Source organism: Cetorhinus maximus, chromosome 21, assembly GCF_964194155.1.
Source record: "Cetorhinus maximus chromosome 21, sCetMax3.hap1.1, whole genome shotgun sequence".
NCBI classification, from domain to species: Eukaryota; Metazoa; Chordata; class Chondrichthyes; order Lamniformes; family Cetorhinidae; genus Cetorhinus; species Cetorhinus maximus.
In genome coordinates this window covers 49,366,474-49,886,501 of record NC_135899.1, presented here as the reverse complement: position 1 = coordinate 49,886,501, position 520,028 = coordinate 49,366,474, and the positions used below count along the sequence as shown (strand labels likewise).

General features: G+C 44.3%; 3 protein-coding genes across 18 annotated transcripts; 1 reads left to right on the top strand and 2 right to left on the bottom strand.

The window, feature by feature from the left end:
- The first annotated feature begins 57,592 nt into the window (after positions 1-57,592).
- LOC144695871 (protein eva-1 homolog B-like) lies at positions 57,593-150,102 on the top strand. 7 transcript variants are annotated; one of them, XM_078566915.1, is made up of 5 exons: positions 57,596-57,835; positions 77,749-77,857; positions 129,539-129,726; positions 140,514-140,645; positions 145,010-150,102. In XM_078566915.1, exons 4-5 carry the CDS (start codon positions 140,579-140,581, stop codon positions 145,465-145,467), a joined length of 525 nt encoding a protein of 174 aa, XP_078423041.1. In that variant the 5' UTR covers positions 57,596-57,835; positions 77,749-77,857; positions 129,539-129,726; positions 140,514-140,578; the 3' UTR covers positions 145,468-150,102. The 7 variants fall into 7 exon arrangements, with proteins under 7 accessions (XP_078423047.1, XP_078423041.1, XP_078423045.1 ...); XM_078566921.1 differs by lacking the exon at positions 129,539-129,726 and having other exon boundaries at positions 57,593-57,835; XM_078566919.1 differs by lacking the exon at positions 77,749-77,857.
- Positions 150,103-179,430: 29,328 nt separating this feature from the next.
- sh3d21 (SH3 domain containing 21) lies at positions 179,431-277,391 on the bottom strand. Of its 5 annotated transcripts, none has more exons than XM_078566938.1 (17): positions 277,254-277,391; positions 273,661-273,821; positions 261,374-261,434; positions 240,487-240,602; positions 235,599-235,716; positions 232,943-232,986; positions 230,979-231,048; positions 226,915-227,009; positions 223,498-223,593; positions 218,799-218,844; positions 210,049-210,117; positions 206,158-206,278; positions 199,991-200,061; positions 190,796-190,911; positions 187,269-187,519; positions 184,854-184,917; positions 179,431-179,766 (listed from the first exon to the last, which is right to left on the bottom strand). In XM_078566938.1, exons 1-17 carry the CDS (start codon positions 277,255-277,257, stop codon positions 179,725-179,727), a joined length of 1,545 nt encoding a protein of 514 aa, XP_078423064.1. In that variant the 5' UTR covers positions 277,258-277,391; the 3' UTR covers positions 179,431-179,724. The 5 variants fall into 5 exon arrangements, with proteins under 5 accessions (XP_078423064.1, XP_078423065.1, XP_078423066.1 ...); XM_078566939.1 differs by having other exon boundaries at positions 187,269-187,516; XM_078566940.1 differs by having other exon boundaries at positions 273,661-273,818; positions 277,254-277,349.
- Positions 277,392-299,671: 22,280 nt separating this feature from the next.
- Positions 299,672-420,230, bottom strand: thrap3b (thyroid hormone receptor associated protein 3b). 6 transcript variants are annotated; one of them, XM_078566929.1, is made up of 12 exons: positions 420,112-420,230; positions 403,002-403,056; positions 336,188-336,369; positions 321,325-322,305; positions 318,731-319,399; positions 317,032-317,204; positions 314,327-314,435; positions 312,581-312,665; positions 307,528-307,724; positions 305,488-305,683; positions 304,359-304,508; positions 299,672-302,560 (listed from the first exon to the last, which is right to left on the bottom strand). In XM_078566929.1, the coding sequence occupies exons 3-12, from the start codon at positions 336,322-336,324 to the stop codon at positions 302,315-302,317; spliced, it is 2,943 nt and encodes a 980-aa protein (XP_078423055.1). In that variant the 5' UTR covers positions 336,325-336,369; positions 403,002-403,056; positions 420,112-420,230; the 3' UTR covers positions 299,672-302,314. The 6 variants fall into 6 exon arrangements, with proteins under 6 accessions (XP_078423055.1, XP_078423053.1, XP_078423056.1 ...); XM_078566927.1 differs by having other exon boundaries at positions 318,731-319,537; positions 321,340-322,305; XM_078566930.1 differs by having other exon boundaries at positions 321,340-322,305.
- Positions 420,231-520,028: the final 99,798 nt, after the last annotated feature.

The window sequence follows — 520,028 nt, the reverse complement described above, 5'->3', positions numbered from 1 at the left end:
ACCACTTTCGAATGACTGCAGAGACTGCTAAATCTTACCCCAACCCTTCAAGGACTGAGAACCAGATGCTGTCCTCCTGTTAGTCCAAGCTTCTGGCAATCCTTTTAAAGGCTGGGTCTTGGGAGTGTCATTTAACTGTAGCACAAATCACTTATGCCAGCCAGATGTTGCCTGAGTGACTTTAGTATGATGTTGGATTCTTTTCACCCTAATTTTAACGATGGAAGGGTAAAATGATTCAAAGGTAGTCTGCAGTAACATAGAGCTCGGTGTACATATTTATTTTTCTGTGGTGGCTTTCCAACTTCATTGGGTTTCCTCAATATTGCTGAAACTTTCAGTTAGTATTAAAACCAGTAATAAATGCCTGTCTTGCCTGAGTATATTTAATCTGTGAAAATATACAAGGAATCAAGCTGATTCAAATCATTTTAGTTTCAATTTAACATTAAATGAGGGAAGGTTTGGTCCCTCAAATGACAGGAGGTTGTACATAGAAATCTCCACCATTCAGGGATGATCACAAGTGATCTCTGGTCGGTGTGACCTTGTAGATTGATGTTTTGGATTGGGGCGGGGTGGGGGGAGTGGAGAAATGCTGTGATGCGGTCAAAGGGTCTATTTATTAAATACCATGTGTTCCTCATAAAGCTTTTATACTGTGTGACTGGGTAAACCAGTTCATTGCTCGGGACAGGGAGTGGGTGAAGATTGGCCTTGCGTTGATGATTTGTAACATTCTGAAGATCTTTGGGTCCTCATGGAGTTTAATGTTGTGGGGCTAGTGTGTAGACTGACTGTTGGGACAATCTGTAAAGCCATAATGTTATCAGGCAGCAGGTGAGACACACGGATACAGGAGTGAAGTACTGAAATCCTGTATTGTAAAAGTTGACTTGTATTAGTGAGGCAAGTTTTCATGGAAATCTCACATGTCCTTTCAGTGCCTCACTAACATGAGTTTGAAGAGGCCCTGCTTCCACCATGAATTGGGGGCCGCTTAGATAAGCGAACATATCCAATTTTGAGTGTGGTATGTTAATGAATTTAAGTGGAAAACAAAGTAGCAGTTTGCGATAAGACTCAAGTATGGATGCAATAAAGTATAGAAGGTCTTAAAAATATATATGTAAGTAAATACATTTTATGAAATGGTCTCTAAAGGCCAAAGTAGCTTATAAAGGTGCAACAGGAGGGTTATTGAAGAAATGGTGCCCACTTTTGCTGGCCAGCTTAGACTGGATCTTGAAGCTGGTTTGATGTTGGTCAAGTGATGCTCAAGTTGAGGCCTTGACCCATGAGCTTTGCACTCCTCGATCCTTAATGTAATCTGCTAGTTGAAGGCTTGCATTTTGGAATTAGAGGCTGTATTTCTCACTGGCTTTAACTACAGTTCTCAGGATCCATAAAAATTTAGTTTCTGGGCACCTGTCAGCACTGTGGAATTAAACTTCTTGTAATAGGTAGTATCAGTGGTGAGAGAACTGTGTGCCTGCCACTGAGGACACGTTGGTGCTGTAAGGAATGAAGGGTTTCACCAAAGACCTCTCGCTGCTGCTATTGGGCCTTGGCTATTGCTTATCCAAAAATAACTCCTTCAGGGAGTGCTGAGCCCACTTGTAGAGATCAGCAGAAAAGCAGCCCTATCACTTGTTGCATTATTATTCACAGAGCAACTAGGAAAAACCCAGCCAAAAAAAAACCTTTGGATTTTACAACATGGACTGTTTCTTCAACTCCTCATTTACTGAGTTCTCTGAGCCTTACTCCAGTCTGGCTGCTCCAGTTACCTTTTTTTTGTAATAACTTGTATATAATTTCTAATAACTTCAATTCAGTGAAGACATGTAAAGTCACGTAAAGTATTACCGTTTGTCACAATTAGAAGCTGTGGCTTTTTACTTCATCCTGGGGAATCTATCATGCAAGTTTTTTTTTGTTTCCTCTAATTATGTCTTTATGGTAAAAGTGATTATCTAATCAGACTGGAATAATGCAGCAGCCCATGCACGTCAATTATTTGTGTGTTTGAGCTGCCTCTGGGTGTACCCATTGAAGTACGTTGTATGAGACGTCAGTAGAAAGGAATCGTGATCATTGTATACAAATTTGTATAAATAAAGATGACATATTTTTGTACTTCATTTAAAATCTACTTGCATGTCAGCAATAAATTTCATACTGTAGAGACATTCATTCTGACTTGTGGTTAAATGGGTTCATATCCAGTTACCTGGCGTTATTATGTAATGATACAAAATTTATCTCAATGGTGCTGAGACTGTGGTGTTCATGGATGTTCGATTTTTTTTTTCCCGCTGGTAAATGAGCTCAAGGTTGAAGGATGTTGCTGCTGTCGAATGAAGCACTTGTCATTTCAAGTAATGAGGCATCCTCATCAAACACTCCCAGATCAGGTACACAGCGTAAAGCTCCAAATACGCTGCCACACTGTTCGCTTTGGATGTTGGCCTATATCACCTAACTGTCCTTTGTCACTCGGGTTATAAGATGGCGAGTGCAAAAATGGGGAATCTGCTACATACTGCTACAGTATGGATGCTCTTATTATGGTTGAGCCAGAGTAAGAAGGTTTGATGTACCTGGCTTGAGTGTTTTCTGACACTGAAATGGGAAGAGTTCCTTCCTTTAGCATTAACAATCCTTAACTTTGACCATTAAAAAGAACATTTCCATTTTTTTCCCCACTTTATTCCTCCCTTGCTGGTGGTTCACACTGGGAGTATTGACAGCTCTCTGGGATCTTGCACAGGTGGTCATTCTTCATGAGGCTAGACTGAGTGAGGCTTATTTAAGCAGTCAGCCTTGGCTCAGAGGAAGGACTTTTGCCTCTGTGTCAAAAACATTATCTGGTCATTTATCTCCTGTTTCTGGGGCCTTGCTGTGTGCAAATGGAACACTGCATTCCCTACAATGTGAATACACTTCATAAGTATTTAATTGGCTGCAGAGCACCTGGGATGACCTAAGATTGTGAAAGGTACTATATAAATGGGATTCCTTTGTCTCGTGAACCAATGGGAGCCTGACAGCCAACACTTGTGCAGTTCCCCAGTAAGCGCGTAGGCTAATTGTGCAGCGCTGCTATAACTCTATTAGATGAAATTGGCCAGTTCAAGAGCAGGGAACAATCTAACTCTTCTCTAGTCTGTAACTGCACCGCTCCAGACTTGCTCATTTTTCTTCAAAATCCAGAGCTTTATATTGGTTAGAGCCCATTCATAAAGTTACTTGGAAAAAGATGATGATCTAATTTTTTAAATGCCCTTATTTTGTTCTGCTATTCTGTTCAAAATCTGCATCTCCTGATTTGTGTCTTGTGGTTAGTAGTTTTGTAAGTCGTGCTTTATGTTAACTAGACCATCAATGTTGTGGTGTCTGAATAAGTTAAGCTGCTCACTGTAAGACTGAAATCCCACATTCCCCATAGTAGCACACTCTCTATATCCCCCACATGAACATCAGTCTACTCCATACTCTGCGTTGTGTATTTTTTTTTACCCCTTTCTGTTTAGATGTCCACCATGGTAGCCCTCGCCTCTGGGACAGAAGGCTATTGGTTCAAGATCCAATTCAAACAGTTGAGTGCAAAATCTAGGCTGATACTGCAGTGCAGTACTAAGGACATGCTGCACTGTCAGCGGGTGCTGCCTTTCTGATGAGACATGAAGCTGAGGCCATGCCTGCACATTTATGGCCCATGACAATATTTTGAAGAGGAGTAGGGAAATTCTCCTCCACCTCCCACCAACCCCTCCAGTGTGCTAGTGCACTTCATGCCCCTTGCTGTAAAGCTGATGTAATGCTTCCAGTGCAAAACAGGTTTAATTTTTTCATTGACACAATGAGGTGAAGTTATGGCACTGTGATTACTACTACCTGTGGCTGCTGCTGTGCAAAGGGAGCTTTGAATGTAGCTACTGGCACAAAAGCGCCCTCTGGGGACAGTGTGCTGTTATGACCAGATTATTCAATCATGTGAATCACAAAGTATAATTAACAATGAAAACATAAGCTGATATCCAGCTCAATGGTTAATAATAAAAGTGGATTAAATGTTCCAGTGAACCCTTTTTACACTCTTTTCTAGTTAATTTACCAGCCTGATTTGGCAGTATATCTGTCTCCCGGTTGAGTTCATCTCCCCTGCTGGGTTATAAGTTCTGTTTTGATTCCAGTGCTGTTGTCTAAAATTGCCAACCCTGCTTTGTGTGTGGAGATCAGTTACTGTGTTTAATGAAGGAGGCGTGAGTGAAAACATTTACAGAAGAGAGCTGTTATGTTTCATTTTAGGATGGGAGCGTAGCTCCTTCTTAACCTGCGATGATCGATCATGATCGTATTGAATGAGCAGGCTCGTAGGGCCATATAATCTTCTGCTCCTAATTCTTAAGAACATAAGAGAAAAGTGAGGGTCTGAACGACTATATGGGGAAAAAAGTTCTTAAAGTTTACTCTTGGAGCCTTGCTCCCTTTCCCCAAGTCTGGCATCATTCAGCTTTCCCCATGTTACAATATGTCAGTCTCCCGGGATTTATATTCCTAAGGACTGTTTGCCCAATGGTCGTATATGCCACACCAAGTCAAGCCTCCAACAATACCAGTAGAACATTGGAGGTGAAGGCTTCGTTGTGTTTATTCAATGAGTCCCAATAACCCCACTTCATGGAGCATTAGTGGATGTAAGTGATTTGTCAGGTGATGTGGTGACACTGACCTTTCACCTCCAGCATCACCCAAGCATTTGAGATGCCACAGCTCGCTTGAAAACCAAAAGGATTTTTTAAAGAAATGTATATTTATTTCCCATAGCCTCTTCTGATAGAGGTCCATTATCAATCACAAAGATGCACCACAGAGCTTCAATAAACACGCCATGAAGACTCTCATTATATAACGCATTTAACTTCAAGGCCAAAATCATTTTAAGAGACAACTAAGTGGCAACCAATTAGAGCACAGCAAGATCCCATGATGAGCACTGGTATAAATGAGAATTCACATAAATCTGTTTTACATTGGTCTGTTTCTATACTGTAAAATTCATTCAGGCCAACAGGCCTATCCCATTGTTTATTCCCAGACATGCCACCCACCATGCCCCCTTTTCATCCCACCCTACCAATATCCTTGGTATTTTCTCAGTTATGTACTTAACTAGCTTCCCATTAAATGCATCTACACTATTCACTTCAACTCCATGTGATAGCAAGATTTCTTTTCTCATCATTCTCTGAGTAAAGAAGTTTCTCCTGATTTCCTTGTTGAATATATTAGACGCTATCTTATGTTTATGGACGTAAATTTGGACTCCACCACATGTGGAAACATCATCTCTACATCTACCCTATTGAAAACTTTAATAATATTAAAGACTTCTAGCAGGTCACCTCTTAGTCTTTTTCATGGAGAAAAGAGCCCAAGCCTATATATCTTTTCCTTATAGTTGTATCCTTTTTGTGCTGGTATCATCCTTGCAAATCTTTTTTGCACCTTCTCCAGAGCCTCTATATCCTTTTCATGCTGTGAACTGTGCACAGTATTCCAAATGTGGTCTAACCAAGGCTCTGTATAAATTTTATATAATTCTATGCTTTTGAATTAAATTCCTCTAGAAATGAATCCCAGTGTTTTGCACTCTATGGCTTTGTTAGCAGGCCTTGCTACATTTAAAGGTTTGTGAATCTGTATCCCTAGATCCTTTGTGTGCCCTATTTAGATTCTTATTTTCCAAGGAGCAGGTGGTATTATTCCTCAAACCTAGCTGTTGGCTGAGAGATATATGTTGGCCAGGACACCAGGAGAATTACCCTGCTCTTTAACTAATGCAATTGCTTTTTTTTTGTCAAGAGAGATAGTAGATAGAGCCTTAGGTTACCACCTTATCCAAAATTACTGACAATACCATACTCCCTCAGTACTTTCAACTGCAGTGACGGTCTAGATTTTTGTGTCCAAGACTCTGAATTGGGACTTGAATTCATGACCTTATGAACATATGAAATAGCAGAAGTAGGCCATTCGGCTCCTCAAGCCGGCTCCTACATTCAATAAGATCATGGCTGATCTGTTTGTGTTTCGAGATCCATATTCCCATCTACCTCCCCGATAACCTTTGGTTCCCTTGCCTAACAAGAATCGATCTACCTCTGCCTTAAAAATATTCAGTGACCCCACCTCCACTGCCTTCGCAGGCAGAGAGTTCCAAGGTCGCACAACCCTCAGAGAAAAAATTTCTCCTCATCTCTGTCCTATAAAGGCGACCCCTAATTTTAAAACAGTGCCCCCTGGTTCTGGACTCACCCACAAGAGGAAACATCCTTTTTATGTTCACCTTGTCAAGACTGTTCAGGATCCTATATACTTCAATCAGATCATCGCTCACTCTTCTAAACTCCACTGGAAACAAGCCCAGTCTGTCCAACTTTTCCTCATAAGACAACCTGCTCATTCCAGGCATAATCTAGTAAACCTCTGAACCGCCTCCAATGCATTTACAGCCTTCCTTAAATAAGGAGACCAAAACTGCACACACTATTCAAGACACCTTCTGATACAGGAAGTGCTGCCTACCATTGAGCCACACCTGACACTTGGCTGAGGAAGCCAGTTTTCTGTGGGAATACCCAGGGAAGGGGGAAACAATTGTATGAATTTTTACATTTTATTTGCTCAATAGTCTCCCTCCTTCTGCTGAAGGACTTGACTTTCACTGTATCTATCTCAGGCTTAAAAAATGAACAAAACTGTTCCTTCCCCACTGCATTCATTTTGATAAGAAAATTGATACAAAAGTTTTTTTTTAAAATGGACTGTACTTCTGATACCACAAACCGCCAGATAGTGGCACTGTTGGACTTATGGAAGTCACAATGCTCATCAGCACCTCCAGTGGGCCTTATGGTGACACTGCACCAAATATTTTTGAAGCAGGTAACATTTTACAAATGGTTAACTAAGGCAGTCAGCATAAGACAGTTATTATACGCAGTACATTAGTATAACATATTGTAGTTAACACATTCTATTATGGCCAATGTATATCGTATGATACAGCTAGTCTGCACTGTGCACTTGAACAGCACAGAAGGAAACCATTCAGCCTGTGCAGCTCTTTACAAAGGCAAAACAGCTCCTCCAACTTCCCCACCCATTCCTTGTAGCCCCTTTTCCTTTCAGGTACTTATCCAATTCCTTTCTGAAAGCCATGATTGAATCTGCCTCCACCATCCTCTCAGGCCAGGCATTCCAGATCCTAACCACACTGCATAAAAAAGGTTTTCTTCAAGTCACCTTTGGCTATTTTACCAATCATTTTAACTCAGTGTCCTCTGGTTCTTCACCAATGATAACAGTTTTATTCTCTCTGTCTGGAAGCCTCATGATTCATCAAGGGAACAGCCCCAGCTACTCTGATCTATGTAACTGAAGTCCCTTATCCCTGGAACCATTCTAGTAAATCTTTTTTGCACCCTGATACAATTATTAGGTTTATAAGATTATATTTTGGGATTGTAGCTTTAAATGTAAGGTAAATGAAGGGGGTTATGTGACCAGCATTGTGCCTGATAAGCTTGGGTGGTTTGAGTGTTAGAGATCAAAGGAACACTTAGTTTGTTTTACTGAGAAGAAGCTGCAAGATATTTACACTTAGAGACAACGGCAGCCATCTCTGAGTATACTATGAGGATACCCTGAGTTTCCCAAAGTCCTTGAAAGGTGTTATAGGTATCATGTTAACAGCTGTGCTATAAATAATTCATTTCCTTCTAAGATGAAAGGGAGTTGGGATCAATAATCGCTAATTAGCAATTTTACGTAGATACAAGGTTAACGTGTTTCACATTGCCATAGGGAAGAGGGCAGAAGAAGCCATTTTTGAGATCAGGTTACAAGCTTCCCTACAAATCCATGAATATCACAAACAGACAGCAGTTTGTTTGGGGTGGTCTGCAGCCATCTGAGAAACAGAGAGCAGGAAATAGAGCTAGCTAGTCCTGCATGTGAAGCAGAGAAAATGCAGACTCTTACTGTTCACCATGCAGAACGAGGTGGGAGCTCGCACTCAGATTACTGACCAAGTTTGAGAGTATTTGAAGGAAGCTGGAAGATTTTGCCTAGCTTGGGGCTAGCTGGAAGGAGTCCACAGTGTAACCTTCACAGTGAAAGTCAGTTCTGGGATCAGAAGTTATGCAGCTGGGAAATTGAAAAGGAAGCAAGCCATCAAGAGCTGAGAATTTTTAGATTGGTTCCTGGAGGATGAAGTGTCCACTTGAGGGACAATGTAACATATAATTATAGGGAGAGATTTTCAGCTGTGCTAGAAGTTAAATGGGGAATCTCTTTTCTGTAATTTAAAGCATGTTGACTTAGGAAGAAAATAGTGTTTTTTAGTCATTTGTTACAGTAAAAGTTTTAAAACATGAAATCTTGATGTATTCTTTCAGCTAATAACTGGAAGTTTGAATCTCATTTTGAAAGTGATCGGTCTCTACAGAGGATGTAACAACCTTCCCTAAAGCTTTCACATCTGTCACAGAAAGTGTGGTGTCCAGAATTGGACACAATACTCTAGCTGAGGCCAAACCAATGTCCTATAAATGTTCGCCATAACTTCCTTGCTTTTATACTCTATGTCACCATTTATAAAGTTCAGGATCCTGAATGCCTTTTTAATCACTTTCTCAATCTGCCCTGCTACCTCCAGTGTTTTGTGCACTTATACTCACTCGGTCTTTCTGTTCCTGCACCCCCTTTAGAATTGTACCCTTTATTTTATATTGCCTCTCCTCATTCTTCTCCCAAAATGTATCACTTCACACTTCTCTGCATTAAATTTCTCAGTCACGTGTCCATCCACTCTACCAACCTGTCTATATCCTCCTGAAGTTTATCACTATCCTTCTCACAGTTCACAAGACTCACAAGTGTTGTGTCATCTACAAATTTTGAAATTGTTCCCTGTTCGCCCAATTCAAGCCATTAAAATAATTTTAAAAAAATAACTGGTTCTAGTATCAATGCCTGGAGAACGCCATTGTATACCCTCCTCCAGTCAGAAAAACAACTCTTCATCACTACAGTACTCTGTTTCCTGTCACTTAGCCAATTTCGTATCCATGCTGCCACTTTCCCTTTTATTTCTGCGGCTTTGACTTTGCTGGCAAGCCTGTCATGTGGCACTTTATCAGATGCAGTTTGGCAATCCATATACATCACTTCAACCACGTTACCCTTATCAACCCTTTCTGTGATCTCATCAAAAAATGCAATCAATTTAATTAAACATGGTTTTCCTTTAACAAATCCAGACTGGCTTTAGATTAAACTGAATGGCCTAGGCTACTGCTCTGGGGACATGGGTTCAAATCCCAACATGGCAGCTGGTGGAATTTAAATTCAATTAATAAAATCTGGAATTGACAGCTCGCCTCTGTAATGAAGTGCCATGAAACTACCATTGATCATCATAAAAACCCATCTGGTTCACAAGGGAAGGAAATCCGCCATCCTTACCCGGTCTGGCCTACATTTGACTCCAGATTCACAGCAATGGGTTGACTCTTAACTGCCCTCTGAAATGGCCTAGCAAGGCACTCAGTTAAAGGGCAATTAGGAGATGGACAACAAATGCTGACCTTGCCAGTGGTGCCCACATCCCATCAAAGAATATAGTTAAAAAAAAAATTACAGTTAGCATAGGACTTGGTGTGAGTTAGGCTATGAGCAGCGGAGTTTGGATAATATAAGAAATAAAAAAGCACTAACTGGCATTTATAATAACCATATGTCTTCCCAAAGTACTTTTAAAATGAAGGGTGATCTAGTTGAGATGTCCAAAGTGTTAAAGGATTCAATAGGGTAGATGCAGGAGAACAATTTCCTCTGGGCATAATCTTAAAACTAGAGTTAGGTGGTTCAGGAGTGGGAATCAGGAAGTACTATTTCATACAAAGATAGTGAAATCTGGAACTCCCTTCCCAACAGGTGTTCGATGCTGAGGGTCAATTGAAATTGGATATACATTTGAAGCAGAAGATGGTACAAGGGTATGAGAAGAAAGCAGAGTAGTGGGATTCGTTTTTGATTGCTCTAGCAAAGAATGGGCACAGCCATGATGGGCCGAATGGCCTCCTGACCTGTAAGCTGCGATGTTCATTCTACGCTTCTATGGTCTTCTGATTGATTCAAGGACCTGAGGCTGTGAAAATCTTGATTGCCTTCAGATTAACCTTCCTACTGCAACATTCTGGCTTTTGAAACCCAAGCATGGATTTACCTAAAAGTTAATTCCTGATTTGCCTCATCTTCTCTCCTATGCTTTTCACTGTTGGAGCTGTCCTGCAATATAGGCTGGGGGCATTAACCTCAGAAAGCCACGGAATGCAATTAATATAATACATCTAAAATGTACCATTTTGTATCACACATTTGTCAGGCAGTACAATATATCCATAGACAATATATCTACAGCGAGAGAGAGTTGGCATTTTCACATAATAATTATGAGTTGTATATAATAGTTATACATTATACACATGTATAATAGTTATCATTACACAGTTATATAACATTTTCTTTTAATTCACTTTTGGGATGCGAGTGTCACTGCCAATGCCAGCATTTATTGCCCATCCCTAATTGCTCTCGAGAAGGTGGTAGTGAGCTATCTTCTTGAACCGCTGCAGTTCACGTGGTGTAGGTACACCCAAAGTGCTGTTAGGGAGGGAGTTGACCTATCAAAATTGAAGGAACGGCGATATATTTCCAAGTCAGCTTAGTGTATGGCTTAGAGGGGAACTTGGAGGTAGTGGTGTTCCCATGCACCTGTTTCCTTGTCCTCCTAATATAGTGAGAGTTTTATAAGTTTTATAAATTGGGTCATGGAGTACAGAAGTAAAGAGTACCACACCAATGTGATTGACTCTTAATTGCCCTCTGAAGTGACTGAGCAAGTCACTCAGTTGTATCAAACTGCTACAATGGCATATAGGAATAAAATGGAGCATTCAGCACAAGCACATCTGGCTCAGTTGACGTTGCAAAGTCCTCCTCACTAATATTTGGGGACTGATCTAGTGTTAAAATAGGTGGTGCTGTTCCACTAAGTCAACTAACAGCTTGACATAATCATACTTTTGGAATCATATGTCAGCTAACATCCCAAACTTCCATGGCCATGCCTGGATATGTCTTGCCCTACCTGTAGGGGATAGCCAACAGAGCTGGCAGCACAGTGGTATACACACCATCTGGTTATACTGGCCTGGGGAGTCTTCAAACATTGATTCAGGACCCCATGATGTCTCATGGCTTCTGCTCAAACATGGTCAAAAAAACCTCCAGCCAATTACCACTTGCTGCCCTCCCTCAGCTATTAAGTCAGTGCTCCTTTCTATTAAATACCAATTGGTAAAAGCACTGAAGATAAAGAGGGGAACAGAATATACACGGGTGGGGCACTTCAATGTCCATCACCAAGAGTGGCTCAGTAGAAGGACTTGGCTGCTAGATTGTGCTTGCTGCTGGTGGTGAGTGACCAGGATGAAAAAATGAACCATTTGATCTTGTCCTCAACAATCTACACATTGCAGATGCTTCCATGCATGACAGTATTGGTAGAAGTGACCACCTCACAGTCTTTATGGAGATGGAATCCCTTCTTCACACTCGTGCTGTGTGACACCACCACCGTGCTAGGTGGGATAGATTAAGATTAGATCTAGCAGTTCAAAATTGGGAATTCAGGAGATGCTGTGGACCATCAGCAGCAACAGAATTTTATTCCACTGCAACCTCAGACTGGCATTCCCTCATGGCCCTTTCACTATCAAAGCAGACGAGCAACCCTAGTTCAATGAAGGGTGTAGAGGAACGTATCAGGAGCAACACCAGGGGCAGAATTCTATGTCCCTCTGCCGGCGAGTTTGTAGGTGGGGGGGGGGTGAGTGTAAAGTTTCTCGGATGGGCTTCCTGCTGGGATCCCGCCCACCCTGACCGCTCTGCAATTTTATGCTGGGATGGGCAAGGGCTGAGCTGGCCGGCCTGCCTGCCCTTGACCCAATTGAGGCCCTTAAGTGGCCAATTATTGACCCACTTAAGGGCCATTTCCCACCCAACCTCAATTTTCGGGCTGGCAGAAGGAGTTCTGGGGTATGGGGCAAACCTGAAAATATACCAGGATCAGGCCTCGGGCGGGTAGAGGGTGGGGACGCCTCCTTTTAACATCACCCCCCACCCCCCCACAAGATCTGGCCCCCCCCACAGGTCCTCCCTCCTCTCCACCAATACCCCAATCCCCCTCTGCCCAAACTCCAGGCCTCACCTACCCTTCCCAAGACTTATTTGGTCCTGGACTCGCGAGTATATGGGGATGCTTGCGATCCCAGTCCTGCCCACCGCAACTTCTGGCACTGCAGGGATTAGGGAGCTGCCAGCCAATCAGTTTGGTTGGCAGCTCTCTGCAGCGAGTAAGGGCTAGAAGTCCCGCCTCCAGCCAATTAATGCTTGTTGGAGCGTTAAATGGGAACGGTGCAGGCAGTATTGCCAGGGATGTGTTCCCCGCTGTCTCTTTAGATGGCTTGAAGGGAAACCCCGCCATCTTAAAAATCTTGGCCCAGGTGAAAATGAGGTGCCAATGTTTTGAATCTACAAAGCAGGACCACACATATGCTAAAGAGCGGAGATGGCAACAGAGCTAAGCAACTACACAACGAGTGCATCAGATCAAAGCCTTGCAGTCCTGCTCCGTTCAGTTGTGAATGGTGGTGAGCAATTGACCAATAAGGGGAGGGGGAAGGTTCATGAATATCCCCTTTCTCAATGATGGGGGAGACCAGCACATCAGTGCAAATCAAGGCTGAAGTGTTTACAACCATCATGAGCCAGAAGTGCCGAGTGGATGATCCATCTTGGCCTCCTCCTGAGATCCCCAACATCACAGATGCCAGTCTTCAGCCAGTTCGATTCACTCCATGTGATGTCAAGAAACGGCTGAAGGCACTAGATGCTGTATAGGCTTTGGGCCCTGACAATATTCTGACAATAGTACTGAAGACTTGTGCTCCAGAACTTTCTGTGTCCCTTAGCCAAGCTGTTACAGTACAGCTACAACACTGGCAGCTACCCGGTAATGCAGGAAAATTGCCCAGGTATATCCTGTACACGAAAAAAAGGATAAATTTCCAATGAGGGTCAATTACTGTCCCATCAGTCAACTCTTGATCATTAGCAAAGTGATGGAAGTTGTTATTGGCAGTGCTATCAAGTGACACCTACTCACCAATAATTGCTCACTGCCGCTCAATTTGGGTTTCCTCAGCACCACTCGGTTCCAGACCTTGTTACAGCCTTGGTCCAAACATGGACAAAAGAGTGGAATTCCAGAGATGAGGAAGAAGTGATTCTCAGTTACAACCCACTTAAATAAATAGCAACAACTTGTATTTATAAAGCAACTTTAATGGAGCAAATGTCCCAAGATGCCTCGCAGAAGTGGTATGAAACACAGTTTGACACTGAACAATATGAAGGAGAGGTTAGGACAAAAGGTAGGTTTTAAAGAGCATCTTAAAGGAGGATAGAGAGCAGTAGAGAGATGGAGAGGTTTAGGGAGGGAATTCTAAAGCTTTGGACCCCAGCAGCTGAAGACTTAACAGCCAGTGGTGCAGTGAACAATATCAGGGATGCTCTGTAGGCCAGAATTGAAGGAAGGCAGATGTCCCTGTGGGTTAAAAAGCTAAATTGGCTAGGGTAGGATTCCATAGACTTGGAGCAGAGGAAGCTGAGGGGAGATTTAACTGAAGTGTATAATATTATGAGGGGCCCAGATAGAGCGGATAGGAAGGACCTATTTCCCTTAACAGAGAGGTCAATAACCAGGGGGGTATGGATTTAAAATAATTGCCAGGAGGATCAGAGGGAGTTAAGGAGAAATTATTTCACCCAGAAAGTGGTAAGGGTCTGAAACTCACTGCCTGAAAAGAGGCAAAAGCCCTCATTGCGTGTAAAAAAAAACCTTGGATATGCAACTGAAGTGCATTAACTGACAGGGCTACAGGCCAAGAACTGGAATTAGGAGGCGCAGATCTATTTTGGACATCACAGACTCAATGGGCCAAATGACTTCTTTCTGTGACATAAATGTCCTATGTTTCTATGGAGGGGATTATTGAGGGGGCAAGACCATGGAGGGATTTGCAATCAAGGGTGTGAATTTTAAAATCAAGGCGTTGCTGGACCAGGAGCCAGTCTAGGCCAGCTAGCACAGGGTGATGAGTAAACAGGACTTGGTATGAGTGAGGATATGGGCAGCAACGTTTTGATGATCTGGATTTTATGGAGGAAGCAAGGTGGGAGGTTGGCCAGGAGGGTATTGGAATAGTCGAATCTGGAACATGAAAAGTAATGATGAACATTTCAACAGCAGGTGAGCTGAAGCGGGGCAGAGGCAAGCGGTGTTATGGAGGTGGAAGTGGGTAGACTTAGTGCTGGAAAGGATATGATGCCACACAGGGTGCTGAGATTGTGAACAGTCTGGTTCAGTCTTAAACAATGGCTGCAACTGAACAGATAGGAGTGGAACTGATCGCTGGACAGGGATGGTGTGGTCAGTCATGTGGAAGGCTACAGACAGGTTAAAAAGGAGGGCTGGTTTACTGTAATCACATAGGATGTGATTTTACAAGGGTAGGGTTTCCAACATGGAGTTCACAGAATAACAGAATGGTTACAGCACAGAAGGAGGCCATTCAACCCATCATGTCTACACCTGCTCTCCGAATGTGCAATGTACCTAGTGTCATTCCCCTGCCTTCTCCCCCTAAACCCTACCCATTTTTCCTTTGCAGATGATATTCCAATTTTCTCTTGAATGTTGATTGAACCTGTCTTCACCATACTGTCAGTCAGCGCATTCCAGATCCTAACACTCGCTGCACCAGAAGGTTTCTTCTCATGTCGCCGTTGCTTTTTTTTGCCAATTACCTTAAATCTGTGCCCTCTCATTCTCGGTCCTTCCGCCACCTGTGGAAACGGTTTCTTCCTATCTACTCTGTCCAGACCCCTCGTGATTTTGAATACCTCAATCTCCTCTCAACCTTCTCTTCTCCAAGGAAAACAAACTTCTTCAATCTTTCTATGTAACTGAAGTTCCCCATGCCTGGAAACATTCTCATTAATCTTTCTAATGCCATCACATCTTTCCTAAAGTGTGGTGCCCACATATGGACGCAATATTCCAGCTGAAGTCGAACCAGTGTTTTATAGAAGTTTAACATAGTCTCCTTTTTCTTATCCTCCATGCCACTATTAATAAAGTCTAGGATACTGTATGCTTTAATAACCGCACTATAAACTGTTCTGTCACCTCAAATGACTAATGCACATTTACGACCAGGCCCATCTATTCCTGCATGCAACCCTTTTAGAGTTTTACCCTTTATTTCATATTATCTCTCCGTGTGCTCCCGACCAAAATGAATCACTTCACACTTCTCTGCTTTGAATTTCATCCTCCACCTATACACCCGTTTCGCCAACATGTCTATATCCTTATGAAGTTCTACCCTGTCCTCCTCGCAGTTCATAATACTTCCAAGTCTTACATCATCCACGAATTTGAAATTGTGCCCTGTACGCCAAGGTCTAGGTCATTAATATATATCAGTTGTGGGAAAGATGGGCATAAGTAACAACAACTTGCATTTATATAGCACTTAGATTGCAGGACAAGTCCCAGAGTGCTTCAAGGAGGTGTAATCAGAAAACAAAATATTATACACTCCTAGAATTCTCTATTATCTATTTGTGCATCTGTTATTAATTCTGCTGCTGTGAAAGTCTCTTATCGTTATCGGACACAATCTAAGAGCGAGGGGATGTCTGGGACACGGAGTTCCTCCTTTACTATGTGGGAACACACTTCCTCTTCTCCACTGTGTCCAACATGGCGGACTGGTAATGGAAGGGGCAGGCCACAGTTGTATTTATGTTTTGGCTTTCACTTTGTGAACTGTGTTTCTAGTTGATGCAAATACTTCTCGGCTGCTGTAACTGAGACTTCCGCTGATCTGAAGGTTGTTGCTTCAATGAGTGCTCTGTTAAACCAGGAGGCTTAGGCCACATGCGAACCAGATGTCGCTATTCAGATGAATTGTACAAGCTTTGAAGAGCCAGGAACCTCACTCACATCATAATATCCTGTCTGAATCCCTACCAACATTACAGGATCACTGTCAGGCATCCAGTGATGGAGTCTGATGCACTTTGTTTCTCTGCAAGATCCCTCTTTAAAAAGACACCTTTTGATATTATTTCCACCCCCCCACCCCAACCCAGTGATTTTTCTCTCCTCCTCCCTGAAGGATTCTTGCTCAGGTCTGATTCCATGAGCCACCCCACTGGGCATTTGTTTGCATGTGAGCTTTGGCAGTCAATGTTGGCAAGCTATTTGGCCATGGTGGGCTTCAGGAGAAAGAATTGATGGAAAAATTAGCAAGTAGAAAGTAGAAAATACTGTGTCAGAGATTCCTCACCAATGGCCACTTCAACTGTACAAGTTAACAGTTGACCTCAGAACACCCACCACACAAGTTCACCATTGATTCTTTTACAAGTTGAGGCCACACCTTGATTTCAGTATTTATACAGTAAATTTATGGAGGAATTTATTAAATAAATATACTTTCTTCTCTTTGTTTAAAAAAAAATGTGGTAACAAGTTATATGGACCAGAACGTGTCAGGTTCCATCAGCAGCCTTTGCTGAGTTATGGCTAATCTCAGCCGTGCTGTTAGGCTATAACTGGCCTCATTGTCTGTGTACTCAGAATGAGGGCAGAGGGAAATTCCCTTCTTAATCCCAGTGACTCAGGCCGGAATGTGTGCGTGGGAGCACTTCAGGTGAGGTCAGGCTTGTCTACAAGGTCCTCTCTGGCCAGACAACACTTCGCACAGCAAGAACGGCTACTTCGGGGGGAGACCAGAAACTCCAAACAACCAGGCCTCAGTGGGTCTCAGCTCATTCAGGAGAAGAAAGGATAGGGAGGAGAAAATAGAACAGAAAGCAAACTTAGGGCTGGAATTTCCTCATCCTGCCCTTACAGGATGGGGGCCAGGGCTTTTGCCTCTGCCCTGTCACTAAGCCCACTTCTGGATCACTGGTTTGTTATATACTGATGCCAGAACCCTGGCAGGATTCTTGTTGGCATGCAGGAGATGCCAAGGGTCCTCAAACGAGGCCCTCAGATAGCATAAAGAGGCCTTCAGCGGGTAATTCACTGGGAGCAACCAGCTGCAGCCTTGGCAAGGGGAAGGAAATTGAGATTAGGATGGTGAGCCAATCAGAGGCCTCACTGACCTCCTCTCCCCATTTTTTTTGGGCAGCATGGTAGCTGACAGTTCACCTAGGGCTGCCAATTCCCCAGGATTGGCCTGGAGTCTCCAGAAATTGAAGATCAATCTCCAAGACACTGCTGTGTGCAGCCCTGGAGAAAAATCATAGGGACATTAAATAAGATTTTAAAACAAAATTATTTGAACATTTCTCTTTACCAGATATAAAAATGGGAAAACGGCTGTTTGGCTGACAGTCAAGCATCATCCAATTGGGTCATGAGTCTTTTTGCTCTCCAATCGTGGTAGGAAGGCCGTCCATCACAAGGATGGATGTGTTGGCTGACTAATGGCTGGAGTGTGGGGGAAAGTCATGTGATGAAACCTCCGGGAATACATTTAATCACAGTTGGCAAACCTAAGTCCATCCCAAAGGTCAGGGCATCCTCTTCAGGGCTAGATTTCCCCCAGTGTTCCCACCTCACCTGAGCTGCAGCAACCTGGAACTTTGAGCCCAAATCCTCTCTTCTCAAACAGAAAATACGGAATATGGTTTCCCCTGATTGACGTTAATTCAACTCTCCGAACTCTTGGGCTGTAACTCAAGGAGAAAGTTCACTGAACAATCTGTGCTCTCTAAACACAAACAATTTATTTTAATCTGCTGTATGCCTGGTCAGGACAGGGGTCAGCAGCTTTCAAATGCCTAGCTTTCAATTTTTATTTTGCCAAAGTAAACTGAGCTGAACTTGATAACCGCTGAATGGCTGACTTATTGGAACTAGGTCTTCTTTTCCAAGGTGCACTGCCCTTATCAGTGTGAGCCTAGGGAATATTTATTATTATAACAATTTCCCCAGGGCTGTAGCTGTTCGCCCTTCTGAGGACTAAAGCGTTAATTTCTTCCTTTAATACTTTACCCTGCCCACTTTCCTCTTCCAAGCATATTCCACAGGCCACTGTTAATTTTTCAGTACCTTACCCAAATGGCCATCTTTGTTTTGTGAGTGTAGACAATGGGGTTGATTTTGAGTGGCTTCATCTGGCATAAATGGGGCCTACTGAAAGGTGTCCAAAGTGCCTGCCTGTTTCAGGAAATAAGACCCCATTTAATATGGAAATCTGAGTCCGGTGATGTATATAGGAGCCCGACTGCCATTTTGAATTTGGCCCTCACCGCTCGCCTGCCAGATTTAAATGAGGCCGAGTCCTCAAAATCACAGGTGCGTCCTCACTGCCAGAATGGGCAGCTGGCTAAGTGACTGCGCTGCAGGATCTTCCACTCAAAATCGAAACCAATCAGTGTAAAGGAGAGAAAGGCTTGAATTACATCCCAAAATGCTTTACAGCCAATGAAGTCATTTTTGAAGTGTAGTCACTGTTGTAATGTAGAAAATGCAGTTGCCAATTTGTGCACAACAAACTCCCACAAACATAAGTGTGATAAGGATCAGATAATCTGTTTATGTTGGCTGATATATATGGGACAAGGCACCAGGGAGAATTCCACTGGTCTTCCTTGATTGGCACAACAGGATCTTTAAGTCCACCTGGGAGGGATCTTGGGGCCTTAGTTTAATGTCTCATTCAGAAGGCAACACCTTCGGCAGGGCAGCACTCCCTCGGCGGTGTCACTCCAGATTTTGTGCTCAAGTCTCTGGAGCAAGACTTGAACCCATGATCTTCTGACACAGGGTAAGAGTGTCCACTCTTGAATGTCTGCTTCATTTTCAGCAGCAGCATAGTTAAGTCTCAATCCTGTCTCCACCTAATGCATATTTTCCATAGGGTCTCTGGAGAAGGGGGAATTCTACTGATATTTTTTCCACTCCTCTGGCCAGCGATGCTGAAAGCAATTTTAACAGTTTGATAATCTGCTTCGATTTACTGAAAAGGAATCAGACTGTGTATTGTGATCAAAAGGTTAAGTGGGCTCATGTCTTTGATTCAAATATGCTGTATTTTATATTTTAACCCAATAAGTGTTCCCATTATGTTTACAAAGTTGGTAGTTAGCACAGAAGGAGGTTCTTTGGCTGATCATGCATGAGCTGGCTCTTTGAAAGATTTAGTCCCACTTCCTCATCCTTTCCCAAAAGACATGTAAACTTTCCCTTTAAGTTTATATCCAATTCCCTTTTGAAAGTTACTATTGAATCTGCTTCCATCACTTTTTCAGGCAGTGCATTCAGATCACAACTCACTGCGTAAAAAACATTCTCCCCATCTCCTTTCCCAGTTTTTCACGCCACTTTTGCCTCTAGATATTGACCCTCTTACCAGTGGGAACAGGTTCGCCTGGTTTGTTCTGCCAGGTGCCCTTTTAACGTTGAACATTTCTATCAAATCTCCCTTTAACCTTCTCTGCTTCTTGCTGAAATTGGTTGCTTTATTTTTACTTTTTAATTGTAAAGTTAGATGCAAATATATAAATATATCATGCCACATGTTTTATATATATATAATATATATATATATATATATATCATGCCACATCCTTGTGAAGGGTGTTTAATATCCACTATTATGAACAGAGTTTGATCATGTAGTGTAATACACTGTGATATCCAGATTATTGCAGGTAGAGTAATTGTTAATCTTTGGACAATGTACATCTACCGAGGGCACATTGTAGACACGGTACACCATGCAGGTCATTGGAGATGAGGCCTGCTTATTGGAGCCATAATTAAATTATTGAGTGAGACCCTGCTTATTTCAAAAGGATCAAGTTAAACATGATACACACAGTTGCTTAGCTTTTCCCTCTGATCATATGAGGTGACTGATAGTGAGCTGTCCAGAAAGGCTGATTAGGAACAGTCCTCTGCAAAGCTAGACTTTTATTCTGGGTTTTTGGAAGCTCATAAATCAGATATGAAAAATAAGCAGCATGGTGCAGGTGATCCCTGCTCTGTAAATACCCCTTGCCCTGAGGCCAGAAGAATCTGTCGAGGCCCGTCATACTTCAGCCCACGCTGGGCAGGCCAAGTTTGACAAGGGTACATTAGTGCTCAGTGTTGTGCAGAGTAAAACCTGCCTCAGGAGACATATTGTGCAGAGCCATATTAATCACTTCAGTCACTGACATGGTTGGCTTAGTTACAAGTCAGTGGCTCTATTTTGGGTGGGAAGTTTATTAATGTCCCATGAGATCGGACATCTAACCCTCAGATCATTGGATTCTTAAATTAATCCAGTGAAAACTGATTTTAAATGGGCATTACCAGCAGTGATAAAGCACAAAAACAAAACACACACTGGAGCCTGTGAAGACAGGAGATCATGATAGGGAAATGTTTGTTAGATATTCCCTTTTGTCTCATTTGAATCCTTAACATTTCATGCAAACCTTTGGCAATGCTGCACTCCCTTAGTGTGACACCAGAGTGCCAGTGAATTAAGTGCTAACATGGGACTTTGATCCACAACCTTCAGAATCAAAAGAGACCGATGCGTCATTTATCCAGTTAATGATCCACCTCTACTTCTGCCTCCTTGTCAAATGTTACAAAGGTATACTTTTTAGAGTAGTGATCAATGCCTATCTTGATTAGTGGCTAGTCTTTTTTCTCACAAAGACTACTAACAAATGTTACTTTAACTTTTGTTGACTATTTTCCTGCTCAAGGTGAGAGCTGTTTGGTTTTGACAATAGAACATTGCCTATTTCAGACCATAAGGGTGAAGTGTTGGGATCTTGTGTGGAAAATCACAGAAGCACTCCCAGGAACTCCCAGGATTTCCCAATATGCACTGATTGTGAGGACCCACTGGTTTGCGGGAAATGCAGAATCTGGTACTGGCATCAAGCATTCTCAGCCAGGTTTGGGGTAAAACTCCCTTTGCTTGACACCAACAATGTGCCCATCTGAAAGTGTGCTCCTGACTGCACAGATTCCCAATTCCCATTCCAGCCATCCTGTAACTTTGCCGTGCTATTGCCAGTTTAATGCCAGATACTTCTAAATTAGAAGCATCTTATGCTGTGGGCACTAGATTGATCTAGATCTGCTTTGGGGCTGCCCAAAACTTATTTTGTATTGGATCATCAGAGCCAGCAGAGCAGGGAGACGTGATCCAAATAGCCCTTAGCACTATTTGAATCTAATAATATGTTTCAGTAGCACACAGAAATCTTATTCTCTGCCTTTCCTCACCTGTAAAGGTGAGGTGTCCAATCAGTTGGACAAGCCAGAACAGAAAGTCCACAGCCAATGATACTGATCCGAGATGTTGGGTTTGATAGTAAGCCCCCTCATGACAGACAGGGTGGGGGGCTGGTGCTGGGTCAATTAATAAGATCATAAATAGGAGCATGTGAAAGCCATGGGTTTGAAAGTTGAACTTGCTCCTCCGTTCAATAGAATCATGGCTGATCTTTGGCTTCAACTCCACTTTCCCATCTGCTCCCATATCCTTCAATTCCCTGAAAAACCAAAAATTAATCTCTCCCAGCATTAAGTAGACTCAATGATGGAGCACCCATAACCCTCTGGGGTAGAGAATTCCAACGATTCACAACCCATTGAGTGAAGCCTTCTCCATGGGCAGGATTTTTAGTTTGGCGGGCACAGGAAATGGACCGACAGCCGGCCAACGTGAAACGCACGCCGAAATGCTCAGCGCTGGCGGGGTGGGGGCGGGAGAGGGCGGGCACTGATGTAAGCGCGGGTGTGGGGGAACGTGGAATGAAAGCCCCCTGAAGGCACAGAGCTGCCTCCAGGAGCTGAAGAATTTAAAAGCAATCAATAAAGATTTTAAAATCCAGAAAAAATGTCTATGAATCAGTCACCTGAACATATAGATGATGAAAATTCTGTCCAAACGTTTTTATTTAATAATGGAAACCTCATCCCGCCCTTGGATGAGGTTTCATCAAAAATGCAACGTCTGCCTGGCATATTCGCCTGTCTGCCAGCCGTAAGGTTGGATGGGCCATGGAAAATCAGGGACAATTGGAACTTTAATGTGTTTAATTGCCCTCTTAATTGTTAGCGGGCACGCATGAAAGTTGGAAATATGCCCGCCGACTAAAATATCTCACGAGTGCGGGATAACATCAGGACGCTTGCCCACCACCATCAAGCGCTATTTTACGCTCAAGCGGGTCAGGTGCGCGCACACATGCCAAGCTAAAAATTCTGCCCCATGTCACTTTGGCAGAAGAACTATGGGCATCATGAAATAATGGCCATTAATGCTATATTTCCAGAATTTTCTGCCAAAGATACAGTGGATGAGCCAGTGAAATTTGCCCTCTATCCTCCAGTGTGGAAGTTCAGCCCTTTTGCTTGTTGGAATATTCACTCTGGGGAAGGCACTGGGGCCAGTTTTGACTGCCCTCACCCATGTTAATGAAGTGGTAACAAGCGCAGCACAGAATCTGTTGCGTTATTGGTCCATTAGTGCCAACAATGGAGCCAGCACCATTTTGAAAATGGCCTACAGCCAGTTCTCCAGAGCACAGCCTGTTTCAGGTAATAGACCCCTTTTAATATGGGCATGGGGATCCTACGATGCAAGAAGGGCTCTGATTATCATATTAGGCTGGAAATGATCAGAGGCTAACTCCGATCAGTTCCACAGGACGATGGGATACAAGGCCCAACAAAGGAGCTCATGTCCTACTCTGCTGCCTGTGAAGATATACTGGACTGTTGCTGTCTCAGGGACCCCACCCTCCACAATTGTGACCACCCTCTTGACTTACCTGCTGAGTGGCAGCTCCAACCTGGTTTCCTGTGCTGATTCTGACCAGTAAGGCTGGGACATGGGTGAAGAGGCGGGGTCAGAGCCACATTGGTTTCAGGGTTGGGATCAGGGTCGGTGTCAAGATCGGGAGCTTGCCTAACTCCCTATAGTCAATCTGGTGAGTGTAGCTGAGATTGGAGTCTCAGATGCATGAAGCTTCTCTTCGCCACTGTCCAGTTAAAAGTTGACGTCTATTCCACTGCCTCACATTGAGTAGGACCCCTGAGATGCTGACAGTCCAAGTGGCTGTTCTTCAAATATGCTGAACAATATCTATCAGCTGGAAGCTTGTCTTCCCCACCTGATGCCTCCACAGATGAACCTTCCAGTGAAAGTCGTTGGACAGTCATCAGGATTGAGCGGGAGCCCTGATGAGTCCTATTTGCTAACCTAGGGTGGCAGCTGTGACTCTGTGGGTACCACTCTCACCCAAATCAGGAAGAGGGTTCAAGTCCCACTCCAGAGATTTGAGCACACAAATTAAGGGAGACACTCCAGTGCAGTACTGAGGGAATGCTGCACTGTTGGAAGTGACGTCGCTCAGCTAAGCCATTAAGTAGAGGCCCAGTCTCATTGTCTGTCTTCTCAGTGGACATAAATGATCCCTCAGCACTGAGTGAAAAGCAGAGGATAGTTCTCCCAAGTGTCCTAGTCAATATCTATCCCTCAACCAATATCACTTAGAAGAACAAATTGGCTGGTCATTAATACATTGCTGTTTGCAGGAGCTCACTGTGCACAAATTGGCTGTTGTGCTTACTACATTACAATAGAGATTACACTTTAAAAATACTTCATTAGCTGCAAAGTACCTTGGGATGTCCTGAGGTTGTGAAAGACACCATAGAAATTCAAGTTCTTTCTTTCATTTTAAGAGGCACTGTAGCCAATTGCCATGTTGCAACTGCTGGTCTGACTGAAATTAACTAACAGGCCAAGGATATAGCCTGTGGCCAATTTGGACTGTGTGACTCAGTGTTAACTAGGAAACCATTAGGGACACAGTGTTCAAGCCTTGAAAAAATATTTATTAAGTTAGCTTTGGCTAAGAGTCTCACAAACCTGGCAATCTTTGCTGTAGGTGCATAACTGATCCATTAATGTCATTTGGGGCATATAGTGCCCAAGTACAGATACATTGGCCAAGGAACTCGCACAAGCCTAACTCTGGGCAGGCAGGGAGGCACAAGGGCTGATCCTGCACCTTAATGTTGAGGCCTGAGGCACCCATTATTGGGCCTCAGGCCTAATTTACATCAAGCGGGTGAGCTGCAGAGAAAAGCAGGCAGCTCGTTGGTAAAATGCGATCAAAGGTCTGGCTGCTATTGGCCCAGCAGCTAAGTGAGGAAGTGGGGTGATCAAACGCATTGGGAAGTAGTGACAGCGATCAGCCTGCATGGTGGTGGCGAGGGTACAGGGAGATGGGCAGGAAATTGGTGGGTAGCATGTTGCCCAATATGGCATGGTTGCTAAATTTGCTGATGACACAAAGATAGGTAGACAAGTAAGTTTTGAAGAGGACATAAGAAGGCTACAAAAGGAATATAGATAGGTTCAATGAGTGGGCAAAGATCTGGCAAATGGAGTATAATGTGGGAAAATGTGAAATTGTCCATTTTGGCAGGAAGAATAAAAAAGAGGCAATTTATCTAAATGGTGAGAGATTGCAGAGCTCTGAGATGCAGAGAGACCTGGGTGTCTTAGTGCATAAATTGCAAAAGGTTAGTATGCAGGTAATTAGGAAAGCTAATAGAATGTTATTGTTTATTGTGAGGGGAATTGATTACAAAAGTAGGGAGATTACGCTTCGGTTATACAGGGCATTGTTGAGACACATCTGGAGTACCATGTGCAGTATTGGTCTCTTTATTTAAGGAAGGATGTAAATGCATTGGAAGCAGTTCAGAGAAGGTTTACCAGATTATACCTGTCTTATCAGGAAAGGCTGGACAGGCTAGGCTTGTATCCTCTGGAGTTTGGAAGAGTAAGAGGTGACTTGATTGAAACCTTTAAGATCCTGAGGGGCCTTGACAGGGTGGATGTGGAGAGGATATTTCCCTTTGTGGGAGAATCTAGAACTCGGGGTGACTATTTAAAAATAAGGGGCCGCCCATTTGAGAGAAATGAGGAGAAATTTTTTCGCTCAGATGGTCGAGAGTCTTTGGAACTCTCTTCCTCAAAAGGCGGTGGAAGCAGTCTTGGAATATTTTTAAAGCCGAGCTAGATAGATTCTTGATAAACAAGAGGGTGCAAGGTTATCGGAAGTAGGCAGGAGGTTACAGTCAGATCAACCATGATCTTATTGAGTGGCAGAGCAGGCTCGAAGACCGAGTGGCTTACTCCTGCTCCTAATTCATATGTAATCTCTATCACGTGGAGGCACGTGGGATGAACCCTGTTGCACCTCCTGGCTCCACATTCAGGCAGGTATATTTTCAAACCTTACCTTGTTGGTTGGGACCTGCAGTTTACCCTTTAACCGCTTGTTGGGCCACATGGACCCTGTCTCCTGAGTGCAGATGGTGTCTGATGCCTCAGGTCAAATCAAGCATAAAGTGAGAACCTCCAGGCGTGAGGCCCCTTATTTACATACTCCTGTAGCAGACATAGACATTGTAAAATCTCAGATGTAGTAAAGCTGTTCAAATGCAGGAAGCTTGTTAGGAGCAGTATTACGGGAAGCAGACAAAAGTTTATAAAAACATTGCATCCATTGGCTGCAATCTGTGTGCGTGTTGAGAGAAAGGAATGTGTTCCTTCAATTCCAAAAATAATCTGTGACCTTTTTTCCTGCTGTAAATCCACGCTTGCTGTTTGTTACTGACCTTTGAGTGGCTGAGAAAAGGAACAGCAATTGCTCAGTGAATGAAACATCTGGATCACGTATCCCGAATGCAACCCAACTCAAAAACAGTTTGATGAGAGACGAGAGCTCCCTACATGGGCCCAAGGAACTGTGTGTTAAACTATTTACAGGTTTTTAGTTCTCTCCCTCAAATGAAGATTGTATTTAAGAGGAAGCTAGATAAGTTCATGAGGGAGAAATGAATAGGATGATATACTTACAGACTGAGATGAAGTATGGAGAGAGGAGGCTCGAGCATAAACTGGCACAGACCAGCTGGGCCACACGCTGCTGTAAACTCTGATTATCTGTGTAAAAACATTTGGATAATGCTCTTTTCTACACCTAAACAATCATTCTTCCTATGCCATCAAGCTCAGGTTAACTTAAAGCACAACTTGCATTGTGTACGACTCAACCATCGACCAAACTTCACTTTACCTTTGGCCATGAAAAGATATCTGTGTTCCCACCTATCATTGAGGTGACCTAATAATTTCTCACCTCTGTTTATAGCTTCAGATAATTCCTCATGAACGAATTGAACAGCCTCAGGCTTCACAACGTCTCAGTGGCTGCCCAGCCTGGTCCTGAACCACACAGATCAAGGGAGGTGCCCACGCTCAATTCCTGACTGGTGCCGAGTTGGTTAACGTCTGACTAGATGGAGCTGGGCAGGCAGCTGTTGCAACTCACCACAAAGATCCCAGCTCAGGGAAAGGTAAAAGCAAGCCAGGGTTCCTGCTCTGAAACACCATCCAGCGATTCCTGTTGGGGACATCTGGTGACATCAGCAACAGATTGAATTGTTGTATCAGCCCACAGGTGAAAGAATGGGTTCTTGAGCAATGTACCCCGCTGGAGTCAGCAGCGTCAGGAGAGATGGGGTGAATATTGGGCTTAAAAGCAATATGTTACCAAAGCAATGAGGTTGCACTGATCAGCGATGTGGGAAGCTCTAAGCAATTTGGGCAGTTTATTTTTAAACATGTTTAAATCTACAACAAAGTTTTTTTGTGGTGTAAGGGTTTTACATTTTCTAGTTGTGATAATAGATGGTTTTTGAGGAGCAGTGATAATAGTGTCTCTTTAGCTTGCAAGAGAGTGACAAATGAGCATGTGGGGATTTGATTATACTAATCCCTAGTGAGCAGCATTATTCAATTTTCATTCCAGTCCCACCCTGAGTCTCAGGATTTAATCCTCCCAGCAGCTGCTGTCAAAACAGACCCTAGAGGACCAATATCAACAAGCGAGGATCATTTATTTTGAGGGGTGGATAGACACTTTTAGAGCTGAATGGTGCCTGATGGGCTGAGTGGCCTCCTTCTGTGCCATAATGATTCTGATTGGGCTGAATTTTCATGTGGGTTTGGGGACCCCAACGTTGGGACAGAAAGTGAGTCATGAGCCCACAAGTCAGCAATGCTTCCATTTTAAAATTCTCACCCTCATGTTTAAACCCTTCATTCTTCCCTATCTCTGCAACCAGTGCTGTTCCAACACCCCATTGAGATCTCTACACTTACCCCAGTCTGACAATTCTAATCATTCTGTCATTGTACATCTTCTTGGGCCCCAGGCTCTGGTGTTCCCTCCCTAAATCTCCACCTCGCTACCTCTCTCTCCTTCTTGAAGAAGCTCCTCAAATCCTTCCTTTTTGAGAAAGCTTTTGGTCATCTGTCCCAATATCACCTTATGTGGCTTGAGGTTTGATTATGCTCATGTGAACCTTGGGATGTTTTATTACATTAAAGGTGCTATTTAAATGCAAGTTGTTGTTGTTGCTGATTGTTGTAACATTCCTTCAAGGGATATCAGCATGACATCATTAGAAGGGAAATGTGTCAGGTGTCAAGAGCAGGTCAGAGGCTAGGAATCGTGCGACGAGTAACTTGCCTCCTGACTCCCCAAAGCCTGTCCACCATCTACAAGGCACAAGTCAGGACTGTGATGGAATACTCTCCACTTGCCTGGGGATGAGTGCAGCTCCAACAACACTGAAGAAGCTGGACACCGTCCAGGACAAAGCAGTCTGCTTGATTGGCACACCATCCACAAACATTCACTTCCTCCACCACCGACGCACAGTGGCAGCAGTGTGTACCATCTACAAGATGCACTGCAGGAATTCACCAAAGGTCCTTAGACAGCACCTTCCAAACCCATAACCACTACCACCTAGAAGGACAAGGGCAGCAGATAAACAGGAACACCACCACCTGGAAGTTTCCCTCCAAGTCACTCACCATCCTGACTTGGAAATATATCACTGTTCCTTCACTGTCGCTGGGTCAAAATCCTGGAACTCCCTTCCTACCAGCACTGTGGGTATACCTACACCACATGGACTGCAGCGGTTCAAGAAGACAGCTCACCCCCACCTTCTGAAGGTCAACTAGGGATGGGCAGTAAATTTTGGCCTAGCCAGCGAAGCCCACAACCTGTGAATGAATAAAAAAAAAGTGATTGAGTCTTAGGGTGGAATTGTCCCAGATTTGCACTAAGTGCAGTAGCGGGCGGCTAAAATGACGTTTACTCGCCAGCTGCGATGGCGGATTTTCATGCTGTATTGTCCCAAATCTGCCACATTATTTATGCATTCCTGGGAAACATGCTGTTTCCATGGCGGACAGGCTCTCATTCGCCCGCCCGCCATCACCTCGCCGCTTCATCACACTGGGCGTAATATTTAAAGTCCAGTCGTGCACACACATCCTGGTGCTTCCAGCCCACGACTAATGCAGGGAAAATGTCCACAAAAGGCAAAAAAACTGCAACCCCCAGGTTTAATGACACCATCTGGAATGCCATCTGGATGCCGTGGAGATCCGTCGTGATGTCCTATACCCGTGCTCTGGCCGCAGGACAGGTAGCGGCATCACCAATCCAACAGCGCAGATGGTGACAATGGTGGTCAGTGCCAATGATGCACAGAAGAGGTTTGCCATCCAATGCAGATAGAGGATGAATGATCTCATCTGTGCAGCCAGGGTATGGCAACCATCTCATCACTCTAAACTCACACACTCAAGCCCATCACACATTCACTGACATTCACTCTGGAGACTGCGTCCTCAGCCCTCACCATCTTGAGGCCACTTGCACAGATCAACATGTGCCCCCACACACACCCTGGGATACCCTCCTTCTACAGCCCTCGTCCTGCTGCCTCTTCCCTTGCCTGAGGCCGCTTCTCCCTCTTTCCCAAGCATGACCTACCCCTTCAGCCATTGAAAAGCCATCCACATATGGCTGATCTGGTAGGTAGAGATCTGCCGTGAGCCCCCCTAAAAGTGATGTGGTGCTGCCTGTGAAGCCTGGCGCTGATGACTGTGAGTGCTGACCGAAGCAAGGTAGGCAAACAAACCTTGAAATCCTGAGCCAAGTGCACGCCTTATATATGCTGTTATGCAATGCATCAGCGTGTTCTCCCGCCGACGATCCAGCAGGGGGGATAAGACCGGCAGGATATGCTAATGTATTACAATGAGGTTCCTGACATCCGATGGTGGGAAATGCAGCCCGCCATTGGTGGGTGATCACAATCTGATTTCACGACGTTGTGAAACCGATTTTTAGCGTTCTCACCATATTGTCCACTGACATCACCGAACATGGCTGATGCTGGCAGGCATGGAAAATCCCAGCCTTAGTTTCACTTTTGCTTTGAGCAGAGCACACACACACAGTTCTGATGCCTACAATATTTCTACCTATATTTAACTGTTCTCATGTGCCTGCTTGTCATAAAGCTATTAATGTGTATAATATTATTGGAAAATGTTTTTCTTTTAAAATGGGAGTTTAGTCTGTGGGTGTGGCTTAATTGGATTAAAGACAGCTAGTCTGGGTGCTTTGATGTATACTAGTTTTGACATGTAAGAGAGAAATGCATTTGCATTTTTTGAATAGAGCATTCAAGAAGCTGGGTGAAAACTACCACCTAGCCAGCAGAGGCCAAGCAATATATTTATATCACTAATAAAATTGGTACTATGAAAGGGGTTTTATTGTTAAAAGGTGAAGTTCAAAGAGGCCGGTGATACAATGAGAATTTACATTCAATGGGCTGTGCTAGGTACAACTTCAGCAGTTTTGTGTGTGCAGGGCAGAGGTAATGTGAGATCAAAAGCAGCTGTAAGCCGCCAACTGTCGCCACAGGAACCAAAGTGAAAAGAACCTAATTTTGAATTCATAAGGTGAAAATGCTTAGCCTGGTATCTGGTTAAGTATATCAGTTGCAGTTGCCTTAATGGAGATTAGTTTGGGAAATTGTTAAAAGTTATGATGATATTAATTTGTAGCCATGTGTATATATTTAACTTGTATAAATTAATAAAAGTTTTCATTTAGCTTACTATAAAACCTATCGAGAACTGGTGGTCTGATTCCTGAATTTAGAGTTGCATCTCAAACATACCACTTAAAGTTATAGGTTATGACAGTTGTTTAAAGTTTCCCTCTGGGATTTTTAAATAACTCCGCTTTATCAACTGCTGGGTCATAACACTAGTATTAATGAACGAACCCACAATGTGTTTACCAAATCACTAACGAGCCTTGTGACTTGTACAGTAAATAAGCCCAAGTTATTGTATCATTATAATAACACGACATGGTGATCAGCAGTGGTAAGACAGGTGGCAGCAAGATCAAGTAGAGGCACGGCATGGTAAACAGCCTTAGATCATGCTACATGGCATGAGAAGACCCTCAACGAATTAGCAGCATTGGAGAGTGTTGAAAATGCAGCGTGGTGACTGCAAAGAAAAGCTTTGGAGACGCAGTGCCGAGCTAGTGCTCAAGTAAAGAACTGGTAAGCAGATCGATCCATCGTGGTGAGACTGCAGCGCAAAGCCTGTCAGTTCCATGAGCGGGACAGCGCATCGAGAGGACCGGTGCTGGGTTAGCTCTGTTGGGAAAGGCAAGTGACTGGGGTGTGGGCCAGATTGATAGAGAGCAAACAGAAACAAAATGTTAAAAAGTCAAAAAAATTGGGGCCAGAGAAGGTTGTGATTATAATGGGCGGCTCCAGGTGTTGCTGAACAATAGAATGAATAAAAAAAAGCAAAGGTGCCGTCACTCCGTGGTGTGTTCCCGCCATAACTCATCTTCGTGGGCAGAGCTTTAGAAAAGCGCACAAAAGTTGCTACAACGATACCCATTCCAAGTACTACAGAGGAAGGAAGGCCAAAGGAGTATTGTCAGAATGGCCACAAAATTCCCCATTGCTACCCAAATTAAAAATATTTAAACAGCGTACAGAGCTATGGTTTCTTGATTCAGGTGTCTCTGAACCAGACAAGCAAGCCTTAAAAATTTGCCTAGCAATTGAGAAATGAGGGTCTACACAGGCAAAACGGATCAGGATTAACAGAAGAAGAGCTAAAGGATCCCCAAAAGATGCGGACCACATTGGGAGACCAGTCCAGCATCAAGTTGAATTTCCATATTCATCGATCAGAGTTCATGTTGTTTCAACAACAGTTTACAGAATCCAGAGACCACTTTGTCAGCAGAGGCAAAGGAAAGGGTACATACTGGGATTTTTCAAATGCGGAACTAGCAGACAGAATTGTTGAGTGTTAATCACCACCACTTCCATGGAAAAGTTTCAGAAAGGTCTGCTAGACAAGCCCAAAACATATAGCATCGAGGAGCTACTCAAGGATAGATGTAAGTACAGAGCAAGCCTCGCAGGTCAGCGAAGCTTACAGGTCCTAAGTACAGCCCAATCATTGATGCACTCACTAGAACACCCAAACCTGGCAGGACGCGTGGAAGGTGTGATCTTCTACATGCACCAAGGAAACGCCCAGCTTTTCAGCAATTCTGCAAGGCATGTTGCAGAAAGGGCCATTGGCAGCGGCAGTGCACGAGAGCAAAGGCTGTTGCAGCTACAAAGAACCGTGCACTGATCCAAAGAGACTGAACACAACAGGTACCTTCAAGCAATAAGAATTACCATCTGCTATCCCGTCAGAAACACATACATGAGGTGATTGACAAACCAGAAAATGATGATGATGTGCACCGTCAATCACACCGTGCAAAATGTTTGCCAAGATTTGAACAATCCACCCTAAGAAAGATGGTAACTATTTGTCATCGGCTAAGATTGACACAGGGGCAAGTGCCAACATACTACCTCTGCCAATTCTAAAAGACATGTATCCACAGATGTGGAAGGCCATGGTGAAACCTGCTGCTGTGAAACTTTCAGTGTGCAATGGTTCACTAATTCCATGTGCAGGCTCCATAGTCCTGGAGTGCAAGTACAATCAATCCTCTTGGGTGTCACAGTAGTTCTACATCGTAGAGGCTAAAGGCCCAGCAATTGCAGGTATACCAGCATGTCGTGAACCTGCACTTATTACAATTGATGGAATCAGTCAGACATCACAAGGTAGATGAATCTTAGAAACTACTCTTATCACCTCAGTTCATGATCTAACTATGAAATACCTGAAATGTTTTGACAAAATTGGCAGTTTCAAGGGAGCTGCAACATTATACTTAAAGGATAATGCAAATCTGTCAATTGGTCCACCACAAAAGTGCAGCACCCACAAGACAGATTGAAGAACATGAGAACATAAGAAATAGGAATGGGAGTAGGCCATTCGGCCCCTCAAGCCTACCCCACCATTCAACAAGATCATGGCTGATCTGTCCCAGGCCTCAACTCCCGATATTTCAAAAATCTATCTACCTCCTCTTTAAATATTTTCAGTGATCTAGCCTCCATAACTCTCTGAGGTAGAGAATTCCAGATATTCACTACCCTCTGAGAGAAGAAATTCCTTCACATCTCAGTTTTAAATGAGTGAACGATAACTTGAGTCAATGATAAATTGAAGGTTGAACTAGACAAAATGGAGGAAGGTGGAATCATTAGAAGAGTACATGAGCACACAGATTGGTGTAGCTCGATCACTTGCCATAAAGAAGAATAGTCCATTGAGAGTGTGCCTTGATCCATGTAATTTAAACGCAACTTTGAAACATTGGATATATCTTCTGTTTTCACTGAGTTAGGCAATCTGCTAAGTGTATCCAAAGTGACCATCAAATTATCTGGCTTGTACCTGATCTCACTGTAGTAACCGTGAATCTTTATCAAGAGACGTTGAATCTTGGCGGTGCACTGGTCACTGGTTTTCACCAAATCATTTCCAGTGGCCACAAGTCACTTAGCAGATTGCCAAACTCAGTGAAAACAGAAGATATATCCTTAGATCTACAAGTTGACTTCATTAACATCGAACTGAAGATGTTCTCCAAATTGACCTGGTACATTTTGCGCAACACAAATGCCAGCAGCTTCAAGAAGGAATGGTGAAAGATTTCAAACTACAGAAACTGTGGAAAACCATCATTGAAGGATCGCCTGATTGAATTCAACATGTCCATGTTCACGTGAGACCACTTTGGCCATATCGGTATGAGCTAGGTATCTCCTGGGGAGTCACTTTAATGGCAGGCAGGTCATCATACCGGAACCTTTGTGACCTGATATTCTTCAACAAATTCATCACTCACACATGGGCATAGATCGGATGAGAAGACTCATAAGAGAGACAGTCTATTGGCCGGGTATGAACAATGACATTGAAGTAATCGTCAAGAAGTGTGAGGCATGTCAAGATCATATGATAAGTCAGCACAAAGCACCATTATTTCCACACGAAATTCCTACTCAACCTTGGTCCAAAATTGCATCCGATCTCTTTGATGTCCATGCCACTCACTTAATCGTCATCGTGCACTACATTACCAAGCACCATATTTTTTTGACAATTGTCCAATACTTTGTATTGTGCACACTCTAAGTGCTATTCTCAGTTTATTTGGTGTGACTAAAGAGTTCATTGCGGATAACAGTCCACAATTTATTGGTAAGCCACTTCAGGATATGTGTGAGAATAGGAATATTGGTCACACTACTTTTCTCATTACCCCAGATCGAACGGCCTAGCTGAATGAATAATTCACACAGTGAAATCCTTAATTCTCAAATGTAGACAAACCAAGCAAGATCTACACATTGCAATGTTACATCTGAGAGTAACACCTTTATATGCAACTGTTCCATCATCGGCAGAGCTCACGTTTGGCAGATCAGTGCACACCAATTTGCCTACTCTTAGCCATTCTACTCTCTCAGAAACTAGACAACAACTTTTAAAACTACAAGAGATGACCAGCTTGCACGATAAAAATTCAGGTACAGAATTGTCAACTTTACAGTTGGGACAACAAATTCGCATCTAAGATTCCACAGAAGGTACGTTGTAACCAGCTGAGGTGACGAGGATTTGATCAGAATCAAGGTCCTATGAAGTCATTACACACAAACGCGCAATGGAGAGGCGTAACCGAGGGCAAATCAGATCCATTCCAGCTCCTCAGCTACCGTGCAGTCTGATTCCATCGAGGACAAGATCCCAAGTGCAGCCAGGAACAACGTCCAAGAATAAGAATCCAACAGGTCACTGTGAGCAATTAATGAAACCTCCAACAAGGTTACTGTTGCAAGACCTGGGCATACAAGCAGATTAACTTTACACTTTAGAGACTCATAGATTCACCAGTTCTATACACTTATGTAATGGTAACTAAACATGAACATGTATTGTAAATAGTTATATTTCCTGGAAGGGGGAAAGTATCTTTAAAAAGAAAGGGGAATGTTGTAATATGCCTTTAACGGATATCAGCATGACATCACTAGAAGGGAAATATGTCATGTGATTAAGTCTTAGCTTCACTTTTGCCTTGAGAAGAGCACAATTGCTGAAGCATTTGCAACAATCTTCAGGCAGAAGAGCTGAGCGGATGATTCATCTCGGCCTCCTCCGCAGGTCCCCAGCATCAAAGATGCCAGTCTTCAGCCAATTCAATTCACTCCATGTGGTATCAAGAAATGGCTGAAGGCACTGGATACTGCAAAGGCTATGGGCCCTGACAACATTCCGGCAATAGTACTGAAGACTTGTGCTCCAGAACTTGCCACACACCTAGCCAAGCTACAACACTGGCATTTACCCAGCTATGTGAATGATTGCCCAGATATATCCTGTACATAAAAAGCAGGACAAATCCAACCCGGCCAATTACCGCCCCATCAGTCTACTTTCAATCATTAGTAAAGTAATGGAAATGGTCATCAACAGTGCTATCAAGTGGCACTTACTTGGCAATAACCTGCTCACTGGCACCCAGTTTAGGCCTGCCAGGGCCACTGAGCTCCTGACCTCATTACAGCCTTTGTTCAAACATGGAAAAAAGAGCTGAACTCCAGAGGTGAGGTGAGAATGACTGCCCTTGACATCAAAGCCTTATTTAACCCAGTGTGGCATCAAGGAGCCCTAGCAAAACTGGAGTCAATGGGAATCAGGGGGTAAAGTCTCTGCTGCTTGGAGTCATACCTAGCACAAAAGAGGATGGTTGTGGTTGCTGGAGGTCAATCAACTCATTTCCAGGACATCACTGCAGGGGTTCCTCAGGGCAGTGACCTAGGCTCAACCATCTTCAGCTGCTTCATCAATGACTTTCCTTCCATCATAAGGTCATAAGTAGGGATATTCGCTGATGATTGCACAATGTTCAGCACCATTTGTGACTCTTCAGATACTGAAGCAGTCCATGTCCAAATGCAGCAAGACCTGGACAATATCCAGGCTTGGGCTGATAAGTGGCAAGCATCATTCATGCCACTCAAGTGCCAGGCAATGACCATCTCCAACAAGGGAGAATATAACCATTTCCCCTTAACATTCACTGGCATTACCATCACTGAATCCCGCATTATCAAAATCCAGGGGGTTACCATTGACCAGAGACTGAACTGGACTAGCCATATAAATGCTATGGCTACAAGAGCAGGTCTATGGCTAGGAATCCTGCAGCGAGCAACTCACCTCCTAACTCCCCAAAACCTGTCCACCATCTACAAGACACAAGTGATTGGAATACTCTCCAATTGCCTGGATGAGTGCAGCTCCAACAACACTCAAGAAGCTTGTCACCATCCAGGACAAAGCAGCCCGCTTGATTGGCACCCCAGCCACAAACATTCACTCCCTCCAACACCAGTGCACAGTAGCAGCAGTGTGTACCATATACAAGATGCACTGCAGGAACTCACCAAGCCTCCTCAGACAGCACCTTCCAAACCCATGACCACTACCATCTAGAAGGACAGGGGCAGCAGACACACAGGAATACCACAATCTAGAAGTTCCCCTCCAAGCCACACACCATCCTGACTTGGAAATGTATTGCAATTCCTTCACTGTCGCTGGGTGAAAATCCTGGAACTTCCTCCCTAACTGCGCTGTGGGTGTACCTACACCACATGGACTGCAGCGGTTCAAGAAGGCAGCTCACCGCCACCTTCTCATGGGCAACTAGGATGGGCAATAAATGCTGGCCTAGCCAGCAAAGCCAACATCCCATGAATGAATTAAAAAAACACACACACAGCTCTGATGTTTTCGAGCTTTATACCCATGTATAACTGTTCTCATGTACCTAGTCTTAATAAATGAACCCACATCCTGTTTACCAAATCCCTTATGAGTAACTGGTACCTTGTGTCTTGTACAGTAATTAAGGCATTACGTCACTCTGTCACGCCAGACAACATGAAGGAAAATATATATGTCTATCTCATCCTGGCTACTTCATAATATTATTATTTTTTTTGAAAATAGACAAAGACTTTAGACTGACTGAAGCCTAACTAACTATGACTCACACAAAAGGAATTTCTAGCCTTCAGAAGACAACAGGGAACTCATTATGTCTAAAGAGAGGCTAATGTCCTCTGTGACTGCAGAAATCAAATTCCAAGGAAATGCACAAAGCCCCTTTACATTTCTAAGACAGAGCTCTGGCTAATGGAGATGATACGCTTGTGAGGAGAAAGGGTCAGAAAGAATAGAAGAGTTTGCTGATAGGGCGAGATGCAGAGGGTGTGGAGAGATTTGGGGAGACTAGAACTAGGGTACATGCATTAAAAATAAGAGGTCTGTCTTTTATGACAGAGATGAGGAAAAACCTTTTCTCTCAGAGGTTCATTAGTCTGTGGAATTCTCTTCCCCGCAGAGTAGTGGAGGCTGGGTCATTGAACATATTCCAGGCTGAATTAGATAGAATTTTGATTGACAAGGGAGTCAAAGGTTATGGGGGGGCAGACAGGAAAGCAGAGTTGAGACTGCAATCAGATCAGCCATGATCTTATTGACTGGCAGAGCAGATTCGAAGGGCTGAATGGCCTACTCCCACTCCCAAGTCCAAATGCCTATGTATGGAGCATAAACACTGATAAACACTGACATAGAACAGCTGGGACAAATGGCAGTTCTAATGAAAGGCCATCGACCTGAAACATTGGGTGGAATCGTCCCAGATTTGCACAAAGAGCGGTAATGGGTAGGAAAAATGCTGTTTTACCCAGGGGCCACAATGGCGGGTTTTCGTGCCTTATCTTCCCATTCCTGCCTCATTAACTATGCAGCCACAGTAAACGCGCCGTCTCGCTGGTGGGTGGGCTCTGATCGGCCCGCCACGCCATTACCTCACCGTTTCCTCACATTTAAACTGCAACCACGCACACTTCTCAATGCCTGCAGCCCAGGACTGCTCCAGTGAAGAAATGGCCCCCAAAGCCAAGAAGCTTGCAGCTCCCCCCCACTGCCCCCCCCACCAATTCAGTGTAATTTCCCTGGGATGCCTCCTGGATGCCGTGGAGGCCCGCTGTGATGTCTTCTCTACCCACGCTCTGGCCACAAGAGGTCCATCAGTCTCACCACTCCACCTTGGGAGGTGGTGGCAGAGGTGGTCAGTCATCCAATGCAGAAAATGGATGAATGATATCACCCAAGCTGCCAGGTTAAGGCAGCCATCTTATCACTCTAAACTCACACACTCACAAAGGCCATCACACGTTCACTGGCATCTCACTCACTGTCAGCTCAAGGGATATCAGCACTCAGTCTCTCACACATACTCGCACATCCATCTGGCCTCATCTCCTCTGGACAGTGCCTCATCAGCCCTCACCATCTTGAGGCCCTCGCCCTGCAGCCTTTCCCTTGCCTGAAGCCACTTCTCCACCTTCCCTAGGTAAGACCTTGCCCTGCAGCAGTTGAAAAGCCTCCCCCACATTATGGCTGATCTGGTAGGTAGAGACCTGCCTGTGAGCCTCCCTAAAAGAGATGTGGTGCTGCCTGTGAAGCCTGGCGATGATGACTGCGAGTGCTGCCCGAAGCAAGGTAGGCAAACAAACCTCAAAGTCCCGAGTGAAGTGCAGCTCGCCAGGTGGACATCGCTTGTGTTCAGTTGTGAAAGATGTCGGCGTGATCCTGGATGATCCAGCATGGGGGGGATGATTCCGATGAGCAGGGCTTATACTGAGATACTAAAGGATTGAAATTAGGCTCCCGACATGCAGTGGTGGAAAACGCGGCCTGACATTGATGTGTCGAGCGGACGATCTCAAACTGATTTCACAACGGCGTAAAACCGATTTTTGCCCTTCTCGCCATATTGTTCACCACCCCTTGCCCGCCATGACGCCCGATGCCAACAAGGGTGGAAAATTCCGGCCATTAACTCTTTCTTTCTCCACAGATGCTGCCAGACCTGTTGAGTATTTCCAGCATTTTCTGTTTTCATTTCTGATTTCCAACATCTGCAGTGTTTTGCTTTTGTGTTGGCCTGTGTGTTGCTGTGTCTATGTAATTCAATGCATGTAGAATTGCATATAAATAAAAATAAAAATAAAAATCCAAGAGTTTAACTGAAACTGAGAGACTAAGAGGATGTTAAAGAGTTAAGGATGGGGTTGCTCACTGCACTGTACTATCTTAATGTTTATACTGTACGGATCCTGAAACCAGACTGACTCAATGGTAATTAGGATGAGTGCCAACCTGGCCTTATGCCTGATCTTATCTGTAGCAGGGTGGATCCACAGACAGGAGGCAAAACAGAGCTGTATTTGGTGCCAGGTTCGTGCACAGTCTGATTCATCAGACTAATTGTGACATATCTGAAATTGCGCTGGTTTCCCCCCACATTGTGCAACTATCCTCCGACAGATATGTAACTGCTTCAAGGATAAAATTCTATCAGAGAAGTCTCTTTCCCATTCACTCACAATATATAATGTCTATGGCAATAGTTCCCTTTCCATTGCATAATGTCTCTTCTTCTTCAGTCCTCTGCCCAAGGGCAGGTTCAACCCACAGCCCCACAATCTCCACCGCAGGTAGGGCAAGGAGGCAGTCCTGAATCAACCCCAGCTGGAGCAGAGCTTGAACCCCACACTGTTGGCTTGAATCCGATCCAGAGCAGCCATCTGAGCTGCTGTGGCACCCTGCACTTTAACATGCATGTTGTAGTCCAGAGCTCTGAATAGTGATGGCAGAGGCTCCAACTTCCTCTCCATCATATGGCTGACCAGGAATCTCTCCTGCTCTTACCACCTGCCATTGGTGTGTGTTGGAAGAATTTGCAGATTGATACTTAACCTGTTTTGGTTATGTTATGAACAGACTTTCCTTGGCCATCAAGTCCTGGGGTGGGACTTGAACCCAGAGTTGCTAGCTCAGAGGCAGGGGCACTACCCACTGTGCCACAAGACCTCCTCAGATAATACCTCTTATTCACCTCTATTGTTTAGAATTCCTGCTTTGAGAAAAAAACATTTTACGGGGTACGCAACTCTCGGTAAGGGAAATGCTTGCTTGAGATGTTGTCCTTGTTATTTATTTCTACAAGTATCCAAGTGTTCAATAGTAACATTCCAAAGGGAGTTGGGCATAAACTGGAAAATGAGAAATTTGGAGAACTAAGGAGGCAGAGCAGGGAGAATTGGACTAATTGATTGTATGAAGATAGATGTTATTGAGAATATGGTGGCATTCTGTAAAGAAGGGTGTGTGTGTGTGTGCGCATGTGCGTGTGTGTTCTTGATTAGTTAAACTGGGGGGAAGGTTAGTAAAGACAGCTTGTCTGTGGGAACTGAGAGATAAAACTGAATGATGTTTGATGCATGCATTTGTAATGAGAGGCTCTGGTGAAGTGGATTTGCAAATAAATAGGTTGGGTTTTAAAATTTACATTAGATGATAGGTAGGAACTTGACTTTTCAGCTGCTAAATTTCAAAGGGGAGTTTAGAAGTGACAAGGAGCTTTTACAACTTATAAAGGTTTCAGAACAAGGTTATTATTTGACCCGAGAGTGGGAGCAATAGGAAAACATGAAAGATTTTTATAATTGGAAAAGTTGAGTTAAAAGAGGTGCTTGAGAACAATGGAATCAAAGATGAAAGGGAAGAAGGATATTTAAGGAAAGATGTTGAGCTGAGTTGTGGTGGCTGTGTTCGGGAGATGTCCTGGGACCAGATCTGTGCTGGGAGAAGGTGCAAAATCTGAAATGGCCATCCAGAAACCAGGAAAGTCTTTGTTTCAGAAAGCAGTCTGTTTCTGAATGTTCTTGGATTTCCACAGCAGAGTGGAAGAGAGTGAGAAGTCGTATGATATACCTTTACTAAAGTGACAGCAGCTTTGCCTTGAATAATATTACTGGATTTTTAGAGTTAAAAATATGAAAGGGAGTATTGCTAAGAAGGTGTTTACTTGTGTGTTCTGACCAAGTCGGTTCTTTTGGGGAGGTTTTGTAAGACTGCTTTAACTGTAACTTTAATCTTGTGCGTTTAAGTTTCCTTTTCTTTTTGTTAACAAATCTTTTCATTTTTAAAATCCCAAAAGTGTTGCTGAAATTCTATGCTTCTGGGATCAGTGGGTTTCTCCTTGTTTTCAGAATACAAAAAAAAGGTTATTATTAGTAAGATGTTTCCCTCTGGGATCTGACTTGCTCAGCAAACAACATCTGCTGTGGTTGTAACAATTGGCTGTACCAAAGAGCCAGGACAGATATGACAAACCGAATAGCATTCAGCTATACCGTTAAATTTTATGGTTCTATGAAATATCCATTCTTACCAAAGCAACTCTATCAAGAGGCAAAAAAGATGCTTTTTTATATTCTATATGGCAAGTAATTTTGCTTACAAAAGAAGTCAGAGACAAGAAAAAGCTATTCAACCGATTGACACCCATCCCATTACAATGTCAACAACTTGCATTTAGACAGCGTTTTAACGTAATCAAACACCCTAAGGTGCTTCTCAGGTGGATTGTTAAGCAAAATATGGCATCGAGCAAAATAAGGAGATATTAGGTCAGATTACCAAAAGCTTGGTCAAAGAGGTAGGTTTTAAGGGGAATCTTAAAGGAAGAAATTGAGGTAGTAAGGCAGAGAAGTATAGGGAGGGTTTTCCAGAGTTAGGCAACTGAAGGCACGGCCACCAATTGTGGAGTGATTAAAATTGGGGATGCTTGGGCGGTCAGAATTGGAGGAGCGCAGATATCTTGGAGGATGGTTGGGTTGGAGGAGATAACTGAGTAAAAGGGGAAGGTGAGGCCATGGAGGGATTTGGAAACAAGGATGGCAGACTGTGAACATTTCTAATAATTGTGATATATAATCACAGTAGCTGGAACATTCTAAATATTTTTAATTCTTCAAATAGTGAGGTTCTTTCTGATAGTTGCTCTAAGTTTACTATTCTCTAATTTCTGCTTATTTCCTTGGCTTATGTTGAAGCAATAGTCAAAGTTGATCTGCACACCATAATGTACGTTCTATATAGAAGTGGCTGTCCTGGGATGTTACTTACATTCAAATTCAGAGATAGGCTGTTTTAGAACAACAGGAGTCAGTTGACTGGGACAGAACTTGAGTATTGCTGAGAAAAGAGACATTTATGTTGAAGATTTTTGTCTTGCACTCATAAGGACATTTCGCAAGAATATAAAGCCAAGGGAGACAACAAGTTGATACTGTATGAGGAGAGAGTGCTGACAAAGGGAGTCTTAGATCTTGAGACCCACATTCTAAAGCTAATAAGAAGCCATTTTTAACCCTGGATTTTTTTCTCTTCAGATAATTATCCAATCCTCTTTTGAAAGCCATGATTGAATCTGTTTCTATCCATCGCCAAACCTCTATTGCAGATCCTAACCACTTGCTGCATTAAAAACAGGTTTTGGCACTATGCTTCTTTTGCCAATCACTTTAAATCTGCATGTGCCCTTTTGTTCTCGATCCTCTCATCAATTTCTCCCTATCTACTCTGTCCAGACCCCTCATGGTTTTGAACACCTCTTTCAAATCTCCGCTCAACCCTCTCTTCTCCAAGGAGAAGGGAATTGATGTCCCAAAGACTTTCTTAAACAGATGCCACTGTGGACATGTTGATGCGTTACACCCCATGCAGAACGCTCTGTTTACAGTCTGCAAGTTGAGTAACATTGAATTCTTGTATGAATCATGAACATGGTGCCTAGCTCTCCCACATACAAAGGAAGGCTCCTATTAGAGAGAGGATGACAATGCGATTAGAGTGAGGTCAACAGCATTCAAAAGGACTGTCAAAATCCTCAATTAGACCAACAGCTTTGATAGATCACTGCTGCTACTGAAGTTGGGATAACATAGCCTCCATAGCTTTGGGCAGACTGTGGAGTTGAGGCCATAATCAGATCAGCCATGACCTTGAATGGCAGAGCAGGCTTGAGAGGTCGAATGGTCTACTCCTACTCCTAATTTGAATGCTCCTATGGACAGTCACTCTCACCTCACCTCTGGAGTTCAGCTCTTTTGTCCATATTTGAACCAAGGCTGTAATGGGGTCAGGATCTGAGTCACCTTAGAGGAACAAAACTGAGCATCAGTGAGCAGGTTATTGCTAAGCAAGTGCCGCTTGATAGCACTGTTGATGACCCTTCCATTACTTTACTGATGATGGAGAGTAGACTGATGGGACGGTAATTGGCCAGGTTGGATTTGTCCTGATTTTTGTGTACAGGACATACCTGGGCAATTTTCCAAATAACCGGGTAGATGCCAGTGTTGTAGCTGTACTGGAACAGCTTGGCTAGGGGTGTGGCAAGTTCTGGAGCACAAGTCTGCAGTACTATTATCGAATATTGTCAGGGCCCATAGCCTTTGCAATATCCAGTGCCTTCAGACCTGTTTCTTGATATCACGTGGAGTGAATCAAACTGGCTGAAGACTGGCATCTGTGATGCTGGGGACCTCCGGAGGGGGCCGAGATGGATCATCCACTCGGCACTTCTGACTAAACTATGTTGCAAATGCTTCAACCTTTCCTTTTGCCCTGATGTTCTGGGCTTCCCCATCATTAATGATGGGGATATTTGTGGAGCCTCCTCCTCCAGTGAGTTGCTTAATTGTCCATATTCACGATTGGATGTGGCAGGACTGCAAAGCTTAGATCTGATCTGTTGGTTGTGCAATCGCTTAGCCATGTCTATAACTTGTAGCTTTTGCTGTTTGGCACGCATGTAGTCCTGTTGTAGCTTCGCCAGGTTGGCACCTCAGTTTTAGACATGCCTGGTCCTACTCCTGGCATGCCCTCCTACACTCTTCATTGAACCAGGGTTGATCCCTTGGCTTGATGGTAATGGTTGAGTGGGTGATATGCTGGACCATGTGGTTACAGATTGTGTCCGAGTACAATTGTGCTGCTGCTGATGGCCAACAGCACCTCATGGTTGTCTAGTCTTGAGTTGCTAGATTTGTTTGAAATCTATCCCATTTAGCACAATGGTAGTGCCACACAACATGATGGAGGGTATCCTCAATGTGAAGATGGGACTTCCTCTCCACAAGGACTGTGCGATGGTCACTCCTACTGATACTGTCATGGACAGATGCATCTGCGGCAGGCAGGTTTGTGAGGATGAGGTCAAGTATGTTTTTCGTCTTGTTGGTTCCCTCGCCACCTGCCGCAGACCCAGTCTAGCAGCTATGTCCTTTAGGACTCGGTCAGCTCAGTCAGTAATAGTGATACCGAGCCACTCTTGGTGATGGACATTGAAGTCTCCAAACCAGGGTATATTCTGCACCCTTGCCACCCTCAGTGCTTCCTCCAAGTGGTATTCAACATAGAGGAGCATTGAGTCATCAGCTGAAGGGTGTTGGGGGGTGCAGAATGTGATAATCAGCAGGAAGTTTCTTTGCTCATGTTTGACCTGATGCCATGAGACTCAGTGGAGTCCAGAGTCAATGTTGAGGACTCCCAGGGCGACTCCCTCCCGACTGTACACCACAGTGCAGCCAACTCATGCCAGGTCTCGCCTGCTGGTGGGACTGGACATACCCAGGGATGGTGATGGTAGTGTCTGGGACATTATCTGTAAGGTATGATTCCGTGAGGATGACTATGTCAGGCTGTTGCTTGACTAGTGTGTGGGACAGCTCTCCCAATTTTGGCTCTAGCCGCCAGATGTTAGTAAGGAGGATTTTGCAATGTTGACTGGGCTGAATTTGCCATTGTCCTTTCTGATGATGCCAGGTGCTCCATTCAGTTTCATTCCTTATTATTGGCTTTTTAGTGGTTTGACACAAATGAGTGGCTTGCTGGGCCATTTCTGAGGGCATTAAGAGTCAACCACATTGCTGCGGGTTCTGGTACACATGTAGGCCAAGCCAAGTAAGGATGGCAGATTTTCTTCCTAAAGGACATTAGTGGACTAGTTGAGTTTTTAATTACAATCGACAATGGTTTCATGATCATAATTAGATTTTTAATTCCCAGATTTTTATTAAATTCAAATTCCACCATCTGCCGTGGTGGGATTCATGGTCCCAGAGCATTACCCTGGGTCTCTGGATTACTAGTCCAGTGACAATACCACTACGGCACCACTCCCCCAAAATGAAATAACTTTTAAACTAAAATAAATTTTAAAATGTAAAAGAAATATACTTCTTCTTTCTACCTATGTCTGGCTCACTGCCTCTCCCGTTCCCCAACCCTCTCTGCCTCTCTTGTGCACCAAGCCTTCCAGTCACCGCCGATTGTGCTCTCCAATCCTCCCTTTTGCCGCCTCTCCCGCTCGGCGCTCCCTCTCTCAAACCCTAGCTGTGAGTGGGGGCTTGCGAGATGAGCAGTGGGAGGTAGGGAGAGCAGCTTCGAGTTTCAGGATTGCAGAAGGAAGCCGCGAGCTGGAGAGATGGTGAGAGGGAAGGACGGCAGGAGGGAGGGTTGGCAACAATTGGGAGGGTCAGGGAGAGGGAGAGGCTGCTCCAAAATGAGGACAATCAGGTCACACGACCACATGTCAGACCTGGCACGAAATGATGTTAAAACGAAACCCTTGATGTTAAACATGTCTTATTAACTGAGAAACATTAAAGGGAAACAACGGGGCAACTTAAAACAGTGACTTATTGTATTGAGACAATGGACTCTCTGATGCTGTTATGTTGCAGATTGTGTGATTGTCATAAATAAATTTCAGATTCTTGTTTCAGCTTGTGTTCTCCACAGTTATTGCACCCACTGTGTGAGCACTGGAGCCAAACCCATCATCTTGTCTAATCTGAGAGTCACATCTCTATTTTTCTGTGTAGCCTCAACCATATTATTTGACTTGCCACTTAAAGTGAACAAAGTGCTTAACCTTGTGACTCATGGAATTTCAGGAATTCCTATTACTATTAATTGGAATTGTTTGCCTGGCTAGCTGTGGCTTGACCCACAGGGCCAGGTGGGAAGGCACACAAAACCCTGACGCATAGTGAAGCTGGGATTTCCAAGTATGTATCCATTTATCATTCCCTTTTGGATATTTTTCTTAGGATAACGATAGAATGGTTGTTTGCGGGATATGGCAGATCAGGAAAAGAGATTTGGTGTGGTTATAGTGACAAGGCTCCCTGAACCAGATGCCACTAAACTTCAGTTATAAAAATGCTTTGCCTGAATTAAAGAAAATGTTTCCAAACATTTTGTTTAAGTTGAGCGTATGTGATACAGGGAGATCAAGTTACTTAAAATACTGTTGCCATAGAATCCAACTATGCCACAACAAATGGCATTAAATTGAATGATTAATGCTAGGGAACCTTTGGCTATTTAAAAAACTCCTTTTAATCAAGTTTCACCTCATAATTTCCTACTTTAATTCATTTTTTCCCCAGAATCACATAACAGGAACTCCTTATCTCTTCAGACTCTCTTATTCTCATAAAGCTTTTAAAAGTTGGCATGACTTGATCGCAACTTCCTGATTTGCCTCACCTTCCTTTTTATTTTTTTCATACCTGGAGGAGATCTACACGTGACCTCCACAGGAACAAACAAAGAACATAGGAATAGGTCATTCAGCCCCTTAGGCTTGCTTCACTATTCTATTAGGTCATGCTGAACCCTCCCACAGCTCAATTTTCCCTCGTTTGCTCCATATTCCTTGATACACTTACCCAACAAAAATCTATCAATCTCAGTCTTAAAAATTACACTTGATCTAGCAACTGCAGGGGTAAGAGTTCAAAATGCACATTGCTTACCACTAACATAAAAACCACATAAAGCTGTTTTCCTCCAACACAACCAACTTTGCAACACTTCCTCAGCAGCTTCATTAGAAAAGAAACATTTAATTATTTCAAAATTCGAGAGGTAAATTGCTGTGACTGGTGGCCGAGTTGGTACTATTGATAGAGTTGATCAGCAAACACTTCTTAGGTGGAAACGTTTAGTTTATTTACAAAGGTACTCAGCAGCAACTACACATGTGCTTCCAACTCAAACTCTATCTCTACATTACTAACTACTGATTACTGAGGTAGCCTGTGCTACTCTCTCATTGGGTATTAAAGATCATGTGATCTTCCTTAACAAGCATTATTCTTAAAGGTATATTACACACTAAATAAAACCATAATTACTACATAAATGCATTACCCTGAGCAGTATACAGCTGTAAAGATGATGAGGAATTAATTCCAGTGCAGCAAAGAGAAAACCTCAGGACACCCAAAAGCGTTTTATAGCCAATGAATCACTTTCAGTTGAAGGTGTCTCTCCCTGTCGCTTGGATGTTCCTCATCAGTGGGCTCACCTTGCAGTTTGGCTTTCATCACGACACTGTGTTCTTCATGTCTCACTGAGGTGTTGCTCTGGTGAGTTGATGGTCACTAGTTCCTTGCTCCAGCATCGTCTTGCAGCTTTGAGCTTTGGCTGGCGGTTGCAGTGTCTGTGGCGTGGTGTTTCTAGCTAGTGTGACAACAACCGCTGGAGCCTGGGTTGGGGCTCATTCTTCTTTGCTGGTCATTTTCCTGTGTGTCTTCCACCCGAGGTACAGTGGTAATTATCTGAAGGTTTGGCTGATCTGATCAAAGAGGAGCTTCTGCCACCTGCAAAGAATGGCTCTGCGAAGAGTGAAGACAATTCAGAGCTGAAGTCCCAATTGAGAGTCTCTTGACTGGTGGGCCCCTCGGGAACTTGCAGCTCCATGTAGTTGACAGAGGTTGCCTTCAAGTTTTCTGCCATTTTAAGAAGGTTAAGGGCAACACAGACATCTCTGCTCAAGAGAGAAAAAGATTGGTTTCGGATGACGTACAGAACGTCGAATATGTGCTTGTCGCTAACCTTAGTGATTCTAGGATCATGCCTATGACCAGAACTCAGATTCCTCCTGGCTCGTAGCATGGTGTGCCTGTTGTTTGTAGCCAGGGGCCTCTCAGCCATAGTCTTTTAACCGAGAGGACCACAACATTGGCTTCCATGTCCAATTTGAAGATGATGAAGTGACCATTTACTGAGATGTCTGCATTCCAAAAAGAGAATCCAGGATCCTTGACCTCACCCAAGAAGCCCAGTTGCGTCTCTTCCTGGTGTGGTACCTCAATCTCATGGATTGCCTTGGGATCCTCCTCCCATCTCAGTGTCTTAGCTTTGCATAGCTTTCTGACTGACCAGTCAGGTCAGTTTCAGTTGAAACACTGTACTGATATTGCTGGACATTGCTCTCGCCTATGAGGTTGCTTGACTCCAAGTGCTGACTTGGGTGCCACCCCCTTCTGGTCAGTTTGGGTATTGCCTTCCTTGGCCTGGAATCTCTCTGCCCCTTTGTTGCTTTACTAGCTGGACAGTTGGGGTTGCTCTGTGCCATTGCTTGCTTCCACCACATAAAATGGATCGATACTGTTGGAGGATTTCAGACTATCTGACTATTTGGATGGCCTTTTCTAGAGTTAGAACTTCTTTGGCCTGTAGTATGTCTGAAAGGGCATTGTCAGCCACTCCAACAACAATTTTGTCCCTTATGAGTTCTAACTTAAGGTCACTGTTGTCACAGCTTTCAACAATCTGTATAATTCATTTATAAAAGAGTCAACTGGTTCTCCAGGCTGTTGGACACATTTGTTGAATTTCACTCTTCCTAAAATTTTGCTGCTCCTTAGAGTAAAATATGTATTGACTGATTTTGAGGTACCACACCAGGAAGAGACCCAACCGGGCTTCTTGGGTGAGGTCAAGGATCCTCGATTCTCTTTTTGGAATGCAGACATCTCAGTAAATGGTCACTTCATCATCTTCAAACTGGACACGGATCCTTAATTCCTTGCCTCACAATAATATCATCAGTTATCGGACCTACTGAATAAGTAGTGTATTCACTTGTTCAACTTCTATCTTTTTATCTAATCCTGAAGCTATCATGTATTTTAAGAATCTATTCTGTGAGAGTCCTCAATTTTGTGTTTGGTCTGGCCCTTGGATCAGTCCAAATTGGTCTGGTAATGTTGATTTGTTGCCTATTGTTGCTTTAAAGTTCAGATAAATACAGTGTTAAATGCTGTGCAGGTTATCAGGTTATAAAGATGGTGCCGCTGTCACCCTTTTTTCAGAGTCTTCCCATGCTTGTCACGTTTTGACGGGGTCCCATGGCAATGACAGTCGTGGCCTTTTTGTCTGTAATTTTGTGCAGTGATTACTCAGTCAACTATTCTGGGCCTTACTTGTGATTTCGGAGGATTTTCGGGTGCTTTGCAATGGATTCCCAGCTTTGGTGGAGGTTTTTAAACCTTGCGATTCATTTTTGTCTTTTTTTCTTTCTTACAATGAGCTTGGCCGCCGTGTGGTATGGTGCCAATTCTGAACCCGAGCTGCCCGCAGTGCTTTCAGAACTGGGCTGCACTGAAGCTTTTGAAACCAGTCCTGGCTTAGAACTGAATTTTTGCTCATCCTGCTAGGTCCTTCGACTCCACACTCTGTGGACATTCACAATGGACCTCAGAGATCATGTGGAGTCCTCAGCTGCACTGTAGAGTTTTTCTTCTGCCTTCCTGCTTCCAATTCTGTAATGGAGCTTCTTTCCGACGATCTCCCTCTGTGTCTTTACTTCAGGGGCTTTCAGTCAGGTCAGAATGCTGCTCCTTTAATTTTCCAGGTTTTGAATCCCTGCTCCAGTTTCTCTGACATTCTGGATTTTCCCGTTAGCAGCCATCATGTTGTATGTTGTGTGTTCAGTAAGTCTCACGAAGAGGTTCTGAGTCTTGTACGGTTGAACATTAGGTGTTTATTGATAATAGAAAACTATGTACATATATACAGCGAATAGCCCAAGCTATGAGCTAACTCCATGCTTGCTTCTGCACAGGTCTCTGTCTAGTCCACAACTGACTCTAGTCCCAGGTCATGTGTTTCTTTACACCACACACTATGGGTGGTACTGTTTCCCAGTCCCACATTAACTCTTGCTATGCCAGATACCCTTATACTACAGTGATCACTAGATCTTTGTGAGCAGCTTTCATTGAGGTCAGCGCTTTGCCACTGATTGCAAAACCTGACCAAACGCGTTCAACTCTCTAGAGTGGAATGTGAACCTACAATTTGCAACTCAAAAACCAAGATTAATAGACAAAGTGGTATTGCAATTGGTCTTGAAACCTCTAGTGAGAGCAGAAATCAGACAGAATTCACACTTTTGACCGCTGTCTTGTGACCCTGGAAAGTGCGTGTGATTCTGTGAATGTGAGTGCGTGCATGGTTCTACAGTATGTGCACATAGGCATGTGATTGTTGAATGAAAATAGTTGATGCCTGTGATAATTCCCATGCTTAAACAGCCTGTCAATGTTCACACATGAAGATTGGTCAATAGGTATTAGGTGTCTGCTGCTATCTGAGGAACTGTACAAAGGTCGACATCTTTGGAGAGAAGGGCAGAACAGGGAATGGAAACAGTAAAAGAAAAAATGTCAGAGACAATCTGTAAAAGAAATTAGTCCTCAATTGGTTGAACATTACTAGGGTTTATAAAGAGCCTTGTCTTTTTCATCAATTATTTAAAGCTCTATAATTAGGTATGAAGCATTAAGGAATTTTGATATAAATGCATGCAAATCTAGAATGTAAACCTTACAGTCCCTTAACTCTTATGTGAAAGCTGCCTATTAGTAATGAAATAGTTTCTGTGGCAATGGTCAAATTAAGTGTTAGCAGATAATCAGATTTTGATTATGTTACAGATAATCTGAGCATAGCAGCGTTCCATTGTTGCTCTGAATTTCCAACCTATGCTTGCTGCAACTGAGCCTGCATGTCAGGAACAATTCTTGCTTAATGACTCTCCCATATTGTGTGTGGGTGAAGTCCAATCCTTGGGAGTGTTAACAGGACAAAGAGTTTCTCCAGACCCCAGGTAACCCAGGCTGCTACCCCACCCTGGAATCCCTCCCCCACTGGGATCATGACACAACCCCCACCTCCACCCCCAAACCCAACGCCACTCCCATCACTCCCAGTAGATTTACCTTGCCGTTGGTTGAGAAGTTTTGCATTGATCAGAATTTAGGTGCATTCAGCTCCCACACCTCACCAGAATGGGACAGCTGCTGTCGGTCACCCACCAAAACGTTAAAGTTGACCCACTAATCTTTATTCGAGAACTCAGTGTGAAAGGCCAAGACTCATTGATAAAAGCAAAATACTGCAGATGCTGGAAATCTGAAACAAAAATGAAAATTGCTGGAAAAACTCAGCAGGTCTGACAGCATTAGCACATCCTTTAGCTAATATCATCACCATTAACACCCCTTTGGCCTTTTGTTTATGACATCTTTGGCAATCTCTCCTTTGCCTCCACCTATCACTGGTCCTCTGTCCAGCTCCACCTGTCCCACCCCCCCTTAGTCAGCTTATATTTCAGCGCATTTCTATTTCTCTTTCATTCTGATGAAAAGTCATACAGACTCGAAACGTTAACTCTGTCTTCCTCCCTCTCCATAGATGCTGTCAGGTCTATTGAGTTTTTCCAGCAATTTTCGTTTTTGTGCCAAGACTCATTGTACAGGTAAAGCTGAAAAGAGTTGAAGTGAAAACAATATGGGGTCCATACCATTGGCAAGGTATCTTGTCCACCACCAGAATTGCCAGTCTCCTTAATTATCTTCAAATGATGGGATATGCCAAGCAACACACCTACGATTCTTTGGCATGGGCTTGTGGCAACTGTGCCTCAGTGGTAGCATTGTTGCCTCTGAGTCATAAAGCAGAACTTGAGTTTATAATATTGGATGGCACTCTAGTGCAGCACTACATTGTCAGCGATGCCATCTTTTAGTTGAGATGTTAAATGAAGGCCCCAGCTGTCTCCTTTGAGGTGAATGTTAAAGATCTCGTGGCACTATGAAGAGGAGCAGTGAGGTTCTCCCTGGTGTGTTGGCCAATATTTAACCCTCAACCAGCATCACAAAAACAGATGATCTGGATATTATCGCAGTGCTGTTTGTGGGATCTTGCTGTGCACAAATTAGCTGCTGTATTTCGTGCATTACAACAGTGGCTACTTTTCAAAAAGTACTTCATTGTTGTAAAGTTCTTTTGGAACAGGCTGAGGTTATGAATGGTGCTATATAAATGCACGTATTTATTACACAAGGATAGGAAGATTGAGGGAGGTAGGGATTTTTTGAAGTTCTGGGAAAAGTTGATGCAGGATGACAGTGACTTTTGATTTCAACAGAACGAGGAGCTAAAGAGAAGAAAAGGCACATACTACAGTATATTTGGACCTTAGGATGGACAAGATAGAAATGTAGCTTCCACCTGTACGCACTGAGCTGGAAATGCTGTAGGCGAGGCGATGGCATAGTGGCATTGTCTCTGGACTAGTAATCCAGAGACCCAGGGTAATGCTCTGGGGATCTAGGTTTGAATCCTGCCAGGGCAGATGGTGTAATTTGAATTCAATAAAAATCTGGAATTAAAAGTCTAATGATGACCATGAAACCATTGTCGATTGTTGTAAAAACTCATCTGGTTCACTAATGTCCTTTAGGAAAGGAAATCTGCCATCCTTGCCTGGTCTGGCCTACATGTGACTCCATACCCATAGCAATGTGGTTGACTCTTAACTGCCCTCTGAAATGGTCTAGCAAGTCTCTCAGTTGTAACAAACTGCTACAAAGCCTCAAAAAAAGAATGAAACCAGACGGACCACCTGGCATCCACCTAGGCACTGGCAACGGCAAACTCAGCCCTGTTGACCCTGCAATGTCAGTCTTACTAACAGCTGCTAGTGCCAAAATTGGGAGAGCTGCATCACAGGCTAGTCAAGCAACAGCCTGACATAGTCATCCTCACGGAATCATATCTTATAGATCGTGACCCAGACACCACCATTACCAACCCACTGGCAGGACAGACCCAGCAGAGGTGGCGGCACAGTGGTGTACAGTCGGGAGGGAGTTGCCCTGGGAGTCCTCAACATCGACTACGGATGCCATGAAGTGTCATGGCATCAGGTGAAATATGGACAAGGAAACCTCCTGCTGATTACCATGTACTGCCCTCCCTCAGCTGATGAATCAGTGCTCCTCCATGTTGAACACCACTTGGAGGAAGCACTGAAGGTGGCAAGGGCGCAGAATGCACTCTGTGTGGGGGACTTCAATGTCCATCACCAAAAGTGGTTTGGTAGCACCACTACTGACTGAGTTGGCCAAGTCCTAAAAGACACAGCTGCTAGACTGTGTCAGCAGCAGGTGGTGAGGGAACTAACAAGAGGGAAAAACATACTTGACCTCATCCTCACCAACCTGCCTGTCACAGATGCATCTGTCCATGACAGTATCAATAGGAGTGAACACTGTATAGTTGTTGTGGAGATGAAGTCCCACCTTCACATTGAGGATACCCTCCATCGTGTTACCACCGTGCTAAATAGGATAGATTTCAAACATATCTAACAACTCAAGACTGGGCATCCATGAGGTGCTGTGGGCCAACAGCAGCAGCAGAATTGTACTCGAACACAATCTGTAACATCATGGCCTGGTATATCCCCCACTCGACCATTACCAACAAGCCAGGGAATCAACCCTGGTTCAATGAAGAGTGCAGGAGGGCATGCCAGGAGCAGCACCAGGCATACCTAAAAATGAGGTGCCAACCTGGTGAAGCTATAACACAGTACTACTTGCGTGCCAAACAGCATAAGCAGCAAGTGATAGACAGAGCTAAGCGATCTCACAACCAACTGATCAGATCTAAGCTCCGCAGTCTTGCTACATCTAGTCATGCATGGTGATGGACAATTAAACAACTCACTGGAGGAGGAGGCTCCACAAATATCCCCATCCTCAATGATGGTGGAGCCCAGCACATCAGTGCAAAAGACAAGGCTGAAGCATTTGCTACAATCTTCAGCCAGAAGTGCTGAGTGGATGATCTATCTTGGCCTCTTCCGGTGGACCCCAGCATCACAGATGCCAGTTTTCAGCCAATTCGATTCACTCCACATGATATCAAGAAACAGCTGAAGGCACTGGATACTGTAAAGGCTATGGGCCCTGACAATGTTCCAGCAATAGCACTGAAGACTTGCGCTCCAGAACTTGCCGCGCCCCTAGCCAAGCTGTTCTAGTACAGCTACAACAATGGCATCTACCTGGCTATGTGGAAAATGACCCAGGTATGTCCTGTGTACAAAAATCAGGACAAATCCAACCTAGCCAATTAATGTCCCATCAGCCTACTCTCAATCATCAGTAAAGTGATGGAAGGGGTCATCAACAGTGCTACCAAGCAGCACTTGCTTAGCAATAACCTGCTCACTGATGCCCAGTTTGGGTTCCTCCAGGGCCACTCAGCTCCTGACCTCATTACAACCTTGGTTCAAACATGGACAAAAGAGCTGAACTCACGAGGTAAGCTAAGAGTGACTGCCCTTGCCATCAAGGCCACATTTGACCGAGTGTGGCATTAAGGAGCCCTAGCAAAATTGGAGTCAATGGGAAAATTCTCTGCTGGTTGGAGTCATACCTAACACAAAGGAAGATGGTTACGATTGTTGGAGATCGGTCGTATCAGCTTCAAAGCAGTTCGCTTGATTGGCACCCCATCCACAAACATTCACTCCCTCCACCACTGACGCACAGTAGCAGCAGTGTGTACCACCTACAAGATGCACTGCAGGAACTCACCAAGGCTCCTTCGACAGCACCTTCCAAACCCACAACCACTACCATCTAGATGGACAAGGGCAGCAGATAGATGGGAACACCACCACCTGGAATTATCCCTCCAAGTTACTCACCATCCTGACTTGGAAATATATCGCCGTTCCTTCACTGTCACTGGGTCAAAATCCTGGAACCCCCTTCCTAACAGCACTGTGGGTGTACTTACACCAGCAGGACTGCAGTGGTTCAAGAAGGCAACTCACCACCACCTTCTCAAGGGCAATAAATGCTGGCCCAGCCAGCAAAGCCCACATCTTGTGAATGAATTAAAAAAAAGACTCAGTCACAGCATCATTTAAAACAACCACTCATTTTAATGTTAACTAACAATAATTGGGGGGCAAGTGTGTCTGTGATTGTGGATGAAAATCAAGGTGTATCAGGGCCTTGACACCCTTCAATGGTTTCCCTATAAGTGTCCTGCTGCTGTTTTGTGTGATCCCAGCCCAGAGGGCATGAATTCTTCTGAGTTTCCACATGTATAGTATGCCGTAGTTAGAACAAAGGAACAGGAGGACATTTTTAGGAACACTGCTGGGATTGAGGGCAAGGTGCGAAGGCAAGAAGTCAGGAGAGATGCTCTGATGAGTGGAGAACTTTGCCACCACTGGGAAATGACATGGCTGCTGGTGGGTGGGTCTTGGTAGCAACACAGTGGAAAGCGAAAGACCCTAATGGTTTTTTTCTGTCCACCTTACTTGCATGTTTGTAAGAGGATGGAAACCAGGCCTTGCACTTTTGGGGGAGATGGCTGTGCAGTGGTAATGTCACTAGCCTAGTAATCCAGGTACCAAGGCTAATGCTGCGGGAACATTGGTTCAAATCCCATCATGGCAGTTGGTGGAATTTAAATTCAATTAATAAATTTGGAATTAAAAGCTGGTCTCAGTAATCAAGACCTTGAATCGATTGTTGTAAAAACCTATCTTGTCCACTAAGGAAATCTGTCCTTACCTGGACTGGCCTACATGTGACTCCAGCCATGTAGTTAACTTTCCTCTGAAATGGCCCAGCAAGCCACTCAAATCAAAGGCAATTAGGAATGGGCAACAAATGCTGGCCTTGCCAATGACACCCACGCCCCGGGAAAGAATAAATAAAAACAAAATGGCCAACGAGGATACTTGCGGGAACAGAAGGAAAGGGAGAATCTGGGAGAATGGGGAAAGTGGAGTTGCTGGGGACAGTTCTTGGGGCAGGGGAGGTTACGGGAGTGTCACTGTTACACAGGATTGCTGATACAGAAACAGGCCACTTGACTATAGTCTTTGCCAATGTTCATTCTCACACAACTTCATCTCATCCTATCAGCATCTCTTTCTATTAATTCTTTCGCTCATGTGTTTCCTAACCTCCCCTTAAATAAATCTATACTAATCATCTCAGCTGCTCATATGGTAGCGAGTTCCACATTTCTCACCACTCTCTGGGTAAAGGAGTTTCCCCTGAGTTCCTTTTTCGATTAATATCTGACAATCTTAAGTTGATGACTCCTAGAATTGGACTCCCTCACGGGTAGAAACATTTTCTCTATCTCAGCAATCATATCTGACCTGGACATAGAAATGAAATGGTACAGACCCACAACAATGTTAGAAACAGTGAAAAATAAAAAGACTTTCACTCACATATTGATCTTCATGACTACTGAAAGTCCCAAAGCACTTCTACGGACAATGGAATATTTTTAAATTGTAGCCACTGTTGTAACATAGGAAACACACCAGCCAATTTACACACATCCAGCTCCCACAAACAGCAATGTGATAATGACCAGATAATCAGTTTTTGTGATGTTAATTGAGGGATAAATATTGACAAGGACACGGGAGACAACTCCCTGGTTCCAATTTAAATAGTGCTGTGGAACCTTTACATTCACCTGAGACGGTAGAAGGGGTGTCAGTTAAACATCTCATCCGAAAGAAATGACACACCCCACAGTGCAGCACTCCCCCAGTCCTGCATTGGAGCATCAGATTTGATATTTGCAATCAGTACCTGGAGTGGGACTTGAACCCACAACCTTGTAATGCTATGTGTATCACCAGCTCCACTGTTTTGGGTATATAACCTAGACTGAGAGACACAGTGCAGTACTGGGGGAATGCTGCACTGTCAGAGCTAGTATCTTTCAGATGAGATGTTAAATTGAAGTCTCTCAGCCCTCTCAGCTGGACATAAAAGATTGATAGCACTATTTCAAAGAACAGGGCATTCTTCCCATCATCCTGGCTAATATTTAGCATCAGTCAACATCACTAAAAACAGATTTTTGGGTTATTATCATATTGCTTGATGATGATGCACCTTAGGGCATTTTACTAGGTTAAGGGTGTTATATAACTGCAACCTGTTGTCATTGCTGTTTTTGGGAGCTTGCTGTGCACAAATTGGCTGCCACATTTTCTACTTTACACTGCTGGCAACACTCAGTACTTCATTGGCTGTAAAGTGCTTTGAGACATCCTGAGGTGCTAAACGATGCTGTATAAACACAAGTTCTTTCTTTCTTAAGGTTTGAATCATGCAATCAGAATTCAACCTTGATATGATATCACACTTTGGGAGGCTGACCCCATTAACATGTGACTATGTCCCCATTACAGTGAATCACATATGACCCCAGCCTGCAGAATCAACAAATTATTGTTTACAGAGCAGTACCTGCGGGGTATAACATTGCAATATTGGCTGGGAGTGCTTGGGCTTGCAAATTCTTTAAAGAGGGAATAACTTCATGAACAAGTGAGTACCCTTTATATAAAAACACACAACAGATTTGGATGGAAATTACATAACTGTATCGTCACTTGTGTTTGCCGTTTTCATTCCTACTCTTAGAGTGTTTGGAAAAACCATTCCTAATTCAGAATCAAATGGTGCCTTAAAATCGAACTTGAAGTGGTTTCCATTGCATGACTTGGCGGAGTATTTTTGCAATGATTGCTTGAGTTAAGTAAACGCAGTTGCTCCTTTACAATAGCACTCTCTTCTCCCTTAAACAAACTGGCGCAACCTAACAGGTCTGTGTTCTGTTGATAAGGATTCAGCTGTGTCATTTTTTCACACTGAAAAGAGAGGGTATTGAACTTGTGATGTGGAATGTGATGCTCTGACTTTGATTAATCATTTACTAATAAATTCATGGGTTGATAGGATGCTGACAACATCGTCAAAATCTTAGACTGTGGACCCAAACAGATGTTAGCTGCTCTCAGCAGGTACGGTGGGGCCTGGGTCCTGCTTCGTACCCTGAGCAAGGCAGCAGCTGGTCCTGAATTAGCTGGCGTGTCATGAAAGGGAGGAGGTGGGGCTATACTGAGAAGCCTCGGGTACAATCATTAAAAACCATTAGTGCTCAGAGCCAGCTGCCTCACAAAGCTGAGAATGCAGTTGTGGCCACTACAAGACACAACTTGAAGGGAGCCCGAGAGAGCAAGAAACATTCAGGTGAGCATGTCAGGCAAGAAGGGATAGGGGACAGGGACATTCACTGCCTGCGAATAGCTTGGTCTGGTGATAGCATTTGAGGGGAAAGGGACAGAAAGGGAATAGGATTAAGGCACAAGAGGATAAGGAGGAGGGAGTGAAATAACAAGAAGGGAAGGAGAGGGTTAGGAGGAGAGTGGTGAGATGTAACTAGTTGGAAAGGGCAGAGAGTGGGGAGAGAGAGAGAGTGGGTGACAAGAGAGTGTACCAGCAATGAAGAGTCTATGCATTGGTCAGGGAAATGTTAACCATGGTTATAAAATGACCTCAGCGATATTAGATTGTGTTTCTAGCTGCATTAATGAACTACAGGATGTTATTTTAGTTTCAAGTTGCAAAGCCAGTCAGCATTCTGTGCTTTTAACCCGTGGGAATGCTTAAACTAAATTAATTTGTTTTATTTTTCAAAAACTCAACCATGAAAAAAAAATAAAGGAAATATTTTGCCCTCCTAATTGCTGTCAGCTGCAGGTTTGTCACTGCCGATGGTATCTGCTGTGGGGGTGTGCCCTGTGATGTGAATGAAGTTGAACTGTTTGGTTTATTTGTACAGTGCATGAGACTGACAGCCATTCCCTTTCCCCCACTCCCCATTCCCCAGGTTTTCTTTCTATTCCGGTCTGCAGCTTCTTGTTGGGCGTGGATTCATGTCAACCAGCGCAAATTGCTATTCTTTGGATGTCAGTCAAGGCGGCAGATATTAGCAGGCTTTTATTTTATGCTTTCATGGAATATGGGCATTGTTGGCAAGGCCAGCATTTGTTGCCCATCCCTAATTGCCCTTGAGAAGGTGATGGTGAGCTACCTTCTTGAACTGAGTAGCTTGATAGTAGTCCATGATAGTCCATTTCAGAGAACAGTTAAGAGTCAACCATATTGCTGTGGGTCTGGAGTCACATGTAGGCCAGACGAGGTAAGGATGGCAGATTTCCTTCTCTGAAGGGCATTAGTAAACTAGATGGATTTTCAACAACAATCAATGATAGTTTTCAATTCCAGATTGTTGCATTCATATTCCACCAGCTGCTGTGAATGCATGTCCCCAGAGCATTAGCCTGGGCCTCTGGATTACTGGTGTAGTGACATTACCAGTGCACCACTGTCTACTCAACTACGGGAGCGCACAGCATGTCCTCAGCTTAGATCCAAGAAGTCTAGCAGGGTGGAAAATAGGTGCAGGAGCTGGGCCCTATTTTGTTCCCGCCCCTTGCATGGGGGCACTGAGGCTAATTGCAGCAATTCCGTCATTGGCTGGATTGGGATCTGTTTGGCAAAGGTCAGGGATCAAGCCTTGTCTGCATAGCTCAGCATCACATGACAAAATGCTCTGAGCAGTTAGGTAGCGGGCCAGGAACTGTTTGACAGCTTTTAACTGCCCTTAAAAATTACCATGATCATAAAACATGGTACATTTCAGGATCAAAATGTGAAAGAGCAATACGTGTGTAAACTTGTTAGATTGCAATATTGAGTCTGCCTCACTAGCTCTATTTACTCAAGGGGGCTGGTGATGTTTATTTTTGCCGGCTGGGTTAAACTGGGCCAATGAACATGAAAATGGATGTCCTCCTGGTTCCCATGGAGTTAGCCCTTTGTTTGCGAGATTCGTGCTGACAAATCCTGAGAATATCAATGGGATTTCTGTCCTCAAGCTTACAGCATATGTCAGGAAATCCCAGCCTTGAAGTACTGAACTTGGGAGCAAACGTCAGTCAGTTTACTGACTCCTGGGCCGAAATCTAGCCCAAGTTCTCCTGAGCTCCAAGAACAGAAGGACATAAACCCTTGTCAATGGTGACAGCCATCTTTGATTTGGGTTGCTGTGACTGAGAAGATGAAGCATTCAAATCACCCCTTCTTACATATAATCATAATACACAGAGGAGACCATTTGACTGATGCTGCCTCTTCTGGTTTTTTGAAAGAGCTCTGCAAAGTTACATATGTGGGTGGATGGGACAATGGTGGCGTAGTGATACTGTTGCTGACCTTGTAACTCTGGGACCCAGGTTCAAATCCCAGCACAGCAGCTGGTAGAATTTAGCTTCAATTAATAATCTGGAATTGAAAACTTAGTCTCAGTAATGGTGACCCATACATCTCACTAGATGGACATATACCATCTGACAAGCCACTTAGTTCTGGGCAATTAAGGATGGGTATCAAATGCTGGCCTTAATTGCCAGTGATGCCCACATCCCATGAAAGAATAAAGAAAAATCCAGATTTGTATGGTCCAAAATTTCCGGTAATATGGTTGAATCTGTCATTCTTGCCTCTGCTAGCATGCTCAAAAAGAAGTGTTGCATTTATATAGTGCCTTTCATGGCCACAGACTGTCCCAAAGTCCTTTACAGCCAATGAAGTACTTTTGAAGTGTAGTCACTGTTTTAATGTTAGGAACGCAGCAACCAATTTGCACAGAGTAAGCTCGCACAAGTAGAAATGTGGTAATGACCAGATGAATTGTTTTAGTAATGTTAGGTGAGAGATTAATATTGGCCTGGATACCAAGGAGAGCCCCCCTGCTCTTCTTTGAAATATTGCCATGGCATTGCTTACATCTACCTGCAAGGGAAGCGGCCTCAGTTTAACACCTCGTCTGAAGTTACAATATGCCGAATTGAGCAAAGCAACAAATTGGCAGCAGCCTGGCCAAATGTGAAGGTTTATCAACTTTCAGTACTTGCAAGGTACATAATACAGATAGGTCAGTCAGATACGCAATCATCAGATAAAATAAAAGAAAATTCAGTGTCTTACACATGGATTTGAAAGCCTGATCTTAAGACCCTAGTGGTAAATAAACCATTGCCCGAACGCACTGCAAAACAGCTGTTTTTAATGGTAGAAGCAGGCAAAGTGAGAAATGGGCTACAACTGTGTATGGAAAAATATATCAATGTAACTTATAGTTTGACAAATACATCAATGTACAGGTAGGACCTAAACCAAGAGAATTGTAATTGCCACATTAAACTGTGCACAGTGTTGTATCTTTTATATCGCAGATCTATGCAGAGATGACACTAGTCTCTATGTGTGTAAAAGGTTTTATTCACAATGCTTTAAAATGTCTACTTCATGCTTCTAGCTCAGGGCTTCCAGCTCTTTCTACAGTTTGTTTACTTTTCCCTGAGTCCACATCCAGGTTTAACCAATCAAGCACAGTGAGTATCAATAGTAAATAGACTCACATAATTAAACACAGAGCAATTGAACATGACACACAGAATGGACGTATACATTAAATGGAGAATTCTGTGTTGAATACAGGGCCCTGACTCATTTACCTGCACTACATGGTGCTCCTTAAGTAATCTTTATATACACAAATCCCCTGTTTGTACTTCCCTGTATATTTTACATTCAGTGTATATAAGGTTGCATTTTTTTGGTCTGATTTTCATGCTCTTGTGAAGTGTTTTGGAACATTTTACTACATTAAAGGTGCAATATAAATGCAAGTTACTGCTGTTACCCTGACACACCAATCTCTCTCAATTATCCTCCCGGTAGCTACTGCTGTATTTTGGACAATGCAATGCTTATATTAGGGAGACAGATTGATAAAGTTGTGAATCATCTGTTTGATGCAGCACAGGCTTGACTGACCCTGCTTCTGTGGCATAAATCATATGGACATTCTGTGGGAGATGTGAGTTGGTCCATCTTTCAGTCAAGGTGATGATCCCACTGTAGTGAAGATCCCCAAAGTGATTCTGCCCAAATCTTGTTGGAAGGATAAAGTCGATAGTATAGTACACCAAATGGCCAAAAATAGCCCGTCATGACTGTATCAAGAAAAGAAGTACTACAGTCATTATGTTCTGGTGTAAGTAAATCATTGCGTTCACTAATTTTTGTTATCTCCTTGTTATTTGAAAGTTGCACCCATGTAAAACTTGCATGCACTCCAAAAACTGGTCACGCCCAAAAGTCTTTAAGAATCATAGGATGAGAGTATCTGTGATTATTTTTACCACAAAATTCAACTGCTGATAGATTCTTCATGTTGCTGCCAATTCACCAAAGGCCTCATCAGTGCTGCTCTTTAACAGTCTAGGTGGCAGACCCAATCAAAGTAACTTTCATTCGGGAAAATCACGATCACCATTGATTTTAAAGTAGTCAGAGCTAACATAACTAACGTAAATAATATAAGTAACATAACTAACATAATTAACCCCTCGCTGTTTCTGTCATGGGGTGATATTAGAGCAGCAGAAAAGTCCCAGGAAATTATTGATTTGCCATAGTAATGATGCACGTGAGTTACGCCATGATTCCCTGAGACTTTAGGGCATCTGAAACTTTAGTGAAATGCACCTACACTGCAATTGAATGAGCAGTTTTAGGGACTCACGGGTCTCAAACCTGCAGCTAGAGTGTTAATGACAGTCAGTGCTGATCAGCCTCCAGATCATGTTTTTGAGTCAATTCATGTGGGCCCTGCAAAGTGGATGTGCAACTCTCCAAGAGAATCTGGGCTGATGTTTGTAAAAAGGGACGGAGATGCGGGGGAAACTATATGCTGCTTTTCACTCGTATCTTGAATGGTTCCTGATGAAAGGCAATGATGGAAATTTATAAGAAAAGCCTATACCGTATACACTTGTGTAAAAGTCAAGTTTCTAAAAGTAAATATTCAGCCAAACAGTAGGGGGTCGGCTTTGACATGATTAATAGTTTCGAGGCATTGAAATCCATCCTATCCCATCCTCTCACCTTTGCAGAGTTGCCAGGTTGGAGACTGTTCCCGCTAACCCCAAAATGCTGCGCAAAAGGAGCCAAAAAATATTTTTATTGCATGTTGACGTGAGCAGATGTGAATGGCTGAACAATCGCCTGCAATGATGAGCTACTCTATGATTCCATCAATGAGTAGGTTTGCACCAGGGCGAGTTTGATTTCAGCGGCGAGTGGGTGGGAAGTACAAACAACTTGGATTTTTTTGGCTAAAAGCCAGAGGTCGACTTTTACACAAGATCAACTATTACTTGTGTATACACGGCATGTCTTTGTTAGGACCTTGCTAAAGCTCGATAGGAAGAAACAGGAGCATTTTTGCACAGCTGAACGCTCTTCCAAAATTGAGTCTTTAACCCCGGGTCAGACCTGTCTTTAGGTTAACACATTGAGCATTTTCAATATCAGCTAAGCAGTGATAAAAATGAATAATAAAGAAGCTCCACAGGATTACAGTAGCAATTGGCTGAACTTTGCTCGGCAAGAATTGGAAGAGAGTTGCTTAGAAATGAAACATGCATTAGATATTGTCACTTACTTAGGGTTACCCCAGGCAGTAGATCTATTACAATAGATGCAGATATTTGAGCTATCTGGTAGGAGATAAGGCTGGATTTTTGTGGAGCCGGAGGAACTCCGTGGACCTTTAAAAATGACACGCGAGACCCAGTTGCAGAAGTCCTGCCCCTACCTCTGACAGATCCCATTTTTGTCAGTAGCGGAAAGAGGCAGGGTATGACTCACACATGAGGGAAACACAAACTCAGCAGAGCCATTTGAACATGGTGCAGAGTTCAAACAGATTCCATTCTGGCTGTAACAAGGGCCTTAACCTGCAATGTGGGAGTCATGAATTTAGGGAGTAAATGTAAACACTCTTGAAGGGTGGATTATAACTGTTATGATATAAAGTTTTTTTAAATGCCCAGGCCTCTAAAAGAAAACAGGCTGCCAGTGTCTGTGAGGGTTGAAAAATCTCTGTTCTCACAATTATAACAGCTGTTTGTTGACATTTGCCTGTTTGAAAAATTCTTACGAATGCTTGGCTGATTTCCACAAGTTAAATTTATCTCAGTAACAGGGTTCTAAATTCACAGTTTGTTTGACAGCTCCAAGGGGTTATTGAAGGATTAGCTGTCTTTGATGTGGGCTGATGAATAGATTTTTTTGTAGATATGAGATTAAGCACTTGAGGAGGCTTAAGAGTTTTGAATGGGCTTTCATGAATGGGAGTGTTTTTAAAAATATTATGTTAGATATTTAGACATTTATTTTATTTCATCTCAACAATGCTCCTGAGGTCTGACCATAGTGGATCTGGGTGAGTTGGCATGGAGGATGTAAGGGCCAATGGAGGTGTGTGGGTTAGCATGAGTTGGCATCAGTTGGCATGCATTGGCATTCTTTGCATGAGCTCATAAGTGGCCACAGAGATAGGTTGGCATTAAGTGGGCATGAGGCTGAAAGGGGCAATAAGTGTGGGTGGAGGGTGTGGGCTGACATCATATTTGCATGGAGGCTATAAGGGGCCATGAGAGTGGGAGGGGGCATGGGGGCAGGGAGGTTGGGGGAGTGGGTGGGAAGGTTAATGGGGTGTGAGGGATGAAGGCTAGGGGGCCTAAAATTTAACAAAACATCTGGGACAAAGTCCCAGAGGACCGAGGTGGGCTTTTTAAACAGCCTGCTTCAGCACTCAGCCACTGCTGTAGTCGTCTCCAGGGACCTTTCTACTGAGGCGGGTGTAGTTAGAGGGGAAATTTCCTTACTCCAGCTATCCACCGTGTTAGTGAAAATCTGGGCCTTAGTCTCTGTGGAGACTGTGATTGAGCTGAGGCAATTGGCCAAAGAAAACTTATGCAGAAAGTAACAGATACCAGAACAACAATAGCTTTACACTGAGCCAAGGGAAGATGTCCTAAAGTGCTTTATAGCCAACAGTGCACTTATGAAGTGTGGTCAATATTACGACGTAGGAAATGAGGCAACCAATTTATGCACAGCCAGCTCCAACAGATACCAATGTGATAATGACCTGCTTTAGGAATGTTAGCTCTGGGATAACTATTGTCCAGGGCACAGGGCAAAACTCACCTGTTACTCTTTGATAGAGTACCATGGAATCTTTTATGCCCATCTGACAGGGCAGATATGTTCTCAGTTTCATGTCACACCCATAAAGCAGCACCTCAAACAGTCGAACATTCCCTCAATACTGCACTGGTAGTGCCAACTCATATTGTGTACTCAGGCTGATAGCTCTACATTCTTCTGCAGCATAAACCCCTCCAGATGTTTCTAGTCTTTCTCATGTAACATTCAGGTTATTATTGACAACTTTGGATATCTCAAGGAAAGGAATTTCTGACACAGTTCGGTGGATGCGACAGAATAAAACATCCTTAGTCCTATTAGTGGAAATGGAGCTAAATCAAATAGAATGTTGCTCCAAACTGCTTTGATGCACATGTGCTCCCAGAAGAAATATTTCTAACAAGCTCTCCAGTATTCATGAGATTTTGAGTTGCGAGGCCAGGCTTTTGACAGTACGTTTGCGACAGATTGAATCTGTAATCAACTCTGTTCCACAGAATCCTAACAATTCCCTCTTTCCCCAATTGGTACCAGAAGGTGAATTTATCCACCAGATTACCGGCAACTACATATCTGTGTGACAATGTTATCTGTGTTGTATAAACAGTTCCATGATATGTCACCACTGCAGGTCTTTGATGTTCAGTGTGTCTCTGGGCAACAAAGGATACTGCTCAGGTTTGACGTCTTTAGCTTACAGCACTTGATCCATTCCTCTCCAATGTGTTTTTTTATTATTAATGTGTGATCTATAGATAGAAAGAGCCTAAATCTATCAATCTGCATTGTATTGTCGGTGGTAACGCATGTAACACCGTTAGTATTAAAATAACATCAATTGGGCTACAGAGGGTGGAATTTTCCGTGCCCGCTGGTGTCGGGCGTGTTTGGTGGCGTGAATAGCAATATGGCACGATCGGTTTCACGATGGCGTGAAACCAGCTCGCGATTGTCCGCTGAGCCCGCCAATGGAGGGCCATGTTTACTGCCATCGGATGTCAGAACCTCATTGTAATACATCAGTATATCATTATTAGGCCAGCCCGCCGGAATCATCCCTCCCCCCGGATTGTCCATCCATGCTGGTGGGAAAGCACGCCGATGTGTTTCACAACTGCACATAAAAGGCGTGTACTTGGTGGCCTGCACTTTGTAGCCTTCAGTCCACAGTGATTGTGATCCCAAGGCTATTCTAAAGCTAGGTGCCACCAAGTTGTGTGCCTCTGAGCTGGTAGAGGGTGTGGGTGAGCGCTGTGACGGGACTTCAGGGAGGGTGCCTCCAGATTCCTCTTCAGAGGTTTCTTCAGGTCTTGATTAGAGGCCCTGGGTCATGGATTCTGTCAGCTGTTTCCCAGATGTGCCTGTGGAAGCAAGGAGAGATAATTAGTGCATGGCAGTGGCCTGTGAAACAGGACACATCACTCATGGCATGGTTGTCTGATGGATGTTGCACTGCTGGACCCTCCCTTGGTAGAACAACGCCGACCTCACCGTCAGCCAGGACCAGTCCAGATCGTCACCAGCCAGCTGGATCACTCTGTTTTCAAAGTCAGTGAGGAACTTGATTTCGGGCATTCCCCCACCAGTCTGTGACCTCTCCCCCTTGTTGCGTGCCAGCTTGTCCTGCATGGATAGAGATGGAGATAGAGTAAGCAGTTCGCCTGCCAGGCCAGATGATAAGTATGCCTGGCCTGTGTGGGTGGTGAGTGGGTTGAGGACAATGCCCTGACTGCATAGCATTTGTATGGGCCAGAGTGATCTCCGGGACTAGGTTCAATCACCTAAACAGGTTGGAGAGGAACTGATCCAATTTTCTTTCCCTCAGCGGCCTGGCTTTTTGTCTGGTATTATGCCACTCCCAGGAGATTACATGACTTCCAAGTGGCGTGGAGAATGTCTGTATTGCAGTGCACCTCAAATTGCAGTTGTGTGGGACAGGCTGAATGTACCATGGGTCTTTCCTGCCCATCAAGATTCGCATGTTTATCAGGGGCTCCAGGTTCAGTTCCATGTTTCTGAGGAATCGACGGACTTCAACTGAGGTAGACTTTAAGATGCTGTAAGTGTCCCAGGCCTAAGAAGGGAGAAATTACTTTTGCTCCAGGTTGCTATCCAGTAACCTGCAGTTGGAAAGAGTGCGGATATTAGATGAGCAAACACTTCCTGCAGACAAATAGCCAGCTGATTGTCACTGTCCTGTTTACGTATAAGAGAATGGTTAGTTTGGTGAGATACTGGAAGGTTGTTGGTCATCCTGCGACTATCCACAGGCAGCCTGTACACGTAAAGCTGGAAGCCATTGAGGCCATTGTTGTATGAAGTCAGAAGCAGAATCCATGGTGCATTAGATGGTGTTGTTGTGGTTCTGGTACCAGGCAATCTTGTTGTGTTATGCCAGTATGATCTCACTAAATTCAGGCATGGAGCGCTGTGAATGAGAATCAGGGTTTTATCGGGAATCTGGGACTTGGGCTGTGAAGGCTTGGCAACGATCCTCCATCAGTGGCGATAAGCAGAACACAGACAATCTGATGTTATCAACTCTCTCTGCTATTATTCAGTGGTGTTTAAATACAGACATCACATGGCTGGTCAGACAACTGCCAAGTGTAGCAGTAAAAACAGGCTCGTGTGACTTTGCACATTTCCTGCTAAATGGTCTCAGACTCGTTAATTGTGCTCCACTTTAATATGGGAGGGCGGAAAGGAATAAAACGTTTTCTCTACAGCAGTCCATTAGTTATGGGGTATTCCACTCCCAGCAATGCTGCTGTCATGGCAACTCCTTTTAGCAGATGTGACAATCTTTGATTCAGAAGCAGTACAGAAAGGAACATTTGTAATCTCTTTAAAATGTCTGTGGAACCTGAATTGTTTCTAAGAATGTTTGAAAAGGACTTTCAGGAGTTTGCATCAATTGTAAAGGGATCAATTGCAATTTTCTTGAATATTAAAAAATACTGGTTCATGTGACCTGGTTACTTTTGACCTGGATGCAGTACCATCAGGAAGGAAGTTGAGACTTGAAGCCATGTGGCTGGCAGACACAAAGGAGAGCTGTAGACATGAATGAGAGCTACAAGCAGGAGAGCTGGAGGGTGAAGGTGATCAGCACACCGATGTGGACTCAAAGAGAAAGCAAAGAGAGACAGAAAGAGGAACATAGAATTTGTGTCAGGAGAAATCACTGAAGCTCTATGAAAAGTTTGATTTTCTGATTAGCAGTAAGAAGAAAATAGAATTCCAGAAGCTCTTGGGCAATTGATGCACGAGCAAGCGAAAGGGGCTAATCCTAAAAAGTGTTGTGAATAGCTCAAGATGTGAAAGAGCTGAGAGCTTGTATCAGAGGACCAGATTGTGAATCCTGTGTTGTTGGTTGATTGGTTGAAAAAGAACTCTAGAAAGTTACACCATGTAAACTGATGTGACCTGAGTAAGGGAGGGTTGGTGCTAACTGTATCCAGGGACCTCAGATGGAATATGCCTGCTGCTGAATACAACTAGAGGGCTACATCAATTGAGTTGGAAAGACTGAGATTGCATGTGGTGCCACATTTGTGTGGCGAGTGATGTGGGTGCTTGTGCTTGTGTAAGATCTATCTTTGTAGTATCAACTATTTAAAATTTACGTTTTTATTTGAAGTATCATTTGCCTGTTAATTCATATTTAATATATGTTGGTTCTGATTCATTTTAAAGTAAAAGTTACAAAAAGAGAAATTTCTTTATTTTAGGGTCCTTTGGTAACTTTGGTAATTTTGCTTTACGATTCCCTTACGGCAATTGTAACAAGACATTTTATTTGCACAATAGTGACGAGGATTGATGACCGGACTGCCCAACATGGTGACTTTGTCAAGCATATCTGCTACTGAAATGTATGACCACTAATAGCTGGGTCAGTTTATCCAGTAAGTTGCTGAGTGATACTGACCAGAAAGGACCCCCAGTCTCACCCTGTTGGCCTGTTCAGCTCTTCCTTCACCCTCCCTCTGGTACCCTTGCTGTTAAATCATTCGCCATCTCCCTGGTTTATTCTTTGCTCTCAAGTCAGAGGGTTGCAAAATTTGACAAACAGCTGGTGTAAATTTTCACTGCTTTGGCCATGTCAAACATTACCTTTGTCTTAGTTTTCTCATCCAAATCCTGACATTATATACTCAAGAATCAAACTCGAGTATCTATGTCTTCTTTTCCCCATGACAAACCATCTCCTCAGCCCACTTCCCCCCTTTTGGAAATACCTTGATGGTTTCTTCATTATTGAGATTGAGACTATAGTGAAGCTGCTTCTGCTATAACATCCTTTTCTAACCCCCCACAGTGTTCCATTCACTTGCCCTTCAATCTCCTGTCGCACTGCATTTTCTGTCCCATTTCCCATCCCTTCCTCTGCAGCCTAATCTCTTCAATATGACCTACCCCATCTTTGTTCCTCTGATTACCCAATTCCTGACTGCATAACTATTTCTCCTAGCTCCCATGTTCTGCTAACATTAGTAATGGTTCCCTCTGTTGAGTGCACTTCTTTCTTTCAAAGCTTCTCTGATAGATGCGTTCCTCCTCTCCTCCATGGCACTGTTCTTATCACTCCTACGTGCCAGAACTCTGCCAAAGCATAGTCAACAATTCCCTTTGTTCTGTCTTTGTGCAACCACCCTAGAATCCTTCAGGAATCAATCATAGGCCTCCTCTTCTTTCTGATTTACATGCCACCCCTTCGTAATATCGCCTGCAGATACAGGATCAGCTTCAAGACATATATTGATGACATTTGGCTCTCTCTAACCACAGTTCCCCCAGCCCCAAACCTGCCTCTGATCTTTAAGCTTGCCAGTCTAACATGGAGTCATGGATGAGACAAAATGTCATCCACCTGAATTTCAAGAATACCAAAGCCATTGTCTTCAGTTACAACCTTAAACTATGCACCTTCAACATTAACCCCTGCCCCTCACTCGGTTGCTCATCCAGGCTCAATCAGAATCTGCAGAGTGAACCCAAAGTGCAGCTTCAAATTCTACATCCCATCCCTCACTGAAACAGTCCATGTCCAAATGCAGCAAGACCTGGACAATATTCAAGATTGGGCTAATAAGTGGCAAGTAACACTCTCGTCACACAAGTGCAAAGCAATGACAATCTCCAACAAGAGAGAATTCAACCATCTCCCCTTGACATTCAATGGCATTACCATCACTGAATCCCCCACTATCAATATCCTGGGGGTTACCATTGACCAGAAGCTGAACTGGACCAGCCATACAAGTACCATGGCTACAAAAGAAGGTCAGAGGCTAGGAATTCTGTGGCGAGTAACTCAGCTCCCAACTCCCAACAGCCTGTCCATCATCTACAAGGCACAAATCAGGAGTGTGATGGAATACTCTCCACTTGCCTGGATGAGTGCAGTTCCAACAACACTCAAGAAGCTTGACACCATCCAGGACAAAGCAGCCCACTTGATTAGCACCCCATCCACCTTCAACATTTCACTCCTTCCACCACCATTGCACAGTAGCAGCAGTGTATACCATCTACAAGATGCACTGCAGCAACTCATCAATACTCCTTCAACAGCACCTTCCAAACCTGCGACCTCTACCATCTAGAAGGACAAGGATAGCAGATGCATGGGAACACCAGCACCTGCAAGTTCCCCTCCAAGTCACACACCATTCTGACTCAGAACTAAACTGCCCTTCCTTCACTGTCGTTGGATCAAAATCCGGGAACTCCCTTCCTAACAGCACTGTGAGTGTACCTATACCACGTGGACTGCTGCGGTTCAAGAAGGTGGCTCACCACCACCTTCTCAAGGGCAATTAGGAATCGGCAATAAATGCTAGCCTAGCCAGTGATGCCCACATGCCGTGAAGGAATAAAAAAAATGTGCCAATACCTCCATCTCTGCAACACAGCCCATACCCTCCTGCATCAGCTCTATTGTTTCCAAAACTACTACTTATCTGTTCATTGCCTAGGAATGATTATACCTGTGCTCTTCTTGCTGGTTTCCATCCTTCACTCTCTACAAACTCTAAATTGCACACAACTTTGCTGTTTGCATCCTTCCCAGAATCAGAGAATCATACAGCAATACGAAAGCATGTGACTTATGTGTATGCTGGCTCTTTAAAAGATCTATCTAAATAGCCCCATTCCCTTAATAATAATAATTATTATCCATTTCTATTCCCTTGCAGTTTCTGCACAGTCCAGCAACTTGTTTCCCTTCAAGTATCCAGTTTCCCATTTTAAAGTTACGCTTGAATCTGTTTCCACCACTCTTTCAGGTTGTGCATTCCAGATTAGAACAACACGCTGCATTATGTCCTCTGAGTTAAAAATAATCACAGTTTAGACTCAAAATGCTGGAGCTTCGTTTTGTGTATTTCTTGCTGCTTTCTGCGTGGTTGGTGGACTGGTAGACTGATGCATTGTTACTCAGCAGATAACTACTGCGCGACAGCGAATGTGGCACCCCGGGATATATATTCACATAACAATCAGTTCCTAGCTCTTTATGAATAATGTAGCAATACAACACTGTGCAAAAAAATCCTCTTTATCTCCCCACTGGTTCCTTTGCTAATTATTTTATATTAATAGCTTCTGGTCACTGAACATAATGCCAATGGAAACAGTTTCTTCTTATTTACTCTATCAAAACCACTCATGATTTTGAACACCTTGATTAAATCTCCTCTTAACTATCTCCTGTCTCTGGACATAATTGAAGTTCCTCAGCCCTGGTACCATTCTGGTAAATCTCCTCTGCACCTTCTCCAAGGTCTTGACATCCTTCCTGAAAGGCAGTGCCCAAAATTGGACACAGTGCTTCAGCTGAGGTCTAACCTGTGTTTTATAAGGTTTTAGCTTATTTTCTTTATTTTTTTTTTATAAAGCTCAGGATCCCATAAGCTTTGTTTTTAAACAGCCTCCATGTCAACTTGTCCTACCATCTGCAAAGATTTGTGTGCATACACCCCAGGTCTCTATGTTCCATTGAACCATAGGCCTGAATTTTACCTTCGGTCTGTGGGCGCGTGCCTGACACGCCGGAACGTAATATGATGCGCGATGATGTCGAGCGTGTGACCCGACATCATCGTGCACTCTCGCGATATTTCGTTCAGCGGACGTGCAGCCGACTCCGGTAATTGAAAGGCCTATTAAGGTCATTAAGGACCTAATTAACTTGAAATTTACACTGCCATCCAACCTAACATTTCTTTTAGGAAACTTCATCCATGAGCGGGATGAGGTTTCCTAAAGCGAATACTAATTAAATAAACTTTTATTTTGAAAATAAAAACATGTCCCATCTCATGTGACATAGTCACATAGAATCACAGAATCACACAGTACAGAAGAGGCCCTTCGGCCCATCGAGTCTGCACCGACATGTGAGAAACACCTGACCTACCTACCTAATCCCATTTACCAGCACTTGGCCCATAGCCTTGAATGTTATGATGTGCCAAGTGCTCATCCAGGTACTTTTTAAAGGATGTGAGGCAACCCGCCTCCACCACCCTCCCAGGCAGTGCATTCCAGACTGTCACCATCTTCTGGGTAAAAAAGCTTTTCCTCACATCCCCCTAAACCTCCTGCCCCTCACCTTGAACTTATGTCCCCTTGTGACTGACCCTTCAACTAAGGGGAACAGCTGCTCCCTATCCACCCTGTCCATGCCCCTCATAATCTTGTACACCTCGATCAGGTCGCCCCTCATGAGGGGACATGTTTCATTAAATTTTTAATGTCTTATTTATTTTTTTAAGAAGAGCTTCAATCTCCCTGAGACAGTTCCGTGCCTCAGGGAGATTGAAGCACTATTTCACCCACATGTGTGAACTGCGTGCTAGACCTGACTCTCCCCCTGCCTGCATAGGTAGCACTCAGCGCTGCCACTCAAGGTCCACGCAGGACGGGCCTTAATTGGCCTGCCCGCATGAAATCGCGGTGCGGAGCCGATCGCGGGCGATGGTCAGCTCCCTGACCACCCGCGCCCGCTCCCGCTGAGCCCGCCCGACGCAGGAAAAATTCAGGCCATAGAAAAGTTATGGCGCCGAAGGAGGTCATTCATCCCACCATGTTTACGCCGGCCAAAAGAAGAGAAAAAAAAATAAACTAGCCACTCATTTTTAATCCCACTTTCCAGCACCTGGTCCGTAGCCTTGAAGGTTACTGCACTTCAGATGTAGATCCAGGTACCGTTTGAGTGGAGCATTTCAGCCTCAACCACTGATTTAGGCAGTGAATTCCAGACCCCCACCACCCTCTGGGTGAAAAAGTTTTTCCTCATGTCCCCTCTAATCCTTCTACCAATCATCTTAAATCTATGTCCCCTGGTAATTGACCCCTCAGCTAGGGAAAACAGGAATTTCCTGTCTACCCTATCTAGGCCCCTCATTATATTACGTTCCTACATCCCCATTAAAATTGAACCACTTCTATTCACTTTTCCACCTTAGGATTATTTGGTATTATGGAGACAATATAAAATGCACTTTGTTGTGATATCTCAGTACTGGATAGATGTGTATTTTCTTTTTCCCTGTGCTGTAGCATTTGGAATTTACTTGGCACCATTTGTTCATGAACCTGATAACTTGTGGGGAAATAAACCGTTATGAAGGGAAACTTTATTTGATCACAACTTACAAATGTAGAGGAAAAGTGTTTAAACTTGTGACCTGTTGTCATCTTAAATCAGAGTTGTCAAAAGTGGCTTTGTGCTTGCAGGCCTATCAGGCCTATCAGGCCTATCAGCCACCACGTATGTGATTGTTGCTCATTGATTTATATGATTTCTCAAAGAGCCTGTGATGGTTTTAAATTGATTCTGCATGTGCTGGGGATGATGTGCCTCTTCTCTGAGGAATTCAATAGCTGAACTTCAAACTAAAAATCATGAGCTCATCTGCGTCCAATGTTTGTCTCCTCTGTTCAAGGCTCCAGTCGTGTTTGGATTCTAATTTCTGTGTGTTCCAGTGGTACGCAAGGAAGAAAGTATCGTTTGTCTCAATGCATATCCCAGGTCCCAGCATTAATGCATTCCTGTGAGGAGCACATTTGAGAGAGGGAGGAATAGTTCTGAGACCTCCAGAGACTTGAGCACAAAATCCAGGCTGTCATTCTAGTGCAGTACTGAGGGAGTGCTACACTGTCAGAGGTATCTTCTTTCAGATGAGATAATAAACCAAGGCTCTATCTTCCCTTTCAGGTAAACGATCCCTGTCACTATTTCAAAAAGAGCAGGGGAGTTCTGCTCAGTGTCCTGGTCAATATTTATTCTTTAGCCAGCAGCTAAAAAGACAGATTACCCGTGATTACCACATTGTTACTTTGTCAAATTTCCTGGAATTTCTTTGGGGATCCAGGCCACGATCTTAGTATTCCTGGCATCTCCCACTTGACGGCCTGGTATTCTGGGACTGGTCAGGTAGTGCCAACCCAACTGGTGTTCCCACTGAGGACCGGGAATGCTGGAATTCATGATGTGGGAATCCCCCAGCAGTGTCAATGGCCACACTGTGTCTTACGCCAAACCTATACCTGAGATAGGCCAAAGCTTCACTCCTAAAGGACCAATTAGGAACTCTGACTCAAGTTCAGGACTCAGGGTATTGGAGCCATAGCCTAACTTGTGACTCTTCTGGTGGCCTCCTGTCACAGCCACCGGTGGAGTGTTCCAGGAGAGAATCTAGGCTGTTATGGCCTACTTGGTTGAATATTCGTCAGACATTGCCAAGGCACATGCATGAAGAATGACCCCATGGGCAAAATATTAGTAGCCTCTCGGTTCTGAGAAGCCAGAAAACCAGATAGCAGCAGAAGAAAGAGAAAAAAAATGAAGAAAAATGGAGCACTGTTGACTTTCTGTTTACGATGTGCTAACAATCTCCGGATAAAGTGTGTCTCTGAGCCATGATGTGATGGTGCACAACCTCATATGGAAAGTGAAGCTGATTCTTGTCAAATTGTGCTGTGACATTCAGGGAAAATTCCACACAGGAACCCTCAGGGAGTGGTGTTGGAATGAGTTCAAGAAGAACGGATTTGGAAATGACCTTTCACCAAATTATTTTTGGAGCCTTTCCTGCAATGATATGGAGACAATGAGGTGAAAGCATACAAAAGAACCAAACCAGGAGAAGGAAGGCTTCTTAGGAGAGTGGAACTCTAGTCATCAGACTCCAGCTACAGAAAGTCACTGCTACAGGCCAATGATTTAGTAGTAGGAGTCATTGGCCATTACTGTATGACACAAAGCTTTCAAATAGTCTGACAAAATCAGGAACAAAGGGACTTTGAGTGGTTTCAATGCATTGTTCTGAACAGCATGGAGTGTGCATCGCCCCTGAGAGGTTTCAAACCCCCTTCAATTGACCCTCATATTCTATGATGTCTTCTAAATTTGGCAATGTATTGCCGTCATTTAGCACTTAGTAGTGCCAAACCCACAATCTCTACCAACTAGAAAGAGAAGAAGAGCGGACCAATGTTCCCTCTAAAGTTGCACAATTGCACAGCAATCCGAAAGTTCCTCCTGACATGTCAGCCCCTTGAAGTTACGATGCTTGCACAGCTGCGCAAAAAATTTAAAGGCCTAGTGCACTTAAACGAGTGAATGGGGACATTGATTGGGTCACATTGCAGCTGTCCCATGGGAACATTATCACCGCCAAGTTCCCCCCCATGCCACTCACCATCCTGACTTGGAAACATTGTCTTTGGGTCAAAATCCTGGAACTCCCTCTCTAACAGCACTGTGGGTGCACCTACCCCACACTGACTGCAGTGGTTCAAAGTGGCGGCTCATCATCACCTACTGAAGGGCAATTAGGGATGGGCAATAAATGCTGGTCTTGCCAGCAATGGCCCCATCCCTCGAATGAATTTAAAAAATCCAAATGTTTCCGAATTTTTATACGCTTGGGTATCCAATTCAGAATGCAAGGTGTCGGAAATCTTGCACAGTCTCTAAGAGTGTGCACGCTGTCCGGTTTCATATACAGCATCTGACTTAATGTAAAGTATACCATTACTTGTTCAGCGTCCAGTACTCCCATTCTGTACCTAATCACTTTATATCTCTTCCTTCCTTCCTCATGTGTATGTGTTTTCTCCCCTTTCCTCGGGCCTATTTCATAAGCTGTGCATCTGTAATAGACCAGAATTGGCTGTAGCATGACCCCATTAGTGGGAATTTCCCCCTCCACCCTTCAGCTCAAAAGCATTACCCACTAAAGTGGCTGAAAGTGTGAGCTGATAAGGTGCAGTGAGGGAGATGGCATCTGGGAGCTGAGTGAATTACAGTGGGTGAATTCAACCTCAAATCAGATACAGAAATGGAGAGGGAAAGAAAGGCTGGATTAAGAGAGTGAGAGATTAAAGAAACAAAGGAAAAGTAAGAGAAAAAATGTATAAAATTAAAATTGGACATTTTTAAGATCTCCAACAGTTAATAGCCTGAAGGAAAGAGAGTCCACACATGCAATAGTTAATTTTCAGTGCCAGAGAGGCTGATTGGTAATAATTAACAGATCACACTGTTAAAAGGTACTTGCACTTATAATTACTGGCCTTAAATATCAGCTGTAAACTTAATTCATATCTACAATGCGAATACAGCAACTTCTTGATATTCAGTGCTTGTTAATTGTGGAGCAGTACAACTCTGACAGGAACTTTGGATATTTGCATTTTCCCTCAGCTGAAAATGCTGCATTTCCTCATCAAAAATGGTGAGCAGCATTAGCCTCACCGTTATTTTGGCAGAAAAATCTAACATCTTCACCTTTCGATGAAGGGCTGGGTCTAAAACTCTCATGCTTTCTTCTCTTCACAGATGCTGCCTGACTTACTGAGTTAACCCCATGTTTCCTGATTTTGTTTTAAATACGGCTAAAACTTCCTGAACCCTGTGTCAGCCTCACCTCATCCACAAAAGCACCATTGTGACATTATTCCATTCTCCATACCAGCACCAGCCTGAGTGAGACAGTCAACTTGCTGCCAAAATAGGGCACCACTTAGTGTATTATGGAGTCATGCCCACTAGGAGGTAACTTAAATCTCCCCCAGCATTTTTTTATTCATTCATGGGATTTGGGCTTTGCTGGCTGGGCCAGCATTTATTGCCCATCCCTAGTTGCCCTTGAGAAGGTGGTGTTGAACTGCCTTCTTGACCCGCTGCAGTCCATGTGGTGTAGGCACACCCACAGTGCTGTTAGGGAGGGAGTCCCAGGATTTAGACCCAGCGACAAAATATAGCCACAAAAAAGGGGACTTTGTCCCATTGAGTTTCAGCTCAATTTAAACACAGGTCATGGAGGTTGCAGCAAGGATACATTATATTAAAACACCAATTCCTCCTGATATTCAATTGAACATCACTTTGGAAAACTGCATCAAGGTTTGCTTCGTGTAGCTGAGAAATTTTTTTCCCTCAGAGGGTCGTGAGTTTTTGAAATTCTCTTCCTCAAAAGGCGGTGGAAGCAGAGTCTTTGAAATTTTTTTAAGGCAGAGCTAGATAGATTCTTGATAAGCAGGGGGCTGAAACTTTAGGGGGGTGCGGGGTGGAGGTGGGAAATTTAGGGTTAAGGTTGCAATCAGATCAGCCATGATCTTATTGAATGGTGGAGCAGGCTCGAGGGGCCGAGTGGCCTACTCCTGCTCCTAATTCGTATGTAGGTAAAATGATTGGCTAAAATGATTGGCTGAATGTTCACCTAGAGCTGCAGTTATTAACAGTGCTGTACAAAGTGAATCTATAAACAGTTTCCTACTTTCTTTATGACATCTTATGATCACCTCCCCCGCTCCAGATAACTAGAAAATGTTTCTGTGGCTGTGGGTTTAAATAGACATAATTACACTAGGGGTTGGACCTGGGGAGGCTATTAAATAAGTCACACTGTGAGCAGCATTCAGCACAGAGGAATACACCAAACCCTTTGGCAAGTATTTCCTGTTGCTGCTGCCTTAATGCTAAACAGATCTTTTCTTTTCCCTATTCCTAGCCAAAGAGCTCCTGGCTCCTGTCAACTGACTCTCCAGCACTGCGAAGCTGCAGACACTATAAGCAGCAAGGGCAAGCAAGGAAGAGGCTTCGGGGGAGCTGCTATCCTGGTGAGTGCTTGTGTCCTTTTTTGGGGTTTTTTTTTCCTTCTCCTCCAGGTCATGTGGAGTCAGCATTCCTTCCTTCCCCCTCCCCATTTCCTCCCTTCCCCCAGTCTCTGCAATTAGCTAATGGGTGCCTGGGAACATCTGGAAGGAAGTGGGTCCACCTTCAATTTGCAAACTGCTCGCTGGGAGAGAGCGAGACAGGGAGAGAGAGAGAGAGAGAGTTTCCTGCAGCCAGTCTATCAGTACGGGGCCACTTCTGCTTTACTGAAAGCCTTTTTGAGCATCACAGCCCGTACACTGTGAGTCTGCTTAGATTGAGCGGAGGGGTCACTCCCTGAATGAAGGTCTAACAAGAAGCTCCTTTGAAGTTGCTGAGCTGCAGACGGCTGAGGATTTTTAAGGTCGGTGAGCTGGGACATATTTTTGATTTCCCTGTTGATTTCTTTTTTTTTAATTATTGAGAGTATCTGAGACACAAGGAAACATTCAATCAGAGCTAAATTACCGTCAAAAAATCTCAAAACAACAAAAACAAACATGAGTTAAAGGGATGAACAGTGTCTAATTATTTGTAGTCTGTGAAGTGTTGCTGGCTTCGGTGTGAGTGACTGCTCTGCCATACACTGTAATAGCTCTCATTTATTTCACTTTGTGGCGTTAACCATTCACTGTGAATTCCCAGATCTGCAGGGAACATCTGATTCTAAATATTGTTCAGACAAAAAAAGTGAGAGCTTCCATATGGAACTGAGTGAATTCACATTGTAAGGAACTACTGACACTGGATTTAAAGATACAGGGGGCCTGAGAAACTGACACTGGATTTAAAGATACAGGGGGCCTGAGAAACTGACACTGGATTTAAAGATACAGGGGGCCTGAGAAACTGACACTGGATTTAAAGATACAGGGGGCCTGAGAAACTGACACTGGATTTAAAGATACAGGGGGCCTGAGAAACTGACACTGGATTTAAAGATACAGGGGGCCTGAGAAACTGACACTGGATTTAAAGATACAGGGGGGTCTGAGAAACTGACACTGGATTTAAAGATACAGGGGGCCTGAGAAACTGACACTGGATTTAAAGATACAGGGGGCCTGAAAAACTGACACTGGATTTAAAGATACAGGGAGCCTGAGAAACTGACACTGGATTTAAAGGGATAGGGGGTCTGAGAAACTGACACTGGATTTAAAGGGACAGGGGGTCTGAGAAACTGACACTGGATTTGAAGGGACATGGGTCTGAGAAACACACTGGATTTAAAGGGACATGGGTCTGAGAAACACACTGGATTTAAAGGGATGTGGAGTCTGAGAAACACACTGGATTAAAAGGAACGGAAGGGTCTGAGAAACTGACACTGGATTTAAAGGGATTGCGGGGTTGGTCTGAGAAACTGGATTTAAAAGGAACCAGTTGTGAGACTGAACATTGAATCTACAAAGAGATTGTGCAAATGAATGGGTTTTGAATGCGTTAAAATCTCACCCTGTGTAATTTGTTATTTAAATGTTATTACTCCAGATCTCTTCTCTATTTAAACAGAGCAGGCTTGCTTTTACACACTGACTGAAGGAAGAGAGCACAAAACAAAAACAGAAACAGAAATACCTGGAAAAACTCAGCAGGTCTGGTAGCATCGGCGGAGGAGAGCACAGTTGACGTTTCGAGTCCTAAAGACCCTTGTTGAATGGTCATGAGGACTCGAAAAGTCAACTGTGCTCTCCTCCGCCGATGCTACTAGACCTGCTGAGTTTTTCAAGGTATTTCTGTTTCTGTTTTTGTTTTGGATTTCCAGCATCCGCATTTTTTTGCTTTTATCTATGAAGGAAGAGAGCGTTCTTGCTGTGGACTGATGCTTGCAGAATTTCGGGAAGGGGCAAAGGGGGATTGGGAAACTTCGGTATAAAGAATATTCCATGAATTTGATGCAACAGTGAACTTTCCGGAGAGTCATGTACAGTAAAATTAATCACTTAATTGTTGCAATAGTCTGTTTGCAAAAACTTCCCAATTTCCGGTAGCTGTCCTCTATTAATCAGTATAATTTGATGTTAGACTGCACAGTGGAGAAACACAGATGCTCCCGACCGGTGGAATCAGCCAGTTGCCAGTGTGACAGCAAATCAGTCATGGTGCAAATGCTGACATGTATTCCACCCATTCAGCACACTGGGGCGAGAGGGAGAAACGTACAGATTGTGTCTTGACAGAGTTGATGTGGGGAGGATGTTTCCTCTAGTGCGAGAATCTAGAACTAGGGGCCACTGTTCGGAAATAAGATGTCGCCCATTTAGGACAGAGATGAAGAGAAATTTTTTCCCGTGAGTCTTTGCAACTCTCTTCCTCCAAAGCTGGTGGAAGCAGAGTCTTTGAATACTTTTAAGGCAGAGGTGGATAGATTCTTGATAAGCAAGAGGGTAAAAGGTTACTGGGGGGAGGTAGGTGGGAATTTAGGTTACAATCAGATCAGCCATGATCTTATTGAATGGTGGAGCATGCTTAAAGGGCCGAGTGGCCTACTCCTGCTCCTAATTCATATGTTCCTATGTCTGATGGGGTAAATTCACCCTCTGAATAGAGACAGGCCTCCTAAAAGACAAACTCTAATGCAATTTGTTTATGGGAAACATTAATTGGTCTTTTAGTGACTGGCCTTTTTAATCCTGCTATTTGGGAGATTGATCTCAGTGCACACCCCTTCCCCCTCCCTCCCTTGAGTGCACCAGCCTCCCCTTCCCCTGTTTGCATTGGAAGATGTTGTTTGCACTGGTATTGGAATCTGCTGTACAATATAATTTGCCCTCACTTACTGCACTGAAACTAGGAGCTCTAACCCAAAGATGCATTCACAGATTTACACATGTCTATGTTGCTACTGTTCCTGAAATACTCCAGCATTGACACTGTGGAGTATCAGCGACAGTGGAAGGATTATGCACTTGTCAAAACAGCTTTCATTGGTGCATTTTTATAAAAGATAATAATTACTGTAGCAGAGTTGACACTTTCAGATGAATTTGTAGCAGATCTGTTACTGATATGCGCACTCAGTTCATTTTCATGAGTTTTAAATATTTAATTTCTTACCTCCATAATTTATCAGTGCAGGGAACCAGGACACCAACTGTGTACAAACTCCCATAACTGAGCTCGGTTCAAACATCTGAATGATTGCCCCTGCTTCAAAGATTCCCAAACATTGAACTTAAGATGTTTAACAGGGCAACTCCTTTGAGATAGTAGGCCGTTAATTCATCACACGTATCCTTCCATTTTCATTTCTGCCAAGAAATACAGTTTGACTCACTACCTTGAATCTTCTTGAGGTTTAAGTGACCTGAGAGACTGCCAGACTTCATTATAGAGAGGCCCAAAATAGGAACATGGTTAAGGTGTTAGTTGTGGCTCAGTGGCTAGCGCTCATGCTTCAAAGTCAGAAGATTATGGGTTCAGGTCCCAATCCAGAGACTTGGCCACGTACTTCAGCACAACACTTGCTGAGGGAGTGTTGGAGGTGTCGTCTTTCAGATGAGACGTTGTTAAACCAAGGTCCGGTCTGCTCCCTCAGCATTATCTTAAGAGTAGAGGGAGTTCTCCTGATCTCCAGTCTGCAACTAACATCATTAAAAACAAAATACCCATTATCTTATTGCTGTTTTTGAGAATTTGCTTTGTGAAAATTGGCTGCCACATTCCTATGGGCTGAATCTTCGGCTCGGCGAGTGGGTGGGGCGGGGCCCGCATGCTGAGGTGTAGAATGACGCGGGGTGATGTTGGGTGTGTGTCCTGATGTCACAGCGCGTCATTCAGACTTTCAGTTCACACCCGAGTCGGCTGCGCGCCCACCGAACTGTCAAAGGCCTAATAAGGTCATTTCACTCTCAATTAAAATAATTAATGGGGATGCCCGTCCAACCTTAAGGTTGTTGGGCAGGCGAAGAGCCCAGGCGGCCTTCGCATTTTTCATGGAACCTCATCCACGGGCGGGATGAGGTTTCATGAATTATTTTAAATTTTGAAAACATTTTTTATTGAAATTAGTGCACATGTCCCAGCTCATGTGACATGTCCAAATATTCTTTTAAAATCTTTTTGTCCATTTTTCACACTCAAATTAATCTCCCTGAGGCAAATCCATGCCTCAGGGAGAATTCTGTGCTCTTTTGCACGCATGCGCGCGGAAGTGCGCACTCCCCACTCAGGCAATCGGGGGCAATCGCCCGCACAGGGACCGCTCAGTGCTTCTGGGTGTGCGTCACGCTGGGCGGGCCTTAATTGGCCTGCCCACGTAAAATGGCGGTGCGGACCCTATCGGGGGCGCTGATCGGGCCCACCCCTGCTCCCGCATCGCCTGCCCAACAGGCAGAAAATTCTGCCCGATATTACACCAGGGACTAAAGTTCAAAAATAAAAATACTTTATTGGCTGTTAATGCTTTGGATCATTCTGAGGTTGTAAAAGGCACCGTCATTTCTTTCTAAACAATAACCTTCCGCTAGTTGTCTGCCAATGGTCAGCTACTCTCCTGATATGAGTCACTAGTATGCAGCCTGGAGTCACTTACAGTTTTTATTGTTGTCTGAAAGCACTCGTTCCTCATTTGACTCAGCAATTACATAAATAATTTGGACTCTGGAATCAGAAAATTTGTGGATGAAACTAAATTGGGAGTATAGTGAATACTGAGAGACTGTGCTAAAATACAAGAAGACATTAATAAACTTGCAGAATAGATGTGTAAATAGCAAAAGAATTTGATGATAAATAATTAGAGGCAATTGGAGGAATAATGGGACAACATTCTCCTTGGGAAATATAAGTTGTGAGAATGGGTTTTTCTTCTAAATATTTTGGGTGTGTGTGTGTGATTTCATTATGCTGGGCAAGAGTTTGACAGGAGTCAGGTTGTCTGGGGGTTTGGAAACAAGAAAATGATATAAGTGTTAAGTTTGAGGTACAAGTAAATGGGTTAGATCTAACATTTGCATTTTTAGATAACTTGAGAGTTTGTTTGAATATCAAAAGGGAGTCAGAGGAAACTAGAAAAACGTTTGCATCTTGCAGTTCATAGGTAAACAAGTAGTGGGAATATGAATGTATTGACCCAAAAGAAACGACTAGATGGAAATGTGACAGATCTTATATTTGGAAGGGTTTGAGTTTCAGAGGTGTGTGAGAACAATGGGACTGAGATGAAAGGGGGAAAAGGTATATTAGAGTTAGTGTGGATGTTGAGCTGGAGAGCTGTTGAGCTGGATAGCTATTAAGTTGGAGATGGCTGGAGATAGCTGGAACTGTTTGAGCTGTTGAGATGGCTGGAGCTCTGGTCTGGGAGAGGATGCAGTTTGAATCACCCATCCAGTCAATCCAGAAAAGCCTTGGGCTGCAGCAAGCAGTTTTATTCTGAAGTGGATTCCATAGGAGAGTGGAAGAGGGTAAAGGTCATATGGTACACCTTTATTGAAGCTACAGAAGTTTGCCTTGTGTAATATTACTGGATTTCATATTTTAAATATCTATAAGGGAGTGTTGCCTGGAAATTGTTTTTACTTGTGGGTTTGACCAAGTAGAACGTTTTGGTGGGAATGTTTTGTAAGACTAACCGTAATTGTGTAACTGTAATCTTGTGTACTTAAGTTTTCTTTACTTTCTTGTTAATAAAACTTATACTTTTAATTAAAAAAACCCCAAAAGTGTTAGTAGATTTCTTACTGCTGAGATCGGTACGTCGTCTTCTCGTTATTAGAATACAAAAACAAGGTTGTGGCCTGTGAGCCAAGTTTCCCTCTGAGATTTGGTTTGCAAAGCGATTAACACCTGCTGTGGTCATAACAAAGTCTAATTAGAGTAGCGGTGCAAAGATATTCAGAGGTACAGATTCACAAATTAAAAGTAACGATACAGGTTAACAGCACCAAATGAGATAGAAACAGTGTGGTTCATTTCTAGATGGTTAGGATGCAAAAGCAGCTAAGTTACTTTAAACTTAGTTTAGATGACACTTAGAGTACTGTGCAGAAGGTCTCCATATCATAAAAAGGGTAGAAGCACTGGAGAAAGTGTAATGAAGATTTACCAGGATAATAACAGGACTGAAACGTTGCAACTATTAGGAAAGAATGAACAAGCTTGGGCTCTTTTCTGTGGAAAAGAGAAGACTGAGGGGTGATCTGATAGAGGCTGTTGAGATTATGAAAGGGTTTAATAGGGTAGACATGGAGAAGATCTTCCCACTTGCTGGGGAGATTGAAATGAGGACCATAAATATGAGTTAGTCGCTCATAAGTCCAAAATGGAATTCAGAAGAAACTTCTTTTCTCAGAGTTTGAGCCAAACAGCATTGATGCACATAAGGTTAAGCTACATAAACACATGAAGAAGAATAGATGGTTAAATGAGTGAAGATAGGTGGAAACTTATGTTTCACTCAACACTGGCATAGATCAAGTTGGGCAGCCTCTGTGTTGTAATGGATCTGTAATTCCTTGAAGAAGAGTTTTCAGAACAAGCCAGTTTGTCACTGAGTTTAGTCACAATCCACCCCCTGACCCCTCCACCCCCACCACCCCACCCACTCAGCTGCAGCCCTTGTGCAAAGTGGAATCTTTATCTGTGTTGTAGGGGTTAGAATGCAGTGTTTCACTCAATACCTGTCGCCATTTTATGTAGTGACAGACTTTCCTATGACTGCTCTGGGATGCATGAGGGGCATGTGACTTTTAGATAAGCATCGAGCACAAGGTGACAACCTATTAGAAACATCAGCAATAAGTTTGGTCTGCCGTGGATGCCTTGTCCTATTCGGTGTCACTGGGTCACTCTTATAAATGGATCACGTTATGTTCCAGAGTTGACTCACACTGCTCAGTGTCCATTTAAATGATAGCGCAGGCAACCTAACAATGTGTCTTCCTTAACGTACAAATTGGATAGATTGCACTTATTTGAGCTTTCAGTAGGTGGACTGTCAGCTTCAGTGAGATAAGGCCAAAATTAAATCTTATGTGGTTTTATCTGACAGCAAGTGAACATAGAGAGCAATGGTTAATGATTGGGTTCAATTTAATTGCTGTGACTTGTTATTGCAGAATAATACAAAATAATAAACATTCTCAGTCACCTTAATTAACTTTATTTAACTTAATTTTTTGAGGAGGTGACCAGGTGTGGAGATGAGGGTAGTGCAGTTGATGTAGTTTATATGGATTTCAGCAAAGCCTTTGACAAGGTCCCATATGGGAGACTTATAAAGAAGGCAAATGCACATGGGATACAGGGTAATTTGATAAGGTGGATTCAAAATTGGCTTAGTTGTAGGAGACAGAGGGTGATGACAGAAGGATGCTTTAGTGACTGGAAGCCAGTGTCCAGTGGTGTACCACAGGGATCTGTGCCGGGCCCCCTATTATTCATCATTTATATAAACGACATAGATGACTATGTGGGGGGTAGGATTAGTAAGTGTGCGGATGACACAAAGATTGGCCGGGTGTTTAACAGTGAGGTTGAGTGTCTTGGGCTACAGGAAGATATAGACGGGATGGTCAAATGGGCAAATAAGTGGCAGATGGAATTTAACCCTGAAAAGTGTGAGCTGATACACTTTGGAAGGAATAATTTGACAAGGAAGTATTCAATGAACAGCATGCCACTAGGAAGTTCTGAGGAACAAAGGGACCTTGGTGTGTGTGTCCATAGATCTCTGAAGGCAGAGGGGTATGTTAGTGGGGTGGTGAAAAAGGCATATGGGACACTTGCCTTTATCAATCGAGGCATAGATTACAAAAGTACACAAATTGAAGGTGAGGGGCAGGAGGTTTAGGGGGGATGTGAGGAAAAACTTTTTTTACCCAGAGGGTGGTGACAGTCTGGAATGCACTGCCTGGGAGGGTGGTGGAGGCGGGTTTGCCTCACATCCTTTAAAAAGTATCTGGATGAGCATTTGGCACGTCATAACATTCAAGGCTCTGGGCCAAGTGCTGGTAAATGGGATTAGGTAGGGAGGTCAGGTGTTTCTCATGTGTCGGTACAGACTCGATGGGCCAAAGGGCCTCTTTTGCACTGTGTGATTCTGTGATTCTGTGAACATAAACAAAATAACTTCCCACTAATTTTCTGAACCCTGGCTTTCTGAGACTGAATGGGCTATCATTTGAAATCTTAACTTTCAGGGTCTCTATTTTATATCAATGCTCACAATCAGAGGAGTGGGTTTGTACCAGATAATTCTTGCTGAGTGCCCGGGACTAGAGACTTCCCAACACAATGGGCATGAGGTGGTTTTCAATTATTGCATCTGGTTTTCAATCTTGGTGAAACAATCCCTATATTTGACCATTATCATTTTAACCACACTTTCTCTTGGTGTTTTTTTTTAAAGAAACCTATGTGCACACGTATTGCTTTCAAAACCACAACATTAAAATACAACTCCTTTCCCAATCCTTTCTGCGGATAAATGGTTCCCAAATCCTGAAATATAACAGCGGCTTTTAAAGGATCATTTCAAGCTGTGTGGTAAGGACTTCTTCCCAGACCTAGGAGTAAGATATTATTCAAAAGTTACATTTTTATGTTTTGCCATGCTTATCTTGTCTTATGACCATTGTTACTATGGCAACCAGCCCTAAATTCTTGTGTTTAAATTGTCAATGGCCAGAGTCTACAGTTACTAATAATGAATAACTTAGTGGCTAATTGTAATTGTTCAGTCACATTCTGGTTCAAGGCACTAATGACATAGTCTAACAGTACAGCTAGGAACAGGAGGAGGCCATTCAGCCCCATGATCCTGTTCCACAATTCGGTTGGGTCATAGTGGATCTACATCTCAACTCCATCTATCTGCCTTTGATTAAATCTTGTGACACTTTTAGAAAAATCTCCGTCTTGAAGATTTTAATTGACCCCCAGCCATCCACAGACTTTCGGGGAGAGAGTCCCAGATTTCCACTTTATGGGCAGGATTTTACGCGTCAGCGAGCGTGGGCGGGGCCCACTTGCCGATGCATAAAATGACACGCGGTACGTCAGGGGGAACTCCCAACGTCACCGCGCCCCATTTAAATTTTCAGGAAGGCGGAAGCGCAGCAAAATCAGCTGCACACCTGCTGACCTATCAATGGCCAATTGAGGCCATTGACAGGGTCAAGGTTATCGGGCAGGCCAGGAGCCCTGGTGCCAATTAGAAAAAACATGAAACCTCATCCATGGACGAGATGAGGTTTCATGTAGGATTTAAAAAATTTTAATAAACGTTTTGTAAAAATTATGGACATGTCCCAACTCATGTGACATTGTCACATAAGGGGACATGTTAGGGAAATTTTATTTTTCTATTTTTATCCTTCTTACATTTACAGCCAATCTCCCTGAGGCTGCACTTAGCCTCAGGGGAGTGCGCTCTTTCGTGCAAATGCGCGAAAGAGATCACTCTCAATTTTGTGATTTTCCCCCTCACCCGCACAGGCAGTGCATAGTGCTTCTGTGCAGACGTCATGCTGGGTGAGCCTCAATTGGCCCACCCATGTAACATGGTGGCACGCCTCCGATCGGGGGCGCCAATCGGAAGCGTGCCTGTATGCGCCTGCCCTTCAACTTCCCCCCCCCGACGGGGGGAGAATTCAGCCCTATTTGTGTGAAAAAAATGCTTCCTGATTTCACTCCTGAACAGCTGAGATCTAGTTTTAAGATAGCGTCCCCCTTATAGATTCCCCTACCAGAAGAAATAGTTGCTCTGTCTCTACTGAATCTTTTTATCATTGTAGACATCTTGATTAGATCAGCCCTTAATGTCTGACTTCAGATGAGAACAAACCAAGTTTATGCAACCTGTCCTCATAATTTAACCCTTTCAGCCCGGGTATCATTCTTGTAAACCTGTATTGCACCCACTGCAAGGCTAATATATGGTGCCCAGATGAGGTCTCAGTGACTCCCAACTAATGTGGAGTTTTTTTCGAATAGTGTCACTTAGATCTGCTCGATGTTTAACAAAATTATAAGCAAATTTATAAAGAACAGTTGTATCCTGAACTGCAGACAGAATATCATTTTTAATTCCCTTTTATCTGCATTCTGGGCAAAGTGATCCATGAAACAAGTTGCAGGACAGTACTGCTGCACCCTGGCAACCATAACATAGAATTAGCATTTCCCAGGCAGATGCATACATTTTACATAATATATTGATGTTTGATCAGATAACCAGGGTCCCTGGAGTGAATTGCTCAGCTGGAGCTTGGTAAGATGTTGGGATAGAGAAAGAAAGTTTCTTGTGCATTGATGTCAGTCTAATCCTTCCAAAGTTAATTGCAAATGCAGAGAGCGAGAAACCAGCAATTGGAAACCTTCACTGTATCATATTATTGATTCATTTTTGTTTCATTAATCACATTTGACATCTGTCGACCTGATCACAAAATGTCACCAATTTTCTACATCCACTGTCAGCTTCAAATAACCCCAGTCAATAATAATAACAGCGCACACCAGTTGCAGAATAAAGCTTTCTTCCCAACAATAGAACGAAGATGCAACTTCAGCCAGACATCCATCCTGCACCAGAGTGGCGGCTCTATTTCCTCTATTATAGGAAGTCCTTAGATCTCACTGGATAAAAGTGCTTCCACATTGAACACGGCACAGTGTTTGTGCAACCCTCTTCAAATTGGATGCAAAGTCACTGTTAGCCGAACGTTTTTCAGTGGTGCACTCTCTCCTCAAGGTCAGGAGGCTCTAGGTTCAAGTCCCACTCTAAATACTTGCGTACACGCTCTAGGCTGACACTCCATGCAGCACTGAGGGAGTGCTGCATTGTTGGAAGTGCCATCATTCAGTTGAGAAGTTAAATCAAGGTTCTGTCTTCCCTCTCAGGTGGATGTAAAAGATCCCATGGCACGATTTGAAGGAGAGCACGGGAGTTCTACCCAGTGCCTTGGCCAATATTTATCTCTCAGCCAACAGCTGTTTTGACCATTTAATTGCATTATTTAGCATTGAAGTCCACTGAATAGTTGGAGAGCCCACACACAGGTGCTGTAAGGATTAGACGTGAGATATATCACTGGGTCAGTATAGAGAGGGCTTTACTCTGCATCTAACCTTTAGCTGATGTTGACGTGAAATGAAAAGTGTTCCATTTCCCAGAAATGGATCAAACCGAGAGGAAATGAGATATTTTTGATCCGGAATGCATAGCCTGAAAGTGCGGTGGAAGCTGATTCAATGATAACTTACAAAATTAAATTGGACATGTTACCATGGAAAAGGAAAATGCCAGTGAAACTAATGGGGTAGCTCCTTTCAAAGAGCTGGCACTAGGCACAATGGGCTAAATGGCCTTTTTCTCTGCTGTATGATTCATGCAATACTTTCATTTTGAATTTTGACTTCACAGTTTTGTTTTTGCCTTACTGAGAGTGGGCGGTGGAGGCAAAGGGTTTGAAATAATTTCTGAAACAATTGGGATTGGGATAGAGTCTCGATGGACAAGCTTCAGAGAGCTTTCTCGCCCATGCCTACCTTGTCATGGTGTTTTCTCATGTGACCTCGCCATCAGGGACCAGTAGCAGCTTCACTTCAGTCTCCACTCCAGACTGATGGGGCTGGTGAAGAATATAGGAGATATTACTTTACCATCATTCTGCCTCAATATCAAAAACTAGTGGATTAAATCAAAGTGCTTGACTCTTTCTGTTTTTGGTGAACAAACCAGAAATGGTGGAGGTCCAAGAGACTTAGAGTCCAGCTACACAGATCATTAAAATGCTATGGACAGGTGCAAAAGATGATCGAAATGGCTAACGGAATGCTTACTCTTATACCTAGAGGACTAGAATAGGGGGTAAAAGTCATGATATAGCTATACAAACTCTGGTTAGACCACAACTAGAGTACAATGTTAAATTCTGGGTACCCGATCTTAGGAAGGATATTGACCTTGGAGGGAATGCAGTATAGATTTACTAGAAAGATATCTAAACTCCAGGATGTAAATTGGAAGGAGAGTTTACACAAACTGGGGTTATATTCCCTGGGATTTAGAAAGTTAAGGGCTGATTTTCAAGATATTAAGGAGAACTGATAGGGTAGATAGAGAGAAACTATTTCTAATGGATGAGGAATCTAGGACTTGGTGACATGATCTAAAAATTAGAGCCAGACTTTTTAGAGTGAAGTTAAGAAACATCTCACATGAAAAGGGTGGTCAAAGTTTGGAACTCTGCTGCAAATGGCAGTTGTGGCTGGGTCAATTGTCAATTTTAAATATGAAACTGATAGATTTCAGTTAACCTAAAGTCTTAAGAGATATGGGGCAACAGTAGGTATATAGTCTAGGGCCACAGATCAGCCCTGGTCTCATTGAATGGCAGAGCAGGCTCGAGGGGCTGAATGGCCTCCACCTGTACTATGTTTCTATTGTTTCTGGTATCTGCATGGGTTTGTTTATTTTTCTGCGAGATGAGGTTCAGCTAAAGAACTGAAAAGTCTTCAAGCTGAAAGCTAAGTGGATAAGTGAGCTGCAGGATCTCAAGCTTAATCTGCTGTTGATGCAGAGTTAACTGATCTCCAGCAGGGTGGCTGGAAGAATGGCTCTGGTTAGGCCATGGAAGAGCCAGGCACGGTTCCCACTTCTTTACATCAAAGCAGTACCCCTGCTGGAAACCGCCAGCAGACGTGGATGCTGAGTGAGGACAAGGAACGGGAGCAGATGTGATTCACCAGCCTCCATGGTCCAGCACCCAGCTGCTGCATTACCTTCTAGACTCCACTGAAGGCTACTATCTTTGGTGAGATACGGCAGAACTTGCAGACTGGCAGTGCCTGCAGGAGAGAAGGGAAAAAGAGACAATGGCAACTTCCTCCAGCAAAAGACCAGGCCAGGAAAGGAAACAAACCTCCTCGAGCCTCGTCCTGCTCCTTTGCTGAAATGCCAGTGCAGGTATGGCAGAATCCCCCTTTGTGCTGGTATAAGTGGGAGAAGCCTCGAGGAAGTTCACCTTCTGATAAATCGGAAGCAGGAGATGCTGGAAACCCTCCTTTGGCTTCTGTGCGAGAACAAAGGAGTTGACCTTATTGCTGCAGGCCCTCTATCAAAGCCGAGATTCTGGTCGGCATGGCATATTAACCCACCTTTTTCTCTCTCCACAAATGCCGCTGGACTTGCTGAGGGTTTCTAACATTTTCCGTTGATGTTTCAGATTTCTGATGTCGACAGTTTTATTTTGTTCATTTGTTTGAGAGAGAGAAAGGTAGGCCATTGGCTTAAAATTAGATGATATTCTTGGAGTGACAGAGGCCTGTGATATATAAAGAGAGTTCCTGCCAGGGTCATTTTTCTTTTAAACCAAAGTTCAGTCTTATTGAAGGTTCTGCCACTAGGCCTGGAGTGGGCACCTAGAGGAAAAACTTCGACCAGCACACACCCAGCAGAAAGCCTCGCCTTCTGTGAATGCAAACAAGGGTACGGCCAGGGAAGCCTGCATGATGTGTGACCAGAATTTTGACACATATTTTCTGCTGGGTCAACTCCCTGTTTGGAACGTGAAATCAGAAAATTCCTCTCCTACCTAGAAAATGCAGCCTACAGGCCTCGAAAGATCAGCGATCAGTTAATGAGGTTAGTGATTGGTATCGTGTTAATGTGGTTGATGAAGTCAATGTCCAATTACGAGAAATTGCAGAAGAAGTGAAGTTGCTGCCAAGGCCTGGGAAGTTGGGGAACTGAACTGCTTTTAGGCCAGTGAGAACATGCCCCTTCCGGACATTTTCTCAGCATTGCAGCACCATGAGATCACTGCCTGACAAGTGTAGGACAGCAGACTCACATGTGGTGCAGTCCCCACACGGGTCCTTCTGCATTTGCAGAATGAAGCAAAGAAATTCAGCTCCTCAGATAGGAAACAAAGTCCGACAACTTGTACGACTTAAATGGTGTAAGAAATCCTGCACCCCGGCCTGTCTTGCACTGCGACACTAAGAAGCTTGCACACATAGCAATTACAACATGATACAGGCGCAGCAACCCTACCAGTCCCTGTTGGCATTTACGACCCAAGTAAGCAAGTAGTTCTCATCATCTTAACCTGTCCTGCTCCCATATCCCTTCAGTTCTTTATTTCTTCATCCACCTATCTAATCTATTCATGAATGTTGACAGAGAAAGAACTTCCATTTGCATAGCACTCAATTTGTCCAGCCTCATTTTGCAAAGTACTTTACAGCCAATGAAGTGCTTTTGGAGTGTAGCCACTGTTGTGACATAAGAAAGGTGGCAGCAATTAGGGATGGGCAATAAATGCTGGCCTAGCCAGCAATGCCCACATCCCATAAATGCATTTAAAAAAAATTGCATACAGCAAGGCCCAAGGCTGCACAAACAGCAATGAAAAAACAAACCAGGTAACTTGTTTTTAGCTGTTGTATGAGGGATAGATGCTATTCAGGAAACTGAACAACTCCACCGCTCTTCTTTCAATAGTGCTGGGGAATCTTTTACATCCACCTGAGAGGAAATGAAGCACTGAAGCATCAGCTTAGAGTGGAGGGGAAGTTGAACACACAACCCTTTGACTCAGGTGACAGTGCTACCAGAAGAACAAAGATTGACACGTTCATATAGTTTTTTCCTCAGCCATTAACTCTGGAAGCGATTTACACCACCTTCCAACTCCCTGTGAAGAGGTTTCTATTGCACTCTGCTCTAAATCTCTTGAACTTAAATCTTACATCTATGACCCCTTGTACTTGGACCTGTAACTACGAGAAACTGTCTACTTCTAGCTACTCTTTCATAATTTTAAATTTCATATTGCTCCTTAATTTGCATGGTTCTAATGAGAAGATATTTTTTCTAGTCTTTCTTTGTATTTGTATTTCCTCCTTCTGGGCCGAATCCCAGTAATCCTACATTGTATCCTGTCTGAAGCCTCAATATCCTTCCTATCATGTAGTGTCCTCCTGTCAATACAGGATATTGGATTATACTATATACATATATAATATGTACAAAGGCTTTTATTCTGAACCTTGTCTTTTGTTAAAAGGTATAATTAAGATTAAAAGATTAAAAAATAAAAGATTGCAACCTGATGAGGAGTGGGTACTGTTCATACTTGCTGAGAAGGTATTGGAGAATAGCTTAGAAAATAAATTCATTGGGAGGGGTTTGGCTGATACTGGCTTCTTTTTGTGGCTCTCATCCAAATATCTTGGATCCTGGAAGAATCATTTTGTGCCAAGGTGAGACATGGAAGCAGGCCTCTAGATGGAATTATACAACTCCTTCCAATTGCTGCTACAATTACGAGCTGGAAAGAAATTTTGTCAGTTAGCAACATGGTTTAAATAAAACCATAGGCATTCACCTGATAGTCGACTTGATAAAGTCACCAAATAGTGTAGCACCAAACTACACGAGGGTTTTAGGATCTTTAGCTAATTCAGTTGATCACAACTGGGTGAAAAGTTTGGCCATTACAATTTCCTTCAACTAAATCTTCTGCAGGCACCTGCTACTCCTCCTCTGGATGCTCCATACAGACTGCTAGGTCCGGTTATCCACTGTGACTCAGGCTGGAGACTGGTGGAGACCTAATTACTCCACTATTTACATTCCTTTCTGTATGGCTGGTGAGGGGCTTACTTTTGTCCAACCTCCACAAGGCAAATAACGGACCAAAGCAGAGGCGCCATAAGCCAATGGTTCCTCCTCCAGCTCCTGGCCCACAAGGTTGCAGTAGCAATGGCACATCTAGTTTGACGAGATGAACTGAATTCCTCTCTCAGTTCTTTCAGTGGGGCCTAGGCATAGAGGTTCAGGTGAATTATATGGACTGGACCTCTGAAAAGGAACCAAAGGCTGAGCAGATCAGTAGCTAGGTCAGGCGAGCTTGGACAAGCTTCCTCTTCATGATTTTCAAGGGACTACGTTTCTGTGCAATGTCCCTCAAACCTATTAGGTACCCTCTCACTGACCCCACAAAGCTGAACACTGGAGGGTAGAATTGGGTGAAATCCACTTGCGTCTACATGCACTTGAGATTCAGGGTTCAAAGCTTTATGTTAGCCAAGAGCTCTGGGTCACTATCCTGGATACCCCGATTCTCTGTTGACCAGTGATAGAACAGAGAAAGCTCTCTCCTGTGACTGACGTTAGCAAACACACCTCTGACTGGACAACCAATCATGGGTCTCCTGGTCTGTATTGCTCAATACTGCATTTGTCAAGTGAATCCTTATGGGACCCTAGACTTTGGATAGTGTTGGCAACTTCATGATGTAACCAGATAGATAGTTGTCAAAAATGGGAAACCCAGTAGTGTATGGTATCCTTTCAGGTTTGAGAATGGAAAAACGGACATTGTTAAAATATTTTGGGATGGGTATATAACTAATTTGTGATAATCAGCATCTGGCACTTTTGGAGGTGCTGTCTTTCAGATGAGCTATTTAAACGAGAGCCCCTCTGCCCTCTCTGGTGGACATAAAAGATAAGCATTGAGCATGAGGTGACAACCTATTGGAAACATCAGCAATAAGTTTGGTCTGCCGTGGATGCCTTGTCCTATTCGGTGTCACTGGGTCACTCTTATAAATGGATCACGTTATGTTCCAGAGTTGACTCACACTGCTCAGTGTCCATTTAAATGATAGCGCAGGCAACCTAACAATGTGTCTTCCTTAACGTACAAATTGGATAGATTGCACTTATTTGAGCTTTCAGTAGGTGGACTGTCAGCTTCAGTGAGATAAGGCCAAAATTAAATCTTATGTGGTTTTATCTGACAGCAAGTGAACATAGAGAGCAATGGTTAATGATTGGGTTCAATTTAATTACTGTGACTTGTTATTGCAGAATAATACAAAATAGTAAACATTCTCGGTCACCTTAATTAACTTTATTTAACTTAATATTTTGAGGAGGTGACCAGGTGTGAAGATGAGGGTAGTGCAGTTGATGTAGTTTATATGGATTTCAGCAAACCCATTGACAAGGTTCCACATGGGAGACTTATAAAGAAGGCAAATGCACATGGGATACAGGGTAATTTGATAAGGTGGATTCAAAATTGGCTTAGTTGTAGGAGACAGAGGGTGATGACAGAAGGATGCTTTAGTGACTGGAAGCCAGTGTCCAGTGGTGTACCACAGGGATCTGTGCCGGGCCCCCTATTATTCATCATTTATATAAACGACTATGTGGGGGGTAGGATTAGTAAGTTTGTGGATGACACAAAGATTGGCCGGGTGTTTAACAGTGAGGTTGAGTGTCTTGGGCTACAGGAAGATATGGACGGGATGGTCAAATGGGCAAATAAGTGGCAGATGGAATTTAACCCTGAAAAGTGTGAGCTGATACACTTTGGAAGGAGTAATTTGACAAGGAAGTATTCAATTAACGGCATGACACTAGGAAGTTCTGAGGAACTTGGCGTGTGTGTCCATAGATCCTTGAAGGCAGAGGGGCATGTTAGTGGGGTGGTGAAAAAGGCATATGGGACACTTGCCTTTATCAATTGAGGCATAGATTACAAACATAGGGAGGTCATGTTGGAGTTGTATAGAACCTTGGTGAGGCCACAGTTGGAGTACTGTGTGCAGTTCTGGTCGCCACATTATAGGAAGGATGTGATTGCACTGGAGAGGGTACAGAGGAGATTCACCAGGATGTTGCCTGGATGAAACATTTAAGTTATGAAGAGAGGTTGGATAGACTTGGGTTGTTTTCGTTGGAGCAGAGAAGACTGAGGGACGACCTGATCGAGGTGTACAAGATTATGAGGGGCATGGACAAGGTGGATAGGGAGCAGCTGTTCCCCTTAGTTGAAGGGTCAGTCACGAGAGGACACAAGTTGAAGGTGAGGGGCAGGAGGTTTAGGGGGGATGTGAGGAAAAACTTTTTTACCCAGAGGGTGGTGACGGTCTGGAATGCACTGCCTGGGAGGGTGGTGGAGGCGGGTTGCCTCACATCCTTTAAAAAGTGCCTGGATGAGCACTTGGCACGTCATAACATTCAAGGCTCTGGGCCAGGTGCTGGTAAATGGGATTAGGTAGGTAGGTCAGGTGTTTCTCATGTGTCGGTACAGACTCGATGGGCCAAAGGGCCTCTTCTGCACTGTGTGATTCTGTGATGTTGTGAACATAAACAAAATAACTTCCCACTAATTTTCTGAACCGTGGCTTTCTGAGACTGAATGGGCTATCATTTGAAATCTTAACTTTCAGGGTCTCTATTTTATATCAATGCTCACAATCAGAGGAGTGGGTTTGTGCCAGATAATTCCTGCTGAGTGCCCAGGACTAGAGACTTCCCAACACAATGGGCATGAGGTGGTTTTCAATCTTGGTGAAACAATCTCAATATTTGACCATTATCGTTTTAACCACACTTTCTCTTGGTGTTTTTTTTAAAGAAACCTATGTGCACACGTATTGCTTTCAAAACCACAACATTAAAATACAACTCCTTTCCCAATCCTTTCTGCGGATAAATGGTTCCCAAATCCTGAAACATAACAGCGGCTTTTAAAGGATCATTTCAAGCTGTGTGGTAAGGACTTCTTCCCAGACCTAGGAGTAAGATATTATTCAAAAGTTACATTTTTATGTTTTGCCATGTTTATCTTGACTTATGACCATTGTTACTATGGCAACCTGCCCTAAATTCTTGTGTTTAAATTGTCAATGGCCAGAGTCTACAGTTACTAATAATGAATAACTTAGTGGCTAATTGTAATTGTTCAGTCACATTCTGGTTCAAGGCACTAATGACATAGTCTAACAGTACAGCTAGGAACAGGAGGAGGCCATTCAGCCCCATGATCCTGTTCCACAATTCGGTTGGGTCATAGTGGATCTACATCTCAACTCCATCTATCTGCCTTTGATTAAATCTTGTGACACTTTTAGAAAAATCTCCGTCTTGAAGATTTTAATTGACCCCCAGCCATCCACAGACTTTCGGGGAGAGAGTCCCAGATTTCCACTTTATGGGCAGGATTTTACGCGTCAGCGAGCGTGGGCGGGGCCCACTTGCCGATGCGTAAAATAACACGCGGTACGTCAGGGGGAACTCCCAACGTCACCGCGCCCCATTTAAATTTTCAGGAAGGCGGAAGCGCAGCAAAATCAGCTGCACACCTGCTGACCTATCAATGGCCAATTGAGGCCATTGACAGGGTCAAGGTTGTCGGGCAGGCCAGGAGCCCTGGTGTCAATTAGAAAAAACATGAAACCTCATCCATGGACGAGATGAGGTTTCATGTAGGATTTAAAAAATTTTTATAAACGTTTTGTAAAAATTATGGACATGTCCCAACTCATGTGACATTGTCACATAAGGGGACATGTTAGGGAAATTTTATTTTTCTATTTTTATCCTTCTTACATTTACAGCCAATCTCCCTGAGGCTGCACTTAGCCTCAGGGGAGTGCGCTCTTTCGTGCACATGCGCGAAAGAGATCACTCTCAATTTTGTGATTTTCCCCCTCACCCGCACAGGCAGTGCATAGTGCTTCTGTGCAGACATCACGCTGGGTGAGCCTCAATTGGCCCACCCATGTAACATGGTGGCACGCCTCCGACCGGGGGCGCCAATCGGAAGCGTGCCTGTATGCGCCTGCCCTTCAACTTCACCCCCCGACGGGGGGAGAATTCAGCCCTATTTGTGTGAAAAAAATGCTTCCTGATTTCACTCCTGAACAGCTGAGATCTAGCTTTAAGATAGTGTCCCCCTTATAGATGCCCCTGCCAGAAGAAATAGTTGCTCTGTCTCTACTGAATCTTTTTATCATTGTAGACATCTTGATTAGATCAGCCCTTAATGTCTGACTTCAGATGAGAACAAACCAAGTTTATGCAACCTGTCCTCATAATTTAACCCTTTCAGCCCGGGTATCATTCTTGTAAACCTGTATTGCACCCACTGCAAGGCTAATATATGGTGCCCAGATGAGGTCTCAGTGACTCCCAACTAATGTGGAGTTTTTTTCGAATAGTGTCACTTAGATCTGCTCGATGTTTAACAAAATTATAAGCAAATTTATAAAGAACAGTTGTATCCTGAACTGCAGACAGAATATCATTTTTAATTCCTTTTATCTGCATTCTGGGCAAAGTGATCCATGAAACAAGTTGCAGGACAGTACTGCTGCACCCTGGCAACCATAACATAGAATTAGCATTTCCCAGGCAGATGCATACATTTTACATAATATATTGATGTTTGATCAGATAACCAGGGTCCCTGGAGTGAATTGCTCAGCTGGAGCTTGATAAGATGTTGGGATAGAGAAAGAAAGTTTCTTGTGCATTGATGTCAGTCTAATCCTTCCAAAGTTAATTGCAAATGCAGAGAGCGAGAAACCAGCAATTGGAAACCTTCACTGTATCATATTATTGATTCATTTTTGTTTCATTAATCACATTTGACATCTGTCGACCTGATCACAAAATGTCACCAATTTTCTACATCCACTGTCAGCTTCAAATAACCCCAGTCAATAATAATAACAGCGCACCAGTTGCAGAATAAAGCTTTCTTCCCAACAATAGAACTAAGATGCAACTTCAGCCGGACATCCATCCTGCACCAGAGTGGCGGCTCTATTTCCTCTATTATAGGAAGTCCTTAGATCTCACTGGATAAAAGTGCTTCCACATTGAACACGGCACAGTGTTTGTGCAACCCTCTTCAAATTGGATGCAAAGTCATTGTTAGCTGAACGTGTTTCAGTGGTGCACTCTCTCCTCAAGGTCAGGAGGCTCTAGGTTCAAGTCCCACTCTAAATACTTGCGTACACGCTCTAGGCTGACACTCCATGCAGCACTGAGGGAGTGCTGCATTGTTGGAAGTGCCATCATTCAGTTGAGAAGTTAAATCAAGGTTCTGTCTTCCCTCTCAGGTGGATGTAAAAGATCCCATGGCACGATTTGAAGGAGCGCAGGGGAGTTCTACCCAGTGCCTTGGCCAATATTTATCTCTCAGCCAACAGCTGTTTTGACCATTTAATTGCATTATTTAGCACTGAAGTCCACTGAATAGTTGGAGAGCCCACACACAGATGCTGTAAGGATTAGACGTGAGATATATCACTGGGTCAGTATAGAGAGGGCTTTACTCTGCATCTAACCTTTAGCTGATGTTGACGTGAAATGAAAAGTGTTCCATTTCCCAGAAATGGATCAAACCGAGAGGAAATGAGATATTTTTGATCCGGAATGCATAGCCTGAAAGTGCGGTGGAAGCTGATTCAATGATAACTTACAAAATTAAATTGGACATGTTACCATGGAAAAGGAAAATGCCAGTGAAACTAATGGGGTAGCTCCTTTCAAAGAGCTGGCACTAGGCACAATGGGCTAAATGGCCTTTTTCTCTGCTGTATGATTCATGCAATACTTTCATTTTGAATTTTGACTTCACAGTTTTGTTTTTGCCTTACTAAGAATGGGCGGTGGAGGCAAAGGGTTTGAAATAATTTCTGAAACAATTGGGATTGGGATAGAGTCTCGATGGACAAGCTTCAGAGAGCTTTCTCGCCCATGCCTACCTTATCATGGTGTTTTCTCATGTGACCTCGCCATCAGGGACCAGTAGCAGCTTCACTTCAGTCTCCATTCCAGACTGATGGGGCTGGTGAAGAATATAGGAGATATTACTTTACCATCATTCTGCCTCAATATCAAAAACTAGTGGATTAAATCAAAGTGCTTGACTCTTTCTGTTTTTGGTGAACAAACCAGAAATGGTGGAGGTCCAAGAGACTTAGAGTCCAGCTACACAGATCATTAAAATGCTATGGACAGGTGCAAAAGATGATCGAAATGGCTAACGGAATGCTTACTCTTATACCTAGAGGACTAGAATAGGGGGTAAAAGTCATGATATAGCTATACAAACTCTGGTTAGACCACAACTAGAGTACAATGTTAAATTCTGGGTACCCGATCTTAGGAAGGATATTGACCTTGGAGGGAATGCAGTATAGATTTACTAGAAAGATATCTAAACTCCAGGATGTAAATTGGAAGGAGAGTTTACACAAACTGGCGTTATGTTCCCTGGGATTTAGAAAGTTAGGGGCTGATTTTCATGATATTAAGGAGAACTGATAGGGTAGATAGAGAGAAACTATTTCTAATGGATGAGGAATCTAGGACTTGGTGACATGATCTAAAAATTAGAGCCAGACCTTTTAGAGTGAAGTTAAGAAACATCTCACATGAAAAGGGTGGTCAAAGTTTGGAACTCTGCTGCAAATGGCAGTTGTGGCTGGGTCAATTGTCAATTTTAAATATGAAACTGATAGATTTCGGTTAACCTAAAGTCTTAAAGAGATATGGGGCAACAGTAGGTATATAGTCTAGGGCCACAGATCAGCCCTGGTCTCATTGAATGGCAGAGCAGGCTCGAGGGGCTGAATGGCCTCCACCTGTACTATGTTTCTATTGTTTCTGGTATCTGCATGGGTTTGTTTATTTTTCTGCGAGATGAGGTTCAGCTAAAGAAATGAAAAGTCTTCAAGCTGAAAGCAAGGTGGATAAGTGAGCTGCAGGATCTCAAGCTTAATCTGCTGTTGATGCAGAGTTAACTGATCTCCAGCAGGGTGGCTGGAAGAATGGCTCTGGTTAGGCCATGGAAGAGCCAGGCACGGTTCCCACTTCTTTACATCAAAGCAGTACCCCTGCTGGAAACCGCCAGCAGACGTGGATGCTGAGTGAGGACAAGGAACGGGAGCAGATGTGATTCACCAGCCTCCATGGTCCAGCACCCAGCTGCTGCATTACCTTCTAGACTCCACTGAAGGCTACTATCTTTGGTGAGATACGGCAGAACTTGCAGACTGGCAGTGCCTGCAGGAGAGAAGGGAAAAAGAGACAATGGCAACTTCCTCCAGCAAAAGACCAGGCCAGGAAAGGAAACAAACCTCCTCGAGCCTCGTCCTGCTCCTTTGCTGAAATGCCAGTGCAGGTATGGCAGAATCCCCCTTTGTGCTGGTATAAGTGGGAGAAGCCTCGAGGAAGTTCACCCTCTGATAAATCGGAAGCAGGAGATGCTGGAAACCCTCCTTTGGCTTCTGTGCGAGAACAAAGGAGTTGACCTTATTGCTGCAGGCCCTCTATCAAAGCCGAGATTCTGGTCGGCATGGCATATTAACCCACCTTTTTCTCTCTCCACAAATGCCGCTGGACTTGCTGAGGGTTTCTAACATTTTCCGTTGATGTTTCAGATTTCTGATGTCGGCAGTTTTATTTTGTTCATTTGTTTGAGAGAGAGAAAGGTAGGCCATTGGCTTAAAATTAGATGATATTCTTGGAGTGACAGAGGCCTGTGATATATAAAGAGAGTTCCTGCCAGGGTCATTTTTCTTTTAAACCAAAGTTCAGTCTTATTGAAGGTTCTGCCACTAGGCCTGGAGTGGGCACCTAGAGGAAAAACTTCGACCAGCACACACCCAGCAGAAAGCCTCGCCTTCTGTGAATGCAAACAAGGGTACGGCCAGGGAAGCCTGCATGATGTGTGACCAGAATTTTGACACATATTTTCTGCTGGGTCAACTCCCTGTTTGGAACGTGAAATCAGAAAATTCCTCTCCTACCTAGAAAATGCAGCCTACAGGCCTCGAAAGATCAGCGATCAGTTAATGAGGTTAGTGATTGGTATCGTGTTAATGTGGTTGATGAAGTCAATGTCCAATTACGAGAAATTGCAGAAGAAGTGAAGTTGCTGCCAAGGCCTGGGAAGTTGGGGAACTGAACTGCTTTTAGGCCAGTGAGAACATGCCCCTTCCGGACATTTTCTCAGCATTGCAGCACCATGAGATCACTGCCTGACAAGTGTAGGACAGCAGACTCACATGTGGTGCAGTCCCCACACGGGTCCTTCTGCATTTGCAGAATGAAGCAAAGAAATTCAGCTCCTCAGATAGGAAACAAAGTCCGACAACTTGTACGACTTAAATGGTGTAAGAAATCCTGCACCCCGGCCTGTCTTGCACTGCGACACTAAGAAGCTTGCACACATAGCAATTACAACATGATACAGGCGCAGCAACCCTACCAGTCCCTGTTGGCATTTACGACCCAAGTAAGCAAGTAGTTCTCATCATCTTAACCTGTCCTGCTCCCATATCCCTTCAGTTCTTTATTTCTTCATCCACCTATCTAATCTATTCATGAATGTTGACAGAGAAAGAACTTCCATTTGCATAGCACTCAATTTGTCCAGCCTCATTTTGCAAAGTACTTTACAGCCAATGAAGTGCTTTTGGAGTGTAGCCACTGTTGTGACATAAGAAAGGTGGCAGCAATTAGGGATGGGCAATAAATGCTGGCCTAGCCAGCAATGCCCACATCCCATAAATGCATTTAAAAAAAATTGCATACAGCAAGGCCCAAGGCTGCACAAACAGCAATGAAAAAACAAACCAGGTAACTTGTTTTTAGCTGTTGTATGAGGGATAGATGCTATTCAGGAAACTGGACAACTCCACCGCTCTTCTTTCAATAGTGCTGGGGAATCTTTTACATCCACCTGAGAGGAAATGAAGCACTGAAGCATCAGCTTAGAGTGGAGGGGAAGTTGAACATACAACCCTTTGACTCAGGTGACAGTGCTACCAGAAGAACAAAGATTGACACGTTCATATAGTTTTTTCCTCAGCCATTAACTCTGGAAGCGATTTACACCACCTTCCAACTCCCTGTGAAGAGGTTTCTATTGCACTCTGCTCTAAATCTCTTGAACTTAAATCTTACATCTATGACCCCTTGTACTTGGACCTGTAACTACTAGAAACTGTCTTCTTCTAGCTACTCTTTCATAATTTTAAATTTCATATTGCTCCTTAATTTGCATGGTTCTAATGAGAAGATATTTTTTCTAGTCTTTCTTTGTATTTGTATTTCCTCCTTCTGGGCCGAATCCCAGTAATCCTACATTGTATCCTGTCTGAAGCCTCAATATCCTTCCTATCATGTAGTGTCCTCCTGTCAGTACAGGATATTGGATTATACTATATACATATATAATGTGTACAAAGGCTTTTATTCTGAACCTTGTCTTTTGTTAAAAGGTATAATTAAGATTAAAAGATTAAAAAATAAAAGATTGCAACCTGATGAGGAGTGGGTACTGTTCATACTTGCTGAGAAGGTATTGGAGAATAGCTTAGAAAATAAATTCATTGGGAGGGGTTTGGCTGATACTGGCTTCTTTTTGTGGCTCTCATCCAAATATCTTGGATCCTGGAAGAATCATTTTGTGCCAAGGTGAGACATGGAAGCAGGCCTCTAGATGGAATTATACAACTCCTTCCAATTGCTGCTGCAGTTACGAGCTGGAAAGAAATTTTGTCAGTTAGCAACATGGTTTAAATAAAACCATAGGCATTCACCTGATAGTCGACTTGATAAAGTCACCAAATAGTGTAGCACCAAACTACACGAGGATTTTAGGATCTTTAGCTAAATCAGTTGATCACAACTGGGTGAAAAGTTTGGCCATTACAATTTCCTTCAACTAAATCTTCTGCAGGCACCTGCTACTCCTCCTCTGGATGCTCCATACAGACTGCTAGGTCCGGTTATCCACTGTGACTCAGGCTGGAGACTGGTGGAGACCTAATTACTCCACTATTTACATTCCTTTCTGTATGGCTGGTGAGGGGCTTACTTTTGTCCAACCTCCACAAGGCAAATAACGGACCAAAGCAGAGGCGCCATAAGCCAATGGTTCCTCCTCCAGCTCCTGGCCCACAAGGTTGCAGTAGCAATGGCACATCTAGTTTGACGAGATGAACTGAATTCCTCTCTCAGTTCTTTCAGTGGGGCCTAGGCATAGAGGTTCAGGTGAATTATATGGACTGGACCTCTGAAAAGGAACCAAAGGCTGAGCAGATCAGTAGCTAGGTCAGGCGAGCTTGGACAAGCTTCCTCTTCATGATTTTCAAGGGGCTACGTTTCTGTGCAATGTCCCTCAAACCTATTAGGTACCCTCTCACTGACCCCACAAAGCTGAACACTGGAGGGTAGAATTGGGTGAAATCCACTTGCGTCTACATGCATGCCGAACTTGAGATTCAGGGTTCAAAGCTTTATGTTAGCCAAGAGCTCTGGGTCACTATCCTGGATACCCCCATTCTCTGTTGACCAGTGATAGAACAGAGAAAGCTCTCTCCTGTGACTAACATTAGCAAACACACCTCTGACTGGACAACCAATCATGGGTCTCCTGGACTGCATGGCTCAATACTGCATTTGTCAAGTGAATCTTTATGGGACCCTAGACTTTGGATAGTGTTGGCAACTTCATGATGCAACCAGATAGATAGTTGTCAAAAATGGGAAACCTAGTAGTGTCTGGTATCCTTTCAGGTTTGAGAATGGAAAAACGGACATTGTCAAAATATTTTGGGATGTGTATATAACTAATTTGTGATAATCAGCATCTGGCACTTTTGGAGGTGCTGTCTTTCAGATGAGCTATTTAAACGAGAGTCCCTCTGTCCTCTCTGGTGGACATAAAAGATCCCATGGCAATATTTTGAAAAAGAACAGGGAGTTTGTCCTTGCCTATATTTATCTTCCAGTCAACATCACTTAAACAAATAATCTAGTAATTATTGCATTGCTGTTAGTGGGATCTTGTTGTGCTCAAATTGGCTGCTGTGTTTCTTATGTTACAACAGTGACTTTTAAAAAATTTATTGTTTTATGGCATGTGGGCTTCGCTGGCTAGACCAGCATTTATTGCCCATCCCTAATTGCCCATGAGAAGGTGGTGGTGAGCCATCTTCTTTAACCACTGCAGTTCATTGCACTGTAGGCACTCCCACGATGCTGTTAGGGAGAGAGTTCAAGGATTTTGACCCAGCGATAGTGAAGGAACGGCGATATGTTTCCAAGTCAGGATGGTGAGTGGCTTGGAGGGGAACTTGTAGGTAGTGATGTTCCCATCTTTCTGCTGCCCTTGTCCTTCTTGGTGGTGGTGGTTGTGGCTTTGGAAGGTGCTGTCGGAAGGGGCTTTGGCGAGTTCCTGCAGTGCATCTTGTAGATGGTGCTCACTGCTGCTACTGTGCGTCAGTGGTGGAGGGAGTGAATGTTTAAGCTGGTGAATGGGGTGCCAATCAAGCAAGCTATTTTGTCTTGGATCACACTTCAAAAGTAAACTTTAAAAGCAAACAGGCTGTAAATATTCTTCTCTTCCCATGGCTTCAGACCTTAGTTCCCAAGTACTTCCCGGCAGGTTTTCCTGACCTCATTCCTGAGTTTGTTGTGGATGATTTGATAGAGATTGATTGCTCTGATCAGCCAACAGCTTCATTAATATTTTATCATGTGGCTACCAGGATTGTAGTAAGCAAACTAGATGGAATCTCGTCTTTGTGCTGTCTACAAATTCCTTTAACTGTCGCCCCGATGTCCGCAGGCTCCTTTGTTCATGTGCCTGTTAACTGAATTGAGTGGAATTCCCCACATGCTCTTGCTATTGTGTCTGCAGGTTTTGTTCTATGATGATGGCACTAAGTTCCATATTAATCATTTGAACAGGAATTGTGCACAGGATTTTCCCGTGAAGCAACAAGCTGTTATATGCAACTATTTTCTTTATTTTACAAAGAGTATATAGGCTTTGGGCAATATTCAATCATTTAAAGGGTCAGATGACTCACTCTGCAGTGGATCCGCTGACCTCAACCAGTCTGGATTTGATGTGTATGAATGTTGATGTTTTGTATTAATAATTCAAGCATTGTTTATTTTTTTCCATGTGCCTCACTGAGCAACGCCCCTTCAACACCCTCCCCACCCCCCACCTTTTTCCTGTCATGAGACTCCATCAAATCAAAAATTATTCCTCAGAGGCTCCAGGTCAAGGATCAAAGCAGCACGAGTAAGAATTTCAGAAGCCCTTTAGATTATAAAACTTTATTTCACTGTGGAGTTGTGCATCATTGGCCTCAAGACCTAGTTCTCTCTCAGGCAATGAGTTAGTTGCTCACAACTTTTTGGACTGTTTTCAGGCAGGCTCTGCTCATGGCACAATTCCAGAAATAAATCCTTCTCTTTAACTCAGCCAAAAGAACTTCCTTTATATAGCAACTTTCAGGAGCTTAAGACATCCTAAAGTGCCTTACAACCAACGAAATGCAGTTCTTGTTGTGATATAAGGATGGAAGTGGCTGAAACAGAAAAGGACCTGCAATTAAAACCTCTCTCTTTTTGGCAATAGACTTTCCACTTGGTGTTTAAGATAAATTCTTTCTTCACCCAAACCTCTCTTTATTAAATTACACCATTCACCAACTGAGAAGATGGTTGGGTGTCTGGGTCAATTGAATACCAGAAGGTTTTAATGGACCAAATAGCCTTTTCTCATCCTTACAATACTACTGATGCTGGTCATCTGAAATAAGAAAAGGAAATGCTGCAAATACACAGAAGACCTGTCAGCACCTGTGGAGAGAGAAACAAAATTAACGTTTCAGGTTGATGACCTTTCTGATGAAATGTTTCTGATGAAAGGTCATCAATGTGAAATGTTACCTCTGTTTCCTTCTGCACATGCTTCCTGGCTGAGTATTTCCGGCATTTTCTGTTTTTAGATCTTTTCTGATCCTTGATTGTTTCTTCTGTATATAGACTTTTCCTAGACCTTTCCGACACGACGAAGTGATCATGTCATGGTTTTGTTACTGGACTAGTAATCCAGAGTCTATGGGATGAATATTAAGAGATCTGCAGAGACAGGACTGAGACAGAAATAGGAAAGGTTAAATAGGGTCAGTGGCCCAGTGCATTTCTGCCTCCGGGTGGTCTTACTGGAGGCGGTGAGCAATGGGAGCGGCTACCCACCCGGCAGCACCGGGTAGCCAATAATTACCAATTATGATGGTAATTAGGAAGATGCGGAGGATTCTGCCTGGATCTTCCTGGTAGTGGTACAGCCCTCCCCCTGAATGCTGAGCCCAGTGGCTCAGTGGCAGGTTGGGGGGGCATCAGAGCTGGAGGTCGCGGGCAGGAAAGGTCACACCCTTGGCCCAAACCAATCCACCGGAGGTGTTTCTGCTTGGCTCCGAAGTGCCTTCCAGATTGGGCCCTTGCCATTTTTAAATATGTTGAACGCCTCCAAGTGTGTGCCCAGGTTGAGGCGCCCTCGCACTCTCCTTCAGCGGCCACCTCTCCTGCTAGGGCTGCAGGCCATCCAAAGCTGCAGGCCCTCTGATTGAATCTGCAGCCTCATAAATCCACTCCCTCCTTAGCTGGAGGCAGCCAATCATGGAAAGATGTCACAGTTGGAAGAGTGGGGGAGGGGGAGGGGGGGAGGGGGAGGAGGGGTTCTCACCGACCATCGGGAAGAGGACCTGCATTTGTCCTTGATGGAAGGATATTTTCAAAGGCAGTAAGATTCCCCTCTGTGGGTTCAGAACCAACCATGGCAGTTTATGAATTTGTATTCAATTAAAAATAAACCTGCCAGTAAAAAGTTAGTTCCAATGAAAGTTACTGTGAAAATCTTGGGTTGTTGTAAAAACCCTACAGGTTCATTAATATCCTCTAGGGAAGGGAACCTGCTGTACTTAACTGGTCTGGCCTGTATGTGACTCCAGTCCCACACAAATGTGGTTGACTTTTAACTGCCCTTTAGTAAGCTTTAGTGAATCACTACAAGCTTGATTAAAGAAAGGCCCATCATCACCACCTGGGGACAACTAGGGATAAGCAATAAGAGATGGCCTTGCTGCTAGTGACATCCACATCTAAATCCACCATAGAATGAATTTTTAAAAAGTCACTGTTGGATGTATAGCCCAGGGTGATTCTTGTTGCCTTTCTGTGATTGGATCTTTGGATTCCACTCAGTGTCTCTACCCCAGCATGGTCAAGCTGAGCAATTCATTGTGTTGACAACTGGAGACACAAAAGCAGAATCTACTTCCAATCTCCATTTTAAAAAATGGTGCAAAGAATTGTAGGCAGCCTTTGATAAAAATAGCAAGAGTTAACTGCTTTATTAGAAAGGGGTGCTGTCCCTTTAACACTAATAAATTGACTTTCCTCTTCATCTCTGGTTGTCCTTTGAGAGGCTGAGTAAATTGGACTGTCACTCTCTGAAGTTTAGAAGAATGAGAGGCCATTAGTTAATTGGTTAGTCTGTGGAATTCCTCATGAGAGAGTAGTGGAAATGCCCAACTCTCTGTTATCATCATTGTGGGTATGAGATCGGGCTGTTCGTGACCTGGACTTGCAGATACTGATGGAGGTGAGGCTGTTGGCAAGCTGTACCTTTTTTATTGAATATTATACTAACTATGTACAATACAAACTCGGCACCAGACTCTAAATAGAACTCTCTCTCTCTCTCGCCAGGCCCTGTTGTCATGTGACCTAGCTTCATTGATGATGTGGACTATATATTTACATATTTAACATTAACCCTTTATACTACATACTCCATTTCCTAATTTGTATGTTTGCATCCACGTGTGTATTTGTAATCTCATTGAAACATGTAAGATTCTGAAGGGGCCTGACAGGGTAGACACTGAGAGATTGAGAAGTTGTTTCCATTGACTGGGGAATCTAGAACACAGAGGCATGGTCTCAGAGCAATCAGCAATCACTTAGAATTGAGATAAGGAAACATTTTTTCATTTGGGTCAGAGAGATGCTGCATTGTTGAATACATTTAAGATTGAGATCAATAGTTTTTTGATCTCTTAGGAACCCAAGGGATATGGGGAATGGGCAAGAAAGTAGAGTTGTGGCAGAAGATTAGCCATGATTTTATTGAATAGCAGGGCAAGCTTGAGGGGTTGAATGGTCTATTCCTGCTCCTACTCCTTATATTCTTATGTTCAGCTGAGGTACAGTTCATGTTGACAGACATCTCACTCAAGTGACTGTTCGTTATGCATGAGGCTACACAATGATCCGGATCTTCCGCAAAGTGGCAGTCATCATCGGATTGCCACTCCGCTCTAACTTTTCCACACATAGATGCTGCTCTGTGTTTCTTGCCGGGTCTTTGGAGCCTGGCTTCTCCAGAAATGCGGAGTGCAGGGTCCATCAGATAGCTCAATGCCAGCAACGTAGTGTCAGGGGAAGATGAGACATGCCTTCTTTTTACAGCACTGCCACATGGTAAGTTTAAATGTCCATTGGGAATGTTAGTGAATGGGGGAATGGATGAATGAGTGGGTGTGTCGGGTGGTGAGGTAAGCGGGTAGGGTGGTAGGTGGGTAAGGTGGCAGGTGGGTGAAGTGGTAAATGGGTGGGATGGCAGGCATGTGAGGTGGCAGGTGGGTTGGGTGGCAGGCAGGTCAGGGGTAGTCTGGGGCAGTCAGGGCTAAGGGGGGTAGTTGGAATGGTTGATGGGGGGAGTTGGATGGGGGGGGGGGTCAGTGCCAATGATTAGGGGGGTCAGTTCTTTGGTTACTCAGGGGTTAGACTAGGATTTTTTTCTCTAACCTTTCCTGGGTATCTATTTAGGTAAGTCCCACGGAATCGTCTGAAGTCTCTGACTCTATCTCAGAGTTGGACACATTCTTAGAGGGTCCCGGGGTGCAAGGGAATTGCCCAAACTTCCTGAGCAGTTCCCATGGAGATCCGCATGTTGGGACTTCCACACGGTCCCGACGCGCATCTTGGGTTGTACGTCCGGCTTCCGACGATCCGGAGATCGGAAGGCCTGGGTTACAAAAAGTTGGCAGGCTATTTTTCTGGGCATGGTGGGAGATGGGTGGACAGGCAAGAGAGGAGTGGTGTTTTAATCCCCATGTCCAGACTCATTCACTTGGTAGCAGAAATGACCAATAGTGAAACAGGACTGGGAACTCTGCCTGTTTTTTTTAATCACCCTTCCTCCAACTCCAACTTTGAGAATAGAAGCCAATTCTACCATCTCTACAACCAGCGTGAGCTAGTTTAATCGAACACACGCCAGTGATTGATGTTGAGACCGCACGCTTACTAATAAATCTTAATGCCTGGCCATGGCTTTTCTTGACTCAGCTGTACATATACCTGTTGAAACTTATCTTCCTTGGATCTTTCCACATTCCCTATTTGAGTCTAGACAATAATTGTAGAGTCTGCTGCCTGATGCAAATCTGTTGTCGGTGGTTGGAGAAAAACTCGTGAACAAGTTGGAGCTTGAGTTTTTAAAACATTTCCTATGCTAACAAATTGAAATGTAGTTCACCACAGATGACAGACTATAGAGAAAGTTTTTTGACAAGTTTTGACAACTGGCACAGTTCGTGTCAGTCAGCCCAGCCTGTCCTTTCTCCATCAACTTCAATGGCCGGAGACGTGTTTTCAAGCCTACCCCATCATTCAAGAAGATCATGGCTGATCCTCTACCTCAAGTCTGCCTTCCCACACTATCCCCATACCCCTTCATTCCTTTGGTAACCAAAAACCTATCGACTTCTGCCTAGAAGATATTCAATGACTGAGCTTCAACAGATCTCCGGGGTAGAGAATTCCAAAGGTTTACAAGTCTTTGAGTGAAGAAACTCCTCCTGGTCTCAGCACCAGATGGCCCACCCCTTATTCTGAGGCAGTTACACTGCTATGCACAACCCAGGGGAAAGGATCACTTAAATAAATAAAAAACTTTGAAAGTTTTCAAAGAAAAAGAATCATTATTCATGAAAAATACAGGAGTTGGGAAAAATGGCTCTTTAACAGTTAAGAATCATTTAATTGCATCATGAAGATTCTGTTCACTTTCCATTTGGTGTGGGAAGATTGTGTGTCATGACAAGGGATACATTTGGTAGATTAACATAGCAAGTGTGGGAACATGTAAAGTATTCCTGGAGGTTTCATCCCATTAGAGTTGGCAATCTTTGCTTATGATGACAGTCTATAATAACCCTATCCAGGCAACTGATTGATTGGGTCCAAGTGGCCTCAGTGGCATTTTTTTCCAAGATCTATTATGAATTTTTTGTTTATACAAAGTCTTGGCCTTAATGGCAATATGATTATCATCTGACATTCAGCAGAGTCCCTGAATGACCTAGCATAATATCAAGTTAGAGTAGTATTTATTGGAATCATTTTCTGAGGAACATTAGGAACAGGAATAAACCATTCAGCTGCTTGGGCCTCTTCCACCATGCAATTAGATTCTTACTGATCTGCACCTCAAATCTATTTTTCTGCCTTTGCTCCATATCCCTTAATATCCTTACCTACCAAAAAGGTATTAGAGGAGCCATTAGATGTGGGGTTTCTGTCTAGCATGGTTTTGTGCATTCAGTCTCACAATAAGTTGAATCTCAGTAGAGGGATATTCACACCCTGTTACCTTTCCATCATTCTACTCACTAATCTCTGTGACCCACAGGAATGTATTGACAGTTAGCTGCAAGAAGGTTGCCTCCCTGTTCTCTCAGGCTGGGACAAGTATGCGCTATAAAAGAAACCTGAAAATAGGAAAGAAAGGACAATAAAATTTATGGCCTGCTCCAACAAAAAACAGTTGTGTTAGACCCAAGTTTCTAGGTGGAAACTCGTCATTGGTGTTGCTCTGTATTGACTAAAAGTAGCTGGAGTCTGACCTTTGATTTTTTTCTCAGGAAGCTGTAGGAGGGGAGCCAAATCAAACAGTCCAATCACAGTAATTCATTTTAAAAATGCGCTTTGCAACATTAATTTCTACGAGCATCTTTCCCATTTCCTCATGAGGGGAGAGAATTCTGTATTTAGCAAAACTTGACAGCTGATGGCACAAAACTAGTCCCTTTAACACTTTAAGTTTTCTCAGTTGAACTGATTTCTATTGGAGTTAGTTTTGTGCTCCAAGTCAACTCTCAAAGATTTGTCTGAGAATTAGTTATACATTTTTAAAAATACAGAAAATGTCATGATAATTGCTTGAGCCAAGTAATCATAGGCCATTGATGGCATCATGATTTTCCCATAAATTTCCTTCTAATGTAGATCGCCAGACAAGGGGCCTTACATAATCCGACAGCTCTGAAGTAGTTTCCAATCAACCTCTCCCTGTACCTCATCTCAGTAGAGTGAAACCAAGCTGTGCAAAAAAAAAGGAAAGATTTGCATAGATGCACAGCATTTCACAACCTCATGATGTTCCAAAGCGCGTTACAGGCAATGAGGTACCTTTGAAGTGTAGTCAGTGTTTGATATGGGAATTGGGACAGCCAATTTACACACAGGAAGATCCCATAGATAACAATGTGATAACGTGACTGTATCAGTAATTTTGGTTGAGGCTTAAATATTGACCGGGGCATTGGGGAGAACTCCCCTGCTCTTCTTCGAGTAGTGCCATGGAATTCCTTAGTCCACCTGAGAGGGCAGATGAGATACGGCTTAATGTCCCAACTGAAAGCTGGCATTTCATAGAGCCATGGAAGTCTACAGCACAGAAAAAAGCCATTCGGCTCATCGAGTCTGCGCCGGTCAACCAAGTACCTAACTATTCTAATCCCATTTTCCAGCACTAGGCCCATAGCCTTGTATGCCAAGTGCACATTCAAATACTTTTTAAATGTTATGAGGATTTCTGCCTCTACCACCCTTTCAGGCAGTGAGTTCCAGATTCCCACCACCCTCTGGGTGAAAAAATTCTTCCTCACATCCCCTCTAAACCTCCTGCCCTTTACCTTAAATCTATTTGTTGATTCCTCCACCAAGGGGAAAAGTTCCTTCCTGTCTACCCTATCTATGCCCTTCATAATTTTATGCACCTCAATCATGTCCCTCTTCAATCTCCTCTGCTCCAAGGAAAATAACCCCAGTCTATCCGATCTCTCCTCATAACTAAAACACTCCAGCTCAGGCAACATCCTGGTAAATCTCCTCTGCACTCTCTAGTGCAATTACATCCTTCCTATAATGTGGATTCCAGAACTGCACGCAATATTCTAGCTGTGGCCTAACCAGCGTTTTATACAGTTCCCGCATAACCTCCCTGCTCTTATATTCTATACCTCAGCTAATAAAGGCAAGTATCCCATATGCCTCCTTAACCACCTTATCCACCTGTCCCACTACCTTAAGGGACCGGTGGACATGCACACCAAAGTCCCTCTGATTCTTGGTACTTCCCAGGGTCCTACCTTTCATTGTGTATTCCCGTGCCTTGTTTATCCTGTCCAAGTGCATCACCTCACACTTATCCAGATTAAATTCAATTTGCCACTGATCAGCCCGTCTATATCCTCCTGTATTCTAAGGCTATCCTCCTCACTATTTAGCACCCCAATTTTTGTGTCATTACTGTGAACTTGTGAACTTACTGATCAATCCTCCTACATTCAAGTCTAAATCGTTTATATATGCCACAAACAGCAAGGGAACCAACACCGATCCCTATCGAACCCCACTGGACACAGGCATCCAGTCACAAAAACACCCCTTGACCATCACCCTCTGCTTCCTGCCACTCAGCCAATCCTGGATCCAATTTGCCAAATTGCCTTGGATCCCATGGGCTCTTACCTTCGTTATCAGTCTCCCATGGGAGACCTTATCAAAAGCCTTGCTGAAGTCCAAGTAGACTACGTCAAATGCATTGCCCTCATCTACACACATGGTCACCTCTTCGAAAAATTCAATCAAATTGGTCAGGCATGACCTCCCATTAACAAAACCATGCTGACTGTCCTTGATTGACCCCTGCCTTTCCAAGTGTAGATTAATTCTGTCCCTCAGAATTGCTTCCAATAGTTTCCCCACCACTGAGATTAGACTGACTGGCCTGTAGTTCCCTGGTTTATCCCTTCCTCCCTTCTTGAATAATGGTACCACATTGGCTGTCCTCCAGTCCTCTGGCACCTCTCCTATGGCCAGAGAGGTATTGAAACTTATTGCCAGCGCCCCTGCTATCCTCTCCCTTGCCTCACTCAACAGCCTGGGATACATTTCATCCAGGCCTGGAGATTTATCTACTTTTAAGCTTGCCAGACCACTTAGAACCTCCTCCCTTTCTATACTAATTTCTTTAATTATATCACAGTCCTTCTGCCTGATTTCCATACCCACGTCGTCCCTCTCACTTGTGAACACCGACACAAAGTATTCATTAAAACCCTACCTACGTCTTCCAGCTCCACACACAAATTACCACTATGGTCCTTAATGGCCCCTACTCTTTCCTAGTTATCCTCTTACTCTTAATGTACTTGTAAAATAACTTTGGATTTTCCTTTATTTTACCTACCAACTTTTTTTCATGTCCCTTTTTTGCTCTCCTAATTTCCTTTTTAAGTTCCCTACATATTCTATACTCAAACAATTGATGATAACTTCATGCCCTCCACTACTGAGATTAGCTTTATATTCTCAGTTTATTGACACAATTCAAATTTCACCAGTTACTATGATGGGATTTGAACCCATGTCCCAAGAGCATTAGCCTGAGCTTGTGAATTACTAGTCCAATGACATCACCAGTACACCATCACTTGCTTCCTCAAAGACCTGCTTTCCAAAAGTGTCAACCTAGATTATGCGCTCAAGTGTCCAGAGTGGGACTTGAACAGCATCAGATTGCATGTTTTCAGGTTGAATCTAACTATCTTCTGAATCAGAGGCATGAATAATTGAGCACCACAGAGTCATAGCTGATGCCCGTGGTGGAATTAGGCCCAATCCTCTGTTATAAAATGTTTCAAGCCAACATAATCATATCTTTAATGATGTTCTATTTGGCTTTTGAAGGTAAGCCAATGTCTTGGCAGTAATAGGGAGATCATGAGGCAACTCAACAAGTTTATTCCCTCCCATTGGATACTTCCAGATTCCCATGCTTCAGGAGACACCAGTAATCTTCAGGGGAAAGAATCATAGAATCATGAAGAGGCCATTGTGTACATTGTTCCTATTTTATCTTTTTAAAAGAGTTTTCCAATTAGTCCCACTCTCCTGCACTTCTCTCTTTTCAAGAATATATCAATTCCCTTTTGAAAGTTATAAGTGCATCTGCTTCCACCACTCTTTCAGGCAGTGCAATCCAGATCATCATCATTTGCTGTGCAAGGATAAAATTCTCCTCATCTTCCCTCTGGTCCTTTTACAAATTATCTTACATCTGAGTCCTCTGGTTGCTGGCCCACCTGTCAGTAGAAACAGGTACTCCTATTTACTGTATCAAAACTCAACATAATATTAAATCTTCCTTAACCTTCTCTGCCCTAAGGAGACAACCCCAGTTTCTCTATCTAGTCCCAACATAACCGATGTCCCTTATCCTGATACTAAGATTTTTTTTATTTGTATAGCTGGGGAAGCAGTTATTGTTCAATGTCGAGTTTTAACAATCCATTCAACAGTTTCAGCTGGTCAGTGTGAATGGTTGTGATGCCACCAGGAATGGGTCTCTCGGGGCAGGAGTTCAGAATGTGGATGCTGGTCTGGCTTGGATGGCCAGTCACAATCTGAGCTGTTCCTCATGTTCCACTCATGGAACAAGTGGTCACATCTTCCCTGGCCCGTCCTCAAACGGTTGAGGATTGTCCAAGTTTTCCGTGGATGGTTGGAACCTGGGACTTCACTTGGATCAGCTACCAGGTTTGAAGTTGTAGTCAGTCAGGTTTGTAGTTTGTAGCCAACCAGGAGGCGTATCATCAAGAGGCAGGGCTTTAGTCAGTTTGTAGGGTGTGGAGTGTGTTCCAGTAGGGATTATGGGATTTTGGATGACTGTGCTGTTTTTTTTTGAGGCCACACGTCAATGGAGTGCTTCGTTAGCTGTTAGTTGGTGGTATTCTTTGAGGAAGATGTTTTCCCTGCAGACATCAGGAGGTTCTAGTGCGCTAGCACAGGAAGCCACTTGAGCTGAGTTGGTCTCAACATCCCAGAAATAATCCTCATGACCTCCAGGAGATGAATATCTATCATGTTTGTGGGCGGCTCCTGAGCCAGTACCCTGCTGTCAGGTAGACCAGGGCGATTGAAGCCGTGTGTACTGTGTTGGCCCTGTTGCCCTAGGTGGTACCCTTCAATTTCCGTATGAGATTCACTCTCAACGGTACCTTGACTCCAGTATTCTGGAGCTATTGGTACATCAATGGATAGTCAAGAGTGATGCCAAGGTATTTTGGCAGGATACAGCAATCGTCAAGTAAATGGTCCTCCTCTTAAAGTAAGCTTTCCAACCTGAAAGCTTGCAAACTAATGCTGTTAAGAAGGCGGGCTCCTACGCAGTCAGTAAAAACCCACCAAGTTGGTGAACTATCTCTAATCCCCATGGAATCAAGAGTCTGACTAGCTGGTCAGTTTTTATCTTTGAAGTTAATAGATTAATGCAGCATGTTCTGATGCGGTCAAGGTCCAACGGTTTGTTTGAACCATTGGGATAATGTTGCAAGGTCTTCCTTTCCTCCGAAGTTTTGATCCATTGTGCCTTCTCTCCTTCAATAAATGTACATAGAATTCACTTTACCTTCTTTTTTGTTCTTGGGATGTTGGCATTGCTGACTAGACCAGCATTTATTGCCCATCCCTAATTGCCCTTGCCCTTGTTCAGAGAGTATTTTAAGAGCCAACCATATTGCTGTGGGTCCAGAGTCACATGTAGGCCAGACCAGGTAATGATGGCAGATTTCCTTCCCTAAAGGACATTAGTGAACCAGATGGGTTTTTACGACAATTGGCAATGGTTTTGTGATCATCATTAGACTTTCAATTCCAGATTTTTTTATTGAATTAAAATTCCATCATCTGCTGTGGTGGGATTCAAACCCAGGTCCCCAGAGTATTACTCTAGGTCTCTGGAATACTAGTCTAGTGACAATGCTACTAAGCCACCGCCCCTCCATCGTAAATATTCATCCTTAGAATTAAGTTTTAATTGATTATGTTGTTAACAAATAATTCACCTGAAATAACCTGAAAAACGTTGAAAAGAGAGACATGTTGCCGACGCTTTTCATCTTGCACTCATCGGGACAAATGCAAGAATGCCAAATTTCAAATGATCACAACAATTTATACTGCAGGGGAAAAGGGTGCTGTTTGATTGGCAAGTTGATTCTGATTGGCAGGGACATGGAGAAAGTGAAAGCCTCGGCCAATCAGAGTCAACCTGCCAACCAATCAGCACGCTTTTCTCCTGTAGTGTAAATTGTTGTGTGAATGTTTGAAATTTGGCATTCTTGCATTTGTCGTGATGAGTGCAACATCAAAAGTTTTGGTAACATGTCTCTCTTTTCAGCAATACCAAAGTAATTTCGTATTTGGCACCAATAAACTTGTAGGGCAAATTGCACTTAGGCCTCTAGTTCCTTAATATTGTGTGATGTGCTAATTTTGTGATACTCTTAAACAGCCCAAATTGTTTCCACCACTATCTCCCAGTGGTAGATAGCCCAGTCTAGTATAGCTGATCTTCAAAACCACTCAGGTTGGAAAAGAAAAAGTCCAAACTTGATCACGTTTACACTTAGACAGCAAAGGTCTCTAGTGTTGACCAGCCATGATTGTATGGCTACGTTCCAGGTGGCAGAGCTTCTTCAATCAGATATTTCCAGGTTAAACAGGGGGCGGCTCCATGACCTGCTCCAATCTGGAGTGGTATGATATTCCATCATGATCTTGAGCTCAAGGTTCAGGGCCAGGTTTACAGGAACTCGCCCATCTCAGAGGCAAAGAGAGCCCGAGGTAGTTGAAGCCTTTCACAGGCTCCATGATTTGCCCATTAATTTGAAAACCTTGTATTTTTTTCACTTCAATACATAGAAAAGATATGGACAGAAACGTAACTCTCCCCTTGAAGTTCAGATGACAACACAACTGTACCACACCAGTAGTGTGGAAGTCCCGTCTCTTGGCCAGGCTGAACTTGTTCTTAGGATTTTGAAACAAGAGAATTTTGTTTAATCTCTCCTTTTTTTGTAAGGTCATCCTGATCTTGGCAGCATGACATCAGGGTACAAAATAACCTTGCTGCTTGAGAGCTAGCAGTATTCATATTTGTAATCACAATATGGGGAATTGTTTTTAAGTCATTTGTAGTCTGAGTGGTGAGAAGGCTTTGAGTTGCTGATGACGTTCTTTGATTTGTTCTCCCAGGATCAGCTTTCAGTCCTTGTGTCTCCCTGTGGTAACACATCAAATGTCACGAAAGTAAAAAATAAATTGAACTCAAAAATACAACATAGGAACAGGAGTGGGCCATTTAGCCCCTCGAGCCTGCTCTGCCATTCAATGAGATCATGGCTGCTCTGTGACTAATTCTGTATACTTGCTTTTGACCTAAATCTGTAAAGACCTTTTGGACAAAAAATTATCATTCTCAGTTTTAAAGTTAACAATTGACCCAGCATCAACTGCTGTTTCCAAAGAGAGTTCCAGACTTGTACCGCTCTTTGTGGAAGTGTTTCAAAACTTCACTCCTGAAAAGGCCTGTCTCTAATTTTTAGGCTATGTCCCTTAGTCCTAGACTTCCCAACTAGCAGAAATGGTTATAAAGCCAGAAAATTCTGGAAAAGTGCAGAAATGCAAACGTAGTTCCATTGTCTAAAAAGGGATCAAAGGAAATGCCAAACAATTATAAGCCACTTAGCCTTACATCGGTGGTGAGCAAATTAGTAGAATCAATCCCGAGGGATAGGATTAACTGTCATGTGGAAAGGCATGGACTAGTCAGGGATGGTCAGCATGGATTTGTTAAAGGAAGGTCTTACCTCACAAATTTGATTGAATTCTTTGAGGAAGTGATAAGAAGGGTTGATGAAGGTAGTGCAGTGGATGTTGTGTACATGGATTTTAGCAAGGCATTTGACAAGGTCCCACATGACAGATTGGTCAGGAAAGTAAAAGCCCATGGGATTCAGGGTAATGTGGCAAACTGGATAAAAGGTTGGCTTTGTAACAGGAAACAAAGGGTCGATGGATGCCCTTGCGAATGGAAAGTTGTCTCAAGTGGTGTTCCACAGGGCTCAGTGTTGGGACCCTTGCTGTTTGTGTTATATATTAACAATTTGGACGTGAATGTGGGGGGCATGATTGGGAAATTTGCAGATGACACAAAGATTGGCCGAGTAGTGGATAGTGTAGAGGATAGCCATAATCTCTAAAATGATATAGATGGGTTGGTGGAGCGGGCGGTAAAGTGGCAGATGGATTTTAACATAGAGAAGTGTGAGGTCATACATTTAGGGAGGTTAAACAGTTACAGGGATTACAAAATAAATGGGAATATACTAAGAGGGGTAGATGAAGTGAGAGATCTTGGCGTACAAGTACACAGGTCCCTGAAGGCAGCAGTTCAAGCAGACAAGGCTATAAAGAAGGCATATGGAATGCTCTCCTTCATTGGCAGAGGTATAGAATATAAAAGTAAGGATATAATGTTGGAATTGTATAAAACACTGGTGAGGCCACAACTGAAGTATTGTGTGTAGTCTGGTCACCACATTACAGGAAGGACGTAATAGCTCTGGAGAGAGTGCAGAGGAGGTTTACAAGGATGTTGCCAGGGTTAGAAAAGTGTAGCTACGAGGAGAGATTGGATAGGTTGGGGTTACTTTCCTTAGATCAAAGAAGGCTGAGAGGTGACTTGATTGAGGTGTACAAAATTATGAGGGGAATAGATAGAGTGGACAGGATAAAATTGTTTCCCTTGATGGAGAATTCTAGAACCAGGGGACATAGATTCAAGAAAAGTGGCAGAAGGTGTAGGGGGAACATGAGGAAGAACTTTTTTACGCAGAGGGTAGTGGGTGTCTGGAATTCGCTGCCCAAGTTGGTGGTAGAGGCAGAAACTTTAAACTCTTTTAAAAAGTACCTGGATCTGCACCTAAAGTGCTGTAAACTGCAGGGCTATGGGCCGGGTGCAGGAAGGTGGGATTAGAAAGGGCACCTGGGTGTTCTCGGGCTGGCATGGACAAGATAGGCCAGTTGGCCTCCTTCTGTACTGTAACTTTTCTATGGTTCTATGTCTGACTGCATCTGTGGAGAGGAAAACAGAGTTAACGTTTTGAGTCCGTATGACCCTTCTTCAGAACTAAAGAAAGGTAGAAATGTGATGAAATTTATACTGTTTAAGGGGGTGGAGCAGGTGAAGCTGGATAGAAGGCCAGCGATAGGTGGGGACTAAGGAGAAATTGACAAAGATGTCATGGACGAAAAAGACAAAGGGAGTGTTAATGGTAGTGGTAAGGGCTAAATAAGGTGCTGATAGTGGTATAAAGGTAAGAAAGCAGAATGTGATAATAGCAGAACAAGGGTCAGCACTCTGTGAAAGAACAACATGGAACAAGTAACAGGTGGCCCTATTGAGGGTGGAGTGGGGGGAGGGGGTAGTGGTTGGGGAAAAAGGGATAAAAAGGGGAAAAAGATGGGATAAAACAATTAATAAATGAATAAAAATTAAAATAGTTGGATAAAAAGTAAAAATACATTTAAAAAAAGAAATGGGGATTAAAAAAGGAATGAAGATAGAGGAGGGAGTTCATGATCTGAAGTTGTTGAACTCATTATTAAGTTTGGAAGACTGTAAAGTGCCTAATTGGAAGATGAGGTGCTGTTCCTCCAGTTTGCGTTGGGCTTCACTGGAACATTGCAGCAGGCCAAGGACGGACATGTGGGCATGAGAACAGGATGGGGTGTTGAAATGGCAAGCGACAGGAAGGACTGGGTCATGCTTGAGGACTGAACGAAGGTGTTCCGCAAAGCTGTCATCCAGTCTGCACTTAGTCTCCTCAATGTAGAGGAGACCGCATTGGGAGCAGCGAATGCAGTAGACTAAATTGAAGGAGGTGCAAGTGAAGCGCTGCTTCACCTGCTTCATTAGCAGTAATGGTTTCTCTCTAAACTAAGTGTTCCCCTAAATGCCTTGAAAGCTTCAATCACATCACCCTTTTGCCATCTAAATTCCAGGGAATGCAATTCTACTTCGTATAATCTCTCTTTGTAATTTAACCCTTGGAGTCCCGGAATATTCATGGTAAATTTACATTACATTCCCTCCAAGGTCAATATGTCCTTCCTATGATGTGGTGCCCAGAACTGCCCTCAGTACTCCAGGTGTGGTGTAACCAAGGCTTTATGTAGCTGAAGCATGACTTCCATGTCTCCTTGTATTTCAGTCATCTAGATATAAAGGCCAACATTTCAGATTATTTTTTGTGCCTATTCATGACATTGTATTGATTTATGTACCTTGACCACCCCACTCCCACCACCAGTCACCCCCTCCCCAAGATTCTTTGGGCTGCCACTGTTTCTAGCTTTTCACCATTTAGAAAGTACAATGAACTATTGTATTCATTTAAGGTCCAAAGTGAATAATGTCACACTTTCCTGCTTTGAAATCCATTTCCCACACATTGGCCAATTGATAAATACTTTTTTGTAATTTTATGCTCCCATCTACACTGTTTACAATGCTGCCCATCTTTGTGTCATTGGCATAGATATGTGGCTCTCCACCCCATTATCTAAGTTGTTCATAAATGTAGTAAGTAGTTGAGGCCTCAGCGCAGGTCCCTATGGGACATCACTGGCTGGATTTAGTCAGCCTGACAGGGCTCTTGTCCACTGGTTAATATGAGCCCCAGTGGTATTAATTGCCCTTCAAATACTTAAGTGGTCACTGCAGGACCCCGAGAGTGAACCTTGAGAGAGCCCGCCAAGAGCTGCTGGCCATTCAGAGGCTGGCAGCTCTCTATTGCTCATCAGCGCCACCAGCTCCAGTGGCAGTTGCCAGCAATGCACTCATCGAGGCTCAGGATTGCTGAGGGGCAAAGGCCAAAGGTGAGCAAGAATGGGATGGGGAACATAGGAGTGGGGGGCGGCAGCGGAGCTGTTGGAGGCAAGGGTGATGTTGGCTTTCAGCAACTTATTCTTTCCCGTTGTCTAGTGCCCATCCTCAGAAAGCTGCTGGCAAACCCAACAGCGTTTGCTGGGTGGCCTTTGGGAGCCATGGGAAAGCCGTGCAGATCCCATTTAATCCCTGAGCCACCAGTGAATTGCATTGGGCTCGGGGATTATACACTAATGAGCCTAATTGACATTCCATCACCGCCAGCTGGGAATCCCACTTCAGCCTTTTCCGCCCTCCAACTTAATTGGGGGAGGGTTTGCTGGGGGACTGACGTGGGGCGTCTCCCGCAATTAAACGGTTCACGGACCTCATTTAAACCAGCCCGACTATCACATCCTGCCAATAGAGTACCTACCCAATATCCTGACACAGTGTATCCTGCTGCTCAGCCAATTGCCTAAACCAGTCAATGATTTGCCTTCAATTCCATGAGTTTCAACTTCTGTCAACAGTCTCCAATGAGGGACTTTATCAAATGCCTTCTGGAAATCCATATAAATGACATCCAGTCATTCCTCCATTCATTACTGTAGTCATTTCTTCAAAAGATTCAATCAGATTCGTCAGACATGACCTACCCGTTACTAATCCTTGCAGCTCTTTCTGATCAACTTGTGTTTTCAAGCTTTAAGTTCAGCTATGTTGATGTCCAAATGGCTGTGCCTTCAGTTGCTTTTGTTTGGTTGCTTTGGGCTATTTTTGGAGATGTTGATGTTGGCTTATCTTGACAGAGCATATTAAACATAAACTTGAGCGTAATCTTAATTTAGAGCACAGCTCTTTGTACTTTTAAAAATATTCAAAAATTGTTCATGCCACCAACCATAAATGAAAGTACCAGGGGCTGGGAGTGGGTGGGGTGGGGGGGGGAGCAAAAATTGAGAGCAGTGATCAGTTTTCCAGGTTTGTGATGGCTTTTGAGGCCTGAATGTAAAGTTTGTAAACAAAGTACAGACCATGGCCATGTCTAATGATTTATCACATTTCCCTCTTGTCCTAAAATTGAGAGATTGGGAGATGTGAGTACTTCCTCATTTGTATTTATTGTAATGACTGACTTGTCAGATCACTGTTAAATACAAGCCCTGGTGCTCCCAATTGGTTGTTTGTACACTGCCACCAAATTTAAGGTTCCTTCTCTTGACAGAGACAGAGTCCACCGATGATGTGCTGCAGTGCAGTGTGCCCACTCAACTAGAGGCTTAATTTGCTCTGTGCACTATTATTACAACCATAGAATTAAATAGCACAAAATAAGGTCATTCGTCCAAATGCGCCAGAGAGGATTGGGTAATTCTCCCAGCAATCACACTTGTAGGCTGCACTGTTGTAAGTGACTGGGAAATGTTTATATTCTGTAACTATCCTTGATTCACTGCATATTGCTAAAGAAATAATCCTGCTTTTACCAAAAGACTGCAGGTCATGAATTCAGTTTGCTAAAATGCACAGAGACTCTGGGCAGGATTTTCCCCATGGGCTTCAGGGCCCTCTTTATCAGTGTTCAAGTGGGAGTCAGAAGCCCGTACTGCGTGAGCAACAGTCACTCAACTGTGATTTCCACAGGGTGCCCCCTCCATAGTGGCCTGCGGCTATTGATGAACTCATGTAGGTAGGGAGGGCCTTTAAGCTTGCCTGGAGTGTTGACCACCACCACCACCCCCCACCCCCCAGAAGGAAAAAATAGTTCAGACCAGTGCTCTTATTTCCCAGTTTTTACTGATGTTCCAATTTAATGTATACAAGATCAGTTTGAACCAGGATTCTTATTTCCCAGTTTCTATTGTCTTTTCCTTCTGGGCCTGCCCCCCACAATATCATCCCACTCTCCCCATCACCTTTCGCACCCCCCTCATTCCCCAGTCTGCTCCCAGGAGGCTGCCCCCAGTGCCTCTGGGGACCTGGAGGTCAGCTGGAAAGCTCCAGTCAACCTTTGACAATAGGCCTTACCACGCCGTTAGTTAGGTGAATTGGCTTGCGGGTGGGTCGCCCTGCTGTCCGCGATCCACCCGACAGGAAAATGATCCGGGATTGGGATGGAGCCGGGGAACCAGGATGCCAGTCAGTGGCGTGTAATTCCATGCCTACCCACCTCTATGCCCACTGCCAATTGGGCATAAAAATTCAGCTCAAGGGAAACAGATTCTGTTAAATAGACTCTGTCCGCTGAATAAATAGACTTGGTTTGTTCTAAGTCCTGATGTAAGCCCTGCTAATCTCCATCTCATTGTCTGGCACATTGGGGTTGATATGAAACGCCCACAATTGGCAGGAGAGAGCCAGGGTGTGGACCAAAAATTAAAAATCAGGCAACTTGTCCCCAACCTGCCAGAAATGCACCTTCTGCCATTTTTACAGTGGCTGGTTACCTCGCGTGTATGTCTCGTCTTGGAAAGGCAGAACACTTAATTTTAATATTTGAAACATACTAAGGCAGTGAAGTTGGGAACCTGAATTAAATTTAATAGCATTGAATGAGTTCCCAACTCTAGGGAAACCCAGCAGTGACATGCAGGAGGGAGAAGCCAACTCCAGTAGGTTCGTCTATTTAGAATGGAGTGCTTCCCCACCCCCTCCAGCAAACCTTCAACCTCACTCTACAGCCGCAATCAGTCATCTACCTCTGCCATCCAACCCCTGATCTTTTCCGATTGGCAGTGACCCTTTCCAAATGTAAATTTGCATAGCTGCCGGTCGAGAACTGGAAGAAGATTATCATGATGTCCTGCTGCTAAATTCGCTACTGAAGTGTAGTCACTGTTGTAATGAAGGGAACCAGGCAGTCAATTTGCATGCAGCAAGCTCCCGCAAACAGCAATGACCAGATAATTTGTTTTAGTGATGTTGGTTAATAAAAAAATATTGGCCAGGGCACCAGAAAGAACTCCCCTGCTCCTCTTTGAAATAATGCCATGGATTTTTATGCCTCGGTTCAACGTCTCATCCAAAAGACGGCACCTCCAATGGTGCAGCACTCCCTCAAGATTGCACTATGAGTGTCAGCCTAGATTTTGTGGTCAAGCCTTTGGAGTGGGGCTTGAACCCACGATCTTCTGATTGAGGTGGGTCAAGAGCACTAGCCATTGTGCTAAGGTTGATGCCTCTAAATGGATCAATGCCTTCTGGTGCCAGCTGCAGCCCTTGAATTACCCAGTCCATTTGGTGAAAAGCTCCACAGTTACTTGGTTAATGTTTCCTTGTGGAGGGGTAATGACCTCCTTGCTGCTAAGAGTGAGCATTGCACAAGTCCATCAGCAGCAGGAATTCTCTCACCATCCCACTCACCCAAATCTAGTTGCTCTGTTACCAGTCAACTAATGTTGCAACTTCAATCTGCAAGAAATTTCACAGGAACATCTAGGTTACTCTGTGTAGTGTGAGTTAGTTGGTTAGATATTCAGGGATGCAAATATATCAAGTCAAATTGCACGCCCCACTTTCTCTGCATTTTCACTGTTTCCTGTCAAACACTGTTTTATAAATTCCATATGAAATAACCTAACTCATTAAAGTTCCTAAGATTTTCTTGACTGTTAATGTATTTATTCTATGTAAAACCTGGCATAACTGAAGTAGTATGTGCAGTGTTATTTAAAAAAAACAAAGAAATTCCATACATTGCAGTGGTTACATTCCACAGAAACCCACAGAGGGATGTCAGTCTGATTATAAAAAACAGAAGAACCCAAGTTGTATAATATATTGCCTGGTTCTGGGCTCCGAGGTTAGCTTAAACCCATTTGGCATATTGTACTGCCTGGTAAATATGCAGTCCTGTACAATTACCGTTCCCAGTAATGTCCCCTGTCCTATCCTCAATCTACTCCCACTCTGCGCACATCCTGTTCCAACTCTGTCCCCTCTCAAAATGCTACCCCTTGTATGCCCCCCCATGCCCTGTCTTCATTCTACCCCCTCTCCTGTTCTCCATCTGCCCTCTCTCCTGTCTGCACTCTGCCCCCTGTCCTGCACCCTTGTACCATGTTCAGTTTTGTACTGTGCCACAGGTGACAATCCTTATTTTTGTCCTCGCCAGGCTGGGCGATGTCAGTGCTGAGGGACAGAGTATTTTATGCATCCGAAGCCGCTGTCAGGGACTCCTGGGTCAAATAATGATCACCCGTTCCAGAAGAAATCTCCCTCAAAAAAAAAAGCATGTGGCCCCCACTGCAGTAGTGTGACATTTCCATTCTCCCCATAAGCCATCTTGTGGCCTTTCTGGATGTGATTCCCATTGGTATGACGTGAGCAGTGATTGTGGGGACAGCATTTAACTCATTTCACATTGAAGCCTTCTAGCCAGGGAAGAGACCATCCATTCCTCTGCACTCTGGCCACTGAGACGACATGACGAATGAAACCAACCCAGGATCCGCTGCCAATATTTGGAGAGCATTTCACAACACAATAAAATTAACTAAAAAAAAATCATGATTCAATCATTAACCATCACTGTTCCCTAAACAACTCTTCCAAGCATGTGAGTTTTCCCTACAGACTGGAACTGATATGAGAAGGATGGTTTCGTTTCGTTTCTGACATAATTAATGGCCTTTTTCATTCACTCACATTGTTCAGGCTAATGTCTCTCAGTAGGTCAATGGCCTGTATAGTGACAATAAATTACTCCCTAATTAAATGTTCTCTTTTCATAACAAGAAAAAGACAGATTCAGGCTTTCCTATGCTAACCTGGATACTCCCAGTGTGAGAAGCAATCGAGAGTTAATTGGTATCCGAAAGTATTTCGGGACATGGCCCAGACTGGGTCAAAAAGTTCACTCATAATAACTCTTTCCTGTTTTTTCAGTGCAGTCTCAGCCAAGATATTTAATTGGGGCTTTGTGCTGATCCGAGTTGCTGGATAATTATGTGTACAAAGTACGTGATGCAAGTCTTCTGGCTTCACATCAGGGGGAACCAAGATGGTGAAACTCCCCTTTCATTAACAATTGCAGATCATTAGTTCAGTAAAACAGCCAATCTCCTGATAGGGTGGCCAAACCCCAAGATTGTTCTGGAGTCTCTAAGACTGATCTCTACTGTGAGAAACTCAAGAGAGAAATCACTGGGGTTTTTAAAAAAATTGCTTTCTTCATAGTCTTTGAATAATTTTACTTGATATAAAAATATTGGCAATGGGAAAAGTGACATTTGTCTGACAGTCAAGGATCATCCAATCAAGGAACGATGAGTCTGTTTGATTTTTTGATTGGCGGGAGAATCAGTACATGGCCAATGGCGAAAGAGTGGGGGTGGGCAGATGGTGGCAGAGGTTATGTGATGAAGCCTCCTGGAATACATCTACTAGAGTTGACAATGGCAGCTCCTGGTGCCCATCTCAAGAGGAGATACAATGCCCCCTTCAATCCCTCAATCACTGAGTTGAAAAGAGGATATTACTAAAGGATTTGTTTGCCGTATTCCACCACAACACTTTGTAGACATAACAGATGGTAATATTAGGTCAGTCTCCATTCACAGGAACCCTTGTTGGCACAAGTGGGATTTACACCTTCCATAGTAATAACCAAACCATATAGGGCACAAGGTCTCTGTTCAATGTCTAGTCTGTGCTGGGCCTTCTGATCACCAACAGAATGGTTGCTGGATGTAGCAACATCGAGGGAAGGTGAACCCTGATGGGAAGTGTGTATGGGGAGGCTTTGAGTGAGGGTTGAATTAGGTTTGATAGCAATTGCCACCATACCCTGCACGCCACCCCCTTCCCCCCCAGCACACTCCATGGTGCAATAGTCCACTGACACTAAAGAATGGGGATTTGGACATGATACAGTTGACACCAGTGTCTATGGAACTAAATGTCACCTGAGGCTCTTTCCCCCTCCGCTCCTCAAAAGCTAATCATTTTGGAAAGCAACACCACCAGGCATTGATCTGATGACATCTGGTAAGTGTTAATAAACATGCTTGCTACACTTTGACAATAACCCTTCTCAGCATCGTTCTTTTCCTGCCCATTACCCAGTTTCTCAGGAGACTCAGTAGCGACTGTTTGATTTGGAAGTCAATCCCCCTGAATATTTTGCTGAGAGGTTAAAGGCACAAGGGAAATATTTGCAACTCTTCTCTCCAGCCAAGAACTCTGCAGTACATCATCCAAATCCAGAGCTAGGGAACTGGCAATTGCATTCCGCAAAGACCGCTGGGCATTTACAGAGAGTAGAAATAAATGAGTTGATTTAATATAGAACAGGCCTTCGCTGACATGTGGTGCCCTTTTAGATATATTAATGTATCCGTTATTGTAACAGCATTTCTCATTGTCAAACAGTCAAGTTTAGTATAGTTTGATTGGTGTGTAATAAGTACCTTTTACGGCTGGAGTTTTTTCCATTGAGTTTACAAAGATTTACATAGCTTCTCAGGTGGTTTTCTTTTACTTCATTCTCAGGAAGGGACGTTGTTGGCAACACTGTCATTAATTGTCCTTCCCCAAATTGTTACAACTGGGTGGTTAGTTTGGCAGCTTCAGAGACAAGTTAAAAATCAACCAGGTTAGTGTGGGATAGGAGTCAGGTACAAGTTCAACCAGGTACGGAACATTTCCTTTCCTAAAGGACATTAGTGAGCGAGTTGGTTGTTGTGACTTCCTGGCCACTTTTACTGATTTAAGTACAGAATACTTGATGTGTTACTAATTACAACAAGTTTGCAGGGTATAAGTTGTTCTGACCCTGTGCCCATTTGAGTGGTATAACACAGGGGTACGTGCTGCACTCACCATGTGGGAAATTAAGAGACTTCTCAAGTGTTCCCATGAATAGTTCCATGAATGATGACCTGCCTTTTCCATGACTATCCCAAAAAAACCCCCAGCCTTTTGGGGGAACCAGTCCTTTCCTGCCTAGAGTGGACTGAGATCTCCTTCCATAGGGCTTTAGTAGGATCCCCAAGCCTCTTGGATTGTGCAGAAATTAAAGATTAATCTCTGGGACACGGGAAATTATAGGGAGAGTATAAACCATTTTGGAAATGGGCAATGGCTGTTCCACTGACAGTTCAGAATGATCCAATTGGATAGCGAAGATTCTGTCTGCATTCTGATTGAGATGGAAGTACGCTGTAACTTTGGATATGTCAGGTGTGGCAGGAGTGTGAGGTCACGGCCTTTGAAGGTGGAAAGTCATGTGATAAAATGTCCTGGAATATGTCCAACCAGAGTTGGCAACCCAGAGGTTTATGTTGAGCAGTGAGGGTGAAGCATGGTCTTGTTGGCCAACAAGTTCGGATGTTTAAAGTGAAGTGGGTTGTGGGACCATCTCAAAAGTGGATTGATCTGGACTCTCTTTGACTGAGAGTGCTTTGGGGAAAGGAGAGTGAAGTGTGGTCCCAGGGAGATTGTCCAAGTCTCCTGGTGCCTTTTCAACTTCATTCTCTAACCTGAGACAGAGCTGGTGTCAGGAAGATTTGGAATTGGGAGGGTGGGGATATGAAAGGATATGAGAGCGGGAATACAGTGCAAGGAAAGGCGCGCACCACTGTAAATAGACATCAGTTAGGACTGGACAATGCCAAAGCCTTTAATGCTGACTTTTAAATCTAAGATAATTCGCAAAAGAACCAGGGGGAAAGATGAGCAGAAGTGTCTTTACACCGCAAGTTGTTATTAATTAGCATGCACTGATTGATAGGATAATGGAATTAGATTCAATAGTAGCTTTTAAAAGGGAATCGAAAAGGGAATGCTTGAAAAGGAAGAATTTTCAGGGCATGGGGAAAGGTGCGGGGAGTGGTACTAATTGACAGCTCTTTCAAAGAGCCAGCTGAGGCACAATGGGCTGAATGGCCTCCTTCTGTGTTATGAGATTCTATAATTAGCTGTTTTCTTTGTTTTCAGAGCTTTGGCACCAGAGGAAGAAAAGTGAAAGGTAAAAATAAACTATTGGATGAAGCAATGCCAACACCATATCACACAGTTTGGAGTATTATTTCTGTTCGTTAGTTTATTGGGCAATGTGAACAAATCATCAGCAACACTCTCCTGCTTGGATTTCTGCACCATAGTTTACTGAATCCATCATTCCAGTGAGTAATCTCATCTATTCTACACAATTTTGAAAGCGACGGCATTTATTGAAAAGGTTCCATTAATCTCCCTGGCTGATTGTACCATGTCAGTGTGTTGCTGAATCGCACGGACTAGGACGCTCCTTGGTTTGACCTGTGGTCTGAGTAACTTTGCTGGGGTGATGCAGCCTGCTTCAGGGCCCCTCAGTTAAGGAGGATAAATCAGCCAGGGCTTCCCTGGTCACTATGCCACAAGCTGCACAAATAGGCCAAACAAGGACAGGATCAGGCTTGAAACAAAACCCTCCTGTGACAAATAAACTGCAAAATTTGGCTTCTTGGACATCTCCATTCTCCCTTCATCCCATCCCTGTGCCTTCAGCTGCCTAGGCCCTAAGCTCTGGAATTCCCTCCCTAAACCTCTCCACGTCTCATCCTTTAAGATGCTTTTGAACTCTACCTCTTTGACGAAGTGTTTGGTCAACTGTCCTGATGCCTCTTCCTTTGCTTCTGTGCCAATTTTTTACATTCCTGTGAAAGGCCTTGGGGCGTTTTACTATGTTAAAGGTACATATAGATTCAAGTTGCTGTTGTAATGGCAAGCATACAGAGAATGAACAGAGCATGCAGCAACTGTAGAACCACAGACAGGAGGGGAAAGACTGTATATTGAATTAAACTACATGACATAAATTGTGCCACGAGTGTGGCCTTTCCTACTGACAGCCCTACCTTTGGGGCCTGGAGCCCCTGGCTTTGATGTCTCCCCTTCCAGCTTACTGCAGGGAGGCCAGCTCCATGGATCTGGAGGCCTCACTACATAGTAGAGGTGAGGGGTGGTGCTCTGATGCTGGCAAATTTCCAGCGGTGCCACAAAATCACCCCAAATTGGGGACTTAACTGTGTAAATTGGCTGCCTGCTTCTGTTCAACCATTCCTCAGTGGGGATGTGTCAGGGAGCCAAAAAGCAGCTCCCCCTATTTTCCTTTCCCCACCTCCCAGCCCCACCATCAGAAAGCCAGGAAAACTCATCCCTATATGTCCAAGTCAGCATGGTGTGTGGCATGGAGGAACCTGGAGGTGAGATTACTGCTCCTGTCTCTTTGGTAGAGGTCACAGGCTGTAAGTAATCATCATGACTTAAGAACAAAGGAAAGTAGTTCATTCTATGTTCACAGTTACTGTAGTGCATTCTGTTGATCATGTAGAGTGCAGTCACAGTACACTGGGGGGTTGGGGTGTTGTAGCTAGATATTGAGTTAGTGAGACCAGTGGCAGTGGCACCAACCATGTGAACTGCTCTCTCCTGGATGCTGTAGCCCCACCTGGGCAGACAAGAGGTACGTGTTCCATCAAAATCCTGAATTGAGCCTTCTAGTTAATGGAAAAGTCTTGAGGGAGCATGAAGTGGGAAATTCCTTGCACAATATTCACCCTTAGCTGCACTGTCGGTATTGTTGATCCTGTCAATCTTGCTGCATAACCATCGGGAGCAGAAATCCCAGATAATTCTTTACTTTCCTTACCAATTCCAGCCCAGTGAAACCAATTATAGTGCAGCTTCCCAACCTAACTAGTTCAATATAGCCAGGAGCTCAAAGCTGGGATCTTATTGATCTGTGTGGATCAGGACATCTTCCTTAAGTCAACTAGCTTGATCTATTTTGCATGTAGATTAGTTTAACTGATACAGATCAAGGTTCATTGTTAATTCAACATGGGACACCTTACCACTCATGGAAAGAAACTAAAGGTCCAATTTACTGAAGAGAGGACAATTAATGGTGAAACATTTCCAGAGGTTGAGCAGCTTGTGAATACTTTTTAATTAATGGGATGTGGGCATCACTGGCAAGGCCAGCATTTATTGCCCATCCCTCATTGCCCTTGAACTGAGTGGCTTGCTAGGCCATTTCAGATGGCAGTTAAGAGTCAACCACATTGCTGTGGGTCTGGAGTATTTGTAGGCCAGACCAGGTGAGGACAGCAGATTTCCTTAGAGATTAAAGATGATTGATAATAGTTTAATGATCACTATTAATTAAGCTTTCAATTCCAGATTTTGATCAATTAATTGAATTTAAATTTTACCAGCTGCCATTATGGGATTTGAAACCATGCTCCCAGGGTGTTAGCTTTGGCCTCTGGTTTACTAGACCAATGACATTATCCACTATTCTACTGTTTCCCCCATTAGTCTTGTGATACTTTTGAGGGTAAGTGCGTTTGGACTGCCATGCGGGTTGAGGCTGGTGTGCTGAGTGCCAGCAGCTAGTGAAGGCCTACAGACTGTCTTAAGCACTGACGTTTAATCTGCAAAAAAGAAATTCAGTTGAGGCACATTGAAAACCCTTGGAAAGATTGTCCAGCACTGGGAGTTGTGATTAAGAAGGGAGGCAGCCACGAGTCGTATTGGTATTCTGCATTGGCACCTGCAGCCAACACTGTCCTGCTGATTAACAAGTTGAACCCTGAGAGGGTTATACCCCAGTGCCTCTTTATTCCTCTGAGTGCACGATGATGTGCAGTGTGGAACAAGAAAGAAAATGCCTTGGTACAAACAGTTAAGAGGGGGAGGCAAAGAGAGAATGCAGCAACAATATTGTTTTACATCCCATGAAGCCTACGTTGCAACTGAGTGCTGAGCAACTACAGTTTTGCACAGACCTTGCAGTGCATTATGGTGCTGATAAAACTTACTGTGCAGAGTCCCATCTGACTAAACACTGCTCACTCATCATATTGGGTATGTGTAGGCCTCAGGCTTTCATACCCAATTGTAGTGATTCTGCATACTATATGTAACAGCACTTCAGGCGCTGGCTTACTGGCCTCATAGTCTACTGTTCACGAGATAATTTGAGAAGAAGGAGGCCATTTGGCTACTGATGCCCCATCATGAAAGACCCTAAGGTTGTTCCATTGTAGTAAAAACAACTCCAGGGTTTTATTTCCCCTCCACTTGCCCAGTCTGGATTCCATTCTATGTTTCAGTCACACTCTGGATAATGATAAACCTCCAAATGTTGGTCCTAATGTTACCATTTACCAAATTGAACCTGTACCCAGCCACCGCCCCCCCCCCCCCCCCCCCACCCCACCAACCCCTTGCCCTATGCTCATAGATTAATTGAAACCAGATTAACCTTTTCCACACCATTGACCATTTTAATACCTCAATATGGTCACCTCTTACAGGTTGACAAGCTACAAGTTTCTCCAGTCATAACTCGAGCCTTGTATACTAAAGGGCAGCTTCACTGCTCTTTCTTTTCAGACCATGAATGCCTCCCCTGTGTCCTGGTGACCAGACAGCAAACTGATAGCTTGATCACAAGTTCCTCTGACTTGTGTTCCACCGCGTTGGTTACGTAATCTGACATGCAGTAGGCATTGTTGATTATTGTTTTGCATTGGTTGGACATTATTACTGTTGAGACTCCTAAATCTTTTGTGGCTTCTTCAACTAATTCATCACTATTTGTGGAGAATGTGTGTTGCCCAGTTTCCTCTTCTTGTGCGCAGTAGTTTGCTGCACTTGCATTAAATGCCATCTGTTGTTCTGACCATTTATGGGTTCTTTCTGACCAATTTTGTAATTGGTGCTAACAGCCTGTAAAGTCACACTGCTGAATATAGTCCAAAATCTCCTGCTGCTCAGCCCAAGTTTTGCAGCTGTTTTTATTAATAATTCTCTGATATCAGTTCCAGAAATATACTCCAAATACAAATGTATCATGGAGGGTTCTTAATGATTAAAACAGAGGCAAACAAACTAACCAAACATATATGTTGATTCAACATGCAGCTCTAACAGACTTCCCTTGCATACAATTATTCGCTGCAGAATTTAAGACAAAAATGTGAGTACATGTTCCTTCTCTCCATATCGGATAAAAAATGGTGCTTTTTAAATAATGTTTTATTTCATCTCCAAATTTATTGAACGAGAGAGTGTTCTGTGCTTTTGAGCCAAGTTTGTTTTGTTTGTTAACCTCCAGCAGTTGCTAAACCTTGGCAATCTGATCCTATTCCCAGAGAATGCAGACAAGAAAAAAATTAACCCTAAGATTTATAGTGAGACTACCAGTAATGATCTTTGTTAAACAGGCTGGTGGACAGATAAGTGGGTAACTGTGCAGCCTCATGGAAGAACATTTACTTTATTAATTAATGGAGGGGAAATCACAGGCTGAATTTTGTGACTTATGCTTTTGGCAGGAGTCCAGGAATGGTACATCAGAATTCTTACCTCAAAACTCTGTGATTAAAACAGGTTTTTTTTAAAAAAGAAAACTTCTGTAAAAAGCTCAGTCTCTGTTCCAGAATTCTTTAAAAAAAGAAAATTATAAATGGAAGTCTTAGGTTTCTAAGCATTGCTGTGGAATATTCTGCACAAAAAACCACATGATATTAATGACCACATCTCATGCTGGCAGGAGTGAATCTGTGGGTACACAGCAAGTGGGGAAGTGATGATATCATGATGAAGTGAAGTTGAAAGCCAATACAAACACACAGGCACATGGACACGCGCATGCATACACCAACATACAGATATTCACATGCACTTACGTAAAGATGCAAACACACTAACTGGTATACATGCACAAACATGTAGATACACACACACACAGACACACACAGACACATGCAGATACACGTGCACACACCCTTACATAGTTACATACGCAGAGACACAGGTACACACACACAACCCAAGTCAGTCTGGTTGTGAGTGCAGCATGTCCTTGTGGGTGGGTTGGGGGCTGTCAATGGAAACATAACATTCAGACTGTTGGATTGACAGCTTCTTGGTGTTCACCTACTGATTCAGGCAGTGCGTCACAGACAGGGTCATGGAGACCTTTCCCAGATTTATTCTCTCTTGGTTATAAAACAGGAACATTGGATCCTGATTCAAACAGCCTGCCAATCGGCAGATTCTGGGATCAATCCTGATTGGACTGAGTTGAGTACATTTAGATCCTAAGCATCCCTCCAATTCCAATTTAATGGAAGCTCTGGGAGAAATCTCTCTTGCATCAATATGGTATTCCCACTCTGAGTGACACAGCCAAAGAATGGGCAATTTTTATTGTTAACCATTTTCTGCTAGGTTATTGGTTGAGATTTATCAAATGTAGTTCACCTGGGATGTGTACGAGGGTAGATTTCATCAGACTATCAGTCTTAAAGATTGTCCTTTCAACAGTGTGTTCTCAGTTCTTGTGTTCCAAACAACACAAGATGTCCCAGCACATCAGTGCAAAAGATAAGGCTGAAGCATTTGCAACAATCTTCAGCCAGAAGTGCCGAGTGGATGATCCACCTCGGCCTCCTCCAGAGGTCCCCAGCATCACAGATGCCAGTCTTCAGCCAATTTGATTCACTCCACATGATATAAAGAAACAGCTGAAAGCACTGAATACTGCAAAATCCATGGGCCCTGACAATATTTTGGCAATAGCACTGTAGATCAGTGCTCCAAAACTTGCCGCACCTCAAGCCAAGCTGTTCTGGCAATCTACCTGGCTATGTGGAAAATTGCCCAGGTATGTCCTGTACACAAAAAGCAGGACAAATCCAACCTGGCCAAATACTGTCCCATCAGTCTACTTTCCATCATCAGTTAAGTGGTGAAAGGGGTCATCAACAGTGCTATTAAGCAGCAATTGCTTAGCAATAACTTGCTCACTGATGCTCAGTTTGGGTTCCACCAGGGCCACTCAGCTCATGACCTCATTACAGCCTTGGTTCAAACATGGACCAAAGACCTGAGCTTCAGAGGTGAGGTAAGAGTGACTGCCCTTGACATCAAGGCAGCATTTGACCGAGTGTGGCATCAAGGAGCCCTAGCAAAACAGGAGCCAACGGGAATCAGGGGGGGAAACTCTCCGCTGGTTGGAGTCATACTTAGCACAAAGGAAGATGGTTGTGGTTGTTGGACGTCAATCACCTCAGTTCCAGGACATCACCGCAGGAGTTCCTCAGGGTAGTGTCCTAGGCCCAACCATCTTCAGCTGCTTCATCAACGACCTTCCTTCCAACGTAAGGTCAGAAGTGGGGATGTTCACTGATGATTGTACAATGTTCAGCACCACTCATGACTCCTCAGATGCTGAAGCAGTCCATGTCCAAATGCAGCAAAACCTGGACAATATCCAGGCTTGGGTTGACAAGTGGCAAGCATCATTCACGCCACTCACGTGCCAGGCAATGACCATCTCCAACAAGAGAGAATTTAACCATTGCCCTTTGACATTCATTGGCATTACCATTGCTGAATCCCCCACTATCAACATCCTGGGGGTTACCATTGACCAGAAGCTGAACTGGATTAGCCATATAAATACTGTGGCTACAAGAGCAGGTCAGAGGCTAGGGATTCTGTTGGAAGTAACTCATCTCCTGACACCCCAAAGACTGTCCACCATCTACAAGGCACAAGCCAGGAGTGCGATGGAATTCTCTCCACTTGCCTGGATGAGTGCAGCTCCAACAACACTCAAGAAGATTGACACCATCCAAGACAAAGCAACCCATTTGATTGGCACCCCATCCACAAAGATTCACTCCCTCTACCACCGATGTACAGTAGTAGCAGTGTGTGCCATCTGCAAGATGCACTACAGGAATTCACCAAGGCTCCGTAGACAGGACCTTCCAAACCCACGACCTCTACCATCTAGATGGACAAGGGCAGCAAATAGATGGGAATACCAGCACCTGGAATTATCCCTCCAAGTTACTCACCATCCTGACTTGGAACTATATTGCCATTCCTTCACTGTCGCTGGGTCGCTGAGTCAGTAAGTCTACAAGTAGCAAGAACAGCTACTTTGTGTTCAGGTGTTAAACCTGGTACTTGGGTTTCAATAGGACTTAACCTGGGCCTCTGATTCCCATGGCAACCAGGTCACATTGGCTTATTGCCGGGCCGAACTAGTAGGAGATCACCTGCTCCATTTTATCTTGAACGAACAGAGACAGTTAAAAATATAACCACCCAATAACACCTTGCACTCGTAACATCAGTCACTGGAAGTAGTGTAAGAACAATCCCAGTGATGTGCCCCCTGCCTACCCCCAGATTGGTTTATAATGAAAACAAACTGGACTCATCAATATTCCTCAAGAAGAAGAACCCATGCAATGAGCAGAGGCCACTCAACCCACCAAGCCCATACTTCCATTTGTCCACGTGAAATCTGGACTATCGTCCACTCTCCTGATCTCCTGAAGGTTCAATTAACTTTCTCACTGTCCTATTAAAGGTAGACCAAGCAATCCTGCAGAATTCCACCCTAACCTTCTATTGGGAATACTCATCCAGTTGTTTTCCACAGGCCTAGGCAACATGGGGCCACCAAGTTCTGCTCAGCCTCCGACCCCTGTAACTAAGGCCTGTAACTAATTTTCCAGATTTCGCAAACAAGTGGTTAAATCATAAAATCCAATTCCCAAAACACCAGTTAAAATTTCTGGAATGCCATGTAATAGAAATGGAATTTAACTCCTTCACTCACCATCTATCAGTGACCCTGTTTACCAGGAACAGCAACTTCCTTTGCACTTCCATAGACAAAGTTCCTACTTTCTGTCGTCAGAGGGTAAGGGGTCATATAGATGCCAGTCACATATATAATTTTCCCATCAAGTCACACACCATCCAGATCTGGAAATATATCACCTTTCTTTCATCGTCACCAGGTCAAAATCCTGGAACTTCCTACCTAACAGCACTGTGGGAGCAACTTCCCTCCAAGAATGGCTGCGGTTCAGGAAGGTGGCTCACCACCAGCACCATCTTCTCGAGGGCAACTAGGAATGGACAATGATTGCCAGCGATGCCCGCATCTCAAGAATTCTTTTAAAAAAGACGGAAAAAGGATGGCACAATTCCTTATCTAAAGAACATCACTGAACCAGTTCGGTTTTTGCAGCAATATTTTTCTGATTTAAAAAAAAATGGATCCAATTTCTTAAACTTGAACTTACGTTCTCTAGATTATTAGCCCAGGCCTCTAGATTTCTAGTGCAATAACAAAACCACTACAGTACTGTACCCAACTTGTCTGCACAGTGTCCTGGACACAACTATATTCTGCTTCTTCCCTCCATCATAAGGTCAGAAGTGGGGATGTTCACTGATAACACAATGTTCAGTACCCTTCACAATTCTTCAGACAATGAAGCAGTCTGTGTCCATATGCAGCAAGACCTGGAAAACATTCAGGCTTGGGCTAATAAGCGGCAACATTTGCATCACATAAGTGCCAGGCAATGACCATCCCCAACAAGAGAGAATCTAACCATCTCCCCTTGACATTCAGTGGCATTACCATCGCTGAATCCCCCACTATCAACATCCTGGGGGTTACCATTGACCAGAAACTGAACTGGACCAGTCATATAAATACTGTGGCTACAAGAGCAAGTCGGAGGCTCGGAATTCAGCAGCAAGTAACTCACCTACTGTCTTCCCAAAGGCACAAGTCAGGAGTCTGATGGAATAATCTCCACTTGCCTGGATGAGTGTGGCTCCAAGAACATTCAAGGAGCTCAACACCACTCAGCACAAAGCAGCCCATTTTATTGGCACCCTATCAACCACTTTAGACAGTCACTCCCTCAACCACCGACGCATAGTGGTAGCAGTAGAGACAGTAGCAGCAACTCAGCAGCACCTTTGACAGCACCTTCGAACCCCGTGACCTCTACCATCTAGAAGGATAAGGGCAGCAGACGCATGGGAACACCACCACCTGAAAGTTCCCCTCCAAGTCACTCACCATCCTGACTTGGAACTGTATCGCCATTTCTTCACTGTGGCTGGTTCAAAATGCTGGAACTCATTTCCTAACAGAACTGTGGGCATTCCTACAACACACAGACTGCAGTGGCTCAAGAAAGAGGCTCACCACCAACCTCACAGAGGCAATTAGGGATGGGCAAACATCCCATGAATGATTAAAGGAAAAAAAATTACCTATCAACTCATGGGGCTCCATATCGCATGGCACAGCTGGAGTTCCTCAACATTCAGGTTCTCGATTTTGGCCAGGTCAGAAAGCCAGTCATCATGCGCTGGCTTGAAACATAGAAAATGTACGGCACAGAAGGGGACCATTCGATCCTTCTTGTCTGTGCTAGCTGAGAAATCATTATCTAGCTTAATCCTACTTTTTGGTTCTTGGTCTGTAGCCATGTAGGCTATGGTACTTCAAATGCATATCTAATTATTTTTTAAACGTGACAAAGATTTCTGCCTTGGCCACCCTTTCAGCCAGTGAATTCCACACCCCCAACCCCCCTTTTAAGTGAAAAAAATTCTCCTCAACTCTCCTCTAATCTTCTACCAATTACTTTAGATCCATACCCCTGGGTTATTGACCTCTCTGCAAAAGGGAATATCCTATCCACTCTCTCTTAGCAGGAGACAGTAAGAAAAAGAATCAGAGGGAGAAGCTTTCCATTAGCTAGCTTGGATTCTCATTATAGGCAGACAGGTAGATCTACCTGTTGGACTAAATGAAGGGAGACAGACATTCCAGAGAGTACACTTACTCACAGAGCCAGTCATCGCCTTCTTTAGTACTTGTGCAGCTGTAAATCTAAGAGGCCCCCTCCACATCAAAAGCAATTGTAACTTTAGAAAACTGCCCAGAAACATTTGAGTCCAATCCAAAATTGTGTTGATTTATTTCAGTCAGTATCTTAACCTCTGGGCTCATTGATCAGAGGATCCAGAACAGATCTAGATTTTCCCAAAAGGGGCAAGAAACTTTTCTATATGTGCTTTCAGTCTTTCAGGGGTTCAATCCAATTCTTTAAGTGTTATCCAATTTGTCAGTGCAAACACTCAGGGAGCGTCACCAAGAAGGGGCTCAACCTCTGAGCATTCTTTGCTTCAAAGCTGCTTGACAGGAAATGTTCTGTCTGGACCAGGTTTTCGAACAAACTGTGAATAAAATTGGCCTCGAGCAAATATTTGTTGATTTAAACTCCCATTGCAATGCAATCGCAACAAAAAAAATCAACACAGATGTTGAACAAATTGAGCTCAATAATGCCCAGCGCTGCAACCTCTTAGAAGATTTCGCTGTGCTTTGTGCATCGTCGTAGGAACACCACCAGTGTCTCTTCAGTGGCTGCAACCCCCTGGTGTGGTTTTGAGCCTCGTTGACCAATTAAGCCCCTTATTCCATCCCCAGTTTTTGTTCTGCTAGCTCACCTCTTCCCGAGGAGCAATATACGAATGCCAGGGCATGAAAGAAACGTCAGCCAGTGTTTCAGCAATGCTGAAAGAAAGTATGATTATGCAGACAACAATGAACCTGAAAGTAATTCACATGAGGTCCCCTGCCTAACCCAACACATGGATAACAACTTTTGAGCTTGATACTAGGGTTGCCGATCCTCCAGGATCGCCCTGGAGTCTCCAAAATGTATAATGAATCCCCTGGATATTTCTGCAAGAGCATTCCAAGAGAAAAATCATAGGGGTAAGAAAATGAAGTTGTTTTTAAAATTTTATTTGAACATTACTGTTTAAGATATTGGAGATGTGGGAAAAAGGTTGTTTGACTGGGCGGGTGATTGGTGGAAGAAGGTCATGTGATAATTTCTCCAGGAATGTGTCCAGCTAGTGTTGGCAACCCCACGCAATGCTTAGAGAACTGTATGAAAACCATGGCCAATGCTTGGAATGCAAGCAGAGGGGGTGTTTACCCATCCCTGTATCTGATGAGGCAGTACACCTTGACAGCCATAATTCACTACAATGTGTTCTGCATTTTCAGATCTTCAGACCAAACGTTTCCTGAAGCTGACCTGTTGGCTCATCTGCTGATAACTGCTGAACTGAATGGATATTCCAAAGGCAGAGGTGACCCTCATCACCAACAGCATCCAAGCCTATATGCAAATTAAGTGTAAGTACTTGGACCTGCAACTACTCTGTGTATCTTGGAAACCACACCTGAAAGTTCCATGACACTAGGCAAATGTCAAGCCCATAGGTTGGATGTGTCAGGACGTGGGCTTCTGGGGAAGCAATGAGGACACAAGAATACACACGCATGCACGCACATACACAAAACATGCGCACACAACACGTACATTTACATAAACTTTCACAGGACTGGGTTACAGTGCTGAACTTTCACTGCTGCTTATTCCCTTAAAGCTGGTAAAAAAAAAAGAGTCATAGAACCATTATGGCCCAGAGGAGGCCATTCAGCCCATCGAGCCCATGCCAGCTCTCTGTAGATCGATTGCTCTGCTCCATCCCCGTTGCCCTGCAGATTTATTTCCCTCAAGTGCCCATCCAGATTCCTTTTGAAATCATTGATTGTCTCCACTTCCACCACCCATACAGGCAGTGAGTTCCAGGCCATTGCAACTCACTGTGTTTAAATACATCCTCCCTGCATCTCTTGCCCAAAACCTTAAATCTGTATCTCCTACTCCTTGTACCTTCAGCTAATGGGAGCAGCTTTTCTTTGTCTACACTTATCCGATAACCTTTCTTGGTGGAGTCAGGGGGTAATCAGTGTGCATTCTGTGTTTTAACACTGAGTTATGCTGATCAGAAAAACCTCCTTCGTCTCCTGAGTCAGCTGCTATCAGTGTCTGCAATACAATTGGCCTGAGTGTACCCGGGCTTGGCAAGGAAAAAGAAAGAGTTAGGTTTCCTACTCCAGACCATTACGTGATGTCCTCCACTTCTAACTGCACAAGCATATGGCAACATTGGATAAGGCAATATCAAAAAAGAATAAAGAAAAATTTGCATTTATATCCCACCTTTCATGATCTCAAATGTTGCAAACCCTTTCATAGCCAGTGCAGCACTAGAGAGTCAACCTGGATTATATTCTCAAGTCTCTGGAGTGGGACTTAGACTCAGAGGTAAGAGTGCTACTGACCTAGTTACACTGATACCAGATTAGGATTGTCCATGTAGCCTCCTCTACCATAAGGACTCTGAATATCCGTCAGCCATCTCCCCCAGTGTAAGCTCTGCGATGGATCTGCCGAGACCCCCCACTCCTTATCTCGCTGAAGTATCATGGGCTGAGAGTTGGGAGGGGAGGGGACAGCTGGGTGAGGTTAATTGGGGGGATTTTCTGATTTCCAAGCCACCGCCAGTTACTGATGCATCTTTACCATCTGCAAGAGCAGGGGGAAAATGGAAAGTGGCACTGGCAGGCCCTGGGCAGCCACCTGTGTCTGCTGGCATTACCGACAGGAAAAGGCTTTGCACAACAAGCAAAGTGGCTGGTTTGCTCAAATGGCAGCCTTGTTTTTTTTATTTGGTGAGCCTCGTGTTCACTGCTGAGATCAGTATACCTCATCTTCCCTGATATATCGGCCACTGGGTGAAACCAAGCCCAGGTCAAGGAAATTCTCAGCTTTGGGTTTCTATTACCACTCCCACCAACCCCCCCACTACCCCCCCCACCCCCCTCCCACCACCCCTCCCCTCTGACCAGCCCCTGCCCCCCGCACCCTGGGCTACTTCCCCACAGTCTAAATCTGAATCTAAACAATTCCATTGGAAAGGAAACATGTTTCAGTAGATTTCGAATAAACTTCAGCCCAAACCACACAAAAGGCCGATAATTCAGCAGACCTGCTCACAGGGCAGGATTTCTAAGCTGGCGGGGTTTCCCTTCCCACCATCCGGAGAGGCAGCAGAGAGCACATCCCCGCTGATGCTGCCCGCCCAGCAACCATTAAACAAGCGTTAATTGGCTGGAGATGGGACTTGTGGCCCTCACTCGGGGGCAAGTCCAATCTCAGAGCCCTGCCGGTCAATCTGATTGGCTGGCAGCTCTCTAATCCCTGCAGCTCCAGAAGATGCTTTGGACAGCACTGGGATTGCAAGTAGTCCCCAGAGCCTCAGTCCTGGGATTCCAGGACCAGGTAGGTTTTGCGGGGGGGGGGGATCTGAGGGTGGCGTGGGGAGGTGGGGCCTGACGGGAGTTGGGCAGAGCAGGGTTGGGAGTATGGGTGGAAAGGTCAGAGGGAAGGGAGGACCTGCAGGTACTGGACATTGTGGGGAGGAGTGTCCCCCGATGTTAGAATGAGGCTGCTGATGGAGGCCCCCCCCTCAGCCCCTCCCCACCTGAGGCCTGACCCGGGTTTTGGGCCTCCCCCCTGTCCTGGAACTCTTCCTGGCAGTCTGGAAATTGAGGCTGGCTGGGAAACGGCCTTTAAGTGGTCAATAACTAGCCACTTCAGGACTTCAGCTGGGGCAAGGGTGGGCGGGAACCCAGGCAGGAAGGGTATCCAAGAAATTTTACGCTCACACCCCCCCCAACCCCGCCTACAAACCCGTTGGCTTGGAAACGTATAAGTCTACCCATAAAGACTGTTAAATGTGAATGGCAATATCATTGTTGCAGTTTAACTGGTCAAACTGTGAAAAGAATTAACTGCCCATTTAATCCAAATACTGCTGAATGTGTCTTCTTCAATAACTTCCTTTAGTACCTCGAAACTTAACGAAGAACTCAGTTACAATGTATCTTCAAGGGCATGTTACACCTCATCTCATCCACAAAAGGTGACACCTCTTAATGCAGAGACCAACTGCAAAAAATTGGCATTTTAAGTCTTCCATCCCCCATCACTGACTATTTTCATTTTGATGTTAATGGGAATGTACAGCTCGATGCACACTATCAAAACATGCCCATGCTTTTCACAACTTGTTCCCACAGAGGAGATGAAGAGATGAAAGGCTAGTGTTCCAATTTACTGAGGCATTCAGTCCCTCATTGTAGCAGTAGGGGGTTATGTTAGTGGGCTATTAGACCTAGAGGCCTGGATTAACAATCCAGAAAATGTGAGTTTAAATCCCAACATGGCAGTTTGAGAAGTTGAGTTCATTTATTTAAAAAAAACCTGGAAAGGTAAAGCTGATGGCAGTAAAGCTAACCATGCAGTTGTCAGATTGTCACAAAAACCCAACTGGTTCACTTATGGCTTGATAAGGTATATACTAGGAGTATGTTTTCTCTTATGGGGGGAGACTAGAACAAAGGGACACAGTTTAAAAGTAAGAGATCCCCCATTTAAGATTGGGATGAGAAGAATTTTTTTCTCTCAGAGGGACGTTAGTCTTTGGAATTCTCTTCCCCAGAGAGCAGTGGGGGCTGAATTTATTCCAGGCTGAGTTAGACAGATTCTTGATAGACAAGGGAGTCAAGGATTATGGGGGCAGACAGGAAAGTGGTGTTGAGGTCATAACCAGATTAGCCATGATCTTATCAAATGGCAGAGCAGGTCAAAGGGCCAAATGGCCTACTCCTGCTCCTAAATCCTATGCTCCCAGAACCTTTGAAGGAAGGTAACCTGTCACACATGTCCAGGCTTATTAAAAAATTCACTCTTGGGATATGGGCATCACTGGCAAGACTGAAATATGTTGCCCATCCCTAAGTGGCTCTTGAGAAAATGACACTGAGCCACATTCTTGATCCACTGCAGTCCATGTGGTGAAGTTACTCCCAAATAGTACTGGTAGGGAGTGAGTTCCAGGATATTGTGCCAGTGACAGTAAAGGAGCGGGCGATACGTTTCCCAAGTCAGGATGTTGTGACTTGGAGGAACGCTTGTATAAATGTTGCTGGTCTCTACGTGACTCCAGTCCCATATCAATGTGGTTGAATTTTTAACCACCCTCTGAAGTGGTCTAGCCAGCCACTCAGTTGTATCAAATCAGTGCAAAGAAGGTCCACCAGCACAAGGAACAAGTAGAAACAGCAATAAATGTTGGCCTTGCTGGTGATGTCCAAGAACAATCTTTTTTTAAAAACTGGATGCATTTGGAAAGATCTCAACACAGGCCCCGGTGGGCATGAGTTGTCAGCACAATTCTGCCTGTAATTTAGCATTCACGTGGGACTGGCTTTCGGAGAGGGCATAGGGCCCATTAGGTAATAAAGATGTCACTCTGGTGCATTGAGCCCTGAGCGACAGTAAGGTTGCAGTTAGTAGCCAAAGTTATACCTGACCAGCTGGGAAAGCGTGTTATTACTACTCGGACCATTACCTTGAAAAATAAAAAAATATCGCTTATAGAAAAAGCCTGCAATTCAGCAAGGGGCTTTACCAAGCTCCGATTGCAAGTTCCATAAGAGTTACAATGGGAGACTGATAGAACCCTTCCGATATTTGAGAGCTTCTGCAAACTGCGTTGTAATGCTCTTCAGAATTCATGTGTCCCTGCTGGGAGATTGCCATCGAAGATCGAGTCTAACTCGTGCAATGCTTCCTTTTTTTGCAGTAAACCCAGAAAAGGCTGCCTTGTACTTCATCACTGGGGTGTGCTTTGGCCTGATCCTGACTCTTTGCCTGCTGGTTATCCGAATATCCTGCCATGCTCGCACAGCGGCTGCTGCCCCAGTCAAGAGGAAGGCTGAGGAAGGTAGCGAGGAGGAGGACGAGGAGGAGGAGGACGAGGAGGACGAGTTGGACAGTGTGCCGCCCACGACGACAGACTTGACCCTGGCCAACCATGCCCAGACCCACACCAGCTCCAATGTGAACGTCTTTACTTCTGCCGAGGAGCTGGAGCGCGCCCAACTGCTGGAGGAGAGAGAGCGTATCATTCGTGAGATCTGGCGAAGTGGGCAGCCGGACATTCTGGGCAGCGGGTGCCATCAGTTCGAAATGGAGCTGTTGCCCAACGGAGGCCAGAGAGAACATCGAACCTGGAGCCCAAACTCCGAGGGCAAGTACTAGGGGAAGAAAGGAAGATAAAGCTATTTTTTTTTTAAAATAAATGTTTATTAATTAGCCACAGACATATGGAAAACACAGGACCAAAAATGAATAGATAAGAATTTGTACCTGATGTATGGAATTACCAAAATCAGAAAAGCACAAAGAAACAAAATAGTACCAAAGGTTTGCAGAATGGGGATTGCAAGCAGGCTGTTTGTTTAATATGGATTTGTACATCTAGCTGAGCTGTGTTGGAAACTATTGTTAGAGCACAGTTATTGCGTTAAAGTCACTGCCATCTAATGCTGTATGTGGGATGGACAACTCAGAATCATTCCACTGATGGGGAAGAAGCAATGCATTCACCAAGGAAAATCCAGCCTGATTGGAAGCTGTCCCTTCAGATATTGATAATTCTACCTTCTCCCAAAGAGGAAATGCTCCAATTCCAGGGGCTCTCAAATTTGTTGTCTTTAACTGTCACTGGAAATAGCCACTGATGCCTGGGAGAATTTTATTGATTTTCCTTGAACTTCTCCAATCCCATCCCAAATCTCCGATTCTCCAGCCCCAAATAGAACTTCATATCCAATATTTTTGTATATTCATAAACACTATTTTCTGATGAGCTCTTGACAGCATGATATTTTAGAATATATAACTAGTGCAATGATCTGGATTGGTTTCCAGAGCCTCATTGTATATGGTGCTTGGACTCTTTAAGAAATGCACTTGTGGAAAATGGTACTGTTTTTATAGCTTTACCCACAATGGGACCAATGTGTTACATGTTGCTTACCTGTATAGTCCAATGTGTTACATGTTGACTTATCTATATGTATCTTATCTGTATGGTCAGTGCACTACATGTGTCATGCCTGTATGGACAATGTGTTGCATGTGACATACCTGTAAGGACTAGCTTGTTACATGTAACTGGTGCATTATGTGTAACTTACCTACAAAGAGGAAGTTGCTGCATGTGATTATTACAAGTGCCTTATTATTGATGTCTTAGTAACACAAAGGGCTGGATTTCTGCTCCCGAGGCTGATAGCTGGAGTCAGGAAATTTCCCAATTTGGCAGACCCCCCTCAGTTTAAAGGGTCCCTTAGGGCTCAGTTTTTGCTCTGGGGAGGTGGGGTAGGATAGAGCTGGGCCTGCCAACCCCGGAAGCAGATCCTAGGTGGCCACATGGACAAGTGGTGCTGAGACTGCTGAGTAGGCCTACCTCAGTTCTCTGGGACTTTGTCAAAGTCGTTTTAGACATTGTTTGGCCCTCTAGCCCTCCCTCCTCATACCCTTTCACCGCCCCCATGCCCCTTCATACCTCCATGCCAACTTATCCCCCAACCACCACACATGCCACCTCATAACCCCATGTGACCCCATAGACCCTTGCCCAGTGTCCACCATGGGCAGACCGCAGGAGCCAAGTGGAGATGAAAAAATAAACTTATAACAATCTAATACAGCTCTCATCATACACACTTGATAGTGAAAAAAAATTCCCATTCAAGTAACCCATTCAAAGCTTTTAAATTTCCTCAAGTGGTTAATCTCTTATTAAAACAAATAAACTTCTATTCAGACCCCGTATCAAAGACAGCCAATCCTTTAATAGCCTCTTTGAACTGTCAATCAAACTATGAATTCAGAATCCCCTGCTGAGGTAATTGTGGCTTTTGAAACTCAGCCAAGCATTCATAGTGAAGTAATAATAGCCCTTAGGCAAATGTCAACAATGAACTTGATTGAAACTGTATGGCCAGATGTTTTTTTTCTAACCTACGCCAGATGGCCTGTCAATCAAAGCGGTGCAGCAGAGTTTTTTTTAACTCTCATTGATAGCTTTTTGTTCCATGTTTAAAGAGTGGGAGATTTAAAATACTTCAAACCATGACACCTAAACAGACTTTATCCATCCTTCAAGAGAGTTTAAATCTACTCCATCAATTTGTGGCTCCCACATTGTTGGTAAAAGTCCTTGCAACAGCCAAAATGAGGTCTGTTTGAAATCAACACTAAGTTCAAATGGCCCTACTGAGTTTGGGTTTCCCCCCTGTGTGAATCACGCCCATCTCCCTTCCTCCTGCCGGCAAAAATTCGACCTGTTGGAAATGGGGGTATTAATTCCGCTTCCTGGTCTCACCTGCTATATTCAAAGGTCCACAAATTATTCTTGACTCCGCAGTTATCAGGCCCAAAAACCTATAATTCTAAAAATGCTTCACTTGGCACCTTGTTTTTCTCGGTCAATGACATAACAACAGAATTGGAAAGTGGATCAAAATGGACAAAATTCACATTCCTTGCTTTAAAATGACACTTTGACACTTTTGTTTGATAGACAACAAATCAGCGGAGGAGTTCATCATCCTCCCACCCCCATTCCCCCCTCCCCCCAGACATTGCTGAATTAGCTGATCTCATTTGGGGGCAGTACCACAGCTGATCTCAATGTTGGGAAAGGGTAAACCAAGCAATGTTTCCATTTATGAAAGCAATCTGATGCCCCCTGTTTACAAAGAATACGTGCTGTCAGGATGTGTGGATACAGAAGAGTTGTCCCCACCCATTGACGACACCTCAGCTTAAGTAACGACCTGCAAGAAAATATCTGCACCATCATATCACTGAAGCATACCAACAGCCATCTTGTGATGTTAATACTTGTGAAACCATACACTGATTATGGGTGTCTTGGATCCGGAAGTTGAATAATGTTTTCAGCACAGAGACTCAGTTCAACTCCAGTCCAGATAAAAAGCTTCCTTAATCTGTTGGCTGTAAGGGATAAAGCTTGCCCTGGCCGATCAGTGCATTGTATGTGGCTAAACAATGGCTCTACCTGAGAAGTGTGAAGTGATACATTTTGACAAGACGAATGAGGAGAGGCAATATAAACTAAATGGTACAATTTTAATGGAGTTGCAGAAACAGAGAGGCCTGGGGTTTATGTGCATAAATCTTTGGTGGCAGGACAGGCTGTTAAAAAAGCATACGGGAGCATTAACTTTAAAAACAGACATGGAGAGTACAAAAGCAAGGAAGTTATGCTAAACCTTAATAAAAATTGATTAGGTCGCGGCTGGAGTATCGTGTGCAACTCTGGAATATCAAACCCCTTGAGAAGGTGCAGAGAAGGTTTACTGGATTAGTACAGGGGATGAGGGACTTTAGTTATGTAGAGAGACTAGAGAAGCTGGGATTGTTTTCCTTAGAGAAGAGGGGAGGCTTAATAGAGCTGTTTGAAATCATGGAGGGTTTAGATGGAGTAAAGAAGGGGAAACTCTTTCCAGTGGCAGAAAGGTGGGTTACCAGAGGAGAAGATTAAAGGTGATTGGCAAAAGAACTGGAGGCAAGGTGAGGAAAATTCCTTTTACGCAGCAACTTGTTATGGTCCAGGATGCGCTGCCTGAAAGGGTGGTGGAAGCAGATTCAATAGTAACTTTGAAAAGAGAATTGGATAAATACTTGAAAGGGAAAAACTTGGAGGGCTGTGGGGAAAGGATAGGGGCAAAGTGAATAGTTCTGTCAAAGAGTTTGCACAGGTACAATGGGCTGAATGACCTCCTTCTGCGCCGAATAATTTCATGATTCTATGAAACGAATTTTGAACATTCCCAATGCAGCCCACAGGGAGATGCCACACAAAACTGTCTTAATTTGGTACTAAATTGGCAATCACAGAGAAAGGGAAAAAGGAAAAAAAAACCCTTTGAGTTGGTAAAGTGACACATTGTGGGCAGTGTAGAAGGAACTTTACTCAATATCTAACCTGTCCCGGAACTGGTTGATGGGACATTGTAGAGGGATCTTTACTTCATTTTGTACCTCACCTCCTTAATACTGTAGCTTCCAAAATGGAAACTATCCCATTCTCCAGCACTAACATCTCACCTTGATGAGCACAAAGTGAATGTCTCTATCTTCATTTATGTTCTTTTACACACACGTTGAAGCTGGTGATGACAATCGGGATCCTTCTGAGGAGTAAGAAAATAAATGTGATCCCCTTACTAACATTTCAACAGCTCGTACCTAAGGCCCATTACTGAGATACCACGTTATCCAATGAGCTGGCTGACTGATCATTTATAATAATTCCCTTGATATTGTGCCACTGGGATGTGGCTCTGACTTAGCCTCACTTAGTGAAGCATCTGACTGTGATGGACAGCAGATCAAAACTTTTTCACCTCTTATAACAGCATTTTCATTGTGTACCTTAATATAGACTCACATGCAAGAGAACTCAATGAAGCAAAATGGCACTTAGTCATTATTTGGCCAGACATTTGGTCAAATGACAATACCTCTTCGAATTAGGATTTGTTTCATGGAAGGAATTAGATTGTACTGTTGATATTTGTATGAAATTGGTCTGTCCATTTCTGTCGCTTAGGTCTTAAACCATTGAACCCTATCAGTGACTGAAGAACATTGTTAAAATGAGGATAAAGGATTTTAACAGGAACATGTCAATGTAGCTCAGCACGATTTCCACCCATGTGACTCTAGTTGGACATGGAAAGTGATGCATTGATTTACAGAGTGTGAGCTCCAAGTTGTAATCTAATAACTCTGCCCTCTCAAATGTTACCATTGCTTCAGGTTATATTTTATTTTGCTTAATAAAAACTATAGTTGTATTAGAATTCGTAATGACTCTGTGCACACATAGAGTTGCCAGATGTGGTTCTGTGCTACATGGGTGGTGCGCTGGGCAGAATTCCAGGGGCACCTGAGAAGAGCAGCACCCTCCCCAACCCCCCACAAAGGCACCCACCCCTTCAAAATATCCCCACCCTCAAAGTGCTCAATGGACATAAGGGGGAGATGGATGTAATGCATATGAGTTGCTCAGCCTCTCCCTTCAGTACAATTTAAGGTGGAAAGTTAAGATGGAAGGAAATGTGATCAATCTGTGTTCCATCCCGATTGTAGCATTTGGGAATGTGCTGATTTTTGACTCTCCTCGATATTGGATTCTCAGATGCATGTGCATTTCCAATGACAACATCTGGCAGAGTTTTTTTCTTAAGTTTTTCCTGGAACATTGACAGAGGTAGGGCATTCAGCCCCTTGAGCCTGCTCTGCTATTCCATTAGATTGTGGCTGATCTTCTCGTTCAATTTCTGTACTGAAAGTTTCAATTGACCCCAGCACCCACGGGGAGCTCTTTTGGAGAGAGAGGTCTGGATTTCCACAAAGCTCTGTGTGAAAAAAGTGCTCCCTGTATTCCTGAATAGCCTAGCTCTAATTTTAAGATTATGTCCAATATTGCCTCGAATTATTCTTTGTTGTGTGTGACCTGTTTGTTACTTTGCACTGTCAATTTAAAATTGCCATGTGTGCATCTTAAAGGGACATTGGTTGTGTGTGCCAGCTTGTTGCACTTTGGAGTACATTCCAGAATACTGCACACCAGTGAAGCTTACAGGCAATGTTACTTATGTCCCCTCGTTCCTGATATCCCCACCAGAGGAAATAGTGGGCGGAATTGTGTGCCCTCCCCCATGGCACAGGGGGACATTTAATCAGGCAGGATGGTGATGGGTGGGGCTGTGCACCCTTCTCACCTCCACCTGGATTAAATCTATGGCGGGAAGGCCCATGGAGGACCTCCTGACCCGACTGCCAATTGAGGTTAAGGGCACCATTTATAAACCCAGCGGTGGTGGGAGCTCGTCATGTGGAGAGCATGACAAGCAAACCCTGGTGTGTTTGCCTGCGGACTCCTGGGTGGGGTGGGGGGTGGTGGTGGGGTCCCTCGTTCAAAGGCACTCAATGCCTGATCAAGAGACCCGGCATTGGGAGTGGCGGGGGCCCACTTTGAGCCACACCCCTGCCCTTGCTGCTGAACTCCCTCCCCCACAGCCCACTTCCCAAGATCCCATTCCCACTATCACTCACCCTGAGCCTGTGCCTCTTCTCGATCTGAAGTCCTCTGGTGGATATAGTACCGGCAACCTCCTGGTGTTGCTGCTGAGTAGAGAAGAGCTGCTGGCCTCTGACTGGGTGGCAGCTCCTGGTGGGCGGGATTTTCACCTCTAGGGTCCTTGATCCCGGGGGAAGGCCTGACGCTAGCCTGTTAAGTAACACAAGGTACAGTTGAAAAGGGATGATGCAGAGGTCTTGTTGGCTCTCCAGCCAGCAGCTGAGACCCCTGCTACCTCCACAATATTCCACCCAGTGTCTCTGCATGTGCTCTATTGAGCCCTTTTATCATCTTACACACCTCGATTACCCCTTGATAAACTCCACAAGCCAAATTCATCCAATCTGTCCTCATAACTCTACCAAGAGAACACTTTTAGTGAAGAATTTCTTGACATTATTGACTAAATTTACCTTTCTGTGGTTTGGGCCCTTGCCTCTTGTCCTATTCTGCTCTTGGTGCAGCTTTCCTACCTTGTTTAAGTATCTTACATGTTCTACACAGTCTTCTGAGGCTGAGATAAGGTCCCTCCATCTTATCCTGTCAGCTCTGATGCTAGAGGCCGACCTGTCTTCTCTAGATACAGGATTTGTCCATCTCCAAGTTACCAAGAAACCAAAGTATTTGGAATTCTCCCCATGCTGTTAAAATTAGCTACAATTTGATTTAATTGAAAGCTCTTATTATGAAATCTGGAAGTCTGCAATATAATTATACATCCCAAGCTTCAATCTCAGCCAAAGTGGCCAAAAGCATAGCAACAAGAGTAGGCCATTCAGCCCCTCGAGCCTGGTCCGCCATTTATTTCAATCATGGCTGGTTTCAGCTGCGCGGGGGGGCAGGGGAGGTGCTGCTGAAATGAAAAGGAGATGGGAATCAGAGAAAGGTTTGGTTCGACTCCAGGTCACAATCCAGCAGCACGGCCTGAAAATCGTCTTTGCAAAAACGGGATTGAGCTCAACTGTAACATTCCCTGCAGCCAAACAATGTACCGCCACCTGTCAAGATGCACCACTGGGCTGGGTAATAGAGGCTGATTGGTCTGTGGGACCACATCTTAAATAGAGGAGTTGTGGAAGTCAGTGGTTCAAAAAAAAAAGTGATGGCTTCTGAGGGAAAAATGATAATTAAAAGTTTAGAGAAGGTCATTAGACCCAAGCAAGCCTGTCTGATTTTGACAGATTAACAGTATTTACATGCTTTCTTACAATATCTCTCAATCCCTTACCTTAAAATTGTCTCCAAATGAGTTTTGAACCCATTTGCTGCATTGGCCTCCTCATTCCATAGCTCTGATACCCTTCCTGTTTATATTTCTAAATGGGGACTTATCACCAGATCGCACCTAAGCCTCACCACCTGCTCCTCTGGCATTTTCCCCACCTTTGAGCATCTCCCCTTATTTCACCCCGAACACTTATATTTCAAAATCATCGTTCTCTACTGTCACCCCTCAGTGTGATAAAAATTATCTCACCAAGATATCTTCACTACTGACTTCCCTCAGCCTCTGCTCCGAATTATTTTTCACCCTTGGTGATTTCAACCTCCATCTCACCTCATCACATTCTCCTCCTGTGAGTTCACTGTCCTCTCATCCTCCCTAAATCTCTCCCTCCATGTAAACTCCCCAACCGATATTCATGTCCACCCCCTCGACCTTGCCATCTTGCATGGTCTTGCTACACCCATTGTATTAATCACAGATCAGGCCATCTCTGTTCACTACATTGTATAACTTGCTACCCACATCCCACTTCCATGCCCCAACCCTACTTCTTCCTATATTCACCCCTGGAAAAAACTATCCGCAATTCACTTACAATTACACTTCCAAAATCCCATTGTCTAACCTTTGGCTACAAAATTTCTGAAGCTACAGATTTCCTCAGCCACGCCCTTACCTTCACATTTGATGTTCTACTCTTCAATAAAACCATTACTCACTCTCTCACCATGGGCCATTCCCCCTAATACAGCCCTCATCTCTGTTCCCTTAAGTCCAAGGAACACAGGCTTGAAAATTTGGCGGAAAACCGCTTTAGCCGCCATCCAATGCCAGATCTGGCTGAGCCACATAAAACACAAGCAGGTGCTATTCTCGTCTGCTCAAATGGCTCACTATTCCAGAATCATCCCAAAATTCAAAGATTAACTCCAACTTTCTTTCTCTACTGCAAACTGTCTTCTTAACCCCCTCACCCCTGTCCCCTGCACCCTCACCTCGGAGCTCTTGGACTTCTCACTTAGATCGAGACAATCTGATCAGCTGCCTCTGCCTCATCCCTCCCTTCCTCCAAAGCTCCCACTGCGCTAGCCCTGGACTTGCACCTTTCTCTCATTTCTCTCCTATATCCCTCCTCATGCCTTCTCTGAGTTCATCTCATCTATGGAGACCCACTTTCTGCTCGCTCAACCCTATTCATATTAAACTGCTAACCACCCGACTTCCCCTCCTAGTCCCCATGTCAGCTGATATTGTTAAGAGTTCTCTCTCTTCATGTGTTGAAGCTCTGCTGTCATCACCTCTCTCCTCAAAGAAACAACCCCTGACCTCACCGTCTTTAGCTGCCATCACATCTCAAGCGTCCCTTTCCTCTCCAAAATCCTTGAATGGGATATTCCCTCCCAAATCCATGAGATTTTTCTGGGAACTCCAAGTTTGAATCCCTCCAATCAGCTTTCCTCCCTTGTCACAATACTAAAACAGCCAATTATCAAAGTCACAAATGACATCCTATGTGACTGTGACAAAGGTCCTTCTTGATCATTGCTATCTTTGACATGGTTAACCATACCATCCTCCTCCAGTGCTACTACACTGTCCTCCAGCTGGGTGGGGTTGCTCTCAACTGGTTCCATTCTTATCTAATTGTAGTCAGAGGATCACTTGCAATTTCTTCTCTTCCAGATCCCACACAGGGTCAGGGTTGTTTTGTTCTGCCTAGAACAGAAATGGCTAAGAGGAGATTTGATAGAGGTGTAAAAAATCATGAAGGGTCTAGATAGAGTAAATAAAGAGAAATTGTTTCCAATGGCTAAAGGCTCAATAAAATTGGTCTATTATCTCTGGTATCCCCCTTGGCCTCATATCTATCCTTGACCCATTCCTATTTCTCATCCACATGCTGCCCCTTGGTGACATCATCCAAAAGCACGGTGTTAGTTTTCACATGAATGCTGATGACACCCTGCTCTATCTCACCAACACCTCTCTCGACCCCTCCACTGTTGCTAAATTGTCGGACTGCTTATCCGACATCCAGTAATGGATGAGCAGAAGTTTCCTCCAATTAAATATTGGGAAGACTGAAGCCATTGCCTCTGGTCCCTACTCCAAACTCCGTTCCCTAACTACCGACTCCATCACTTTCCTTGACAACAATTGCCTGTCTGTTCGCAACATTGGTGTCATATTTGACTCTGAGATGCACCTCTAGCCATATAGTCACATCTTCACTAAGACCACTTATTTCAACCTCTGTAACATCACCCAACTTCAAAGCTCATCTCAGCTAATCTGCTGCTGAAACCCTTATTCATTTCTTTGTTCCCACCAGACATCTCCATTCCAATGCATTCTTGGCAGGTCTCCTACATTCTGCTCTCCACAAACTTGAGGATATCCAAAACTCTGCTGCCACGATCCGAATTCACGAGTCCTGTTCACTCATTACCTCTGTTATGACACAGCAGTTGGTAAAGGCTGAGTTGTTTAAATCCCAGAAGGAAACTTGAACAACTGTAATAACCTATATTTTCAATTGGTATGTTTGAGATGCAGCTCTAAATTCAGGAATAAGACCACTGAGCCTTAAGAGGTTTTTTTATATAAAATGAAATTAAACATTTATTAATTTAACAAAAAATTAAACAGATACACATGTCTACAAATTATTATCATAATAAGCTCTAAACAAATTCCCATATTAATCACTCCCAGGTAAATCTCCACCAAGGCAACAATAACCCATAGACTTTAAACCGACACCAGGCAAAGCGCATTTGACCTTACGAATTCAGAATGAGCTTCCTTTCAATTTGGTTCCTTTGCAGACACAGTTGTAGGTGTACAGGCTGGTTAGATCTTTAATGCCCCTGCCTTACACACACAAACTCCTTTTTGTTTATACCTAGCTTCCCCTTTGACTGTAAATTTTCCATGGTATCCTAGGCTTTTAATGTCACATCTTCTAACAATAATAGTTTTGCCCCATTAATTTTATTAGTAATATAAACACGTTGCTTGGCGTCTCCCAGCAAGGTGCAAGATTTTACTCCACTCTTGAATGCTTTATTCAACAAATGCAAATTTACACTTTACCTTTTAACTTCCTTACGTTTATCTAATTAACATCTCAAAACTACTATACATCAAAGCACCCAGACTAGCTGGCTCTAATCCAATTAAGACACACACAGTGAAACACACAGACACAGATCTTACTACATTTCCATTTTAAAAATAATTTCCAATAATATTATAGACATTAATATCTCTTCATGACAACCCCTGTACTTGCAAACCTATATTGGCTCCCAGGTAAGCAATGCCTTGAGTTTTAAAGTTCTCATCCTTGTTTTCAAACCCTGCCAGGTCCTCTTCCTTCTCTAGCTACAACCTTCCAAAGTACCTGTGGTTATCCAATTCTGGCCTCCTGAGCATCCCTGATTCTACTTGCTCCACCATTAGTGAACGTGCCTTCAGCTCCCAAGGCCCTAAGCTCTGGAATTCCCTCCTGACCACCCCTCTGTCTCTCTACCTCACTTTCCTCCTTTAAGACACTCCTTAAAACTTATTTCCTCGGCCAAGTTTTAGGTCACTCGACGAAAAATTGATCAGGACATTTGGATGCCCATTATTCCAGTAGAGAAAGTCGCCAAGGCCCAGCTTTTGCTGGGCTGGTCTGAGTTTCGGTTGGGAAACCCGGAGCATTAGGGTTGACTGCATGCTGTGGAATTTTGACTTCACTGTATGTGGACTTCTTTTGCCAGGATCCCTGCCTGGAGGTTGGATTTTGCTTCCAGCCACACAGGAGCACTCTGGAGCAGGCCACATCCTGAGTAAGAAACCCGCAGCTGTGAATGGTAGAGGTGGAGGGCTGAGGACAGTGGGGGGAGGGTAGAGGGCTGGGGACGGTGGGGGGAGGGCGGAGGACTGAGGATGGTGGGGGAAGGGCGGTAGGGTAAGGATGATGGGGGTGTGGAGGGGGAAGCTGGCGGGTGAGGGCGGAGGGGGAAGATGGTGGGGGAAGGTGGTAGTGTGAGGGCAGAGAGGAGGGTGGTGGGTTGAATGTGGAGGGTGAAGGCCGGTGGGGTGAGGGCGGTGAAGTGAGGGTGGCGGAGTGAGGGTGGCGGGGTGAGGGAGTTGGGGGTGCTGGTGGGGTTAGGGTGGTGAAGTGAGGGCGATGGTGAGGGTATGGTGGGGGTGGGAGGAGAGTAGCGGAGTGAGGGAGGAGGGAGGAAGGTGGTGGGGTGAGGCCAATGGGTTCCAATCACTGACTCCAGGGGGATGGGGTCAGACTGTGAGAAAGGGTCTTGGTATGAGGGAGGCTTCTAATGGGGGTGTGTCCAATCCAAAGTCCTCTCACTGTGGCCCTCGGCTCCCTCACAGAGGTGTGCTACCCCACTCCCTCACCCATCTCCCTCAGCTCACAACAGCAATCTCACCTCCCAATCTCTCGCAAATTTCAGAGGCACGGGGGGGCAATTTTAACCTAATTCATTCACCGGGAGACTCATGTGATAGGGAGCAATGTGGGGGATACATGCTGCTTACTGTCAGTTATGAGTAATATTGGGCTGGGTGTGTGTAAAACCACATTGCATTCAATTTCCACATCATCCCTGCTACATGTCCTCACCTCTGCTCCCATCATACCTGCATTGCTCTGAGGATGATCTCCTGAAAGCAGGCATCTTTTTTGGGACCAGGAATTCTAAACGAAGCCCAAAATGCACAGCTGATCCGCAGAATGAAACCCACAGTCTGAGCTGCAGCAGGAACAGCAGTGGGAATATGGTCAAGCTGAGGGTCAACAGTCATTCTCTCATCAGACTCTTTGGGGGCTGTAAATGGACAGCACCATGGGTGCTCTGACTCAGCCTCTAGGTTACCAGGTCATTGGCCCATTTCCTACACTGGATCCAGGTTCTTGCATGGAGTCCACGGTGCTCATGTCTGCTGCCACCTCCGACCAGAGCCTTGGCCAGGCAAGAGTGTCTTCTGATACCACCTGCATGAAAGAGAACCTCCCCTCCTTTCCTGGACGTGTGGCCTGTAGGAGAACCTGCATGGGGGCATTGCTGAATTGCGGGGCTGGCCTGCTTTGGCACTCAGACCTGGATTGACAGTGAGGGTTGATTTTGTGGAACCAGTAGGTGGGGGGAGGAAACTGATGGGGGAAGGTGCCTGAGGAGGGGCTGAGGGCTGTGATGTATCCTGTGATGGATTTGAAACTCGGTCTCTACAGAAATGGATCCATCAGGCAGCAATGCAGGACCTCCCTGTTTGTCCAGGAGGTCCTTTCACACCCGATTGCAGCTGCACCATTGTCAGCTGATGGCAGGTTTCACCAATGAATAGCTTCCCCCGCTGTAAAATCACCTGTTTCCCAAGCACCTACCGGCATGTTACTCGAGTGGGGAAGGGCAAAAAGTAAGAGAGGGAAAGTGGCACTCACTTCGGTTACTCCCCCTCACAACGTGTAAACCTGTTCGTTCCAACTCAAGTACACGTGACAGAAACAAAATACGGGAGGTGCTGAAAATCAGAAATAAAACCAGAGCATCCTGGAAATACTCAGCAGGTCAGGCAGCGAGTGTGGAGAGAAACAGGGTTAACATTTCAGGCAGCTGGCTGTCAGAAAGTTCTGGTGATCAGTCATCAACCTGAAACATTAACTCTGTCTCTCTGCACTGACACTGCCTGACCTGCTGAGCATTTCCTGCACTTTCTGTTTTAATGACAGATATGCCTCATGAATTTATGGAGGGATTGGAATAAAAATCATCTTCACTTTCCATTATGCATGAGATTGAGTAAAAACTGTAGACTATGTTTGGGCTAAAGTTAACAACAGTCCAAACACACGCTCACAAAAACACACACACAAACACACGCACACGCGCACACACGCACGCACACACATACATGCACACGTGCACACACGCACACACACACACACACGCACATGCACACGCACATGCACACACACGCACACACGCACACATACACACACACACGCACACACACACACATATACACACACACATACACACACACGCACATGCGCACATACACACATATACACACACACGCACACACACGCGCACACACACACACACATACACATACGCACACGCGCACACACACACAAACACACGCACACACACGCGCACACACACACACATACACATACGCACACGCACACGCACACACACACACACACGCACACGCACACACACTCACACACACACACACATGCACGCACACACACTCACACACACACACTTTACAGAAAAGCACGATAGTTTAAAAACTCTTCATCTCCCTGCAGCAGTTCTGTGCCTTAGGGAGCTTTTCCTGTCTTGTGCGCGTGCACAAACTTGCGTTCTCGCCCTCCTGCGCCCCCCACACAGGCAGCGCTGAGCACTTCCATTCTAACAGAGTTGCTCTTTACGTTCACTGTGATAGATGATAGGCGGAATTTCCCCAGAATTGCACTAAGTGCGATAGTGGGCGGGTAAAATGGAGTCCTACCCGCTGACGAAAATGGCGGGTTTTCACGCTGTCTCATCCCAAGCCCGCCTCATTATTTATTCACTCCCGCAAAACATGTTGTTTCTATGGCGGGTGGGCTCGCATTCACCCACCTGCCATCACCCCGCTGTTGCATCACACCGGCCAGCATCTTTAAATGGCAGCCACAAACAAAGTGCTCATCGCCACCAGCTCACCACCACTGCCCGGGAGACATGGCCAGCAAAGGAAAAAAGACTGCAGCCCCCCGCTTCAACTACGGGTCCCTTGAGTGACTGTTGGATACCGTGGAGGCCCCCTGGGGTGTGCTCTACTCCCGCCCTGGCTGCAGGATGGATAGCAATGTCACCAACCTGGCTTGGGAGGTGGTGGCAGTGGTGGTCAGTGCGAATGCCCTGCAGAGGAGAACAGCCACCCAGTGCCGCAAAAGGATGAATGATCTCCTCCGTTCTGCCAGGGTAAGTCACTCTTTTCATCACTCCCAACTCACACACTCACAAACCCATCACACATCCACAGGGCCCTCATTCACTGCCAGGTCAAGGAACACCCCCATTCACTCTCTCACACTCACCATCGTTGTCCTCATCCCATCCATGGGACCACTCACCACCTGCACAGGCCAGGCATACTTATCATCTGGCCTGGCAGGCGTCCTGATACACTCTCCCCATCTCTATCCATGCAGGACACACTGGCTCACAACAGGAGGGAAAGGTCGCAGACCAGTGGAGGGATACCGGAGATCAAAATTATGACAGAATTTGAATACAGAGCCATCCAGCTGGCCGGCGTTGACCGGGGCTGTTCGTGTGCTGATGGTGAGGTCAGCGCTGCTCTACCAAGTGAGGATCCAGCAGTGCAACATCCATCAGACAACCATGCTGTGAGTGATGTGTCCTGTTTCACAGGCCACTGCCATGCATTGATTATCTCTCCTTGCTTCCGCAGGCACATCTGCCGAACAGCTGACAGAGTCCATGACTTAAGGCCTCCAATCAAGCCCCATAGAAACCTCTGAAGAGGGATCTGAAGGCACCCTCCCTGAAGTCCCATTACAGTGCTCACCCACACCTTCCACCAGCGCAGAGGCAAACACCTTTTTTTTCATTCATTCATGAGATGTCAGCTAGGCCAGCATTTATTGCCCATCCCTAGTTGCCCTTGAGAAGGTGGTGGTGAGCTGCCTTCTTGAACCACTGCAGTTCCTGTGGTGTAGGTACACCCACAGTGCTGTTAGGAAAGGAGTTCCAGAATTTCGACCCAGCGACAGTGAAGGAGCGGTGATATATTTCCAAGTCAGGATGGTGAATGACTTGAAGGGGAACTTCAAAGTGGTGGTGTTCCCATCCATCTGCTGCCCTTGTCCTTCTAAATAGTAGTGGTTGTGGGTTTGGAAGGTGCTGTTGAAGGAACCTCGGTGGGACCTAGCTTTAGAGTAGCCTCAGGATGACAATCTGGTGAGCACATCGCACTTTCTGATCCACAGCAGACAGAGGCAGGGACTTGCCAGGTCCCTGGCACTTGGAGAACTGCTGGAGGCCAGAACGTTGCTGAGTCCAAGTCAGATGATGAGCCTTTGGACTCGGTCATGTCACAGTTTCTGGAGCTGTAAAGGCAAGCTCGGGAACATCAGGAAGGGATGTCCGCTGCACTCATCAGATTACAAGGCACGATGGAAGAGTTTGTCCGCCTTCAGGCTGAGGTGATAGCACCAGCATTGCAACACACCAAGGTCAACACTGGCAGAATGGCGGCCGCCATGGGGACGTTGGTCCAAGACGTCACTCCTGTGCGGGCTTAACTCCATCGCTGATGCCATAGTTGGCCTCCAACAGTCTATACATGAGAGTGGTGCTGAGCAGCTTGATCTCACTCCAGCTACCCCTGCTCCTCAAGGAGTCAGCCTGGGGCCCTTGGGCACCCATAGGGAGGAGGATCAGAAGGTGCACACCCCAGGCCCATCCACCCAGGTGACTCTGGGAGTGACTGGCCAATCCGAATCCCCTCTTAATGTGGCCTTCACAGCTCCAGCTTCACAGGCCAAGGAGGGTGTCACTGCCACACAGCAGGACCCAGAAAGCAGGCCGGGGCCCTCCAAGCCTCACTCCTCCAGAGGACCCCCGCCAAAGTCATCACAGACAGAGCATCACAGTCAGCAGGCTGCCTCCACCTCTGCTGTGGATGCCTGGGGAGCACCAAGATGTAGCAGCAGGGTTAGGAAAGTTAAGTAAAAGTAGTTGCACAGCCTGGCCATGGGTGTTAATCACTTGTACATACTGCTCACTATTGTCAATAAACTCCTCAGAATGTCTCCCTGCCAATGGCTCCTTGTTCTGATGAGCAGTGTTCTTATCATTAAGATGTGAAATCTTTCTGCACAAGGTAAAAGGCAGGTGCCTCAGTCCAGGGCACTTTCCTGTGCTCAGACCAAAGTGATGGTCCAGCCTCACAGTCTCTGGAAACATTACTGATGCCTGCACCTCGGCAGTGTTGGTCATTGCGACCAGAATGTAGTGGGCAGGTGCCACAGAGTTCTCTCATTCTCTCTGTGTGCTCTCAGCACCTTTAAGGAGGGACTGGCCCCCATCACACCAGCACCTGCGACCAGTAATGCTGTGCACCAGCTCCTGAAGGGGTCAGGTGCTGAAGGCGGACACAGCATCAGATGTGTCTAAAGTCTCATGGCTGGGTCTCTAAGACGGCCCTGATCATGGAGCGCAAGCGAGTTGCCCTCGGCCAGACAGGAGTCAGACATTCTCAGAGGCTGTGTGAACATCTATGGCGTGTCCCCACTGCATGTTGTCATCATCCTCCTGTGATCGAGCGACTATTAGGGCCTCCACTGCGTCTCCATGACAGGAGCATTATCACAGAGGGTATTGGCAATGCCATAAGCCAGACTGGAGTCAAACTTTCACAACTGCAATGTGAGGATCTATGGGGACACCTCACAGCATCTCGTCATCATCCTCCACAAATCTGGCAGCTATGAGGGCCTCCCGAGTGCGCCTGCCTCGTCTGGCCAGTGCGAGAGCCTCATCCCTGTTGTCGTCACCACCGAGGACCCCCTCACCCTCATCCCTATCGGTGTCCTCATCCGAGGAGACCTCCAGCTCCTCCACCTCCTCCTCAGCCAGCTCCTCACCCCGTTGCAGTGCCAGGTTGTAAAGGGCGCAGCAGATGACGACGATGCGTGACACCCTCTGTGGACTGTATTGCAGGGCTCCACCAGTCCATCCAGGCACTGGAGCCTCATCTTCAGCATCCCAATGGTCTGCTCCACCAAGTTGTGAGCTGCAGTATGAGCCTCATTATAGCGCCGCTCTGCTGCAGTCTGAGGCCGCTGCACGGGTGTCATCAGCCACGGCCTCTGTGGGTAGCCCTTGTCCCCGAGGAGCCAACTCTGCAGCTTCTGTGGACCCTGGAACACTGCAGGGATCTGCGAGCGACTCAGGATGTAGGCGTCGTGCACATTCCCTGGAAACCACGCGCACACCTGCAAGATGCATTTCTGATGGTCGCACACCAGCTGCACGTTCAGTGAGTGGAAACCCTTGTGGTTGATGAAGTCCACTGAGTGTAGCGACGGAGACCTGAGCACCACATGAGTGCAGTCAGCCGCACCCCGCACCTGTGGGAATCCTGAGATCAGGGCGAATCCAATGGCCCTTGCATCCTGGCTGTCCTTGTCCTGGGCAAAATGCACAAAGTTGTGTGCCATGGAGAAGATGGCATCCGTGACCTCATGGATGCATTTGTGGGTGGCAGATTATGAAATCCCACAGAGGTCATGTGTGGAGCCCTGAAAGGAGCCACACACACAGATAGAATTACAGACATGCACACGGACACACACATACAGATACACACATAAACAGACAGACATACACACAGACACATACACATACAGAGAGACACACACACAAACACACACACATACAGAGACAAGCATAGACCCAAGCACACAAGCAGCTGAACAAACGCACTGTGGGAACATTCCTCTGTGTGTCAGTTCAGATTCAAAAGGTTACACCCACATAAAAGAGGTTGAAATATCCATAACTCTGAGGCATTCAATTTTAAATCGGAGATGGGATCTATGCCAAATGGCTCCTCATGTCAATTTGAAAAGAAAATGTTTTGCACTGTTAACATTTGCATTGTAGCCTTCCACGACTGGGTGAGAGCTTGGAATTGTCAGATTTTACGATGTACTTGTATTGCAGGCACTGCTCCATCCCTGGAGTCATAGACTCAGAGTCACTGTGACATAGAAAAAGGCCATTGGGCCCATTGAGTCTATACTGACTCTCTGCAGAATAGGGATTCACACGCATATACACACGCACAAATACATGCATGTGCACGCACACACTCATCTGCATACACAGGGTCAGTTAGCTTGGATGGCTGGTTTGTGTTGCAGGGTGACACCAGCCCTGTGGTTTAATTCCCTTACCGCTTTAGGTCTGCCTTCTCAATCTTGCCCCTTACCTGAGGTGTGGCAACCCTCAGGTCAAACTCACCACCAGTTGTCTCTTTCTAATGAAAGAGCAGCCAAGGCATGGCTTCGATCTCATGGCAAGGGTGCCACCTCCTTACCATATATTCCTGAGGAGGCAACCCCATGACCCCAGTGTCAAACTACAACCTCTGAAATAAAGCTTGCAGCCCCTGCCGCCTAACATAAGGCACTGATGCACCCTGCACCTATGGAAAACATGAAGGGGACTCAGGGCATTGAAACGAAATCAAGATTTATCTTTTCCACTGAAAAAAATGAACATAACATAATATTGTGTTAAATGTCACACAAAAATCATAACAATGATGAAAGGAAAGAATGACACCTATGAAAACCCCCTTTGTTCTCATGGTGCCTTAAACTTAAACTTACGCTTGTGTCTTGGCGCATTCCCCACCCCCTCCCTGCTCACCGTTGATGGACGGGCACCTAGCAGAGAGACTAGGTGCCTTATTCATCTCTCATGTTGGCAGTGACCTCCTGAATTCACTGCCAGTGTGTGGGCTTGCCAGTCTGAGCACAACCCCAGGCCCCTTGATTCTGTTCCTGGAGCTGCTTCTCATTGGAGAAGGCAGTGCACTAGGTGCTCAGGTCAACGCAGAGCTCAAGCTCCACATGGACTCCTGCCTGGCAGGGACCATGGCACGTTGACCCCCAGGGATCTCTGCCAGATCTTTCCACGCATCTTGCTGGACATCCAGCATCTGCCGCCTGATGGACGACTCTAGAAGTTCATCATCTGCCTCAGACTCAGCATGGCCTTGGCCTCCAGCAGTCCTCCAACTGCCAGCGCCTCCCCACTGTGCACTACAATCTGCCTAATGTCCACTGACGTGCTTGTATCTGCGCTGGTGCTTGGTGTTGAGAGACAGTGTGATGTGGGTGGATCAGTCTGTCTTCAGGTGTCAATGAAGGATCCTCGGGGTCCTGGCAGCCTCTGGAGGATGGCACATCTGAGGGCGAAAGACAATACATCAGTAATATCAATCATCATGTCATCAATGTGCATGCTAGGCAGGTGGGTGAGCTATGGACAATTGCATCATGGTGGCATCATGATTGCTGGATCACTGGGGACTCTGGCTTAGAATTTCTCATAATGAGAAATGAGATGAGACGACCCAAATTGTTTGCCCCTCTCTGCCAGTCTCGCATCTGCCCACTGGACTCTTAGCTTCCTCCGACAGTCCTGCCTCTCTGGGACCTGAGGACCTTGCTCCTCACTGGCATTCTAGCTGGAGGGCGTCCATCTCACATTTGTCCTTACAGGAGAACAGAAACCATAACTCTGTGGTGCACTCCACAGGATTATGGCTTCTCTTCTCCTGTACAGACAAAAGTGCATTCATTAGTCCACCTTCTACCTGCAGCGCCTGACCAGCCTTGCACCCAGGTTGAGGAGCCTGTCAGATTTGCACACCTTGCCCTTCTGTGCCCCAAAGTCTATCAGTGAGATCTCCCAGCCTTGGCCGGCACAAGTATATGTGCCTTTTGTTACTCTGCACCTTACAACCCTGAGCGCCACGAGGGACGGTCACCCTTCAAGACATGCCCACACAGTGCATGCCAACACGGTACTCACCCTTGCTGAGTGCAGAAGATCACTAGACCTTTTGCAGCACTGGATCCAGGTGCAGCACACCACGTCATGCCTGCTGACCTGGGCTGCCACCTCTAACCAGGTCTTCTTCATCTGGTGTGGTGCCCTCCTCTTGCTATCCCGCGGCGTGAGGATGTCCCGCTTGGCACTCACTGCCTCCACTGGAGTGCACAGGCAGTCGTCCGAGAAGCAGGGGGTGGCAGAGTGCCCACTGCATTGCCCTCGCGCCTGGCGTGTCCAGCGGGTGCTGAGGCCATAACTTAAGCCAATTTTTATACTCTCTCCTGGGCAGTTCCCTGAGGCTCCTCAATGACTCTTGGCAGCCTTCAGAAAGCTGCGTCCACTGAATTTAAATTCCTGGCGGGTCCCCATTGGACTCAGTGCCCGCCACATTCTCACTTCTGCTGGCAGTGCTGCACCAGTGTCCGGTGCATTACACATTGGTCAGCCCTTAATGGGCCGATCAGCGCGAAATCTTGTTCAGACTCTGATCGTGGCCAGAAGCAGAAATCGCGGCCAACTGCAGGCCCACCAGTCACGCGGGCACAACGTGCACAAAATTCAAGCCATAGAGTCAATGCAGCACAAAATAGGATATTCAGCCCATCAAGCCCATGCTGGCTCTCTATAGAACAATCCAGTCAATCCCATTCCCCTGCTCTATCTCCATAGCTCTACAAGTTTATTTCCCTCGAGTGCCCATCCAATTTCCTTTTGAAATAATTGTTCATCTCTGCTTCCACCACCCCTGATGGGCAGCGAGTTCCAAGTCATTATCACTTGCTGCGTAAAATAGTTCTTCCTCACATTCCCCCTGCATTACTTCCTAAAACTTTAAACCTGTGTCCCCTCGTCCTTTTGCGAATGGGAAAGGCTATTGTTGGCCTACCTTATCTAAACCTGTCATAACCTGGCACACCTCCATCAAATCTCCCCTCAACTTTGTTTACTCCAAGGAGAGCAACGCCAGCTTCACCAAACTAACCTTGTCACTAAAATCCCTCCATGGAGTGCATTCCCTCACGACACACCAATGGCCACCCACCCCGACAGTGGCTTGGTACTGAGCTTAGTCCCATACTTGCTGCTGTCTCACCTTACCCAGTAATCATGTCTCAGTCATTTCTTATTTTTGGGCGAATAAATAATTCAGGTTTTGGATTTTCATTGGTTTGTAGCCAATTTGGCTCTCCCCCAAATTGTCTGATTCTTCCTGAGGTTGGGTTCGCACTTACTGGCAATGTCCTCCAGCACTTCACTCTTCACGTGTGAGTCTTGACGGTTGTTGTTGGCACGTTTCTCAAATGCAGGGAGCAGCCCAGCACCATCCAATGCTAACCCAATGGGCATAGTCATCCCACATTTGCATTAAGTGCGGTAGCGGGCAGGAGAAAGGGCATTTTACCTACCGGCCGCAATGGCGGGTTTTTGCGACTTATCATCCCATTCCTGCCTCATTAATTGTGCAGCCACAGGATACACGCCATCTCACTGGCGGGCAGCCTCCAATTTGCCCGCCACACTGTTACCTCGCTACTTCCTCAGGCAGGGTGCTATATTTAAACTGCAGACGCACACACACCTCCCAATGCTTGCAGCCCAGGGCTGTTCCTGTGAAGACATGGCCCCAAAAGCCAAGAAGAGTGCATTCCCCCCCCATTTCAGTGATGTATCCTTGGAATGCCTCCTGGATGCTGTGGTGGCCCGCTGTGATGTGCTCTACCCCCGCTAAGGCTGCAGGAGGCTCATCAGTCTCACCACTCCGGCTTGGGAGGCGGTGGCAGAGATGGTCAGTGCCAATGCTAAACACAAGTGGTCGGCCATCCAGTGCAGAAAACAAGTGAATGATTTTATCCATGCCACCAGGGTAAGGCAACCATCTCATCACTCTAAACTCACACACTCACAAGGCCATCGCACATTCACTGGCATCTCATTCACTGCCAGCCCAAGTGACATCACCACTCAATCTCTCACACATACCCTCACATCTGGAGACTTCCACCTCAGCCCTCACCATCTTGAGGCCACTTGCACAGACCAACATGTCCCCCCACACACACCCTGAGATACCCTCCTTCCCCAGTAATGCCCTAGCCCTGCAGCCTTTTCCCTTGCCTGAGGCCACTTCTCCCCCTTCCCCAAGCAGGCCCTAGCCCTGCAGCTGTTGAAAAGCCATCCCTGCCTCATGGCTGGTCTGGTGGGTAGAGACCTGCCGTGAGCCTCCCTAAAAGTGATGTAGTGCTGCCTGTGAAGCCTGGCGCTGATGACTGTGAGTGATGCCTGAAGCAAGGTGGGCAAACAAACCTCAAAGTCCCGAGCGAAGTGCAGCTCACCAGGTGCATGTTGCTTATGTACAGTGCCCGGATGATCCAGCGTGGGGGGGGGGTGGGGGGGATGATTCCGGTGAGCAGGGCTTATAATGAGAAGCTAAAGTATTGAAATTAGGTTCCCGATTAGTGTCGGCGGGAAATACAGCCTGCTGTTGACGGGTGGAGTGGATAATTGCAAACTGGTTTCACAATGGCATGAAACCAATTTTTGGCCTTCTTGCCATATTGTCCACCTCCCCCCCACCAACACCCCATTGGCCATGACGCCCAACACCAACAGAGTTGGAAAATTCCGGCTGTTGTCTACACTTCCCAAATCACTGGGTAGTAATCATTTCACTATTTGTCAGAAGGCCGTGAATTCACATCCAGCTTCAGAGAATTGAGCACAGAACCCAGGCTGACATTCCAGTGCTTGTACTGAGGCAGTGCTACATTGTTGGAGGAGCCATCTTTCAGCTGGCCATTAAACCAAGACCCCATCTGCCACCTCAGGTCAGCATAAAAGATTCTACAGCCTTATTTTGAAGAAGAATGGAAGAGAAGTTCTGGCCAATATTTATCCCTCAGTGAACATCACTAAAAACAGATGATCTGGTCATTATCACATTGCTGTTTCTGGGGGCTTCCTGTGTGCAAATTGGTTCCATACAATACAACAGAGCCCACACCTCAATAGTACTTCATTGGCTGTAAAGCGCTTTGGGACATCCTGAGGTTGTAAAAAGGCACTATATAAATACATGTATTTCCAGCAGGAATCACTGAATAGTGATCATCTCTCCTGTGGGTGCCCAACGACCTCCTGCAGCCTCCCCCATCTTGAGATATGTACCTCATCTCAGTGCAGGGGATGATCTTGGGAGTTACTGTGCTGTATGGTTCTTCCTGGCATCATCCTTCCCCACTAGGCATCAGGGAAAGCCAATCCTTTAAAATTCCATTAATAGAATGGCAACGTTTTATTTTATCCATCCCTGCGATGTGGCCATCTCTAATTGCCCGGTGAAGGCGTGATACAACTGAGTGGCTTGGGAGGGCAGGTAAGAGTCAACCACATTGGCTGGGTCATTAAATATAACCAAGGCTGTATTACAGATTTTTTGATTGCCAAATGTTCAAGGCAGGAAAGTGGAGTTAAAGCCGCAATCAGATCAGCCATGATCTTACTGAATAGCGGAGCAGGCTCATTGGGCCAAATGGCCCACTCCTGCTCCTGCTTTTTTTGTCCTCAATGACATCCACACATGATTATTGGTGTGGGATTGAAGCCACATTAGGCCAGAGAAGCTAAGGAGGTTTTCTCTACATTGGAGACCCCAAACGCAGACTGGGTGACCGCTTTGCGGAACACCTTCGGTCTGTCCGCAAGCATGACCCAGACCTCCTTGTCGCTTGCCATTTCAACACTCCACCCTACTCTCATGCCCACATGTCCGTCCTTGGCCTGCTGCAATGTTCCAGTGAAGCTCAACACAAACTGGAGGAACAGCACCTCATCTTCCGACTAGGCACTTTACAGCCTTCCGGACTGAATATTGAGTTCAACAACTTTAGATCTTGAACTCTCTCCTCCATCCCCACCCCCTTTCCGATCCCCCTTTTTTCCAATAATTTATATAGATTTTTCTTTTCCCACCTATTTCCATTATTTTTAAATGTATTTCCATCCATTGTTTTATCTCTACCTTTTAGCCTATTTTGATCCCTTCCCCCCACCCCACCCACACTAGGGCTATCCGTACGTTGCTCATCCTGCTTTCTACACTTACTGTCACCTATTAGCACATTCATTATATAATATCACCACCTTTAACACCTCTTTGTCCTTTTGTCTATGACATCTTTGGCAATCTCTTCTTTGCCTCCACCTATCACTGGCTCTCTATCCAGCTCTACTTGTCCCACCCGCCCTTAAACCAGCTTATATTTCACCTCTCTTCTATTTTTCCTTAGTTCTGTTGAAGAGTCATACGGACTCGAAACATTAACTGTGCTCCTCTCCGCAGATGCTGTCAGACCTGCTGAGTTTTTCCAGGTATTTTTATTTTTGTTTTTGTTTTGGATTTCCAGCATCTGCAGTTTTTTGCTTTTATCTAAAGGTAAGGAGGTTTCCTTTGTTAAACATAGTAGGAGAACGGTGACAATCTGACAGCTTCATGGTCACTTTTACTGAGAACAGCCTTTCATAGAATTAAAGGTCAGAATTTAGCCCTTGTTGGGCGGGCTTGGCGGGGGTGGTCGGAAAGCCGACCACCACCCGCGATCGAGGCTGGACCACCGATTTCACGCTGGCGGGTCAGTTAAGGTCCACCCAGCGTGAAACACGAGCTGCAGCGCTAACTGCAGACTGTGCGGGGAGGGGAAGAGGGCGAGCGCAGCCATCATGCATGTGTGCGAATGCACAAAGCTGCCTCAGGAAGATAAAGAGCTTTCAAGAAAAAAAGAAAGAATTGAAAAATGTTATAAAACACGCCCCCTCATGTGACTCTGTCGAGCAGGGACACGTTATTAATTAAATTTTTAAATTTAAATTTTATTTTTATTTGCGTTAGAAAACCTCACCCCGCCCATGGAGGAGGTTTCCTAAAAAGTGCGAAGGCTGCTTGGCCTTCTCGCCTGCCCGCCGACCGTAAGGCTGGACAGGCAGCGAAAAATGTAAGTCTATTGAGGCTCTAAAGGCCTCAACAGGCCTTTTAATTGTCGGCGGGCGCTGATTCCCGCACGCGCCTGCCGACCGAAATATCGTGCGACTGCACGTTGACATCAGGGTGCTCACCCAACGTCAACGCGGGTCATTTTATGCTCGAGTGGGTCAGGCACACGCCCACCCGCCGCAGTAAAAATTTTACCCATAGGATTTTACAGCAGAGAAGAAAGCCATTCACCCTTTGCTAGCCTTTGAAAAGCTATCCAATGAGTCGCACTCCCACACTCATTTCCATAATCCTGCTAATTGGAGTATATGTCCAACTACCTTTTTATTTCCAAGATTTTTTTAAACTGAATTCAAGTCCTTAAGTTGCCACGGTTGGATTCAAACTCATGTTCTCTGCATTAACAGGCCAGTCACAGAACTGCTAATCTACCTTTAGAAAGCTCTGACCTTGTGGAGACAAGCAAACCCATCACCAGGCATATGACATTCTACATTCGGCAATCACAGAGGGATATATCTGATAGTGCGTCATTTGGTGTTCAAAGGGCCTTAGTAACAAGAGGCCACCTGGGCTGCATTACCTCACAATGTCCTTCCCAAAGACCAACACCAAGTTGCCATTGGCCATCAGCTTGGCCTGATTGGAGCATCTTCCCTCTGGGCCAGGGTACATCTACAGGGCCCACTCAGCCCTTCAAGTTCTTATGAGAAAGAACAAGAATTGATCAGTCAGTTTATCAAACAAACTACACCCACCAACCAACCCATCCCTCCTCAATCCTACCTTAGCTGCATAACCCCAGGGCAAGCCCGAAACAGACATAAACAAAACTTTTGGCCAATTTACAAACATACAAAAATTATGGTCAGGAAAGAAGAGCTGATCCATCAAGCCTGCCCCACACTCACGATACATGGTGCACTATGACTAGGCATTTCTAACCTCGTCCGCACAGCTATACAATCTCCTCTATCCTTAGAGATACAAGTTACACCCTAGGGTCATACAACCTCAGGAAGTAGGCCATATGAGCCATCATGCCTGTACTGCCTTATCCAGGCAGTCTCACTCCCGTGCTGTTTCCTTTGTGAGAAATTGCACAAATTTTTGCTTTTTCCAATCCTCCCTTTTAAAAGTTCCTATTGAATCTGTTTCCACCGCCCTCTCAGGCATCACATTCAGGTCACCACAACTTGTTACCAGTCTCCAGTTCAACTTGTGATTCTCTTGATAACAGTTCCTGGCAATGAACTTTGACCAGCATTTTCCAGAAGCTATGTTGGGCATAGACAGACTTCAGAGCTAGCACTCACACATTCCACTGCGGTCAATCATCATCTCTCATCCTACAATTTAAAGAGGTGGTGTCACTTAATTAGAGGAGCCTCCTAGCAGTCCTAGTTTCTAAAATGCACTGCTCCAAAGGCTCAGATTCGACAGTGCCGATATTTACTCCTGGTCCTGGTGGGATTAAGCAGGAAGAGTTAATGGTGACAGTGAGAGAATCTGCTGCATGAAGTTTGTGCACTTCATTGTCCGACAATGTACATCATTCAGATGTATTTACTGAGCTGTTAGCCTGATTTTTCAGGCCAGCCGTCTGCCCACTTGGATGTTGACTGGTGCATTTTCACATTCGCTGAACCGCGCTGGAATTTCTGGAGCCAGCCCTAGTTAAATATGATGGTTGAAGTAGGCTGACACTCAAGTGCAGTACTGAGGGAGTGCTGCACTGTTGGAGATGGCGTGTTTTTGGATGAGACACTAAGTTGAGGCCTCACCTGCCTTCTCAGGAGGATGTAAAAAAATCGCACGGCACTATTTCAAAGAAGAGCAGAGGATTTCAGCCATTGACCCCAGCCAATATTTATCCAAAGAAAAACATTGCGAACCACTGACTGGCTGATTATTTTGAAGGACTATGGGCTAAATAATAATTTTAAAATGTCTCCAATCTTGGAGGGATTGATTCATTGTCAAAAATATTCATTCTCAGGGTGTGGGCATCACTGGCAATGCTGGAAGATACAGCCCTGTACTGAAAACAAGAGGAAAATACTGCAGATGCTGGAAATCTGAAATAAAAATAGAAAGTGCTGTATAAACTCAGCAGGAGTGGCAGCATCTGTGAAGAGAGAAACAGTGTCACAGGCCAGATTTTCGCTGAGTTGGTCTGACCCCAGAGACCTTTAAATATGGTAAGCGGGATCCAGAAGTGATGCAGGTGCAGAAGTACCACTCCCATTTCCAATAGCTCATATTTTTTCTGGCAGGGGTATGGGGGTGGGGTGTGAGACCCAAACTCAGTAGGTCCATTTCAAATTACTACTGAGTTCAAACAGACCCCATTTTCACTGTTCCAAGTGTTGTAATGCACAGTGTGGGAGTCATGAATTTATGGAGTAGATGTAAATGCTCTTGAAGGGTAGGTAAGGCCTATTTAAGTATCATAATCTGAGGTTTTAAATCCGGAGCCCTTTTCATGAAAAAGCAAACCGATGCTGTCAGAATAAAAAAAAAAACACCTCAGCTGGACTACTTTGATTGACAGACCATCTGGTGTAGGTTAGGAAAAAAAGATTATTACCTATTCCTGAAGCTCAGTGGAGTTCTCTTTACATTTCTCAAGGGCTGTTATTATAGCTGAGCCCATTATGAATGTTTGCTGAGTTTCAAAAGCTATAAAAGCATTTATCCCAGTTGGGTCCCGTGGGGATGGTGGCGTCGCATTGGGAGGGTGAGGGGTGTAATGGGGGGTGGGGAGTGGTCAGTGGTCCTGTGGGGGTGCTGGTGTGGGTCTGTACAATAGTTACCCAGAAGTTAGAAGTGGTTTTAATTCTTCTAACATTTTTTGATAACTATTGATATAAGACAGTCGGAATCATTCAAAGTTTGTGATTTAAATTGCATTTTCGGATAGTTCCCAGTGCAGGGAAATTGCTCATCGGGACTTCCCAGGCAACCACCATGCAAACCTTATCTGGCAATTTCCAGGGGCGGTGCTTTCCAGTGCATCTTTGGGGTACTGCCCTTCCGCCAGAGACACAGCCCTGGAGCTCAGAAGTTACAGGCCAATAAATTATTACAACTATTACCACTGCCTTTGCATTTCGTACTGTGAAAACTTTTATCATTTAATCTCTCCCACCCTCCGCCCTATCACAGGCCTTGCTTTTTGTTCTTGCTCCCCTTTCTCACTTGAACCTCACTTTTCATCAGCTGAAGGGTGTGGTGGCAGGTAGTGTTGTGTGATTTGGGGGCGGTGCTGTTGGGAATGTTAGGTGGTAATCAGCAGGATGTTTCCTTGCCCATGTTTGCCTGATGCCATATGAGACTTCATGGGGCGTAGACTCAATGTTGAGGACTCCCAGGCAACTCCCTCCTGACTGTGTACCACTGTGCCGCTGCCTCTGTGGATCTGTCCTGCCGGTGGGACAGGGCATACCCAGGGATGGTGATGGTGGTGTCTGGGACATTATCTGTAAGGTTTGAGGATGACTATGTCAGGCTGTTGCTTGGCTAGTCTGTGAGGCAGCTCTTCCAATTTTGGCACAAGGCCCCAGATGTTAGTAAAGAGGACTTTGCAGTGTCAATAGGGCTGGGTTTGCCGTTGTTGTTTCCAGTGTGTTGGTTAGTGCCAAGTGGTCCATCAGGTTTCATTCCTTTTAGACTTCATAGTGGTTTTATACGACAGAATGGCTTGCTAGGCTGTTTAAGGGTCAACCACATTGCTGTGGGTCTGGAGTCACATGTAGGCCAGACCAGCAGTTTCCCTTCCCTAAAGGACATTAGTGAACCAGGTGGGTTTTATGACAATGGTTTCATGGTCACCATTACTGAGGCTAGCTGTTTCTTAAAAATTCCAGAATTATTAATTGAATTTAATTTCCACCAGCTGCCATGGTGGGATTTGACCTCTCCCCTGCACATTAGCCTAGGCCTCTGTATTACTAGCCCATCACTATGCCACCATCTCCCCTTGGGCAGATCAGTTGAGGGAAGCAGGTGTCCCTCCCTAGAGAATGTCTTGACAACAATCTAATGGCTTCATCACCGCTCTTACCAATGCCAGCTTTTTGTTTCCAGATTTTTTTTAAAATTATTTAAATGCTCAAGCTGCTGAGGTGGGAAGTTAACCCGTACCCACTGGGTTACTGATCTAACAGCATAACCATTACATCACCAAAGCTACAATACGTTACTGAGGTACAGACCCTCCAGCACCTCATGGAAGTATCCATTTTCACAAACCACCCTCAGCTATCAGTCAGGGGTAGGCTTTTCAACCAAGACTCTGATTCTGTCCTGATCCAAGGCCAGCATTTATTGCCCATCCCTAGTTGCCCTTGAGAAGGTGGTGGTGAGCTGCCTTCTTGAACTGCTGCAGTCCATGTAGTGTAGGTACACCCACAGTGCTGTTAGGGAGGGATTTCCAAGCTTTTGACCCAGCAACAGTGAAGGAACGGCGATATATTTCCAAGTCAGGATGGTGAGTGACTTGGAGGGGAGCTTCCAGGTGGTGGTGTTCCCATGTATCTGCTGACCTTTGTCCTTCTAGGTGGTAAAGGTCACGGGTTTAGAAGGTGCTGTTGAACGAGGCTTGATGAGTTGCTGCAGTGCATCTTGGAAATGGTACACACTGCTGCTACTGTGCGTCTATGGTGGAGGGAGTGGGTGTTTAAGGTGGTGGATGGGTGCCAATCAAGTGGGCTGCTTTGTCCTGGATGGTGTTGAGCTTCTTGAGTGTTGTTGGAGCTGCACTCATCCAGGCAAGTGGAGAGTATTCCATCACACTCCTGACTTGTGCCTTGTGCCTTGTGCCTTGTGAATCTGAGATCAGTTAACTTGGAACAGACCAGGAATGTGGAGAGACTGGAGAAGCTGGAATTGTTCTCTTTAGATCAAAGGTGTTTAAGGGTGTTGCAACCGAAGTGTTCAAAATGATGAAGGGTCTTGATAAGAGTACATATGAAGAAACTGTTTCCACTACATGTTCTCAACCCTCCAAGATTGTCCTGGACACTCCCAGAATTAAAGATTGTCCTTGAGAAGGTAATGGTGAGCTGCCTTCTTGAACCGCTGCAGTCTGTGTAGTGTAGGTACACCCACAATGCTGCTAGGAAAGATAACCCAGGAATGTTGTGTATAAAATCATAGGGATAATAGAAAAGTGTTTTTTCACTTTCTTTGAACATCTTTATTGGCTATAAAATATTGCAGATTGGAGAAAAGGCTGTTTGACTGACAGCCATAAACCATCCAATTGTGAAATGGAAAGGCTTCTCACTTTCCAATCAGGGTGAGAAGGTGGGCACTGTGGCACTGTGATAGTGGGCTTGTCAGGTGACCAATGGCAGGAATGTAGGGGCAGGGCAAGGTAGGCAGAAGATCATGTGATGAAACCACCAGAAATACATTCAACTGGAGTTGGCAACTTTACTTCCGCTGGCAGAAGGGTCGGTAACCCATGGATACAGATTTATGACAATTGGCAAAAGAACCAAAAAAGGTGAGGAGCAATGTTTTTACGCAGCAAGTTATGATCAAGATCGCATTGCCTGAAAGGGTGATGAAAGCAGATGCAAAAGGATATTGGAGAGATACTCAAAAAGAAAAAAAATGGCAGGTTTATGGGGAAAGAGCAGGGGGAGCAGCACAAGCACAGAGGACCTAATGTCCTCTACGATTCTAAGAATGAAGAGAATCATCTTCCTGAAGCTGATTCAACTGCTCACTTAAAGCTGAACCATTACAGTCAGTCATTCAGTAAATCCTGCACTTCGGGAAATTTTAAGGTTGGCAAATTGAAGCTTAGCAACTGTCAGTTGCATCAAAGATCCAGTGTGTGGGTCTTATCCATAGCCTCAACTTTAGTGTCAGTCAGTGAGCAAGGCAGGTAAGAGGCAGACATCAAACAAGGAAATTAGTAATGGGTATCACTGACCACTGATTGACTTCCAATGAAAATAGGGGAAAGCTGTTAGGGACTGACAATGCTTCATTCTTACAGTTCACCGTGTCAGCTTATTTTCTGTGTTTCGAGCCTTGTTCTTGTTACTTCTCAAAAATAAAGAAATGCGGTGTGATACTGAGCCACATGGAACAGCTTATGCAGAGCTATCTAAATCTGGCCCAGCTCAGGCAACAGTGCGAGAATTACCATCAGCTTCAGTGTCCCCAGATAATCAAGGTGGGGGGGGGGGGAGGGTTGGAGAAACTTGTTCCTGTTCCAGATTGTTACCCGGTGACTCTCTAGGGTCCATGTGATCTGCAAACACTCACTGTCTAGGATCATGCATGAAAAATGCTGAATTGAGTGAGATACCAGAAGGTTGTTGGGTCTCATCACTAGAGCTGTATCTCAGCAAGAAACTACACCTTTAATAGAGTTGGAGAGATGAAATTAGGGGGGTTAGCAAATATTAGAACAGGGTTCTTGGGGTTTACTTGTGTTACATTTTGGGTTTTTTTGTGCACATCTTTTTCTCATGCAGAGTACCAAATACCATCTCCATAAAAATTCCATGTCAACTGGGCAGTATTTCAAAATGCCTAAAATCTGATTATGAAGCAAACCCAGAGTCCTTGAACATCTGGCATCCTTTCATTACTGATCCAGAACAAAGGACATTCAAAATGTGCCTCTCAATATCAAATGAAGTTGCCAAACGACCATACATTTAAAGTCAGAGAGGATGTCCACAGAGTTTATCTGATAAGCATCAGGTCAAGATCATTTGGATACAAGACTAAAGATTCCTCTGGTCTTCAAAGACTATTGTATAACGAGAAAACTGTTGACCAAATGGTTGTTGGGTGTCAGCTGGCTCAGTGGTTGCACTTTCACCTCCGAATCAGAAGGTTGGCCAGAGCCTTGAGCATAAAATCTAAGTCTAGTCTCCCGGTGCAGTACTAACGGAGTGCTGCACTGTTGAATGGCCTGCCTTTCCAATGAGACCTTAAACCCAGGGCTTTTGGATGGAAGTAAAAGGTTCCACAGTTCAATTCCAAATCAAGAACAGAGGAATCCTCCTCATACTGTAGCCAATCAGCACCACCAAAAAGAACAACTAATGGGTCATTCATCTCACACTTGTTATTTATGAGACTTTGCAGGATGTTGCGTTACTTCCATGATAAGATTTTGTGTCCTTAGTTCAGATTTCCAGCATCGGTGGTTTTTTGCTTTTTGTGCCATTATGCTGTACGTGTGCGCAGAAAAGGATTTTGAGATTTCCCAAGAGACCACCTTACAGAGAAGGGAGCAGGTGTGAATAAAAGGCCAGGGAATCCGTGTCAGCATGTTGGTAAACTGTAGGTCGCCCGAAAACTGGTCTTAATTGAGTGGTCATAAAGCACTGTGCTAAGTTCTAATGCAGCTAGGACCATTTGCCTTCACTGATCTTTTAATCAGTCCTAACTAGTTCAATCCTGATTTTTCAAAGTTAGCCAGAAATTCTGCTCGTACATTCAAGACAACACAACGCGGAATATTTATTCTTTTGGGGAGGAGGGGTGCAGTGTGGGGAATTTCCTGTTTATGCAAAGCTATTCGATTTTTTTTTTAAAAAGCTGCAGTCGACTATTCTTGGAATGAAAAATTCCCAGCTTCCTCATTCCCATAATTGGAAGCAGCCGGGTTGGATCTGAGCCTCCTCCCGGCCATATTCCCGGCATGCCGTTGCCCCTGGCAACCTCGAGGTGGCTCTCCTCCAGGCTACGTTCACATCAGTGGATCTGCTAGGAACCTCAGTGAAGGCATTTGATCCCACATCCTATTTTTACAGAGGCTTTGCTTCCTCCAACTCCTTAAATCTTCATTTTAAAATATATCCACCATAATTGCTTTTTTTCAACGAGGGTTATATGCTGTAGCTTAGGCCAAATTAAGGCCTTTTTTTAGCTATAGGAATTGCCAAAAAAAGTTGCTGCTGAGGGTTTTAAAGTATTAGGGTTCCTTTTCAGCCATACCTGAAGCGGAGGGTTTTGCACAGCTATAGTGAAAATGTGAGGGAGTGAGACTAATTAGATTGCTCCTTCAAAGAGCTCTCACAGGCACAATAGGCCGAAAGGCCTCCTTCTGTTCTGTAAAATTCTATTTTCTGTTTCTATATTTAATAACATATTTCACTACACTGATATACTCTGAATATTATAGTATAGTGAACTACTTGGGGGTCCTCATTTTAAAATAACAGGCCTGACAATGCTTGGAAGACGGAAGGTCATCTTTTAATTATTATCTAACGTTTTGCATATGTCAAAGACCTGGGCATCATTCAAATCATTTTCAACAGTTTAAGAGTTGAGTTACATTCAGGGGAGATATCCTGTGTGTTATCAATCTGCTTCTTGTGTCATGCAATCCTCCAGACACCAACCTTGTCGCTATGTTCTCGGGCAGTACTGTCTCTTACCTGTCAGTTCCAACCCCTGCTAGGGCCACGGAATTACATCTTGTGTTCTGGAAAGTTTGATTTCTGTTGCATACAGTGTGTAGGGGTAATGTTACCATCGCCCCTGCCACCACCCCTGCCAGAGCTCCTTTAAAAAATAGCCATTCGAGCTTCCTGCTCCATGGTTTAGTGTAGCTGATGGTTGGATGAAGCGCAGGAGGGTTGCAGACACCAGAGGAACTAGAAACAATACAGCATGGGCTCCGATCTGACTCCTGACCAAAAGCCCATGCTCGACGGGTTCAATGCCAAGGCGACGTGGCAATGCTGACAGATCAGTGGGATAGAGGATTGGAACAATCTGTGCAAGAATAACCTATATTTGTGTGGTGCCTTTCATGGTCTCAATTAGGAAGCCTGGCAGAGACCCAACCCCTGGTTTTTCCACGTTCAGCCCTGTGGAGATGCCAAGGCACCTTCAGCAACAAGGCCTCAGTGCCTAGGCCTAAGCCCACACTGTGCTATTGAGCAGCGGTCAATCTGAACAGATGACTGGAGCTCTAGGAATTTTGAGTGCTCAAAGAGAATGGTGCGATTTGCTTGGGCTGAGAAGTGGAATCTGCCATTCTTGCTGTGGAAGGAAACCCTTGCAAGATCTTTCACCCAGCAGCCATCTTGGGTTTACATTACAAAAGTGGCTACACTTTCGTTAGCTGAAAAGAACTTGGGAATGTCCAGAGGTCATGACAAGCACTAAATAAATTCAAGTTCTTTATTTGAAGCTGATGGGTTTCTGTCTGGCTGGCTCCACGTCTCGACCGCTGATACAGGATCCCCGAGAATCCTTGGACCTCCACCGTCGACATGTACGACGCACACTGAACAAAGCCCATAACAATCCCACGGTGTCAGGAATCAGCTTTAAATTTGTAAAACTCCAAACTGATCCAAGATCAGGACAATGTCTGTTTGAATTTTATCTTCACAGAGGGTGGGCCACAGACTGGGGCCAGGAATTAAAGGGTAGGAGAGAAAGTTCGAACTTAGTGCTTTCATAGGTTCGTTAGGGATTTTTTCAGTTTCTCGACTTCCACCTGCAACAAAAACTTTTTTAAATGATCAAATCATATTTAAAAATGCTTCTCATTTAGATTTTTTGTTGGAATTTATTGATCCTTGGTGTTCCATTACTCACAGGGTAGATACAGGCTATGCTCCCGAGAGTGCCTGGCAAAAGACAATAATCTTCAGCAAGTGACTCCGTCCCCCCCCCACCCCCATTTTCCTTTAGTGATAAGGAACTGCTCCTTTTAACAGGAACCTCACTCATACCCCCACAGAGACTGCTGCTGGCTTTGTCCAGTCTGCAGCAGATGTTCAGCAGTGCCACTAGCAGGCTCTACAATGACACTGCAATAATTATCAGAACCTGATGGAGCGTTAATCTGTTTTAAATAACAATCCTATTAAATTCAGAGGAATGCCACATCAAATGTCGAAATGTTCAGATTTGGCTCAGCTGTGATAGCGCATGTCAAAACTTGTGAAATATTTTTAATCCATTCTTGGGATATGGGCATTGATAGCAAGGTTGGCATTTGTTACCCATCCCTACTTGCCCAGTTTGACACAACAGAGTTTAATAGGCCATGACAGAAGGTGGTTGAGTTAACTATGTTGGTGTAGGACTGGGGTGACATCCAGGTTAGAGGTTCTGGGTTTGTGGGAGGTGCTGGCATAGTGGTATTGTCACTAGATTAATATTCCAGAGACCCAGGGTAATACTCTGGGGATCCGAGTTCAGATCCCAATTTAATAAAAATCTAGAATTAAAAGTGACAAAACATGATCTTTAGGGAAGGAAATCTGCTGTCCTTACCTGGTCTGGCCTAAATGTGACTCCAGACCAGCAGAACTCTGAACAAGGGCAATTAGGAATGGGCAATAAATGCTGGCCTAACCATTGATGCCCACATCACATGAACAAATAAAAAAAAGACCAGATAAGGGCAGCAGGTTTCTTTCCCAAAAGGGCCTGACTGAACCTGTTGGGTTTTTACAATGATCTGACAGCTTCATGGTCACTTTTACATACACTGACTTTTTTCTTTCCAGAATGTCTTTTTAATTCAAATTCTCAAGATTCCATGAGATTCAAACTCACTTTCCATGGATTACTAGTCCAGTAACATAACCGCTACACTACTGTACCCTCTGCTTGAGCATCTGATCTAAGTTTAACACTTGAGTGCACTGCTGAGGGAGTGTTCTTGTGTCAGATGATACAGAGGAAATATGAAACAGAAGCCCTGACTGCTTGCTCAGGTGGAGAGTAGAGTTCAATTTCTGATTGGGGTTGAGGTTGGAACATAACCCAGGGCTGCCCATCTTGTCTCTCAGAGATTTTCCAGTAAACTGCCAGGGACAAAGTTGCTTCTTAGGCCACAGCTGCTACATCGCAATCAACCTGAGAGTATGTTTACAGGCTGGTGGGTGACTGCAGAGGGCAGATTTCTCTTGGGGTTCTACTCAGGCCAGGTCCGGTTGAACTGAAGAGTCCACCTGCAAAGTGAAATCCCTTCTGGCTCTGCTCAAACTCACCAGACAGCACCACAGCCAAGCGGTGTCACCACATCTGTCTGTACTGCACCTTAGAGCATCAATGGGAGTGGGCTGCCAGAAGGGATGTTGGGGGGTTTTGTTGAGTGGGGGGAGCTGCAGGGAGCAACTATAGCAACTTACAAAGGAAAATTTCCAAAGAATTCACATGCAGTTCACAAAATAATAAATTATGACAAATTATTTTATGAATTGATAATGATGTCTTCCGTGAGCATAGGAATATTTAGCCACTTAGCAGAGTCTTATTTAAATGGAGACAGACTGCAGAAGGCTGCAGTGCAGAGGTATCTGGCTCTGCTTGTACCTGAATCACAAAATGTTACAAGAAGTGACTAGGAAGGCAAATGGAATGTTGGCCTTTATTGCAAGGGTGATGGAGTATAAAAGTAGGGAAGTCTTGTTACAACTGTACAAGGCATTGGTGAAACCATACCTAGGCCGGGATTTTCTGGCCCCAGTGCAGTGGGTTCTGACACCGCGGATGCAGCGAGCCAGCCAAAGGTCTATTGACTTCGGCGAGACAAGAAGATCCTGCCGGTGGACGGGGCCAGAAATCCCTAGAGTATGGAGTACAGCTTTGGTCTCCATATTTAAGGAGAGAAATACTTGCCTTGGATGCAGTTCAGAGAAGGTTCACTAGGCTGACTCCTGGGATGAAGGGGTTGACTTATGAGGAAAGGTTGAGCAGGCTGGGCCTATAATCATTGGAGTTTAGTAGAATGAGAGGTGATCTTATTGAAATGTATAAGATTCTGAGGGGGCTTGGCAGGGTAGATGCTGAGGGGATGTTTCCCCTCATGGGGGAATCTAGAACCAGGGGGCACAGTTTTAGAATAAGTGGTCTCCCGTTTAAGGCAGAGATGAGGAGCAATTTCTTCTTTCAGGATGTTGTTAGTCTTGGGAAACCTCTACCACAGAGAGCAGTGGAGGCTGGGTCATTGAATAGTTTCAAGGCAGAGTGAGGCACACTCGGATCAGCCATGATTTCATTGAACAGCAGATGGCCTCCTCCTGCTACTATTTCTTATTTTCTTATCCAGCTTGTTCCCGCCATTCAATTAGATCATGGCTGGTCTGTTACTTACATTCATCCACCCTTCTTGGTTCCATGACTCGTATCCTTATCCAACAAATATCTATCAAGCTCAGTTTTGAAATTTTCAATTGATCTCCCAGCCTCAACAGTTTTTTAAGGAAGAGTGTTCCAGATTTCCACTAGCTGTTGCATGGAGAAGTTTTTTTTAATTTGTTTACGGGGTGTAGGTATCCCTGGCTAGGCCAGCATTTATTGACCGTCCCTAATTGCTCTTAAGAAGGTGGTGGTGAGCCTTCTTGAACCACTGCAGTCCATGTGGTGTAGGTACACCCACAGTGTTGTTAGGAAGACAGTTCCAGGATATTGACCCAATGACAGTGAAGGAACGGCGATATATTTCCAAGTCAGGATGATGAGTGACTAGGAGGGGAACTTGGAGGTGGTGGTGTTCCTATCTATCTGCTGCCCTTGTCCTTCTAGATGGTAGTGGTCGTGGGTTTGAAAGGTGCTCTCAAAGGAGCCTTGGTGAGTTCCTGCTGTGCATCTTGTAGATGGTACACACTGCTGCCACTATGTGTTGGTGGTGGTGGGAGTGAATGTTTGCGGATGAGGTGCCAATCAAGCGGGCTTCTTTGTCTTGGATGGTGTCAAGCTTCTTGAGTGTTGTTGGAGCTGCACTCATCCAGGTAAGTGGAGAGTATTCCACCACATTCCTAACTTGTGCCTTGTAGATGGTGGACAGGCTTTGGGGAGTTAGGAGGTGAGTTACTCGCCACAGGGTTCCTAATCTCTGACCTGACCTTGTAGCTACAGTATTTATATGGCTAGTCCAGTTCAGTTTCTGGTCAATGGTAACTCCCAGGATGTTGATAGTGTGGGAATCAACTGTGGGTAATGCCATTGAATGTCAAACGCGATGGTTGGATTCCCTCTTTTTGGAGATGGAGATTTCCTGGTACCTGAGTGGCACGAATGCTACTTGCCACTTATCAGCCCAAGCCTGGATATTGTCCAGGTCTTGCTGCATTTGGACATGGACTTCTTCAGTATCTGAGGAATTGTGAATGGTGCTGAATATTGTGCAATCATCAGCGAACATCCCCACTTCTGATAGAAGCAAAAAGCTGCGGATGCTGGAAATCCAAAACAAAAATAAAAATACCTGGAAAAACTCAGCAGGTCTGACAGCATCTGTGGAGAGGAACACAGTTAACGTTTTGAGTCCATATGACTCTTCAACAAAACTAAGGAAAAATAGAAAAGAGGTGGAATATAAGCTGGTTTAAAGGGCGGTGGGACCAGTAGAGCTGGATAGAGGGCCAGTGATAGGTGGAGATAGCCAAAAGATGTCATAGACAAAAGGACAAAGAGGTGTTGAAGGTGGTGATATTATCTAAGGAATGTGCTAATAGGTGACATTAAGGGTAGAAAGCAGGACGAGCAAGGTACAGATAGCCCTAGTGGGGGTGGGGTGGCAGGAAGGGATCGAAGTAGGCTAAAAGGTAGAGATAAAACAATGGATGGAAACACATTTAAAAATAATGGAAATAGGTGGGAAAAGAAAAATCTATATAAATTATTGGAAAAAAGGGGGATCAGAAAGGGGGTGGGGATGGAGGAGAGAGTTCATGATCTAAATTTGTTGAACTCAATATTCAGTCCGGAAGGCTGTAAAGTGCCTAGTCGGAAGATGAGGTGCTGTTCCTCCAGTTTGCGTTGAGCTTCACTGGAACAATGCAGTAGGCCAAGGACGGACATGTGGGCATGAGAGCAGGGTGGAGTGTTGAAATGGCAAGCGACAGGGAGGTCTGGGTCATGCTTGCGGACAGACCACTTCTGATGTTATGATGGAAGGAAGGTCATTGATGAAGTAGCTGAAGATGGTTGGGCCTATGACACTACCCTGAAGAACTTCCACAGTGATGTCATGGAGCTGAGATGAGTGGCCTCCAACAACCACAATCATCTTCCTTTGTGCTTGGTATGACTCCAGCCAGCGGAGGGTTTCCCCCCTGATTCCCATTGACTCCAGTTTTGCTAGGGCTCCTTGATACCACACTCGGTCAAATGCAGCCTTGATGTCAAGGGCAGTCGCTCTCACCTCACCTCTGGAGTTCAGCTCTTTTGTCCATGTTTGACCCAAGGCTGTAATGAGGTCAGGAGCTGAGTGGCCCTGGCGGAACCCAAACTGGGCATCAGTGAGCAGGTTATTGCTAAGCAAGTGCCGCTTGATAGCACTGTTGATGACTCGTTCCATTGCTTTACTGATAATGGAGAGCAGACTGATGGGATGGTAATTGGCCAGGTTGGATTTGTCCTGCTTTTTATGTACAGCACATACCTGGGCAATTTCCCACATAGCCAGGTAGATGCTCCTTGACATGACTCCTGAACAACCTATCTCTAATTTGAAGGTTGTGCCCCTTGTTTTGGACTCCCCCATTAGAATAGTTTCTCTCTACTGTACCTACCTTATCATATTCTTACAATAATTCAGAGACAATAACTCTTGCAGAGGTTTACCTGCAGCGCATTCCGTTTGGTCCGCTCCTCTGCTATCTCTTCCTTTAAATCGGTTATATCTCTCCTGTGATAATGAAGAGAAGACCACGTGATTACATGAAGTCTCGTTAAGTGTTTCCCAGGTCACGCAGGTACAAAGGAGCAGAAGTAGACGCGCAATTTTAAAAACCACTGATTGGTCCTTCAGTCCATTTTGTCTGTTTTTCTCCAAAAAGTGTTATAATGCTGGTCACGATGCCAGAATGAATGAGTTGCCCAGTACGATCACTCACCACCCACCAATCCCTACCTATTTCTACAGTAGCTAATTGAGCTTGGGTGGCATCAGAGCTGAGCACAGCCCCAATCTTGCTCAACACCCATACTCACCGGGAATGAGCACCATACAGCAATCAAGAGCAGCAACCCTGGCTAATCTTTCCTCTATGAAAAATAAGGCCCAGTTGGAGCGGTTATGACTCAGGTGAGACAGGACCGTGGGGGTTGAACCCAAGACGGCTGGTCAGTTCCATACCAGGCAGTTCTTTTACACATTGAGACATATTGGGACTCACAACGCTCTTCATTTTGTCAGTAATTTCCACCTATTTCCTTCAGCTCCACGTCTCCATGACCCACCCACTACCACCAGTGTGATGATGCTGCCCTCTCCTGTCTCCAGTGTGATAATCCTCCTCTATCCTATCCCCAGTTTGATAATTCTCCTCTCTCCTGTCCCCAGTATGATAATCCTGCCCTCTCCTGTCCCCAGTGTGATAATCCTCCTCTCTCCTATCCCCACTTTGATAATTCTCCTCTCTCCTGTCCCCAGTGTGATAATCCTGCCCTCTCCTGTCCCCAGTGTGATAATCCTGCTCTCTCCTAACCCAGTTTGATAATTCTCCTCTCTCCTGTCCCCAGTGTGATAATCCTGCCCTCTCCTGTCCCCAGTGTAATAATCCTGCCTCTCTCCTATCTTCAGTGTGATAATCCTCCTCTCTCCTGTCCCCAGTGTGATAATCCTGCCCTCTTCTGTCCCCAGTGTGATAATCCTCCTCTCTCCTATCCTCAGTGTGATAATCCTCCTCTCTCCTGTCCCCAGTGTGATAATCCTGCCCTCTTCTGTCCCCAGTGTGATAATCCTCCTCTCTCCTATCCCCAGTTTGATAATTCTCCTCTCTCCTGTACCCGGTGTGATAATCCTGCTCTCTCCTATCCCCAGTGTGATAATCCTGCTCTCTCCTGTCCCCAGTGTGATAATCCTGCTCTCTCCTGTCCCCAGTGTGATAATCCTCCTCTCTCCTATCCCAAGTGTGATAATCCTGCTCTCTCCTGTCCCCAGTGTAATAATCCTCCTCTCTCCGGTCCCCAGTGTGATAATCCTGCTCTCTCCCATCCTCAGTGTGATAATCCTGCTCTCTCCTATCCCCAGTGTGATAATCCTGCTCTGTCCTGTCCCCAGTGTGATAATCCTGCTCTCTCCTGTCCCCAGTGTGATAATCCTGCTCTCTCCTGTCCCTAGTGTGATAATCCTGCTCTCTCCTGTCCCTAGTGTGATAATCCTGCTCTCTCCTGTCCCCAGTGTGATAATCCTGCTCTCTCCTGTCCTCAGTGTGATAATCCTCCTCTCTCCTGTCCCCGGTGTGACAATCCTGCTCTCTCCTGTCCCCAGTGTGATAATCCTGCTCTCTCCTATCCCTAGTGTTATAATCCTGCTCTCTCCTGTCCCTGGTGTTATAATCCTGCTCTCTCCTGTCCCCAGTGTAATAATCCTCCTCTCTCCGGTCCCCAGTGTGATAATCCTCCTCTCTCCTATCCCAAGTGTGATAATCCTGCTCTCTCCTGTCCCCAGTGTAATAATCCTCCTCTCTCCGGTCCCCAGTGTGATAATCCTGCTCTCTCCCATCCTCAGTGTGATAATCCTGCTCTCTCCTATCCCCAGTGTGATAATCCTGCTCTCTCCTGTCCCCAGTGTGATAATCCTGCTCTCTCCTGTCCCCAGTGTGATAATCCTGCTCTCTCCTGTCCCCAGTGTGATAATCCTGCTCTCTCCTATCCCTAGTGTTATAATCCTGCTCTCTCCTGTCCCTCGTGTTATAATCCTGCTCTCTCCTGTCCCCAGTGTGATAATCCTGCTCTCTCCTATCCCTAGTGTTATAATCCTGCTCTCTCCTGTCCCTGGTGTTATAATCCTGCTCTCTCCTGTCCTCGGTGTGTTAATGCTGCTCTTTCCTGTCCCCAGTGTGATAATCCTGCTCTCTCCTGTCCCCAGTGTGACAATCCTGCTCTCTTCTGTCCCCGGTGTGATAATCCTCCTCTCTCCGGTCCCCAGTGTGATAATCCTGCTCTCTCCTGTCCCCAGTTTGATGGTGATGGTTTGTCTGCTCTCAGATATTATAAAGAGTGGGAACAGTTTCTGAATTGAAGGATACTTACAAATGTAGATTCTTCAGTAGATCCAAGCTTAGCTGCAGACTTCGCACATCTGCTCTCAGCTCCACAAGTGATGTGGCCTTGTCCTCCCTCTCTGCCTCTCTCTGCAGTTTGTTTGATGAACTAGGCAAGACTGTGCCTGGTTTGACAGCAGTCGACTGGAGCTTTTTACATGGGGGTGTCTCAGACAGTTGGGTGGTTAGAGCAGTCACCTTCACTGTTGTTGCTGGGCGTGGTGACCTCTTGACATCCTGCTGTAGGCAGTTTAAGAAAAAGAGAGATTGAAATTTGCTGCATGTACCCACAATGAGAATGAAAGCAAAGGTAAAGCAGAGGAGATTTACAGGAGCGGTTCCAGGGGTGAGGCATTGTGGGGAGGAGGGGGCTCCATTCACATAAAGACCTGAGAGAAACTGGGATCATTCACCTTGGAGCAGAGAACATTAAGGTGAGATTTACTAGAGATGTTCAACATTGTGAAACATTGTGATAAAATAAAGGAACAAAAGTCTTTCCACTGACAGGAGGGTCATGGAGGACATGGGCTCAAAATAATTATCTAAAGAAGCAGGGGTGAAAATGAAGAGGATTCTTTTATGCAGTGAGTTGTCACAATCTGAAATGCACTGCCTGTACCAGTGCTGGACAAAATATCGAATGGGAATTTCATAAATAATATATAAAATTCTCGGGACTACGGGGAATTAAACGGATAGCTCTTTCAAAGACCTGGCATGGGCACAATGGGCCAAATGGCCTCTTTCTGCTCTGTAAAATGCTGTGATTGCCTCAGAGACTATTTGTAGTCAGTGCCATGTTGTATCATGTGGGTGTCTAATGCCAAGGCTTCTGCCAGTTACAGCTCTGTCACCAGATGCACAAAGGCAGTAAGTGCTGACTCCTCCCAGATTAAATTCTTACTGCCTTCCTGCACCTCTGCGGGGAGAGGATTTGCTTGAATGCAAATTGCAGCCGTACACTCCCATTCTCCCTTCCCGTGAGGTGCCTCAGGAACTCCAACAAAGTCCACCAGCCCCCCTAGGGAGGGAAATTTAAGGGGAAAAAAACTAATAGAGAATGAGGAAGTGAACAAATAGGCAAATTTTTAAAAATCTCTTGCTCTCATAAGTTCAACGTTACCTCATAAAGCCAGCACATGGTGTTCAAATTAAATCCCTCTAAAACCATGCACCACCCCCCCTCCGCCCGGCTCCCTGTCCTCGTAAACAGCACTGCCCCACACGTCCGCTGAAAACACACAAGCTGGCTGAAACCATCCGTGCTGCACTTCACTTACTGCTCCATGTTCAACCCACCTACTGCCCGCCTTCCATTTCAGCACCCCATATGGACCACCCTTCCTAAGCAAGTTCTAACAGCAAACATTCTTTGGATCAAGGAATGTGGAACAGGGGAAGTCACGAACAAGTTCCTTGTGACAAACCCCATCTGTCGAATGGCAGGCTTTGAACTGCCACGGGCGTGACAGTGGTCTTTGTTAAAAAGGTTCAGAAAAGGCCAGGGTCCCTCTGCAGCCAACTCCCACCACTGCGGCCTCAGTACAAACCCCTTATGTACTTGTGGAGAGGCACAAACAATGAGGAGTCTATCGCTTGGCTTCAGGGATTCACATTCGCTAAATAAATACTAATATTACTCAGACTTCTGGCCAGCAGCACTTGCCGGTCACCTCCAGATCACCTTTGACCTTCAGGAGACCTGCTGCTCTTAGTTTCTCTGGGTGCCCATCCAAGGTCTATCAGCTGTGGTACATTTGCTCGAGTCAGCTGAGAGGGGTACCTACTGGGATTTGAACCCTGCTCAGAGACCTGTCATGGACTGAAGAAATAAAGTAGTTTTGGGAGGAAAAACCCAACCAAATCAATATATTGTGAGATACATTTAAAAGATCTTTGCAGTTGCACATTTCCTGTTCACAAACTTCACTTCCTGTTGTCACAGATTTAAGTCATGCTTTTGATGTCAACATTTAACACCACATAAGAAATAGGAGCAGGAGTAGACCATACAGCTGGTTGAGCCTGCTCTGCTATTCAATAAGATCATGCCTGATGAAACGGAAGACATGTTGCCGAAGCTTTTTGTCCTGCACTCATCAGGACAAATGCAAGAATGTCAAATTTGCATGATCGCAACAATTTATACTACAGGAGAAAAGGGTGCTGATTGGTTCACAAGTTGACTCTGATTGGCCAAGGTGTTGCCAAGGAGCCACTGCTGGCTGTTTGTAATAGGCAGAGTGTAGACCATACTCAACCAACCCGTGCTTGCAAAATCCAAAACAAAATGTCTGCTGTTAGATACGATTCCGTAATTGGGCAACACTTGCTGAATGATCCTGAGTGCACCAATAGCTACACTAACAACCAATTTAAGGGAATCAGTTAAGCTCATAACATGGCTCATTTTTACGCTTGCTAGAAACTACATACATTCATTTGCAGGGACCCATTATCTGGAAACAAAAGCAATATGTTCAAGCCTTGCACCTTTTTTGAATTATCTGCAACCTTGGGAAGGCTCCAATTGATTTCTCCATAGCAACACCTCAGCCAATCAGAGTTGACTTAGCAACCAATCAGCACCCTTTTGTCCTGTAATATAATTGTGATTTTTGAAATTTGGCATTCATGGGTTTGTCCCGCTGAGTGCAAGATGAAAAGCCCTGGCAAACTGTCTCTCTTTTCAGCAATATTATGGCTCATCTTCTGCCTGCTCCCAACATACCTCAATTTCTTGAAAGACCAAAAACCTGTCTAATCAAACCTTAAATATATTCAATGATGGAGCATTGATCTTTGAGTAGAGAATTCCAAAGATTCACAACACTTTGAGAGAAAAAAATTCTTCTCATCTTAGTCCTAAATGATCAACCCCTTATCCTGAGACATCCCCATGTTTTAGATTCCCCAGTTAGGGGAAACAGTCGCTCAGTGTTTACCATATAAAGCACCTTCAGAATCTTCTATGTTTCAATGAGATCATCTCTCAATCTTCTAAGCTCCAGACACTTTAGCCCCAAATCACTCAGCTTTGCATCCCAGTACCCAATCTACCGAAACTTCCCTGTACTACCTCCAAGGCAAGTATATCCTTCCTTAGATATGGAGACCAATACAATGCACAGTACTCCAGTTGTGCTCTGACCAAAGCCCTGTACAATTGTAGCAAGACTTTCTTATTCTTGTACTCTAATCGCCTTGCAATCAGTTATAATGGAAATTCCCTATGTAAACAGAGGCTGGGCAGAACTGTGGCCGCAAGTTCCCTTGTATCTTGTGCCACCATTGGCACTTCATCAAGAACAATGCCATGGGAGATCAACTGACACCAGGCAAAAACTGAAGGAGATTAACGTATCCGGTGAGGTCCCAATGTTTTGAGCTGCCTTTCCCTTTCAGACCCAGTTCTCAATGTTTTTTCTCTTAAAATTTGCTTTGACATTTGGGATCTCCCCTCATGCAAGCGATGGGAGCTGCTCAGAGCCAAAGGGTAAATGGGAGACTCACGGCAGGTGAAGCAACAAACTGAGAGGGTGGCCTGCGTCCCTTGGGTTTGGGCCTGTCTGTTGTTGGGTGCTTCAGCCTCTCTGTCGGTCCAGCGAGTGTGTCAAAGGTGACCGAGTCTGAGGGGGGGAAAACAAACACAAAATATTTCTAACTCTGAGTTTCCGGAGGTAGGATAATGGGTTTTAATTCATCCTAGCTTTGCAGTCAATTGAATATTAGCCATTACCTGGTGGTAATTTTGTGCACAGTGCCTTTAAGAAATACGTGCCTAAATGGTCACGTGATTTCCATGTCAGCTGCTACGTAAGGGACTTAACCAAATATTTCAGATATGTCTTAGAAACAGTATTAATTACAACTGCCATCTATAGAAATACATTCTTTGGATCTAAAGTTCTAAGAAGACACTTCAACACTGACGGAGTATCGCCCTGGTGGAGGTGCCATCTTTTGGATGAGACATTAAACTGAAGGTCTGTCTGCTGTCTCAGTGGATGTAAAAGATTCTCGCGAATGCTATTTTAAAGAAGAAGCGGGAGGTTTTCCTGGATGTCCTGGCCAATCTTTATCCCTCAACCAAATCAAGCAGATTATCTGGTTATTATCACATTGCTTTTTGTGGGAACTTGCTGTGCACAAACTGGCTGTCCACATTATAACAGTGGCAGTTAATTGTATGTTAATTGTAGGCAGGTGGTGAGCATTAACTGGGCACTCACTTTGCCCCCTATAAATAGACAAAGACTAAACTGTAGTTGTTCGGTTAAGAGGTACATGTAATATGTTATTCTGTAAATAAATATCTGTGTAAAGATTGGTTCCAGTTGTATCCTTCACCAACAGGCTTTCCGCAATAGAACAGTGACTACACTTGAATAAGCACTTCATTGAATGTAAAGTAATTTGGGAATCTTGCTGTCTTGAAAGGCACTATATAAATGCAAGTTTTTCTGTCAAATTCACTCAACACCAGCAGCTTGCATTTATATAGTGATTCAGCAGGCAGAATATAACACCGAGTCACAAAAGGAGATCAAGGGCAAGTGACCAAAAGTTTGGTCAAATAGGGAAGTTCCAAGGAGTATCTTAAAGAAGAAGAGAGAGGCAGAGAGGTTTAGGGAGGAAATTCCAGAGTTTAAGACCAAGACAGCTGAAGGTATGATTCCCATTGGTGCAGCATTCAAAATCAGGGATGTACAAATAGCCAGAATTGGAAGAGCACAGAGATTTTGGACGTCATAGGGCTGGAGGAGATTACAAAAATTAGGAGGAATGAAAAATGTGTTCCAGAAATTTGGTTTTGAAAATGTGCAGCCTATAAATTGCTATGAGCTCTGCTCCTCATTTATCTCTTTACTCTGGGACTCAGTCCAATTCAACCTCGAATGAAGGACTAGCAATCTTGTCTACCTGCTGGCTGTCGGGGTCTGACAGGCAATGGGCATCTAGCTATTTTTTTCACAAAAAAATAGCATTTTTACATAATTCCTTTCCCTATTTTTTAATCTAGCATTGGGTTATACAAGTCTCAAGGGAGTTAGAAGAGACTATCACAACTTGAATGCTCGTATTCTTAACTATCCTGACCCCCCCGATAGATTTCAACACGGGTGATTGAACAAGAAAGAGAGAACCCGCAATTATATTGCACCTTTCACATCCACAGGATTGTTTAAAAGTGCTTTACAACCAACAAGCTCCTTTAGAAATGTTGTCGCTGCTATAATGTGGGAAATACGAAAGTCCCACAAACAGCAAATGACATAAATAACTAATTAGCCTGTTTTTGATGGTGTTGGTTGAGGGACGGTGTTGGCTGGGTTGGTGGGGTTGGGGTGCTGCGGTGGGGTGGGGTGGGGGGGTGGGTTTTCATCTGTTCTTCTTCGAACAGACAGGGCCTTGGTTTAATATCTCAGCCAAAAGCTGACACCTCTGACACCTCTGACAGTGCAGCGATCCTTCAGAGTGCATTAAAGCGTCAGTATAGATTTGCTGCTCACCCTCTGGAGTGAGTCCTAAACTGACCACCTGCTGACTCAGTGTGAATGTTACCTCTGGGCCATATTCAGCACATGATTATTGATGATAAGTTTACAGCAATACAGAGAAGTGGTTTTGGAAGTGTGAGGTCATGCACTTTGGTAGGAAGAATAGAGGCATAGACTATTTTCTAAATGGGGAGAGAATTCAGAAATCTGGACTTGGGGGTCCTAGTCCAGGATTCTCTTAAGGTTAACTTGCAGGTTGAGTCGGTGGTTAGGAAGGCAAATGCAATGTTGGCATTTATTTCGAGAGGACTGGAATATAAAAGCAGGGATGTGCTGCTGAGGCTTTATAAGGCTCTGGTCAGACCACATTTAGAATATTGTGAGCAATTTTGGGCCCCGTATCTCAGGAAGGATGTGCTGGCCCTGGAGAGGGTCCAGAGGAGGTTCACGAGAATCATCCCAGGAATGAAAGGCTTAACATATGAGGAACGTTTGAGGACTCTGGGTCTATACTCGATGGAGTTTAGAAGGATGAGGGGGGATCTGATTGAAACTTACAGAATACTGAAAGGCCTGGATAGAGTGGACATGAGGAAAATGTTTCCATTAGTAGGAGAGACTAGGACCCGAGGGCACAGCCTCAGAGTAAAGGGGAGACCTTTTAGAACAGAGATGAGGAGAAACTTCTTTAGCCAGAGAGTGGTGAATCTATGGAATTCATTGCTACAGAAGGCTGTGGAGGCCAGGTAATTGAGTGTATTTAAGACCGAGATAGATAGGGTCTTGATTGGTAAGGGGATCAAAGGTTACGGGAAGAAGGCGGGAGAATGGGGTTGAGAAACTTATCAGCCATGATTGAATGGCGGAGCAGACTCGATGGACCGAATGGCCTAATTTCTGCTCCTATGTCTTATGGTCTTATGGTCTAGATGGAGCCCAGGTTCGAGACATGCTGAGTATAAAAGCTGCTTCCTATTTGCTGGCTGTTCTTATTCCTACTAATTATCATTGCATACATTTAAATGCCAATCTAGGAGTACTGTTTGCTGCAAACACTACACATTCCAATTTGACAAGAAAAAACTTGCATTTATAAAGCACCTTTCCCAACCTTAGGTGGTTTTAAAGCACTTTATAGTCATTAAAATACTTTTGAAGTGTAGTCACTATTGTAATGTAAGAGGTGCGGCAGCCAATTTGTGCCCAGTAAGCTCCCATAAACAACAATATGATAATGACTGGGCCATTTGTTTGAGTAATGTTGGTTGAGGGATAAATATAGGCCAGAGCACTGGGAAGAACTCCCCCGCTCCTCTCCAAAGTAGTGCCATGAGATCTTCTGCATCTGCCTGATAGGGAGAGCGGGGCCTTATTTTAATGCCTCATCCAAAAGACAGCATCTCTGACAGTGCAGCACTCCCTCAGTACAGTACTGCACAGGAGTGTCAGCCTGGATTATGTGCTCAAACTTTATGGAGTGGGTCTTTGAATCTTCTGATTCATGGGGGAGAATTTTCGGCTCAGCGAGCGGGGGCAGGGCCCACTCGCCGAGGCAAATTATCATGTATCCCGACATCACCGCGCGTCCTTTAGATTTTCAGTTCGGCGGGCGCACAGCTGCGTGCACGTCAAACTGTCAAAGGCCTATTAAGGCCATTAATTAACTAATTAACCCTATTGAGAAAGCTGCCCGTCCAACCTTAAGGGTGACGGGCAGGCGAAGAGCCTAGGCGGCCTTTGCATTTTTCATGGAACCTCATCCACTGGCGGGATGAGGTTTCATGAATGTTTTTGAAATCTTGGAAAAATTTTTAAATAAAATTAATACACGTGTCCAAGCTCATGTGATAGTTTCACAGGAGGGGACATGGTCTAAAAGATTTTTTTCTCCTTTAGTAAACTTTAGAAACTTTAAACTAATCTCCCTGAGGCACCCCTGTGCCTCAGGGAGATTTCTGCATGCACGCGAAAGAGCGCACTCCCGACTCAGGGAACTCCTACCCCTCCCCCACCCCTGCCCGCACGGGGAGCACACAGCGCTTCCGGGCGTGTGTCACGCTGGGTGGGCCTTAATTGGCTTGCCCATGTAAAATGGCGGCGGGGACCCGATTGGGGGCGCTGATCAGGTCTGCGCCGGTCTGCAGCCGCCCCTGCACAACCCTCCCAATGGGGGGAAAATTCCCTCCATAATTGAGACTCTTCCCCACTGAGCCATGGCTGATCCCTTGGGCCTCAGAGAAGCTGACACACCCTTGTGAATAACTGAAAACCAGGAGGAAAGGCACGAGTGAGAAACAGCTCTAAATAAATGTCTATGATCAAGATCACTGCTTCAAGGTGGCTGAATAGGTTGGATTTTTATGTGGGTTCTGGAAAACCCAACCTGTGCACTTTTGCACCTCCCGAGATGCACACCCGACCCATGTGTGACTTTGCCTGGGACTTCTGTCTTTTCACACACGGTTCAGGTTTGCAGTGCATTTTGCGAGCTGTGATGGAGTGCATGAGGAGGTGGTTGCAGAGGCAGGCCAGTTAGAAGGACAACCTCGGATCTCCAACACAGCAACCCTGCTCCCAACATTGTTTAAAGGCCCCCTAAACCTGATCCCTCACCCCAAGTCCCCTCAGATCGCCCATGCCACCTCAATCCCCCCCCACGCCATGCTGCCAATCCCTTGCCAACCCATGTCCCCTCAGGTCCCCTATGCCGCCACTATGCCCCCATTTATCCTCCATAGCCACTCACCCACTGCCCAATATGTACAATCCTCAGGACCCTACAATAGGAATGGGAATTATTTGAAAATCAATGGGGGGGTGGGGGGAATTAAACCTCTGACATTCTAATAAAATGTTGAATTTAAACACACTATCATTGATACTGAAAAAATCCCTACTCCAATGTAAAAAAATGTAATCCTTAAAATGCCTATTAGGTTTGTGAGCAAAAAAGAAACCACATAAAAGGCATATTATTTTATTACAGCCTCTTAAACTATCAACCATTCTTGGATCAATAGACCATCTACTGAAGCCAATACAGCTTTTGAAATAGAGCCAAGCTATAATGGCTACACCTGTCAGAACAAAAGATTCCAGCTACATTGCTTGAAACTGACGGAAAAAATGGTGTTCTATCTTCCATTTCAAAACAGGGTACCTGTCAATCAATGGAAGGGAGCAGGGGCTTAGATTTTTTTCAAATTTTAAAAACAGATTTTTTTTTAGTATTTTTAATAGCCAGAGCTGTTTAAATTACAGTACAAAACATGACAGCAGAGGCAGACAGGACATATTGTTTTTACATTTTTGAATGCATAAGGTCACTTTTGACAATTGGAAAAGTAGAGTAATGAATGACAACATTTGCACATCGCTGGTCAATGTAAGGGTCAGCTTTGCAGCTCAGGGCCCTACGATGAACATTACATTAAAACATACATCCACATTACAGTACAGCATCGAAAAGTGACATTTGAAGGGGTCAAAACATTTTATACTTACCTCAGAATGTTCCTGACTTCTCATCAGGCTTCAGCTAGTGATCAGGACCTCTTCAGGTGACATTTTCTAGGGTTTCCCAAAACTCCGCCCCACCGTGCTGTGTGGGAGGAAATACAATTTTCCTATGCCTGCACAATGGTTTGTGATGAAGTGTCTCGGACATCCAAACTTTGGAGCACAATCCATAGAGCCTCACCATTTACTGAGTTTGGTTAGCATTGACATTAATGACAGGGAGGAGTTTGCTACCAAGCATGCAGAATAGCGACAGATTGTCCTTCAAGCTGCATCACGCTTCCAGTCACAACGTCTTAATGATGAGGGAGAGCGGTGGCAGAGAAAGAAAGAAAAGGAAGCAAATCCTGCATTCTGGATCCCGCTACCACCTTCCCCCATGTGCCCAAAGACCTGCGGGTCGAGAATCGGCCTGCTCAGTCACATGAAGACCCACGGCAGAAACCCGCAACCCAGATTAGGCGTCATCCATGAATCGAGGGACAGCCAACCACGACAACAATGGAGACTCCGACTTTGGAAGAAATGCGTGTGCATTTTGTACACCAGGGACAGAATTTTGCCCTCATTAGGAGGGCTCGGCGGGGGCGGGCAGGAGTGTTCGGGAAGCCGCCCGCCGCCCGCGATCGGGGCCGGATCACGATTTCCTGCTGGTGAGCCAATTAAGGCCCGCCCAGCATGAAACACGTGCTGCAGCGCTCAGCCCTGCCTGTGTGGTGGGGGTGGTGGGGGGAGAGGGCAAGAGCGCAAGTTCGCCCATGTGTGTGCATGTGCGCTGGAAAAGCTCCCTGAGGCACAGAGCTGCCTCGAGGAGATGAAGATATGTATAAAGAAAAAGAATTTTAAGGTGTTAAAATACATGTGACTCTCACATGAGCAGGGGCATGTTAGAAATTAGTTTGAAATTTAAAAAAAAATTTTTAATGACTGATCGAAACCTCATCCCGCCTGTGGATGAGGTTTCGTAAAAAATGCAAAGGCCGCCTGGTCTTTTTACCCGCCCGCCAACCGTGAGGTTGGACGGGCAGCGAAAAATTAAATTCAATTACATCGTTAATGGCCTTAATGGGCCTTTTAATTGTTGGCGGGCGTGCTGCCAACTCTCGCGCGCCCGCCGATTGAAATATCGCGCGAGTACGCGATGATGTCGGGATGCTTGCCCGACGTCACCGAGTGTCATTTAACGCTCATTCGGGTCAGGCGCACGACCGCCCAATGAGGTACAAATTCAGTCCCAGGCCTTCTGGACCCATAAAAGTGCCACATGAAAATGGTGCAGGGTTGGGAAGGCAGAAGAAAATTGTTTCTCTTCTGAAAAAAATACTAAGTGCAGCATTTTGCACCCTGACTCCTGCCTCAACTTGGAGGCAAAAATTCTGCCCAATAAATTAAATTATTTTTTTACCGCATTGGATTTCGGGATTTGAATCAGTGTTTGGGGGTCACATTCCAATTTAATTTTTTTTTTCTGTGAAACCTGACACCTCGGGTGGAACTATCCCAGATTTACACAAAGTGCGGTAGCGGGCAGGAACAGAGTCATTTTACACAACGGCCACAATGATGGGCTTTTGTGCTGTATTGTCCCATACCCACCTCATTAATTATGCAGCCACAGCAAACATACCATCTCGCTGGCGGGCGGCCTCTGATTTGCCCGCAAAGCCGTTACCTCACCGCTTCCTCATGCAGGGCACCATATTTCAATTGCAGTTGCGCGCACACTTCTCAATGCTTGCAGCCCAGGGCTGCTCCGCTGAAGACATGGCCCCAAAAGACAGGAATAGTTCAGCCCCCTGATTTAGTGATGCATCTCTGGGACACCTTCTGGATGCTGTGAAGACCCGGGGCAATGTGCTCTACCCCAGCTATGGCCGCAGGAGGCCCATCAGTCTCACCACTCCGGTGGCAGAGGTGGTCAGTGCCAATGCTGCACACAAGAAGTTGGCCATCCAGTGCAGAAAACAGATGAATGGTCTCATCCATGCCACTAGGGTAAGGCAATTATCTTTTCACTCTAAACTCACACACTCGCAAGGCCATCACACATTCACTGGCATCTCACTCACTGCCAGCTCAAGGGACATCACCACTCACTCTCTCACACAGATGCCCTCACATGTCCATCTGGCTTCATCTGCCCTGGAGACTGCCTCCTCAGCCCACTTGAGACCACTTGCATTGATCAACATGTGCCCCCACATACACACCCTGGGATACCCCACTTCTCCAGTGCAGCCCTCGCCCTGCAGCCTCTTCCCTTGCCTGAGGCCACTTCTCCCCCTTCCTCAAGCCACCCCCACCTTATGACTGGTCTGGTAGGTAGAGACCTGCCCATGAGCTCCCCTAAAAGTGATGTGGTGCTGCCTGCAAAACCTGGATCTGATGACTACGAGTGCTGCCCGAAGTAAGGTAGGCACACAAACCTCGAAGTCCCAAGTAAAGTGCAGCCCGCCAGGTGCATGTCGCTTATGTACAATTGTGAAACACTGATGTGTCCGGATGATCCAGTGTGAGGGGATGATTCCGGCAAGCAGGGCTTATAATGAAATGCTAAAGTATTGAAATTGGGCTCCCAGTGTGTGGTGACAGGAAATGTAGCCTGCCATTGATGGGTGGAATGGACGATTGCAAACTGGTTTCATGACAGTGTGAAACTGATTTTTGGCCTTTGCGCCACGTTGTGTTTCCTACCCTCCCCCGGCCTGCCATGATGCCTGACACCTACAGGGCCAGAAAACTCCGGGCCTAGTCTTTTGCATGACATGGGAAAAGAAGTAATTACAATGGAAGTACAGTGGGACTCTTGTGGACTCACATTCTAGGGTCTTACAATGTTTTTATCCTCGTCGCCACTTTTATGTCTTGGGTAAATGAGTTCGTCGGTCATTACTATGCTCAATATTCTACCGGTTATATTATGGACAGAGAATAAATTGGAGTTTGCAAGAATGCAATTTTTGCAATTGTGAAGTCAGTAATTTTTGAATAAGGAGAGATCCCCCTCCAGAATTGTGGTAAAGTGAGGTACATTGTCCCTTTAAGAGAATGCAAGTGTACTGATAATGTGACAGCAATGAATCATTGCATAGCGCGGGCAACTGAGAACTGTAAGTCTAGTTCTGGAGGTTTCCGAGTGAGCACGTATGATCTGGTGCTCTGCTATATGTCTCAATAAACCATCACTGTTTATTTTTATATCAGTCCCTCCCCATTATTGATTGCAAGTAGCAATTGAGGAGAACATAGGAAGGTGTGCAGTTAGAGTTCGATTGGTCAATGAACTCATTTAGCCAAGACATAAAAAGGAAAATGGTGGTCCGAAGTGTGCAAAGACAACTTGGCCAAGGTGTTAGAAGTCAAACCACAAAACAAATAGTATCTTCACACTGCAGATACCAGCTCAGTACTGGTATCTGATTTGAAGTACATAAGGCCACAGCACCAGATTAGACCACCACCATGAATATATAAAACATCACAAGACAGCACAATGCAATATAGGTTAGATAGAGAATGAAGCTCCCTCTACACTGTTCCATCAAACATTCCTGGAGCTGTGCTTACCTTGGTGTTTGAGAGGACAGTTTGATTGATTGTAGGAATTTTACACTGCTCAGAGCTATGGATCCACCCTGTGCTGCAAATCCAGTTATTTGAAACATCACCCTGCCATTGTTACTATTACCTGAATCACTGGTCCGGTCTCTGGCTGGTTTACTCTGCTCCTGAGGAGGGACAGCTTGCTCTCCACTAACTCTGTAAAGAAAACATTTGTAAACATCACCTCTTCAACATCTAACTGCCTGTGCCTTTTTAAAAAGAAAGAAAAAGCAAAGCATAATTATGTAAATCTGCCCCTTATTTTAAACATCCATCCGTCTGACTTTCTCTTCCTTGTCCTAATGCTGCTTTGACATTATATGAGATCCATGCTGACACCAATAGCCCTAATGGACGGATCTCACGCAGTCGGCTGCAAGTCAAATGGAGACTGATTTTTCACCAGGTTTTACTGATGGCCAGTCTTGGCTTTACTGAGTTGGGTGTTTCCTGGTGCTGGACACCTTATGGTACCTCCCCACCATAGCCTAATGTTCTATTGATACCTTGACAACAGGTGTCAATGACACATTGGACAATAGTGAGGGGAGACAAAGCTTATCCTGTTCTCACATAATATGCGCACAAGTACACTTTCCAGCAGATATCATTGATCAAGAATGGGAAGACTGCGAATTCTCTCGGTTGACATGTCTCCATACTTAGAGTAAATGCTTGCAGTTTCCATTCAGCCAGGTCCTCATAGTCTTGTTAAAGACTTAAATAGGCCTTTTTCATAACCACAGCAAAGGACTGGTGCCTTCACAATCAACCGAGGAATGACTCTCACGCAACCGGTTTAGCCAGGGTTGGAGAGGGACAGTGGATTCTCTCTATGGTCACAGCGTGTACGACATGATTGATCAGGGGGAGGCTTTCTCACCTGTCCTGAGGGAAGGTAAAACCATCTGTGGAAAGGTTTATTTTTCTAAGCTCTCACTTAATTCTTTTTCTGATTATTTTAAAATTGGTGTCCCCTCATTACCACCTCACAAACCAGTGGAGGAAATCAACTGTCAAGTATCCTAACTCTTCATAGCCTTGAAGATCTCTGAGTTCATCCCTCAGCACTAGTGAAAAAAAATCTTTCTGTTGTCAGAAAATTTAGATTTGTTGTCATCTAAGTCATTACTAAATACAGTGAATAGTTGAGGCCATAACACAGGTCCTTGTGAACATCACTAGTCACATCCTGCCAATTAAAGGTCCTGCCATTATCCCTACTCTCTATCTCCTGCCACTCAGCCAATTTCCGAACCAGGTTAAAGCATTGTCTTCAATCCCATGAGCTTTGAGAAATGGGAGCAGGAGCAGACCATTCGGTTCCTCAAGCCTGTTCCGCTATTCAGTAAGATCATGGCTGATCTGATTGTAGCCTTAACTCCTGTTTCCTCTTGTCCCCAATATCTCCCTGGTTGATCAAAAATCCATCTCACCCAGCCTTGAATAAATTCAATGATCCAGCCTCCACTGCTCTCTGTGGAAGAGAATTCCAAATACTAATGTGTCTCTGAGAGAAAAAAAATCCCCCTCATCTCAGTCTTAAATCTGAGATCCCTTATTCTGAAAATGTGCCCCCTTGTTCTAGATTTTACCACAAGGGGAAACATCCTCTCAGCATCTACCATGTCAAGCCCCCTCAGAATCTTATATGTTTCAATATGATCACCTCCCATTCTTCTAAACTCCAATGGGTATAGGCCCAACCTGCACAACCTTGCCTCATAAGACAACCCCTTCATACCAGGAATCAGCCTAATGAACTTTCTCTCAACTGTTTCCAATGCAAGTTTAATCCATCTTTAAGTAAGGAGACCAAAACTGTACACAGTACCTTAAATGTGCTCTCACCAATGTCCTGTACTGTTGTAGCAAGACTTCCCTACTTATATATCCCATCACCCTTACAGTAGAGACCAATATTCCATTAGCCTTCCTAATGGCTTTCTGTATCTACATGTTAATTTTTTGTGATTCCTGACCCAGATCCCTCTGTAACGCAGCATTCTGCAGTCTCCCTCCATTTAAGTGATATTCTGTGTTTCTATTCTTCCTGCCCATGTGGACAACCTCACATTTTTCCACATTATACTCATCTACCAAATTTTTGCTCACTCACCTAACCTATCACAACTTGCTTTCCTACCTATTTTTGTATCATCAGCAAATTTGGACACAATTCATCCAAGACATTATTATAGATTGTAAATAGTTGAGCCCCCAGCACTGACCCCTGTGACACTGTACTAGTTGCAGTTTGCTAACCTGAAGATGTCCCTATCCTGACGCTGTTTCTTGTTGGTTAGGCAATCCTCTATCCATTGCTAATGTATAACCCCAACAGCATGAGGTCTTATCTTGAGTAGTAACCTTTTATGTGGCACCTTATCAAATCCCTTTTAGAAGCCTTTAATTTTAGTTAAACAATCTCTTATGAGGAATTTTATCAGATGCCTTCTGAAAGTCCATATAAATAAAATCCATAAACATTCCCCTGTCCATTACTTGCACCATGTTCTCAAAAAATGCAAATCAGTTTTTTTTCCTTTATTCTTCCACGGGATGTGGGCATCGCTGGCAAGGCCAGAATTTTGTTGCCCATCCCTAATTACCCTTGAACTGAATGGCTTGCTAGGCCATTTCAGAGGGCAGTTAAAAGTCTACCACGTTGCTGTGGGTCTGGAGTCACATGTAGGCCAGACCAGATAAGGATGGTAGATTTCCTTACCTAAAGGACGTTAGTGAACCAGATGGGTTTTTATGACAATCGATGATAGTTTCGTGGCCAGACATTTGTCAGGTATGATCTACCATTTACAAATTCACTTTGGCTCTCTGATCAGCTGAAAAATTTCAAGATGTTTGGTCACCTATTTTTGAGTGTAGACTTGAGTAATTTCCCAACAATAGATGTTAAACTGACTGCTCCTGAAATGAGAGAAGTTTGGCAGAGCATATTAGGGCATCTGCAACATTCTCACCTATTTCCTCTAAATGCCTCGGATGGAAATCATCTGGTCCTGGGAGTTTATCACTCTTTATTGCTATTATTTTCAGCATTACTGTTATTTGCTTACACTAGTTTGGGTGAGCCCTTGACCATAATTCAATACAAGTTTCCTTGCATGTCTGGCATGCTGACCACTTCCTCCACTGTAAGTACTGGCACAAAGTGATTTGTCAGCATGCCCGCCAATTCCATATTGACAATTGATGGGCGCTTTTGGTGGACTACCTCCCTGTGAGTGCTGCATGGGGTGAATGACCAGCTGGCTGAGGAAGAGCAATAAGAACAAAACAAAAGATGAATAAATAAGTTCAGAGTTAGTTCCTTCTTCTATTTCTCCAACAGAGTTTGGGTGAGTAGACAAGATGTATATGTTTTACCATGAGAAGAATTAAGAAGCATCACCCCAAACTTATTCAGCTGAATAATGAGTAGCTCCTGGACAGCACTTTCCAGGAACACATATTCAGATGTATGTTTGTAAGGTCACTGCACAATTTACCTGGTCCTTGTAGAGTTTGCTGGTGCTTGAAGCCATGTGTGATTAAGGGTTGAAGCAATTTACTGAAAATGGCACCAAGTAAACTACCCAACGAGAGGCCTGAATCTTTGAAATCATTGTCCTTGACAACCTATGAATGGGTGATTGTTGCTGGTTGGTTTTTCCCTCCTCTGCTCGTCTGCCTTCTCCTCTTGGAGGGGCTATCATGGCTCCTGGAGGCTTGTGCCAAAAGACCTCAGTTACCTCACAGATTCTTGGCCTTACCCTTCGGTCTCTATGAGCCCTACACTTCATTTTATACACAACGCCATCAACTTGGACCTCAAGCGAAAGGCAGCAATCCAATGTGCCGACAGAAACATTGGATGTGAATGACCACAAATGGAGGTGCCAACTTACTGACCAGGCCCACACTGGTAGAGGAAGTGATGCAAGGGGCAGTGCTGCCAAAGTAAGCCGGGCAATAAGGAAACTAGTCATGCTGATGAAAGGGCTACATTGTGAAATCCAAGATTGTGGGCAATAAAGGTTGAAAAAATATGTAAATAAGTTCTAAAAAGAAAGCTGGGCTGGGGGAAACTAGCAAGTAATATAAAAATGGACAGTAAGAGCTTATTTAAATATATAAAAAGGGAGAGAGAGGCCAAAGTGAACATAGGCCCCTTTAGAGAATGAGACTGGGGAAATAATAATGGAGAACCAGGAATTGGCAGAACAGTTCAATAAATACTCTGCTTCTGTCTTTATGGTAGAAGATACTAATAGCATTCCAAAAATACTAAATAATCAAGGGGCAAAAGGCAGGGAGGAGATAAATACAATAACGATCACTAGAGAAGAAGTACTAGGGAAACTAATGGGGCTAAAGGCCAATAAATCCCCTGGACCTGATGAGTTGCATCCCAGGATATTAAAGGACGTAGCTACAGAGATAGTGGATGCATTGATAGTAATCTTCCAAGAATCCTTAGATTCTGGAAAAGTTCCAGAGGATTGGAGAATGGCCAATGTAACACCCTTATTCAAAAAGGGAGGGAGACAAAAAAAACAGGTAACTATAGGCCAGTTAACTTAACAGCTGTCATTGGGAAAATGTTGGAGTCTACTATAAAGAATGTAATAGCAGAGCATTTAGAAATACATAATCTAATCAAGCAGAGTCAGCATAGCTTCATGAAGGGGAAGTCATGCCTAAAAAATTTATTAGAATTCTTTGAGGAGGTAACAAGCAGGATAGATAAAGGGGAACCAGTAGATGTAATATATTTGGATTTCCAAAAGGCGTTCGATAAGGTACCATACATAAGGCTACTTAGTAAGATAAAAGCCCATGGTGTTGGTGATAGTATATTAGCATGAATAGAGGATTAGCTAACTAATAGAAGACAGAGAGTTGGGGTAAAGGGGGCATTTTCAAGATGGCAACCTGTAACTAATGGAGTGCCACAAGGATCAGTGCTGTGGCCTCAATTATTTACAATATATATTAATGACTTAGATGAGGGAAGTGAATGTACTATCACCAGGGTTGGTGGATGACATAAAAATAGATGGGGAGGCAAGTGGTGAGGATAACATAAAGAGTCTACAGAGGGATATAAACAGGTTAAGTGAATGAGCAAAAACTTGGCAGATGGAATATAATGTGGGAAGATGTGAGGTTATACGCTTTGGCAAGAAGTTTAGAGGAGCTGAATATTATTTAAATGGAGAAAGACTGCAGAAGGCTGCAGCTCAGAGGGATTTGGGCGTCCTTGTGCATGAATCCCAAGAAGCTAACATACAAGTTCAGCAGGTAATAGGGAAGGCAAATGGAATGTTGGCCTTTATTTCAAAGGGAATGGAGTATAAAAATAGGGGAGTCTTGCTAAAACTATACAAGGCACTAGTTAGACCACACCTAGAATACTGTGAACAGTTTTGGTCCCCTTATCTAAGGAAAGATATACTGGCATTGTAGGCAGTCCAGAGAAGGTTCATGAGTTTGATCCCGAGTATGGAGGGATTTTCTTATGAGGAGAGGTTGAGTAGGTTGGGCCTGTACTCTTGGAGTTTAGAAGAATGAGAGGTGACCTTATTGAAACATATAAAATTCTTAGGGTGTTTGACAGGGTAGATGCTGAGAGGTTGTTTACCCTTGTGGGAGAGTCTAGGACCAGAGGGCATAATCTCAGAGTAAGGGGGCACCCATTTAACACAGAGCTAAGGAGGAATTTCTTCTCTCAGAGGGTAATCAATCTGTGGAATTCTTTACCGCAGAGGGCTGTAGAGGCTGGGTCATTAATTATATTCAAGACTGAGATAGACAGATTTTTAATCAGTAACAGAATCAAGGGTTATGGGGAAAAGGCAGGAAAGTGGAGTTGAGGATTATCAGATCAGCCATGATCTCATTGAATGGCAGAGCGGACTCGATGAGCTGAATGGCCTACTTCTGCTCCTATGCCTTATGGTCTTATCGTCCCAAATATAAAGGCTTATTTTATCCCAGACCTCCAATTATGATGCCCTGTTGTATAACTTTTAGAATGAGAATAGGAGTTTCTCAGGTCATTATATTTAACAATGACCAATCATCCACTATATTTTTCATATTTTTCAAGGTGCATTGTCTATTTCACAGAGATGACACTACTTTAACACAGAGAAATAACATGCAGTACTACAGATGAAGCAGTAATGGAAATGGAGATGGTGCAGACAGTGCTACCCTGACTATAAAACATCACATTGTCCCACTTACTTATTTGGCAGGCTACCCAACACTGGCTTCACTTTTACAGGAGGTGGCACCTTTCTGGGAGGCAGCATGTTGGGTTTGACTGCAGGTTCTGACCATTCGCTCGTAGGCTCATTCTTCTCATCTGTAAGAGAGAGGAGACAGTAAGTGAGAGAGGGAGGAAACAGAAAGGCAAGAGCACAGAAAGAGGGTGAGAGAGCGAACATCAGACAGACATAGATGCAACATGAGAGGTAGGAACAGTTACAGATGAAAGTGAGAGAAAAAGATTAAAACACAGAGATTTAACACTCCCACCAATGATCACCCAACATGTCCATCCCTATGGTGACCTATCAATTGGAAAGTGAATTGAGTCTTTGTTACCTGACTAGATGAATCCTGACTTTTCCATATTTCCAATATTTTCATAATCAATATAAAGTGCAAAATGCCAATAATTATTTTCATTTCCCAATGAGTTTTCTCTCAGGGATGCTCACAGCAGATTAATCCCCAATTTGTGACAACTCCGGAACAATCATGGAGGATTGGTGACCTTGGTGAGGGCACAAGGGGGAGGATTTTCCCCTTGTCGGGTGAGTGCGGTGGGCGGGCCCAGGAGCAGCCGCTGGCCAATTGGCGGCCAAGCCAGTGTGAATCGCGCGCTGAAACATTCAGCGCTGCCTGGGTTGGACGGGGGAGGAGGGCGAGCGCGGAAGTCAGTGCATGTGTGCGGGTGCGCTCACAGAAAGCCCCCTGAAGGCACAAGACTGCCTCAGGTGGCTGAAGATTTTTAATAAAGATGGTAAAATTAAGGAAAACATGTCCCTGCTCGTGTGACTCTGTCACATGAGCAGGGACATGTTAGAAATGAGATTTAAACATTTTTATTTTATTTTTAATTAACATCGGAAACCTCATCCAACCCGTGGATGAGGTTTCCTCAAAAATCTAAAGGCCGCTTGGCCTTTACTGTTGGTGTAGATGAGGTTTTCATGGGGAATTTTTAACCTACTGGTTCACACAACCACTAACAGAACTTGAGTTTGCCCACACATGATGCAGTGTTTCTGGTTTCCTGCCAGTGTGTTGTTTGTTTGAGAATTTCCTCCTCATGCTGCAGGTTTCTATAACAAACTAATATCTGCTGACTGGCCAAACTGAACTTTAAAGTTTAGGCTAATGGTTGCAAAAACAAGTCTCCTCAGATGGAGATGATGGTACTTGCTACCCTTTGTCCTCTGCCCGCTACCCTCTTCTTGCTGTCTGCTACACTCGCACTGCCCTCTGCCCACTACACGCTGCCTTCTGCTTGTTACCCCCTGTCCATTAATCTCAGCCTTCTGCCATTCACACATTCGTCTTGCTAATGTTTTCATACCTTGTTAACACACACCAGTGAGGCCACAGCAGTTAGTGTTGCATCTTACACTTGGCGTTTCGTTATAATAATAGTTAATAGAAATATCACACCGTGAGTTAACTGTTACTGTTATTTGTGTTGTAACCACAATCAAGGGATGTAACTGTGAACAGGCAACTGTAGAAGCCAACATTCCTCTCTTAGCATCACTAAACTGAAGTATAAACTGTTGCCCATTGCAGTTAGCACAGACTCTGTGAGGCACAGAGTGCAATGAAAGTAATTTCAACAACAAGAACTTACATTTCTGTAGCATTCATAAAAGGGAACAACTCACTCCTGTTTTGTACTCTATAGCCATTTTGTGTCTCAGTGTAAACTCCTGTGCATGTAAAGCGCACAGAGTGAAAAAGACAATGAGTCACCTTCACCTGGGTGACGGTGCCATTGCGGTAATATCACTGTCCAGAGGCCCAGGCTAATTCTCTGGGGGAATGGGTTCAAATCTTACCACAGTAGAATTGAAAACTAGTCTCAGCAATGGTGACCATGAAACTAACATTGATTGTTGTAAAAACCCACCTAATGCCCTTTAGGGAAGGAAATCTGCCGTCCTTACCTGGTCTGGCATACATGTGACTCCAAACCCACAGCAATGTGATTGACTCTTAACTGCCCTATGAAATGGCCTAGCAAGCCACTCAGTTCAAGGGCAACAAATGCTGGCCTTGTCAGTGATGCCCACATCACATAAAGGAAATAAGAAAAAACGTCTTCTCACCTCCTCCCTGTCTCTTTCTCTCTTTGTTCCCAATTCTGGCTCTCTGGATCCTGCCATTGAGTTAGCTCTCACCGCCCATGAACTTATTCTATTGTGGATGACCACATTGATAATCTGGTCTTTATGGAGACCGCGGTTGAAAAGTGATGACATATTTCCCCTTAATGAAGCTTTGATGTCTTTGTTTCCAAAAAAGCACACATGTCCACACAATCACTGTGACTGCCTATTTCTACCTTTGCAACATCGTTTAACTCTGCTGTTGCCTCAGCTCATCTGCTGCTGAAATCCTCATCCATGCCTTTGCTACCTCTAGACTTGACTATTTTACTGCACTCCAGGCTGCTCTCCCTACCTACCTTCCCTAAGCTTGAGGTCATCCAAAACTCTGCTGCCTGAGTCCTGACTCACACGAAATTCCTCTCACCCATCTCCCCTGTGCTGGTCAATCTACATTTACTGGTAGTTGAATAAAGTCTCGATTTTAACATTCTCATCCTTGTTTACAAAGCTTTCTGAAGCCTTGACCCTCCCTATCTCTGTAAGTTCCTCCAGCCTTACAACACCCTGAGATCTTTGTGCTCCACCAATTCTGGCCTCTTGAGCATCCCTGGTCTTAATTGTTCCACCGTTGGTGACTGTGTTTTCTGGTGCCAATTTGCCATAAGTTCTAGAATTCCCTACCTTAACCTCTCCACCTTTCTATCTCTTTCTCCTCCTTTAAGACACTCCTTAAAACCTATCTATTTGACCAAGCTTTTGGTTATCTCTCCTTCTATCCAGTATCTCTTATGTGGTTCAGTGTTGAATTTTCGTTTGATGACACGAGTCATGTGCCTTTGGACATTTTATTATAGTAAAGGCGCTATATAAATGCAAATTGTTTTCGTTTGGGCCCATGTGGATTCCAGCATCTTTACACTGTGACTGGATGAGCTGCAACCCACCCATAGCAGAAGAGCCTTGGCTGAATAACAGAGCTGGCTATACTGTTCACAGAGGAGACAGGATCCATTGATCACTGGTGGCCCAGCAAACCTACGAAGGACAGTGATGCCCCACACTGTTGTGAATTTCCTCAGAGCAAGATGCACACAATCCACATTTGGCAGGGGGTGCAGTATCAATAACCTTGCAAATCCTAGTGTGTGAGCACCTAATAGCATAGACCTTGACTTTATATGATAGTGTAAAACCTGTTTTAAATCTGCCCCAATTTCTATTACTGGCGGCTTCGTTTTAGAATAGGCTGCAACTCACTGGGCAGGATTTTCCGCTCCCACCCGCCATGGGACCTGAAATTCCCGTCCGAAGCCAACAGACCTTTTACTGGTCCATTCAATTTTCCGTCTCGCCCGTGATGATTCCCGTGGCGGGTGGGACCGGAAAATCCCGCCCACTATCACTTGTTTTACTATTGCACAAAACAAAGATCTGCCTCAGTTGGTATTCAATTCCTTTGCCCGCTTTTTAGTAATGAACTGATTAGCCCTTCAGTTAAAATAGTTGGCAGAGCAATGTATATGAATCCACCAGTGCCCATGCACTAACATTCACTCAGCGACATGTCAAGGCTTCTGCCTCTTACGTTGAGAACAGCGACATTTATAAGATGCTCTTCCAACTTAAGACTTTTTTGATAAAGGTGCCTGCACTGTCAGAACATCAGGCGACACTGAAGGCAAAACGTTAAGAATGAGTGAGGCCATTTTGAGCTACCTGCCCTTTTCACTCACACTTAAAAGCTAGTAATATTTTCTACACTTACCTTTGTGGTCAACTTTCCAAATGAGCAGCTCCGGGGTCTTTGCTGTTGCCATAGTGTCAGGTTTAGAAGCTAAAATAAAATAGAACCTCAAAGAGGAGTCCAACTTCCAAATAAGTCATGTTTCACGTACAGATGAGAAAAAGGTGTGAAAATGCAGTGTAGTCAGAAACTGCTTTGAATGTGGCATGAACTACCTGCCACAACTTTAGGTGCCATAGCTACACATATCTTAAGTTAAATTGTATCCATATCCTGTATGACAGATTAGAACTTTCCGAGCTGCTTAATGTTTCAGAAACATATGCAGAAGAGGGAAATACAGTTTCCTTGGAATCTACAAGTTCCTCTTTCAAAATCAAGGTTTTACTTCCCTGGCACTAACTCCACGCCTACGCTCACATTCAATGCAAACTCTGACATAAGGCAATAGTCAAAAAGCCCTGGGAACATCTCACTGCAAAGCAGCTTTGCGTCCTTGCAAACTGCAGTCTACCACGGTCTGGCTGACAGCCCCAGGTTGAGTCACATGCCGTGTGGTTTAATGCAGTTTCCTGAGGCCACGTAACCCACACGATTCCTGTAGAAACTCAGCAGAGTGATATAAAACAGCAGTTTCGTGTTCACACAGTGCCATACCACGTCAGTCAGAAGCAGGTCAAACCGTTTCAGGCACTGATGATGCCAAGCTGAATGCCCCCAGTGTTTTGGGTGCCAGGTTCCATGACACCATGCCCATTCATTGGCTCAAGTTCTCTGTGAACTGCACTACCTACAAACTAAACAGTCGTCACATCAAGCTAATTTGGGGCTCAGTTTCAATGTGAGTTAGGCATCTAATCCTGGTGGGGGTCAGCTTCCTGACCCTGGGGAGGGGATCAATTGCCCAACCCAGAGAAGGGGTTCAATTCCCAGCCCTGGGGATCTTTCTACTGACCCCCAAGCAGTGCTGTAAAAGTGATTACCTTCTTCCTGAAATGGTCCTTGTTTTGCTTCAGCTGTCGAGTTTCCCGAGGCCTGCGAAATTTGGCTGCCCCATGTATAACCTGTAACGTATGTTGAATGGGAGGCTGCCAGCCTCAATAATGTATTTAAATTGCCAACACATCACCTGGGAGCAGTTTGGCATCCCACCCCCTTGTTCCATCTCCATTAAACCCGAAATTAGGCGGCTTGGGGTTGGTACTCAGATTTTTAAATTTTAATGTCACTTAACCTGCCTTTGGGTATTAAAATTCACCCCAATATTCCAGCTGAGCCCTAAACAATGTTTTATAAAGATTTTGGGTAACTGCCTTGCTTTGGTTCCTCTAATTATAAAGCCAAGGATTCCGTATGCTTTTTTAACAGCCTTCTCAACTTGTCCTGTCACCTTCAAAGATTTTGTACATTCACCCAGATCCCTCTATCCTGCATCATGTTTAAAATTGTACCATTGTCCGTCCTTATTTTAAGATCTTGCATCTGTTGGGCCACAGTTGGAACTTATTTCCCTCTGGACCCTGCAAGTGGGCTTTGTTGTTTGTGTGTTTCACTGTATACCACCACCCCTTGAGAAATTTCAGAGTGACCAATACACAGCGTGCCTGGCTCCTACTGTGGGTGCTGATCTCAGTGGCATCATGCAGCTGGTGACACAGAAAGCGAGTGGCTGAATGCAGGTGGCAGCCTTCCCCAGCACAATACAGAAAAGAAGCGGCTTGTGGGCAGAATTAGCTGATGGAAAAATAGATTGGCAAGAGAAATTTGGCTAGATTCTGTTCCACAGGCCACCCGGTGGCACAGTGCCTTAAGAATCTACCTGATTCCTTGTACAATGGGTTATGTCAGTCACAGGCACACAGGATAGGAGCTGTAGATACCAGCTGCTTACTGTGAGGTGATTGCAAGAAGCAAATTATAGGAGGAAACCAACATTGCACCTGGGAGTTGGCTATGTACATGCCTCTGAATTACAGAAAAGTGCATGTGGGGACCTTGTACAGTGAATCAGAAAGCATAGGGTAAATGGTATATATGCAAATTATATATGGGGAAGAATATTCCCCCCATCGGGGGGGGAAGTGCAGGAGTGGGCGCGGGCAGGCGTGCCTCCGATCGGCAGGCCAATTAAGGCCAGCGTGGCATCCGCCAGAAAGCACTATGCGCTCCCTGTGCGGGCGGCGGGGTGGGGGGGGTGGGGGGGTGTATTCCCTCATCCGAGAGTACGCTGGGGTAGACGGAGTATACAGTGGTGTAGATGGAGGGTACGGTGGGGAAGACGGAGGGTATGGTGGGGTACATGGAGGGTATAATTGTGTAGGAGGAGGGTACGATAGGGTCGACGGAGGGTATGGTGGGATAGATAGAGAATACAGTGGTGCAGACGGAGTGTACAGTGGTGCAGATGGAGTGTACGGTGATGCAGATGGAGTGTACGATGATGCAGATGGAGTGTACGGTGGTACAGATGGAGTGTACAGTGGTGCAGATGGAGTGTACGGTGATGTAGATGGAGTGTACGGTGATGTAGATGGAGTGTACGGTGGTGCAGATGGAGTGCACGATGATGTAGATGGAGTGCACGGTGGTGCAGATGGAGTGTACAGTGATGTAGATGGAGTGTACGGTGATGTAGATGGAGTGTACGGTGATGTAGATGGAGTGTACGGTGGTGCAGACGGAGTGTACAGTGGTGCAGACGGAGTGTACGGTGATGTAGATGGAGTGTACGGTGGTGCGGATGGAGTGTACGGTGATGTAGATGGAGTGGACGGTGATGTAGATGGAGTGGACGGTGGTGCGGATGGAGTGTACGGTGATGTAGATGGAGTGTACGGTGGTGCGGATGGAGTGTACGGTGATGTAGATGGAGTGTACGGTGGTGCGGATGGAGTGTACGGTGATGTAGATGGAGGGCATGGTGGGGTAGAAAGAGGAAATGGTAACTGGACAAATAATCTAGAGAACACGAATTAAAATTCTACCATGGCAAATGTTTCAAAGACTTGGCTTGTATTCCCTTGATACAGGAGAAAGGGTGGGCGATCTGATCAAGGCATTTAAAAATATTTAAAGGTTTGTTAAGGTTGGTGCGGAGAAAATTCCCTCTTATGGGGGTCCAAGGACAAGGGGGTCGACGGAGGGTATGGTGGGATAGATAGAGGATACAGTGGTGCAGACGGAGTGTACAGTGGTGCAGATGGAGTGTACGGTGATGTAGATGGAGTGTACGGTGATGCAGATGGAGTGTACGGTGATGCAGATGGAGTGTACGATGATGTAGATGGAGTGTACGGTGGTGCAGATGGAGTGTACAGTGGTGCAGATGGAGTGTACGGTGATGTAGATGGAGTGTACGATGATGCAGATGGAGTGTACGATGATGTAGATGGAGTGTACGGTGGTGCAGATGGAGTGTACAGTGGTGCAGATGGAGTGTACGGTGATGTAGATGGAGTGTACGGTGATGTAGATGGAGTGTACGGTGGTGCAGATGGAGTGTACGATGATGTAGATGGAGTGTACGGTGGTGCAGATGGAGTGTACGGTGATGTAGATGGAGTGTACGGTGATGTAGATGGAGTGTACGGTGATGTAGATGGAGTGTACGGTGGTGCAGATGGAGTGTACAGTGGTGCAGATGGAGTGTACGGTGATGTAGATGGAGTGTACGGTGGTGCGGATGGAGTGTACGGTGATGTAGATGGAGTGTACGGTGATGTAGATGGAGTGTACGGTGGTGCGGATGGAGTGTACGGTGATGTAGATGGAGTGTACGGTGGTGCGGATGGAGTGTACGGTGATGTAGATGGAGGGCATGGTGGGGTAGAAAGAGGAAATGGTAACTGGACAAATAATCTAGAGAACACGAATTAAAATTCTACCATGGCAAATGTTTCAAAGACTTGGCTTGTATTCCCTTGATACAGGAGAAAGGGTGGGCGATCTGATCAAGGCATTTAAAAATATTTAAAGGTTTGATAAGGTTGGTGCGGAGAAAATTCCCTCTTATGGGAGTCCAAGGACAATGGACCCAATCCTAAAATTAGAGCTAGGCTATTCAGGAGAGAAAACCGGAAGCACTTTTTCACACACATGCTAGTGGAAATCTGGAACTCTTCCCCCATAAAGGCTGTCGATGCTAGGGGACAATTGGAGCTTTCAAGGCTGAGATTGGCAGATTTTGGTTGGCCAAGGGCAGGAGTCCACAACCTGTGGCTCCAGAGCCACATGCAGCTCTTTGACATCTCCTTTGCAGCGCCCAACCTTTCCTAGTTGGATCATATTAACATGAGAAAATCCTAAAAAAAAAGTAAGTCAAGGAAAATAAAAGCTGTGTTTTATCTTGGGGATAAAAAGCGAATCATTGTGCTGCACTTTACAGTTTAAAATGATTATATTAACAAAAAACATCATTCTGTTCTAAATAACCCTGTTTGAGTAGTATAGTTACACTGTGGTTAGAGATGATGCCCTTGGCATGAGGAAGAGGTTTATGGTTGTGACTATTATTGTTTTCAATGTAGCTGAGATGATAAATTATTCCGCATGTGTTATTAGGAGCTTTTGTTATCACAAGAATCAATAGCTAAAGCATTGTCTTAATTCTACGCATCTAAAATTAAAGTTTGTTTTAGGGATGACTTTACTGACAAAATTATGGTTAAAAAAAGATGAAAAACACAATAATTCAGTGCTAGGACTAATTTAATTTCAATTTTTCTCCTATTGATGTATAAATTCAATGCGTGTATTTTATTTGAGCTGCATTTGTGCCAATGCCGCGTATGCCAAGTTCTACTGTCTCTCTCTGCCAAGTTTACTGTTTTACAGACTCATGCAGCCAGGAGCATGTTGTATCATACTGGCAGCAGAACAGGATATCGTATATCTGTTGCTGCTAGATTGAAATCCACTCAGTGTCAAAGGAAAATAAACCTTTGCATCATTTTGATGCAGCTGTAAACATTGTTCGTGGAAATATAATTATTCTTCTGACAATCATCTATGGTTGTAAAATATTGAAAAGCTTAAGATTTTAAGACCTGCACACGTTTCCTGCCACAAAACCCATGTTTTGGGCACAGCAGAGTGATGTCTGCACGAACCAGTGCACATGCGCAGACGACCATATTGTGCTGGCAGGAGACACTGTCATAAATTTTCCCCCCATCGGTGGGGGGGGCGGGGTGGGGGGAGAGTGCAAGAGCGGGCGCTCTGATCAGTGCCCCCAATCAGGGGCGTGCTGCCATTTTATGTGGGCGGGCCAATTAAGGCCTGCCCAGCATGACGTCCTCCAGGAAGCGCTATGTGCTCCCTGTGTGGGTGAGGGGGGGATTCCCTCAGCCGAGAGTGCGCCCTTTTGCGCATGCGCACAAAAAAGCACACTCATCTCCCTGAGGCTAAGTGCTGCCTCAGGGAGAACGGTGCCAAATTTAAAAATGGTAAGCAAATGATATCAACATTTCCCTGGCATGTCCCCTCATGTGACACTGCCACATGAGTTGGGACATGTCCATCACTTTCCCTGAAACCTTTATTAAATATTTAAAACACCCTCATGAAACTTCATCCCGCCTGTGGATGAGGTTTCATGCTTTTTCTGAAGCCCACCAGGGTTTCCTAAGGTTGGACGGGCAGGTCCATTAATGAGGTTAATTACTTTTTAAGTGGCCTCAATAGGCCGTTGACAGGTCGGCGGGGGCACAGCTGACTTGGCTGCGCCCTTGCCAACCTGAAAATGGAAATGAGGCTGGGTGACATCGGGAGTTCCATCCGACGTTATCCCGCGTCATTTTACGTGTCGGCGAGCGGGCCCCGCCCCCCCCGCTCGCCGACTGGAAGATCCTCCCCACTGTGTTTTACTTATTATATATGCAAAATTATGCATTCTACCAGAGTCACGCGGCAGTTTGTCAATTATTTGGTTTAGAAATGCCGAATCTTTGCCTCGCAGCTCCCAATAGTTTTTATTTTCAGCCATTTTTTTTTTAAGAAGCTTTTCTGGTAAAAAGGCTACTGACTCCTGGGTAAGGGGTCAAATGATATGGAGGCACAAAAATGGAGTGAAGCTTTCAGCCTTTGCTTCACTGATTGGCGGACCAGGCTTAAAGGGCTGAATGGCCTCTTCCTGTTCCGAACGTTGCCATGTTTCATTCCCATCAGCTAAAACGTAAGGAACTGTAATCGGTGGAGCAGTTTCCAGTTTTCTGGTGAATTACCATCTTAATGTTCTCACAATGTGGCTGGGCGCCACTGGCCATTATCTGATCTGGTTTCCCAGGCCACTCCTCCTACAGGGACAGACCTGATGGGCTCATCATTCCCGCTGACCTGTGGGAAAGGGCGATTGAAGTGTGCCACGTGAATTGGGAGGGGAAGGGGAGGCAAACATCTCCGTGAAAGGGTAGCGAGGTGGGTGGGATGCAGTGCGTGTGGAGGGTGAGGTGAATACCTCTGCGAATTTAAGTGTTGGTCACAGGAGGCTGAAGGTTTTGGTCAATTTGGAGTAACTGATGATCTGGTTGGTCTGCTGGAAATCAAAATATCACTTTGATGTTCTGGTTTTTTTTTAAAAGATCAACAGTCTATGAATTGTGGAGAATAATGTTTCTAACTTTAACCAAAATGTTTTGCTAATAATGTAAAAAGTCAACTTTTTCCATTAATAGAATCTTTCTTAGACTTTCCCAGAAATATACCAAGAGGAGAATTCTCCCCCCGTTGGGGGAGTTGTGTGGGGGCAGGCGGGGACGGGCATGGACCCGATTGGTGCCCCCGATTGGGTCCGCGCCACCATTTTACGTGGGCGGGCCAATTAAGGCCTGTCCAGCGTGACACGCGCCTGGTAACGCTGAGCGCTCCCTGTGTGGGCGGGTGGGGGAGGTTGGGGTGTTCCCTGAGTCGGGGCATGTGTGCGAAAGAGTACAGAAGTCTCCCTGAGGTACAGATCTGCCTCAGGGAGATTAGTTTAAGTTTTAAAAATCTAAATAAAGAAAAGAAAAAAATTTAAGACATGTCCCCTCATTTGACAGTGTCACATGAGCTGGGATATGTCAATTAATTTTTATAAAAAATTTTATTCGATTTATAAATACTTCATGAAACCTCATCCTGCCCGTGGATGAGATTCCTTGAAAAATGCGAAGGCCGCCTGGGCTCTTCGCCTGCCCGCCAAGGTTGGACAGGCAACTCAGTTTATTAGTTTAATTCATTTTTAAATGGCCTTAATGGCCCCGCTCCCTGAGCCAAAAATTCTAGCCCAACAGTTTTGTACCTTTGACATTTATCTTCTCCCTTCAGCCTTTCATATACTTAGTGACCCTTGTCTCTCATATTCAAAAGGGTCAACCTACAGCTTAAGTTGTGAAACTCCCAGCAATATCAGCTTTGACGTGTCGTAGGCTTATAATCAGGACCATTTTTCAGTCATCAGCTCTTTCAGATCTTATGAAGCTGTTGGTTCAGCTTTCACCATTTATCTACATTGGAATATACTAATACCTGCCCTACAAGTGTTTGATGGGGTAGTATAGAGGGAATTTAACTCTGTACCAAAAATGTCCTGGAACTGCCTTGGGAAGGTTTGAAGGGACAGTATGGAGGCAGTTTTACTCTTATGCCTAACCACTGTTTCACCAGGTTTGGAAGGGGTTAAAGGGATACTGCAAAGGGAGATTTACTTTGTACCTATCCCACATTGTATCTAATCAGACAATGGTATTGTAGATTTTGAATACAAACAGCTGGAAAATGTTGCCATCCTCTGTCTCACCCCTCACATTAAATAGCACCCAAGTTGCTCCTATACATTAAAATTGAGCTTTTCTTGGATTGCTTTGCGTGTTTATAATGCATCATGTCCTCGTCGGACTCTTGGACTCCGTCAATTCCCAGCATTAAGTCACATGCTGAGTGGATACGTCAAGCTGGTTAAACCCTTGTGCACTAAGTGGTTTGGTTGCTGGTGTATCGGTTGTGGGGTTTTAACTCGAACACTGCCTCTATTATCTTACTTGTCAAGAATGTTGCCCTCGTCGGGCGAGTGCAGCAGGCGGGCCCGGGAGCCGTTTGGGGAGCCAACAGCTGCCCGCGATCAGGCTCCGACCATGACTTCACTCCGGCTGGCCAATCAACAGCCAGCCATTGTGAAGCGCGCGCTGCAGCACTCAGCGCTGCTGGGGTGGGGGCAGGAGGAGCACGAGTGCTGCGGGCAGTAAAAGCTCCCCGAGGCACAGACCTGCCTCAGGGAGCTGAAGATTTTCAGCGCTCAAAATAAAGAAATGAAAAATAACGAAAACATGTCCCTTCTCTGTCAAATGAGCAGGGGCATGTTTTTTCTTAACCACTGGTTGAAATCTCGCCCCGCCCGTGGATGAGGTTTTGCCAAAAATGCAAAGGCCACCTGACCTTTTCGCCCGCCCGCCAACCGAACAGTTGGACAGGCAATGAAAAATTGTATTCAATTTATTGGTTAAGGGCCTTAATAGGCTGGTTAATTGCCGGCGGGCATGCTGCCAACTCCCGCCTGTGCCCGCCGACTGAAATATCGCACGAGTGCGCAATGATGTCAGGACGCTCGCCCGACGCCATCACGCGCCACTTTACGCTCGAGCCTGTCAGGCGCGTGCCCACATGCCGAGCGAAGAATTCTGGCCCACGTGTGACAGGTCAGCATTGGCCAATACAATCTGTTTCTGATGAGTTTGTTCTGATGTGACTGGCTTGTCTGAGTTTAAACAGTTGATCAGTAATATGGAGGCTTTACTTACAGACATCTACATCTGTCCTGACTCTTGGAGGAAGCCCCTTTTTCACCTGCAATTTAAAACACAGAGAGGTAAAATAAATTGTGGGTTAAGAACACGACATTAAGTTCTATCAAGCCAGTCCCCACTCCTCCACAGATTGTTTAGAATCCACCCTTCCAAGAATGCCACTCACATAATTAATTAAACAACAGTCTGGGCTGAAACTTCAATGTAGCGCTGAAGGAATGCTGCACTGTCAGGGGTGCCATCCTTTGGATGACATTAAACCAAGGCTCCATCTAAGGTTGCCAACTGTAATTAAATGTATTCCTGGAGGTTTCATCACATGACCTGCCCCCACACTCCAGCCATTAGTCAGCCAACACATCCATTCTCATGGCACACTGTCTTCCTACATCAATTGGAAAGCAAAAAGACTCAATAGCCAATTGGAAGATGCTTGACTGGCAGTCAAACAGTCTTTTCTCCCCCCATTTTCAATATTTTTATATCTGGTAATGAGAAATGATCAAAAAAATGACAAAATAACCAATCCTTTTTAATGTCCTGATGATTTTTATCCAGGGTTGCACACGGCAGTGTCCTGGAGATTGATCTTCAATTCCTGGACACTCCAGGCCAATCCTGGAGGGTTGGCAACCCTAGTTCCATCTGCCCTTTCGGGTGATGTATAAGTTTTCATAGCACTATTTTGAAGAAGAGGGCAAATTATCCCAGTTAATATTTATCCCTCAATCAACATCAGATAAACAGACTATCTAGTCATTATCACATTGTTACAAGTGTTTAATTAGCTGTAAAGAGCTTTAGGGCATCCAATTGTCATAAAAAGGTGCTACATAAAGTCTTTTCTTTTGGGGAAGTATCTATTCTGTATAGATATCTAGAAGAGTTGATCCAGCCTCATATATCCATTACTTAACCTTGGCGTGCTGGCCTCCAGACACAACGCCTGAACCCTCCCTAAACACACAAGTGCCAGCAACACTTTTGCTTGTTCTCATTTTGAATTGCTGGCTGGTGCTTTAAATCCACCCACATCCCACTCAAATTAGATACGTGCGCTGCGAGCATGTTTGAACTGGTTTATGGAACTTGTAAGTTTGAGAGAAGAGCCAAGCTACTCTGCACAAATGCAGACTACGCGATTTGTTCAGTTACGATAGACAATTATTTATGAATCCAAGGGATGAGTTATGAAAATCCAAGGCAGCTGGTGAGAGTGTGTATGGGGTGCGTGGGGCTGTCCATTAAAGCTGAGTTTACAGAGGAAGAGCAAACTAAGTTGAATCTTCACAGGAAAAGATGACTAGCTAGCTTCTGTGAATCAGAACAGATTAGCAAACAAGAAAAGGACTGTGAACGGGGTCTAGACCAGCACAGTAAAATGGGGTCGGAGTGAGTTGTCAGCCCATTTCTCAGCACATCTAATCTTTCTTTCCACTGAAGTTCACAACATGAGAGTTGAAACTCTTTTTGTGAGACTCATTCCCTAGCCTCACTGTGACATTTACTTGGTTTGAAATTAAAGATTGGCAGGTATTTTGCAACTGAATGGGAAAGAGTGAGTGACTGGTGAAAAATCGGCTACTAATTTGCTCAGTCTGTTACCACTGCTGGTGTAAACCAACACCTCCAATGTGTTTAAAAGTAATCACAAAAGAATTAATTTAGCATTTGATTTATGTTTATTCCTCTTGAGGAGTTAGATAAATGGTTTTCTATTATAACTATATAATTGCATTATACAATCCCACCAGTTACAGTGGGCAGCCTTTTAGGAAAGTGATTGACCCCCTGTATCTGATTGCTGGTATAACGTGGTAGTGCGAGCACTACAATAATAACAAGATAATCACAAAGAAACTAAATAAGTCTTTTTCTTTAAACTGGAGTCAGAGATTAGTACAAGCATAAGCTACTTAAAGGGGTTTACGTACACAAAATTTAATTGAACATTGATGAGCAGTTCTGATGAAAGTCATCGACCTGAAACATCTGTCTCTCTTTCTCCACAGCTGCTGCCACATCTGCTGAATGTTTCAGACTTCCAGCATCAGCAGTATTTCACTTTAGTTATTTACTTATGCCTGTTCAGTAACCAGGTGTGGAGGAGTCCCTGCGGAGCGTGAACGCTGCGTTGACCCTCATGGCCGAGCGCAATGCCTCCTCCATGGAGAGAGTGGTGACTCTCACGGAGAGGCTGCTCCAGGAACAGAATCAGGGGTTCCTGAGGTTGCGCTCAGACCTGCAAGCCGTCACGCAGGCAATGACCTCAGGTGGGCAGTGTCCGTGTGTGAGAGGGATGAGGCACCCAGTATCCCAGCTAGGTGCCCATTTATCAATGGCAAGCAGGGAGGTCCACAGCGACCTGACATTGGCGCATGAGTTGCTTGTCATCTCTGTGGGCTCCTCTCAGGGCGTTCCGGATGATGGCAGCAGCTCCTCCACTCCTCTGCCACTGACCATTGCATCCAGTGAGGCTGCGGCAACTCGGGAGATGCCAGGAGTGGCACTGGCCGCTCCCTCCCAGACGGGGTCAGCACAGGCTCCACTGGCCAGAGGACAACCGCCAAGGTCATCAAGGCCAACAGGACAGCAGAGTAAGCAGGCTGCCTCCAATACCGGTGCCAGTGAGGGGGGTGCACCTAGACGTAGCACCCATAAATGTAAGTTTAAAGCACCTTAAGAACAAGAGGACTGGTCATGGGTGACCTTTTGTACTCCCAGTTTTTTTTCTTTTTTTCAATGGTGTGACCATCAACACCTGATATTGTTCTGTTAATGATCTGTGAGTACCAACATTATATTACATTTGCTTTTGTGCTATTGGCCTGAGTTGCTTCATTTATTTTGTAGGTGCAGGGTACGCCAGTATATAATCCACATGGCCCAAATCCTCAGGGGGCCTGGAAGACACCAATGTGTCCAGAAATGATGCGTGGAAATGCTAAGAATGAAGCCCCAAACAGAGATGAAGCTGCCAAGTACTGAGAAGCAATAAGCTGTAAACTATCTCCAAAGCCCCTCACTACTCACACTGGCAATGCTGCCAACCCTTTTATCCCACCTGTAGATGAGGTTTTGCAAATTGTGGGCTGCCCGCCTGTCTGTTTTGCCTGTGCGACGAGTGAGAAATTGCACGGGCAATGTTAAATCACTGTCCGTTGGGTTGTCAAGGGCCTTAACTGGCCTCTTAATTAATGGCAGGTGCGGCTCTGACACACACACGCCCGCCGACTGAAATATTGTATGAGTGCACGATGACATCGGAGTGCTCCCCTGACGTCATCACGCGTCATTTTATGCTCGTTCGGGTCGGGCATGCGCCCACCCGATAAGCGGAAAACCCTGCCCATTGTCTGCTTTTTAGATTTGCTTAATACTTTAATTTTTAAAAGGATGTGAGGTGATGCTGTGGTACTGTCAGAGAATGGAGAGACACCCAATGAAGGACAAATTCCAATGGCTTCTGGGCACATTACAGAATGCTTCCCTAGGCATTAAGGCTGGAACAGGTATTCTCAAAGATCTGGAGAGTTGAGATTTGCCCTTGAGAATGGTCTGTAACACAACTGCCAAAATAATCTCGTGGAAGAAGGGTGGAAGAGATCTAAAATGCAACACTGACATGGCAGAAACTACTGGGGTATTTGACTATTTCAGTCTGCAACCATTCATCTCAGCACGGCTAGCTCCTACCTGGTCACTTCAGAGGGCAAGCGAGTCAATTGTATAAGGGCAACTTGAGATGGGTAATAAACGCCAGATTTGCCAGGGACACCCACATCGTGAGAGTGAAAAATATTAAGCTCTACACACATTCACAGCTATAGAAGCTGCCGGGTTGCTGCAAATACCCAGCTGGTCCATTAGAACCGGCCATACCTGCCTGCCCCAGCCTATATATGACTCCAGTCCTCTGCCCCTACCAGATCCTACCCATCCCCCTCCTTCACACAGCTGCTGCTAGCATTACAGCGACCTAATCTTCAATCCCATTTCACAGAGTCTCTAATTACTCTCTGCATTCATCCCCTCATGAAAACGAGTCCTAAGGCACAATATTGTTGACTTCTTGGGCCTCAGCATTCAGGCGCCAGGATACCCTGTGCCTCAGAACCACAGAACTGTTACAGCGCAGAAGTAGGCCATTCAGCCCATCGTGCCTGTAACATTCTCCGAATGAGCAATTCCCTTAGAGCCGTTCTCCCGTATTCTCCTTGTAACCCTGCATATTCTTCCTTTTCAGTTAACAGTCCAGTTCCTTTTTGAATGCTTCGATTGAACCTTCCTCCACCACACTCTCAGACAGTGCATTCCAGACCTTTCTTTTCCCTTATTTTTTCATTTGACGGAGGCGTCGCTGGCAAGGCCAGCATTTGTTGCCCGTCCTGAATTGCCCTTGAACTGAACATTTCAGAGGGCAGTTAAGAGTCAAACACATTGTTGTGGGTCTGGAGTCACACGTAAGCCAGACCGAGGAAGGATGACAGATTTCCTTCTCTAAGGAACATTAGTGAGATAGATGGATTTTTACGACAATCGATGATAGTTGCTTGCAGCTGAATTTCTATGCCTGTGTGTCTCAGTGTTCCATATGCCAACATTTCCAGTCAGTAGGCCATTTGGTGAGCTCATCCAGGCCCATGTTTGATCCCTGAGTATCTTATAATGAACAGTCAGAAAGGCATCTCACCTCTGTATCTTCTAGGTAAGGGATTACGTAGTTGTCTGGGAATAGCCCCTGGTTCCCGTCCACATATCCTTCCCACCAGCCATATTCCCCTGTCTCCTGTTAACAGAAATAAATCAAAAACTGTTGTTTAGACAGAAATGTAATGGAATGGACAATTCAACTGTCGCCAGACCAACCACTGCAGTTGGCTCCTATGTCAAGCTTGTTTCCACCGGGCACTGGGAACTGATTCCCACCAATATACTTGTAGCCCAAATTCAAAGTGCAAGCCATTTTAATTTATACAAGGATAAATTTAAACTTCTTTTTATGGCTAATGTTAAATTAAAATTAGGGTTGTAACATTAAAACCTACCTCTTGACCAAGCTTTTTAGTTACTCATCCCAACATCTAACTCTTGGGCTCAGTGTCGATTTGTGTCTGGTTTCATCTCTTTGAAGCTCCTTGTGATATTTTACTAAAAGGTGCTATATAAATGCAAGTTGTTGATGGTACTATCGTTAGAATCAGGTTGAAATGTGAGATTGCAGTGTGCTACCACACCACCTCTACTGGACATAGGGTTGCCAACTGCGATTGTATTCCTGGATGTTTTATCACATGACTTGCTCCCAAGTTCCAACCATTAGTCAGCCAACACATCCATCCTTGTGACACGTTGCCTTCCTACGCCAATTGGAAAGCGAGAAAGTTCATTACCCAATTGGATGATGTGTGACTGTCAGCCAAACAGTATTCTGGCCTCCACCCCTGCCCCACCCCACCCCACCCATTTTCAATATTTTTATAACCAGCAAAGGGAAATATTCAAAGAAATTAGCAAAAAAAAAAAAGTTTTTTTTAATGCCCCAATGATTTTTTTCCAGGGTTGCACGCAGTGTCCTGGAGATTGATCCTCAATTCCTGGAGGCTCCACGCCAATCCTGGAGGGTTGGCAACCCTCACTGAATGGGCATGTGCATCATCAATACTGGTTGAAAGATTTGGAGACCAGGCAGACTGAGCTCTTGCGGCAGCAGCAATGCAGCTTTCAGATCTCTTGCTTTTTAATTTGGGGCACCCTCCATCCCAAATATCCTTGTAATACAGGAGAGGCCATTCAAAACCCTGGTGATGTTTTGCCATGCTTTCATCATTTCTGACTCGATTACTCTTTGCTCCCATTCTCCAATTCTGACTGCAACAAATTAAACCCATCCAAAACTCTGTCACTCGGATCCAATCCCCCTCTCAGCCCCATTCCCCCTCGTCCCTGTGTGTCAGGTTTCTTTGGTTCCCCACTCCACATCAATTTCAAAAGTCATGTCCTCAGCTGGAAATCTCTCCATGGCCTTGACCCTTCCGACATCCGCAACTTCTTCCAAGCTCATCTGGATCCTGGCTGGCTTCATATCCATCTTCCTCTTTTCTTTGCCCTGCTTTTGATCGCAAAGCCATCAGCGATTTTGTTTCCACGCTCTGGAACTCTATCTCTTTTCTACCAAGCTGCACTCCATCAAAACCCTCCCCAAAAACCAAATCTTTGATTATACTGTTGGTCACCATCATTGCTCAGTTTCCTTTTGTATTTTCATCGCTCTGAATGATGTTTTATTACATTTAAAGACTCTCTATTAGTACCATGTGTTGCTGTCTAAATCTTGCTGGCCTACAGAATTCGCTCCTTAACTAATTCAGCACACCTCACTGCATGTTGTTGTTCATGGTATCAGCCGTGGATCAGACAGCATGTTAATCTCTTCAGCACTTACATATCCATCAGCGCCTCTTTCCATTTTTAACTTGAAAGGTCCTACCAGCTGAGCGAGGGCAATCCCCTCCCATCAAAGCTTACCAGTGTGGTAAACCAGAAAGGGAATATGAGGTACGCCTTTAAATCCAAATATTCCTGATCACAAGTTTGCAGAGTTTGTCTTTTTATTTCAGGATTGTATGTAATTTTTTAATTGAAGTTTATGTAGTCTTTTAGTCATACAGAACTTGAGTATTGCTGATAAAAGAGACATGTCTAAGCTTTTCATCTTGCAATCATCAGGACACTCGCAAGAATACCAACATAAGGGGGAAAACAACAATTTATGCTGTCTGTGAAGGGAGTGCTGATTGGTTGGCAAGTGGTGTTGCCATGAAGAATGCACCACTGATGGTGACTGACCGTTAACTGCTAAGCATTGTTTGAAATTTAAACCAGGCAGCTTGACCCTGATTGGTCAGGGCATTGCCCTGAGGAATGAGTCAGCGAATGGCTGTCACTTATTTTGTTTAGCTGAAACAGGCGCAATGTCTGTACATGTTCTTTTTGTCTGCAAGGAACAGGGCCCTGTGTATTAATGTCTGTAGCTTCCAGTACACGCAAATGTGCCACACTGTGAGCCTGTCTGACAATCTTAAATTGGTTGTCAGTGTAATTCTTAACACACTGAGAATTAATTAGCAAATGTTGTCCAATCGCAGAATCACACCTCATGTTGGACACAGTGTTTTGAGTTTGCAAGCACGGGCTGGCTGGATACGGTCTGTATCCTGCCCATTGTGAACAGCGGCTGGGACATGCTGTTTGATACAATCCCACCAGTCTTTGGGATGTACGGCCTACATACCTAGCATCACACTGGCACTGAAATTCATGTACCACATTACTCATTTGTGTGAGGGGAAGAATGTCTTTTTGACTTGATGGCAGCATCCTGTTAGTGGCGAATAGTTGCTACTGCATAGAGGCAGCGTGAAACAGCTAGCTTCACCTGCTGCTCAAATTTTTGCGATATCTTGCCCTTCCAGGGTAATCTGAGGTAGACTGGACACTGTCCCAGCCGCTGTTCACAACGGGCAGGATACAGACCGTACCCAGCCAACCCGTGCTTGCAAAACTCAAAACACAGTGTCCAACATTAGATGTGATTCTGCGATTGGACAACATCTGCTAAAAAAATCGTCAGTTTGGTAAGAATTACGCTGATAAACAATTTAAGATTGTCAGTTGGGCTCACAGTGTGGTGCTTTTGTGTGTACTGGAAGCTACATGCATTCATACACAGGCCCTGTTCTTTGCAGACAGAAAGAACATGTATACACGTTGCACCTGTTTCAGCTAAACAAAATGAGTGACAGCCATTCACTGACTCATTGGTCAAGGCATTGCCTTGAGGAATCAGGGTCAAGCTGCCTGGTTTAAATTTCAAACAATGCTTGGCAGTTAACTGTTAGTCACCATCAGTGGTGCATTCTCCATGGCCATGCCACTTGCCAACCAATCAGCACTCTCTTCACATACAGTATAAATTGTTGTTTTCCTCCCTTATATTGATATTCCTGCGAGTCCCTTGACAAGTGCAAGATGAATAGCTTAGACATGTCTCTCTTTTCAGTCATGCTAAAGTTTATGTACAGATTTATACATAAAAAAGACTGATTACCTTCTCTAATACTAGGATGACATCTCCTATGTGCAGACTGAGTTCATCTTCTGAGCCTGCAAGATAGTCAAATACTGCCTTACAGTATTCCTTGCCTGAAAAGAAAGATTATTCCATTAAAACAAAATAACCTAAAAATAATGGGGAGAATGTTAGTGGCCAGTATGAGGCAGGAACAAGGTTTTAGGGGGTGGTGCTGATAAAATTGTGGCCGTAGCGGAGGTGGGCAGCCATGGCTGTTTGGCATCCTGTCCCGCTATTGGGGAATTTTACCAAAGGACGAGTAAGGGAGCAGACAGGCTTTGTGTCACAAGGAGACAGGAACCCGGTGTGAAGATGTAAGGACCCTTGCTGGTGGCAGCTCAATCCCCTGCCTCTCTGCAACCCAAGGTGGGGAGGTTGCCAGCTAACTGGAGGCAGCATCCCAGTGACAGTCCAGGGGAGGAGTGTTTTTATCAGCAGAGAGGGGGGGGTGGTGCCGTGGGCAGGGAACATGGCCCCCACAGCCCCATCGCTTTCCTTGGAGGGGCTTCCCCTCCATGAGTGTTCATTTAACATTTTAAAATTATCTTCAACCCTGCCTTCTGTAGGCTGCCGGCTCCATTCCTTCCCCAGCGTGGTTCCTGGTGGTGCTGCCGAGGTCCTGAGATGCTGGTAATCAGATTGATTGGCAGCTCTCTGAGGCGGGACTTCCTCCCGAGTGAACTAATACTAAACGGAGCTTTGAATGGCTGCTGACATCAGGGACGTTTCTGGGAAACCCCACCATCTAAAAAATTCTGCCCAATGTTTCTGAGCTTCCTGTTGGTTGGCTGGGTGATGGACCAAGAGGGTCTCAGGTTCTGGGCTGTGCAGAGTTAGGTGACCTCAGCCAAGCTGCTAGCAGGAATGCAACAATTGACCTCAGTGCCTAGGGTGGGGAGCAGGGGGATCAGCCAAGCTTTTCCACCTGATCAATAGCTGCTGACCTTATTTGACTACAGATGTCGAGTGAGGGCGGGACTGGACTAAGTTGTGTTCCTGCCCTGGAATGCTCGGTGTGTGGGATCAACACCCGAATGGCAGTCACACCGGTGTTACGGACAGGGGAGGAAGAATAAACTGAAATCCCCAATTCCCTTCTCTTACTGTCTGAAATCAGTATGGTTGTTTTGGGAAGGTAGGTATGTGCGTTTCTAAGCCCCCTATAGTGGGGTATGATCAGTTTAAATAACCAGCAGCAAGCTTTCGTGGGTTTTAAAATAAAGAAGATTATTTATTCACATACTCACCCTAAAAAAATGTCTAAATGCTACGCCATTCATACACCACACACTCAAGAAGGTTACGGCTAAAGAAGATAGTGCACTTCTACAAGTGTTAACCAAAATAATAGTTAACAGTGTGCGTGTTTGGCTTGTTGTAGGAGATCAGTCAGTGTGGACCCAGGAAAGAGTCTTTTTCCACTCTTGGATTGTAGTTCAGATGGGTTCAAGATAGCTGAAGTCAGATATCTGGATAGTTGCAGGATTCCCTTGAAGAGATGAATGTCCAGCAAGTCATGAAGTTAGGCACTTGTGGATTCCGTATCAGGAGGTCAAATTTCTTTACAGATGGACTTGGAGTTTTGGAAGAGTTTTGGAATCAGGCCGGGAAGCTTTTAAAGATTTTACAGTATCCCGGTTTTTAAATGACACAGCCTTTTGCAACTGCTGTTTGTGGTGTTTTTCTGCAGACTTCCCTGGTCTCTCTGAGTCTTTAGATAAAGCTCATTATCTCAAGCAGGTTTGGGTCACATGACCAATACTGGTGCTTTTTTTAACCAGAACAGTTTGGAAGTCCAAAGACATCACTACAAAATAAGAGATAGATAGTTGTCTTTCACACTTAACTGGTGGATAACTGGCCTCGTCAGCTTTCTTTTGTTAAATTGCAAATTTGGAGCCATAGAGTCTAGGAGTTCATTGATTTGGAGTTTTGAGTGAACTTCAAACAATGGTAGATATGAATTCCACAAAGGGGTGCTGTCTGGATATGTCCATTCCAGGGTAAGGCCCCCCATCCAGGGTAATTCAATTAGAACTTTCGGGAAAATTGAGATAGTCTGTTAAATAAGCAAAAGTCACCTGATCTCTTGGCAGCCAACTTAGCCACCTTTGTGAATGTCCATTTTAAAAGCTTCCACAGGAATGCAGTCCAGGTTAAAGTTATGAATAAGACCTGCCTGTACTGGGCATGACATGGATAAGGAATCAGTCAGCACACTAAGGGAAATGAAGAAATAGAAAAAGAACAAGGTAGAATGTGAAAACAAGAACGTTAAGTTTCTATGGGCTCCATAGTACTGACATACTTTGATCTCTCTCCAGCTTCTAATCCACATCATGTAGCCTCCCTTCTCCCCAACTTGCCTTCAATCTCCTTATCCACCTTCTTCTGAGACAATGGAAGAAAGTTCCATTGATTGGTCAGATTTTTCTGAAACGTGAATGTCGTCATGAAGTCACAGCTCTTTATTTTTTGAACATTGATTTTTCAACAACGTTCAACTGGAATTTGAAATGAAACAGCACAAACTGCTTTAAATATGAGGCCACCTTCCAAGGTGAAGGTGAGTAAAGCAAACAAGACACTCCCTCCCGCACCCTCCCACCCCACACCCGCCACCACCCAAGGAAGTGTGAAAAGAGAGACATTTTGGGTAATCTACAAACAAACCCAACACTAAGGAAGATATTAAAAATGCAAAGTGCTGGACTTTAATTTACTGTAATCCCATTAAAAGGATGGGGAACTGTTAGCCAGGTAGGATATACGACCAACACTCAAACCCCCTGTGGACCTCATCTCCTGTTGGTTTCTACTATCTTCAAATGCGTCAAATGTTTCTGAGATGAAACATCAAAATGTGATTATTTGCTCTACAACAATGGCCACAGCAGACATGGTAATCGAATTCCTTTAGAATATACAGCGAGCAGGAGTTTAAGAACTGGGTTTGCAAAGCAGAAGCAGAGGAATCTGGAGAAGCTGCTAATGGAGCATTAAGGAATCTTCGTCCCTCTCTCTGTTAAATTAAATGAAGCCCTATCTCTAAATTCTAATAATCCAGCAAAACACATAGTGAATGCCCATCGGAAAGACCCTCAGGAAAAACTCTTCGATTTCTGGAAGACAGATTACAGATTTTTAAAAAAAGGAAATTGTCTCCAGTAAATGCAGTTACTTGGACTTCAATTCAACTCCGGGATTTTAAAGGAACCAATTAAATTAAAAAGGCCGCAACAGTCAACAATCTACGCCTCAAGAACCAGCAAAGTACTAAACTTAATGATAAAAGCAAAATCCTGCGGATGCTGGAAATCTGAGACAAAAACAGAAAATGCTAGAAAAACTCAGCAGATCTAACAGCATCTGTGGAGAGAAAGACAGAGTTAACGTTTCGAATCCATATGGCTCTTCTTCAGAGTTAAAAGTAAAAATGTGATGAAATTTATACTGTTTAAGGGGAGTGGAGCAGGTGCAGTGGATAGGAGGCCAGCGATATGCGGGGGCAGAGGAGAGATTGACAATGATGTCATGAACAAAAGGACAAAGGGGTGTTAATGGTAGTGGTAAGGGCTAAAGGAGGTGCTGATCGTAGCCTAAAGGTCACTATCACATCTTGGTTAGCAAGGATCCAAAGCAATGACAGCGTCATTTTATGAAGTCTTAATACAGCAGCCCTCAGAGAGAAACTTGACTTACTGAATCTCCATTAGCCAGCCCTAGCAATGAGACGCCCTCAGTTCATCCTCTGAATTAGAGGCTACATCCTCTGCTGGGCCTCCACTCGTGCTAGATTAGCCAGTCCCTGGGCCTCTCCTGGTGATGGATGAACAGTCCCTGGGTTTCCCCTAATCCAGGTGAACTACTCCTAGCTGTACTCTAGTACAATACTGCAACCAACTCTGGACCCCTGGATGACTCTCTCTCACTTCAACATGTTACACCACCACTTGCAAACGGCCCAAGTGTAGCATGTAGAACAGCTTCCAGCATGAAAGTATTGTGTGCACAATAAACCAAACACACTGGATACAAACCTGCCTGCTGTCTGCCGACTCCAGGGTCCCCAAGGTCTTCATTGGGATGTGCTGATCTAAAAGTTGGGTCCTACAAAATAAAGAAACATTTTGACTTCAACAGCAAACATTCTGACACTTATCTTTTAAAAAATGCTTCTATTGATCACATTTTTTCAGTGTCAGCCATGACTCAATAGGTAACACTCTAACTCTGAGCCAGAGGGTTGTTAAGGTTCCACTCCTGACTCTTGACCACTAAATTTACGCTGACTCTTCGGTGAAGTACTGAGGGAGTGCTGCACTGTCAGAGGTGCCTGCCTTTTGGATGAGGTGTTCAACTTAAGCCTGCCAGCTCTCTCAGATGAATGTATAAGATCCCATTGTACTATTCTGAAAAAGAGCTGGGGAGTTTCCCCTGATGTCCCGTCAAATACTTATCCCTCAACCAATTTGAATAAAAACATTGGTCAGATTTTACCCCCGTTGGGGGTGAAGTTGAATGGCGGGCACGCACAGGTGCACTTCCGATCAGCGCACGAAGGAGCGCACTCATCTCCCTGAGGCTAAGTGCTGCCTCAGGGAGATTGGCTGTTCTGTGACAAATATTAAAAGTAGAGAAAAAAAAATTCCTGACGTCCCCTCACGACATGTTCATAATTTAAAAAAAAACTTTAATTACATTTTTTAAAACCTATATGAAAACTCATCCCACCCGTGGATGAGGTTTCATGCTTTTTCTAATTGTCGCCGGGGCTCCAGGCCTGCCACCAACCTTAAGGTTGGACGGGCAGGTCCATTAATAAGCTAAATGACTCTGTCAATGGCCTCAATTGGCCATTGGCAGGTCGGCGGGCACACAGCTGATTTTGCTGCGCCCCCACCTACTGGAAAATTTAAATGGGGCGCGGTGACATCGGGAGTTCTGCCCAACATCAACGCGCATCATTTTATGCGTCAGCGAGCGGGCCCCGCCCCCGCGCTCGCCAACGGGAAAATCCTGCCCATTAATCTAATCATTTTCACACCGCTGTGTGTGAGGCACAAATAGTTGCACAAATTGGCCGCTCTCTATCCTACAGCAGTGACTGCACTTCAAAAGGACTTCATTGGCTGTAAAGTGCTTTGGAATGTCTTCAGGGTGTGAAAGGCACTATTTAATGCAAGTTAATTTCAGTGTTCTCATGCTCCAATGGGATTCTTGCTTGAAGAGAGTATGGGTCACAGGTTAAGTTACCACACAATGGAGATGATTCTCTGATGACGCTCCTCTCTAAGTGAGACCTTGGAACATGGGATTAATGAATTTGTTTTTCTATAATATTACACTCTTCACCCTGTTGCAAAGTGAAAAACACCAACTCCAAATAGTATACTAATTTTTCACACTTTTGCCACACTCAGTCTTGAACATTTCTCACTCAGATGTATAAAGGTTGGATACAATGTGTTGCCTTTGGAACCTGGAACAAAGAAACCCTTGGCTTTGCGGCTATTCTGTCAACTGTTGGGAATAGGCATTGAGATTTCTCAGTTACTCAGGTAAAATTCATGGATCATTGGAGATTTTCATTGTAGCTACTTCAGAATTTGGACAATGGTTGACACCAGGCCATGGGTTCACTCCAACAATCTCTCCTTCAACAGAACAGGTAACGACACAAGCTCACATCTGGGTCTGCTTCAATATGACTTGTGATAGCAGGTCACCAGGTCCATTCATTATTTTCTTATAAGCCAGTGGTTCTTTGGTTGTTTTGTAGTAAGCACTTATTGACAGGTCAATTTTTTAGCACTGATAGAAAACTTCAAGTTTATTTGGTGGATGCATCATTGTACAACTCCACCTCAGAATGACAGTGTTGGGGCCATTCTATCTGATGCTATTGTGGGTGCACGCAGCTCCACTTTCTGGCTGAAACTTAGCACTTAGATTGTTATTGCCTCTTGTTGTCACAAAGTTGTGGGTTTGTGGGATCTTTTACCTGGAGGTCTGAGCCTGGTTCACCTTGATTCTGGAGACTGAAAGCTAAAGGGAGAAAGAAGAATATGAGAAATGACTCATGGCTGATGATGATCCTCTTCCATTTTCTGCTGCAGCAGAATTTGAATGAGTCCTGTCAATTGCTACAGAAGCTCCTCCCCCCGCCTCCCCACACCTGAGTACCAGCAATGGAAGGTTCTCATTGAAACCAAACATTCAGAACCCTGAATCCATACCATGTTTACATTAAATCCCTCCTTCCACCTACCAGTGGTCCTCTGAATTCTCTTTCTTCTATGCACCAGCTACACCATCCTGCATTCTCCGCTTTCCCCCTGCTCTTGTTACGCTGTTGAAATCACTATTCCTTCAGTCATTCACATTCTTGCCTCAGCGTCAGGATGTTGTCCGCGTCTTCAGCAGGTAACCCAGTGCAATACTACGCTGTTGGAGCCCTCTGGGTATGATGCTAAATCAAGCTTTTATGGGTCCCTGAAACTCTCCATTCATTTTAAATGCAATAATATAAATGATGAATGTTGCTTCAAATGAACTCAATAAAACCGGGGTAGGGGACTTGAATCAGTGAAATGCACATTTAAAATGGAAGAACTCAAGGCTGATCTGAGAAGAAGTGGAACTTCCTTTAACTCAATGCTGCTGTCCCTGACTCTGGCTGAGCAGCCGCACAATTTAGAGGGAATATTGGACAGGAGCTCTCCTCCTCTCCATTTTGGTCAATTTAAACTCGTGGTAGAAATCCTCATCTGCATTTATTGCAATCAGTTAAACAATGGAAAAATGTAACATAACAATCAAATATATCAACTCCCACACACAACCCAGCAAGCAAACACCTCTCCCTCCCCCGCCCCTTTTTAATTTCCAATGGTTACACATTCCACCAATCACAGCAGCCCACATACTCACTGGGGTTTTTTGGGTGATAGTTGATTGGCTGCCCACCTGTACTTCTCCCCCCAGTATTCATTCCCTTTGTAGTCAGTGGCAGTGAAAATGGAGAGGGGATTACAATGGGCAGCTGATTTATTACCCTAGTTAAAATGACCCTCCTTCAAGCCTCACCCTCTACAAAGAGGATACTGGTACAGTCATAACTCCTGAACAAGAGTGTAATCATATAAACAGGTGAGATTTTGTATGAAGATTGCAAAGTTGAGAATAAGAGTTATTCTGAATGAACCTGCTTTGATTTATGAATCACGTTGTCTAGTGAATTTACAATTCTCTCTTTTCAATTCTAGTTGTGTTCATGTGGAGGATTTTTCTGGTTATACAAACTATCACTTTCCTGTATTGTCGGGATGTGAGCATTGCCAGCAAGTCCAGCATTTATTGCCCATCCCTGGCAGACGCTTGAGCAGGTGGTAGTGATGAGTCTTCTTCCTGAACTACTGCAGTCCATGTGGTGAAGGTGCTCCCACAGTAAAGTTAAGTTGGGAGTTCCAAGATTTTGACCCACAAGACTGAAAGATCGTGGAAAAAAAATGTCCAGGTCAAGAATGTGCTTGACCCTCCCCTTTACTTAATCAGAGTAAATAGAATGCAGACCACGGGGTGCACCTCATCAATAGGACTTCCTGGTTGGAGCAAATTTACTCATGTTCAGGGACTTTGGAGGACCAAGAGTTCGGGCGTGATATTTCAGTTGCACGTGATAGGAAGGAGGTCTCTCTGCCTATGCCATTTGAAATTTTGATTGGGAATACACCAGGCACTGAAGGGATTAAAGCCAAACATTTTAACAAACTGGAAGCCAAGTATTCCAAAGGACAGTGGTCTCAGTTTGACTTGAGGAGGGCAGTCCAATATTTCCTAGCGATATAAGCACCTCTATTGTTGGAATAGTTCTCATTTAGGATGCCCATTAGCGGGCCAAGCTAAACGGATCGTGTGGGTATTATGGTTTCTACACCAAGTGGGAAGGTTTATTATTTGAGGTGGGAGGTTTAACCAACAGCTAGACTAACCAATTGTTAACACAGGAAGGGTGGATGGGGTGGATCAGATATTAACCTTTGCTTTTCTCTTATGCTGGAAAAGGCAGTCTGCCAAAGTTTTTATACCTGTACTAATAAGAGCAACAGTGTAGCCTCACTTTCCTTGCAGCCAGAGACTCTAAATTGAGGTATGAACATAAACAGTCCATAATAAAAATGACTAGTGGCGGTTAGATTAGGGACTACTAGTTTGTAAAGTCAGTTCAGCTTATTAACAAGGGTGGAGAGGTGAATGTGTTATTGCCTATGGTAGAAGGGGAATATAGATTAGACATATTCCACTAGAAGACTGAACTCAGCCATTCATCTACTTCAAATAAAATAAACCAGTCTGTTGACTCAAAATTTACAGAAGTAGGTTTCATTCTGCCTTCTAATGGTAGGGGAAATGCGTGTGGCAACCTAAATACAATCAAAGTATCCAATAACAGAATGAGGGATCTTATTGTTACATCCCCCGGGTCACTCACTCTTTTAAATAGATATTATAAAGTAAGGGTACTCTCCAGATTGTAAGGAATGCAGGGTCTGCTTACAGGAATGACAGGCAAATGTTGCACCTGAGAGAATATCGACCCCAACACACCTGAAACTGCTAACACTTGTTCATTGAACTTAATGAATCAAAAGTCATACCTGACTTGGTAATTGGGCCCTGAAACTTCCCTTCAGTGTTGTCCATTTCCATGACAAAATTAGATGGGAAGCTCCCAGTTTTTCCATTCTTTCTTCCTACCCACCAGCCATCTTCAATCTAAAAGGCAAATAAATTCAAAAATAAACAAAATTAAGTTTTGCACTGTTTTGTGATAGAGCAAGTCCCCGTTTAACATTATATGGGGTTTTTGATAGAATAGATCAGGGAAAACTATTTCCACTGCCAGGAGAGTCCATAACTGCAGGAGACAGATTCACAGTGATTGGCAAAAGGACCAGGGAAGAGATGAGGACAATATTTTTATGTAGTGAGTTATTATGATCCGTAATGCACTTCTGAGAGGGTGTCAAACAGAATCAGTAGTAAACCTCAAATGGTACTTGGATATATACTTGCTATTTGCAAGGCTATGGGGACAAAACAGGGGAGTGGGACTAAATGGATCTCTCGAAGAGCCAGCACAGGTACAATGGGCCCAATGGTCTTCTGTGTTGTACAACTCTATGATCCTAAGGGCCTCACATCACCATTCAGTAAAATATCCAGTGTCTTATTGTTTTGTCTTCAGGTTGTGTATGACACCGATGAGGTCAACATTATTGCCCATCATGAGTTGCCCTGAGAAGATGGTGAGATTTCTCCTTGGATGACTGCAGTCTTTGTAGTTTTGGTGCTCTCACAGTGCTGCTAGGTTGGGAATTCCAGGCTATTGATAGCTGTGAAGACGCAGCTCTCTTTCTCACAAAGGCAACAGCTTACTATCACCACTGTTTATGCTCCATCTGAGTGTACAAAACACTCTGGAGGAAATTGCAGGTGGGAAGCATACAACTTTAGTGTAAATTCTCAAAATGGATATAATGTTTAATGAATAAAAATGTTTTCAAAATCAATTCATGTCAATAAGCAGCAAACATAGTGAGCACAAAAGCTCAACATTATGAACACATTTCACTTCAGAGATTAACATTTTTAATATGAATCAAGTCTTTCCTTCAAGTCTTCGTTTCTTGTCTCTGTTTAATCTGTAGGCCTATAGTCAGTTTGCTTATAAATTATCTTGTTATTCCAGCACTATCCTCCTTTCCCTGGTTCCTCGCTGTCCGGGAAATCAAAATTGTCAACTGGTTCACATTCGAACTAATTTTCCCCAAGTTTGGAAACATGCAAACTCCACGCCTCCCTCTGTTTTGCCACCTTCTTACATTCTACAGGTTTTTTAGCACCCAAGCGAGGTGTCAGCAGGTTGTCAGCTTTGGTTCAGAGGTTGCACCCTTGCTCCTGAGTCAGAATGTTGTGGATTTGAGTTCCAATCCAGGGACTTGAGCATGTAGTCTAGGCTGACACACCAGAAGAGTACTGAGCGATTGCTGCACTGATAGAGATGCTGTCTTTCAAATGTAACAATAAACCATGGCTCTGTCTGCTTTCTTAAATGGACCTAAAATTGATACCATGACATTATTCAAAGAAAACTGTTCTTCCTGTTGTCTTGGCCATTATTTATCTCTCAGCCAACTCCTAACCTAAATTGTCTGGTCATTGTCATATTGCCGTTTGTGGAAGCTTGCTGTGCACAAATTGGCTGTCACATTTGACAAATTTATTAGAGTTCTTTGAAGATGTAGCAAGCAGGGTGGATAAAGGGGATAAAGGGGAACCAGTAGCTGTAGTGTATTTGGACTTCCAAAAGGCATTCAATAAGTGTGTCACATAAAAGGTCACTGCACAAGGCAAGGGCTCATGGTGCCCATTGAGAAAGAAAGACTTGATGAGAAGGATGCACTATTAGTGACTAACTAAAGAAGTTATCAATTAAAAAGGAAAAAACATACAATGCTGCAAAGATTAGTGATAGGTTAGAAGATTGGGAACATTTTAGAAACCAGCAAAGGATGAGTAAATAAAAAAGAAAGGGAGAAATTAGAGTATGAGAGAAAACTAGCAAGAAATATGAAAATGGACAGCAAAGCTTCTGCAGTATATAAAAAGGAGGATAATAGTTAAAGTGAGCATTAGTCCCTTAGAGGATGAGATTGGGGAATTAATAATGGGAAACAAGGAAATGGCAGAGACTTTGTATCTGTCTTCGCCGTATAAGACACTTAAAGCTTCCCAAGAATAGTAGATAAGCAGGGGTCAAAAGAGAGAGAGGAACTTAAAACAATCAGTATCATGAGAGAAAAAGTAATGGGAAAACTAATCCGACTAATGGCTGACAAGTCCCCTGGACCTGATAGCCTGCTTCCTAAAGCTTTAAATGATGTGGGTACAGAGATAAAGAATGCATTGGTTGTAATCTTCCAAAATTCTGGAAAGGTTCCAGCAGATTGCAAAGCTGCAAATGTAACACCACTATTCAAGAATGTAGGGAGACAGAGAGCAGGAAACAATAGGTTAGTTAGTGTAATACCTGTCATTAAGAAAATGCTGCAATCCATTATTAAGAAGGTAGTAGCAGGACATTTGAAAATCATGAAACAATCAGGCAGTCAACATGGTTTTGTGAAAGGGAAATCGTATTTGACAAATTTATTAGAGTTCTTTGAAGGTGTAACAAACAGGGTGAATAAAGGGGAACCAGTAGATGTAGTGTATTTGGATTTCCAAAAGGCATTCGATAAGGTACGGCATAAAAGGTTACTGCACAAGATAGGAGCTCATGGTGTTGGGAGTGATATATTAGCATGGATAGAGGACTAGCTCACTAATTGGAAATAGAGAGTCGGGATAAATGGGTAACTAGAGTTACTGTGGATAGCTGATTTTTAGCTATTGAGTTGGATATCTGTTGAGCTGTTAAGCTGGAGATGGCTGGGGAAAGCTGGAGCTGTTTGAGCTGCTGAGAAGTCTTGGGCTGCAGCAAGCAATTTGATTCTGAAGTGAATTCCATAGCAAAGAGGAAGAGTGTACAGGTCATGTGGTACACCTTTATTGAAGCTACAGCAGCTTGCCTTGTGTAATATTACTGGATTCCTATTTAAAAATCTATAAGGGAGTGTTGCTTGCAAAGTGTTTTTACTTGTGGGTTCGACCAAGTAGAGAGTTTTGGGGGAATGTTTTGTAAGACTAACCCTAATTATATAACTGTAATCTTGTGCACTTAAATTTTCAGCTCCAATTTATACCTATAACTCTAATAAATCCTGCCCCATGTTAGGGCCACTTTTACCAAGAGAACTCTTTACTAGGAGGTCATTACACATTAACATGCCTAAAATAGCCTGTTCCTTGGATGGCTCCAGAACTTATTGGCCAAGATTTTTAGGAGGCAGCATTCCACTTCCCGCTATCCGAGGAGTCAGTGGGGAACACATTCCTGCCGGCACTGCCTGCCCCACAGCAATTTCATGCTTCAACGAGCATTCATTAGCTGGAGACTGGACTTCCACCCCTCACTCAGGAGGAAGTCCCGTCTTAGAGAGTCAATCTCATTGACTGGCAGCTCTCTAGTCTGTGCAGTGCCAGAAGCTGCAGTGGATGGGATTAGGATGGCTAGCAGCTCCCAGACCCTCAGTCCTGGGATTCCAGGACCAACTAAGTTTTGGGGGCCTCAGGGTGGGGAGGGTAGGGGAAGCCTGTGAGGGTGGACAGAGGGTGGAGAGGCTGGGGAGGGGGGGAGGAAGGTCTTGTGGTTACTAGACTTTAAGGGAAGGGGGTGCCTGAGGTTAAAAGGAGGCGGCTGTTGGAGGCGCCCACCACCCCCGACTTTTTGCCCAAGGCCTGAACCCGATTTATTTTCGGGCTTGCCTCGTACCCCGGAATTCCTCCCACCAGCCCGAAAATTGAGGCTGGGTGGGAAACAGCCCTTAAGTAGTCAATAATTGGCCACTAAAGGGCCTATGTCATAATCTTATGAATCAAGATTCTTTCTCATTGCTGTACTGATCGCATCCTTTATTACTTTACCTCACCTTTTCTTTTCTTCCTGTCCTTCTAAACTGTCAAATACCTTGAATGTTCATTCCCAGCAATAATCACTTTGCAACCACATCTCAGTAATGGCAATCATATCATACTCATTTATTTCTATTTGTGCTATCAACTCACCCATCTTGTTACGAATGCGGTGTGCGTTCAGATAAAGAGCTTTTAATTCTGTCTTTTTGCCACTTTTCCTTTTCTGATCTTATTTGCTGGTGCACTCTTATGTTTGTACTCTGTCCCTTCACTCTGGTTATCATGACCCATATCGCTTACTATGCACTATTGCTTTGACCTTTCTCTTCAACTTTCCAAATCTCCCCTCACGTGAACCCCCCCCCCCACTATTTAGTTTAATGCCTTCTCTACAGCTCTACTTCCGTGACTGGCCAGTACTCTGGTCCCAACACGGCTCAGGTGAAGTCCGTCCCAACAGTACAGCTCCCTCTTTCCCCAGTACTGATGTCAGTGTCCCATGAATGGAAACCCATTTCGCCCACACCCATCTTTGAGCCACGTATTCAACACTCTGATCTTATTTACCCTGTGCCAATTTGCATGTGGCTCAGGTAGTAATCCAGAGATTACCTTTGTGGTCCTGTTTTTTAATTTAGCCCCTAGCTGCTCATACTCCTGCAGCAGAACTTCTTTCTTAATCCTACCTATGTCATTGGTACCCACGTGGATCGTGACAACTGGATCCATCCCCTCCCATTGCAAGTTCCTCTTCAGTCCCGAGGACATGCACTTAACACTGGCACAGGGCAGACCACACACCCTTCAGGACGCAAGCTATAGGCTGCAGAGAACTGTACCTATTCCCCTAACTATACTGTCCCCATTATGTTCCTTAAAGAAATAACAGTACAGATAAAAGCTCCACGGACTGTGATGAAGACAAACTTGTTCATTTGTAAAATTTTATTTGAAATGGGATCTCACCTCATCGAGGATCTCTATGATGTCTCCCAGTTTGAGCTCCAGCTCTTCTGATTTCACAGGGCTGTACGAGATGATCACCTCGCACCATCTCTGCTTCCTCCTCTTCACCGCTTTCTCTGTAATCACAGACCCGATAGTCAGTTCTCCCTCAGTTCATAGGGGTCAAGATGTTGCTGCAGTCAGAAGTCATTGTCATATATCCCTCCTATACTCACAGCTCTGTGATTTTCCCTTTAATTATGTCCTCACTGGGACACAGCCCCACAGCTGCTACCAGCCCTCCAGGTCATACTAATGAGTGAACCCAGATCATGACTGTTTCCAGGCTATTCAGTGATGGAAAGCATAACAGCTGAGCCCAATCCTTAACATGTCAACCATACACCTTCCCGCTGAATTGTGATCAGGCCTGGGAACCATGGCCTCCTTTGGTCAATTCTAACAGCCTTTCTGCTGCCCCACAGATCAACTAACACAGCACTAACCAGGGACTAAACCCAGCGTTTCCTCCTCTCACTTGCTTCAGTGCCACAATGGACAATGTTTTTTTTTTCAGTTAGCATTACTCTCTCCAAGGACTTCATTATGAAACGGTTCTGGGATTTTGAGATCCTTGTTGACATGAGAGCTAAGTGGCGGAAGAAGCGTATGCGCAGGCTGAAGCGTAAAAGATGAAAGATGAGGCAGAGGTCCAGGTGAACAACTGCTGAAGATGCAGTACTGATCAGTCTTTGTTGAATCTTACATGGCAAATGGACTCTGCGCTTCTGTTTATACATCTTTTTCTAAGACCAACAATTTAGAGGCACTTCAGATGCTGGTCATGAGAAGATCTTGTACATTGGTCTGTTGTGGTACTGTGCCTTCATGTACAGTAGTTGCAAAATAAAATGAAAGCTGTTTGTGGACACAACTGACTGTGGTGGCTAGTTCAGATTGTTCTTTCAAAGTCTGACTCAAGGCTTTATTTGTTGTCGCTGCCTGTCTTCCAGCCTGCCACTATCAGTTGGCAAAAACAGAATTACCTGGAAAAACTCAGCAGGTCTGGCAGCATCGGTGGAGAAGAAATCAGTTAACGTTTCGAGCCTTCACGACCCTTCGGCAGAACTGAGTTGGCGTCTGTCTGCTTGTATTATTGGTATGGGTGAATGACATTAAAACTATTTACCCACATGGAGGGTAAACTGTGAGACAAACTGTTTCCATGTTGTAACCTTTATGTATTTCTAATACGTACCGACAAGGAGAGGGGCGATATCAGTTGGTGTCTTTCTGTATTGGTTGATGCTTATTTGGGTCTGTCTCAGGACTAATGTTCTGCTAATTTGGGTCAGAATGGCAACCCAGGGCATTTTAAGAGATATCTGGTAAAATATCTGGTTGAAAGCTATAGACATCTGGTGATGTTGACGCCCAGAAATGTTGAATCATCAAATTATTGCAGTCACCAAATATGCAGAAAGGATAATCCTTTCCGATATATCAGAAACCTAAATTTTAATGGTATCAGGGGCCTGTTCAAACACAATTAGCCATTCCTAAATCACTGACTCTGTATGAACCATGCCAGAGTCACTGGCCACACAATCCCCCACTCTACCCCAATCCTATTGGCATAACCTTCCATTCCTTTCTCCCTTCAAAAGTATTTCGTTGGCTGTAAAGTGCTCTGGGGTGATCTGGGATTGTGAAAAATGCACTGCAGTCCATGAGGGAGGGCATACTGCCCCATCCTGCTGAATGGCCCTTTGTAGGTGGATCTAGGTTAACCGAACCAAAGCCTCTGCCTTCAGAATAGAACCAAAAGTGTGTTGGGGGCGGGAGAGGCTGTTGGTGGTGGAATAAATCACACAGTCTCTGAAGCTCAAGTACGATAAGCAGAGAGATGGCAATAAGCTAACCACCAGACAAATAGACATGCTATGCCCGTACAGAGCATTAACTCAAACATCTTGTACTAACCAGGCCTTCGTCTGGCCACAGTTACAAACAGATCACAGGACTGATTTATGAGGGTTCATCAGCTTGAATCACCAGCAGTAAGCAAGAAAATAGCCAAACAATACAGAAGCACTAAAAACAAGAGTAGGCTATTCAATTTATTCATATCAGATGAGCCCAGACACACATCTGACTGTCATAGTCACAGTGATTAATCTCATTGGATCAATCACAATAGCATATAAGAATGCAAGAAGCAGAAGTAGTCCATTCAGACCCTCGAGCCTGCTTTGCCATTCAATAAGGTCATGGCTGATCTGACTGCGGCCTTAACTCCACTTTCCTGCCTGCCCCCCATAACCTTTGACTCCCTGCAGATCATTAATCTGTCTAACTCAGCCTGGAATATATTCAATGACCCAGCCTCCACTGCTCCCTGGGGAAAAGAATTCCAAAGACTAATGACCCTCTGAGAAAAGAAATTTTTCATAATCTCTGTCTTAAATGGGAGACGCCTTACTTTGAAACTCTGTCTCCTTGTACTAGGTTCCCCATGAGAGGACACCATCATTCTCAGACTGCACCCACAGCCCCATTACTGAGGTTTCTGTTCCCTTTAAGGCTAGATTTCCGCAAATTAACTCATACTACAGCCACACTGCAGCAAAAATCCTCAAAATGTTTCTTTAATTATGTGGCCATCAAATATTGATATCGCTAGACCCCAAAAGTACTGCTCAGCAACAATCAGAGGGAACCGAGGTAACAGATCCTGAGCAAGATGTTATGTACATTTGTAATAATCAATGACAATGAAAAGACAGAACTCACCCTCCACCACAACAAAAGAACTAAACTAAACTCTCCTTGCAATTCTGGCATTCACTGATTGTACCCAAATCTATATTTCTTGCCTGGCCAACTGACTTTTTGACTCGCTGTGGCTCTATTCCCCATCCTCGTCCATTCAAATTAAGCACAGTCCCGACACTTGCTTGACACTGTACCATTGATGAGTGACAGCCTGGTTTCTGACCTCTTCCTGAAGCAGCAACACATTCCGACTGTTACTCCAACGAGACGTGCAAAATAACGTCGTCCAGGGGTCCGTGGCCAGTGTTACAGAATAAAGGAAGTAACTTGACAATAGATGAAGCTGCCTTTCATAGTGTCACTTCCTGTGGATGGTCAGGTTAAATTTGTTGTTTTTGTTTCTCCATTGGCCTGGCTCAGTTGTTGGTATCACACCACAATGAGACAAGCTTCACTATAGTAGAACGATATTAAGTCACTTCCTGAAAACAACTGGCTACTATAATCTCACCACCTGTTGCACAGAATCACAAAAACAGACCATTCAGCCTAACTGGTCTGTGCTGGTGTCCATGCTCCACACAAAACCCCGCCAACTCTACCCTAATTCTCTTAGCATATTCGACGATCTCTTTCTCCCTTCAAAAGTATTTCATTGGCTGTAAAATGCTTTGGGGTGACCTGGGATTGTGCCAGGGGATGATCTACAATGGTTTCTCTTCCCGCTCCTGATCTCTGATATCCCCCAAGGATCTTTCCTTGACCCACCTCCTATTTCAAGTCTACATGCTGTCCCTCAGTGACATCATCCAAAAGCACACGTCAGGTTCTACATGTATGCTGACAATACGCAGTCCTGCATTACCATCACCACTCAACCCCTGCACTGTCTCTTGTCAGGCTGCCCGTCAGCAATCTAGTCCTGGATGAGCTTAAATTTCCTCCAAAGAAATATTAGGAAGAGCGAGGCCATGGTCTTCAGTGCACACCACAAACTCCCTAGCCACAGACTCCATTCCTCCCCCTGGCCACAGTCTGATGCTGAACCATAACTTTTGCATCCTATTAGTCCCTGAGATGAGCTTGCAACCACATAGCCATTCCACCACCAAGACCATCTACTTTCGCCTTCCTAACAGTGCCTTTCTCTGCCCCTGCCTCAGCTCATCTGATGCTGAAACCCTCCAGACTTGACTAATCTAATACTCTCCTGCTGGCATCCCATCTTCCACCCTTATAAACTTGAACTCATTCAAAACTCTGCTGCCTGAATCCTAACTTGCACCAAGCTAGAAAGTGGATACCAAGCACGGTCCAACCATAAAAAAATGACACAAGTTCCGAATGTAGTGGCTGCTAGGAAAACAGCTTGGATCCTGGACTAGGATACAGTACACAGGTCACAGAGAATGTGTAGTCACAAGTGAATATTAAATCAAGAATGTATATATCTTTATGTTTAGTAATGGTATTACCTACAAGAACAGGGGTAAACAGATAGTTCTTCCAAAGCCCCTTCCCCACCCAGGGAGGGATGGAATTTGTATAATTTTGAACTGGATAGAAAATGGCTTATCCTGACTTGGACCTCTTGCATCAACCTGTAGCTGCTAATAATCTGTTCCTCACCCTATTCCTCTCTTTCCACTGGTGACCCAGGGCTTTGTTCGCTTGCTGACAACTCCTCCAGGTTTTCCCCAATGGCCAAAGATGTATTTGCAGAGGTCTGTGGGGTGGTGGGACGGTTCCAAGATGGGGCAGAAGTAGTTCACGCTGGGGAAACTTTTCTTGTCATTCTCCCAACAATTCTCCCTGCACTTTAAGTGTGAACTTTTATTTCTCCTATGTTTGAAGTTCTGAAACCATTCTCTAAAAACCAGCCCTGACCTGTCCTTGCAAACTATTGCCCCATCTCCAACCTCCCTTTCCTCTCCATTGAATGTGTTGCCGTGTGTTCTTATGTACCCCAAACCTGTGCAGAACCTCATGTTTGAATCCTTCCAATCAGGTTTCTGTTCATGCCACAGGTCCAAAACCATTCTCACCAATGTCATAAGTGACACCTTATGCAATTGTGCCAAAGGTAAACTATCCTCATCCTTCTCAACCTGCTTGCATGGTTGACCACACTATCCTCCCCCAAGGCCTCCCCATTGTTGTCCAGCTTGGTCAAATAGTGCTTGCCTGGTTCCATTCAGATCTCTCTCTTCATTGACTGAGAATCGCCTGCAATGGCATAGAGTCATAGAGGTCTACAGCATAGAAAAAGGCCCTTTGGCCCATCGAGCCTGCGCCGATCAAACAAGTACCTAACTATTCTAATCCCATTTTCCAGCACGAGGCCCATAGCCTTGTGTGCCATGGCATTGCTAGTGCACATCCAAATACTCCTTAAATGTTATGAGGGTTTCTGCCTCTACCACCCTTTCAGGCAGTGAGTTCCAGATTCCCACCATCCTCTGGGTGAAAAAATTCTTCCTTACATCCCCTCTAAACCTCCTGCCCCTTACCTTAAATCTATGCCCCCTGGTTATTGATCCCTCCACCATGGGGAAAAGTTCCTTCCTGTCTACCCTATCTATGCCCCTCATAATTTCATACACCTCAATCATGTCCCCCCTCAATCTCCTCTTCTCCAGAGAAAATAACCACAGTCTATCCAATCTCTTCTCATAACTAAAACTCTCCAGCCCAGGCAACATCCTGGTAAATCTCCTCTGCACTCTCTCTAGCATAATCATATCCTTCCTATATTGCAGATTCAACAATTGCATGCAATACTCTAACCAGTATTTTATACAGTTCCAGCATAACCTCCCTGCTATTATATTCTATGCCTCGGCTAATAAAGGCAAGTATCCCTTCTTAACCACTTTATCTACCTGTTCCTGCTATCTTAAGGGACCGGTGGACATGCACACCAAGGTCCCTCTGATCCTCGGTACTTCCCAGGGTCCTACCATTCATCGTGTATTCACGTGCCTTGTTTGTCCTACCCAAGTGCATCACCTCACACTTATTGCATCACCTCACATTTACATCTCTTTCAGCTCCCTCACCTTTACCCTTGGTGATCCCCAACAATCTATCCTTGGCTCCCCCTCCTATTTCTTATCTACATACTGACCCTCAATGGCATCATCCAAAAGCACAGCGTCAGTCTCCATGTGACAACACTCAGTTCTATCTCACCGCCACTTCTCTCGACTCCTCCACTGTCTCTAAACTGTCAGACTGTCCGACATCCAGTACTGGATGATATTGGGAAGACTGAAGCCGTTGTCTTTGACCCCTGCTACAAACTATGTTCCCTAGCTACCAACACCATTTTCAAGTTGGTAGGCTGTAACTACTGGAATACTGCAAGGATCAGTGCATAAGCCTCAGATATTTACAATCTATATTAACGATTTAGGGGAAGAGACCGAGAGTAATGTATCTAAGTTTGCTGATCATTAAAAAGCTAGATGGGAATGTAAGATGTGGAAAGGACACAAAGAGGTTGCAAAGAGATTTAGACAGGTTAAGGAAATGGAGCATAACATGAGGAAGTGTGAGATGATTCACTTTGTGATAAAAATAGAAAAGCAGAATAGTTCTAAAAGGTATGAAACTTTTAAATGTTGATATTCAGAGGAATGTGGGTGTACTCATACAAGGGACACAGAAAGTTAGTATGCAGGTACTGAAAGAATTAGCAAGACAAATGGCATGTTGCCCTTTATTGCAAGGGGACTGGAGTACAAGAATAAGAAAGCTTTGCCACAAATATATAGAGCTTTGGTGAGACCAAATCTGGAGTATTGTGCACAGTTTTGGTCTCCATATCTAAGGAAAGATATATTTGCCTTGGAGGAGGTACAGCAAAGGCTCACAAGATTGGTCCCTGGGATGAGAAGATTCTCCTATGATGAGAAGCTGAGGAAATTGAGTTCATAGTCTCTGGAGCTTAGAAGGATGAGAGGTGATCTCATTGAAAAATACAAGATTCTGAAGAGGCTTGATGGGGTAGATACTGAGAGGTTATTTCCCCTGGCTGGGGAATCTAGAACACGGGGCACAATCTCAGAATAAGGGGCCAATCATTTAGGAGAAACATCTCCACTCAAAGGGTTGTGAATCTTTGGAATCCTCTACCCCAGGGGGTTGTGGATGCTCCATCATTGAATACATTTAAGGCTGGGATAGACAGATTTTTGGTCTCTAAGGGAAACAAGAGAAACAAGAGGTGGGAAAGTGGAGTTGAGGCAATTAATTTCTTAGAGTAGCACGTTCTACAGCCAACTCGAGCGCAGGCTATTCTAGACTTGGTAATGTGCAATGAGACAGGATTAATTAATGACCCCATAGTGAAGGAGCATCTAGGTAGCAGTGATCATAATATGATTGAATTTCACATTCATTTTGAGGGTGAGAAGAGTGAGACTGAGACTAGAGTTTCAAACTTAAATAAAGGCAATTGCAAGGATATGAAGACTGAGCTGGCTAAAGTGAACTGGGAAATTAGGTTAAAGGGTAGGATAGTAGAGATGCAGTGGTAGATGTTTATGGAGAACACTCAACTAAGATGCATTCCAGTGAGAAAGAAAGACTCAAGAAGAAGGATGCAGCATCCATGTCTAACTAAGGAAGTTAAAGTTAAAGATAGTATCAAATTGAAGAAAAAGTATACAATTCTGTGAAGATTAGTGGTAGGATTGGACAGAATTTTAAAAAACAGCAAAGAATGAATAAAAAATAATGAGGGAGAAATTAAATCATGAGAGAAAGCTAGCTAGAAATATAAAAACAGAAAGTAAGAGTTTCTACAAGTATTTAAATACAAAAAGTAAATAAAGGGAGTGTTGGTCCTCTAGAGAGTGAGTCTGGGGAATTGATAATGGGGAACAAGGAAAAGGCAGAAGCATTAAACAGATGTTTTCTGTTTGTCTTCACTACAGAAGGCACAAATAACATCCCAGAAATATTTGAAAATCAGGAGGCAAAAGGAAGGGAGGAACTTAAAACAATTACAATCACCAGGGAAATGGTACTGAGAAAATTATTAGAACTAAACGCTGACAAGTCCCCAGAACCTGATGACCTGCATTCTAGGGCCTAGGACAGAGATGAAGAGAATTTTTTTTCTCTCAGATGGTTATGTGACTTTGGAATTCTCTGCCTCATAGGCAGTGAAGGCAGGGTCATTGAATATTTTTAAGGCAGAGATAGATAGATTCTTGTTAGGCAAGGGAATCAAAGCTATCAGGGGTAGTTGGGAATGTGGACCTCGAAGCACAAACAGATCATCCTTGATCTTACTGAATGGCAGAGCAAGCTTGAGGGGCCGAATGGCATACTCCTGCTCCTATTTTGTATGTTTGTATGTAAAAGAAGTGGCTGCTGAGATGCATTGGTTGCAATTTTCCAACATTCCTTAGATCCTGGAAAGGTCTCATCAGATTGGAAAATAGCAAATGTAATTCTCTATTCATGAAAGGAAGGGGACAGGAAACAGGAAACTACGGACCACTAAACCGAACATATATTTCATAGGTAAGGTTATAGCAGGGCACTTAGAAAATCTTAATGCAGCCAGGCAAAGTCAACATATTTTTGTGGGAGGGAAATCATGTTTGACTAATTTATTAGAGTTCTTTGAGGATGTAACAAGCAACATGGATAAAAGGGGACCTATCAATGTGGTGTAATTGGATTTCCAAAGGCATTTGATAAGGTGCCACATAAGGGATAAAATATTAACATGAATAAAGGATTGGTTAGATAACGAGAAGCAGAGAGTAGGGATAAATGGGTAATTTTCGGGTTGGAAAGCTATAACTAGTTGAGTGCCACAGGGATCAGGGCTGGGGCCTCAACTATTTACAATTTATATCAATGATTTGGATGAAGGGATCTAATGTATGGTTGATAAATGTGCTGATGAGACAATGATGGGAGAGGAAGTTGTGAAGAGGACATAAGGAGTCTACAAAGGGACATAGACAGGTTGAATGAATGGGCAAAAATTTGGCAGATGGAGTATAATGTGTGAATTGTCCATTTTGGTAGGAAGAATAGAAAAGTAGCATATTATTGAAATGGAGAGAGATTGCAGAGCTCTGAGGCACAGAGGAATCTGGGTATTCTGGTACATGAATCACATGAAGTTGGTATGCAGGTACAGCAAGGCAAATGGAATGTTGGTGTTTATTGCAAGGGAAATTAAATATAAGTAGGGAAGTTTTGTTACAGCTGTACAGGGTGGCGTTGGAGTATTGTATACAGTTTTTGTCTCCTTACTTGAGAAAGGATATAATTGCATTTGAAGCAGTTCAGAGAAGGTTAACTTGACCGATTCCTGGGATGAAAGGGTTATCTTATGAGGAAAGATTAGACAGGCTGGGCCTGTATCCATTGGAGTTTAGAAGAATGGGGGGTGATCTTATTGAAACATATAAGCTCCTGAGGGGACTTGACAGGGTGGATGCCAAGAGGATGGTTCCCCTGTGGGAGAGAGTATAACTAGGGGACACAGTTTAAAAATAAGGAGTCTCCCGTTTAAGATGGATATGAGGAGAAAGCTTTTCTCTCAGAGGATCGATAGTCTGTGGAATTCTCTTCCCCAGAGAACAGTGGAGGCTGGGTCATCAAATACTATATTTTTAAGGCTGAGTTAGATAGATTCTTGATTGACAAGGAAATTAAAGGTTATAGGGGGTAGACAGGAAAGCAGAGTTGAGGCCACAATCAGATCAGCCATGATCTTATCAAATGGTGGGGCAGGTTCAAGGGGCCCTATGGCCTACTCCTGTTTCTCTTTTGCATGTTCTTACCTGATGTTGAAAGCCTCACCAATGCTCTTGTTACCTCTAGCCTTTACTATTCTAACGCATTCCTAACCAGTCCCCCACAGTCTACCCTCTGTAAGCTTGAGGTCATCCAAAACTCTGTTCCCTGTGTCCTAACTCACACCAAGGCCTGTTCATGCATCAGCCCTGTGCCCTCTGACCTACACCCAGTCAAGCAGTACCTCAATTTTAAAATTCTCACCTAGTTTTCAAATCCATTCATGGCCTCCCCCTCCCTATCTCTGTAATCTCCTCCAGTCCTACAACTCTCTGAGATATTTTCATTTATCTAATTCTGGCCTCTTGACTATTCCCAATTCCAACATGGGTGGCTGTGTCCTCAGCTGCCAAGGCCCTAAGCTCTGAAGTTCCCTCCCTAAACATCTCCGCCTCTCTATTTCACTTTTCTCCTTTAAAACACTTGTTACACCTCTTTGATGATCATCTGCCCTAATATCTTCTTATGTGCCTTGGTGTCAAATTATGACAGTGTTGCGAAGTGTTTTGGGCATTTTATTACGTGTAAGGCGCTATAAAAATATAATTTGTGCTATTTGTAATCTTTATAATAACAGAGTGAATCAATCAAACTGAGGGGTTTGCAGTAAATGATGTCCATGAAATATGAGGCACTGTAACACTGTCAGTGCAAATGGAAACATTACAAGATGTGTTTGCGAATCTGTCAGGTTCAATGTTTCCTTTCCATCATTTGCAGGGGAAATTCATACCACTTCCTCTCTTCAGTGAAGCTAAAGATGAAGACAAACAGAAAATATTGCCGTTGCTGGTTCATGGCACGATTGATGGGGACGTTTAAAGGAAGGAAGCTCAGGTATATTCAAAAGGACGTGAATGATAATAAGATTCATGTGCTATTTATACATAGTGGAACCTGGCTTATGCAGTGCACTGAGAGTGAGTTGGAACAACACAAACCCCATTGAATCACATCTGCTGTAAAGTTGTTTAAGCAAGGATTATCAATAGTGCACAATGAGTATGTACAGCTGGAGATTGAGCAAGTGTAAAACAAGATAGAGAGAAAGGCACAGAAAGGGCATAAGTAAGGGTGAGGCTCTGCAGAATGGAGTTCACTGTGTGAGGTGCAAAATAAATGCTCTTTAGATGTTCAACAGATAATCAGCATATTTAGGGGCATAGGAGATGGGGAGAGAGAGAGAGAGAGAGAGACAATGAGAAAGAAGAAATGAGAGAAAGAAAGAGAAAGAGACAAGAGAGAGAAAAAGAGAGAAAGAAAGAAAGAGTTTACATTTATATAGCACCTTGAATGACCTCAGGACATCCCAAAATGTTTTGCAGCCAATGAAGTACTTTTGAAGTGAAGTTACTGTTGTAATTCAGGAAATGGGACAGCTAATTTGTGCGCAGCAAGCTCCCACAAACAGCAATATGATAATGGTCGGGTAATCTGCGGATAATGAGCAAAACAGGAAAATACAGCCTGGCCTGCCAACCCTCATTTATCTTGTTTATATTTCATTCTCATTTATCTTTCAAAGCTTTCAGGTTGGTAAGCTTTAATTAGTAAGGGATCAGTGCTAGGTCTTCAACTATTTACAATCTATATCAATGATTTGGATGAAGGGACTGAACGTTATGGTAGCTAAATTTTCCGATAACATCAAGGTAGGTAGGAGAGTAAGTTGTCAAGAAGAGGTAAAGAGTCTACAAAGGGAAATAGACAAGTTAAGTGAGTGGCCAAAAATTTGGCAGATTGAGTATAATGTGGCAAAATGTGAAGTAGTCCAGGAAGGATAGAAAAGCAGCATATTATTAAACAGAGGGAGATTGCAGAACTTGGTGGTACAGAGGGATCTGGGTGTCCTGGTACATGAATCACAAAAGGTTAGTGTGCAGGTACAGCAAGTGATTAGGAAGGCAATTGGAATGTTGGAGTTTATTGCAAGGGGAATGGAATATAAAAGTAAGGAAGTTTTACTGCAGGTGTACAGGGCCTTGGTGAGACCACATCTGGAATACAGTGCACAGTTTTGGTCTCCTCATTTGAAAAAGGAGGTAACTGCATTAGAAGCAGTTCAGAGAAGGTTCACTCGAATCATTCCTGGGATGGAGGGGTTATCTTATGAAGAAAGGTTGGACAGATTGGGCCTATACCCATTGGAGTTTAGAAGAATGAGAGGTGATCTTATTGAAACATATAAGATCCTGAGGGGACTTGACAGGGTGGATAGAGGGAGGAGATTTTTTTTCTTTCTGATGGTCATTAGTCTGTGGAATTCTTTTCCCCAGAACGCAGTGGAGGCTGGGTCATTGAATTTATTCAGGGCAGAGTTAGGCAAATCTTTGATGAACATGGGAGATAAGGGTTAAGGGGGGCAGACAGGAAAGTGAAGTTGAGACCACAACCAGGTCAACCATGACCTTATCGAATGGCACAGCACACTCAAAGAGCCAAATAGCCTACTTCTACTCTTAAGTCTTATGTTCCTATGTCCTATATTGTTATGTAATTCTGTGCAATTTGGAATGAAATTAACTCCTTTCAGTTTTAAACTGAGTTTGTGATCTGTCTCACTCTATTTATGTGCACAGACTGAAGCTCCCCACTTGTCAAAGACTGATTAAGAATATTTGAGGCCCACCTGGACATCAAGTGCACTTGAGGCCCCTCCACATTTCCCCCAGAGTAGACCCCTGCACAACTGCCCAATCCATTAAAACCACAAAGTGTTTTACTATACAGAGTTTATTTTAACTAGATTTCTGGCTAAGCCTCAGGGATTAGAGTGTTTAATTATGAGGACAGTTTGCATAAACTTGGCCTGTATACCCTTGAGTTTAGAAGATTGATGAGTGATCTTACAAAGATGTTTAAAATGTGAAAAGGATTCAACTATTGATTTGGAGAAACTATTTCCTCTGGTGGGGAGAACAAAGGGAAATTATCTTAAAATTAGAGCCATGTCATTCAGGAGTGAAATCACAAAACACTTTTTCATGCACAAGGGACCAGTAGTAGAAATCTGAAACTCTCTCCCAAGTGACTGTGGATGCTGCGATACAATTGGAGCTTTTGAGACAGATCAACAGATTTTTCTTCAGCAAAATGTCAAGGGGTATGGTGCAAAAGTGGGTAAATGGAATTGAGGTGTGGGTTAGCCATGATCTAACTGAATGCCAGAGCAGGCTCAAGAGGCTGAAGGATCTACTCCTCTGCCTGATGTTCTGATATTTGGAAATGAGCTTGTGTTAATCTGTACCCTTTTTGTGGATGTGTGTGAATTTTTGCACAGGAATGTTGCATGAATGTGTGAAGCATTCACATATGAACTTCACTGACTGGAAGTTCTAATCTCAAATCTCAGTCCTTACAGTTGACTGGTGTGACCAGGGTGAGACTGCAGAATGCAGCAGGACCTGAATTTCAGGCTGACCCACAGCTCCAACACTGGGCCTTAAAGAAAGAGCATTTTAAAGTCTGTGTGAGTGTTTCAAAGCAAGGAGTCAATCAAATACACTTCACAAAAGGGAGAGATCACAAAAGAAACACAGAATCACACAGTGCAGAAGAGGCCCTTCGGCCCATCAAGTCTGCACCGACATGTGAGAAACACCTGACCTACCTACCTAATCCCATTTACCAGCACTTGGCCCATAGCCTTGAATGTTATGATGTGCCAACTGCTCATCCAGGTACTTTTTAAAGGATGTGAGGCAACTGCCTCCACCAACCTCCCAGGCAGCGCACTCCAGACCGTCACCACCCTCTGGGTAAAAAAGTTTTTCCTCACATCCCCCCTAAACCTCCTGCCCCTCACCTTGAACTTATGTCCCCTCGTGACTGAGCCTTCAACTAAGGGGAACAGCTGCTCCCTATCCATCCTGTCCATGCCCCTCATAATCTTGTACACCTCGATCAGGTCGCCCCTCAGTCTTCTCTGCTCCAACAAAAACAACCCAAGTCTATCCAACCTCTCTTCATAACTTAAATGTTTCATCCCAGGCAACATCCTGGTGAATATCCTCTGCACCCCCTCCAGTGCAATCACACCCTTTCTATAATGTGGCGACCAGAACTGCACACAGTACTCCAGCTGTGGCCTCACCAAGGTTCTATACAACTCCCATATGACCTCCCTACTTTTGTAATCTATGCCTCGATTGATAAATGTCACATATGCACAGCTGAGGAAAGTCCATTCTGTGTAACTTAACCCTTTAACCAAGCAGGAAGTCTTCACAGGGTCACCATCACAGTGTTCCATTTGTACTGGAATGACTTTAAGTATTTTTGTCTCTGTTAATTCACCCAGAATGGCTGCTTCATATTGAAAACAGGCGGCTCAGTGAGGGCTAGTTAAGAATAAAAAGAGCTTGGATTTCTAAATGCCTTTTATATCCTCAGGATGGTTCAAACCCAAGAAGCACATGTGAAGTAAAGTCACTGTTGTAGTTCAAGGAAATGCAGCAGCCAATTTGCACAGTGAGTTCCCACAAACAGCAATGTGATAACAACCAAATTATGTGTTTGAGTTGAGACAAATATTGAGCACAACAGTAGGAAAACACATCTCCTCTGCTCCAAATAATGCCATGGAGTATTTCATAGCTAAGTGAAATGGCAGAAAGGACCTCAGTTTTAGAGATGGGGCCTTAACTTAATGTCCTCATCCAAAGGACTGAAGGTTTGACACTGCAGCACTCCAATAGTACTGCACTGAAGTGTCAGCCTAGATTTTGGCCCAGAACTTTTGTTCCCTGGTGGGGTACCCACAAGAATTGCCAGGGGTCCCCCCCACCCACTGGAAGTCCCCACTTAAGAACTGCCTGGGAATTGCCCGGGAAGTTTAAACTTCCAATGGGCAATTACCCAGCACTGGGAACCAGCCGATACTCCCTTTTCAATCGGATGATTCTGACTCTCTTAGCAGAATAGTTACCCAGGAAGGATTAAAACCACTTCTAACTCTTGGGTAGCTGTGGTATTAACACCATCCCGATCCCCCAACTAGCCCCCCATCCTCCCCGACAGCTACCTGACACCACACCCCCCAGACCACCCAATCTTCCCAACTACCCCCCAACACCTGACTGTCACCCAACTCCTCAAACCACCACCCTAACCTCTTGCCCACTTACCTTACACAGTTAACGTTTCTCTTGCCAATGTAACTGGGACCTTTAAACTTACCAGGCTTGCCGCAGCTAGTGCTGTTGCTGCTGCCCTGCATTGCTAGGCCTTCAGAGCTGCTGCACTGCACATTTCTCACCAGGCCTGGGTTGGAAGATTGGGTGAGAAATAGCCGGTCAGCTCCCGACTTGGGTAAGTAAGAAGGAGCAGCGTGCCAATCCAACAATGATCCACACTCCATGGAAGTTCTGAACCTTCGTGTTCTAGGCTCTGGAGTAACTTAAACCTATGACCCGCATGTCAGAGGCACAAATGCTACAAACTGAGCTACAACTGACCTGGACAACAGGACATCTGACAGGATAATGTTCAGAAACTCAATTGTTTTCCAAACAGAGAGCTTTGCCCTCTTTGAGCCAGATCATTAGTCTCCAGCTCCCGCCCCTACATACTCACTCGTGACTCAGTGGGTCACGCACTGTACCACGTGCTGTTGAGCCAGAAGATGGCTCCCAATTCATTCCTTGGTATCAGAGCTGGGAAATAAATCACCTGGGCTTCCATTCCTGAACTTTAGGAGCTACTGGAGAGGTGTATGTGTGTGACAGGTCAAAACAAGGTCAGACTCAGGGGAATAACCTGTCAAAGCTCGCTTTGCAGTTAGAAAATGAAAATTGGTCAATTAGTTGCAGAATGATGGGTTCTTAATATCAATCAGACTGAAGCCTAGATTCAGCTTATAGGCTGAAAATAGGAGGGGAAAATTTATAATATATGTGGTCACCCTCTCAAGCCCAATTAGCCTAGATTGGAAGAGATGGTGGTGTAGTGACCATGTTACTGAACTAGTAATCCAGAGGGCCAGACTAATGACCTGGGGGCAAGGGTTCAAATCCCAACACAGCAGCTGATGGAATTCAAACTCCGTTAATAAATCTGGAATTGAAAGCTAGGCTCAGTAATGGTGACCATGAAATTATCATCGATTGTCATAAAGAAAAACCCATCTGGTTTGCTAATGTCCTTTAGAGAAGGAAATCTGCCATCCTTACCTGGCCTGGCCTACACGTGACTCCAGATCTGTGGTAAAATGGTTTACTCTTAACTGCCCTTTGAAATAGCCAAGCAAGCCATTCAGTTCAAGGGTAATTAGGGATGGGCAGTTGCCCATTGCCAGCGATGCCCCCATAAAAGCCAAAGCTTCTTGATTTTCCTGAGCACCTATAGCCAGGCAAGAAACTTGGTGCTTTCTCATTTTCTTTCATACGCTGTACAGATATTGGTGGCCTCTGACAAGGTCCCATTCATTGTCCATCCAGTCTCCCTGAGCAGCTGTTGAGGTAATGTTTGTTTTTACAGCTGAGTGGTTTACCTCATTTAGGGTCCATATGCAGAAGTCACTAAAAGCTCGTGGGCAGGTAAATAAAACTAACTTTTCAGGCTGATGGAATGTTGGCCTTTATCTCAAAGGGGTGAAAGTTGAGTTACATAAAGCTCTGACCAGTCTCCCATCAGGAGTACTGTGTTCAGTTCTCCGTACTGCTCCTCAGGATGGATACATTGGCCTTGGAGGGGGTGCAGCTCAGGCTCACCAGAATGATTCTGAGGGCTAAAGCTGTTAAATTATGAAGACAGGTTGCGTATAGACTGGTGTATTCTCTTGAATGTAGAAGGTTACGGGGTAATCTATCTGAGATGTTGAAGATAATTAAAGGATTTAACAGGGTTGATGGAGGGGAAGCTACTTCCTCCAGTGAGGTGTCCTGAACAAGGAAGCATAACGTTAAAGTTAGTGCTCAGCCTTTCAAGGGTGATGGCAGGAAACACTTCTTTTCACAAAGAGTCATGGAAATCTGGAACTCTCTTCCCCAATAACCTGCTTAGCCTGGGGGGGACAATTGAAAATTTCACAACTAAGATTGATAAATGTTTGTTAGGGAAGGACATTCAGGGTTAAGCAGGTAGATGGATACAGATCAACTATGAACTAACTGAATGACACTCAGTCTTGAGGGGCTGAATGGCCTCCTCCTGTTCCTAAGTGCCTATCTAAAGAGTCATTAAGGGTTAGCCCGAACCAGTTAGGAGTGCCAGGTTCATTTCCATCAGCGAAGGTGAGGTTTTGACCTTGGGCAATCCAGCCAGTTTCATGGTCAGTTGTCCAGTGATGGGAGACTGAGGTCCTTGCGCCAGTTCCTCATATTCATATTGCTAACTGAGCAGTCTAATCCTGCCTGTTAAAATAAGGAAGCTGAATTTTGCATCATAAATACAGGGGCTGATGAATGGACACAAAACTCCAGAAATCCAAAGGAAATGTTATCTTGATTACGTCTTTGTAAAGTGCCTTGTGACATTTAAGGCACTGTAAAAATGCTAGATGTTGCTGCTGTACAAAAGAGACAGTAATATAAAAGCACTTTAAAAGGATCAGGTTGATTGGAATGCTTTAAATCTCTTAACAATCCCTAACAATGGCCCAAAGCGAGTCTCAGTGAACCAGGCTAAGGGAAACCAGACAGAAAGGTACATGTAGATTCAGATCTCTCCTTTCTTGCTTCAGTTGTCTCCTAATCCAAAAAAATGCCAAGTATGGCAGCAGTCTTTACTGCCAAATTCACCACACCCATACTCGAATATCATCTGCTGGCATGTTGGGATCTGGTAAAAGGTATTAAATATTCAAATTAAACATTAATCCAGGATCCTGCCTGCCTGTTTGGGTTGATGTTAAAGATTTCTTTCTATTGTTTGAAGAAGAGCCCAACCTTCCTCCTTCAACCAATACCACCGAGAAACAGAGAAACTAGTACTTTTTTCTGTCTGTGGCATATTGTTGTTTTCCAAATGGCAGCAGTATTTGCTCATGGAACAACAATCACTTCACTTTAAAGTAATGTATGTGGTATGCCTTAGGATCTTCCTGCGTTTTTAATATGTGGTCTCTTTCTCTCTTTTGTATATATTCATTCTAGGGTTCTGGGCATCACTGGCAAGGCCAACATTTATTGTCCATCCCTGGTTGCCCTGAGAAGGTGGTGGTGGGCTTTCCTCATGAACTATTACTGTGGTTTAAAATAGCTGAGTGGCTTGCTAGGCAGCTAAGAGTTAATCACATTGGCATGGGATTGGAAGTCAGATTAGGTAACGATGACAGATTTCCTTCTGAAAGGATATTAGTAATGGACTTGATGGCAAATTGTTGACCTGGTTAAGAGAGAGTAGGGATAATGGGCAGATACTCTAATTGGCAGGATGTGATTGGCAGGATGGTACACTGCATGGACCTGTGTTGGGGCCTCAACCATTCATAGTATTTATCAACAACTCAGATGATCAAATAGAAAACCACATGTCCAACTTTACTGACAACACAAAGATGGGTGGCAATGGAAGCAGAAACATAAAATTACTAAGAGATATCAATAGGTTAATTGAGTGGATAAAATGTGGCAAATGGATTTCAATCTAGGCAAATGCGAGGTCATCCACTTTGAGTCTAAAAGGATAGAACAAGAGTATGAAAATAACCTTCTTCTGGAGTGGTCTGCCTGAAGTCAAGTCCTTTGGTGATTATTTGCTGAACTACAGCAAAGTACTTTGATTTTTACTATGGGGCAGGGTGAGGAGGGAGGCCCCAAGTCTACCACAGCCAGAACCGAGATTGAACTCTATGCTGTTGGGGTTAATCTGACTCACATGACAGCTGTCAACTGAACTAACCTGCCCTTCCCCACCAGACCAAAAAATATACTCATCTCATAATAACTGAACACCAAAAAGAGCATGTGTTCCAATTCAGGGTGTCAGTTCTATTCGCCAGAAAGGTAAATGGTGCAATTCCTACCCCTGGTCATGATCAGCACAAATATGCACAGGAGGTTAATAGCAATAGAATATTCAGCAACTTGTAATTTAGCCCAACTCAGTGTACAAGAGGGCAGGGGAAAGATGTAAATTATGTGGATAGGTTCCATAAGCTAGACAGCATTCTCTTAAGTATAGAACATTAAGGGTTTGAGCTTGAATTGGCAGGATGTGATTAGTGGTGTACCCTTGGATTCTGTACTGGGGCCTCAACTTTTCTCTGTGTTTACGGTGACTGAGATAGGGAAATAGTGAGCCATATTTTGTGTTTGCTAATGATACTAAATTAGATGCCATGGAAAATAGTGTGATGGGAATGGAAAGCTGCAGAAGGACATTGATAGATTGGGTGAGTGGGAAAAGCTGTAACAGATGGAGTTTAATGTGGAAAAGTGAGGTCATCCTGTTTAGACATAAGGAAGATAAAGTATTTTCTATGGTAGGAAGGTAGGAAATGGGGATGAGCAGAGAGATTTGGGGCCACAAAAACCACTAAAAACTACTGGGCAGGTACGAAAAGATAATTTGCCTTTATGTTAAAAGTTTTGAAATACAAAGGGGTGTAAGTTCTGTTGCAGCTGTTGCAGTACAAAGTTCTGGTTAGATCACATCTGGAGGACTTTATTCAGTCTGGGCGCCGCACATCGGGAAGGATATTGGCCTTGGAGAGGGTGAAGCAGATGGATTCGAAAAATACTGGAAGAGTTAATTATGAAAAACAGATAGTATAGACTAGGTTTATATTCCTTTGATTATGGAAGATTAATGAGTGATATAATTGAAATCTTATAATCATTAAAGGATTTGATAGAATAGAAAGATATTATTCCCGCTTGAGGGAGAGTTTGGCCATTCATTGTTGGTGTCAGGAATCATTCCTCCACACAAGAGTTGTGGAAATCTAGAACTCTCTCCCAAAAACCTGTTGAGGCTGGGGGTCATTTGAAAATTTCAAAACTGAGATTGTTTTTTTTTGCTAAGCAAGAGTATGAACTATTCTTAAACCAAGGGAGCCAGATGGAGCTCGGACACAGGTCAGCCATGATCTAATGGAATAGTGAGCGGTACAGGCTCAAAGGGGCTGAATGGCCTCCTCGTGTTCCTATATTCTGACCTACAACAGTTTACCAGCCTCTAACTACATTTAACTCACATCTTTCTCTGGACTAAAGCAGAAAGGCCAGCTTATGAGTGAGCTGTTGAAAATTTTCTACCAAATGAAGTGGGCAAAAAAGACCTGACATTTGTAATAAAAGTATATAATTTCCCCTGAGCTCTGTGTCTCACAATGTGGACATTTTACTTATTAAGGTTTTCAATTATCTTTTATCATCAGCTGCAGAACATCAGAACGAGCCCAGATCTGGCACCTTACCCTTGCCTTGACCCCAACTCCCTTTGGCCAGCATTAGATTTGGCAGCAGTTGACTAAACTTAGTAGAAATCTGTAAACCAGACAATGCAGATGTGCGTTAGTTGACCCGGCCCTCCTAGCATTGCTCACAATATGTTTAGGATCCGTGGCATGACGGTGTTGCTTATGTATGTCAAATCTGGCCTGTCCTTAAACCGGAGAAAATGGCAGTTAAAATGGCTCTGAGCTACCCGCTCTGGGGATGGTAAGATCCCGCCATCTGCAATTCTAGCCTGCACAACTGAGCAGGCATCAGGGACACCGCCACTCCCCCACCCTGAATGCAGGTGGCATCTTCTTTAAGATGAATGCAGGTCTTCATGAGGTCATCAGGACTCAACTACATTGAGGACTGAGTGGGGAAGCTCACTGCCATCTCCCTAGGACAGAGGAGCACTGGCCCCGAGAGATGCTGAAACATGGGTAAGTGATTTTCCTTCCTTTCTGAGGCCAGGAGGGGCCGGAGTTCCTTCTGGGTGGGTGAATGAAGATGGCTCAAACAGTTTGCCTCATCCATAATTATCTTGTGATCGTGGGGAAGTCGCAAGCCTAGAATCTGCAGATATGGTCGGGTTGCATGTTTCCGTCACTTCACCCTCAGTGTGGCGATGCTCTTTGCACATGCATCTTAATGGAGTCTGGGCTACAAGGTGGCTTTTGTGAAATGTAACACAGTTGCTTGGCTCAGAATGTCAGACCTCAGTGGAATACTCTATTTAACTAATGGGGATAGGGCGGGAAAGCGGAGTTGAGGTACACAATCAGCCATGACCTTACTAAATGGCAGAGCGGGCTCAAGGGACCACGTGGCCCACCCTTGCTCCTAATTCAGATGATCTTTCGCTCTTATAAATGTTGATCTTTTTTGCACTCGTCACTAAACACTGAATAAAAGAATGCACTTACTTCTGCGGACAGAACGAGGCTGTATGTGGTGTCCGGATTCAACGGTGTGAGATGGCACTTCCTGTAAAACACAAACCTTGTTTTATACTAAACTCTGTTTACCACAGACACTCTGAATAGTTTAGTTGCATGTTTGTGAATGCAACCTTTTCTGTAGAAACTCCCATTAGTAATTGGTCTGTAATTGAACTGAGGGTACACTTATTTATATAATATTTTTTATTTGTTCATGGGATGTGGGCATAACGGGCAACACCAGCATTTATTGCCCATCCCTAAATGCCTTTGAGAAGGTGGTGGTGAGCTGTCCTCTTGAACCGCTGCAGTCCATGTGGTGGAGGTACACCCACAGTGCAGTTAAGGAGGGAGTTCCAGGATTTTGACCCAGCGACAGTGAAGGAACAGTGATTTGTTCCAAGTCAGGATGGTGTGTGACGTGGGGTTGACTTTGCAGGTGGGCATGTTCCCATGCATCTGCTGCCCTTGTAATTCGAGGTGGTAGAGGTAACAGATTTGGGAAATGCTATTGAAGGAGGATTGGTGAGTTGCTGCACTGCATCTCGTAGATAGTACAGACTGTTGCCACTGTGCATCGGTGGTGGAGGGAATGAGTGTTTAAGGTGATGGCTGGGGTGCCAATCAACTAGGCTGCTTTGTCCTGGATGGTTGGGGTAAATGTTAGGTGGTAGTGTTTCCAGTTTGGATGCAATTGAGAAATTGCATTCAAATCACACTCGAAATTGCACTGGTTAGGTTACCATTCAAATTTGCAATAACATTAATTTACATAATCACAAACATAAAATCTTCCATGAATTGCTGCAATTGTGCACCATGATATAATGCAATTGTTTCCTTTTTCACATAAAAAGTGTTGTTTGTTGCATTTAGGGATAATAACCTGGTGCAGTTTTATTATTACAGCTGAAAATGGGATAATCAGCAAAAACCAGCACTTTTAATAAGACTGTCCAGTCCTCTACCTGTTAAGTTAAGTGTGCAAAGAAAAATGAAATAAAAGCACATCATTCTTTCTTAACGCCTCCATGGTTTTTCTCCCAAGTTGCTCCCAGCAGAGGTTTCCCTTTAATACCTGAAGACTCCAGGACAGCCTTAGAGTGTTGGCAACCCTGGTCTGTACCTGTGCTGTGATACTGAGACCTACAGACACAGTTTGAATCCCTGGTCTTTTTTTTTTAGTTGTTTACAGGATGTGGGTGTCGCTGGCCAGGTTGGCATTTATTGCCCATCTCTAATAACCCTTGAGAAAGTGGTGGTCTTGAGCTGCCTTCTTGAACCGTTGAAATCCATGCGGAGAAGCTGGTTCTGTTCCCCCCTGGGAAGAGAAGGTTGAGAGGAGATTTGACAGAGACATTCAAAATCATGAGATCTCTGGACAGAGTAGATAGAGAGAAACTGTTCCTATTAGCAGAAGGGGTGAGAACAAGAGTACACTGATACAAGGTGAATGGCAAAATAATCAACAGCGACGTGAGGAATCATTTTTCTACGAGTGAGGATCTGGAATGCAATGCCTGAGAGTGTGCTGGAGGCAGATTCAACCATTGTTTTCATTAGAGAATTGGACCATTATCTGAAGAAAAAAACATTGCAGGGCTACAGGGAGAAGGGCTGTTGAAGGGGACTAGTTGATTTGTTCTTGCAGAGAGACAACATAGACAGGATGGCCAAATGAGCTCCTTTTGTGCAGTAACCATTCTCTGATAAGAACATAGGAATAGAAGGGGGGTCTTGAACCTCTCAAGGCTGTTCTGTTGTTAACTTTCATCATGGGTTGATCTGTATTTTAACCCTACTCCCACACCTTGACACAGTAACAGCTAATACCATGGCGTAACAAAAACCTATCAATATAAAAGCAAAAAATGCGGATGCTGGAAATCCAAAACAAAAACAAAAATACCTGGAAAAACTCAGCAGGTCTGGCAGCGTCTGTGGAGAGGAGCACAGTTAACGTTTCGAGTCCAAATGACCCTTCAACAGAAAATCCTATCAATCTCAGTTCTGAACTTTTCAAATGCCCGAGCTTCTGTAACTTTTGGAGAAGAGAGTTCCAGATTTCCACTTACCTTTGTGTGAAGAAATGTTTCCTGACATCCCCCCTGAATGGCCTGGCTCTAAGTTGAAAATTATTCGCCCTTGTTCTGACTGCGCCGTCAAGAGGAAAAAGTTTTCTCTCTACCCTATCAAATCCTTTAACTATTATAACATCTCAATTAGATTATCCATAATCTTTTATACTCAAGTGTATGTAGCTTAGTCTATAAAAATCTATCTTCATAATTTAACCCTTTTAGCCCTGGTATCAGTCTGGTGAATCTTCCAAGGTATATGGTGCTCAGGACTGAATGCAGCACTAGAACTCTGTACAGCTGTAACATAACTTCCAACCTTTTGTATTCCAACCTTCTTGACATATAGGGCACAGATACAGCTGTGGAGAGCAATGGCGTAGTGATATTATCACTGGACTAGTGTTCCAGGGACGCAGGGTAATGCTCTGGGGACCTGAGGGTAGATGGGGAAATTTGAATTCAATAAGAATCCTTAAAAAAGAAGTCTGAGTCTGATGATGACCATGAAACCATTACCAATTGTCACAAAAACCCATCTGGTTCACTCATGCCCTTTAGGGAAGGAAATCTGCCATCCTTACCTGCTCTGGCCTACATGTGACTCCAGACCCACAGCAATGTGGTTGACTCTTAAATGCCCTCTGAACAAGGACAATTGGGGATGGGCAATAAATGCTGGCCTAGCCAGCGATGCCCACATCCCATGAACGAATTTTTAAAAAAATGATGCACTGCAATTTTTCAGTTTCAGAGGGGACCTTATTGATGACTAAATGGTAGAAAGAAGGATGGTGAACCTGAACGCAAAACAACGGCAAGGTTTTGCTGGAACCGGGGAATCAGTTTGATTTTTCTGCTCACCCTTTAGTTTGAAATATGTTTGCACTGTAACATTGCTGGAAGTGTGAACTGATAAAGGGGCAGGAAAGACAACAGGACATTTGGGACCCCAATGAATAATGGGACCAACACTCTATCTCCTTAAGCAATGAGATTTAAGGTAGAGAGAGGATCAGGAATGACTGAGAAGCAGGGTGAATTAGAGGCAATGAAGAATCATATTAGACTCAAAACATTAATTCTGTTTCTCTCACCACAGATAATGCCAGACATGTTGAGTTTTTTCAGCTTTTTCTGTTTATATTTCAGATTTCCAGCATCTGCAGTATTTTGCTTTTATCGAATTAGAGGCAAAATAGTTACAGGAAGAGAAATTAAGAATGGAAATGAAATAATGTATTCAGTGAAATAAAAAAGATAGAAAGGAAAATTAAGGAAAAAAAAATGACAATTTTCAATTTTAAAAATCCCTAAGAATAATTTACTGTTTGTAGGAATGAGGCTCAACTTTTTAAATTGTACCCTTTCTGGGCTGGAACAATTGAATGGCGTTGCAGGAGATAAATCTCATCATTAATAGGGTATTTTCACTGCTACATGCCGGGTCTAACTTTCTGCCACGAGGTTCAGTTGTTTTAAGAGCATAAATACAGAAGTTTCTTCAAATTCACGAGGATATTGAGCTCTTGTTTTGGGGAGACTAACAGAGGAGCAGCATGAATTATCCAGCAACTGTGGAACTCGTGTGTATCTCTTCCTCACCATAAATTGCTAGATTATTTACATATGAGTAACGGTATGGATATTAAATTGACTGGTATTATCCCAGCAAATTCTGCCCCAATACTTTCAGATACGTCAGAGCAACTAAATAAGCAGGGGTTCTAGAGTAAAGGGTTAACTTTAATAATAGCTACTGAGCATATGTGAAAGAAGCTATGTCACCGTGATGTCATTCGTTGAGAGAGAGGACTGAGAAGCATCTTGGAGAGTAGCTCCAGCTATGTCTTGGTCTTGTTTAACCTTTGTAAATAGTTAGTATGTAAATAAATGTGTTTTCAACAAAAGACCATTGCCTCTAGCGAGGTCTCTTCCAGAGTAAGAAGCTAATGAATCCTGAGATAAACCCACGATAACTGATGGTGGCAGCAGTGACTACACCCACAGAGGAACATAAGAAAACAGTGGGAAAAGCCTCAAGTGAAGCTCAGTAACAGTGCAGCTCAGTGGGTGAAGGACTTTGAGGCCAACCCAGCAACCACACTGGAGACGACAAAATAACGAGGGCAGCCCAGCGACTGGCAACACCAGCAGCATAGGAAAAGACAACCTCAAATCAAGGTGACACAGGGCTACCACTTTCAAAATATAGAGGACCCCAGACAGACTGATCAATGCCAAAATTGGTGAAGATGTTTTACCCGGCATCGCAAAGCCTCAGGTCTTGCTGGTAAAGAGAACAAAGATCAGGGTAAGCACTTTGTTATACGCTGTTGGGAGCATGGCAGTTGACATGCTTGCCAGACAGTGGGTGAATAAAGAGACAGCCTCCTACAAGGATGTCATCAGGGCCTTTAACTCATACTTCATAAAAATATTGTAATTGAGGGAGCGCAGTCAAAACAGGGTGAAGGGATTGACTCATTCATCAATGGATTGTATCACCTAGCCAAAAATTGTGAGTATGGAACATTAAAAGACGACCTGATCAGAGATCGAATAGTCATTAGCATTTTAGATGAGAATTTTTCTGACTCCATACAATCTCTGGAAGATTTAAATTTAAACAAAGCTGTAGAACTGGCAGACAAGCCAAAGAGTGGAGGCAGAATAAGGCTTTCGTTAGAGATGCGAGGGAAATTTCCCAAAGAACAGCCAGATAAAGTCGTTCAATTTGTGGGTTATAAAACTGAAAATCCAGCAAGGCAGTAAACAGGGAAACGCCCTGAAAAGATGCCAACCATCATTTTCCAATGTCCCTGCTATGGTGAGAAAAAGGGCCACAGGTGGGAAAATGTCCTGCCCGGCTTGCTCAGTTACATGGCTGTGTCAAGTTAGGCCATTTTAAAGTGGTCTGCCATGCCAGGGAATCTGTGTTTACAGAAGGAGAAATCTGCTAAAGGAACCTCTATTCAAGAAATTCAAGACTTTGACAACCAGGAAATCATCTTCCTAGGAGAAATAAAGGATAATAAAACCCAGCATTGGACTGCTGATACTGATGTAAATGGACATCTGACCAAATTCAAGCTAGATACAGGAGCTGGTGTCTTAGTGTTATCTGACAGGGTTTCATGGCTGAATAAAGTGAAACTGCAACCGTCCTCTATTTAACTGCAAGGACCTAAGGAGGAGAAGATCTTCCACTTCTCTTTAGGGACAGGCTAGAAGAAGTGGGAACAGGATACATCAAGACTGATGTCGACCACCCACAAGATGATAACCTAAGCCTTAATTTGCTCTTTCAGAGAAGAGTGCAAGAGAATGAAGCCACCTCAAAGGTAGGGGATCTGTTTGGAAGAAGAGGTCCTGGATCTTATTACACTCTTTGACTCCACTGCCAATGATCATGAAGTCCTTGTTTTCTCTTTTGAGGAGAATTACTCTTTTGTTGAGGAAGGTAATGAAGAGGTGAATTTGTCTACTTATTCCACTGAACCCACCAAAGACATGCAACAACAATTGCTTGTAGCCAGCAAAAAGTTATCCAGGGAGAATGAGATGCTGAACTCCAAGTTGGATCAAACCAATAGTGAAAGTTCTGAGATTATTAATCCATTCAAATGTAAGATGGAGCCTACACGTGGATCTCATCAGCAAGCCATTAAAGCACTCAAGCTTTCTTTCAGTAAAGAAGCAGAGACCCCAACTACATAGCTTCTACATCTGAAAAGTACCTTAGAAAAACCTAAAGTCGAGCATCAAATGGAACCTGAAAATATTAAAATTAAGCATGAGTTGGAGGAGTCTAACTACCTGAAAGAGAAGGCTAAGCTCCAAGCCCAGCTGTTAGCAGTCACACAGCACTACCAAGCCATAGAGAGGGATTTACTCATTAGAAATTGTGCAACAAAAGAAATATTGCAGTGCAGGAGTGTATAAATGCTGTATCATATCTAAGGAAATGGCTACAGTACCAGAGGAAAGAGTTGACTACAGAGCAACTATTCAACCAAGTACTGACTCTAGCAGTCTTCTCTATTACTACTGAGACTCTTGTAGTACAAATACCAGACAATGAAGTTGAATTTGCAAGCAAGTCGGCAGACCAGAGTACCTCACAGGAACCTCCTATAGATCCCAGTCCTGAAGTTGATATCATTGTTGATGATTGTGCAATCCTGCTTTTTGCAGCTGACCCTGTGATTCCACTGTCTATAGCGGAGCAGCCTCACGCTGAAGCTAGCATGGAAGTTATATCACTACCTACGGAAAGAGAAATTCTTACCCTAAGAGTAATAGGGAAGTCCTCCTTTCCTTTCTAGCAGTGTCTTCAAGATATTCTTTGTTCTTCTTTTCGTCTATTGAATGTTTCTCTTGTCATCATAGCAGCTGTGAATGATACAGCTGAGAAGTTCTTCCTAGGAGTTGAATGTGCTTCATTTTGTCAAGCCGGCGCTTTCGCCTTTCTCCAGCGTGCAACACAGAAGAAACTGAGTGTGAAAATTTCAGCTCTTTGTCTTCCTTTTCAAGGGAAGTGATCTTTCAAGTCCTGAAGGGTTCTCTCTTGAATCGGTTTTTCCTTTACATTCAGGTCATGGTAAGAGTCACAGCCCAGGAGCCAGCTGCTTTGGAAGCTGCTATCCCACTCAACCAACGTGCTTACCTTCCAAGGAGAGGATAAGGGAACGTCCTACACGTCATTGAAGAGAGCCGGGTACACAGTTGTGGATTGACACCTTTGGCGAAAGTGACTTCAGGGAGTGGGGGGTGAGGAGTAGGAATTGGATGGAAACTGTAAGTAGTACATAAGGTTAACAGTTTGTGAGAAGAGTGAACTTGGGGAGAGATGTAGAGTAAAGGGTTAACTCTAATAATAGCTTCTGAGCAAGTGTATAAGGAGCTATGTCACAGTGATGTCATTCACTGAGACAAGATGGCTGAGAAACATCTTAAAGTGTAGCTCCAGCTGGGTCTTGGTCTTGTTTAACCTTTGTAAATAGTTAGTATCAAAATAAATGTGTTTCCAACAAAAGACCATTGCCTCCAGCAAGGCCTCTTCTAGAGTAAGAAGCTTAACGAATCCTGAGATAAAACCATGATAACAGAGGGGTGTGTTCAGGGTCGTGAAGAACAAATCTAGAACAGATGTAAAGAAGCATTTACACAGAGAGTAATCAAGCACAGGAATGGACACGCAGAAAGATGATTGAGTCAAGGACAGTCGACAAGTTAAAACATGTTGGGTGATATTATGGGAAGGTGGTTCCTTAGAAGAATTGGGCCGCTTGGACTGAAGACCCCCCCTTCATCCTAAGGCATCTTGTGACTCTTCCATCCTTTTTGCTTTATCCTTTTCTCTACAGGGATATAAAGCAGTCCCATCCCAGCTGTGAATTCAAGTCAATACCTTACAAGGCCTATTTGTGTATGGACCTGACAGTAGCTCTGTTTTCAGGCACTGTGTTTCAATAGGAATGCTGTACACGTTGCTAATAGCATGAAGATTGATTCAGCAGACTCCACGTTCAAAGTCAGTCACCAGCGACTGTCCATACCAGCTCCCTGATGACAAAATAGGTAGAAATTATAATAAAGGAAGAAAAGTGTGCTTATGACAGATATCAGGTAGAAAATACAATTGAGAATCAAGCTGAGTGAGGAAAGTTCAGAGTGGAAATGAAAAAGCCAATAAGAGAAGCAAAGAGGGAGTATGAAAAGAGACTGGCAGCTAACAAAAAGCCAAAGTGTTCTATAGGCATATAAGGAGCAAAAAGGTGGTTAAAGGAGGAGTAGGGCTGATTAGGGACCCAAAAAGGGATTTACACATGGAGACAGGAGTATGGTTGAGGTGTTGAATAAATACCTTGCATCTGTCTTTACCAAGGATGAAGATTCTACCCAGGCCATTAACCAAGATTAATGGTGAAAGGGGAGGTAATTTGGACACTAGAGGGTTTAAAATTGAAAAGGAAGAGATATTAGATAGGCTGCTGTACTTAAAGTGAACAAGGCACTGGGACCAGGTGAGAAGCATCCAAGGGTACGAGGGAAGTAAGATTGGAAATAGCAGAGGCACTGACCATTATTTTTCTGTCATCCTTAGACTCAGGGGTGGTGCCAGAGAGCTGGAGAATTGCAAATCTTACACCCTTCTTCAAAGAAAGGGTGTAAAGATAAGCCCAACAACTACAGGGCAGTTAGTTTAACTTCAGTGATGAGAAACTTGTAGAAACAATAATTCAGGACAAAATTAATATTCACATGGACAAATACAAGTTAATTAAAGAAAGCCGGCATGGCTTTCTTCAGGCAAAATCATGTTTAGCTAACTTGCTGGAGTTTTTGGAAGAGGTAACAAAGAAGGCTGATGAGGGCAACATTGTTGATGTATTGTACATGGATTTCCAAAAGGCATTTGATACAGTACCATACAACAGACTTGTAAGAAAAGTTATAGCTCATGGAATAAAAGGGACAGTAGCAACATGGATACGAAATTGACTGGGTGACAGGAAACAGAGAATTTTGGTTAATGGATGTTTTTTGGGCAGGAGAATGTTTTGTAGTGGAGCTCCCTAGGGACTCTTGTTTCTCCTGATATATATTAGTGCCCTAGACCTTGGTGTACAGGGCACAATTTCAAAATTTGCAGAAAATATGAAACTTGGAAGCATTGTAAACTGTGAGGGGAGTAGAACTTCAAAAGGACTTAGACAAGTTAGTGGAATGGGCAGATTGGTGGCAGTTGAAGTTCAATGCAGAGAAATGTGAGGTGATGCATTTTGGTGGGAAGAACATGGGGAGATTAAAATAAAGTGTACAATTCTAGAGGAGGTGCAGGAGCAGAGGGACCTGGGTGTATATGTGCATAAATTATTGAAGGTGGCTGTACAGGTTGAGAGAGCAGTTAATATAGCATACATTATCCTAGGCTTTATTAATAGGGGCAGAGCACCAGAGCAAGGAGGTTATGTTAAACTTGTATAAGACATTAGTTTGGCCTCAGCTGGGGTATTGTGTCCAGTTCTGGGTGCCGCAATTTAGGAAGGATGTAAAGGCATTGAAGAGAGTGCAGAAGAGGTTTATAAGGATGGTTCCAGGGATGAGGAACTTCAGTTATGAAGATATATTTGAGAAGTTAGGACTGTTTCCATTGAAGAAGAGAAGGTTGAGACGGGATATGATAGGGGTATTCAAAATAGTGAGGTCTCTGGACAGAATAAGTAGGGAGAAACTGTTCCCACTCATGAAAGGATTGAGAATGCGAGGGCACAGACTTAAAATATTTGGCAAAAGAATCAAAAGTGATATGAGAAAGAACTTTTTCACACAGTGAGTGGTTAAGGTCTGGCATGCACTGCCTGAGATTGTGGTGAAGGTAGATTCAATTGAGGCATTCAAAATGGAATTAGACTGTAATTTGAAAAGGAAGAATATGCAGGCTTATGGGAAGAAGGCAGGAGAATGGCACTAAGTGAAACACTCATTCGGAGAGTCAGTGCAGACATGATGGACCAAATGGCCTCCTTCTGCACTGTGATGTGTCTGTGATATCACAACAAACATACAAGCTACTGAATCACAAAATGGTTTAAATGAAGAGTGTTCCTGTGGTTCTGTTATTCTATTGATTTTCATTATTTTTTCTCAGGGTATGGGTGATACTGGCAATGCCACAATTATTGTCCTTACAGCTATTTCAGAGGGTAATAAGATCCCAATGGCAAACACCAATGCAGATTAATAGGTGACGTATGACCATGAATCATTAGGATATCTCATTTCTGTGTGTGGCGACTTGATACCAAGCGCTTACAGAATAGCAGCCGCTGAACTTTGAACAAATTCTCTGTGAAACACACTGAGGCACTTGTGAACAATGTGGTAAGGCTCTGAATAAAGACAAGTACTTTCTTTCTTTCCAATTGCATGGATGTTTTGATTACATCAAAGAGCCTCGTGCAGGAGCATGAGGCGGCCTGTCAATGCCACAAAACATTATTTTCTGTTGGCTCTCTCTGTGGCTCAATGACTCTTATTTATATCAAAGCTTCAGTTGCTTCCCTATGCCATTCAGCTCAGTGCTGTTCATGTAAACCCATCTGTAACAGATTGTTCATCTTTTACCTCGGCTATTGAACCAATCACTGAACTGTGGCTATAGGAGCAGCTGGTCAGAGGCTGGGAATTCTGCAGCAGGTAACTCACCTCCTGGCTCCACAAACCCTGTCCACCATCTACAAGACCAAATCAGAAGTGTGATGGAATACTCTCCACTTGCCTGCATGTCTGCCACTCCAACAACACTCAAGAAACTCGACACCATCCAGGACAAAACAGCCCACTTGATTGGCACCCCATCCATCACCTTCAACATTCACTCCCTCCACCATCGACGCACAGTGGCAGCAGTGTGTACCGTCTACAAGGTGCACTACAGCAACTCACCAAGGCTCCTTCAACAGCACCTTCCAAACACATGATCGCTATCACCTAGAAGGACAAGGACAGCAGATGTATGGGAACACCACCACCTGCAAGTTTCCCGCCCAAGCCACACACTATCCTGACTTGGAAATATATCACCGTTCCTTCACTGTCACTGGGTCAAAATCCTGGAACTCCTTCCCTAACAGCACTGTGGGTGTACCTGCACCACATTGACCGCAGCGGTTCAAGAAGGCAGCTCAAAGGCAATTAGGGATGGGCAATAAATGCCGGCCTAGCCAGCGATGCCTATATTCTATTAAAGAAAAAAACAGCCGCAAGATCTGGCAGCTAATAATGCTTAATGGTTTCTAATCACCTGCCCTGCCCTTGCAGCCATTGTATACCATAGCCAAATCTACAGAAATGTGAATCCTTGTCCCTCTCTGCATTTATTTTACTGAACTGAACTCCCTCCTGTATTATGCAGGCATCAATTTGACATTTTTTATCTTACAAAGAGCTCCACCATCCAGGTAGTCTTGCTCCATGGGTCATTGAGACAACCATTAGCTGACCAGCTAAGCCTAGACCTGAATCAGTTGGAGTGGTGACAGAGATAGTAGCCTGTGATGTGTTTGGGAACTGATATTGGTCCTGTTTCCTGTTCTGGGTTGTTGTCCAGTGACTTTTGCAGGAGGAATGTGTGTGTCTATGTGTGGAATTCTGGAAAAGAGCTTGCCTGTGATAGACACAGTCAAATAACTCATCAGCCCTGGCAACCCGTGGTCACACGTGAAACATAGGCCACTTGAGTGAAGGGCTGACTCGGGAATAGCCCCTCAAAAACAGTCAACACCTTCAGTCATGGAGGAAAACAGAAGGCTATTCAAAAAGAAAAAGAGAATTCCAGTGACACTTACAATTAGAAGGCCTAAGGCATAATTAATGATATCTTCATAAATAGTCATTTGGTAGTATAGAACTTAGCTGAAAAAAGAGACATTTTTGCCAAAGCTGCTCATCTTTCACCCATCAGGATAATTCGAGAAAAAATACCAATACCCAGGGGAAACAACAATTTATATTGTGTAAGAGACTGTTGATTGGTTGGCAAGTGGACTCTGGTTGAGGCATTGTCATGGAGAATGCAGCAGTAGATGGTGACTGACAGTTAACTGCCAAGCATTGTTTGAAATTTAAACCAGGCAGCTTTTCGTCTTGCACACATCAGGACAATTCGCAACACATTATCCTGGGGAATAAACCAGCGAGTGGCTGTCACTTATTTTGTTTCGCTGAAACAGACGCAATGTGAAGACATGTTCTTTCTGTCTGCAAAGAACAGGGCCCTGTGTATTAATATATGTAGCTTCCAGTACATGCTTCTTATACAGTATGAATATAGTGTTTCCCCTGACATTGGAGTTTTCTTGCGAATTGTCCTGATAAGTGTAAGATGAAAAGCTTCAACAAAAAGTTGTTTTTCAGTGATATCTTTACGATTAGAATGTTTCTTCCAGAGAACGAGTTTGCTTTACAAGGAACTTTCTCCCAGTTGATTTTCCTTCATTTTGGTTAGTCAGTAACCAATCAGGCATTTGCATTTTACATAATGGCTATTTCATTGGCCAATTCAAAGCTTGATCAACCAATCAGAGAGGTAGGTTTTGTTTTTTGTGTAGGTTTGGATCCCCTGCATCAGATTCTGGCCGCAGCCTTTCTTAATTCCATTTACCCACCATGTTTGACGTCACATACCTCAACAAATATTCTCGGGAAACGACCCCTTTTCCCATTTTTCTCTCCTTCCCACCAGCCTTCCTCTTCTGTGCACTTTGAATTCTTTATGATATCCCCAATCTGGAGAGTCAGCTCATCGTCCTCCTGGGTCCCAAAGCAGCTGACAGCAATAAGTTCTACTAAGACCAACAAAAGAGAAACAAGGAGAGTCAGAAAGGAAACAAGTACAGAAGGCCGATGACTGAGCATGCAAAAACAGACCGGAGTTAGACTGGCTGGTGCACTGCATGTTGTCCAGGTGTAAAGTTTGCACACCCTGATTCCTATATTCCATCACCATTTCACACTACCTCCCCTGCATTCTCACCTAGTACCCAAACAATCTGCAGGGAGATGAAAAAATAGAGAAATATCTTCTGGCCAATTTAGGAAACAGATTCATAGAGTTACTGTATACAGTGCAGAAGAAGGCCATTTGGCCCTTTGTGCCTAAGCTGGTTCTTTGAAAGAACTATTAGTCCTATTCCTCTGCTTACCGCTCCCTCCCCCCCACCTCAGAGCTTTGTAAATATTTCCTCTCTAAGTGTTTATTCAATCCTCCATTGAAAGTTATCCTTGAATCTGCTTCCACTGTCCTTTCAGGCAGCATATTCCAGATCATAACAACTTGCTGTGTAAAAATTTCTCCCAATTTTCCCACTGTCTCTCCTGGTTATCTGTGTCTTCCGGTTATCAACCCTCCTGTCAATAGAAACAGCGTCACCTTATTTAATCCAATAAAATTCTTCATTACTTTGAATGCCTCTACTAAATCCTGGGAAATTCCTCAACAACCAAGTTCCAGGAGATTGTGGTGATTAGCAGACGCATTCCCCACTACTCAACTGCCTTCTCACATACGTAATGATGTTGGTCACTCACATAACCCGTCCGACCTTTTGAATATTTACAGTGGATCCAAACTCGTAAGAAAATAGTAACAAGAGTAGGCCATTCAGCCCTTCAAGCCCATTCCCCTTTTTAGCTACATCATGGATGGCCTGTATCTTAACTTCAACTACCCGCTTTGATTCCATAACCTTTAGCAGTCTTGTCTAACAAACTTCTTACCATTTCAGTTTTGACATTTTCAATTGACCCCACAGTCTCAATAGCTTTTCTGAGGAGAGAATTCTAGATTTCCATTACCCTTTGTGTGAAGAAGTGATTCCTTATATTGCCCCTGAATAGTCAGCCAAGCTCTGATTTTAAGATTGTCCCCCGCACTCCCCCTGCCCCAACCCCACACCCCTGTTCTGAACTCTCCTACCAGAGGAAATATTTTCTCTCTGTCTTTCCTATCAAATCCCTTAATCATCTTGAACACCTCAACACTGCTTATTCTTCTATACACAAGGAAACACAAGCCTGGTCTATGCAACCTCCTCACAATGTAACTCTTCTAGATAAGGTGGCATTCTGGTGACTCTGTGCTACACCCCCTCCAAGGCCAATATATCCTTCCTGAGGTGCGGTACCCAGATTGATCAGGCAGGGTCTGACCGAGCTCTCTCCAGCTGAAATGTAACTTCCGCACCTTATTTGTATCCAGCCCTCTTGACATAAAGGCCAACATTCCAGTCATCTTTTTAATTAGTCGTTGTACCTCTCCACTAGCTTTAGTATTTTCTGTTCATCCACAGTTCCTAGCTCCTCGCCATTTAGAAAATATTCAGAACTTTCATGGGTCCAAAGTGGGCAACCTTACATTTTGCCCACTCACTTAATCCACCAATGTTCCTTAATAACTTTCTGTTCCCATCCACAATATTTACTGTGCCACCGAACTTACTGTTGTGAACAAACTTCCTCTATCTAAGTAATTTAGCAACATAATGAAAACTTGATGTCATAGTACAAATCCCAGGGGGGTCACCACAAGCCATAACTTGCCAATTTGAGTAAATACCCATTATCTGTCTGCCTCCTACATTTTAACCAATTCCCTATCCAACAACAATAGGTTGCCTCCAATTTCATGCACCCTCATTTCTGTTAACAAGCAGGACCTTAATGAAAGCTTTCTGGAAGTCTATATAAATAACACCCAAAGACATTCCCTTACCTAGCACTCCTCAAAAAAAAATCAACCAGGTTCATTAGACATCACTTGCTCGTTACAATTCCACTTGGACTCTCTGATCAGTTCACATTCAGCTTGCGGAGAGGTGATGGCGTAGTGGTATTGTCACTGGGCTGGTATTCTAGAGACCCAGGGTAATATTCTGGGGATTTGGATTCACATCCCATAATGGCAGATGGTGAAATTTGAATAAAAATCTGTTATTAAAAGCCTGATGATGACCATGAAACCATTGCCGATTGTTGTAAAAACCCATCTGGTTCACTAAGGAAATCTGCTGTCCTTACTTGGTCTGGCTTACATGTGACTCCAGACCTACAGCAATGTGGTTGACCCTTAAATGCAAGGGCAATAAATGCTGGCCCAGCCAGTGACGCCCACATCCCAAGAACGAATTTAAAAAAATACTCAGTGACTCAGTCCCTAATAACCGATTATAGTAACTCACTGGAGAAACTACCACTTGTCCTAAATGTTTTTGACTCTCTGCATATAGAATAACCACATAGAATAACTTCATACCACACATATGTACCTCAGACGCATGTTCCCTGGTTCCCCTTCCAACCTATTTAGCTCAAATAGTCAATCCAAATGGATTGACTCTACTCATCGCATTACTTTAAATACCACAATCAAACCTCCACAAAGTGTGCACTTTATCTTTGTGTTAAAAAGCCTCAGCTCTCTAAGTCTGGTAAATGAGATCATTTAGATTATCAATTGAATAACCTTGCTGCACCAATGAAGCTGCAACACACCAAAAATGGCTGGAAAATTTTCCACCACAAAAAAATACTTGAACAAAATAACATATGAGTAACCCCAGCTGGAGTTCAACACCTCTTCGCATGACCTAAGAGGGCACTAGGAACCAAGAGCTTCATCCATGATTACATTTACAAAGCATTGTAGAGGTTTACTGTTGCCTTCTGCAATGCAGCTGGCCTGGAAATTCTCCTTTTATTACCAGCCATCAGGTGGAAGGATTTACAGGCTGATAACCAACCTGCCTGACCACACTATGGATACACTTTCTGTAGCCACCAGGTCCTGAAGTGCGACTCGGAACCTGGCACTTTTGGCCCAGAGGCAGTGACATTGCCACTACACCACAAGACCTCCCTTGGAGATCAACTCGTATATGTTAGCAACAAATGGTAGGAATTCCTTTACTACAACCCACCGTCACACCAGAATGGTTTAAATATTTTCTGGGCCAGTCTGGGTCAACCCTAGGGCAGTCTGAATGTTTCTTCAGGGACAGTTTTGACTTCCCCTGGGTCAGTTACAACACACCCAGGGCAGCCTGAGGCATCCCCTTTCCCTCGAGTAGGCTGAATGCCTGTTGTCTCATCCAGAGCAGGCTGCATCCCGATCCGACAATCTGCAAATTCCTTTTCTCTTTTGCATGTTACCTGCTGTGTGATTCCTGTTGTTCGTTATCTAATTCCCGTTTGTAGTGGTCGCTAAACTAAACGCCTCTTACCCATGCTTGCCGCTTTGTCATATACTTTCACCGCACCAGCTGAGGAACAACTTCAAAATGGCACATTTAAAAATACACAAAAACTAGACACGCACTTAGTCCAGAGGTGTCTACACTTTAGAAATTAACTGTGACGCAGAATATGCCTGGAGGAGGGCAGGCAGCCACACGAACAGGTGGGGCAGGTTTGGGGAAACAATCTTAAAGAAAAGAAGCATTTCCTGCCAGAACACTGCTTTCAAATACCTGAGAGCTGAGAGAGAGAAAATAATACTGAATCGAAAGAAAAATTTTACATTTACATAGCCCAGTACATGATCTCAGGGCGTCCCAAAGTGCTTTACAGCCAATTAAACACTTTCTAAAATATTGGCACCTTTGTAATTCAGGAGATGAGGCAGCCAATTTTTTGCACAGCAAAATCCCATAATACACCACGGGAATATTTACCAAATGATATATTTTAGTGATGTTGGTTGAGGGGTAAATATTGGCCAGAACACTGGGGAGAAGTCCCCAGCCCTTCTTCAAAATCCTATTTTGGGATATTTTACATCCATCAAAATCCAGATAGGGCCTCAACATTTCATCCAAATGACTGTACCCCTGACAGTGTAGTACTCCCTCTGTACCACATTGGAGTGGCAGCCTGGAATCTGTGCTCCGGTCTCTAGAGGGGGATTGAACTCTTGCCCTTATGACACAGAGACCGGGAGTGCTACAAATGGAGCCATGGCTGACTCCGCTATTGCATATATTGCATCATTGTCATACAGAAAGTACGGATACTCTTGGTCCTAATAGTTAGAAATTGTTGTTTATGTCTAATTTCGTTCTTTGGCAGGTTTTGCACTCTAAGATGTGGGATATGTTGGAGAATTGCGTTTCTCAATAGAGGGTTCCTGAGTGCTGATTTCCCAAGCCTGGGAGAACAGACAGGTGCGCAGGCCCCTTGGGGTTAGTGCACTGCCACAGGGAAAAATCTGGACTGGACTGGTTGAGTTTAGGGGCTTAGAATTGACGCACTGCATGTACAAAATGTGCACAGTGACTGAGGCCCAAAAGCCGGTTGGTTGCCGATAAGAGAAGTAGTAACCAGCCGCTTTTAAAGGGCATTGGTTGGCCTATAAAGAGGAGGCATTTTTGCTGCCATGGTTGGGATTGGCTGAGACAAGCTACTTAGGGAGGAGTGGGAAGACAGGCTGGGGAGTGAGAAGATCGAGTCAAGAGGACGCAATCAGCAGTAAGAGAGGGGGTTCAGGATGGCGAGCATAAGCAGGATTGAGGAGACAAGCAAGCAGTAATGAGGATAGGCTTAAAACTGGGTAGATGTTGGCATGATGATGATGTCACTGGACTGGTAATCCAGAGGCCCAGGCTATTGCTCTGGGGACATAGTTCAAATCCCACCATGACTGTTGGTGAAAGCTAAGTTCAATTAATAAACCTGGAATTAAAAGTTAGACTCAGTAATGATGATCATGACAACTATCATTGATTATTGTAAAGACCCATCTGGTTCACTAATACCCTTAAAGGGAAGAAATCTGCCACCTCTTACCCGGTCTGAACTACATGTGACTCCAGATGTAGTTCACTAATATCATCCTTACCCTGTCTGGCCTACATGTGACACCAGGTCCACAGAAATGTGGTTGACTCTGAACTGCCCTCTGAAATGGCCCAGCAAGCCACTCAATTCAAGGGCAGTTAGGGATGGACAACAAATGCTGGCCTTGCCAGTGATGCCCACATCCCATGAAATTAAAAAGAGATAATGGAGTCAAGAGGATAGCTTTAACAATGAGAGGATTGGTTTAGGACTGAAGCAATAGATTCAATAATGAAAGAATCGACAAAGATGTAGGGAAGAAAGGTTCAGAAGTGAGTAACTAGATTAGGATGTGAGAAGATGGGCTTAGGAGAGAAAATGAGCTCTTCAATCAAAGGATGTGCTTGAGTGAAAGGGCAAGGGAAATGAAACCATGGGTTCAGGTGTGAGAAGATCAGCTTGGAATGAAAGGATGGACTCAGATGGAGATGGTGCAGTAAGGAACTCTGAATTAGTTTCGGTTGTGAATCATCCCAGGACTAGTTGAGCCACTCTCTGCTCTTGTCCATTATCAATGTTTGCCATTCTAAACACCATTGACCTTGAATTTTGCAGCATGTTGTGAGGCACATCGACAATTAGAATATACTGTTCACTGCACATCGATTTCAGCTAATCCCCAAATTGAGATAATGACTTGTTGAGTATTGGGTCTATCATGAATGAATCTTTACTTGCAGCTATCTAGGTGAGTGATGCTCAAAGAAGATCTTTTTTTGGCTGCTATTCCTATCCAGCTTACCTTTTGCTATATTACTTGTCAGGACCATAGCTGGAATCCAAAGTCAGTATAAGGAGGGGAAACTGAGTGATCCTTTAGCCATGAAAAACAGGATTTTCTATCTGGGTTATTTTGAGAGCAACAAGTCACGTTACAAAGAGCACGTGCTTTCCTGCATGATGCACTTGTACAGAGTGTGGGAAAGCAAGAATGTGCCTAGCACCTTTACAGGGGTTCAACCTCTGTTGCTCAAGGCTTCCATGCACTGTGGAAAGAGAAGCAGGGTTAACGTTCAGGTCGATAGGCCACTTTGTCCCTCAAGCCTGTTCCACCAATCAATTAGATCAATACTGGCCCATACATTAACTCCATTCTCCTGCCTTTGTTCAGTAACCCTCAATACTCTCGCCTAACTAAAATCTGTCATATTTTTATAATGATATAAAGGCACCAATCAGTCATAAGGGATTGTGTAAACACCTTGTGGCTCATTTATTTAAAATAGGCACCTGAGAACGTATATACATGGATAGAAAGTTTGAAGACATCAGCAGCAGAGCTGTCTGTGCTGTGTTCTGCTCACAGGCCAAAATGAAACTGAGACTTGATCACGTGACACACTTCCTTTGTAGTGATGGCATGCTGCTATCCTTTAAAGGCTTATTATAACAAAATCCATCAATTTCAGTTTTTAAATCCAAAAGGGAGGAAGGGATAACCAGAGTAATTCCAGGGAAGTCATCATCATCTCAATGGTGATTATTATTCAAATTATTGGAAAAACTCCTGAGAGATAGTATAAATCTTCATTCAGAAAGGTGTAGATTGATCAAGGACAGTCAGGCGTGTCTGACTAATTTGATTGAATGTTTTGAGGTGGTAACAAGGAGGATCAATTTGAGTAGCACATTTGATGTAGTCTACCTGGATTTTAGCAAGGCTTTTGACAAGGTCCCACATGGCAGACTGGTCAGAAAATTAAAAGTTCATGCAATCCAAGGGAAATTTGGATCGAAAATTGACTCCGAGATTGGAAGCAAAGGATAATGGTCAATCGGTGTTTTGTGACTGGAAGGCTGTTTCCAGTTGTGTTCCATCAGTATTGGGTTCATTGCAGTTTGTGGCAGATATCAAAAATTCAGATTTAAATCTAGGCTGGGGGGCAGGGGGGTGGGTGCATGATTAATAAGTTGGCAGATGATGCAAAACTGGCCGTGCGATTGATAATAAGGAAGAAGGCTGCAGACTGAAGGAAGATATCAATGGACTGGTCAGGTAGGTAGAAAAGTAGCAGATGGAATTCAATCCAAAGAAGTGTGAGGTGATGCATTGGGGAAGGCAAACAAGGCATGGGAATAGACAATAAAAGGGAGGATACGGAGAAGGTTTAGGAGCAGAGGGACCTTGGAGTCCATGTCCACAGACCCTTGAAGGTAGCAGGACAGGTAAATAACGTGATTAAGAAGGGATGTGGAATACTTTCGTTTATTAGATGATACACAGAGTATAAGAACAGGAAGATAATGCTAAATAATGCTTTATAAAACACTAGTTAAGTCACAGTTAGAGTACTGCCTACAGTCCTTATCAGTGCATTACAGGAAGGAAACAATCATACCAGAGAGGGTGCAGATTTACAAGGATGCTGCCAAGAATGGAGATTTTTAACTATGAAGAACAACTGGATGGGCTGGGGTTGTTTCCTTTGGAACAGTAAAGGCTGAGGGGAGATTTAATTGAGATTTAAATTATAAAGGGCCTGGATAGATTGGATAGGAAGGACCTATTCCTGTTGGCAGAGAGATCAGTAATCAGGGGACATGGATTAAAGTAATTGGCAGAAGCAGGAGTTGAGAAGAATCTTTTTCACCCAGTGGTTAGTGGGGATCTGGAACACATTGTCTGAAAGTGGGGCAGAGGCAGGAACCTCATGGAATTTTAAAATTACATGGATGTGCACTAGAAGTGCCATAATCTTCAGGGCTAAAGACCAAGAGCTAGACAATAGCATTAGGCTCGATAGCTATTTATCAGCCAGTACCAACACAATGGGGTGAATGGCCTCCTTTCCTGCCATAAACTTTCTATGTTTCTAGATGCTGTCAATATCTGCTGACATTAGGAGTGAGATTCCTGTTGATAAAGGGATGGATTGCAAACACATTTAAAGGTGCAAAATGTTTAATGTTATAGAAAATTATATTATCAAATCAAAGAGTGAACAAGTCAAATCCACTCAAAAAATATTTCTCGCTTGCTTTCTTGTACATTTGGTTCACTTGATCTCCTGACTTTTAATTGATAGGCAGATGGTGACTAAAGGACTGGCCCATCTCCTTCAAGTTCACCAGGAGGTGTTTGCTCAAGGCTGATAAATATTCACCTGATAATGGGAACTGGAAATATCTGAAACAGGTGCTGAATCCAACGATCGAGGAATTAAGTGAACCGTATGAGGCCTACTCTGATCCTGTTTGTTCTCCAATCAGAATTTCAGAAAACACAATAATGGAAGCTCTCAAATAAACAGTTATAATCAGAAACTCCAAAAATAGAACAAGTAAAGAAAAAATCCCTTACAAACCACTATCCGTAACCCCGCATATTGTGCAGTTGCAGTGTTCACAGGCAAGTTGGCCGCTGAGGGAATGAAATGCATCCTGGTTGACAGAGGCTCCTGGCTGGCCTACAGGATCTGGATGTCCACATCATGCAGTTAATGAGACCTTGCACGGGCGGGAATCCAACCATGGTTCCAAAGCCTCTGGCTCTCTCAGCTTCACTGTCCGCATTGGTTCTTAACTTGATGTACTGGTTGGCCCTCCGCAAAACGGTATTTGATACCACCTTGATGCAGTGGGGTGCGGCTAATTGGGAGATCCCCAGTAAGCCCCTGTGATGAGCCTGAGGTGTAGAAATTCAGGGCCACAGTGACCTTGAGAGATACTGGTACTGGATGCCCAACAATGCAATCAAAGCTCACTTCCTCTGCCACCATGGCTCTCAGGACGGGCTCAACCTTTGCTGACACAATCGAGCCGACAAGGTAGCTCAGCAGTTGCCTGTGCACCCTGGTCACTGGGTACCCTCGTCTCCTCACTGGTCTCTGTGTCTCATCCCCTCTACAGCCTTCTGCCATTTCCACATCATGAGGATAGCCCCACAGGTGGCTAGGAAGTAGCTGCTGCCCATTTCCATTTGCCTGCACCTCCCTCCCTCTCAGGCTCTCCACCTTGCTGGAGGAACCCTCTGTGGAATTCACGATCTTCATGCCGCCTGGGCACTGCCACTATAAGTAGGGCCACCCTTCCCCTGGTTGCAAAAACACTATCCAGTCCTAGGCTCTTCTTAGGGCCCTATACAATGGGCATCCTGTCAGGAGGATTAACTGCTGAAGGTGGCCTCAGGCCAAATCACATGGCCGTCCATCTCCTTCTTTGTAATTAAAAGGCTTCAGTGCAGGGCTGCTGGGTGCAGCAAACCCCAGCATCTGCCACCCTGTTGCCGTCCTTTAAATTCTGCCGAGGCTTCAACCCTGGCCCCCCACCCCCGCCCTTCCCCACCCCCACCCTTCCCCACCATGTCCCCGATGCGCTGCTCCCAAAATTCTGAGAGGCCTGTATAATCACCATCAATTTCCTCCTTAATGATCTTAATTGTCTTCTGATTTTCGAGATTGCGAGCAGAGTACTGACTCGAGTCGCTGTCTGCCTCTGGTGAAATCGGATTCCTGCGTGATAACATTGGGAGCCCAACCTGTTGCTAACTTCCGCGATTTTACATCCACGCGCCCCCCTGCCCCCCAAACCCCACCCCCAGCTACACCATCACCCATTTTGCAAAAATAAAATTCCAGCCAATGAGAAATCAATGAACTGACAAGGGCGCCCACTCTGAAACACTTAGGATCACCATAAAAACTCTTGGAAAAATTACACCTTGTTGATTGGAGTGCAACTGAGTTTTTAATGCTGCACTAAATTCTTTATTATTATTAGACACTGACCCCAAAAGTATAATTTCATTTTTATTGATTGTCAAATTTCTCCATGGTGAAACGACATTCCACGTATTTTTAAAATCATATGTTTAGTTTCTGTTTCAATCCTGTGGGTATGCTCCATTCATTTGTTTTGCTATCTGTAAAATGCAAAAAATTAAAAGTGAAGGGATTCACTTTCTAGTTTTTATTCCCTGATTTGGATCTGTGAGAATACTTCAATGTGATTCCACTGTTGCTGGAAGTCTGAAGATCCCCTTGACTTGGTTCCAGGAACAAACTTATGTTGGGAAAGGAGGAGTCTGATCTATAGAGATCGCTAGATCTTTGTGGGCAGCAGCGAGCACTGTTGCTCAAGAACTGACTGCAAAATCCAGCCCAATGCCACCTTAGAGAAGCTGCAGAAGAGATTTACTAGAATGGGTACCCAGGGACGAAGGACTTCAATTATGTGGAGAGATGGGAGAAACTAGGATTGTTCTCCTTAGAGCAGAGAAATTTAAGAGGAGGTTTGATAGCAGGGTTCAAAATCATGAAAGGTTTCGTTAGAGTAAATAAGAAGAAACTGTTTCCAGTTGCAGAAAGGTCAGCAATCAGGGACAAAGATTTAAAATGATTGGCAAAAGACCCAGAGGTGATATGAGTGAACTTTTGTAAAGCAGCGAGTTGGTGTGATTTGAAATGTGCTAAGATTGAATAGTAACTTTCAAACATTACAGGGCTTAGGGGGAAAATGCAGGGGAATGGGACTAATTGGTTAAATCCACCAAGAAGCCAGCATAGTTACGATGGGCCGAATGCTTCCTTCTATGATACCAGAAAGCGCCTTTCATTATTTCAAGTTATCGCAATGTACTTCATAGCCAATGAAGTGTAGTCAATGTTATATAGGGAAATGAGGCTGCCAATTTGCACTGAGCAAGCTTCCACACAAAGCAGTGAAATAAATGACAAGATAATTTATTGTTGTGGTTGAGGGATAGATATTGTCCAGAACACCAGTTAGGAGGAAGTCTCCTGCTCTTCTTCCAAATAATGCTGTGTGATCTTTAACACTTTAATGAGATAAGATACATAAAATGCAACAGTATTTCAATGTCCGACAGCAATATTTTATGTCTACATCAAACTTTATAAATAACTACTTAGAGAATACATTAGACCGTGCCATTCTAAGAGAGCCAGGATTAGCTGGGAGAACAGAAGTATTTTATGAATCAGTCAGGAGAGTTGAATGTGTTGGAAGTTATTACTTTAGCTGTTTCCCTGTCCACATTTCTGTTTCACTCTGTTGCAGATAAATTCATCCAGTAATTTTAGCCTGTAGGTGTAATATTTTATTTTTCCACTTTCCTTCCAGATAAACATGACGTATAACGGGAGAATAACTGCCCTTGACATCAAGGCAGCATTTGACTGAGTGTGGCATCAAGGAGCCCTAGCAAAACTGGAGTCAATGGGAATCAGGGGGAAAACTCTCTGCTGGCTGGAGTCATATCCTATGTAAAGGAAATATTTTTTTCCCTAATATTACTGTGGGATACTTTAAAGCTGGCTTGTGGGGGGCTGTGTTGTGTGTGTATGTTTTTGTGTTGTGTGTGTATGTTTGTGTGTCTAGTTTAATTAAACTGCAGTCAGACTGCAAGGTTTGAATCATCAAAAGGGGTTACGTGTAGAACAGGCAGTTGAAATGGAGATGGGTAAACTAGGATGAAGTCTCGGCAGATACAGTGTGAATGTAGTTTGCATTTTTAGATAAGTTTAGAGGTTGTTTGATTTTCATAGGAACATGATAAAATGTTTACAACTAGCAAGATAAATAAGGCAAAGTTATTAAGTTCGTTTTTCCCAAAATTGCTGGCCCTAATGACAACATGAAAGATTTCTATATTCTGGGAAAAGTACCTTCCAAAGTAAGGGTGAAACAATGGGATTTACAGATCAAAAGGGAGAAATATATTTAAAGAAAGATGGAAAGCTGTGTGGGAGTGGCTGCGTGAGATCTTTAAAGGTGCACTGTGTGAAACAGACTTGGGGGAAAAGCCTCTAGCCACCCTGGAGAAGTTTTCTGTTCCAATAACCAAGGTTGTTAAAACCCTTTGGATTTCCATTGTCGAGTGAAACGGAGAAAGAAGCTGCGAAATACCTCCCTTATAGCAACAGTGGGTGCTTGCGGTAATATTACTGGATGTTTTTTTAAAGATTAAGAATCTATTTGGCCTGTTGCCTGAAAGGGGTGTGTGGTTGGGAGTTTAGTTAAGTGGAAATCTTGTGAGAACTGTTATAAAACTAAATGTAACTGTGTAACTGTAGGTTTGTGTGTTTAAGCTTTCTTTTTTGTTAATAAATGTTTTAATTTAACCTTTAAAATCTCTTTATTGATGGTAGTGGACTCATTACTTCTGACTTCAGTGTACAAGCCTTCTTGTAATAAATACGAATTGCGAAGTTTCTCTTTGGGATTTGGTCAGCCTCGCAAATACCACCTGCCATATCATAACATCTAGCACAAAGGAAGATGATTGTGGTTGTTGGAGGTCAGTCATCTCAGTTCCAGGACATCACTGCAGGAGTTCCTCAGGGTAGTGTCCTCGGCCCAACCATCTTCAGCTGCTTCACCAATGACCTTCCTTCCATCATAAGGTCAGAAGTGGGGATGTTCGCTGATGATTACACAATGCTCAGCACCATTTGCAACTCCTCAGATACTGAAGCAGCCCATGTCCAAATGCAGCAAGACCTGGACAATATCTGGCCTTGCACTGACAAGTGGCAAATAACATTCGCACCACACACGTGCCAAGCAATGACCATCTCCAACAAAAGAAAACCTAAGCATTGCCTCTTAACATTCAATGGCATTGCCATTGCTGAATCAGCCACTATCAATATCATGGGGGTTACCATTGACCAGAAACTGAACTGGACTAGCCATATAAATACTGTGGCTACAAGAGCAGGTCAGAGGCTAGCAATCCTGCGGTGAATAACTCACCTCCTGACTCCCCAAAGCCTGTCCATCATCTACAAGGCACAAATCAGGAGTGTGATGGAATACTCTCCACTTGCCTGTATGAGTGCAGTTCCAACAATACTCAAGAAGCTTGACACCACCCAGGAGAAAGCAGACCGGTTAATTGGCACACCACCAACAAACATTCACTCTCTCCTCCACCGATGCACATTGGCAACAGTGTGTACCATCTACAAGATGCACTTCAGAAACTCACCAAGGCTCCTTAGGCAGCACCTTCCAAACCCCCAACCATTACCATTAGAAGGACAAAGGCGGCAGACACATGGGAACAACACCACCTGGAAGTTCCCCTCCAAGCCACTCACCATCCTGACTTGGAAACATATCGCCCTTCCTTCACTGTCGCTGGGTAAAAATTGTGGAACTCCCTCTCTAACAGCACTTTGGCTGTACCTACACCACAGGGACTGCAGCGGTTCAAGAAGGCAGTTCACCACCACCTTCTCAAAGGCAATTAAGGATGGGCAATAAATTCTGGTGTAGCCAGCGAAACCCACATCCTGAAAGTGAATATTTTTAAAAATCCTTCTGGTGAACAGTATTGCTGCAAAGAAGGGCAATTGTTAGCTCTGGACCACACTAACCCAGCTTGGCCGAGAGCATGTAGGCTTTCAGTTTGTTAGTAAATTGGTCTCCTTACAGAAATGGACATCAGAGAGGAATGGCCTGTGTGCAGTTACTGCGGGAGAGCAAGTTGGAAATTGGGAACAGATTAATTGGAATGCCAAAGTTCAGGTGGCAGAATTGTGTATACTGTAGTCATGTTAATTATTGAGTCTCAATTTAGAGATACGGGCCTTTGTTAATCCCAGCAATTACTTTCAGGTTGTCAGGCAACTGAGCAACACTCACATGCTGGGACCTTACAACTTTAGTTATGGCCTTAGAGCATTAAAAACCATGAAAGGCCAACAGTGGGAATCTCCAGGGAGGAGAGTGTGATGGGAAACATTCTATGGTGGCCCTGGCTAAGCTGATTGGCTGAAGGCTGCTCAACCTGTTTTCCTAGGCATTTTTGTTAGTTACATCTCCCAAATACAAATGTTACTGATTGATTTTTTTTCAAGCATTTGGTTATCTGACCTATCATCTCCTTGAGTGGCTTGGTTCCATATAGGTTTTATAATGCTCTTGTGAAGTGTCTTAGGACATTTCATGACATTACAGATGTGTCATAGAAATATAAGCTTTTATTATTACTGCAAGCATTGCAACATCATCCTTGGTAGCAGTTTGTTGCTCAAGCTTGCTCTCAAGGACTCCTTCCCTGCACACCTCTGCCTTTGCTTCTTTACAAAACCTTCTCAAAAATGATTCTCTTTGACCAAGGTTTAAGGTACCCCTTCTTCACCCTGCTGCCACGCATTTCTTCCCTATATATCTAGGAATTTCATTCCTTCTCATGAGTTGTGCAATATTAATGTTAGCTGGTGCCTTGGGGATAGAATTACACATAATAGGAGGGCACTGAGTTCAAAGGAAGGTTGTGCTACTGCAGAATCTGGAGTTTCCCCTTTAACAGAATTGGAGCTGCTTGTTTCTTTGTCGAAGTCATATTTGTAATCTCAGTATGAAGATAATTAGTAGGTTCATCCAGTCCCATAACAAACTGGTTTAGTCAGTTTGCAAAGATTGCGAAACCAATTACTGTAATTACAAAAATTTGGTGAAGACTTCCACAAGTGTATCACCAAATCTCCGTCACCAGTCATTTCAAGTCCTCATCCCGCTCCCATTATGACCTTTTCTGTTTGACTTTAAACATTGTTCCAATAATATTTATCACACAACTTGTGGAACAAAATGCTTTCTTTCCATTAGACACTAGCCGGCCACTGATCTTAAAATTGAATTTAAAATATTTGCACTATAACAGCTGCTTCCACTTTCATTTTGGCAGCAGGTGCTGGTGAAGGTTGTGCTAGCATTTCCAGGGTGGAATGGCAGAGTGGGATAGGCTGGTGATTAGATGGAGAACCCTTTGCTGGAACACCATGTTGACCTGGCATTCTGTGCATTGGAGTCAACCTGCTTTTCTTCTCCCATCATCCAGGATCGCTGGAATCAGGCCATTTTGGATATTTTTGTGCATCGGTTGTAACCATGATACCCCCGCCTAGCTAGCATTTGTTGCCCATCTCTAATTGCCCTTGAGAAAATGGTGGGTGAGCTGCTTTCTTGAACCACTGTAGTCCATGTGGCATTGATACACCCATAGTGCTGTTCAAAGGGAGTCCCAGGATTTTGACCCACGGAAACTTAAGGAATAGTGATATAGTTCCAAGTTAGGAACATGTGTGACTTGGAGGAGAACGTGCAAGTGGTGATATTCCCAGGTGCCTGCTGCCCTTGCCCGTTCAGGTGGTAGAGGTCCAGGTTTTGGAAGGTGCGGTCGAAGGAGACTTGGCGAGGTGCTGCGGTACGTCATCTGCACCAGTGATGGAGGGACTGGATGTTTAAGGTGGTGGATGGAATGCCAATCAAACGGACTGTTTTGTCTTGGATGTGTTGGGCTTCTTTAGTGTTGCTGGAGCTGCACTCACCCAGGCAAATGGAGAGTAGTTCATCACGCTCCTGACTTGTGCCTTATAGTTGATGGACTGGTTTTTAGAAATCAAGAAGTGTTATACGCGCCACAGAATATTCAGCATCCAACCTGCTTTTGTGGTTATTGTATTATGTGGCTGATCCAGTTCAGTTTCTGATCAATGGTAACACCCAGGGTGTTGATGGTGGAGGATTGAGCAATGGTGTTGAGTGTCAGGGGCGATGGTCAGATTCTCTCTTATGGAGATGTTACTTGCCATTTATCAGCCCAAGCCTGAATATTGACCGGGTCTCGTTGCATACAGGCACAGACTGCTTCAGTATCTAGGAATTGCAAATGGTAGAAAACTTTGCAGTCATTTGTGAACACCATCACTGATGCTACCATGAACACCTCCACGCATATCCTGGCACTGAAATGATTGGCCTCCAACAACTGTCTTTCTTTGTGCTAGGTATGGCTCCAACCCGTGAGGAGCTTTTCCCCTGATTTCCATAGACTTCAATTTTACTAGGGCTCCTTGATGTCACATTCAGTGAAATGCTGCCTTGATCTCAAGGACAGTCACTCTCACCTCACTTCGGCAGTTCAGCTCTTTTGTCCATGTTTGGAACAAGAGTATAATGAGGTCAGGAGCTGAATGGTCCTGGCAGAACCCAGATTGAATCTCAGTGAGGTTATTGCTGATTAAGTACTGATTCATAGTACTGTCAATGACACCTTCCATCACTTTGCAGATATTCGAGGTGAGGCTCATTGGATAGTAGTTGGCTGGATTAGATTTGTCCTGATTTTTGTCCACAAGACATATCACGCCATACAAGTGCCAGGCAATGACCAGATCCAACAAGAGAGAATCTAACTATCTCCTTTTGACATTCAATGACATTGCCATTGCTGAATCCCCAACTATCAACATCCTGGGGGTTACCATTGACTAAGAACTGAAATGGACTAGCCATATAAAAACTATGGCTACAAGAGCGGGTCAGAGGCTAGGAATCCTGCGGTGAGTCACTCAACTCCTGATTCCCCAAAGCCTGCCCACCATCTACAAGGCACAAGCCAGGAGTGTGATGGAATACTCTCCACTCTGCACTCCTGGATGAGTGCAGCTCCCACAACACTGAAGAAGCTTGACATCATCCAGGACAAAGCAGCCCGCTTGATTGGCACCACACCCACAAACATTCACTCCCTCCACCACCGACGCACAGTGGCAACAGTGTATACCATCTACAAGATGCACTGCAGCAACTTGCCAAAACTCCTTCAACAGCACCTTCCAAACCCGTGACTTCAACCATCTAGAAGGACAAGGGCAGCAGACACATGGGAACACCACCACCTGGAAGTTCCCCTCCAAGTCACTCACCACCCTGACTTGGAAATATATTGCCGTTCCTTCACTGTCGCTGGGTCAAAATCCTGGAACTCCCTTCCTAACAGAACTGTGGGTGTACCTACACCACATGGGCTACAGCGGTTCAAAAAGGCTGCTCACCACTACCTTCTCAAGGGCAACTTGGGATGGGCAATAAATGCTGGCCTGGCCAGTGATACCACATCCCATGAAACAATAAAAAAGTCAACATTGTTGGGTAAATGCCAGTGTTGTGGCTGTACGTGGCTAGTTCTGGAGCACAAGCCTTCTGCAGCACTACAGTCAGAATGTTGTTGCAGCCCACAGCCTTTGCTATATCCAATGCCTTCAGCCATTTCTTGAACTCATGTGGAGTAAACTGAATTGCCTGAAAGTTGGTATCTGTGATGCCGGGACCCCGAGGGGAGGCCGAGATCATCATCCACCCTACATTTGGCAGAAGATGATTTCAAATGCCTCGTCTTTTGCACTGAAATGCTAGGCTTTCTCATCATTCAGGAAAGGATATTCATGGAGCCTCCTCCTCCTATTGGTTGTTTAATTCTCTACCACCATTCACGACTGGATGTGGCAGGACTGCAGTGCTTTGATCTGATCCGTTAGTTGTGGGATCACTTTAATCTGTCTATCGCACACTGTTTATGCTGTTTGGCATGCATGTAGTCCTGTGTTGTAGCTTCACCAAGTTGGTACCTAATTTTTAGGTATGTCTGCTGCTGCTTCTGGCATGCCCTCCTGCACTCTTCATTGAACCAGGGTTAATCTCTTGGCTTGATAGTAATGCTAGAGTTGGGGATATGCCGGGCCATGAAGATGGATTATGGGTGGGATACAAATTCTGTTGCTGCAGATGATTCACAGTGGCTCATGAATGCCCTGTTTTGAGCTGCTAGATCTGTCCATATAGCACGGTAGCATGCCACACAATGTAGGGTATCCTCATTGTGAAAGGGGCACTTAGCTTCCACAAGAACTATGTCAACTGCGACAAGTAGATTGGTGAGGACAAGAGCAAGTAGGTTTTTCCCTTGTGTTGGTTTGCTCACCACCTGCCACAGGCCCAATCTGACAGATATGTCCCTCAGGAGTCAGCCAGCCTGGTCAGTAGGGATGCTACTGAACCACTCTTGGTAACAGACATTAGAGTCGCCCACCCAGAGCACATTCTGTGCCCTTGCTACTCTCAGTGATGCTCAGTGTTCAACATGGAGGAGAACTGATGTATCAACTGAGGGAGGACAGTAGTTGATAATCAGGTTTTCTTGTTTAACCTGATACCATCAGACTTCAACACAGTGAACATTAAGAACTCCCACAATCACTTCCCCCTCAACTGTATACCACTGTGCCAGTATCTCCCATGATCTCTCCTGTTGGTGGGACAGACATACCCAGGGACATTGGCTTTAAGTATGATTCTGAGAGTATGACTATGTCAGGCTACTGCTTGAATAGAGAGTGAGACAGTTCTCCCAATTTTGGCATAGGTCCCCAGGTGAATAGAAAAGCAACATGTTATTTAAATGGAGAAAGATTGCATAACTCTGTGCTACAGAGAGATCTGGATGTCCTAGTACATGAATCACAAAACACTAGTATGCAGGTACAGCAAGTGATTAGGAAGGCAAATGGGATGTTGTTTTTTTGCAAGGGGATTGGAATATAAAAGTAGGGAAGTTTTGCTACACCTGTACTGGGTGTTGGTGACACCATACCTCAAGTACTGTGTACAGTTTCTTATTTAAGAAAGTATATAATTGCATTAGGAGTAGTGCAAAGGTTCACTCAACCAGTTCCTAGGATGAAGGGGTTACCTTATGAGGAAAGGTTGGTCAGTTTGGGCCTGTATCCATTGGAGTTTAGAAGAATGAGACGTGATCTTATTGAAACATATAAGATCCTGAGGGGACTTGATAGAACGGATACTGAGAGGATGTTTCCTCTTGTGGGGGAGGCTAAAACTATGGGGACACAGTTGAAGGATAAGAGCTCTCCCTTTCAAGGTAGAGATGAGGAGAATTTTTTTCTCTTAGAGAGTTGTTAGTCTGTGGAATCCTCTTCCCCAGAGAGCTGTTGAGGCAGGGTCATTGAATATTTTAAAGGTTGAATTAGATAGATTCTTGACTAACACGGAAGTAAAAGAGTATAGGGGGTAGAGAGGAAAGTAGAGGCCACAATCAGATCAGCCATCATCTTATCAAATGGCAGAGCAGGCTCAAAGGGCCGAATGGCCTGCTCCAGCTCTTAATTCACACGTTTGTATGTTTGCATGTTAGTGAGAACTTTGCCAAGGAGCATGTACACTTAATGTATAGTATGTCCTCTTTAAAGTTGTCTCCGGATCCCTGAAAATCACAACTTTAAGTAAGATGACTTTAAGTGAATCACAGGTTCCCAGAGGAATCAATGTTAAAACCAGGGTTAGATTCCTTGGGACATTTCTCGTCCAGAAAAAACAATGTACGAATTGAAATACTGTACTGTACATACGCAGTACTGTGCATTCCTAGCTGAAATAACTTGCAAAATAAAATAAATCACTACATATAAAAGAAATACTGTATAGTTAGGTACTTTAGGACCTTCCTCAGCAGAAAAGAAAATAAAATTTGAAATATAGGGTTTAGTGGGTTTTTATGATGTTAATTGACTTTTTATGTTAAGTCTAAGTAGCAAAACATGACTGTTAGCCTCGCTTTAAAGATGTCAGTTCAAGTTGTTTGTGCTGCTCTGTGTATACTTAGAAAGGATACTTATTTAGACTGCTAGGCTGCATAAGAGGACACTTGTTACATTAAATTAATGTGAGTAGAAATCCTCTAGTTCAGATGAGTTGTACCTCCTTCACTGTATTCAAACACTGCTTTAATATTAGAAATGTAACTGCAAGGCATAATGATGCAGCCTCACTAGATCCAATAATAGGTAAAACTGATAAATTGATTTACATATGATTTTGACATGCTTGTACAAGTGCTTGTGTTAGACAAAACCCTGACTTTTGTCTGATTAAATGTTGGAAAATCGGGATATCAGAGGTAGGCAGGAATGTGGGGTTGAGGTTACATTCAGATCAGCCATGATCTTATTGAATAGTAGACCAGGCTCGAGGGAGCGAGTGGCCTCCTCCTGCTCCTAATTCATGTGTTCGTATGACTTTAAAAGTAAGAATGAGAATGGGGAATGGGGAGAAGAGGGACTTCAGCACTGAGGGTGGGAGCAGAGGCGCTGGGGAAACGGTCATGTGCACAAGCAAGGCCACAGAGCAGGGAATCTGTGACAAATGACGTTAAAGTGAAACTTGCAATTTTAAAGGGATATATTGTGGCTACTTTATTAATACAATAGTAAAACAAAACAATGTTAAGTGAATCAACATTAAGCCTGGTCTTACTGTATCTAACTGTATCTGCCCCCAATATCCTTTCATCTCCTTGTGAATCAACCTCTATCAACCTCTGCCTTAAAAATATTCAAAGACTTTGCTTCCACTGCCTTTTGAGGAAGAGAGTTCCAAGGACTCTCAACCCTCTGAGAGAAAAAAATTCTCCTCATCTCGGTCTTAAATGAGCGCCCTCTTATTTTTGAACAGTGACCGCTAGTGCTAGATTCTCCCACAAGAGGAAACATTATCTCCACATCCACCCTGTCAAGACCCCTCAGGGTCTTAAAAGTTTCAATTAAGTTGCCTCTTACTCCTCTAAATTCCAGTGGATACAAGCCTAACCTGTCCCGCCTTTCCTCATTAGACAACCGAGGACTTTTTTACTTGCTTCTTTTACCCTCACTCCCAGCCTTGTTCCTACTCCTGCCCTTGGCCTCCGTCCTGAAGTCCCTTTTCTCCCCGCTCCGATTCCCATCCTCCATTCTTACCATTAAAATTCCCGGTGTCTTGCCACCACCAGGGACTTCGGCATCTACTCCTCTTGTTCTGCTCAATCCAAAACTGGGTGAGTGTAATTTTTTAAATACATTTATTTGCATTTACAGTATGTTGTATTCCTCTTATATGTTTAAATTTAGGTTAGGTCAAATGTCTAGGTTAAAGCCAAATGACCTGTCCAGCTTTATTCGTATTATGCTTTTTCATTGAGGTTTTGTACAACTGATTAGCTTGTTTGGCCATTTCAGGAGGCAATTAAGAGTCAGCCACATTGCTGAGAGTCTAGAATCACATAAAGGTCAGACCAGCTAAGTACAGCAGATTTCCTTCCCTAAAGGTAATTAGCAAACCAGGATTTTTACACAACTGCTCAATGATGCTCAATTTAGGTTTTGCCAAGGCCACTCAGCTCAAGGGTTCATATACATCCTTGGTCCAAACATGGACAAAAGAGCTGAACTTAGGAGAGGAGGTGACGGTGACTGCCCTTGATATCAAGCAGCCCTAGCAAAACTGCAATGGAAATCAGGGGGAATACTCTCCAATGGTTGAAGTCATATCTAGCAAAAAGGAAGATGGTTGTGGTTGTTGGAGGCCAAACATCCCAGTCCCAGGACATCACTGCAGGAGTTCCTCAGGGTAATGTCCAAGGCCCAACCATCTTCAGCTGCTTCATCAATGACCTTCACTACATCATAAGGTCAGAAGTGGGGATGTTCGCTAATGATTGTATAACATTCAGTATCATTTGCAACTCCTCAGGTACTGAAGCAGCCCGTGCTAATATGCAGTAAGTGGTTGCAGACAACCTAGACAATATTCAGGCTTGGACTGATATTTGTTACGACCGGTCCCCAGGCGAGGTCCCCCAGTTTGTTATGATCCCGGATGAGGTACCCCAAATTGTTATGCTCCTGGGTGAGGAGGGATAAACTGGCTCCCCTTCTTTATTCAACCCCCTCGGTTGGTTGCAACAAGGTTAATTTAAAAAAGGATCCCTTCCCTTGTGGATACCTTTCTCCAGTCCAAATGTATTTATGTTTTAGAAGGAGCCAATTTAACAAGGCTTTTTTAAGTCAAAGAAAGAATAAGTTCATTAGTTACTAAAAACCTGAGAAAAAGTATAATATAAATGCAACACACAGAATAGAAATGAAAATTTGAGTCCAAAGATAAAAGTAAAAAAAAAATACAAATCAGTTTTTGTCTGTCCATGAGATGATGGTGAAACGTTGCAGTTGTGAAGTTGGGTGGTTCCGGCATTTGAGCAGTTGGTTTGGAGACACTTGGTTCTGCAGGTTAGCTGAAGGAGTTGTCCTGTTTCCTTTTTGGCTGTGGCTTTGCTGACTTGTGACTTGCCTCCAGCAAGAGAGACTTTTACCTGCAAGCCACAGTGATGCCTAGTTGCTGTCCTTCTGCTGTGACCTTCACAGCACACACTAGCATATCAGAACTAGAACATACCAATCAGGTTTGCAGTTGGTTTTTTTAACCCCTTTTCTTGTGTATCCCTGGAAGAGAAAAATAAACATGTCTTTCACCCAGAATCTGCTTTCTCTCAACTCAGCTCATGTCCACATCCTGAGATATAATTCAACAGGAGATGGTTTCTGCTGAGGTGGTAATGTCTCCATTGTCTCTGCAACCACAAGAGATTAGAGTTCAGTTTTTTGTATTGAATCTCTTCCTTTTAAGTATCACTGTCTGAAATAGCTGACCATTTTTGAGGCGACATTCCATGATCTCTGGACTAGTCGGTCAAGTGTAAACCACATTGGAATTTGCTAGCAAGTGGTTACTTTACATTATCAGTCAGCTTTTGCTTGTATGTCTTTTGTTAAAGAACACATATCTCCCTTTAAAAGTTCAATACGCTCGTAAGTAATTTGAGCTGTGATCTGCTGTTATGACATAAATGGCAAGTAACATCCATGCCACACAAGTGCCAGGCAATGACCAGCTTCAACAAGACAGAATCTAACTATTTCCCCTTGACATTAAATGGCTTTACCATCACTGAATCTTCCACTATCAACATCCTAGGGATAATCATTGACCAGAAACTGAATTGAATTAGCCACATAAGTACTGTGGCCACAAGAACAGGTCAAAGGCTGGGAATTTTGAAGCAAGGAATTCAGTTCCTGATTCCCCAAAGTCTGTCCACTATCTACAACACATATATCATGAGTATGATGGAATAGTCACTTGCTTGCATGCGTGCAGCTCCAGCAACACGCAAGAAGTGCAACACAATCCAGGACAAAGCAGTCCGCTTGATCGGCGCCCCATCCACCAACTTAGACATTCATTCCTTCCCTCGCCACCGATGCAGTGGCAGCAAGTGTGTATAAGGTGCACTGCACACCTCATCAAGGGTCCTTCAATAGCATCTTGTAAAGCTGGAACCTCTAAACCCTAGAAGGATAAGGGCAGCAGATGCATGGTAACACCACCATCTGTAAGTTCCCCCTCCAAGCCACACACCATCCTGTCTTGGAACTATATCACCATTTCTTCACGGTCACAGGATCAAAACCCTGGAACTCCCTTCCCAGCAGCACTGTAGGTGTACCTACACCAGGTAGATTGCAACAGTTCGAGGTGGCAGCTCACCACCACCTTCTCAAGGGCATTTTGGGGTATGGGCAACAAACACTGGTTTTGCCAGCAATGCCCACATGCCGTGAAAGAATGAAAAGTTTAATCTTCACCATGACCGACAACAGCTTTTTACTCCAGATTTATTTAATTAACTGAATTTAAATTCTCCAACTACTGTGGAGGGATTTGGATTCATGTCTCTGAATCATTGGTCCAAAGCTGTGGATTACTCACTCAGTAATATAGCCCCATATCTATTGCCACATCCTCCACATCTCATATCTTGCATTGTGTTCTTTGAGAAAATAACAGAGTAGACATGTGGTGTTACATGTTTAGCAGGAAAATGGATGACTTTGGACTTGGGTTCCCAAAGCTCTCGCCCACAAGCATTTTGTCATATCTGACCTGCTGTAGCAATCATTGCTATGACTAGTCAACTACTCCATCATCATTGTATCTTGCGACTATCAAGATAGCAGAAAGGGAACAAGGTGACCTTTGTCTTTTTGCACTTGATACAGACTTGTGTGAATATCGTTTCTACCACATAGCCATCTCCTGTTCCCCACTCAAACACTACGTCTTCCTTCCTTCAGTACATCTGAATATTTCTCCTGCTTGCATCTTGTTAAAAAGTTCTGTTCTGTGGTATCTTCAGTTCTGACAAAAGGTCCACAGTTGAAAGATTAACTCCTCAGTTGTCACCAAAGGTGCTGCTCCCGGAACAGTAGAGTATTATCTCACTTTCATATTTCCAAAGTTATCTTCTTTTAAAACAGAAGGATTTCTTGTGTGTGCAGCTTGTTTCTGACATTTTTCAGTTACATTCATGTTTTAGCAACCTATATACTGACTGCAGTTGAATTTATGCATCAAGTTCTGTTTTAGCAATCACCTACCAATTTTAATTGGATAGCTGCCATTGCAACTCTTGGATAGGAAGGCCTTTTTTGCTTTATTTTAGAGGCTGTGTATCAATGGATTCAATTGGTGGCGTCAAAATGGGCAGAGGAAGAGTGTGTTGAGCTGATAGCTTACAGTACGGAAACAAGAATTTTATCAATTTGATATAAACATTTGAACAAAATTAAACACCATTCTTAAGGATAATTAAACCGTTATTAGCATTTGCCTGGTGGATATATGGTACTTTTAGTGAGAGATGGTTTTTAATCATGCTGGTTCATCAAGTTGCCAAAAGCTTATGAATGGGCTGTTCTTAAATTAAAATATAAATTGATTGCTTAACAAAGTTTGCTTTTAAAACCCAAGTCTGTTTTTTAACCATCCAAAGTGTCCACTTTCTTCACCCCTTGAATCCAAATGCAGCAAGACCTGTACAATATCCAGGCTTGGGCTGACAAGTGGCAACTAATTCACACCACACAAGTGCTGGGGAATGACTATCTCCAACGAGAGAATCTAACCATCTCCCCTTGACGTTCAATGGCATTGCCATCACTGAATTCCCCACTATCAACATCCTGGGGGGGGGGGTTACCATTGACCAGAAACTGAACTAGCCATATAAATACTGTGGCTACAAGAGCAGGTCAGAGACTAGGAATCCTATGGTAAGTAACTCACCTCCTGATTCCCCAAAGCCTGTCCACCATCTATAAGGCACAAGCCAGGATTGAGATGGAATGCTCCCCATGTTCGTGGATGAGTGCAGCTCCAACACTCAAGAAGCTCGACACCATCCAGGACAAAGCAGCCTGCTTGATTGGCACCATGTCCACAAACATTCACTCCACCACCGACACAGTGGCAGCAGTGTGTACTAAGTGCAAAACGTACTGCAGGAATTCACCAAGGGCTCCTTATACAACACCTTCCAAACCCACAACCGCTACCATCTAGAAGGACAAGGGCAGCGGACACATGGGAACACCACCACCTGGAAGTTCCCCAAGTCACTCACCACCCTGACTTGGAAATATATTGCCGTTCCTTCACTGTCGCTGGGTCAAAATCCTGGAACTCCCTTCCTAACAGAACTGTGGGTGTACCTACACCACATGGACGGTAAGGAGGCAGCTCACCACCACCTTCTCAAGGGAAACTGGGGATGGGCAATAAATGCTGGCACAGCCAGCGAAGCCCACATCCTGTGAATGAATTTTTAAAAATCCCTTTGAAGCACATTAAGACCTTCCTCGATTTGAAAAGCACCCGAGATGTTTATTGAGTCTTGACTTGGGCTTAGTCAATGTTCAATCAAGCAGTCACTGGAATTGATAATCCTGTCACAACCACTCCGCCAGTGCCTCCCACCTGCCTAATTTAATTTTGGGCTTTCTGCATGCTTTTTCTGGTGAAAGACATCACCCAAAGTCTGCGATCTTGTCCAGGCACCCTCCAAGCCCAGCAGAAAGATGCTATTTAGTGTGTTAGCTGAGCTTTCAGCTGCCACATCCTTGAAGCCACACTTGTTAAACCACCTCATCACCTCTAGCACCACCTACAATCCTTCCTCTCAGACTGTAGCTCGTCAGCTCCCCCAGCTGGTTTCATATTCAGAGTTCACAGTTCTCTCCATGCTCCTTCCATTTCAATGGCTCTGTGATCTGTGAATGAGAATTGTTGAGACCACACAGATCAAATAATGGACGTACACAACTGGTGACGCTGGCACAGAAATTTAATTAAAATTCAACACAATGCTTCGAACCTCAGCAAGACTACAGTTTGAGGGAGGGGGGAGAACTGAGTTGATAACAGAATGCCATTTTAGATTAAAGAGGAAACCATGGTAACAAAACTGAACACAAATAATTGGAGAGATACAAATCTGGTTAAATTCTGGACAACAAGAGTGAATTTTAACAATTTTTAAGTGATAAGGCAGTTCAGCAAAATTTTACAAAAATAGTGCAACTGTCGTACTCCTCCCATATCGTGTTCCCCTCCCCTCAAAACTATTTACTTCTATATGTATAAAAAAATTCAATATAGTTATTGCAGTCGAGAGCACGTGTCACTTTTTTTTACAATTTTTTTTAATACATACATAAAAAGATACAAAATAAAGAGATCAAGCAAGATGCATTAGAGGAATAGGGGAGGCCAGGCACGGAGTAGAGGTGAGATATCTGATTGTCAATATAAAATGTATCTAAATGTTTATCCAATATCTGTTCATTAACATTAATCCCAAGATCTAAAGCAACAAGTAACTTAACATTTGAATTCAGACTATGTAAAGAAATCCACAATAAAAAAAAACTCAAAAGGAATTTACAATCCTGTTTTGATATTTGTGTTGCTTCCGCTATCCCTGTTTGCAATGAACTATTCCACTAATCTTGCCATTGCAGTATCTTTAAACGGAGACGTCATGCAGTAGAGCAGTTCACATGGTGGGGTAGGGAAACTGAGGCCGGTGAAGAAGCAATACAACTTTATGGTGTAAATTTGGGCTCTGGTGCTCTGTAAGACTGAGTTTTAATGGGACCACGAGGGACAGGTGACACAATATGTAAAGTGGGGGCATTTGCCGAAGGTGGATGGGCAACTGAACTGTAAAGTTCTGAATTAAAAGGACAGTTACTGCTGCAGCCATTGCCTATACGATAGCTTTGCCGTTTCCCACATGCACAGGAAATCTCTCCATTTTGTCTCACGAGGCAACTATGCAACAGTAGTTCCTGCTGCAAGCACATCCTTTCATTCAAGACTGCACAATTCTGTTTGATAAATCTCGCTGATTTTTGCCACATAAATGAGCAAACAAGGATAAATGATACTTGTACACTGAAGATCAGCTTTTACTTCATGTAATTATTTTACAATGCATCTCTTTGAGACTTTTGTCTGTGCTTTAAGGACAATTTGAGGACAGTTGAACTCCCCATTAATTTGAACCTCGTTTCCTATTCCTTGTCCAGCCTCTCTCATCCCATTTCAATCGTCTTTGCGAAGTGGCCTATGGGAGGGGAAGAGTGTGGAGCTTGGGGCAGATTCTAAAATTTGGTACAAATAATGTACAAAGTTGCATTAAAACCGACTGCCTTTTGTTCCTTTATCGATTGATATTCTCTCTCCTCACCCCTCTCCATTTTCTCCCCTCCAGCAGCTTGTTCAAGGTCTCACCCAATAGTCAAGCACGCACCCTTTCCAGTGCAGGTTACAATACTGTGACCAAGAATAAGAATGTCGACTGATTCTCTTTCCTTAGCCCAATGACTCAAAACACCACATGTAGGTCATGGTGAGCCCAACAATGACCAGGAACTGTCTGATTGGATAAATTCACTGAGCCATCACCGACCTCTAACTTTTGAAATACAATTAAAAGCTTTAATCTAGTCCATAGCTCTTGGTGAAGGAGTTGGAAAGGGGTGGGGTGGGGGGAGGCTTAAAGTAATCCTCGTGGCTGGGCAAGATTGTTAATTTGGACAGTTCTCTACTTGAAGGATTAAGACAGATTCAGATTCATGGTGGTCACACCTTTCCCTCCACTCTGCAAGTAAACACAATACGAGGCCCGAGCTGAGTCGCCAGTTGTTTTAAAAAGAACCAAAAACAAAAATACAGAAACCATTGCTGTCATCAATCACATCTGTGAGAAAGCACAAGCCAAGCGTCGCAACCAAATATGGAGATGTGTAGATCCCAAAAGAAACTAGGGGAAAGAAATGAATAAGGATCCTTGAAACATTCTGTTCTAAGGCTGGCTTCAAAAGTGAAAGCATTTTAAAACCCATGTTTTAAAAGAAGCATGCGGCAATATCTAGGGCTCAGGAAAATCCAATTTGGGGGAAGAAGATCTTTCATGAGTGCAGGGTGTGACTCATGGTGGGAGACATATATCGGTACATTTATTTCCCTGTCAGTTTCACATTTTTGGAGCAGCTTCCTATTATAGACTGAATCAGGTAGTGCTGTAACATCAGGTGTACACAAACCGCACCATAATGCATGTTTATAATTTTTAGTTCTCAAAATACATGGGGGGAGGGGAATTACTCTCCCAGGGTGACCTGTAGCTCTTTGATGTCAACTAGCGGGGTATCTTACAATACAGGTACAACACCTGCAGGGCATTTATATATGTATATATAAGTCGCATTAAAGACAGGTGTTTTTGGTCCTTTCAATCCCAAAGGGTCCTTTACCCTTACCCCCACCACAATGAATAACCTACTACATTGTAAACCCTATGGAGATTTGGACGAAGAAATCTCTCCCATTCTGATCCTAGTGACCAGCTTCTATGCTCGAATCGATGCAATGATGCCAGAGGCAGGCCCAGTCCCTTTCAGCACTACTGTTCCATAGTGCCCAGCTTTTTCTCTTCCTGGGTCGTGATGTTGCCAACTTGTCCGTCCTCCTCCTCTTCCTCTTCCTCCTCCTCTACCCCTTCTTGTCCACTGCCTTGATATTTGTCATGTGTCCACTTGGGGCTAGTGTTGGACTTTTTGTACAGGAAACGGCCCCTTCCTCGCTGGAAGGTACCACGGCCCCTTTTATTTGCCCAGTAGTTGTCTCCATCTCCCTCACGGTCATCGTGCTGCAGAGGAACAGAAGAGAAAGAAAGAAACATTATATTAAATGTACACTCCAGTACAATCAGGCATCTCCTTTGATCTGCTCAGAGGGTCCATATATAAAGGTTTACCACCTTTTGAAGTGCAACTGTGCTTGTGTGTGGATGTAGTCTTTGGTCTGTGCAATCTCCTCTCCAGGGTCACCCACTGGTAAATTCGATAAATTGAAACCCCTCCCATTGAAACACAATTTGGGGTCAGCCTTGGCTCACTCAACAGTGCTCCTACCTCTGAGTTAGAGGGATGTGGGTTCAAGCCCTACTTGAGTACAAAATATAGGTCGGCCTGGCACTCCAGTGTGATACTGAGGGAGCTGCCATCTTTTCCATGGGACATTAAACTGAGGCCCTGTCTGCCCTTTTAGGTGAACGTAAAAGTGTGGGGTAATTCTCCCCACTAACCTGGCCAATTTTTATCCCTCAACCAAAAAAAAATGTATTTGCTCTTTATAGCAATGCTGGTAGTTGGGTTTTGCTATGCACAAATTGGCTGCTGCATTTCCTACATTACAAACAGTGAGTACACTTCATAAGTGCTTAATTGGCTGTAAAGTGTTTTGGGAAGTCTTGAGGCCATGAGAGGCATTATATAAATACAATTTCTTTATTCCAGCAAAATACGTACCAAAAGGAAACACAGAAGGACTCACAGCTGCCAATAACTGGCAGGTAATAAGATTGTTACTCTAATTGAAATCAGTTTTTCCATTTAAAGTAATGAATGAAAATTGCTGGAATTCAGCTGCACCCCCAAAATAAAGGCATCACTTTTCTTTTGCTTGGTGTCTGCCTTCAAGAAAAACAAATCACCGTTCCTTCATTTCCAGGTCAAAAGGGCATGGTCACCTCTGTGTAACCTCAGAGAACGATGGAGAGGCAATGGACGTGGAATATGGAACCTTAACTCAGCTGCAGGATAATCCACTTCTATCTCTCTCTCTCTCTCTCTCGCCCCTTCCCCAAACTAGCTGGACAAATTCATTCTTGAATATTCCATTTAGGACTGCTTCTTCCCTCCCCATAGAACAGATCCAAGGCACTTGTGGCTGAGATCAAGAATTATTCTAACCCCTTTAAGCAGTTTCAGCATCAATGCTATTTATCTAGGCTTAGTTAACCTCTGGGTAGGGGAAAAACCAGCTGTTTTTTGATGTTGGTGTAAAGGTCCAAGGAACAAGCAAAGCTCAAATCCCTGTGCACCCCACCCCCATGGTCCAGTGTGACACTGGAGCCACAAATTCACAGCAACGGGAGATGATCATTCAGCCCCTCCAACCTGTTCCAGAATTCAATTAGATCATTGCTGATCTCTATTTCAATTCCACGTGCCCACATTATTCCATATCCTTGCCTATTGATCTCCATTTGGAAACTGGTCCCCCCTACAGCCTAAACAACTTCTTGGGAGAGTTCCAGGTTTCCATCATCCTTTGTGTTTGGAACTGCTTCCTGACATCGCCCCTTAATGACCTAGCTCCAATTTGTAAGTTGTGCTTCCTTTGTTCTTGAGGCATAATCTTACAATTAGACAGGTCATTTAGACACGATGTCAGGGAACACTTCTTCACACAAAGACCAGGAACCTGCCTGCTCTGTATGGCCTGACTATTTGCTGGATCAACTTGCTGAGCCATTAGGGAGCTCAGCCTAGACCTGGCTTGGTTACAAATGGCTCTCAGAAGCTCAATGACGTTTCTCCCCTCAGCACAGATTAAACAAGGCACTGCCCCAGCCCTGAGCCGGGATGCTTGTGGACACGTACCAGGTAGTACTTTTTGCTTTTTGGTGTGTACTCGGGGTCCCAGTCCTCTTCGCGGGGCCTCTTTTGGAAAGTTGGGTTACCGGGGTTACTGCTATTGCTGGGACCAGGAAACGCTCCCCTGCCATATCCTCTTCCTCTTATTCTGAACTGCTGCATTAGCATAAAAAGGAAGGTGTAATTGGGACAGGTATTCAACTTTAATGAGTTACATTTTCAGACCTTGATGCAAAGTACAAGTGATGGAGAATGGAACGTCCACTTACTCAGCACGCCAAGGTAACACGGCACTGGAGGCTCTTTCCACGCTAAGTTGGCAAGACACATCTAGCCAAAACCCCCCACCCCACAAAGTTGTCCCTTTTCTTCCAACAAGATAATTCCACACACTAAAGTCTCAATTGTAAACTTTTTATTGCTGAACAGATGGGAGCACCAAGCTTTAAAGCCAGGCTTGACCTTTCACCAGGAGAGAGAGAGAGAGAGAATCAAAGACTCAAACCGGCAAGTTCAGAATTAAACATCCCTCTCTCTAAAGCTGCTCAGTGTCACCTCCAAACCCTGGACACCTGTGTATTCCTAATTGAGAGCTTCATATAAATCAGGAGCAAAAGTCATACAAGCCGAAGGTCAGAGGTTTAAAGCTGCGGGGTGAGGGGGTGGTCGACAGAAAATTCTGGATGGAAGCACCTTAATTTTGATATGTAGGCCATTGTTCTCAGGAAATCAAAAACTTTATTGCTCAGGGTCCATACTGACTGAGGACTTGGGTCAAGGCCCAATAGCAATAGCCTCTTTTCAAGAATCAGGTGTTTCCATTCATAAATGTCTGCTGATTCCAACTCTACCCTGCTGCATTCTAGAACAGAAGGGACCATAATTCCATCTCTGGAAAATATATTATAGACACGGATACACAGTCAGTAACTTTTAAAGTACTTCAAGTGTTAGGTTCAGTAAGTCAACAAAACAAAATCATCAATAATCTGGACAGGTTAACTCACTGATGCCCGGAGTTACAAATAACATGCCCCCTGCCCCCATCCAATAAACCACTGACTAGAATACAAGGAACAGAAAATATTAGAGAGGCTGACAGCGCAAAGCATCAGAGTTTTCAGTTTCTGCTTACAAAAATTCCACGTGCTCTGCCTCGTGTTGGTGGGCCTGTGAACTCTCTCGTTCCAAGGCGAGCTTTGTTAAAGCCGGTTGTGGTTTCCTCACGGCCCACTCCCTCTTCTTGTTCATCTTTGCCCTCGTGCGATGGAGAGGAAGAGGAAGATGAGGAAGACGATGAGCTGGTTCTTGCTCTGACTTTCTTACGCTTCCTGTTCAAAGAAAATTGCACAAAACTAAAGATGTCATTTTTGAATACTTACATTTTTGTGTTTCACTGGTTCCTCGAGAAGCAGCATGTTGGTTAGAGAGAGGCTGGCACCAACTCAAATGTCAGCCTGAACCGCATTCAAACTCACCCATCCTCAAATGGTCAAGTACCAGCTGGTGTGTTGCATAGGTGACAAGTTATTTCCTCCCTCCCACACACCTTTCCAGTGGGCAAACGATGGCCATTTTTGCCAACCAATCATACTACCCCACTGCCAGTACTGCCTAAAGAAGCGAACACAACATCAGATGACAAATTTGGATAGGTAAGAGGGGGATGTAATGCAACAATTTAAGCAAGAGACAAAGAGAGCATCTGTGCAGCAGTGATTCAGAAATCTTTGCCATCATCATGGCTATTTGGCAATATCAGCTGGATATTTGTTCATCTGAAATCCAAGCTGCCATTTTGTGAAGAGCAGCACTGCATGGCAGCCACAAGTTTACACCCCCCATGTTGCCTTAAACACATCATCCTCTAGCTAAGAACTGAAATGGTTTTTAGGCTGTGGGTCCATGCCCTTTCCCTCATCATTGAACCCCCTACCAACATATGGTCAGGATATTCACTGATGCTTGCATTGCTTAGTGCCATTCGAAGCATACAAATGCCAGGCCATAATCAATTTCAACAAGAGAGAATCTAACCATTTCCACTTGCCATTCACAAGGTCACAAATAGCAATAGCATTACCATTGCTGAATTCCCCATCATTAACATACCAGGGGTTACTGTTCACCAGAAACTTAACCCAGCCAGGCACATAAATACTGTTTCTGCAAGAGCAGGTCAAAGGCTGGGAATTCTGTGGCAACTAACTCACCTCCTGACTCCCCAAAGCCTGCCCACCACCTACAAGGCACAGGTAGGTGGTGCCTACACTCCCCACTTACTTGCATGGGTGCAGCTCCAAGATGCAAGCAGTTCAACATCATTCAAGATGAAGCAGTCTGCTTGATCTGCACCCATTCCATCACCTTATACATTCACTCCTCCTACCACCAGTGCACAGTAGCAACAGCGCATACCAACTACAATATGCACAGCAGCAACTCTCCAAGGTTCATTCAACAGCATCTTCCAAAGTCACAATCTTTACCACTTAGAAGGGCAAGGGCAACAGACACATGGGAACACCACCACGTGCAAACCACACACCATCCTGACTTGGAAATACACCACTGTTCTTTCACTGCCACTGGGTAGAAGTCCAGGACTCCCTTCCTAAAAGCACTGTGGGTGCATCTATACATTGCGACAGTTCAAGAAGGCAGCTCATCACCTCCTTCTCAAGGGCAAGACGAAATGGTCAACAAATGCTGGTCTTACAAGTGACGTTCACATCCCAAGAACAAATTTAAGAAAACTAGGTAAAAAAAAGTGTAACCACTTGGGGAGGTGTGTAACCAGCCCCAGTATTAGGAATATAATTAGAACTCACTAGCTGGACGTTGCCCCGGGTTTACCTTCGTCAGAACTATATGCCGCAAGTTTTGGTAATTCCAATTAAACCACAGTTCAATTCATTCATCATCCACAATGCCATCATTGAGTGTATGGAGTTTTACATGGGGAATGAAAAATACTAAATGAGACAATATATATCTGTGGAACAGGAATTACAGAAGGGAGGATAACAAAATGGTGTCATGAGAGGCGGTATTTTGTACGAATACATGACCCCATAAGGAAAGTCCCATTGTGTTATTGAGAGGAAGGAGGGATGGAGGGGAGGCAGCCAGCAGAGGTGGACAATCCAGTGTGATGAAGGAAACAGAACATTACCTTTGCTTTTTTGACTCCTTGTAAGCTTTGGGAATTTTCCCAGATTTTTCCTTTGACCGTTCACGTGAATGGCTCGAATCTCTTGAATCTTTGGAACTATCTTTTTTATGCTCTCCTTCCTTGCTTTTATATTTCCTACGGTGCTCAATATCTAGGCGAAGGTCATCTGGCTCATCTTTTAATTTTCCTTCTCCCTGCTGGCAAGCATTTGATATAAGAAACAAGAAACACATTTAACATGAACTGTGGCGGATAAGAGGCAGAAAAATAAGCCAAAGGGTCTCAGAAGATGGCAATGTGGTTTTGCATTTCCATGCCTTTTTAAAAAAAAATAACAACATTTGTACAATCCAGCTTCCAAGTTTCTTTCAGTGTTGCTGGAATACACCTGGAAAGCACGTACACACACGATTATTGGAATTGAAGCCAGGCTTGGAGTGCTGCAAAAGGACATGGCCTCTAAGTGCAGGGTGATATAACACCGGTTAGTCTCCCTGTGGAATTACATGGAGTACACACTGGCAGACCATCACAAATATAACGTTCTAGCTTAAAGCATAAGTGGCTGAAATCAAGATTACTTAAACACCATAATCATCCTTCCCTCTTCCCCTGACTTTGTGTACATCAGAATAATTTCTGAGGGCAAAAAATTGTAATCAATGATGCAAGGACCGTTCGAACACCCATCTAAGTGAAGGAAAGAATTAATGAGAACAAGGTACTCGGCCAATGACTGAGCTCTGTGAAAACAACCAGGACAAACTACATGCCTGTGGTTGGTCCCATACCATTCCTGCCCCACTAATTTGGAAATAAACCCATGTCCTCTTTGCTCCAACAAAGTCAACTTTTCCTTTATGAGCTGGCGTCAAGGGGGTGCTCCTTAGTTTGTGCCTGGCTTGTCATTTCCTCAGCTCATTCCCACCTCCCAATTCTCTTCTGTTCCACATGTGGAATATATTTGACTCCCTCCCCAGCTTGGGTTCAGGTGGCCAGTTGGAACAGTTTAAAATTTTAAATCACTGCAGATGTTTTCTCTTCAACATGCTTCTTACCTACAATGCCATTTAATGTTAATGATGGAGGGCTAAAATTAAGCTAACTTTCAATTTAAAAATAAGGAAGTGAATCGGGAAACATCTTGTGAACAGTAAACAGGATTTGGGAGGGAGAGGGAAGGAAACAATTAGAGATAAAGAATCAGGAGAAAATTTCTTCAGACAGTCACTGATTGTTGGTTCAGGCCATCACCCGGTCCAATAAAAATAAATTCAAGTATTTAAATTGCAGTTGGATTAGATTCCACTTCAGCAGGGAGTGAGGTGATATAGTTTGGTGGTTAAACTGAAAAAACCATAGTCAGATCAGGGTGTGGGTAGGCTGAAAGGCCCCTTTCTTGACACAATATCCAATCCTTGCTCCAAACATGATACCTGGGCCCCAGGTCACATTGATCACTCCGGCAGTTGTACAGGGTGGACACTGGCTCCAGGAATGGAATAGATAGAACTGGAGTTGATGCTTGCCTTGTGCCTGCACCTTATGTGAAGTCAGTCATACGAATCATAGAAAGTTAACATATACGTACAGCAAGCAATCAGCCTTTATTGCAAGGGAGTGATTTAAGACTAAGGAAGCCTTGTTGCAATTTTATAGGCTTTAGTGACGCCACACCTGGAGTGCTGTGCAGTTTTTGTCTCCATACTTGCCTTGGTTGGTTGCAACAAATGTTCACTAGACTTATTTGTGGGATGAGGAGATTGTCCTATGAGCAGAGATTGAGTTGAATGGGTCTATACTTCCTGGAGTTTAGAAGCATGAGTGGTGATGTCGTTGAAACATGCAAAATATTTAGAGGGTAAGACAGAGTAGGTGCTAAGAGGCTGTTCCCTTGGCTGGTGAATCTAGAATGAGATAGTTTTGGGATAAGGAGTCTGACATTTAGGACTGAGATGAAGAAAAATCTTTTCATTCGGGGGGTTGTGAATCTCTGGAATTCTCTACCACAGAGAGCTGTGCGTGCTTAGTCACTGAGTATATCCAAGACTCAGATCAACAGATTTTTGGACAGGAAGTGAATCACTGGATATGAGGTACGGTGAGAAAGTAGAGTTGATGTCAATATTCAGCCATGATCTTACTAAATGGTGCAGCAGGGTCGATGGGTTCTACTGGTCAATTCCTGCTCTTAGTTATGTTCTTATACCACTGGGTGAAGTTTCTCTCGCTACCAGAGTGAACGACACAGGACTATGCTGGTCTTGGACAGAGGGAACCTGGCCACTCAGCATGGTGCTCACATCCCATTCTCCCAAGGGTGAGCTACTCGGTCACAGTGCGGCAGACAGTGAAACGCACCAGGCATGCACATTATCAGGCTTCAACTTGTCTTTTTTATTTATCTTCAGTCCATTGGATCAAATGTGGCCAATTCCATTTGTTGAGAACAGATAGTAATTTTTTCTCTCTCTATAATTGTAATTGTAGTTCCGTGCAATTGGAAAATTACACAATGACCAGCACAACACTGCAGCTGGATAAGTCAGCTTCTGGCAGAGTGTTAGAGCCAGCTGAGAGGGGCCAAATGTTTAAAACACAAGGGCCTGGCCTTCTCACAAAGACACCCTTTGTGAAAGAGTATTATAGGTTACACACACTCAGGCAGTGTTTTGACACAATCAACTAACACAATTCTTTGCATCTATCCCAGAGAAGTTTTTAAACAGAAAGAATTGAGTCATATACTTTCCAAATGTGTTGCACATCTGGAAAATGGATTCTGGGACTAACAACTTGACAGTTTGCAGGTTCCGTCTATCTTTGTATTCAGGCTGTATGTACTCAAACTGTTAAAAATATGGGTTTAATGCACTGTGTAGTTAGTATTTTCCCCCCTTCTTCTCCCTAAGGTTTTGAGGTAATTCCACAAGTGCCAGCAGCTCTCTGTAACCTCACCAAATGGGCACTGTTGTGTGTGCCTGGACCGTGAGCATTAGTGCGCACTACAGGCTGAGCTTTAAAATGGGAAAGCAACTACTCACTGAGCCATTAGAGGGGACATTTCAAATTATTATGGAACGTTCTACAATTGGAGCACTTAAAGCAGGGTAAGCATAGCAGCTAATAGCTAGTGGGAAGGACCAACAACTCATATTTATATAGTATCTTTAACATAGCAAAACATCCCAAGCCACTTAACAAGAGCAGTACCAATAAAAACATTTTCAACACCGAGCCACATAAGGAGAAATTTGGACAGGTGACCAAAAGCTTAATCAATCAAGTAGGTTTTAAGGAGCATCTTAAAGGAGCAAAGAGAGGCAGAGAAGCAGCAGGGTTTATGGAGGGAATTTCAGGTCTTAGGGCCAAGAACACTGAAAGCATGACAGCCAATAGTGGAGTAATTAAAACTGGGGATACTTAAGAGGCCAGAATTGGAGGAGCCCAGCGGTCTCAGTGGGTTGGAGGAGTGTAACCCTGGTTGGGAGGGGTGAGGTCACAGTGGAATTTGAAAACAAGGATGAGGATGTTGAAATTGAGGCTTTATCAATATAGGAGTGATGTGTGAACAGGACTTGGGGCAAGTTAAGATATGGGCAGGAGTTGGATGTGCACCACTTTATGAAAGGCAGAAGAGAGGAGGCCAGCCAGTAGTAAATAAGAAAGGAAAGAAACAGGAGTAGTTAGAAGTTCTTCTGCACACTGTCATTCAATACTTTAATTCAAGGCATTGCAAGTAGAAGTTAGGCAATAACGTGCACTCTCAAAATCAGAACTGTCGGGCATGATTGACACGTCTTAGAGGGCAGGTGCACTCAAACAGTTCAATACTATTTTATTATTGATCGAGTTAAGCTTACAACACCTGTGAAATAAAAATTCAGTCAGGCACCAGACTCAGTTGATTCCAGGTGCACTTTACAGATATTATTTTTAGTTCACCTTGTGCTACAGGCATAAGAGCCCAACCTCCAAAAAACAGCAGAGATAGTGTCTAACAGATAGAACTATCCAATGATGCGCTGCATCAAGGGCCCAAACTAAATGAATTGGTCAGCTTTTGACTCAAAATGTGGGCTAGTGCAGTATAGATGTTTGCCATTAGACGTCATCAGCACATCATATAACTGACCACAGGCAAGGGAAGAGGGATGATTTCTTCTAAGCTCCATATAGAATGAATTCCCAAACATTTTATACAAAGCACACCAAGGCCACCTTCCCATCCTAAAGCATGGCGAGAGGAACAGGGCAGTTCCTAATCACCACACCAACTCTCTTGCATGACTCAATCTACCATTGGTTGTATGGCAATTTGGGCCTGGGAGTTGGAATGGAGTCGTAGCTCCAAGTGTAGGTCCTGGATGTGGCACTAAATATCTCTCAAAATCACTTTCAACACATACAAATAAATGGCATAAAATATATTGTGCCTAAACCCCTGTAAAGTTACTCAAGAAAATATATAACAAGGGTGTTGTTAGCTGTTACCATTGTAGACACCCAACATCCAAGCAGCCTAAGCTCATTTATTCACCTTCCTAATATTAACAAAACCCCCAATCAGGAATACATAAACAACCTGACACTACAAAAGAGATGACAAGACAGAATTCTTTAAAATGTCAACTACATTTAAAATTAAAATTTTCCTCAGAAAAAAATCCAAAATACTTACAGCTCAGTCAGAAAAGAAGTTTTCCTGCATCAGCCACTCGCATTTTTTTTATATTTTTGCATTTTCCTAAAGTATTTTTTTCCAAAAATGTCTCCCAGTGTCTCAAGCTCACCTCAACAGGCTCTGACAGCATCTGCCATACTTTTAAGCACGTCACAGAGGTGAGGATTAATTTAATAAATTAAACACTTTGCAGCTCAGTTTTTTAGAACAATTGTTTTGGGGGCCTTAAAAGAAAAACACAAACTTATGATAGGAGAAACTCCAAACAAAATAAAAAAGTAATTTGTCATTGTACAGACATTACCCAATATTCATGCATTAAAAGCACAAACACAGCATTAGTAAATCCGCAATTAAACATCAAGTTACCTTGTAACTGCTCTCCTTCTGGCTCTTTATTTCATCACGCAGGTGCATGCGTTTCTTTAGAGCACTGGGTGAAATATCAATCCGCCTTAAAAATGGAAACCACCATCAGAACGAAGAATATAAAGGGAGCAGAGTCTTTAAAGATCTGGTCGTTAACTTTTGAGAGGGGCTGGATTAAATTGTGTGCTCAACAAGAGGTGCTTGCGAAGGAGTAGAACACTTTGTCACTTTAGGAATTCAGTGCGTGCAGCAGTCTCCCATATCAGGTGCAGCACAGCCAGATGCAGAGTAAAGTGCTCTTTCAACAATGTGCCTAAATCTCAATCTCTGACGAGCTCTCACTATCACCAGCGTGGCATTTACGTATTCCGCACGCACCATTTTCTCAGCATTTGAGCAAGATCATCAATTTAGTCCCAATTAATAGAGTTGGGGACATCTTTGTGCTGGAGGCCCATGTCCATTCGGAAGTGGATACTGACTGTCCAAAACCCATTTCATACTCAACCCTTGGAAGTCAACAGATAGAGAGAAACTTTAATCTCATCATTCTATGTTGGATTCAAATTCAGTCCCAGGAGCGAAAGGACAAACTGACTGTGCCACTCACTTCCCCTCCTCTATTTAATTAGCGAAAGCAAATTATACATATTCAGGCAACATTAAGTGCAGAAGCTGTGCTTTATATGTAGTAAACAGAACTTTTCACCTCATCTCTCCTTAATGCCTTAAACCTTTCAACCTCCCATGCCATACCTCCACTGTGGGCAGAGCAGGCAAAATCTTGCTCTTAGGCTACTGCGAATGCTCCTCTATACCTGACCACACATGCCCTCTTCAACTCTTCTTGGTGCCATCCACAAGACAGCCAGGCTGAGTCTGGAAAATGGTTGACGTTGCAGCTTGATGACCTCGGGCATTTAAAGCGCATCACAGCCAACAGCGTTTTTGAAATGGTTGTAATGTAAGGGATCATGCCAGCCAATTCATGCAAAGCAAGCTCCCACAAACAAATGAGATAAATCACCCCATCGGTTTTTGGTGGTACTGTTAGAGGGATAAACATTGACACAGGAGAACTCCCTTGCTCTTTTAAAAAAGTGCTATGGGATCTTCTATACCCAATAAAGGGGGTAGTAGATGGGGCCTTGGTGTAACATCCCACCTGAAAGGCGAGGCCTCAAGCTGTGCAGCACTCGTTCAGTATTGCACAGGAGTGTCAGCCTAGATTTTATGCTCAAGTTCTGAAGTGGGATTGAAACCACAACTTTCTAACTCAGAGGTGAGTGTGCTATCCACTAAGCCAAGGCTGACACGACTGTGCCAGCAGGTAATTCCAATACAAGATCAGAGCTCATTTCGAGAATGGAAGTAAGGTGTGTCAGCTGACCAGGGAAGTGTGATGCGAGATATAGAGGAGAATTTACACAGATACTACTTCCAATTGCCCTTCAGCAACTAGCTACAAAGCAGTTCTGATAGAAACCAAGGAAACAAGTCTTGCTGCAGAAACATGTGCTGCAGTGAGGAGGAATTTTTTTTAAAAAAAAGGTCAAAACCAAACAGCTAATCAGCAGACTGGAATTTCACAGCACTGCTGTTTAGTGCAGGATAGTTCAGTGGTCAGTAGTTGACAAGAGTTGAACGTCAGGGTTTGAACTTGTGAACCTCTTGAGGGTAGTCTCTACATTACTTTACTGAAGCTTACTAACCCCTCTCTTGCAAAAAAAAAGGAAAGTCTGCTACCTGTGAATCTCTGGGCTCTTCTGCCTGGGCACCTCCTGCTCGGCTGTTCTCCTTTGGTACATTGTAAAGCGTTCGTTTAACGTTACTCCTGCTGACTTGAAGTAATGCTCTATTGGTGTCAGATAAGAAATACAGCCCACTTAGAGAATTATTAGAGAGAGGGGTCACCATCTATTACAGAAAATCGCTTTTACGGTAGTTAAAAATGACACGTTTGTAATATAACCAGAGGAGAGAAGCAAAACTAGTTGTTGGCTGCATGTCCCTCACAGTGTATGCCAACATCTAATGGCATCTCAACTCTGACAATTTTCACAAATGCCCAAATATGCCATTTCAGGTGTGCTCAAACAGGAGAGATGGATTCATCCTTGCAATCTCTGCCTCATCATTGTGACGAAGCTTACTCACCAAGATCTGGGAGGTGAAGTGGGGAAACCAGTCATTTCCAAGCTGCTCCTTCACATTACCCGTGTAGGCAGCCTGACTGCAACAGCAACAGAGTTTTCTTGAGCAGTCATTGCATTCCTTCCCCTGGTACAGTGGGGCAGGATAACCCAACGACTTAAAAACAAATCACTTTACATTCACGTGGTAAGTTTACAGGGAAAGAAAATTAAATTGCTTAAACAATGCTGGTTAGATGTATACAGCCACTGGCGCAGTCAATGGCTATTTGGCCCTCTCTGCCATTGCCATTGAAGGCTGCCATTGAAAAGGAGGGTTCATTAGCTCTTTCCCTGCTCCATATTTTCTCAAAACTTCCATCCTCTTCTCTTATTCAGTTTCCTCCAGTATTGATTTTTTAAAAAAGAATTCAACCTCAATTACTCATTCAATCTCTTCTCATTTCTTTCCTCCACGGTTATTCTTTCAATCACTTTGATGGGCCCTAACCCCCCCCAATGGCCTTCGGCTACTTTTGCTTACAAAGACCTTGACACAACAGAGCCTGACCAGGTGTGTAAGTGTCTGACTACCACACAGCAGAACAGAGCATGACGATACCACTCAACATTTCCACCAAGAGCCACTTCTACTCAATGGCCATGGTGCAATGGCATCAAGGGTGGAATAGTCCATTTAGAACCAGGAGAACTGTACATCAGATATTCTTGAAGGTCAATATTCAGGATTAGTGAACCCACAAAACAACAATTTTAATAAGGGATCCATCGACAGTGAGAATGTCTATCAACCTCGCCTAAGCAATTTAGGATGTGAAGTTCCTTTAAAAATATAAGTCTTTGGCAGTTATCATAATTAGTAACAATTTAGCTGTACTGATCAGAGCAGTAGGGTGACTTCAGTCAGCAGAGAATCGCCATTGTGAAGTTACCCATACCACTTTACCTTAGATCCCATGTAAACCCACAACCAGTCGCCTGCAAGGCTCCAAAGTGACTTAAGATCCGAAAAAAAAAATCACTAGTTGGTATAAGCTTATGTTACATATCACTTCATCGCCATTCAGTCACATCTATATGCAAAAAGCAGGAAAAAAACTGGAGGCATTTTAACTGATGAAATCAGATTTCTGTACCCTGCCAATATCCTTTGGGGCAAAAAACCCCCAAAACATACTGCAGATGCTAGAAATCTGAAATGAACACAGGAACTGCTGGGAACATCCAGCAAGTGAGGCATTCTCTGTAAAGAAACAAAACTGCCCGTTTCAGGCACAGAACTGTTCGGATGGATGGCTGTGTTTGAAACTTCAACATATACCTTTCTTTATAGATGTTGCCCGGCTTGCTGAACGTTTACACTATTTTCTTCCCTTGTTGTTATTTGGCAGCACGCTGGCTGGTGTTCAGTTACTGAACAATAAAAGTTAGAGAGCGCTGAGCACATTAAGGCTAGATCAGAAAGCATACATAATGGGGAGAGGGCACAGGGGTTCAGTGATTCTATGAAATATGAATCAACAGAAGAGACTGTTTCATTGACATTGAATGTGAAGGGTTGAATTCATTAAGTTCTACATAATAAATCACTACCACAAATTGATGCATTTAAGGAGGAAGGAATAGGCAGTTGTGCTAATAGGGTTGGATGAAGTAGGTTAGGAGGCACACGTGGGGTATAAACATCAGCATCGACCAGCTGGGCCGAAATCCTGTTTCTGTGATGTAAAGTCCATATAATGTGTAAATCAGATTTACTCTAGTCCTTTTTTTAAGCTGAGGCTACTATCAGTGCCCCGAGGTCACTCTATACTAGGAGACATAAGTAAATGAATAAACAGTAATACTTGATTCATACATTACATTCATGAAAACTAGTTGCAAATCGAAGCACTCAGGAGGTTGTACAAGCCGTTTCAGTGACCAACAAGGTTAAAGGAAGGTTAGTTATTGGCACTTTTTTGACCATGTCACAGGTGACTGAACATTGCTGCTGGCAGCAAGTGTTGACAGTGGTCCCATCCAAATTCTGTTGTGGGACCAACACACAACTGACTTTGCAATGAGGGTCCAAGAAAAATAATGAATAGATTTATTTTACCAGCCTTCAGCATACAGGGTTGCACCAACATAGGTGCGCTCTGATTGCAATTAGGTACAGCGCTACTCTGGGTACAGGGATACACAAACCAAAAGGATACATTAAAATGCAAGTTCAACTCATACCTCATGAAAAGGGGCAAGATGGAACAACTTTTTAAAATATGAAAAATCAAGCAGTAATTGTTGCTATCTTACCTTTCACATGGTGAACCAGAGTCACAATGTGCTGTGCAAATAGCTCTGAAGGACTACGTCGAGACTGGGCCATCTGAATATGCTGGAAGATGGAACGGAACTCCTGATCTTTTTTGGGCTTGTGAACAAGGTCGCGACAGAGGCGTCGCTCATGGGTCAGGACGTTGGCAGAGCTGGAACGACAACACAAAGAGCTCCTCATGAAAGAAGGCCACTCTAAGGCAACACTAAGCAATGTTCTTCCCTGCTTATCAATGCATTACAGACTTCGGTATTACTAGTGTTTCACTCATCACATCATCCCCAGTTCTTTGTGGAACTCTGTTCACCATTGTGCAGTATCAGTGACTCAAAGACAAGCCAACTGGTTTTGTCAAATTTAGGTGTGCAAATGTTGATTTATTTAACAATTTGCATCTTCCAGTTTTCAGTCAACTCTGGAAAGGCAAGAAGCAAATTTAAAAAGTGCCCAGTGACTTTTGCTGGAGAGTGCATGTTTTGAGGAGATGCCTTCACGCCACATGACGTGCAGCAATTAGGTAAGAACTGTAAGGTATCTTATTCATCGCCAAACTTAAACAGGAAAAAAATTTCAAAGAACAAATGATGGAAATATAAATACATGGTGAAGCCGCATGTGTATGACTAACATCTTATCATCTACATTTGAAGATTCAAATTACATAAATATCAACTGCAAATTACACAGAGCTGAGATTACAAGTGGTTTCAAGATCATAGTCTCTATTCCCACAAAATATCTGGATTTGAGGTCAGCTCTAAATTAAGAAATCGACTTCATGGGGTTGATATCATCTGCAGGCTGCCACATTGTTGAGGTTGCACCATGTTATCCTGGGATGTGGCAGACTGTTTGCAATGATAGTTTCCCCAAGGGGAATTTGCATTCTCTGCAAAGAAAACATGCGGCAGTTGCAAAGGGAAGGTTTTACAAATGGTCACATGGAGTGGTATCCAATGAGTTGGCAGATTACTAGGCTCGACACTACCATTACAAGAGTTTGGCAGTTCAACTGGATATGTATCTGACTGAGGTAGTGTAGTGAAGGTTGGGAAAAGGGCAGGGGATGGGAGGGAAAGAGAGCGCCTCGAAATAACGTTGAGGGGAAAATAAATAAAAATAAACAGACATTGGGCTCAAGCTCTATTACAGGACCCTTTCTGAATGGGAAGTCTAAATAAGGACAGTGTGGTGATGCACTAATGGGCTATGTCTCACAGAGATAAGATCACAGCTTCCCTCCCCTTATCAAGTTACTGATCTTAGCTGTCCTGCAGCAGAGATAAATAACTCAATAGGACTGTACCGACAGGGTCACGGCTATGTGCTTCTTGTCAGTTGAAGGGCACATTTTAGAATAGCAGGCTGCTCTTACCTCTTGGTATACTTAAAAGGGCTTAGAAAGTTTTGACAAGGAAGGAAACCCCAGGAGAGGTGACTGGGTAACATGCTCTGAAAAAACAATAGTAATATCTTGCTGGACCAACCAGCAGCTGACAGCATATGGCCTCAGCCCTACCTGAACTCAGAATGCCTCTATATGTCTAATTCCCTTCACTGTTTTGTAAAGGGAGAAGGCGGTGAAGTTATCTGATTTTGCAAGAGAATCAGCCATGGGATGACTAGGCAGCCTAGCCCCTGACAAAACAAACACAAAGCACTCAACCCAATTCTTACCCAAGCGTGTCATCGCCAAACTGCAAGGAATCCATTTTCAGCGTCACCTCTGTTGGACGATGAGCTGGTTTGAGCACAGGGGCACTCTCCTCTTGAGCAGTCACGCCTTCCTGCTCTTTGCCATCGGAGCTTTTCCTAGGGGGAGGAGGGCTTTCTGCTCGGCCTGCCTTATATTTTGATGCTTTCATGGGTGACACCTCCCGGTATCTGCTCCCATCTGTTTTCTTTGATAGAAATCGCTCCTCTTTTTTAAATCTCTCGGGCATTAATTCCTCCTCCTCCACATCCTCCACCTCTCTAAACTTCTCCTTGGAGATGGTGATGTGCTTAAAGAAATTTATCTCTTCCCGCTTCCGTGGTCTTTCATTGTCGTCATCATCTTCCTCCTCCTCATCCTCCTCATCATATCTCTCCTGAGTTTTACTTGCGATTAATTTGCTCCTGTACTTGAGCTCATCCTCATATCCATATTCCTTTTGGTTCTTGGCCGGGTAGTCCTTGTCGTGTTCCTCCACCTCCTCTTCATCGTAGCCAAATTTGTGACGCATCTCTGCTTTTGAGATTTTTTCAAACTCCTCAGCAACTCCGCCCTTGAATCGTTTCGGGGATTGGCTGCTACGGCTGCCTTTCTCTGGGATGTTTTTCACATGGAACTCCGTTTTCACCACACTGCAAGCAGAAAGCCTATCGTAAGCATTGGCCTGGTCTCCCCCTTTCTCTTTTTCTAAATCTGTTTCTTTCTGCTCCTTTTCTTTTCCATTCACCCTATCCTGCATTAACACTTTAGCTTTCTGCTCCTCTGTAAACCTGTGATTCAACAGAAAAAAAAGAAACACACACAAAAAGAAGAAATGCAACGCATTACACAATCAAGGGTCTGTGTTTAAACAAACAAGGTCATACAGAAGGGTCCATCTCAAAGGTCTTGTTTCTACCCAAGGCTGAAGCTAGGATTCAAATGGCAAGTCCACCTAGGTACTCTCTATCAAGAAGCTTAGCTGAAAGGCCAAAGCTCAAATTTTAAGACCTCAAGGTTTGAAACAACAAGGAAAATAATGTGATTAGGACACAGAGAACTTAGATTTTAAAATGGAGGAATGAATCATCGGAAGAAGGAAATACGGAGTGATGTAAAGAGTTCCACAGTTTTGAGGTCTTGAGCTAGACTAGAAAACTATGCGTAAGGAGTCTTAATTTGAGTCAGATTGTCCATATTCAACACTAAGGAATCCAACATTGGGTTCCATGGAGTGCTGCAGTGAAGCATGTGCCACCTTAAGTGTTACTAGTTGGACAACAATAAAGGACTTACAACGTAACAGATTAGCACTGCGTCCTTTGTGCACATATTGGAATGCCACAAGGATCTCTCCATATAGCATTCCCAGTCTCTTAAAGCTGTAAAAATCCTTTATACAAGTTTCTGCAGAAGGAAATAGGGGAGTAAATAAAATCCTCCATTATACATTGCATATTTTGCAGTAGAACAAAAGCTTTTGAGACAGTTCCCAACTCAGCGGAAATTCTAACAAAACATCCCAGAAGCAATGGACACCAATGAGCATTCCACAATAAATCTCATCAAAAATGCTGGTCCACGTATAAACACATTTGTTTTTAAAAAAAAAGGTCTGCATGAGTCTTAAAATCATCAGCCAGAACCTCCATGGAGCCCTTGGTGCCTCTCCATGATGACAAAACTGGGATTAAGATAAATCAAGGGGAAAAACATGTGGGTAAGGAGCCCCACATGCAATAGCTGTGTATAAAAAGTTTTATAGTTTCATGTCGTATTCTTTATCCACCTGATGTCTGGCGCGTAAAGGACAAGCACACAGCAAGTGGCAACTCTAATAGCTGCCCAAAACTGCTGCTGCTGGGGAAAAAGTTGGAGCCTCTACGGTTGGCTTCCTCACTTAACCCAGCTCAGATGGGAAATCTGACTGAAACTCATGTCACCAAGGGTGATATGCAGGAACAGCATGCAGTCACAACAGCGAAATTATTATTTTTTAAATGCAGGCTATGTTTTATTTAAGGTCACTAAATGAGTGAGCACACCTTTACCTAACTAGCCATCGATCCCTGGTGCATGCTCGGAAATTTTAAATTTAAGGTGCTCTGCATTGAAGGGAAAGAGATGAGAAAAACAGCCTGTCTGAAAAGCCCTTGCCAAGCCAGCTGAGTCAAGAACTGAGAAAAAAACCCATATTAAATGGTAATTCAGGATGTAAGAAAAGGCACATGACTGATCACACCTGTTCAAACTCAAATCATACAAGTGTGACCCAGAGTTAAGCTTATAAGCTTTAAGTTATTAAGCTTTTGGGCATCCATCACATAATACTAAATACTCGGCTAACTAGTTGGTTGGTTGGACTGTTAGTGCGTGAGAGGATATATCACATACGTTACTTGTAAATGCTGCCCATGACAGTCTGGAAGTCTCACCTTTGGAATATCCAGTATACCCACCGCTTGATTCCACTGGCAGCCTGGAATTCCTGACAACTTTTGAAACAAAGCCCTTCACACAGGCCTTTACTTCCGAGCAAACAAAAAAACATATAAGAGATCAAGAATTCAATACTGACCTTCTTGGAACATACCTCTTTAGATATGAAGAGATAGTTGGGACTGGCTGCTCCACAAACATGCTCGACATTCCTGGCCGCGTTTCCTCTTTCTGTACATTGCCCTGTGCCACACCCGCCAACGGTGGGCTGTGGTTGGCTGGGGCTTGACGTGGCACACTGCGAATTGTAGAGCTGATCGATGGGGGGCTCTGGTGAGAGGCGTTCGGTCTAGTTGGGCTGCGGCTCTGAGGGCTCATCTGCGTAGGGCTCCCATGAGGTGAAGCGTGGCGGGTGGTGCCCGACAGCGAGGGGCTCTGCTGGCTTGGGCTGGAATGCAATGCCGGACTGGTCTTCAGCACCACGGTAGAACGTGGGGCCGGGCTGGGATGCTTGGGGCTAGTGTCATAGGCAGTCAGGCCTTTCCATGAATCACTGCGTTTGGGAGCCAGGCCGGTGGGGGCCTCAGAGCTGCCATTACCAGCCTGCCCATCCTCGGGTGACCGTTTCTGCTGGTCTTCTGTCTCCTGGGTGGGGAGCTTAGAGGCAGCTGCCTCTTTCTGTGACGATTTGGTCTTCTTGCTCCGTCGCTTAGGGGAGGCCGAGCGGCTGCGGTGAGGCGAGGAGCGAGACCTGGAGGATGATGACCTTCCTGACCTGCTGGACGACGACTTGTCAGTGTACCTGGAGCGGCTCCTGGACCTTGGCGATGCTGACCGCCTCTTAGGTGAGCGCGAGCGGGAACGGCCACGCCGCGGGCTGTAGGTCGAGCGGTAGTTGTGCCAGTTCGGCCGGTAATTGCCGTAATGGTTGTAATTGCTGTAATTGCCATAACCCCCACGGTTATTCCAGTTACCCCTCGGATAATAGCCTCGCCCTCGGCGCTGTATAAAGGGCCGCCTATAGCCCCGGTGCCCTCGAAACTCCCTGGGCTGGTACTCCCTTGGGTAGTTCCGTTCCCGATTATGTGTCGGAGAATAGGACCTGGAACGAGACCTGGGGCTGAAAAGCAAAAATAGAAACAGAATTAAAAATCACATCAGGGTAGATTAAAATGTCACATTAATTAAATAGATTTTTGTGAGGTAAAAACAGAAAATGCTGGAAAAACTCAGCAGGTCTGACAGCATCTGTGGAGAAGGAAAGTTTTTCCAGCATTTTCTGTTTTTATTTCATTTTTTCAGCATCCGCAGTATTTTGCCTTTATCGTAGATTTTTGTGAGGTTCGATACACTTTCTACCACAGCCTTTCAATTATCACATTACAGGTGTCTAGTGCAGCAACAACTAGCATTTCATAGTGCTTCAAATTTAGTATAGTGGCTTAAGGCTAAACGTCCAAAGGAGTGTTATGAAGCAAAATTTGACACCGAGCCACAGAAGGCAATATTCAGTCAGATGACTAACCAGTTGGTCACAGTAGTAGTTTTTAAGGAGATACTGGGAAAAGGGTGGGGGTGGAGGGGCCAAGGGGAGATGTGGACAGGCGTAGGAATGGAATTCTAGAATTTAGGGCCTAGACCTCGAAAGGCATTGCCACCAATGAGGGAAAATCAGGGATACATGGGTGGGTGGCCAAAATTGGAGGAATGCAGAGATCTTGCAGGGTTGCAGGAGGCTACAGAGATATGTACTGCCCCACATGCCAGATTTTTAACTGCTTCTTCATCTCTCCTAGGTGATTACACAGCTCGTGAGATAGGGAAATATATTTATTGTAACATGTTTAAAAAAGAACCGAGTTCTCCTGGCATTCTGGGCAACTTTCCTCTCTCAAAATAGTTTAACTAGCCATTTAACGCTTGCTGCCTGTGGGATCGTGAACCTTTGGAACTCTCTTCCCTGTAGAGTGGCGGAGGAGGGCCATTGATTATTTTTAAGACAAGAGGTAGATTGACTCCCTTGTTAGTCAAGAATCTAAGGGTGTCGGAGGTAGGTGGAATGTGGAGTTGAGGCCACAATCAGATCAGCCATGATCTTATTGAATGACAGAGCAGGCTCAAGAGGCTGAATGGCCTTCTCCTGCTTTGAGCTCATATGTATGCACACATGTGCACAGACAGTTGCTGCATTTGTGCATGTAACAGTAGCCATTTGCTGTCCGCACATATTATCCAGTAACTTCTGCTGGAGTGAGAGTAGCTGTTCTGTTGCTTCTTCACTCCCAAGTTCAGAGACATGGCGTTGAATTGTAGCAGCTTGGGGCAAGGTCAGGGAACTCGACAAAGACTAGGTTTGCACTCTGGGATCTTCACGGACTGCTAAGACTCAGTGCAAGGCTTTAAAGTGTGTGTTTGCAAAAAGAGACACTGGGGAGTTACACCAACACGATGACAAACAACTGGTTGCAACAGCTCCGTGCCGGAGAGAGAGCCTTGAGCTGTCTTGCCACCAAATGGTGGATGATATACTACACCAGATGGTAGTTCACCATAACTGGGCAATGTGCACAGCGCCATGAAGCTTTATTACATTGGGTTCTCCAGTAAATAAACAAATGTATCTGCATCTGCCTTTTCTGGTGCATTTGGGCTCCACAGCACAAAAGAGGTCAAAATAGCAGTATTATTCCTTTTGCTTTTGGGTGCTAGCTCTGGCTCAGTGGTAGCACTCTCATCTCAGAGTTGGAAGTTCTTGATTCCAGTCCCATTCTACGCCACAGATCTGTGCACATAATCTAGACAGCCACTCCAGTCCTGCTATATCAGGTTAACCAGAAGTGCTGCCCTGCCAGAAGTACTGTCTTCTAACGAGACAATAAACCGAGGCACCATCTGTCCTCTCAGTTGGATGTATAAGGTCCCATGGCATGATTTCAAAGAGGTGGGGAATTCTCCCTGGTGGCCTGGCCAATATTTAGCCCTCAATTAACAAATTAGCTGGTCACTATCACATTGCTGTTCATGGGAGCCTGTGCAAACTGGCTGCCATGTTTCCTTCAACAGTGACTGCACTTCAAAAAGCATGCCGTTGACAGTAAAGTGCTTTGGGACATCCTGAGGCTGTGAAAGGTGTATAAATGCAAGATCATTCTTGCTGACCATAAGACGTAGGAGCAGGAGTAGCCCATTTGGCCCATCGAACCTGCTCTGCCATTCAATGAGATCATGGCTGATCTGATAATCCTCAACTCACTTTCCTGCCTTTTCCCCATGACCCCTGACTGACCTCTCCTGATAATTCCCTACTTTCCTTAAAAATTCAGGGAACAGCCACACATGGAGCTTCTGCTGGCGAGGGTAACATCAATAAAGATTACGACATCATCCCTCCCTAAGTATTCCTATCTCGTGACCAGCTCATTGGTTCTGCAGGCAAGTTCAAAGCCCTCAGGAATAAATACCAATAACAGCAGCAGACTGGGGACTTTGCCAAGCGGGCAGCAAAGGCAGTTGATGTGAGGGTGGGGGGGTTTGGAATGGCTGACTAGCAAACACCCAACATCAGTCATTTCAACTTCAGTTTTATCCGGATTTAATAGAGATGCTCAAAAATTATGACGGGTATTGATAGTGTTGACAGAAAGAAACTGTTACCCACTGGCAGGTCAGTAAACAGGGCCACAGGTACAAGATAATTGCCAAAACAAAAGGGGGAATGATCAGATTTTTTTTTTTAAACGCGAAGAGTTATGATCTGGAATGCACTGCATGAAAGGGTAACTGAAATCAGATGAAATTTTAACTTTCATAAAAGAATTGGATATATATTTGAAAAGGAAAAATGTGCAAGGCTACGGGAAAGAGCTGGGAAGTAGGGCCAACTGGATAGCAAGTTCCAGTACAATACGATGGGCTGAATGGCCACGTTCTATGCTGTAAGATTCTATGATTCTAACCATCAATGAGACGGCCATCTCAGTGCTGGCCAATTATGCTCAAGCTTTTGATTTGGGGTAGCCATATGAACCTATTCAAGATGCTGCTGCTTGATGTATTTAAAAAAAATCTACAAACCTGAAATAAAAGACAGAAAACGTTGAAAATACACAGGCTGCCAGTCAGCCCCCAAATGGAGAAGGCAGTTTGACGTTCTGCGTGCATGTGTTTCATTAAAATTTCAGACTACCTGCCTTGTACTTCAACATTTTTGGCTGTTTTAGTTTAAATACAAGTATCTTTCTTTTACCAGTTTTCTGACTAGGTCAGTGAGATGGCGAGTGAGCAGAATACCTGGTGACAGAAGTGCATCCACAGAGACACTGTGACCGTGAAATGGCACCAGGAATATTATCATGTAACCACTCAACACAGTCATAAAATTCTGCTGTCTGGTAATTTAAGAGGCATTAATGCATTTTTTTGAACAGGTTAATGTCTCTCTTGCTTTGGCGTCCTAGTCGGCCTGGTGCGGCATTCAGACCTCGTATCCTCTCCATCACTACGGCTGCTTACTTTCTGTGCCAGAGTTCCTCACATGCACTTTTATCATCTCAATACGCAAAAGCTCCCCAATGTCAATCCTTCATCCTCCACAGAGCCAAATTGCTCAGAACCACTGCAAATATATGTAGCTGTACTAAGTCTCGACCACACATAACTGTTCCACTCGAGATTCCAAACTTTTTGTGCGTCTCTCTTCCCTTTGCCGCAATTTAGTCTGAGCTACTTTGGCTCAAGCCACTGGAACACCCCACCTAGATGTCAGCTCTCCACCTTTAAAAATCTGTTCAAAACCCATCCCTTCCATTGGGTTTTCAGACTGGCGCCCAATCTCTCCTTTCCTCACTCTGCAACAGAGAGAGAGAGACCAGAGAAAAAGCAAGTGAGTAACAGGCTAGCCCCGTAAGGGCTTATCTGGGGACAGCGTGCACAATGCAGCGGAGGGCTGTGAAGGAACAGGCATATGGAGAAGCAAGTGAACAAGTGAGGAGGCTGGAGCTTGAAAAGGAACAAAAAAAAAGTAACTGTGGAGGCTGGGGCCTGCGAAGGAGGGAGTGAGTGAGAGAGAAAAGGCCAGAGAGAAATGGGAAGGGCAGTCCAAATGAAGCGGGAATGATCAGGGAGGACAGAGTCTGCTCGGGTTGAGATGCAGTGGTAGGGGTAGGACTCCTTCCCCTGGTTGCCATAATTACAAGTATCGCTAGAAGTAGTTTATAAAAATATTGCCACTAATCCTAGAAGACGTAAAGTAGGTTTTGCAAGAATGTGAAGGCTTTGGAGGGGGTTTGTGAGAATGTTTCCAGGGATGAGGGACTTCAATTACGTGGAGAGATTGGAGAATCAGGGGGTGTTTTCCTCAGAACACAGAAGGATGAGAGGACATTTGATAGAGGTGCTCAAAAAGATGAGGGGTGTACAGAGAGTATATGGAGAGAAACTGGTCCTATTGGTGGAAGGATCGAGAAATAGGGCACCGATTTAAGATGACTGGCAAAAGAACCAATGGCGACATGAGGAAAAACCTTTGAATGCATTGTCTGAGAGTGTGGTGAAGGCAAATTCAATTATGACTTTAAAAACTAAATAAGATAGCAATGAAGAGGAAAAAAAAAAATACAGCGGACAGGGCAGGGAAGTGGAATTAGCTGAGTTGCTCTTGCAGAAAGCTGACATGGGCTTAGGAGGCCGAATGGCCTCCTGTGCTGCAACAATTCTACGATTCTATGAAAAGGAAAACAAAACTAATGGTTTCTGTGATTCAATCAAATTAGTGATTACACTGTACTCATGGGTCTGGAATCTGGCCTGTCTCGAGCTCCAGGGTATGACTGGTTGATAGAATAATAGTCACAGGCTCTGAGATCTGATTGGTTTAATTGTTAGGTACAAATCTGAAATTCAGTTAATAAAATCATCAGATATTTGTATTTCTCTGATGATTCTGCCAAGTGTTACAAAGTATATAGCAACCAACAGAGCAGTCAACAAGATTCAGCTGGGGACTTGGTTTGACATTTTGTCAGTGAGGCACTTCGTCACCAGCAGAGCCCAGTGTTGAGCTGAATTCTACACTGTGTTTAGAAAGAAACAGCCTCAAAAAAATGCTATAAATCCTCAAAGGATAGCATAAAACACACTTCTGGTCTTCAGAAATGTGTCCCCCAGACACCACATTTCACTCAAAAAAGGGTAAGGATCCAAAAGGGTACTTGCCTCATGCAGGTTCACAGTTTTTATACTCCACAAGCTGCCCCCTTCTGAAAACAACAGGTATTACCCTAGTGGGGAATAGTAACTATGCTAATTAAAATCTCTCAGGCCAATGCAAATGATACTCAGGTTTAAGGGTTAAATTATGAGGAGATTGCATAAACTTGCATATTACTACCTTCAGTTTAGAAAATTGAGGGGTGATCTAATCAAACGGTTTACAATGCCAAAGGGAGTCAATAGGGTTCATACAGAGAAACTATTTCCTCTGGTGGGGGATCAAGGACAAGAGGGCACAATTTTAAAATGAGTGAAATCAGGAAGAACTTTTTCACACAAACGGTAGTGAAAATTTGGAATAATCTCCTCTAAAAAGGGTATAGACGCTGGGAGTTAATTGGAGCTTTCAAGACTGAGATCAATAGATTTTTGTTAGGCAAGGATATCAAGGGGTATTTATTTTTTAAATTCATTCATGGGATGTGGGCATCGCTGCTAGGCCAGCATTTATTGTCCATCCTTAATTGCCCTTGAGGTGATGGTGGTGAGCTGCCTTCTTGAACCGCTGCAGTTCATATGGTGTAGATATGCCCACAATGCTGTTAGGGAGGGAGTTCCAGGATTTTGACCCAGCGATAGTGAAGGAACGGTGATATATTTCCAAGTCAGGATGGTGTGTGGCTTGGAGGGGAACTTCCAGGTGGTGGTGTTCCCGTGCACCTGCTGCCCTTGTCCTTCTAAATGGTAGCAGTCGTGAGTTTGAAGGTGCTGTTTAAGGAGCCTTGGTGAGCAATGGCAGATAAATGGGGTTGAGGTACAGATCATCCAGGATCTGATTCAATGCTGGAGCAGGTTCAAGGGGTTGAATAGCCTAATCCTGGTACTATGTTCCTATGAACGACTCCACACTTCATTGTCATGCAGAGTAAAGCAGGATTCTTTCCCCCATCCCCACCCTGAAGTCCTCACATTTAGTCAGCTGATTTTCCACACACTGCACTGGACAGCATAGGTGCAGTTTAAGAGCCATAAGAACTATCAATTGCTGGTCAAATTAGTAAGTGCTATTGAGTGAGAGGCTGGCCTCCATGGGCTTCACTCATCAGCCTCACACTGCTTGAAATCTCCAACTAAAACAAGCAGAGAGTAACTGCATCGCATGTTCAGCGAAATATGGGGGCAACTCAATGCATTTGTGGGTTTGAGTGACTAGCTAAGCCACACAAATCAGAAGTACTTCCAGTTCAGTTCCCTGGCCTGTGTTGAGTTAGATCTCAGTCAGGTCATTAGATTTCTCAGCACTCTAGTTAGGTAGAGGGAAGGGTTCAAACTCAACTGTTATTCAGGAGCAACCTGGAGCGACGGCGTAGTGGTATTGTCACTGGCGTAGTATTCCAGAGACCCACGGTAATGTTCTGGGGACGTGGATTCGAATCCCACCACAGCAGATGGTGAAATTCGAATTCAATAAAAATCTGGAATTAAAAGTCTGATGATGACCATGAAACCATTGTCGATTGTTGTAAAAACCTACCTGGTTCACTAATGTCTTTTAGGGAAGGAAATCTGCTCATGTGACTTGTGACAGCAATGTGGTTGACTCTTAAAAATGCCCTCTGAACAAGGGCAATTAGGGATGGGCAATAAATGCTGGCCTAGTCAGTGATACCCACATCCCATGAACAAATAATTTTTTAAAAATCAAAACCCCCAATCCACCAACTCCATGTAGAGGCCAGATGAGCTTAGCTCAGAGACCCTATAAATGATCCACCATGAAAGTTAAGTCAAGCGAAGACTGAATGATGCCCAAGGGGCAATCCCAAAGTAACAGATAACACTCCCCAAAAAAAGAGGGTGGAGGAGGAGCAAACCACGTGAGAAAAAAAGCTTTTTAAATGAAAATCTCAAGCAGGCAGTCTGAGGTTATAGCCAGTTTAAAAAGCATCTTGTGTATCAGACTAACATTATACAGCTGCTAATGTACATCATTTGGGCTTTGAGATTGCTGCCAAATTGCTCCCCCCACCCCCCCACCACACTTCTCCAATTCCACCAAGCACTGTGCCGATTCTCAGAGTTCTAGTGTGCTCCACTCTGTTGCCAATTTGACCCAGAATAACAGAAGCTGTGCACCTCAAGGGCGTGAAGCAGAACTGACAAAAAATACACATCAAGAGCCACTCTTAAAGGCTGGCTCAGGGGTGCATTGGTGGCAGCCTGGAGGCAAATTCTTTGGGGAGAGCAGAGGAGAAGACAACACATTTCTGAGCCTCCTTTAATATAATTCTGACACCATGAGGCAGTCACCAGGTGTCTCATAACAGCAGCCACTGAAAAGGGGTGGGATGTGCTAAGGGTATAACTTGTTTCCCCAATCTACTGCACCCACCCCGCCTCCCCACCCCCCACAATTTCCAACCTGTTACAGTTGCATGGGTCAGATCAGCAACACAGTGGGACCACACCAGAACTCTGATTTGGTACTATCACAGTACGCTTAGTAACTCAACCTGACCACGGTTACAAGAAATATTGCAGCTACAGGCAAAACAGCATTCAGCATACAAACAGTTAACAATGAACGACTCTCTCTCTCTCGCTCTCTCCTCACCCCCAGCTGCAGCCCCATAAATATGAAAACAATCAGCAAGGAACAAAAGGCGCACCGAATTTGCGATCTTCCAAATTAATGTCCTTTTAAAGAAACAAAACCTTGCTTAAGCATAGAGTTTTGTTGGTCTTACTGGAAGTTACTCAAAAAAAGAGAGAAGCTAGTGAACAGCCGGTTCTTCTTTCACAAACGCTCTTCCAGTTCTACGCTGCATCAGGTTACCAGCATTTTACATTACATTTTACATTAAAAAAACTGCATTTTAAAAGCTACCACAGGAGCTGTGCAAGCAGCTGAACTAGCCGTTCGGCAAGCCTGTCCCTAGAGTAACAGTAAAAAAACCCTTCGGCTAAATAAATTACATTTTAAGAACAAAAAAAGCATATCGAGAACTTCAACTCGTAGTGCTTACCCGGCGTAGCTTTTCATTGAGAGGAATGTATGCCCCAGTGATCAGCCACATTGCGAGGAATGACACTGCTACAGTCTGCCTGCTAAATCCATTTTAACAGTATCAAGTGAACAGCTCACCTCAGCCCTAACTCTCACAGGAAGAGGCCGGCTGTTTGGGACACAAGCCAGCTAGGGATTGAATTTTTTTTAAGTTTTTATTTCTGGCACCAGTTCTGCCAACAACAGTCACAGAGTGGATCAGCCAAGAGTTTTCATTTGCTGAGGGAAAAACTGGTTTCATTTAGCTCCCTGTGCACAAGCCCCAGATGGTCCACCCAGAGTTTAGTAGTTGGTGAGTGGATTAGTCTCAAACTACTTGCCACATTGGTGTTTTCTACATTGGATTGCTGACTTCTGTAAAGTCTATGAGCTAGAAAAAGTTAGAGTGATCCTGGTTATATTGATGGCTTGAATTCTGTTTGTTAATGTAGTGCACCCAGGATCAGCTGTGCACAGAAACAGAACCACTGACAATTAAGCCATAGGTATGTATGAAATAAAACATACCGCTCAACGGATCAGTCAATGAATGCAATGGCTGATATAGTACTGGGCCATGCGGGCTAGACAAGTTCCAGTGCTAATTCCCAGTCTGTGCAGAGTTGGCTGATCTTAGCGAAGGTGCTATTAGGGAAAGCATCAAATTACCATCCAAATTCATCCAGCAGAATTTGTTCCATCATCTTCTGTGCTCAAAGGGGAATTTCCTCTCCTTTCCCCTCTATAGTGGGGCAGTTTTTTTTGGGAGATATGGCTGAATGGGGGAGGGGGGGGTAAGAGATGGAGATCATGGTGTGCAGATGTTGCACGGTAACAGCACAGGACAGACTCAATGGACTACTGAGTCTTTTACTTATACTTTACTGTTTCTTTTCATGATCACTATCCAACAGCCCTACTGGAAAGCACATATGCGGGCACTGCAGAAAACAAATTGGGAATTTAGTGCAACAACCCATCTATACAAACATTTTGATGATTCTCACTGTCTAGTTTCATTTTTGAGGTGTGATCAGTAGGGTGAGGTACCAAAGCATTGGTCATGGAATTGGCCCCCAGCTCCAAGGATCACCTTCAGGAAAGGTATGGAGTGTACACTTTGGCCCCTCACTTTTGAAGTTCGTCTTCAGAGGCAGCACAGAATGAAGGGTAGTTTCCTCTATTGACTCAAAGGTCCCATATGAAATGAATTTTGACATTTCTAGTGGGCACATGGCCACAATATATTGGGTGTGTGGTACAGTGGCTTCATTACCGGACTAGTAACCCAGATTCCTACATTAATAATCAAATTCTGCCTTGGCCTATTAAGATTTTGAGTTCAGTTTAAAAATCTGAAAATAAGACTGACTAGTTAGTATTAGTAAAAGTGACGATGAAGCTGTTACATTGTCACTAGTGTCCTTTAGGAAGTGAAATCTGTTGTCCTTGCCAGGGTCTGGTCTATAGGTGACTCCAGTCTCTCACCCTGTAGGCTCTCAACAGCCCTTTGAAACGGCCTAGCAAGCTACACAGTTGTATCAAACTGCTAGTAGTCCAGAATCGCTCTGGGAATCTAAGGACGGACAATAAATGTCAACCTTGCCCGTGGCATATCCCCAAACTGGATAGAAAAGTTGCCTGTAATGGTGTATAACTTGCATTAAAACAGCAAACTTAATCAGAAAAATCAGAGGACAACTAGTATAGGAAATGGAAAATGACAGAGTGGTGGAGTAAAAGAATACTCTTTTGAGGTTACCTTCAAGGAGCATTGCTGAGGTCTTGATTTTAACCCAAGTGATTCCTGTGTATATAATATGGATACACAAGAAAAAACACAGGTCTGCTTTACTCTTTTAACATGTGCTTCTGGGCTCACAGCAAGTCACCAGGTCTTGATAACCTCTTGATGGTGTTGCAATGTGCCTTGCCACAGAGAGCTAGAGTGAGGGTCTTCATCTATAATCTTCCACAATACTGAGTTTCCAAGTGTAGCCACTGTTCTGCAGGGAGTGCAATCAGAGACAGCTCTTTCTGTGAAGCTCTGGGGTCCAAACATTGACAAAAAAGCTGAATTCAAGAGATGAGGTGAGAATGACTGCTCTTGGCCTCAAGGTAGCATTTGACTCAGTATGGTATCAAGGAGCCCTGACAAAATTGAAGTCAGTAGGAATCAGGGGAAAACTCTCCAATGATTGGACTCGTACTTAGCACAAAGGAAGATGGCTGTGCTTGTTGGTGGCCAATCATCCCAAGACATAGCTGCAGAAAGTTCCTCAGGGTAGTGTCCTAGGCCCATGCATCTTCAGCTGCTTCATCAATGACCTTCTCTACATCAAAAAGTCAGAAATGGGGATGTGCGCTGCTGATTGCACAACGTTCAATTCCATTTGCAACTCCTCAAGCAGTCTGTATCCGTATGCAGTAACACCTGGACAACACCCAGCTTGATAGTGGCAAGTAACATGCACTCCATACAGATACCAGGCAATGACCATGTCCAACAAGAGAGAATCTAACCACCTCCCCTTAACATTCAACAGCATTACTATCATTGAATCTCCAACATAAACAACCTGGGGTTACTGCTGACCAGAGACTTAACTGGACCAGCCACATAAATACTGTGGCTACAAGAGCAGATCAGAGGTTGGGAATTCTGCAGCAAGTAACTCACCTCCAGGCTCCCCAAAAGCCTGTCCACCATCTACAAGCAGAAGTCAGGAATGTGATGAAATAGTCTCTGTTTGTCTTGATAAATGAGCTCCAACAACACTCTAAGCCCAACACCATCCAGGGCAAAGCAGCCTGCTTGATTGGCGCCCCATCTACCACTAAACATTTACTCCCTTCAGTTTGTACCATCTACAAGATGCACTGCAGCAATATACCAAGCCTCTTTTGACAGCACCTTCCAAATGTCGGACCTTTACCATCTAAGACAAGGGCAGCAGACACATGGAAACACCACCACCTGCAAGCTCCCCACCATGTCTACACACCATCTTGACTTGGAAATATATCGCCGTTCCTTCACTGTCGCTGGGTCAAAATCCTGGAACTGCCTTCCTAACAGCACATTGGGTGCATCTACACCAGATAGACAGCAACGGGTCAAGGTGGCAGCTCACCAGTACCTTCTGAAAGACAATTAGGGATGGGCAACAAATGCTGGCCCTGACAGCAATGACAACATCCCATGAAAGAATAAAAGTAGTTTGGAAACTTGCCAGCCCTTGAGTTAACATGTAGCCCACACAGGGAAAGCTTGCCCATGATTCCTGCCCAGATTACCAACCCAAAACAGATTTTCTAGGAGTGGTTTAAATTTTGAACTTTCATGAACAGTAAATCCTCATTTTCAAGCTACCTCACAAAACATTGTTCATTCTGAAGGGCCTGCTTTTCCAATTTGTGTCACCATTTTCATCATCTGCACTCTGGTCCACTACCCCCACCCCACACCCCACCCTGCAACCGCGCTGCACTCTGGGCCAGTTGCTGCCAAGTTCTGATGCCAGAGGCATCGCCATTACCAGAAACTGAGGCTGCAGGGAGAGAGCAAGCCTCCAAGATCCTGTAGCATGGCCGCAGGGCAGGGACACAAAGCTGCCAGCCACTGATCAGGTGGTGATGTGAGAGCAACCCTCTGGTTCTATGAGAGAACAACAGAGAGAGACAATGGGAAAGGAGGGAGAGAGACACACAGTGGAAAGGAGAGAGAAACAGGCAAACAATGCGAAGGGACAGAAGGGGAGGTATGGGAAAGGAGAGACACACACATAGGCAGGCAGAATGCAAAAGGAGAGAGACAGACAGTGGGAAAGAGGAGCAAGAGAGAAAGAAAAACAATAGAGGGGGAAAGGAGAGAAAGGGAGACAGACAGTCAGACAGTGGGAAAGGAGGTAGACAGAGTAGGAAAGGAGATAGTGAGAGCAAGTGACAGAGTGGGAAAGGGGGGGGAGAGAGAGAGAGAGAGATAGAGAAAGAAAAACGTCAGAGGGTGAAAGGAAAGCAAGCAAAAAATTGAGTTGAGTTTCAGGAGTGCTGTGGGGGGAGACACAGAAGCTGTGCTAACTCAGAGCTTGTTTGGGTGATTTAATGTTATCTAATTTGAATTCATATAGCATTACTGTTATATTCAATGATTTGTTTTAGTTTGCAAGTTATTCCAGCTAGGAATGCACAGTGTTGCACATGTATGGTACAGTATTTCAACTTGTACATTGGTCTTTTCAGACAAGAAATGGCCGAAGGAACCTAACTCTGGCTTTAACATTGATTCCTATGGGAACCCACTTAAAGTTAAACACTTTAAAGTTTTTCACTTAAAGTCATGATTTTCAGGAATGCAACCACAACTTTTAAGTGAGGACTCACTGTACTGCACATCTCGCAATATTTAAAACCTTGAGAATTAATCTTTAAATGATCAAATGAGCATGCTTGGGCTGGGGGGCGGGGTAGTGTGATGTTGGGTTTGATTCTTGTTTTCCTGTAACAGCATCAGAGGAAAGTGCAACACTTTTTTTTATTCTTTCATGGGATGTGGGTGTTGCTGGCAAGGCCAGCATTTGTTGCCCATCCTCAATTGACCTTGAACAGAGTGACTTGCTAGGCCAATCCAGAGGGCAGTTGAGAGTCAACCACATTGCTGTGCATCTGAAGTCACATGTAGGCCAGGCTACGTAAGGATGGCACGAAAGGACATTAGTGAACCAGATGGGATTTTACGATAATTGATGATAGTTGTCATAGTCACCTTTAATGAAACTTGCTTTATATTCCAGATTTATTAATTGAATTTAAATTCCACCAGCTGCCGTGGTGGGATTTGAATCCATAATCTCCAAAGCATTAGTCCAGTGATATTACCACCACACCACCATCTCCCCCAGTTTAAGATATGCTCTCAGTTTTCTCCTTTAAATTTAATTCATAATGTTGAATCTGCCTAATCGTCAGCATTCGGTACAGCGAACTCCATTCAAACCCAGGTCTTAGAGTCAACTGCCCCACCTCTACCATAAATAAAGATTACACTTTTTTCCCCAGCTCATAGAATGAAGTACTTGCAACTATATTGTGCCTTTCAAAACCTCAGGGCATTCAAAAGCAAATACAGCCAATAAAAGTATGTAGGAAACATGGAAGCCAATTTGTACAGAGCAAGCTCCCAGCAGTAAGGTAAGTAGCCAGATAACCTGTTTTAGTGATGCAAATTGAAGGGGCACCAGGAAAACTCTGCTCCTTTGTATCGAATAGTGCCATGAGATCTTTTAAGTCAAGCCAAGACAGGACCTTGGCTTAATGTTTTATCTGATGAAACAGCATCATTGACAGTGCAACACTCCCTCAGTACCGCACTGCAGTACTAGACTAGATTTCACGTTGAAGTCTCGAAGGTAGGACGAAGTCAAAATCTGACTCCGATGACTGTGCCATCACTGAGCCACAGCTAACACTGTGTATATGACATAGTGTCAATATAAAATACTGAGAAATCCATTTAGAGATAAGAATGCGCACTTTCCTCCCTAAGTGTAGAGAGCTAGACTATGCAAGTTATTATTGGCCTTTAGGGAACCTCAGTGTAGGTCGGGGCACTGTTGGATGCTAATCAGCTATAATCGAGCATTTTATGAACAGAGTGCACTAGTAAGCTGATAGTTACCTATCCAGCTACAATCAAAGAGCATTAGCTTCACAAAATCAGGACTTTACAATCTAAAAATACTCTCACCTGTACTTCCGTTTTCGAGAGTGAGACCGGGAGCGAGAACGTGAGCGTGACCTCGTAAAGGACCGGGAGCGGGATCGAGAGCGGGACCTCGAATGAGACGACTGTGACCTGGACTTTGAACCTGCAGCTTTCGACATCTCTCAACGTGGTCGTGGCAGCAAAGTGAATTCCTTTCTTTGTATCTGTCAAAGAGGAGATGCAGAAACTGTTAACAAGAGAATGCCAGAGAAAACAGTGAGATAGTGAGACAGTTAGTGAGATAGAGTGGGAGAGAGAAAAAGAGAAAAGTAGATAAACACATACACACATCACTAACAGGAGCAACTGGAGTAAATGGTCTGCCACAAACACAATATTACATTTAGTTGGAAAAAAAATTTGGAGTTTACGAAAAGATTACTTTCACAGTTATATTTTTAAGAGGCCACAGCAGATTTTGATTGCAGGGTGATGTGGGAGGAGAGCATAAATATAACCAAGGCTTTTGCTGCGACTGCAATTCTAATGGGAACAGTACAGGTGAAGAGATTGAGGCAGCTTGCTTAGTCTTGGAAAAATAGATGGGCCTGGGACTGAGCTAGGCCAGGTCTGAAGGGCCTGCATTGCCTCCTATACTACAGGTGATCACATCTCTACACTCTGCAGGCAGCGTCCAAACCAGGATCTTCTCGATGCAAGGAGGGATTGCAGATGCTGAACCAAGCTCACCGCCCTGAGAGTGCAGTCCACTATATTGTTACACACTAACATTTTTGATGCCCACCTTCATGGGATAGTTCCACCATTGCTCCAGCAATCTGCTCCAAGATGTGGAAATGTGCAGAACAAGGAGTGCAGGACCAAGAGTTGTGCCAGTGTTGCAAGTCTTGTATTTTCATATAGGCCTCTCAATTACTCTGGGGTGTACCCACTGCCAAAACAGGCATTCTCCTTGGAGAGGCAGGACAATGAATAACATCACCCATGTTTTAATTTAGCTCTGACACAGTGAATGGAAACCCCCTGCTCTGATTTGATATGCTGCACAACCAGCAGCCAATAAGCTTCCACAGCTAAAAAAAAGTATCTGTAGCCCAATCTCGGAACTAAAAAACGAATCCCCTTGCTGCTGTAAACAAATGGTCTGAGTCATGCTTCCTCTCTTTAGCCAGGCGAGAGTTCTATTTCTTGTCATTTAACTGTGTGTGAATAGGAAACAAAACCCTCCCCACCCACTGATCTTAAGGGGAGAGAAAAAATGAGAGCATTTATGGCAACTGAACATCAGAAAAGATCAAGATGAGAAACAGGTTCACAGTCAATGAAAGCCCCTCAACTCTGCTCCCCTTAAAATCTGCATTCCCGCTGCTCCCATCTGGCTGACCATTCCAGACTGTTATCACCCAGTCTGCAAAGAACTTCTGTCTATGATCTCTAAATTATTCTCACATTGATGATCCTATTGACCCGCCTTACTTTAAAGTTCTGAGTGTTATTTTCAGGATTTAGGCTAGTTAAATCCTCATGGTGAATGTCATGGATTTGTGATAGGGCGCCTTAAACTGCTGCACACTCTCCATCGGAGGCATTTAATACACAATCCAGGCACATGCTGAGTATCCTAACCAGAGTCAGAGAATCATAGAATTCTGCTTTTAAAGTATCATAAAGGAGCTGGAAAATCTCTCATTTCATTCAGGGGCATTTCATGTGGGACCACAAGGAATAGGGGAAATTTCACTGAGTTCAAAGTTTCCAATGTATCTGTCTAGGTGAGCAGCATGGAATAATGCATCAGAGACTCAGAGAACAAACAAAGGAACATTACAAATGAATACTGTCTACCAATCAACTGAACTACAAGCACAGACTCCAGATAATGGAGCCACAGAAACGTTTACCATTTAAGAGAAATTCCAGGAGCCAAGCTAAAATAGATGGCAAAATAGACAGAAAAGAGGAGGAGAAAAGGGGAGGAGGGAGAGGAATAGCGGGCTGGAGAAAGAAGGAGCACAAAGATATAAGAAATAGGAACTGGAGTAGGCCATTCAGCCGTTCCAGCTATCACTCTTAAGATTACCACTGATCTTCTATATCAACTAGACCTTTCCTCACTATCCCATAACCCAAGATTCCTTTAGTATCCAAAAACCTGCCATTCTCAGTCTTTAATATATTCAATTTCAGAGCATCCACAGCTCTCAGGAGTAAAGAATTCTAAAGATTCACTGCCCTTTGACTGAAGAAGTTTCTCATTTCAATCCTAAATGGCTGACCCCTTATCCTGAGTAAGTGACCCCTAATTCTAGACTCCCAGCGAGGGAAATGTCCTCCCAGCATCTACCCCGTCAGGACCCTTAAGAATTGTATGTTTCACTGAGATCACATCTCATTTTTCTAAACTCTAGGGGAGGCCTACGCTACTCAATCTCTCCTCTTAGGACAATCCCCATATCTCAGAAACCAGTCGAGCTCAGGGGCTTCTCAACAGTTTTGCTTCTGTGGCATCCCCCAACTGTGATATAAAAATTCCACCGACCCCCTGTAATAGTTATTTCTTCCATATGAAAATTTTTTAGCATTGTTCTCACTCACAATGCTACTGCTGCTGATGGTATCCTAACACTGCAGAAATTACTGGTTCCCACGTCCACCCCAGTTCTCCTTTCCCTCCAAGCGAACCCAATCACCTGACCCCCCACAGCCTCCCTTGTTGCCCCTCGACTCACTCACCGCCTGTTCCCGGCAAATTAGTCAGATCCAGTTCTGTCTGATCGTCAGTCTAACAGCCATTTTCCTTCATCTCCAATTATTTGCAGAACCAAAAGTGTACAATGAAAATGAAGAACACAGATGATTAAGGTCCCTAAGGTTTTCTTTATCCAAACTAATCATAGCGGTGTCCTTTCCCCATAGCTCTGCAATGGCTTTTTTTCCCTTCAAGTACTTATTTAATTCCCTATTGAAAGCCATGATTAAATCTGCCTCCATCACCCTTTCAGGCATTGTGTTCCAGATCCTAACTACTCTGCTGCGCAACAAAGCTTTTACTCATGTCACCTTTGGTTCTTTTGCCAATCATCTTATCAGCGTCCTCTAGTCCTAGACTCTTTTGCTAAGAGGAATAGATTCCATCTACTCTGTCTATACCCATGATTTTGAACACCTCTATCAAATCTCATCCCAACATTTTCTTCTCTGAGAACAACCCCAGCTTTTCCAATATATCCATGTAACTGAAGTCCCTCGTCCTTGAAACCATTCTAGTAAATCATTTCTGCACACTGTAAAGCTTTCATATTCCTCCTAAAGTGTGATTCCCAGAATTAGATAATACTCCAGTTGCAGTCAAACCAGTTTTTTTTTGGAATTGTTCATCACAACTTCCTTACTGAATGGGTGACAGTTGCCAACTGGCGACATAAGGCAGTGAGAGGAACAAGGGGTTAAAAGTAGAGAGCAACTCTCCAATTAGCCCATTTGGGGGGGGGGGGCAGGGCAACAACTACCCCTACAGTGTGGTGTTAGGACAATTCCACAGTGGTGGGGGGGGGGACCCAAATACAGAGTGGGACCTGATGAAAGAGCAGCGACTAATGAGCCCTGCTTCCTTCCATTCTGAGCAAGCAGGGGCTTGGCCACGACACCAGCTACCACTGTCATTTCACAGACATTCGCGAGGGGGCAAACAGATGTACGAGTTTAGGCCAAAGCCTCCAGTTTACTTAGCACAATCCCACATTTACACAATGGCATTTTTTTTTCTTGCATAATCTGATTTTTTATTAAACCCTGGGTCCCCACAAACTTCTCACTGACCCTCAGATGGCCAAGGAGAACCACTGATTTGGTGAGCCTTTGTTGCACTCTCTCTAAGGAAAATATATCCTCTCTTTGGTAGGAGGACAAAACTGTATACTCCAGGTGTGGTACCACCAATGCCCTACATAATTGCAGTAGGGCTTCTGTATTCTTGTACTCTAATCCCTTTTGTAATAAAGCCGAACATGCCATTTGCCTTCCTAATTGCTTTCTGCGTCAACATGTTTAACTTTGTGATTCATGTGCAACAGCATCCAGGCTCTTCAGAATGCCAAAATTTTCCAGTCTCTCACCATTTAATAATTAGTAAGCTTTTCCATTTTTCTTACCAGAGGATAACTTCACACTTCTCCACATTATATTCCCTTGCCATGTTCTTATCCACTCCCTTAACTTTTCTCTACTCCTTTGCAGCCTCCTTGCAGCTTACGTTTCCACCATGTATCATCAGCAAATTAAGGTGAGCGTGCAGCAGAGAGAAGAGAAATGGACAGACTTAGGTTGTTAGGGAGAGTAATAATTGGGGTCAGCAATACTCAGTGCCTCACTGGCACACAATTTCAGTTCCTTTGCCCATAAAAATGAAGTCCCTCCATGAGCCTCTTCTTGGGCAGTGGTCAAGATTGCACAGTGGTGATTAAACATGGGATAAAAATACTCCGGCAGTTCTTGCCCTGATGGTGTTCAAACAGTGCACTGGATCCCTATAAAAATCATAAGAAATAGAAGGAGTAGGCCATATGGCCCCTCAAGTCTGCTCCATCTTTCACACAATCATGATTGGCTTTCAAACTCAACTTTGCTTCACTCCCTCCAATCCCCATATCCTTTGATTTTCTCAGTCTATCGATTTGAGTCTTGGATATACCAAATGTGAAATCAGAACTGAAGGATTGGGAGACAGGGGTTGTTGAAATAAGGAAACATGGACTTATGGTTGCTTCAGGTAGAGATGAGAATGAGAAAGACTTGGCCTGGGTGATGGGCTCTGGAAACAGTACCTTAGTTGTTCAAAGGCAGAGGTAGATAGATTCTTGTTAGGCAAGGGAATCAAAGGTTATCGGGAGTAGATGGGAATGTGGAATTCGAAACACAAGATGATCAACTGTGATCTTATTGAATGGTGGAGCAGGCTCGAGGGGCTGAATGGTCTACTCCTGTTCCTATTTATGATGTTTTTATGTTCAGTTCCATTGCATGAACCTCATGGTGCAATTATAGCTCTTTTTGCATTGCGTAAATGAACAAAGAGGAAGCAGGAATTCTTTGAAAATGGGATTGGAAAATCCAGGGGTACATCGTGAGCTGATGTATCAGAGAAAAAAAAAAGAACTGAAACTGAGGACAGATGATTTTATGAAAAATGATTAGTGGATAACAAAAGGGGCAGACAAAAATACACAGAGAAAGAAGCTGATCGACACCAGTCAGAGTGCACTAAATTCAGGGTTCCATATTCTGATGGCTCTTTCAATAAAGGAGACAACATCAGTTATCAACTGACATCAGAAAGCATCATCTAAGAGGCCACATGGGCTGAAATACACATTACATTGTTTTTTCAGAACTTACATTTACATAGCACCTAACTTCTTCAGGTGTCTCAAAGCACTTCATAGGCAATTAATTACTTTTTGAACAAAAGGCATGGCATTGTAGACAAACGCAGCAGCAAATTTGCACACCACAATTCTCAAAACTACCAACTGACATAAAAGAGCAGTTAATCTGTTCTGGTAGTGTTGATTGAGGTAAAATTTGACCTGGACACTTGACTACTCTTCAAATAGTGGCACCTCCTACCGTACCGTACTCCCTCAGTCCTGCACTGGAATATCAACCTTGATTTTTGTGCTCAAGTCTTGGCATGAGTCCTACGTTGTAGAACTAGAGGAGGTTACATAGATTGAGAGGTAAGGTCATGAAAGGATTTAAACACAAGGGTAAGGACTTTAAAATTAAGATGCTCCTGAACTAGGCGTCAGCGTAGGTCAGCAAGCACAAGGGTAATGGGTGAGCAGCTCAATGGAAAGATGGCATACCTCCTTAGGTACTGCAGTAGACTGCCAGTCGAGATTGTGTGTTCAAGTCCTAAACTGCAGCTTGAATCTACAACCTGCTGACTCAGATGAGAGTGTGCTACCACTGAGCCAAGGATCGTTTGTTGAAATCCTACAGCAGTGTGTTATAAATAAAATGCATCAATTCCACCTAACACCTGGTAAATATCTCCTGGCAGAGGCAGTAAACATTCAGTGTCGGACGTATTTATCATTTAGTTGCAAGACATCTTCCATTTAAAACAAACTTCAACCTCTGCTCCACTGCTCCAAACTGTTTTCACAATTTTCAGTGATAATTGTTAATTAAACAAGGCGCGGTGGGCTAAGGCGGGGGGGATAAGGGGGTGGGGCAGCAGAAATGGCTTACTGAGCAGGACAGGGAGAGTCATTGCTCAGAAAAGTACACAGTTATAAAATTAGACAATAAATCTGTCCCCACCATTGAGCTGATGACTATCAGTTTTGCTGTTGGTTCAGCTGTTTCTTCCTGACTAGTGTCTTGGCCTACTCTCCAACTGCATCAGCACAAGCATAATGGGAAAGGTTATTCCACAGGATAAAAAGTGAAATATTAATCTTTATACTTTCAATAGTTATACATTTTTCTAAAATGAAAAAAGTCACACTGGTTTGGTAAGTGGGATTCTCACTTTAAAGCCAGTTTCACTTGTGGATAGGACTTCATGGCAATGCAGACAGTTTCCTGAGTTGTCAGTGAATGCAGACTGCAGAGGGCTGCGAGTATAGTTCTGTTTACGTTAGCTGCTTGCTGACTATGAACGAATTTGCCATGGTGACATGTCCCAACACCATCACAACAGGATCTAAATGTCAGGCAGATGCTGGAATTATCTCCACATTTGTTGATCATTAATAAAAGACAGACAGTGTTGCCAAACTCAGGAATGGCAGTACAGTGTACGAGAAAAACCAGGGAAGTGGGGCGAGAGGACGAGAGAGAGAGAAAGAGACAGAGAAAGAGAGAAAAAGAGAGAGAGAAAGAGAGAGAGAGAGAGAGCGAGCACACGTGAGAGCCTCACAATTACCATCTAATATAAGAAACTTACGCTTATATAGCACCTTTCATATCCTCAGAACATCCCGTAGTGTGTCTCAGCTGCTGAACTAGCACCGAAGAGAGCCACTGTTGTTTTGCTGGCAAACACGGCAATCCATATTCACACAGCAAAGATCCACAAACAGTAATGAGACAAATGACCAGATAATCTTTGATCATGTTGTCTAGGGGGAGGAATGTCAGCCAGGATATGAGGAGATTGATGAACACTGCTTTGGGATCTTTCACAGCCACCTGAACAGAGGCAGATGGTGCCTTGATTTAATGCGTCATCTAAAAACAGCACATGACAACACAGTGCTGCTCAGATTAGATGTTCAATACTTTTTGTGCCTCCATTTCAAAATGACTCATTTCGTCTTGAACAGCCAGTCCTCACCCAAGAGGCTGGTTCAGCAGCATTTCCCCAAGGTCCCTGCCACTGCACTCTAGTAGCCAGTGTCCCAAGTCTCCCACACTTCCTCCCGAAAAGCTTGCTGTCTTTCTCTGGCCACGTCCCTAAGTCTGTAGCACAAGATACTAGTGGCCAAATGCTCTCCTTAATCTGAGGGGGAATACTTTAAAAAAATACACCATATCACAGGCCTTTCTTTTCACCTTAACTCTGTGACTGTGAAGTAAAATAGATTGCTTTCCCTATCACACATTCTGCGGATGTTGTCTTCTCCCTTCCTATCAATTCCATATGCTCTCCCGAGTTATTGGGACAATCCTCACTCTACTTCACTTAAGCAGTACAGAAATCATGGAATATCCCTATATCAATGAACTGGATATTACATAGGAAGCTGCTGAAAGGCAACTTTAAGCTGTACAGCTTTAATGCAGTTGAGAGATGTTACAGACAACGTGGCTTCTGAATATGAAGAGAAACATTACAAATTTTACATGGACTTTTGGTTGAGAAGCTCTGAATAAAAGATGGGATGAAACTTAAGAGGGCTAAATTATGAGAACAAGTGGAAAAGAATGTTCTCTGGTTTAAAGGATCGAGGGTGATCCAATCAAGTTGTTTTAAATATTCAAAGGATTTGATAAGATACATATGGAAAACCAATTCCTCTGGTGGATGAATCAAGAAGGGATACAATTTTACAATCAGAGCTGGGACATTCACAATCAAAATCACAAAATTATAGAAGTTGAGAGTCCTAAGAGGATGCCATTCTGAAATAGCTGTCGCGCTTTGTGCTACACCACTGCTTTTTGTTTGAAACCCTGTAAAGTTCTTCATCCTTAAGCACCCACCTGACCTAGTCCATTTTAAATTTAAAATTATTCATAGAATCGACTTCCACCACCTTTTCAGGTAGAGTGGCCCTGATCCTGTCAGCTGTGGGGAAAAAAATTCTCAACTCCTCTCTAGGTCTTTTGTGATGATTTGAAATCTATAACCTCTGGTTAATAACCTACTCACCAGAAGGATAAGCTTTCATCTATCTGCTCTATTAAACTCTCTCCACCTTGAAAACCTCTATGACATCACCTCACAATCTGCTCTGTTTCAAAGAAAACAGTTCTAATTTTCCAACTCCTCCTCATAACTGAAGTATCTCATCACTGGTAACATCCTGATAAACTGTCTCTTATACCCTTTCAAGGGCCTTTACCTTTTTCCTAAAGTCCACAATACTCCACTTTATGCCTAACCAGTGATTTGCATAGTTCAAGCATGAACTCTTTGTTTTCATGTTTTATGCATTTATTTATTTATAAATTCAAATAACCCATATGCTTTTTTAAACCACCTTATTAACTAGCCCTGCCACCATTAAGGATTCGAGTACATGTACACCAAGGCTCCTCTGCTCATCTATACATTTCAAAGTCCTGCCACTTAGAGCATACTGTCTTTCCATATTAGTCCTCCCAAAGTGCAGCACTTCAAACATTTCCACACTGAGCTCCATCCGCCATGCTTCACCATTACATCTACATCACTCTGAAGTCTACAACAATCCTCAACACTAAATTACACTGGCAAATTTCATACCAATTGCAAACTTTCTAATGCTGCTCCGTACATCCAAGTAGGTTGTTTATAAAAATTGAAGGATACAAGACCCAAAACTGATACTTGGGGACACCAAGCCAACTCCCAGTCTGAAAAACATCAACAACCACCATCCCTTGCTTTCTGTTACTGAGCCAATTCTACATTCAAACTGCCACTTTCCCCTTAATTTCATGGGTTTCCATTTTCTCAACAAGTCTTTGCAATGTTGGCATATATTTCGAGAGGACTAGGATATAAAAGCAGGGATGTGCTGCTGAGGCTTTATAAGGCTCTGGTCAGACCACATTTAGAATATTGTGAGCAATTTTGGGCCCCGTATCTCAGGAAGGATGTGCTGGCCCTGGAGAGGGTCCAGAGGAGATTCACGAGAATGATCCCAGGAATGAAAGGCTTAACATATGAGGAACGTTTGATGACTCTGGGTCTATACTCGATGGAGTTTAGAAGGATGAGGGGGGATCTGATTGAAACTTACAGAATACTGAAAGGCCTGGATTGAGTGGACGTGGGGAAGATGTTTTCATTAGTAGGAGAGGCTAGGACCCGAGGGCTCTGCCTCAGAGTAAAGGAAAGACCTTTTAGAACAGAGATGAGGAGAAACTTCTTTAGCCAGAGAGTGGTGAATCTATGGAATTCATTGCCACAGAAGGCTGTGGAGGCCAGGTAATTGAGTGTATTTAAGACCGAGATAGATAGGGTCTTGATTGGTAAGGGGGTCAAAGGTTACAGGGAGAAGGCGGGAGAATGGGGTTGAGAAACTTATCAGCCATGATTGAATGGCGGAGCAGACTCGATGGGCCGAATGGCCTAATTTCTGCTCCGATGTCTTATGGTCTTATGTTCTTCTCAAAGTCCATATATACAGTATCTACTGAACTACCTCGATTAAAGAGTTCAATCAAGTTAGTCAGGCACAATTCCCAAATGAAAATTTATTTTGTCTCTGATAACGCTTTCCTACCACCAATGTTAGGCTTATATGCCTTATAGCCAATATTCCAGACACCACCATCACCATATCCCCGAGTATGTCCTGGCCCACTAGCAGGACAGACCCACCAGGAGTGGCAACACAGTGGTACACACAATCATGATGGGGGCAGTCCTGGGAGAACATTGACTCCAAACCTCATGAAGTTTTATGACAACAGGTAAAACATGGGCAAGGAAACCTCCTACTGGTTACCATTGACTGCACGCCCCGCTCCCCCCACCTCCCCCTCAGCTGATGAATCAGTACTCCTCCATGTTGAACACCACTTGAAAAAAGCACTGAAGGTGGCAAGGGCAAGGAACGTACTATTGGGGAAACTTCACTGCCACTTACCAAAAGTGGCTCGGTAGCACCACTACCGACTGAGCTGGCCGAGTCCTGAAGGACATATCTGCCAGGTGGTAAGGGAACCAACACGGAAAACCCTACCTCATCTTACCCTCACCAATCTACCTGTAGCAGATGCATTTATCCATGGCAGTATAGACAGAAGTGACCACCACAGGGTCCTTGTGAAGATGAAGCTATGTCTTCACAGAGCACACCGCCTATCATTTATATTGCACTACCACCATGCTAAATGGAGGAGATTCAGAATAGATCTAGAGCTGAAAACTGGACATCCATGAGGTGCTGTGGGCCATCAGCAGCATCGTATTCAATCACCATCCGCACCCTCATGGCCCAGCATATCCCCCATTCTACCATTACCATAAAGACACTGGATCAATCTTGGCTCAATGAAAAATGCAGGAGAACATAGAAAGAGCATCGCCAGGCATACCTAAATATGAGGTGTCAACCTGGTGAAACTACAGCACAGGGCTACCTTCATGTCAAGCAGCAAGCAACAGACAGAGCTAAGCAATCAAACCTCTGTAGTCCTATCATATCCAATTGTGAATGGTAGTGGACAATTAAACTAACAGGAGGAGGAGGCTCCACAAATATTCCCTTCCTCAATGATGAAAGAGCCCACCAGCACATCAGTGTAAAAGACAAGGCTGAAAAATTTACAACTACCTTCAGCTAAGAAGTGTCGAGTGGATGATCCACCTTGGCCTCCTCCTGAGGCCCCCAGCATCACAGATGGCTACTTCAGCCAATTTGATTCACTCCACGGGGCATCGAGAAACAGGTGAATGGACTGGATACTGCAAAAGTTACGGGCCCTGACAACATTCCAGCAGTAGCACTGAAGACTTGTGCTCCAGAACTAGCCGGGGCCCTAGTCAAGCTGTTCCGGTACAGCTACAACATTGGCATCTACCTAATAACGTGAAAAAATGCCCAAGTTTGCCCTGTCCAGAAAAAGCAGGACAAATCCAACGTGGCCCATACCATCCCATCAGCCTCTTCTGGATCATCAGCCAAGTGATGGAAGGGGTGGTCGACAGTGCTATCAAGTGGCACTTAGTCAAGAATAACCTAATCACTGATGCTCGGTTTGGGTTCCGCCAGGGCCACTCTGCTCCTGACCTCATTACAACCGTGGTCTAAACTTGGTCAAAAGAGCTGAACTGAGCATTTGACAAAGTGTGGCCTGGCGAAATTGAAGTCAATGGGAATCAGAGACTGGTTGGAATCATACATAGCACAAAGGAAGATGGTTGTAATTGTTGGAGGCCAACTATCTGAGTCCCAGGACATCGCTGCAGGAGTTCCTCAGGGGTAGTGTCCTAGGCCCATCCATCTTCAGCAGTTTCATCAACGATCTTCCATTCATCATAAGGTCAGAAGTGGGTATGTTCGCTGCTGATTGCACAATGTTCAGCACCACTCACAACTCCTCATATACTGGGGTAGCCTGTGTCCATATGCAGCAAGACCTGGACAACATTCAGGCTTAGGTTTATAAATGACAAGGAACAGTTGCACCACACAAGTTGCCAGGCAATGATCATCTTTAACAAGAGAGAATTTAAATACCTCCCCTTGATAGTTAATGGCATTACCATCACTGAATCCTCCACTATCAACATCCTGGAGTTACCAGTGACTAGAAACACAAATGGACCAGCCATATAAATACTGCAGCTTCAAGAATAGATCAGAAATTGGGAACTCTGAGGCAAGTAACTCACCTGATTCCCCAAAACCATCTACAACGCACTTGCCTGGATTAGCACGGCTCCAATAACACAAGAAGCTCGACATCATCCAGGACAAAGCAGTCTGCTTGATCAGCATCCATCCAACAACTTAAACTTTCACCCCCTCTACCATTTACCCACCATGGCAGCAGGGTGATAGATAGATATATAGAAGATGCATTGCAGCAGCTCATCAAGCCTTCTTTGACAGCACCTTCCAAAGTCATGACCTCTACAACCTAGAAGGGCAAGGACAGAGGACACGGTGAACACCACCACCTCCAAGCCAGACAGCTTCCTGACTTGGAACTATATCGCTGTTCCTTCACTGTCACTGGGTCAAAATCCTGGAACTCTCTTCCTCACAGCATTGTGGGTGTGCCTGCACCACATGGACTGCAGCAGTTCAAGAAGGCAGCTCACCACCATCTTCTGAAAGGTAATTAGCGAAGGGCAACAAAATTCTGGTTTTGTCAGCAATGCTCGCGTCCCATGAAATCATAAATTCCATCCGGACCATGAGTTGTCTTTCAGAAATGCTAATCTTTAAGTACATCTGTCTATTACTCTGTTATCCGTAACATCCCTCTCCCCTTTTAGTGTAACCTAGTTATCTGCTTCCGATTTGAAGATGCTGGCAAAGTGCTCATTTAATACTTCAGTCGCACCCTCTGTCTTACATGAAGGTTTACCTTTGGTTCCTTAACAGGCCTAACATTTTCCCTAGCTAATATCTTACACTTTATTATATGTTTATAAAATGCTTTAGGTTTCAATTTAATGTTGCCTGCTAATCTTGTCTCATTATCTGTCTCCCACATTAATTTAATTTTCTCCTATACTTTCTATAATCTTTGTGATTAACTGAACCTTGCCCCTGACATATTTCATAAGCCTCTTTTTTTTCTGTTTGAACTTTCTTTTGTCATCCAGGATGCATTAGCTTTGGGTGTTATACCACTTCTCTTGAAAGAAATATGCCCAGTTTGTACTCAAACCAAGTTTTCCATTGCTGCGCAATACCTCTATCCAGCAATCGCCTGTTCCAGTCAACCTGTGCTAGGTCCCTTCTTAAATCACTGAAATTTGCTCTTCCCCAGTTGAGTTTTTTTACCTTTAATATTTCAGGTCTCTCTCCATAATTATCCTAAACCGAATTATGTTGTGGTCACTGTTAGCTAGATGATCTCCTGTAACACACTCCACTTTGCCTTACTTAATTTCCTAGCACCAGATCCAACACCACTTCCTTCCTTGTTGAACTGGAGATATTGATCAAGAAAGTTCTGCTGAAGGGTCACGAGGACTCGAAACGTCGACTCTTTTCTTCTCCGCCGATGCTGCCAGACCTGCTGAGTTTTTCCAGGTAATTCTGTTTTTGTTTAAGAAAGTTCTCTGGTTCATGTCAGAAATTCCCCTCCTTCTTTACCCTTACCAATGTTTATTTGCCCTAATACAGACTGGGAAAACAATCAGAAAAAAATTGCTTTTATACAAAAGGTAATGGAAATCTTGTATTCTACCCCCGCAACCCTTATTGCCCACCCACCACACCCAAATAAAAGGCCTCGCAAGCTGACAATTGGACATTCATCACTGAGATAGATTTTCATCAGGTGCCATGGAACATGGAGTAGTGGCAGGTAAATGGAACTAAGGTGAAAATCAGCAATGATCTAATTGAACATGGCTTATGGGGCTAAATGATCTCTCTCTGTTTCTACAACAGGGAGTAGTGATTACAATGAGCCAAATTTGGACTTCAGAAGTCTCTAAATGTAGTTTGGGGGCAGGGTGGAGAGTTTCAGGCATTCAAATGTGTGACAAGCGATTCATGAATTCCAAGAAATCAAAATCTGGGATTCTGGTACAGCATTCACATCCTGCTGAATAGAATCCTGGCCCAGCCTATAATCTCCACAAATGAATATTCACACCCCAAAACACTGCTGTTTTGACAGGCTGTGCATTTTGATAATTTAACTATTATTACAGGTCACCCCTGGCCTTTATCCCTGCCAAGTGGAGCCTGGGATTGATTAGCTAGACTGAGGCACACAGTTTCCACGAATATTCCCAGTATTCCAAGTTTCTGATCCAAGCAAATTGCTCCATTGGCAGATTGGCCCATGTTTACCCCAGGATGTCAGATTTGACAGTAATGCAATAACAATCCCTCTCCTAAGGTCCAACAGTCAAGCAGCCACTGTGCAACTCTCTCTCTCTCTCTCTTGCAAGGGAAGCCAATGAGCAATGACTATAGCAGGTTGCACAGAAGACTGGGGCACTGAAGCTGGTCTTACTTCTGACCTTTGCTTGTTTCCGCAGCAACTTATGGTAGAGTCTCTGCAGGCCGTTTCCTGTAGGGAAGCTATTGTGGGCATCTGAACGCAACATAACCTCTACTGAAAAAACATTTGCACGTTTTTGATGTGCAGCAGCATTATGTGTAATTAACACAATTATTCATCGAGAAACTAAGGCCCCTAGAGGTGGAAATAAAGATTGGAATGAAGCACGAGATAAATCAAATCATATAAATTAGCTGAACGACAGCATGAGTTTCAGAAGCCTGTCCATCAGGACAGCTCAAGCTTTGCAGCTTCTTGGGTAGCACAAGAGGCACATAGAGCTCACTAAAGGTTTTATTTCTTTTAGACCATTGCTAGGTTAGTCAGAGCAAAATGAATATACTAATACAAAGAGATCTTGGTGTCCTGATTTAGGATTTATTTACTAATGAGACCACAGCACTAAAATCAGCCCATCCCAAATCTCCAGGCCTAGGGAATTTGAAACAAGCAAGAGAACCAGTGTAAATTGGATGAAGCTGCCTGGGTATCTAAAGCTCTATTATCAGAGGGGAAGGTTCATGTGACAATAGGTCTTGCTTTGGTCCACAACGCAAAGGGAAGGTTGAGGAAGAGAGAAGAAATAGTTCTGAAGAAATGAGTTTCAGGAACAGGCAGAAGTGACCAAGTCATGATGCTGCAGGAAGTGAGCAGAATGGTTGATGCTGTTGTGTTGGGAGTTTTGAATACCTGAGAAAATTCTTCTAACAGAACTGTTACATGCTGCAGTGAGAATAATTACAAAATCTTTGCCCCACTTCACAATTATTTTGCAATAGGCATGACTGTCGTAGAAATTACATCCTTGCACACTTCTCTTTGGGAAGTGACTACCACAAGCAGAGATTCCCAACTGCCCAAAGGGATAGGATGTGCAGATGTCATTTGTCTGACACCGCTGCAATATTAGTGCAGCGGATAAAAATGGCACTATGATCTGCATTCTTGGCACTGGCTGTTGGTCCCGTCCCTATTGAGTTCCTGCATTTGTGGAAATGGGAGGTTTGGGGGTAGTAAGGTGGAGGGGGAAAGCGTCAGAGGAGGATATGAGGTGAACGAATGAAAGGTTCAGAACTGCTGCCCAATTCCAAAATGAGTGCCCCTATTTCTGGTGTCACTGGGCATACAAAGGGAAAGACAGGGCCCCATGGGCACACTGCCAGGCTATGCCAACTATCACAACAATAAAATGGTTTCAATAATTAAGGTAATAATCTCTGGCTCAATGCTAAATCATACCATCTGGAAGATGCTAGGGTCTGAGCCAGATATAAAAACAAAAAACTACTGCGGATGCTGGAAATCCAAAACAAAAACAAAAACAGAATTACCTGGAAAAACTCAGCAGGTCTGGCAGCATCGGTGGAGAAGAAAAGAGTTGACGTTTTGAGTCCAATGACCCTTCAACAGAACTGAGTGTAGTTAGGTGAGGGGTGAAATATAAGCTGGTTTAAGGTGGGGGGTGGGGTGGGGGAGAGAAGTTGAGGGTGGGGTGGTTGTCGGGACAAGCAAGCAGTGATAAGAGCAGAGAATCAAAAGATGTCACAGACAAAAGGATCAAAGAGGTGTTGAAGGTGGTGATATTATCTAAGAGAATGTGCTAATTAAGAATGGATGGCAGGACACTCAAGGTACAGCTCTAGTGGGGTCAATTTCTGATGACAGACTGTCCACCAATATCCATTACAAGCCTACCGACTCCCACAGCTACCTCGACTACAGCTCCTCACATCCCGCTTCCTGTAAGAACTCCATCCCATTCTCTCAGTTCCTTCGCCTCCGTCGCATCTGTTCTGATGACGCTACCTTCAAAAACAGTTCCTCTGACATGTCCTCCTTCTTCTTTAACCGAGGTTTTCCACCCATGGTCGTTGACAGGGCCCTCAACCGTGTCCGGCCGATCTCCCGCGCATCCGCCCTCACGCCTTCTCCTCCCTCCCAGAAACATGATAGGGTCCCCCTTGTCCTCGCTTATCACCCCACCAGCCTCCGCATTCAAAGGATCATCCTCCGCCATTTCCGCCAACTCCAGCATGATGCCACCACCAAACACATTTTCCCTTCACCCCCCACCCCGGCGGCATTCCGTAGGGATCGTTGAGTACCTTGAGTGTCCTGCCATCCATTCTTAATTAGCACATTCTCTTAGCTAATATCACCACCTTCAACACCTCTTTGATCCTTTTGTCTCTGACATCTTTTGATTCTCTGCTCCTAACACTGCTTGCTTGTCCCTACAACCACCCCACCCTCAACTTCTCTCCCCCCACCCCACCCCCCACCTTAAACCAGCTTATATTTCACCCCTCTCCTAACTACACTCAGTTCTGTTGAAGGGTCATTGGACTCGAAACGTCAACTCTTTTCTTCTCTACCGATGCTGCCAGACCTGCTGAGTTTTTCCAGGTAATTCTGTTTTTGTTTAGGATCTGAGCCAGCCCTGGTCTACAATGAACAAGTGGATCTCACCAGGGCAGAAATTGAAGCACAGCTTTTGGCCCAGAATGACACAAGATTTTATTTGGTGGGGGTGGGTGCGCAAGGGAGTTAGCAGACAACCAACTCAACCAATGCTGTGGTCAGGGAGTGAAATACATCGTAAACCTAGGCACAGAGTCAACCACAAGTATTATTAATGCATAGCTGTTAAAAGCTTTTCCAATATGAGGTTAACTTATTTCTGAAGACTTTCTCAGAATACAATGGGCTATTAGTGATGCACTGCACATTATTGTTGCCCATTTAACTTTAACTGAACATTGTGGCCAGGCTTATGATGTGCAGGTGAAGGAAATGTTAGTCTGCTTGGGATCGCTGGAACTGATATGATTCACATTGGGAAGAACGAAGAATGCACAGTTCAGCTCCAAACTGTCATGGTAAATACTAATACAGACAATCATTGGGTACAGTATGTCATGTTTAACATGGGAGTATCTTCTACATGTGACTGAGGTAGGGGACAAGGCTCATCTTTGAATAACGATCATCTTGAATTGCTTGGCATTGGCAGCATCTGTGGAGAGAGTTAACGTTTTGAGTCCAATATGACTCCTCTTGGGAATCAGTATCAGCCAAGGGACTGTGAGGGTCAGCAGCAAAAAGAGAATTTAGTCGAGGGAGCAGGAGGTGGGACTAATGGACAAGATGAGCTCGGAGAGGGCATAGGAGAAAAAGGTGAGAGCCCAGGGCAAGGGATAATGCTCCACCCATCATAAGGAAGCAAGTTACATCAACAGTAGAATGGACAAAGCAGACCAGTGACCCTGGTCATCATCTCTTCCAGAAAGAGCCAGCAAAGAGGCTCAAGAGGCAACTTCTTACATACTGTCCAGCACCTGCACTGTAACGCCCACAAAAGTACTTCCTTGGCTGTAAAGTGCGTTAAGGAATCCTGAGGTTATTAAGGGTACTATATAAAGGAAAATCTTTCTTACTTCTCTCTCTTTTATAGAAACATGTAAGGAGCCAGTAATTTCATCGTAGCGCCCAGGTGACGTTTAGAAGGAGCTTGCACAGCAGTTTAGCCATTTACTAACTTTAGTCCCAAGTTCTGGCAGGATTAAAATACGTCCTCGGTATTTGCTGCCGGCCATGAGTATCTGCATATCAACACAAGAATCTCAGAACAGGTTATATGGACATAAATCTTCTATTCCTGGATGAGGTGTGAAAACCCAGCTTCACAGAGATGAGGCGCAACAGAGTCGAGCATCTCAGGAGGGCAGAATTCAAGCTGCCTGCAGCTGTTCCCCAGCCAGACGGCAAACAGAAGGCAGCATAATCGCTTCTGAATTTATACAGCTATAAATGTCCCAGGTTAAATTTCGGGATTATCAAGCTCCCAATTTCAAAGTCACAGTCCCTCCAACAGACAGCTGTACCGCAAGCTGAGAGCACTGTCACCTGTTTAGGTCATCAACTCCCTGCAGTGACAATAGAAACAATGGATCCAATCATTCAATTGGTAGACAGAGACAGCCAAATAGCCTCTTAAAGGAGACATGCTTAGGTTTGGCAGTCCTCAAGTCAGTATAGTCAATGTTAAATTGAAGCCCCAATGAAATCCGACAGGGAGGTCTACATAAAACCCAAGATGCACAATACTCCCTAAATGTGGTGGTGGAACAGAGCCAGTGCCTTTGCATATCTACTGAGCCCAAGGCTCATTAAGGCCCCAGCTTAATGTAAATTCAGCACCTACACTATAGAGTGGGCGGAGTGTTTGGATAGTGCTCCACGAGTTCAGCAACAACACAGAATGGGCACTTCAGACGAAGTCTCAAGTAACAATTTTACTTTTCCTGTGAGTGATCCTTCCCTAATGAGGCCATCCTTCCTTGCTGCGTCTCCATCTGCTTGTCCTCCAAATGCCAATCTAGAAGTTGTACCCTAACATACCCAAAAAGTGGGCACCAAGGCTCTAGCACAACATACTAAACTGCAGGAATGCCATGAGAATATTTAAAGACTATGGCATGTCAGTTGAGTATGACAGGGTTAGAGGCGCAGTGATTGTACGAAAACACAGATCAGCTTCGTTACTGTGGGGTCCAAGATTCAGTGAAAAGCAAAGAACCAGAATTAGTTAACAATCTAATGGTATGGGAAAACAGCTAAAACAGACAATAACATGACTGAATTAATTTTTAGGTTTGAGGGGGGAAATGGTGGCTCGTGAAAAAAGGTTTAAATTTAGGTAAGAGTGGCTTTGAAGAGAGGAGGCAAAAATTGTGCAGTGAACTGGGCAAAACTGTTAAGAGGTAATGATAGATGAGCGGCGGGAAGTGTTCAAATAAATAATTAATTCAATACAAGACCTGCGTATACTCAAAGGACAAGAACTCTGCTTGTGCATTAAACAACCAGAATCAACAAAGGAAGTAAGAAATAGAATAAAACTAAAGGAACAGGCTTATACAAATAATACAAAGAACAGTGGAGATTCCACAGACTTCGAGAAGTAAAGACCAGAAGGAGGTTCAAAGTGGCTAGAGTTGTGAAGAGAGAATACGAGAAACAACCTGCAAGGTTTATCTTAACAGCGTGGTTGTTGTACCTACACCACATGGACTGCAGCAGTTCAAGAAAGCAGCTCACCACCACTTTCTCAAGGGCAATTAGGGATGGGCAATAAATGCTGGCCTAGCCAAGTGACAGCCGCATCCTGTATAGGAATAAAAAAAGGACAATTCTAAAGGTTTTTACAAGTATATTGCGAGTAGGATAGTGGACCCCTTAGTAAATAAACCTCTGGGTCTTGGTTTCAACCCAAGGATAGATGAGGAAATTGAAGGTGCTCAACTCATGATCTTCCAAAACTCTCTTGATTCAAGAAATGTCCCCTTGGATTGGAAAATTGATCCCTTGTTATTTAAGAATAAAAGAGATAAATTACAAAATTATAGGCCTATTAGTATGTCTGTTTGGGGGATCTGCTGGAATTTTGTTATTCGGGATAGAGTGACTGAGTATTTAGGCCATTATGAACTTATCAGAGTCAACATGAATTTATAATGCCCAACATGTCCAACAAGCCTAGCTGAATTATTTGAGAAGGTAACTAAAATTGCGGTTATGGCCATGTCTATAGATGTTGCTTATATGGACTTCTAGAAAGCATTTGATAACGTTCCACACAAGAGAACAAAAACGAACACATCTGGAATTGGAGGCAACCTTTTGACTCAAATAGGCAGGATATGACTTGTGGAGTTCTAGGCATCTGTAACAGAGCCTTGGCTTTTCACTATATTTATAAATAACTCAGTCAAAGGAATAGAGAGCCATATTTCGAACTTTGTTAATGATACTAAGTTAGGTGACACAGTGAATAGTAGATGGAACAAAAAGCTCTAAAGGGACATTAATATGTTAAGTGGGTGGGCAAAACTGTAGCAGATAGAGTTTAATGGGGGGGGGACGGGGGGGGGGGGGGACTGTGACATCATCCACTTTGGACTTCAGATAGCTCAAAGTATTTTCTAAATAGTGAAAATTTAAGTACTGTAAAAGAGTAGAGAAATACAGAAGCCCAGGCACTTAAATCTCAAAGCATGGGGACAGGGCCAAAATATAATAAAAAGGCTAATGGGATAGTATCCTTTATCACAAGGAGTTTGGATTCCAAAGGGGTAGAAATTGTTTTGCATTTATATAAAGCTTGGGTTAAAATATACTGGAGTCCTGCAGTTAGTTCTGGGCACTGCACCTCAGGAAGGATATGGTAGACTTGGAGAGAGTGCACCACAGATTCACCAGAACGATAACATGTCTAAAAGGGTTTAATTGAGAGGATAGATTGCAGAGCCTAGGCTTGTATTCCCTTGAGAATATTAGGGGTGATTTAATATGGCGTTTGTGACAAAAGTTGTTGATAGAGAGAAACTATTTCCTCTGCTTTTAGGTGGGGCAGGCGGTGAAGTCGAGAATAATCTTAAAATTAGAGCTAGGCCGTTCAAGGAAGATGTCAGAAGTACTTCTCCACACACAGCATAGTGGAAATCTGGAACTTTCCTCACCCCCGCCACCCCACAAAAAGGTGCTGAGGCTAATCCAATTGAATATTTCAAAACACAATGAACAGCAAGTTGAATATCAAGGCAGGGAAATGTAGTTAGGATACAAATCAATCTTGATCTAGTTGAATGGTGGAACAAGCTCAAAGAGCTGAAGCAGGGGCAGAATTTGGCAGTGTTACAGAGGCAGAAGATGATCTTTAGTGATCGCGCAGATGTGTCAGGTGCTTGTCTCAGAGCCAAAAACACCAAAGTTGTGAAGAGTCTGGTTCAGCCTCAAGACAGTTCTAAGTAAAGGGAGTGGGATGGAGTAGGTGGGGAAGACAAGAAAAGTAGTGGAGAATTGGAGATGGGCATCATTGATGCAGGTATGAATGGTTATCCATTTTAAAAAAATTAATTTGTGGGATGTGGCAGGCAAGATCAATTGCTCATCACTAGCTGCCTTTGAGGAGGTGGTAATGAGCTGCCTTCTTGAACTGCTGCAGTTCCACTGTAGATATATCCTCAGTGCTGTTAAGGAGGGAGTTCCAGGATTGTGATGCAGCAACTATTAAAGAACGGCGATATAGTTCCAAGTCAGGATGGCGTGTGACCTGGAAGTTGCAAGTGGTGGTGTTCCCAAGGGTCTGCTGACAAAGGAGCCTTGGCAAGTTGCTGCAGTGCATCTTCAAGGTGATACACACTGCTGCCACTGTGACCCAGTGGTGAAGGGAGTGAACGTTTAAGGCAGCAGATGGAATGCCAATCAAGCACCAGGGAAGTGGTACTGAAAAAATTGTTGGAGCTGCGGGCTGACAAGTTCCCGGGTCCTGATGGTTCATCTTAGAGTCTTGAAAGAAGTGGCTAGTGAGATAGTTGATGTGTTAGTTTTAGTTTTCCAAGATTCCCTAGATTCGTGAAGGTTCCATTAGATTAGAAAAGAGTAAATGTAACTCCTTTATTAATAAAGGGAGGGAGAAAACTACAGGCCAGTTAGCTTGCGATCTGTCATAAGGAAAATGTTAGAAGCTATTATTAAAGATGTTATAGCAAGACACTTGGAAAAATTGAGGGTAATCAGAGAGTCAACATGATTATGAGAAAGGGAAATAATGCTTAACCTATTTATTGGAGCTCTTTGAAGTAACAGGTGCTGTGGATAATAAGGAACTGGTGGATGCACCATATTTACATTTCCAGGAGGCATTTGTTAAGGTGCCAGATCAAAGGTTATTGCGAAAAATAAAAACTCATGGTACAGGAGGTAACATATTGGCATGGATATAAGACTGGCTAGCTAACAGGAAACAGAAAGTAGGCATTAATGGGTCATTTTCTGGTTGGCAGGATGTAACAAGTGGTGTGCCACAGGGGTCAGTGCCTTTTACAATTTATATAAATGATTTGGATGAAGGGAAAGGAGGTATGGTTGCTAAATTTGCTGATGACACAAAGATAGGTAGGATAGTAAGATATGAAGCAAGACACAAGACAGCTACAAGAGGCTATATATAGGTTAAGTGAGTGGGCAAAGACCTGGCAAACGGAGTATAATGTGGGAAAGTGTGAAATGTGTCCATTTTGGTAGGAAAAATAAAAAAGCATATTGTCTGAATGGTGAGAGATTACAGGGCTCTGAGATGCAGAGGAATCTCGCTGTCCTAGTGTATGAACTGCTAAAGGCTAGCAGTATTGAGATACAGCAAGAAATTCGGAAAACTGATAGAATGTTACAAAAATGGGGAGGTTATGCTTCAGTTGTACAGAGCACTGGAGAGACCACATCTAGAGTACCATGTACAGCATCAGTCTCCTTATTTAAGAAAAGATGCAAAGGCGTTGGAAGTAGTTCAGAAAGTGTTTACTAAATTAATATCTGGATTGGGCAAGTTGAATTATGAGTAAAGGTTGAACAGGCTAGGCTTGTGCCCGCTGGAATTTAAACAGTAAACGGTGACTCGATTGAAACCTTTAAGATCCTGAGGGGTTTTGACAGGGTTGACGTGGAGAGGATATTTTCTCTTGCGGGGGAATCTAATGCTAAGGGCCACTATTTAAAAATAAGAGGTCACCCATTCAGGACAAAGATGAAGAGAAACTTTTTCTCTCAGAGGGTTGAGTGCCTTTGGGACTCTCTTCCTCAAAAGCCAGAGAAAGCAGAGTCTTTGAATACTTTTTAAGGTAGAGGTAGATTCTTGATAAGGAAGGAGGTGAAAGGTTATTTGGGTTAGGCAGGAATGGGGAGTTGCGGTTATAATCGGATCAGCCATGATCTTATTGAATGGTGGTGCAGGCTCGAAGGGCCGAGTGGCCTACTCCTGCTCCCATTTCCTATGTTTGTAAGCGGGCTGCTTCGTCCTGGATGGCGTTGAGCTTGAGTGCTGTTGGAACTGCACTCGTGCAGGCAAGTGGAGAGCATTCATCACACTTCTGATTTGTGCCTTGTAGATGGTGGACAAGCTTTTCGTAGTCAGGAGATAAGAACATAACATAACAGCTGAATTGCTGAAACAGGTGCACCAGGTCTCACTATCATAGCTGACAATGCAGAAGGTCTTTGGTATGTTTACATTATCACTCAAATCCCTGTCATAAGGTTGAACACTCAAAACTCTGGCTCAAAAAGGTGGGAATGCTACCAAGTTAAGCTGATAATTTATACTACTAAACTTTATAATATGGGACAATATCACTATATATAATAGTTACTGCAGTATAAGACGCCTACACATAAACGAGATATAATACCCCTGTGTATTGCACTCTTCCATATAATAAAGCTGTAATATCCCATGTCTGTATACAACATTGTTACTATGGTATAACATTCTTCTAAAGCAATATTACATAGCTATATCCTTGTATAGAACACCCCATATAATGGTGCTGCAACATACAACTATATTTACATACTGCCTATAATGTAAAGGAGCATTATAAAACAAGGTATGGTATCAAGTCACATAAGGAGATATTAGTTCAGATGACCAAAAGTTTTGTCATAAAGATAGGTTTTAAGGAATGTATTAAAAGAGGAAAGCAAGGTAGGGAGGCTGAGGGCTGTAGGAAGAGTACTCCAAAGCTTGGGGCCTAGGCCACCAATGGTGGGGCAATTAAAATTGGGGATGCACAAGAAGTCAGAATTAGAAGAGTGCAAATATCTGGAGGGTTGTGAGGCTGTAGGAGATTACAGAGACAGGAAGGAGCAAGGCCATGGAGGGGTTTGAAAACAAGGATGAGAATTTTAAAATCAAAACGTTGCTTGAGCAGGAGCAAACCTAGGTCAGTGAGCACAAGGATGAAAGGAGAACAGGACTTACTGTGAGTTAAGGCACAGGCAGCAAAGCTTTGGGTGACAAAGTTTACATAGAACATGGAAGACTAACCAGGAGTGTAATGAAATAGTCAAGTCTAGCAGAAACCAAGGCATGAATGAGGGTTATATAATCATACACACTGTCACTGCAGAAAATTTATAAGAGAAGTTGTATGAGAGAACACAAAGGTGTTACTGCAGTAGAGCACTCCTCTGTAACAGAGCTACGATGCCCCTGAATATACTAGAACACTCACTGACAGTACAAAACTATAACATTCTGCATTGTATCTCTAACATTGCTGCATAGGTATTCAAGATAGAACCTTCATAAACATTTAGAAATCGGCTCAAGAAGCCCACTAAGGTTGAACCTCTAAATTTAGAGACTATCAAATCCCCGATGGATGTCATGATTCAGTACTCGGGTATTCCAATCAGCAATGGAAAATGAGCAGCACATGAAGGTGAAGATTGTGATTTTTACAGTACGTCAGAACATGCCATGAAATACTGCGGACATTATCCAGGGCAGCACATTACAATTACACAACAATCCAGTCAGTCATGGAACTTTTAACCTATGTTAGAGTATCAAGCCTTGGGCGATGAGGAAAAACCAATCAAACCATGAGGAAATGATTTTGGACAGTACAATCAATAGGCTTATTTACTATATTAGTATCAACATAATGAGAAAAATCAAAGTTAGACCAATAGGCAACTTGCATAAAATGCTTGATGGCGCTGAGTAATTCAAATCAGATCTTAGGGTGTATTGAAAGGTCAATATTGAGCAGAGTGAGATAATCCTGTCACTTTATAGATCATTGGTGTAATCAATACAGAATACAGAAGATGGCAGGAAGGACTCACTTTAGAAAGGATATGGACTATGCTTCTGCAACTGTCAGGAAATGTTCAGACGCGGAGGGACAAGATCTACTCAAACATTTTACACCAAGGCGACTGGCCTCTGCTCAACACTTTTCCCAATGGTGCAGTACAAGAGCAAGGAAAATGCCTGGTAGATTATTTCAGATATCAGCTTATGCCCTGCTTCCCTGCAGCTCACATGTCCGGGTATAATATTCAAAGGCAAGACCAGGGGCACAATATACCAGCATCCCGTGTGAAGAAAATAAGTCACCAGACAATGTCTCACTTACAAAACAAGGCCAATTTCACTCTGATATGTGTTTCTGACACCCATTTGCACTCAAACACCAGGACAAGTAGAGATTAGAGTAAATATTCTGTGATGAACACAGTACATTGAAAAGGGTCTTCTGAATTTCACTGCAGCAACAAATCCATAAATAAATCTGATAACTAATTATTAACTTTAAGAAACATTCCCAGATTTTAAAATATCCTGGCTAGGGACATGGGCATTCACTCAACCGGAGGTATTTCACTTTTTCATAAAAAAACCTCTGTCCTGTTTCATGCTTACATGTTAAATGGCATGGAACTTCTAGACGTATTGATTGTGGTATTCATGAACTTTGGTTTATAACTCACTTATTATTAGCCACAATAACCCACCACAACTCAATCTTCCCAGGCAGCTGCATCCATTCCTTATGAAATATTCTCCTCTTCTCAGCTTAGCCAGTTTATTTCTGAGCCCAATGGATTACTTGCATATTCTGGGCCTGGCAATAACAGGCACTGCGAGCACCTCACAGCCTTTGATTATTTCTGATGCCATGGAAACCGCACGAATGTGACCTGAATGGAAGGGAACATTTCTGGCAATAAAGCACAGACCAAACAGGATCAGCTGTCCTATATTTTTACACCTGTCCATCAACATCAGGTCCCACTGAACGTGGTGCAGAGTGTAGGCAAGCAAGGTATGCTCTGCATGCACTTATCTCTCCCTTCATCCCCAGTGAGATAGACTACTATAAATTAAAGTAATATAGAATTGTATAGAATTGCAATATGGTGCTGTTAAAGGACTTGTATTTATACAGCACCTTTCATGGCATCCCCTCAGGACATCCCAAATTATTTTACAGCCAATTAGGTACTTTTAGGAAAGCACAGCAGCCAAGTTACAAACAGCAATGTAATAATTACTAGATGAACATTTTTTTAAAAAAGTTGGTTGAGGGATAAATATGAGCCAGGAATAAAATGTTGTCAGTGAAAATCCTGACATTGACCAGATAGAGATCATTCCCAGGGAGGGTAGAGACCCCTACCACCAGAAAAGGCACTGGCCACCAATGCTATTAGCAGGACCAGACGGCATTACTTCTTTTGGCTGTGGACAGGCAGAGAGTTTAGCCACTCCTTGAGACCTGCTCTCTATTACTGCACAGCTGACCTAGCATCGGGAGGTGCGCGCGACCAGAAAATTAAAAGCAGCCAGCATGAAGCACGCACAAGTGATGCTGATTCAGACAGCAAACTAGAATCACTGCTCAGTGCACCCTGCAGGGAGCACACATTAACCAGCATAGCTCTCACAATAAATACCCGATCAGCAGAGTACTAAACGTATAACACTGCACTATCGAGCGCTAAATGCAGTTTAACGTATTACATGGAAAAACACACTGGAATACAATATTGAAAGCTTCACTCGAATAGTTGAAAAGTACGTCTCATCCACTCAATAATTTGCAGATGGTATACTGTCCTGTACATAACCTACAGGCTGCGTTATCCTATAGATAACCCACAACAACCTGCATTTATATAGTGCCTTTAGTATAGAAAAACATTCCAAAGTGCTACACAGAGGTATAATCAGGAATAAACTGATGCTGAGCCAAAAGACAAGATAATAGGTGATTCAAAGAGATTAGAAGGTATGGAGAAAAGATTGCTTAAAATTGAGGTCTTAAAGGTGGGGCGGGAAGTAGAGGGACTTAGGCAGGAAATTCCAGAGAATAGGCTAAGGCAACTGAAAGACCTGACGCCATGGATAGGCAGAGAGTAGGGTCATTTTCATAAGATCAGAATTTGAGGAACAGAGTTCAGGGGAGGACTGAATCTGGTGGAAGTTACAGACATAGGGAAATAAAAAAAGATTTAAACACAAGGATGAGAATTTTAAGAATTGGAGCCCTTGGGAATGGACAGCCAATGTAGGTCAGCTAACAGGAGTGAATGACAAGTGGAACCCGATTTAGGACTTGAGCACCAGATTTCTCAATGAACTTAATTTAAGAGGTGTGGAGTATGCTAGGTTGGGTTGCTGGCCAGGAGAGCACTGGAATAATTGAGGGTGACAAAGGCTTGGATGAGGGTTTAAGTATTACACAAACCATATAACCTCCCTGATGTGTTACATCCCCATTTTCATGTACATAAACTGTGATTTTAATCACACAAGCCATACTGCAGAGTATGCCCCAGCTGCATTCAAGCTGCAAGGAACTTCTTTGATTTGTAAATTAGTCCAGATTTGTTCTAGGTGCTAATTCAATTATTGACCCCTCTTAAATGACAATGGGTGTATAAATTTAACAGTTTAAAGCAACAGACATGGAGTAAAACAAGTGATGAATGTTAAATTACACATTATGTCTTTGAATTTTAATGGTAAAGGTTTGTTTACGGGATTATTTATTAAACTCCTATATGCTTCAGGGACTTGGACAGCCGAAAGCAGGCACCTCAAAGCACATGGGAAAGTATCATCAGTTGCAAGATCCTCCAAATCCGTGTCATGAATTGCAGTCCAACAGCAGCATCCTCTGCTGAGTCAACATGCTCAGCATCGAGGTGCTAATCACTCAAAACCAGCTCCGCTGAGCGGGACATGTCGTTCGTATGCCTGACAGTAGACTACCGAAGCAACTGCTCTACTCTGAACTCAATCACGGCAGCAGACTCTCAGGAGAACAGCGTAAACATTTAGGTATGCCCTCAAAGCATTCCTGAAGAGGTCAAACATCCCTGCCGACTCATGGAAGTCCCTGACTTTTGACCATTACTCCAAAATGGAGAAGGCTCACACAGAAAGGCATCGAACATATCGATAGACTTGGTCAGTAACATGCAGAGGTGAAGTCGAGGCGCCGGAGGGAGCGCACAAACCTCTGAACAACCCATCTAAGCGACCTTTCAAGCATCACCTGCCCAGCATTTTTCAGAGGCTGCAGATTATGCATTGGACTTATCAGCCATCCCAGAACCCATCAAACAGAGTGGAAGCAAGTCATCATCGATCCTGAGGGACTGCCTAAGAAGATATAAGGGAACTTGTGGTCTAAAACTTACGCTGTTGACTTTCCACTATACTTTATTAGTATCTACTGTTTAAGGAACTGAAACCTCATGCTTTAAGCAGAAATACTGCTTCACCTTTGTATAAACTTCGTAGCAGGGGCATCTACAGAATACCTATCAGACTTTATATAGCTTTCACGGGTCAAAATAATTTTTTTTCAAGGGCTCTTCTGGAGATTTTCTCAAGGGCTACCTTTTGAATTTCAGGGGCTACTTTTTGGTTTTCTCATTCTCACTACCTCCTTTACTAAGTGATGCAGTCACGTCTATACTTGTGATGACTTTTTTGAGGGTTTCTTTTTTTAGATAGGTAAGATAGCACAAATGAGAGAGAGCGTGAGTGCGCGGGCACGCGTGAATCTTCCATACTTTATTTCCAATTCTAACTACTTGCCATGAGATAACTTATTGGGAATGAGTCTTACATCTGCAGCCCCTTTTAAAAAATTAATTGCATCTAACTAGCACTCTCCAGCATTCTTTGGTTTTGTTCTGCCTATTTCAAGTTTCTTTCCCCTCAATACTTCTGTTTAAAGTGAGTGCTGACAAACGTGTCAGGATACTGGCTTCCAAAGGTCCAACTGTGCAGCCGGGAAATACACAAATTAAATCTGCGGCACCAAGCTTGCCACCAGATAACAAATGGTTTAATTCATATACACTTCACATTTCAGTGATTTTCCCCAAGCTAATGCACCTCCTCACGTGATCATTCATGCTTTAATGAGACAAAGATTGAAACCCCTTAGCACAAAGAACCCCTAGTTATGTTAAAGAAACAGACCACTTTAAAGACATGGTTGACTCATGAACCATACCCCCCAATGCCATACATTTTAACAATGGACATTGACTATCAGTATATAAATATAGAAACAGAGAGAGGTATGCTGGCTGTTCGGAATATCTTTAACAAATTTCCCCAGCCTGGCAGACCAGATGAAACAATAACCTGGTTACTACACTTAGCTTTAGCAAAAAAAATGACTTTGAATTTAACAATTAATTTTATTTTCAAATCAAAGGCACAGCTTTGGGTAAAAAATTTGTCCCAGCCTATGCACGCAAATGCATGGCAGAGTGGGAAGAAAACGTGTGTCCCAGGTTTCCTATGTGTTAATACAGATATCTGGATGACACATGGGGCATTTGGACTTGCTCATAAGTAGAAAAATTCATCAATCTCTTCAATAATCGTTCACCCACCACATGAAAGCATTAATTTTCTAGATACAACAGTATTTAAATTGACACAAGAAAACAACAGACATAAGCTAGCAATTTTTTCCCCCAAAATAACTGACACACACACAAAGCCATCACCCTAAACACACCTTCCGCGGACTGGGGCACTGGACGATGGGAAGGGAGGAACTGAAAGGGCAGGTGTTGCATCTTCTGCACTTGCATGGGAAGGTGCTTGGGAAGTTTACAAGCTCCACTTTTTGGAAAAAAAACATTGTTCGAAAGGACCTGCCTTGTGTGCAGTCTTACTGCAAGACTGACTGATAGGCATTCCATTTTCACTGTCCATAGATATGTTTATGTTGCAACTGATTGCCTGCGTGTGTTCTGCCTCTCTTTGGAAGGCTGTTTTGAAAATGTAGCATTTGACAGGGTTATAAAAAATCCTCTGTTAGTTATATTAGCCCACCATCAAATAAAGACACTTTCTAACATTCGGTGTCAAATGAAAGCCTTTTGGGGTAAAATCATCAAAGTAGATTGAACACATTGCACTTTGTTGAAATTAAACTAACTAGGCACTTGTGGTTCTTGGTTTTATTGGAAACTGCTCAATTCATAAAGTGCTTATATATCTGGTAAACAGGCACAGGCTGTTTATTGGACCGGACAACAGAAGAAAACTCTCAATGCTGATCTTCAGAATTTACATTCAAAACTCATCAGCAACCTCACTACACCAGCTGAGGTCAGCTCAGGCTGAAGGTTCTATATGTTGTGAGCGTTAACCAGCAGATAACAGTAGTTAAGAATGTAAACCTGGACAAATGTATCTCAACTTCAATTTGGTATATGCAATTAGTGAGTGAGTTCACAATACCCCATTGATCAAATTCCAGTACTGCACACCTCGGGGTTCTTTCAAATCATTCCTGAAATATTTCCAATACCAGAGGCTTGCTCAACAGAATGAGAACACAACAGTAGGTTTTATGGAAAGATGGACCAAATGGCACCCCCTCACCCACACACAGACCTTTTTGAAAACAAGATTTGGAGTAAAGTCAGCCAGCAACTCCATAGTCCCTTAATAACAGCCAAGAACAGAACACAGTACAAGTGAAGATGAGCTTAACAGACACAGGGTAAAGCAGACTTGGCTAAACTCAAAAATCTAAGGATCACATACACAATTAAAAACAGCTCCTCTTGAAAGGATCAGTGATGGCAGCAGCGAGGCCAGCCAGAACAAGTGCTCCAGCTCCATCAATCACAAGATCTCTCTCTCCCGCCTTTGCTGCTCCTCTAATCATAGATTCTAGCTCTGCAGGAGCAGCAAGAGTAGGAGAGGGGGAAACTGTGATTGAAGGCGCTGGAGCAGTCATCATGGGAGAGACAGAATCTAGAATTGGAAGATGAGCTTCTCACAGATTCTGTGTCTTCCACATACAGAAGCAACTTTTGGTTGGCCTCGTGATTAAATCTTCCCGGGCTTTTTGGGGGCGAATTTACCCGCCACCATGTATTTGGAACCCTGCTCATAATGCATTTATTATAAACAGATTCCATCTCTATTGGTCATCAGTCTCAGTTCGGTGTAGTTTTTCTAAAATGTAATTAAGTCTAACCATGTGATTTAGCCCAAAAACAATAGTTTGCAATATTTACACTCTTTCAATAATAGGCAAGGTATCATATTGGTTATCCCACATAATCGTCAGTGCACTACACAATAATTAAGGGGCGACTGTTTAAAAAAAAATTCCCAAAGGATTTTACAGCCATTGAAGTACTTTTGAAGGCATTCATTCTGTAGAATGCAGAAAACACGGCAGCCAATTTTCACATAGCAAGGTCCCACAAACAATAAGAGCCATATAATTTGTTTCAGTGATGCTGGTCATGGATAAATATTGTCAGGACACCAGAAAGAATGTCTGTTCTTCAAAGGATGCCATGGGATCTTTTACCACCTGAGAGGAGAGACAGGGCATTAGTTTAATGTCTCATTCAAAAGAGGGCACCTCTGACAGCACAGCACTCCCTCAGTAGTGTACTGGAGTCTGGAGTGGGACTTAACCATTCACCCCCCCCCACCAAACCTTCTGACTCAGACAACAGTGCTGCAAACTGAACCATGACTGATACCATGGTGTGTCCTATGGCTCACTATCCTTCTTATGGCCCAAATGGAGCACATTTTTGTTCATAGGAGGCTTGGGTTTGTTTTTGGAACTGCCTTTTGCTATGATCACAAAGCAAAATTGTTGTGAAGAAGCTCAAATCAACAGAATAAACCACTCAAATCCCTCATTCAACATGCCCCACAGTGCAGGCCAAGCAAAGGCCTGCACATGGGCCATACAAATCTTCCGATGGACTGAAGTAGTTCAAGGAGATGTCTCACTACCACCTTCTCAAGTTCAAGCAGGGATGGGCAATAAATGCTGGCCTGGCCAAGTGACACACATCCCAAGAATTAATTTAAAAAGCGGTGAACACTGCACAGTATGTTTTAGCTGAACATAAACCAGAAGGCCAACACAATGTTCAACTTGCTACCATTCCAGCTGAACAGCGTAGGTATATTTAAGGGGAAGCATGCAGGAGAAAAGAAGAGAAGGATATGTTGATAGGGTTAGAGGGTTTAGGGTGGGAGGGGGTTTGTGTGGTGCATAAACACCATTACATGCTAGTGACCTGTATAGATGCTGTTAATTCTGTGACACAATATATTGTCCTGTATGAAGTTCATCCAAGGGATATTTACTGATTGAAGTCAACAAATAAATAGTATGAAACAAAAAAATGACTGAAAAGCAGCAATTCTGGAATAGAAGTGATAATCTGATTCTATGGAATAGTTACAAATTAAAAAGGGCATTATCCAAATGTTTTAAACTAAAGACTATTAAAGGACAGAGGTGAAACATCTCCAATAACCATTAATATTGATGATTTATGACAGTATTGTCTCTATACTCTCTAGTCTCTCTGTCACACTGCTAGACTAATCAGAAGATTTTTCTGCACCCCACAGGCCAGAAATTCTCAGCTTCAATCCATATCTGTACTTCGTTGGTTGATCTGACAGGTTACTTCAATACACCTAAGATAGGGAAGAAATAAAGAGAGAAACTGGGGCTCCTGCATCTAACTGATGCCCACCCCCACCTCCCTTGGGCTAGGAAATGCGTGTTTGGGGACAGGGGCCCATGACAGGACACGGTTCAGCTTTATTGCCCACCCTCCCCTTCAATCAAACAGCTTGTTAATGAAAAGCAGCGATCAGATGAGGTACCTCTGTACTGTTGCACAGGTCAATGCTGCAATGGAAGCCACACGCTGAACGTTTTACATACATACAATAATGCATAAATGCTGAACCTTCTTGTTCCATGCATTTCAGACACAGTAGTTCATTTTAAAATTGATAGTTTTGGCACTTTGAGCGACAAGCCGCTTACTGGCTTCATGTTGTGGCCACAGCAGTGGGCTGTGGCAGATGGGTGATTAATTCCACACGAACTGTATGAGCACATTCCTCATCTGCCTTCAAAGAAAGCAGTTTCCTCATCCCATCCCTACTACCAATAATTAAAGATTACCCTGTGGATGATGCCACATTCCGCAGCTGGGTGGGAAACAAGCAGAGCGGACACCACTGACTGAACAGCTTTCCCTCACTTCTCTGATTGCACAAAGAGAACTCAAAATAACCTGAGCTTAACTACTGAGCCATCAGACATGGGACTCTCAGCTAACTAAAAATAAAAAAAGCTGTTTATCTGATAGGTGGTACCATCCTCTCTCACCTCCAGCCCTTAGTCAGAGGAAGGTTGCCATGCCACTTTCCCCAGCGCTCCATCAACACCCAGCTATATACAGCTAGCAAACCCCAGGAAGCTGCACCTTTGATTTTCCAGCTCTTACAGCAAAGATGTGGAACCAGGCTAAGAGAGCTATCCATTTGCACCCACCTTTTGACATCCACCACACTTCCTCCCCATTGCCCCAAAGTTGTTTTCAGATATTTCTCTGCCTTTTCAATCATCCTCCCTATCACTACATTAACATAAAACGCATGAGTATGTGCAGAGAGGGACAAGTATCTGCAACCCATTTGTGCCAATGCGCCAGCCTATTTCCTGAACTTTCCCAATGGTCCATCGAGTTTTATAACCTCCAGTAAGGAAAATTCCATAATTAATTAATTTACAAAGGAGTGGATTGGCAGGAACTCATTCAATTGCCCCCATTCAGTGGCTCAGGCACCCAAGGGCAGGAGAAGAGACCACCAGCCAGCCATGAACACAGAAAATTTGCAACTGATAGAAACTGGTGGGGAGGAACTAGAGTAGAAGCAGAGTGACAGCATGAGCAAGGCAGGCAGAGAAAGAGCATTTGCACAAGAGACAACAGTGGTCCGCCTGGCTTTATTCTTATTCAACATTTTCATAGCTGTTTGATGCAACTGAGTGGCTTGGTAGGATATTGCAGAGGCCAGTTAAAAGTCAATCACATTGCTGTGGGTATGCAGTCACATGTGGGCCAGGCCGGATAAGGACGGAAGATTTCCATCCATAAAGCTCAAAAGTTAATCAGGTAGGTTCTTACAATCACTTACAACAGTCATTTCACGGTCACTATTACTGAGACTGCCTTTTTATTTCACATGTATTTAACTAACAGAATTTAAAATCCCCAGCTGTTGTATGGGATTTGAACTCTCATCTCTGGATCATTAGTGCAGATTACTAATCCAGTAACATAGCCGCTATGCTACCCTGCCCCCACACAGCTGACTGGTGAGGCTCCATGAGGGCATAGAACACTTGGAAGACTTTCAATACAAGATGTGAAGCATGGAGTTCACTTAATCACATGCTGATTCAGCCTTAAATCAGAGAGAGGACAGCAATTTCTAATCCAAATACTTAACAGCTCTTATTGTTTCGTCCGGCATAAGACAGGAAGAGCAGGGGTTAAATGCTCCACAGAGGAGACGATAACTGACTAAGGAATGGTTCATATGAATATGAAGTATTAAAAGTGAGAGCGCTCCATTACGCAGCACTTGAGCACAAAGTTCACCAAATACTTTTGCTGTGCCATTGCTTTGAGGAGAATGCAGCTAACTCAAGAGTTCACATAGGACCCAGTCTGGTGGAGGCTGTTCATTCAGCACATTTCACTCAATATGATCGGATTTGATCCCTGAAGAGGCTCAATATTCATATACGCTTAAAAACTGCAGCATTCCCAATTCAAACCAGCTGTTACTGCCCGAGCTTCCAGTGAGTTGTCTGTACATCCTGCAGCAATCTCACTCAACTCCAGACACACAGTGAATCAATTATTATGGCACACACAAGGCACAATACCCAGCTGTCAACGGGACAACTTTCTAACTCAGTTTTTCCAAAGATTCCACCTCCTGAGTTTCTTGGGGGTTGACTGAACACTTCCACTTAAACCTTTAACTCCTTCGAACACAAAATGAATGCCCAGATCCTACCCACCACCTTCTGATCCATTCAACTGACTACACCCAGTCATGTCTTTCACCACCTAAAGGTGCTAACCCTCATACTTAGGTGAGGTCCCACAGCATGAGAGCCTGGAGAGTAAACAATTATTCACTATTCGACAAGCGGAGGCACTATGCCCAAACCTCACCGAATGGCAGGGTTGCCAATGTTGAGTGACTGACTAGTGTCCTAGAGAGGCAACATGAGCTGATTTCTTTCCCAACCCCAATGAGTCGTAATGTCTAAGAAACTGACGCAGATTACGACATTCTAGAAAAATATATAATTTATGCACAGCTCGAGATGATGACCAAATGAAACTAGCTCTTATTTTCCTTTGCTTTTTATGTCACAGACTTCCATTCCAGCATGAGTTATCCTCAATATGCCCTTAAGTTGCACCTTTAATAGGTGCTTGACAGGAGCATAATTAGGTTAAAATGGTTGCCTTGTCAAAGGCGGAGACATTAGAAAGGGTGACTAAAAATTTGAACAGAGGTAGGTGTCAAAGAAAGAACTTGCATTTCTATAGCACCTTTGCCTCAGGGCGTTCCAAACCACTTTACAGCCAATGAAGTACGACTGCTGTAATGTAGGAACGAGAAAGGAAATGTTGGCTGATTTCTTTCCCTTTCCTATATGAGAGATGCAGACTCAGCACAGAGCAGCGTTGGAACCCAAGACCATTCTCATCTGTATGGCTCATTAGATTGAGCCATCTGGGAGACTTATTCCATAAATGTTACTTTAATACAATGATACGAATCAGGGGAGGTAGCATTGGAACTTCATAACTAGGAATGAAAGAATTTGCATCAACCCTTTCACATCCTCAGAATATCAGAACCTGCTTCACCTCCAGTGATTAACTTCTGAAATGTATGTAAGCTATGTAAACAAAAGCAGCTGCCAATCTGCATACAATGAGGTCACACAAAAGTAATGAGATAAATGACCAGACAAGCATTGCATTCCTGGTGCTGGTGGTTGAGGGAGAAATGTTGATTAGGATACCAGGGGTTCCTGCTCCTCATTGATGCCAGTGCATTTTTGCATTTATATATAATTTATGTAAACACACAACACAACCTCTAGAGCTATCAAAACAAGATGATGGTTTAACATCTGAGAGACAGCACCTTCAACAACGCAATACACTCAGTAGAGCACTGAAGCCCGAACCTTGATTATAGGATGAAGACCTGGAGTGGGGCTTGAATCTACCACAGTTGGACTCAAGTTGCAGGAATACCACCAACTGAATTAACACGTCTCGAACAATGTAGTTTGCACCACCAGACCAGACACTACAGATCTACTCCACCCCCACTATCTCTAACTCAGGAGCCATCTAGAGCACCTGGATGGCAACCTACAAGTGTAGAGGGAGCCTTCATTAGTTGTGTGTCACATTTTTCAATAGTGGAGAACAAATTGCAGCAGTGCCAGGGCGTGGATGGTGCTCACCAGCCTTCTGAAAAGCAGAATGGAGACAGGAAGGTTGTGTCTGGGGATGATGATGTGTGGCAAAGTGGAAGGCAAAGCAGCAAGTGAGCAATTCAGTGATAGTGATCACCTGACGGAGTATGACGCAAACAAAATCAGAAAATTTACTCATCCCCTCAGAACCGACAGGCGCCCTCAGCAAAGAATCCAACCATTTCTTCTATAATTCCAAAAGGTTTTGCCCCACTGCATCACCCATCAGTCCGATCCACATTCATCACTATGAAAAGTCGCCATTTCACATCTGTCCTAAACTTGCCCTTCTCTAGTCTAATCCCGTTGTCCCTGCTGTCATATACCTTTCAGCTAAGATTTTAAACAGAGGCTCAATCTGCCAAAGATCCCAAGGCACTATTCTGAAGAGCAGCGGGGCAGTTCTCCCTGGTGTCCTGGCCAATATTTATCCTTCAATCAACATCATTAAAAAACCTAGATTACGATGTCACTATCATATTGCTGTTTTTGGGAGCTTGCTGTGTTCAAATTGGCTACTGCATTTCCTACATTATGGCAGTGACGACACTGCAAAAGTATTGCATTTGCTGTAAAGTGCTTGAGACATCCCAAGGCTGTGAAAAGTGCTATATAAATGCAAGGTCTTCCTTCTTTAATCTGAATTAGTGTCTTCTTCTCTATCTTAAGTATGGTGGGAAAAAGAGACATGCTGTCAAAGCTTTTCATTTTGCACTCATCAGGGCAGATTCACAAGAATATCAATTCTTGGGCATTCTTGCAAATCTGTCCTGATGAGTACAAGACAAAAAGCTTCAACAGCATGTCTCTTTTTTCAACAATACTCAAGTTCGGTACTACCAAACGACTATTTCCTTTCTTACTTCATGCCCACACATACACAGGAGCAAACCACAGTCCCCAACGAAATATTAACTAATCTTTTCTCTTAGATGCCAATGGGCTAGTCATTTTTATTTTTATAATTACATTCCATTTAAAACAGGGAAGGAGGAAAGTGTGGGAGCTGTAGAGTCCCCCTCGTCAATGAAGGAGAATGACAACAAAGCATGCATTTGGCTGAAAGATTTATTAAGGGCAACCAAGAGAAAACACAAGTTAATAGGAGAGGAGGAGAGAGACATTCACTGGCATGTGCAAGGGGAAATGGTAAGTAAAGAAGCTGTGGGGGCTGCCACGCACATATGCCAGGGGCTTGGGGGGGGGGGGGGGGGGGGGGGGAAGCAGTGTGGGTACTACTCACCATAAAATGAGCCGAAGGATGGGATTTTCCTGCACTACAGACACTGCCCTATGAACTATCTACCCTGCAGGTTCTAGCCTATGATAATTCATGTAGATTTTCTATGGCACAAAATTCCACAACTGTCATCAACACAGCAGGTAGCAGCATGATACACAAACACGTGTTGTCAGTTAGTTTTTGATGCTGACCCTTCCGCCGCAGGTCAGACATCTTCCCATGGCGACGTGCTTAACACGATAAGCGTGAAGTTGATGGGGAGCATTGGATGCAAGAGAAACAGCTCTCTGTTTCACCTCTCTCTTGCAGCTCCTGTCTGGAACATGCTGCATGGTTCTTTATTGCTAGATTCTGAATGATATCTACATCTCAATGGGCTAGAAACTAAGCCACATGATACGGTCAACAGTTTCCATGCTGTATTGGCTACTTGGAACTTTAAACGGGATGTAAAGAGTGGATCATAACTTCAGTCAATAAATAGCTACCATTCTCCAAGATCCCATAAATCACCCCCCCCCAAACTTAATGTGTTGACACGGAGCTCGTCATTGATACACTGATGTACACATTCTATTACTGGTCCAAGCTGTGAGCAGAAAAGATAATACACCAAGACAAGAACTGGAGGCCAAATCCAGTTGTTCCAATTACTCAGCATCCCCCACTTTACACTTTAAACAGCAGGTAGAAGACTGGCTGAGCTTAGGGCAAAACTCCTTGTGTTCTGCTCTCAGAGGAAGACCCTTTCCTACACATTTTATGTCAAATTGTGAGGTTTTGTTTTTGCCAAGGACCCTAGCTCATTATGAACTGGGCATGGGAATTTTCAGCCTCATTTTGCACTGGATCTTTACAACCAGCAAGAAATAAAACTATGCTTCCTTGAAGGTGCAGGAAGGATGAGTGATGCAAGAGGAATGTTAGGTTGTCACTAATGAAGCCGCAAGCTAAATGACGGCTGCTCTCAGGAAGAGTGAGGAATAGAAGATCTACTTTGTTTAAGAAGCTAAAATACCTTCTCCTCACATCCCCCCACTTCCAAAGCAGTGCCAGATAAGCTTTAATCATTAACAATGATAATTAATAACCTGCCTTTAAACAAAATCGCCCACCTGGTGATACATCCCTTAGAAACGTGACAGGCGGTGAGGTGGCAACAGTATTTTTATGGGGCTACAGGAAGGTCGGAAACAAAGGGGATTGGAAAGAGAACTGTAGAATCTGAGGGCAATACAGTTGAAGAATCTGAAGGGGAAGAGGAGCATGAATACATAGCAGATAGAGTTAAGTGATACAAGTAGGTTCATAAAGTGAAAGAAGTCTGCACATGTCGAGTGAGGCTGGGTGGGATTTGTACATCAAAGCATTCTAGGGATGGAAAATTAGTGGACGTCAGTGGGAACAGGGGTGATAGAGAAATAGGATAGCATGTCAGCGTGGATAGGCAGGTTGGAGGCCTGCCCTCAGTAAAGAAATAGTCAGGACAATGTGAGTGGAAGTAGTCGAGGCGGTGGGCAATAATTTCAGAAGTCCAAGCTTATGGGGCCGGTGATGGACTAGATGGGGGTCTTGTAGTTCAACTCAGGGCTCAAGAGATTGTAGGTTACATCCTTGACATTTCTCTTTAAGCGGGCGATGCTGATGTGTCTCGGGGTGCTCATGTCAATGTTTTCATTCACCAAAAGGCTTTTCCTTTAAAGCCAATTCCATTCTGTGATCGGGTTCAAAAATACATTTAAAACAATTCCTGGAATTAAACCACTGACTATTTTTTTTCCATGTCAAATAATTCACACCATTTTACAGGTTATGTCACACATTGAAATCAAATATGTTTGTAACATTAATAAGACTTTTCTACAGCACCAGGATGCTGGGATCAGAAAATGCTCCCTTGTAAAGGGGAGAAATTAAGTTGACTAATTAATACACTAGTTTGGTGAAATTCCAATGAAATTTCATGTTATTGAGGAGATACTAGTGTCAATATATACAGCACAACCAGTAAACGATAAACACGCCAGGATTTATTTGCCAGAAATACAGACAATTCTTGTAGCTGTTTAATATGTACGATACCCACACAGTGCAGTTACCTATAACCTGAGGCTTCACCAACTGAATCCATCACACAAAAATGCTCCCCTACTACCTAGGCCCACTTGCTCAGTTGGTTACTGCTGTGCTGAGTTACACAGATAAGTTCCCAACAAAGGGAGAATGATCAGTCACATTTCAATTGCGGATCTCTAACTAGTGATCCATGATGGTCATTAGGTCAAGTCTGATAGAGGTACTCCCTAGGACAGAATAACCTGCTGCCAGTCATTTTCCAGATACACCAGATGATTGGGTTGGATAAGGATGCTTCTGCCAATCATACTGGGGATACAGGGAGAGCATACTCATGGAACGAGGCATTTATTGTCCATCCATCCATCCCTTGTTTACCTGATAAGGTGGTAGAACTACTACTTGAACCACTGCAATCCAGGTTGTGTCCAACAGGAATAAGAATCTTTAGGGCGCTTCATAGAAGATTTTGACAACCAACAAGGAAAACCTGCTTCCTGCATCCAGAAAAATTGCCAAAGGGAGCAGCCTGATCAAGGCACTGTTGTGAATTGGATTTCATTGGGAGTGGAGAGCCTCTCTATGGCCACCAAAAGGCAGCAGGGGAGAGTCCTGGAAAATGAACTCCAGAATGTGTTTAAAATTATTTAACACACACAGTTAATGCGACTCTTAAGAGTTCTCCTGGCAGAAGTATAGAACTGCCTCCCCCCTCTCCCTGGGGATCTGCAACTTCAAGATGACTGGAAAACGGCAGTGAGAGCCAAGGAGGGCTTTGCAGATGCCAAAAAGGACAGGCACACTTGTTAAGCTGACGGTTGCTATTTGCAGCCACCTCCAGACTTTGGCAACGACTCCTCCTTTGGCAGCTGGGGGGGCAGGGGGGGGGGGGGGGAGAAGAGAGAGAGAGAGAGAGAGAGAGTGAAGGAAGGGGAATTTACTTATTAAAAATCCTGTTTGGTGGTGCAATATAAATAAATGGAAGCCATTTTTTTTAAAAGTGCGTTTGACTTTACCATTAGACTTTACCAGTGCCTTGTAATTAAAGAGGCATGCTCACTCACCATGTCACTGCTAACAAAAGGCCCACAGCTGGGAAGCCAGCCACAGGCCCTTAAATTCACATTGGCAACCTTTTCTTAATTCACCTTCAGTATTTCTGCTTGACATGCAAATGGGGGAATGCTCAGTGTCGCCCAGCAATTAAGAGAACGTGTATATATGTAGAGCCTTTTGCAAGTTCAGGTCCCAAAGCCAATTATAAACAATGAAGCACTTCTTTTTTGAAATGTCGTCACTGTTGTAATGTTTGCAATCAGTTTGCACACAGCAAGCTCCCACAAACAGCAATGAGAGAAATGACCAGGAATGACCATACTTTTTGCATGCTGGTTGAGGGATAAATATCTTCAGCACATGAGGGAAATCTCCCCATCTCATCTTCAAGATAGTATGAGATCTTTCATGTTCATCTGAGGGGACAAATGGAGCCTCAGTTTAACGTCGTCCAAAAGATAGCACTTCCCACAGTTCTTACTCTAACCATTTCATGACAAGGATGAACCACTTTGGGTCTAAGGGCGGGTGGAGATTCTATGTTTATGGTCTAGCTATCAATTTGCATAAAAATTGCATCCAAAATTATTCAGTGAACCCACTCAACCTTCACTGGCTTACCAAGCTGTCGAACTATTAAACAGATATCATCCAAACACAAACTCCATGTTTATTCTATATCTATAAAATATGCAGGGTGGCTACCAATGTATTTACATTGCACGACACAATTTCAGAGCACAGGCAGGTGTAAAGCACAAATATAGATTGGGTCCTGAAGCCTGAACTTTCCTACAGAACCAACAAACTCACCCATGCAGTTAATTTATTTAAAATATTAACAGGCTGAGATCTGGGTGTTCAGAGAAGCTTACAGCAAAACAAACAGCCATTCGACCAGTCAAGCCTGTGAATGTCCTCTGAAGGAGTTCTCTAAATAGTCCCAATCCCTTTCCCCACCACCTTTTAAATGTTTTCACTTCCAAACATTTTTTCCACTTTTTAATAAAAAATTTAAAACAGATATCATCCAAACTGATGATATTTTAATAAAAAAATGTAATAAAAATTATTCTGGATTCTGCTTCCAGTATGGCTTCTGGTACAGCATTCCATGTTCTGCCATCCACAATGGTAAAACATTTCACCAAACCTCTTAATGAAGACTGCATTTACTCAAAGGCAGTGGAAATAAACCCCTCATAATGAGACCCCCTGTCAGGGCTCATTTTAACATTCTTTGCCCTAATTTCTCTAGTCCCTCCTCCTTAATACAACCTCTCATCTATCAGCCTAGAGTGTGTGCAGAATAACATCTCTATAGCCTTGACAGGCTTCCTAAAACAAGGCACCTAAAACTGAACTGTATTCTAACTGTGGCTTAACCAATGATGTGGTCAGGTTTAGTCAAGCCATAGTTTTGTACTCCATGTTTTTATCTTTAAATCCTTCAACGATTTTTATATAAAATTTATGTTTTAAAAAAAAAAGTATCAACTTGTCCTCCAACTTTCAAAACCATCTGTATCAGTACCAAAGTCTCTTTGTCTCTCTACTCCTTTTCAAAGGTTTCACCATTTACTAGATGTTATCTCATTATTTGTACTCAAATATATCACCTCACTTTCCTTATTAAATTTCATTTAGCGTTCAATGGAATATTAGTTTTCATCTCAAAGGCTGAAATACAGGGGACAGGAAGTTATGTAAAGAGCATGAGTCATACCTCAGCTGGAGTACTGTGTTCACTTCTGAGCACCACACCTCAAGGAAGGATATATTAAGCTTGGAGGTGCACAGATTCAGCAGTCTGATATCAGGGCTAAAAGTGTTAAATTATGAGGACAGATTGCATGAACTTAAGTTCATATATTCCCTTGAGTTTAAAAGGTGAGGAGTGATCGAATTGTGCCATGTAAAACGGTAAAGGGATTTTGATAGCGTAGAGATGGAAAAACTAGTTCCTCTGGTGGGAAAATCTGGGACAAGGTGCATAATCTTGAAATTAGAGCTAGGCTATTATTTTTCATTGAATAGTGTAAATCTTTCCTAAAATGGGTCGATTGAAATGTTCAACACGGAGTGGCAGATTTTTGTTGGGTAAGGCTATGAAAAGATATGGAATAAAAAGAGGGCATATGAAGTTGAGGTGGTTATCAACCATTTTAGAACAGAATGGTGGAACAAGTTCGAGGGGCTGAACGACCTGTTTGTATAGTCACTCTGTGCTCTGCGCCTGATTTCTGGTGTATTAGACCCAGGTTGGCAGCAGACAATTGCAGCAACAACAGGGATGATTGGATGAAGACAAAAAGGTCCAAAAATTTGTGACAAGGAATTATGTACACATTATAGCATAAAACAGCAAACTCACTGCAGTGTGAGGGGTCAGAAAATGTTATAGCACTTTTTATGATCTGTAGTAAAATGCAAATGCTTTTATGTCACTTAAAATGAGTGGAATTATTAAATTTCAATTGGATAGCAGCATTAGATTTCTTCTATTGACTTCCTATTATCATCAAGACAGTGGATCAATGCATTTACTTAAAATCACCAAAGTGATCTTAGCATTTCATGCAGTTGGTGCATGTAATTCAGGGTTTAGACCATACTAGCAACAGAACCTGGCCTTGCTGGAGTACGTATCTGCAAAGTGAAACGAAGGACAATCGAGAATGGGAGGCGGAGGTCGGAAGAGCATTTCAAAAGGTGGAGTTCCAAATTGAAAAGTCAGAATTCTGCCAAAAGTCAGGATTTCTCAACCCAGCAACAAGAAAATCAAACCTTAGCACAGCAAATGCCACCAATCATTTCCCTGTTTCCTCATGGTGCTGGTTTTGAGTGACACCTTTGCAGATCAAACCAGCCTGGCAGCAAAAAATCAAATATTCTCTCACATTCTCTCAGATCTGGGTGCTTGCAGTATAGAGGGGTGAAAGGTTATGGGGGATAGGCAGGAATGTGGAGTTGAGGTTAAAATTAGATCAGCCATGATCTTATTGAATGACGGAGCAGGCTCGAGGGGCCGACTGTTCTACTCCTGCTCCTCATTTGTATGTTCATATAGAGCTTCCCCTCCGCAACAATATCCCTCCTCAGCCCAACAAGGCCACTACAGTACATGCTACCATACCAAACTGTTATTTCCATTAGCATCACCTCCCCATCTGGGGATAAGATCAAGATCAGTGCACCAGTGAGTAGGATCAGCCTGCAACAATCAAGATCAAGCTCCATGTAGATGTAAAGGCTCTTTAAGTGCCCTAGGCCCATTTTGCCACAGTTAACATCACCAATAGTCCAATATGCAAACAGTGGTACAGTATTCCTGCTACAGCTCGAGAGAGAGAGAGAGAGAGAGAGAGAGAGAGAGAGAGAGAGAGAGAGAGCGAGCAAGACTGAGGGCAGAGCTTATCCATACTCAGAGTGGGACTGTTCTAGAAATTAGTGAGGACTGGACTGGATTGGGTTCAGTGTTGGAATAGTGTGCTAGCACTTAATCGCATACTTGGGAGGTACCAAGGGTGACTGGTACATGTGGAATTCTACCCAGCAAAGAGTCAACTCCTTCAGGAGAGGACAAGGGGAGAAAAGTGGCAGGAAAAAGAATGCTCCTTCCTGGAAGTACATAGCCCAATTGCAAACAGAGGCCAGCAGCTCCCAGCCAAAATGATTTGATCTGTGGTCAAAATCTTGGTTGCCAACAAATCCTTGCAAGCAAGCCAGAATTTTATTTCCACAAGCATCCAGCAACAATACTGGCAACAAATGTCTTTCGAACAATTATATATTTTGTTGTACCAGTAACAGTTGTTTTGGGCCTACCAGCACATGACTTACATTAATTCCACATCCTGTAAAGGTTGGGATCAAGCAACAGCTCAACACCCAATACCTGGCATATTATTAAAGAAAAGAGACTAGGTCTGGTTGTGTTTTTTTTTTGGGGGGGGGGGGGGGGGGCGGGGGTAGAGAGGAGATGGTGAGGGATGGGGTGGTGGGGGTTGGAAGAGAAGAGATGGTGAGGGATGGGGCGGGATGGGAGACGCATCTCACCTCATTTGTATCTTTGCTGGAAACATAACAAGAATAGCGATGAAATTAAAAGCCAAAATCAAGGGGTGCGGAACAATGAATAATGCAGAGGAAAGAAGCCATCACATATTTGAAATGTCCTTTAGTTTTCATCAGAACGATATTCAGTGAAGCAGAGAGAAAACCATAATGAATTTGAGTTCAGAGATAGTGGTAAACAATAATACAATACATAACGATGATGTCAACCATGCTCCAAAATAGAATTCAGCCCAACAGTGTGACCTTTGGGTATTGTACATCGAACTATTTTAGAACTTCTACTAGCGTATACATCGTATAAAGGAAGTATAGCGTATAAGGGAAGGCATCATCCAAACCTATAGGGCCTTCAGGGTTTTGTAGGAAATAAGATTCCAATCATTCAACATAAAAACTAAACAGTAGATTTATCTGTATTACTACTTCTTCAGAAAGCTGCATAATTCCAAATCTTTTTCTCTACCATATTTATTGTCCCTTTTCTCCCAGTCTGAATCTTGGATCCAAGGTAGCTGTTCATCCTCAACCTGCCACTGCTAGGTGTGCAGGCATGGTGTCAGCACAATGAGTCTGTCTCTGCTCCATTTGAAATGCACCCTGACCTATATCAGCAGACTGACTATGGAGATACAACAACAAGCTCCAAATGCTTAAGTCAAAATTCTGTTGAGTTCACCAGTGAAATTTGTGCCACAGTTTGGAAAAATGTGCTGCTCGGCTTCCAGTTGTGTCTCAGTGCAATCACCTCCTCCCCTGAAGATGTCAGCTTACAGTGAGGTAGTATTTCACAGGCATTGGGTCACATTCAGTGTCTCATTCTAGTAGTCAATCCTCACACGCAAGCCTAGTGCCAACAGGCAAATCACCTTGGGAAGCAGCTAGTGTTACAACATTGAAAACATTTCTTCTAATTAATGGTTGGAATGGAAGTACATAAATATGTGAATGATTATACAGCAATAGGTCCAAACCAAAAACAAATTAATTTAACAAAGCTGTACGAAGTTCTTTGGATCCAGAGACAACTCCTAAACAGCGAGCTTACTTTCTTGGTTGGGGTGACTTGACAGATGGTTCCCAAAAAAAGGGTGAAATTAGGAAACATTATACAGAGTCAAAGCCTTCAGAAGGGAAGAAAACTGAACAAAAATGTAAAGGCACTGTTTACAGTTCTGCACTTCCTACAAGACTTACCTTTTCCATGAGAGAGAGGAGAGGAGGGAAGAAGTCGGAGTGGCCATAATAAACTACAACAAATTTATAGCTAGCCTCTGAGAACTGTAAAGCTATATCTGCAACGCCTGTTACCATCTGATCTGCCGTTGGAGCTACAGATAAGAGCCGATCACAGATGGTCCAGCTTCATCTCAAGCGGATGGTCTTCAACACTGGCACACTCAATCTTCACAGCAGCTCATACATAAGGCAGCTACTCGAGTTACAACACCCCAAATTTCAACCATCAGATCTATCAAATGGGGATAGTGAAAATATGAAACAGCAGACACTGCTAAAGATCACTCATGCAAGGAGGCAGACAAATGGCAAAATGAATTTATTATAAGAATTGTAGAGCACAAAAAGTGTAGATAAATTATATTGTAAGGGGAAGAGAATTAAATTAGTTCAAATAGATTCAAAGGGACTGCAACAATAACCAACAAACTCAATGCCTATAAAACACGGTGAAGCAATGTTTAACATGCCAATAGAAAGACAGAATATATAGAAAGAGCGTAATATAGGTGACAGAGAGGAAGGGCTAGTGGGCTTCACAATGACCTGACTTTGAAGTAATGTTCGTGCAAAGGGTAAAATAAGTTTTTTAAAAATCAAACATAAAACAGACCAGCACTACTTTAGTGAATGATAAATGGTAGGAGTAATCCATCAGGGTACAGTACTGGACAAAAACGTGAGATATTTGCATACGTAGCAAGATGGGGCAGTCAAGGTGTTAGGAAGGCATACTCTGTTGTGAAAATGGGATTCTTCTCTCGACCGTTTTAATAATCATTTCAGTACCTTGGAGCTTCAGGAACAACATACTTTCCAACACTGCCACTGGGACTTCAGTACAGTTATTTGCGTAGGTGAAATTTTCACATTGCATCCATTTGAATGGTGAAAAAACACCCAGTACTGCAATTTGAATGGTGAAAAAACACCCAGTACTGCAATTAGATTCCTTCTTTCCAAACCTAGCTTGTCTAAAAAGAACATTTTAAGCTGTATAAACTGGGGTCAAGTGCTGGCAATTAAAGGAAGCAATGGAAACAATTTGAGGCCAAAGATTAAAGTGCAACTGTTTGAGAGATTTTTTTTTCTCCTGCAAAATTGGTTCCAATAAGTTTACATCCTCTACTTCTTAAGATATTTCATCAAATTCTGCTGCAAAACAGGAAGATTTTGCCTCAACGTCATTTTTTCTTGTCGGCAATCGTATTTAGGGATTTTTGATCATTTAACCTAATATAAATTACTTGAAATTCCCCAGGGTGTTTCCAGTTCAATTCCATTTACAAGTGAATACATTTATAATACATCTTCCATAACACACACTAGAACTCAAGCTGTCTATCCAGAATGGTGCGTCTATCCAGAATAGTGTTTCTAGCATAATACAGCAGCTTAAGACAACGGAGATTAGTTAAATATATTCCTGCATACATTCATGCAGTAAATTAGAAAGGTTTCATTCATACAGGGTTGACTGCCCAGAGGCCCAACAGAGGTGGGTGGAAGCAAGTTTAATTGGCAATTCAACTGGCCGATCCCCAGGCAGAGAGAACTGGGGTATGGTTTATGAGTTTAAATGTTTGATTTTTCTGGCTGTTTAATTAACAGTAAGGCACATTGGTTTGTAAGTGGAAACAACTACTGTTCCCTCTCAGGTTAGAACCATACAGCTAGGGGAATCACTCCTCCTTGGTGAACACCACTTGGGAGAGGTACTAAAGGTAGCAAGGGTACAGGATATACTCTAGGAATTTCTATGTCCATCACCAGCAGTGGCTCAATAGTTCCACCTGACAGAGCTGCTCAAGTCCAGAAGAATATAGTTGCCAGACTGGGCCTGCGGCAGGTGGCAAGAGAATCAATATGAAGGAAAAAGCTGCTTGACCTCATCCTCACCAATCTACCTGTCACAGATGTGTCTGCACATGACAGTATTAGTGCGAGTGATGGCCATACAGTCTCTCTGGGTGCAAAGCCCCTCTTCATACTGAGGACATTCTCTATTGTGTTGCATGAAACTGCCGATAGGCTCAATGGGATAGATTAACAGATCGCACTGATCAAAACTGGGCATTCATAAGGTGCTGAGGCCATCAGAAGCAGTAGATTGTATTCCATCAGCATGTTACATCATGGCCCAGCATATCCCTCACCCTATCATCTTCAAGCCAGGTGACTAACTGGTTCAATGAGGGCCAAAGAGAGTGTGTGTGCCTGAAGCAACATCAGGCGTACTAAAAAATGAGGTACCAACCCAGTGAAGCTACAACACAACATGTGACATGCTACAGACAAAGCTAAGCAATCCTACAGCCAACATTCCCCCTTCCTTCTTTTTGTATGTGTAGCCAAGCGTTGTTTGGCATGAACCATTTGTTCCAGGCGCTGTACATTCCCGATTGTTCCCTCTCTGTATGGTCACACAGCAATGTGCATATCCAATCGATCAGCTCGAAGCTCTGTAGTCCTGTTACATCCAGTCATGAATAGTAGTGAACAATTAAACAACTAATGGGAGGTGATGGTTCATAAATATCCAAACCACGATGATGGCACAACCCAGTACATGAGTGCAAATGTCAAAAGCCTTGTTTGCAAGCGTCTCCAGCCAGGAAAACCAAGTAGGTGATCCAAGTCAGGCTGCTCTAGCATTTCAGTCCATCGTGTCTGCACCAGCTCCCCAAATGAGCATTATGACCTAGTGCCTTGCCCTGCCTTTTTCCCAATATGCCTGCACATTATCTGAATAGAAACAATCATCTAATGCCCTCTTGAATACCTCAATTGAACCTGCTTCCACCACACTTCCAGGCAGTGCATTCCAGACCCGAACCACTCGTATGAAAAGGTGTTTTCTCATGTTACATTTGTTTCTTTTGCAAATAACTTGAAATCTGTGATCCTTTTATGTGTGGGAACAGCTTCTCCCTATCGACTCTGTCCAGCCTTCTCATGATCTCTATCAAATCTCATCTTAGCCTTCTTCTCTCCAAGGGGAACAGTCCCAGCCTTTCCAATCTATCCTCATTGCTGAAGTTTCTCATCCCGGAACCATTCTTGAAATCTCTTCTGCACATGTCCACATCCTTCCTATAATGTAGTGCCCAGAGCTGTACACAATATTCCAGCTGAGGTCCAACGAGTGTCTTATCTAAATTCAGCATAACCTCCCTGCTCTTGTACTCTATGCTCCTATTAATAAAGCCCAGGGTACTATATGCTTTATTAACTGCTCTCTCCACCTGACCTGCCACCTTTCATGATCTATGCACATATATACCCAGGTCTTTCTGCTCCTGCACCCACTTCAAAATTTCACCCCTTATTTTGTCTGCCCATGTTCTTCCTACCAAAATGCATCACTTCATACTTCTCTACATTAAACTTATCTGCCACCCATCTGCCCACTCCACCAACTTGTCTATGTCTTTGAAGTTCCACACTGTCGTCCTCACAGTTTACAACACTGTCAAGCTTCGTATCATCCACAAACTTTGAAATTGTCCCCTGCACACCAAGATCTAGATCATTAATATATATCATGAAAAGCAAGGGTCCCAATACCGACCCCGGGGAACTCCAGTACAAACCTTCCTCCAGCCCAAAAAATATCCATCGACCCCCATTACTCTCTACTTCCTACTTTTCAGCCAACTTTGTATCCACGTTGCTACTGTCCCTTTTATTCCATGAGCAATAACTTTTCTCGCAAGTCTGTCGTGTGGCACTGTATCAAATGTCTTTTGAAAGTCTTTTGAACGTACACCAGATCAACAGCATTACCCCCACTGACCTTTGTTGTTACCTCTTCACAAAACTCCAGCAAATTAGTTAAGCATGACTTTCCCTTTAAAAGTCCATGTTGGCTGAGCACACTGGATTTAGCAAAGACTATGGGCCCTAACAAAATCCCAGCTGTAGTGCAGATGACCTATGCACCAGGACTTAGTTGTGCCTCTAACTAAGCTGTTTCAATTCAGCTGCCACACTGGCATCTATCCAAAGTGGAAAAGTGACTGTGGATGCCCTGTCCACAAAAAACAGGGCAAATCCAATCCCGTTATTGCTGCATTATCAACCGACTGACAATCCGCAAGGTGATGAAAGGTTTAGATGATAGTGGTATCCAGCGGCACTTATTCACTAATAATCTTCTCAATGTTCAGGCTGTTGGAAGTCAATTATCACAGCCCCAGGACATCAGGGCAGTGTCCTAGGTCCAATCATCTTCAGCTACTTCAATGATCTTCCCTCCATAAGGTCAGAAATGGGAATGTTCACTGATGATAGCAGTGTTCAGTTCTACTTGCAATTCTCCATGAAACAGGTCCATGCCCACATGTAGCAAGACCAGAACAATATTGAGGCAAGGACTGAAAAGTGGCAAGCAACATTCATGTGACAGAAGTGCCAGGCAAAGGCCAGCACCAACAGGAGAGAGTCTAACCACGCATGACATTTAAGGCATTAGCAATGTTATACCCACCACAGTCTGCAGTCCAAGGGTAATGACCCACCAAGAACTGAACTAGACCAGCTGTATAAATACTGTGGCTACAAGAGCAGGTAAGAGGTTGAATATTCTGTTGTGAGTAACTCATCCCCTGCCAATAATGCCAACATCCCATAAGTGAATCTTAAAAAGATACAGATATGAGGCTAGGTCCATATCAGCAGCAATGCTTGTGTCATTTTTATTCTGATGTTAATAGGGCCAAGAGAATTTTGTTGAAAACTGTATTTTGTCCAGACCTGTATTTTAAGTTAAACAAACCAGCTTCTTGATTAATAATTAGCATTATTTGATGATAGTGCTCATAGCCCTTCTGTAAAATATGAGAAATGCACATACCAGATTATAGTATCCAGTTCACAAACGGGGCAAAGTTTTCTTGTTATGACTGAGTAATGCTATCGATTAATAGAGACTGGGCAGCAAAGGTAAGCTCCTGACCATAGGGGACCTGCAGTCCACTCACTTGCAGAGATTGGTGAGAGAAGTGCAGACATGAAATTTGTTGCATGTTGCGTGCCCAAGTTTCAGGCTTTCCTGCCTGTTGGCAGATATGTTCACCTTCTCTCCAGGTCAGAAGAAAACTGGGGAAAATTAAGACAAGAGTGGGAAGAACGATTGGTTACAGCTGATGTAGATGCAGGGTCTCACAGGAGAACAAGAGTTATCACTGTCTTGATAATAAATTAGTTGCTCACAGAACTGATTATAAAGCTCGGGCAAGTCTTTGTGCCAAGCTTGTTACTCAAACCAGATGTCAATACAAGGAGTTGGGAAAGAACTCAAACTAATAATGGGAAGTGTGTAAACCACTTTTACATGGTGCACACCACAGTGCACATAATTCCATAGCACTCAACACTATTCATTCATAAACTATTAAATTAGTTTTTTTAAAAAGAATGCTCAGTAAGGAGCTCTGCTTCACTGCTACATCAAGATGGATGAGCAACATGATGGCATAACTTGGAGTACCTGGCACCATGCCAATAGCATATTACTTGATGGCAGCAACATCAAGACGACAGAACAAACAGAGGCCAGATGCTTCCCAAACCAGTTTGGGATCAATTAATAAGAATTTTCGTAAGCAAGATCACTTCTCTGTACAGGGCCAAATCTGGTTAGTTTGATAAAAACAAAAAACTGCGGATGCTGGAAATCCAAAACAAAAACAGAATTACCTGGAAAAACTCAGCAGGTCTGGCAGCATCGGCGGAGAAGAAAAGAGTTGACGTTTCGAGTCCTCATGACCCTTCAACGGAACAGTTCTGTTGAAGGGTCATGAGGACTCGAAACGTCAACTCTTCTCTTCTCCGCCGATGCTGCCAGACCTGCTGAGTCTTTCCAGGTAATTCTGTTTTTGTCCTGGTTAGTTTGATGTTCAGCACCCGTATAACATTTCAAGGCTAATACACTAGAGGATCAAAACCACCCCCCACAAAACTGTCAATGCCAAGAAAAACCACAAACACACCTGATTCATTTAACACACACACACAGGGCATGGATGTCATGAGGCCAGATATCAGCGCACACAAAAGAAGCCATCCACCCTCATCGACACTTTGGATAAATTTCCTTGATTTCCTCAATTGTGCAACATGCAGGCTGAGGAAGATTTCAATCAACATTCAGATGACAAAAACTGACAAACACCCTAGAGAGGCAGTGTAGCACAGAATAAATGTGCAAATAAGGGAGACAGAGCAGGCAGTAGAAGGGGATGGCAACAGGGGAGAAGGGGGGGGCGGAGGTGGGAGAAGGGGCAGTGGCAAGAGAAAGGGGGAGCGGCAGGAGAAAGGAAGAGAAGAAAGGAGAGGTGAAGGGCAGGGCAAAGCAAAAAAGGGAGAGAAGTGGGGAGAGTTGAGAAAAGGAAGGGCAAGGGTACAGAAAAATGAGAAATATATGTATACATATGTGTGTGTGTGTGTGTGTGTGTGTGTGTATATATATATATGTATATATATATATGGATAGCCAGACAGATAGACAGAGACAAAAAGGCATGTGTTCAAATAAATTGAAGTGTCACATGTCTCTTGCTCAATTTCTCATTTTCAGAGGTGCCAGGTAATTTTCAATGCCAACACATTGCAGGCTGTCAAAAAAGATTATTTTTAATTAAATAGAAATTCTACTGATGTATACCAGCAGCCAGGACTGAAATGAACTTGAAGAAACAGTTCAAATTGGACACAAATCAGAGGGTTAAGTGACCATTTCCGGGCTGGGTGCTCCAGCCAGAGGCCAAGCGAATTACCAGCACAGTGTTAAAACATCTGAAGAGCTTGTTAAATAATAGAAAACAGACACATCCATTGTGTCATGGTCAAGTTGTGATGAAAAAAAAGTGACTCCAGACAAAGAACTTGCACTGTGATACCACAAGAACTGACTTTTATCAGCTACCTCACTCTCAGGTTATGGTTGAGAGAACTTCCAGCCTCCAATCATCTATTAAATAGGAAGATTCCACCAAGACAAAAAGGCAAAGTTAGTGACTACAGCCGGGAAAACAATCCTTTCCTGTCCATGCTCCAACAATAAAAACACAGCACTAAAAACTAAGACAAGAGATGCAGAGGCAAGGATGGAATTAAGAGAGAAAAATAATCCTCTCATCTTGTGCCCTTTTCAGGATCTGACAACACCCCTGAGCACTTGGCTGCCAGAAGATGCACTAAATGATAATGGTAGTTCATTTTATCCTATCTAAAACTTACTCTTCACTTATTCAGACCCAGTCCACATGCTACTGAAGCATATCTCACAGCCCCAGTGGTTAGTCTCCTTGCTGCTGTGAGGTACTGTAAACAGGACACTCTCTCCTACTACTTGTGCGCTACCAGAGGAATGGAGCAACTTTGACGTATATATTTTGCTTCCTCAGTAAAAATGTCTCCACCACACAGCAGCTCCAACCCCTCCCTGTGAAGTCGTAAGTTAGTTTCGATTGTGAGGCAAAAGTATTAACCTTTCCAGGGCAGGTACAGCATGGGTTAGATACAGAGTAAAGTTCTCTCTACACTATCCTTTAATGTGCCTCAACCTCGGAAGAGCATCCCCCACTGCGCCAGTGAGGCATTTTTCAATTGCCCAGAATGTTGAATCGTACCACTTAAAGGATAGGGGCTCAGATTTCATTTTGGTAGCATATCAGGCAAGGAGATTTCATCTCATCCATCGGGACTGGACTTGAACTCAAGTACAAAGGTTAAAGACTGGTGTCGAACTTACATCATTACCCAGCTCCTTCAGCATGAATTGTTGAACATACATCCCTGTCCCATAATATCTATGCCTAGTCAATAACCAATGGCCCACATCAGAACTTCACATCCAAACTAACTGGGCTGTAGAGATAACAATCTGCAACTGGATCTCATTGAAAGGAATCAAAGACAGACTCCCTGCTATTTGAGACAGGCACCTGAAGCTTGTTGGTGCTGTGACCTAGTTTACCCACATACAGGTTCCCTTCATAGTATCCAGCTACATTTTATCACCTGGTCAGCTATTTCCCAGCACTTCCCTTTCAATGTGCAACGCTAAAAATACAGAAACAAGGCCGATGGTTAGAAGTGCACTAAGCAGACCTGTCGCACACTGACCGGAGAGAAAGTAATAAAATCTCCTTGAGGACATAATTATTAAATTATGACCCTTTAACTCCACTATATTCAGGAATGTCTTGGTGGCATTAAGCCGCACAGTGAAGGAAGTACACTGCTCGATGGTTTGACTAAGGTAGAGAAAACAAAATCAGCCAAGCTTGAGTACTCCCAAGACCTCTCCAATGAGCTCTGTTGGAGAGAGTTCTTTTGTGGATACTGGGGCCTGAGTTTTTCACTATATTTATAAATGGCTTAGTTGCAGGAAAAGAGAAGCATATAGCTAAGATTGTTGAAAACTGAGTTAATGTAGAAGGGAGTGAAAAGTTGCAAAGGAACATCATTATATTAAGTAACTGGGCAAAAACTATGGCAAATGGAGTTCAATGTGGGGGAACTGTGAGGTCATCCATGTTGGACCCAAAATGGATAGATCAGAGTACTTTCTAAATGGGACTCCGATAAAGCAGAAAACACAAAACTAGTGAACAGGTACAAAAATGGATTTAGAAGGCTAAAAATAGAAGGCTACAGAATATTAGCCTTTATCTCAAGAGGCCTAGAATACAAAGGAGTGGATGTTATGTTACGGAGCTGTAGAGAGCTCTAATTAGATCCCATTTAGAGTATTGCATTCATTTCTGAGCATCACAATAAAGATATATTGACCGTGATGGGGATTCAGCACAGATTCACCAGAATGATACTAGGGCTAAAAGGGTTATCAAAACAGGTTGCATAAACCAGGCTTATACTGCCTTGTGTATGGAAGATTGAAGGGTAAATCTAATTGAGATGTTTAAGATGATTGAAGGAGTTGGTAGGGTAGAGAGAAAATTATTTCCTGTGATGGCAAGTCCAGAATGAAGGGATATAACCTTAAAATTAGAACGAGGCCATTCTGGGGTCATGTCAGGAAGCACTTCTTCAAACAAAGGGTAGTGGAAATCTGAAACTTCCCACCCCAAAAAAGCTGCTAAAACTGGAGTTCAACTGGAAAGTTCAAAACAGAGATTGCTAGGCAAGGATATTAAGGGATATTGAGAAAAGGCAAGTAAGATACAGACAAGGCAAGTAAGATACAGACAGCCATGATCTAATTGAACAGTGGAACATGGTCAAGGAGCTGAATGGTTTACTCCTGTTTCTCTGTTCCTATAATGCTGCAGTATCCTTTCAACCACTTCAATCCCTGAACCAGCATTGTTGTAGCAATTCTGGTATGCTCAGTCGCAAATACAACCATACACCAATCATATTCTGCCAGGCATATTACTTGACACTTTCAGCTCTTCAAGTCATCCCTTCCCTCAGATACCCATTTACTGGCATTACTAATGCAGGTTATTTGCACAGATTGCTTTTCTTTTCTGACCACATGAGGAAGATATTTATTTCTGTCTTCAAAAGGAACAAAAAAAATCTTCAGATGCTAGAAATTTAAAACAAAAAAAATGCTGGAAACAAGAGCATCTGTGGGGAGTTAATGTTTCACATGCAGACTCTGTCAGAACAGATGAAGGATCTACACCTGAAATGTTAACTTATCTGTTCCCTTCATGTTTATCATTACCTGTAGTTGGGTGAAAAACACGCTAAGCATTTAGATATTCAACCTCCATAAAACAATGGCTGGATAACAATGGTGAAGACACTTCAAAAATAGTTCAGCTTCAGCAACACTGAGAAGACCCAAGGGTGTAAAAAAGTATTATATAAATGCAAACTTTCTTTAATCATCAGCAAACTCCACAGCAGCTGCACTCATTTTTTCAAAAGTTTTATGATAGGGAATACATATGTAGTCAATTTGGGGAGGTTTTTTGCACTGTGCTCAGGGTAGCTTCTTCAGTTAACATGTGACCAGAAGGTGACCAGGTTTTGGAAAAGCAGGTAACCAAAAGTAGAGTCGGAAAACAGTGAGTACCGTCTAGTTACAGATTATACAAATAGAAAAGAAAAAGTCAAGGACATGGGTACTTGGGGGGAAAAAAAATGAAAACATGATTAAAAAAGGGACCCAAGGGCATATTGGCAACTCGAGCTACAGATGGTATAAACAGTACAAATTAAGTAATCACACAAGGAAAAAGTGAGTGCATCAAAATTTGTGATGGGGGTTTTTCATCAAATTGGAAACTTAAAGAGTCTCATCTCCACAGTAAGAATTCCCTCCATCACTGTGACACTAGCACTAGGCTAATTGGAACAAACCAATACAGATCTAACAAACCAAAACTGGGCATTCACAAGGCGCTCTGGGCAAAAAGCAGCAGAATTATATACCACCACAATCTGTATCCTGATGACCAGCACATCTCTCACTCCTCCAACACTATCAAGCAAGACTAACAATGGCTGAATGGGAAGGTATAGAAGATTCTGTGCCAGAATCATCACCAGGCTTCCTTAAGAGTGTGAGGTCAACCTATTGAAGCCATTACATCAGGCTACACAAAAGTAGCCATCTACTCTTCAATCCCTGTCCTCAACTGTGGCAGAGCCCAGTATATTAGTTTAAGAGGAAAGGCCAAAGTATTTGCAAGTTGCTTCAACCAAAAGTATTGGACACAGTCATATTGGTTCTGTTCAATAAATTTTAACAGAGTCACTGTATAATGTTACATGGGCAACAACTCCACAGGGCCCCCTGTTGCTGCTTCATGTTGAAATGGCACTGTGAAGCAGGAATTGGAAACTGCAGGGCTGCTCATTTCTATGTCACTCTTTAACGTTCAAGTAAACTTATTTGAAGAACTGGATTTTTTTTCAATTGTCTGATATTGACCATTTCTACCATTTAAAACAGATAGTCTGAAACAACTGTTTACTCCCTATCCAAAGATTTGCTTGCTTTTGAAACCTGTCTTCAGACAGTAACATCTATAAATAAACTGTCTATCATCTTCCACAAATAATTGGATTAGCTTTAGTTCAAAAGCTGTTGAGGCTCCAGCCCGGGCCTCAAGTAATCTGAGAAGGATGCAAACTCTGCAGACTGAAGCTCATCCTTAAGACATTTTAGTGTATATCTACAGCAACATTACAAAAAACATGTCCCTGCTTGAGGCACAATAAATCTCTGGCTTCCATTAGACGCTGGAGAAGGATTCCTATCAGAGTATTTACTTTTTCTAATAATCTGTCCAGTATCCAAAGAGCCTCTCCAGATAAGGGTAGTCCTGAACTGTGCAATTGGAAGGAGGGCTCATCTGGTAACTGCTATATCGAAGGCGACATCATTTCATACAGAAGATCCTTATAATTTAGTGCGCACGAAGATGTAGGATACTGCGGCATAAAGGACTAGTAATCATTCAGAAGTAATAAGTGAGAGCACACATGCTCCAGGCTACAATCACTTATGTTCCTATTTGGATAGGGATCACACAGAATAAAAAACAGCTGATCCCCACTTGTCTGATCCAGTCATAAGCATTAGTACATTGGAGGCCTGAAATAGTCTTATTGGGGACATTCAAATCTGACCCTGCCCATCAGATCTCCACCCTTACGCTCAACAGGCAAGAGACCACTTAGTTTTTGGAATTCCCCCTTTGCCCCCCAACCCAACTATTTAAAAACTGAAAACCAGATTAAGAAAAGTGCCAAGCACCATCCTAAATTAACACTCCTCCTTATAGCAGCTAGTCTGCCCTATTAAACAGAACAAAGTTAACCATCTCTCCACGAAGCACACATTTTAACCTGCATAGAGCAAATCTAGTAAGGCAATGAGGTGCAGCAAGATTAGATTATCAATACATTAAGCAGTTTCTGAAGTTCCTACAAATACAGGTTGTGGTTGAGGCAGGGTTGGCCAAAGGAACAAATGTACTTCCACTGGATCCATTTGTTTCTAAACAAAACCACAAGACATCCACTCATTATAGAAAATCACAAACTGGGCCTAACAGCAAAGCATTTCATGCATTTCCTAATTCGGTTAGAAGTTATGCAGGTGCAAAAAAAGGGCAAATAAGTTTATGGGTTTTAATCCTAGGGGGATTGAAAACAAATGGAAAACATTAGGCAGGCCACAGCTGCAGTCTTAAGTGCAGTTTGGGGGATTCCATCATGGAACAGATACACAATAACCTCTCCAGCCGAATGCTTGGGACCATGTAATTTCGAATTTTGAAATTTTCTGCATAAAATTATATTAGAATGCCTAACCACAAGTGTGTGAACTAAAACACATCGTAGATATAAATATCTACACGCATAGAAGAATGATAGAACATTATAAAACAGTAATATAATTTTACTTATCTAAACACTCCATGTTTCTGCTCCCAAAGAACTGTACTAAAATTATGCCGTGAGTTGCTTGGGTCTGCTCAAAGAATTTCCAGACAACTGTTGATTCTGAAAAATAGATTTCTGGACTGGAGAGGTTATAGTATGTTAGAATCGAGGAAAGGATTCAAAGGCTCTAAGTATTACCAGGAATTGAAGGTTAGAATTTTGGAGATTTCAAAATGCGGAAAAATTGGAGGGTAGTGCAGAGGCAGAGAGTGGAATCACACAGGACAATCACAATACATGGAGAAATCCTAGATGCCAATTTAGGGAAAACTCCAGGAAATTCCCCCTAACCTCCAATGGTGACCAAGTGAGCTTAATCCTGAATATCTGGAATAGGGCTTCTTCTCCGCAACCCTACACAAGGAGCAAGGAAATAATTACATTAAAATAGACAAATAATCCACATTATTCCAACAAACCCTGTAACCAGGCCTTCCTTACAGCCACTTGAGGAAAGTGGGGAAGGGATGGTGCAGGAAAGAACGCAGAGAAAATCTCTGAACAGACATCAGTTGATTCAGAAAGCCAAGATTTGGCATTCCGAAGTCAAGCTTTTGATTTGTTCTTTGCTTAATGAGAAAGCGCAAGTAACGCATTGCCCAGCATCACTGTCAACAAACAGCTCTTGTTTTACAACCAACTCCAACGAAATTGAGAGTCTGGCCATGTTGGCGGACATTCCCAATGGTTTCAATGTGGACGGATTTAATTCTGCAACACGAAGGTCCAGTTGGCAAGAATCTCGAGTGGGGGAATAAGACCAACTTTCCAAGTGGGTTCAGCTGGTGAGTGCACTGTCCAAAGTAGCTCTGCTGCTAGCACACTACAAATGGCCCCAGTGCCCAGGACTATAATGCTGTTGACAATTGGGATAGCAGACCATTAGCTGGGCTCACCCTTCCCGATTGGCCACTGGGTGAAGTGTAGTTGCTGCCAGTGCAATTATACTCCAGCAAGGGTCAGTGCCTGAAGGAGAGGGGAGAGAAAGAGGAATAAAAAAAGCAGGCTCTTTGGCAGGTTTCCGACTTGAATTTTGAACTTCAAGAATTGAAGTCCAAAAAAATTACAGGGAATGTTGACTGCAGGTGCAACAGACCTTGATGTAAATAATGCTTTGTTCAAGACTTTTTTTATATTTATTTAAAAAAAACTCTTCTTGGAAACCTTGGGAGTTTCCATTTCATTTTGTTAAAACAGCACGTAACTGCATCTTGATCCTCTATAGTGGAAAGGTCACAGTGGACAGCAGTACCTAGTTCCTCATGATATCCACACCACAAACCAAAGAGACAGACCGACTGCCTTGAATTGGCCATCACTACACATGTATTACTAGAAATGTGCAGTTTGCAATGAATACCTGACAATTACACACTGCGTTGATTCAGAAACCGATCAAACTTCAAAGTGAATAATGACCGAACAACTTTCCCATCAAACACAATGGCCAGGAAATTATGATCTTGTTCAGAGGAAGCTGTGGAAGTGGAATTAATCCCAGGCCAGCACAGCTCAGGCAACAACCCTGGCCCCAGGGTGATTGGGGGCGCGAAGAAAGAGATCAGAAGAGCTGGTCACCAGCCAGTGGAGGCCTACACCCCAGTGGCTGTTCAAGGTCAGACTGAACATCCACTCCCAAGGAAATATATGCAATACCTCTTCCCATAGCCTGCCATAGCTTTCCAAGATTAGTAATAACCTGTCACACTCAGTTGTGGAAACATCATCTAAGATCACAATAGGAGCTGGAGTAGACCATTTGGCTCTGTGTCTGCTCCACCATTCAAGAAGATCATGCTGACTTTCTACCTCAACTCCACTTTCACGAGCTATCACCATATTCCTTAGTACTCAAAAATATATCATCCTGTCCTAAAAATACTCAATCATCCACAGCCCTCTTGAGAATTTCAAAGATTCACAACCTTTTGAATGAAAAGTTTTTTCCTTATCTCAGTTCTAAATGATCGACCCCCTCATGCTAAGACTATGACTACATGTTAGGAACATAGAATTTAGGAGCAGGAGTAAGCCATTAAGCCCTTCGATAAAATCATGGCTAATCTGATTGTAGTCTCAATTCCACTTTCCTGTCTACCCCCATATTCCTCAACTCCTTTGCCGATCAAAATCTATCTAGTTCAGCCTTGAATAAATTCAATGGCCCAGCCTCCACTGCTTTCTGAGGAAGAGCATTCCACAGGCTAACAACCCTCAGAAAAAAATTTCTCATGTCCATTTGAAAAGGGAGACCTCTTAAACTGTGTCCCCTAGTTCTAGTCTCTCCCAAAAGGGGAAACATCCTTTCAACATCCAGTCTGTCAAGTCCCCCCAAGTGGACAAGCTCACATTTTCCCACATTATACTCCAACTGCCAAATTTTTGCCTACTCACTTAATATACCTAAATCCCTTTTCCTCCTCGTAACAACTTACTTTCCTACATATCTTGATGTCATTGGCAAATTTAGCAACCATACATTCGGTCTCTTCATCCAAGTCCTTGATATAGATTGTAAATAGTTGAGGCCCCAACACTGATCTCTGTGGCACTCTACTTGTTACAGCTTCCCAACCCAAAAATGACCCATTTATCCCAGCTCTCTGCTTCCTAGATTCTAGGTTCTAGATTCCCCAACAAGGCAAAACATTTTCTCAAAATCTACCCTTCAAGACCCTTAAGAATTTTAACTTCAATTAGATCACCTCGCATTCTTCCAAACTTCTCGGAACAAAGGCTTAATCTAGTCAATCTCCCCTCATCCCAGGAAGCAGCCTAGTGAACCTTCATTGCACTCCCTCCATGGCAAGTAGGTCCTTCCTGAGGTAAGGAGATCAAAATTGCACACAATGCTCCAGATGCGACCTCACAATTCCCTGTATAATTGTAGTAAGGAATTATTTACTCTTGAACTCCAATCCATTTTTAACAAAAGCTGATATACCATTCTCCTTCCTAACTGCTTGCTGTACTTGCACATTTACTATGAGATTCATGTAGAAGGACACCAAGGTCCCTCTGAACGAACACCTTTCCCAATCTTTCACCTGCAACATGTGGGAAGTCCTAGACGCTCCTTGCGCTCTGACCGGTCATGTGTGCAGGAAGTGCTACCAGCTGCAGCTACTTGAGCTCTGAGTTTCGGAGCCTGAGCGGCAGCTGGAGGCACTGAGGTGTATCCGTGAGACTGAGAGTTTCGTGGATAGCACGTTTTTAGATGTGGTCAACCCACAGCTTACGGAAGTGCAGACAGAGAGGGAATGGGTGACCAGTCAAAAGAAAGGTGTCAGGCAGGTAGTCAGGAAATCCCCAGGGTGCATCTTGCTCGAGAACCATTTTTCTGCGTTGGAAAATGGTGAGAGTGACGGTTCCTCTGGGAAGTGCAGCCACGCTCATGGCACTGTGAGTGGCTCAGCTGCACAGCAAGGGGAAGAAAAAGAGAGGAAGAGCAATAGTGGTAGGAGACTCGATAGTAAGGGGAACAGACAGGCGTTTCAACGGCTGTAGGCGTGACTCCAAGATAGTATGTTGCCTCCCTGGTGCCAGGATCAAGGATGTGACTGAACAGCTGCAGGGCATTCTAAAGGGGGAGGGCAAACAGACAGTGATTGTGGTACATATTGGTACCAATGACATGGGTAGAAAGAGGGATGAGGTCCTGCAGTGCAGAATTTAGGGAGCTAGGAAGCGAATTAAAAAACAGGACCTCAAAGGTAGTAATCTCTGGATTACTTCCAGTGCCACGTGCTAGTGAGTATAGAAATAGGAGGTTAGTCCAGATGAATGCGTGGCTGGAGAGATGGCGCAGGAGGGAAGGCTTTAGATATCTGGGACATTGGGACCATTTCTGGGAGCAGTGAGACCTGTACAAGGCAGACGGGTTGCACCTGAACCGGAATGGGACTAACATCCTTGCGGGGAGGCTTGCTAGTGCCGTTGGGGAGGGTTTAAACTAACTTGGCAGGGGATGGGATCCTGAGGCAGTTCAGCAGGGGGAGATGCACAGCCAAAATTAGAAGAGAGAGCAAGTGAGTCTGGAAGGCATAGAAAATATAGGCCAGTTAAGGCACAAGGGAGTTTGGCAAGGTTGGATGTTATTTATTTTAATGCAAGGAGTCTGACGAATAAGGCAGATGAGTTGAGGCCACAAATTAACACATGGAAGTATGATGTCATTGCTGTCAGAGACATGGTTGAGAAAGGGGCAAGATTGGCAGCTCAATATTCCAGGATATAGGGTCATCAGACGAGACAAGGAAGGAGGTAAAAGAGGGGGTATCGTAATATTGACCAAGGAATCAATTACAGCAGTAAGGAGGGATGACATCTTGGAAGGCTCCTTAAATGAAGCCATATGGATAGAACTTAAAAACAAAAAAGGAGCAAACACATTGCTGGGACTGTACTACAGGCCCCCAAACAGTCAGAGAAAAATAGAAGAGCAGATGTGTAGGCAAATTTCAGAGAAGTGCAAAAATAATATGGTAGTAATAGTGGGGGATATCAATTTCTCCAACATTAACTGGGTTAGTCATAGTGTAATAGGTTTATAGGGAGCGGAATTCTTAAAATGCATCCAGGAGAGCTTTTTAAGCCAGTACATAGAAGGTCGTACAAGAGAGGGGGTGGTCCTGGACTTAATTTTAGGGAATGAAGCCGGGCAAGTGGTAGAGGTATCAGGGGGGAAACATTTTGCAGATAGTGATCATAACTCCATTAGATTCAAGGTTGCTATGGAAAAGGACAAGGATGGGCCAGAAATCAGAGTTCTAAATTGGGGGAAGGCCGATTTTAATAAGATCAGATATGATTTGGCCAGAGAGGACTGGGAGCAGCTACTTTTAGGTAAATCTGCGTCAGAGCAGTGGGACTCATTCAAGGAGGAAATAGGCAGAGTTCAGGGCCAACATATTCCAGTAAAGATAACGGGTGGGACTAACAAATCCAGGGAACCCTGGATGCCGAGGGATATACAGGATTGGATAAAGAACAAAAGGGAGGCTTATGGCAGATACCGAGGGCTCAAAACAGCGAAAGCCGAGAGGGGTATAGTATGTGTAGGAGGGAAACTTAAAAAGGAAATTAGGAGAGCAAAAAGGGGGTATAAAAAAACATTGGCAGGTAAAACATAGGAAAATCCAAAGTTATTTTACAAGTACATTAAGAGTAAGAGGATAACTAGGGAAAGAGAAGGGCCCATTAAGGACCATAATGGTAATTTGTGTGTGGAGCCAGAAGATGTAGATAGGGTTCTAAATGAATACTGTGTGTCAGTGTTCACACGTGAGAGGGACAACATGGGTATGGAAATTAGGCAGAAGGACTGTGATATAATTAAAGAAATTAACATAGAAAGGGAGGAGGTTCTAAGTGGTTTGACAGGCTTAAAAGTAGATAAATCTCAAGGCCCATATGAAATGTATCCCCCCAGGCTGTTGAGTGAGACAAGGGGGGAGATAGCAGGGGCGCTGGCAATAATTTTCAATACCTCTCTGGCCACAGGAGAGATGCCAGAGGACTGGAGGACAGCCAATGTGGTACTGTTGTTCAAGAAGGGAGGAAGGGAACTACAGGCCAGTCAGTCTAACCTCAGTGGTAGGGATTCTGAGGGAGAGAATTAATCGACAGGGATTAATCGACAGTCAGCATGGTTTTGTTAAGGGGAGGTCATGTCTGACCAATTTGATTGAATTTTTCGAAGAGGTGACCAGGAGTGTAGATGAGGGCAATGCATTTGACATAGTCTACTTGGACTTCAGCCAGGCTTTTGATAAGTTCCCGCATGGGAGACTATAACGAAGGTAAGAGCCAATGGGATCCAGGGCAATTTGGCAAATTGGATCCAGAATTGGCTGAGTGGCAGGAAGCCTGTGATGACACGAAAATTGGTGGGGTGGTAAATAGTGAGGAGGATAGCCTTAGATTACAGGAGGATATAGACGGGCTGGTCAGATGGACTGATCCAGATGTAATCCAGATAAGTGTGTGATGCGATGCACTTGGGCAGAGCAAACAAGGCACGGGAATACATGATGAATGGGAAGTACCAAGGATCAGAGGGACCTTGGTGTGCATGTCCACTGGTCCCTTAAAATAGCAGGACAGGTAGATAAGGTGGCAAACTGGATACTTGCCTTTATTAGCCGAGGCATAGAATATAAGAGCAGGGAGGTTATGCTGGAACTGTATAAAACGTTGGTTAGGCCACAGCTAGAGTATTGCATGCAGTTCTACAATCCGCATTTTAGGAAGGATGTGATTGCACTAGAGAGAGTGCAGAAGAGATTTACCAGGATCTTGCTTGGGCTGGAGAGTTTTAGTTATGAGGAGTGATTGAATAGACTGGGGTTATTTTCCTTGGAGCAGAGGAGATTGAGGGGGGACGGTGATTGAGGTGTATAAAATTATGAAGTGCATAGATAGGGTAGACAGGAAGGAACTTTTCCCCTTGGTGGAGGGGTCAAAAACCAGGGGGCATAGATTTAAGGTAAGGGGCAGGTGGTTTAGAGGGGATGTGAGGAAGAATTCTTCCACCCAGAGGGTGGTGGGAATCTGGAACTCACTGCCTGAAAGGGTGGTAGAGGCAGAAACCTTCATAACATTTAAGAAGTGTTTGGATGTGCACTTGCAATGCCATGGCATACAAGACTATGGGCCTAGTGCTGGAAAATAGGATTAGAATAGTTAGGTATTTGTTTGATCGGTGCAGACTCAATGGGCCGAAGGGCCTTTTTCTGTGCTGTGGACCTCTATGGCTATGACTCTATGACCATTCAAAGATACTCTTTTTTGACCTTTTTCCACCAAAGTGAATAACATCACACTTCACCACATTGAATTCCATCGGCCATGTTCTTACCCCCTTACCCAGCTTATCCCTAGCCCTCCATTGCCCCTTTGAGTCCTCATCACTGCTTATTTTCCCACCTAACTTTGAACCACCAGCAAATTTGGATACATTATTCAGTGTCCACATCTATGTTATTAATATCAATTGCAAAGAGAAAATGCCAAAATACTGATCCTTGGGGCAACCCACTAGTTACAGTCTGCCCACACAAAAATGTCCCATTTACTCCTACTCTGCTGCTGTTACAAGCTGTAATAGGGGAGATTCCAAGGCAAGGTAAAGGCACCTTGATGGCAGAGATAGCGCTGAAGTGGATCTAATGTATGCTGTGCCTACTCTGGGAGAGTTTGATGGGATAGTGCAGACAAAGCTTTACATTGCATCTAACCTGTGCTGTACCTGCCCTTGGGCTGTTTTGTATTGACATTTGGGTGGAAAAGTGGAAACTATCCTATTTTAAAGCTAACAGCACATCGCTGCAATGAGGCAGATGAACAAGAGCTGCTTTGGAGTTCCCAACTCTAGGAAATTACACTACAGGCTTTATTAAGCACATTCCTGGTCTGGCCTTCCACTCTTCACTTCAAAGTGAATAATGACAGATCCTAAAACTATTGCAATCAAATTACCCACTCTAAACGTGTAAATTAGCTGAATATTACAAGTAACTCATATGCCTATTATAAACAGTAACACTGAAATGTTCAGAGTACAGACTGAGGGGGTAAAACAGGGCTGGATAGTGCCAGCTGTTGCTCCCGGAGTTTTCAACCCCAACATATTTTTATGTTTCTTGCTAATTTACTTCAATATTCTATTTCCTGTTTTTTAATCAATTTCTTGTTCATCTTTTGCTGATTTAAAGAAAAACACCGCCAATCCTCAGGTTTATAAATGATTTTGGCAAAATTGCAAACCTGTCCTTTAATCTAATACTACTCAACTTCTCCAGTTTGCCGTAGTTGTATCACTTACCAGTGGAGTTTACATTAACAGCACAATCCTTTTACACATATGATCCAGCCAAACAGCTGGTGGGGATCTGCATACAGCATTCCTTGTGGAAATCATAGAGTTTCCTAATGGTGGAAGTTTCCAGCACTCTAATACTGATTCCTCCCCTTAATCCCTGCAGGCAATCACCAACACTAATATTAATGATTGACTGCTGCTTACCTGCCAGTAAGTAGTTGCCACGTATCAGGGCTCAATCTCAGTACGCCACAGCAACCTGCCAAAGAACACAAACTAACAGTTAGTGTGATAGAGTAGCAACAACACAGCAAACAACTGTAGAGCAGGGGAGGAAGAGAATTGTACTGCATCAGCTTGGTGTGACTCTTGTCAGTGGTGTTGCTACTTCTTCCCAGTGTTGCGAAGGATGGATCTGGCCACGTTACCACGGAACACTCCAAGTAGTTGGACCGTGCCGTACCACCTGTCCCTCATGGAAAAATTTATGCAGGGAAACACTTCTGACCACAATCCATCAGGCAGTGGTTGGCACGTAGCATCCTAGAGGCCCTGGGGTAAAAGGAGATGGTGGATCCTGTTGGGTGGTTCCCCGAGCAGACTGTCAAAGTCATTTGGCAGAATGCCTCATCACCAGAACTTTCTAACAAGCACCAAGATGTAGCTTGGCTGGTGGTGAGAACGGCTCTCCCTGTCAGATCCTTCCTAAACGCCAATAGTCTCACCCCCTCAGCACATTGCCCTCAAGGTGGCTGTGGTGGGGTCGAGAGTGTTGTCCACTTCCTTGTGGAATGTGCCTTTGCAAAGAAGGTCTGGAGAAAGGTGCAGTGGTTTTTATTGAGGTTCATCCCGAGCAGTTCCGTGACACAGGGCTCTGTGCTCTACAGGTTGTTCCCAGGGATACATAGAGACAAACATAAACTGCAGCTGTGGGGGGTCACCAACTCGGTGAAAAACACTCTTCAGTCTGTCCAAAAATTGTCAGTCTTCCAGTGCAAAGAGTTGTACCCAACCAAGTGTTGCAGACTGGCACATTCCAAGGTCCAGGACTATGTGCTGAGAGGCGCACTAAAGCTTGGGTCAGACAGCGCAATGGGGAAAGGTTGCGGTCTAAGACCTTTCAGCCATAGTACACCAAGGGGAATTGTATAGACCCTTCTGGCTGTATGACTCACACTGAATGTATGCAGTGAATATTATATGTATCACAATTGTATTGAAGCACTCAGAGTGCAATATGACAACTTAAATACTCCTGCACTGTCTGTTATGACCATTATGAAATGCTCTTTTGATTGTGTTTAAGCACCTCAGAGTGCAACATGATCTATGTGGAAAATTTGAATATTATTGCACTTTTGGTAATGGCCACTTTGAAATGTTTTGTCATGTTCTTTCAGATATTTTATGAATAAAGTATATTTTTGCAAAAAAAAATCTACTCTTCTCAGTGCTATCGTTGCTTCTACCCCAACTCCAGCATATTATCAAGACTAACGTTACAGCGTAGCTGTGAGGGGCCTATGGTCTCTCCCTGTATATTTTTTGTAAAATATATATATATATATATATATATATATATATATAATATATATATTTATATATACAGAGGGCATGCTCACTGCTATCTCAAAAACTGAATCTAAGCCTGTCTGGGATCCTCGAACAATAGGATCTACCTGTCAGCATTGGAGAAACTTGCAACTCGCTATCCCTGAAGAGTCACTAACAACCCCGCTGTGGGCTGCACAGACCAAATTCAAACACCACCTACATTTCATAACCTAGACTGGCCAACCAGAGTCTACTCATCTGCTAAGACAAAGGACCCCATAACCTTCTTTTCAATTCTTAATGGTTGAGACATTTAACAACCTCAGGGACCGAGACAAGGGATACACACACTTTGTCAAAGACAGTATGAAAAGGTGGGAGCTATGTGACACTGACCTCTAGTTTGTGGAACCAGCAATATTGCTTTGCTGTACTGCAAAGTCAGTCTGCCATTTTACCATCTCTCTAACAGCATCATAGGCAAGGGGCTCTGGCCTAGGTTGGACACTTGGCCCCATCTACACATCTTCTACTGGAAATTCTGTACCATTATCTACAAGACTGATCCATCTCTGCACACCAATCTCATCATTTGAAGTCAACCAGCGGAAAAGTGAGTTACCCAGCATCAGTGTTCAACCCACCGACCTCCACGAAGGAATACCTCATTGGACTTTGACTCTGGAACCTACGTGAAAAAATATTTATTTTTTCTGTGGTCTCTGCACTGTAAATCTTTCTTTTCTCTATCCATCTTTTACTGTATGAATGCAAAGGAGGCAATGTTGTGACCCTCCTCTCCCGTTTTGAGTGTGTGCAAATAAACTAAACCTTTGAGCTCATCCAATCTCAAGTTTGATGTGGGATTCTTAATAGAAAATTAGATTACACCAAAACTGAGGGTTGGGAAATACACCACTGCTTATAAAGGGGGAAGCAAATCAAAACACCTTTCTGTTTATGTCCTAATGGGTATAAAATATTCCAAGGTACTGTTCAAAGAAGAGTGGGGGAGTCCTCTTAATGTGCCGTTCAATATCACTGAACCAATAGACTACCTGACCATTGTACAATAGCCCTTAATGCAACATTATTATGTGCTTTTTGCCTGCTGCATTTACTATATTATAACACTTCAGAAGTACTTCATTGGCTGTAAAACACTTTGGGACGTGCTGAGGTCATGAAAGGTGCTATATAAACACAAGTTTGTTTTTCTTTCTTGAATACTGGTGGTACGACAGGCAGGTGTGGAATTTGTAGGGCAGAAGCTGAAGCAGGTTGCAGGGGTGTTGCATGAGGATACAGGACCGAGGGCAGGAGAAAAATGGAAGTGAAGGGCAACAAGATACAGATTACAGGGTCAATTAATTAATTGCCATTTGAGAGACTTTGAAAAATTGGCTATGGCATTGACGTGCATGAGAAAAGTGACCACTTCAGAAGGTAAAGCTTTGGCTTTGACTCACTTTGGAACTCAGAGTATGAAAGGAGCTGCATAATGCAAGTACCTTCTTACTCAGGTGGCCAACCACTTAGAAGCTGTAAACAATTCGGGTGGCCTGAGGAGAGGCAGAATAGACCCATACGTTATCCAGAGCAAGTAATATCCCTGGACCTGAATCTCACATTTGTACCAAAATACATTCAAACAAACATATTATGCATTGTGCAGAATACTCAACTCATTAATCACTTCAGCTTGCTGTCAGCACTCAATGACAGACCAACTCCACCAGGACTTATGCATGTAATAGAGCTCATAAAAGCTCCCTCCAGACATAAACTATGTTTAGAAGGACAGTCTATCGTTGTAGCACTGGATATTTCACATTTCAAATGAGGATGCTGCAATCTCTCAGCCCTATTATATTTCACTGAGATCCCAGGACAGTGGAGTAAGGTTGAGAGATGCTCAAACACTGGTTAAGAAATTTGTTTGCTTATGTTCTCTCCCTATTCACCCCTAATTAGAGGCAACTATCTCATTCCCTAAAAGGGGTGATTATAATCAACCCAGATTTGTAATGCAGATTTCATTCAAACTTTCCCGATCATACACAGCTTTGAGAACCTTGAGAGAGATTTGATATTTCTAATTGTCCTTCACGGATAAAACTCTCCTCCCCTCTTCAAGATGTTGACTCATGGTGGGTGCCATTTCACCAACATCTCTCCAGTACATCACCCAACTGGCTAGAATGAGCACCCAAGTATAAGCACAGGAAACAGGTGTGATCTTTCCCCTGGTCATCTGATCCATGCTAAGCAGCAAAGACGTGCAGGAAACATTGAAAAAGCAAAGTACTACTGACATTGAAAATATGAAATAAGGGAACAACTAGAAGACACTCAGCAGGTGAGACAGCAGCTATGGAAAAAGAAACTTCAAAAGGCCATCAACCTAAAATACTAACTCTGCCTCTCCATAGATGCTGAGGGTTTAGCAGCATGTTCTGCTTTTAATGCAGTAAAAAGTGTCTTTGCTTCATTGCATTGTTTCTGCTTTGGTCTGAAGCCAGGCGAAAGGCAAATCACAGATCAAGTCTAACCTGTTATGCCCAAAAGGACTGACATCCCCATCATAAATAACAAAAAATGACTTGAGGAAGAGTGCTGAAGGCAAAAAGCTTCCCTGCAACACAGACTATTTAAAAAATTTAACTCCCTCCTTTGCCCCACACAATCTCCAGAATTTTCTTCCCTCCTAAAAGCCAGACCCTGGGCAGGGTTACAGTCCCACAGAAACTAGCAGCACCCCGCACCACCACCTTACCCCAGTTTTTCACACAAGATGCCACTTATTAGATAGTGAGACCCAGGCTTGGTGTACCTTTTAATGGAGGAGTGGGTGGGGGGGGCGTGTATCTTCAGCCTTAAAAATAAGCCCCACCCCCAACCACAGGGTTCACTGACACACAGGAGTTCCATTAATGAGGTACTCTCCAATCTGGGGCAGCCATCTCCTGCACTGGCCATTGGAGAAAGGCGAGCAACAATTTTTTTTAAAGTTAGGCAGAATTTCCTGATGTGCACTGGGCTCTTGCAAAGGGCCACCATCTGTATTTACCCCAAAGCCCCATCCACTGAGCATTAAACACGAGTTCCAACGTTTGGAGTGCAGATAGAAGGTAATAACAGTAGCTGCACCTCTGTCAGTATCAGAGGGGCAAGGTCAGTACCCAGCTATAATCAGCTTCTAGACACCATCAGAAGCAAAGGAACCAGGTTACACTCAGCTATCACCGGGCTCTACACCTGTGCCTTGTTCAATTTACAGAAATCCTGTTGAACTTATTCACTGACTGTAATGGGAGTTTACGATGTTTTTAGTTAGCAGAGCTCTTGCAACACTCATCCTGAAAATGGTGCAACCAAAGGCTGAGGAACCTCGGCCTCAGATCACAATACTGCACACAGTAATAAAATGCTGCTATTGCCCCTGACAGTGTTATTGTAAACATGCAGGAACTGTCAGAATAAAAACAAGTAAGTGAAGACTATGTACACGTCCAATGATCTTCGGTTTAGTTGGGATTCTTCTCCTGGCTTCTCTGCAGCAGCTTTGTTTCATGTGAGGGAGGTGGGGGTGGGGGGCATGGGCCTAGGAGTGAAGCACAGCAGGTATAGTTACAATAAGGCAATAGTGGTCAGGTGTCTCATTGAAAAACCTATTCCATAAACAGTATCACAAGATAAGAGGGACCATGGTTAACATACACCAATCATGTAATATAATAGCATATAGAGCATGAAGGAACAGAATGGGCATTTTTTAAAAAAAGATAAATTTAGCACAGACAACTAAATAAGAACACATAGACGAGGCAGATGGGAATAAAGGGATCTGTTGGACAGGGTGTGTAGAGGTTTGTGTGGAGTGTAAACACAGCAAAGACCTGATGAGCCGAATGGCCTGCTTCCGTGATGCAGAACATGGAGAGGGGATGGGGATCCATGAGAAGGCTTCAAGGAATCTACCAAAATAACTAACAGAACTCATGTCATCCACCAACTCAAGCTGCAGCCCTCTTGATATTGATAATATTTGCTTAACTTACAACTGGCAAATCTGGTTGCTCAGTTTATTTGGCGCTTTGGACAGGCACAGCAAGCAGAGATGGGGTGGGGTCAGGTTGGCATATGTCAATGTGCTTCAGGCATGGCGGGACAGGGAGTTCGGCTGCAGAGCGAGATATACTACAACAGGGCCAACACGGACCAAAGTGAAGTTATCACCTGCATCAAAAAATTAGCGAGATAGCGAACTTCCTCAATTCATTCAGTAAGGAGCAGCAACGAGTGAATAATAAATGTAACAATAAAGTCGCCAAACGACATGCTTTACACTCATTCATTCCAATGGATGCCAGTAATGCTGGGGTTTAGGGCCTGGTTTGGATTAGTTTAGCTCGAACTCACAGCAGCGGAAAAATAAGATTGCACCTTATTTCCAGTTGATTAAAGCAGGTGGGTTAATATATATACCTATATTAATTGTGTTTTCGATCATCTGTGTAATGGGTAGATCTAAAGGTGGTGTACACAATACAGGTAGCCCTACTTATTCAAAAATGTTACTCAGTATCACAAACATTGTGGGATTCTCTCACTCACAAAAGAAGTTGTTAAATAACTCAGACGTTTACTGCACAAAAGGAGGCCATTCAGCTCGTCGTGTCTGTGCCAGTCAAAGATCTGGCTACACTAATCCCATTTTCCAGCGCTTGGCCCATAGCCCTGGAGGCTATGGCAACACAAGTGAATATCTTAATACTTCTTAAATATTGAGAGTTTCTGACTCAGCCACCCTTTCAGTCAGTGAGTTCCAGACTCCCGTCACCCTGTGGGTGAAAAGATTTCTCAACTCCCTTCTTAGCCTTCTACCTCTTACATTAAATCTATGCCACCTGATTATTGATCCCTCTACTAATGGAAAAAGTGCCTTCCTATCCATGCCCCTCATAATCTTATACATCTCGATCAGGTCCCTTCGCAACCTTCGCTGCTCCAAGGAAAACAACCCCAGCCTATCCAATCTTTTCTCATAGCTCAGACCCTCCAGCCCAGGCAGCATCCTGGTAAATCTCCTTTGCACCCTCTCCAAAGCAATCACATCTTTCCTATAATGTGGTGACCAGTACGTAGTACTCCAGTTGTGGCCTAACCAGCGTTTTATACAGTTCCAGCATAACCTTGCTGCTCATGTATTCTATGCCTCGGCTAATAAAGTATCCCATATGTCTTCTTAGCCACCTTATCTACTTGCACTGCTACCTTCAGCGATCTGTGGATATGCACACCAAGGTCCTTCTGTTCTTCAGTACTTTCCAGGGTCCTACCATTCATAGTGTAATCCCCTGCCTTGTTAGTCCTCCCTGAGTGCATTACCTCATACTTTTCCAGGTTGAATTCCATTTGCCACTGCTCTGCCCACCTGACCAGTCCATGGATATCCTCCTGCAGTTTACAGCCATCCTACTCACTATTTACCATCCTATCAATTTTCATGTCATCAATGAACTTCTTGATCATACCCCCTACATTTATGCACACCACAAACAGCAAGGCCCCAGCACCGAGCTCTGCGGAACTCCACTGGAACCAGCTTCCAGTCACAAAAACATCCCCCTACCATCACCCTCTGCTTCCTGCCTCTCAGCTTGTTTTGGATCCAACATGCCACTTTGCCTTGGATCCCATGGGGTCTTACTTTTTCACCAGTCTGCCATGAGGGATCTTATCAAAAGCCTTGCTAAAGTCCATGTAGACCACATCAAATGCATTACCCTCATTACCACTCCTGGCTACCTCTTCAAAAAATTCGATCAAATTTGTCAAACACAACCTTCCCTTAACAAATCCATGCTGACTATCCCTGATTAATCCATGTCTCTCCAAATGCAGATATATTCTGTCCCTCAGAATTCTTTCTTGTAACTTCCCCACCACCAAGGTTAGACTGACTGGCCTGTAATTTCCTGGTCTATCCCTTCCTCCCTTTTTTAATAATGGGGCAACGTTAGCAGTCCTCCAGCACTTCATCTGTGGCCAGAGGATTTGAAAATTACTGCCAGGGTCCACGATCTCTTCTCTTGCCTCCCTCAACAGCCTGGGATACATCTCACTTGGGTCTGTAGATTTATCCACTTTTAAGACCGCTAAACCCACTAGTACCTCCCCTCACTCTACGTTAACTTCCTCTAATATTTCACAGTCGTCCACCCTGATGTCTATACCTGCATTGTCCTTTTCCATTGTGAAGACCGACACAAAGCATTCATTGAGGGCTGTACCCACGTCTTCCAGGCCCCCACGCACACTACCTCTACGGTCCCTAACTGGCCCTACGCTTTCCTTAGTTATTCTCTTGCTCGTTATATATTTTAAAAACCCCTTGGGTTTTCCTTTATTCTAACCACCAATACTTTCACATGCATTCTCTTCGCTTTCCTAACTTCCTTTTTAAGTTCCCCCCAGCATTTTTATACTCCTCTAGGGATTCTGTTGTATTGAGCCCTCAGTATCTGCCAAAAGCATCTCTTTTTTTCTTAATCCTAACCTTCATGTTCCTTGACATCCAGGGTTTTCTGGATTCTTTACAGGAACATATTTGCCCTGTCCTCTCGCTATTTCCTCCTTGAATGCCTCCCACTGCTCTGACACAGTTTTATCTGCAAGTAGCTGCTCCCAGTCCACTTGGGCCAAATTGTAACTCATCTTAGTAAAATTAGCCTTTCCCCAGTTTAGAACTTTTATTCCTGGCCTAACCCTGTCCTTTTCCATAACTATCCTAAATTTAACTGGGTTACGGTCACTATCTTCAAAATGCTCCCCTATGATACACCTTCCACCTACCCGAGCTCATTTCCGAATATTAGGTCCAGGTCTGCCCCCTCCCTTGTTGGGCTTTCTACGTACCGGCTAAAAAAGTTCTCCTGGTTGCAATTTAAGAATTTTGCTCCCTTCCTTGCACTATCCCAGTTAATATTTGGGTGGTTAAAATCTGCTATTACTGCCTTATTATTCTTGCACTTCTCTGAAATTTGATTACATGTTTGATCCTCTCTCTCTCCCTGTTTGGGGACCCACAGTACACACCCAACAGTGAGTTTGTCCTTTTCGTGTGTTTTACTTCTACCCATACAGCCTAATTTGATGATATTTCCAGGATATCATCCCTTCTCACTGCTATAATTGATTCCTGATCAATATTGTGACGCCCCCTTCTCTTCTATCCCCCTCTCTTTCTCGTCTGAATGCCATATAACCAGGAATGTTGAGCTGCCAATCCTGCCCTTCTTTTAGCGGAGTCTCGGTCATAGCTATGATATCATACTCCCACGTGCCAATCTGTGCCCTCAGCTCATCTGCCTTATTTCTCAAGCTTCTTGCATTAAAATATATTTCATTTAGCCTTGCTAAACTCACTTCTTTCTTATCTAGCCTATGATTCCTCTGCTTTCCAGACTCATTTACTAGCGTTTTAACTTCTTATTCCATCTCAGCTTCTCTCCACCTTGAACTATTTTTCAGGATCCCACCCCCCCTGCCAATTTAGTTTAAATCTGCCCCAAGAGCATTAGCAAACCTCCCCACGAGGATGCTGGTCCCATTCCTGTTCAGATGTAACCCATCCAATTTGCACAGGCCCCATCTCTCCCAGAAACAGTCACAATGCCCCAGGAATCCAAAGCCCTCCATCCTGAACCATTTCTCCAGCCATGCATTAATTCTATCCTTCTGTTCCTATACTCAGTACTACGTGGCACTGGGAGTAATCCAGAGATTACTACCTTTGAAGTCCTGCTTTCCAATTTCCTACCTAACTCCCTAGAGTCTGCTTGCAGGACCTCTTTCTCTTTCTCCTTTGTCACTGTCTCAACATGGATCACGACCTTTGGCTGTTCACCTTCAGAATGTCCTGCAGCCATTCCGTGACATCCTTGACCCTGGCACCTGGTAGGCAACATACCATCCTGGAGTCATATCTACGGTTGCAGAGGTGCCTGTCTACTCCCCTCGCTACCACTATTTCCCTTCCACACTTCTTCCTCCCCCACTGAGCAGCTGGACCACCCACAGTGCCATGGCCTTGGCTCTGGTTGGCCTCCAAAGAGGAACCATCTCTCTCACCGTTTTCCAAGGCCGAAAAACGGTTTGCGAGCGAGATGTACTTGGGGGATTCCCTCATTACCTGCCTGGCCCCTCTTCTTCTGTCTGGCGGTCACCCATTCCGTCTCTGCTTGCACTTCCTCAAGCAGCGGGGTGACCATGTCCTGCACACGCGGTCATCCAGACCGCCAGGAATGTCTAGAATTTCCCACATAGCGCAGGATGTGCAAATCACGGGAATAAACACCCCAGGCATATCTTATCTAAACAGAATACAGACCCTTATTTTATTTTACCCTTACTCTTACTTGAATATTGACTAGGTGCTAGATCCTCTACGTGCTGCTGACTGCCTGTCCCAGGGTCCTCCTCTCCCACTCTCCTCCCCCATGTATTATTTTAGAACTATTTCTGAATTGCCTGCTTAGAGTAATCAGACCCCAAACAATCGTCCATTGAAATCCACCAATCTGAGCACCTGCAAATGGGAACATCAAGTCTGTAAAATCAGTGTGTCCAACGGTATATATTAAGGAAGGCTTTTTAAGACCTACTTCACCCTGTTAGCAAGCCACAAAAGTTAATCATTCACTTCTTACCTCTAATTTCCAGTCTCTCTCAATGCACCACTCCCTCAGTACTGCACTGGAGGTCATAGGACCAATCTTTTAGCCACATTAAGAAAAACAAAAATATCTATGTGCATGTGCCTGGAATTCTTATAACATGGGAGGCTTCAGAACCTCTGCTGCAGACCCTTTGCAATACAAGAAAAAGTCACTGGGTCCAACATACTGTCTTTCAGTTGGAGCAAGCCTTTTAACAACCATCAACCCCTTCTCCCTCCAGAAACACTTCTAGTTGACTCTTGAAGCCACCAATACAAATACCTTGCCAGAGTTCAGGATCTTGTCAATTGCCTTATATGCTTAAAAACATCACTATCCACCTCAGACCCTACCCTTTGTCAATAATGGCCTTAAGCTTACTTAAATTCCTGACACTTGTAATATTTCCCTTCCATCCCCTAACAGACAATCTTATTCTTCCCATGATACGGCTAAGGGGGAAAAGAAATGACAATGACGACACTTGCACTTTTCCATCTCTCTTAGAAGCATCTTTAATTGCTCCATACCTAACTTATTTTAAAATGCAGTTAAAAATTAGCAGCTATTTTGTACACACCAAGATCTCAAAAGTAGCAGAGCGAATGACCGGTTAATTTTTTTTCATGGGGCAGGTAGTGTGAAGCGAATGTCCTTGTTCACGGCGAGAACTTCCTGCCATTCTTTAAATATCCACCCATGACAGGTGAATAGCCTGCGTGCTTCATTGTTCAGGTCTGCCAACAGCACTGATTACTTAAAAGAACGTGGAGCTCCCCACTGAGTTCCACCTTACAAAGAGTTGAAAATTTGATCTTGCACTAGCGCAATTCTCAAAAGCAAAGCAAAAATCAACAGCTCCTGCTTCAAACTAAAAATCCAGAAAATAGTCCGACCTCAAAAAACCCAAGAGCTGCAAATTTCTTAAAAAGCACTGCTGTCAATACGTGAAAAGTTAATGATAATATTTCTGACCCAGCATACCAGCTACAAATGGCCTGTACAGGAATATTCAGGATCAAGTTTGTTTTGGCTGAGGAGCTGAACAAATTCCACATCCTCCCTCAGTCCCACTCAGATACTGACCTGGCTTGCAGCCACTGCAGGATGTGACATTAAGCCAGTGCTGAGCAACCTAGGCTAGTGAGTGGGCCGCACGAGTGGCCCTCCTTCATCTCAGTGGGCCGCAAGATTGAAATCAGCCATGTGCACTAACCATGAGACCATGAATATGCATGCCAATTGAATTGCAGCAGCGCTTTGATTGGACACAGAGGGAACCCACGGGTTTGACAGTGAATGTTCTGTGCAATCAGCATACACCTCACTTCACGTGCCCTTGCTTTACGTGTGTATCACTTTAGTAATACGGGTAGGGGAAAAAAAATTATGCGGATGGAAACCAGCGGAATCTGGCAACCCTATGTATGCACAATGGTCAACAAAATGTCTCACAGGCCACACTCAGAACGCGGTAGGCCGCAGGTTGCCTACCACTGCATTAAACCAAGGCTACATCTGCCCTCTCAGGTGGATGGAAAGGATCCCTCGCCACTCTTTTAAAGAACAGGGCAGTTTTCTCTGGTGTCCAAGTCAAATTTCTCTCTCAGCCAACATCACCAAAGCAGATTATCTGGTCATCATCTCACTGCTGTGTAAAGAGAGCTTGCTGTGCACAAATTGGCTGTTGTTTTATTGTTCCAAAAATACATAATTGATTATAAAGCACTTTGAGACCTCCAATGGTCCAGGAGGCGTTTTTTAAGTGCCCAGCCTTTCTTTACATATTCTGCCAACAGAATTATGAGAGAAACTGCAGTGGGACCAAATATCCCACAAGCATCTCTTACAGAGATACTAATGATCCTGCAATGCTCTATGCTGTGCCACTCATGGTCTCTGCCAATGAAATAATAGTGAAGACAAACTTGATCAACAGCCTTCACCCAACAGGCTAAATACAACTTTGCCTCAAACAAGAAAATAATTAAAAATATGAAGCCACTGTTTCCAACTGGTATAAGTTCCTCCAGCTTAATTAAATCACACTCTTTGGCCCCTGGTCTGGGTTACATCAGGCTCCCCAGATGGCGTCACAAGCCAGCTCCATAGATGTGAAACCTCAGTATCAGCTCCATTCTGAGTGCAGCTCAGCTTTCACAAATGGCACTTGCTTTCACGTCAGGAATATCACTAACCTCTGCCCCTACCTTCACTCATTGAACCCTACTTCAAGCTCTCATCCACCTCAGATCCTCCATAAACTTGCCCAGAACCCTGCTGCCTGTGTCCTCTCTCACTCTAGGCTTCCCATGCCCCAGTGAATGATTATAAAATCCAGGTTCACATGTTTGAGTTCCTCCAAGGCCTCTGCTATTTCTATCACTGCACTCTGGGGAGGCTGTTCCCTGCTCCACCATTGCAGACCGTCGCTTCAATCCTTTAAAGAGTAAAATTATATGGGCAGATTGCATACACCAATCTTGAAATCCCCTACATATAGAAGGCTGAGGGATAATCTAATCCAACTGTTTAAAATAATAAAGGAATCATACATGACAGACACAAGGAAACTATTTCCTCTGTCAGTAGAATCCAGATCAATGGAACATAGCGAATGGACTTGACGGAACTGGCTCGAGCAGCTAACTGCCCTTCCCCCGTTGCTAAGTTCCTCTACTAAAGCCACATGAACCACTCTGCCTATTCCACCCCTCCTCCTCCCGCCCGGCCACACCCAGGAAAATGTCTCCATACAATGACTTTGAAATGCAGCCTGTAGTGAGGACCAGGTTTGTGTTCAGCATTTCATATTCCAAGCCCTGCTACTTAGTCACAGTTTTCTCTCTGGGCTTTCCAAAAAACCATTGGCACACGCCAGTGTAAATCAGACATCAACTGGAAAACATGAGAGCAGGAACAGGTTATACCAACAATGGACAGGAACACAACCTCAACTTGTAACAGCACATCTGTTAAAGCAACAGGCTTGCACCTCAGATCTTCTCTCAGTCCTCTTCAGATACAGCTCCCCATGGATAGTGTACAATGCAGCACAGTACCATCCTGTCCTGTCTGACAGTCATCCTATCGCTTCATTCATTCCATCAAAATGCATGGTGACCTTTGGCAATGCCAGCAAACTATTCAATCATAGGTGAATCAGCCAAACCAAACCATGACCTCGCCCAATATCCACATGGGATTGTATTCTGATATCCCTGCAGGATCCCCTTCTAATCTCGAAGCACATATTGCTGGTCCTTCGTCACTGTAAAAATCCTGGAACTTTACCAAGCAGCACCTTGGGTGTACCTATAGCACACAGACTACAGCGGTTCAAAAAGATGGTCACCATAAACATCTCAAGGCACCTAGCATTGAGTAATAAACGTCAAGTCTTTCCAGCAATGCCGACATCCCAAAAATGAATATTAAAAGATAGTGAACGTGAACTTGGGCTAAATAGCCCCTCCCTAACTCAGGGTCACTCAAGCACGCAGCACCCCACGAAAAGCCCATTTTGATGATGTGTTTATATAGAAACATTATGAACAAAAGCTGCTTGGTAAGCTCCGGGTATTTGGGATTCCCTGGTAACACGGTGCTCTCGACAAGCCAAGAGCGACAGCCCCAGTGTGAGATTATATAGTCAGAACCAGGGTTCACCCCAGCAGTTACCAGTTGCTGTGACTACCTGCAGCGGGTGAGAGTAGCCCATCACCATATTTACCTGTTTGGATGTTGCTATGCTTAGATAGTTGAAGGCACCGCTGCAAGGCAAAGGAAGTGGGCACTGCTCCTGGTGCCAGAATTGGTGGAATACAGATCTTGGAAGGTTATATAAAACCAGGAATTTTGTTTGCTTTTTTTAACCGCTTTATCAACTTGTCTTGCCACTGTCAAAAGATTTGTGTGTGAATCCTTAGTTACTGACAGTGTCATTGCAATGTCTGCCGGTTTGCTGTCTCGGTGTCCTCAAAACCCAACCATGCCTACATTTGCAACTGATTCCCCAAGGCAGCATATACCATGCCACAACACATGGGACCACTCTGCTACAGCTTCACTATCCCAGGGACAGGGGAGGTGACTAAAGCAGCTCTTCCACCACTGGCAGTGCAGAGAGCCACCCCCATGAGCTGGCATCAGCTGCATTGTCTGGTGGTGACGACCAAACTGTAGGCCTATAATTCATTGGCGCTGGGCAATAGGCAAGGCCTATAGCCAGAGACCAAGGGGTCCAACCATTGCACAATGCTGGATCGTTTCCAGCCTACAGTGCTCTGGAACCCACAGCACAAGAACAGCAGTCAGTCTAAATACTGGGATGTAAAGGCTACGTGGAATAAACAAGAGCACAGGAAAGGAGCAAATTACACAGTAATAATATCACAATAGAAAAGTAACAGATAACTCTTTTCTGTTGCATAAATTCTATCTCTGACCCTGCATTCCTGAGAAGTGAATATAGACAACAAAAGGAGTTACTTTTTGGGCAGGAAATAGATGTTGTTTTATTTGATCCCAGATAATATGTTTGAGGGAGAGGGAAATGCACATCTTCAGTTATGTCTTCAGCTTTTAATGTTTTGCTTTCCTTTTACACTTTGCAATCCATTTGAAACTGTGTACATAGCAAAGTCACCAACCAGCACATTGTTATTTCATAATCGGTCACACGTTCTAATGGGCACTAAAATTCCCTTCGCCCCAACAGAAAAACCAGAGACAAATGCCACAGATGGCAGAAACATCACATGCCAATTACAGACCGGGCAAAGTCCTGCCTTTCATTAATTCTTTCACCTCTCCAAGGGCCTAACCTTTTATGCCTTATCCAAGTGGCCTTCACTTACATCAGTATTTGAATGTTGGCAGGATATATGATTGATGGGGCAGCATCACTGCAATGCTCAATCCTGTCCTCAACTGATAATCTCAAAAACTTCCAACAGGCATCACTTCATAGCCAACTGAAGCAGAAATCGTGGCTCATTTCCTCATTTCAGACCCCAGCGGCAGAGCGCCAACTGAGATCAGAAAAGGGAATTCAGCAATAATGCATTTTAAAGGGAAGGACGAACAGAGGCATTTTAAACGAAGAATTTTAAGTGCTCAATTTTAAAAGTAGTGTAGGAACAGACAGACCAATTCTGGCATCAGGAGCAGCCCCCACTTCCTTCGGCCCACCACTGGTATTAGTGTCTTTAATTGTCTAAGCTCTAAGTTCTGGGATTCCCTCCCTAAACCTTTCCATCTCTTGACCATTCTTTCCTTCTTAAAATCCAGCTCTGTGGCTAAGCTTCCGGTCACATATCTTAATGTCTTCTTTTTTGGTCGTGCAATTTTCATCTGATTACACTTCTGTGAAGTGCTGTAGGATGTTTTATTACCTTGAAGATGCTTTGTAAATATAAGTTGTTATAGAAGGATTCAAAAGTAAGGAAGTTATTCTAAACCTCTGTAAAGTTAGTTAGACATCAACTGGAATATTCTATCCAATTCCTGACATCACACTTTAGAAAGGAGGCCAAGGTCCTACAGCTACAAGAGAACAGGGGCAGGGCCAAGGTACATAACGCTGATGTCAGGTATTGATGTAGGTCAAAAAAGCAATAGTTGACAAAACGATCTCAACTTGCACCACGATAAACCTGGCCATAACTTCCAGCTACTTTAACACCGGACACAAATTAAACAGGTCGTTGGGCCCCTGAATGTTAATGGGGTGTTATCGAGAAAAGTCGTAACTGGGAAAAATGACCCAACCAATCAGCCTGCACCATAGTTAATAATTAAAAACAAACAGTTTACCCACCACCTACAGTCAGGGAGGAATAGAACTTCTCAGGCAGGGAAAGGTGCAAAGAAGAGGTATTGATATGAAAAGGAACAGGATGAAGCTGTCAAACAGGTGCACAAAATGGTACAGCATGCATCCCAAAGACCTAAATAATCAGTTTTTTGTTAGACAAAGTTGCAACTTGATTTACAGCAGTGCAGGAACTCCAAAAGAAGAAACTCTGATGCAGATGCAGTCACTTTAGCTCACCCACTTGATACATGCTGCTTCACAAGGAGGCAGACAAGTCTTCAATCCTGAATCACACTTCCCCCCACCCCCCCGTGTCTCCTCCCTCAAACAGCTTCACGCAAACTAGAGCAACAAAACCCCAGTTTGAAATTTAAATTCTGCAGTTGTTAAAACCATTGCCAACCTCCAAAGTAAGTCGCCATTCACTGTGCGTAAACAGGAGGCTATTCAACCCCTGGAGCCTGTTTAACCATTTAATTAGGGTGTGAATAATCTGTACCTCAACAGCTCATACCTGCCTTTGTTCCATATCCCTCTACGTCTGTACCCAACATAAACCTCTCAATCTCAGTGCAGAAAATGCCAACTGAATCTTGAACGAATTTGAGTTGAGCCTGCTCCTCTGAATAAAACTGAATAGCTCAAAGAGTGTTAACACTGCTGCGCATTTTTCCACCAGGTTGCATGGAGTGTTGGGTTTCCATGTTCATCAGAGGAGGAACAGAGACCAGAGTTGGAATTAATCCCACTTTGAGAGTGTAGGGAGGGGGAATCTGACCGTAAACAGAGATGGGGTTTTGGAGACAGCCAGGATGGGGCTCCAGGTGTGAAGGTCCCCCCCCCCACCGGATGCCCAGCCGCCTCCAAGAGGCCCTGGGCGGCAGCAGGAGGATCAGAGAGACCATTTACAACCCCCCTCCCCCACCCCCAGGCCCCTCACTCCCGCCGGCCTTTGTGCGGATTTCACCCTCTTGGCTCCGGGACCCAGAGCGCAGGAGGAGCCCCCTCACCGGCGAGGCTATGGCCCAGGCCCGGGATTAGGCCCTCCTCGGGGTTGGAGGAGGAGCCGCTCCCCCGAGCCCGGCCTCGGCCACGCACTCTGGACTACAGGGCCCCGGCCTCGATCGGCGCCTCACGCAGAAAACTCCCGCCCGGTTTAATTCCCCGGCCTCCTCCGCCTCGCCGGCTAACTAACCGCCGCCTCCCGGCCCGCACCTACCGCTCGTTACCCGCCCGGTCGCTCCGCGTGTCCGTCTCACTCCAACTCCCCGGCCGCGCTCAGCCTGCCACCGCTGCTAACTGCGCCTGCGCCCAGCCGACCACCGCCGCTGCCTGCGCAGAGCAAGCCACCGCCGCCCACTGCGCTTGCGCGCCCGCGGAGCCCACCGGGACATGTAGTCCTGTTCCCATCTCCTCCAGCGCCAGCACTACAGCTCCCAGAGTTCCCCGCGCCTCCTGTTGGTGGGGATTGGCAGAGAGTCATGAAATAATGGCCTGTGTGTCCAGGTCCTGTTTAGGTCAGGAAGAAGCAGTGGTTCTAACACCGACCCTCTGAAGGGTACCATTATACCTGCAGTCTGAAAAACAATTATATGCCATTATCACAAAAGCAAAATACTGCAGATGCTGGAAATCTGAAATAAAAGCAGAAAATGCTGGAAAGACTCAACAGGACAGGAAGCATCTGGAGAGAAACAAGTATTAATGTTTCGGGTTGTGATGACCATTCATCATGCAGTTGATCAGTTCTGATAAGTGGCCATCATAACCCAAAACATTCTGCTTCATTCACCATTACTCTCTTCTATCTGCCTGTCTCTTAGCCAATTTTGTATCCAAGCTGCGACTGCCCCTTTAATCCTATGGGCTTCAGGTTTGCAAACAAGTCTAAAGTGTGTTACTTTGTCGAATAGATTTTGAAAGTCCGTCTAAACAATGCAACTGCACTACCTTCATCAACCCTTGCCATTATTGTAAAAAGATTAGATCAAGTTACTCAAACACAATTTGCCTAGCAAATCCATGCTGGCCGTCATTCAACCCATACTTTTCCAATTGACAATTAACTTTCTCTCAAATTAATGTCGCTAAAATTTTCCCCACTACAGATGTTTGGTTGACTGGCTTGTAGTTTTTGGATTTAGCCCTCTTTCCTTTTTTAAACGGGGATGTAATATTTGGAATCATCCAGTCCTCTGGCATCGCTTCCATATCTAAAGAAGGCTGGAAAGAGGATAAGGAGAATTGTGACCAGTGCATCTGCTTTCAGCACCTTTGCCTCCCTCAGCAACCTAAGAAACATCCCTGGAAGGGGTGACTTTTCTACTTTGAGCACTGGCAACCTTTTAATTACCTCCTCTTTATCTTTATCCTATCAAATGTCTCTCCCATCCCCTCCTTTACTGTGAGATTGGTGGCATCCTCATCTTTAGCGAAGACAGATGCAAAGTTCTCATACAGCATTCCAGTTATGCCCTCTGCCACTTTAAGAACTTTTTGCTTTTTGTTCTCTAATTGACCCAACTCTTTCTTTGATAGTCTTTAAAGTATTTATATGTTTTGAAAACGTTTTTGGAGTTACCTTTTATTTTAGGTTGGTAACCTGTTCTCATACACTCTCTTTGTCCCTCTTACTTCCTTTTCAGTTTCATTCTGCATTTTCGATATTCAGGTTGGTTCTCTACAGCATTATGAGTTTAACATTGATCATTAGCCTACTTTTTCCATTCCATTTTAATCCCTATACCTAGTCATCCGGGAACTCTAACTTTGAAAGCCCTTTCTTTCCCCCTAGAGAGGACTTCAATAAATTGCAGTTCATTAGCCACGAAGTACATTTGGACATCCCGAGGTTGTGAAAGGCGCTATATTCTGGCCTTTTGCACAGATCCAATATTCATCACTCCACCATTGGCATCCTTGTTCCAACTGTCCAGTTCTGGAATTACCCTCTAAACTTATCTGCTTCTCTATGCCTCTCTCCTCCTTTAAGGCACTCTTTAAAGCCTAACTCTTTGATCAAGCTTTTGGTCATCCGTCCTAATATCTCTTTCTGTGGCTCAGTGTCAAATTTTGTTTGATAATGCTCCTGTGATGTGCCTTGGAATGTTTTACTATGGCAAACATTGCTTTCAATTTTACATTTGACCTCCCACAAGGCTCCGCAAAAGCCATCATGAATCAAAATCTATTTCCCCCACCCCCCCCCCATGTTTGGCAGCAGCTCAATTGCTGGTGGAGAAAATGATTGATTAATAAAGGCAGCCACGTTCCACAAGGAGCAGGCAGCACACCCATCTCCACATCCACATAGAGATTTTATATGCTTCATTCTTGTTTTGGAAGGAACTGAAAACAAAGTGGATCTCCTGAAACAAGGAGACACTCTCTGTGGAATATGCAAACACAATCCCAGGGAAGTTGATTGGCTTCTTTGCCCAATCATTGAGGTTTTCTACATAAATCTCAATTAAAACCAGCAACAGAGGGATTGGGTGGTATCTGGTTGCTGACGGTGTCCTTTCATCCCCACACCTAAGATTTAATCCAGCCAAGATTTATAAATATTATTGCCTTGTTTTTGAACCAATCTTATCCCAATGAGGGTCCAAAATGGGCACTAATTGACACCCAATTGACAAACAAGGATGGCAGGAATGAAACTGGTTGCCACTTTTACTGGGGTGCTCCCCTCAGATTGGGACTAGTGTCATTGTAGCAGCAGGCATTCTATAAGTTGGCACTGCAAAAGTTGTGGGTATGGACCAGGAGCAGGGAGCCTGGCCAGTGTCCCTCCCACTATCCCACAGCATTTTTGTAGGGAGGAGGGGCAGGGATCCTGGCTAATGTTCCCTTAGGCCTCAGGACATCCCATAACACGTTACAGCTGACAGAACATTTTTTAAAAGTGTAGTCACTGTTGTGATGTTGGAATCGTGGCAGCCAATTTGTGCCCAGCAAGACCCCCCAAACAGCAATGTGATAATGACCAGATAACCGGGCCTGGATTTTTGCTGAGTCAGGATGATTTGGGAGCCCTTTAAAAATGGTGTGAGGGACCCAATTCCAGGACTCCCGCCTCATCTCCATTTCTAGCAATATTTAGCTGGTGCAGGAAGTGAGTTCGGTGGCTTGCATGCATGCAGCTCTCCTGTCCTTGCCAGCTCCATTCTGAGGTGGGCAGTTTATACCCCTTTGCAATTTTAGTAGAGGTGAGCCTCTGCAGTAAGTAGACATGGCTTATGTCCTCTCAGAGATGGAATGAATGTTGGGTGAGCCCCAGTTCCAAGTGGGCAACCAAGAAAAGTCACCTGCACCTGGAAATCTTTCAATTACAGGCCTCTGAATTTTTTTTTAAATTGTTCTTTCCATTTCAATAGTTAGATGCTGTATTGTAAGTTAGATGTATTTTTACTGCAATAATTGGGATCTCTAGTGTAATAATTTGAAGTGATTTAAATGGCCAGAGTCCATTAAAATGAAAAAAACTTCCAGCAACTGCTCCTGGACTGCCTTGATTGCCAGGAAATCTGGTGTAGCCTTAAGAAAAGCCACCTGTTTTTGTAATTTCAATAGGCTGCATTGTCTGTGAGCTGGAGGGGCTTGTTATGACAGCTGTGGCAAATATTCCAATCCATATTCCATACCCAATGCCACCTTGAAGCTCCCCTCCCAGCTGTCATCACCCTGACTTTGACATGTCCTGGAGTTCCAGCACTGCACCTAGGTTCAGTTCCTCCAGGTTGTCCCCAAAACAGTAATGTGGGTCTCAGTGTGCCACATGCTGCGGGGGCAGAACCCATCTCTTCACCACCCTCTCAGGGTGACCTCGGCATGGGCAATATCTGCTGGCCCACCCAGCGAAGGACAAATGACATCAATGATTCACTGCAGTCATTACACTCAGACTTGGGGGTGGGGGCAGAGGACGGGCACCAGGGGGAAACCCGACCTGCTGGGTTAAGTGACCAATGCCAACATTGTCCTCACCCTTCCTGAGCGCAACAGGTCGTTGAAACGTTTGCAACACTGGATCCAGGTGTGCCGCACCACGTCGCAGGAACTCACCACCTCCGCCACCTCCTCCCAGGCACATTTGGTCATGTGGGGCGGGGGGGCCTCCTCCTCCCGACCTGGGGTCGAGGACCTCCCACCCGTGCTGCCACCTCCTCAAGGAGGGCAGCAAAGCAATCGTCAGAAAAATGAGGGGCACATTGCCCCCCTGCCCTACCCTCCTACCTGGCCTGCTCACCAGCAACGCTCTGGGGAGCCCTTCCACTGGACATGATTCACAGCCTTTGAAAGGCAGCAGCAGCTTTTTAAAACAGGCCGCCAGGTCACCATTGGACCCGACAGTGATTGCAGTCCCGCCGCCGTCCGCCCACTCCCGCTGTCCTCGGGAGCCGTGATTCACACTGGGCGGGCCTTAAAATGTGTAAAATGGCGGCGCTGACCTGATCACGGGCAGCGATCGGGTCCGCACCCGCCCGTGCCCGCTCCCGCTCCCACTCCACCCGCCCGACAGGCAAAAAATTCTGCCCTCTGCTTCAGAGGTAAGAGTGCTGTCATCAAGCCACAAATGACACTTTGTATTTGCAGGATGTTTCCCTGGGTTTCAATCTTGAAATCCACAGAGATTATGATAGGGGCCTGGGTCAGATACTCTTGGCCACTGCCCAAGAGTCTTCTAGAGCCTGGTATCCTGATTTATGCCTCAGAGCACATCCAAATTTTGGTTAGTGAGAGTAGCAGACAAAATAGCAACCAGAAGTGATTACTACGCAATCCATGTTACCTTCAGACTGTGGCCCTATACCCTTCTTCTGAGCAATAGGGCATCTTCTGCAGCTCTGAGCCTGAGTAATGCTGTTTTATTAGTTATTATATGTTTATACAGTCCAAGCAGATTAAAGTAGTACAATATTTAAAATAGCTTAATTTACAATAAATGGTTTTAATTTAATTTAATAAAAAGAACCAATGTTGGCATCATTGATGACCAATGATACACTTCATAAGAATTTTAAAATGAATTGAAGAATTGATGGGAATGAGATCAGGTCATCAATCGCCAGGTAAATGTGCTTTGTGAGTGATTGGACCTGCAGAATGTGCATCTTTTTGTTTACTCATTCATGGGATGTAAGCATCACTGGCAAGTTCCAGCATTTGTTGCCCATTCCTAATTGCCCATGACAACAGTTAAGAGCCAACCTCATTGCTGTGGGCCTGGAGTCACACGTAGGCCAGACTGGGTAAGGACAGAAGATTTCCTTCCTAGAACAACATTAGTAAGCCCAATGGGTTTTCATGGCAATCAATAATAGTTTCATAGTGTGTGTTCCTACGACATGGAAAGAAACTCACCACTGTATCTTTAAAAACTTTCCCCTTATTGATATTTATTTTTAAAACTGTTCTTTTTCTGTGAAACAAAGAAAATTAAAATGGCTGCCACAACTCACCTGATCATGGGGCTGATCCTCTGTATGGGAGATATCCCCAGGAGTTTGAAGGACAAAATAATTATTTTCTCAGTTTCTGGAACATCACACCTTGTTATGCCTAGAGAGCTACTAACAGATTCATATCCAACTTGAGACTTGGGCCTTCAGAATGCTAGTCCAGTAATATCATCACTATGCCACCATCTAACATGGCATGCAAATCTCCCACATGTTTAGTACCTTGGGACCAAATATGTCAGTACTTATTGAAGAAGTACAGAGTTTCAGGGGTATATGTGTGGATGGTGAGGGGACGGGGGAGAAAGTTGAATCAAAGTTGATTTGTAAAAATTGTGTTGAAGACATAAGAAGGGACTTGCATTTATATGGCACCTTTCACAACCTCAAGACATCCAGAAGTTTCACAGGCTATGTTGTAATGTAGGAAACGCTGCAACCAAATTTCAAACAGCAAAGTCCCATGGCAGCATTGTGATGAATGACCAGATAATCTGTTTTAGTGATGTTGATTGAAGGACAAATATTACCCAGGTCACCAGAGAGAATTCTGCTGCTCTGCTTTAAATGGTGATATGGGTCCCTTTGCATCCATTTGAGAGGGTTAATAGGGCCTAGATTTAACATCTCATTCAAAAAACACACAGAATTGTGTGTACTGGTTTTAGTGTAACACTCCCTCAGGTGTCAGACTGCATTCAAGCCCCTGGAGTAGGACTTAACGCCCAATCTTCACGGCTCAGAGGCAAGAGTGCTACCACTGAGGCAAGGAAATGGTCATCAATTTATTCATTTAGATCCAATTCTTGAGGCAAACCTGCATGAAATTGCTGCAATGATCATCATTTTTGGAACTATTCATGTTTCAAAGTACTTTTGAGTAATATTACTTGGGTGATTATACTTACTGCTCATTAAGATGAGGAAGTCACTGCTGGGAGCGAAACTACCTGCTTTCTTTTGGGTGCTTATAGACTGTGTCATGACAGTGGGTCACAGCCTGAATTACTTAGGGACATATTGAACATTTTTAAGGAAGGCATGTGTTTTTTTAAAAGACCTACAAGCAAAAGCTGGCTGAGACTGTAAGGTATCCACTTTCTGGAAAATTCCTGTGTGGATTACACTTGACCAACTAGTCCAGAGAAAATTGAATGTCGCACCTAAAAGGTGTCAAGACATTCCATTACTTCAGACAGAGACACTTGAAAAGGACAGATGCAATGCAAAAAGCTGAACTCTAATCTCCTGTAGTTGTGGAGACAATGGAGACTGATTACCATCTCAGCAGGAACCATTTCTTGTTGAGTTATATCTCAGAATGTGGAAATGGTCTGAGTTGAAAGAAAGCAGATTCTGGGCGAAAGATACAAGGAAGATACAAGAAAAGGGGTTAAAAAGCCAGCTGCAAAACTGGTTAGTGTGTACTAGTTCTGGTGTGCTAGTTCTGGTGTGCTAGTTCTGGTGTTCTAGTTCTGGTGTGCTAGTGTGTGCTGTGAAGGTCACAGCTGAAGGACATCAACTCAGCATCCCTGCAGCTTGCAGGTGAAAAAAAAGTCTCTCTCTGTTGCTGGAGGCAAGTCACAAGTCAGAAAAGCCATAATCAAAAATGAAACAGGACAACACCTTCAGCTATCCTGCAGAACTAAGTGTCTCCAAACCAACTGGTCAACTGCCAAAGTCAGCTCTACTGGAATCACCCAGTCTAACGGCCACAATATTTTGTCATCTACTCCTCACGGACAAGCCAAAGACCGATTCGTATATTTTTTTAAAAATTTTATTTTTGGGACTCAACTTCTCATTTCTAATCTGTGTGTACATATGTTGCGTTTTTATTATTTTTTTTTCTTGAGTTTTTAGTAACTAATAAACTCACTCTTTCTTTGTCTCAAGAAAGCCTGGTTAAATTGGCTCCTTCTAAAACATAAATTCATTTGGACTGGGAAAATGTATCCATGAGGGAAAGGATCCTTTTTAAATTAGTCTTGTTGCGGCCAACCAAGGAGGTTGAATAAAGAAGATGAGCCAGTTCATCCCTCCTCACCCAGGGGCATACCTCGTCTGGGATCATAACAAATTGGGGGACCTCGCCAGGGGACTGGTCATAACAAATGAAATTTGTCATCTCACAGTGACATTGTCTTGCACTCCCAGCTTGGATATATTACTTGTTAGATAGAGGATATATCAAGTACACGAGGTCAGATCATTTGTTTTAGTCAATCAAATGTCTGACAAGGACTCAATATCAATAAATCTCCACACATATTCCCTATGATCACAAGGAGCTAACAGAGACTAGAGTTGATGATTTGTGAATATCATTATAAGGGAGTCACCCATCATTGGCAATGTATCAGTAGGTTGAAACAAAAGAAATAAGAACAGGGGTAAATTGTTAGGCCCCTTGAACCTGTTCTGCCATTCAATAAGATCATAGGTGGACTTCTTCATCAATTTCACTATCCCTTCTATTCCCATATCCCATGATTCCCTTAGTGCCAAAAAAACCCTAGCAATCTCAGTCTGGAATATAAGCATTGACTGATCACCTGTAACCCTCTGGGATAAAGAATTCCAAAGATTCATGACCTTCCAAGTGAAGAACTTTCTCCTCATCTCAATCCTAGCTGATTGGCCCCTTATCCTGAGACTATGAACATTAGACTCTCTACCAGGGGAAACAACCTCTCAGCAGCTACCCTATTATGCACTCTAAGAATTTTATACATTTTAATGAGATCACCTCTCTTTCTTGTAAACTTCAGAGAATTATAGGCCCATACTACTCAATCTGGAAAGACTAATGTGGCATCAATATTCAAAATGGATCAACAAATCAGACCCATTAGTCTTACTTCAATCCCTTACAAATCATGGAATGATTATTAGTGTAAACTAGAAAATTATCTATACAATAATAAGCTAACAGTGATTCATATGGATTCAGCACACTTGAATTATAGTTATCATTGAATTATAGTTATAATTGCCTAGCTAACCTCCTTAATTTCTTTAGGAAGTGACATCCTGTGTGAATTTTTGGAAGCTCATGGTTGTACCTAAACTAATAGAAGTTCCTTACAAAAGGCGAATAGTAAAGCTCAAAATTTTGGAGACTCAGCACAAATCTCTGGCAGAAATCAGAAATAGGCCGGTGGCAGGATGGAAGGAGGGGAAAGTATTGAGTGGAGTGTCCCAGAGATCTCTTGTTTGATCACTACAGCTTAAATTTCCATTTACTGTACATGAATTAGTTGGACTCAATGCAAATTGGTCAAATTTACAAATTATAAGGTATTCAGTGAAGTATGTGAATGTGAAGTGCTACACATAGGAAAGGGAGAAAAAGCAATTAATCCACTTTATGAATTGCTGATATACATAGAAACATAGAAACTAGGAGCAGGAGTAGGCCATTCGGCCCTTTGAGCCTGCTCCGCCATTCATTATGATCATGGCTGATCATCCAACTCAATAGCCTGCTCCCGCTTTCTCCCCATACCCTTTGATCCCTTTCGCCCCAAGAGTTATATCTAACTCCTTCTTGAAAGCATACAATGTTTTGGTCTCAACTACTTTCTGTGATAACGAATTCCACAGGCTCACCACTCTCTGGGTGATGAAATTTCTCCTCATCTCAGTCCTAAATGGTCTACCCCATATCCTCAGACTGTTCTGGACTCCCCCACCATCAGGAACATCTACCTGCATCTACCCTGTCTAGTCCTGTTAGAATTTTATAGGTTTCTATGAGATCCCCCCTCATTCTTCTGAACTCCAGCGAATATAATCCTAATCGACTCAATCTCTCCTCATATGTCAGTCCCGCAATCCCAGGAATCAGTCGGGTAAACCTTTGCTGCACTCCCTCTATAGCAAGTACATCCTTCCTCAGATAAGGAGACCAAAACTGCACACAGTATTCCAGGTGTGGTCTCACCAAGGCCTTGTACAATTGCAGCAAGACATCCCTGTTCCTGTACTCGAATCATCTGGCTATGAAGGCCAACATACCATTTGCCTTCTTTACTACCTGCTGCACATGCATGCTTACCTTCAGCAACTGGTGTACAAGGACACCCAGGCCTCATTGCACATTCACCACTCTCAATTTATAGCCTTTCAGATAATAATCTGCCTTGCTGTTTTTGCTACCAAAATGGATAACTTCACATTTATCCACATTATACTGCATCTGCCATGCATTTGCCCACTCACTCAGCTTGTCCAAATCACACTGGATAATTGGAAAATGGCCTGAGAAACCTTAGTAAACTTGATGCTCAACATATCCAACCTATGTAGAGTAGGAAACAAAGCCAAAAGAGTTTGAACTGCATAGCCAAGGAAGCACAATACAAGTCAGGGAAAGTCATGATCAAACTGCATTGCTCAGATCCGACTGAATCTTGAGTCATCTGTCCAATTATGGTCATTGAGTCACAAGGAGGCGTTGAGCCCTAGGGCATTGCAAAGAGCCAGGAATATGAACCCCGCTCATTATTGGCCTCAGATGCAGGATGAGGAAAGACTGATGAAACTTAGCCTCTTTGGTCTTGAAAGGAAGCACCTGAAAGTGATTTCATACAAGGGTATAAGACAGCAAAGAAAGTGGAAAAGATAAATCAAGAAGTAGTGGAGGTAAAATCCCTTGACTGATTTAAGAAGCAATTGATGGGTTACGGTGTGGAAGAGCGAGATGGGTGGTGGGTGTAGGGTTAGATTGATTTAAGAACCAATTGAAGGTTACAGTGTGGGGGAGGGAACTGGGGGAATTTGGCTTAATCTGGTTGGGTTGGGCTAAATGGATCATTTCCAGTTATTTTGTGATCACACTTCAAAAGGAATTAATTGCATGCAAAACACTTTGGGGTGACCTAAGTGTTATGACACAGCAGTTGGTAAAGGCTGAGTTATTTAAAATCCCAGACAGAAACTTTAAACAACTGTCATAACCTATATTTTCAAGTGGTATGTTTGAGATGCAACTCTGAATTCAGAAATGAAACCACCAAGCCTTCAGAGGTTTTTTATATAAATTAAATTAAACATTTATTAATTTTAATAATAAATTAAATACATACTCATCTACAAATTACTATCATAACTATTAAACAAATCCGCAAATTAATTACTCCTAGGTAATCTTCCCCAAAGCAACAATAACCCATAGACTTAAACAGACACCAAGCAAAGTGCATTTTATCTTACAAATTCAAAATGAGGTTCCTCTAAATTTGTTCCTTCGAAGACACAGTGGTAGAATTACAGGCTGCTTGGATATTATTTGCCACTAACTTCCACACACAAAACTCTTCTGTCTATACCTAGCTTTCCCTTTGAATGCAAACTTCCATTGTATCACTAGGCCCTTTAAACTCCACCTATCCTAACAATAAAACCCCTTTCATTGTACCAATATTATTAGTAATATAAACATATTGCTTGATGTCTCCTAGCTAGGTGCAAGATTTCGCCCAGTCTTTGAATGGCTTATTCAACAAAATGCAAAAGCACCCTCTACCTTACTGTTTACATCTCAAAACTACTATACATCTAAGTAATCAGACTAGCTGGTGTTAATCCAATTAACACACACACAGTCACACCCATAGACACAGACCTCTACAACAAGTCCAATTTAAAATCATTTCCAATAACATTATGTATATTAACATCTTCATGACATCACCCTCCCTATCAAAAAATGAACTGTCAAAATTCTAAAAGATGGCTCCATTTTTAATAACCCATCTCACACCATCTTCTATACTTATTACACTATCAGATGCATGCATTAACACAATAATATATACACAAGTCCTTTGTATCAAAAGAAATCACTCCAATCCAGTGTCCAGGTTTTTTAAAATGTCCAATTTTCCTTTAAGCTTCAGACTCTTGATAACGCATCTGTGAACAGATTCTCTCTACCAGCAACATGTATAAACCATAGATTAAATGGTTGTAATAATAGACTCCATCTGAAAAGCCTTACACTTTTATCTCAAAATTTGTCCAAAAGCTTCAAAGGATTGTGGTCTGTAAAAATAATTGTTTCTGATGAATTGTTGGCAACATAAATTTCAAACTGCTGCACTGCAAACACCAAATCCAAGGTCTCTTTTCCAATAGTTAAATATCTTCTCTGTTGTACATTCAGCTTCCATGAAAATTATCCAATCGGTTTTTCAATTCCAGTGTCATCTTGTAACAGTACAGCCCCAATACCTATATCGCTTGCATCAACAGCCAACTTGAATTGCTTGGCATAATTGGGTACTGCCAACACTGGTGTCGTAGTTATTACAATTTTCAAACTGTCCAATGACTTCTGACACTCCAGTGTCCATTGAGGTTTCTTGTTCTTTTTCAATAGTTCAGTCAGTGGAGCAACCACTTGGCTAAAGTTTGGTATAAATTTCCGGTAAAACCCACTCATGCCTAGAAATCTCAAAACTTCTTGTTTTGTTGTAGGTACTGGGAAATCAATGATAGTCTTGAATTTCACATCTATCAGAGCCACCTTACCACATCCAATGGTATAGCCTAGATATGTAACTTGTGTTTTTGCAAATTCACTTTTAGCCATGTTCATCACCAAATCAGCTTTTTGTAATCGAGAAAAAAATACTTCCAGATGCTGTAAATGCTCCTTCCACCTAGGGCTGAAAACTATTAGATCATCAATATAAAGAGGACAATTGCTTCAACCCACATTTACTTTGGTTGTCAGTCTTTGAAGTGTTGCAGGTGCATTTGTCATACCAAATGGCATGACTTTAAACTGATAAAGTCCACTTGGCATTACAAAAGCCGATATCTCCTTTGCTCTCTCCGGCAACAGTGCCTGGCAATATCCTTTTAGCAAGTCAATCTTTGTGATAAATTTCAATTGTCCCACTTTCTCAATGCAATCTTCCAACCTTGGTATAGGATATGAATCCGCTTTTGTCACTGTATTCATCTTTCGATAGTCCACACACAGTCTTTGTGTTCCACCCGGTTTCAGTACCAGCACAATCGGTGAAGTCCAGTTACTGCAACTAGATTCAATAATATCATTTTGAAGCATGAAATCAACTTTTTTGTACTTGTGATAGCTTTGCCAGGTTTAATCTATAAGGAAGTTGCCTTATTGAAGATGAAACCTGTACAAAGGCATCATGTATAGCTAAATGAGTTTTTCCTAATTTATTCCCACAAATAGGTTTATGTGACGGCAATAGCTTTTCCAAATCATTTTGACACTTGCTTGGAAGGTAAATCAATATTTCATTTAAATTTTCAAGCTCCCACTCATTATCCAATCTGATTAGAGGACAATCAATTTCAGAGTCCTGCTTTTCTACCTCTTTCTCATCATTCACCGTCACTAATATCTCTTTTTGTTCCTCTTCCAAAGTGCATTTAAGCATATTTACATGACACACTGTCATGAAATTATTAATGAATATAATATTATTGGAAAATATTTTTCTTTTAAAATAGAGGTTTAGTCTGTGGGCGTGTCTTAATTGGATTAAAGCCAGCTAGTCTGGGTGCTTTGATGTGTACTAGTTTTGAGATATAAACAGAGGTAGAGTGCATTTGCATTTTTTGAACAGAGCATTCAAGAAGTAGGGTGAAATCTAGCACCTAGCTAGAAGAGACCAAGCAATATGTTTATATTGCTAATAAAATTGGTACTATTAAAGAGGTTTTATTGTTAGAAAAGGTGGAGTTCAAAGAGGCTGGTGATACAATGAGAATTTACATTCAGTGAGATGTGCTGGATATAATCGATAGCAGTTTTTGTGTGTGCAGGGGACAGGCTATGTAAGATCAAAGCAGCTGTAAGCCTACAACTGTCTCCACAGGAACCAAAGTGAAAAGAACCTCAGTTTGAATTCATAAGGTGAAAATGCTTTGCCTGGTGTCTGGGGTTGCTGTTGCCTTAATGGAGATTAGTTTGGGAATTTGTTAAAGTTATGATAGTAGTAATTTGTAGCCATGTGTATATATTTAACTTGTGTAAATTAATAAAATGTTTCATTTAGTTTAATATAAAACCTCTCGAGAACTGGTGGTCTGATTCCTGAATTTAGAGTTGCATCTCAAACATACAACTTAAAAATATAAGTTATGACAGTTGTTTAAAGTTTCCCTCTGGGATTTTTAAATAACTCAGCTTTACCAACTACTGGGTCATAACACACATCCTCAGCTTTTTTCTTCTGTCTGGAGTGTTTATGAAATAATTTACTTCATTCAATTTCTTTTCAATCCTGTAAGGCCCACTAAATCTTACATTTAATGAATCACCTAGTACTGGTAACAAAACTAATATTTTCTCACCAGAAACAAAACTGTGAGCTTTAGCTTTCTTATCTGCCTTCACTTTCATCACTTGCTGTGATATCTTTAATTGTTCCCTTGCCAACTCACATTCTCTGTTTAATCGTTCCCTGAAATTTGATACATAATCCAAGAGAATAGTTTCTGAATTTTAACCCACCAATTTCTCATGAATTAATTTCATGACCATAAACTAGTTCAAAAGAGCTAAAACCAGTCGATGCATTAAGAGCATCTCTAACAGCAAATAACAAGAATAGAATTCCTGTATCCTAATCCTGTGGATAATCCTGACAGTACGTTCTCATCATGGTTTTTAAAGTTTGATGTCATCTTTCCAAAGCTCCTTGTGACTCCGGATGATAAGCTGTTGACTTAAACTGTTTTATTCCCGTCCTGTTCAATACTTCCTTAAACAGCTGTTACATGAAATTTGACCCCTGATCTGATTGCGTTTTCTTAGATAAACCATATCTTGTAAAACATTTGATTAACTCCTTCACAATCTTCTTAGTTGCAATATTTCTTAAATGTATTGCTTCAAGAAACCTGGTAGATGCACCCATTATTATTAATAAGTACTGATTTCCACTTTTAGTCTTAGGGAGGGGTCCTACACAATCAATCATGACCCTAGTAAAAGGTTCTTTTGCTGGTATTGGGATTAAAGGGGTCGGCTTAATCACTGTTCGTGGCTTCCCTGTTATACCTGACATGTATGACAGGTTTTACAGAATTTGACTACATTCCTATGGAATCCTGGCTAAAAAGAACATCTGTATCTTTTCTTGTGTTTTCCTAATTCCTAAATTCCCCCCCGCCCCAACCCCCCACTGGAATTTCATGAGCAATCCTCAGAATCTCATTTCTATACTCTACTGGGATAACAACCTGATGTACCTCACTCTAGCTTTCATTTGCTGAGACATGATCCTGCCTCCATTTTCTCATTAAAATATCTCCCTTAAGGTAATAACATACCAGAATACACTTTGCTTATGTTTCCAAATAAGATTCCTGATATAACTGCTTTAATTGCAAATCATTTTTCTATAACTCCACTAGCCTCCTTGAGTTAAACACTTCAGCTGAATTTTCCTGTAGTCTTTCCTCCTGAACAATGTTATCAAACACAATGCCAGCTAATTGGATTTCAATATCTTCTTCTTGCCTTTGATCTGCTTGCCCTTTTTGTTTATCTTGTTCTTCCCAATGAGCTTTTGATCTCGTTATCACACAATCAGGAAACAATCCAGGATGCTCCTCCTGTAACACCTCAGTTGAAACATTTTTTCAGGCTGCTTAACTACCGTAGGCATCACCCACATTTGTGATCCAGCTATATCATTACCCAGAATAAATTGAACCCCTGCAATGGGCAATTTTTCCAATACTCCAACAATAATTTTACCTGTCCTCCATTTGCTCTTTAAATTTACGTTCCACAACAGAATGGATTTAGCATCTCTATTATCACCTGCTCCTGCAATACTCCTTCTGAACAACAAATATCACTATCCAACAATATTAAAGATTGACTAGCCCCTGCATCTCTTAAAATTTTAACATCTTTACCTATTCAACCTTGTACACATGGAAAGACTTTCCCTTATTACACAAAGTCTTTAAACATTTCTGCAACCTGCTCCTCAGAATTCTCTTGGGTAAATTGTGAACACATTCCCACTTCTTTACCTATCACTGATTCTCCCTGTTTTACCTGTACACAAACCATTATTTTTTCCTGTGCCTGAACCTCAGAACCCACAGTACTTTTACTTCCAAAACTTTTCTGTGCCCCAATAATTCCAACAGATTTTTCCTGCAATTTCCAACACACTGACTTCGTGTGTCCCACTTTATTACAATGAAAACACTTCAATTTTCAAATGTCGCTCCTACCCTCAGCACTTTCCTTTTTACTCTGAGAAAAAACTTCCTGAGAATTCCCAGTTACTCCTTCACTTCCCTGACTATGTACCTTCCTTTCACCTTCCCACTTTCTATCCTTTTGCGATTTGAAAGGGTGATGAAAGAAGGTTTAGCTCTATGAACAAACTCATAATCATTAGCTATCTTTGTTGCTTGTCTTACAGTTTGAACCCTCTGTTCCTCCACACGGATTCTCACTACCGAAGGGATTGAGTCTTTAAATTCTTCCAAAAGAATTACTTCCCTAAGAGCTGCATATGTTGCCTCTATTTTTAATGCCTGTATCCACCGGTCAAAATTATTTGGTTTTACTCTCTCAAACTCAGTGTAAGTTTGCCCAGCCTGTTTTCTCATATTCCTAAATTTCTACCTGTATGCTTCAGGAACCAACTCGTGTGCACTCAAAATAGCTTTTTTCACCACATCATAATTCAATGATACCTCTTCAGACAGCAAAGCATATACCTCATGCGCTCTACCCAGCAACTTAGACAGTAATAATAACGTCCAGCACTCCTGTGGCCATTCCATCTGTTTATCTATCTCCTCAAATGAAATAAAGAATACGTCAACATCTTTTTCCTCAAACTTTGGAAGAGCTTGTACAAATTTAAACATCTCCCCACTGGGTTTTAGGTTAAAGGTTTTTTTCATCATCAGAACCCTCCTCAGAATTTGAGATCCCTTTTTTAACTTCCAGCCTTCTAAGCAGGTATTCTCTTTCTCTCTCTTTCTCTTTCCTGAAATTCCAGTTCCAGCTTCCTTTCTTTCTCCTGACTCTCTACTTGCTCCCTTTTAAAAGCCATTTCTCTTTCCTTTGCTTCTAGTTCAAGTTTTTTCAGTTACTTTGCTTGTTCAAATTCAAGCTTCTTCATTTCAAACTAAAGCCTCACTACCTCCAGCTGTGACTCACTAGTGTCAGGTTTCGTTTCCAACTGTAGATGCTATGCTATACTTTTAATTATATCTGATTTCCTAGCCCCGCAGGTAACCTCAATTTTAACTTATCTGCTGCCTCTGTTAACTTATTCTTGGTTGTTTTCTACAACGCAATCAGAGTTATATCTTCTACTCCCAGCCAAAGCCATCTTGCAATATCACCACTTCTAAAAAAACCTCACCAACTCCTGAATTCAAAGTGCTTCTCATATTCGTAACCTTAAGATTCACCAATTCTAAACCAATCAAGGAATTGTAAATATTAACCTGGCAAGAGCCACCAATTGCTATGACACAGCAGTTGGTAAAGGCTGAGTTATTTAAAATCCCAGACCGAAACTTTGAACAACTGCCATAACCTATATTTTCAATTGGTATGTTTGAGATGCAACTCTGAATTCAGAAATGAAACCACCAGGCCTCCAGAGGCTTTTATATCAATTATATTAAACATTTATTAATTTTAATAAGAAATTAAACTCATACTTGTCTTCAAATTACTACCATAATAACTATTAAACAAATCCCCAAATTAATCACTCCCAGGTAATCTTCCCCGAAGCAACAATGACCCATAGACTTAAACAGACACCAGGCAAAGTGCATTTTATCTTACGAATTCAAAATGAGGTCCCTTTCAATTTGTTCCTTCGAAAACACAGTGGTAGGCTTACAGGCTGCTTAGATATTATATGCCTCTAACTTCCACACACAAAACTCTTCTGTATATACCTAGCCTTCCCTTTGAATGCAAATTCTCATTGTATCACCAGGCCCTTTGAACTCCACGTCTTCTAACAATAAAACCCCTTTCAGAGTACCAATTTTATTAGTAATATAAACATATTGCTTGGTGTCTCCTAGCTAGGTGCAAGATTTCACCCCCAGTCTTTGAATGGTTTATTCAACAAAATGCAAATGCGCCCTTTACCTTACTGTTAACATCTCAAAACTACTATACATCAAAGCACCCAGACTAACTGGTGTTAATCCAATTAACACACGCACACAGTCACACCCATAGACACAGACCCTACTACAAGTCCAATTTAAAATATTTTCCAATAACATTATATACATTAATATTTTCATGGCACTGAGGATGAGTCAAGCTGCTATAGAAATGCAAGTTCTTTTTACTCTCCATTCTCCTTTTTATGCCATAGTTTGATCTTGGATCCCACACATGGCTGAAGGAAGCCTTTCCTAGAAATTCCAACCCATCGGTCAAAATTATTTTATTTTACTCCCTCAAACTCAAATATAGGTTTGCCCAGGCTGTTTTCTCATATTCCTAAATTTCTGCCGGTATGTTTCAAGAACCAATGCACTCAAAATAACTTTTTTCACCACATCATAATTCACCGATACCTCTTTGGACAGTGAAGCATATACCTCATGCGTTCTACCCAGCAAGCCCAGGTATACCTGCAGGGTTAGATGCTGAGTAAAACTCCATCTTCAGGGCTGCAAATCAGGAATTCTCAAGATATGTATTGTGTAGGTTAAATGAAAAGTTAAAGCAAACATGCAGCAAACTCCCCTAATGGCCCAAATTGTAAAACCATTAGGAATGTCCCAAGTACAACGTACTGAGGTAACTGAACTCAACCAGGACAGCGGAGAAGGTGTTAAGAATTAGTCTCAGTGCCCTAATAGTTCTTCTGGTGCCCTGGCCAACATTTATCAGTAACCAACATCACTAAAACAGATTGTTTAGTTATTTGTCTCATTAATGCTTGTGGGAGCTTGCTATGCACAATTTGGATGCTGTGCTTCCCTACATTACAGCAATAACTATAATTTAAGGGAGCTTAATAAAAACAGAAAATGCTGAAAAACTCAGCAGGTCTGGCACCATCTCTGGAGAGAGAAACAGAGTCAATGTTTTGAGTTTAGGGTAGGTGGTAGCATAGTGGTATTGTCGCTGGACTAGTAATCCAGTAACCTAGAGTAATACTCTGGGGACTGGGGTTTGAATCCTGCCACTTTTGAATTAAAAGTCTAATGATGAAACCATTGTTGATGTAAAAACCCATCTGGTTTACTAATGCCCTTTAGGGAATGCCCTCTGAAATGGCCAAGCAAGCCACTCAGTTGTATCAAACTAGAAAGCCAAAAAGGAATGAAGCCAGACAGTAATGCTGACATCAACCTTGGCACTCAACCTCAGTCTAACTTCATGGCCCGGTATACCCCCACTCCATCATTATCATCAGGCCAGGGGATCAACGCTCGTTCAATGAAGGGTGCAGGAGTGCATGTCAGGAGCAGCACCAGGCATATTTAAAAATGAAGTGTCAACTTGGTAAAGCTACAGCACAGGACTACTTGCATGCCAAACAGCATAAGCAGTGAGCAATAGAAAGAGCTAAGCGATTCCACAAAAGACCTAAGCCCTGCAGTCCTGCCACATCCAGTCATGAATGGTGTTGGACAACTAACCAATTCATTGGAGGAGGAGGCTCCAAAAATATCCCCAGCCTCAATGATGGGGGAGCCCAGAACATTCGTGCAAAAGACAAGGCTGAAGAACTTACAACAATCTTCAGCCAGATGTGCTGAGTGGATGGTCCATCTTGGCTTCCTCTGGAGGCCCCCATCATCACAGATGCCAGAATTCAGCCAATTCGATTCACTCCACGTGACATCAAGAAACAGCTGAAAGCACTGGATACTGCAAAAGCTATGGGCCCTGACAATATTTTGACAATAGTATTGAAGACTTGTGCTCCAGAACTTTCCATGCCTCTAGTCAGGCTGTTCCAGTACAGTTACAACACTGGCATCTACCCAGCAATGTGGAAAATTAACCAGGTGTGTCCTGTGCACAAAAAGCTGGACAAATCCAACCTGGCCAATTACCGCCTACTCTCAATCATCAGTAAAGTGATGGATGGGGTCATCAACAGTGCTCTCAAGCAGCATTTGCTTAGCAATAACCTGCTCACTGACGCTCAGTTTGGGTTCTGGCAGGGTCACTTAGCTCCTGACCTCATTACAGCCTTAGTTCAAACATGGACAAAAGAGCTGATCTCCAGAGATGAGGTGAGAGTGACTGCCTTTGACATCAAGGCAGCATTTGACCGAGTGTGGCATCAATTTTGCCCTAGCAAAACTGGAGTCAATGGGAATCAGGGGGAAAACTCTCCACTGGTTGGAGTCATAGCTAGCACAAAGGAAGATGATTGTGGTTGTTGGAGGTCAACCATCTCAGCTCCAGGACATCACTGCAAGAGTTCCTCAGGGTAGTGTCCTAGACACAACCATCTTCAGCTGCTTCATCAATGACCTTCCTTCCATCATAACTTCAAAAGTGGGTATGTCTGCACAATGTTCAGCATCATTCACAACTCCTCAGATACTGAAACAGTCCATGTCCAAATGCAGCAAGACCTGGACAATATCCAGGCTTGGTCTGATAAGTGGCAAGTAACATTTGTGCCACACAAGTGCCAGGCAATGACCATCTCCAACAAGAGAGAATCTAACCATCGCCCCTCGACATTCAATGGCATTACGATCGCTGAATGCCCCACTGAAGTTCTCCTCCAAGCCACTCACCATCCCGACTTGGAAATATATCGCCGTTCCTTCACTGTCACTGGTCAAAATCCTGGAACTCCCTCCCTAAGAGCACTGTGGGTGTACCTACACCACATGGACTGTAGCGGTTCAAGAAGGCAGCTCACCACCACCTTCTCCAGGTCAATCTGGGATGGGCAATAAATGCTGGTTTAGAGATATCCCATGAATGAATAAAAGTGGGCCCAATATGGCTCTTCTTTGGAACTTCGGAAGAGTCATATTGGACTTGAAACGTTAACTCTGTTTCTCTCTCCACAGATTGTCCCAGATCTGCTAAGTTTTTCATGCATTTTCTGTTTTTATTTCAGATTTCCATTATCCGCAGTATTTAGATCTTATTTAAGCGAGCTCAGTTGGCTGTCAGGGACATCCTGGTTACAATCTATTGACCTTGCTTCCCCCTCATCAATGGAAAGTGAGCACATTTCAACAAGAAAACAAACTTCTACTGCGAATCTGCCACAGTTGAACACCCTCTTGGCACTTCACAATTTCCGGTCAAGGAAGGCTCACACACTATGGGCAGAATTTTACGGACCCGTTTTGGCGGAGACGGGGCCGTAAAATGCGGTGAGACATTATAAACCCGATTGACGACAGCAGGAACGTAAAACCCCACTGTCGTAAAATTCTGCCCAATGGTAGGAACCTGGATGTTGCTGATTTGAAGGCTCAGCTCCAGACTGGCAAACGAGGCATCATGGAGCCCCATGGGGAAGTGTCACTAACTGGGAGTCCCCTTTCAGTGACCCTTGAGGGCAGTTATATGTGTAATCCCTTTAATATACTTAGTGTTTCAAAACACATAATCCTGCAAAGAGGGAATAGGATGGAATAATAAAACTTCAGGGACTATGGAAAAAAAATCAAATAAGCTCTGAGGCTGACAAATTGCTTCAGCCTCTCTTCCTCATCTCTGATGTGTTCACTGGGGAAGTAACTGAAACACAATAGGTTATGTATCCCAAGGGATTCAGTGCATTTAATTGTAATTTTTTTATTACTGACGTTTTTGCTTCCCAGAATCTAAAATGCTGATGTAATTATTTGCCTCATTTAGCTCAAAATAAGTTGAAAAGTTACTTATTAATCAGCTGCTTTGAAGGCTCAGTTGGTGGTTTGGACTTTTCGTATTGATGTATCAGGCAGCGACATGAATACAATATTGCCAATCGCTTCATGTTTTTGTTTATTCATAGAACAGTACACAAGACTCTACTGAGGTAGAGATAAAAGCAACCCTTTCAGGCTGACCTAGTCCAATGTACAGGCAAATAGTTTGCTCCTCCAGTATGAATCGGTTTATTGAACAGGGACCATGCAGCCTGGGGCTATTTCAATCCATGAGCACAGGCACCTCACTCAGCACCAATGCATTCTCAGGTTACAGTGTGTTCCCCTGAATACAGGCTCTCTATTATACAATCCGGGAAGTAGAGTAACACTAATGTTAAAGAGAGGCCTTAATCAGCATTCACAACTGTCTATTCAACCACCTATATACCAGCACACAGCTATATACATCCAGCGATCTTGGCAAATGGCTAAGATCAAGTGTAGTGTTGCAGGGGCGACACCATGGTCCTGCCAAGGCAAGGTCGGGATGGAAGGGCGATAACCAATCGCAATCCGAATCCATACCGTGGATTACCTATCACCGTCCGAGTCACGGTGAACCACAGCGACGAAGGAGGATCACCTATGGATCGGGGCTTCTTCACCAGGAGGATCCTGTTGAAGGCGTGCGGCTTCCAAGCTACGGAGATCTTCACCCTGCACGACTCCCGCAAAGGTGGTTATTTCGACGTGACTTTCAAGCGAGTGGCAGACTGCGTCCGGCTCCTGAGGGTGTTCGAGGAGAAGAGAGACCTGCCGGAGATGAAGATCCTGACGGCGGAGCCGCACTTTTCTCTGCCGTTGCAACGGGAACGTGAGGTGATGGTGCATGTGTACAACCCCTTCGTCCCTGTCGCCGACGTGGTCACCTTCCTCACCAGGTACTTCGATAAGGTGGGGAGCGGCACCGAGATTCGAGACGACTTGGGGATCTGGACAGGCAAACGCCTGTTTAAGGTCACGCTAAAGACCGATGGTAAGGGAGCCATTTTCCACCCTCCTTCCAGTTTCGCAATCGGGGGAAACCGTGGCTACCTGGTCTACGCTGGGCAACCCAAGCATTGTCGCTCATGCGGCAAGGCTGGTCATGTGGCGGCCAACTGCAGCGCCTCCCTCTGCAAGATCTGCAAACAGGAAGGGCACCAGACAAAAGACTGCAAACAGGCCAAGTGCTGCAACCTGTGTGGCGAGGCAAGTCACCTCTACAGGACCTGCCCCAAACGCTGCCGTACTTACGCACAGGCAGCCAAAGCCGACCAGGGGGAAGCAGAAGAAAGGTTCCGTGTCACTCCAACCACCAAGGCCCCCAGGGAGCTCAACGGGACAAAGGAGGACACAGAGAGAGACAAGGTGGAGAAAGAGATTGAGGCAACAGAGAGCCAATCAACAGCACTACCCCCTGAACCTTCCAGCCCTCAGGACAGCGAATCAATGGAGGAGGAGGCAGCAGTGGAAAAGCAGCAGGGGGAGTGGCGGACGGTGAAGAACAAGAAAAGTAAGAGGGAGCGAAGAAGAAGCAAAGGCGTTTCCCAGAGAAGCGGCAAGAGGCGTCTCCCATCCGACACGGATGACAAGGGCAGCAGCTCTTCGGATGATGAAGTGCCAGAGCGGCACCGACAGAAGAGGCGGCAAAGCTCCAGGGCGTTGGAGGACGAGACACCCGAGCTCCAGAAAATTGGAGACAACAAGGAGACCAGCGCACCCCAACTTTGCCTGCAACCTGAGGAGGCCAGTGCACCACAGCCCCTGGAATCTGGGAGCAGTGAGGCAATCATCGCACCCCAGCTCCAGGAAGCCGGGAACAGCAACACCCCAGAGGGGGTGAGTTTTGGAGAAGCTTCTCCAGCAAAGGTCATCTCAAAACCCGCTCTCTACGTGAACCTCCAGATTCCACTGGAGCAGAACACGGCCAAGGAGATCTACCTAAGCCCATCCAAAGTGAAGGAATTTGAGCTCACTACGGGTATGAAGGAGCAGACTAAAGGTCTGGGACTCTCAGAGACAGTGGGTTTGGTAGGAGAATAAATGCTTTAAAATGGGTTTAAAGATTGTATCCATAAATGTGCGTAGCATTAAATCTACTACGCGATGTGTTGCGACCTTGGACTACCTAGCCAAGGTCAAAGCTGACCTGTTGTTTCTGCAGGAGTGTGCGATACCGCACCTCAGCTCCTACAGGCAATGGTCACGATGGTGGTCCCACGGGCCATCGATCTGGTCGGGCGGAAACGACTCTCGTTCCTCCGGCCTGGGTATTCTGCTGCGGGGAGGCAACTTCACCGTCTCCGAGGTCAAGGAGGTGGTGGGCGGGCGACTCCTCGTAGCAGACGTAATGTACAAGAACGCTCCGCTCCGGTTAATTAACGTGTATGGCCCGGCACAAGGGGCTGAGCGGCTGGAGGTTTTTCAGCAGCTCCCACTGCTGCTGGCGACCTCCAGGCCGGTCATTCTGGGCGGGGACTTCAACTGCATCATCGATGCGGCTGGACGATCCGGCAGGGCCGGAAGCAGATTGGACGCTACGTCCAGATCCCTGATGGAAACAGTTAAGGATGCCAAGCTGCACGACGTCTTCAGCAACCCTGCAGACGGAGCGCAGCGTAGATACACCTGGTCGCGGCCAGACGGGTCCATTCGTTCCAGGATAGACTTCCTGTTTGTGTCCCGTGCATTCACAGTCAGATCCACCGACGTCAAGCCGGTGTTCTTCTCTGACCACTGCCTCCTACTGGCGGACTGCCACTTGGAGGAAGACCTGAGGGTGGGCAGGGGGGCATGGAAGCTAAATGTGCAACTGCTGACCCCAGAGAACATTGAGGAGCTCAAGAGGGATTACAAAGGTTGGAGAACCGTGAAACCCCTCTTTGAGTCCCTGACACACTGGTGGGAAGTGATCAAGGGAAGCATCAAGAGGTTTTTCATCCGCAAAGGCACCCAGAAAGCTAGAAAGGAACAGAGGGAAATGTCCCGACTCCAGGAAAAGATGCAGAATCTGCTCCGGCTGCAGTCGATGGGGGTCGATGTCAAGGAGGAGCTCCAAGAGGTGAAGGGCCAGCAAGCCTCGCACTTTGCCTCGGAGGCCTCCAAGATCATCTTCCGTTCCAGAGTCCGCTCCGTGGAGCAGGATGAGACGTGCTCACGTTTCTTCTTCCAAAAGGTACACAGAGAGCGCTCTGTGATCAGCAGCCTGAAGGAAGAAGACGGCTCAGTAAAGTCATCACGGTCCGACATTCTGAGGATCAGCAAATCCTTTTATGCCGGACTGTATGACGTGAAGCCCACGGACAGCACGGCCTCCCAGTCCTTCCTGTCCTCTATCACGGAGGTCTTAGACCACAGTACGCGGGAGAGCCTAGACAAACCGCTAACTCCTGACGAACTGACTAAGGCCCTCGAGTCCTTCGAGAAGAGTAAAACCCCCGGAAGCGACGGCCTGCCGGCGGAGTTGTATTCGGCTCTGTGGGACTTGATCGGCCCAGACCTGCTAGAAGTGTACGAGAGTATGCTCCTGGCCGGCAGCATGTCAGAATCCATGAGGAAAGGCATCATCACCCTCATCTACAAGCACAAGGGGGAAAGGGAGGAAATTAGAAATTGGCGACCCATTTCACTGTTGAATGTGGACTATAAGATTCTGTCCAAGGTCATCGCCAACCGGGTCAAATCCGCTCTGGAATTGGTGATTCACCCTGACCAGACCTGCTCTGTGCCAGGCAGGAAGATCTCTGACAGCCTGGCGCTGCTCAGGGATACGATTGCCTATGTACAGGACAGGGGTGTGGATACCTGCCTCATCAGCTTGGATCAGGAGAAGGCCTTTGACAGAATATCGCACACCTACATGGGGGATGTGCTCTCCAAAATGGGCTTTGGGGAGGGAATTCGAAATTGGATCCAACTGCTCTACACTAACATCAGTAGCGCAGTCTCAATCAATGGGTGGGAAACAGATAGCTTTCCGATTAAATCTGGAGTCAGGCAGGGCTGCCCTCTCTCGCCTGTCCTTTTCGTGTGCTGCATAGAACCCTTTGCCGAGTCCATCAGGAAGGATCCGGGCATAAGAGGAGTGATGATCCCAGGCAGTGGAGGCACTCAGGTAAAAGCCTCCCTGTACATGGACGACGTCGCCGTCTTCTGCTCGGATCCGCTGTCGGTGCGCAGACTGATGCACGTCTGCGACCAGTTCGAACTGGCCTCGGGAGCCAAGGTAAATCGTGGGAAGAGCGAGGCCATGTTCTTTGGGAACTGGGCTGACCGATCCTTTGTCCCCTTCACTGTCAGGGCTGACGGCCTGAAGGTGCTGGGGATATGGTTCGGAGGGACCGGGGCATGCGTTAGAAACTGGAAGGAGCGAGTGGCTATGGTGAAAAGGAAACTGGGCATGTGGGAGCGACGCTCCCTCTCCATTGCGGGTAAGAACCTGGTCATCAGGTGTGAGGTACTCTCGCTGTTGCTGTACGTGGCGCAGGTCTGGCCCATTCCACACTCCTGCGCGATGGCGATCACTCGAGCCATCTTCCGCTTTATCTGGAGGTCGAAAATGGATCGTGTCTGCAGGGACGCGATGTACAAGCCTCTAGATAAAGGGGGAAAAAACGTGCCCAACATCGCCCTCATACTGATGGCCACCTTTGTGTGTGGCTGCATCAAGCGGTGCGTAGACCCTCAGTACGCAAACACCAAGTGTCACTACGTGCTGAGGTTCTACCTGTCCCCGGTGTTGCGAAGGATGGGTCTGGCCACGCTGCCGCGGAACGCTCCAAGTAGTTGGACCGTGCCGTACCACCTGTCCCTGGTGGAAAAATTTATGCAGAAAAACACCTTTGACCACAAGTCCATCAGGCAGTGGTCAGCACGTAACGTCCTAGAGGCCCTGAGGGAAAAGGAGAGGGTGGACCCTGTGGGATGGTTCCCCGAGCAGACTGTCAAAGTCATTTGGCAGAATGCCTCATCGCCAGAACTTTCCAACAAGCACCAAGACGTAGCTTGGCTGGTGGTGAGAAAGGCCCTCCCCGTCAGATCCTTCCTACACGCCAGGAGTCTCACCCCCTCTGCACGTTGCCCTCGAGGTGGCTGTGGTGGGGAAGAGACCGTTGTTCACCTCCTTGTGGATTGTGCCTTTGCAAAGAAAGTCTGGAGAGAGATGCAGTGGTTGCTGTCGAGGTTCATCCCGAGCAGTTCTGTGACACAGGACTCTGTGCTCTACGGGCTGTTCCCAGGGACACACACCGAGACAAACATCGACTGCAGCTGGAGGATCATCAACTCGGTGAAAGATGCGCTTTGGTCTGCCCGAAACTTGTTGGTCTTCCAGCACAAAGAGCTGTCCCCGACCGATTGTTGCGGACTGGCACAATCCAAAGTCCAGGACTACGTGCTGAGGGACGCACTAAAGCTTGGGGCAGCTGCCGCAAAGGCGCAATGGGGAAGGGTCGCTGTCTAAGACCTTTCTACCACAGCGCACCGAGAGACTGGGAACTGTTTAGAGCCCCTCGGGCTGTACAGATCAAAATGAAAGGCTGTAAATGATTGTAATATTGTTTGTACTGATGCACCTGGTGATACATTTTGTAAAAGTTTAACCTGGATTGTACCCTTGTAATGTTGTTTTTGAAATGGTTTTGAATGTGATTGAAGATTTTTATGAATAAAGTATATTTTTACAAAAAAAAAAAAAAACAAGGCCAGAATCCTCTGGGATGAGAAGACAAACAAAATGACATTAAAAACCTCAGGAAGTGGGGGCTTTAAACTAAATAGAGGGGGGGGGGGTTTCTGGAGAGGGGATACGTAGGCTTACAAAGCAAAAGGATATGGCAGCATTGTAGGGCATTATTTAGGTAATGATACCCAGTGTAACAGGACAGAGCGTACAAACATAAAAAAAAAGCAGCAAATAGGGTCAAAAGGGGAAAAAAATGGTAAAAAGGCAAAATTAATGGCTCTTTACTTAAATGCACGTAGTATTCGGAACAAAATAAATGAATTAACGGCACAAATAAAGGTTAATGGGTATGATCTTATACCATTACTGAGACATGAGGCAGAATCTTCCGGTCGGTGAGCAGGGGCGGGGCCCGCTCGCCGACGCGTAAAATGACACGGGATGACATCGGAAATCATCTCGACCCGCCCGCCGACCTGTCAACGGCCTATTGAGGCCATTGGAAAAGTAATTAGCCTCATTAATGGACCTGTCCGTCCAACATTAAGGAGCCCTGGCAGGCTTAAGAAAAAGCATGAAACCTCATCCATGGGCAGGATGAGGTTTCATGAGGGTTTTAAAATATTTAATAAAGGTTTCAATAAAAGCTATGGACATGTCTCAACTCATGTGACAGTGTCACATGAGGGGACATGTCAGGGAAATCTTGCTATCATTTGTTTAACAATTTTTAATTTGGAACTGACCTCCCTGAGGCAACACTTAACCTCAAGGAGATCAGTGTGCTCTTTCGTGCACATGCGCGAAAGAGCGCACTCTCGGCTGAGGGATACCCCCTGCCCACGCAGGGAGCGCATAGCGCTTCCTGGAGGACGTCACGCTAGGTGGGCCTTAATTGGCCTGTCCATGTAAAATGGCGGCGCACCCCCAATTGGGGGGGCCAATTGGAGGCTGCGCCTGCCCGCACCCACTCCTGCACTTCCCCCCAAAGGGGGGAAAACTTTCCCCATGGTTACAAGGAGATCAAAGCTGGAAACTAATTATTCAGGGGTATGTGACTTTTCCAAAGGACAGGCAGGAAGGAAAGGGTGGTGGGATAGCTTTGTTAGTATGAGAGGGAATAAGTACGAAAGCAAGAAATGATCTTGGATTGGAAGATCCATATGGGTGAAGGTAAGAAATAACAAGGGGAAGAAGACACTGGTGGGAGTAGTCTCCAGGCCTCCTGACAGTAGCTATACTGTGGGACAGAGAATAAATCAGGAGATAATGCGGGCATGTAATAAAGGCAGGGCATTAATCGTGGGTGACTTTAATCTTCATGTAGGTTGGGAAAATCAAATTGGCAGAGGTAGCCACGAGCAAGAATTCATAGAATGTATTTGGGACAGTTTCCTAGAACAATATGTTGTAGATCCAGCCAGGGATCAGGCTATTTTAGATCTGGTAATGTGTAATGAGGCAGATTTAAATAAATGATCTCAGAGTAAAAGATCCCCTCAGAAACAGTGACCATAACATGATAGAATTTAGCATTCAATTTGAGACTGAGAAAGTTGGGTCAGAAACAACTGTGCTAAACTTAAATAAGGGTAATTACAAAGGAATGAGGGCAGAGTTGGCTGGAGTGGAATGGGAAAGGAGCTTAGCAGAAAAGACGGCAGATGAACAATGGTAGATGTCTAAGAAAATAGTTCATGACTCACAACAAAGATATATCCCAGTGAGGAAGAAGGATTCTAGGAAGGGGATAAACCAACCATGATTAACCAAGGAAGTTAAGGATAGTATCAAATTGAAAGAAAAAACATAAATTTGGCAAAGATTAGTGGTAATCCAGAGGATTGCGAAAGTTTTAAAAACCAGCAAAAGCTGACCAATAAAGTAACAAACAGGGAGAAAATAAACTTTGAGGGTAAACTAGCAAGTAATATAAAAATGGATAGTAAGAGCTTCTTTAAATATATAAAAAGGAAGAGAGAGGCCAAAGTGAATATAGGCCTCTTAAAGAATGAGGCTGGGGAAATAATAATATTGGAGAACCAGGAAAGAACAGAGGAGTTGAATAAATACTTTGCGTCAGTCTTCATGGTGGAAGATATTAATAGCATTCCAAAAATACTAATTAAGCAAGGGGAAAAAGTGGGTGAGGAAATAAATACAATAACTATCACTAGAGAAAAAGTACGAGGGGAACTGATGGGGCTAAAGGCCGATAAGTCCCCTGGATCTGATGGGTTGCATCCTCGGGTATTAAAGGAAGGAGCTACAGAGATAGTGGATGCACTGGTAGTAATCTTCCAAGAATCCTTAGATTCTGGAAAAGTTCCAGAGAATTGGAAAACTGCCAATGTAACACCCTTATTCAAAAAGGAAGACAAAAGACAGGTAACTATAGGCCAGTTAGCTTAACACCCATTATTGGGAAAATGTTAGAGTCTATTATAAAGGATGTAAAAGCAAAGCATTTATAAATGCATAATATAATCAAGCAGCGTCAGAATGAAGGGGAAATCATGCCTGACAAATTTATTAGAATTCTCTAAGGAGGTAACAAGCAGGATAGAAAAAGGGGAACCAGTAGATGTAATATATTTGGATTTCCAAAAGGCATTTGATAAGGTACCACACATAAGGCTACTTAATAAGATAAGAACTCATGGTGCCGATGGTAGTATATTAGCATGGATAGAGGATTGGTTTACTAATAGGAGACAGAGAGTTTGGGATAGGGGGACATTTTCAGGATGGCAACCTGTAACTAGTGGAGTACCACAGGGATCAGTGCTGGGACCGCAATTATTTACAATGTATGTTAATGACTTGGATGAGGGAAGTGAATGTACTATCGCCAAGTTTGCGGATGACACAAAAATAGATGGAAAGCCAAGTGGGGAGGATGTTACAAAGAGTCTACAGAGGGATATAGACAGGTTAAGTGAATGGACAGATGGAATATAATGTGGGAAAATGTGAGGTTATGCACTTTGGCAGGAAAAACAGAAGAGCTGAGTATTAATTAAATGGAGAAAGACTACAGAAAGCTGCAGCACAGAGGGATTTGGGGGTCCTCGTGCATGAGTCCCAAAAAGCTAGCATACAAGTTCGGCAGGTAATAGGGAAGGCAAATGGAATGTTGGCCTTTATTTCAAATGGAATGGAGTATAAAAATAGAGAAGTCTTGCTAAAACTATACAAGGCACTAGTTAGACCACACCTAGAATACTTTGAACAGTTTTGGTCCCCTTATCTAAGGAAAGATATACTGGCATTGGAGGCAGTCCAGTGAATGTTCACTAGGTTGATCCTGGGTATGGAGGGACTATCTTATCAGGAGAGGTTGAGTACTTTGTGCATGCTCATTGGAGTTTAGAATGAGAGGCGACATTATTGAAACATATAAGATTCTTAAGGGGCTTGACAGGGTAGATGCTGAGAGGTTGTTTCCCCTTGTGGGCGATGCTAGGACCAGAGGGCATAATCTCAGAGTAAGGGGGCACCCATTTAAGACAAAGATGAGGAGAAATTTCTTCTCTCAGAGGATAGTCAATCTGTGGAATTCTTTACCACAGAGGGCTGTAGAGGCTGGGTGATTAGATATATTCAAAGCTGAGACAGACAGATTTTTAATCAGTAACGGAATCAAGGTTTATGGGGAAAAAGCAGCAAAGTGGAGTTGAGGATTATCAGAGCAGTAATGATCTCATTGAATGGCGGAGCAGACTTGATGTGCCAAATGGCCTACTTCTGCTCCTACGTCTTATGGTCTTATGGATTGTTGATATGTCGGTAGACATGAGGCTCTTGGGAATGACAGCCACTTTTACACTGCACCAGACTTCCAATCCAGCACCTATGTAAAACAGGCTGCTGATTCACCATTGCGCATGGCTGGCCAATCTCCCCCACTTTGCATTTCTCCACCTGACAATAAGAACTGCACTTTTAAATTATTTAATAAGTAATTAAGTATTTCAAAAGTAACTCCACCTGATGTCTGTCATGCTATTGCTCAGTTGTAATACTTAAGCATCTAAGGCAGTTAATTGTGAGGTCAACCCCCACTCTACAGACTGAGAACACAACCTAGGTTGATACCCCAGTGCTGAGGGACTGCTGCACAGTTGGAGCTCCTGGGCAGAATTTTCCCGTTGGCGTGCCGGGGGGGCCCTGCACGTCCGTGTGTAAGATGACGCGTGGTGACATTAGGTGAACATCCCGACGTCTTTGCGCACCATCGCGATAATCTGTTGGGCAGGCGCACGATGATATCCGGTGCACGCCTGCCATTAATTAATGGGCCACTTGAGTCCCTTCACTCACCAATTGATGCCGATTTTTCGGTGCCCGTGCAATCTTTGGGTCGGCACACGGGTGCAACAGGCAGGTGGGTAGGAGACATTTGTATAAACCTCATCCACGGGCAGGATAAGAGAGCTCACTGGGGTTGCGAGTGTGCTCTGTCAAATATTGATTTTTCAAAGTTATTGAAACTTGCCTGTGTGATCTGCAATACTTCAAAACGTATACCAGCTGCTTGGTCTGGACTCACAACCTTCAGGTCAGCACTCTGCAGTGAGGAATCTTTTCTGGGCCTGCAGGTTTCAGGAAGCCTTCCCTTAGCCTGGGAATGGGAGCTGAACTATCCACTGGAGGCACCTCCTCTGAGGAGGAAGGGAGGGCGAGAAGGGGGAGGAGGCCAGGAGTGCACATTCAGCCTCCAGGGGTGCCACCTTTGGAAGGACAGGCGCAGGCACAAGGAGCGCAGGGCCAAGAGGTAGCCCAAGGCAGAAGGGGCCGCTGAAGATGCCACTATCCTGCTGCCAGGGTATACAGGCGGTGAAGCAGCTACCTCAACATGTCTGAGGTGCAGTGCCGAAGGAGGCTCCATCTCTCAAGGGAGACAGTCAACAATATCTGTCAGATGATTGGGCCTGAGATCCCTGCGAACTGTGTGGGTGGACACCACATGCCAGTGGCTCTAAAAGTCACAGCTGCCCTCAACTTCTATGCCTCTGACTCCTTCCAGGGGTCAGTGGGTGATCTTTGCGATGTCTCCCAATCAGCTGTTCACACTTGTGTTAAGCAGGTCACAGATGCTCTGTTTAGGCGTGCATTGACCTTCATCCACTTCTGTTGGGACCAGGCAAGCCAGACAGAGTGAGCCAGAGGCTTCGTGGCCATTGCTGGCTTCCCCTGCATCCAGGGTGCAATAGACTGTACACATGTGGCCATCAAGGTGCCAGCAGGTGAGCCCGGTGCCTTTTGTCAACAGGAAGGGCTTCCACTCCATGAACGTGCAGATAGTGTGTGATCACAGGATGCTGATTCTGCAAGTTTGTGCAAGGTACCCAGACAGCTCCCACGACGCCTACATCCTCAGACACTCCCAGGTGCTGGGGCTCTTCAGTGCCCCAGCCCAGCTTGATGGATGGCTGCTGGGTGACAAGGGCTATCCCCTCAGAAGGTGGCTCATGACACCTCTCCACCATCCAAGAACAGAGGCTGAGCAGCGGTACAATAGGAGCCACGCCTCCACAAGAGCTGTGGTGGAGAGAACCATCGGTCTTCTCAAGATGCGCTTCCGATGCCTGGACCGTTCAGGGGGGACACTCCAGTACCCCCCTAGATCATGTCTCCATGATAGTGGTTGCATGCTGTGCTCTCCACAATCTTGCACTGGAAAGGGGGGACGCAGTGGATGATGAAGATGTCTACGCAGTGTCTGCGGCTGCACACGATGAGTCCAGCAGTGATTCCGATGATAAGCATGCACAGGGAAATGCTGAGTGGGTAGACACTGACCTGGGCATACTCCAGGGAGGCAGGGACACCTGGTAGGCTTTAATCCAACAAACCTTCAGCTAGCACACCACAGATGAACCTCTAGGACAAGCCGGGGCTGTAGGGCCCATACTCGACACCTAAGTACCAAATCTGCCAGGTTAGGAACAGTCACTAAGGACCTAGTTAATAAAGCTGAATGTCCCACAAAGCACTCATAACAATTTTGGAAACCAAACACACGCAGAAGAAAAGAAGCACCCTCAGCCATGGTGACATGTCTGAATTTAATATCACAAGCAAAGAAACTCAAGCCAAAAAATTGACAAGGGTGTCCCAATTCAAAGCAAATCATAAAGTCCTCATCATGGGCCAATATAAAATCACCAGTGATAAACCCGTGGTGTGCCGAAGGTGCCTTCTGTTGTACATTTCTGGCTGCTACGTCTTGGTGCTGCCCATCGCTTGGAGTGGCATCTGAGACAGCCTGCTGACTCTGCTGTCCTGTTGGCCTCAATGACCTTGGCGGTCGTTCTCTGGCCTGTGGAGCCTGTGCTGGCCCCGCCTGGGAGGGAGCTGCCAGTTCCACAGCTGGTATCTCTCCAGTCGTCGAAGCCTCACCGGATGCTACAGTCACTGGGAGAGGGGCGGAGGAGCTGCTGCCCTCGTCCGGAGCGCTCTGAGAGGTGCCCACAAAGACGACAGGCAGCTGCTGCGCCAACGTGAGGTCGCTTTGGACCTCCATGCTCATAGTGAATGGATGGGCACCGAGCTAGGAAACTTGGTGCCCAGACCATCTTCCACACTGGCACTGACCAGCTGAGGTCAATGCCTATGTGAGGGCTTTCTGGTCAGACTGCATCCCCAGGAAGCCCTGATGGGTCTCCTGGAGGAGCCTCTCCATGAGAGTTCCCACTCTCGCCACGGAGGATGCATGGCGCTCGGACATGAGGCTCATTGCTTCGGCGAGCGTCTGCGTAGACTCCTCCGCCACGGACATCAAGCCAAGAATAGCCTCATGTATCTCCCCCAGATGCTCCCGCACACCCGGCCGCATTTCCTGCCCCTGCTGCGTCACTGACGACTCCAGAGGCACATCATCAGGCACCGACTGAGCATGTGCCTGGTCCCCTGAAGTCCTCCGATTACTGGTGCCATGGGCAGTCTCTGTTTCTGCCAGCTTCTCCAGCGAGTGTGAAGTGCCCTCTCCGCTGTGCCCCGGGACACTAGCCGATGTTCTAACTCCCATTGGGACGCCAGTATCTGCGCTGGTGCCTGCCTGGCAGAGATGGTGTGACGCTGGTGAGACTTCAGGGCCCTCAGGTGTGAGAGGGGGCCTCTGCTGCTCCTCCTCCCGACCCTGCTCCGCTGATGCTGAAAGGAAGAACAAGGACATTGGATCAATTAATGTGGAGACAATGTCAAAGTGCATCCCTGTCCCCCGGATCATTATGCGTTCATCCTTCCATAAGCAATGGTCAAGCCATGTTGAAAAATTAAATCACCGAACATTCAGCACGGCCATGGCTGTTGGGAGAACAAATGGTGGCTCACCAATGCTGACCTCACTGCTGGGCAAACATACCTGCCCATGGCACCCCAGCCTCAACGACACCAGTGGACCTGGGTGCATGGCACCTCTCCAAATCCAGGGCCTCCTGCTCGAAGCGGCTAAGAACGGCTAACTGCGCCTGGTCGCTGCCAGTCCTCACACAGCATTATGTGCATTCTTCTCCTGAAAATGAGAGACAAGCATTGATTAGTGCAAACTGTACCTGGACTCTCTTCGTGCACAGCCCACCCCAAACAGAGTGGGACATATCAGGGCTCCAGAGCCTCCTCACCCCGCTGCTGCCGAACACTCACACAAAGATGCTAGGCATGTTCCACCTCTCCATCCTCTTGGCCAAATGCTGCCTACATCACATTAAGCGCCACACGGTATATCCTTCCATAGCGAGCATATAGAGCGCAGAGGGCAGCAGATGGTTCGTTGCCACGCCACCTTGAAGCTCCCCTCCCAGCATCTCATCACCCCGATTTGGACATGTCCTGCAGTTCCAGCACAGCATCTAGGTGCAGCTCCTCCAGGTTGCCCCCAAAACAGTCATGTGGGACTCAGTGTAACACATGCTGCGGGGGCAAAACACATCTCTTCACCCTCTTAGACTGACCTCAGCATCACAATATCTGCCAGCCCACCCAGTGGGTGGGTGGCAAGGGGGGCGGTGGGGTGAGGGGGGGAGGGTGGCAATGGGGGACGGGGGTGGTGGTGGTTGGGGGGAGGGTGAGGGGGGGTGAGGGGGGGTGTGAGGGGGGGATGAGGGGGGGATGAGGCAGGGAAGACGGGGGGTGAGGGGGGAGTGAGGGTGAGGGGGGTTGAGGGGGAGGGGGTAGGGCGAAAGGGGGAGGGGGAGGAGGAGGAGGGGGGTGAGGGTGGGGGTGAGGGTGGGTGAGGGTGAGGGGGGTGAAGGGGGGAGTGGGGGAGTGAGGGGGGAGGGGGAAGGGGGTGGGGGGAGGGGGCTGCGAGGTGGGGTGAGGGGAGGGGTGGTGGTGGGGATGTGGCGGGGCGGGGGAGGGGTTGGCGACGGGGGGTTGGGGGGGTAAAGCCGACCTGCTGGGTTAAGTGACCAATGCCAACATGGTACTCACCCTGCCAAAGCGCAACAAGTCGTTGAAGCGCTTGTGACACTGGATCCAGGTGCACCGTGCAATGTCGTGGGAGCTCACCACCTCCACCACCTCCTCCCAGGCATGTTTTGTCATGGGGGGTGGCTCTTCCTCCTGTCCTGGGGCACTAGCACCTCCTGCCGTGCTGCCACCTCCTCGAGGCAGTCATTGGAAAAACGAGGAGCACACTGGACCTCCGCCTTACCTTATGGCCTGGCCTGCCCCGATGGCCTATCCTCTGGGCTTGTGTCAGCGCCATTGCCCCTCTGCAGAGCCCTTCGCCCAACCATTGTGAGCAGCCTTTCCAAGGCTGCCAGGCCTTCCTTTATACAGGCCACCCGCCCGCTCCAGCTATGCATGGGAGTCGTGAAGTACGCTGGGTGGGCCTTAGTTGGCCCGCCCACGTAAAATGGTGGTGCGGACCTGATCGCCATCTGCGATCAGGTCTGCGGCCACCCGCGTCCGTTCCCATTCCGCCCCCCCACCCCTGCCAGCTAGAAAATTCTGCCTCCTGTGTAATTTGGATGAGAGGTTAAACCAAGGCCCTGCCTAATCCTCCCAGGTGGACATAAAAGATCCTGTGGCACTAATTCAGGGAAGAGTTCTCCTCAGTGTCCCACCCAGTGGGCGGAATTTTATGGCCCAATCGAGGCAGGGGTGGGGCTGTAAGGTGTGGCGAGCCATTCAAAATTCCATTGATCTCAGCGGGCCTGTAAAATCTTACCGGTGGAAAATTCCACCCAATATTTATCCCTCAACCAACATCACTAAAACAGATCATCTCGCCACTATCACATTGATGTTTGTGGGACCTTATTGTGCATAAATTGGTTGTCTCACATTCCAAATTACAACAGTCAGTACACTTCGAAAGTATTTAATCAGCTACTGGAACACCTTGAGGTCATAAAAGGCACTATAGAACTGCAAATCTTTCTTTTAAGATATAATATAAATGCAAGTTCTTTCCAATCTTATACCATAAAATCAAAATACAGCAGATGCAGGAAATCTGAAATAAAAATAGTAAGTGCTGGAAATAGTCAACAGGTCTGGCAGCATCTGTGGAGAGAGAAACAGAGTTAACGTTCTGAAGAAGTAGACATTTGGTAGCACAGAACTTGAATATTGCTGAAAAAAGAGACATGTTGAAGCTTTTCGTCTTGCACTCATCAGGACACTTCGCAAGAATACCAATATAAGGGGAAAACAACAATTTATACTGTACACTGTGAGCCCAACTGACAATCTTAAACTGGTTGTCAGTGTAATTCTTAGCACACTGAGGATTTTTTTAGCAAATGTTGTCCAATCATGGAATCACATCTAATGTTGGATATTGTGTATTGAGTTTTGCAAGCATGGGCTGGTTGGGTACGGCCTGTACCTTGCCTATTGCGAACAGCGACTGGGACATGCTGTTTGATACGATCCGCCATCTTTGGGACATACAGCCTATTTATCTAGCATCACACTGGCACTGACATTCATATCCCACATTACTCATTTGAGTGATAGGCAGAACGTCTTTTTGGCTTGATGGCAGCATCCTGTTAGTGGCGAATATCACTCGTGTTACTACTGCATAGTAGCAGCGTGAAACAGATAGCTTCACCTGTTGCTCACATTTTTGAGATACCTTGCCCTTCCAGAGTAATCTGAGGTAGACTGGGCACATTTCAGGGCCAAAAGTGATGGCCTTAGGCCTGTTCATGAGTTTGTGCGATACGCAGTGCGAAATGACCTGATCGGGGTAGCCATTATCACACAGGATGCCTTTGATGCGCCTAATTTCAGCACCAAGCTTCCATGGTGAGCAAATGGCTCAGGCCCTATTTACAAGGTTGCCAATAAGACCAATCTTATAGCGTGTGGAACTGTAAGAACCCCAACATGTATACTGACCAGTGAAGGTAGGCTTGTGGTAGACCATGGTGGAGAATCCCCTGACAGATTTCTCAACTAGATTTCTCAACAGGTTTCTTGAAAATTTGAGCACCAGGTGAAGCTAGCTGTTTCACACTGTTGGTATGCAGTAGCAACACCAAGTGGTATTCGCAACTAACAGGGTGCTGCTGTAAGTCAACAAGATGTTCTGCCTATTACACAAATGAGTAATGTGGTTGGTAAAGCGGAGTTATTTAACAATCCCAGAGGGAAACCTTAAACAACTCTCATAACCTCTACTTTAAGTGGCATGTTAGAGATGCAACTCTAAATTCAGGGATCAGACCACCAGTTCTTGAGAGGTTTTTATATCAGACTAAATGAAACATTTATGAATTTACACAAGTTAAATATATACACATGGCTGCAAATTACTACTATCAGAACTTCTAACAAATTACCAAACTAATCTCCATTAAGGCAACAACAACCCGTAGACTTTAACCAGACACCAGGCAAAGCATTTTCTCCTTACAAATTCAAAATGAGGTTTCTTTCAATTTGGTTCCTGTGCAGACAGTTGTAAGCTTACAGCTACTTTGATCTTACATTGCCTCTGCTCTGCACACACAAAACTGCCATCAGTTATATCCAGCACATCTCATTGAATGTAAATTCTCATTGTATCACCAACCCTTTTGAACTCCAACTCTTCTAACATTAAAACCCCTTTCATAGTACCAATGTTATTAGTGATATAAACATTGCTTGGTCTCTGCTAGCTAGGTGTCAGATTTCATTCCTCTTCTTGAATGCCCTATTCAACAAAATGCACATGCACTCTACCTCTCTTACATCTCAAAACTAGTATACATCAAAGCATCCAGACTAGCTGGCTTAATCCAATTAAGACACATCCACAGAATAAACCTCTATTTTAAAAAAAATAATTTCAAACAGTATTATATACATTAATAGCTTCATGACAGTGGTATATTAATTTCAGTGCCAGTGTGATGCTAGGTACGTAGGCCGTACATCCCAAAGAAAATGTGTATCAAAAAGAATGTCGTAGCCGCTGTTCGCAATGGGCAGGGTGTAGACTGTACCTAACAAGCCCGTGCTTGCAAAACTCAAAACACAGTGGCCAACTTTGATGTGATTCCACGATTGGACAACATTTGCTAAATAATCCCCAGTGTACTGGAAACTACATATATTTCAATACACAGGGCCCTGTTCTTTGCAGCCAGAAAGAATATGTACACACATTGCGTCTGTTTCAGCCAAACAAAATAAGTGACAGCCATTCGCTGACCCATTCCTCAGGGCAATGCCTTGACCAATCAGGGTCAAGCTGCCTGGTTTAAATTTCAAACAATGCTTGGCAGTTAACTATCAGTCACCATCAATTGGTGCATTCTCCATGGCATTGCCTCTACCAATCAGAGTCCACTTGCCAACCAATCAGCACTCTCTTCTCATACAGTATAAATTGTTGTTTTCCCCTTGTATTGGTATTCTTGCCAAGTGTCCTGATGAGTGCAAGAGGAAAATCTTTGACATGTCTCTTTTTTCAGCAATACTCAAGTTCTGACGAAGGGTCATATTCCTTTTCCTCAACTGAGGGATCCCCCCCCACCGTGGTTGACAAGGCCCTCGACTGTGTCTGTTCCATTCAACACATTTCTGCTTTCACCCTTTGTCCTCCCTCCTAGAACCATGAATCTCTTTTCCTCACTTTCCACCCTACCAGACTCCACATTGAACACCTTTCCTGCCACCTCCAGCATGATGTCACCGCCACACACATCTTCCCCTCCCCTGTCAGCATCCTAAGGGACAGTTTCCTCCACATTACCCTGGCCCATTCCTCAATCACCCCCAGCATGCCCCTGCCTTCCCATGACCCCTTTCAGTGCAAGCACAGGAGGTACAACCCCTGCCTTTTACCTCCTCTCTTCTTACTGCCCAAGGACAAACACTTCCCAGATGAAACAATGATTCACTTGTACTTCTTTCAATGTAATAGGCTAAATTCACTGCTCATGACGTGGCCCTCTCTATATTCTCTCAGAAGTTCGTAAATTTTTGTAATTCTCTATCCCAGAGAGCAATGGAGTCTGGGTCATTGAATATATTCAGCTGAGTTAGATAGATTTTTGATCGACAAGTGAGTCAAGGGTTATGGGGTCAGACAGGAAAGTGGAGTTGACTGTGTCTCTTGACAGTCAGATCAGCCATGATGTAATTGTATGTGCTGAAGTTTCTCAGTGCTTATTTATAATAGACGTGGCATCAAACACTCTGGCAGTCATTTTGTAGATTGTACTCTTGAAGGGAATGCTGCCACAGCTGTAGAACATTGTTCTTCTGCAGGAGTCATGGTTGGCTTAATTTTTGGATCTTATTTTTGTTGTATGTTTTTGTTAGTCGTTTCGGTTGTGGCCTAATTTTTGACCTTTTAGGATTTTTCAGCAGCTGCTGTTTTCTATCCATGTCTCATTGGCTCCTGCAATTAAACTTGTCACGAACAAGTTCTACAATTCTACAATTCAAGTTCTACAGATGCTGGAAATCTGAAATAAAACCAGAAAATCCTGGAAAGACTCAGCCAATTTGGCAGCAGCTGTGGAGATAGAAGTGCTTCAGGACAATGACCATTCATTATAAGAAGGAACACAAAAATTAGGAGCCTGCTGTGGGCTTCCCAAGATTAGCAATAACCTGCCATTCTCACACATCACATAAGATCATAATAGGAGCTGGAGTAGGTCATTTGGCCCTGAGCCTGCTCCACCATTCAATAAGATTATGTCTGATCTTCGGCCTCAACTCTGCTTTCCCACAGCATCACCATATCCCTTAATTCCCATAGCACCCAAAAATCTGTTGACCTCGGTCTTGAGCATCCTCAATGACTCATCATCACATCTCCCGGGGGCAGAGAATTCCAAAGATTCACAACCCTTTGAATAATGAAATGGTTCCTCGTCTCAGTTTTAAATGGCCGACTACTTATTCTGACGCCATAATCTTGTGTTCTAGACTCCACAGGCAGGCAAACATTTTCTCAGTATCTACTGTGACATACCTCTTAAGAATTTTATATATTTCAATTGAATCACCTCTCATTCCTCGAAAGTCCAGGGGATCTCTCCTCATAGGGCAATCTCCCCATCCCAGGAACCAGTCACATGAATCTTTGTTGCACTTTCTCGAGGGCAAGTATGACCTTCCTTAGGTAAGGAGACCAAAACAGCACACAGTACTGCTGGGGTGGTCTCACCAATGCCCTATACAATTGTAGTAAGACTTCTTTACTCTTATACTCCAATCCCTTTGTAACAAAAGCTAACATATCGCTTGCCTTTCCAATTTTTGCTGCACTTGTATGTGAACTTTCTGTGATTCATATACAAGGACACCCAGGTCCCTCTGAATATAAACCAGTCTCTCATCATTCAAAACAAGCTGTTTTTTAAAGTTTTTCTGAGCAAAGTAGATAATTTCACACTTTGCCACGTTGTATTCCATCTGCCATGTTCTTGCCTACCCAGCCAACCTGTCTATAGCTCTCTGCAATCTCTCTACATTGTCCTCAGCGCTTACTTTTCCACCTAACTTTGTATTGTCAGCAACTTAGATACATTACACATTCAGCCCCCATCGTCTAAGTCATTAATATAGATTGTAAATAGCTGAGGCCCAAGTACTGATTCTACGCAGTACCTCACTAGTTACATGCAAAAATGTCCCATTTACTCCTACTCTGCTGCTGTTACAAGCTGTAATAGGGGAGATTCCAAGGCAAGGTAAAGGCACCTTGATGGCAGAGATAGCGCTGAAGTGGATCTAATGTATTCTGTGCCTGCTCTGGGAGAGTTTGATGGGATAGTGCAGACAAAGCTTTACATTGCATCTAACCTGTGCTGTACCTGCCCTTGGGCTGTTTTGTATTGACGTTTGGGTGGAAAAGTGGAAACTATCCTATTTTAAAGCTAACAGCACATCGCTGCAATGAGGCAGATGAACAAGAGTTGCTTTGGAGTTCCCAACTCTAGGAAATTACACTACAGGCTTTATTAAGCACATTCCTGGTCTGGCCTTCTACTCTTCACCTCAAAGTGAATAATGACATATCCTAAAACTATTGCAATCAAATTACCCACTCTAAACGTGTAAATTAGCTGAATATTACAAGTAACTCATATGCCTATTATAAACAGTAACACTGAAAGGTTCAGAGCTGAGAAATAATTAAAGATGTAACCGTTTTTAAGGTAGGGAAAGGGGGGAAGGGCTGGAAAGAACAAAAGGGAAGGTATGTGATACGGTGGAAGGCAGAGATTAAATGACAAAACGGATGGTAGAGCAAAGCAAAAAGAGATGGTAACATGATCAGTAAAGAAACAAAAATGTGTCTAGAGGAAGTGTAAATGTGAAAAGCAGAATTACCACCAACTGCTGCCATCTGGAAGAAAAGGTAGGAACAGAGATTATAATTGGAAATTGTTGAACTCAACATTTAGCATAGAAGGCTGTCAAATGCCATAGCTGAAAGATGAGATGCTGTTCCTCTAGTTTCTGATGAACTTCATAAGAACAGGGTCCTCTTCTCAGGCAGTCTCTTGGGATCAGGGATCACTTGCTTCCACCCTGGTGCAGGCGATGCTTGAAGGGTCGGGTAGATGAATTCTTTGGAGGCTTGTGCACTTTCTCTGCCACCTTGACTTCGTCTCTGCGTGTTCCTAACAAAGTCTCTCAGTGTGTTTGGTGTCTTTCTGAATGAATCTTCCCATTTTGGTCGGTCACAAGGCAGGGACTCCCATGAGTTGCTGGGGATGTTTGACATCTTCAGAGCTGCTTTGAGGACATCCCTAGAGAGGCCGGAGTTAGAGTGATGCCAGATGACCAGAAGCTTGGGGTCACTCTTGCGGACTGAATGGAGGTGTTCTGTAAAGTGATTACCCAGTCTGTGTTTGGTCACCCCAGTGTAGACGAGACTCGTGAGCAGCAAATACAGTATATTAAATTTAATAAATACAAGCAAATCACTGTTTCACCTTCGCACAGATATACTTCTGATGGTGAGCATCCCGCAAGGTATAACACTATTCATACTCATGGAGGAAGATGAGAAGCACCTGAGGTGGTGTGAGTGTGGTTATAGCTAATGCAGTTTTGCTGTACACACCTTTACCCAGCCACTAATACAGACCCTTGTTGGCTTTTGTCCATCTCTGTCTCTATAACCCCATCCAGTCTTATACTCCTCCCTGCACTCCTCCAATTCTGATCTCTTGCCCATTCCCGATATTCATTACTCCACCTTAGCCGGTTATCAGTTGCCAAGGCCCTCAGTTATGGAATTCCCTCCAAAACTTCTCTGTGTTTCTTTCTACCTTTAAGTTACTCCTTAAAACCCATCAGTTTGAGCAAATATTGATCGTCTCAATATCTCTTCATGTGGCTTGATGTCCTATCTTTGTCTTATGGCACTCCTGCCAAGCAGCTCAGGATGTTTTACTATGTTTAAGGTGCCATATAGATGCAATTTGCTGCAGTTGGCTAGGAATCCCCTACCGAGACTTGTCTGAGGAGAGCTCCCTTTGGTGATTATGCTTCATTAGGGAGGCAGTCACAGAAAGATGATATCCCTTTGACAAGTTCCAGAACTGGGATAACTGTGCACTGGCTGACACAGGTCATAAGTATGCAGCATGCAAATAATTTGTGATGGTTGTGTGTTAGTGGTGCCAATTTGGAAGATATACACAAAAACATCAGAAGCTTATTCCCCTGCCATCAACAAAATTAACCCTGCACAAAGAGGGATATGGAACTCACCTGCCAACAGGCTGGAAGGTTATCTGAGTACACAAATGTGAGAGTCAGATCTCGTGTTGCCAACCCTCCAGGATTGGCCTGGAGTCTCCCGGAATTGAAGGACAATCTCGACAGCAGTGCTGTGTGCAACCCTGGAGAAAAACCATCAAGGCCAGGATTTTTCATTGGTCGGGCGGGCTCGACGGGACCATCACCTGCGATTGGCGCCGCACCACCATTTTACACGGGAGGGCCAATTAAGGCCCGCCCAGCGTAATACGAGAGCGGTAGCACTGAGCACTACCTGTGGCGGGTGGGGGAGGAGGGAGAGTCGGGTCCAGCTCTCTTTCGTGCATGAGCGCAAAAGAGCGCTTCAATCTCCCTGAGGCACGGAGCTGCCTCAAGGAGATTAAAGCGCTTTTTAAAAAAATAAATAAAAACAATAAAAATTTAATCAAACATGTCCCCTCATGTGACTGTGTCACATGAGATGGGACATGTTTTTATTTTTCAGAAAAAGTTTTTATATATTCATGATTAGCTTTAGGAAACCTCATCCCGCTCGTGGATGAGGTTTCCTAAAAAATGTAAAGGCCGCTTGGCCTTTTCGCCTGCCCGCCAACCGTTAGGTTGGACAGGCAGCGTAACATTCATGTTAGTTACCTGCTTAATGCCCTTAATAGGCCTATCAATTATGGGCGGGCGTGCAGCCAACTTCGGAGCGCGCTCGCTGAAAGAAATATTGCGAGACAGTCCGATGACGTCGGGACGCATGCCTAACGCCATCGCGTGTCATTTTACATTCCGGCGTGTCGGGCCCGCCCTTGCATGCTGATTGGTAAAATTCTGCCCCAGGACATTAAAAAGAATGGATTTTTTTCATCATTTTCAGTGAACATTCCCCTTTACCAGATATAAAAACATTGAAAATGGGGGAAAAAAGGCTGTTTGGCTGATAGTCAAGCATCATCCAATTGGGGAAAGAATCTTTTTGCTGAGGAAGGCAATGTGGCACGCAGATGGATGTGTTGGCTGACTGATGGTTGGGGTGCAAGTCATGTGATGGAACCTCCAGGAATACAATTAAACTTATTCCTGGAGGTTTCATCACAGTTGGCGATGCGAGTCAGGTCATATACTCAAAGTAAACAGGAACATTTTCAACTCGAAGATATACGATGTGCCTACAATTTCCAGATACACGTGAGGTGAATGCAAGGCTGTGCCACTGACACAATGTGTTATAATTGACCTTATTTTTTTATTCAGCATATTCTCTGTTGTAGCGAGTTGGGATCTGAGGTGTGGTTGTAAACTTTTTACTATTGGGCTGTGGTTGATTAACATATGTCTCAGCTGTCTAGACCCTAAGCTCCAGAATTATCTCTCGAATCTTTCCACCTCTACATCGCTCTCTCCTCTAGACACTCCTTAAAACCTAACTTTTGCCTGCCCTAATGTCTCTTTCTGTGGCACAGAGATAACTCTTTTGTCTGATTATGCTCTTGTCAAGCACCTTGAGGCATTTTGCTATGTTGAAAGTGTTATATGAATGCAAGTTATTTTGGTTGGTATAAGGCTCCAAATGCAGACAGTGTTGAGACATCTATCTCATGGTTAAAGTTACTGCTTAAAATGAAAAGGGCAAAACTGGAATCCTGTGATGATGTTCCATCAGCCAGTGCACTGGATTTATTGGTCAGTGCTTGACAGGAACACTTTGCTGACAGATTTATTTCAAGCGAAGCCAGGAACCGGAGAAGGCCATTCAGCCACTAGAGTCTCTTCCACCATTCAATTAGATCATGAATGACCGTATCTTAATAACTTGGCCAGCGATCAGTCTCAATTTTGAAAATATAAATTGACCTCAGCAGCTTTTTAGGGTAAGGGCGTTCCAAATTTACACTAACCTTTGCATGTAGAAGTACGTTCTGACTTCCAGATTAATTGAAGTTTTAAACCTGGGATTTTTAATAATAGTTTTACATTGGGCAGAGTTTAATGGCTGGCGTGCGGGTGGTGGAGCCCGCACGTCAGCGCTTAAAATGTCGCGCGAGCGTCCCGACGTCAGCGCGCGGCATCACGATATTTAGGTGGGCGGGCGCTATGAAGTGCGACGCCCGCCCGCCATTAATTAAAGGCCTTGTTAAGGCCCTTAACTCGGCAATTGAAGGAGCCCGTGTGACCTTCGCCTTGGCACACGGGCCCAACGGGCAGGCAGGTAACTGATTTTTTAACAAACCTCATCCACGGGCGGGATATGTGGGCTCAGAGGGGTTGTTAATGTTTTTTCTGAAGTATTTAATGCAGAAAGTGTTTTAAACTTGCCTGTGTGGTTGTTAGCAGTTCAGATCGATTTCCAACAGCTTTCTCTGTACTTTGAAGCTTCAGGTCAGCACTCTGCAGACAGTAATCTTTATCGGGCCTGCAGCTTTCCAGAGGCCTCCATTTAGCCTGGGTATGGGTTCTGACATCTCCACTGGAGGCAGTTCCTCTGAGGGGGAAGGGAGGGTTAGAATAAGGAGGAGGCCAGGAGTGGACAATCAGCCTCCAGGGGAGCCATCTTTGGGAGGCCAGGCACAGGCACAAGGGGTGCAGGGCCAAGAGGTTGTCCAAGGTGGAAGGGGCCGCAGAAGACGCCACTATCCTGCTGCCAGGGTATACAGGCGGTGAAGCAGCTACCTCAATATGTCTGAGGTGCAGTGCCGAAGGAGGCTTTGCCTGTCAAGGGAAACAGTCAACTATATCTGTCAGATGATTGGGCCTGAGATCTCCACTAACTGTGTGGGTGGACACAGTTGCCCTCCCCTTGTATGCCTCTGGCTCCTTCCAGGGCTCAGTGGGCGATCTTTGCGGTGTCTCCCAATCAGCTGTCCACACTTGTGTCAAGCAGGTTACAGACGCTCTATTCAGGCGGGCATTAACCTTCATCCACTTCCGCAAGCCAGACACAGCGAGCCAGAGGCTTCGTGGCCATTGCTGGCTTCCCCCGCGTCCAGGGTACTATAGACTGCACACACGTGGCCATCAAGGTGCCAGCAGGTGAGCCGGGTGCCTTCGTCTACAGGAAGGGATTCCACTCCATGAACGTGCAGATAGTGTGTGACCACAGGATGCAGATCCTGCAAGTCTGTGCAAGGTACCCAGGCAGCTCCCACAACGCCTACATCCTCAGACACTCCCAGGTGCCGGGACTCTTCAGTGCTCCAGCCCGGCTGGATGGATGGCTGCTGGGTGACAAGGGCTATCCCCTCAGAAGGTGGCTCATGACGCCTCTCAGCCATCCAAGAACAGAAGCTGAGGAGCGCTACAATAGGAGCCACAGTACCACAAAGGCTGCGGTGGAGCGAGCCATCGGTCTTCTCAAAATGCGCTTCCGATGCCTGGACTGCTTAGGGGGCGCACTCCAGTACCCCCAGATCGCGTCTCTGTGTTAGTGGTAGTCTGCTGCGCTCTGCACAATCTTGCGCTGAAAAGGGGGGATGCAGTTGATGATGAAGACCTTGACACAGTGGATGAGGCTGCACATGATGAATCCAGCAGTGGCTCAGAGGATGAGGAAGTACAGGGTGATGATGAGGGGCAGCACGCCGACCCGCTACTACACCAAGGAGGCAGGGACACCCAGGACACTTTAATCCAACAAACCTTCAGCTAGCTCCACACACATGGATCAGCAGGACCAGCATTGCCTGGCGCTTCCGCACGTGGCACTTAGGTGCTACATCTTCCAACTCATCAGCTGCAGCTAAGGGCTTAGTACAGAAACATTAATGTCCACTCAAACACTCATGATATGTCTGTGAAACAGACAAATGCAGCACAAAGGAAACACCATCAGCCATGGTCAGAAAAGTGGACTTTATTCCCACCAAAATAAAGCACAAACATCGCTCTGACATACATAATGATATATTCCCTAATCTAGGGCCAACATAAAATCACCAGTGACAAACCCGTGGAGTGCCTAACGTGCCTTATGCTTACGTTTGCGGGTGCTACGTCTTGGTGCCGCCCCATCGCTCGGAGTGGCTTGTGAGATAGCCTGCTGACTCTGCTGTCCTGTTGGCCTCGATGACCTTGGCGGGCGTCCTCTGGCCCTTGGAGCCTGTGCTGGCCCCGCCTGGGAGGGAGTGGCCAGTTCCAGAACTGGCACCTCCCCAGTTGTTGCAGCTTCAACGGAAGAAACATTGACTGGCAGAGGGGCGGAGGAGCTGCTGCCCTCATCCGGAACGCCCTGAGAGGAGCTCGCAGCGACGACAGGCAGCTGCTGCGCCAACGTGAGGTCACTTTTGACCTCCCTGCTCACCGCAGATGGATGGGCACCGAGCAGCGACACTTGGTGCCCAGAACATCTCCCACATTGTGAATGACCACCTGTGGCCATTAGCGCTGTGAGGGCTTGCAGGTCAGAGCGTAACCCAATCAGAAGATTCTCAATCTGTTGGAAGCCCCTCTCCATGAGAGTCGCCAATCTCTCAATGGAGGAAGCCTGAAGCTCTGTCCTGAGGTTCATGCCATCACTGACACTCTACCTGGATTCCTCCACCACTGAGACCAGGTGAAGCACACGCTCATGCAACCCTGCCAGATGCTCCTGCACACCCTGCCACTTGTCCTGCAGCTGCTGCATGGCTGACATCTCCAGAGGCACAACATCACTGCTGGACTCAGCATGTGCCTGGTCCCCTGCAGTCCTCTGGCTGCTGGTGCCATCGGCACTCTCTGTCCGTGCCATCTCCTCCAGCGATTGTGAAGTGCCCTCTCCACTGTGGCCCAGGACACTAGCCAACGTCATAATCCCCACCGAAGTGTTTGTCGCTGCGCTGGTGCCTGGCTCGCTGAAAGGATGTGACGCAAGTTTCAAGTCTTGGCCCTCAGGTATGGAGGGGGGGCTCTGGACATGTTGGGGGCGGCCATGCAGTGGTGATGCTGAAATTAACAAGGACAGTGCATCAGTTGGCGTTCAGTCAGTAGCACCTTTCATCCCTTTACCCCCCAGCCTCATAATTCGCTCAGCCTTCAAGAACCTAAGGACATGAACATTGGTGGGGTGGTAAATAGTTAAGAGGAGGCCCAAACATTACACGCATACACAGACAGGCTGGTCAGATGGCCTAAGGAAAGCCACATGGAATGTTATGTGGATAAGTGTGCGGTTAAGCACTTGGGCAAGACAAGCAAGGTATGGGAATACACGAGAAATGGTAGGACCGTGGGAAGTCACGACGATTACAGGGACCTTGTTGGGCAGACCCGTTAAGGTAGCAGAACAGGAACATAAGGCACTTAACAAGGTCGAATCCAGACTTGCCTGTATTAGCCGAGGAATAGAATGTAGGAAAAGGGAGGTCATGTTGCAAGTGCAGAAAACGCCGTCGAGGCCACAGCTACACGTCTGCGTTCAGTTGTGACCTGCGCTTAATGGGAGGCATGGCATTGGAGTGGGGAGAATGCAGAGATTCCTGACCTGGATGCATGCTGGCCTGGAGAGTTGGAGTGATGAGGAAACATTGCAAACACTTGCGACATTTGCCGTGGAGCACAGGAGATTGACAGGTCACATTATTGACCTTCATACAGTTATGAGGGGCATAGAATGGGTGGACAGAGGGCAACATTTCCCCTTGGCGCAGGGATGACTAACGTGGTGGCATTTATTTAAGTTGAGTGCCATGAGGTTGACAGGTGAGGTGCTGAGGACCTTTTGGACAGAGTAATGTGGGACACACTGGCTGAAAGGGTGGTGGAGCTACAAACCATCCTAAGATGCAATAAGTCTTTGGCTGTGCAGCAGCGATGCCATGGCATGTTAGGCCATGGGGATAGTGGTCACAAATGGGATAAGGCGACATTGGAAGTTGCTAGAGACGTGCATCCTCAAGGGGCCGAGGAACCTTTGTGTATGACCCACACGTCTGACTGTATCAGTCTGTGAATGAGCAGTGTTGCTGCATTAATGATTGCAGCAACCATCAGTGCTTTGGATGGTGGGGAGACAGAGTGGATGGGACTGTGGCCATCAAATACCTGGCCGCTGCACCCCAGCCTTGCCGACACCTGCCGACCTGGCCACCTGCCTCCTCCCCAGCTCCATGGCCTGCTCTTCATGTGTGGTGAGGTGCTGCAGCACGGTGTGCCCACCACCAGTCCGCAAACGTTCCCGCATATTGCTCTCAGTTTTTGCCTGCAGAACAGAGAAGAAGATTTATTGGGGCTGATCGCTCATGTACTCTGCACGCGCACGCCATACCCCAACCACAATGGCCCATCTGAGGCCTCCAGCGGCTCCTGTCCACACTACTGGTGCTCAGTCCCCAGAAGATAGTACAGCTGCTCCCAACCCCCTCCCCCAACGGACACTTTGGACACATTCGGTGTCCATCACTTTGAATAACACACGGGTCTTAGCGCCCATGGCAAGGAGGCGCAACTAGGTGTGGCGCCGAGGTCAGCAGATGGCTCTTGGCCATGACACCTTGAGGCTCCCCTTCCACTATCTCATCACCATCAATAAGACATGTGTTGGAGTTCTGAGTATGTGTCTAGCTGCATCCCCTGCAGGTTGCCTCCAGACTACTCAAATGCGACAAACACCAACACATGCTGCGGGGAGAACCCATCTTCTCTTCAACCACTAAGGCTGATGTAAGCATGGTCACTCTCTGTTTTCCCACCCAGCGTGCGCCCAATGCCCAATGCAGTAACAACACTAAAATGTGGGGGGGGGGGGGAGCCTCAAAGGCTAAGGCTACCTGCTGGGTAAAATGGCCAAGGCTGACATGGTACTCACCCTTCCAGAGCGCAGCAAATCATTGAAGCGCTTGTGGCACTGCGTTCCTCTGCGCCGCACAGCATCTTGAGAGCTAATAGCCTCCGCCACCTCCTGCCACACCTGCCTGGTCACAGGGCCCTCCTCCTCCCATCCGCCAGAAACAATACCTCCCAATGGTTGGACACCTCTTCCAGCAGGACAGCAAGGCAGGCATCGGAGAACTGAGGGGCACAGTGGCCCCTCGCTAACCTACCCTGTAGCCTGCACCCCTCCTCCTCCTCTGCCCTCACCTCTTGTGCTGCCTGGTGACTGGCCATGGTCAACAGCCTATAGGAGGCTGCCTGGCCTTTCTTTATACAGACTGTCGGTTCCCCATTGGAGCTGGCGGCCTGAACACGCCCGCCGCCGATTTAATTTTCCCGCTGAACATGGGAGTCTGAAACGCGCTGGGCGGGCCTTAATTGGCCTGCCCGCGGCAAAATGGTGGCGCAGCCTGTTTCGGTGGCGGGGATCGGCTCCCCGCCCCCCGCCAATTCGGTCGGGCCTGCCCACCCAACAAATGCAAAATTCAGCCCATTATAATGGGTGAGTGGAACTCAGTACAATGTGGTGCAATATTGTAAAGCAGCATTGCTATCGCACATTCTAATGGCCTATTTTACTCCCTCAAGTAGAATTCAAATGAATATTGTCATCTGTTTAGTCAGGATAGCCTGCCAAGTCTTGGTGATAGAGGACCCTGTACCTTAGCTGTCAATGATTGACAAAGTTGTAAAAATTGTGACAAGCTCAAATTCCATTGAAGGTGGCAATAAATTGTCATGGGACACAACCGTATGAGCGGGATGAAGGGGACTGATCCAGTCCCGGGCCTAGGTCAGGCTAAAAGCATACCAGCACAGTGAGGCCTCTCTCAGGGAGGTTTCACACCAGTTCTTGGCTTCACCACACTCCAGCTGCTGGGCTAATAAAAGATGTAGCTGTGGATTCACTGAAACAATTAGGTGACATGCGGGTCCCATTAGTGAGGCAGCACATCAAAAAGCTCCAGCTGCATCCACAAGACCAGAGGCTAATAGGCCCTTGGGGATGGTATTTATTTCAAAACTGGGCCTGTTTTTTCAAACTATTACCTGGTGGAGGAAAACAATCAGATTTTTTCTCCTGTTGTATACATCTGAAAAACAAAATATATTTCTTTCCGTTAATTTTTCTGTTTAAGAAATTCTGTTCTTGTAGAGTGAATTTGGACATGAGGCTGGGGTTGGGAAATCTAAACATGGTGTCACAGTCTCAGGATGAGGGGCCCATCGTTTAGCATTGGGATGAGGAGAAATTTCTTCGCTCAAAGGGTTGTGAATCTTTGGAACTCTCTACCCCAGAGGGTTATAGATGCTCCATTGTTGAACGCATTTAAGGCTGGGATAGACAGGTTTTTGGTCTCTCCGGGAATTAAAGGATGTGGGGAGTGGGCAGGAAAACAGAGTTGAAGCCCAAGGTCAGCCATGATCATATTGAATGGCAGGGCAGGCTTTGTGGTATACTCCTGCTCCTATTTCTTATGTTTTCATGAGACTTTATTTCTATTTGTTCTTGAGATGTGATGCGATGGCAAGGCTGGCATTTATGGCATTTCCTGAGAAAGAGGTGGTGAGCCTTCTTGAAACATTGCAGTCTGTGAGGTAAAGGTCTTGATCTTAGCTGGTACAACTGAGCAGTGTGATAGGTCACTTCAGTTAAAAGTCAAATGGAATCACATAAATGCTAGACAATGTTAGAATGGGAGGATTCCTTTTCTAAACAACAATAACTGCTACCAGCATTTACGTACCATCTTTAACATAATAAAATATCCCAAGGTGTGTCACAGGAGTGTTATCAGATGCAATTTGACACCAAGCCACATAAGGAGATATTAGGACAGGTGACCTAAAGCTTGATCAGAGGTGGGTATTAAGGAACGACTTAAAGGAGGAGATAGAGAAAGAGAGGTTTAACAAAGGAATTCCAGAGCTTAGGGCCCAGGCACAACCATCAATTGTGGAGCAATTAAACTTGGAGATGAGCAAGAGACCAGTATTGGAGAAGGTCAGAGATCTCAGCGGGTTCAGGGCTGGAGGAATTTGAACACAAAAATGTGAATTTATAAAACGGCAAAGTCAGTCTGGGAGCCAATTTATGTCGCCAAACATGGGGTGAATTAGGATGTGGCCAGCAAAGTTAATTGGAATGAGCTCATGATTATGGCCAGCCTTTATTGCCCATCCCTAATTGCCCTTGAGAGGTGGTGGTGACCTGCTTCCTTGAACCGCTGCAGTCCATGTGGTGTAAGTACACCCACAATGCTGTTAGGGAAGGAGTTCCAGGATTTTGACCCAGCGACAGTGAAGGAACAGCGATATATTTCTAAGTCAGGATGGTGAGTGGCTTGAAGGGGAACTTCTGGGTGGTGGCGTTCCTTGTGCCAGTTGCCCTTGTCCTTCTAGATGGTAGTGGTCGTGGGTTTTGAAGGTGTTTTCTAAGGAGCCTTGTTGAGTTTCTGCAGTGCATCTTGTAGATGATACACACTGCTGTCAAAATGCGTTGGTAGTGAAGGGAGTGAATGTTTGTGGAAGGGGTGCCAGTCAAGCTAGCTGCCTTGTCCTGGATGATGTCAAGCTTCTTGAGTGTTGTTGGAGCTGCACTCATCCAGACAATTGGGGAGTTTTCCATCACACTCCTGGCTTGTGCCTTGTAGATGGTGGACAGGCTTTGGGGAGTCAAGAGATTTGTTACTCACCACAGGATTCCTAGCCTCTGAACTGCTGTTGCAGCCACAGTATTTATATGGCTAGTCCAATTTAGTTTCTGGTCACTGGTAACCCCTAGGATGTTGACAAAGCATTCAGTGGGGCATTCAGCGATGGTAATGCCATTGAGTATCAAGGCGGTGATGGTTAGATTCTCTGTTGTTGGAGATGGTCATTGCCTGACACCTGAGTGGCGCAAATATTACTTTCCACTTGTCAGCCCCAGCCTGAATGTTGTCCAGGTCTTGCTGCATTTGGACAATGACTGTTTCAGTATCTGAGGAGTTGCGAATGGTGCTGAACATTGTGCAATCATCAGCAAACATCCCAACTTCTGACCTTATGGTTGAAGGAAGGTCATTGATGAAGCAGCTGAAGATGGTTGGGCCTAGGACACTACCCTGAGGAACTCCTGCAGTGATGTCCTGGAACTGAGATGATTGATCTCCAGCAACCACAACCATCTCCCTTTGTGCTAGGTATGACTCCAACCAGTGGAGAGTTTCCCCCCTGATTCCCATTGACTCCAATTTTGCTCAGGCTCCTTGATGCCACACTCAATCAAATGCTGCCTTGATGTCAAGGGCAGTCATTCACACCTCACACCTGGAGTTCAGCTCTTTTGTCCATGTTTGAACCAAGGCTATAATGAGGTCAGAGGCTGAGTTGCCCTGGCGGAACCCAAACCGCAATTTAGTGGGCAGGTTATTGCTAAGCAAGTGCCGCTTGATAGCACTGTTGATAACCCCTTCCGTCATTTTACTGATGATTTAGAGTAGACTGGTGGGGCAGTAATTGGCCATGTTAGATTTATCCTGCTTTTTGTGTACAGGACATACCTGGGCAATTTTCCACATTGCTGGGTAGATGCCAGTGTTGTAACTGTACTGGAACAGCTTGGCAAGTTCTGGAGCACAAGCCTTCAGTACTATTGTCAGAATATTGTCAGGGCCCATAGCCTTTGCAGTATCCAGTGCCTTTAGCTGTTTCTTGATATCACGTGGAGTGAATCAAATTGGCTGCAGACTGGCACCTGTGACGCTTGGGACCTCTGGAGGAGGCCGAGATGGATCATCCTCTTGGCATTTCTGGATGAAGATTATAGCAAATGCTATCTTTTGCACTGCTGTGCTGGGCTCCCCTATCATTGAGGATGGGGATATTTGTGGAGTCTCCTCCTCCAGTGAGTCATTTAAGTGTCCACCACCATTCATGACTGGATGTGGCAGGCTTGCAGAGCTTAGATCTGATCCGTTGGTTGTGGAATGGCTTAGCTCTGTCTATCATTTGCTGCTTATGCTGTTTGGCACACAAGTAGCCCTGTGTTGTAACTTCACCAGATTGACACCTCATTTTTAGGTATGCCTGGTGCTGCTCCTGCCATGCCCTCCTCCACTCTTCATTGAACCAGGGTTGATCCCTTGGCTTGGTGGTAATGGTAGAGTGGGGGATATGACGGGCCATGAGGTTACAGATTGTGGTTGAGTTCAATTCTGCTGCTGCTGATGGCCCAAAGCGACTCAAGGTTGCCCAGTCTTGAGTTACTATATCTGTTTGGATTCTATCCCATTTAGCACAGTGGTAATGTCACACTACACAATGGAGGGTATTCTCAATGTGAAGGCAGGACTTTGTCTCCACAATGACTGTGCGGTGGTCACTCCTACCAATACTGTTATGGACAGAGGCATCAGTGGCAGGCAGGTTGGTAAGGATGAGGTCAAGTATGTTTTTCCCTCTTGTTGGTTCCCTCACCACCTGCTGCAGACCAAGTCTAGCAGCTATGTTCTTTAGGACTCGACCAGCTTGGTCTGTGGTGCTACTGAGTCACTCTTGGTGATGGATATTGAAGTCCCCCACCCAGAGTACATTCTGTGCCCTTGCCACCCTCAGTGCTTCCTCCAAGTGGTGTTCAACATGGAGGAGTACTTACTCATCAGCTGTGGGTGGGCAGTATGTGGTCATCAGCAGGATGTTTCTTCACCCATGTTTGACCTGATGCCATGAGACTTCATGGGGTCCAGAGTCGATGTTGAGGACTCCCAGCACAATTCCCTCCTGACTGTACACTACTGTGCCGCCACCTCTACTGGCTCTGTCCCGCTAGTGGAACAGCATAGGATGGTGATGGTGGTGTCTGGGAGATTGTCTGTAAGATCTGATTCAGTGAGTATGACTATGTCAAGTTGTTGCCTGACTAGTCTGTAAGACAGCTCTCCCAATTTTTGCACAGGCCCCCAGATGTTAGTAAAGAGGACTTTGCAGGGTCTACAGAGCTGGGTTTGCCATTGTGATTTCCGGTGCCTATGTCAATGCCCAGCAGCCTGTCTAGCTTCACTCCTTTGAGGCTTTTTAGTGGTTTGATACAACTGAGTGGCTTGCTAGGCCATTTCAGAGAATGCTTAAGAGTCACATATAGGCCAGGCCAGGTAAAGATTGCAAATTTCATTCCCTAAAGGGCATTAGTGAACCAGATGGGACAATCATTTCATGGTCATCATGAGAGCTTTAATTCCAGAATGTTATTGAATTCAAATTTCACCATCTGCCGTGGTGGGATTTGTATCCGGGTCCCCAGAGCATCACCCTGGGTTTCTGGAATACTAGTCTAGCAACAGTACCTATTCGCCACCACCTCCACCTTAGTAGGATGTTAGGTGGAAGTTGGGAGGCTGGCCATGAGAGCTTTGGATTAGTGAAATCTAAAGTTATCAAGGAGAGTTTCAGCAGTAGATGAGCTGAGATAGGGTGAAGACGGATGATGATATGGAGATGGAAGTAGTTAGTCTTAGTGATGGAGAGGCTGTGAGATCAAAAGATCTACTCATGTTCAAATGTGCAAAGGGCAGATCCAATCTACATTTGTCACGATCACTTGCTGACACTTAAAGATGGTTAGAGTCAGTTTAAGAAAACAATGCCTGGAATCTCTGCCCTCTTGCCATTTCCAGAGACCATATCCTCTGAAGAACTTATGCTGACATTGAAAATGATCTAGTTCAGCCTCAGACAATAAAATAAGAAATAAGAACTAGAGTCAGCCATTTGGCCCTTTGAACCTGCTCCACCATTCAACAAGGTCATGGCTGATGTTCTACCTCAACTCCACCTTCCTGCACTATCCCCAGGTCCCTTAATTCCCTTAGTGCCCAAAAATCTATTGACTCCTGTCTTGAACATACTTAGTGACTGAGCATCCACAGCTTTCTGTGTAGAGAATTCCAAATATTTGCAAATTCCAAAGATTCACAACCCTTTAAGTAAAGAAATTTCGCCTCACCTTGGTCCTATATGGCCAATCCCTTGTTCTAAGATTGTGATTCTGCGTTCTGGATTCCCCCAGCCAGAGGAAACCTTTTCTCAGCATCTACCATGTCAGGCCCTTAAGAATTTTTTAATGTTTCAATTAGATCAGCTCTTATTCTTCTAATCTCCAGGGAATATAAACCTCATCTACTCAATCTCCCCCATCTCATGAACCAGCCTAGTGAACCTTCGTTGCACTCCCTCTAGGGCAAGTATGTCCTTCCTTAGCTAAGGAGACCAAAACTGCACACTGTGCTCCAGGTGTAGCCTTGCCAAAGGCCTGTATAATTGGTATTTTATACTGAAATCCTTTTGTGAAGAAAGCTTAAATAGCATTTGCCTTCCTCATTTCTTGCTGTACCTGCTTATTAACTTTCTGTGATTCATGTACAAGGACACCAAGGTCCTTTTGAATGCAAACATTAATGTGGATTATAAATAGTTGAGGCCCAAGTATTGATCCTTGTGGCACCTTGTTAGTTATGACCTGTCAGCCCCAAAATGTCCCAATTATTCCTACACCCTCTGTTTTTGTCCATTAACCAATCCTCAGTCCATGCTAATACATTACCCCAATCTCATAAGACCTAATTTTGTGTAATTATTCATGTTGACGTGATGTCAGCGTGAGTGAAATATGGGCACAGATTTTGCGGTAGTAGTGATGGTGAAACTTAGGCCGGGATTTTCCGGCCCCATTGCGGGTGGGACCTGCCGCGGGCGAGGTGGCACCCCAGCCAGAAGTCCATTGACTTACGGCGGGACCAGAAGATCACGGCGGCTGGTGGGTGCGGAAAATCCCGCCTTTAGTGTATGCTGCCATTACTTCTCTGAGACAGACAGCAGCTTTGGGAGTCCACACATGTGCAGTGCAACCTGGAATTCAGAAGTTTCTGTCAGTAGTTCTTTGTTTCCCTAGGGGTGCACTGTTGGTGTCCCCCCTAGACGGCAGTCAATGGAAAATCAAAGAAAACTCGCCCATTAACGCTGCTTGTATCAGTGTAAAAACCCTTGAAAAAGTTACATCTTGTTGAATGAGGTGTAACTGGTATTTTAACAGTGTACTTGGATCATAATTACTTCTGAACAACTTCACTAGTCTGAAAAATGAATTTTATGTTTGTGAAATGTTAAATTTCTATATTCTGATAAAAAACTAATAGATTTTTAACTTTTTTTCAAAGTTTGTTGATGAAATTTCAACTTATACCCAAATCCAATGTGTAAGCTTCAATCTTTTATTTCACTCACTTATTTTAATTAAAAGTGAAAAATTCAGTGTACCTTACTCCCTGTCTGTGAGTACACTTCAATGTGATTGGTTGCTTAACCTGTTTGATGACATCACTGTTGCTGGATGCCTGGAGATTCACTTGACTTGGCACAAGATTCAAGACTGTAAGGCAGTGTTTCTGGCAGAGTTCTGAATGTGCCAGAGACAAAGAGATTGAGGACAGTGGCTGCTTCAACAGCCACAGGGAGCATATAGGGAACCAGATCCACTTGGCAGCAGGTCTAGGTCCAGAAGGCTGTAAAAGTCTTCCACCACCAGGTACAAGACCCTGAGCCTCCTGAGACGTTGATATTCAGCACCCATGTTGACCTGATAGCTCACAGCTCTAAAATAGAGGTCAGACACACAATCTCCAACGTTGTGAAAGTGACCATTCAGCATGAGTGTAGTTGCACAAGGGGTAGGTAGAGAGTTGTGTACACAATGTTTTACTGTTAAGTTTCTGTTTGATTTTTTGAGTCACGTAAATATTATTTGTTTGCACAGTATATTTTCTCGTATTGCCTTTTAGATTGCTGCCTGGAAAGTGGCCTCTTCACTTGTGATGACTGTTGACAAGAATTAATGTTGAGCAAGGGTGGGGAGGGGGGTGATGTGAGCGGAATATTTGGCTCTTTACAGGACTGCTTTGTATTGAGGGAACAGTGGGTATTGCATGCGGTTGTTGTAGTATAAGGGTCTGGGACATATAGGGTTAATGGGCGAGCGTTCCAACGTCATTGCACACTCTCGATATTTCGCTCAGCAAGCACATGCAAAAGTCAGAAGCGCGCCTGCCAACAACTAAGAGGGCAATTAAGTCCATTAACGGCGCAATTCACTGCTATTTTACGTTGCTCGTCCAACCTTATGGTTGGCGGACGGGCGAAATGGCCCGGCAGCCTTCACAATTTTCATGAAATATCATCCAAGGGCGGGATGAGGTTTCCGTTATGAAATAAAATAAAAATAAATATCCGTGGGAAGCATTTTTATCATTTATATTTTCAGGGGCCTGATTGTGATGCTCGGACATTTTTTTTCTGCTTTTTAAAACTTTATTGGAACGTTTTCGAGTCTGCAGCTCCCTGAGGTAGCTCTCTGCCTTCAGGGAGCTTTCTCTTAGCGCTTGCCCGCACCCTCCTCCTGCCTCCACCCCGGCAGCGCTGAGCTTTTCAGTGTGCGCTTCACGCTGGCTGCCCGTTAATTGGCCAGCCAGCGTGAAATTGCGGTCAGGGGCCGATTGTGGGCAGCGGTTCGTTTCCTGGCCGATCCCGGGCCCGCCAATTGCGCCCGCCCACCGAGCAAAAAATCCAGGCCTAAACGTTTGCTACCAGCAGACAAGAGACCCTGAGCCTCCCGAGACACTGGTGTTCAGATATGTTGAGGAAGCTAGTCCTCTGCCTGTAGACTCTGTGTTGTGAGCCTGGCCTCCTGAGAACTGCACCTCTCTGCTCATCCCCTCTCCCCTGCGAGCGGCAGGTCTGTGATGAGGAGGTTGTTGCTGCTCCTGTTCCTGTTCCTGTTGCAGGTCATCTTAGCCCTCATCTGAGTTTCAAATTAAAACAGCATAAGCAGTACCCATGCCAATCTGATAGCTCACAGCTCTAAAATAGAGGTCAGACACACAACCTCCAACATTGTGAAAGTGACCTCTCAGCACGAACACTGTGAACAAAGCCTCCCACACAAACAGGCAAGAAATCAGCTGCGAGAGTGTCAGTATTTATTGGCATATTTCCCTCCCGTGTATTTACCCCCCTCTATTGCTGTTGTGTTCTTGCCTTGATTTCACAGGCAAGTTCCAGGAAGCCTGGGTAACATGTGCACCCACAGTTAAATTCCAGAAAGCATATTAATATTGTTGCAATTGACCGATAAACGTGTGGAAATTGACAATCCGCCTCTCCTGAGGTGGTTGCTCATGTGCAACCTAATGTGCTACAGTTAAACGTGGAGGCTGACGGGTTGGTGCTGGCTTTGCTTCGCACTGTTAACCTCTGCGTTTATAGCTCCTCCCTGCCCCCCTCCCCTTCCTCCCCCCACCACAGCAGCTCCCAAACCCAACACTCCTGCAAGTTAAAAGTCACTTCCGTGGCTTCCATCTCCCTAATATTTAATTGGACGATGTTTCTGCTTATCTAGCTCTGGACGTCAGACAAGCATTGTGTTATGAAGATGTGTTATATACAATATTAATTTATAATGTCATCGGCTGGAGATATGCACTTTCTGTAAAGAACACTTTTCCTAAGCAAAGGACACTAGCTACAGCAGCTACTGTGTTGCATTTGTGAAGGACACAAGCTGCTTTTATTTGAGCACTCAGAGAAGGTCACATGATCCAGCTCCAGATAGCCGGAGAAAGACCGTCACAAGGGCAACAGCCTTACCCCATTTCTCTTTCTTCTGAAACCTCCCTCATCGAAGCTGAGCTCTTTGTGATTTGGAAAACCCACCAGAAGACATTGTTGCTGAAAGCTGAGAGTTTTTAAAGGAGAATTCTGAGTCAACTCCACCATCTCTGGTGAGAAACCCAAGAAACAGCAGCTACTGTGACTGCTCCAGGTGACACACGGCAGCCCCCAAATTTACTGACACCTTCCTGGGGCACCTGCTGGACTCAGTGGAAGGCGGCCGTGATATCCTCTACCCCGAGTCTGGCCGCAGGAGGTCCACCAGAGTCACCAGTCCGGCCTGGGAGGCAGTGGCAATGGCAGTCAGCGCAACTGGAGCAGGAAGAGGATGAATGATCTCATCTGTTCTGCGAGGGTGAGTCAGCCGCCTCATCACTCTCAACTCACACACTCATAAACCCATCACACATCCACAGGGATCTTACACCACAAGGGACAACACCACTAACTCTCACACACACCCTCACATCTCCATCAGGCTCATATCCTCTCGAGCTCACATCCTCAGCCCATCCGTTGTTCCGCTCACCGCACAAGCATTCCACGCAGTGCCATGTGACCAGCTCACACTCTTTCCATCTGTTTCCATGCAGGAGAAGCTGCTCACATTGGCAGGGAGAGGTCCCAGACTGGGGGGGTGGAGTGGCCCACCTTAGACTCCTCACTCACTTTGAGGAGCATACCATTGCGCTGCCTGGTGAGAATGTGGACCCTGCCTGCAGTGACAGTGAGGTCAGAGACAATCAGCCACATGAGCATCCTACACCATGCCATCCCTCTCTCAACACAAATATGAGTGCTCGCTCTCCTGTTTTTGACTCTGTTGCCATGCATTACTTATCTCTGCTTTGGTTCACAGGGAGCTCTGCCAAGTGACCGACGCCCTTAGCCAGCCAGGCCTTTAGCTTCACCCAGGTCCTAACCTACAGTGAAGAGGACACCTCATCCATTGAAGAGCTTTTTAAAATTCATTTACGGGATGTGGGCTTCACTGGCTGGGCCAGCATTTAATGCCCATCCCTAATTGCTCTTGAGAAGGTGGTGGTGAGCTGCCTTCTTGAACCGCTGCAGTCCATGTGGTATAGGAACACCCACACTGCTGTTAGGGAGGGAGTTCCAGGATTTTGACCTGGCAACAGTGATATATTTCCAAGTCAGGATGGTGAGTGACTTGGAGGGAAACTTCCAGGTGGTGGTGTTCCCATCTTTCAGCTGTCATTGTCCTTCTAAATGGTAGAAGGTGGGTTTGGAAGGTGCTGCATAAGGAGCCTTGGTGAATTCCTGTGGTACATCTTGTAGATGGTACACACTGCTGCTACTGTTCATCGGTGTTGGAGGGAGTGAATGTTTGTGGATGTGGTACCAATCAAGCGAACTGCTTTGTCTTGGATGGTGTCAAGCTTTTGAGTGTTGTGGGAGCTGCACTCATCCAGGCAAGTGGGGAGTATTCCATCACACTCCTGACTTGTGCCTTGTAGATGGTGGATAGGCTTTGGGGAGTCAGGAAGTGAGCTACTCGCCATAGCATTCCTAGCCTCTGACCTGCTCTTGTAGCCACAGTATTTATATGGCTAGTCCAGTTCAGTTTCTGGACACCGGTTACCCCCAGGATGTTGTTAGTGAGGGATTCAGTGATGGTAATGCCATTGAATGTCAAGGGGCAATGGTTAGATTCTCTCTTCTTGAAGATCGTCATTGCCTGGCACTCGTGTGGCATGAATATTACTTGCCACTTGTCAGCCCAAGCCTGGATATTATCCAGGTCTTGCTACATTTGGACATGGACTGCTTCAGTATCTGAGGAGTAGCAAATGGTGCTGAACATTGTGAACATCAGCGAACATCCCCACTTATGATCTTATGTTGGAAGGAAGGTCACTGATGAAGCAGCTGAAGATGGTTGGGCCTAGGGCACTAGCCTGAGGATCTCCTGCAGTGATGTCCTGGAACTGAGATAACAACCACAACCATCTTCTTTTGTGCTAGGTATGACTCCAACCAGCAGAGAGTTTTCCCCCTGATTCCCAGTGACTGGAGTTTTGCTAGGGCTCCTTGATGCCACACTTGGTCAAATTATGTCAAGGGCAGCCACTCTCACCTCACCTCTGGAGCTCAGCTCTTTTGTCCATGTTTGAACCAAGGCTCTAATGAGGTCAGAAGCCTAGTGGAACCCAAGCTGAGCGTTGGTGAGCAGGTTATTGCTAAGCAAATGCCACATTGTTGATGACCTCTTGCATCACTTTACTGATGGGGCGGTAATTGGCCGGATTGGATTTTTCCTGCTTTTTGTGTACAGGACATATGTGGGCAATTTTCCACATTGCCTGGTAGATGCCAGTGTTGTAGCTGTACTAGAACAGCTTGACCACTGGCGCGCCAATTTCTGAAGCGCAAGTCTTCGGTACTATTGCGGGAATATTGTCTGGGCCCATAGCCTTTGCAGTATCAGTGCCTTCAGCCGTTTTTTGATATCATGTGGAGTGAATCGAATTGGCTGAAGACTGACATTAGTGATGCTGGGGACCTCCGGAGGAGGCTGAGATGGATCATCCACTCTGCACTTCTGGCTGAAGATTGTTGTGAATTCTTCAGCCTTGTCTTTTGCACCGATGTGCTGGGCTCCTCCAGCATTGAGGATGGGGATACTTGTGGAGTCTTCTCTTCCAGTGGGTTGTTTAATTTTCCACCACCATTCATGACTGGATGTGGCAGGACTGCAGAGCTTAGATCTGATCCATTGGCTGTGGAATTGCTTAGCTCTGTCTAGCACTTGCTGCTTATGCTGTTTGGCACACAAGGACCCCTGTGTTATAGCTTCACCAGGTTGCCACCTCATGGTTTTAGGTATGCCTGGTGCTGCTCCTGGCATGCCCTTCTGCACTCTTCATTGAATCAGGATTGTTCTCCTGGCTTGATGGTAATGGTAGAGTGGGAGATATGCCGGGCCATGAGCTTACAGATTGTGGTTGAGTACAATTCTGCTGCTGCTGATAGCCCACAGTGCCTCATGAATGCCCAGCCTTGAGTTGCTAAATCTGTTTGAAATCTATTCCATTTAGCACGGCGGTAGTGCCACACAACATGCAGGAGGGTATCCTCAATGTGAAGGTGGGATTTCATCTCCACAACAACTATACAGTGTTCACTCCTACCGATACTGTCATGGACAGATGCATCTCTGGCAGGCAGGTTGGTGAGGATGAGGTCAAGCATGTTTTTCCCTCTTGTTAGTTCCCTCACCACCTGATGCAGACCCAGTCTAGCAGCTATATCATAAAACCAAAAAACTGCAGATGCTGGAAATCCAAAACAAAAATAAAAATACCTGGAAAAACTCAGCAGGTCTGACAGCATCTGCGGAGAGGAACACAGTTAACGTTTCGAGTCCGAATGACTCTTCATCAGAACTAAGGAAAAATAGAAAAGAGGTGAAATATAAGCTAGTTTAAGGGGGTGGTGGGACAGGTAGAGCTGGATAGAGGGCCAGTGATAGGTGGAGATTGCCAAAAGGTGTCATAGACAAAAGGTCAAAGAGGTGTTGACGGTGGTGATATCAGCTAAGAAATGTGCTAATGGTGACATTAAGGGTAGAAAGCAGGACTAGCAAGGTACAGATAGCCCTAGTGGGGTGGGGGGAAGGGATCGAAATAGGCTAAAAGGTAGAGATAAAATAATGGATGGAAATACATTTAAAAATAATGGAAATAGGTGGGAAAAGAAAAATCTATATAAATTATTAGAAAAGGGGGGATCGGAAAGGGGATGGGGTTGGCGGAGAGAGTTCATGATCTAAAGTGGTTGAATTCAATGTTAAGGCCGGAAGGCTGTAAAGTGCCTAGTCGGAAGATGAGGTGCTGTTCCTCCAGTTTGCGTTGAGCTTCACTGGAACATTGCAGCAGGCTTAGGATGGACATGTGGGCATGAGAGCAGGGTGGTGTGTTGAAATGGCAAGCGACAGGGAGGTCTGGGTCATGCTTGTGGACAGACCGAAGGTGTTCCGCAAGGTGTTCACCCAGTCTGCTTTTGGTCTCTCCCATGTAGAGGAAACCGCATTGGGAGCAACGAATGTATTAGACTAAATTGAGGGAAGTGCAAGTGAAATGCTGCTTCGCTTGAAAGGAGTGTTTGGGCCCTTGGACGGTGAGGAGGGGGGAAGTAATGGGGCAGGTGTTGCACCTTCTGCGGTTGCATGGGAAGGTGCCGTGGGAGGCGGTTGAGGTGTAGGGGGTGATGAGGAGTGGACCAGGGTGTCCCGGAGGGAACGATCCCTACGGAATGCCGCCGGGGGGGGTGAAGGGAAGATGTGTTTGGTGGTGGCATCATGCTGGAGTTGGCGGAAATGGCGGAGGATGATCCTTTGAATGCGGATTCTGGTGGGGTGATAAGTGAGGACAAAGGAGACCCTATCATGGTTCTGGGAGGGAGAAGAAGGTCTGAGGACAGATGCATGGGAGATGAGCCAGACACGGTTGAGGGCCCTGTCAACCGCCGTGGGTGGAAAACCTCGGTTAAGGAAGAAGGAAGTCATGTCAGAGGAATTGTTTTTGAAAGTGGCATCATCAGAACAGATGCGACGGAGGCGAAGGAACTGAGAGAATGGGATGGAGTCCTTACAGGAAGCGGGGTGTGAGGAGCTGTAGTCAAGGTAGCTGTGGGAGTCGGTAGGCTTGTAATGGATATTGGTGGACAGTCTATCACCAGAAATTGAGACAGAGAGGTCAAGGAAGGGAAGGGAAACGTCAGAGATAAACCATGCGAAAATGATGGAGGAGTGGAAATTGGAAGCAAAATTAATAAATTTTTCCAGGTCCAGACAAGAGCATGAAGCAGCACCAAAGCAATCATCGATGTACCGGAGAAAGAGTTGTGGGAGGAGGCTGGAGTAGAGCTGGAATGTTCCAAATACCCCATAAAGAGACAGGCATAGCTGGGGCCCATGCGGGTACCCATTGCCACACCTTTCATTTGGAGGAAGTGAGAGGAGTTTAAGGAGAAATTGTTCAGTGTGAGAACAAGTTCAGCCAGACGGAGGAGAGTAGTGGTGGATGGGGATTGTTCGGGCCTCTGTTCAAGGAAGAAGGGGAGAGCCCTCAGACCATCCTGGTGGAGGATGGAGGTGTAGAGGGATTGGATGTCCATGGTGAAGAGGAGGCGGTTGGGGCCAGGGAACTGGAAATTGTTGATATGATGTAGGGTGTCAGAGGAATCGCGGATGTAGTTGGGAAGAGACTGGACAAGGGGAGAGAGAATGGAGTCAAGATAGCAAGAAATGAGTTCCGTGGGGCAGGAACAGGCTGACACGATCGGTCTGCCAGGACAGTTCTGTTTTTGGATTTTGGGTAGGAGGTAGAAGCGGACCGTCCGAAGTTGGGAGACTACGAGGTTGGAAGCTGTGGAAGGAAGATCTCCAGAGGAGATAAGGTCAGTGACAGTCCTAGAAACAATGGCTTGATGTTCAGTGGTGGGGTCATGGTCCAGGGAGAGGTAGGAGGAAGTGTCTGCGAGTTGATGCTCAGCCTCTGCGAGGTAGAGGCCAGTGTGCCAGACAACAACAGCACCACCCTTGTCAGCAGGTTTGATGACAATGTCAGGGACAACCTGATAGAATGGAGTGCAGCAAGTTCAGAGAGAGACAGGTTAGAGTGGGTGAGAGGAGCAGAGAAATTGAGACGACTAATGTCACGCCGATAGTTCTCAATGAAAAGATCAATGGCAGGCAAGAATCCAGAGGGAGGTGTCCAGGTGGAGGGAGAGTATTGGAGGAGGGTAAAAGGGTCTGTTGGACGGGGGAGAACTCCTGCCCAAAGAAGTGAGCACGGAGACGAAGGTGGCGGAAGAAGAGTTCAGCATCGTGCCGAGCCCGAAATTCATTGAGATGAGGGCGTAAGGGTATGAAACTGAGTCCTTTGCTGAGCACTGAACGTTCAGCATCAGAGAGGGGAAGGTCAGGGGGTATGGTGAATACACGGCCAGGGCTGGGATTGGAAGACGGGATGGGGACAGAGGGACAGGCAGGGGTGGAGGGTCCTGGATGGGCATTGGTGTCAATGAGTTGTTGGAGCTTGCGTTCCTTTGCACCTGAAAGAAAGAGACAAAGTTTCTTGTTGAAGTGTCGGATGAGACGAAGAATAAAATGAAACTGGGGGCAAGGGTAGCTTAGAAATAGGGTGCGTCGATGCTGCTGGAGGGAGAGGTCGAGTGTGTTCATATGGTGGCACATGGCACTGAGTGTGGATCTCAGGATGCAATGAAAACAGCAGTCCGAGGAGCTTTGTATGTCCTGGAGATACCTGTTATCCTGGGTGGGTTCGAAACATGAGGGATGGAACTTCAGTTGAAATCCATGTGGGCTAAGTCAGAGACAGAGACAGTCACTGAGGAAGGAAATATGGCTGTGAAAGCGAGTTTTAGTAAACACCTTGTCAAATACCAGGAGAGAAATGGAAAGCAATGAAGGTGAGCAGGGCAAAAGAGAGAAGCGGAAATCCTGTCGGAGAGAAGAGTAATACTTCTTCAAGGTAGGCATTCCTTGAAGAGAGGTGGCAGCCAATTAAACACTAAGATAAAAACAAAAAACTGCAGATGCTGGAAATCCAAAATAAAAACAAAAATACCTGGAAAAGCTCAGCAGGTCTGACAGCATCTGCGGAGAGGAGTACAGTTAACGTTTTGAGTCTGAATGATTCTTCATCAGAACTAAGGAAAAATAGAAAAGAGGTGAAATATAAGCTGGTTTAAGGGGGGGGGGGTGGGACAGGTAGAGCTGGATAGAGGACCAGTGATAGGTGGAGATTGCCAAAAGATGTCATAGCCAAAAGGTCAAAGAGGTGTTGACGGTGGTGATATTAGCTAAGAAATGTGCTAATGGTGACATTTAGGGTAGAAAGCAGGACGAGCAAGGTACAGATAGCCCTAGTGGGGTGGGGGGAAGGGATCAAAATAGGCTAAAGGGTAGAGATAAAACAATGGATGGAAATACATGGAAATGCATTTAAAAATAATTAAAAGTTTTAGCAGCTATATCCTTTAGGACTCGGCCAGTCCATTCAGTAGTGGTGCTACCAAGCCACTCTTGGTGATCGACTTTGAAGTCCCCCACCCAGAGTGCATTCTGCCCCCTTGCCACCCTCAGTGCTTCCTCTAAGTGCTATTCAACATGGAGGAGCACCTATTCATCAGCTGAGGGAGGGCGGTAGGTGATAATCAGCAGGAGGTTTCCTTGCCCATGTTTGACCTGATGCCATGAGGCTTCATGGGGACCAGAGTTGATGTTGGGGACTCCCAGTTTTATTCCTTATTATTGGCTTTTTAGCGGTTTGATACAACTGAGTGGCTTGCTGGGCCATTTCAGAGTCAACCACACATTACTGCTGATCATGTGGGTAAGGACGGCAGATTTCCTCCCGTAAAGGGCATTAGAGAACCAGGTGGGTTTTTACAATAATCGGCAATGGTTTCATGGTCATCGTTCAACTTTTAATTCCAGATTTTTATTGGATTCAAATTCCACCATCTGCCGTGGTGGGATTCAGACCCAGGTCCCCAGAACATTTTCCTGGGTCTTCTGGAATACTAGTCCAGCAACAATATCACTACGCCACTACATATCACTATTAAACTGAGCAAATAAAGTTCCAGGAATGAACTTAGGTGCCTGAACAGATCTCCAGAACTGCCTGATCTTAGTCAGTCAGTCACGTAACACTCACTCAGTGATCAGACAAATGTAGTATATGGAACTCAACGATTACTTTGGCTGGAGTTTTCAGGCCCCATTGGCATTGGGCGTTACGGCGGCTGTGGGGACAATATGGCAAGAAGGCCAAAAATCAGTTTTATGCCGTCATGAAACCAGTTTATGATCGTCCGCTCCACACGTCAATGGTGGGCTGCATTTCCCACTGCCGCACATCAGGAACCTAATTTCAATACCTTAGCCCTGCTTGGTGGAATCATCCCCCCACGCTCGATCATCCGGGCATGTCGGCGTGTTTGCAACCTGATGTGTTTCACAACTGTACACAAGTGATGTGCACCTGCTGGGCTGCACTTCGCTCAGGACTTCAAGGTTTGTTTGCCAACTTTGCTTCGGGCAGCACTCGCAGTCATCAATGCTAGGCTTCGCAGGCAGCACCAACATCACTTTTTGGGGTCTCATGGACAGGTCTCTACCTACTAGACCAGCCAGGAGGTGCTCAAGGGACGTGTCACTGAATCGGAGGGGCTGACTCTTCTTGGCTTTCGGGGCCATGTTATCACTTGAGCAGTCTTGGGCTGCAAGCATTGAGAAGTGTGCGCGCGGCTGCAGTTTTAAATATGGCGCCCTGTGTGAGGAAGTGGCAAGGTTACGGCATGGTGGGCAAATCGGAGGCCGCCCGCCAGCAAGACAGCATGTTCCTTATGGCTGCATAATTAATGAGGCGAGAATGGGATGATATCCCACCATTGTGGCAGGCAGGTAAAATAACTTTTTTCCCACCTGCTGCTGAACTTAGTGCAAATCTGGGATGATATCGCCCTTTAAATACAAAGAGAGCCATCGTAATGAAAGATGATCCCCACTCCTCCATACACAGTGAGTGCAATTCACCCGCCTTAATACAGGACCCAGAACCCAGGAAACAAAGTAAATCCTCCTTGTTGCAAAGCCTGACCTGGACAAACTTTTCCTGTAAATCACTCATTGCTTTGATGTGCTTTTAGAGGGAAAGTAAAATAGTTCCATTGAGTCCTTATTACTTTTTCTGTCATTTAACAGTCCTGCAAGTTAATTTTTAAATAAAAAAACTAAATGCTTCCGATCCAAGTTGCCCAGGAACTTCCTGAATTTGAAATATTGAAAAGTGAGGAGTGAGGTTTATTTCCTTTGCCCTGCTTGACCGACTCTTCCCCTGCGAAACTTCTTCACCAATCAGGACGCTTGCAAAAACTTGTGTCCAGTCCCAGAGCGCATGTAACTTTCGGGCCAGAGTGTATAATTGGCTGGGAAAAGACTGCGCAAAAAATATAAGGACATTTGTTAAACATTAGGTTAAACAGCTTCATCCTCCTCCTTTCAGGGCACGTACAAATTGTTTTATACTTGGCACCATAGTCTATATATATATATTTTTGGTAATTAACATTTCCCTTTTTGCTTTAAAAACGGAAATTGCATTCAGGTCTCTGATCGCTGACATTTGTGCTCTTGCTGCTCATTTTGGCCGGTTATACATCCTAATTGTTTCAGCTTTCCCGCATTTGGATATTGTTCAATTAGCACATTCCTGCTGCAGAAAATTATGGCGAGACATCAGAACAAGTGAAAGGGGATTTCTCAAAGTGTGACACGCCATGAGAGGAGACATGGCAGCGGGCACAGGAATTGTTTTCAATGCTGACATAATGTTTGATTTATATTAATGAACTTTGTATTAATAATGACAGTGACTTCAGAACTACGATTTTTTTTGCGTCCTTTGTTACGATTTTTGTTCATGTAGTTTAGCCGGTTTGGGACCCTTTGTAACTCTCCTAGCGTCGCCTGATTGTAAATTGAAATTGTGAAAAGTGGACGGTGCTGGCAATTTTTGCAGATTCCTACTTCTTGGTTTAATGGTCTGAGCAAATTCAGAAGAATGACTCAGTGGCTCATCAGTAAATAAATGGCCCAGTAGTCTGAAAAATAATTACCTACTGGGGATTGCTCATCTACAGTTAAAAATGTGTTTAAAAGAACAAGCTGATTTTAAAAGTCTTCCACTTCAAGTCTTTACTGTGTGCCCTTCCAGAGCAAAAGGAACAATTCCACCTTTAAAACAAATTCTGTCAATACGTTTGAGAAAATTACAGAAAACACTTAGTTGGTCTGTGATTTGGTTCATTGTAAAGTTGACATTTAAAGAACCAAATAATGATTCCTGCTCCCCCTCCACCTCAACCCCCTCCAACCTCCTCCCCACTCCCCAACCCCCACCCTCTCCCCAGCAGCAGCGCAGCAACGAATGAAATTGACCAGACAAACCAGGTTTCCAAACCTGGAACTTTAAGTTCCGATTTTCATTAGTCCAGTCTGTCAGCTCCTAAGCTCTGACTGCTCAGCATGGATGACAAGAACTCTGTTTAAAACACCAAGCCCAGGCCCCCCCCTACCACCTGAGCTCCTGTGCAGGAGAGAAATGGTTAATTTTGCTTAATAGCTGGGAGATGAGAGAGGCTGACAGTAAAAGCCCAAGCAAAGCCTTTGAGATATTCCACACACATCTCCAGCCAAAGTCAAATCATCGGATCGACCGCTATTAGTTTCAAAGCTTGAGGCAGGAAACAGGTGAACAATTTCATAACAAGATTGTGAAATGAAGCCAGCAAATGTAAATTCAAGGAGACACATGCAAGTCTGGTAGATCAGCTCATTTGGGGCTATGCACTCCTTGCTGTACAAAAAGCTCTGATTTGAGAGGACAAGCTCACAATATCACAGGCTGTTGACATTGCCAGAGCTCATGAAGCCAGGTAGACCGATGAAGACACTGACCACCCACAATATAAAAGCAAAATACTGCGGATGCTGGAAATCTGAAACAAAAACAAAAAGTACTGGGAAAACTCAGCAGGTCTGACAGCATCTGTGGAGAGAAAGACAAAGTTAACGTTTCACATCCGCATGACTCTTCTTCAGAACACTGACTACCCGAATGGCTAGCTTTCAGTTAAGCCCAGGGAAATGAGCAGAGTTGATGAAGTGAAACAGCAACAAAAGAATACACACCAGACAGAGAGAAAGCTGTGGATGACCATGAGCTCTCAGGCAGAAGGATATGCCCCACATACCAGATCAAACTGCAGAGCTTGGGGAAGGCCCAACCACTGGGAAAAGTTGTTGGTGACTCTGAGAGTTCAAGGTCATATGTCATCAAAAGCTAAACCGGTAAGCAAATGAGAAGGAGCAGGATTCATATTCGATTTACACCAGAGCTGGAAGAACAAAAAAAGATCAACAATGACACCAGCAACATCAATAACCAGCAAGGCAACAATCACAGCATCAGCCACATGTGGTGCAAAATCAGCAACAAGCGAGCACAGCAGCACATCGTGAGGTCTGTAAAGTACACATGATGGCAGCCCCTGTGTCTGCATAAAATAGTTTGATCATTTCAAACTTCTGGGAATTATGTAGACTAAAGGGTTAACATCAGAATCACACATGATGCTGATGTAATAATGATGTCAGACCACATGACTGAGAAGTAACAGAGTTCTGAAAGGAGGTTAGCTCCAACCTCATGTAGAGGTCCAAATGTGACCGGCTTACTATAAATAAAGACTAAACGTTTTGTGACCCTACAGACTCGAGCAGCATACTTTGGGAGAATTGACAATCCCCAAAAACCCCGTCTCGACTCTGGCTGCACAACAAAACAAGACACAAGGTGTAACAAATACATAGATAATTTGAAACTCAGAAACATAGTGAACAGTTAGATGGATAGTAACGGATTTCAGAAAGGCTGAGAAAGATTGGTAAAATGGACAGACATGTCAGATGAAAATTCACACACACAAGTCTAAAGCGATACATTTTGGTAGGAAGAATGAGGAGAGGCAATATAAACTAAATGGTACAATTTAAAGGGGGTGCAGGAACAAAGAGGCCTGGGGGTGTATGTTAAAAAAAACCTTTGAGCCTGACAGGACATGTAAGAAGGCTGCTAAAAAAGCATATAGGATCTTTGACTTTATTAACAGTGGCATAGAGTACAAAAGCAAGGAAGCCATACTAAACCTTTATAAAACACTGGTTAGGCCTCAGCTGGAGTATTGTGTTCAATTCTAGGCACCACACTTTAGGAAGGATGTCAAGGCCTTGGACAGGATACAGACAACATTTACTAGAATGGTGCCAGGGATGAGCGGCTTTAGTTCCATGGAGAGACTGGAGAAGCTGGGGTTGTTCCACTTAGAGTAGGAGAAGATCTGATAGAGGCGTTGAAAATTATCAATGGTTTTGATAGATTGAATAAAGGCAGAGTATTACCAGTGGCAGAAGTGTTAGTAAACTGGGCACACATGAGAAAGAACCAGAGGTAAAATGAGAAAACATTATTTTACACAAGTTGTTATGATCTGCAATACACTGTCTGAGGGGGTGCTGGAAGCAAGTTCAATAGTAACTTTCAAAAGGAACCAGATAATTATTTAAAGGAAACACATTTACAGGGCAATGGGGAAAGAACAGGGGAGCGGTACCAATTGGACAATTCTACCAAAGCGCGGACCGAAGCATGATTAGCCAATGACCTCCTTCTGTGTTGTATAACTGTATGATTCTATCATTCTGTATATATCTCCCTCCTATATATAATTGTATATATTTATACATAGGAGGAAGATATATATATATATATTTATATATAATTATATATATATATATATATCTTACACATACATCATAGTACATAATAGACCTGTTGTTGTCTTTTCCACTAATTTTAATTTATTTAAGATTACAATTCTCCAAGGAGAACAAATTTAATTTGTTGGAAATCTAACACTGATGAAAATTTGCAGGTGGCATGAGAGATGGCCTCACGGGTGTGTGTGTGGTGTGAGTCAAACTGATGTGATGGGTGTCTCCTGGGCAGGTCACATCATTGCAGAATCACTGAGCTCATTACACTGGCGTCCCCATTGGCTGTAGGACTGAGACAGCGGAGGACTAACTGGCATCTGGGCTCAATAAACAACAAGTTGTGACTTACGCAAGAGAGCACCGGCTCCAGGTTTTGATATCAGAGCTCGTTGCACAATCTGCAACCCCTGGGGGATGACTAAACATTCTTGTGAACTTGCTGTTGCCAGCTTGGGGTCATGTTTGAAATTAGACTCTGCGCAGCACACTCTACATGTGGCCTTTTGGACTTTGGCAATCCAATACATGGGCCCAGTTTTATTGCTGCTCATATTTCTCATTTACTGATTTATCCTGTGTGGATTTTATGGAGCTGGAATTTTTGGAAACAGTTGTCTTTAGTGCACTTGCCAACTTAGTGGACAAATTCTAAACTGGAACGCCAAGATCTGTTCATGCCTGCAGCTTGCGGCCTACACAGGTTCAGTGGAAACAGCATTTAAATCTTAAACTGGAATTTGTACAACATCACACTGCTGGTGGGGGCCACCACAATAATTTGATCATCCAATTAAATTTGTGGTGCTTGAAATTCTGCCTTGTGTGTTCATCAGGAGTTGTAAGATGTATGTGGTTCAGTAGGTCTCATAGAGAGGTTCTCAGTCTTGTATAGATTAACAATAAGTGTTTATTAATTACTTGTAACTATACATATGTATACAGCACAAGGTCTAAGCTAGGATCTGTCTCCATGCTTGCCTCTACGCATGTCTCTGTCCAGTACAAGACTGCACTCTAGACTTGGGTTATGTATTCCTTTACATCACACTGTGTACGGTACTGTAGCAAGTCCCATGTTAACCTTTTCTATGCCAGACCCTTGCACTAACTACACTCACCACCAAAGCATGAAGACAAGGGATGATCCTTGACATTTGGCCTCAATTGTGTTCACCTTCAGTGGCCCAGAAAGATAAGAAGCTTGGACACTCTGGCATAGACATCCAATCACCACTTTCATATTTAATGAGTTAATAGCATAGATTTTCATGCCGCCATCTGAAGTGGAAGGCTTTAACAATGGTGGGTAGGACCCAATTCTGGGATTCCCCCCCATTCCCACTTTTAGTTGGGCAGGTATTAAGAGGATTAAAGGTTTCTTCAATGGGATTTACACTATCTGTGTGATTGACGGTTTTATGAGAATATAAGGGGGTAATGTTTTTCAAAAGGATTTTTGAATGGCTAATTTTTTTTTAAAATTTCATGAGCGTTTCAGATCTTGTCAGTGTGATTATAGGGCTCATTGCTTGTGGATGCATAGTGGGTGAATGGTCATGGAGGGGCATGGGAGATAGGAAGGGGCATGGGAGATATGACGAGGCATGGATGGAACATGAGGGGTACGGAGGGGGCATGAGGATGGATGAGGGATGATGGCCTAACAACCATTAAAACAACAGGGCTGATGTCTGAGTAAACAGAGGTAGGCCTTCCAACCTGCTGGCCTCGCCATCCACCCACTACTGTTGCTGCCTCAGGCCTACCTCTGGAGGAGGCGGCTTTGAATTCAACCTCACCCAATTCCCGGAGACCAAGATGTCAGGTGACTGTTTAGAAATGGTCGATATGTGGTTCTCCAACTGATGATGAAAATCTGGCCCAATGTGTGCATTCAGATAACATTTACCAGAAATTCTGAGCCCTCCAGTCTACAGCTTCTTCTGATGCTCAGTTGATAAAGTCAGTGTGTAATGGAAGCACCCAGATCAGAAGGGGTCAGGCTCTTTATCTGCATTGTGCTGATTTGCCTGATGGCAGTGGAACTATTTTTAAATTCATTTTACAGGACGTAGGTATCGCTGGCTGGGCCAACATTTATTGCCCATCCCTAGTTGCCCTTGAGAAGGTGGTGGTGAGCTGCCTTATTGAACTGCTGCAGTCCTTGTGGTGTAGGTACACCCACAGTGCTGTTAGGAAGGAAATTCCAGGATTTTGACCCAGTGACTGTGAAGGAGCAGCGATATATTTCCAAGTCAGGATGGTGAGTGGCTTGGAGGGGAACTTCCAGGTGATGGTGTTCCCATCTATCTGCTGTCCTTGTCTAAGGAGCCTTGTTGAGTTTCTGCAGTGCATCTTGTCGATGGTACACACTGCTGCTACAGCTCCAGGATTGGGAGTACATAGGTTTGCCAACTGTAATTAAATGTATTCCTGGCGGTTTCATTACATGACTTGCCCTCACGCTCCAGTCATTAGTTGGCTAAAACATCCACCCTTCTGATGGTCTGCTTCCTACGCCAATTGGAAAGCCAAAAATCTCATTACCCACATGCATGATGCTTGACTGTCAGCCAAACAGTCTTTTTTCCCTTTGTAATACTTTTATATCTGGTGGAGAAATGTTCAAAGAAAATTACAAGAAAATGATCTTTTTTAGTGTCCTGATGATTTTTCTCCAGGGTTGCATACAGCAGTGTCCCTGAGATTGATCTTCAATTCCTGGAGGCCCCAGTCCAATACTGGAGGGTGGCAACCCTAGGATTATTGAATAAGAGCATTGGTCTTGGAGTAGGGCCCATTTTGGATGGGTGCAAGGGAAATTTGGCAGCTGAGGTCCTAGTGCCTGAGACTGCATATGATAATCAGGACCATGTAAGTAGGACTGGGACAATGAATAGGAGCAGTACCAGTAACAAAGGCAATCAGATGGTGCCCATGCACAGAGGCGCTGGTCGAGGGCCAGGAGGAGTCAGAAGCTAATACCTGCGGAATTGAGTGCACCACCAGAGGGTCAGCTTCCTGAGCATGTTAGAGTAGCAGTGTTGCTAACAGCTTCACCTATCGAGGCAGATGGTGTCTAAGTAATTTTCACACCTGAAGGACGACCTAATGCCTCAAGGCTCAGGAGGAAGCCTTATGCCAGTGGCTGTCAAGTTGATTTTGAACTTTCTAACTTTGGGCTCTTTTCAGGGGTTAGCAGCTGACATATCTCAGATGACGGCTGCTGGAGAGGGTGTCCCGACAGTTGAGATACCAGTGGTGCTCTTCCTCGGTGTTGCAGTGCGCGTGATGGTACCACAACTCTCTGTGCCAACTGCAGGGAACTGAGACTGTCTATGATAATCAGGACCATATAAGTTGGACTGGGGCAATGAGGAGGAGCGGTACCAGTAACAAAGGCAGTCAGATGGTGCCCATGCGCAGAGGTGCTGGTCGAGGGTCGTGATGCCTGCTGTGTGTCTTAGTCAGAGCGACAGAAGGGCTGGCTTCAGAGGATGTGGTCCCTTCTGTGGTAGCACCATTTAGATCATCCCTTCCTGCCTCAGCACTGCCATGGCCCAGCTGCGCATCTGTACTTACCAGATGCAGGAGAATAGCTAAAAGCAAAAAACTGCGGATGCTGGAAATCCAAAACAAAAACAAAAATACCTGGAAAAACTCAGCAGGTCTGGCAGCATCTGAGGAGAGGAACACAGTTAACGTTTTGAGTCTGAATGACCCTTCAACAGAACTAAGTAAAAATAGAAGAGAGGTGTATAAGCTGGTCTAAGGGGGGGGGTGGGACAAGTAGAGCTGGATAGAGGGCCAGTGATAGGTGGAGATAACCAAAAGATGTCACAGACAAAAGGGCAAAGAGGTGTTGAAGGTGGTGATATTATCTAAGGAATGTGCTAATTAAGGGTAGAAAGCAGAACAAGCAAGGTGCATCCGCAGTATTTTGCAATCTTCGATGGAGGCTGCTCACAGCAGCGTCTGTCTCCATTACCCACTCCTACTCACTTGCACCATGATATTCACTTTGTGCCACCCGTTCTAAAATCACCTATGTCCCCAATGAGGTGCGTGAATCTGCATTGATGGGGAGTGTGCCTAACTCCTGTGATGGCGGCTCCTCAGAGTGCAATTCATTCTCTGTGCTATTTCCACAATTGGCAGCTGCTGATCCTCCGGCATTGGCCCTCCTCCTCCTTCATCTCAGCATATGCTTCATCAGACATCTTTCAGCACGTCAGGTGGTATCTACTGGGAACAGCTTTATAAATTTAGAAACTGCTCCAAGGCACATTCATGGAGCATTCAATAAGCCTGCACGGTCACTCTGCCGCACAACAGTCCCTATTGCCGACCGCCTGTACTCTGGCCACTCTTCCAATGTCAACGGCCTCCTCCTCCATGGGCATCAATATTGCCAGGTTGGCCACTCCACCCCGTGAACAACTCTGCTCGGGGGGCATTGTGTGATCTTTTCTCTGAAATGTGACGATGAAGAGTTCAGCTACAGTTAACCTTCCCATTTGCCCATCATGGTCCACAATCAGATGTGATGGACTATTAACTGTAAATCCAATTACCTTCTATGTAATACATTCTCTGCCTCAGCCATGAAGATTGAGCTCCCTTTTGAAAAGGGAGAGTCAGCACTCACTATATTAGCCAGCAGCACATTCCAGAGCCTGATTAATCTCTGGGAAAACAAGAACTGTCTAATATCTGGTCTATTTCTACTGTTATATATGTTAAACTTCTGCCTCAGTCTTTCCCGAAAGACAAAAGGGAATAAAAATAACAAAGGATCATGTGTCACTAAAACTGTCAGCATCCAATTGATAGTGCAATGGACTGACTTTAGACAGAGGCAGCCTTAGAATGCTGCACTCCTATCTATCGGAGCATCGGGGGAGGTTCAGCAGGAAATGAGTCAGGAACTGGGAAATGGAGAGGGGAGTCCATTTCTTACATCCATTACTTTCAGTGCCCTGGCTGACACACTTGTGTTAACATTCTGTCTGTACCATTTGAATGCAGTTTGAACCCGCCTATTTTACTAGAGTTTGGATTAGATGTTTGACTAAGCCCTCTGAGGTGGATATAGCAGGGGAATTCTCCCTGATGCCCTGGCCTAGATTTACCCTTTAATCAATATCACTAAACAAATTATTTGGTCATTATCACATTGTGTTTGTGGGAGCTTCCTGTGCACAGTTTGGCTGCTGTGTTTCTGACATTACAACAGAGACTACTCTTCATTTCCTTACTCCATTGGCTGTAAAATACCCTGGAACATTCTGGGGGTCATAAAAGGTGCTACATAAATGTGACTTTTTAAAATTTCTTTTAAACTGCATCAAAATAGTGGAAGTGTTTTAGGATTTCAAACTGTGCAGCCACTCGGTGGTCCTTAGTGTAACATACATTGATATTGACTTAAACATAGCTCTGACAGGTTTAAATTCACAGAACAGTGGTGCCAATAAGGACGTAGTAGTTTTCAGTCAAGGCATCTGAACCAGCATCCAGAGGACAATGAGAGAAACATCAGCAGTCATTCACAACAATGCTATTCATGTGAAACTCAAAGGGGTTATGCCAGGTTAGCTCAGCCGCTTTTTCTTTTGGATGGGGTTGTCACAGTTTGAACAACGCTGACATTGGAAACTAGTTTTAAAAAGAGCGAGAGAGAAAGAGAGAGAGAGAGAGAGAGCGCTGTGAAAGTTAGTGACAGGGACGCTGATAGGCGGTGAGAAGATTGAAAGGTCAGGAAACCACAGTGAGAAGTTATTTCTGCACCAGACAGTAGGGTAGGATGCAGCGGAGTTACCGTGTCGATTTCGACTGGGAAATTGTGTAAAATGTGTAATATTGACTCAGCTACGTGTTAAAGACCTCTCCCATTTAGGTTTCCATTGAAGTCAATAACAATCAGAAGCAGTGTTTACTGGGTAACTGAGCTGATTTTGAATGTTTTAGATTATCACCCAAAGTGAAAACTCCCCCATTGCATTTAAGTTGATACTTGTAGTTAAGTTTTAATGATTGAACTAAGTGAATTCGATCAAAACTGTTACTTAGTACTTACTGAGCATTGGCCTTTCTGTGTAGTAAGGCAGCTTAATGATTTGAAACAAACCTTACAAAACCTAAGGTGTGAAACTCATCAGGGTAGCACCTCTATGAAGGCCTCCCTGATGTTTTGAGGTGTGCAAAATGCTATTGACCACTCCCCACATGGCCACATGGTATACCTGAACTGGAGTACTCCACAGGGTGTGAGACCTGCATCCACCTGAAGTCACTGAACTCTGCGTGATGATGACATCAATGACATCAAAGGACTAATGCATGTCAGGCTGTCAAAACTGATCAATGAATATTTGCAGGCAATGTCTTCCTTATTCACCCCTGAAACAGCAATTGTTAGCAAGTAATGTGGGTCTTGTTCTGTAGCTATTGTAAAAACATTCAACAAGTTGCAGCTGAGGTGCTTCTGGTTTACTTGTGCTCAGGCACAGTTGGTGGAAGCACTGAGATGAGTTGCTGGAGGAGTTTGGAGGTTTTATGCAGACCACAGAAAGGCAAAATAAAAATTACCCCGTATGGGTATGGGGCAGTAGTTGCAGTGCCACTTGGTCTGCAACATGAGCAGAACAGGTAGAGGAGGAGGCAACGAGGGGAATCTCTGCAAGAAAAGAGGACAGGGGGAAGTCCATGGTCACACCTTCTGCAATTTCTCTTCAAGGCACCTTTCAGGTTAAAGTGCAGAATGGAGAAGAAACTTACCATTGTCCTCGATGGCCTCGGCAGTGCCAGGTGCTGTTGGCTCAGTGGTGATGATACCCATTACCCTGTGGTCAATCTCTTCAAGGGCAATGAGGGGATACACCCATACTGGTCCTTCACTGGTCCTTTGGGTCTTCTGCCTGTTTTCAGGAGAACTTCTCCTGCAAGAGAGATGGCAGATATCAGTGAATGTGCCAGTGTGAGCTTTGTGATGTGCCTGCCATAGCTGAATTGCTGTATGTTTGCAGTGATGCACAGAGTTGTGTGAGTGGCTGAGGTGTAGTGTAAGGGGGTGAGGAGTGAGTCCTAAGTGTCAGGGTGTACTGCTGGGTGAGTGATGGAAGTACAGGTGCATTGACCAGTGTGAGAGGCGGGTGATGTGGTAGGTGTGAGATGTGATGTGAAGATGCATTTGCTAACCTTGACCACCCAAAGGAGCCCATTACATTTTTTCTGGCACTGCTGCCATGTTCTGGGAACTACATTCTGGCTATTGACCATCATTGTCTGGTACTCCCGTTCCCTGCGGAGGGTCAGTCTTCCTGCATCCCGGAGGAAACATCACCTCCTTCCTGGCCTCCGCCTCTATGACAGGTGTGTCCGGGGTGGCATCCTAAAGTGGACAGCCCTTTCCTTCTCTTGGCATGCCCCTCTCCTTCTCCCTCTGTGCCAAAATATGATTGTCCAGCACGTGGTTTCTTCACAATTTCACTCAGCCCCTTGCTGTGTGTAGAGGATGCCGGCAGTGCAGTGGAGTCCAGGACAGAGCAGGAGACCCCTGTGGCCATGCTACCATCAGGAAGATGAGGTGGATACACTAATTTTACATGGCGCTCAGCTCATTTCTGATGGGCATGAGCAGCTCATGAATCATAGTCCTGCGTCCAAAATTAAGGGCAAACAAATTTCTAGCCCATAGTGTTAACCCAGGCCACCTTCAGAAGCAATTAAAGAAATATGTGCGTGAAGGACAATTTAGGTCATCATTGACGGATGTGCTTGCCTTGGCTTTGAAATGTCCTCCCTAAACCACTTCTCCTTCCACTTTTGGAAAACCTATTCTTTTAACCAAGATTTAAGGAGTGCCCTTCTTCATGCCACAGGGTGTGTGATACGCTACAGACACTACATAAATAGAGATTGTTGTTGTTAGTATTCCGGCTCCTGACTCTACTTGCTATCCTACCCAGATGTGAGGGAGAAGTTCTGCTGAACGTGAGCTGACAAGACTTTATTTATTGTCAAAGCATGAAGTATGCATTTGTACTGGCTACAATTGGTCTGTTGTAGTAACAATAGAGGCGACAGTGTCTAAAAGCGGTTGCGTTATAATTGGTGAATTCCGGGTGTCAGCTGGGGATGGAGATGTCATTGCTCAAAGTCAACCAGAGTATAACATTTCAATGTTTAGTGACTGTAACTGGAGGAGTTTGTCGAGCTTGCTGCATGAAGCTGTGAAATCATTTGGAACGCCACAAAGACAATTTCAGCAAATACTTTCCATTCACTTGGTTGCCATTAGCGTTTTAAATAGAGACAGACAATGCAATGTTCCTTCCTGTCCCGTTACTTAGCAACAATAACAAGGCAATGCAGCAGGATCTTCCTGACCATACGTACAGTGTGCAGTGCTTTATCTCAGTATGAATTGTTGGTGAAAATTTATCAAATGACGTTGGACTGCTCAAGTGAATCAAAAGGCTGGAACAATCCATGGCTAAATATCCTGCTCCATATCCTGAAACTTAAAGCTCACTTGTACAGTTCTCCAATCTACACCAGTTCATGGCCTCACTCCTCCTTAATTCTATAATGTCCTCAAGACCTACAATCCTCCTCTAGCGCTGGCCTCTTGCACAGCATCCACTAGCTTCACTCCACCAATGGCAGCTGTGCCTTCAGCTGTTTAGGCACTAAGCATTGGAATTCCCTCCCCACACCTCCCCAACTCTCCAGCTCTACTTCCTCCTTTAAGACACTCCTTAAAACCTACCCCTTTGACCAAGTTTTGGGTCATCTGTTCTAAAATCTCTTTCCTTATTGTTTGATAGTGCTAAAACCTTGGGATGTTTTATTGTGTTAAAGGATCTACCCGGTACATAAATACACATTGTTGTTGTATTGGTGATGACAGGTATAAACATAGGGCTGAATTCTACAGGGGACGTATTCCTCGCACCCCCACCACCCCACTCCCTGATCCACGGTTGCAAATTTGGTTGGCACCTTGCCGACTTTAAACCTGGCTGCCCCACAGCAATCATACACCGGTGTGGGAGCAACCTTAATGACTTGAGTGGGACTTCCACCCTTCAGGGACAGGAAGTCCCACCCTTGAGAGCAGTCAGCCAATCTGATTGGCCGGCAGCTCTGTAGGCCCAACAGCGTCAGAACACAGTAGTGGCCACTTCTGGGACTACAAGGAGCCCCAAGAAGAATGGAACATGCCTCCTGTACTTAAGGTAAGTCTGGACATTTTGGTCAGGGAGGGATTGGAGACCCCAGAAAGTGGGGCAGGTTGGGGAGGAGGTTGGGAATCATGCTTTAGAGGTCAGGCGGGAGACAGTTATTGCCCATCCCTAACTGCCCTTGAGAAGGTGGTGGTGAGCTGCCTTCTTGGAGCGCTGCAATCCGCCTGGTGTAGGTACACCCACAGTGCTGTTAGGGAGGGAGTTTCAGGATTTTGATCCACCGACAGTGAAGGAACAGCGATATATTTCCAAATCAGGATGGTGAGTGACTTGGAGGGGAACTTCCAGGTGGTGGTGTTCCCATCAATGTGCTGTTGAAGGAGCCTTGGCGAGTTGCTGCAGTGCAACTTGTAGATAGTACACACTGATGCCACTGTATGCTGGTATAAATTTTAATGTGGTGGATAGGATGCCAATCAAGCAGGCTACTTGAATGTAGTTGGAGCTACACTAATCTAGACAAGTGAAGTGTATTCCATCACACTCCTATCTTGTGCCTTGTAGATGGTGGACAGGCTTTGGAAGGCAACATGTGAGTCACTTGCCATAAAATTCCCAGCCTCTGGCCTGCTCTTTTAGCCACAGGCTTTATGTGACTGCTGCAGTTCAGTTTCTGGTCGATGGCAACCCCCAGGATGTTGATAATGGAGGATTCAGCGATGGTAATGTCATTGAACGTCAAGGAGCTATGGTTAGACTCTCTCTTGTTGGAGATGGTCATTGCCTGGCACTTGTGGCCATGAATGTTTCTTGCCACCTGTCAACCCAAGCCTGGATGTTGTCCAGGTCATGCTGCATGCGGCAATGGACTGCTTCAGTATATAGGGAGTCGCGAATGGTGCTGAACATTGTGCAATCATCAGTGAACATCCCATTTTCTCACCTTTGATGAAGAGGAAGGTCATTGATGAAGCAGCTGAAGATGGTTGGGCCTAGGTCACTACCCTGAGGAACTTCTGCAGTGATGTCCCATGACTGAGATGATTGACCTCCAACAATCCCAACCATCTTCCTTGTGCTAGGTATGACTCCAACCAGTGTAGAGTTTTCTCCCTGATTCTCAATGACTTCCATTTTGCTCAGGCTCCTTGAAGCCACACTCAGTCAAATGCTGCCTTGATGTTAAAAGCAGTCACTCTCACTTCACCTCGGGAGTTCAGCTCTTTTATCTATATTTGGACCAAGGCTGTCATGACATCTGGAGTCGACTGGCCCTGGAGGGACACAGACTGAGCATCAGTGAGCATGTGGTTGCTGAGTAAGTGCCACTTGATAGCACTGTTGACGACCCCTTCCATCACTTTGCTGATGACCAAGAAAAGAATGATGGGACAGTAATTGGCCAGGTTTGATTTGTCCTGCTTTTTGTGGACAGGATATATCTGGGTAATTTTCGCATTGCCGGGTAGATGCCAATGTGGTAGCTGTACTGGAACAGCTTGGCTAAGGGAAATGGCTAGTTCTAGAGCACAAATCTTCAGTACTATTGCTGGAATGTTGTCAGGGCCCATAGCCTTTGCAATATCCAGTACCTTCAGCCGTTTCATGATATCATGTGGAAAGAATCAAATTGGCTGAAGACTGGCATCTGTGATGCTGGGGTTCTCAGGAGGAGGCTGAGATGGATCATCCACTCGGCACTTCTGGCTGAAGATATTTGCAAATGCTTCAGCCTTACCTTTTGCACTGATGTGTTGAGCTCGCCCATCATTGAGGATGGGGATATTTTTGGAGCTTCCTCCACTGGTTAGTTGTTTAATTGTGCACCACCATTCATGACTGGGTGTGGCAGAGCTTTGACCTGGGATTGCTTAGCTCTGTCAAATATGCTAATTGTACTGTTTGGCATGCATATAGTCCTGTATTGTAGCTTCACCAGTTTGACGTCTCATTTTTAGGTATGCCTGCTGCTGTTCCTTGTATGCCCCCCTGCACTCTTCATTGCACCAAGGTTGACCCTTAGCTTGATGGTGATGACTGAGTGGGGGATATGCTGGGCCATGAGTTTACAGATTATGGTCGATTGCAAATCTTTGCTGCTGATGGATCACAGCGCATCATGGATGACCAGATTTAAGCTCTTCAACCTGTACTGAGCCTATCCTTAGCATGGTGGTAGTGCCGCACAACATGACCGAGAGTATCCTCCATGTGAAGATGGGACTTCATCTCCACAATGACAGTGCGGTGGTCACTCGCACCAACACTGTCATGGACAGATGCATCTCTGGCAGGCAGGTTGGTGAGGATGAGGTCGAGTATGATTTTCTCTCTTGTTGGTTTCCTCACCACCTGCCGCAGACCCAGTCAAGCAGCTATGTCCTTCAGGACTCGGCCAACTTGGTCAGTAGTGGTGCTACTGAGCCACTTTTGGTGATGGAAATTGAAGTACCCCACCCAGAGTACATTCTGCACCCTTGCCACAGTGCTTCATCCAAGTGGTGTTCAAAATGGAGGAGCACTGATTCATCAGCTGAGGGGGGCAGTAGGCAGCAATCAGCTGGAGGTTTCCTGGCCTATGTTTGACCTTACGCCATGAGGTTACATGGTTTCCAGAGTCAATGCTGAGGACTTCCAGGGCCACTCCCTCCATCCTGTATACCACTGTGCCACCACCCCTGTGGGGGTCTGACCTGCCCGTGAGACAAGACATACCCAGGGGTGGTGATGGAGGAGTCTGATTGGCTGTAAGGTGAGTATGACTATGTCAGGCTGTTGTTTGACTAGTTTATGGAACAGCTCCCCTAATTTTGGCACAAGTCCCCAGTTGTTAGCAAAGAGGACTTTGCAGGGCTGACTGGGCAGGGTGAGCCTTTGCTGTTTCCAGCGCCTAGGTTGATGTTGCATGGTCCATCTGATTTTATTCTTTTTTTATTTTGCTGCAGCAGTCTAACACAACTGAGCGGCCAATTGCTAGACCATTTCAGAGTCAACCACATTGCTGTGGGTCTGGAGTCACATGTAGGCCACACCAGGTAAGGACAGCAGATTTCCCTCACTGAAATGAACCAAATGGGTTTTTGGAAAAATCTGGTTGTTTCCTGATCATTATTAATAAGATCAGCATTCTAATCCCAGATTTAGTAATTAATAGAATTTAAATTCCCCGGCTACTGTGGTGGTGGTGGGATTTGAACAGGTCTCCTGAGTATTATTTTGAGCCTCTGGATTTCTACTCCAATAACATCACCGCTATTCTACCATTCCCTTATTCCCATAAATGGGACTTCAAAAACTGAAGTTACAGCTACCAGTGGTAGAGGACAGGGTGAGGAATGTACAAGAGGCCCAAGTGAGATAAATGGAAACTTCTTAAGGGCATTTAGCTCAGAAGGAAGAAAGATCATACATTTATATAGCACATTTCCTGACGTTCCAACATTTCAACCAATGAATTATTTTTGAAGGACAATCTCCCTAGCAAATTAGAAAATGTCAATCTCCACGCAGCAAGGTCTCACAAATGAAATAAATCAACAGTTGACCTGTTTTAATGATGTTGGTTGACAGTTCATTTTCCATGTCTGCCCATATTTGGTAAAGTGAAGAACTCAGCTGGGGCAGCTGAGATAAACAACTGGGATTTTGATGCATAGGTCTTGGGTATTAATGCATAGATCAAGTTAAGGATTCCAAGAGCCTTCATTGGCAGAATTTCCAGTGTAAGTATGATCAACCTCTCTGGTGACACAGTAACAAGGTGTGACAGATCCCTTACTACAGCTGAGGAAACTTTAGCTGTGATTATTGGGTTTTAAAATAGAAATACTGAAGTTCACCAACTCTACAAACACTCGTCTATCAATCAATGTTTGAATCTATTTGCTGGATTCCCATAGTTAATGACCCCCCCACCCCACCAAACCCGGTAAATAGGCATTTAATTAAAATTATGTGTTACATATTTATATGAACCATGCCCTTCTGCTGTGCAAGGTAACACCCTGACTAAATCAGATACTTAAAAGAAAACAGCCCCTGTAGTAAAGCCTTTAGCAAACATTTTATTTGTCTGACAAGAGGCATAGAAACATGGTAACAGTTTTCTATGAGCTGCTTGAGCCTGTTTCTCTTTCAATAAGATCCATGGCTGATCCTTTCACCAGCCTTGGGTTCATATCCCTTAATATGTTGGTTCACACAGATCTTACAACCACAGATTAAATTATTAATTGAGCTAACATCTACTGCATTTGTGGGGAGAGTTCCACACTTTTACCATTCTTTGCATAAGTGTTTGCTAGCTTTTCTCCTCAATGGCCTGATTCTGATTTTAAAGTTCTGCCAACTTTTCCTGGATAAACTTTATCTCCATCTACCCTGTCATTTCCTTTCCAAAATGCTAAAACAAAAACTCAGCCATATCACCCCTGAACCTTCTACAACCCAGGGAATATGAGTCTAGTTTAAACCAGCTCTCCTCATAATCCAACCCCTGTAATGTTCTAGTTAATCTGCACTACCCTCTTTCCAAGATCAGTATATCTGTTCTAAGATGCATAGCCCAGAACCTTACACAGATCTCCAGATGCAGTGTAACCAGGGTTTTGTATTGCTGAAGCAAAACTTCCTCCATTTCTATCCCTCTAGTTATAAAGGCCAGCATTCAATAGGCTTTTTGATTGGTTTCTCGTATCTGACCACTGCATTTTAGTGATCTGTGTACATGGATTCCTAAATCTCTTTGGACCTCTACTATACCCAGCTTCACACCATTTAAAACATACTGGGATCTATCCTCTTTTGGTTCCAAATGAATGACCTTACGCTATCATAACAGCAATATAATTATTTTGGCAGGGATAATATGGAGAGACAGTATAAAATAAAGGAAGAAGCTCTTAAAGGAGGTGCAGGAACAAAGGGATCTCAGTGTATATGTACATTAGTCATTGAAGATGGCAGGGCATGTTGAGAGAGCAGTTAATAAAGCATATTGTATCTTAGGCTTTATTAATAGGGGCATTGAGTACAAGAGTAAGACACAAGTTAGGCCTCATCTGAAGTACTGCATCCAGTTCTGGGCACCATACTTGAAGAAGGATGTGAAGGCATTGGAGCGAGTACAGAGGAGATTCACAGGAATGATTCTCAGGAGGAAGAGCTGCAGCTATGAGGATAGATTGAAGAGGTTGGGACTGTTTCCCTTGGAGAATAAAAGATTGAGAGGGGACTTGATAGAGGTATTCAAGATTTTAAGGGGCGTGGACAGGGTAAATAGTGAGAAACTATTCCCAACCAAGGGAGCATCAAGAACTAGGGGACACAGATTCAAAATATTTGGCAAAAGGAGTAAAAGTGATGCGAGGAAAATTTTTTCACCAAGAGGGCTATTGGAGTCTGGAACAAACTTCCTGAAAGGGTGGTGGAGGCAGCTTCGATTGAGGCATTCAAAAGGGATCTGGATGGATATCTGAAAAAGGAGAATGTGCAAGGTTACTGGGATAAGGCAGGGGAGTGGGACTAGGTAGAGTGCTCTTTCGGAGAGCCAGTGCAGACTCAATGGGCTGAATGGCCTCCTTCTGCACTGTAAAGATTCTGTGATTCTGTGATTTAATAAATATAATGAATTGTTGAGAGCATAGATTCTTGTGGGACATCACTAGTCACTTCTTTCTAATGGAGTACATATATTTCTGTCTTTTACTAGCTAACTAATTTCCTACTCATGTCAATAATTTGCCTTCAATTTAATGAACTTTAATTTTAGCTAGCATTCTCTCATGTGGAACTGTATTAAATGCCTTCTGGAAGTCCATATAAACTACACTACATCCATAGATTGTTCACCAATTTAGTTACTTCCTCAAAAAAATCAATTAGGCAACAAAGTAAATTATTGAAAAGTCTTCCATAACACAAAGGACAAACAAGGCTCTCCATTTTACAATGTTTATTTGCATAAAGCTTTGGGTTTTCCTGCTTTATCCCACCCCGAATCTGATGGGAGAAACTACGGGAAAAGTTGGATGACGACACCTTACTAGCCTGATATTGATTTCCCTCTTATGCCATAACTGCCACTTGCCACCTCTTCTGTACCCACCATATGCAAATGATGGGTGGAAGGCAGAGCCTGGATCCCCCCCAGCCTATCTCCTCCCACCCCACTCTCTGGGCTCCTATAGACTACTTGGCAGTAGTGCCGGGGCTGTGGTAGAATGGCATCAACTGCAAAAATGGGTGGTGAGGGCTTTGTGATGTCTCCTTGCTCTTAAATTTGGCTCCAAGAACTGCAATTTTCAGGCCGATAATTCCTTCTTTGGGACTTTGGGACCTTTCTGCTCTTTTAAATGCCCAACCCCCACACCCACCCCCCATGACCCCCTGGACCCTCCACGACCCTCACCCTTCCCCTCCACTGTCCATCTTCTGATCCTGCAGTTTTGATCTTGTTGCAACACTGCCCGGATTTTCCTAAGTGCCTCTGGCGGGCTCCCACACTCTGGTGGGGATTCTGAGAGGAGTCTGCCATGAATGTAGAATAACCTCTGAGCCAGGAATATGGGCCAGATTGATGGGGAGGCTGCGTCAGTCCTGTGGAGGGGCATGGTGGTAGGGAAGGAAAACCAGCCTTTGGGTACCTTGATCACTACAGCAGTAGAAGCCAAATATTTCATCAAGGCCAAGAACAGCTTAAGTTTAAGAATAAGATTTGGTTCCACTCCGGAGGCTTGAACATATGATCTACACTGACACTTCTAATGCAGCACTGAGGGAGTGCTGCACTGTCAGAGGTGCTCCTTTCAGATGAAACATTAAACTGAGCCCCATCCTCTCTCAGCTGGATGTTGAAGAAGAGCAGGGAAATACTCCCTGGTGTCCTGGCCAATATTGATCCCTCAATCAACATCAAAACAGATTATCTCATCATTTGCTGTTTATGGGAGCTTGCTGTACACAACTCAGTTGTTAGATTTCCTGCAATACAGTATAACAGTGATGGCACTTCGAACAAGTACATCATTGTTTGTTAAGTGCTTTGGGACATCCTAAAACTGTGAAACAAAGTAAAACATGCAAGTTTTTTTTCTTTTGGCTTGTCCAATGTGTATAAATTTACAGCTGTCCTGTGCTTTGGTGTGGTTTTGTGCAGTGTAAATGAAGAGGTTGTTTATGATCATAGGGAGCTGCATCAGTACAATGCATTACATGAAGCCTGTACATGGCTCACATCCAGAAAAGATTTGGTTAACTACAAGGTGTAGCACGATCCTGGGAACTTTTCTTAGAAAAAGGATCATTCTAGGAACTGCGCAATGTGAAAATTATTCCAACAACATTCCCAAACAGTGCTGACACATCACCATAACACTGATTTATTAGCCCAAATGACAATGGACTTTCCACACAATAATAACTGCAAGATAATACTAAAAACCACAACTACATTAATTACAACAACAACTACAATGACAGCAGCAACAACTACAACAACAGCAACAACAACTACATTAACTACAACAACAACTACATTAACTACAACAACAACTATATTAACTACAACAACAACTACATTAACCACAACTACAACAACAACAACAAATTCAAGGAAAATTGACTTAGGCCAGGATTTTACTTATGGCGGGTGGGCTGGGCGGGAGCGGGCACGGATGGGCACGGAGCCAATCGCTGCCCATGATCGGCTCCGTGCCGCCATTTTACATGGGCACGCCAACTAAGGCCCCCCCAGCGCGAATCGTAGCTCCCGAGAACAGGGAAGGGGTGGGTGGCAGCGGGAGGCCAATGACTGCCGGGTCCAATGGCGACCCGGCGGCCTATTCATAAACGGTGCACTGATGTCGCAGAGGAGGATGTCAGGCAGCGCTCTCGGAGAGCAGGCCAGGTGGGAGGGCAGGTCGGCGGGGCAGTCGGCCCCCAGGTTTTCGGATGAGTGCCTTGCTGCCTTCCTCGAGGAGGTGGCAGCACGCCGCGAGATCCTGGTGCCAAGGGACAGGAGTGAGGAGGAGGCCCCCCTGACATAACAAAACGTGCCGGGGAGGAGGTGGCAGAAAGGGTCAACTCCCACGATGTGGTGAGACGTATCTGGGTTCAGTGCCGCAAGCGGTTTAATGATCGGGAAGGGTGAGTACCGTGTTGACATGGGTCACTTAGCACAGCGGTTAGGTTAGGCCCCCCAACTCAGAATTTTGTTTTTGCATTCATTCATTCACGGCATGTGGGCTTCGCTGGGTGGGCCAGCATTTATTGCCCATCCCTAGTTGCCCCTGAGAGGGTGGTGCTGAGCTGCCTTCTGTATTCGCTGCAGGTGGTGTAGGAACATTCACAGTGCTGTTAGGGGGCAAGTTCCAGGATTTTGACCTAGTCACGGGAGCGCCGAAACATTTCCAAGTCAGGATGGTGAGAGACTTGAAGGGGAACTTCCAGGTGGCAGTGTACCCATCTATCTGCTGCCCTTGTCCTTCTAGGTAGTAGTGTTCCTTGCTTTGGAAAGTCTTAGAGTGTGAGTGGCAAATGTGATGGAGGCAGCGTCTGGGCAAGGGGTTCAGCCCTGGCTGCTTGGAATAAGTGTCTTGTGGCTCGAGGGTCACGAATCGAATGAGCCCTGCGAGGTGCTCCTCAGGTGGGGTTGGCCTGGCTGCAATGGCGCTGCAGGTAGAGGGTGGACTAATCAATGCTCCTCTGTCCTTTCAGGAGAAGGCAGCACACAATAATGCAGAGCGGCTGTGGACTGGCGGAGGACCCCACCTTCTCATCATCACTAGATACGAGCAGAAGGCACTGGAGCTGGAGAGGCGCCTGTGCCCAGGTCAACCGGCCGCGGTGAGGTTGGGGTGCCACTGGGAGGTAAGAGTGCTGTGCCCTGGGGTCACAATGTCTGTCAGTGCAAACATTCCACAGTTGCCTGTATATTGATTTCAGCCTCCAACCCAATGGGTTGCCCATTGATAATGGAAGGAGGAGCACATCCTGATCCGGGGGCCAGGCATGCACATTAACAGTGTAACAACTTCAACTAATCAAATGTCCTTGTTCTTCTTTTCAGCCTCACCGGAGCATGCCCGGACTCAGGAGGCAGATGGACCGCCACTGACCCCTGAGGGGCCTGAAGATATAAACGTACCAGCGTCACACCCTCTCAGCCAGGCAGGCACCAGCACAGATACCAGCACCTCGGTGGGGATAAGATCATTGGCTAGTATCTCGGTGCACAGCGGTGAGGGCACTTCACACTTGCTTGAGGTGCAGGCGGAGACAGAGAGTGCCCAGGATGCCGGCAGTTGGAGGACTGCTGGGGACCAGGAACATGCTCAGTTGGTGGCTGATGGGCCTCTGGAGTCATCCATGAGGCAGCAGCTGCTGGATGTCCAGCAGGGTGTGCGGGAGGATCTGGCGGAGATACATGAGGCAATGTGTGCCATGGTCTCCGTGATGGAGGAGTCCTTGTGGAGCATGAGCAATGCAATGACCCTCATGGCTGAGCGCACTGCCTCCTCCATGAAGAGAGTGGCGACTCTCATGGAGCGGCTCCTCCAGGAGAACAATCAGGGCTTCCTGGGGATGCACTCAGACCTGCAAGCTCTCACACCGGCAATGCCCTCAGCTGGTCAGTGCCTGTGTGGGAGATGGATTGGGCACCCAGTATCCCAGCTTGGTGCCCATCCATTAATGGTGAGCAGGGAGGTCCAGAGCAACCTCACACTGGCGCATGAGTTGCCTGTCGTCTCTGCGGGCTCCTCTCAGGGCGCTCCGGATGACGGCAGCAGCTCCTCCGCCCTTCTGCCAGTGACCATGGCATCTGATGAGGATGCGGCGACTGGGGAGATGCCAGCCATGCCACTTGCCGCTCCATCCCAGCTGGGGCCAGCACAGGCTCCACTGGCCAGAGGATGGCCACCGGGGTTATGAAGGCCAATAGGACAGCAGATTGAGCAGGATGTCTCAGATGCCGGTGCCAGCGATGGGGGAGAACCTAGATGTAGCACCCGAAAATGTAAACGTAAACCTTAGGCACACCACAGGCTTATCACTGGTGGTTTTCTTTTGCCCCCGTTTAAATTGTCTTTAAGTAGGTGTGCTGTTCAACGCCTTTTAATGGACTTTGATTTCTGTATGCAATTGCCAATCATTAAATGTTTTGGTTCTCATCAAACCTCTGGGTGCTTCATTAGTTCTGCAGGTGGATGGGAACCCATGATGTTATAAGTGAATTGTTTGTCATTGAGCTTTATTGACAAGGCACATAGTTAATGTTCCTAACCAGGCAAATGTTGCTCTCAGGTATCAAGTATGGAGCCTGCAGCTTTGGCATATGTTAGAGGTCCATCTGTGGTAGGCTAGCTGAAGGATCGTTGGATCAAAGCCTCCCGGGAGTCCCTGCCTCTCTGGAGGTTGCCTGGGTCAGCGTCTATCCCCTCAGTGTTCTCCTGAGCATGTTCATTCTTGGACTCACTACTGGACTCATCATCTGCAGCCAGAGCATTTGCGTCTCCATCTTCTTCCTCCACCGTCTTCCTCCATATTGGATGCTGAAATCAATATACAGGCAACAGTGGAATGTTTGCACTGACAGACATTGTGACTTCCTCCATTTGCAGCGCCAGATTTTGAAGAGAATGACATGCAACCACTATCAGTGACACATGATCTGGGGGGTACTGGAGTGCGCCCCCTGAACGGTCCAGGCATCGGAAGCACATCTTGAGAAGACCAATGGTTCTCTCTACCACTGCCCTTATGGAGGCGTGGCTCCTAATGTACCACTGCTTGGCCTCTGTTCTTGGATGATGGAGAGGAGTCATGAGCTACCTTTTGAAGGGATAGCCCTTGTCGCCCAGCAGCCATCCATCCAGCCAGGCTGGAGCACTGAAGAGCTCCGGCACCTGGGAGTGTCTGAGGATGTAGCATCGTGGGAGCTGCCTGGGTACCTTGCACACACACGCTATCTGCACGTTCATGGAGTGGAAGCCCTTCCTGTTGAGGAAGACACTGGGCTCACCTGCTGGCGCCTTGATGGCTACATGTGTGCAGCCTATAGCACCCTGGACGCGGGGGAACCCAGCAATCGCCGCAAAGCCTCTGGCTCACTCAGCCTGGCTGGCCTCGTCCGTGCGGTAATGAATGAAAGTCAATACCCGCCTGAACAGAGCTTCCGTCACCAGCTTGACACAACTGTGGACAGCTGATTGGGACACTCCACACAGATCCCCACTGAGCCCTGGTCAGAGCCAGAGGCATAGAAGTTGAGGGCAACCATGACCTTCAGCACCACTGGCATGGCGTGTCCACCCAGACAGTCAGACCTGATCTCAGGCCCGATCATCTGACAGATGGAGGTCTCAGTCTCCCTTGAGAGACGGAGCCTCCTTCGGCACTGCACCCCAGGTATATTGAAGTAGCTACATCGTCGCCTGTAAACCCTGGCAGCAGGATAGTGGCGTCTTCTGTGGCCCCTTCCGCCTCGCACTTCCTGCTGGTCCTGCACCCCTTGTGCCTGCACCTCTCCTCCCACAGGTCCCTCCCCTGGGGGCTGAATATGGACTCCTGGTCTTCACCCCTTCTGGCCCTCTCTTCCTCGGAGGAGGAGGTGCCTCCAGCTGAGAGCACAATCCCCATTCCCAGGGTAAAGGAAGGCTGCCTAATACCTGCAAGGCCCCAAGTGTTATGATTCCTCCAGAGTCCTCAGCTGAAGCCTGTTCTTTCTGTCAAAATTCTCTGAAGAGAATTGAAGTTGTCCTGTTCACACAAGCAAGTAGCAGTAAGTTTAAAAACGAAAGTACTTACAACTCGCATTCGCGAGCACCCTCACCCCTCTTATCCCGCCCGTGGATGAGGTTTTTAAAAATGTGGCCTATCCGCCTGCCCGTTGTGCCCGTGCAATGCCCTGAAAATTGCACAGGCTCCAAAAAATCGCTGTCAGTTGCTGCCTCAAGGGCCTTAGCTGGCCTGTTAATTAATGGCGGGCACACCTCGAAACTCATAGCGTGCCTGGCCTCCGAAATATCGCAATGGTGCGCGGTGACATTGGGACACACGCCCGATGTCATCGTGTATCATTTTACACGTTGGCGTGTCAGGCCAACCCCCACACGCCAATGGAAAAATTCTGCCCTTAGAGAAATAAGAAAGAGAACAAACAAAAGATTTGTATATATTGGTGCCATCAGATGTTTTTAATTACAGTCCAGCCGAAATGAAATAAAGCTGTTAAAACTAGATTAACTGGGATGTTAGACTGTCTCAGTGAACAACAGTATGACAAGCGGAAAGGAGCCTTGAGAAACTGTTGATATTATCAACAACTGGTCTTTCTTACTGCAATTTCGATCCTGGGAGAGGAAGGGAAGGAAGCATCAAATGAGAAGTTTGGCCTTGGTCAGACCTGATCATTGTGTAAGTCTCCAAATTATGTGCTTATATCTAACTGACCAATGTTGCAAAGTGGGTCCATCTGATGGAATTAATAGTCTTGGTTGGGCAAATAATGATGTAAATGGAAAGAACTTGCCTCTTGTGGGCTGCTCTGATGTTCTCAAAAACAAGGGAGTTAAGATGAAGGCTGGGTGCGAGCGCTCACTGAGTGCAACGTGTAGCACCTGACAGCCATGTGGGCCCTTCCCCCAATCCTGCCTCTGAACATAAGTGTACAGGACTAAAATCCCAACCGCCATGCAGAGTGTTAACTGACGAGGGAGGTAGGCTTGATTGCAAATAGGGGATTGAAGCCGCGAAAAGTGACGTCAGATCAGGAATCTGTCATGTTCCTGCCCACACCCAGGATTAACCCAGTCAGGTTTGCAGGTGAACAGAAAACTCCCGTGAAGCTGTTGAGTAAGTAACTGAAATATTCAAAGAGGCAATTAGCTGAGGATTTAACCCAGCATTAATTGCCTCTTTAAAGGCTTCAGTTGGTGGTGGGGTAAGAAGACCATCCACAAGCCTTCACGTCACAGACATAATTGGGGCAGAGGGGCAAGACAGCAGGGTTCTCACCCGCCACCCTCTCTCCTGATTAAATCCCCCCCCTCCCCCAGCCACTAAACTCACCATAGGGGAGGGGAGGGGGGCATTAAATTCCACCTATTGTTTCACCTGGCTGGGGAATCTAGAACATGAGGCACAGTCTCAGGATAAGGGGCCAATCATTTAGGACCGAGATAAGGAGAAATTTCTTCAATCAAAGAGTTGTGAACCTTTGTAATTCTCTACCCCAGAAGGTTATGGATGCTCCATCAATGAATATATTTATGGCTGGGAGAGACAGATTTTTGATCTCTCAGGGAATCAAGGGGTATAGGGAGTGGACAGGATAGTGGAGTCAAAGCCCAAGCACAGCTGGCTCTACAGGCCATATGGTCTAATCCTGCTCCTATTTCTTATCTTCTTATGCGAGATCCAAACCACTTAAAGGCAGAGGAGACTCCCCTCTCCTGGCTAACAGTTCAAGGATCCAACCCTTTTGTCAAGTTGTGCTAGAGGGAATTGAGAAGGTGACCAAGTTTGTCATGGAGTTAGCGGTTATGAAATTATGGTACTTTGACTTTCATGAGTGACCCTTAAAAATCCCAACATCAGATAAATTCCCAAACTTATTCCACGATGCAGCCTAGAGATGATCCGACTTTTTGGAAACCTCCACTCAATAACATGGAACAAAAGCAGGACCTGTCTGAAGAAAAGTCCTGAGGCTTAAGCTGTTGGCCCTCCTGGGTAACTGTAAAAGATTCCATGGCACTATTTGGTAAAGGGTAGGAGAGTTCTCCCAGTGTCCTGGTCAAATTTTTACCCCTCAACTAGCATCACTGAAACAGATACTTGAGCCATTTATCTTGTTGCTATTTGTGGGAGCTTCCTGTGTGCAAATTGGCTTCCATGTTTCCTGCATTACAACTTTTTGTCTCAGGAATATTTCATTGGCTGTAGAGCATTTTTGGATATCCTGACAATGCGAAAGGAGCTAAATAAATGCAGGTAATTTTTCCCTCATTCTTAACCACAAGGATGAAGGGCGATTGGAGGTGTGACTTTCCAACCCATCGATTAAAATCAACATCCTTGTAGTTCCATCTTCAGAGTGAACAGTGGGTTTGACTGGACTGTCCATAAACCATCCAAAATTGCACATGGCTGACCACACTGCTTGTGTAAGGGTTATGGACAGTGCATTGTATTGTGTATGAAACACATGGTGCCAGATTTTCCAATTAGCGGTGATGCCATGCGCATTGCTGCTGCCTATGAAGATCTCTGTGCACTTACCTTCTTGTGTTCTTCCAGCTGGGGCTTCTGATCACAGCTACAGCAGGAATGGATCAGCACAGCCATCTGCACGGAACACCAGCGCAGAGGGCTTGCCCACCACCCCCCCCGCCCCACCACGCCCCGCCCTGCCCCTTTACAACACCAGCTGCTGTATTGAGGTCAGTTTTTAAAGGTCTCAAAGGTTTTCAGTGGATGATTGAGTGAATGGGTGGCTGGGGGTTGGGTGGGTGAGTGAGCGAGTGAGTGGGTGGGTGGGTGGGTAGGTCAGTGAATGGGCGGATGGGTGAGCGGGTGGGTTGACGAGCTAGAGAGTCAGTGGGTAGTGAGAGTGAGTGGGTAGGTAAATGAGTGGGTGGGCGATTGCATGGGTGGACAATCGGGTCCAGTCGGGGGGGGGCGGGGGGGGGGTAGTCAGGTTGAGGGGGGTAGGTTAGTCAGGTTGGGGGATTGGGTCAGGGGTGCTGGTCAGGTCGGAAAGAAGCGGGTTAGGTCAGGGAGGGATAGTCAAGTCAAGGAGTTAGTCAGGTGGTCGGAAGGTGTTGGGTCGGGAAGGGTCGGGTCTCAGGGGAGTTAGTCGGGTCGGGTGGGTCAGTTCAGGGTATAGTCAATTGGATCGGGGGATTGGGTTGGGTTGAGGGGTAATTGGGTCAGGTTAGTGCATGGGGGCTCGGATCAGGTTGGGTCGGGGGTAGTTTGGTTGGGTGTTCCGGTCGGGGGTCAGTTTGGGGCGTAGTCAAGGGGTTTGTGTCGGGGGGTATACTTGGGTCGGGTCGGGGTACGGTGGAGGTGTTGTGTAGGGTGGTGGGTGTCTTGTTGGGCTGAGACAGTAGTCGGGTCAGGTCAGAGGGGTGGTGGTCAGGGGTGTGAGAAACAATGTGTGGGAGGGGTGGGTTGGGCTATGCTGTTACTCACTGAGTTACACCAGAGATTGAGCGGTGTTACAATTGTGGGGTAAGTATCTGGGTAAATAGTGCATATCGAGCCCAAGTCTCCAACATTGAAATCAGTGTAAGGGACATTTGTGTAGTGTCCATGACAGAGCAAATGAGCCCATTGGAAATTTCAGCTTCCCAGGTAATTAGAGTTCCGGCGTGTGTGTCAGGATCTTCAGTGGGTCCTAAACACAACAGCAATGTAAGTTCATCATCGCCCCTCCCAATAGCGGAAGATTTGGCCAGTGGCGAACGATGAAGCATTGAACTGCGAGCTGAAAAACCGAAATAAACTTATAAAAGCAGCAAGGCACTGGGTGATCTATTGGCAATATCAGTGTTATTGCCCAATGTGATTTAGTCCAAATGCAAAGCCAAGTTAAACAGTGAGAGATTCCTTCAGGTTCACTTGGAAATATATATGGGAAGAAATGAAATGGTTGCCAAATGTAAAAATAAATTATTCCATTACACAATGCTTGGAATACCAAACGCAGGCATATCATCATTAAATTACAGATCTACTGTGTTTCACATTTCATTCTAGAATGCAGGAAACTATAGGTGGATGATGTACGAGTTTGAAATTAGTGGCTGCCATCCAGCAGGCCGTTGTTGATGATAATATTAGTGGGGGAATACTCAGAGGGATCAGAGTGGTGTTGGGTATTGGTATGTCACAGTCCAACTGAGATTCAGATCAGAGGAGATGGGCCAAACAAAATATTAATGTTAATACATTAGATATGCCTGATATTCAGAACATGGCTGGCCATCTCTGTAGTAACTCTGCAGTAGGAATGGTCCATGAGGGAAAACAGCCATTGTACCCAAAAACAGGCCCCAAAATTAATACTTCTGTCTTTACCTGGGACAAAAAGACCAATAGTGAGTCTTGCCAGATTGGGTAAATGGTTCTAACCTTTTGTTTTTATATGGTTCTGAGCTTTGTTGTGTTGTTCCAAGAACAGAAAAAGACCAGTTCTTATCCACAGCTAAAAACCTTCTGAATGTTCTTCTTGAGGGTCACATCAACAACGTGTATTTATTTGACACCTAACATAAAAAAAACCATAAGGAGCTTTGCAAAAGCAAAATAAGACCTAAATGGATGCCGAGCCAAAAAAGATGATAGGAGGAATGATCAAAAGGTTTGTCAGAGGCTGATGTTAAATAGACTTTAAAAGGAAAAGAGGGAGGTAGGCTTGAAGAGGGAATTTCAGAGTGTAGGCCTCATGTGCTGAATTAATAGTCACCAATGTTAGATTGAAGGAAGTGGGGGATGCACAGCAGGCCAGAGTTGGAGGAACATAAAGTTCTTGGAGGTTTGTAGGCCAGAGGATGTTACAAAAGTAGGAAAGGACAAGGCCAAGGGGGAATTTAAACATGGAGATGGGAATGTCAAATTTGAAGCAATGGGAAAGCAGTAATCGAGGAGCCCATGTAGTCAGCGAGGTGGAGGAGAGGGAAATGGGAGATGGAGCAGAATTCCAGAATGGATCAAGGTGGCTCATGGCACAAGCAACAATAATGGGCAAAAGAAAGAGGCATATGCATAAGGGCCAAATCAGAGGAAAGGGGAGTTCAGGGGAGTGTTACAGACTGGACGACGTTACAGACATATGAAAGTGAAAGGCCATTAAAGGATTTAAACACGAGAATGATGAATTTTTAATTGGTCCATTGTGAGACAGGCAGCAAGGACAGGACTAATGGTCGAGTGGGGCTCGGTGCAGACTCAGGTACGGGCGCCAGACCTTTGGATGGGCTGAAGTTTATGTTGTGTGGAAGGTGGGAGGTCAGCCAGGAGAACGTTGGAATAGTTGAGTCTGGAGGTAACAAATGAGTGGTTGAACTGTTTCAGAGGTAGTTAGGCTGAGGCAAAAGTAGGTAATGTCATAAAGATAAGTAAGTAAGTAAGTGGTCTTTGTGATGGAGAACACATAGCGTTGGGAGCTTAGCTCTTGGTTAAACAGGATGCCAAGGTTGTGAACAGCCTGAGCCAACCAGAGGCAGTGGCCAGGGATGGAGATGGAAATGATGATGCACACACAAAGTTTGAAGTGGAAGCCAGAGATAAAGGCTGCAACCTTCCTGTCATGCTGTGGTAACCTGAGGTGCAATACGCCTTTAAGGGAATGTGAGCAGATTGACCACGTGATTGTATTACCCAATTGCTGTGTAGTGCGGGCTACAATGTTAATCAGTAATTTTAGAATGGGCTTTGGTCTGAGAAGCACACTTGCATTAGTGCTCCGATGCTTCTGAGAATAAACAGCATGTGCTTCATTTTACAATGATCTCTTCATCTACATTGTCTTGATTACCAACTCACTCATCAGTAGATAGGCGTGCAAACGTGTACACTGAACAAAACACATAAGGGACATAGCACAAGCCCAAGTATATTCTGAACTTCAAACTGATTTTTATATCTTAAAGCTGACTACAAAAGGCTATGAAAGATGGCCACCTGAGGATCACCTGACTTCATTTGTGGATTGAAACTATTCCCATGTCTCAAGATGGAACAAAATGAACCTTCCAGACTAATGTTGAATCAATATCTTTTCCCAAACTAATTCAAAAGGGTATAACCAGTTGAATGGGTCATTCAAACACAAAGACACTGGCTGTCTCAAACGCTCAAGGTGTGAAAGTCACAACAAGGGATGTATATAATCCACCTAACCATCCACCTTATTTGGAAAAGGACTTTGAACTTGTAAAAGGTCACATTATGAGGCAGCCATTTTTGTTGTCTGCTTTTAAGTCAAAAAGAAGCTGCTTACAGACAGAGAATCCCATCAAAAACCATTGAACCAGCTACAAGCCACGTAAGCGGGCAGGGTAATACCTTGAAAGTGGGAGATCTTACCAGGCAGAAGGATCCTCTAACCTGTTCCAGTTAAAGTTCACCTGAGAACCAACCTTCTAGAAATTCAACTACAAGAATCCTCACACTCTGCTGATAATTCCTCGCTTTATAAGACCTTCACTTCATCTAAGAAACTGCAGGCCTGCCACAAAAGTGACTGAGATAATTATAAGCTGTAACAGTATATTACCCTCACCTGTATCTAATCTTTGTGCGTGTGAGAGACGAGTATGTGAAACGTTATGTTGTTTCGGGGTAAGTGAGTGAGAATAGATAACCTTCTTTATTTTTAAACTCTCCGAAAAGCTTGCTTCTGGATTTATTTAATTGAGACACTCACTCTGAAGGTAAGTAAACGCTGAACTCTTACATCGAAAAGTATTGATCATGGGCAGTATAAGGAAACACATAAATTCTGTCCGTGACATTCCTAATATTTAACTGGAGACTACTGTGGATAATCCATGACTGGATGTCAAATATATAGAAGCAAATTTTATGCCTTCAGTTGATGTCCCCAAGAAGCAACTTGCAGGTAAGAAATAGAAGGGGATGAAGGATAGAGCCTTAGGGTGCTTTGGATGTAATGGTGCACAGTGAGATGTCATTGCTAAATATTCTCTAGCTATGATCAGATATGTAAGATTGGAACCAACAGAGGAGTGGAATTAAATATAAACA

Coding starts and splice junctions, on each gene's coding strand:
- LOC144695871 (XM_078566921.1), top strand. CDS start 140,579: ATGGATATTCCAAAGGCAGAGGTGACCCTCATCACCAACAGCATCCAA. Junction 140,646..145,009: donor AGCCTATATGCAAATTAAGT/GTAAGTACTTGG, acceptor CTTTTTTTGCAG/TAAACCCAGAAAAGGCTGCC.
- sh3d21 (XM_078566938.1), bottom strand. Junction 206,279..210,048: donor TTGGAAAGTTGACCACAAAG/GTAAGTGTAGAA, acceptor TCTCTCTTACAG/ATGAGAAGAATGAGCCTACG. Junction 187,520..190,795: donor AGTTTGTTGCTTCACCTGCC/GTGAGTCTCCCA, acceptor AACTGCCTACAG/CAGGATGTCAAGAGGTCACC.
- thrap3b (XM_078566927.1), bottom strand. CDS start 336,324: ATGTCGAAAGCTGCAGGTTCAAAGTCCAGGTCACAGTCGTCTCATTCG. Junction 304,509..305,487: donor GCAGAGCACGTGGAATTTTT/GTAAGCAGAAAC, acceptor ATGCTAATGCAG/CAGTTCAGAATAAGAGGAAG. Junction 302,561..304,358: donor AAAGCAAAAAGTACTACCTG/GTACGTGTCCAC, acceptor GTTCCTCTGCAG/CACGATGACCGTGAGGGAGA.